The sequence below is a fragment of the Cydia splendana genome, chromosome 19 (genome assembly GCF_910591565.1).
Source record: "Cydia splendana chromosome 19, ilCydSple1.2, whole genome shotgun sequence".
Lineage (NCBI taxonomy): Eukaryota > Metazoa > Arthropoda > Insecta > Lepidoptera > Tortricidae > Cydia > Cydia splendana.
The window spans coordinates 12,364,049-12,806,583 of NC_085978.1; the positions used below are offsets into that span (position 1 = coordinate 12,364,049).

The 442,535-nt window shown below is 37.1% G+C and overlaps 9 protein-coding genes and 1 long non-coding RNA gene across 12 annotated transcripts; 4 read left to right on the forward strand and 6 right to left on the reverse strand.

The window, feature by feature from the left end:
• The first annotated feature begins 8,414 nt into the window (after nucleotides 1-8,414).
• Nucleotides 8,415-230,612, forward strand: LOC134800041 (uncharacterized). The gene is made up of 28 exons (XM_063772487.1): nucleotides 8,415-8,619; nucleotides 145,173-145,330; nucleotides 157,396-157,557; nucleotides 158,327-158,471; nucleotides 159,794-159,991; nucleotides 168,510-168,617; nucleotides 169,541-169,681; nucleotides 189,493-189,645; nucleotides 206,756-206,886; nucleotides 211,031-211,105; nucleotides 219,902-220,055; nucleotides 220,636-220,797; nucleotides 222,190-222,289; nucleotides 222,369-222,507; nucleotides 222,725-222,897; nucleotides 223,055-223,137; nucleotides 223,237-223,401; nucleotides 223,473-223,580; nucleotides 223,666-225,577; nucleotides 225,670-225,769; nucleotides 225,919-226,156; nucleotides 226,241-226,638; nucleotides 227,226-227,416; nucleotides 227,644-227,791; nucleotides 228,321-228,451; nucleotides 229,157-229,287; nucleotides 229,580-229,780; nucleotides 230,150-230,612. The coding sequence occupies exons 1-28, from the start codon at nucleotides 8,485-8,487 to the stop codon at nucleotides 230,291-230,293; spliced, it is 6,084 nt and encodes a 2,027-aa protein (XP_063628557.1). The 5' UTR covers nucleotides 8,415-8,484; the 3' UTR covers nucleotides 230,294-230,612.
• LOC134800123 (uncharacterized) lies at nucleotides 139,989-342,392 on the reverse strand. The gene is made up of 2 exons (XR_010145507.1): nucleotides 342,319-342,392; nucleotides 139,989-140,064 (listed from the first exon to the last, which is right to left on the reverse strand). It is a non-coding gene; the product is annotated as an uncharacterized LOC134800123 (long non-coding RNA).
• Nucleotides 236,885-239,434, forward strand: LOC134800020 (uncharacterized). The gene is made up of 2 exons (XM_063772458.1): nucleotides 236,885-237,235; nucleotides 238,115-239,434. The coding sequence occupies exons 1-2, from the start codon at nucleotides 237,060-237,062 to the stop codon at nucleotides 239,382-239,384; spliced, it is 1,446 nt and encodes a 481-aa protein (XP_063628528.1). The 5' UTR covers nucleotides 236,885-237,059; the 3' UTR covers nucleotides 239,385-239,434.
• On the reverse strand, nucleotides 241,481-248,658 carry LOC134800021 (histone deacetylase 3). 2 transcript variants are annotated; one of them, XR_010145498.1, is made up of 8 exons: nucleotides 248,198-248,658; nucleotides 247,299-247,487; nucleotides 246,398-246,672; nucleotides 245,345-245,532; nucleotides 244,235-244,375; nucleotides 243,472-243,581; nucleotides 242,901-243,120; nucleotides 241,481-241,983 (listed from the first exon to the last, which is right to left on the reverse strand). XR_010145498.1 is itself a non-coding variant. In XM_063772459.1 (7 exons), the coding sequence occupies exons 1-7, from the start codon at nucleotides 248,436-248,438 to the stop codon at nucleotides 242,963-242,965; spliced, it is 1,302 nt and encodes a 433-aa protein (XP_063628529.1). In that variant the 5' UTR covers nucleotides 248,439-248,658; the 3' UTR covers nucleotides 242,733-242,962. The 2 variants fall into 2 exon arrangements, 1 of the variants encoding a protein (XP_063628529.1); XM_063772459.1 differs by lacking the exon at nucleotides 241,481-241,983 and having other exon boundaries at nucleotides 242,733-243,120.
• LOC134800117 (protein D2-like) lies at nucleotides 253,877-267,941 on the forward strand. The gene is made up of 5 exons (XM_063772590.1): nucleotides 253,877-254,119; nucleotides 262,332-262,455; nucleotides 264,358-264,488; nucleotides 266,159-266,241; nucleotides 266,782-267,941. Exons 1-5 carry the CDS (start codon nucleotides 253,961-253,963, stop codon nucleotides 266,918-266,920), a joined length of 636 nt encoding a protein of 211 aa, XP_063628660.1. The 5' UTR covers nucleotides 253,877-253,960; the 3' UTR covers nucleotides 266,921-267,941.
• On the forward strand, nucleotides 270,003-276,276 carry LOC134800336 (phosphatidylethanolamine-binding protein homolog F40A3.3-like). The gene is made up of 4 exons (XM_063772836.1): nucleotides 270,003-270,172; nucleotides 273,858-273,981; nucleotides 274,771-274,901; nucleotides 276,196-276,276. The coding sequence occupies exons 1-4, from the start codon at nucleotides 270,014-270,016 to the stop codon at nucleotides 276,274-276,276; spliced, it is 495 nt and encodes a 164-aa protein (XP_063628906.1). The 5' UTR covers nucleotides 270,003-270,013.
• On the reverse strand, nucleotides 277,465-289,262 carry LOC134800092 (protein D3-like). Of its 2 annotated transcripts, none has more exons than XM_063772567.1 (5): nucleotides 289,168-289,262; nucleotides 288,532-288,618; nucleotides 282,584-282,707; nucleotides 280,549-280,762; nucleotides 277,465-277,644 (listed from the first exon to the last, which is right to left on the reverse strand). In XM_063772567.1, the coding sequence occupies exons 1-5, from the start codon at nucleotides 289,237-289,239 to the stop codon at nucleotides 277,506-277,508; spliced, it is 636 nt and encodes a 211-aa protein (XP_063628637.1). In that variant the 5' UTR covers nucleotides 289,240-289,262; the 3' UTR covers nucleotides 277,465-277,505. The 2 variants fall into 2 exon arrangements, with proteins under 2 accessions (XP_063628637.1, XP_063628638.1); XM_063772568.1 differs by lacking the exon at nucleotides 289,168-289,262 and adding an exon at nucleotides 288,880-288,906.
• On the reverse strand, nucleotides 291,136-309,739 carry LOC134800022 (uncharacterized). Its single transcript, XM_063772460.1, has 2 exons — nucleotides 308,756-309,739; nucleotides 291,136-292,679 (listed from the first exon to the last, which is right to left on the reverse strand). The coding sequence occupies exons 1-2, from the start codon at nucleotides 309,687-309,689 to the stop codon at nucleotides 292,072-292,074; spliced, it is 1,542 nt and encodes a 513-aa protein (XP_063628530.1). The 5' UTR covers nucleotides 309,690-309,739; the 3' UTR covers nucleotides 291,136-292,071.
• Nucleotides 342,393-435,989: 93,597 nt separating the features above from the next.
• On the reverse strand, nucleotides 435,990-437,302 carry LOC134800100 (mediator of RNA polymerase II transcription subunit 21). The gene is made up of 3 exons (XM_063772575.1): nucleotides 437,121-437,302; nucleotides 436,772-437,050; nucleotides 435,990-436,429 (listed from the first exon to the last, which is right to left on the reverse strand). The coding sequence occupies exons 1-3, from the start codon at nucleotides 437,160-437,162 to the stop codon at nucleotides 436,307-436,309; spliced, it is 444 nt and encodes a 147-aa protein (XP_063628645.1). The 5' UTR covers nucleotides 437,163-437,302; the 3' UTR covers nucleotides 435,990-436,306.
• A 2,875-nt stretch (nucleotides 437,303-440,177) lies between these two features.
• On the reverse strand, nucleotides 440,178-442,001 carry LOC134800072 (solute carrier family 35 member G1). The gene is made up of 2 exons (XM_063772536.1): nucleotides 441,821-442,001; nucleotides 440,178-441,739 (listed from the first exon to the last, which is right to left on the reverse strand). The coding sequence occupies exons 1-2, from the start codon at nucleotides 441,822-441,824 to the stop codon at nucleotides 440,682-440,684; spliced, it is 1,062 nt and encodes a 353-aa protein (XP_063628606.1). The 5' UTR covers nucleotides 441,825-442,001; the 3' UTR covers nucleotides 440,178-440,681.
• Between the last annotated feature and the right edge of the window lie 534 nt (nucleotides 442,002-442,535).

Genomic DNA, 442,535 nt, shown 5'->3' on the forward strand with positions numbered 1-442,535 from the left:
GGCATTTATTTGTATGTTAACTCAGATATTTGTTCCTGAGTCATGGTTGTAATCTATGTATATAATTATGTATTTATCTATATGTATAAGTATGTATATCGTCGCATAGCACCCATAGTACAACCTTTGCTTAGTTTGAATTGGGGCTAGGTTGATCTGTGTAAGATGTTCCCTAATATTTATTTTAAAAAACTAGGACTTAGAAGTACTGGTTCTAAGCTGACGGAAACCCAATCCTATACACGGTGGCTAAAAAATAACTGCATTCCCGTTGCCAAAGAGGTTTTGGAATTATACTGAGCAACTTTTACTATGAGACCAACCCCGAAATCGCGAAAAAAATTTATCCTCCCATAGAAAATGGACCACCCAAAACGTATAAAACAGCAAAAATGGGGTTCCCCTCTTCTGGCATAATATTGTTTGTCAGAAATACACTTCGCATAACATGTATCGCAGAAACACTTTTAGTAGAATGATAATTAGGCATAAATATTACTACCTAAGCATACAATACATTTTGCAGCATATTAAGAACTGTGACCCCCAAACAAAATTGAATCTGTGCCAGAAAAGATTATGTTAGGTTGTAACTGCGGCCTCCTGTATAAAACGAACGGCTCCCAGAAAAGTGGGTTAGGTTAGGTTAGAACTGCGACCTCATACCAAACGAACGGCCACCAGAAAAGTGGATTAGGTTAGGTTAGAACTGCGACCTCATACAAAACGAACGGCCACCAGAAAAGTGGGTTAGGTTAGGTTAGAGCTGTGACCTTCTACAAAAACGAACAACTGCCAGAAGAATTGATTAGGTTAGAGCATAATATTGATATACGTACTAGCTATTATAAATAAATGGAGCAATTTTTTTATAATATTATTCTATTACCCGACAGACTTTATACTGATTATTTTACCATATTATACACATACACCATAAACACTTTAAAAACTAGTAAACAGCAATTCCATCATAACTCTGTCCGTCGGTATGTTACCACTTCGCTAAAGATAATAAATTGAAAGTCCTCAAATTACATATAAACAATTTCTCAAAGTACAAAATTATTTTTAATTTAAATTATTAATTTCTCAAAGTAGGTAGGTATATTAAAACGTTCATAATAATAACTAAGCTAATTTTAAATTAGCACCTATTGCCTTCAACATGCCGAATTTTGTGTAATCGTTTCGGTTATTTAGAATTGATTCAATGCGTTGCATTTTATCTAAGACTCTCTTTTTTTTCGCCGGCGGCGGGACACCAATGCTCAACTTTATGCTACCTAAATATTATGGAATACATTTATCTGCGAAATTAATACTCGTTTAAAAGACTATTATGATCATCAACAGTATGCCAAAATATGGTTCTGGATTTTAAAAGTCTGCGAAATGATTGTATGATAAATGAAATGATATATGGGAAAGGTAATTCTGCCAAACGACATTTCTGCCAAGTAACATTATATTATGCAATACAAAAATATGTCAAAAATCTTTCTGCAACACATTAGTAAACCGCAAAAATGGTTTTTCGCGGTTTCGGGGTTGGTCCCATAGTAAAAGATGCTCAGTATAATTCCAAAACCTCCCTGGCAACGGGAATGTAGTTATTTTTTAGCCACCCTTTATACAGTCATTATCAAATAGATATTGACGGGCAAAGTAACCAAATATATCGGAACACATTCTTATTACAATGGTATCAAAGGTGTGCTACGATATATTTGGTAACTTTGGCCATCACTATCTATTAGATGCCAATTGTTATTTTCAAACTGAAGGTCATTGATTTGAATCCAGAATCAACTTAGTACTCGCAAATATGTCATAATATCATTTCATATTTACGCCATCTTTACGACGAAGCAAAACATCGCAAAAAATCCGCACTAAGCCCATAAAAGCCTATTTGGATTTGGGTATATGTAAATAAATACCTACAAGTTGCTTTCGTAAAAGCTAGTGCCTATTCGATCTTTACCTTCCACATGTGTACAGTCGCTATCAGATGTATCGGAGCGGCCAAGGTGTTTACAAATATCTGAACACGCCTCTATTTTCAATGCGTTAGAGTGCGTGTTCAGATATTTTTGAGCACCTTGGCCGATCCGATATATCCGATGGCGATTGTACTTAGTTAAAAAGAACATGGCTGTTCAATAGCATTTTGAAAAATAATCACCGTTAGCTGTTATTGTATTCAAGTAGGATATAAAGTATTATATTATATATAAGTGTGTTGTTTTAAGTTGAAAGTCGTCATAATTTATATCTAGCCAATGGTCGTAGTATAATTTACCCAATCAAAACTAAACACATTCGTAATTGGTACTAGGTAAATTCAAGCAAATTATACCAGTAGGAAGTGTAGGAACGCGATTACTTCACAAATACTGTAGTAAAGTGTAGAAATAAAGTGTCATTCTATAGAACTTGCTAACTATGTAAAACAAACCGCCATCGCCTTATTGAAACTGTAACTGAATGATGATTTCATAATACGTATGACACATGTATTGTCATAATACGGAAGAAAAAGTGACCAAAACCTCCAGTTCTTAGAATCAGTACCCGACTCGAACTTTAACCCATTCATGGCCACGAACCGCCGAGCGTACACAATACGCCAGGCCACCATACAAACCGTTTTTAGCTAAAACGTATGACTCAGCTTATGGGTCTCGAGCCTGGCGCGAACGGTAAATAAATCGCCGCTTATGAAGCCGGCCAGTTGGACAGCATTATGCAACATTTTTACTAACCACCGATTTTCTGTGCCTATCAAAAAAGAAACTAATTATTGCAGTTTGTAGGAGTGAATATTTTTACTTTCTACAAGCTTTTAATGTCTGAACAAGCTAAGTTGGCAGCAATTTTTATAGCCCAGCCTGTGCAAGTGTTAAGTTAAACGTCATCATTTCATATAAGTTTGACATTTAAATTACACTTAGGTACTCAGCCTGTGCTATCAAAATCGCTGCCAACTTAGCTTGGTCTGATTCTATTTAACTTGCCGTGTTTTTTGTTGTTGTTTTTTGGGGCAAATCTTGGAAGTTAAATTAGACCCGTTTCCCGATATCCCGACCCAGTTCATAGCACGGTCGGTCAGGTTAGGCGGGTTCAAATTCCGGTAATCCATAGCCATGGTCACAAAATACGAAATCACTAAACAGCACAGGAGGAGTATAAAGTCGCCAACGAATAAATCGTGACTAATAATATTTTCCATGTAACTCCAAAATACATCTCTAATAGGGGGGATGGGATGAATCACATCTTGAACTCTTGTGACAAATACCACATGAAAGATAATACCGCCGCCGCCGCTCGGGTGCATTCCTTGTTTATTGTCCAAGTGTGTCCAATAAGCTTACACCTGGTCGGTCATGTATCTTTGTTTTGGTAAACGCCATTATATTAGTAACAATAGACAACTTAAAATGTATTATAGTACTTACTTTCTAATCTGCCGTAGAAACCACGATGCTGGAAAAAACTTGTAAATATTTGTCACAAACTATTTGTAATACAATACATATTAGTTAGTGGTGACTGTTTCAACCGCCTTGTTCTATATTGAAACGAAAAAAATTAACATCATTGTTAGTAGGTAATTGCCTAAGATACAATACAACAATCACCAAATATTATGACATAAAAGTACAGTGGGAGAAAATCCTCGTTGCCTTACCCCTCATACAAAACAAAATATTATTATACTACGGCTTGGTTCCTACAAATTGTTGCTTACCATCATCCAAACAGTAATCAGTTGTAAAATGGTACAATATCAAACAGCTTCAACATGAAATAAGCTTTAAAACCAGCCAATAAAGTTTATTTTAGCCTGCTATGGAAACATTTGTAGTTTTTACAAGTAGCGCCAGGCCACGGTGACCCATACCTTGAGCCCTGTCAATAACTTCTGAAATATATATATTTTTGTATTTTTTAAATATAGATCTTTCTGTTTGCTTGCATCGCATTATGTATCTAGAATTTCAGTATATTTACTATATTGCACTGATAGTAAATCAAACTTGAATATTCGAGACCCTGTTTTCATTAAAAAAAACGTGTTTATAATTTTGTATCCTAATATGCCTTATAGAAATGGTTGTTAGCTTATATGATACTTACGTTATTACATCAAATTACGTTTCGTTTAAGTTTAAATCAGAATTTATTCAGGACTCACATGTGAGTCACTGGCCCTGCGGAACTGTTTGAGCATGACCCATACGCTGAGTCGCTGGCCCTGAATGGGTTAAGATACGTCATCGTCAATTAATAGATCTAGAAACAATATGGATCCATGTGTCAGTGTCAAAACTGACGTTTTTGTTTGACGAAACGTCACATTTGATACTGACATATATCGTACTTTCTAGATCTATTAATTGACGTATCTTAAAGTTCGAATCGGGCCGTCAAACCAGCGTCTTCTGCAGTTGCGGCAGACTATAGTCTGTATCTTTAGGTATTTAAATAAAAGTAAAACAATTTGTACATTTTCGAGTACTTATAAAATTTATTGGTTAACCGACCAATTACAAAACCGCCTGGATCAGTCACTGAACGATCAGACTTTAACCTACATTATATGACCGTGTAATGTATTCATCTACCCTCTACTGGCATAAGAAGCCATTTGAGGGTAGATTTTGTTTACTTTTATTTAAATACCTAAATATATAGAGTATAAATAAGTACTGGTAAGTATTAAACTTATTTCTTAACCATAAAAAACAAAGAAATAAAAAATCTACGGCTCAGTCAGCAGATATACAGCCAGTTGATAGCATTCGCTCTCCAAAGCCATTAAATTTCATTTTGGCGGAGAGCCAACTTGTTAAGAATGCATCTTATTGAAAAAAGAGCCTAACATAAAATGGGGATAGAATTTATGATGACTTTAGTTCACTGAAGTAGGCTTAGGGCTACGATTTACTTACCAAGTCGTATTAGGGTTAGGGTTAATCGAATTTAAACTGTTGTGAGACATACTAACATTGAATAATTTTACGGTTTAGACTCACTTGTTTTTAGTCACTCGCGCGACATGTTTCGGAAAGCCTAGCTCTCCTTTCTCAAGCACTAACAGTGCGAGCAGGGTTCACGACGGCCTTGTATCGCATACTGTGAAAGGAGACCTAGGCTCTCCGAACCATGTCGCGCGAGTGACTTAAAACAAGTGAGTCTAAACTGTAAAATTATTCAAATCGTATTAGGGTTACAAAAACGCGTAAGTGATAGAAATGTAGATTATGTGACAATTTTACACAAACAGGCTTAACTCCATAGTATTAAGCTCAATAAAACTGTGGGCAGTATACTTCTTTTTTTTGGTATTAGAAAAAGGGTAAATAATCTTGACGTGTCTTTTTATTAAAAAAACACTTATGAAAAATAAGTCACAGCCAATATGTTCAATTATATAGTAGATAAGAACATTATTTCCGGCCCGTAAATCGGCATTCTATTTGTGCAATATTTGCAGCGCATCGTGCTTGGACCAATAGCATAAGCTAGATGTACATTGTGAATATCAAAATGGATCAAAGTGGCATTTTTTTTCGATACTAGAGTTAGACCAAGACAAGTTTGCAGCGATTTTGATAGCCCACGCAGTGCAAGTGTTATTTATACGTCATAATTTCATAGAAGTTTGACGTTTAAAATAACACTTGCACTACGTGAACTATCAAAATCGCTGCAGACTTATTTTGGTCTAACTCTACCAACTGACGTTTTTATGAATGACAGTACTGCTACTCGTAGTACTACATAATTGAATGTTCGATCGATGCTTCGTTCCCCTCGTCGTCATCCGGCTCCTCTCGACATAGTGGCGCCGTCTAGAGATTGCTACCGTCATCATCGATATCGATATTCCGAGGCTACCTATCGATAGTTGGCAGAATGTTCAAACATTTTATAAATGAAAAAAGTTAGAAGTTTATATGACTTGGAATTCCGGATATTGTAGATATTCGTTTGTAAAAAAAACGTTGTTACACGTAGATCCATATCATATAACACTAGCCTCCACCCGCGACTTCGTCCGAGTACTCGTTAAAAATATTTAACCTTATTTTCACCCCCTCAAGGGTTTTACAAAAAATCCAAAAGGGTTTTGTTAAAAATAGGGGAGCGGTATATTAGAAAAACATTATTATGTCACCAAATTCAAGTTGAAACATTCAACAGTTTACACTGTGCGTTGTCTACTACTGTATGACTACTGTCTATTTAATTTACAGGTAAATAATATGAATTTATAAGGTATTTTAAACACATAATATATATTATGTAGATAAACCGAGCGGTTCTCATTATTATGTTTACGAAGCCACATGAAGTACTGTTAGTTAATTGTGGGTGTTATGTTACAACTGATTCCTGGAAGGAGGAAGGATTACTTCGGTCGGTGCGGCTGATCGATCGTCGATCAACCGGCTTCGCTTTATACGCTTCTCTGCCTTATTGATTGCTATACCTCTCAACTGGTAGGCAGCTTAAAGGATGACTCACGTTAGACCGGGCCGTGTCCGGTTCGGAGCTTCCGGCGCATCGTTTTCTATGAAAAGCATCACGTCATCGCCTGTCATGTCATAGAAAAGTAAGCTCCGGAAGCTCCGGCCCGGACACGGCCCGGTCTAACGTGAGTCATCCTTAAAGCGGGATGATTCGGTGAATCAAATTTGGATTTATATAACTACATTCCTAACATTATTGCTGTGAAATGTGGGGCAAGTGATTGTTAAGTGTTTAGATGGACATAAAATTATTTTCTATTTACTACATTTGTAGTAAGTTTTTTTAACGTGTCCCATCCCTACACCCCTACTACCAGGAAAAACTGAAGTTAAATAATACCTATATTCTTCCACTCGTCATTATTTGGCGACAATGGATCCAATGGGGTCCATTATTTAGCGGCCGTTATTAATCATCTTATTTGTGTAATTAAATTAACTCTGTCTTGACACAAAAGACCTAAAAACAAATTAAAACTAACAAAAATAAATTAAAGTAAGAACTAAAGAAACCAAACTAAAACTAACTAAAAATTAAAAGGGGGGTTCAGTATTGAAATGAAATGAAATTTTTTATTTCAGGCAACTAGTGGCCCATACATAAATAAATACCTTAAAACTAGCATACATATTATAAAAATATATTTTAATATAAAACACAACATTTCACATTATGGCTGCGATGCATTACGCAATCCCATTAATTATATTATAAGAAAAAGCGCGATAAGGATATGTTTCATCTACTTAATTAAGCTAAAACGTTTCTAATAAACAATCAAGTTGTTTATGCATTTAATTATACTTATTTTCATAGTCGTTTATTTATTACGCCATTATTTGAACTGCCTTTACTGCTTTCAATTTCTTAATGGCATGCACAGTTTCATTGTTTTTTCGTATTTTCCTCTTAGAAATATAATTATATCATTGTTGTTTCAGAAACAATAGTTAAACAAATGAATGAGTGAAAGAAGGCTAACAAAGAGAGTGTATAAGGGAGAAGTGGAAGTGGGAGTTGGAAGGGGTAGACCTCGGGGCAACGATCAGATCGGGGAAATCCTGAAGAAAGGCCAGGTCAAGAGCACCCTAAACCGGCGAGCGTGTATGAGGAATGTTATGAAAGTGAAGGAAGCGAAAGAGGTATGTCAGGATCGTAGCAAGTGGAAATCCATGATCTCTGCCTACCCCTCCGGGAAATAGGCGTGATATGTATGTGTATAGTTAAACCACACAACACAATACAACTGTTACAAACAACAACACAACAATTCTTACAACAATTACCGCTCCACCACGCATAACCAACCTGTGAAATTTTAAAATTACATACCTACGGTCGTTATGGTGTTGTGAGTAGAACAGTTGGAAATAAAACTTATTACTTTTTATTTTATTTTTGCTTTGCAGGAGTATAAGACATCTCCAAATTAAGTTACAAATTATACTTTTAGTATAAAATAAATTCATAAATCCGGACATGTGCGAGTCGGACTCGCCCACCGAGGGTTCCGTACTTTTTAGTATTTGTTGTTATAAAACAAATACTAAAAAGTACGGAACCCTCGGTGGCAACAGAAATACATTATCTGTGAAAATTCCAACCGTCTATCACGGTTCATGAGAAACAGCCTAGTGACAGACAGACAGACGGACAGTGGAGTCTTAATGATAGGTTAGGGGCCCGTTTTTACCCTTTGGGTACGGAACCTTAATAAAATCAACATAATGTAAATTGTTTTTATAAAAATACTATTGGTATTCACTGTATTTTTTCCTTGTTTCAGATGTCGAGTGAAAACAACAAACGGTTGTGCGCAAATAAATATATAATGAGATAGTTACTTAAGTGCCAAAAGTGAAAAAACTATTTCTTGAAAAGTGTATATTAAATTATAAAATAGGTATATAAAAGAGATTTTAATGCCATTAGAGAAGCATGAAATTGAGCGTGAGCGCGTACCGTGCGCACGCATCGGCGCACAAGAAGATCCTAACATCGTCGTATCAGCAACATTACGGGAGCACCGCTGCACCGCCCATCTGTAACCCGCACACCAACTTCACGCCTAAGGTACGATTAACGTCATTCATGATACTTACATTAGTTTTTCTTTTTTCTTGGCAAAATTTAAAAACTGATGAGTTCAGCAAGTCTCGGTTTAGCCAAAGTAAGGGTTCCCCCACATATATGTCGACGCGGAATCGGCAAAATTTAAAAGGAAAAAGCTTTTTTGTCTGTGCAATAACAACGAAAAAGTCGTCGCTCGGCTCGGCTCGCATCGGCTGGCGCCTGCCGCCACGTCGACGGCTTTTTCGCTCTTATTGCGCGAACATAAAGATTTTTCCTATCAGCTTTTGCCGAATGCGCGTCGATATATCTGGGGAGACCCTAAGATTAATTTACGAAAAAAATACTTAATGAGGAAATTGTTAGGGACTGTTTTTAGGCTTTAAGCACAGTTTAAGCGGCAGAGGAAACTGACCCCTCTTGCATAGAAACTTGTTTGCAGGGGATGTCAGTCATCTCTACACTTACTGTATATTCAATTCGGTGTTCTGCCTTTTCGCCGAAGTTTTATTGTGCGAATTTCACTTGCCAACCAACTTTTCGCAGATGATTTACTTTGGTAACCAACATTTACAATTCTCATGTAAACGTTTAGAACAAGTTCAGATATTTCTGTGTCAGTTAAAAAAATCGGGACCGTACAATATTATTTTCAAAACTATATTTTGAAATAAAAAAAAATGTAATACTCAAAACATTCTAAAATCCAAGACATCAAAATGATGTCATTCTGTTATCATTCATCCGTGCGTCTCACTCGTTTCAGTATACAAACTATACATACGCAAAATGCACGCGCGAGTAATATAAATGACATCATTTAGATTACAAAATTTACGTTCGAATTGGCCTCCATTAAAAGCATTTTGCAAACGTAACATTTTCATTCAGACATCATTCTAGCTGACGGGCGAGAGCAAAATGCAAGTTCATTAGAAAACAGCATTTAAGGCGATATGATTCGACTCATCAACGAATCTGAGGGGGTGAGGTGCGCGGCAAACCGTGAAGCCCCGCCCGCGCGTCCCGCGACCCGCTCGCCGAGATCGTGAGCGCGCGTCGCGCACGGTAAACATAGCAGACGGGTCACAGTATAATGATCTTATGATGGCAGTATTTTAACTAGACCGGGAAATGGTCACGTTTTAGAGTTTTTATTGTATATGTACGTATGTATTTTTGCATTACGTATTTCTGATCATTTCATGTAGAATTATTATTTTTATATAGACATGTGTACTTATTATTGATCAGTAAAGAACGTTTTAATTTCATGGCAGCGTGTTCGAGTTAAAGTACCTAAAGGAAAGTAACAATTTTAAAGGAGACGGTCAATTAAGGGTTCTATTTATAAAGGTTATTAACCTTAATCAATAATTTTACTTTACAGATTCCTTTAACTCAATAACGCTGCCGTGAAATTAAAACGTTGTTACTGATCAGTAGTACTTATTTATAAGCTCTAAAACAAAAAAAAAACAGTTTCAAAGTAAATTTCTGATAACTTTTTGTCAGTGCAAGCCTTATGGTTTCTTCTTGGCAACATTTTACATGAAAATGTTTTTGGTGGGTCTCATTATCACAATTTCCAATACTTTTGTTGCCTAACTTAATAAATTATTGTTTACAATACCTATCGACTTTATACCTATTTTAATGATCACACAATTTTAACGAAACAATGTTTTCAAGAAAATAATTCAATTAAGTGCGAGTCAAACTCGCGCACCGATGGTACCTACATTTTATTAAGTACATTATATATATATTTTTTTAATTAAGTTGTAACTGACTCATCATCATCATCTCAGCCATAAGACGTTCACTGCTGAACATAGGCCTTCCCCTTGGACCTCCATTCCGGTCGGAAGCGACCCGCATCCAGCGTCTTCCGACGGCCTTAACAAGGTCGTCTGTCCATCTTGTGGGTGGACGTCCTACGCTGCGCTTGCTAGTCCGTGGTCTCCACTCGAGCACTTTTCGACACCATCGGCCATCTTCTCTGCGCGCAATGTGGCCTGCCCATATATATATATATAATGTTATATATATATATATATATATATATATATATATATATATATATATATATATATATATATAACATTTTCCAGAAGTCTGGTCGCTTGTGGTGAAAAAAAAATGTATGGAGAACAGAGTGGCCAACTTTCTTAAAAATAGTTTATCTAATACTGATTCTAAAATGGTATCACACATGCTATTTACATTTGTACAAATAAAGATATGGCCTAGATGGTGTTTAAAGTGAAGTATGGTGCTAACTAGTAAAAAAGACAAAAGTGCGATTATCTCGAAAACCACGAAACTTTTACTAGACCTATAAGTGCATTTTCTGGACCAGCCTAAGCTGCCCTGTCGATGGTTAGAAGGTTGTCCATTAATTACTGGACATCCTGTATAGAGATGTAACTAACCCAAATCGATAGTCACAGCAAGCGATTACGATTGGATGGCACGTAGACTGAGGTATCGAATTGTGACGTATAATGAATTTTTATTTGCGATTTAAATAAAGCTAGAATTATATGGTTTTCGCGCAAGGCATTTAATACACCGACCGAGTAGGTCGCACCCATCGTCAAAATCTAAACTAACTGGGGATCTATTTTAAAGTTAATTTATGTTATTTCTATGTCAAATTTGTTGTCTGTTAGGTGACGATAAATATATCCATATTTACAGTTGATTATCCACCTTTTCCTTATTTTTATTAAAAGAAAAATTAAAAATTCATATCGATTTACTTAGACGACTACCGATTCATAAAGGTGGTGTCCGGCTAGCCCTAAAATTAAAAAAAAAGACGTAGAACGTAAACGTTCGTAGTGCAATTGTTTTCCTTTGTGATTTCGATGTGCGAGACATTTTACGTTGTATTGCTGTTGTGAGTGACAGATGTCAAATAACGCAAATAAATATGCACACAGTATATGTCGGTGACTTTAGTTCGTCTACGGATCTACTCATTTCTGATTTGATCACGCAGAGAAACTCCGAGCATAGCCCTCTCCATAGCTCGTTGAGCGACTTTGAATTCTCAGATGAGGCCGATAGTGAAAGACCACGTAACTGACTGAATAACACAAAATATTAAAAAAAAATTGTCTTATACCCGCCTTATTTTGAACTCCCTGTAATCACACCCCGTATTCCGCACCCTTCACAAAATAATCTGATTTAGTAAAGTTTACTAAATGTTTTTTTTTATGATCTTGATCGCGTAATAATGTGTTAAACCCAAAATAGCGTCTTAAAACGTATTAAATTTTTTATAGTGTGATCTTATTAAGCATTTATATGAGAAGAGCGACAAAATTTTACGATAGTTATTTATAAATTTTTTTCGTTTTCAATAAAGAAGGAAGTTTGAGAAAATTTTGTTAATTAACAATTGCCTAAATAACTTTAGGATAAATTTCTACAAGTAGTACATTTGTTGACATGTTTTAAATACACCATATTTTTTTTTTAATTTTTAACGAATATTTAATACCTTTAAAATTATATTGAATGTTACGTAATCGCTTTTTCACGCCGAAAATGAGGCGTGGAGGACTGTGTTCAGCGTTGAATAAAAAGTATAAATAATGGAGATACAGTCCTGCAAGTATATAATGTTGTATTGGAAATATCCTCCTCTTTAATAATATCAACTAGATTTTGCCCTGTGCGCGGGGCCCGAGGGCCCCGCGGTACGCGTGTTGTTTGCTGTTGGTGCTGTTGTTGACGTGTTGTTGTTGCTGTTGTTTGTGCTGTTGTAACTATTAACCTAACCCATTTTTCTGGTAGCAGTCCGTTTCTGTAGGGTTCTCAGTTCTAACCTAACCTAACCCACTTTTCTGGTAGCAGTCCGTTCCTGTGAGGGTCGCAGTTCTAACCTAACCTAACCCACTTTTCTGGTAGCAGTCCGTTTCTGTGAGGGTCGCATTTCTAACCTAACCTAACCCACTTTTCTGGTAGCAGTCTGTTCCTGTGAGGGTCGCAGTTCTAACCTAATCTAACCCACATTGTTGGTAGCAGTCCATTCCTGCTGTTGTTATTGTTGTGTAGTAGTTTGTTTTCCAAAGGGAGAAATAAATAAAGTTGTACTTTTGATAGAAAGAAAAGATCCGCATGCGAGAACTTCATTCCCGCAGCTCGGCCTTCGGCCTCGCGTGCTTGAGAAATCGTAACTTTTCCTATTGGGTCGTGTTTCAGCTCCAACTTCCTCCTCACGTGTGACGCTTCGGGCCTTCGGCCCAACGCGGAGCTCGGCCTTCGGCCTTCGCGAGCCTTGACGCTTCGCCGTCGGGCCTTCGGCCCGCCGGCTCCGCTTATCAAGAAAGTTGACTTTGTAGGACGTTTGGAGGAACTGCATTCACGCAGCTCGGCCTTCGGCCTCGCGTTTTGGGAGTCGGGGTGGAGGCTCCGGGCCGTCGGCCATCCACTGGGGTCGGCCTTTGGCCTCCCTGCCTGAAGTTCGCCCTTCGGGCTCGCTTAACACACTTTTTGTATAGGATTTTGCTTTGTTCGTCATTCCCGCAGCTCGGCCTTCGGCCTCGCCCAAAATTACTGGGGGGGGGGGAGGATGCTTGGACATTCGAGATAAAGCTCCGGGCCTGACGGCCCTCCGCGGGGTCGGCCTTCGGCCTCCCAGCCTGAAGCTCGCCCTTCGGGCTCGCCTAACCTACTTGGAAATTTGAATTTGGCCCGTGTCCGCCACCATTTTGAATTTTTCCAAAAATTTTTTTTCATATGCTAATTTTGGGCCCCCAAGCTCGCCGCATGTCAAATCTCAGCGCGCTCGGACCAACTTGAAAAAAATTTAAAAAAAAGTCGGCCTGTTTAAAAATTTTTAAATGCAGTTTGTTTTGTCTTGGGGCCCTCTATGACATTTGGTCGAGCACCCCCCACCCATCTCGCACCGTTTAAAAGTTGCCATACAAAATTAAAATGACCATTATTTCCGCCATCTTAGATTTTTTCCAAAAATTTTTTTTTTCATAGTAATCTAGAGGCCTCTATCTTTCGCCATGCCAAATCTCAGCGCGCTCGGACCAACTTGAAAAAAATAAAAAATTAAGTCGGCCATTTTGAAAATTTTTAAATGCAGTTTGTTTTGTCTTGGGGCCCTCTATGACATTTGGTCGAGCACCCCCCACCCATCTCGCACCGTAATATGAATACTTTTTGAGATATTGGGGAAATTAAAGATCTCTACTTTTTCCCCCTTTTTTTGCTTATAACTTTTGACCACCCATTTTGTGTGTGCTACTACACGCTTCGAATGCATTTTTCTAGGCATTATGACGAATCTAATGAGGTATCACACGTATTTTTAGGAGTATTATCTCTGTTTTTCACCGTGTTCAGTTTCTCGAACAAGACTAATACAACCAAGCGCAAGATGAACTGCCTGTAGGCACCTTGAACTCTCAATTATATTTAATTCATGTCGACCGTGGTCAAATATTAAAATTAGTGATATGTATTTAGTTCTTAAATAATTGTATTGCGATATGCCTATTAGGGTAATTTTTTCAATTATTTCAATTTGACATTTTATATTTATTTAAATTTATGATTATGATGATGAATTTGCACGCTTGACGGGCGTGGCGCGTTGCATGCGATCCAAAGCCGGGCGCCTTCGGCACCCTCATACTAAAAGCGTAACACTATACATATATTGTAACATCCCCATACTGTATCAATCCAAATAAATAATTTCTGATTTTCAAAGGAGTCAAAGAGCACGAAGGAATATAATCATTTTGCAGATCGGACGTAGGTATATCAGTAAAGGTGAAATACTGTAAATATATCATACTTACATACTCACAATTATATTATCTAGGAATATAATATTATTTACCTACATTGAAATACTGAAATATTTTAACTGTTGATGTAGGAAAGCTAGGCGCTTTCAAGCACCTCGTAAAGTATTAGATGCTTCTGTTATCAGAAAGTGTGTTTTTATAGCACTTAGTGACTTTTTCTTACGTTTCATATGCTTTGTTTCCCATTGTTTGTAAATGGTAAAATCACGTGACCGCGCGGAACATACTGACGCAGGTCCGTCCTCTACAAGCGCTGCCGCGCGACTGAAGAGGGCGTAAGTGCGTTCGCGAGTGATGGCGGTTGCGGATTTAGTAGGTATTGAAACATAGAAATTATTTTAATGATGTTACCGAGACAAAGTGATCCAAATCATCTAGATTATCTTATTACCTATACATTTATGTAAAAAACAAGTCAAAAAAATTTGTATTGTAGCTCTGAGATTGATTTATTGTTAAAAAAAGGCGTAACTTTGGAATTTTTTTCTATCGAGCAAAGTTTATCTAATCATGTTTTTGAGATCCAAAACATATCTGCCAGATCCTTAAGTATAAGATATATTTTTTTCACAATTTTAAAACGTTGTTTCTTATATTTCTGATGGATTCAAAAAACTGGTTCGCTTAGCTCGTACGGGAAAAGCACGCCTTAAGATCCCTGCATTATCACAATGTTAGAATAGAATTACGAGCTATTGTAGCAGAAACAAAAGAACACGAAGTTCTTTTGTTTTTAAGAGAATGCTCAACTTTATTTAAAATATTTTAAGTTGAAATTTGTGAACTCGGTTTTTAATAAGAATTGTTTGCACCAATTTCGCGTGGTTTATGTAGCAATAAAAATTGCAAATACAAAATTAGATTTTTTTTTATGTTCTGATTTACAAATTAGATAGTATTAGGTATTTTTACGGGAATTGTATTATATCGCAATTTAAATTACAAATGACTAAATTCTTGCTCCAAACAAGAGATGTCAGACTTATGTCGGTTTAAAATAAATTCGCCAATCTGCTATTTAAAGCCTATGAAGAGCAAAAAGAAATATTTATTTTCCAAACCATTTCTCTTTACTTTTCATACCTACTAGAAATTAATCTTAAATTATTTTAAGCAATAGATTTTATAAATTATAATGTTTCATTGGTATTAAGGATCTAATTTTACCCTATTGACTCTGACCTTTGGGAGGAGCTTGCTGGAAAATAATCATAATAATAGTTATGAAAAGAGAAACTTAAGCCCTCCTACGTAAACACGTTCAATGCAAGTCAACTTTATTGTCACACTTGTAATACAATATTTAGGAGCAAGTTCGGTTTGGCCAGCCATATTAGGGCTCACGATATACAACGTCCATAATGTTTATTTAGGGTCGCCATCACCGAAAGCGATAAGCAGGGCTATTTATTAAGTCTACATTTTGCCTCAAATTGTTAGCTGGGATATATGTATACCTACACTATCCGCTATTTATATCAGAAATTATTCAAAACGTCTGTTGTGCAGTCAGCAGCAGAAGTTGCTAAGCGGGCTCAAAATTACCTTGACACGCTCTTATTCTCTTAACAATAAAGTCGCGTCAAGATACTTTTGAACACCTCGCCCGCTTAGCAACTTCTGCTGCTGATTGTGCAATTAGGACAACCCCAATCTAGCAACTCCTGGCTGGCCCGACTCCCGGCGTCTAGTCCACTCTGTAGGGCTACCGCCAATACCGAAAATCGTCAATTGCGGGCATTTTTCTCTGTCACTCTAATTACGCCTTCATTGGAGTAGAAGAGTAAGATCCCCGCAATTTGCGAATTTCGGTTTTCGCGGTAGCCCCTCTGCCTGCTGCTCGACGCAACGTTGAAGCGACTAAGCAGCGACGCCATTTTCCATAGCGCTAGACACCCACGCTCAAAAGTCGCTAGAGTTAGACCAAGAAAAGTTTGCAGCGATTTTGATAGCCCGCGCAGTGCAAGTGTCATTTTAAACGTCAAACTTCTATGAAATTATGACGTATAAATAACACTTGCACTGCGTGGGCTATCAAAATCACTGCATACTTTTCTGGGTCTAACTCTAGTGTGGGTTGGCTCTTAGAGGTACGTGTAACATTCTCTTTTCACAGACAGGTCAAAGCCTGGCTCTATAAACCCGGACGCAGAGTCAAGGTTGTAATAAATCTCCGACGTGCACCGCATGTCCGAATTATTTGCTGGGATGTCCCTTTTTACTCCAAAAGGACATAAATCACTATAAATACCTGCTTACTTTAGATCTTTTTGTAAAGAACGAGTAAGTGTACCTTGTCGTAGTAAAACGACATTCTTTTCTTGAGATTACATTTGTTATAGGCTGTTTTTGTTACCTAGTGAATGTATGTACTAGTCAGCTTTTATTGAATTTTCCTCGCATTGTTACTGCGGTGAAGTTAGGTTTTTGAGTGATTTAGGACTCCAGTCATATGCGAAGTAGTAAAAGTCTGTTCAGTTCGGGTAAATGGAACGCGTTTGCGTAATATCGTAAACTACATCAACTTAATTAAGGTAGGTTAAAACAATGTTTGAAATAGCATTAATTTACACAGTCAATAATGCTGTTTTATACCTACTGAATCTATTTTCAGAGACTACTGAGTCGGAGAGATATTTTTTTTTAAACATAGATTTTGATTTATTAATAATAAAATACCAATCGGCATCGATGCCATAAAACGCTCTGTTTTACCACGGGGTTACTTTCATCATTATCGGCATGTTTTAAAACTATGGTGAATAATATCTCTCGAGTGCTCCGATCTTCCATAAAACAAGCGTACTCGTACAATCCGACCATTTAAGGTTACCTCCCCTGACTTCTTGTACTATACTAGTATTTATAGCTATTCGAATTTCATAAATATTTAGGTGGATTCAATTTCGTTCAGAAACAGAAGACGAGACCTAATTGTCTGAGCGAGGCATTACTCCCAGACCATAGAGAAATATAGTAAGAATAGAGTTCTCACTCCATACATCAGTTTTGATACCAAAACGACTATTATTTTCGCAGTCGACATCTAGCATCTAGTAACGGAATTGTCAGTACCACTACTTGATAATAGAATTCTCTAATGTCGCGACTCACGAAAAATGGAATTCAACAACAATTTACAACTAATATTAAAAGCAGAAGGAGTTGAAAATAGAGTTCCGGTTAATCCGGTTATACTCGTCATGTTAGCTAAAAACTGTTGAAATTTAGACTTTTCGGTCGTCGGAACATCTATTGTCAAGTAGCAGTACTGATAATTCCGCTACTCGATGCTAGATGTCGACTACGATAATAAAAAATAGTCGTTTTGGTACTAAAACTGATGTATGGAGTGAGCACTCTATGTATTTTTTCTCCATGCTCAGACAGAGCGTAATGGGAAACTGATACTCTATTTAATGAAAGGCCTAAAGCGGTACAGGCGTATTGAATGGAAAATCTTTATTGGAGCTCTTATCTTGTATATGTTAGTGTAAAAGTCCGAAGTACGGTAAAACCTAGGGTTTACCGGTAAAACCTAGGTTTTCCCAAAGAGAATAGATAGTATAAAGGGGTCCTGTCATAGTAAATTTTGTAGTCACAGTAAATTTACAGCCGTCTATCGACACACGACTAAAACTCAAAATGAAAACGTATAAAATTATCAAAAAAATGTATATATATGGATAAATAATTTTATTATTTTTATATCATTTTGATCCATGTTCATTCACTGATATCTATGTGTTAAAATGGTTAAATATGAAACGGTGTCGTCACGCCATCTAGCCGAGCATAGGCTAAAGGTGTGTGCGCCATCTATCCGAGAATGACTTTTTCTTGATTTCCGAGGCACGTTTTTTCCTTCGACTTTATTCATCTTATACGAAGTTACATATGTCTTTGATATCTTACTGTAAAAGCTCGAAGTACGGTAAAACCTAGGGTTTACCGGTAAAACCTAGGTTTTACCGATGCATACACGGTTATAAGTACCACTGACGCGGATCCGCACACCACTCTGGTGTGCGAGCGAGATAGTGTTATGCACGGAGTCGATAGCCATGGCATGACATTTTTTTGCCAATTGTTTTAATATTATAATATTTTTTACATACCTATTTAAAAATTATAAAGTTTTGTAGGTAGGTATCTATATCATAGATACCTAACTTTATAATTATATTTTCGTAAAACGATTATTCAAATAATTTTAAGAGGGAAGGCAATTTGAATTACGAAAACATGTTTAATTTGAATCTATTTTCACTTGTATATCGTTGCCCTGCATGTCATAGCAGACGGTCAACCGCGAACCACGTTCGACGTGTTGCCTCGCTGTCACACTTGTAAATTCGTACGTAAGTGTGACAGGGAGGCAACACGTCGAATGTGGTTCGCGGTAGGCCCTCAGTATAATTTTTGTATAAAATAGCTAGTGATATTGCCGAGGGATCTGACCAGCAAAATTTTAAACCGAAGTATATTTTCAGAGTTTCAGATAGAAGGTAAAAATTCGCGCGATGGCCATTTCTTCCATCGCATGTTTCGCGCGGCGCACCATATCTTTTGTCCCCTTCTAATTCCGGCCCCTTTAAATATAGCCCATAACTTGAATATGTAGGTACCTACCTTTTTATGGGGACCATGCGCGTTGGAGGGTCTGCCATCTTGTGGCCTGAATCGGAAACATATGTGCACATGTACATTGCCAAAGCAAGTGCTACTATCCACCTTTCTCGTCGGTACGTTTCCTTGTGCATAGTAGGTTCTGCCATCTTGTGGGCTACATCGGAATCATAAACGACACATTTACACCTCGCATCAAAAATCTGACGGCTCTTATGCTGCCCCCTATAGTTCATGCACGGGGCCTATAACCAAACGTACCGTAAAATGGGGTGAGTAGGGTCAAAACTGAAATTCGAACCTCGATTTCGAAATATTTGTTTCCACCATATTTTGCATGCCAGATGTTGGTAAATTGTGTGAACTTGTAAATATCTTCTTATTACTTCTATTATGTACCACTTTTTATGCAAAATAAAGACATTGATTGATTGATTGATAACATTTTATTTTTACATATGAAAACTGAATGGTGTATAGAATAAGTGTTCCGGACGTTTGTATTTTAGTTTTTATTTTATTTTGGGTAGTTCCATTTCATAACTTTGACGATAAAGAGGAAAACCCACCTCACCCCGTAGTGCCTCGTATTTGGGGTGAGAGGGGTTTTCATACAAAGGTGATTTTGGAAGATTGTTGGATCGATTTTTTTTATTATGCGTATTACTATAGCTCCATTTTAAATTGGAATACATTATTTTTGTAGCAGTAGCTTTAAAATCCCTTCTCACCCCCCTCTCAAACCTTCTCTCCCCATTCATAACCCACCTATCCCCGCGAAACCTACTCACCCCGTTTTACGGTAATGAAAGTAGTCCTTTTATTAGCGTATCTTATGTAGGATATCCTATAAAGATTCGAGGATTTGCGACATAAAGTAATAGAAAATGTTCAGTTCATTGGTCGTTCCGGCGGGCAGCATAATTCTTGATCAGGGTGCGATAACCGATACTGCCGATATCGTTCAAGCTTTAGTAACGTTATAAAAATATCGTTATCGTAACGGTATATTTTGTTTTTGTTATTACACACATTACCATAATAAGGAGGGATCTGTTTTATTAGGTACGTTATTTATTATTCTGACCAAATTTTAATATTAAACCTTAGAATTTTTATTATAAATGTTGATTAGTAATCGTTTTGTTGTAAATAAATAGCGAAGTATTCTACAGATACATATCCATTAATTTCATGCACAATAAAGTAATAGGAAATGTTTGGTTCAATCCTCGTTCCGGCGGGCAACATGATTCTTGCAGGCCTATTCGGATTTCGAGATAATCACAAGATCTTGAGACGATTTAGAGATCAACTAGATCTACATTAGATATCGACTAGAGTGACTTGGATATCTAAGTCTTATCGAAATCGTTCAGAAGGACCTCCAGAATCACGGAAACGTCAATTTTGACATATCTATCTTACAAATATCTTTAAATTATCCGTATCGTAACTTGTTGAAGTCTAGTAGAAATCTAATTCATTTTCCGAATCGAGCCGTTGGTCAGGGAGCGGTTTTCGATCATGTGGAAATCGCTCAATTGATAACGTTATAGAAATGTCATTAATGTAACGGTATTTTTTTTTTGGTTACATTCACGCTATGAAAATAGTAATCTGTTTTCATAACGTTATCTCATTGTTCTGACTCAATGTGACATAAATTAACTTGTGGTACATATCGTAGTTTATTTCACAATGTATTTATATTTTTTTGCACATTTAACGTTTAAGAACCTTTTGGCATTCTCTAACAGGGAATCATTCCTATTTAATCTTACAGCATTTAGTAACTGGAGACGTCATGGCTGTCATTTTCTGTACAAAACAGTCTGCCAATTTTTGCGGGGGAGGGAATGTCAAATGTTTTGCTATTTCTACATGATTTGTACGTAACGTACAAATAGCCATGTCATTCCATACAAAAGTTTGCACAATTGTGCAAGGTTTTCGGCAGAGGGGTAAGCTCTTAAAGGCGACTCCAGTTATTGAATGCTCTAAGTATTTGTGACGTTCCACGGCAAAAGGTACCTTATGGCGGCTGGCGCTTACGTCGCATAGCACCGCAATAATATTGGAGCGGCGTTAATAATAGCGTAAGCGCCAACCACCATAAGGTACCTTTACCCGTGGGACGTCACATTTAATTAATATAGGTACTAAAATAGGTACCGTTTTAATAAGCGTTACGTTCAATAACGTTATTAAAAATAACGTTCTTATAGAACAGCAATATTTCAAGCCGTTCCGATATCACGCACACGGCCATTCGTATAATAAAGTATTGGTGCCGCGTCGATAGCAATAAGGATGCCATTCCGCGGACGGGAATGGAACGGGACTATTCTAGGAAACATCTTTGTATAGGCAATAGGAAATCCAATGATGTTAGATTGATACTAGCTTTTCCACGCCCACGGGGAGTTGATTTATTCCATTCAAATACAAACTTCAGATTTCCGTTTTCCCTCCTAAGTCCCTGCGTACAATTTTTTGTACAAATATTCTAAAATCTATTTTGAACTTTTATTGTGTAACTAAGGGTTCCAATTTTAAAAACAAAACAATTGTTTCTGGGTCTCAGGAGGTTAATTTATGCGAGAGCTAGTCAAACTTAAATATAGGTATATACATTTGAATATTCTTCCAGATAATATTCTTCCTGGATATTTATTTATAATCTAGGTTTGTTAATGTTTAGAAACAGTTAGGTGCCTACATAAAGTGTGACAATAGTTATTTGTTGGTGGAGCTTAAACATTACCTATATATATGATTTTAATAAAAAGTTTAATAACAAAACTTTCGTGAAACACAAACATACTTATTCAATATATTAAGAACGGGTAGGAATGGCGTCCGCGGAAACGCATCCTTAAGAGCCTCGGTAGAGAGTACCATTTTGTACCATTTGGAGTTGAAACTCTAGGTCCATGGGGTCCCAGCGCGCATAAGTTGTTCGCAGAAATCGCGAAGCGTCTGGTTGACGTAACTGGTGACCGAAGAGCTGGCGGCTACCTCGCACAACGTATCAGCATTGCGATACAGCGAGGAAATGCCGCCAGCATCCTTGGTACAATGCCTCAAGGGCCTATTTTAGATTTAAGCTACTTAGTTATTAATTTCGTTTAGTAGTACCACTGTATATATATTGTATGTAAATAAATGATTTATAATTAAGAACGGGTCACTCACGTATTTTAGATATATGTCCGAATTCCAAGCCCTATGTTATACCTCGCGATTTATGTTGGTCTCCACGTGTACTTAAGAACCACAATACGATAGTCCTTCAAAGAGACAGGCTAAGAAACAATCGAGATTATTCCGCTTGTGCAGAATAACCCTCTAAAGCTTGTCCCTTCTCCGGGGAACGAAACAAGTAATTGGATAATTACGGTCCAGTGCCTGTTACTGGCGTTGTACGAATTGTTGCCTACTTTACTGCCTTTTTATTAACTGTGGCGTTTATTACGAGTATATTAAACATCCGAATATACGATGTTTGAATACTTTACTAATATGGTTTGTTATCTCTTCTATAAATAGGGATTTATAAGTAGGGTCGGTCAGTCGGCACAAAACCGTCTGTCACTGTTAAAACCTCGGGTTAAAACATTAAATTTTATTATAATATGCGAAGTTTCATATTTAGTTTACTGCTGAGTGACGTTGTCTGTCATCCGTCGTCAGTCAATTGTGGTTAGTGCGACTGGCCTAGTTTGGCCTAGTGGCCTGTTTAATGATGCGATTTTAGGGCTTTTCGACAAACATGCGCCTGTTCATACAGTTAGAGTTCGGCGTCCGCCGGCTCCTTGGATCACTGAGGGCGTCCGAATGGCAATGAGGAGGAGGAACAGAGCTTTCGGGCTCTTTAAACGTGACCGCACGGATGACAATTGGAAACTCTTTAAGGCAGCTCGTAATCGTTGCAACCAGATGGTACGTACAGCGAAGCGTCAATTTATTCACCGTAATGTTTCCTCTTCATCTATGGCCGATGTTTGGAAATTCCTCAGATCTCTTGGCCTGGGAAAACCCCCCAATAGTTTTAATGGCAGTTCATTTTCTCTCAATGACCTTAACAGACATTTTTCCTCCGCTCCTTCTATTGACACCGCTATTAAGGCCACTACCCTATCTGACATCTCTTCTTTGCCTTCTCCTGTCACAGATTATTTCTCATTCTGTCCTGTCTCTGAATTTGATATAAAAGTCATTATTAAGGCTATCAAGTCAAAAGCCGTGGGTTGTGATGATGTCAGTCGTTACATGATTGTGTCAGTCCTCGACTGTGTGCTTCCTGTGATAGCTGACATCATCAACTCTTCACTGGCCTGTGGTGAATTCCCTTCTCTTTGGCGTAAAGCTTTTGTGATTCCGCTGCCTAAAATTAGTAATCCCACCATTCTCAGTAACTTTAGGCCCATTTCAATTCTCCCTTTCCTTTCGAAAATCGCTGAAGCGGTTGTACATAAGCAACTTTCGGCCTTCGTTTACTCGCACAACCTTTTAAGCCCTTTGCAGTCCGGTTTCCGACCAAGTCATAGCACCAGTACTGCGCTTCTCAAGGTAACTGAAGACATCAGGCGGGGCATGGAGAATCAATTGGTCACGGTCCTTATTCTTATTGACTTTTCTAACGCATTTAATACCGTTGACCATGACATTCTCCTTGCCTTGCTCAAACATATGAGAGTCTCTGAAATAGCCCTTCACTGGTTGGGTGCCTACTTGCGGGGGCGCCAGCAGGCAGTCCGAGTTGACCGGTCTTTGTCTGACTGGTATGATCTGGCGACTGGCGTGCCTCAAGGAGGTATCTTATCCCCACTTCTTTTTTCCACCTTTATTAATTTTATTACACCTGACCTTCGCTGTTCCTACCATCTGTATGCTGACGACTTGCAACTCTACGACCAGTGCTCTGTGACTGACCTCCCAACTTGCATTGATAAACTTAACCTGGACCTTTTTCATATCCAGAAGTGGTCTGAGAGGTTTGGCCTCTTTGTAAATCCGTCAAAGTGCCAGGCTATTGTTATAGGTAGTTCCAAACAGCTTGAAAAACTAGACTTGGACGCACTTGCACCTGTAAGCTTTAACGGCTCCCCAATAACATTTAGTCGGAGCGTTAAAGACTTGGGCGTTCTTTTCGACAACACCTTGAGTTGGAGAGCACAGGTTACTGAAATCAGTCGTAAGGTCATGGGCTCACTTCATTATCTGAACAAACTGAAACACTTCTTACCGGCCAAAACTAAAGTTGCATTAGTTAACGCCCTTATACTACCCATTATTGACTATGGTGATGTCTGTTATCCGGACATAAACGAAGAGCTTCTTGATAAATTGGACCGCCTGCTTAATAACTGCATTCGCTTTATTTTTTGCCTCCGCAAATATGATCACGTTTCTTCTTTTCGCTCTCAGCTTGGCTGGCTTCCCATTCGACAACGTCGCAGTATTCGCTTGCTTTCCACTCTTTTTTCTGTGCTTAATGATCCACTCTCTCCGGAATACCTCAAATCCTTCTTTCAATACTACGGCGTTTCTCGCGTCCGCCAACTTCGCTCTTCTGGCAATATGTCTCTGTCCATCCCTCCTCACCGAACCGGGTTCATGTCGAATTCGTTCACTGTGCAGGTGGCGCGTCTTTGGAACGGACTTCCTTTCAACATAAAAAATGCGCCTAATAAGTTCGCTTTCAAAAAATCCGTACGTGCTTTCTTTGCTAGCAGAATGAAAAAATCTTAGTGTATTATATATTAGTTTCATAATATGTTTCGTCGTTATTTATATATATATATATATATATATAGGTATATAATATATACATGTACATATATATCATAGTATATTTGTATACGTAATTTATTGATTGTTTTTGCTGTTGTAATTGTAGCACCGCTCACAATCTCTCTGCTTAGCCTTAAGGTTGACTGGTAGAGAATGCCTTATGGCATTAAGTCCGCCTTTTGTACTATAAGGTTTTCTTTTGTGCAATAAAGATTAAATAAATAAATAAATAAATAAATAAATAAGAAAAAAAAACAACGGGTTGCACTCCGGGAGTGCCGGCAGAAGTGAAAACTCAATGTTTAACATTTTTTCCCCATCACAAAAGTGCACAGCGCCGCTAAAGAAGTTTTCACTTCAAAAAAACAACGGGTTGCACTCCGGGAGTGCCGGCAGAAGTGAAAACTCAATGACATTGTAACAGTTTTTCGATTAGGTCACGTGTCTGTCTTACAAACCTAATACCGCGTATTTTTAATGTCATACCCCCCGAGCAAAATTTTTCAACAAAAACAATATTTAAGACAAAAATTAGAAGTCTGTTATTAAATAGTTACGCTAATGCAAGTTAGTCATATTTAGTTTAGTAATTAGCATAGTATTAAGCATGAAGGTATAAACATTTAGGTATAATTGGGTGTATTTCATTCGCCAACAAACTGTTTCGCAGTTTGGCGAAGTTTTGTAATAGTTTTAAGTGTTTTTTGTTTATTAGCAATAAATTAAAAAAAAAAAAAAAAAAAAGCGTCTTACGTCTTACGCTCTCGCGAGTTTAACATTTTTTCCCCGTCACAAAAAGTGCACAGCGCCGATAAAGAAATTTTCACTTCAAAAATTTAGATGTGTTTTAAATATTATGTTATTCTTACAAATGGTACCAATATTTTTAACATTGACAAACTTACAAGTGGCAGTTTGCTACGCTATCATTAACTGATGCTTATTATTGTTATTATAAAACCAACTGAACTTCGCCACTTGTAAACTTCCGTCCGATCAAAGAAGTAAGAAAATAAAACCCATTAATAGGCAATCTGAAGTTTCAACTGCTATCGAACTTTCGTAAGTTAAAAACTTTAAAAAACTTAACGCTGAATTGTACCGGTTTTTTTTTAAACTTGGAGCTGTAACGAATTTTAAAGGACTTCCGAGAAGTCAATTTCGCTTTAATTATCTCTTCATTCTGTTTATTTTACCTGACGTTCATTAAAAGTGAGTAATAGGGGCATAAATCAAGCAACGTCCGAGTAATGTCCCAATATTTTGAGCCATTTAAAACTTTATGGTTGAGGATTTAGAATTATTTTTCCGACAGCCTTCAGCCTAGTCAGTAGTGAGTGTAGTGACCCTGCCTACGATTCAGGAGATCCCGGGTTCGAATCCTGTGTCAATTGTGTGTTCATAACAATTATTCGATGTATTTATCTATAAAAGTATGTTTATCGACTAGGTTGATCTGTGTCAGATTGTCCCCAAAATATTTATTTATTTCTTTTATTATAATTAGATGTCCCTGCGAAAATTCGATCCCCGCACCAGCGGCTTCGCAGGCTCAACTAACACCAGGCGTGGCTCACTCCACGATTTCGTCGCTTTGCTACAGGTAGCTAAAAGTACATCCGTTCGGCCCCAATTTTGGGGTTTTCCATAAGCCGCGCGTGGCGCTGTCGCCACCTAGCGGTCATATCTGTGCTGATCGTAACAGACGCGTTTTGTTAGAGAGTGAGTCTTCTGTACCTAGTACTATTATTTATTCGGTGCTAACACCGCTAAACTAAATTTACTATTCAGATTTAAAATTCAGTTTTCTATGAACATAATAATAAACTCAAGCAAATTGTCTGCTACTGACTGTACTATAAGTAGACATATCCGGTATCACGTTACGGAACCGCCCGGCGTCCGGCGTCCGGCCTTCATTAACATCGTAATCCGGTTATTTGTCCTGTGAAACGCGGTTAACCGTACATCCGGACCGCTCGAAGGGCGGCTTAGATTTTCGACGCTCTATTGACAGGAAATTTCGCGATCGTGTTGAAAATGCTTGATGTTGTATAGTAATTTATTTATTAAATCGTATGGCAAACATATTTTAAAAATTGTATAGTAATTATATTTGATTACGTAGGTTTGTTGACTCATTTTATCAAACAATTTCAATTGAAGGAATATATTTTTTATTTGACTACAGGCAGGGTTTTGATATTAGAAGTATGCGTGGATGTGTATGTCGTGTGTTCCATCGTAGGGCAAAGAAAGGACTTTGGTAAATAACGTGTTATTTGCTTCACTTTTTAGGACCGGATGATATAGGCTATATTTTTACCGGTTTCATAAGAAAGGTTCTGTACCATCGCCCACACTGTTAATTGTACATCGGTGGACCTTATGCTTTTTGTAATAAGGTCCACCTTTGTATAGTTAGGAATGTTGCTGTTTGTATGAGAAAAATGATAAGTAGTTGAATATTTTGCTAGGTGATACGAATTTCCTAGAAAAGCAATTGATCCAAAATATGAGTATGCACAAACACAACATCTATCGTTGCGTATGAATGAGAGATGCAACGGATAGTTGTTTGGCCGGATACCGGATACTTACCGGATGTTCGGCATGACCATCGGCAGAATATTCGGTATCCGGCTGCCGAATATTCGGCCGGTGGAACTATACCTACTTTTCGGTTCTTCAGGTGCGCATTGTGCAGGTTGTGACCTGTTTCGTAGTGAACGTTCGCGCGGACTCATTTCTAGGTACGAAATGACGGCTCGATTCGGAAAATGAATTAGATTTCTACTAGACTTCAACAAGTTACGATACTTTGAATAATTTTACGGTTTAGACTCACTTGTTTTTAGTCACTTTGAGTCTAAACCGTAAAATTATTCAATGATAGTATGTCTCACAACAGTTTAAATTCGAAGTTACGATACAGATAATTTAAAGATATTTGTAAGATAGATATGTCAAATTTGACGTTTCCGCGATTCTGGAGGTCCTCTTGAACGATTTCGACAAGTTATGACTTAGATATCCAAGTCACATCTAGTCGATATCTAATGTAGATCTAGTTGATCTCTAAATCGTCTCAAGATCTTGTGATTATCTAGAAATCCGAATAGGCCTGTAAGTGGAATGTTTAAATTGTTTTAAAATAATAAACGAGTACGATTATGACCGTAACTGTTTCTTAACTCCAATTTGTTTACTCCGAAATCAAGCAAAGTTACTATCCGGTATCCGGCCGGATAGTAGGCCACTAACCGGTATGCGGCCTGATGTTAATATAACGGCCGAATAGGCCGGATACCGGATAGTAACCGAATATCCAGTGCATCTCTACTATGAATCATAAAACATGTCAGCAAACATCCATTGATCCTTTGAGCCAGCATATGACTTTCACGCAAAAACGAGTAAAAGAAACTGATCAGTAGATACCCTTACTATGAATTGCCAACTCACTCTCGAACCACGCTCGACGTGTTGCCTCCTTGTCACACTTACTTACGAATTTACAAGTGCGACAGAGAGGCAATACGTCGAACGTAGTTCGCGGTAGGCCATCAGTGCACCGATAGGTGAATAAGTAATCTGAAAAAGTCAAAAAGTACTATTAGAAAAAAACACTTCGTAATCGTAATGACTTTTTTTCATAAACTCTTTTCTTTTCTAGTATTATTTCTGTCTTAACATTTGTACGCTTACGGCACACTTTAGAGCATTTAGTAACTGGAGATGTCATCGCTGTCATTTTCTTTACGAAACAATCTGCAGATTTTTGCGGGGGAGGGGACGTCAAATGTATTGCTATTGCTACATGATTTGTACGTAACGTAGCCATGTCAGTCCATACAAAAGTATGCACAATTGTGCAAGTTTTTCGGCAGTCAGTCATCTACCATATCGTTGCCACTTGCCTGGGAACTCCCCCGGCGAAGTTCACCTTCGACTTCTACAATAAGGAGAAGGCGTACAACACGTTCGGCAGCCTCGCCCCCAAGGAGTTCTACGACTCTTAAAGGCGACTCTAGTTATTAAATGCTCTAAGCAGCACACGCTTGAGTGGCCATTGGTATATACGTACCTTATCTCATTGCAAGGTTCCCAAAGGTCAATTAATTGTGTCAATAATAGATAGGTACTTAACACATAACGGGCATAACTGTTGTTAACTTCTGTAATATCATAAGTTACCTTCTATACTCTGTATCTTTAGGTATTTAAATAAAAGTAAACAAAATCTACCCTCAAATGGCTCCTTAAGCCAGTTGAGGGTAGATGAAAACATTACATGATCAAATAATGTAGGTTAAAGTCAGGCCGTTCAGTGACAGATCCAGGTGGTTTTGTATCTGGTTGGTTAACCAATAAATTTTAGAACTACCCGATAATGTACAAATTGTTTGTTTACTTTTATTTAAATACCTAAAGATACAGACTATAGGCTTTGAACTACCTGTGGAACTAACCTATCCTTCTTTTAGTTGTTATGAGTTGCAAGTTAAAATTAAGTTACCTACCGAAAGACGGTTGTTTCTAACTTTTTTAAATGACGAAACAAAGCTGTTTTTGCCGACAAACTGTCGAGCGGTTTAGCGAAACTGCATATTGTATTTTAAAAAACCGGCCAAGTGCGAGTCGGACTCGCGTTCCAAGGGTTCCGTACATTAAGTCCGACTCACGCTTGACTGCACATTTCTAATAGGTTTTCCTGTCATCTATAGGCAAAGAACTATTTTTGATTATGTCAAAATGAGCTCTTTCATTTGATATGTAACACGATATAGTTTGTAAAACTTAATTTTTTAAATTTCTCATTATCCCACCAAAAGTGGCCCCCATGTTTAAAATTAATGTGTTTACGTTACATGTCCGTCTTTGGATCACTAATTTACATATGTGTGCCAAATTTCAACTTAATTGGTCTAGTAGTTTTCGAGAAAATAGGCTGTGACAGACGGACAGACAGACGCACGAGTGATCCTATAAGGGTTCCTTTTTTTCCTTTTTAGGTACGGAACCGTAAAAATGGATTAGGTAGTTTACACAGTTTCTAGCGAATTTAACCGCGTTAAACTCGTGGTAAGGGTACTGGCTATGCAATCATTCAAACTAGTATTCATTGGAGCCGGTGATTGATTGATCGTCTACCCTGGCGTAATCCGGAGCCGTTTGCTAGCGTTTTTCTTTTTGCTACGTTTTCTGCATAGATAAAAAAATACATAGAGTGCTCACTCCATACTAGAGATGCAACGGATAGTTGTTTGGCCGGTTACCGGATACCGGATATTCGGCCTGACCACCGGCCGAATATTCGGTATTTGGCCGCCGAATATTCCGCCGGCGGAACTATACCTACATTTCGGTTCTTCAGGTGCACATTGTGCAGGTTTTGACCTGTTTCGTAGTTACCGTTCGCGCGGACTCATTTCTGGGTTCGAAATGAGTGCGCGTGCAAGTGAGTGGAATGTTTAAATTGTTTTCAAATAATAAACGGGTACAATTATAACCGTAACTATTTCTCAGATCCAATTTATTTACTCCGAAATCAAGCAATGTTATTGTCCGGTATCCGGCCGGATAGTAGGTCGCTATCCGGTATCCGGCCGGAGTGTAGTTCGCTATCCGGTATCCGGCCGGATAGTTAAATATTGGCCGGATAGGCCAGATACCGGATAGTAACTGAATATCCGGTGCATCTCTACTCCATACTTCAGTTTTAGTACCAAAAAGACTATTATTTTCGTAGTCGACATCTAGCACAGTAGCCGAATTATCAGTACTGTTACTTGACAATAGATGTAGCACCAACCGAAAAGTCTAATGCTCAACAATTTTCAGCTAATATTATAACCCCACTAACCGGAACTCTATTTTCAACTACTTCAGCTTTTAATATTAGTTGTAAATTGTTTTCCAATACAATTTTCGTGAGTCGCGACACTAGAGAATTCTACTATCGAGTAGCGGTACTGATAATTCCGCTACTCGATGCTAGATGTCGACTGCGAATATAATAGTCGTTTTGGTACCAAAACTGATGTATGGAATGAGCACTCTATTCTTACTATATTTCTCTATGGTTTTCTGATAAGCATTAATTACGTCACAATCGTGCCGCGAAACGGTCGTGCCGAGATGAGGATTGTGCATTTTGATAACTATTAAATTTTGCTTTAAAGTGTATTATTTAGATTTAAATATAAAAGAAATATTATTAGTGAACAATTGCTTTCATTAATTTATGTGCCAGATTTATGTCTATGTAACGCAAATGGGTAAATAAAAAAGAAAATATTTTTTGGGGAGAATTTTACGATCATGCATCGTCCTCGTTAAGCATAATATATGTTTATAATGTTTTAAATCCTTCCAACTAAGTAAAGCTACTATAATATTATGTAGGTAGGTACTATAAGCCTGCATCGAATAGCTGGCGATGGCCAAAGTGGTCAAATAAATCGTAACAAACCTTTGCTACCTACCAGAGAAATAAGGATATGTCCCGATATATTTGGCAATGTACCATGTGACGCCATACATACTTATTTATAAATAGATATGTCTATTGACATATAGCTAAAGACGGCCGCCGTACAGGCACTGAGAATGGTGCTAGTTCAGCGGTGTCATTCACGAATTCGAGCCAATCGTCCAGTCTAACGCCACTCATCATCATCATCATCATCATCATCATATCAGCCAAAGGACGTCCACTGCTGGACATAGGCCTCCCCCAAACGCCACTAGTTGTGACCAATCGCGCGTGATGCGAACTCATTAACCAATCGCGTTGTGGCGTTAGACTGCACGATTGGCTCGAATTCATGTGCGTGACACCGCTGTACTGGCCCCATTCTTATGGACCGTTTTTAGGTACATATATGTCAATGGATATGTACATAAAATAGCAGATAAGAGAACTTAACTCAACATAACTTATGATAAAAATATTCATGCTCACTATATACCCAGAGATTCACACAGATTCGAATTCGTGGCCGTTAAGAGAAAATATCTGGGAGACCGAGCTTTGCTCGACAAATATATAAAAACTCATAAATACGCGTTTTCGCAGAGATTACACCTTCGGCCCCGAAAACCCCCGTATGGCAAACATCGAAATCGTTAGTTAACAGCTCAGATAACTCAACAAAATTCAACAGCGAAGTGTCCCACTATTGGAAACGTCAATTTAACTTACACCACTTACATAGTTTGCGAAATCGCGACCGACTGCACTTCCCAGTTGCATTATGGAACTCCGACTATTCTAACTCACGCAGAGTTACAGCCGGAGTGTATGCAGACGTAACTAGTTACGGATACCAGTACGGCTACCACCAGTTTTGACATTGACATAACGCTCACGTTTACGTAACTTACTTTCTATGCATCTCGCTCGTACTCGCATATGCGAGCAATAGTGCAAGCGAGATGTACAGAAAGTAAATTACGTAGACGTGAGCGTTATGTCAATGTTAAAACTGATGGTAGAGGCTTAGGAGTAGTTAGGCGGAGAAGCTGCCATTTCCGGACGATTTTAATTTATCACTTAGTTATTGTGCTAATAAATATTTTTTTTTGTATGCCTAGAATCAATCAGACAGACCAAAACCAGATGGTGGGACAACCTCGACGCATTTTTTAGCGACTGGGGGCACGCACGAAACCGTGATGACTTGATGTGTGCCCAGCGGTGGGAAACAAAATAGGCTATAATAAAAATATACATATTCATTTTTCAAACATCAAACATTTATTCAGAAAACAGGCCACAGGGGTACTTTTAAATGTCAAATTTTTACAAGCAAAGAAATTAATTAGTTGATGTTGTTATGGTTTGTTCTGGTTTTGATACAATCTTAACGATCGTTTTTAGAGTTCCGTAGGCAAAGGTTAAAAACAGGAACCTATTATTGGGTCTGGTCACCGGGCTGTATCTCATAAACCGCGATAGCTAAACAGTTGAAATTTTCACAGATGATGTATTTCTGTTGCCGCTGTAACAACAAATACTAAAAACAGAATATAATAAATATTTAAGTGGGGCGCCCATACAATAAACGTGATTTTTTGGCGTTTTTTGCCCAATGGTACGGAACACGTCGTGCGCGAGTCCGACTCGCACTTAGCCGTTTTTTTATTGACACGCATATCACGTAGTACTTTCAGTTCATTTCAACTGCGCCAATCAGCTTGAGCTACCTGTAAGGTCGTATCAAAATAATATCAAAACCGTAACAATTTTTTTTATCAGAATCGGGCTCCCGGTGTATTCAAAACTCTACAATCTATTTTTTTTATTGGTCTAATCTCTATTTCCCATCACGAGTAGCGTATCCTTTAAAAAATACTTTAGTGTGATGCCTTGTGAGTGATAATAAAATAAAATCAAATTAATCAGCGTAGTAAAGGATGACTCACGCTAGACCGGGCCGTGCCCGGGCCAACGCGTCCGACATGTCATTTTCTGTGTCGGGTGATCAGTGACCACGTGGTGATTTCCATAGAAAACGACGCGCTCGAAGCTCCGGCCCGGTCTAGAGTGAGTCAATCTTAACGCAGCCATGTTTTCAAAAACCTCAAAGATAAATGCGAAAAAAGAATACCTATTGAAAATATTAAAATTCTCTGGACAAAGTGTACGCTGCCAATATATTATAACCACCTGTACATATATTGGATACAATACATTTACGAGTAACTAATAATATTACATTGCTAATTTAGTTAGTCATTATTAGTCATTTTAGTTTATCCTGATTTTACATTTTATTCATAAAGTTTCATCATATCATAACATAAAGGGCAATGTAGGTTTATGTTCAATTTCTAACTTTAGTTTGAATATATTCAATGTGAAGTTGTGAACGTGTAAAAGTTAAAACTAATTCATATGTAAAACACAGACACTTCGTTATCCAGTCAGCAAAAAGTGACAATGTAATGTAAAGTCATTTAACTAGGTGCCGCTGACGCCGTTCGCACGCTCGAAAGCCTTTTTATGGGTCCCTGTAAAAACCACACGAGTGTGGACTTATTCACATCGTGACGAGTGATTTGCCTCAAGCAACTAATACAAACAGCACTCAGACGTTCATACGTTAAGTTGATAAGGTACCTTTACCCGTGGGACGTCACATATCTTTACTATATCGTATCTAGTTAATCTCTAATTCATTTCCCGAATCGAGCCGTCAGTCACTCATGAGAAAACGAGCAAGGTGTTACAGATATATATACATCATTGTTTTCCATCGTATTTTCTCGGAAACGTTCGTATTTGTCATGCCACTTCAGTCAACCTCAGTACTTTTTGTACCGAGACTGACTGAAATAGCACTGACGTTCGTTGGTACGATTCCGTGAAAATACGATAGCAAATAATTATGCACTACATTCTGTACTACACTTATTGCTTTGCCTGCTCTACACAATACAGTGTTCTTACTTTACTATTTGAGATTTAACATAAAAATAATTTATTGAAATAGTTTACAGTGTAGAAAATGACACAGGATACATTTTTTCTGAATTAATTTCCTATGGGGTTGCAATTTAGTCCAGGTACTAAGAAAAGAATAGAAATCGTTTATTTGGTGTTGAATACAAGCTTAACCTATAATACAAATATCTTATTCTAATACAAGACACCAAAATGGATGCCACTCAGCATAATTATGCCTATGAATAATGTCATTATTAATGTCTTTACCCATGGCGCTGCGCGCTGGTTTTCAGGGCAACCAATTTAAAGTAATAACCAATAATTAATACAAAATAAAGCAAAACAAAAGACGGTATGTGGCGCAGATTATCAATTTATAAGCGGACGAAGTCGCGGTCAGAGCTTAGTCCAACATGGTTGAGAAAGAGCACAAAATGTACTTTACTAAGAATTTAAGGAAATATTCTGTTCGTTTGAGATTTACTGGTTTTCATGAGGTAATGCGCATAATAGTGGTGAAAATAGCATTACGGATTCCGGGAAATCTGCCGCTTATGGCTGATAACTAAAATATGCGAGGAAGCGGGCCGACATTACTTTGATGGTTGAAATTATTAGGCCATCTCGTTTGGAACAGACAGTGATGTATGTTGTTTTCGCGTGGTTTTCCGTTGAGATATTTTTTTGGATCTTAAGAAATGGGGGATTTAAGACAGTGGGACTGCCTTTCGAGTGTTGTTCAACCATTATCAAAAATGTAGAATCCCTAGATTAGTTAGGCTTGTTGTTAAATTTTACGTAGCTGTTACTGACATCCCATAAATGTTTAACAATGTATTGAATTTGTTGTATAGGAAAGAGCATTATTATGTATAACCTTAAATAACTTGATTATTGCTTGATTGAAGCCGATGGTCCCGGGTTCGAATCCCGGTAAGGACATTTATTTGTGTGATGACGCAGATATTATTCCTGAGTCATGGACGTTTTCTATGTGTGTATTTATATACCTATTATGTATAATTATCGTTGTCTGAGTAGTTTACCGTGGGGCTTAGTCAATTTGTGTAAAAATTTCATATAATATTTATTATTTATTTATTATTCAGTGCTCGGTTACAGGTTTGCGACAGTTTGATTTTGGAGATTAACTTTAATTTATAACCCTGTATTTGCAGCGGCAGATTTCTACTGACTTCACTCGCAATTATTTATTCAGGGATTTATATGATGGGGTAATTTATTTAATGGAATGAATATGTTTTCATAAGTGGTTGGCGAAATGGGCAGTATTTAAAATTATTAATTAAAATAATTAGTTAGCTCATTATTCTCATTCATTATAAAGTACCTACATACCGTCCAGTTATCAATCATTTTAATGTGTAGTATAGTATAAGTGTTGATTACTTAATAACTTATATTATTTTACGAGATGCATATGTGTATCTAGTTTTTCTCGTAACTCGTAGCCATGGTTAGGTCTCCTGGGTTATTCTTTAAAACCATTTAAATTCCCTAAACATGCACAAATGATGAGACAACAAATAATGCAGTAATTTCGAACCATATCTTTAAATTAATGCATGTTAATTGTAAGACGTAATGTTTTTGAAAAGATGTGTCCCGCCGAGTTTGCCGGTCCCGTATTGGGCTCTCTCCTCCAATTGATGACGGTTTTAAATATTCTCAAGTATAGGAGTAGGGTTAGAGCCGTTGTAGCTTTAATTGACGTTCATAAGCGCATTGTAATGTGCCTACTTAAAAAGTTATAGGTACTAAGTGCCAGTTGCACCATCCGCACTTGACAGACTGATCAACGTCACCTGGTGCGCCCCGGCGGTCTACTATGAAACTTTCCATACAATTTTGCGAACTCTTTAACGATGACAAACAGTTTGGTGCAACCGACCCTAGTATTTTTCTCGCAGTTTCCTGAAGTTATTCACTTGATTATGTATCATATTCAACAGAATAGGTACCAGGAGAGCAGAAACCAGCGGTGCTCAGCTCCTCAGGCCATGCAGGCGAAGGAATATGTGCACCCCACCCTGTACTCTCTCGCCTCCATGACCTGAGGAACTGGGCAGAATCTTCGAAGACGACGAGGGATCGCCAATGAAGTCTTTACAAATCAGTCATTTTGGTGACTCGGTATTGCTCAGTCGGCAGCAGAAGTTGCTAAGCGGGTGGAGTGTTCAAAATTACCTTGACACGCTCTTATTCTCTTAACAATAAAGTCGCGTCAAGATCATTTTGAACACCTCGCCCGCTTAGTAACTTCTGCTGCTGACTATTCCTATTTTAATGTCCATAGGGTTAGGTGGGTTAAGAGACACTTGTAGGGAAAATAAACTGTTAGAGAAACCAGGGGTGCGAAACTCCTGACTTCGGTCAAACTCGGCTCCGCTCGGCTCAGCATTGCTCCGAGCAATTATTAGGGTTGGCACCACTTGACTTCCTTTTGCGTGCACGACCACAGATAAGATAATCACTTGATTTTTGACAACCCTAAATAGCCGAAAGGGATAGTGCCATATATTAGAAAAGGACAGCATGATTCGACCCTGAACCGCTGTCAAACTTCGTTTTTGTAGGAAGTTTCCTTTCTGTACGGTAGTACTATTAATTATTCTGTGGAGAAACTTAAACATGAAAAACTAAATGAAATGATAATACTATAAATAAAACTAATGCATTAAAGGATTTCGCTCTTACGGTTTCTCTTGCCCCGAGCAAAATAAAATATGTTTCTCTTACGCCACCTGACCTTATTTTATATACATACATACCTACGAAAGTTTTCCTCGAAAATTTTGACGACCGGTCTGGCCTAGTGGGAAGTGACCCTGCCTATAAAGCCGATGGTCCCGGGTTCGAATCCTGGTAAGGGCATTTATTTGTATGATGATACAGATATTTGTTCCTGAGTCATGGTTGTTTTCTATGTATTTAAGTATTTAATATATTATATATATCGTTGTCTGAGTACCCACAACACAAGCTTTCTTGAGCTTACCGTGGGGCTTAGTCAATTTGCGTAAAAATGTCCTATAATATTTATTATTATTATTATTAAATATATCGGTAATGTGCAACATTATCGCCATCACCCTCGACGAAAACGAGGCATAAATATTTCGTTACGTGCAAAAAAATCACATAGCTATTTTTTTGTACAAATGTTGAGTGTTCACATAGCGGAAATAGTTATTTAGAAAACTAATTTAATATAGATAAAAAAAATTATATGGGTCAACGGGAAATTTAAAAAATTATTAAAATATGCCAAAATCAAAAAATCGTAAAAAGGAAACACATAGGTAGCGATTTTTTTATTCGCACCGACGCTATTTAAGTTCACTTTTTCACTTTATAGTTCACTTTTCCATCGTAACCTTGCATCTATTTGGTTTATTATGTACAGGATATCTAATTTAATTCATTCATTTTGAGATGTACATATAAGTGTTCTTGGTAAAACAGTAATTTTACAATGTACTAAATGTAGACCAAACCTTCAAATTTTATAGAATTATTTTCTAAAAATTAAGTACGACTATTGAGTGCTGACGAGGCTTGAACTCACTACCATCCTCTTTATGTTTGTAACAATAAATATATGTTAAGATAAAAACCTTAAAACATTTTGGCAATACTTTTTCAAGTAGGTAAGTAATATTTTATAAACTCTTGGTACAAAATTAAATCAGATGATAAGGGGTAGCTCTCCGGTCGTTTTTGCCCGTTTTCTTGGGACGGGTCTCGCAAAATTACCCATTCTCCATCCTTATAATAAAGTAACAGTATTCTAAAATCGGATCATCAGCAATATCTTTACTTACATAGGTAGAGTTAGATCAAGACAAGTCTGCAACGAACAAATGAACTCGCTCGTAGTTCACAAATGAACTACGAGCGGTCGGGTTGAGCTGGGGCGAGGCCAGAGGGGTCGCTGAAGATAGGAAGGAGTGGCGCGAGCTTGTGAAGGCCCTTTGCACCTCTGGGGTGCCATAGGACAACAACAACAACAAGTCTGCAACGATTTTACACGATGATATACGAGTGATGATAGCGATTGATTTGATAGTGCAAGTGACATTTTAAACATCAATATTCTATGAAATTATGACGTACAAATAACACTTGCACTGCGTGTGGTATCAAAATAGTTGCAGACTATTCTTGGTCTAACTCTACTTGTATATTTATAAAATATGAAGAATATGAGTCTTGTAAGCTTACCTGACTATTTCATAGCTTACTTTATTTTAAATACAGAGAAAATGGAAAGTGATAAATAAAATATAAAACATTTGGTAATTTAATTACAATACCAATATACAAATCATATCAATTTACAAATCAACAAAAGAAAATGTTAAAGACTACATATATTTACAGCAATTTAGGTTGAGGTAAACAACAGGCGGTCTTATCGCTAAAAAGCGATCTCTCACAGAAAACTTTTAGGTAATGGAAATCAACAAATTATTCTATACTTACCTATATATTTTGGTTTACCTCCCGGTAAGGGAAATTATTTATATGAAGGCTACAAATGGTTGTATCTGAGTCCTGGATTATCTTTTTTGTATTTATTCAGGTTTATTTAGGTCTATATAAGTTTTATCTCCCAAATACTAAAATGACAAATCAGCTTACTGTGGAACTTAGTAGGTTTATGTAAGAATCTCCTAAAATGTTTGATATTTATTCAATTTAGGCTTTTTACATGTAATCCGGTCTGTCTAGGATAAGCCACTTTTTGCCCGCCTAATGGGTCGGGTCGGCGACTAATGTGTTTTTTGATCGAACACAAGATTACACAATGTCTGGTTATTATTTAGTTTTGGTAAACACTATGTATATCTCATTCTGTGAATCTGGATCATTATTTGTCTGAACTGGATTAAATACCTACCACCCCTAATAGTATAATGCGAAAGTAACTTGAAAGCCTGTTTGTCTGTCTGTCTGTTACCGTTTTTACGCTTAAAAGGCTGATACGCTGATATATGAACCTATTTATACGAAATTTGGTACGGAAATAGTTTGAGGCCTGTGGAAGGACATAAAATTATAATATAAAAGCTAAATATCGTAATATTATAATACCTAGTGTAATATATGATGACATCATGATCATTCCACCATGGGTATATTGAAACGGCTATATTGATTTCGATGAAGTTTGCTTTAAGAGGGTTTTCGGGGACGAATAATCGATCTAACAATAAGAGCTAGGTTTTATCGCTGGTAAAACGCGCATTTTTGAGTTTTTATGTGTTTTCCGAGCAAAGCTCGGTCTCCCAGATATTATATATACAATTATAAATGCAAAGGTAACCCTGTGTGCCCGTCTGTCTGTTACCTCTTCACACTTAAACCGCTCAAACTATATCAACAACAAATTTCATCTTAAACGGTTCAGCGGTTTAAGCGTGACGAGGTAACAGACAGACAGACAGATATACTTTCGTATTTATAATATTAGAAGGGATACCATTTCCAACAATAAATCATTTTCCAAATCGACCCAGCCGTTTTGAGAAATCGCGGAAAACTTCCACCGTCGAAATATGAAAGTCGGTTAAAATCCACAAGTATATTCTGACAAAAAAGAGTAGAAATTAAAAAGTGGCAATACTGTAGTGTCGTCCCGTTTTCATAGAGTTAGACCAAGAAAAGTCTGCAGCGGATTTGATAGCCCACGCAGTGCAAGTGTCATTTATACGTCATAATTTCATAGAAGTTTGACGTTTAAAATAACACGTGCACTGCGTGGGCTATCAAATCCGCTGCAGACGTTTCATGGACTGACTCTAGATTGATTTGAAAAGAACGACACTACAGTATTATTTAATACACTTTTAATTTCAACTCTTTTTTGTTAGACTGTAGTTATATTTTTATAAACATTTTACCATAACAAGTTGTTTTTGTCGTGAATATTTGTATTTAATAACCAGTGATCGGCACGGACGATGCCACACTGCGGGTTTCCGCTTAATTTATTTTTCCAAAACTCTTAAAGATATTATTTAAAATAACACTCAATAGAATTAAGGTAAACGTACTGGTGCTGGACGCGGTCCCAGTACATGTCATCTTGAAACTTAAGTCATTGTCAATAGAGGTGACAGCAAGGTGTCATCTATTGGGCATTAGCATGTCGAGCACTAGTACGTTTTCCTTACCTTTTCGAACAAGATCGCTGCATTTGAATCATCTCCATTCATATCAATATTAAGATTTTTGTTCGAAATCCCGCGCTCCGTGCCGATCACTGTAAATAACCCAACATCAAAGATAGTTCCGTAGTAAGTGATGAGTTGATTAGATCAGGGAATACCTTGACGTCCCTGTTCCATTTAATCCGTATTTCCTGGAACACCCTCTATTCTAGTTTAGCACGAGCTGGGTCACAATAGTGCTTTGAGTCAAAGGAGAAATTGTAGTGTGAAAGTGTCAGCTTTACTAAGAGCATATGGTGTATTTAGGGTTCCGTCATAATTTGATAGAAGTTTGAAGTTTAAAATAACACTTACACTGCGTGTGCTATCAAAATCGTTGCAGACTTTTCTTGGTCTAACTCTAGTTACCTATAAACTGCACCTTATTCTTTTTTACAAGGCGTTATGTTATGTGCTCTTAGTTTCACGTCAGTTATATTTAGTTAAGTTAATGTTACCGAAACTATAAGCTGAATGAAGCGGCGACCCCAGGTCCAGCGCATTTTTAATCCAGCGTATTTCGCTAGCCGAACAAAGAAGAAACGCCAGCAACGTGCTAGGTACATTTAGCCGGGTACCTATGGCCTAATAGCATTATATAATATCCTTAATTTTTATATTTACCTCGTTATAAGTTTGTAAATTTCTGTACCTGTTTAATTACCAATTAATAAATAAATATTCATTTAAACTGTTTAATGTTTAGTCTACATTTTGCCAGGGCGAAAGGATTATCGTGGATTACTATAAACTTGTTCGTTGCTTAATATTTATATCTCCAAGCTAGATTTAATGATGAAAAAGGCTTAATCTTGGAGATGAACGCGCAGCTGGTAATCTCGGCCGCAGAATATGAGTTCACTACTCACTGTTATATTAAATCGCTGCTTAGTCCTGGGACAAGTCATAGAAGAAAGCGATATAAACGCTTTATCTTGGAGATGAGCGCGCAGCTGGTAATCTCGGCCTCATATTCTGCGAGTTCACTACTCACTGTTATATTAAATCGCTGCTTACTCATGGACCAAGTCAACGGAGAAAGAATTAAACCACAAATAATTTTCTATGGGTTTCAGCTGCAGCTGAAGATGCTACCGGCATAAACGCTAAGATGAGAGAATGAGAGAGAAAGGGCATACTAAGAGCACTTTATTGTATTAAATAAATATATTACTTAGTTTAGCCCATTAGGTGCAGCTTACATTTTACTGTTTCATTTTATACCTACATCAGTGCTAGTTTTTGTATTTTTACCATTAAGCTCAATCTTTCGGTTTAGCCCATTGTCGACAGGTAGAGAATGCCTTTATGTATGTGGAATAGGTACCTACATGTGTATAAATAAATAAATGTGTATAAGATCGTCTGTCAGTTATGGCCATTTGCAACCTCTTTCGTCGCTTCTAACTCTTGCATTTGTACACATACTCCACGTACAGACAGAACGCGGTAGGTAGTCGGCACCCATTTTGAAAATTTTTCAAAAAATTGAATTCTACAACCTACCATACACATTCTACATAATTATCGCACCTGCTCACAAAATTTCACCAGAATCAGTTCTGAAATGCGACCTGTAGAGGAGAACGAACGGCACGACAGCTGAGGGCCTACCGCGAACGACGTTCGACGTGTTGCCTCTCTGTCGCACTTGTAAATTCGTACGTTAGTGTGACAGGAAGGCAACACGTCATAAGTGGTTTGCGGTAGACCTTCTGGACGGACATGCGAAAGCATTCGGACGGAGATGCTTTACTCGCGTTTCGGGCTCGTTCGATCAATTATAATTACATATTATACACGGTGGCCAAAAAATAAGTGCATTCCCGTTGCCAGGAAGGTTTTGGGATTATACTGAGCAACTTTTACCATAGTAAAAGTCCCATAGGACCAACCCCGAAATCGCGGAAAAAAATTTTACCCTTCCGTAGAAATGGACCAGCCAAAATGTATGAAACAGCCAATTTTTTTTCGCGATTTCGGGGTTGGTCCCGTAGTAAAAGTTGCTCAGTATAATCTCAAAACCTGGCAACGGGAATGCACTTATTTTTTGGCCACCCTGTATACGATACACTGCTTCCCGCTTCTGCCCTACACCACATACCCGTCCTGTTTTATACATGTCTCAGTTTAACACGGCTTTATTGTTTTTTCGCAGTCGCAGACAGACGGAGAGCTAGCTACGGAAATAGGTTTGCAATTTATAGAGCAACGAAATCCCTCTAGTTAGTGTGCCATACCATCATTATTAATTAATTCGGGCGCCTGGCAGCTGTTCAGCGGTGGGTGTGAGAGGTGTCAAATAAATTGAAGGTGTACAATTTATAGAGCTCTGAGTTTGGTGTGATATAATCGCTAATTATGTACTTAATTCGAATATAACATTGCCAGGCGTTTTAATTGGGGGGAAAGTAGTGCCAGTTGACGTCCAAGATGCGCGAAAAAGAGCCAAGTTATCTCATATACTGGTCCCGTTTTCGGTCCCCTCTATAATTTGCACACCTTCAATTGTTTTTACAGCCGCTTTGTTGCCCAACCACTGTCACACCCACCGCTGAACAGCTGCCAGGCGCCCAGATTAATTAATAATGATAATATAGCACACTAACTAGAGGGATTTCGTTGCTCTATAAATTGCAAACCTATTTCCGTAGCTAGCTCTTAAACCAAGACTTCGAGCATTGAGTATTTAGTTTTCTGAACGTTACCATTCCCTCGCTCGTGCGGAATCCGTGAATAGTTTTTCCATTTGGAATTGTCTCGTTATTCCTCGGTATTTATTTGTTAGCTTTTATTTCGGTAAAACCGATTCTTTGTATGGAAATGTTTATACAAAATAATATAAATATTAAACTTAAGACGTAAACTTTTATATAGTTTAATGTAAGTATATTAAATGAATAATAAATAAATATTAAAGGACAGTTTTACACAGATCAATCTAGTCCCACGGTAAGCTTAATAAGGCTTGTGTTGTGTTGTTGTGTTGTGTATATAATTATATATTAATACTTATTGTGATAAACACACAAATAAATGACCTTACCAGAATTTGAACCCGGGACCTCCTGCGTCGTAGGCAGGCTTTTGAGTTTTTAAATTAGGATTATAAGATTCAGTTATGGTAATTTTACGGGTTTTGCTGTTACTAGGTAGATACTTACTCTTTCTGAGAATAAAATATAGAAATGTATCAAAAATGTTACAATAAAACATTGTCAAGATTTCCACTGCAGCGAAGATATAAAACCGCATCTGAAAGTTTTATTTTATGACCGTTGTATTTTACTGTTCTATTCGATCTTCGAAAGAGATTTGTTTCAATGTATTCTGTGAAATATGATGCTATATAATTTTGTTTTTATCAATAAAATTGCTGGCAATGACATACAAAATAGACATTAACTTTTATCGACACATTTTTTATCTGGCTTAAGAGGATAGTGCAAACGGTCTGGATCATCAAATTAAGTAAAAATATTGTCCATGATGTTAATTTAGTATCCAGAAAGGAAAACGGGACTACATTTTTACTTTTTATGGAGATTCTCCACTGGAAAAGCGGTCGTGCACTATCTTCAATTATGTGTATATATATGAGTAGGTGAAACCAATTTCTTCTTAATCCGAATAACAACTGTCTAAGTACCCCCTTTACCCATTATAACCTCTTAAAACCCCATACCCTCGTTCTTGTTGTTGTGTACCCTTGTTGTTGTTGTTGACTTTTTGCTGTTGTGTTGTGTATCTTGTTGTTGTTGTTGTGTTGCGTTGTTGTAACCCTTTTTATGTGCATATAAATGATTATGATAATGTCCTAACCGAATTCATCTTAAAGCGAAGTTGCATTCAGACTTTAAAAACTAGTCAGCTACTCCATATAAAAATGAACTATCATATGGACCACCATTCGATGCGAGGAAAAGTTTAACTGTCTTTTATTAATCAAACTGGTAAATTTAAGGTCAGGTTAAGGACACGATGACTGTATTGATATAACTAAAATATTTAATATCTTAATTCGCCAACGCCAATGTTTTCTCACAACAATGCGAAAGTCACAGCCATCACAAAATGCTTTACGTCTAGGTGTGAAGGAATGGTCGACCGAGCCCACACAATGGTGAGCAGCCTATTAAGCGTAATTGGAAATCGAGGATAGATTCCGTCTCTTAATTAGAACGAGAGGCCGGGCTAACCGTCTGGATCGAGAGATACGGCCGGTGTAATTGTAATATTTATTATAGTTTTCACTGAAGGCTGAGAAACGAAATTTTACAATAAGATTTTGCAATAAACCGCAAAAATTTAAATAAAACGTATACGTAAATCAAACCTTATTAAAAGAACGAACTATTCATCATAGTATAAGAATTAGCATAGGTACCACGCGAAATGTAACTAGATGTAGATATCTAATATAATAAAATAATATAAAATATAATATATAGTATTTTTAAATATTATAACTTTCCGGTAGCAAACAGGTCCTGCTCATGCAGTCCATCTCATGGTTAGTCCTCGTCAGTGTTGGCCGAAAGTTAATTAATGCGAATTGAAAATGTTGGCCATTAACCATTATAAATTGAACCTTAAACCGTAACGGACGATTACAGTTTACGATTCAATTTATAATGGTTAATGGCCAGCATTTTCAATTTGCATTAACTTTCGGCCAACACTGGTCCTCGTGGACATCAGCAAGGAAGTTTATTCAATAGCTCTTGGCTAATTTCAATTGAGCGTAAATAATTAATTAGTCTACTTATTAATCATCAAATCGAATAGACGTTATAGAAGCAGATACCGTAGCATATGATGGCTTCTAACTCCATCACATGCGCATTTCCATTTATACAAAATTATGTACCTACTCTTCTTTTTGAAATACTTTAGGGACTGAATTTTCTTAAGAAATTTTTATAAGCCATTGGTTAATTTTTATTGTACCTAAACGTTGAACTGTCAAGCATTGACGAAAACAGTGCACTAACTACGTGCTCACAGAATATGGCACGTGCAATGTAACAGGCCCATTCGAGTAGTGTACGAGTTCATAGAACCGTTAGATTGAGCGCGGGTCTGCCATTGCGCTAGTAAAGCTCTAACAGGGTCTACACCGACTACAGGTGTCACTCTAATTACGCCTTCATTGGAGTAAAAGAGAAAGATCCCCGCAATTTGCGAATTTCGGTTTTCGCGGTAGCCCCTCAGCAGCGCATTACTATGTTGCTACGTTACTGCTGTGGCGATGACGTCGGAGCTGACACTATTAATTTAGTTTATCAAGATTTTTTTTTTTTTTCTTTGGTACGCATGTGTATTACTGTGGTGGCATGAAATAGCTAAGACATATGTATATTATATAACAACACACAAAAGACACATTATTATATATCATTCGATTAAAAAAATAACAGGAAGCCGTCGGTCCCGGCTTACACTCCTTAAAAAATGGTACCTCTTTTTGAGCTTCTCTCTATAAATGTGCATTCGCAACTCGTGTCGATTTAAAACACTCTTTTCGGTCGTGTTTTAAGTATCGCCACTCGTTTCGAATTTCCTCTTTTCCGCACTTGTATCGTAAATAACTATTTTAAATAAACACTTCAAGAAATGCGTTTTCATTATTATTAGAGATTTTCTTTTTCTGGTGGTTTCTGGTCTATGTAGGTGTGACTAAAATAACTTTATTTGAAGCAATTACGGGCGTTTTCTGGTAGGTTTAGACCCGTCTAATGGCCGATGAGAACCGATGGATTAAACTGCAATTGCAGCTCCGCTTTTGATACTGAACCTTTTGGCTCCCTTGTTAGCCTTTCACCAGAGACAAAAGACTGTATAATCAATCCTTTACGTCGCCATACTGCGTTTTATTTCAAGACAATTAAGGTTGAAATTTCAATGAATTTGGATGGTTGTTGGTTCTTTTTAGGTACAGGGTATCAATTTTGTAATCCGTTGACTGGGAATATCAGAACTGCACTAAAAAGTGAAGAAATAGAGATTGGTGTTCTCTGGCTCTAACATGTGGCTGTTTCGACTTTTATTATACGTAGCGGGTATAATAGGTAGACAGTCGAACATTTCAAGAATGTGTTTTCCTTTATAACAAGAAATAGTATAAAATATATATAATAAAGGGCTTAGAAAGAAATTAAAAGTAGAAAAAATCACTGCCTTTGAACCCACGACACCTGGATCGCTAGTCCAGTGCTCTGCCATCTGAGCTACCAAGACCGTACCCAATAGAGCGAATATTTCCACCATAATATATCTGAGCCTTAGGGATGCTCTAGCGACATCTACCGTAAGATCGCATTTACCGCTAGTCTCTCTGAGACTCATATATGGTGGAAATACTTGCTGTATTTAGTACGGTCTTGGTAGCTTAGATGGCAGAGCACTGGGCTAGCGATCCAGTAGTCGTGGATTCAAGTCCCACCCACGACAGTGAATTTTTCCACTTTTAATTTGTTTCTAAGCTTAATAGCATCGTTCGCAGACGTTTCTGCTTGATACATAATTCATTTATAATAAAGGGCTCCCTATAAATATAATAAGGGGACTATAGCCCAAGCCCTCTCGCACATGAGAGGAGGCCTGTGCCCAGCAGTGGGACGTATATAGGCTGAAATGATGATGATGATGATGAAAGGGCTCCCTGATTTCGCTGTTTGTAGGTAGTCTTCAAAACTATATTTCAGCTAAGTTTAAAACGAAAGTGGACGATCGCGCCAAAACGCTTTTCCATATAAATGAAGTCCACATTTTCCTCTCTGGATATTAACAATAGAAAATATTTTCACACGATTTCATATAGGTACACCACAGCTATATTTTAAATAAATTATTCATTTGATTTTCTTCGTTTTTTAATGAGCATTTATAAATTTGTATATAATAGGTTTTCGCTTTTAACTTATATAATATTTAAAAAATATATTTTATTAATATTCATAGCTAAAGTGAATATTCATCAAATCGTGTTATGGTCATCTGTCTTACAAGTGGTTTTTTTTTTATTAACCCCTCATGCTAATATTCATACTTGAGCAAGCGAAAGCCCACTCCCACCTCAGTTTTGCAATTCGTCTGGTTACATCAGTGACTTTACTTTGTTCCCTACATCTATACTCTGTATCTTCTATTTAAATAAAAGCAAAATAAAAGTAAACAAAATCTACTACTAGGTATATGGAAACATTACATGATCCAATACCTCTAATGTAGATTAAAATCAGGTCGTTCAGTGACTGATCCAGGCGGTTTTGTATTTGGTTGGTTAACCCGAAAATGTACAAATTGTGTGTTTACTTTTATTTAAATACCTAAAGACTATTCATCTGTAATCTACCCTACTGTTATTAATCCATGTTTTGTGACCCGCATCTCAGCGCAATACTGGCCAAGCGGCGCCGCTAAGTTTCCAAGTACTTACAGTTTGAGCCAGTATCAACTCCATACATTCGTAATTGGTTTAACGACGCGTTACTTGAGGATAACTTTGTTGACATGGCACTGGGATAGTTTAGCTAGCAGCTAGCCTCTTGTTAATGTAATAATAAAGTTACTTATATAACTGATAATTGTTAGTTCCTATAGTCGTGTCAGCGAACGGTCTCATAGCGAAGAGTCTCGACCAACACCTAGAGAGACTCTCGCTGGGTGGTTGGATCAAGGGTCAGAATGCAGAAGGCGGTAATTTTGGACACGGCGCGTATATAGTACGTCGGTTCCTCACTCTGCGGCCCTGACCACCGGCAGCTTGGGCCCTGCCCCGCTGCCGGCGGCACCTTCTTCTTCTTCGCGTTGTCCCGGCATGTCCAGCTCATGGGAGCCTGGGGTCCGCTTGACAACTAATCCCAGGAATTGGCGTGGGCACTAGTTTTTATATTTACTTTTACACTCGCATTGTAAAATCCTAACCTAAGACCCTAATTGAATGATAAGTATTGTTACTCATTGCCGATGGATGAGATTTTTTGAGATTTCTAGTACCTAGATAAAGTCAAGCAATGCATGATTTTCTTAGAACGTTTCTATTGAAAGACCCCAAAATAGTAAAAAAAGGACTGTACCTACTTACTTTTGGAAATTCATTAGTAGTAAAGTTAACGACAGTTAACCATTTTTCTTAAAAATGGTCGATAAGATATTAATTTTTATTTTGTATTGTGTGTGGGGCCAAATAAACATACTACTGTATATAATTAAACTAGGTGTTTGATTTAAGCTTTCCCTTCGAAACCAGAGTCCAAGATTGTACAATGTGGGATACATAGTTTAAAAAAAAGAGAGAAAATCTTTCAGACATAAAGGTAACATTCTTGGAAGAGAGTTGCACGTAAGTGTATATTATTGAAAATATTTTTACACTTCCAAATATTTCTGTAAATGCGAATAAAAGTGCCAAAGAAAGGGAAGTGTAGAGCAAGCCGTAAAACGCTTAGTATGTTTGTATCGTAATGTCGCAAAACTTGAGGGCGGCGATTACGACTTATAAGATACAAGATACCTTAAAGGTCTCTGCCCGCTATACCGTATCATACCATGACCGTAGTAGGAACGTTTCGGGTAAAAAAATATTCTTTGTATTAAAAAGTATGAGACTATGCCCACTAGCCCGTTCCGTCACCGGCCATACCCGTCGCGTGCCATGCACGGACCGTCAAAAATTGTCGGCAAGGATATTATGCCGGTGCCGAAACGCTCCGTGCACGGCACGCAACGTTGCCAGAACGGTGCGTGCAGGCGGCGAAACGGTTAGCATACGGGTTATAACCGCTTATGGTGACCGTTCTAAGCCCGTTTTAAACTCGTTGCCATATTTATTGCTCGCTCTTGCCGGTCTGATAACTATTCGCTTGCTCTTTCTGACGAGTCTTGCTTTTGCGAATAAAACGAGGGTACTAAGGGGATGAAACGCGGATGCTACTGGGATTATAGGCGGATGCTATGGGGATGATACGGGATTCCTACGGGCACTAAGCCCGTTATGTACGGATATGAAACAATGTGGACACACGCACACACACACACGGTGTAGTCGGTATAGTAGTCCGTATCCTGTTAAATTCCGTGCCTGATACGTTCACAGCACGGTCATGGTATGATACAGTGTAGTGGGCAGAGACCTTTAAAGGGTAATGGGCTTCTGACAAAACAACACCCAAATAGTAGACTGATTGGAGCATCATCAATGTTCTACTGTCGTGACCACACTTTCCAGGAAATTGTACCTAACTTGTTTCTTAAAATAAACCAAAAATATAAAAAAATGCAACATTCATAATATCCGGCCTGGATATTTTCCAGAATGCCCGAAATGCATATTTTATGCTGTGATCAATAAGCGAAACTTTTTAAACTTTACGATAGACCAAATAAGTAAATTTAGATATAGCTGGTCAAACCAATTTGTCAGTAAATAGGAACAAAAAAAACTATACTCATCCTTGTCTTTTGGGTGCTAGTACTAGTGTAAGACAAAGATAGTATGATTCTCTCTGTCTATGTTTGAAATTAGACAGACCTTTGACACACTATAAGTTATATACCTAATATTGTCTTCGGTTACCGCGATAGTTACTCATGAAATAAAACTATTGAAACGGATTATATCGCGTATATTTAATTCATACTACCTACATCCCGACGTTTCGAACCCTTTACAGCGTTCGTGGTCAGTCACCCGTTGACCACGTCGGGATGTAGTATGAATTCAATATACGCGATATAATCCGTTTCAATAGTTTTATTTCATAAGTTACATACCTATTATTTTGTAGCATAGTCATGCCATTGAGATAGAGTACTCATTCCATCGATTTAAAATACTATTTAGGATCGAAGACTCATTCGTATGCAAGTGATAACTTTATTTTTAAACCGACAACCTCAACAATAATAAGGTTGAAAAAACATTATCATTTTACGAGTAAATTGATTTATTTTCTCTTTGTAGGTGAATTTGTGCGTCAAATAAAAACACAGCATAAAAGTTATCTCTTATCACTTGGGCGATAAACAGTTTTTATAGTCGTTCACATTTTTTAGGTTTACGACGCGCCCCTACTCAGTTACGACTCAGATGATATTAGTCATAAAATCTATACCTTTTTGATTTACTGCAAGTTCTGTACCCTTAAGAAATACTCCAGGGGTCGTAGTCGTACTTCCACAAACGCCAAGCGAAAAGTAAAAACCGGCCAAGTGCGAGTCGGACTCGCGTGCACTATTACGCAAAAAACGGCAAAAAAATCACGTTTGTTGTATGGGAGCCCCACTTGAATATTTAGTTTATTCTGTTTTTAGTATTTGTTGTTATAGCGGCAACAGAAATACAGCATCTGTGAAAATTTCAACTATCTAGCTATCACGGTTCATGAGTTACAGCCTTACGACAGACAGACGGACAGACAGACGGACAGACGACTCTTAGTAATAGGATCCCGTTTTTACCCTTCGGGTACGGACCCCAAAAAAGAATCGCAATGACAGAAGTGTAAGTTAAATGACCCCAAAAAATAACACTATAACTCAACTTGGGTTCTACGAGACCATGGTAAAGCAGATTATACAGTCACCTGCAAAAATAATATATGTTACTCTTCGAATGCCGCAAAAATATGTGACACTCTCTTATGTCTCTACAAATAAGATCGTGTCAAATATTTTTGCGGCCTTCGTTATGTAACATATTATTGCAGTGCATTGTCCCTTGATTTAAAATGTGTATAAAGTCATATAAAATCTACAATTTTCTGTACACCCCCTCTTAATCCACCAGAACTCGCATTATCAGCTAATTCATTGCTCTTGCGATGATAACAGTATTTCAAATACCGTGATTATACCAACAACACCAATAAAAGCTTAGAATTAGCATTTACTCCAAATTACATTACCATAATAATGCAATTCTACTTTCTGGAATAAAATTACGTACTTAATAGGAAACTCCCACCACTTACGACATTTTAGGAGCAGAATTCTAATGAGTTGTCTTAAAATAGCATAAGTTTCCAAACGTAGGGAAGATACGTCGTTCTTATTTAAATAAGCAAGTTCTTAGCTCAGTAGCCTAATTGCAACGTTTGCCGAATGGCAACTACCTAATTACCTGACTTTGTGTAGTTAAATTTAATGAAAATTGCCTGGATGAGGTTTAGAGTTTTGGCACGACTGTGTTTGAGTCATAGGAGTGGCCTGTATTATTAAGTCATTACAAAGATGGAAATGAGAATTATCATAATAAAGTTAGGTGTACTGAACAAGGTTTAATTTTGTTGTTGTGTTCATTAGTAAGTAGCACAACATACTATTACATTATGGTTAAATCTATCTACACGGTGGCCAAAAAATAAGTGCATTCCCGTTGCCAGGGAGGTTTTAGGATTATACTGAGCACCTTTTACTATGGGACCAACCCCGAAATCGGGAAAAAAAAAATTACCCTCCCATTGAAAATGGACCAGCCAAAATGTGTGAAACAGCTAAATTTCTTATTCGCGATTTCGGGGTTGGTCCCATAGTAAAAGTTGCTCAGTAAGTATAATCCCAAAATCTCCCTGGCAATGGGACAGCACTTATGTTTTGGCCACCCTGTATAATTGCGTAACGAATGCATGTATTTCATCATCATCATCTCAGCCATAAGACGTCCACTGCTGAACATAGGCCTCCCCCTTGGACCTCCATACGTGCCGGTTGGAAGCGACCCGCATCCAGCGTCTTCCGGCGACCTTAACAAGATCGTCTGTCCATCTTGTGGGTGGACGTCCTACGCTGCGCTTGCTAGTCCGTGGTCTCCACTCGAGCACTTTTCGACCCCATCGGCCATCTTCTCTGCGTGCAATGTGGCCTGCCCATTGCCACTTCAGCTTGCTAATCCGGTGGGCTATGTCGGTGACTTTAGTTCGTCTACGGATCTCCTCATTTCTGATTCGATCACGTAGAGAAACTCCGAGCATAGCCCTCTCCATAGCTCGTTGAGCGACTTTGAGTTTTGAGATGAGGCCGATAGTGAAAGACCACGTTTCGGAGCATGTATTTAATAGTCTGTATCTTTGGGTATTTAAATAAAAGTAAACAAACAATTTGTACATTTTCGGGTAGTTAAAACATTTATTGATTAACCGACCAATTACAAAACCGCCTAGATCAGTCACTGGACGACCTGACTCTAACCTACATTATTTGATCGTGTAATATTTTCTTCTACCCTCAACTAGCTTAAGGAGCCATTTGAGGGTAGATTTTGTTTACTTTTATTTAAATACCTAAAGATACAGAGTATGGTATGAACTCATTTATTGTATGAGTGTTACACAATGAATATAAAACTAAAATTAACTACAATTAAGATAACTAAAGCTAAAAAAAAATAAAAATACCTATCAAAATTTTGCGCCCTCGGTAGGGTGCCCATCACGCAGGGAGCGTTCCCGCGCTGGATTGCCATGGCCAATCTTTGCGCGAGAAAGCTGCCTGCGCGAGGGTCACCTGTGGCCTGATAATTCTCAAATTACAGTGTATAGTATTTAGCACAATTTAGTATTTGGGATGTTCTTTGTAGGTAATGTACCTATTATTAGGTATGTAACTCTTCCTTGATTTATTTATTAATTTTGTATAGGTATATAATAATACCTACTCTCGATGTGAGTAAATAGTAATTACAATAAATGATAAAGATAATAGCCTCAATTCCGGTCCATTTGATATTCATAAGCCTTTATTTAATCATGAAACGAATCGGTTACCTCCGAAATTGAGATGGATTGGTTTTGCCTTAGGTTAGATGTACCTTTCAGCCCCGGAGGGTCTTATTATGTGTCCTTATTGCTTGCCGAGGTCATGCGAGTCGAACGTTTACCAACCAGAGGAAATGAGAACTTCAGAGGGCCTCCGCCAACATCGAAAAATCGAAATCGTTATCTGCCTCTCTATCGCTTTTGCATATTTAAGCGATATACAGACGCAGATAACGATTTTCGATTTTATGATGTTGGCGGTAGGTTCTCAGATGCGGGAGCTACGATGTATACGAATGTTTTAGCAGTTTTGCAATTAGTTTAACAGTTTTTTACCATGTAACTTTGTTGACATGGGTAATTGGGTATCAGATAGGTATTAAGATTGAATTAATAGGTGACACTGGATCAGAAATAATATAAAGTGTGCATGGTTTCTACACTTTCTACAACTAAATACCTACTCTTTGCGCTGGTAACAGCTCTCTTAAATACTTTAAATTGGAAGCATATATCAACGGATTTACATGGTAAATGAGTTATTAGCTGTTGTTATAAGGTACTAATGTAGAAATATAAAATCAGCTTAAATCATTATCTATAAAATTCATCGAATAGCATTTATTTATTCTCGTTAAAATTTCCTTTGTTAAAATATCCCTAAACTAACCCCAACTATTACGGACCTTTCCTAAACTAACTAGTTCAAAATTAGTTTATTTGACGTGTTTAAATTTAAATTGTATGGAAGAATTATAATTGATGTAAATTTTTAATAAAAAATTAAAACTATTTGCTCCGTAATAGTGAGATTTGTATGAATTGTGTATGGTCAAAGAGATAGTTGAAAGCCGGTAACAGTTGCCAGTGTTATTGGACAATTAATGGACATGGTGCTGGGACCCCAAAACTGCCCGGAGGCAGTAGGTACCATGCAAAGTTAGTGACTGCAAAGAAATCCTGCTGTTACAATACAGCTTACTGCGCGCACACTGGAGTAGTAGTAGCTGTAACAGAAATAGGTAGTTATTCATAAAATTGACATAATGCTTATGTTAGTTACCTACACCCTCGTTTTTAGCACTAGAAAAGACTACAAGATCTTGGCGTTATTGTATTGAAAAACGCTTTTAAATTAAATTGTAACTATTACATATGAACCCAAGAAAATGTAAATGAACATATAATATATGCTTTATAATTATTAGATGTTTGTAGTGACTTATTTTTCAAAACTGTTTCTCTATAAAGAGACACGTCAAATCGCTGAGGTAGTCTTTTTGTAAATTAAAAAAACGAGGTATAGTTATAACGAACGCATATGTTGCGGAAAATGCCCAAAAATTAATAACCTAAAATGAACCATAAACGAATTATGCCACCTTTACTCCAGAAACAATTAAAATAATTAGTCTGTATTCGGGGTCGAGTGTGGAACAAAGCCGCGGCGCGTCGTTAGTCGCACGGAAACGAGCTGGCGGCCACATTGTTGCGAAATAGGCCGCGTTTGCCACGAGCGGCAGATTGGGCGGCTGCACCCATTGAATTAAAAAAAAACGGTTGCACTCTGGGAATGCCGGCAGAAGTGAAAACTCAACGATATTGTAACTCAAAATATTCATAACAGCGCCATATAGTGCAAAATGTCTGCAGCACTATGTATAATTGAGGTTAACGCCATCTAGCGTTATATCGTCGCATTACTTGAAACCCCTAAGCACATCACTGTGAGTACTACAGTTATATTAATACCAGTTTGATGGAAACTCACTAGATGGCATTCAAATCAAAAAACAATAACAATTGTCCGTCACACATGACGTCACACAAGCGCCCTGCGCCGCCTAAACGAAACAGCAGGCTCAGGCATACATTTTCGCCGCGCGGTAGTAAGAGAGGGTTACGCCTTACGCCTTACGCTGTCTCGAGTTTAACATTTTTTCCCCACCTCAAAAAGTGCACAGCGCCGATAAAGAAGTTTTCACTTCAAAAAACTTCTAAAGATCGTATACTTACACCTAGCGAGTGGTAAATACATAGTTTATCATACCAGTTTTGAATGATTCACGGTTAGTTTCACTATCGACCGGGATATGAACCGTGATTACCTTTTTTGTTTTCGAGCTCCCGATATTTTGACGCAGTTACATGCATCTTGTTCACGGGTGACTGATGATAGCGGGTGGGTGTCAAAGTTATGAAGACCGCGCTCACAATACAAAAGGTAATCATGGTTCATATCCCGGTCGATACAAGTCTAGTGTACATAGTTTATCTCTCTCAAATACTTACTAAGTACCTTTATTAAACAAATACTTCATAATATTTAACTAAAAACTAGCTTACCAACAAGACAAAATTAAATTAAACAGAACCTCAAAATAATTACTAAAGATCCCGCGCTACCATTTGTCTACAAAATTAAAAGCAATAAATTGCTTAAGCCCTTAACCGACCCACGGTTTAATGAACTAGGTATTAAAATTCAGTACAGTCTGTTCAATATTCATTCGGTAGAATTAAATTACGAGTAATCTGTAGAAAAACGGGGGAAGCCGTGGTAATTGCAATTAGGAATAGCTTTACTCGAATAATGATCGTATTATAAAAATGTTGTTGCTGGGTTTGGATATTGTTGATTTGGAATATCATGTTATATATAAAGAATATACCATTGTAATAAAGGAAATTAAAGAAGTGAACCTATTGTAAGATTCATAAACTTTGATTAAGAGTTTCATTTTTTATGTTTCCTGCTCAAAAAATTGTCTTTTCCCTGCGTGGATCAAATAAGTGGGTATTTATTGCTTCTAGAAAAAGTCTGCATTTTGCAAATTAGGTATCAAATTATTTAAATTACGAATACGAGTAACCGTTTAGACTAGAGTAAACAGTAGCTCGGAACTTTTATATATTTTTCTATTTTTCATTTTATTTCCGCCACACCCACATCGTTACATAAAACGGTAACGGAATGGAGTGAAAAACATGGGACACGGTTTTTCCAATTACGTTAGAAAGAACTTGTTATACTTTTATGATGTTCTACGCATAAAAATAACGCATTTTTAGAATGTTGAAAAAATTGAGGGTGCGGGATATTCAGGAAAACCAAATTACATACGACCTGTTTTTACCTGATTTTAATTCCAATTAAAAGTTACAGGTGACAGAGTGGACAGTGAAACGAGCTTTTCTATAATGACCATGTGAGGATGAATCTCATTTAAAAATGAATTAAGTTTTTACCTTGATATGATACAACGTTGCGTTGTCGAGCGTTTCTTTTATTTTTTGCCATTTTATATACATATTGTGACCTTTTTTGCCACTTTTGTGTTATTTCTAGTCAGGATCGCGAGCCCTTTTCATCCATATAGGAGAAAGAAAGTGTCCTAATATTTCTATACATTTTTCAAACTTTCCTTTTTGTTACTGCCATATTAGTATATGGGATAATGGTAACACAATAGGAAAAAAACTCTGGAACATTTTTTTATCCCATTAGGATCGAAAGAGCTCGTGATTCTGAGTAGAAATAACACAAAAGTGGCAAATAAGGTCACAATATATAAAAACGGCAAAAAATAAAAGAAACGCGCTCTGAAGGCGTTATTATCCCGTAATATCAGATTTGCAAGTATGAATGAACTTAAAGGCAAAAGGCCAAGTTTAAAGCAATTTGAAGAGTATTTATGGTGTCGGACTTAAGGGGCCCACTGATTAACAGTCCGCCGGACGGTATCGGCCTGTCAGTTAGAACTAAATTTTGACAGTTCCGAACAACTGACAGGCCTATACCGTCCGGCGGACTGTTAATCAGTGGGCCCCTTTAGCTAATCTCGGCGCCGCAGGCGTCCACGTCTCGTGAAGCCGAGTCCACACTGCAGCTTATTAACTTTACTGTAAATAATGTGGACGTGAACTGGGATTTTACAATACACACCGACTAGACTTAACCGTTTCCTTTCTTACAATATTAATTTATTTAAACTTTATTGCACAAAAGAAAACTTATCGTACAAAAGGCGGACTATATATTATACCAAAAATTATACTATATGGGCGGATATTAAACTGAAAAAAAATTATTCTAAAAATCTAAACCGTTGAAAAATATTTTGTTACTTTTTACGATACTAATGCCTTCGTTAGGTAATGATTAACTTGATGAACTGTTGAAAAACGAGCTAATTTAAAAATGGTCAAAGAAACATAATAAATAATAATACTATAATGAATTTGAATTTTTTTGAAAAATATTTATTTGGCGATTTTCCATGACTTAGTCTTACCCTACCCACAATATTTTACGCGCTAATGATTTTATATTAATTTTTATTTTACTGTGCCATTTTATTTTATAACGAAGCATCTCTTCTTCTTAGGGTTCCGTATCCAAAGGGTAAAACGGGACCCTATTACTAAGACTCCGCTGTCCGTCCGTCCGTCCGTCCGTCTGTCACCAGGCTGTATCTCACGAACCGTGATAGACAGTTGAAATTTTCACAAATGATGTATTTCTGTTGCCGCTATAACAATAAATACTAACAAGTACGGAACCCTCGGTGGGCGAGTCCGACTCGCACTTGTCCGGTTTTTTCTATTTTCCATTTTTATTTGGTGAATCGAGCGACACCTCAATCATAAATTTCATCTAAATGTTTAAAAGCCCAAGGGAATAAAGAGTCAAGCCAATCCGAACGTACACTGAATGATATTTGAATCAGTTTATTTCGTTATCGACTTATCGTGCGTCTCGCCCGCACCAATACCTACGGATTCAAATATCATTCTGATGTTAGCATTTCGAATTAGCCTGAATATGACATAGATTGGTATAGGTTGATACAGTTTAAATCAATATAATATTGTTAACCGTTGTGTTTTCGCAACGGTTAACAATATTATAACACACAAAGACATGTTCGAGTCGAAAGTGTCTTTGTGTGACGTCCGTGTCTTTGAACGGACCAATCACGGCACGGGACTTCGCTCACCTCGTCCCGCGCACCCCCGCATTTTTGGCATCATCGGTTGCATGAAATAATTGCTCTAAACTCGGTCTAGAGGATTCCTAGTCTATGGCTAGGGTTGTCACTTTGCCTACAAACAACACTCACGACATCCTGCCAGCCATCAGCCAGTCAGCCAGTCTGCCTGTGACCACGAACGTAACGTCACGTTCGAAACGTCAGGCCATAAATAAACGTAAGTTTTACGCGATTAAGTCCCGTGTTAGTTATAAAAGTATAACGGTTAACGCTTAAAAAGGAGTGTGCAGGTTTTTAGATGTTTCGTAGCGCTTATACTAAATCCATAATAACTTTGGACTCCCATGGGCTACAGTAACTGCTTATTAAGCCGTGGAGCGCCCTACTGTCACACGTGTGATGGTAAATATAGGAGTTCCATACTACGGTAATTCTGGGGCGCTCCACGGGTTAAGCATTATGAATGTTTTTGCCAATAAAACACTCTTGCCAGCCAAGTAAAAATGCCCAAATTCGTTTAAGGCTGTAAAACATAACATTCTACTTTATCATTATCATCATCAGCAGCCCTTTACGGCGGGTAAGAACCTGTTTACGTGAAAGCTTATTAAATTGTCCTCGAGTGCTCGGCTGCCCCATAGCAGAACATGGCAAACCGTTTTTTCCGAAATTTCAGGAGGGCAAAATGAAGATTTTGTTTTTTTAATTTTACTTCCACAACATCAAATAATAAAAAAGGGATAGTTACATAAAAATGTATTTCTAACGAATAAACAGATGTATGTGCCCTTTGCCAAATACTTTTTTTTTATTAAATCGAGAACGTTTAAGTCGATTCACTAAAGCTGACGCGGATTTTATGTGAGAATTTTGTCAGTTTAGTGCCAATTTCGCGCCAGCTTTTATGAATTTATAAAAAAAATCTTTTCATATGCGTATTTCAGAGTAGATTTTCCAAAGATTGGGTTTTTTATCCCGTTGTAGTTTGTGCATTTATTATGATGTAAAGATTTTCTAATAAAAATGAAGGAAAAGTAGCGATTTACTTTGTTTTCCCGGATGAATGAATACTTACAAGAGTGGGATAAATAATTATTTCTTGTAATTGTAACTACAAGAATTATTTTGCTTTTTTTAGTAATCACCATAAAAAAATATATCGAAGTCTGCCGTCATCTCATTTTTGTAAAAATGTGATTTACTTTGTTCTGCCACGGAGGAGCCGGGATCTCGGCAAAGGTCTAAAAGGCCCTGAATGGTTTGACCCGAACGGTCCCGTGTAAATATTTATGTTGTCATTTGAAACCTGTTAAGGAGCCGTCTATTATGGTTTAATTTGAGTAATTGCGAATGAGACGTAATATTTTGTTCAGTAAACATTTATTGTTGTTATGATTTAAACCCATTTAAAATGTGTTGATAATTTATTTACAACACACACACACACACACACACACACACACACACACACACACACACACACACACACACACACACACACACACACACACACACACACACACACACACACACAAAATAGTATCGCTTAATAATTTACTTTCGAGTTTTGTTAAATTTTGAGCATCATCATCATCATGATTGAAAGTAGCATAATGAACGCTTTGTATTATAATAATTTACGATACATCTACAAGAAACACATGGATACGTACATTTAATATTACAAAAGTTAAAATTAACTTGAATAGGGAAAACTAAAGTAACTCCCCTTAACTCCATAAACAAGCTTGCTCGCTCCATCTAGCAGCAGATGGGCTACAACCGCAGGACCTATTAGTTCGGGAAACAATACATGGATGGCGCTGTCTACACCGTGAGAAAGTTATAATGGATTTTGTTTTCGGACTTGCTAATAGTTTGATTGAATTGGGGAACGTTAAATATTAGTATGGTAATAAATTTGAAAAGAGGTCGAGACTTTTGAAGTCGATTTTTTATTGTAAATTTACATAAATGCGGCTAACAAAAAATTGAAAAGAAATAGGTACAACCTACTTGATAATATGGATACTTGATAATTAAGACAGATCAATTCAGCATTAAGGGTAAACAAGACGGAAAAAAATATTTTTAATTTATTTGCGGTCCTTTTTGTGATATATTTAGTTGGTTTTACTTTAGTTGGTGTAATCCGGTACAGCTCGACAAATATATTAAATATGGAGTTTTAAAAACATCTAATACCAGAGCTCATGATTTTTTTTGGATTTTCATGTTTTCCAAAACATCAAAACTACGGGATGCACTTGAGAATCACAGAATGGGTGAAATGAATATCATATGTTTGCCTCCATCGTCATGAAACTCATGAATGCACAAATTATATAATGTTACTTGTTTACACTCAGTGGCGCCCTCAATTAACTACGTTTTAACAAGACTTACAATATTTATACGTACGTACGACAGAATTTATGTTATTTCACGTTCAAATCAACCAAATCGCTTACCTAAAAGTCTCTACAGCTGCGTATACTCGAATAACCTCAAAACCATCTCAATTTCACTCGGCTGATCAATACCAGATATAGAATTTGGGAATAAAACTTTTATCTCCGGCGGAATATTCACCGTTTCACTGCTGGGGAAGTTTATTTTGCGTTCGGAGATTCAGTTCGGTCCAATGAAACTTCGCATTTTAAGACAAGGGTAGAATTCTTTTACCATTAATAAGTAGGGATATTCGAAAGTAGGCAAGATTAATAACGCCAGTATATTAACGTACCTAATTAGAACACTACAATACAAATATGTACTCTTTATTGCATATCTCAATAAAAAAAAACAATACAGAAAGAAAACAGCAACAGAAGTAGAGGTAAACAACAGGCGGTCTTATTGCTAAAAAGCGATCTCTTCCTGACAACATTTCGTTACATTTCATTTAAAAGTTACTTTAGACGATTCCACTTGTTGGGTGTCTAAACTCTAAACAGGTACTTACGTGTTTTATCTACATATAATTTCTACCTACCTACTTGTACCTCTCTCTCTGCTTAAAATGACCCATTTAAAAAGCTCCTCGGCATATAAAAGGCTAAGCTGCGCTTTTTATTCCAATAAATAACTTCCTAATTGCTTTACAACGTCCTTAACATCACGCTTGGAAGTTAGTCCCATCCCATTCATCAAGCACCATAAATTCATTATACATTGTTAAAACCTCAAACTTAATGTAAACACGTGCCAAGAGTGATTAATTGCATAGTGTGACGGCTTTTGAAACTATTCGATGGAAAATAGACTTTATATTGCGGTCGCAAAGTTTAAATTGGTTTAAATAGTTTGTTAAATAAGTGGGGCCTTTTAGCTTATGAGATCGGGTGATGTAATTTTTGCGTAAATATGGGCTTGTTAAAACAATATGATCGTTGTATGATACCATAAACGGTAGTTAACGGTTATTAATTATTTAAGTGCATTACAGTTAAATAATATTAAGTTGTCATCATCTTCTAGCCGTTTTCGGCTACAGCGACTACTTTGCTACAGCTGAGAGCGTCGCTGGTGCGCTCGCTCTCAGGTGACTGATGTAACCAATCTTTGCAGCAAATGTGCGGCCACATTCGCTGCAGGTCAGCACCCCTCCGACGTAATTGTACGTGATGGCCACAGGTGGTCTGGCCTTTAGCTCGTCACGCTTAACGTCGAGCTCTGTGCGTCGCCTGGCTTCAAATTCACGCACCTGCGTCTGCACAATATGTCTCCACTGTGGACGGTCACCAGCAAGTGTCTCCCATGTTGATGCCTCGATATGAGCTGTCTTCATATGCCGCTTCAACACATCTTTGAACCGCAGAAACTGGCCGCCTTGCTTTCGCTTACCAGTTTGCAGTTCGCTGTAGAAGATGCGTTTCGCGACTTGGTCTTGGGACATGCGGGAGACGTGACCGCTCCATCGTAGCTGTCGTCTCATTAGGTAGGCCTCTATTCCGGCGACATCAGCACGTCTAAGGATCTCCGTGTTCCGAACACGGTCGGACCAGTGGACGCCCATAATGTCGCGGAGGCATCTTAGGTGGAATCCGTCCAATGAGCGAATATACACTGTGAGCCAGCTATATTTAGTTGCCACGCTAGGACAGGTGAATACATAAATACCCTAAGAACCTCATTAGTACGAGTCAGGATGCGAACCATATTATTACCTCCTATGCACCTTGCACATAATCTTTGAATTCACATGTCTTTCAGCAATTATAAAAAAGTCGCCTTTTTTGCTGGCTTCTACTCGATATTTTTTTATATTTTTATTCCCACACATTCAATTATCATTACAGGCTGTACCAATGCGACACATTAGCAACAATATGAAATATGAATGAATGATTGATTGATCGTGATTAAAATAACACATCTCCAGAAAAAATGAAGAATTGAATTGAAGAGGATAATGTACCTAATATTTTAGTATTTCAATTACGCGGTGTGATAGCACTAAGTAGGTATATTAACTAAATCTATCACGTGAATTCTCGTCTCGGACGATATCGGCGTTCCGCTGAGATTCAATTTCCCCCATTTCCGTCAGTGTCAGATAGTGGCCACTGCCCAATTCCTATATTCGTTCAGGACTATTTAGAAAGTAAGGTAGTAAATACAACAAGTTAGATTTCGACTTTATGCTAACGGCGTAAAATCTAAATTGGTTATAAAGCTTGTGTGTGCTTAAGTGCTTTAGGTCAGCAGAAAGTCATGCGAATTTGAATCTTGCTTCATTGATATAGGGTTTGTTATTTGTGGATTTTAAGTACGAGCTATGTACCTCGTTCTTCGTTTATTCAATTTTTAGTCAAGCAATAATATCTATATATAGATCTAACCTGAAAATACTTTTATTTGAAAGCGAAATAAATAATACTAGCACTTCATATTACACTCGTTTTTGGGCAGTCATGTAAAAATATATTTTGAGATGAATGAAATATTTGATGATGAATAAACTACATGCCATATTTATAAAACAACTACAACGAAATTTAACACCCGTTTATTTTTGACCTTTGGAATTGCAAAAGACAATAGAGTTAGACCAAGACAAGCCTGCAACGATTTTGATAACACACGCAGTGCAAGTGTTATTTATACGTCATAATTTCATAGAAGTTTGTCGTTTAAAATAACACTTGCACTGCGTGTGCTATCAAAATCGTTGCAGACTTGTCGTGGTCAGACTCTAATTAAATATGTCACTTACCTACCTACTACTCACAAGTAGGTAGCTACTGTCAGTTTCAAGGGACTTCAGTTTATCGCAGGGTTTTGTTCCAGAATTACTTGCGCCATCAGGCACTATGTTATGAGTCGCAATTTTCAATTTGTACCCTAACCCAGCCATTCTCAAAGTGTGTTCCGCGGAACCCTAGGGTTCCGCAAAGCCTCTGTTGGGGTTCCGCGAAAATACTTGTAATAATAAGAAAAAAACCAGCTGTTCTATAGGTGTATATCTGGTTCACAGTGACGAACGAAAATTTTTAATTTGGGGTTCCGTCAAATATTTCGCTTTCCAAAAGGGTTCCGTCACCAAAAAAGTTTGAGAACCGCTGCCCTAACCTAACCTAACTTCTCGCTGTTATTTGCTCTAGTCGCTAGCTATATATACTACACGTGTGCAGCGATGAAGTTTCCACGATCTTTGTCACGAATATTAAATAAGAACTTAGGTAAACTCGCTTAAAAATTTAACGTAGGCAATAACCTTAATACACCTAATCTTTTTGTTTACAAACAGCTCCCCTGATTTGAATGTATGAATTATGTATGAAAGGGGCAGTGGGCCGCAGTAAAACTACGTAATAATCGCGCATTATTCGAGAACTGTCGAGAACCTTGAAGTATTCATATTTTGTGTACCAACAGAGGTATTTACGAGGTAAATAGGATGTGTGCCTAGTTTTTAGGGTTCCGTGCCCAAAGGGTAAAAACGGAACCCTATTACGAAGACTCCACTGTCCGTCTGTCTGTCTGTCCGTCTGTCCATCTGTCTGTCCGTCTGTCTGTCTGTCACCAGGCTGAATCTCACGAACTGTGATAGTTAGACAGTTGAAATTTTCACAGATGATGTATTGATGTTGCCGCTATAACAACAAATACGAAAAAGTACAGAACCCTCGGTGGGCGAGTCCGACTCGCACTTGTCCGGTTTCTTAAACTCCACTGTAACGTGACCTGAAATGCCATAACAACTATGCGTAATAATAATACGTATAATGAGTACTCGTAACTCGAGAACTCGTAATGACGATAAAGACATCATTCGATTTTGTCGGCTCAGGGAAAATCAGGTTAAAACCATTATACGAGTAGGTAAACTGGTTTTCCCTGAGCCTCCTATTTGCAGCACTAGGTCAATTGAACAACCGCCTGGTCTTTGATAGCACCTATGCTATTTGCGGTCAGCGCCAACTTTGACTCCGTACCATTGAAACTCAGTTATCTCGCTAATTCAATCCCAGATAGTCTAGCGACCAATTGTAGAAGCATGAACGGTTTAGCGGACCTAAGTATATGCAACCAGTAATACCTAAACGCGAGTTATTTCGTAGTCGACATCTAGCGTCAATTAGTGGAATTATCAGTACCGCTACTTGACACCAGATGTCACAAGTGTCGCTACTGACGCAAAATGTACTGTTTAAACAATTTAGAACTAATATTTGTGTATGTAAACGTTATAATAACGTCTATTAAGTATATAATAGACTCGTATTTCATATTTTGACATTAATAGTGGCCCTTCCACACTGCTGCTTTCCAATCACACAGTAACTTTGACGGACTGTGAACAATGCCGGGATTCCGAGATCCTAATTGAGATAGTTATTACCTAAATTAGTCTCCACTGAACCGTGACGATGATTAGTTAATTATGTCATACATAATGAACTGCGGCTGTGAAATCTAATCTGCCATCACCGTTGACTAACTAGGTTAAGAACTAAGTAGTTTATTTATCCCTTTCGGTGTCGAGACCCTCGGTCCGTGGGGCCCGGGAGCTCAGAGTCTTTTTACAGATTTGTCGAAACGGCTTGTTGAGGTCTCTGGGGACAAAAGAGCTGGCAGCTTCCTCGCTCAACGCATAAGCGTTGCGATCCAGCGAGGAAATGCTGCCAGCATTCTTGGCACTATGCCCCAGGGGCCCTCTCTAGATATAGATTTTTAGGTTTTTTTTTAGGTTTAGTTTTAGTTTTGTAGGTAGTTCTATATTTTTTTTTAGGTATTAGTTTTAGTTTTGTAGGTAGTTTTAATTTTAGGTTACTTAACGTTATATTATGATTGTATTTTTTTATTATGTAGTTTATTCAGGAGAAATAAAGTAGTTTATCGCTTTACTACACAAAACGACAAAACTACATACACAGTACTTATTGAAATATAACAATTTGTGGTAATAATCAACCAAATAAGATAAAAGTATCATTTTTATGTGTTTGTTCTACATGTGAATTTGTACCTTTGTTTGAATATGTCTCCGTATACATAGGTGTTCATTAGGCACCGTCTACAATTTTTAAAATTTGCTTTATCACATTCATTGCCATCCAGCCAAACAAGACGTCCGCGCCAGTCCCCAACAATTTCGCCATATAAAGCAGTAGTACCACGATCCCGACTATCGGGTCGTCCGGCCTGGGAACGAAATCATAAAATACCCGATAGTCGGGTTTTCGGCACTGAATGTGTTAAGGGTGACAGTATAAACACATCTTGGTATTCAACCCAAGTCTTGTTACGTTCAGGTTTTCGTGCCTAATCTGGGCACACCGACAACAAAAAAAATAGGATTTCCTTCCAAGGCTTTTTTTGTCTTTTTAGAGAAAAATAAGAAAGTACTGAGTTTTACGATAGCACTTCCAATTACTTCAACAATTATATCTTTACAGCTCCTCGTATAAAATATTACACACATCAAATGTAACATCGTACAATTAATTACATTTCTCGTACAGCAAACTTCCCTTTTATTGCCTATTACCGTATTTTCATTTTAGGTCCTATGACAATAATGTTAACGATTATTACTGTTTAGTTAATTACTTGTATAACATGCGCTCTATTAAGTTAATATTAATGTAATAATTACTTCCTGTTATACTTTTATAAAACCAGTAAGCTTTTTGTTCCAATTAATTATATCCATGTTTACAAGCTTTTAAGATAACTATCACTACTATCAGTGCAAAAGTAGGAGATAGAGGAGTTAGTAAACTATATTATTTCAATGTGTCTGATTTTACCCCCCTATTATCCCTCTCTCCTCCTCCTCCTCCTCCCTATTAAGTTTAGTTAAACCTAGTAAAATATGTAGTTATCTTATTTTTGTTATGTTGCGACGATGAAAATGTATGTAAGTAAATATGTATTTTAAATATATTCTCATGTCAGTGATGTGTTGTCTTTATGAGAATAAATGTATTTAAACCTTAAACCTTATTATTCAGATATATCACTCTGTGTAATCAGTACTTTATGAAAACACAGGTCAATTAGAACGTACACTGATATCAGAATGACATCTAAATGGTGTCATTCAGTCGTACATTTCCTTCATACTTGTCCGTGCATGTATTGGCATGAGCAAGACGCACGATAACTAAATTACATTCAAATATCATTATGATAATTATCATCAGTGTACCATCGTCCATACTGTTAACTGTCCATCGGTGGACCTTATTTATTTATTTAGAAATTTAATTCAGGCAACAAGGCCCATATTACAAATACCTTACAGACTAATAACATACATATGTATTTTATAAACTTAAAACTAAACACTATTTATTCGACAAAACGGCGTGGCTCCGTTGCATCGGCTGCTCTTGTGTCGGATTCGGCAGTTTGCCCCGGAACCTCCGAAACACGACACCTTTCGGCCAGAAGTCGGGGCACTCGATGGTCCCCTGCAGCGGTCGCGGCACGCGCACCACAAAAGAGTTGAAGTGCACGTAGTGGCGCGATCGAAGCTGGAACACCCTCAGCGTGTAGCCGGTCTTCTGGTGTACATACTCCACCACTTCACCAGCCGTGGCGGTATAATGCAGGCGCGATACGTACAGCGCCTTACTCGGTGTAGCAATCCGCAAGGCAGAATTAGCCGGTTCGGCGGTACCACACTGAGTCTTACGAGGCGCCATGCGCGCCTTCTTCTTTCTTGATACCAGTGTGAATATGCCTTTGTGTGTATATGCCTTTTGTAATAAGGTCCATCGATGGACAGTTAAGAGTGTTGCTGTTTATACGTTCGAATTGGCCTAAAAGTTAGGTAAGATAACTACTAAATACGACCTTTTTGCTGAAACACAATGAATGGATATCTGTTGGAATAAGGCCAAATTAATTTACTTGTGTCAGAGGTCAGAGGTGCAATTAGGGGCAGAGTTGTATATTACATGCTTGCTCATGGCAGCTTAAAGTTGGTTATCCAGGTTTTTGGACAATTGCTAGAAAACTTCTACTGCTGCTAATATACAAAACAACTGGTAACTTTACCAAGCTAACTTCATCTAACGGTTACCTGGCAACATATAGCCCGGTTTGTGTTCCATGTTATTGAGAGTTTTTCACGCTGTGTCATGCTAAAGATGTTTTTGCTGTGGCTTGTGAAGAATCATTGGGTATTGTTGTACTGAGCTTATAATTTCAATTATTACCTATTTGATTTTTTTGTGCTACACCGATGACTTGATTTTCCCATGAAGTTGGGATAATTTCTACAATTAGGTATCGGCCAATAAGCTGAAACATGTTGATTTTGCACAGCATATACTGAAGGTGTGAAAAAAATTAAAAAAAAAAACACTGTATGGCCATCTTGAAATAAATTTTCATTGTCTAAATGTAATTGCTTTATAGGTATTTCGCGGGCCTACCAACGCGTACCTATCAGCTTAAAAACGACTCATATACGAGTACATATAAGAGATTTGGCTCACGCGTCTGGATTAAAAAGATCCTTGTATCTCCCAACATACAACTTCGTAACTTCTTATTGAATGATAACAACAACAAAGTACAACTGATGAACAACCCGCTTGTAATAAGAGGAAAGATATACAAAACTCCGACTGCTTTGCTTAGGTAGGTACTATAAATATTAACTTTTCATCGTCTTTTGTTGTAGGTAACAAAAAATAAATTATTTGTTTTTTTTTACTTAACTAGAGGGCCATTCCATCTGAAATCGACAAATCGGAATTAAAAAGTGTGCTGCATGAACTCCGATTTTGATAAAAAAAATTGAGGATATCCTTTGTGGTACCAGAACTGCTAAGCTACCCCGATTTTTTTTTACTGTATAACATCCAAGCAGTGTCCATCTAAATTTAAGAACTTTCTCAAATTAGAATTTAAAATCGTGTGATTTTTGCGCACCCCATTTGTCGATTTCAGATGGAATGGCCCCCTAGAAAAAACCTTGGGGCCATGGGGGCCAAGTGCGCTTCGGCTATTATAGATTTATCGACGCGCCTAATAGAGGCCTCGGGCGACCAGAAATAAGCTGGCCAGTATTTCGCACAGCGCATTAGCATCGCTATACAGCAAGGAAATATGGCCAGCCTTCTGGGCACCCTGCCCGTTGACGGCGATTTAGGCCAAGTTTTTTACCTGTAGGTTGAGTATTTAGTATGAAGTTTTATTATTTATTATGTTTGTTTTTGTTTATATCATCAGTAACCTAGAAATCGTTTGTGATTAAATTGTTATAAAATTTGCTAACTTTTTCAATCACTTTCTGTCGGAAACGGCTCTAACGATTTTGATGAAATTTGCTAAATGGAGGTTTTCGGGGGCGATCGATCTAGCTACGCCTTATCACTGGGAAATCGCACATTTTTGAGTTTTTAATGTTTTTTTTTAAAACTAAAACTGTCAAATAAAAAAAACGTTTCACATAGGCGCTAGGCTTGCCCCACGGTAGTGTAACACACTAGACACGGTAATTTATTTGTATTAATTTTAAAATATTGCCACGTATTACAAGCATAATTTTACAAACATGTATTACTATTTGCTAAACTGTACACTACACAACAAAACCTTCAACCTTTTTAATTATTTCAAACTACAAACTTTTCATATCATCCCCAGAACTCGGTCCGGGCTATTGGTTGTAAAAGCCCCCAGCAATATTAATTCTGCATCAATAAATATCGCAAAGGGAGAGTACGGACTGGAGGTTATTTCCAAAGTCAAATACTTTTTAACATCCCCAATATTAGTATAAGGAAAACCAATAAAGCCGAGCGAGTCAACGCCGCATAATAAACAGGAGATGATCATAGCTTTCGATTTTAACCCCGGCGATGGGTCGCAGGTAAATAATATGGACAGTGCGGTGACTTGCGCTTACTTACTTAGTCTACCTGTAACAACAAACAAAAAAAAAAGTTTAGACAAAAGGGTTCGTATAGGTAGAAAGAAGGGCAATTTTTCGGCAATTTGTATAAAAATTCCGTGGTAAATATTCCGTTGTAGAAAGTATTCAGGCAGCGTTATTTTATAGTTTTCTGACTCACGGCTTGAAAGTATCTCCGGCAATTATTGTTCGACTGTTAAAAGTTCGACAGGCATAGCGTTAACTTTACACAAAATGACTCAAAGAAAGAACTAAGTAGCACTTGTTTGGAATGTTCAGGTTGGAATCTAAATAACTATGTTGCCTGCGGTGATTCATTTAACGAAAACTTGTTACTTAACTGGTGGCGCTAAGTTGATGTAGAAGATAATTTGGTACTAGCAGTAAATGAGTAACAATACTGGTGAAAATATTTACCGTGACTAGACAGAAACCTTATAAGAATAAAGTGCCGAATGAACCGTGAAAATTGAATAAATTTCTCTTTTTAAGGTATGACAGCGTTTCTGGAAAGTTTTTATCTTCGCCAGAATAAAGTGTTTCGTGGATGAACAGGATTGTTTCTTGCTTGAAATACTTAATTTAATTTTTGCTAGCTTCTGCCTGTAACTTTGTCTGCGTGAAATTATGATTTTCGTATTTCCTTTCCCGGGACTTATTATAGTTACTTACTTACTGCTGTGGCGCGACGACCCGAAGTGGATCTTGGCGGGACTTATTATCTCCATACCAAATTACATTTTATACGATTTAGGGTTTAAGCGTGAAGAGGTAACAGGCAAACAAACAGACAGGGTAGAATTACTTACGCATTTATAATCTGAGTTGGAATTTCGTTTAGCAATGTTGGAATTGTTGGATAGGCTAGTCGGGCTAATTTTTATTTAGTTGTCGTAATTTTTCGTCAGGTTTCGATAAAATTTGGTACTTACATAGGAAAAAAACTGTCCATGTGCGAGTCGGACTCGCGCACGAAGGATTCCATACCATTACGCAAAAAATGGCAAAAATATCACGTTTGTTCTATCAGAGCCACACTTAAATGTTTATTTTATTCTGTTTTTAGTATTTGTTCTTATAGCGGCAACAGAAATACATTATCTGTGAATATTTTAACTGTCTAGCTATCACGGTTCATGACATAGAGCCTGGTAGATAAACAGATGGACAGTGGAGTCTTAGTAATATGGTCCCGTTTTTACTCTTTGGGTAAAAAACAATTTAACTAAGATAGCACAAGTAGCACAACTCCATCAAGATAGAGAGCCAAACCGAAACAGAATTGCATAAATGAGAACTACATTACAGTTCTGAATCCCCTACGGATACCTACCCTTTCGCATAAATAAATGATGAAGCCCTCAAAAGGATCAGAACATCGATTTTTCTTACTTCACAACTGAATATGCTAACGAGTAGTTGGGTAAAACTAGAAATAACATACATGGCGTTGATAAAATACAGGCCTTTATTTTTACAGCTTTTATAAGTGTTTTGTCAGTCGGTGGTCGATATCCATCCAGTAAATGTATCATTATATATATATAGCGACCACGTACCGGAAGGCGCAGCGTGGGTAGACCTCCCACAAGGTGGACTGATGACCTGGTAAAGGTCGCGGGAGTCCGCTGGATGCGGGTGGCGCAAGACCGGTCATTGTGGCACTCTTTGGGGGAGGCCTATGTCCAGCAGTGGACGTCCTCTGGCTGATATGATGATGATGATGAAATGTATCATCGTGTCAATTAGCTATGACTGAGTGTAAAGTTTCATATAAAATAATGCACCATAGTCGATGATGATGTATTTTTGTTGCCGCTATAACAACTAATACAAAAAAGTACGGAACCCTGGGTGGGGGAGTCCGATTCGCATTTGTCCGGTTTTTTTTTATTAAGCTTTGCAATTACCTACTACACACAAATCATGTTGGTATTCGATTTGTATCAGTACCAAACACACATTAATACAACATGAAAAAAATTGAATAGGTACCTATTTTACTTGAACCCAAATTTAAGCTATATCATTCTACCAATACAGGTACCCAGTTAAGCGTTACGTAACACCATCAAATATCAGGCAATCACACGTTTTTACGTACAGATAATATTACGTTTGCAATATAACACTTTAAACTCTCGCGTTTTGTACACATATTAAATTATATCGCGGTAGACCCGTTTGTGTAATTAAATAATATTACGTTTCACATCAAGGGTTTCATTACGTAATCTGTCCCTATGCATGAGGAGAAATTGGTTAAAGAACATTATTTACCTACAGCATAAATAGGTTGTTACGTGGAATCTTCAATTTATAATCAACTAGCGACCCGCCCCGTCTTTGCACGGGTTAACAAATTATATACTTGAACCGTCCTCAAGAATCACTCTATTGATAAGTGAATTCCGTATGAAAATCCGTTTAGTAGTTTTTGAGTTTATCGCGAACAAACATATAAACACACAAACAGACAGACGCGGCGGGGGACTTTGTTTTATAAGGTGTAGTCATAGTGATAATGATAGGTAACCTTTGTTCCGACACCCAAAACCCCGATATATGGTTATGTTACGAGGGTCTATCTACATGCCATTTATAAGTGTATAAAAAACTCAAACAGGTAGTTTTATTTGAAGTGTGTAAAAATCAAGAGTACAACCAATCCTGTTACAATCACTAACTCAACTATCCTTACGATGCTCTTAACCTCAGTGTCTGGTCAGACCATAAATCTTTTATACGTCACAATAGTGTCGATTTATATCTTTATGCTCCACAGTACATTGGTTGCAACAGTAAGTCACATACATACAGGGTATTTAAATGTAAATGTAATACCGCATCGTAAAACCTACGCCAAAAATACACCTTGTCAAAAAATTTGCTAATGTGGTTGTGCAATAAAAGCAAAGTATAGCAGACATAGGCTAGATGATAAATTTTATTAATGGTATCAGTCGATCAGGTTTGTTTTGAGGATCATATGTCTATATAAGACCCATTGCATTAAAGCAATACAAAATTATTATTAATCATAATATATGAAGGTTTATGCCCCTCTGCCTTGGGAGGTCATGTTAGGAACCCTTTGCTTACGAAACACCTACAGTACAGGTGTTTCGTAAGTAGTTTGTATGGTCGGTACATTTCACAAATTGGTCCCATTTCTTTTCTAAACCGGAGGAGTAGGTATAGTACTACCTACTCCTGGACATTTACAATAGGGTATTTGACTGTATTTAAAATAATTTATTTTTTACCATGCATGAAATAAAGCACCAGAAGATTAATAAAGAAACATAGACAGCAGTTATTTTTAGACCCAATTTACATTTTAATACCCGTATAAAACTATAAAGAGTAGCTAATTTGATTGTGACGTCACATGCTAATAGTGTTTCATATAAATTACATAGTTGCAAAATCGTTTTGACAGTTCGGAAAAAGAAATTGATTTGAATAGTAGTCAAATACCCTATCGCGCTGTAATGGGTAAATTGGAGAATACAATGCAAAAGGGGTAAAACGAGTAGGCCACTGGTAGCTCTACTGTATTTGTTCGTCTATTGGTAGACTCCCGCTGCGCGTAACGACTTGTAGAGGCCACGCTGCGCGCGATATAAAACACATGTCCAACTATGTGTATTGCTGGTAATCGGTCGGATTGTGCAGGGGTACACGTATCCTATGGTGCCTGCAACTGCTACTCTTATAAACAGAAACAAATTCTTTTTATTCGTGATAGGTAAGTACTACATAACACAACAGAAAAGTATGACAAACAGACAATACGTTAGAAAAGTTATATATTAAGTATGAGTACATTTTGGTGCGTTCCGTGTCCTATTGTAAACTAAACTCAATGAATGGCATTATACTAAAATCAATAAACTAAATGATGTTGATGTATTTATATTAATTTATTCGGAGATATATACGAGTATAGGTAGATCTAACTTTCGTTGATTCAATATTAATTTGCCAGACTTTACAAGTGAAAATTAATGGTCTTAATTTATTCACCCAAAGTAAGCCATTAAACTTTGCCTTTTCAGTTCTGTTAGTGACTACTATTCAACCTTAGTTAAGAAACTTTGTAAGCCAGTATACGACTCCTATACAACTTGCACAATGATATTAGCAAATAAGGAGCGGTGGTGGCCGAGTGGATATGACGTCCGACTTTCAATCCGGAGGTCGCGGGTTCAAATCCTGGCTCGTACCAATGAGTTTTTCGGAACTTATGTACGAAATATCATTTGATGTTTACCACTAGCTTTTCGGTGAAGGAAAACATCGTGAGGAAACCTGCATACATCTGCGAAGAAATTCAAAGGTGCATGTGAAGTCCCCAATCCGCATTGGGCTAGCGTGGGGACTATAGCCCAAGCCCTCTCGCGCATGAGAGGAGGCCTGTGCCCAGCAGTGGGACGTATATAGGCTGAAATGACGAAAAATGATTATTAGCAAATAGTTCATCAACTATACTTTAAAGCTGAATAGGAAGTTCTTTGAGATCCAGTTACTTATTTTAGTTACCTTACAATGCAATGTTACAGAATACCGATTTTTATTGCTAAAACAAAAGTAAATTTTACAAGTCAAAATAAAATACAAATTGTACAAGTAAGTAATAATTACAATTCAATAAAAAAATCTATAATAATTTTCGTTTCACACAGTGTCGGGTCAATGATCTTTGTTCACGAAGCTGTACTTTATTAAAACAAATCTGTATTGAAAAAAACAGGCCAAGTGCGAGTCGGACTCGCGTTTCTAGGGGTTCCGTACATAAGTGCGACTCACGCCTGACTGCAGATTTCTAATAGGGTTTCCTTTCATCTACAGGTAAAGAACTATTTTGTGTATATTTTTCAAAATTTTAGACCCAGTAGTTTCGGAGATAAAGGGGGGCAATGGTAATTTTTTGGCTATTTTCAGAAATAACTTCGAACCTACTCGTATGTATTTTAAAATTATAAAATACATGTCCATCTTTGGGTCACTAATTTACATAATATGTGTACCAAATTTCAACTTAATTGGTCCAGTAGTTTCCGAGAAAAATAGGCTGTGATAGACGGACAGACAGACAAACGCACGGGTGATCCTATAAGGGTTCCGTTTTTTCCTTTTGAGGTACGGAACCCTAAAAAAGCGATAAATTTATTGAAACAAACACGTCATGTACCTACCTACTTTTTATATTTTCATGTTCATCAAGCATCTTAGTAGACTGATCACAAACAGCTTTCTATCTTGAGTTTTAAATATTTTAGGTAAATATACCCGTCTCGCTAACGGAAGCGGCACCTAAAAGTAGTGCGATAAGGACAAGGCGAAAAATCCTGCGTAAAAATTTCAAAAATCGAGGTTTCGTACTCCTCTGTTTCCTCCTCCAAAACTTAACCAATCGTAACCAAATTTGGAAATCTAAATGATTATGAAATTATCTGTGTCGGACTGTTTTGCTTTTTTGGCTAATTGATATCAGTTTTGAATGCCACGCCTCTCATTGCGGCATAGTCAATTAGGCCATTTTGGCCATTTTTGAAGGGCTCTAGCGCCTTAAAAAACAAAAATATCAAAAAAAGCAAAACGGTCCTACACAGATATTGACAATATTAATCTGTGTTGAAAAAAAACATTGCTCTAGCTTCAAAAACCACGGAGGAAAATGAGGAGTACGTTTGTATGGAGAAATGACCACTCCCGTTGGCTCTTAAAGCTTTGTTCGCTTTTTTCATTACCGCCATCTATCCAACGTCGGCGGAACTAGCACGAAGTTAAGTCCACGAAGTGCAGAGGTTCGACAGGTTTTCCAAAGCTACGTTTTCCTGTTCTGCTAGCAAGTTTTTGGGGGCGCGATTACCATACCACAGGGCAGTAGTGTTTACCGAATTTGTTACCTACATAATCTTATTTTGCGCTTCAACTTCAAATTCAATTTAGTAAGCTAAAAATTCGATAAGGTTAATCAAATTTAGAACTACGAGTATAGGTGGTGGTAATCGAATTTAGTTCTTTACAATAACCTTCACCGTAGTATTTCAATATGATTTGAGCAACATCTGTTTAACCCTTTTCCAGGCATGGCATAGTGCACCTAGCGACCACATATTACTCGCCAATAGTATTTTAACCTTAGGAATCCCATTTAAGGTTCATATTCGATTGGTCTTTCGGGAAAAGTTACTTATCATTAAATGAATCATCAAAGCTGCATAAGTTTTAATATATGTATTTTCATTTTTTGGAAAAATCTTGTAGTTTGGTGCGGCCTGGAAAAGGGTTAAAAGACACGCTTCTTGTGCTTATTTATACCCTTCACACTTTCAGCAAATGAAATATAATTGTAGTAGGTATTAAAAACATCACCATGAAGGTAATATTATTAAAAAAAAAAGATATCTAAAGTATTAAGATTTATAGAAAGAGAATATATAACCCAAGTATAAAACCTTATTATAGCTACATAATCACTACACCTTATAAAACAAAGTCCCCTATGTGTTTGTAGGTATGTATGTTCACGATAAACTAGAAAACTACTGAACGGATTTTCATGCGGTTTTCACCTATCAATAGAGTGATTCTTGAGGAAGGCTTAGGTATATAATTTGTTAAGGTTTTGTGTAACCCGCGCGAATCCGGAGTGGGTCTCTAATTCGCTAGTTCTAGTCTAAGAGCTAGTCCAATAAGTACCGTAAAATGGGGTGAGTAGGTGCAAAACTGACATTCAAACCTCGATAACATTTTATTTTTACATATGCAAACTGAATGGTGTATATAATAAGTGTTCCGGACGTTTGTATTTTAGTTTTTATTTTATTTTGGGTAGTTCCATTTCATAACTTTGACGATAAACAGGAAATCCCACCTCACCCCGTAGTCCCTCGTATTTGGGGTGAGTTGGGTTTTCATACAAAGGTGATTTTGGAAGATTGTTGGATCGATTTTTTTTATTATGAGTATTACTATAGCTCCATTTTAAATTGGAATACATTATTTTTGTAGCAGTAGCCTTAAAATGCCATCTCACCCCCCTCTCATCCCTTCTCTCCCCATTCATAACCCAACTCTCCCCGCGAAGCCTACTCACCCCATTTTACGGTAAGTAAATAGTTGTTTTATGTAATTTTCATATTGTATTTTCATACCTATACCCAATTACAGTTAGTTACCTAACTAAGTAGGTATAGTATTCAAAATCAAAATCAAAAATATACTTTATTCATGTAGGCCTAGCAACAAGCTCTTATGAATCGTAATTAATCTTAATCTAATTATCAGAGCAATTTATTGATGTTAATATGTGACGTTCCACGGGAAAAGGTACCTTATGAGGGTTTCTAGTTTCGGAGATATTAAATGTTTTGTAAAGAGGTGAAAAAATGCTCAATTTTTTTTTATTGTGTGATCTGAAACCTTAATGCGTAACGTTTGTTTACCTGTTTTTATTTTTGTTATAAGTTAGTTATAAGCCTAGTAATGTCGTCTCAGAGTTTAGTAGAAAAGGTACCTTATGGAAAAAAGATTGAAAATTCCCAAAAAAACTAGTCAATACGGGAAAAGAAGTTTGGTAGAGAACTGTATTAGCATTCTGCAAAACTAATTTGATAATTTCAGTTCTGGTTGGGGCGCCTCGCAAATATTATAACCGTACATAGACCGACATCACAAATCCAAGTAGACTGCTATTATACCAAAGTTACTCTCGTCAAGTCTTTCTTAACTAGAATAATCTTCATTTGGTTTGGTCGCATGCAGTAAATCAGCCATTGGTTTGCTGAAAAATGCCAATACCCGACGCATTACCTTATGGAATATCTGAGGTCATTGAACCTCAATGCCGCTTATCTTCAATAGCAACCGAAATATATTATTGATAAGAAATAGACGATTTATACCATCTTAACCCCAAAATATTATTAGTTTATCCTAACTGTTCCATCATCATCATGCCTCATCATGTAACTTGACCACAAGGTACCTTTTCATTACATACAAATTATTGGTCTTTTTTAAGATTATTATGACGAAGAACTAATTAAATTGGGGGCAGTTTAATGTTAATTAATATTTTCTATTCATAAAAGATAAACTATAATATGATTGATATTTTGTAGTGATGTATTATTAGATTTATTTCCATAAGGTACCTTTTCGTAAATGTATGGAGCAAATACTGTTATTGTTATGTAAGTTTAAAGTGGCATAAGGGGTTAAATATAGTATTTAGTTGGGGTTTTAGGATTTATTTCATTGGAATGACAGAATTTCTTTCATATGTGCTCAGAAAAATTGATTGTGTGTCACATTAAAAGTAAAAATATTCAATTTTGTGATTTTATATGAAAAAGTCAGAAAATACATTTTCACCTCTAAATCGGTATTGTTTTTTGCTTAAACTGTCTGTCAGTGTCGTTTTCTAATAGATAAAATTTAAATCTTGAGAGCTCATTGCAATCAATCGTGAAAATGAAATAAAACTTTATTTTCAAGAGATTGGTTAGTATACACATAAATCAGTCGATATCAAAAGTTTCTATTTGCATTACAGAACAAGTCGCAATATTTTTTTAATCTCAGATATATAAGGCATTATTATTTGTAGTCAACTATGTAACTTACTTCAGGAACATAGTTTTTTAGGCGGCTAAACTTAAAACTTCTCTATCGTAAAGTTGCTCATTTCACAACATTATTTTCAAAAAATCATATCTCTGTAACTACGCAACCTAGAAGGTTGATCTTTTGTGTTATCGATAGGTTATTTATTGTAGATTACTGGGGTATGCATAACTCCATACCCGCCATAAGGTACCTTTGACCGTGGGACGTCACATATTATTCCATAATAAAATTGGATTATTATACATATCAAATTTAACACTAAGAATTTCACAAAAGGATCGTCAAACATTAAAAAGATTGTATAAAAAAATACTAGTCTAGAATTTCTAGAATTAAATCTAAATTACCATAATGCTGTTTTTGCAGACCATAAAAGATTCGTTACAAAACGATACCCCATAGGTAATACGTATTATTGAATCCGTGGTATTTATAAATTCTCTTTACAATAATGTTATTACCTGGGTAGATACTTACGTATGTTATCGTGGATTTATTTGGTTCCTTTGAAATGTAAATGTCGGGCGACGTTCGACTTTAATAAGATGACATAAGGTACATTTTCCTTGTATAACTCAGGTTTGACGATTGTGTGAGGCACAATTGGATGGACCTGCTCAGTGAGTGCTCACCATTATAATATAATACTTACCTATATGGAATACTTGTGTTCACCTATATTCGAAATTCTAATATTTTAACCCTTTACCAGACTGACATTTCAAAAATGACAATCGAATGTCAGTCTTACTCATCAAAAACAGATGTTTGAAGTGCCGTATGTGGGAAATATATATCCCTTAGCCTGGTAAAGGGTTAACTTGGAAACATTCTAAAACTTGTTCATGGTTAAAAAAATCGGACAAGTGCGAGTCGGACTCGCCCCTCGAGGGTTCCGTACTTTTTAATATTTGTTGTTATGGAGGCAACGGAAATACCTACATCATCTGTAAACATTTCAACGGTTCATGAGATGTGTTACAGCTTTGTGTCAGACAGACAGACAGACAGACAGACGGACAGTGGAGGAGACCCTTTGGGTACGGAACCATAAATACCATAAGCATTATTTTCATATTATAACGAGTGGTAAATTTGGTTTGTATTAGTAAGTGTTTAGCCTTGCTAATAACTTATTTAGGAAGAAAACCTTAAAACCTAACTAGACAAACACGTTTAAAGTTGACTCACGCTAGACCGGGCCGGGGCCGGGCCAGAGCTTCCGGCACGATGTTTTCTATAGAAAGCACCACGTGATAACCGATCAGCCGTCATAGAAAATGAGATGTCGGATGCCTCGGCCCGGGCACGGGCCGGTCTAGCGAGAGTCATCCTTTAAGGTTAGAGTAAATGAAGGACTACTTATCTTATTTATAAGTTACAGTAAGTATATTTATAGCCAATATATAAATATATTAGCTATATATTTAATAATTGACATTACATTTGAATTGAACGTGTTTTATGTTTGTAACGGAATGTCATTTCTGTTTTACAGGTAAATATAAACCGTTATCATCAATACGGCACCAGGTATGTATGTAAAAAAAGAACAACGGGTTGCACTCCGGGAGTGCCGGCAGAAGTGAAAACTTAATGACATTGTAACAGTTTTTCGATCAGGGGCCTATTGCATAACAAACTACAACTAATGTTACAAGCGGAACTCCTTTTCTAATTTCACTTATCAAATAAAAAGTTCCGCTTGTAATATTAGTTGTAGTTTGTTATGCAATAGGCCCCAGGTCACGTGTCCGTCTTACGTCTTACGAATCTTACATTAAAGTGACCTGTCGCGAGTTTAACATTTTTTCCCCATCACAAAAAGTGCACAGCGCCGCTAAAGAAGTTTTCACTTCAAAACCGCAATTTATTTGTAAACCTTTATACTGCGAGCAATACAACTAATATACATACCTAAATAGTATCTTCTGTTACTAATTGTTCTCAAACTTAACTCTAATGAATAGGTAGGTACTTGACCCAATAACTAAGTTTTCGTTTAAGGCTGCCTTTACACTGGGCAGGACATTAGAGGAGGCGTACGGGAATAAAATAAACTTAATATCTCATCTCTGCTCCGCTAAATTACGACCAATAGGGTCCGGTGTTGTCATTGATTGTAGATTCCCGCACGTCTTCTCTCATCTCCGCCTCAGTGGAAAGGCAGCCTTACTCATGGATACATATATATAAATATTATAGGACAATTTAACACAAATCGACCCAGTCCCACTGTAAACTCAATAAGGCTTGTGTTGTGGGTACTAGACGACGATATATATAATATTATTATACCTACACGTACATACAAATACTAATATACATAGAAGACATTCATAACTCAGAAATATGTCTGATGAACACACAAATAAATGCCCTTACCAGGATTCGAACCCGGGACCTCCTGCTTCGTAGACAGGGTCACTACCGACTGAGCTAGGAGGCCGTTAAGATAAGGTCGTTTCTTACATACAATTAGTAAACATGCGGCTCGATTCGAACTTAAGATACGTGATAAGTGATAAGTGTCAAATTGTTTGAAGAAACGTCACATTTGACACTGACATATCTAATCCATATCGTTTCTAGATCTATTAACTGACGTATCTTAAAATTCGAATCGGGCCGTGTATTGCAAAAACATAAGACCACCTGCTCAGTTAAATTATGCTGTTAGTACTAGAGATGCCCCGAATAGTGGTTTTGGCCGAATACGAAATGTTACGAGATAGGGGCCGAATATTCGGCGACCGAATATTCGGCATAACATTTGTACATTTTAAGTCTCATTTATTATGAAAATTGTTCGCCAACAAAGCCCAACGTTTGCTAGGATTAAATTTTTATTGCTCAGAACTAGTGAATGTAGTTAAAATCGAACCCATGATAAAAATAAAATTATAAGTAACCAACAAATGCTCAAAACAACAGTCTTCGCATTTAAAAACTTCTCAAGAAAACATTTTAAACATTAAATTTAGTGGTCTGCGGTTCTTTTTATTGTGTATTTCTTTATATGTAGGTGTAAGAGATATTCGGTATTCGGCCGAATAGTAGGAAACATTCGGCCGAATTCCGAATATTCGGCAAACTGACCGAATAGACCAAATACCGAATAGTTGCCGAATATTCGTGGCATCTCTAGTTAGTACTATTCAAAACGCGTTCCTAATGTTACTACCGAGTTCAACTTGACTGCACTTTATGTAACCTTCGACTAAATTAGTTCACCATTGTATACGGAAACTTTGGTTTATTCAAACGTTTTGAGTGTTTTGAAACTTTTAATGGAGATAATATTTATTACGAACAAGGAAGTAAACAAACAACACTAATTAATATCCATTTTGACATTTGCTGTGACTGTTTTAACTTTTAACGGGTAGCAAGTAGCAATTAGACATTAGTATGTTTACTTTTTTGTAAAGGGTATTAATCTATTTCTATCTATTATTTTATTAATCTGGATATTATTTGACCATATTTAACTATGAGTGAGGTTGTTGTGGTATATAATAATAACCGCTTTATTTTTAATACTCCCTTGGAGACTAAAGAATGACTCAAACTAAACCGGGCCGGGGCCGGCTTATGGCGCTTCGTTTTCTATGGAAAGCACCACGTGATGACCGATCAGCTGTCATAGAAAATGACGTGTCGGACGCATCGGCCCGGGCACGGACAGGTCTAGCGTGAGTCATCCTTAATGTAACCGCCCCAATCTATGAGGTGGATTAATAACGATTTACAACTGTTAGCACGCGAATATGTGAACATTTATTTATGAAATATAACACAAGCCACAATCACAAGAAACCAGGCCACCTAGCCAAGATGTCAATCATTATACAGGGTGACCTTAGCCATTGGACAAACCCTGAAATCCCACGTAGGGTTGCTTCTCAGAAATGCTCTAACGGTAATGTTTTTTTAATTAGAACGAAAGATAAAAAAATAAATTATCAAACAAAAGTTATTTCCAATAATCGACAACAAAAAGAAACATACTTACTGTATTAATCATTGGCATTGGCAATGATGACATTTGTCAAAAGTCAGAATCTTATTAATGTCATAAATAAAAAAGATAATCAAAACGGTCGAAGAAGGTTTCATACTATTTATTACCCCAGGAGCTACTAGCACATACAGGTTGCTCCAAAGTAAAAAAATCGTAATTTGTTAAATTCTTCGTAACCGCGACACCGATTGTTATGATACTTTGTATACTGGTTCTAAATACCCTAATGCATATGTTCATTTCGGCTTTGTCCAATGGCTAGGGACTGTATAAAAATCCAGTCGAAAATTAAATAATATAGGTATAGAGATTGTCACGTGATTTTTCGTAGGATCTTGATAGATGCGAAAACAGGATGATGCCCGTTTCAAGTTACTTTTTTTTCTTGGAATTTAGCACTCGTCCGGTACGATTGTCACCATGGCTAGGCTCCTAGTAAGTGCAAAAGTACGTTTCACACTCTGTTATCCTTCGCTCCAAATCGTAAACACTCAACACCTCAAGAGCAAGGTGAGAATGAGATGGCTGCTGAACAAACAAATGAAACAGCAACACTCTTAGACGTAGAAGGACCTTATGTATTGGAGATAAGATTGAATTTTAAGTAAATAATGTTAACGGTATGTTTGCTATGAAAGCATAGAGAAATATAGTAAGACAAGAGTGCTCAGTCCATACATCAGTTTTGGTACCAAAAAGACTAATATTTTCATAGTCGACATCTAGCATCGAGTAGCGGAATTATCAGTACTTTAAGTAGTAGTAGTAGTACTGTCAAGTGACAATAGATGTAGCACCGACCGGAAAGTCTAATGCTCAACAACATAAGACTTTCCGGTCGGTGCTACATCTATTGTCACTTGACAGTACTACTACTGCTACTTAAAGAACTGATAATTCCGCTACTCGATGCTAGATGTCGACTATGAAAATAATAGTGTTTTTGGTACCAAAACTGATGTATGGAGCGAGCAATCTATATATTTTTTAGGGTTCCGTACCCAAAGGGTAAAACGGGACCCTATTACTAAGACTTCGCTGTCCGTCCGTCCGTCCGTCCGTCCGTCCGTCTGTCACCAGGCTGTATCTCACGAACCGTGATAGCTAGACAGTTGAAATTTTCACAGATGATGTATTTCTGTTGCCGCTATAACAGCAAATACAAAAAACAGAATAAAATAAAGATTTAAATGGGGCTCCCATACAACAAACGTGATTTTTGACCAAAGTTAAGCAACGTCGGGAGTGGTCAGTACTTGGATGGGTGACCGTTTTTTTTTGCTTTTTTTTTTGTTTTTTTTTTTTTGCATTATGGTACGGAACCCTTCGTGCGCGAGTCCGACTCGCACTTGCCCGGTTTTTTCTCTATGATGAAAGTTATAGCGTTTCTCGCAGTTTGTTATAGAGGTTTTGCTGGCTCGGTTCCAAATCATGGGGTGTAAGGTGCTCATAGTGTGTTTACTTTTTGGCTTCGTATTTGTTCTTTGAATTGCTTCAAGGTCATATTTATACGTTGTCGTTTTGCCTATACGTAGCATTTTCGCTACATATCGGGAAACCCATATCGTAGGTAGTAGCGCTACGAACGTAACTTAGCGGTGAATGTGTTAACAAAAATGTGAAATTAATAACCGACGTGATGAATTTTGTACAAAAATTCCAAGAAACTCGTACGTACGAATTTTTTGTATGTACATATATACACAATCTTCATCTATTTTATGGTCTCCATGCATCAATTCAATCTACCCCGTACAACCTGCGCCGACGTTTTTACTGCTTCCTCTCCATTACCTCTCACTCTGACTTGAACTACTCGCTAGATCCTCTAACCACATGTATATGCATTTGTGCTATCCCATTACGCATTATAACAGTAAACGACGTTACCGTACAAACCTTAGAGAATATAACCAACGGGGACGCCATGTCTATAATTTTCGGTACAAAATAGTCTGCCGTTTTTTGTGGGGGAGGGGCACATCAAATGTATACGTAACGTAAACATAGCCATGTCAGATAAACGTCAGTCCATACATGTGGTTGACCATTGGCCGCCTATTTTCGACAGAGGGGAACGCCTGTGAATGACCACTCCGTTTGGTTATATTCTCTAAGGTACAAACAGTACAATTATTGTCAAAAGTGACGTTTCCTCAAACAAAAACGTCACTTTCGACACTAACATATCTAATCCATATCGTATCTAGACGTAATATTTGACGTATCATAAAGTTCGAATCGGGCCGTAAGTGTATACACATTTCGTAGACTTTCATATAGAATAGAATAGAATAGAATAGTTTTTTATTCGTAAACACACAGACAACAGACATACATTGAAAAAACATAGTGAAAAATAAAGTGTCACGAAATGGTCCCATCTCAGCATGTTGCTGGCGACTTCCAGCGCTGATCTTCCGATTAGACCATCAAGTGAGAAATAATCACGGAAGGTAACAGACAAAAAAATAAGTAAAGAAACATAAAATAAACCGAAAAATTGATTACACACATTTTACACAGCTAATTACAAAAAAGAGATGAATTAAGTACACGGATTAACCGATCGAACTTGTACCATCCGGTCTATGAATATATAAAACGTGAGCCCTTCTGTTTTGAAGCTTACAAAAGGTAATTGTCATAAAATACTTAAGTATTAAGGTGTAGGTAGAGGAAGACGAAGGAATGTTCAAGGAATAAGTACTTACAAAACTCATTTATATGGGTAAACTTTGCATTTTCCACGTGAACCGTATTTAGTAAACACGGAGATTTAATATCAATCTATTCTTATCTGGAAGAGATCACTTACAGGGATAAGACCGATCGACCGCCCGTTATAACCTTTATTTACATTGTAAGTCAATTTTTTTAATTGTTTTCTTTGTCTTGCAATAAATAATATTTAGTTACCTATCAAAACAAAATGCATATATTATAAAGATTGTCTTCGAGTGCTAAGTTTGTGTATATTTATACAAAAAACCGGACAAGTGCGAGTCGGACTCGCCCACCGAGGGTTCCGTACTTTTTAGTATTTGTTGTTATAGCGGCAACAGAAATGCCTAGCTATCACGGTCCATGAGATACAGCCTGGTGACAGACGGACGGACGGACGGACGGACGGACAGCGGAGTCTTAGTAATAGGGTCCCGTTTTTACCCTTTGGGTACGGAACCCTAAAAACATCTATATCGTGGGGCTTCTCCGAGTGGGGCTTAGTCAATTCGTGTAAAAATGTCCTATAATGTTTATTTATGTATTTAATACAAAACGTCGCATACACTTTTCATTTTGGTGATCAAATATCATAAAACCTAAATACCATTGCTCAATTTCTAGAAACAAATCTCAGTGCAAAACTTGCTGCATTCATAAAACAATTGAATCATTTCGCTAGATTTATTGCAAGGCACCAACGGATTTTCCATTGTAAATTCTACCTTATCTACTTTAACATTGAGTATATAAAATAGTGACAAGACTCGTAGCAAGTGCTACAGCGTAGCAGCCGGCGTAGACAGTGAGTTCCGTAGCAGCGTATAATATAATCATGTGCTACGACTTCAAGATCATTTCAAATACATAGCCGGGAAGAATGTAATCGTTCTGTTGTATTCAAATTGAAATACTGCCGTATTCGAACTTCAAGATATTCACAAGAGACGACACGTACTAGATACGTTATAGTTTAGATATCAACTAGTTCTCTTTTGCAGCGCGATTCGGGCAACCAATGTCACTTTTACGTTAGATAGAGTAAGATATCTATTAGATGTGAATTGGATCTCTAAGTCATATCCTGTGGAAATCGTTCAACAGTATCTCCAGAATCGCGCAAATGTCAAATTTGACAGGTTAGATCTTAAACATATCGTTATCGTATCTTGGTGATGTCTAAAATATGTCTAATAGATGTCTATTTCAAAATCCGAATCGGGCCCATAGATGTCGTTAGTCGTTTTTTATTCAAGAATAAGTTTTTGGCAAAAAATACATTATTGGTATAACCTTTTATCGCTGACTGTACTTTTCTTGCCACAGGCAGCTAATACTCGTCGAAGTCCTATTGCCGTCTCTTGTCTACATCATCAGATCAGCTCGATGGTACCATAATAACTGCATTGTCACCCGATTTGCATATGTATGCAAAATTTCAGCTTCATCGGAAACCGGGAAGTGGGTCAAATTAAACTTGCAAGATTTGATTACAGACAGACAACGGTACAGATGAAAGTAAATAAAAACTTGTAATAAAAGCTTTTAAAGTGCTTACTAGCTGTAAAATTAATACAAGTGATTATTTGATATTTTGTATTATGAAATTAATTTTATAATATGAAAAGAACTCTGTAAATACGATTTTAATCATATTTATACGAAACCTTCGCTTCGAATTTACTAAAATACGAGTATAATACAATTTCAATTATGAATTCTCCCATTTGCCAAAACTGAATATATTTTCATAACAACGTTTTATTTAACCATGCCAATGCGCCGGCCATCTGTCCCTCTTCAAATATGTTAACCAAATATTTTATTATTTACAAAACACGGTTTCCAAGGGATATTCTTTAGGCATTTTATTTTTCGCATATTTATGCAAAATAAGGTATTGTTCACGAATACGCTGATCGTGTCACGTTTATCGCATCGATAATGACAAGAGAGAACGTTGGAATTTGACTGTCGCGCAATGTCAGAAAGTGGCGTATGATTAATCTTGTCATTATTGACGTGATACGCGCGACATAATGCTAGCAGAAGTGATATAGCAATGTCGATAACGAGCATATAAAGAGACAGATCTCACTTTCACATAGTAACTGGCTAGCTGCTCCCATTACCACAGAATAAATAATAGTACTAGGTACAGAAGACTCACTCTCTAACAAAACGCATCTGTTACGATCAGCACAGATATGGCCGCTAGGTGGCGACAGCGCCACGCGCGGCTTATGGCAAACCCCAAAATGGTTGTGGAACGGATGTACTTTTAGCTACCTGTAGCAAAGCGACGAAATCGCGGAGTGAACCACGCCTGCCATTACTGTTGCGATATTAAGGTAACATTCCATTTCTGACCACAGCTGCAATACTGCTCCGACACGTCGATGTTATTGTCAATTTCCATAGAAAAATGAATGACAGTAACGTCGCAACAGAAGTGCAGCTGTCACCTTTAAGGTGACAGTCCATTTCCAACGACAGCACTACCATTCATTTTACTATGGAAATTGACAATAACACCGCCGCGTTCGTACTGGTAGTGCAGCTGCGGTCAGAAATGGAATGTTACCCTTACTAGCGTAGCGCAGCGTTGACGCCGCCGCTGTACCTATCTGTCAATTTCTGTAATAAATACAATGACCTTTTATTTATGTAGACGTGTGACGTTCATAGTTGACAAAACTAAAATTTGATCCAACGATTTTGACAACTTGACAGGTTGGCGTCACCCATACGACTAACTAAATATAGGTTCCGGAACCTATATTTAATGGCTCACGATCGTGCGCCTGGTACCATATCTACCTCAATTTACTTACATCTATGAATAAATATTTGAGTGTAGATTGATCTTCATAATCGCGGCAGTAATGCGTTACTCATTTTATCAAGGAAATTGAGAGATACAATAGCGACATTAACGCCACCGGAGCAATGTCGCAACAATAATGCAGAGGGCCTACCGCGAACCACGTTCGACGTGTTGCCTCCCTGTCACACTTACGTACGAATTTACAAGTGCAACAGAGAGGCAACACGTCGAACGTGGGTCGGGTCAGGTGTAGTTGACAACCTAACATTCGTTTAATCTTTAAAGGGGCCCACTGATTAACAGTCCGCCGGACGGCATCGGCCTGTCAGTTAGAACAAAATTTTGACAGTTCCGAATAACTGACAGGCCGATACCGTCCGGCGGACTGTTAATCAGTGGGCCCCTTAACGCGGTTACACATCTGACTTATTCAGTAACCATTAACCAACGACGCAGCAATTTGTAGAAGTTAGATGCAGATAAAATGTATAGCCGTAATGTAAAACTAGCTTTATGAACCTAGTTTGTAATGCCATGATTCGTGACCTTTATCAAATATCGCTAGACAATAGATTACATGCGTTAGGATATGCTTTGTTTCTACATGTCTAAAACATACCGACTACAAGTGGATGGAGACATGCCGGATTTGTGGGCAACCCGGGTGGTCTCAACGGATACAAGGTTGCTTACCGTCTAACAAAGCTAGACGAATTGACAGAAACATGTCTGGCCTAATATAAACATGCCTATTTAGTAAACAAGACAGTGCGCTGAATTTAGGTACTAACGGCTCGATTCGGGAAATGAATTAGAGATTCACTAGATATGAAATAGTAAAGATATGTGACGTTCCACGGCAAAAGCTTTTACTTTTTCTCCTGTCGCCATTGAAGAAATCTGCAAAATTATAGTATCAATTAAATCTAAGGCCGTTGGCCATGATAATGTCAGTCGTCTTATGATTATTCACATTCTGGACAGCGTCTTGCCAGTTATTGCTCACATAGTCAATACTTCTCTACTCACTGGCGTTTTCCCATCATGCTGGCGTAAGGCGTTTGTCATCCCACTCCCCAAAATTAATAATCCGAGCTCACTTAGCCACTTTCGTCCCATATCTATTCTCCCGTTTCTGTCCAAAATACTGGAGGCCGCGGCCCACAAACAGATCTCACACTTTGTTCATAGCAACAGTCTCCTTTCACCGCTGCAGTCTGGTTTCCGGTCTGGACACAGCACCACCACTGCTCTACTTAAAGTTACAGAGGACATAAGACTCGGTATGGAATCTTCCAAAGTTACGGTGTTAGTGCTGATAGATTTCTCCAACGCCTTTAATGCGGTAGACCATGACCTACTTTTGGCTACTCTTACTCATTTGCAGGTTTCTTCAGATGCCACAAAGTGGTTCTTTTCATATCTTTCCGATAGAGCCCAGGCAGTCCGTGCCAGCCGCTCGTTATCTGATTGGTCTGAACTGAGTACTGGAGTACCTCAAGGCGGTATTCTCTCTCCTTTTCTCTTTTCAATTTTTATTAATCTTATTACCGCCAAGATTCGATGCTCTTACCATTTGTACGCAGACGATCTTCAGCTGTACGCGCAAGTTGACGTGGAAGATATAAACACGGCTATCTCATCAATAAATGCTGACTTGGATTACATCGCCGAGTGGTCTGCTAGCTTTGGCATTTGTGTAAATCCAGCTAAATGCCAAGCCATAATTTTAGGTAGCCAGTGGCAAATGTCTAGGTTGAGTACAGTACCTGTTGCTCCGATCCTTTTTGAGGATACTGTAATTCCGGTGAGCAGTCGGGTTAAGAATCTCGGATTAGTTTTAGATTCCAACCTTTCCTGGTCTGGTCAGCTCTCGGAGACAAGTCGGAAGGTCACAGGTACACTTAGAACTCTATATAAATTTAAAAACTTTCTGCCTGTAAGCACGAAAAAAATGTTAGTGCAGTCCTTAGTGTTACCAATAATTGATTACGGGGATGTGTGTACTACTAATGCCACTCAGGAATCACTCAATAAACTAGACCGTCTACTCAATAACTGTATTAGATTTATATTTGGACTTCGTAAATACGATCATGTCTCCTTTTACCGCCGGCAGCTCAACTGGCTCTCCATCCGTCGTCGTAGGTCCTTTCGGATCCTTTGTATCCTATTTTCGATCCTGTTTGAGCCTTCTGCTCCTGGATATCTCAAAAGTAAATTCGTCTTCGATACTCCTCGTCCAGGATGTGAGCTGCGTACCTCCCGCGTTCTCAAACTGACCATACCTTCTCACCGTACTGGTTTTATGACTAATTCTTTCGCCGTCCAGGCTAGTCGTCTTTGGAATTCACTCCCTCTAAATATTAGACAAGCTCCAAGTAAGTATTCTTTTAAGCGGTTGTTGCGTAAGCATTTGCTAAAACAAGAGTTCGAATAATATCCATCATTATTATATTTATAGTATGTATTGTATAAATATGTAGTAGTTTATATATATTTTATTTATTTATGTAGTTTATATGTATAGTTTGCTTTTTTTATATTCACTGAATAGGTATATTTCTCTCTCTGCACCAATTGTAGATGTCTGTTTGGCCCTATGGTTGACTGGTAGAGAATGCCATTTGGCATTAAGTCCGCCATTTGTACATTTTTGTATATACTTTGTGCAATAAAGTTTAAATAAAAAAATAAAAAAAAAGGTACCTTATGACGGCTGGCGCCGCGATTCGGGAAATGAATTAGAGATCAACTAGATACGATATAGTAAAGATATGTGACGTCCCACGGCGGCTGGCGCTTACGTCGCTTAGCGCCGCAATAATATTGGAGCGGCGTTAATAATAGCGTAAGCGCCAACCGCCATAAGGTACCTTTACCGTGGGACGTCACATATCTTTACTATATCGCATCTAGTTGATCTCTAATTCATTTCCCGAATCGCAACGCTAGTTTATAAGTACTACCGTAAGTCCCTAAGATTTATCTCTTGAGCTTTTTATTACCCCCATCAAAACGGCGGTACGTGCTTGTAGAGTGGCAGGTTATTTGTACCGACCATTTAAATTTCGCAATAATTCATCCCTAAGATAGGCACATCACAAACACGACGACATAATTAATGAACATTTATATTAAAAGATGGACCCTGTTTTACCGTTATGATAATTATTATTAGAAAAACTAAAGTAATATATCATTTTTTATTTGCGATTGCGATTAGTTAGTATTAGTGCGAATATATTTCAAAAATGTATGGCATGTTATTTTCCAAACTTTAATCGTATTGAAACTAATTCGGAACAGTTTCAGAGTTAAATTAGTTAGCCTACAAAAAACTCTCGTTAACTCAAGTTTCAGAATAAAGTACAATAGCTAAGTTGCAAAGTCAGGAAAACTTTTAACAACAAAAACACTTCAAACACTTCGACATCAGGCTGAAGATTTATTACAATAAAGACAATTATAATTTACCAAAACCGACAAAAACTTGACAGACTTTGTTAGCGAGACTTTAACAATTTTTCATAAGCTAAATAGGCCTTTCGCGAGCTAATTCCACTAATTAACAACTCGAAACACAATCCGTTTGAGTAGCTCAGTGTCCCGACATCGCATTCTGTACAAACTGTACTTCAGTTTGAGAACGGCCGCGGATCGGCTCGCAGCGTCCCGGCGCGCTGCGCGAGTAGCGAAAAACAACTTCATAACAATAAAAAAAGTGATGAAAGTGGTAGTGGAATTAAGTGAAAATGAAGTTTAAATATTAAATGGCCAGTAAAAATAAAGTAGTGCGTTTGCCGTCAGTGGTAAGAATTTGTGGAAAAAAGCACAAAAAAACTGGCATGTTTACAGGTTTACATTGTTGAGTAGTATGCCTGGCTTTTGAACACTGCTCGTGCACGGAATGAACACAGCTTTCCTGCATTTTGGAACACCCACATAGATATTTAGGGCATTTTTTATAACACCCGTGAATGTTTTTCCCGTAGAACATTATCTGATACAAGTGAATGTCTGTACTAATAAATGGTTATTGACGTGTAATAATAGTATTTTGTGTAAAAAACGTTCGCATTTGGCGTTCCCGCTTTCTTCCAAAGTTAGGTTATTTTTCTTACTTACGAGAGAGAAATGATCATTATTGCGTCAAGTGCCTGTAACATAATTTATTTCTCTTACTCTTGAACGCCTCTGTTTTTATCGAGGAAGCCTATGACGTATTACATTTTTTTTTTTGTCAAAATTTGTAGACGTTTTCCATTTTTACATTTACATTTTTTCGTTTGTGAACCAAATTCCTAAACTGAATTCTTAAACATAAAAAAACTTAATCACATTCAAAACGGGTCACTTCTTTATGTAAATAAACTTTTATAACCCGTTTCCATCACTCTTGCGTTTCGTTACAGGAAATCTTTCAACGTAATTTTTAGTTGTTATTAATTATTAAAGATAAAATTTGTTAAAAATAAAAATAGCATTGTTATTTAAGCCATCGTTTCCTACACAAGTACTTATTGGCTCGATTACACAGACGGGAAACCTCTCAAATACTACGCCCAGCCGCACCCGCACTGACACTGCGTGACTTGGAACCGAATTGACTGCATTTGTTCTTGATTTGATCGGTTCTGAAATGCAATGCCGATTGGTTACAAGATTATTTGTGGTATCTACTTTAATAGAAATCCTTGATTTGATATTCTTGTTTTAAGAGATTATGCTTAACGAGTAACTGCTTCTATTTAAAAGAACATTTTGATGCAACAGGCATAGGTACATACTCAATTTCATTTCTTATTATTTATTGACCGAGCATTAGCAAAGGTCTCCGTTTCAGTTTAGGCAAAAATGCTTTCGTATGTCTGAATGTCTTGTACAGGTCGCAATTCTCAACAGGTTCTCGTGAAATTTTCTGAGCAGGATCGATAATTAAAAACATTTTTTTTGTCAATTATAGTTTTTTTTTAATGGATTTAGATTCATTCAGCTTTATGGTATGCCCGCGAGGTCTACAACTCACAGATCCACTAGTTATGTTTGCAATATATAACTAAGCCAAACCACTGAATTATTAAACTTCCATTGTTTGAAAGCCATGACCCTAGATAGTTTGCAGGGATTTGAATGATGGGGAACCTTTATCCGACCTCGTCGACTCGCAACTTCTAATTGTTTCTGATGGACGCTTATCTGTGCCGAGAGACATACAGTGGAAACTGGATAAGTGGAACCTGGGTTAGTGGAAAACCTCTTTAAGTGGACCCAAGTTCTCGGTTCCAGTCCCTTGGCAACGAATTACCTCTATAAGTGGAATTATGGGACCTCTATAAGCGGAATCCATTTTTTCTAAAATTTCTTATTTTTACCTCTGTAACTGGAAGCAGCCGTCTCCGAAACCTCTATGAGTGGAATAGCTCGGCGTTATAAAATTTGTATTTTTAATAAACCGTCACAAGGAGAGTAGTTTGTTTCATTAACATTATGGTTCGTGTTTTAACTACGTATTTTGTATGAGATCACACATCGTTCAGTTTTGTTCTTTTAGCCGTGGTACGGTGCCGTGCTGTTAGATAAGCAATGCCTAAGCGCAAAATCAAGTGTTTATCTCTTCGGGATAAATTAAAAATTATAACAGACTATGAAAGTGGGTCCAGTCTAGTGTGCCACAGTCTACGCTTTGTAGACTAATTAAAGATAAGGAGAAGATTCAATCTTAGTGTATTATTTAAGTCTGGATCTTTTATTTGACCATACTATACGTGACCTCTATAAGCGACATTACTAGCATCCACAACCTCTGTTAGCGAGAGCCTCTGTAAGTGACAAAACGTTTTATTTGAACCTGGTTAAGTGGAAAACTGGATAAATGGAAAACCTGGATAAGCGGAACTAAACAGCCGGTCCCTTGCGATTCCATTTATCCAGTTTCCACTGTAATTGATTTATCGTTCATCTTATAAGAGCACGATAAGTGATAAACTATTCTATTAACTATGCGGTTATAGAGACAGAGTTGCGATGGTAAAGTTTACAATTTACTTACTTACTTAATTTACAATGTAAACAATCACTACACCTGTCCTTTTCAAAGTTCCCCGCCGCGTCATTTAATGTGTATGTATGTTCACGATAAACTCAAAAACTCCTGAACGGATTTTCATGCGATTTTCACCTATCAATAGAATGATTCTTAAGAAACGTTTAGGTGTATAATTTGTTATGGTTTTGTGTAACCCGTGCGAAGCCGGGGCGGGTCGTTAGTTTATAAATAATTCATATTTGGGAATAAAATTATGCAGTCCGAAACTGAGCTACCTATGCTACCTGTAAATACGAGATGATAATATAAAAAGAATATGTGGTCGTATCAAAAAAACGCGCTGTATTAATTTCCGCCTCTTAATATTATCTAAAAATATCCCATTTTAGCTACCTCACAGTAGAGGGTGATGATAATAATGATTGCGGAAATGATTTTTTTTACCCTTCGTTCCTGCAAGATCGAGTCGAACACCGTAAATCTGTTTTAATATAATTATCAAAGAGTTATTGAAATTTGAAACAGATGGCGCTGGACATGTGCCATACGTTTTGTGGTCACCGAATTGTTAAACATTAACTTTTTACAATCTTAGTCACCGTATAGCGCTAGAGTTAGACCAAGAAAAGTCTACAACGATTTTCATAGCACACGCGCTGCAAGTGTTATTTTAAACATCTAGCAGCTAGCCGGCAAAATGTCTTTGAGCGCGCCGTTCATTAATATTTTTAGGATATTATTAGTTTTAGGTTGTGTCCACGCATTTTTTTAGAAAAGGACTGTACATACCTCGACTGAGATAGGAATTTAGGCCTTGTGTTCATAAAACGACCTCGCTTCGCTCGGCCCCTTATATCACACTTGGACGGCATTGTATAGTTTGTCGATTGGTAGCTGGCCCCGAGCCGCTAATCCTTTGTCTATTGTTAAGTAAAACCGCACGTGCCTCTACCTGTAAAAAACCGGCCAAGTGCGAGTCGGACTCGCGTTTTTAGGGTTCCGTACATAAGTCCGACTCACGCTTGACTGAACATTTGTAATAGGTTTTTCTGTCATCTATAGGTAAAGAACTATATAGTGTATTTATTTCAAAATTTTAGACCCAGTAGTTTCGGAGATAAAGGGCCCCAATGGTCATTTTTTGGCTATTTTCTTAAAAACTTCGAACCTATGTATTTTAAAATTATAAAAAAAATGTCTATTTTTGGGTCACTAATTTACATATGTGTACCAAATTTCAACTTAATTGTTCCAGTAGTTTCCGAGAAAATAGGCTGTGACAGACGGACAGACAGACAGACGCACGAGTGATCCTATAAGGGTTCCGTTTTTTCCTTTTGAGGTACGGAACCCTAAAAAAGGGTCGTGTAATACTCTACGGTTACTGAATGCTGGCGAGTCGAACCAGTCTAAAATGTGTCATCCAGGTGCGTAACAAAGTCGCTTTATCGGAGAGCGCACCTACACTGGTTTATTGAGCGTTGGATTAGCCCGCGCTCAGGTGCCAATTAGAATAATTAGACCCTTTTTTGCAGGTAAGTAGCGAGTAGTCTAGTTTGTATAGTGTTGCTACAATATTTTCCACCAACACGACACAAAAAGAAATACATAGGTTACATGTTAAATCCTTTGAAATACATAACTAGATTTGTTTCAACAAGTTTCTTAATTATCATTTTAATAAGTTTGATTCAGGTTGAGTTAGGTAGCTCGGTACTCTGACAGTTTGGAATTAAATTTATAATTTGCGCCCTCAGTTTATGAAAACAGTACAGCAATTAAGTAAACAATTAACTATGTAAACTAAAGTGTAAACAAGGTTAGCCTAATTTGAGTTGGTATGTTATACAAGAGATAGATAAGCAATGTTTTTTATAGTAGAGTATTGCGAAATATTGTAATTTTTGTAGCCTAGGTTTTTTGTTAATAAGACTTTTACCTACCTGTGTTTTTAACTTTTAATTTATACAATACATATTTGTCTATTGTATTTTTGATACAAAATCTTCCACCAATCGGTGGGGTAGGTTAATATGCATCAAATAATATCTCTTCCATCTATTATAGTACATTGTGTATTAAGGACGATAAATAAGAATGTTCGAAAGAGTATGACTTGAAGCCCGAAGCCGAGACGAGGGCTTAATTGACACGAGTTCGTAATTCCTGTACCGCCCATGGTTGGTATTGGTACACAAAATGTTTTAATGTTTTTCATCACACACGTGAGGAAAAAAAGGGAAAAATATTAACCTTCCTTAAACTTCTGCCTAATTTCAGACGTCCATTACAACCCTAGACTGAAATTTAGGAATTACGGAACGCATCGCCGAGTGAGTGCGGTAAATAGGTAAAGTACATTACAACCCTAGGTCAAAATTTAGGAATTACGGACCGAATCGCCTATGTGTAATAACACCTTTTACGAGCACGTGTAATGAAAAAATATTTCGATGGTCATATGCTTAGATGTTCCACTAGCACAACGGTTAGAACTTATTATGTTAGTATTCTATCCTATTGCCCTTTTCATTGAATTTACAACCTAACATGTACCTACAATTCCTACAAGTTCCAGCAGCCAGCATGAAATAGGTTTCTATTGACCGACTCCGCTTGAATGCAGCCGTATCTTCGAATACATTAGTGAAGTCGTTGACATGCAGATCAGAGCAGTTACGATCGTATGTAACAGCCGTGTGCTCGCTGACTCTACCATACCGTTCGTTGGTAATTCGTAAAGCAAAAGTTACCGTTTGCACTAGCAAAGACTTAGGGCCACCCCACACTAGCGTCTTTTGAGCGTCAACGCCTTGTCAGCGTATAGAAACAACAAAAAAAGGCCGTACAACGACCTCAATGACCACGACTGCTGTGACAAGAGTATCCGACTAAGAAGAAAGCCTAATTTTCAACTTCATAACCTGTAGCCTGTAGCGATCGCGGTCCATCTCGCTTGCACTAATGTATTCGTGCGTTAGAGAGGGAATGCGATCGAGTCCACGCAGTCGCTACCGTAAATGTCAATTGCCAACTCGGGGTAGCCGTGCTTTTACTACAATCAGAATAAGCCTGTAAAGTTCGTTAGTGACAACACAAAAAACAAAACATTACAGAGGACCTACCACGAACCACGTTCGACGAGCTGCCTCTCTGTCGCACTTGTATATTCGTACGTAAGTGTGCCAGGGAGGCAATACGTCGAACGTGGTTTGCGATTGGCCCTCAGTACTAGGCCGTTGTAGCACTGAGGGCCAATCAGTACTAATTATAAATATCTGGGAGCGGCGAGCTTTGCTCGGAAAACATGTAAAAACTCAAAAATGCGCGTTTTCCCAGAGATCCTCCTAGCTAGAGATTTTCCTAGCTAGATCTATTTTTCGCCCCTGAAAACCCCCATATAGCAAATTTATCGAAATCGTTAGAGCCGTTTTGCAATATTACAAGAAGTGCTCGTTTAAATGTATTAGATAGATAAATAAGACTATCGGCTCGATTCGGAAATCCAGTAAACTAATGAAATAGGTCTGGTTGGCAATTAGATACTCGTATTCAGAGCTTAATTAAGAGGGTTTCATTCGTGGTTTTCAATACTGTTCTACATTTAATTAAAATATACAGCCTCCTAGCTTAGACGGTAGGCGATAGTGGTATTGCCAACGAAGATGGAGATACTGGGTTCTAATGCCGTTAAGAGAATTTCTTCGTGTATATTATATTATTGTCTTATATTATCTTACAAAATTTGATAACGAAACTTGCTTTGTACAGTCAGCAATACTTTTCGCTTAGCACCTTTGCAAACAAACTTCTATGCAGGGGGGTCCTTTTCTCTGCAGTTGACTCTACATTTATTGTGGGACTAGGTCGATTTGTGTGAGTTGTCCTATAAATATTGTGTGTATATATATATATATATGTAAATATATATAATTATATTATATGTAATATATGTTTAGTATTTATGTATGTAGCATGTATTTTATTTTATAATATTATTTATGTATTTTATTTACTTTTGGACGTTTTGGTTAGTTTACTTTTAAAATGTTACTGTGCATTCCGTAAGTTTGTCTATCTCATTTGAATTCTCCCCTCATCTACTCGAAGGTTAGCTGGAAGAGATCCCTTACAGGGATAAGTTCGCCTTTGTACCTTTATTTCTGTAAATATTATGTAAACCTGTGTGTGTACAATAAAGTGATTACTACTACTACTACTACTAAAAATATTTATTTTTGAATTTATTTAAAACATAATATAGATGTAGATGTAGATACTCTTGCCTCTTATCTATACTCTGTATCTTTAGGTATTTAAAAAAGAGTAAACAAAATCTACCCTCAAATGGCTCCTTAAGCCAGTTGAGGGTAGATGAAAACATTACATGATCAAATAATGTAGGTTAAAGTCAGGTCGTCCAGTGACAGATCCAGGTGGTTTTGTATATGGTCGGTTAATCAATAAATGTTATAACTACCCAAAAATGTACAAATGATTTGTTTATACTTTTATTTAAGTACCTAAAGATACAGAGTAACAACAATAATGTACAGAGCCTAACGCTCACGTCTACGTAATTCACTTTCTGTACATCTCGCTTGCACTATTGCTCGCATATGCGAGTACGAGCGAGATGCATAGAAAGTAAGTTACGTAGACGTGAGCGTATATGTCAATGTCAAAACTGATGGTAGACGTACTGATGAACATTAGTATTTTGTGATCCAAATAAGATTATGTAGCACGTTTTCATTATTTTAGTTATGGGCATAAAATAACTTGTTAGTGCCTTAATTATCTAGGTATATAATCAAATTTCATGGGTTAAGGGCCGGTACAGACGGACTGCAACTGCACGTCGACGTTGCAGTCAGCGTGAGTCGGCGTGCAGTTCCCATACAAATTTCAGTCGGGTTGCAGTCAGTCTGTAGAGTTTCGGAACTCAGAGTTTTAATACTGTACATTTTACGGTATTTCTTATGAATTTTCGTAGTTTGTTTTTATTACTACGAGTTCTATTATAATTTTCCCTTTCACAATCAGACAAGGCAAGAAATCAAATGCACCGCTTACGTTAAATTTACCACAAAGTGCATCGTATTTTATTTGCCTCGCCGCACGGGAAAGGAAAGCCGATTAGTTCAATTTCAATACTGGGGTGTCGCTCCAAATGCTTACCGATCACAGACAATGCAAAGACTAATCATGAAACCCGGACAAGTGCGAGTCGGGCTCGCCCACCGAGGGTTCCGTATTTTTTAGTATTTGTTGTTATAGCGGCAACAGAAATACATCATCTGTGAAAATTTTAACTGCCGAGCTATCACGGTTCATGAGATACACCCTGGTGACAGACGGACGAACGTACGGACAGCGGAGTCTTAGTAATAGGGTCCCGTTTTTACCCTTTGAGTACGGAACCCTAAAAAAACGAAGGCCACGAAAAAACTGCTTCGTACGAATTAACGATGGTAGCATGGAGCGTTCATTTTAGAGAGTCAAAACGCTGCTGCGAAGTCAATCGATTCGTTTTCAGCAAATTTATGGGACGGAAAGGTCGAGTCAGGGAGGTGAATAAGCGATACATAAAATGACGTGATATGATGCCTAACGATGTGAAGCGAAGCGTCACAATGTGACGGGAAACCAATATAAAACATAATAACTTGTTTGATAAAAAATATATATTTATTTAAAAACACAAAAAACAATTAATTGCATGTCCAATCAAAAATCAGGTATAATTTAGAAATATTTGTGTAGTAAAATGGATGGGACTCAGCGAGGCCGCTGATTTTCAGTCCCCAACCAAAAAACTTAAAGCTAATTCTTAACTAAGTTATTTAATATCTAACTAACTTACTAACTAACCAGACAAATAAATAGTTCGCTGTTTTAGACGCTCTGCGATATCAATTGCTTCAATAGGGGCGCACCAAGCGTTCTTTACCTTTTTTTTAGGGTTCCGTACCCAAAGGGTAAAACGGGACCCTATTACTAAGACTTCGCTGTCCGTCCGTCCGTCCGTCCGTCTGTCACCAGGCTGTATCTCACGAACCGTGATAGCTAGACAGTTGAATTTTTCACAGATGATGTATTTCTGTTGCCGCTATAACAACAAATACTAAAAACAGAATAAAATAAAGATTTAAATGGGGCTCCCATACAACAAACGTGATTTTTGACCAAAGTTAAGCAACGTCGGGAGTGGTCATTACTTGGATGGGTGACCGTTTTTTATTTTGCTTTTTTTTTGTTTTTTTTTTTTATATGGTACGGAACCCTTCGTGCGCGAGTCCGACTCGCACTTGCCCGATTTTTTAAAACGCTAGCAGCCGTCAACGTCAGATAAATTTGCCCAGGGCGTAATTTTGGTAGATAGCTGATTAAGTTCTCATATTACACTTAGCCGTTACGAATCTTAGAGTCATTTTACGCTGGTTCACCCGAGAACTCTGTTCTCTGCACACGCACAGCAAGAGGGAATCCACGATCTGAAGCGAGCCAATATTGTCGCTTACACTAAGCCATGATTGACGGAGACTCCCGACATTGACATGGGACCCGACCTGTGTAGAATGAATGGACATTTTATCCTAAGTGATATGTAGGAATCTCTTTGCGTGAAAGCACTTTTGTAACCTTGAACTCCAATAACCATTTCAAGCTTCGAACGCTGCGTCTTACGTAAGCGAACAACTCGCGAACGTGACGCGGCGCGGCGCGGCGGGCCCAAGGCGTTCGCGTTCGCAAGGAGATCGCCCACGTAGGACACTTCTATAGGTATCAAAGGATTGATTCACCCCGCGCCGCATCGCTTCGCTTCGCGTTCGCGTGTTGTTCACCTACGTAGTACGCTGCGTAAGCAGTTCGCATTCGCTGTACATCACGTATGACGCTGTGAATCTGCCTGAGCGAAAAATGGCAAGGCTTAAACCCTTAGACGTATTGAATTTGACGATAATACATAGGTACCTATAAGTTTCACAATAACGTACCTACTGCTTTTAGCTGCCAGAAGCAGAACTACTACGGACTAATCCAATTACGCTAGAAATTGTTTGCCCTACGTTTCAATAAACCTAACAAACAACTAAGCTCAGTAAATACTCTTTTGCTAAAAGGAAGGAAATAAAGAAATACCTTTTATATTGAATTTTATGACTGCCATTTGTTGATTGAACAGTGATAAATAGATTCTATTAAACTTCAGAATTTAAATCGAAAGAGCCACATTTAACGATCATGGTATTCAAATTACCTGTAGGTTTAAGACAATAGTCCAATCACCGAATTTGAGTTTAAATGCCTTCGTAATAAGGTTCCTTTGTGGTTGAGTGGGCTCGGGCTGGTTTTGGCCGTTTAAGGGGATATAATCAGCCGTTTGGATGTTTTCAGCTCTTTGGATGTAAACTAGAACGCAATTTCTTTATTACCCTGTTTATTTGATATCGGCATTTCGGTTTGTGAAAGTCAAAAGGAAAAGAAGGAAAATAAAGTGAATGCCTATACCACAAATCAGGCTTGTGTTTTTTTCCTAAACTTTTTGCCTAAAGCTTGTGTTTTGTTTATCTTTGGCATAAATACTGACAATAACGAGCAGATCAGACCATAATATAATGATTAAGTATACCTAACCATAATTCCTGTAATCTAAATAAATAAATAACCTGATATTGCTCGAAACCACCAGGTAAAAACAGAACAACATACAGCGTGCATTCGCGTGAAAATTAGTAAAACCTTGAGCCAATTCCAAATAACGGGAAATACTAATGTCAATAGACCAATAAAGTTGGCGGTGTTTGGACCAATAAAACGTCCAGAATTATAACCAATCACAACACGGCCTTGATTCTCCTGTAAAATAACAACTTATGTATATTTACTCTGGGGTCCAAGATCTTGTATGAATGTATGAATGAAGATGTGAGTAGGTATGTTTGTGTCGTGTTGTTGTTGTCTAGGTCGGTTGTCCGTAGTGTCCAAAATAATGAGCCAATTTTGATGAACGAGGTATGTTACACATTCACTGCCAGCGACCCACTAGCCAGGTTCTCCGTTCGTAGGCGCTTTTCGCTACATACGGGTTTTCCCATGTCAACGGCTACGCTCGTAGCATCTAGCTAGCGCTCTGGCACTGAAAGTGTTAACTTACTTTGAAGAAGACTATACAATTGTCTGTACTAAAAGGAAATAATAGTTATTTACGATACAAGTGCGCAATTCGCAACGAGTGGCAAATTTTAAAATACTACCGAAGGGAGTATTTCAAATCGACACGAGATACGAATTACCGTTTTACAATCGGACAACTCTCGATTATATCGTACAACGAGTATGAGTATAAGTAACGTGTTATAATACATATATGGCCCTTTAAATTTTCGACGTCGTTACGTAATGTGTTTATTATACACAGGGTGTCGTAATGGAGCACCATATGTACTGTAATTTACAGGTCGTGTTGTAAAATTCGCTATTCGTTGCGGATTTCCTATTTTCGCACTTAACCTGATATTGCTAGAAACATATCTGGGCCCGATTCGGATTTTGAAACAGATATCTTTTAGACATCACCAAGATACGATAACGATATATTTAAGATCTAAACTGTCAAATTTGACATTTGCGCGGTTCTGGAGATACTCTTGAACGATTTCCACAGGATATGACTTAGAGATCCAATTCACATTTAATAGATATCTTACTCTATCTAACGTAAAAGTGACATTGGTTGCCCAAATTGCGCTGCAAAAGAGAACTAGTTGATATCTAAACTATAACGTATCTAGAATGGATCTAGTACGTCTCGTCTCTTGTGAATATCTTGAAGTTCGAATACGGCAGTCTATCTAGCTTGTATCGTAAATTCGTAAATAACTAGTAAAAATATTTAATTACACAAACGGGTCTACCGCGATATAATTTCATTGTTTTTACCTTTAATTCCGACGTTTCAGCTGAGTTGCACCAGCTGTGGTCACGGAAAGACTGACGTCCCAACAAATGTCAACGGAGATATTAATAAAACACCACTAAACTACCCGAAATTAGTTTATAAAAATGTTCGGGGGGGGGGGGGGGTTCGGGGGGTTTTCTTTGTCTACCCCGAACATTTTTATAAACTAATTTCGGGTAGTTTAGTGGTGTTTTATTAATATCTCCGTTGACATTTGTTGGGACGTCAGTCTTTCCGTGACCACAGCTGGTGCAACTCAGCTGAAACGTCGGAATTAAAGGTAAAAACAATGAAATTATATCGCGGTAGACCCGTTTGTGTAATTAAATATGTGTACAAAACGCGAGAGTTTAACTAGTAAAAAGGCTGACAGTCTAGTTAAAGTTGTTCAAACGTTTGTCTTCTATATTTTGCGTAACAAGAGTGTGATTAATTAAATGAAGAATCTGCTTTCGAGTTATTATCTTGCTTATTAATTATCGCAATTAATCGAAAGCCAGAAGAACATTTATTCATAAGCCGCTTAATTGTTTCGAGGACGGTAAAAACAATAGAATTTTGCACAAATCATTTCGTAAATTTTCGTTTAATATAATGTAAGATGATTAAATTGGGTAGGTACTTCATTGGAGATTAAATGTATATTTAGCCTTTCATGTAGATGAAGTGTGCAAAGTCTATCCTTTGAAGATTATTTTACTTTATAAATAAGATGTAAGTGTTGAAACTGTAGAAAAGATACATTTCGTGACCACAGCTGGTGCAACTCAGCTGAAACGTAACGGAAATAAAGGTAAAAACAATGAAATTATATATCGCGGTAGACCCGTTTGTGTAATTAAATATAGATACATTTCTTACGTAAATATGACTAGTATAAAGTGTAAACTGTTTTTCTTAGACTCAATACTAAACTTTATGATCAAAGCAATTGAATAAAATTTGGAAAAAACGATTTCGTTTTTTGCGCACGCACGCATTTGCGTTTACAATATGTTGGGTTAAGGTGACAGTCCATTTCCAACGACAGCAGCACTACCATTCATTTTACTATGGAAATTGACAATAACACCGACGCGTTCGTACTAGCGGTGCAGCTGCGGTCAGAAATGGAATCGCCAGTCGTCTCGGTCAAATCTATTTGAAATGAGAACAGCCCTTGGTTGTTATTTCGAACGCTTTAGACACTATCTGCAAGTTAACCAGAAACAGATTTATACGATGGAGGATTCATGAAAGTAAGGGAATATGGTAATATAAGTACAACACTGGCAACATAACAGCATTGATGATGTAGGTCTGTGTCATCCAACGGGACTATTATCTATGTTTCGGAGTGCTAAACCTCCCCTCCTCCCTCCTTGCATCGCTTTCCTCATCACTGAGGGTCGTGGCCACTTCTAGGGAACAGCTTTTCTTTGACAATTTGCCGCCACCTCTTTCTGTCTGTCGCCGAATGTCGGGCACCATGAAGCGTTGCATCAAAGGCTGAGCGAATTTGGTAAACCTGTTTTACCAAAACCTATGTGTTTTACCTGGTTTTGGTGGTGCTAAACCTGTTTTAGAAAAAAATCTTTCAGATAGAAGAAAAATTGGCAAATAAAAAGTATTTGGAACACCGATAGATTCCTTATTATTTAACTTAACCTATTTTTAGTGCTAAGACAACAAAAGGACATTAAGTATGATAATCGTGACAAACAGATATCTATTCCTATAACTCATTTTTTTCAATGAGGGAGGGAGGGGGGAGGGAGAATAATGATGTAGTCATGTTTAACACGCGGAATAACAGGCTTGTTTTTTTCATGTCGGTAATGCAAACCATGGGAATAACAACCTTCCCTAGAGCCTTAAAAAAGGTGGAAACTTATGCGAAAATTCCATTAAATGGGCCGTTTTATACCGGGTGTGGCCTGTAATATGAGCAAAAAATTAAACTGTTGGTTAATTAAACTCGTCATACTGACCAACATTTGTTCAGCGACTTTTAAAAATAACTTGGGGTTTGATTTTTAATACACTTTAAAGTTTATTCTGGATGTTTTGTGGATGGTTGTGGATCGCGCCGGCCGCCTGTCTGCAGCTCCTACAATCCAGGGTATAGACACTGTTGATGAGTTCGTATATCTGGGGTCAAAGATATGTAATGATGGCAGCTGTGTTCCGGAGATCAAAAGGCGCATAGGAATGGCTAAAGATGCCATGACGCGGCTTCAGAAAATATGGCGTAATCGGGGAATATCCAGAAACACTAAAATGAGACTTGTACGAGCCCTTGTATTTCCAATATTTATGTATGGAGCCGAAACGTGGACAATCAAAAGCAGAGAGAAACAACGGATCGATGCCTTTGAGATCTGGTGTTGGAGGCGTATGCTGAGAATACCATGGACAGCTAAGCGCACGAATCACTCCATACTGTTGGAACTCGACGTGAAAGTGCGATTGTCCACAATCTGTGAACAACGCTTCCTAAGTTACTTTGGCCATATAATGAGAAGGGGAGACGAAAGTTTGGAAAGGTTAATCGTTGTTGGTAATACTGATGGCAAAAGGTCACGGGGCCGTTCACCAGCACGATGGACTGACCAACTCAAAGGCGAGGAACCATCTCAGAAATTCTATGACGTGGTGAGGAAAGCGATGGACCGGAATCGATGGCGAGAGTGTGTTCGTGCCCGAACAAAACCCACCAACCACGATCATCAGTCATGATGGATGCGACCAAGAAGAGAAAGTTTATTCTAAGACGCAATGTATTGCGAATTTTGTCATGTTTAAAGCGTGACAAGCAACGTCAATCACAATGATATGGCGTGGCGATGGCGTCCATTGAAGATAATATTTATTTTGTATGAAAAATAGGGAGTCTAAATATTTCATAATTTTTAAAAGTTGTTGAACAAAAGTGTCACCGTTTGAGGAGTACAATCTATGTTTTAATTATTTGCTCGTGTTACAGGCCATACCCGGTATAGACACCTGCATGTGCCATCGATCTCGGTAAAAATAGATGGGCTGCACGTATGGACCTTACAAATGGATACTCGTACAACGAACAGCCATTGACTAGCTAAAGCTAGAATTATATATTGATTATGTTCACGATTTTCGCACATTATTTATACTGAACGGAAATTATTTAATCACTATAACTTATAACTGTGGCCTATAGTATAATAATATATACATTATACACATATTTAATACATTTGTTTCCGTTTTTTCTCGCGGCGGCGGCGCCCAATAGAGGCTTTGCGGACCCCTAGGGGCCGCGAAACACACTTTGAGAATGGCTGCTTTAGGGCTCCAGGTTGCTTAGCCAAGGTGCCAATCGTTTGCGCTACGACAACGAAGCGCTTTCTGTCTCTATCACTCTTACATATTAGTACGATAGAGAGACAGATAGCGTTTTGTTGTCGTCAAGCGCAATCGATTGGCATCTTGACTAGGCACCCAGATACATTATCGTATTATAATAAGATCCTGTACACATATTTCTGGCGCATTGTCTGTGTACATATTTTAGAACTTGACTGTAGGTACATACATATTCGTATAACAAGCGTCCTCTTAAACCTGGCTATATTCTGGGAACGGTAACTTTGTGCATAGTTTTTTTTCACTAAACTATTAGGATAAAAGTTGAGAATTACGTCGGCCATGTTTATTAAGTTTCACCGGACATCCGCTAGAGTTCCGATGCACGTAGATACAGCAGTGCACTGGCTGCAGTGCAGTTTCAGCAATTATCCAACTTATTAATACGTTTAGATTGAGCTTTATAGTGATGACTTTAGGGTTGAAGATCGATAAGCTCAGTGTTTTTCGTAAAGTTGAGGGTAGCAATGCTAAGTTTCTGGTATAGGATTTTGTAAATGAATGCTAAAAGAGTTTATTTTAAAAGTTTAAGACTTGTGATATTACACTGTAACCCTGAAACACTAAAACTAGAGTTGCTTAGTTGTGAAGTACCGAGTTAGAATAAAGATCTACATTTGAATTTCTCTTGATTTTGATCTGTCAGTGTCAAAAGTGATTTTTTTTGGTTGAAGAAATGACAGTTTTGACTCTGACAGATCGGTATCGTACCGCTGTGACTTCTTATAAGAATTGTTCGAATCGGCCGGACAGTGGCTGTCTAATCTCGTAGATTTGTTGGTGTGTTCCATTTGCCACAGCCTACTCTAATATGTATGAACGTGGATATTGGTCTGGAGTAAGCTTGATTTATGGAACTGACGTAACTTTGAGCGACACTGTCTAAGCCATGTACCTTGTGGCTAATCTGAACAGGCAACGTCCATAATATATGTATATGTTGCAGTCAAAAGTGTGAACTGGTCAAAGGAACTTTTAACCGACAAAAACAGGCAAAACTGCTTTTGACTGAGCATGTTGGTCAAAAGTAGTTTTACCTGAAAATCATACCTATTTCTGGCAGCAGTTTCGTTTTTAGGGCGTAGCAAAAAAAATAACCCTAACCTACCTATCTCTGGGAACAGTTTCATTTTTAGGGCGTAGCAAAAAAAAAATAACCCTAACCTACCTATTTCTGCGAGTACTTTTGACTGATAGTAACAGTCACAATTACTATTAACCAATGATTTTCAGGTAAAACTACTTTTGACCAACATGCTCAGTCAAAAGCAGTTTTGCCTGTTTTAGTCGGTTAAAAGTTCTTTTGACCAGTTCACACTTTTGACTGCGACATATACACTATAATGCCTATTATGTTTTAACAATTTTATATGGTTTAAATCTTATTTTGATACGACCTTGAGTCCAATCAGGCGTTAGTGGATCACGTTGATTATACTAGCCCTCAACCAAACTGACGACCGGTGTCGTAAAACTTCTCATTCATGCTTACGTGGTCATGCCAAGAGTGAGAGAGATAAATAAATAAACATAAATATAAATATTATAGGACATTCTTACACAGATTGACTAAAGTCCCACAGTAAGCTCAAGAAGGCTTGTGTTGTGGGTACTCAGACAACGATATATATAATATACAGGGTGATTCAGGAGACGTGAGCAGGACTAATACTGCGCATTTCGTAGATTATAAGCAACACTTTCGTATCAGTATTAGTGAGGTTAACGTTAATTTTCTAGGCGTGTTGAAAAAAAAAGTTATTAATTTATTTACGACATGCGTGGTCACCCTAAAATTAGAATACTAAACTACCGATATTCTGTGTCAAATTGAATGTCACCACTGTCATCGCGGTCTGGTTACTTTTGAAAACTCGTATCTCACTCAAGTTTGACAGTTTATTTTTTTCGTAATCAAAAATTAAAGAGGTTTTATGCTTATTAATTAGGTCTTGTAGGGTGACCATGATTGTAGAGGATTAAATTTGCCCTCACCAAAAAGTTAAAAAATAGGAAAAAATCTGGCTGTTTCACCTAAATACGACGGTGATCGATCAATTATCAGTTACTGAGTGTGCAGGATTAGTCCTGCTCACGTCTCATGAATCACCCTGTATATAGATACTTAAATACATAGAAAACAACCATGACTCAGGAACAAATATCTGTGTCATCACACAAATAAATGCCTTTACTCGGATTCGAACCCAGGACCATCGGCTTCACAGGCAGGGTCACTACCCACTAGGCCAGACCGGTCGTCAAAGATAGTGATATGACCTCGGTCGTCAGTTTGGTTGAGGGTTAGTATAGTGCTGAAAGGCATCTCTCTCGACTATTCGGTGAGCGTGAGATACCTGACAACACGACTCGAGGTCCCGTCGATTAAATATAGATAAAAACCTTATTAAACTTTTAAAATAGAGGGGTCTGATCTGACAGCTAGGTTTTAAATTTAGGAAATGAAAACAACCATCACCTACAAGAAGCGCACATAAATGTCCGAAGCAATCTTCAACAAAGGGGCATAGCTATGGTTACATCACATTGTGTAACAATATTTTCCATAATTTCAATATCCAGAAGCGGTTGTCCATGTTTATGTCATTAAGTGCAGCAAATTGTTTTGGAAAATGGCCAAATACAAAATAGCCAAAACGTACGCCGGAGGCTTAATGTAGGTTTTAGGTGACTGTCTTGCCTTTGCCATTATGTAATTAGTTTTAAAATATGAATTTTGCATATTTTAACGCCACTTGCACTATCCCACTAACCCGGGGTTAACCGGTTAATCCTGGAGTCACCATGGTTACCAGTACAATATGACACTGGGTTAACGGATTAACGGGCTAACCCCATAGTGGGATGGTGCAAGTGGCGCTTAGGGATGTAATCTTAGAAAATTGAAGTTCATGTCATCAGATAATATATATGACAGCTATTAACTGATGTAATTCCAATATCTTTCAAATATCGGTTTGATGTGGACGCAAGCTCGGTGCACGCTCGAATTGGCCTGAATGTGAAGTTTGAATTAAGATAATGTTACTGATGATTACATTTAGTTATTTTTGATCACGATCAGTCACGTGTGCTAAAAGCGGATTTTGTTATGCAAAAAAGGTTATTGTGCTAAACCCTATTCGTACGGCAAAAAAACAAGTTTCAAATCTGAAAGGGGGATAAAGGCGAGGCCGTATAACACGTGATGTTCGTAATGGGGTCTTATAGACGTAACATATAATATTGGCCCCTGTTATGTGAAATTTATTGAATATTTGAATGAGGCAGGATTCATAGTAGCGTAGCAAATTGTTACTTTTGTGGCGTATTTGGCGTGTTATAGGTTTATAAAAAGCTATTAATAACTTCTTAGGCCACGACTACTTTTCCTAACAACTTACAGAAGCGAGTACTAATAAAAATATAGCTACCTACATGAGATAAATCGTTAAATTAGTTTTATACATAGATCTATATTAAAATACTTGTTACAATGAACTGCAGAAGAATGATGTTGGCGGTTTATGCGTCGTTGGACTAAAAGTAAATATGGCGATGTATAAAAATGTCTACTTGCATAAGTTCGTGCGTATATAATTTCGACGAAGTATAAAAATGTGCATCTGTAAATTAGACCAAATATAAATATGTTGCGGCACTAGACTAAAAGTAAATATGACGATGTATAAAAATGTCCACTTACATAAGTTCGGGCGTATATAATTTTGACGAAGTATAAAAATGTGCATCTGTATATTAGACCAAATATAAATATGTTGCGACACTAAAAGTAAATATGGCGATGTATTTTAAAATTACTCTTTGTTATATTTATTATGAGAAATGAAAATGTATGCATGTAAAATTTATTAAGGAATAAATGGCTAAAATAATAACAATAATCGCTTAATCAAGAAGGTCGTCCGCAGGCAGTGAGCCAAGATTAGATAGTTTGTTTATCAAACCTCTTAATGATACTGGCCACTTTACGAAATGCTGGTGTAATGAATGATTTGTCATCTGTCATTGTATTTCATGTCGTGAGAAAATGGACAGAGATTTTGTAATCTCGAAAAATCAAAAGCAACGCCCTACTCTTCTTCATGATGGATTTAGATATAATTTCGGCAAAAAAAATATTATCAGCGATACCACGCTTTGGCGTTGCGTAAATAGAATTACATGTACAGCATCAGTTACAACGGACGCATCTGATGAAACGATAACTCGCTGGAGCGAGCACACTTGCGAGAGGAGTAAGAAAAAAAATAAGGTGTTTCTAGCTCTACGCAAGTGTAAAGATGAAATATGCAACGATTTTGCACCAATACAAGCCACTTTCGAAAAACATATGGAACCTTTGCAGCGAGAACATGAGACGTACATAGATGAAATGCCTGTTTTCAAGCAAGTAAAAGACAGTCTCTACAAGGCAAGAAAGCGGCACCTGCGTACCGAAAAATTGACTTACAAGAATGTAGCTTTAAGAACAAGATGTTATGAGGGGATGAATTTGTTCCGTATATGTATTATTATAATCCTGGACCTATGTAAAGAAAGTAGTCATCATTTTTATATTCCGACTTGATAAGACTTAAACATTTTGAAGTATTGGCTTTCTAATACTCGGACCAATTTTTATTTTATATGTAGACATTTTTATACATCGCCATATTTACTTTTAGTCCAACGACGCATAAACCATGTTGGCTCCTTATTTACATACATATTAGATTAAGTTCCATAAACCACATGCTCTATTACTGTTTTTACCCTAATGTACTTACATATATAAAGACTGCTATATTCCCACAGATAAAAAAACGTAGGTTCGGAATCACAGTATCGGCATCGGTCTCTCTTGCCGCCATATAGGTTGTGTTAAGCGACTGAAAAATTAGCTGTCTTGGGCAGGACAACGCTAGCTTAATGGGTAAAGCACCTGAGTTGGCTCGGACAGTTGGAGATGCAGCTTGGAAACACGTTAAAGGAAATTGGTTTTCAATTTTCAATTTGGTACCAAGCCAATGGAGTTGGCCGGTCGAAGTATTTTACAGATAGTGCTAACATAGGTTTTACCTGATAATCCCTAAAATTGTGTCTAATATTTGTTTTTTTTTTGGAATTGTAAATGAATGAATGATCCTTCCGGCCGATTTTGGCTATAGCGACAACTTCGACTCCTAGTTAATTCGGCGCTAGGAATTGTATGGCTTGGATAACCGGTAAAACCTAATGCTGGCACCATCTATGCAAGCCTTTGACAGTTGCCAAGCTCATTGGCTGACTACTGCCCCGCTGGCCCAAAGAGAGTAAATATTGGCAGTCTCAAAAATAACGAATATGTTAGCAGACTGATATTTAACATATGTAATTTTGATATTTGATATCAAATTATAATATGTATAACGTCCACGGCAATTCACTGAAAATACGCGTTTAATTACTCCAAAGATTATTACATACTACTTGTATTTCAAAAAGGCCTTGAAAAGAAACAAAACAATCAAATTCTAAGCAAATTTCCATACACAGAAAAACACACATTACTCAAACACATTACTCGTGATAAGAGAGCTAAAAACGTCATCCCAGGCTTTTCCCAGACGCAAATGGCTTACAAAATGAATACGGTCTTCTCCAGGCTAATCCGACAAAAAATGCGTTTTTGTTTAAGCATTTTTTATGTAGGTAAGTTTTCTTGCCTTAACCTTGTTAGCTTTGAATTTTGGTAATTTTAATTCCGTTTGTTTTATCAATCATAGGTTTTACGTGTTTTTATTGAATACTGAAAAACAAAGACAAAATAAACAAACATTAGAGATAGTACCATAAGACTTCATCCTAAAAGGATGCTAGATCCTATTTACGTCTTAAATTGAATATACCGATAAAAGTAAAGATTTTACTGCTAGCTCTATAAAAGACTAACTGCGACGCACAATCAAATGGATGTCGTGGTCTGAATTTGGTAAAACTATGTCAAGGAATATATTCTTCACCATGTTTTATTTACTAGCAAATGGAGGAGATACTTTATCCGCTAAAGCATTACATACAGAGTACGCATTTAAATAGTGGACAAACAGGCCAATGGGGAATATTAGGCAAAGCTCTGCGTAGGTGGCACCTTTAGCACATACAGTAAACAAACCTCATTGACATCATCAATGACACATCACACGTCACGTCAATCACATGGCCTACCGCGAAACACGACAATCGAAAGTTCGGTTTATGCCTCTCTATCCTATTCGAACGTACACTGATATCAGACAGATGTCATTCAAATATCGTGCATTTCGCTCGCTACTGTCGGTGCCTCAACTTAAGTAAGTACCTACCCACGAATGTGTCCAGATTTGTTTAAAGAAAAGGCTTTTTTTGTATATTATCTTTGTTACCCACTTCACCCAGTTATTAGACAAATTATATAAACTTTTTACACAGCTTTGATCTCCGTTGTATCAAATTCAATGGCCTTGTTAGAAAAATACATTGTGATTCGAAGTGGTGACCCTAATTAGAATGTTCTACATGCTGTGTCAACATGTCAAGTGACAACCCTAGTAAATCCATATAAAGGCACCTCGAGTGCTTCAAATGTATTCTTTATGTATTACATGTAAAGTCTAGGTTTGAATAGCGAGTACCAATCGAGATACGAGTTGATCAAGGTTGTCCCCGAACACCTGATAGGTATGTATGTGGGCTGGAATATTCCTGTTTGCCTTCATAATTATTTCGGCGGGTTTTGTGTGGATAACGTAATCGAGGATTATTGTGTGATTTATGGAAATCTTCATTTGAATTTGATATCTTGTGTGGTTTATTAGCCGTATACTTTTTAATACACAAAAACGAACATTAGGTATAGTTCGTGTCATTCACGATGATGCGCAGATTTGTCAAATCTAACCTTTAATGACATGAAAATACGAGTCAAGGCACGCGTCTTCGTGAATGACACGATCTATACCTGCTTACCTATCTTATGTTTTATACATATATGTTATTTAAGTTAGAAAATACTTTTACTACTCTTACGTCATTAATGCATAACGAGCCAAATGTCGACAGAAACTCGTAGAATTTGAGATTCAATTCACTTCTGTGACAAACACAAACATAATTTCAGTTCTAATAAATTATCGAATATAAATTTGTCTTGGGCGTGAATTGTGATTGAGAGTGAAGCGCGAGCGAAGTTTGAGAAAAATATTTTCGTGTCCGGATATATTTTTCCTATACAACTCTATATTAATATTAACTCCAACAACAAAAAATGTTTTTTTACTGCATTAGAATCAATTGACTGGCCGGAGGTCGTCGCAAACAGCCAAGGAGACTGCAGGTCTTTATCAGCCGCATTAATTAACTTATTAATTTACAATTTTGAAATATGTTTTCCCAAAAAAATATCAAAACAGAGTTTTAATAAATGGCCTTGGATTGATATAGAAATACTGAATCTTAAACTTCTCATTCACGACATAGCCGATTTAAAAGAAAAAAATCCTCTTGACACGCATATTGCCGATCGGTGTTGCACCTTAACATCTAAATATAACGCTATGTTAAAACGTAAACGTACTGAGTATTACAGCGAACTTATAAGTAATGCCTCTAATAAATGTAAAAGTATGTGGGGAGTTATTAACAAAGAGCTGGGTCGTAAGTGCCGCGAACGTATGGACTACACGGAAATCGTAAGGGACGATCACGGGCTTAAATTTACATCGAAAAAACTCGCGGTCGACGCACTAAATGCGGAATTTATAACAGCTGCTACTAAGTGCGGTGCGCCCGCGCCCGATACTGACTACTCGATGTCAGCAATATCGAGCAATATTGCCGAATGTGATCGCTCCTTGAGATTTAAACCTTTCTCGCCTAACGAAGTGGAGTCCATACTTCGCATACACATTGCTCCAAAAAACAGCACTGATATTTATGAAATATCAGCCAGCATTCTTCAGTACGTGGGCCCAGCGCTGTCCTATGTACTTACAGAGTTATATAATACCTGTATTCGTCAAGCTGTAATACCAGTAAGCCTGAAAAAGGTAAAAGTCACTCCGCTATACAAAGGAAAAGGCTCCAAAGCGGCCCTAAACTCGTACCGCCCCATATCGCTGGTACCCGCCATCAGTCAATTATTAGAAGTCGGGCTTAACAATAGACTATTATCGTTCTGGATACCACAATTTACCTTGTCAGATAGACAATTCGCATACCGTCACGGGCGCTCGACTACCAACCTGGTGCGCGAGGTGGTGTGGGACGTGTTGAGCGCGCGAGAGGCCGCGCTGCAGGTGGCTGTGGTGTGCTGCGACCTCTCGCGCGCGTTCGATACCGCCGACCACCGCCTTATCGCGCGCAAACTAGGGCACTACGGTGTTCGTGGGCCTGCACTAGCATTACTTATGTCTTTTATGTCCGATAGATGCCAAGTGGTCGTAGGTGATAGCGGTCGCGTTCGGTCGGAGGAAATGAAATGCCTACTCGGGGTACCTCAAGGCTCGTGCCTCTCGAATACCCTATTCAGCATTCTCCTCAATGACCTCCCACAGGTATAAAGGGCCCCAACATTTACATGTATGCTGATGACGTGACAGCTGTCGTCACAGGCGCATCCCACGAACAATTGGAGACAAACGTCAACAGTACCCTTCACCAACTGAGCCAATGGTTTAACGCGAACGGGTTGGCCCTCAACAAAAGCAAGACTTTTTGGATGAAATTTAGGCTTAACGGTCACGTGATCCAACCATCGACGGTGTGCGCCGGTGACGACGCTGTCCAGCAGGTAACCGACACAAAACTTTTGGGTTTCACGATAGACAGCGGGCTACGGTGGGACGCGCATATCGACCAGCTGTGCGCCAAGCTGGGGAGCGCGTGCTACGCGCTGAAGCGCCTCGCTAGTACTGCGACCAGAGATGTCGTCAGGAGCTGCTACTTTGCCACAGTACACGCGTATATCACGTACGGTACCGAACTTTGGGCTACAGCAGCAGACTGGCATAGGGTATTTGTACTCCAGAAGCGAGCTGTTCGGGCAATAGCAGGGGTCCCTGACGATGTCTCTGCTCGCGAGTACTTTCGACAATTTAGCATACTGACACTTCCATCTTTATTAATCCAAAATGTGGCAATATTTACGCACAATAATAGCAAAGAGTTTGCAACTAAATCAGCTAATACAAAATATAGTCTGCGTAGCAATAAAAACGCGGGACAGCTTGCCTCCGTGCCCCACAAGCTCGCGAAATCAAAACGGTCAGTCTACGTCCTCGGCCCTCTAATATACAGTAAGCTACCGGTCAGTATCAGGGATGCACCTTCCTCACATGTATTTAAAAATAAACTGAAAAAATGGCTCCTGCAGGCGCAATTTTATGATGTAAACGAATTAGTAAATAATAAATAAATGTATGGAATATATTATTATGTACAAAATGTAATATCTGCATTAATGTTGATGCTATTTATACACTAATAATGATATGTTAGCTTGATATAATGCTTTAAATGCAAATTTACAAACCGACTTGTAACGATGTTACTAATAAATATTTTCTTTTCTTTTCTTTTCTTTTCTTTCTATAAATATGGGTGCACAAATCATCTCAAAAATATATCCCATAGCTCTTATGACAGCGAATTAAGAACTATGGGACATATTTTTGAATAAGTTGGCTACACCCATATTTTTACAGTTGACTGTACTAGCCATCATACCTAACGGAGCTGGCAAGGTGCTCACAAATAACTCAAGACGCCTCTACTGTCGTTATTCCCTCGCTGTGTCATTACTTCGCCATATGTTCGCATTACAATGTGCCGTCTTGAAACCATAAGACCGGTGTAATTGGCTTATTAATCCAATGAGCATATCTTCAACAACACACTCGTACTGCGAATGACATCAATAGATAATGTAATTTTACATCCTACTTATAAATGTGAATGTTTGTGTATTTATTCCTCACTCTCTACGCTCCTAGTCCAACTTTGGAAAATTTAGCTTTCTCGGGTGTCCATATTAGCACAAGGGGTTAAACAACAACTTTGCCATTTGTAAAACAATTTTAATAACTATTATTTCACACACTTAATTGCTACTGGATACTGCCTGATTGACAGAGATATCTACTCGTACCATCGACAGCATTTTCGGCACACAATTTTCGAGGTAGGGGAGGGACGATTTACAAGGGGGTGCCCGAGCCTCCCAACTGCCCAATACCCCTCTACCTTCCCTATGCTGTTTGCATCTTCAAACACAAACGCTCGTCTTATCACTAGGTACTAAGATATTTTTCTTAAATACTAAAAGAAATTATATTGACAATAGACGTTGAAAGTCATAGAATGTCACCGATGATGTAAACAAGAAGAAAAGATTTATCAAAATGCATAAAAACATTTCATCGCTAAAAGAAGGATTACGTTTCATTCCAATAAACATGTTTTTAAATTAGTCCTTGACATGACCGGTAGATATATGACATCTTATTTGACTACCTATATACATGACGTACGCACATTATTGCAATATGTAAGCTACTTGTAAGCAACACTATCTCAGGGCCAAATAGAATATTGTCAGACTTTAAATTAATTAAGTGTTGAGTATGTACTAACAACATTCCACTTAACTGACCTTTGTCAGACCTTTTCTCGTTGAAACGCTTTGCTGTGCCGAAAATATCACTTTAAAATTCCACAATAGGGTGACTGATATAGTTATTGGTCACTCTTAATAAACTTTGGACGCATAGATTGACGAATCCAGCAACACAAAAACTAGTTTGATGTATTCAAAAGGTACTTAAATACAAAATACAGTACGTAGCGGCCCCCTTTTTTAAATACCTGTCCTTAAATTTAAATAAACACGATTATTTAGCAGTGGCGCTAGTGTGCGCGTTGATGGGCTCTTAACAATAAGGCTTCAATTGGCTTGTTTCTTTCTGATTTCTTAGAAGTGGCAAATTACTATGTAGTGGCCAATAACTAAAGCAGTCACCCTACATGTCCTGCAGGCATATAATCCTCTCTTTTAAATTATAATTCGAATTGACAGGCCAATTTTAACGCCAAATAAACTGCCAATTGCAGGTGCAAACAGAAGTGTGTTTATTCCATTTTCAATATTGTGTGAGTGCGATATGAGTGTGATTTAAATTGGAATGTCGCGGAAAATTATTCGACGATATAATGCTTTCATTATAGTGAAAAATTTGGTGATTTATTTTACTGGACAATCGAATCAAGGCGTATTAGTTAATATCATTTATTAGCAAATAATTATGAGTTATAATGGGTTCGGTGACCCAGAAAATCGTGAAACAGTTGAACCACCCAAGTTCAAAGGACTATTAGTATAAGTATATTCCTCAATAATCTCTCTATTGATAGGCGAAAACGAAAGGCGAAAATAGTTTTTGAGTTTATCGCGAACATACAGACATAAAGACGCGGAAAGGGACTTTGTTTTCTAAGATGTACTTAGCGTGTCTTGCACCATTCCACTAACCCGGGGTTAACCGGTTAAACCTGGAGTTACCATGGTTACCAGTGGTTAACGGTTTAACCGGTTAACCCCGGGTTAGTAGGATGGTGTAAGTGGCGCTTAGTGAAGCTACCTGTTTATATCATCTGTTTGTACAGGTAACAGATATCAAATAGATATAATAATAAGGCAACTGGGTCAGACGAAGCCGGGGTTCAAGGCAACTAGTTCAACTGGATTAACATTGTTCTAGTCTTTTAACCTATTTATATTCTTTACTGTATAATACTTTGCACACAGAAAACAAAACGGCCGTAGATTTAATAATCTAGGAAAACAATATACCTATGGAATGTTTTAAATAATTGAATTAGATAAATTTTGAGGCACTATTGAATTTGGATTGTAATTTAGAAAAAAAAACCGACCAAGCACGAGCCGGACTCGCGCATGAAGAGTTCCGTACCATTACGCAGAAAACGGCAAATAAATCACGTTTGTTGTATGGGAGCCTCACTTAAATATTTCTTTTATTCTGTTTTTAGTATTTGTTGTTATAGCGGCAACAGAAATAGGTACTTCATATGTGAAAATTTCAACTGTCTAGCTATTACGGTTCAAGAGATACAGACTGGTGACAGACAGACAGACAGACGGATGGCCAGCTAGGACACGTCGAAAGTCTCGATCAGCATACAAAGGGTTGAAATAAAACTATTTTTTTACTGCCACCCTCCCAGAATTGAAATAAAATCCGTAGCGAGGTTGACAAATGAGTTTGATATTCAAGTAGACCTGCGGTCGGCAACCTGCGGCCCGCGGGCCGTAGTAGACGATAACAGTTTGTCCCGAATATTCGCTAAGGAGAAAGAATGTTCTAAATAAAGATAAAAGCTCTCGGTGATTGAGCGTTTTAAGTTTGATTAACGTTGTCACGACTTATGTTTCCAATCTATTTAAGTGATAATTTTGAGAGAATAGACAATAAAATCTGAAAAGAAGTTTTTGCCTACAGTACATATAGGTATATATACAGCCTGGTGACAGACAGACGGACGGACGGACGGACGGACGGACGGACGGACGGACTGACGGACTGACGGACTGACGGACGGACAGCGAAGTCTTAGTAATAGGGTCCCGTTTTACCTTTTGGGTACGGAACCCTAATACATATGAATTCAACTTGTCGATACTCAAAGTGATGAATTAATCGTGCCTATTGTGCTGGACATTATAATAGAATACGGAAATGGAACCACAGTGCTTTAAAAAGCTGAATGAAATTTACCGGCTTTGTGAAAATACTCAGTGATTTATTGAGGGTCATATACTTCAACTGTTTTTCAAGCTGTCAGCTATTGTTTGTGGAGTGTTTAAAAGAAAGTAACTGACGATGGGTTACTTTGCTTTTTTTGTTTCAAATCTTTTTTTTTTTGGTTTCTATTCTTCCAAATATATATAATTATTGTTATTTCTTTCAATCAGGATCAATTTAAAACGTAACGGTGCTCCCACACTGCAGTTACATAACGTTTAATATAACATCGTGTACCAGGGGCAACGTGATAGGTGTTATATTTTATGTTGTCCATGTCACAAGATGTTATATAACATTAATAAGTGCAAGTGTAGGAGCACCATAATGAAGTTTCAAGAACATTTCATACTCTAATGGTTGATGTAGGTAGATAATATTTTATAATAATCTTAAAGATTAAAATCCTTTCTAAAGCTGCCGCAATTTAAATACGAAGTAAAAGATATTTTATAAAACAAATTAGTACCGAAATTAAACTTGTATTAAGTAGACTTTGATTATCTTCGTGCAATACTCCAATTAATATAAATAAAAAATACGATGGAGGGAAAAATATAACATTTTGGTTCTACTTTGAACAGAAAAGGTTATTCTGTAAATCATTATAATCCTCTTTTCCGTGAGCTCTCATATTTTATTCATTTCTGAAGCAATGAGTTCGGACAGAATCAAGTATTAATTTAAAACACCGTTTCATTGGCATTAAGTTTAAGTGAGTAATATTGATTTCTGAGCCCCTAGTGCAAATTTTATTCGACAGCGTCACGAGCGTTAGCGTTTGCGTTATGTTTATTTTTGCTTGGGATTTAGGCACTTGTCCCACCAAGAGCGAATAAGCGATTAACTATCGGCGATTTACTCGCCCAAAAAACGAACAAAAGATTAGGATCCGTAAAGGAGATATATATATAAATCGTTCATCGCTGGCTGTTCACACTGCCGGCGAGATCACTCGCTCTACTAGTTTGTCGCCGCGATAAGATAAAACTAGCTCAGCGGTACTCGCTCGGCGATGCTCGCTTCGTAGTTAGAACTCAAGCTGCGAGACCAATCTGCAGTCTGCGTGTTCGGCTACGCTGCACCGCCTGAGCGAGTGTCGCGAGTAATAGTCCGTCGCACTCGAACACTCGCCTATAGCCGAGCGACAAAACTATTGAAGCTAACACTCGCTTCTCGCCGCTCGCCCACTCGTTTCTAGTTTATCGTTCTACTCGCTTATCGCTCATCGTCGGCGGTGGGACAAGTGCCGAACGGCGGGCCAAGCGGGACGTTTTGCAAAATGACACTTAGGTAACGTTACCTAAGTGTCATTTTCCAAAACGTCCCGCTTGGCAAAAAAATTACACGCTGTTACGTCACTTACGTCACGCTATCGAATGTGCACTAGGGGTACGGTCGACGTCAAAAATATGTTTACACTTTTGCACCTTACTCCTTTGTAATAAGGCAAAAAGTGTAAACATATCTTTGACGTCGACTGACCTACTGATGTGCGATAGTTTGATATTTTCTATGTGCATTTTCATGTGAGTAGGTATACCTACGTTGTTTACTGTAATTAAATTAATAGACTAAAGTTAGACCACGTTTTATTTTAAACGTCGTTCTAGGTACAGAAGACTCACTCTCTAAGAAAACGCGTCTGTTACGATCAGCACAGATATGGCCGCTAGGAGGCAACAGCGCCACGCGCGGCTTATGCCATAGCTTTCCCCAAAATTGGGGCGGAACGGATGTACTTTAAGCTACCTGTAGCAAAGCGACGAAATCGTGGAGTGAGCCACGCCTAGCTTGGTCTAACTCTAACGACGTTATTCATAAAACGCGTTACAAGCCTGAACAGTTACTAATCGACTGTCTTAGTCTGTCATTTTGACTTAAGCATTTGTAAGAAAGGGATAAAACTGAATTAACTACCTAATTGAGGCTTGTAAAGTATTATGAATAAAGGGGTAGGTACGTCTAAACGTACGTCTAAACTAGTTGACAAAGATTAACAGAACTCTAAGTATGAAGTATGAAAAAAGCAGATGAATATTTTAAAAAATAAATAAAAAAATTACATATCTAATACTAAAAATACCCATAAATCGAGGAAAAAGACCTTTGATAAATACCTAAGATCTTCGTTATTTTTTAAAATAAATAGGTACATAAGTTTCAAAGATATAAACATACGTATAATTTAAAACTAAAATGCCTCTAATTCAATAGCGAATCATATCATCCGACTTTTATGACAAACGCTTGAGTTCTTTTATTGTCCTAAAACTATTATTTGTGGTATCAAAGAAATTTCTCGCTCCAGTTTTCTTTGGGTGTGTTATATTTGTTATGAAAACTTTTGTTACTCAATCTTTATTGACGGGGCTTAGCGTGGGTTGACATCATAAACCTTTATGAAGTATTGAAGCTTTAAAGAAATATCTAGGTAATAAAAAACCTGGAGATTAGAGTTAGACCAAGATAAGTCTGCAGCGATTTTGATAGCCAACGCAGTGCAATTGTTATTTATACGTCATAATTTCATAGAAACTTGACGTCTAATATAACACTTGAACTGCGTGGGCTATCAAAATCTCTGCAGACTTTTCTTGGTCTAACTCTAACCAATCTTAAAAATATTAATGTATTCGTTATATATCCTGTAACCTCAACTACGTAAGCAGATAATTACTTATATAAACTTTTGAAAACAGTCAGCTAGAATTTGAGAGGAATATAAATTTATTTAAAATTTTAAATAAGCAGTCAGCACACTTTGAGCAACACTGCAGAAATGTTAACTACAGATAAGGTTTTAAATGTGAAACAATCGTCGTGGCACACCACATAAGACTCAAATTAAAATGGTAGTTCCATTCTTAGTGAATTTTAAGTTAAAATTTAGTCTGTGGAGGTAAAATCCTAATCCGAAATGAAGTTAAAATTATACGTTCGTTATTTTTAGCTAAATCCGCACTTAGATATCAAGCGAATGGATAAAATAGCCGACTTTGCTAATTGGTAAAGGTTAATAATAACATTTTAATAACAGCTGTTCGTTTCAGTAAGTATGTATCATGGTTAAATGGGACTGGGTTGGACACGTCTGCTGAATGCCGAATGAGCCTAGTTATGGGGCAAAATCACTACAAAGAGGAAGCCAGAAAACTCGAATCGGGGATCTGGCAGACTCCGCCGGCGATAGCGGGATCCGGATTCTTTCTTGAAGGCGTAGCCAGACAAAGCACTGAACCAAGGTCAGTGGAGAAATGTGGGGAGGCCTTTTCCAGCAGTGGGACACGACAAACTCCATATCTATAATAATAATAGTAGGTATGCGACAATTTAGACAATTTACTGACATAGTGTCTCGAGGTATTAAATCTTATACTTTTTTACTGCTTAAAACAAAAGAAAAACGAAACTTCTAAAAATTTGGGCCAAATTTATTGACATTGACAGATCACAAAGTACGAATTTGATACCTTGCCGCAGTTGGGCAATCAATCAATTAGTAAAAGACGCGCATAGCAGATTATCACAAAAAGAAATCTCTATTTTACGAATGTACCCGAGCTGCCCCTTTTTATATTAACAAACTTTTTATAAAGAGAAATAATGTCTCAGGAGCACATTCGTCTCATCGTAAAGTACTTTTAGTGCACGTGGGCCGTAAATGGGGTCGCGAGTCTGGAAAGAGTGTATTGTTGGCTACAAAATGCGAATCATAAAGCTGCATATTGCGGCACAGCTTTTGGGCGATGTTGCTGTGTAAACAGGGGTATTCATTTAACACAGGTTTATAAGTTTTGTATTGCTTTACGCATAGAAACTTCGTTTAGTGCTTTATTTTGTAGGTATTTAAAATTGTTTATACAAAGATTCCAAAATTCAGTGGTTCGAAAATGGAATCTTAAGCGTTGTATATGTTAAATCACACCTGTATAATAGTTATGTGATGTTTATCTAAACATTCCTTCAATTACAGCAGTTTAACAGCTATTTAATCAAGTATCTAACCCACTTATCAGACGTGCCTACTGAGGCCTGAAGCATGTATCAAACTATCCAACTAATCCTGTAATATCTCTCGAACTAATCTAGAACTTCAAAGTTCAAACTAGGCCTGGGGAAATATTGTTTTTACAATTTCAGGTACAACTTTGGATCTGTTTCCATCTCCGACGAGGTAGACCTGACGCATTTCAATTTGTTATTCTACTTACTTGGTTGATTAAAAATATGACTTGTGTGTTACATAAAAATATTGCACTTGAGTCACGATTAAATAAAAGTTGGAGAAGCTGTGACGTTGAACCGCGCATCAAATATAACCTTACTCGGAAACCAGGACGGTGAACTAATAAAAACTGAAACAATTTGATGCACTTCTCCATATTGAATGATTTATGAACGAAGTTCGATCGCACGATGAAACACTTGGAAACCTCCGATCTTTTGAAAGAAATCTAGGGGGCCGATTTTTAAATTCGACCGCTCGATTTCGTGTATTTCATTCAATAATATCTCCACTAATACCTATGCATTTAAATTCTACTAATAGAATTTAAAACGAGTGGTCAATACCACTCGACTCCCAATTTCTATCGGTCGTATTTCAAAAATTAGCATTTCGCCCTTTTCCACCGATTTCCGAGTGACGAAATCGAGCGCTCGAAATTCAAAAATCGGCCCCAGGTCAGTGATCTACCACGTTGCTGATCATGTCATCTATATAAGCGTGTTTCCTAACTGACTCGTCAATGCAGAGCAGAAACTAGAAAACCTTGAAAGTTGAAATTTGCACATCCTGTTACCATTCCATTATATATTGTGTACAAGAAATAAGAACCGATTTTAGCTTAGAGTTTAGAGCTTAGAGTGTGCCTGGTTGGTTAGTATGTGAATGTGATACGAGTACAGTCAAGTGTAAAAATATGGGTGCACACATCATACTCAAAAATATGTCCCATAGCTCTTATGTCAGCGAATTAAGGACTATGGGACATATTTTTGAGCAAGTTCTATGCACGGATATTTTTACACTTGACTGTACATTTGTTAACAGAATTCAGGTCCTGGATAATGAAATAAATTAGATTTTAGTCTCGTGCCTAGATACACCCCAAAAACAATTTATTTTGCTTGTTGAAACACTTCATGTTCATTAACGCGCTGAACAAAATTAAACCCAATTCATTCAAAGCATTTGATATGTATAGCAGTATTAGCAGTGTATAGCCCATTGAACTGTGACCTCTATTCAGAGCAGGAAATTTTGGCATTGTTTACCTTTACAATCAAAATAATTTGATTTCGAGTGGCGACGGGGTGCCTCTTAATTTGGGGGTTGGATTTGATTGAACAGGATTTTGGGATCTAAAAGCCGGAGGCACCGCAAGCATTTTAGGAACCCATCATTTTCTTTCCGGACATGTTATATGTGTAGGTAAATATAACTATATTAGTGTTGTTTAAAATCTGTGACTTATTCAGAGAGCTTGACTTGATTTGACGAGACTGCATGCAAATGCAATGCAAATTTATATATATATTTTTTAATAAAACAAAACTGGATTAGGCTCGCAATGTAAAAACGCATTTTCCCTGTTCAAAACTAGTTTTAATTGATACTAATTTGGAATAACTAGTGAAAACTAGTTTTCACCAAGACACTTTGTGAAAACTAGTTTTGACTGAAAAATCCTATTTAAAAAGGGTTTTCACCAAGGCACTTTGCGGAAACTATTTTTAACTAGGTGTAAATGGGTTTTCACCAAGGCGATACGGAAATTTAGTTTTAACTAGGGAAAACGCATTTTCACTAAAAACGGGTTTTTACTGTAACATATTATACAATGAATACTGTCATTGACTATTTTTCAGTCTCTGTGGGTGTACTTCTTGAAACCCACGTGAAACCACATTAAGATCACTCAAGCGGTCTGTCACAGGCACTTTTCTCACGTCATCTCCGACATAATGGCTTAGATAGTCTATTTATTTAGGCTATTCTTACAGGAATTTTAGGATAACACAGAAAATAACGATATGAATACACATAAAATGCACATCTGGCATATTTGTTTACATTATTTGACTTATTAAGTTATTATTATCAGCCACTTCTATTGAACTCTACTTAACATTGCAGCATCGCTTTTTTACTCTATTGTCGAAACAACGAAATAGATGTCAGATATATATATTTCGGCGTCACTTATTGTAATAAATCGGTATTCTTAAACTAGACTTCCAGTCTTTAATATTCGTAGGCGCCAGTCTTCAAAATTCCATTAAACTCAAAGCTTCTCTACACGTGTTCCCAACTCCGATGTTTTCAGATGGAGCTCGCGTAACGACCTCCGAATAACGACTATTTCATGGACATCTAAATTTTGGATTATATTTATTGCGTTGTAAATTTAATGACAATTGCTTCTATATTTTAATGGAATGAAGAAAATTATGCTGCACAGGTATTTTACTTGACTGACGATTAAGAGGATACTTACTTAATGCTACGATATGATATGTAAAGGAAACGCACGTACGGATCGGATCAGGGGCCACGACTGACGTATATTTGAATTCAGAAAACGAACTACTACAGATACCATAGATGAGTATAAAATACATAAAACCTATTTGGTATTTAAGCACTATACGATACATTATGTACTCACTTCATTTGAGACACTAAATAGGTGAAACAAAGGACAATTAAGTAGAGGTAACACGTTTTTGGTAACGTTATAGGTATTCGTCTCAACCGTGAATATAAGACGAAATACAAACGATACAAGACGAAACTCATTTTTGAGAATTTAGGCCCCTCCTGACTTGTTAATTTAGAGTAGAACGCGCCCAGCGCGCGGAGTTGTGGCGTCTCCTCTGTCACTGACAGCGTCGTGCCACAAGACTGTAACAGATGGCGTTAGCACTTTCTACATCGCGCTTACGGAGTTCCGAATGTCAGTTACTTAAATATAACTTCTAACCACCTCCTAGTGGACTTAGGCACATCACCAGCCTGGAGAGAGTACTATTACGCCTCTCCCTTTTCCACAGAGTAATACTGATATAGCACCGATTTACGATTTACAGGGAAGTAGGATTGAATATTTTTAACAAGTCTTTACAAAATACGTACTGTAATCTCTTGGGTCTAGTTGGTATTTAATTTTAATACCATTAGAAAGCGACCCTGACACGACGCTAACTACTTCATTATTCGCATTCATCCAAGTAGTTTATGATACTACCACTTAGCAAAATCAATAGCGCCGATAAGTATCAGCAGTGGCAGCTATTCGTAATGTAGGGCAATCATCGCCGTGGCCCGTAGTGATGTGCCTTAATTCCTTTCCAGGAAATATTTCCTACGCGGGAATATTCCGAGCAGTGCCAAGTTAAGACGTCACTATCAGCTTTTTTACTTTTGCTTGCTTTTCGTGATTATTAGGAAACCTTTAAAAAAGCATTTCAAGAATCGATTGCATTCGATGGATGTCCCCAGAGAGAAGGCGGCACCGTGATATAGAAATGCTGGATGACTCATGCTAGACAAGGCCGGGGCCCGGGCCGGAGCTTCTGGCGCTTGGTTTTTATGGAAAAGACCACGTGATCACCGATCAGCCGTCATAGAAAATGACATTTCGGACGCCTCGGCCCGGGCACGGCCCGGTCCAGCGTGACACCTTAAAGCATTTCTAGACCACGGTGCCACCTTTTCTCCGGGGACATCCATCGAATGCAATCGATTCTTGAAATACTATTTTAAAGGTTCCCTAATCACGAAAAGCAAGCAAAAGTGAACAAGCTGATACTGCTGATCGCGAGCTTCATTTTAGGCTTTGTCGTTACTTGCTATCTGGTAGACTAGGCCCAATCTGCAGTAAAAAAGAATGCACATGGTTCCCGAAAATATTAATTTTATGTTTAACGCGAATTTCGTCTAGACTTTGTTACCTAGAAACTTATACGAGATTTAATATTATGAGAAATATCACCGTAAACTGTGTATAAATAATGTATGTATATAAATATTATAATAAATATAAGTTTTTGGCAAAAATACATTTTTGGTACAAGCTTTTATCGCTGACTGTACTTTTCTTACGACAGATAACTAATACTCATCGAGACAATTCTAAAAACCCCTAACACAATTAGGTTACGTTGTTTCATCAGAGAGTTCCCATGGCCACCTCCTGTATCCATCATCAGATCAGTTCGACAGTACCATATTATTGTATTGTCATCAGAACTACATACAGCTGCCAATTTTCATGACGCTACGATCCTTGGAAGATGGTTAAATTAGTTACCTTAGATTCCATTACAGTTAGTTACATACAGGTCGACCTAATAAAAGCTTGTTAAAAAGAACAATTTCAAAACCGGGATCAGGAGATTTTCATCGGCACATCACTAACAGCGTCCCGTGATCTGGCAACTTTGTTTATTACTTTCCTAATTTCGCTTTATTGTCCGACTACCTCTCGGTCTCGGCGAGTAGATAAATAAAAATAGTTTTCGCAGTACCCTAATATCGTGGCTCCTTTTGTTTGGAAACATGTAGGATTTCGAGCCCGGAGTATGCCAACGGGACTCTTTTACTAAGCTTTCTCTGTCTGTCCGTATGTCAGTCAAAGGGCTGTACCTCGTAAGCTGTATACAGTTGATATTTGTACAGTCATCATCTTTTTTTTTGACGTGATAACGATCGATGAACACCGGTAGCATGCACGAAAAAGTGTCACATTGTCGACAGATCTTCATGGTAACGTTGTGGACCGATCTCCATGGTAACGTTACGGCCAAAGTATGCAATTTTTCATCAATGTTTTCTTATGACGTTATCACGCAAAATTATCGCCCGTAAATCAACTTTACAGACAACCATATTTTTTTTTAAAAACAAACAGCCTTTTACACATAATTCTTACAAAAATGACTAAAAATAGGCCTAAAGTGTCAGACGTTTCATATCTTCCTTGCGTTATCCCGGCTTTTTGCCACGGCTCATAGAAGCCTGGGGTCCGCTTGGCAACTAATCCCGAGAATTGGCGTAGGCACTAGTTTTTGACATATAGTTGACATTTTTTACAGTGTTTATTTTTATTACCATCATAACAAAAAAAAGTTTTTTTTTATACTTGCCGTTTCTAAAATGCTAAAAGCTAATTACTAAACACACTATATAGAAACAAAAAATGATAAAACTCTCGCAGCCAGCTTTAAAGGATCTGAATAAAAGAATATTTTTTTAAGAAAAAAATATTTTTTGTTTAAATGCACCTCACTGATTTTTTAACTCACAATAATTAGCAAACCGTTTTTAGGGTTCCGTACCCAAAGGGTAAAACGGGACCCTATTACTAAGACTCCGCTGTCCGTCCGTCCGTCCGTCCGTCCGTCCGTCCGTCCGTCCGTCTGTCACCAGGCTGTATCTCACGAACCGTGATAGCTAGACAGTTGAAATTTTCACAGATGATGTATTTTTGTTGCCGCTATAACAACAAATACTAAAAACAGAATAAAATAAAGATTTAAGTGGGGCTCCCATACAACAAACGTGATTTTTGACCGAAGTTAAGCAACGTCGGGCGGGGTCAGTACTTGGATGGGTGACCGTTTTTTTTGCCGTTTATTGCATTATAGTACGGAACCTTTCGTGCGCGAGTCCGACTCGCACTTGCCCGGTTTTTTATTTATTGAAACGTGAAACGTTGTCGTGGGTAATGAGATGAATAAACAAACCCCGGAGGCAAACAATCAAAGTGAAATAAACGTGGCATAGATTTTACGAATTTTACCGAGATTTTACCTGTAAGGACATTTTATAGGTAATGAAATAAATGTCGATATAATTTGAGAGATTTATGGGATATTTTATTACACCGACAGTTATCTATGGTATTTATAACTTCTAAAAAGACAATATAAACCGCACATTATATTATCAATTAAACGAAAAATTATTAAATAAAAATAATGAATAAATTATAATAATGATGATGTTTGATAGGATCAAATGGCGGAAAAGAGGGGAGGCCTATGCCCAGCAGTGGGACACTCTTATAGACTAATGAAAAAAAATGTTATCAGTTACGATTTACGATATAACTGACCGAGCGGTCTCCGTAACTGGTTGAGCATACTTATAATTAATCATTTATTAATATAAATTACTAAAAGACATAAACAGGAATATAAAACTAAAACTAACTACAATTAAATTAACTAAAACTAAAAATTAAAAATAGTTACCTATCAAAATTTGGTGCCCTCGGGAGGATCCCCAATACGCAGGCAGCGTTCCCGCGCTGGATTGCGATGGCATACTCATAAGTACTTAAGTTGCTCTGAAAAGCCTTAAAATAGACAAGCCATTGGAAATAGCGTCCGCCTCGCCAGCGGTAAACACAGACAGAAGGGTTTCGGGATAGTACTCCCTTGACGGGGGTAACGTGTGTTACAAAAATAGGATTGTATAAATTGATTTGGCAACGTACTGATGCGCAAGTAAATCTACGTTTTATTCAAATTTATTTTCCTTCCGTAATGTGTGAGAATAGGAATAATTTTATAGTTTAACTGGCTTTCCTGGTGAATTTGGACAGATTATGAACACAGACAGATAGATTTATGTTCGTAAAAGGGAATAGGTACCATAAGTCCATAACGATACATTTAAAATTAAGAGCTTTAAAATGTTTGTTTTTTAATACTACGCCTAAAAGAAAAACTAACGGGTAATTTGTATCGCTAGTTCTTGATATTCTCGGTTGTAGATATATTTAAATAGTAAAATTGACCTAATAATTTATTTATAATAATGTGATAATTGAGGTAGCGAAAAGGGGATTGAAAGTTTTTAACGGTGGAAGTCACAGACGGAGGCTAAAATATGTACCTACATATCGGCACTACTTTGAAAAAAACTCGTATCTTGTTCTGTCAATCAAAATAAAAATAGTAGGTATCTATGTATGTCACGCATACAGAGTTACTGCGTTTCAAATTTGAGTAGCAATGTGAGATACGTGATTTTTTCAAAGTAGTGCCTATATGTATATGTATTTATAAAAGTGTTTGTGAAAATAACAATGTTTGTTATCATTCTACGTATCAAAACACGTTGTTGTAGCAAATTTGTTTCCAATTACTTGTAGGTACATGCGATGCAACAATGTTGGCAGAGCTGCACTTGCATGTTGTTCGGATAGAAGCGTAAGAGTAATGAAATGGAACCAGAGTAACAGTTTCTATGAAAGCAAAGTATTTATAAGTATAAATACTAGGTAAAGCCATAATAATTTCCCCTTACCAACTTCCTACCTACTTACCAAGCACTTTGTTCTAAATCCGACCAAGAGTGACGTTGACCATAGGTGCATAAGGATAACGGGCACAGTCGTGTTATTTGTGGTGGATAAGTAGCACCATTTTTTAGGATTTATTTTACACAATTTGACTAAGCTCCACGGTATGGTCAAGAAAGCTTGTTCTGGGGGTACTCAGACAACGACATAATAATATATACTTAAATACATAGAAAACAACCATGACTCAGGAACAAATATCCGTGCTCATCCACGTAAATAAATTCCCTTACCAGGTTGAACCAGTGACCATCGGCTTCGTAGGCAGGGTCACCACCCATTAGGCCAGACCGGTCGTCAAAACGGTCGTGTTTAAAATTGACAATGCGTTACTTAGCATGATCGCGTCAATTAAGGCATGTATGAAGTTTTCCATTGTGACAATCGGCATGTGCACGTTCCCCTTGCGGTTATAATAGTAGTAAATTCTCACAGTACTTACCGTTGCACGTAACTGTTACTCTGTCCACATTACTTTACTCTTTTGCTAGAAGGTTGTTTAATTAGTTACGTGTTTGATTGCTTTTAGTTGTTTAAGAGATGTTGATCTATTAGTTTAGTTTTGTTTATAAGACAGCGGCCATTACACTACGAGCATGGCCGCGGGTTTGCGAACTTTAGTCTAACTTTATGTTAGTCTAAAATGTAAGTAAACACTTAATTTAAGATGTTTTAATTTGATTACAACTTTAGTATGGTGTTGTCTACTGTTTATATTGTTTACAATATCAGTGTGGAATAGCGGTTACTGCTTCGTTGTGTAAATCTATAAAATTAATAGTTTAATACCTCAAACAATTGATCTATAGACAATTTTGGGGAACCTATTGTCTTATTAAATGTAAATAATTGCATTGTTTTTTTTACAATTTTGCGGTCGGCCATCTCGCAGCATGTTGAAAAATCTCCAAGTCATTTGTATTTATAAGTTTGCCTATTGAGCGCCAAGAAGGTTTGGACTGCTAACTATGTAGTACACCTATATTTACATTCCCTTGTTGATGTTTTAAAATTAATATTTTCTAAATGCTTTTCTTTGAAGATTTCGTACCAGATTTAGCTAGCCAACTTAGTTAAATTTGCCAAAGCAAGTATGTATTAAAGATGTAAAACGTATCCTCAAATAACAGATTATAACTCGAGCGGAATAGAGGGTGAAAATTGTCGATTAACGCCGCGAGATCCGATAGATAGCGCAGATAGTCAAAGCTTAGAAATTGGGTCGTGTCGTCACTTATCGTCGTCGGCAGTGTTTGGGCTCAGCCCGTCAGCTTATGTCACCCTAACTTCTGGGGCATTCTAGTTGCTTATAAACTAAGTAAGATATTGACTATCTATCTAGCCGTAGTATCCTCATCATTGACATAATCAAATTGGCAATGGCCTCTCACAAGTCATGGGTTCCAAGTTAAAGTCATGGGTACAAGCTCGGATATGAACCTATGACCCGTTTAGATATAGCGTAGATAGTTAAAACTTAGAAATTGGGTCGTGTCGTCACTTATCGTCGCCGGCAGTGTTTGGGCTCAGCCCGTCAGCTTATGTCATCGAAACTTATGGGGCATTCTACTTGCTTTATAAACTAAGTAAGATATTGACTATCTATCTAGCCGTAGTATCCTCATCATTGACATAATCAAATTGGCAATGGCCTCTCACAAGTCATGGGTTCCAAGTTAGTCATGGGTACAAGCTCGGATATGAACCTATGACCCGTTTAGATATAGCGTAGATAGTTAAAACTTAGAAATTGGGTCGTGTCGTCACTTATCGCCGCCGGCAGTGTTTGGGCTCAGCCCGTCAGCTTATGTCATCGAAACTTATGGGGCATTCTACTTGCTTTATAAACTAAGTAAGATATTGACTATCTATCTAGCCGTAGTATCCTCATCATTGACATAATCAAATTGGCAATGGCCTCTCACAAGTCATGGGTTCCAAGTTAGTCATGGGTACAAGCTCGGATATGAACCAATGACCCGTTTAGAGATAGCGTAGATAGTTAAAACTTAGAAATTGGGTCGTGTCGTCACTTATCTCCGCTGGCAGTGTTTGGGCACAGCCCGTCAGCTTATGTCATCCTAACTTGCTTACAAAGTGAGTATGATATTGCAGCCAAAGTATAAGCACCTCATTATCAACATAAATGTCCTATATACGACCGCATACTGGGTACAGACCTCTCACAGGATGCTTTTGGCAACAGTTTAGACACCATATTTAAATCAGATGTGCAGATTTCGTCACGATGTTTTCCTTCACCGAAAAGCAAGTCGATATTTAATTAGTAGATATTAAGAGGGAAGAATAATATAAGGTAAATGCGGCCAATTCCCTCATACGGGAAATTTCGGCGTTTTTCTCTTAAACAGTAGGTACATAAAGCAGCGATTGATGAAACTAAAAGCTATCGCTGCTTAGGTACGTACTCGTCCATACAAAAAGAGAAAATGTTTTTCCACTTCTAAATATTTTTTTCATTCTCCATGATTTTTAGTACGTTATTGACACAATGAAAGACTAGGGTAATAAGGTTTATATATTTAGGTTTATAAACCTAGAATATATTATGCTGAAGCCATCGACATCGAAATCAAAGTGATTTGTTAAGATTTAGTTATTTGCGGACAAATTTGCGGGCCAAAGCTAGCAAGCACTTAAAACATACTTTATAGATCATATAACACTACTTGAGCAACTTGTTGAAACAATATCTGGCACGAGTTGCGTGCCAACGAAGTTCATAAAGCCATATTCTCATTCAATTAGCAATCAACATCAAAGAAAAGTGATTCTTGGCATGATAGGAAGTCATCATCATCTTCCTGATATTTAAATGAATGATATTTCGTACATAAGTTCCGGAAAACTCATTGGTACGAGCCGGGGTTTGAACCCGCGACCTCCGGATTGAAAGTCGCATGCTCTTACTGCTAGGCCTCCAGCGCTCTTCCTTCCCATTTTGGAGTAATTTTGATGAAAGATACAAATATAGTTTTATTTAATATCCATACCAATATACAAATTTAGTTTTATTTAATATCCATAATTGTCATCTTTTAGTCACTAATAAAGTAGGTAATCACTGCCGAACTTACAAGAAAAAGAAGGAGTTATTGACTACGTACCCTAAAAAAGAGTATTTTTATAACCAACTGCCCCAATCGACAGTTCTTATCCATAAATAAAACCCGTCGCTGCAGCCTTTCCAAACGGATCAACACAGATTACCATCCGACGGGCCAAACCATGGAAATAGTGTTAAATACCATTAACTGGAAGAGTTCCGTGTTATAACAGTTATCATAGGCATGATAGAATCTAAAGACACCAACAATAATGTACCTAGCTAGACTAATGGATCACCGGAGATATAGTGCGACATAAAATAGTAGAAATTAAATAAAATGGAATGGAATTTTCCATACTTCATTGTTGGCATGTTTAAGCATTTTACGTTTAAAATGTGACAGTTACGTAGGAAGTGGCGCCCTCAATAATTTTCTACAATTTTGTTGTTGGACAAACTTGCCAGTTAAGTTCTAAAGAATTCTAACCAACATCGTACCATTGAGTTTCTTGGAACTTACCTATTTGAAATTGTTCTTCGGCGAGGGAAAACCGTGTAGAAACTTGGCTAAGAAAGTCTATTTTGTTCTCAAAGTTAGAATTCCAGATGGTTCTCGCTCAGTAAAACCCAGTGCTTGCGCCAAATCGTGGCATCGGTTAGGGGGTCCACAGATTACCAGTTCGCCGGACGATATCAGCCTGTCAGTTGTTCGGAGCTGTCAAATTTTGCTTCTTACTGACAGGCCGATATCGTCCGGCGGACTGGTAATCAGTGGGCCCCTTAACGTGAGGTTAGGATAGGTTAGGGTCGTCTGGGAGCGGCTTTTCGGCGGCGGGTTCATGTGACTTAAAAAAATAATTTGAACCAAACACTAAGTACTTCTTTAACGTTGACAATGCACTTTCCAGTCTCGCAATCCATGGCCGGGACGTCGCGAGAGATCCTAATTTTGAATTCGGGGTCACAGTCGTTTGTTTACTGAAGGACGGTACTTGGACTGTACTTACATTTATGTGACGGATTTCTCTGTGGATTCGTCTGTGAAAGGAATAAGTTCGAGAATCTACTCCTATTCAATCAATAGAATGGAAGGGGGTGTGGTTATCCTTTCATTTATCTCAAGCGCGGTTTCTGAGTCATGCTCACGCTATCTATTTCTGTTTCCGGCAGGTAGGTATGAAACAGCCTGCATGAAAGTCTTAAAAGGGACGCTTAATTATTTATTGTACATACTAGCAAGCCATACCCTATAGTTATACATTTGTATGTATAACTAATTTATAGAGGGTATTTGTTTGAACATTTGGAAGATGATATTCTGAAAATAATTTGTGTGATTCGGGTCATTTAGCTGGCAAGTAGGGTAGGTCCGTGGCTAGCAAACATCGATTTTATTAGACTGTGGGCCTTCTATACTATGTTAGTAATAGTACTATTATCTGTTTCGTACCACAGAGTGCTTCATAATTAAATGTCCTGGCCCCACATTAATGCGCAAGTTACTGCAAGCATAGACACGATTTCAAAATTGAATTTGAATTGAATTGCTGCTGAATTCCAGCACTGTATACTGTCGCATTAGGCGTAACTGCCGTTATAGCAATTGGAAAAGTCACACAATTGAAAGAGAAAGTCTTTATCCTTTAATTTAGGCGTAGGTACGTATGCCTAAATGTAAAAGTTTATATTTATACATTTTTACATTAGAGTTTTTGTCATTCATAAGCGCATTGTAATATTACAACGCAAGTATAATTAAGTAGTAGTATTCTAGGTACATATTATTATTGTAATGACAAAAACTCTAAGCAAAGAACAACGTTCCATAGTCTTTAAATTCTAATGTAATCTCTGTTTTTTTTCTGTATTCTTTTCATTATGTGGTGCACAATAAAGAATATGTAATTGTTATTATTATCTTTATTTATTTATCTTCATAAGTTAGGTTCTTTATTACATGAATATAAAAGTAAAATACAAAAACACATAAAAAACAAAAGAAAATACATATAAACACATTATAAAAAACCTAACCTAGGGTGCCGCCAGCAGCGGGGCAGGGCCCAAGCCACCGGTGGTCAGGGCCGCAGAGAGAGGAACCGGCGGACTATCCGCGCCGTGTCCAAGATCACCGCCTTCTGCATCTGACCCTTGATCCAACCACCTAGCGAGAGTCTCTCAAGATGTTGGTCAAGACTCTTCGCTATTAGACCGTTCACTGAAACGACTATCGGGACAATGATCGTCAAATCAACATCCCACATGGCGGTTATCTCGTGAGCCTAATTGTTATTTATTATTATTCTATACCTAATTTTATAAATGTACCTAATATTTTTGTGTTATAATTTTGAACAGAACTCATTGCCGAGACAGATACATACCAAATTTTAAGAAATAAGAGCAAAATTCTTATTCCGTTCTTCTTTCCACTTAATACCTTATTTTGAAATTTCCTTGTTTGTGCGTAACAATGTTGCGCCCGCCAAAATCCCTTTTTACTGTTACTGATGCTATAAAAAAAGAAAGGTACCTAGTAACGAATTTACGAGAATGATATGATATACATAGAGGGGTATATAGGTATGTTTTTCCAGTACATTTGCAAATGAATTCTGTAATTTCCAAATGGCTCTGGGAGGATAATTTACCTATTTCTTAATCATATCAAAAAGTCACGGACGTAGTAGTTTATTATAAGTAATTGATAAGAAAAATACCAATTTTTTTTATCAATAAAGGTGTTCGTTAATAATTTTTAGCTTAAAAATACATGTAAGTAATTATTTTCATCCAAGGTATTTGCGTTTTATGCAAATGCCAGACCAATATTTATAACTTTTACTATAATTATATTACTAAGTATTTGTGTACAACCAATAATATTATTAATATCATAACCTTCATTTGTAAAGAGGCCACAAGCTAAATGAAATATTTATTGTCGGTTCTTTCCAAACTTCTAATCCAATCATGATAGTTCTTGTCATTACTACTCTAAAAGGGCTAATTTCCCCTTGAAAATATCTTAATAACAACCTCATTGTGCATGGAGTAAAGTATGGCAGTGTGGATAACTGCTGACATCCACTTATTCTGCTCTGTGGACGATGTAATGAAGATAGGCAGGCGTGCTTCTAGCTTTTTACCGTGATTTGAGCGGCCGGGGCTATTGCAAGGTTTTAACCCGTGTATGATGTAGGTATATGTATAGTTTATACAAATAATAATCCTATGGAATTATGTTTCACAAAAAATAACCGACTTCACTACACAATTTGAAATGCCATAATTTTATAATCTTTATTGAAGTCGCATATTTTTGTTAAATATTTATAAGTAATGCTACACATAGTATAAAATAAATTAAAAACTAACTTAAGGAACTAACTTATTAGATTTAATTTAGGTAGTTTATATTTATTTATATTATACTTAAGTAACAAAACACGCCTTAAAAATAAAATAAATAACTTTCCGTTTCGTCGAAAACGACAAAATTTAACAGAGGTTTGTAAGAGGATGCTACAGTTTTATAAATAAGGTAAGTTCTTCTCGGCCAATAACTCGTATGAAACCACGGAAGGACTTTTTTCTAAACATAGACATAGACATTTATTGATAATATTTTAAATATTTGTAACGTGTATTGGCTGACGCTATTTAAATCTGATTGAGGCTCAGTGAGTGGCCGCCTAGCCACTTTTTCCTAACAAATTAACCTGGCTGAACTTTCTGCCTAGAAAAAGGTTCATTAAAAAAACTAAATAGTGGAGAGGGCAAGTACCCTAACAGAATACAAAAGAAAAATAAAGCTTTAAATAAAAGTTCGGGCTCCTGGCAGAAAGCACAGAAACAGATTTGATAACCAGATAGCTAATAATGAGCAAAATAGAATTTTAATACTAGGGAGGGCTAGGAAAAAAGGAAAACAAACTTATTGCCTTACAACTTGTATTAATTAAAGGATGCGGGTTACATTTACCTTTACAAACTTTCGACTTCGCAGTCCCACAGAAGGTGGTTACTAATTTTATATCTAAACTATGCTAATTACGTTTTCTGAGACACCAAAAATTAAAGAGAGGTCATCGCGCGGCACGAGCTTCTCTGCGCGGAGACAAAGTTCGGAGAGCCCAGAAAGAATGTTACGACTTCCAGCAGGTGTAGGCGGTTAGTTTTGTTCCCTCTTCGCTGACCCGGGGGACCGCATGGCGTTCGAAGTTTAAATTGTCATCGTGGGGTCACTCGCCGCGATCTCGAACCCGGCGCAGAACGACGGTGAAATTGAGAGGAAATAGGAGGGATTTTACATTTGTAGAGACCCAAAAAGACGAAGTAGGTTTTTTAAAAAAGAAGTTCTTAAAGGAGGTTGAAAAAGGAAGCTTTTAAAGAAAGCTTAAAAATACATTGGAAAAGAAGTTTATAAGGGGTTTATAAGGAATTTTAAAAGGGCTAACACGCCCCAAATCTGGAAAAGAAAAGGACGCGAGTCAGCTAAAATCGAACCGGAAAATTTAAAAGGAATCGCATTTTCCGAATGGCGATTGTGAAAATTAAAGAAAAACTTACGTTAGCCCTTAACTTACGCATTACATTGCCGGGGTTTGCCGTTGCGGCACTATTTTCGCCCTAGTCCATATCTATAACAAAGGGGAACACAATGTGAAATCTGGCGTGGCCGAATTTTCAATGGAAATCTACAAACCTGAGGGGCGGAGGAAAACTCCGGAACAAAACACTTCTTTCTTTCACCAAAATAATGGAGATTCACAATGATTTACTCGGATCAAAATTTCTATCTATTTTCCAATGAGAAGGCTGCCAGTAAAGTGACAGACAAAGTGTAGGTTAACTCATGAAGAACTTTATTAAATATGTGTTTAATATGTGACGTGACCTATTGACACGTTACATATTACATGTCAAGCGTTTGGGTTCCTTAATTCATCAACGTAGCAGCAGCCGACCTTGACAAGGCTTCATTATACATCTCCCTTCACCACTTTACGAATTAACGTCCGGGAAGCGATGACTAACGAAATTTGTTACTGGCTCGGGGCCTATAACATACATACATCGGGGTACATTTGATTGTGCGTTACTCGATTATGATCTCTAATTGCAGTTCTGTTCAGCCATTAGAATAGATTATTGTGTTAGGTATGTTACGACTGATTGCTGCTTGATTTTAAATTTCCACAGAATTTGAAACTTTTCACGTAACAACATCCTACTTGTTGAAAAAGCGATAGTTTTGATGTAGGTATACATTTTATACAAATCGTATACTTTTAAACAATTTTCTTCACTAACCAACACCTAAGTTTTTTATTTAGTTACATGATATTTATTTTGGTATATATTTTAAGATGTTACTTGTAGTTGCTTTAGTTTAATTAGCTAGGTACTTCACTAGATTTTTTTTTTTTAATATGTAGTTATTTAAATCTTATTTAATGGCGTATAAACGCGCTATAAGACCCAATTAGCTAAAATTGTTCGTCTTAATCTATCGTATTGACTAATGTATTTATAAGAAAGGTATATTTAAAGGTGTATTTATATTACACTAATTAAAAAGTAAAATTTTATGAATAGGTGATTTAGTTTAGGATAATCGGTAAAATCAATATTTAGTGTTGTCAAAGTCAAATCTCCAGATTTGGGAAGTTTCTCTACACTCCACCCAATAAAACTATATATACTTTAGCTAGAACCCATGCAGGGCTTATCAATCAATCTCCAGTTTGTGTTGTCAACTTGTCACTGTTTCTGAGAGCTACAGATAACGGATTATTTACTAGTCTTGTCTGTATTTTACGTTTCGATTTGTTTTTTGTCTACCTTCGTTGGTCCCCGCGGATGACTATATAAACATCGAACCTGACGATTCGCGTGCAGGTTTTATTCGTTGGTTATTCTCGCCGAATTCAAGCTCTCCCTACGCCTCCTTTACACGTGCCGACGCTGTCAGAAAAAGTGTTATCCGATAAAAATTGGTAAAACTCTGTTTGCCACAAAGAATATCGTTTTTACCTCTACACCGAGCTCCGGACGGGCTCCTAATAACTTTAGAAATGTGTACGCACACGGTACAATTTGTCCAATAAATGCTCGAAATTGTATACCTTATTATAGCAAAAAGATATTTGAAGAAAGCTAAGAAATACTTATTATACATTAGGCAATAAAAAAGGTCAAAATATTACGTTTTTAAACTCTAATATCTTGACAAAAATGTTTTATATTTAGGTACTCGTACGATAATCTCGAATTTATTATTAAAAGTATCACACATTCATTTCACGCCCAGCGTTAAGGGCCGGTACAGGGGGCCTACCGCGAAAACCGAAATTCGCAAATTGCGGGGACTCTCACTAAGACGTAATTAGAGTGACGGAGAAAAATGCCCGCAATTGACGAACTTCGATTTTCGCGGTTTTAGCCTAGAGTCTGTACTACAGATGGACTGCAACGCGACTGCAACGTCGGCGTGCAGTTCCCGTACAAATTGGAGTCAGTTAGTCAGTCAGTCAGCCGGCCCTAAGGTCTAAGAAAGTAATTTTGAATATAAAGTCAAGGATTCCTGTTTAAACTTATGATTATGAGATATCCATGAATTTGGTTCACGAACGAAACTAATATAAATTAACTTGCATTTAGTGGATAGGCCAACAAATCGGTTAATTACTAAAATAATAATAATTATTCAGTTGCTGTTGGGAGCTGCGAGGTCTGCGCCAATATTTTTTTTCCCAACTTTACCTCGTAATGATTGAATAAAATAGTTGCGTAGACTTTTAATAAACGTTTTAATCTTGGTTTTGTAATTCGTATTCTCATTTCGTAATCTCATTCATTACCTATGTTATAATACTATGTATATTCGTATAGCGCACTCAAAAACGTAAAATCTATTACCAATTTATTTGGTACACTAATGTATTTGTGTAAGAAATTGATAATTTATATTTTCTGATATGATGTCTTGAAAGCCTTATTTAGGGTATAATTTAACTAATTTTATATTTAACTAATACCCCAACTAGCAAATGTATGTGCTATAAAAGTTGAGAGCACGTTTTTGTTTTCGCTTTTTGGTGCTATAAACGGTGTAAAAACAGTCGAATAAAAGTCCTGTAAGCGTTTACTCAACGCGAAAAGGCGCACTTATACAGACTAAAAGTGTTATAAAAATCGAGTAAGCGCTGTATAAGAAGCAAATCGATGCTGTAAGAGTTGAGTAAAAGTGGATTAAAGCGATTCTAGTGTTTTAATAGCAACGATAGTGCTTTTATTCGACTATTCGTTCTATAAACATTAGCAATTTACTATTACTCAGTGAAAGTGTTCTATAAAAACAACCGCACTGCTTTTTCTCAGCAAAAATGTTTCGTAAAAGTAGCCGAATTGCTTTTACTCGGCATTTTGAATGTGTAAGAGTGCAGTAAATGCTTTTATTCAACTAATATGTGCTAAAAACGATCTCAGGTAAGCGATTATATTTCAATTATTTGATTAAGTTTGAGGCCTAATCGTCTTCACGTATCTAATAAAACAAAAAGGTACTTAAGTATTTTTTTACTGCTGTCATCCATGACATTTATTTTTACCGTGATTGTGTACATAAGTTTTTACTGTCTGTAAGTACACGTAATACAGTAAAACCTAGCGCGAAAAATACTTTATTGATAAAACCAAAGGCACTGGTTCATATATATTCATGGGCCGCCTATTTTCTTAAATTTCAATAAAAAAATATTAATTAAAATAAGTAAAAATTTGCTTACACGATCTAGTTTCTGTTATATCTCATTAATTCGACTATAAGTCGAGTAACTGCGTTTACTGCTACACTTATAGCACATGATGTCGCCATGTTTATGGATTTATAGTCCGGTGGCCGACTGCATGAAACCCTACCTGATAAAAAAATAGAATAATCCTACTCTGTGGGGGTAGCTGACTTTTAGCAGCTTCAACTGCTCTTGGTCGGCCGTGGCTTAACTTGGCAAATTTTGCGCAAATGGCATAAAGTGGTACAAATATTCATCAAAAAAACAAAAGTGGTCAGCTACATCCTGTGTTGGCAGGTTCCTGTGTCCGACCGAATTTGTGGTACCACGTGAGCTACAATTTACTTCATCGAAAAATAGAATGTCACTTGTATGGTAGGATTGCTGCCATTCACATTTTTTTTAATGCGGACGGACTGCAAAAGCTATCAGGCTAAGGTGAGGCCGACCAAGGCATACGTCAACAAATTTAATGTAGGTATTACAATCAGTTTATTTCATTCTATTTTTCGATGAGGTAAATTGTAGTTGTCACGTGGTACCACAAATTCGGTCGAACACAGGAACCTGCCAACACATGATGTAGCTGACCACTTTTGTTTTGCTGTCCTCAAAGGCAGCTATCCTACCCTGCAAGTTTCATTCTATTATACGATGGGGTTTTTTTTTTGATGAATTTTTGTGCCACTATTTTGCCATTTACGCAAAATTTGCGAAATTAAGCCGCGGCCGACCAAGAGCAGTTGATGCTACTAAAAGTCAGCTACCCCTACAGAGTAGGATTTTCTATTTTTTTATCAGGTAGGGTTTCATGCAGTTGGCCACCGGACTATATTGAAACGTACAACATGGCTGACTTGTGCTGTTAATGTAGTTCAAAACTCTTTAAAAGTACTCTAAGCTGAATACATTTTGAATAAAACCTGTAAATACACTTCAGCTCCTATAACAGCGGTTTGAGCCCCATTACCCGAATTATGATATAAGCGCGCTGTTACAGCAGCATTGTTGCCAAATGGTTATTGGATTGCTTTTAATAGGCTTTTATAGCAACAGAGAAGAGAGTTGAGTAACAGTTGTATTAAAGCGCCTTATTCAGACAATTAGCTATTCTATAGCTGTTATATGATTTTAATAGAACAATTATGCTGAATAAAAGTGATTTAGTAGCGCTAACTCAGCATTTATTAAATGGTGGAATAAAAGTGCTAAAAGATAGTGCTATAAACGTTTATACGACATGATTATAGCACTAATTAGCGAAAATTGCTAAATAGTCGAGTTAACCGCTATTATACGATATATTGGTGTTTCAACAACCGTAACTCGGCTGTTATACGATTACAGGCTGAGTAAATCAATTCTTATACGACTATTTTGCTAGTTGGGACAAAGTTCCAAGTATAAAGTACCTAACATAAATGAGAGGTTTACACAAAATTGAAAACATGTATAACAAACATAATGAAGAAACGATTCCACTAATAAGAATTCAGGTAAGTTGATCTTTACTTAATTTAAATATAATATATGTATTTATGGTCCCCTCTGTTGGTTTTTTTTTAACGTATTTTAACTGCCCGATTCGAACATTTCTTCAAACAAAAACGTTACTTTTGACACTGACATATCCAATCCATATCGTACCTAGCCGTAATATTTGACGTATCTTAGAGTTCGAATCGGGCCGGAACAGCCCCTGCACTTAGCATAGGTAATCTAGTTTACACCTACTTAAAAACTCTTAGTTTAAGACTAACCTTCAAACAAGTACTAAAAAAACTGGCTGCAGGTATATGATTTATATTCTCTGTGACAGACATTTTTTTTCAAAGTATGGTGTTGAAAAGTTAGACTAATTAAAATCGAAACGTGGCTTGACGTTGAAAGAGCACTCTAAATTATATTATATTTTTTACGGTAACGGACATTATACTTCCTGATAGGTTTTAAGAATTAATTAAAGTTGAGGAAATGGATTAGTAATTAATATCGACGTTTCCTCTCGGGGCTCTTGTTTTCTTCATCAAAGTGGTTCAAAATTCTGCTTTAATTATAATTGCTAAGATTTTGGAGTTCTTAATCTAGTTCTAGAGACCTGAATTATTAAGTGACCAAGCTTTTGTAAGTAATAGATGGGTCAAACAGATCACTGTGTTATGTCTTTCCTGTAGACATACACAAGAGTTAAGGGCTATAAAGGTTAATTTTCTTATTTAACCCTTATCCACGTGAAAAGGTCCTCCTTTTATTTAGAGAACTATGGTAAAATCATTGCTTATATGCCCACAAGCTGTTAACTATTGCCCACAGGAGAGAAAAATGTGCTGTTCGCGATAACACACTAGTTTTCTCTCCTGTGGGCCTCTCTGTTTGACCCAGATACTTAATATCGAAATGCGAAATGTCGCAAAAATTAAGATCAAATAAAAAATTGTACAGCGCTCCAAATATTTTCGTAAGTACACCCGGAGCCAATGGCCAGTTATTTTAAATTTTAGGGTTTTTAGTATATAATGCTTATGATAGGGCTTATGATTGCAATAAAGTAATAATTATGTGAAATAAAAAAATATCTTAATTAATGTTATCAAAAATATTTTGTATCTAGTAGACGTGAATTTCTGTTTTCATGTCTTTGTGTGAACTTAATTATTATAATGACTTTAAAAATATCAAACTTCATTTTTAAAACAGTATCAACAATTAACCTGATGGAAATTGAGAACAAATTAGATGAAGCATTTGAGTACATTCAGGTCAATAAATATTGCATGTACTTATTTCCCGATTTGCATGACTATATTTAGTTTTAGATGTACTCAGTGAAACTACAAGTATGTTTCACCAAATTAAAAAAAAATACTATAGGTCTAGGTTTCATGGTTTTGAACTGGTTTTTATCTGACCTTGACGAGCGTCTTCCTGATTGGCGCGCATCTCACGCACGACTTTCACTTCTTTCCCATCCAACAATCAGCGTGCACGATATTCAAGGTCGTATCAAAACAAGATCAAAACCGCAACAAGTTGTTAAATCTGAATCGGGCCTACCGCGAACCACGTTTGACGTGTTGCCTCCCTGTCACACTTATGTATGAATTTACAAGTGGGACAGAGAGGCAACACGTCGAAAGTTGTTCGCGGTAGACCCTCTGTTCACTCGAGATCAGATCAGTTTCGGTTTTGTTTTTATCATTAGTCGCTATCGTCATTAACTGCCTAAATTAACAGCGATAAATTTAAAACGTAACCATAATAGTCCCACAGTAAATGTTTAACGCGCAAATCTCAACACAGATGTCGCTAGTTTACGCTGAAGTAAAACAGCCCAGGAACAGATTTCTTAGAATATAAGTTTCTGTCTTTGAGATATTTTTACAAAACGCCTACTTCTGTGATCAATTGACATTCTAGCCCCATTCGAAAATCATATTATTTAGTAACAAAGTAACAAAACAATCAAATACTTAAGAACTAAGAAATAAATTAGCAATAACCTTAACCATAAATACAACTAAACCTAAACTAACCCATAAAAACTAATCGAACAAACCACCCCGCATCGCTCTCGATGCAAAGGTGCCCATCACGCTTGTTGCGTTTCCGCGTTGAACCGCGATGGATAGCCTCTGACCTAAGAACGACCCGGAGCGGGGGTCCAGACCCGTCTCCTGCAGGCGACGCCCCAGCTCCCAAAAGTTTTCGCCTCCGCGCACAAGCAAAGTACAACAAAGTATGTTGTTTGTTGTTCACAGGCAGAAGAGGGCAATTCTCGGACATCAGACGGAGAGGACAACGATGGGAGTGAGATCAACGCAGGTTCCTCAAGAGTCCTCTCTGCTGCTACGTCTAGAGAAGATGATGATGACTCCAGCAACAATGCGAGCAGCGACTGCAAGAGCCCAGGCCAAAGGTGAGAATATTTTTTTATTTTATATCCTATTTTCACTAAGTGGCCAGTCACTTAGGTTGAACATACGTGTGACCCGATTTAAATGTTAGTAAATTGTAACAATTTTTTTCTCCTTCCTAAATAATTACTCCAAAAATTTACCGATATGATCACAATAAGATCAACTGAAAACATAATTTGTTAGAACTTAATTCCTCTAAATTTCCTTTATTTATTTACTACTTAAGAAATTTATTTATTTACTACGGCATAGAACATTATAAAAATATTTAAGTAGGTAGGTTACGTAAGTAGTTAATTTAGGCGAAAAACTCGGCAAAGTAAAATACTGACGAATTATGCTTCCTAAAAAAATGAGTAAGATAAAGAATATCCACTAATGACTGGCCTCTTAGTGAAAAACAATGCCTAAGTAAGATAATTAATAACAGTAACAGATCATTTTGTTAGAGCGATTTTTAAGTTAGCATAATGATAACGGACAGGGTCGGAAAGACAGTAAGGAAAATCAATAAAACTGTGACAGGCGAGAAAGAAATAGGGTATTATTTTGTATTTTCCGGTGCACAATAGCAATATTTATCCACAAATAATTAACTAGCTCCCTCCGCGAACAAAGGGCCCGTCAAATTTGTTCTGTACAATCGTTGACTACAGTCTAGTAGAGATGGGTAGGGGTGAGTAAATACTGAGTATTTACTCGGTATTTACTCAAAGCACCCGATAAATACCCGTATTTACTCATTTAGGTGGGTAAAAACGATTGCTTATAAAATATTCAAAAAGGGAGATTTAAGAACGAAATTGTCTTTTATTGAAGAGTGCTAACGTGTATTAACAATATCTATAAAATAAAAAGCATATAGAACGCTTAATTTAGAAAAAAAAGGTAATTATTAGTGAGAGGCAAATTGTGATAATGCATAGTTAACAATTTTGTTTTAAATAAGAAGGTATTTACTTTAAAAATATGGTACTTAAATTCTATCGATGTTCTAGATAACTGCATGTCGCGCAAAAGTGCGTGTTTACGCGGCACTTGCGACCTTTTATTGAGGGTTTTTTAAAGAAAACTCAAAAATGGCTCAACCGATGATGTTCAAAATATTGTTTTTTGTACTCTATTATACGGCTAATCTCCCGATATGTTTTTATATTTTTTCTGAACTTTGGTTCTAAAGTTATAGAGAGATAAACATTATTTTGGCCTTTCAAAACGGTTTTTTTCCCAAAATATTCAATTTATCCAAAAATGTTCTTAGAAACATTCCAGTTATTTTTAAAGACCCATTTAATGATGTGCAACACGTTGGTCGTTTCTGAATTTTTTTTTTGTGACAATTAGTTACATGTATGGAGTGCCCCTCTTAAAAATACATTTCTTACTATTGTACTTAATCCAGTAGCGGCTTACAAAATACACCTATATTTCAAATTTATATGCCCCTTTCAGCACTCTAAATAGTTTATACCCACCAATTTGGGTATAAACGAGTAAATACGGGTATATTGAGTAAATACTGAGTATTTACTCGGTATTTACCCGTGAGTATTTACTCACTACCCATCTCTACAGTCTACAGACTACAACGTATCTATTTGTCTACCTCGACTCATTATCGGGAAGTACTCGATACTGTGGCTTCGATCAAATTTTATACTGGAAAAGTACGGTTACCGGCCAGTAATATTATCACATTGATGCTTTTTAAGATTTTTACTCCCAAATATTTATACGTTAGATCGTTTGGAGAGAACCTTGTTTATACATATAATTAATTGCTGTTCGGGAAATAGCGTTTGACCATACAACAGTTTTTGTTTTTTCGATTTCGGCTTTAAATATTTGGTAACGTTCTATTTACGTTTATGAAAATTATTTGCCGGTACTGTACCTGGTTAGGATTTTAGTGTCTATATTTAAAGAAGAGTCGGAATATAAACGTGTAATTTAGAGAAACAGTCAACAATATGCCTATCTATATATTATCATTTATTAACTACATTTTTCATAGAGTGTTAATATTTATTTTAATTCAACAATTTATAACTTCTAAAACAAAATTGTTTAGTAAGAGTTTGATTTGACATCAAGGAAGGCCTGTATAAGTTACAAGCGACATCTTAAATCTAGGCCCAAATATTGCTTTTTATTGCGAAAGTTTATAACCTCGTAAGTCCCCGTGTACTTGTACAAGTACAAAGTAAATTCGAGTTTTGAACTCATATAGAAATAAAAGAAAGTTCCAAATTCAAAAGCACCATTATTGCCCTGGATCTTACGAGGTTTATTGAAGCTCTTAAGTGAAAAGCCCAAATTACCAACTTTCCAATAGCAAACAACGGGTACTTTTTAGTTGTTAGCTAGACAAAGTTTACAGACACGCTAGGCCGTCTAGGCCGTGTTAAAATAATTCAAATGCCGTGACCTACATTCGAGTTTGGAGGTAGATGCATTAACGTCTCATTCCTATCTCCGACAACAGCTGCTTTACTTTACAAAGTGGATAAAGTTTCACTCAAGTTTACGAAATTTTTAAGTAAGACGATAGACTAACTAGGAAATAATACGAGTATATCCCGTTATCATTGGAGATTTGACAAAAATCTGTAGGTAAAACCATCCTAACTTAGCCCTTAATGTCATTTAATGTCGCAAGTGTCACAATGTTAAAACTTAAGTACATGAAAGCTTAAAATGCTGTAAAATTCAATGCAGTCGTGGCAAGAGATTGGCAGCCTGCCAATATTTGGCAGACTACGAGGAAATTTACTACTTATCATATTTTTTTAATTTCACAATTCTTATTAGTTTAGTTTTTTATTTTACAATTATAAGTACAGAATAAGCTACATTTTATGGGTCAAAGATCCGGATGCCTAACAAATTTGAGTTAAAAAAAATCTATGACATAACTTAGGCGAGAAAGCGATAGGCCGGCGGTGCTACGCAAGTTTAGAAACATAGAAACGTGGGTCGTGTACATTACATAATGTACACGACCCACGTTTCTATACAAAATTTCGTGGGCTTGCCCACGGTTTGTATTAAAACGTGGGCCGTGGATGTAGCTTGCGCAGCAGTGGGGCGCCGGCCATAGTTACGGACTTAAATATATTTCTTACTTAAAAGTCTCATTTATTCAAAATTTCAACTAAATTCAAGACAAACTAATTATTATTCGATACGCCAGCTACGACTTTTCTAGTAATTTCCGATAGGTAAATAATTATCTGGTGCCGTTGAAACTCCAATTTTCGATGAACGATAAAATTATCGGCGAAGAATTTTTCTAACTCTCCTTAACTTTATTAGCGACTTTAAAGTTTATGAAACAATGTCATCGTCTCAAATTTCAGGCTACCTTTTTTCAAACTTCTTTAAGGGTGTAATTTCTCAAAGATATACTTACCTATATCAATTTTGAGAATAACATTCTGTGGGAGTGTTAAAAAATATGGAAGTCACGGTTATTAAGCATATATCGAAATTATTTATGTGTTCTGTTTAAAAATATCATTGCAAGGTCAGATGTAGGTATTTAAGTAATCTAGAAGGCGTTTTTTATTTTGCGTGCATTAAACGAATGCACCAAATTGTAACTGAGACTACAGACAAGCAATCTTCATGTAAAATTATGCTTGCGTATAGTATGAAATGTGCATTAATAGCGTTTCGCATAATATATTTTTGATTGATTGATTTCATTTATTTCATAATTATACACTACAATATAAATTTGGCTATTAATATTTGAAATACCTACCTAACAGCAATGTTATTAGCCAAATCTACAATTAAAATATCAAAAATGAAAAAGAGTACAAAATAACCAAAATAAAACAAAAAAGTTATCTCATAATAGTCATAATATACCAAACGTTTTAATAATACAAAGGGTATATTTCATTCACAACCCAATATTGCTAATTATAAATTCTAAATCACACCGGAAAGAACCCGCCTCTTTCAGTAGTATCCATGAATGTTTGATGTGACAAATGGAAGAGTCTGCTGTCCCACAGGCCCATTCGAACATGCAGCTGACACCAAACTGATAATGGAATCTTATTGGAATCATACCAGCTGTCATTCGCACCGGCGTCCCGCTCGCACTAATACATGTTGCCATCAGATACATTGGAGCGACTGAACTGCTCATATACCTATAACTCTGTATCTTTAGGTATTGAAATAAAAGTTCTTAAACAAAAGTAAAAAAAAAAATCAAAATACATTTATTTCAACAAATTAATATTCCAAGAGACGCAATACGGTGATCCCCACACTAGGCTCAGCCTGTATCGTGGGGATCTTAGTTAAATACAGATCCGAGTATCGACATGTTGCGGCTATTATTTTAACACAATATATTATAATAATTATTAAAGCTACTTAAGGGTAGATGTAAACATTACACGATCAAATAATGTAGGTTAAAGTCAGGTCGTTCAGTGGCAGATCCAGGCGGTTTTGTATTTGGTGGGTTAACCAATAAATGTTTTAACTACCCGAAAATATACAGATTATTTGTTTACTTTTATTTAAATACCTAAATATACAGAGTAGATTAGATTAGATTAATTTATTTCTTATTGGAAATTACATGGTATTTAACAATGGCTGCTATTTAACTGATCACCAGATTTAATAAAATTTAATACCAAAAAAATATATTTTACCACCCTAAAATAATGAATGATCACCAAAATTATAACACCATTTTAATGTGAAATTATTACCAATTTTATTACATTTTACTATCCTTTTAAAGAAAATGACACCAAACTAATCATTATTAACCCAAAAATAGTAAATGATTACCAAATTTCAAACCCCATTTTAATGTAAAATGATGACCAAATTTTTACATCTTGCTATCCTATTAAAGAAAATGACACAAAAATAATCATTGTAAACCCAAAAATACTAAATGACCACCAAAATTAGAACTCTATTTTAATGTAAAATTATAACCAAATTTTAAAATCTTGCTATCCTATTAAAGCAAATTACTCCAAAATAATAATTGTAAACCCGAAAATAGTAAATGACCACCAAAATTGTAACAACATTTTTATTAAAAATGTGCAAATATTTAATATAATACTATTAAATTAATTAATCCACTCCGTCACCTTTTTCTAGTAGCATTTTATTTCTGTTACAGTCGCAGTTCTAACCTAACCTAACCCACTTTACTAGTAGCATTTCGTTTATGTAAGGGTCGCAGTTCAAACCTAATCTAACCCACTTTTCTAGTAGCATTTCTTTTCTGCAAGGGTCGCAGTTCAAACCTAACCTAACCCACTTTTCTAGTAGCATTTCGTTTCTGTATGGGTCGCAGTTCAAACCTAACCTAACCCACTTTTCTAGAAGCAATTCTTTTCTGTAAGGGTCGCAGTTCAAACCTAACCTACCCCACTTTTCTAGTAGCATTTCTTTTCTGTATGGGTCGCAGTTCAAACCTAACCTAACCCACTTTTCCAGTAACATTTCTTTTCTGTAAGGGTCGCAGTTCAAACCTAACCGAAACCACTTTTCTAGTAGCATTTCGTTTTTGTATGGGTCGCAGTTGAAACCTAAACTAACCCACTTTTCTAGTAGCATTTCGTTTCTGTATGGGTCGCAGTTCAAACCAAACCTAACCCACTTTTCCAGTAGCATTTATTTTCTGTAAGGGTCGCAGTTCAAACCTAACCTAAACCACTTTTCTAGTAGCATTTCGTTTCTGTATGGGTCGCAGTTGAAACCTAAACTAACCTACTTTTCTAGTAGCATTTCGGTTCTGTGAGGATCGCAGTTCTAACCTAACCTAACCCACTTTTATAGTAGCATTTCGTTTCTGTAAAGGTCGCAGTTCAAACCTAACCTAACCTACTTTTATAGTACCATTTCGTTTCTGTAAGGGTCGCAGTGCTAACCTAACCTAACCCACTTAACTGATAGCAGTTTAATTTACTTTTCTAGTAGCATAACGAAATGCTACTAGAAAAGTAGGTTAGGTTAGGTAGGTATGCGGTGCGGGGTACGGGGGGTTGAGCGGGAGGGGCAAGTAATTTTGGTATCAGTTTACTTTATTTGGTAATATGTATACATTTTTTGGTAATCATAGTGGTTTATTTAGGTGAAAATATCGCATTAATTTGGTCTTCAAGATTTGGTGATCATTAATGATTTTTGGTGGTCATTCAATATATTTGGTATTTGAATACAATTTGAAGGGCAGTCGTAATTAAAACGGTGGTACTTTTGTATTTTTAGGGCTTATTTTTTTGGTGTTCAGTATTTTTTTTTGGTGAGCATGATTTTTTTTATTTAGGGTACCGAAGTATTTTTTGGTGGTCATTATATTTGTAGCCTTTAACAATGTCACAATGTTTCCAAATAACATGAATTCACAAAAAGATCGTCAGATTGTAAACAATAATACATTAAAATAATTAAGAATTAAGTCAAAAATAAAATACAATCAAAATAATCATAATAAAAATTAAAAATAAAAAGTCAAATACAGTAAAATAAAATGTCAGAGCATAATAAACATACTAAATACAATGTCAAAAAATTACCTATGTATGTCAAAATATAAGCTATGTCAAAAAATGATCTCTTGCAGAGTATAAAGCGGTCAAAATGTATATAATGCTAGGGCCCCTAGTTAATATAATGTCAGATTATAGAGTATAGAGGCTTGTTCAGTTTGTGAGAATTGTGAGAATCCGATAATATCTGATGGCGACTATACGGACAAGTCAGATCGAAATGTATGACAGATAACTGATATGATTCCAATATGATTCAAATATCGGTTTGATGCCAAGTGCACGTTCGAATTGGCCTGTTGGATTATTGATTGGGGTTATACTTAGGCAGCATTGACATTCACACTGCAACTATTCCTGAGCTTTAAGGTCGTTTATAATTAGGCCATTTATCTACAGGCCTCTAGATGTCGCAGAATGGTCTGGATCAGATTATTGTCTATTTGTGGGCGTCGTAATGGCTAAAATTAGTCCTAGGGTTCCTCGAGATAATAAAACAGTCTAGATTCAACTGCGACACAATATAATTGCATGAAAGTCATACAACGTCCTTGTATTGCCAAATCTCTAATCAAAATCACTAATTTGGTAATCAAAAATAATATTACCTACTTAAGAGGGGGCTAACGCCAAATTGTAGTTTTTGAATTTCTACATGTTTAACGCAAGGCCAAATGCTGTAAAAATATCACACCGATAGGTACTAGACTATATTTTTAAGGGCATACAGCCAAACCCTTAAAATTTGAAAGATAACTCAATTCTAAAAAAATTACACGAAAAATGTCTAATTTTGTATATCCTAAATCTTCCGATGCAAGTCTCGCGCGACGCGTCATCTTTTGTCTCTTTCTAATTTCCTGGCTGTACTCTTAAATCTTAATAAAATAGGATGCTGATTGGCTTAAACAGGAAACAACCAGAATTAATGACCTATGATACCTATCCATTTGAATAAGTCCGCGTCCCATTTGGTTGTAAGTATGGCTTTTTCATATCGTATTGAAGGTACGGAACCCTACATTATGCGTGGCTCAATACGCACTTAGCCTGTTTTTCTTGATGTCGTTAAAATAAAGATAATTATAATTAAATTCTAAGCTTCAAATATACTTAAATAAACAAACTATAACATTGATTGATTGTAAACATTTACCTTAATATTAAGTAAGAGTTGAGGGCGGCGCGCCAACAAACTGGTTACTCCAGTTTGGCGCATTTATTGTATATATGTATCATTGTAATTGTTTATATGAATAAATGAATAAATGAATTAATTAATTAAATTACCCATTATGAACGATCTTATACCAATGGCAATGGATCTTAGCAACATTTTTTGTAATGCATTCCAATGAGATTGTCCAAATTGGATGAAAGAGTGTTTCGTGACTTGTTACAATCAAGGTTTTACGTAATAAACTACGATCCCGAATTAACTAAATAGCCTCTGGGAATAAATTGAATGCAAAACTGTACTGTCTTCAAAGAATCAACGTAATTTCTTTGTGCATTGGAGAGATTTTTAAGGTTCCGTAGCCAAAATGGCATAAACGGAACCTTTATACAGTGGAACCTGGATAATTGCAATCTCAAGGGACCGGCCATTTTTTGTCAATTAACCAGGTTTTTCATTTAAGCAGGTCGTGTCAATTAACGAGGTTCAAAAAATCGTTGTGTCAATTATAGAGGTTTCCATTAATAGAGGTTGCGTTCTGACAAATTTCTTTTATGGAGGTGCAAATAACCATTGAAAATAGATTTACACGCTTACGTTCTGGGTTTCTGGTCTATTATATAGCTTCTGTCTATACTTGCACTTATACACTACATTAATTCCTACTTTATTTTCTTATTAATCATTTGGGTTTAAAAAAATCCCTTGAATTGTAGAAGAAAGTTTTATTAGAATGTAAAAAGCATACTTTGTTTTTTATTTAATCAAAACTATTTCACCTACTACAGGCTGTGATAGATACCCAATAAATAAATTGAATTCTGGATGAAAATATAAATAAAATGATCATTGCTATTAAAATATTGCTTCTGCTGTCTACAAATACATTATTTCAATTACAGAGGTAATAAGTATAACTCGTTTCAATAATAGAGGTAAAAAGAAGAGTAAAAATAACGGATTTTTTTAGCACAGTGTCAATTATAGAGGTCTTAGTTGCGATGTGGTCAATTACAGAGGCAAAATTACGAAAAGCCCTAAAATCTAAATTGCAATTATAGAGGTTCCAAAATTTCAATTATAGAGGCCTTTTGGTCTCAAGGGACCGGGACCGGACTTTGGGTTGCAATTATTGAGGTTTTCCATTTATCCAGGTGCCAATTAACCAGGTTTCACTGTAGTTTCTTCACGTCCATCTGCCCGACCGTCCGTCTGATCGTATGTCACAACCATTTACCTGGAAACCATAACATATATTTAAATATATATATATATATCTATTTTAGGGGGGTTGTATAGCCTGTCCGATTTCTAAGATCAAGTTCGCGTAAGGCACTTCAAAGAATGATGCACAATATTACTAGAATAATACTGTTTTGCCGAACGCGCTAAATAATAACTAGCCTTTTTAGTTCGTCATTGTTTATCTTAGAATACCAGCTGTCTGTCCTCAGAGGCCCAATTTATCTGTTAGGTAATTTAATCCGTCCGGGGCTTCCCTGTCGGCTCTAAAGTAATTAATTGATGTGGGTTGAGCTTCGCAGCACTATTCAAAGATTCGCTGACGATTGTTTTACTTAGGTGTGTCCACGATGTGTCAACTAACGTCATACCCTCATGCCGTTATGAAAGAAACGAGAGACGCACCAGAATTATTGAGGTAGTGATAAGTTATCATCACAATAGGACTCTCAAAACTTTGCTCTTGTCTCAAAATTTCTAACGCAATGGGATAATGTCATTACCTACATAACGGCAACAAGTTATCGAACAAGATGTCACATATATATTATAACTAAATGTAAATTTAATGTCTTAAATTTCTATATAAAATACGAAAAAACTTTTTCCTCGACATATTAACCGCGTAAGCGTCAAAAATACTTCACTTATGCATTATGATAGGTCTTGTAATAATGGCAAAAGATTTCAGTAACATTTAATTTTTTTTGTATTCCATTTCAATGAAATTGGCCAAATTAGATCAAAGAGCGTTTCGGCTCTTGTTACAATCAAGCTTGTACGTAATAAACTACGACCCCGAATTAACCAAATACCGTAAAATGGGGTGATTAGGGTTCGCGGGGAGAGTTGGGTTATGAATGCGGAGAGAAGGGATGAAAGGGGGGTGAGATGGGATTTTAAGGCTACTGCTACAAAAATAATGTATTCCAATTTAAAATGGAGCTATAGTAATACACATAATAAAAAAAAATGATCCAACAATCTTCCAAAATCACCTTTGTATGAAAACCCAACTCACCCCAAATACAAAGGACTACGGGGTGAGGTGGGATTTCCTGTTTATCGTCAAAGTTATGAAATGGAACTACTCAAAATAAAATAAAAACTGAAATACAAACGTCCGGAACACTTATTATATACACTATTCAGTTTGCATATGTAAAAATAAAATGGTATCGAGGTATGAATGTCAGTTTCGCACCTACTCACCCCATTTTACGGTACCTAGCTGTATGTAGCTACCACCAGTTTGGCACTGACATACCATACTCGTAAACGCTATCGAGAACGTAACTTACTTTCTATGCATCTCGCTCGTACTCGCATATTAGTATAGAAATTACCTATACAGAAAAAGACTGACAGCAAGATTTTTTCAAAGGCTCTAACGCTAACCCTTCACTTATGTCGGTATTTATATTATACCTATAAATGCCCACCAACATATTATACTATATGTAGGTACTTATATATGTATAGCTTTAGTCCCGACACAGGGAGCTTGGTTTATGGCTGTTTTATAGGGGTTCATCGGAAGGAATTTATTGATTTTGACAGCTCACTTGTATGTCGTAATTCTATCTTTACTCCGGTGTTCCGGCTTCCGATAATCCTTTTTGATAGGGTTGAACATTTTACTTGCTTAATTTTAAAAATGTAGGTACTTACCTATTTATTACGAGTATTAAACGTACGAGTTGGGTAGTTTATGTAAACCTACTATTCTGCTAACTAGTTTTAAGAATTTCGATTTTTAACCGGTATTGCAATGCCATTATAAATCGGAGTAATAAAAGAAGCAGGTCAAAAAGTAGCCCCGATTTTAACCCGATGCATTTTTACTTATTTTGTGACCCCATTTGACTGCTATTCTTCTCAAAAGTGTACACTATAAAATAGTAGCAATATATAACTTATGAAACATGTAAAGTGAATAAAATTCTTTAGGTCGCCCTTAATGATTTAGGTTAGGTATTTCCAAGATAGATGTCCAAATTTATAGATATTATAATGTATTTTTAAAGAAAGTCAATAAATCATAATTTTCCTAACCCGTCTAGATTGTTGAGCAAGTTATCGCCATTCACGACAAATGCGAGGCCAGACGATATGTAAGTGGCCAATACTGGCACCCTCCGCTTCGAGAGCTTAGCGACCCTAGCAATGAGCACGACCTAATACCAAGCCGACTGATGCCTGATAGTGAGTGGTTGATGCGGCTTTCAAGTCACAAGAAAACTGTATCATAAAACATACGAAACGAATGCTAGTGTACAGTTTTATGTCAGTAGATTTAAAATTAACTTACCTAATCATATTTACGTTGCAGGTCTGTAGCCTACTGGTCAATAATATACATTAAGAAAATTATTCTGAAGTATTTTCATGTCATACTTATCATGAGATGAGGTCAGGATTATAGATTCATTTAATGTCAATGGAAAAATGAAAATGACGATGACTCGTAAGACAATTGTTTTAGAAATGTTCGATGGTCTTTTTAGATAAATTATAATTGTTACTGGCCAGTATTTTTAGTTAATTTCAACCAAAGTTTAAGATACTATAACATGCACAAGTGACTTGAAAGCCACACCAATCGATAACGCATTAAACAAACCGATACCTACGTAATTGGTGCGGTACCCCATCGCATACTACAAAACTATGTTTGCAAGTTGCATAGTATTGATTAGTTCACGACTGCACAGCTGGACGAATACCTAGGCGTCACCGTAATGCTAAACCATACACGTAATTTGATACTTTGTACTGTCCGAAAGATAGAGATGCTGATTTATTTTATTATGTACCTATGCATGTTATTCTTTTGTGGAGTCTCTTTGCCACAGTGTATTGAGGAGACCGTGAGTTTTGAGCCAGCTTAAAAGTGACAATAAGCGTATTACCTATAATTTCCTTTAATTTCACTTATGAACATTACTGGTTAAACCATGTGGCACCCTTTTAATTTTGAAATTTAAATATTGTTTCGTTACGTTTTTCGGCTAAGTCGCTTTCGAAACTCACGGTGGGGTTTCACGAACAGACCACACACTGTACACTGCTATCGTGTAACACGCTGCATCTATTATAGGCGACCGATCATTGCATCGAGCTCGTCAAGCTCTCACAAGTCCATGCAGATGCAGGACACAAAGCACGAGAGAGAGGAATCTGACCCTGACAAACGGGGGCATAAATGGAGGCACGTCCAAGCTGTCATGGCATACTACCAGGCTCTCAGGAAAATAAAAAGGTTCGATTTGAGGGTTCGGTAAAGCCGCCTCGTTGTCGATTGTTTGTTTGTTTTGATTTCCGACTAATGTGCTACCTTCGTCTGTGTCTAGGCCTTCGGGAATGATCTCACTGGATATGTGTGTTTCTTGTGGATATTGTGTCTTACTAGCTCACCTTAAAGCGATTCTACTTTCCTACTGTCACTTGGGAGATCAATTTGTATTCAGTGTTTAATACTTGTTTAATTGCATCTGTTTGAACGTTTAAATATTTGAATAGATTTATTAAAACTCTAGTATTAAGCTCCTGACTTTAGATGCAGTTTAGTTCTAGTTTTAGATACTTACGTGGATTTTATATAGATACAGACTCACTAATATCTTACTCTACAAATATACTTTTTATATTTATGCAATTTTGTTTATCTAGTGTGAATACTGCATAGTCGCATGTAAATACAGGTAGATGATTGTTTGCACGTATATAAATTACATTTCAGTATAAATAAAGTCTGGAAAGCACAACTAAATAAAAATATAAAGTGTGTATAGCGGCATCTTTGAAATTACGATTAATTTGCATTGTGTGTGTTTATTTACAAATTTCCAATTTCATACCAATTCAAATTTAACGAACTATCTTTGAACTTATTGGCGAAACTTTTGCGAACATCTAACTTGAAATCTTTCTTGAGCCAAATTTAACTTTCCGACAGCATGATAACTTTGCTTGACTATCCCTAAATCTGTTTGAAACATCTGTCTAACTTGTATGTGTGTCATATGCAGAACAAAGTCGAACCAGCGATGGATGAAACTACGAACGACGGTCCAGTTGAGCTCGGCGATGCAAATGAAAAAACCTCCCCTGAAGAGAGAAGACTCCTTCCTGAAGAAATTCTCCACTCGCCACATACCAGAAACACAGGAAACTGTGAGATTTTGCTATAATTACCCTGATTTATGAGCATGTTTGATGATATTCACCCATCCTTTGTAAGTCGGTCATGTAAATTTTATTTATTTATTTATATATTTATTAACATAAAAATATACAGCTTATACAAGTACAGTGTCCCACAAAACAGTTTACACGGTTTGACTGTGGGATCGTGTAGTCTCTACTCTCAAAATGCAGAAATGGATTTTACCTACAGTTGATCCAGATTAACACTTGGTTGCCCCGATTACCCCAAAAGACATTACGAAATCAATAAAAAATAATGTTAGTGTTTTAACAAATGGACTAAGAGCTATTTTCTAAATCGGATTTATTTGTGATCAGTTACTAAAAACATCGCTATATCAAAATTCACCACTTACCTTTCTCGGTTGTTTATACTAACAACTTTTTTGTGGAGAGTTAAGTATATAAGTTTTCATATATTTAAATCAAACAAGCCTTTCGGTTATGCAATTTATTGTAAATAAATTATGGGCAATCTTTTGTAACGATTGTAAATGTAGGTAGTTCGCATGCAATGTATGGAGTATTGATCTATTAATATTATTGACTACCATCATGCAACTTTAAAGACAGTTTTAAGGTCAAATTTACATCTATTTCTAGTCGTCTTCTTAACGTCAAAATATTATTTTTTCAAACAAATTTTGTTATATGAGCATGTAAATATGGCGCAAAAACCCCGCTCTTAAAAGAATTGAAATTTGAAAATACCTATTATGTCGGTACTATCGATGTAAGATATAATATAAGGCATAATAGTTAATGCATTGCAAATTTTTGAGTTTCGTGTAGATATCCTAAATTACCCTTGAATTTATTGTTTTTAAAAATTAAGTTGCAGGTACCTTGTGTTTCCTAATCTTGAAAGTGTGTTTGTATTATGTTTGTGAATAATTGTTTAAATAATGATGAATTCCGTCTTTTAAACCCTCAACTTATAATTTTAAATGTTTTATGAAGCTAAATGTAAAAAAATAATGTTTTTTTTTGTAAAATGCTGACTAAATTAACTCTTCGTGCGTGGTACGTCTTAAAACGTGGTCATTGGCAAAAACCATCCCATCCAGCCTTCCTGCCAATACACACAAGAGGGGAAAGGCATTAAAAAAAACTCTTGACAGTTTCTTAATCAATATTTATGCACCAAATTGCTCACTAGCTTCATTATTTTTTTCTAAGTAATCTCTCTTGAACGAAACGAATAATAAGAGATCTTACCTGTTCCAATACTCACTATTTGCACAATCTAAATCGAGGCCGCCATCAAAATAAATCTCAATTACCCTCAGGTAGAAGACACAGGGTCGGAAGGAGCGACCGGTGACCACAGGTCAACGAACCGACAGCGGCGGAGGAAAGTGCGAGCGCCTAGAACCGTCGTCAACCCCGATGAGAACTTCTATTTCTACTGGTTGTGGGTCATCACTGCGTGCGTGCTGTATAATCTGTGGACGCTCATTGTGAGGCAGAGCTTTCCTGAGTTGCAGGTGAGTGTTGACTTTTATTTTTAATTTATGGGATGATTTATTTTCTAAGAGTGATTTTGGCTGGCTTGTAAAAGAGCTGGTGGAACAATAATAGGCTACTTTCCTACTAGTCAAACCAGCTTCTTTTTTAGAACTGTCAAAACGATTTGCTAATATGGAATTTATATGAAAACGAATATAGTGACGTCACGGTCAACTCACCTACTTTTTTCTTCTATCCGATTTATTAAATAGAAATTATGATTAAAAATAACTGCTATCTATGTTTTTCTAATAATTACTTGGTGCTTTATTTTGTGCACGGTGTGAAATAATTGATTTTAAGTAGAGGAAACTTACATTTATTTGTTTAGTACGATTGGCAGGAGCAACTTATTGATTTAACAACTAAATATTTACACTGTGCAACTTATTAAACAACTTTATGCAACTTATGTGCAAAAATGTTGTTATCTAACTGCGTTACGCAAGTTTTTATCAGTCTATATGTTATAATATATGGCCGATTTTGTCTTTTCGTTTACAACTGCTTAAAGTCCGTTCCGTATTTACCTACTTAACAAATTCCTAGGATACCTACTGGACTCTTTTTTCTTTACGCAGTAGATTTTTTTTTATAAATGTTCCTACATATATACCTACATTATTTATCATAATATCATAATTTATAAATTTATCATTCATTTTTCGATACCATGTGTAGGTATCGAAAAATGAATCCGTAGGCCTGACTTTCCCGAATCAGTAGGTATATTAACTTAATGGGGTATGGGCTACCAACTAGCAACGCACTCACGAGAACTTTCCAAAGTTGCAAAACTTTCCTCATGAGAATTTCTCGGTAACTTCTGAGAATGTTCTCGAGAACGAGAATTTATTTACGTAGTTTATACCATGAATATTCACGATAGTTTAGGTGTAGTCCTTATGACATAATTATTTTCTGAGCTGCACTCCAGTTATCAATTATCATCTTATCAACGGACAGTAAAATGCATGTCTATTGAAGTAATTATAGTAATTGACATTGTTATATAAATAAGGTACTACAACAAAGTTTAAACAATAATTTCCATGTTGCAGGAATGTTCTGAGAACATTCTCGAGAACGTTTCCGCTTTTTGGGAATGTTCTGCAATTTGTACATTGCTACTACCAACACGATGGATTGGATAACACAAAGCGTAACAAATATTTACACTTAACCCAATTTACAAGGTTTTGCACGAATAAAATGAAATTGTCCATGGTTCAGACTTAACAGTCCGGTAACTCAAATCATCTCTAATAACTCCCTACATACCTAATTTTCACAGCTCATCGATTATGTATTGCTGATCGTAAAAGTGAAAAGACCCAACTCCTGAAATGTTGAATCATGCAGAAAATCGCTTCAGTAGAAACGGTTTCTGCTTACAAAATAAAATTTCTGAAAGAAATATTATATACGCCGGATTAACTGAAGTGAGAATATAAATACCCGTCGTTACCCACTCAACCGTCCGAGACCGTTCAGCTGCTTAATTCTAATGTGAACTCTACCCCAATGTTATATGATCTAGAATTGTGTTACATCCACACATAATCAAAAATCAAACTTATACTGGTTGTTTTAGGAGATGTGTTTGATGCAAAACTAGTAATGACAGTCCAGATATCGAGAGCGAGTAGTATCTAAGTTCAATCCTGGCTTAAGTTTCTACAAAGTTACTACAATCATTTGATATTTACCACTCGCTTTTCAGCTGAAAATGTAGGTAGTTAGACTAGATGTGAGTTAATGACTTAATGAGGCATTTTGTGTGAAGAGTTGAACACTATATAAATAGATGTTATGTTTTTACTGTAAGAATGCAACCAGGAATAATGTATATATATTCAGTTAGCCAGTTAGTATTCCAAGGTGAAGTTAGTATTCCATTTTTGGGGATCGCGTACGACCAATTCCATACAGGATACCAACTACATGCTTTAGAATTGAATTAGACGTTGAAATTTCCAGAACTGTTCAACTAAATAAATATAAGATAGAGTTATCAATAAAGTATAATACAATGCGAAGTATAATTTCTTATTTGCAAAAGATAACATTTTACTCCAGTGAGCAAATAAAACCATAAATATCACAAACAAATCCCACTTGTTCAGATCTTTTCACTCTTCTTTACACGTGTTATATTATATATCGATTGTCTCCTGTTTACAAACAGAGTCAAATTGTTATTGCTCAGGGACGACGTCATTATTCCAACAAAGCTACAAAATATATCCACCGAATAGTATTCGCAACTGTTGCCATCCGTCTCGGCGTATTCTATACCAGGCAAGGACTCGACTCAGGATGCCAGTGTAAGAGGCGCCTCGCAGGCGCGGATGATTGTATCGATAAAATAACCGCACTTTATAACACCTACATCTGATGGATTTTTGTGACCACGACATTCAGAAGTGTTCGCTTGCTTTCGCGAAGCGACTAAAACACAAACCCCGGATTCAACAACCCTTTCGCTTTTTACATTTTCTTCTTTTGAATCCGAGTGACGGAAAGCTTCATTTTAAATGTCGTTGGCTTAAAATCAATTAAAGGGGTTGCAGTATTTGAAAGCTGTTTGTTATCTTTTAGAAAAAAAATATTTTTCGGAAGAAAAATCTAAAGTAGTGGTTTTTTTTTTTTTTTTTTTTTAATTTATTGAGAAAACCAAACAGTCATATAAACATATCAAAAATACAATACAAGATGTACTGCAACAAAAGATACAATAAAAAAGACCTGGAGGTTCATAAATTATAAATTATGTTAACTGTGTAAGTACAATTATAACTACTGCATATTAATACCAGATAGAAAAAACTGCTATCAGTACTTAGGTACTAAAACAACTTACGTTTAACTATGGTTTTTAGACTAGATATCGAATTTTGAAAGCAATCTATTTCGGAGAGATGTTTATTATAGTAACTAGGAACCCGTCTGAAAAAGGTATGCCTGGAATAGTTCTTGACAGAAAAACTAATATGAAACAGCGATCGAGGGCGTAAGGGGTGATGCGGACAACTGAAAGTAACTAATCTTAGGAGATTAGGACAATTAATAATATTTTTAAGAATTTTAAACAAAAACATAACGTCCAAGTATATCCTACGGTTAAAAAGGGAAGGTACACGAAAATGTTTTGCGGCCAAGGTAGAATTTACAAAATAAGTGCCTGTTCTATAACTTAACGATTTTAAGAAAATGTTTTGAATTCTCTCCAAACGGTCAATATGGACTTGATACTGAGGTGTCCAAATTACACTCCCGAATTCGAGGATACTCCTAACAAAAGAATAAAATAATAATTTATAAGTATTTGGCCGCTTGAACGGTTGTCCGACACGAAGAATCATTCCTAACCTTTTATATGCACGTTTACATAAGTTATCAATATGCTCGTTAAAGTTTAGTTGCGAGTCCATAGTGACACCTAAGTCTTTAGTGGAAGAGACTCGTGCTATGTTATTACCAGATAAATTATAATTATATACTATCGGATTGTGTTTTCGATTAAAACTTATAACAAAACATTTTTCTGTGTTTAAAAACAAATGATTATTAGAGCAATATTGGACAAAATTATCTAGATCTTTTTTTTAGTGGTATCAAGAATACAGCTACAATTATTACGATGCTTCTGCGTAGCGCTTATTTTCAGTCAATATTGATTATTTTTACAAAACCTTTTCAATGCAAAGGTAAAAACTTTTCTAAATCAACACTACATTTCTAAAAATAACCTGCTCACCTAAATCAGCAATGAAGGCATCTATGGGACTTACTCTCATTATTTCCCAAGACGCAGGGTAAGTAAATACGAAACGACAGTACGATCTTAAATACTCCCTTGAGAGCCACTTCGGCTGTGGACAGCTCTTCTCTGACACTAGCATTTGGTGAAACAATTGCCAAGACACTTTCACCTCTATACCTCAATATATAAAGACTTGAATAGTTTTAAGTGTCAGTAAAGATAATTTTGCAACTACGTGTGCAAGAGTTTGAGTAAAACATGGAATGAAATACAATCAAATTAGCTAATCTCTTCGTATTAGAATGGATTTTCTCTTGGAGTCTGTTGTTTTTATGCAGTTGAGTGGATAGTTTTCTCCACTTTAATTGACTTCAATATTATTCGGTAATTAAATTTTGGAACAAGTATCACTTAAGTAATTGAGTACTTGAATGAAAGCAATAAATGACTGATTATTGATCCGTGATTACATTAAGTAAAAACTTTTTAGAGCGCTGTCAATTAAGTATGACATTGTGAGACTGTTGCTCATATATATCGTACTAATATCTGGGAGACCGAGCTTTGCTCGGAAAACATATAAAAACTCATAAATGTGCGTTTTCCCAGAGATAAAACCTAGATAGATCGATTTATCGCCCCCGAAAATCCCCATATAGCAAATTTCATCGAAATCGTTAGAGCCGTTTCCGAGATCCCCGAAATATATTTATAAATATATATATAAATCAATAAACAAGAATTGCTCGTTTAAAGGTATTATTATATAGATAGATAGATACTATTTGCTGTTGCTACTAAGCTTAGAGCATTTAGTAACTGGAGATGTCATGGCTGTCATTTTCTTTACGAAACAGTCTGCCGATTTTTGCGGGGGAGGGGACTTCAAATGTATTGCTATTTCTACATTATTTGTACGTAACGTACAAATAGCCATGTCAGTCCATACAAAAGTTTGCACAATTGTGCAGGTTTTTCGGCAGAGGGGTAATCTCTTAATGGCCACTCCAGTTATTAAATGTTCTAAGCTACTAAGTAATAAAATGTAGGTAAATTTTATAGTGGTTATTTCAAAAGCATTATAATGTAATTTATTACTAGGTACAGCCGAGTATTTGCATACCTATTAAACAACGTTTAATTCTGGCAAGGCAACTCTAACAAAGTTTCTACCTTAACTTTAACCTTTAATGACCATTCTTAATAGATAAAAAATCTTTAACAATTAAAAAGTAATGGTTACTTTAACATAGTTACTTATACGTATTTTAAACTCTATAGATGATCAAAATGGAAGAGTAGGTGTTCATCAGTCATCACTAAAATAATGCGTAAAGATATACCTATCTAAAAATATTTCGCACATCAAAATCGATACACTGTCCGAATGACCTAAATAAACAAAACAAAATCTGCGATAGTTAAAGAACGAATTCTTAAAAGGGCTTATAGTTTTTTCTACGCTCTTGAAAGGTAAATCTTCAAGATAAGACACTAAGGTTGCATTTACATTTAAAGAAACATTGAGATACGCCTTTGGTAGTAGTGTATCTTCAGTCGTAATGACATAAAACACATTTCCACCATACTGCCGGGTCCATTTATTGTGCCTAATGAGCCGTGGCCGCTCATCTGTAAGAAGAAATGTACGCCCTTACACGTTAGGAGAGCTGGTGAAAACACGTCATAAATATCTATACACAATAGGTATTATATTACCTTATTTTGGAAACTTTACTAAAACTTTGATCTTCATCGTCACCACTTAAAATGTGTCACCTCGGTGTGTCACTGTCACATAATAAACACAGCTTTAATATGCCGACCTTCATTCTGACTGTAGTTTGGGTGAAACAATACTGCGAATTCGAGAGCTTAACTGTTTACGCCAGATCGCATTAACACAGAAAACGCATTTATTTACAGCCATCTACTTTTTAATTAATTCGATGCTCAATTAATTAAGTTTGGCACTTTATTGTGACAGATAATGATGAAATAACATGGTTGCAACGTGACTTTATAAGAGGTAGGTAAATTTAAACAGATCTTCGGTTGTCCTATCCTATAATATGCGTATTTAAAGAAATATTACTAAATAATAGGTGCTTAAGCAAGTTCTGACGACCTGGTAAAGGTCGCAGGAGTCCGCTGGATGCGGGTGGCGCAAGACCGGTCATTGTGGCACTCTTTGGGGGAAGCCTATGTCCAGCAGTGGAGGTCCAGCAGTGGAGGATGATGATGATGATCATGAAGCAAGTTCTTCGGATTCTCATACTGTATAGCCCAACAGTTTTTTATTAAAACTTGAAGAAAAACTCACTACTTAGAAAGCAAAATCTTAAAGTTTGGAAAAAAAAGCGGCTCTTACTCGTACGAGTATGTAGCAGTGATAACGAACATACAACGCAGAAGAGTAAATAATTAGACAGCACTTAAAGCCTTATAGAGCTTGAGCCGTTGACAATGGCTTTACTCGTTCACAAACTACCGCAAGATGGAACCATTAGCTGCAGAGGTTTAGCGCTTGAGCGGTCTTTTGTAATAAATACAGTACAACGAAGTGCAGCGTTCGAACTTAAAAAATCGCATTTAATTGGGTATTGTTTGGACTGAGAGCTTTACAACTTATTTCGCGTTTTGAACACATATTAAATCACATTTACAATCGGGTCTATCCTCCCGGGTCGGGTCGGGTCCTGTGTCGAAACGTCAGTAAATAAAGGTATATTTACCGACATAATATATATTCGATAAATTCGCGATAGATCCGATTATAAATGTGATTTAATATGTAATTGGGTATTAATTGGACTGAGAGCTGATGCAACTCACTCGCGAATGCTGCTGCAGGCGCCATCCGAATGTAACCTTACATTCTTTATATTCCGCACCTCTTAGAGCCTACCGTGAAAATCGAAAATCTACATTTCGTTGTCTGCCTCTCTATCACTCTTGCATATTCGAGAGATTCTCTATCTCTCGAATAACTCTCAGATAACGAATTTTAGATTTCCGTTTTTCGCGGTAGTCCCCTGCACGGCAAATAAAATGTTTTCCACTCGTAAATTAGCGCGCAACCGGACCAACAGTAATAAACCGTCCTCATGATTATTATATATTAAACATCTCTGAGCCGTTATTGTTTCCCGTAGGACCTCCGCAAATCCGGGAGCTCGTAGAATTGGCGCTTGCGGCGATTTATCTGATTGTTTCTGAGTCTTTGGGTTGGTAAAATATTTTTGACACACAGTGTAAAGAAGAATTCTAGAGTATTATTAGGTTGTGTGGTACTCTGTATTTATATTCTGATGGAATGGGGATGTTTCCTCTACTTAAAATAAATAATTTCACACCATGCACGAAGCGAAGCACCAGATAATTATTAGAAAAATATAGATAAACACAATTTATATTTAATAAATCGGATTAACATATGTAAAACGTAAGTTAGTTGACCGTGACGTCACTTTACTTTCTCGTTTTCATAATTATATTATAATTTCCATATCAGCAAGTTAGTTTTGACAGTTCTAAAAAAGAAATTGATTTGACTATGAAAGCAGGAAAGTAGCCAATTGGCTGGGTATATTATTATAGTTCATCCAATAAGAACACCAGAAGTCAAGTTTTGCTCAGTGTTTTCCGTCGGAGTCACACTGTAAAAGTTGGGAGACAAAGCAATTGAAAGTTTTGCTTTTATCTATTTTCTGTTTACTTCAGTCAGTCCGTTGACCCTCACTATGACTACATATTAAACTAACCATGATGCTAGTTCGATAAAATCAAATCAAATTTTCATCTTTTAGAAGAAAATAATAATAATTTAAAACTGCTCCAAGTATTCAAAATGTAATAGTAAAATACTCATAATTGGCAATATCTTTACCTTTCAGGACGCACAAAACTTTTTAGTATGCTCTTACCTTAATACTTATATTACTTCTACAATACTAAACAACAGTTTGTTATTTCTTAAGTTTAAGTTTAAGCTTACCGAGTGTAAGTTTAGGGCTTTAAGACAAAACTTTGGTCTTATAAGATTCATTTAGATGAAACATTCACTAGATAAGTATAAATTATTTCATGAACCATTTCGGAATTTAGTTTCTGAGCCTGTTGATTTTGGTCTTTAGCCACGAATAATTTTGATTTGAATTGCTAACACAATATTTAGTTTACTAACCTAATTAGGTATGTACCTAATAGTACCTATACACAATGTGGTTTTGTAGGCATTGTGGTATCGCCTAATTATAATATTAAATTTGCTCAGAATCTGGAACTGTAATGTTAATTGGTAACCATATTGGCAGGTTTTGTGTGTTGTCGATGTATTATTTTTAACTGTGGATGTATGTAAATATTTAATTGCTATCTCATTGGACCCTTCGTTAACGATTTATTTAATTTATTTAATTGAATAGAGAGAGTTTAATTAAAAGAAAAGTTTGTTGATTGATTTGGTAGTAGTATAACAACGTCCTTACTCAGACTTTGTTTAATTTTTTAGGGCCCGTAGTAATAAACAAAGAACCTCTATACTTTTTGCCTTGTAAAGTACTTATGAGTTTGTTTTTTTGTCCCTTCAATTCCATAAATAGGGCTTCATTAGATGTCTTTAAAAATGGTTATAAACCCTTTGTAATAAAAATAAGTTGTGTTTATAACTGTGTAAAATAACTAGTGTACAAACCACTAAGAATAATGTACCCAATCATGTTCCACAGATAATGTTCCACATATTCTGGCTGACGTGCGACGGCATCAGCGACGCAGTGTTCGCGCTGGACCTGGTCGTGCAGCTGCGAACAGGATATCTGGAACAGGGGCTCATGGTAGGTGTTCCATGACTTAAGTCGATGTTCCATGCTTACGGCGGCATCAGCGAGGTCATTGAACTTGGCCATGCAGCTGTGAACAGGATACCTCAATAGGGGCTCATGGTGAGTGTTCCACAACTATACTTACTGTCCTCAGCCTTCTGATATGTTAACGACTACAAAGTGAGCATGGTGTTCACCATCAACCTAAACGTGCCGGCGCGGACGTAATATCTGAAACAGGGACTCATATTAAGAGTTCCACGAGTTATACTGCCCCATCATCCTAGCAAGCAAAATAAGATTTCACAGCAGCAGCTATTGCATATTTTTACTGCTAATTGTAGATATTATAAAACTGTAATTGTACACTTTAAAAACTCTTCGATAACTTACTTCAATGGTATGAATTAAAGCAGTTTTATACAATAATTGCCTACGATAATTTCATACGATATCCCGTCAGAAATCGTACAAGAAACTCAACCATGTAAATGGACCTTTAGTCCTTTACCACTACGTGATGTCTACGTGTAGACGAGACAGGTGACGCAAATGACTTGAGTCGTTTACATTCCGCCCCACTCATCCCTTGTGGCGAAATTAAAGGTTATTTGAGTTATTTTTACAGAGTAAATAAATTGGGAATAGTTGAATGTAACACTGAAAAAAATCAATAGATAGGTAAAGTTGACGTATGTACACGTACCAATCTCTCATACAACGTCTACAGCAAATCGGTGCCAACTATAATGTATTTGTAAATTTTCGGCAGTTGTAGTTAAATTAAAGTGTAAGGTTTTGTTCGATTTATTCCCTACCTACTAATACTAATTGCATAATGACAGACGTTGTGTGACAGATCGATGAGTACCGCTGTGACTTTATTTGAATCGTGCCGTATATCTGAGGTAACAGTCAACTGTTTCTTTTTCTAGGTGTATGACTCCAAGAAATTAGCCAAGCATTACTTGACGTCGCGCTCCTTTCTGCTCGACATCGCGTCGCTGACACCCCTGGATCTGCTGCAGATTAAAATTGGTGTCAACCCTATCATTCGATTTCCTAGATTTTTTAAGGTAAGCTATAACCAAATTTTACATTGATTTTAAAACAGAAGCGATCACCCCTGTGGACAACCATACCTTAACAAGGGGTACCTTTGTGGTAGGGTTCAATTAGGAAAGCAAGATTCAAAACTATCCCTTAATTTTGGAAAGACATGACAAACAGTTATGTCCATACTTGCTAAAAAACATTCTAGGTCTAGACGTGAAAACAGCTGCTGTGTCATGGCTCTTTTATTTAGCATTGTAAATGTTTTAATTTATAAAGGAAAAGTCTAGTTCTACGGTTCAACTGGTATAGCCTTAGCATTTTTATTTTAATACTTACATGGGGTGAGTAGGTGCAAAACTGACATTCAAACCTCGATAACATTTTATTTTTACATATGCAAACTGAATGGTGTATATAATAAGTGTTCCGGACGTTTGTATTTTATTTTGGGCAGTTCCATTTCATAACTTTGACGATAAAGAGGAAAACCCACCTCACCCCGTAGTGCCTCGTATTTGGGGTGAGAGGGGTTTTCATACAAAGGTGATTTTGGAAGATTGTTGGATCGATTTTTTTTTATTACGAGTATTACTATAGCTCCATTTTAAATTGGAATACATTATTTTTGTAGCAGTAGCCTTAAAATCCCATCTCACCCCCCTTTCATCCCTTCTCTCCCCATTCATAACCCAACTCTCCCCGCGAGTACTCATCCCATTTTACGGTACTCAAAATAAGTGTCTAATAAAATTACTGAACTAAATAGAAAAAGTTTCTATGCAAATTTTAATTAAACTCAAATCAATTTCTTACTCGGATTTCACAAATATAGCCAATAAGCAGGGATTTAAAACGGGGGAGCGCCGTGAATCGCCATAATGGTGCGTATAAATCGAGACGATTTCGCAAATGGCCCTGTCTCGCGGTCCTTAAGACGAAACAGGAGCTGAGTTTTAAATATTTTAGGTAAATATACCCGTCTCGCTAACGGAAGCGGCACCTAAAAGTAGTGCGATAAGGACAAGGCGAAAAATCCTGCGTAAAAATCTCAAAAATCGAGGTTTCGTACTCCTCTGTTTCCTCCTCCAAGACTTAACCAATCGTAACCAAATTTGGAAATCTAAATGATTATGACATTATCTGTGTCGGACCGTTTTGCTTTTTTGGCTAATTGATATCAGTTTTGAATGCCACGCCTCTCATTGCGGCATAGTCAATTAGGCCATTTTGGCCATTTTTGAAGGGCTCTAGCGCCTTAAAAAACAAAAATATCAAAAAAATCAAAACGGTCCGACACAGATATTGACAATAGATTTAGATTTAGATTTAGATTTATTTATTTCATAATATGAAATTACAATATAAATTATTTTACACTAATCTATACGAATTTATATTATGATCGTCAAGTAGGAAAATAAGAATTGATTAATCTGTGTTGAAAAAATCATTGCTCTAGCTTCAAAAACCACGGAGGAAAACGAGAAGTACGTTTGTATGGAGAAATGACCACTCCCGTTGGCTCTTAAGACTTCGCTCAATAACTGGTGGATAAACGAGAGTAATTTGAGTTTGCACTGACGTCATTTGTTTATTCAATGTCAATGTTACGCTTGGAGTTATCCGAATCAGAAATAATGGCCTTTCTTAGAGTTTTTTTTTTTTTTCATTTCGCGAATGGCCCTGTCTCGCGGTCCTTAAGACTTCGCTCAATAACTGGTGGATAAACGAGAGTAATTTGAGTTTGCACTGACGTCATTTGTTTATTCAATGTCAATGTTACGCTTGGAGTTATCCGAATCAGAAATAATGGCCATTCTTAGAGTTTTTTTTTTTTTCATTTCGCGAATGGCCCTGTCTCGCGGTCCTTAAGACTTCGCTCAATAACTGGTGGATAAACGAGAGTAATTTGAGTTTGCACTGACGTCATTTGTTTATTCAATGTCAATGTTACGCTTGGAGTTATCCGAATCAGAAATAATGGCCTTTCTTAGAGTTTTTTTTTTTATTTTCATTTCGCGAATGGCCCTGTCTCGCGGTCCTTAAGACTTCGCTCAATAACTGGTGTATAAACGAGAGTAATTTGAGTTTGCACTGACGTCATTTGTTTATTCAATGTCAATGTTTCGCTTGGAGTTATCCGACTCAGAAATAATGGCCTTTCTTAGAGTTTTTTTTTTGTCAATTTATTTGGGACAAAAACAGTAACACACAGGGTTTAGGCACAGAATTAGAGTACAAAGAATAATAAAGTGTGAGAGCAACAACTTCGTAGGACTATGACGTAGCGCTACAATGATCGCAGAATGAGCTAATGAGGACGCGTATTCTGATTGTAGTATCAGGTTATGTATTTGATCCAGATTCACATTTACTATGGCATTATATTGATTTAGAGAGTAAAATTATTATTAATTCTTATGACACCGTGAAAACGTATGGTGGGTCACAAATCAGTTTGTTCGATTGTACAAACTTAAATAAAATAAATTATTTAAGACAAAAAAAAAATTGCACATAAAGCCGCGATCTTAAAACGTTGAAGTAAAACTAAATAACGGTTTCGAGAAACTTAAATTAAGACTTTTAGCTTTCTTTAAAACCAGTTTATTGTAGATCATAAAATGGAGAAATGCTAATGAAATGTCCTTCTGTGAAATGGTATCTATTACTAGCAATTTAAATTGCTCAAGTGAACTACTTTTTTCTTACTGACTAATTGTTCAAAGCACATACTATGTACGTATTTACTGTTTTTTGTCTGGCTAATGTCTGGCTATAGTTTAAACTCACCTTCTCCCACGTGTTAGCTTAGTTTTGTTTTTAAATTTTATTTTATTGTGTTTTTCTCTCTGGTTGCCCTGAAAACCAGCGCCATGGCAGGCGTGGCTCACTCCGCGATTTCGTCGCTTTGCTACAGCTAGCTAAAAGTCCATCCGATCGGCCCCAATTTTGGGGTTTGCCATAAGCCGCGCGTGGCGCCACCTAGCGGCCATACCTGTGCTGATCGTAACAGACGCGTTTTGTTAGAGAGTGAGTCTTCTGTACCTAGTACTATTATTTATTCTGTGGCCATGGCTAAGTATATTAGCCATCGGCAAATGCTGAGTGGCATTCATTTTGGTGTTAGTATGTATTAGAATAAGATGTATTTTTAGGTTAAGTTTTATTTTGACACCAAATAAACTTTTTATATTCTATTCTATTCTATACTTTCTTCAAGGCAGCTATTTTATTTTATCACCTGCAAGTGGTTTTATAGTTGTATCTACTTTATTACTTTTACCGTCAAAGAACTTTACTTTCACATTATGGGTATGGTAATGTTTGATAATGAACTTATTTAGTTTAGTATGGGGACACTTCTGACTTACATCATGTGCTCACACTATCACATCAAAATACGTAGTATTTATGCACGTTTGGTGAGCTATATTTTTTTAAATTTCAGTTAAGATAATTATGTTAATTTTAAAATCTGTACACACAGGTATACTCTTTCGATTTGTAGCTGGCCCCGAGCGGCTAACCCTTTGTTTATTGTTAAACCCGCTCGTGCTACCACCTGCATAAAAAATCGTTCGGTCACTTTAACCGGTAATATTATTAGCGGTTAGCCATCGGGGCCAGCTACAAATCGAAAGACTACAGCTGCTATTTTGATTTAAATTTCCCATTGCGATTGTAAACAACAATGCTGCCGCAAATGTCAAAAATCTCGGCAGTAATGCAATCGGCAGTGTTGTCACGCTGCAATACTGCTACAGTAATTCGAGTGCAGTCTAAATCCGAACGGTACCTTTAATTAGCCCAAGAATGCTTATAGAGCGATAAGAATGAACTGAGCCTCTACCATCAGTTTTAACATTGACATATCGCTCACGTCTATGTAATTTACTTTCTGTACATCTCGCTTGCACTATTGTTCGCATATGCGAGTACGAGCGAGATGCATAGAAAGTAAGTTACGTAGACGTGAGCGTGTCAGATTTACTTTAGTATTATCATTAATAAAATAGGAAATAAGGATGTAAGGCAGTATTTAATTAAGAAGTAATGTATTTATTATAGGGACAACTACAAGGTTTAGAATATGAAAAATGGTAAACATTATTTAAGTAATATATTTATATAAGCAGATTGTAAGTAAAAGTATATTGTAGATTTACTGAACAATTAACCTGCTTTATTATCACATAATTCACAAAAATATTATTTTATGCGTAATAAATATTGGTGGCTTAGGTATAGTCACAGACAAAACATCCTCCAGCCTGAGAATAGTCGCGCTACCCCCTCTGCCACGCATACGGTAATTTTACTCCATGTTCGAGTCGAAAGTGTCTTTGTGTGACGTCCGTGTCTTTGAACGGACCAATCACGGCACGGGATTTCGCTCACCTCGTCCCGCGCACCCCCGCATTTTTGGCATCATCGGTTGCATGAAATAATTGCTCTAAACTCGGTCTAGAGGATTCCTAGTCTATGGGTATAGTTAGTACTAGCTACCTTAACGTACACACTTGACATAATTTAAAATAGTAATAAAGATCTAGCAATAAGCCACATGATGTATTACACCGTAATCAATTGGAATGTACGTTACATAGCAACTATTAAAAACTCATCAAAGGATTATATTCACATTAACTATAATATTGTAACGTACATACCATCAGACTATAACACAAAGAAAACATACAGAGATTTATAACAAGTCATAAAATCACAATTAAATAAAATTGACACTTAACTTCGTTCGTCGTCGTTAGCTCTCCAACTGAGAAGTGACCCACAACTGTCAGACCCGCTTATATTAGATTAGACTTTACCCCTTCCACTACTTCTTGGTGGGAATAACAAGTAAGGTGTTTCCTGCACATTTTTTTTTTTTGATAAAAATGTTTACATGACATTACAGTTAAACCAATGCGTCACGAAACTTAGACTAAAAGCAATAACAATACTTAACACAAACAACAATTATAAGAACAATAATAACACATTACATTAGCATAGACATAGATAAATTATATTGGAACAGTTGAGCACCTAGCATCCATCGCCTCACAGAATCTCAAGCATTCTCTATACACTGCCGTCCATCGCCACGCAAATAGGTCGCACTCAGGCTCCAATTTCACCACGGTGACAGGTGCGACAATTGTAAAACATCACTGTTGCTGACGTCACAGGCATCCATGGGCTACGGTTACCGCTTACCATCGGGCGGCCGTATTCCTGTTTGCCACCATCATTGTTTTATTAAAAAAAAACTTTATTATATCGGAAAAAAACAGATATTTCTCTTGCTAAGTTTATGACAATTGTCACAATAGCTGCTTTGTTACTGCACACCGTTGTATGGGGACCTTGCACTTTGAGACTATGCGCTGAAACTTGGCACAGTTGATTCTTAGCTGGTCTTGAGCAGATACAGACCGGGAGCCGTCGAGAGCCACCTCTCATTTAGTGAGGGGGGAGGGGGAAAGTTCGTCGCTGCCGCGCTTCACTTGGAGCAACATTTATCTAAAACTATACCTATTAGGGAATGTAATATATCATTTTCGGATAAATTAAGGATGAGGAATCTAGTTTTGGAACAAAAACAATGCACTTTCTAACAAAAAAAAAGCATAAAGTAGAAAAGACTAAAAAACGTATTTTTGATTTTTTCATAATTACCAATTTTTTTTTAAAGTGTAGCAGGAATCTGAAAACAAAAAATACAGTCGTAAAGCTACACTTATTACGTTTAAGAAAATATATAGTTTAATATACAAAACTGTTGATAAATGGGAGATAAAAAATAATATTAAGCGTGGGTCAGAGTGATCTCAATACAAAATATTATGAATGTGGGAAAGTTACTTATAATTTGTTCTACAATCGTTTATTTTTCTTGTTTTTCGTAAATAACTCGTAAACGGTAGCCCACAGCAAAAAAATATCTGTTACGTAAATAATCTGTTTCAGATTTCTTATAAAATAAGTACTACTGTTTTTCGGTACCATCAATATTAAAAAAAATATTGAAGGGAGAAAATAAATACTTAGGTCCCCTTTTTAGTCATTCGTAAATAACTCGTAAACGAAGGCCAATAGCAAAAAAATTTTTAGTACATGAATAATTTACAAAAAATTTCCTACAAAAAAGGTCATTCGAACTTTTTCGCTAGGATCAATATTAAAAACGATATTAAAGAGAGAAAATAAATTCTAAGGTCCCCTTTTTAAATATTGATCCTAGCGAAAAAGTTTGAATAACCTTTTTTGTAGGAAATTTTATGCTAATTATTCTTGTGTTAAAATATTTTTTGCTATTGGACATCCTTTACGAGTTATTTACGAATGACTAAAAAAGAGGACCTTAGTATTTATTTTCTCCCTTCAATATTTTTTTTAATATTGACCTTAGCGAAAAAAAGGAGCACTTATTTTATAAAAAATCCGAAACAGATTATTTACGTACAAGATACTTTTTTGCTGTGGGCTACCGTTTACGAGTTATTTACGAAAAACTAAAAAATAAACGATTGTAGAACAAATTATAAGTAACTTTCCCACATTCATAATATTTTGTATTGAGATCACTCTGGCCCACGCTTAATATTATTTTTTATCTCCCATTTATCAACAGTTTTGTATAATAAACTATATATTTTCTTAAACATAATAAGTGTAGCTTTACAACTATATTTTTTGTTTTCAGATTCCTACTACACTTAAAAAAAAATTGGTAATTATGAAAAAATCCAAGATACGTTTTTTTGTCTTTTCTACTTTATGTTTTTTTTTGTTAGAAAGTGCATTGTTTTGGTTCCAAAAAAAAATTCCTCATCCTTAATTTAACCGAAAATGATATATCACATGCCCTAATAGGTACAGTTTTAGAGAAATGTTGCTCCAAGTGAAGCGCGGCGGCGTCGAACTTCCCCCCTCCCCCCCACTAAATGAGACGTGGCTCTCGAGGTCTCCCGGTCTGTATCTGCTCATGACCAGCTAAGAATCAACTGTGCCAAGTTTCAGCGCATAGTCACAAAGTGCAAGGTGTCGTGCACTAACAAACTAGCTACAAGAAACACTACAATTGTCACGAAATTCCGACATATAACTCATTACCTGTCAAGAATTACCTACAATTCTTCTAAATCTTGACAATTGTCAGAAACTTCGCAAAAGAAATATCTGTTTTTTTCCGATATAATAAAGTTTTTTTAAATAATACAATGATGGTGGCAAACAGGAATACGGCCCGCCCGATGGTAAGTGGTAACCGTAGCCCATGGATGCCTGTGACGTCAGCAACAGTGATTTTACAATTGTCGCACCTGTCACCGTGGTGAAATTGGGGCCAGGTGTCGATGCCAGGAGCGCATTGAGTAGTGAAAGGGCGTGGGGCAGCGGCGAGTTCCTGCGCGATACGGTGCGTGCCGGCGGCACGGCCAATAGGTCGCGTTGTCGTAGTCTGAGGGCCATCCTCGGGACGTCCGGAACAAACATACGCACGAGACCAGAGACAACTTCGGGACAGTCCGACTCACCACGCAAGGCTCGGCATGCCGTGACTAGGAGTTGGTGATTCCGCCTGACCTCCAAGGAATTGTACTCGAGAGAGCCGAGAAGATACTTTGTCGGGTACAAGTACGGGTAGAATCCGAATACTTTTTTATAAAGGAACCTTAAAAACGCTTTCTGAACCTTCTCAAGCAGTAAAGCATACGTCGATTCGTAGGGGTTCCATATGATCGACGAAGTCTCCAGCTTACTCCTCACTAGACCATTGTAAACCATTTTTATGGCCACCGGGTCATCAAAATCGCGGAGGTTTCGGATTACGAAACCCAGCCTTTGAAAGGAAATCTTGGCAAGAGAAAAAATATGTTCGTGAAACGTTAGCCGTGCATCGAACACTACGCCCAAATCCTTGACGGCAAAGACACGATTTATCGGCTCCGGCCCTAGTATATAATGCTCATATATAGCAGAATGAGAGTGGCTAAATGTACACACACAACACTTGACTGGGTTAAAATGAAGTTTGTTCTGCATACTCCACCGAAACACCAAGTCGATGTCCTCTTGTAACGTCTCGCAATCAGTTCTTTGCTCTATCCTGTATACTAGCTTCAGATCATCAGCATACAAGAGACATTGAGCCGCCCGAAGAACCGATTTGAGATCGTTAATCATGATACCGAAAAACAAGGGCCCCAAGATGGAGCTTTAACTGACGCCAGACCGGGTGTAGTAAGGAGTCGAGACAAAACAACCATGTCGGACGAATTGCTGCCGATCGCGCAGACTAGGGAGAGAAACCAATTTCATCAAGTTTTCTAAGCAGCACATCGTTATCCACGCGATCGAAAGCCTTCGAGAAATCGAAATAGATGACATCCACCTGAGTACCTCTGTCAAGATGTTGAACAAGGTTGTCAGTTAGTATCAACAGATTCGTGTTGACCGAACGACTAGGCCGAAAGCCATGCTGCACGTCACACAAAAAGGGCCGAACCTGTGAAGATAGAGTCCGGTGAAGTATGAACTCAAACAGCTTGCCTAGGGTGGGAAGAACAGCTATGGGTCTGTAATTCTCAACGACGGAACTGTCACTCGCCTTCGGGATCGGCCTCACTCTAGACACCTTCCAACATCTAGGATATGACCCAGAAGAGAGTGCCAGGTTAAAAATATATTGTATCGGAATCTTTAGAAACTCCGCACACCCCTTTACAATATACGCCGGTAGGTTATCAGGTCTAACGGAGCTATTGGCCTTTAGGCGTTTTATCCCAGCTTCAACTTCCTGCAACGTTATTGATTTGATATCCATGCAGTTGGCGTTAGGTTTCCGATCGGCATTTTCTAACAAGTTCGGATCGAGAAGCGGAATGTCAGGTAGAAAAACGTCTGAGAAATAGTTAGCAAACGCGCTCGCTACCTCCTTACCAACAAATTCTTCATCTTTAGACTTAACTCGGGAAACAAAACCACCATTTGTCTTGAGACTGCCTTCGTGTTGCCAGAAAGCGCGAGGATTGACTTTAAGAGTACTTTGGATACGCCCCATGTAGCAGTCGCATGGTATAATAATATACTCCGCCTGGTACTCCATTCCCGTCTTTTCTAGGTCACCTAACTGACACGGGCCTACGTCATCATGCGACAGCGCTATATGATAATATGCGATAGCGCTATATATATTAGCGGCCATGTTGTTGTGACGTAGGCCCGTGTCACTCTGGGAATGGAAGACCATGTTTTATTAGACTATGAGCAGTCGCTAGCAGCTCTTTTACCTTTGACCTTAATGTTGCATACTTCCGGTTATCATAATAATTAAATTTAACAAATGTATTTGCTACATTTAATTTAATTTATTATAGAATAACTAACGCAAACCAAAACAAATTTAATACCAAGGATTATTGTTAGCGACGCTACGACAAGACGCGGATAATTATAAGTTAGATTAAGATCAAATTCGATTAAGACTGTATTCTCAATAAAGATTTATTTGATAGGTAGGGAAAACCGCGATTAGATTGTCAGTAGTCATAAGTATTCAAAATATCCGTTATTTAACTCGTAGGTTCGTAATAAGTTTTAGGTCACCCAGTAAGTTAGGAAAAAACATGGTTAAACCTATTTCCCAATTCCCAAGTAATCACTATAAACTTAGTAAAATAATGTAGGCTCTGTCATTGGTTAACCAAAGAAAGGCGGATCAAGACAAGGAAGTCTCATTATGAAAGGGACAGAATGACCGCTTCTCATTGGTCGGCCAAATTCGAGCTCAGCGCTCCGATACAGCGTAATTTTCACTTAGAAACATACACGTTTCATTAATTAATTCGTAACCTGTTAAAGTTACATCATAACAATATTTGTAGATATTATAGGTCGTTAGCCTAGTCACCTAGTTAGATAAGAATCATAAGGCAGTCACAGGTAGACAAAGGCCTGCGAGTCGGCAAAAGGGCCATAAACCATCCATTGTATTCATTTCGGCCGCTTTCCTATCTATTGTAAGCCAAGTCGTAAGGACTAGTGAACTTGTTATCGTTTGTTTTTATAACTAATGAACGTAGTTAACTATTTGTAATAGTTTTAAGTCAGTAATTAATCGGATGTATGTAATATGAGTCGCAGAACGATAGCGGGATAATGAAAATTCACCCGAAAATGACCGTATGACGTAAGCGACCAATCACAGGCCGATTAATTCCGCGAATTAAGACATGATTTTATCTCCCTATCGTAGGTGACTCTCTTTCTTGATTTTTCGTATAAAAGTAAGACGGAACCGCTTCGGATCGTACAGTACACCAGGAGCAGCCGAAAAGGAAAAACCAAAAGGAAGAAAACCAAAGGAAGAAAACCAAGGAAGACCTGAGGGATCCGAAGCTGTACCGCCTAATCGTTGTAGGAGTATTTTTATATTTGTACCGCGTAATAAAAGTCAGTTTTTTAAATCGTGTAGTTTATTCTTTATCGCGAGGCGGTTGAAGATATTCGTCGAGGGCTTCGCACATGGGCATCTAGTAGGCTGGGGCGACTGCGGTTTCGAGCGAGGCGCCAGTATACCAGTTACCTTCTCCAACTGCTATCGTCGGCTATATTGGGCGTTGAGAGTTCAATATTTTCTGGTCCTTCGAACCGGATCTACTGTCAGCGCACCGGGACGTCGTGCTCAAGTCTACACTTGCTGCGAAGAAACGTCACAAATGACCGATAAAATGGTCGGTACGCGTTCGCGAAAGGCTGCGTCGATGCAGAGCGACGAAGATAGGCGGCGTTACCTAGCGGAGGGCGCGGCAGCGGCTCAGAGGGCTGCCCGCGCGGACGCCGAGAGGTCAGAGGGCGCCGAGGCGGCGCGCCCCCTCCTCACCCCTGTAACGTCGTCCGACGCGCTCAGCGAGCGTCCGCGCGCGGCTAGCGCCGAGCCGTTTGGCGTAGCGGCCGCACCACAGCACTCCCTCAGGGCGGACGACTTCACGAGGCCACCGGGGTCTCCCTCGCAAGTAAATACACTGCTGTGGAGCAGAGAGCTCCGCAAGCGGTTACGACGACTTGCGAGGCCCACACCGTTACCACTGCGACGGGCGAGAACGAAACTTAAGGACGTCGCAGCTACGCAGCAGGGAGGCACTATGGAGTCGAGCACTCCGTATGCACCTGCCCCTACTCAGTCCGTGCACTCATGCGCTAGTACGGTCATCGAGGCAAGGCTATCTCAAGTGGAGCTTGAGGCGAGCGAACGTCTAGCAGAAATTCAGCGAAAAGAGTTGCGGATCGAAGCCGACTTAATAAAGAAGAGGCTAGAGGCGCAGAAATCACAGATTATAGCGGAAGGAAGCACGGGCGCAGTCTCAGATGCGGGTGACATCGAGCCACAACAGAAACGAATCCTGAAGTGGATGGACGACTCTCAGGATGACAAGACTATAACCGAGCCAGTTAAGAAGAGGTTAGCCAACGAGCCACCACCGGACTACGAGACTCCTAGACGGCCTCTGCGGGACGAGCGACATATGCGACGCCGCTCACCGAGCCGCGTGGAACGTCAACGGCGATCGGAATCGCCACCGGAGGAGCCCCGTACGCCGCACACGGCGCGTACGCAACACACGCAAGAAGGCACAGTTGCGGAGTCTATGCTGCATTTGTTCGAGAAGATGCAGATGGCGGCTCGTCCGGCACCTAAAGATATCTTCGAGCTACCTCACTTCTATGGAGATGTGAGCGAATGGCGAAGCTTTTACAATACCTACATCGAGACATCGAAGCGCTACAAGTTCACCGACTACGAGAACGTTGCAAGACTGCGTATGGCGTTACGCGGGGACGCTAAGATGTGCGTGTCACATGTCCTGTCTACAGCTACTCGTCCAGACATGGTTATACGTATTTTGAAGAAGCAGTTTGGCCGAAGCGAGGTGCTTTTGGATAAAGCAATCGAGGACCTACGAAGACTGCCACCGTTGGGGCCGAGCGCGAACGACCTCAATACGTTTGCGATCAAGATTATGAACGTCGTATCTACTATCATGGACATAGATAGAAGACACTACGCCGACAACCCGATGCTGATACGGGAAGTAACCGATCGATTATCGCCTCATCTACGAAGCAGATGGTGCGACTACGCCAACAGACATCGCGATACTGACGACCCCGAGATCCTGCAGTTGGCTGATTTTCTGATGGAAGAGAGCGAGCTAGAGATGTCATTCTGTCACGCGCGCGCACCAGCGAAGCGCGCGCAGGGACCGATGACAGCACCGTACGCGCGCGCGCCTGGCGCTAGACTGAACGCGCCCGCGCCGCGCTATCCCATCCCCACTCCAGCTCCGGCCGCAAATCGATGCAGCGGAGGGCAGAAGGCGACGTATGCGGCTCGACAAATCACAGCGAAGAGCACGTGTTTGTACTGCGGTGGCAATCACATTACTACAGATTGTCGCAAGCTGGCCGCACAGAGTATAGGCGCTAGATGGGAATGGGCAAGACTCAATCGTATATGCTTCAGATGTATGGACGCGAAACATTTGAAGTCGCAATGCAACGCGAAAGGGTGCGGCGTGACAGGCTGCCCGCACACGCATCACCGTTTGCTGCACACCGAGCCTACACAGGCGAACAACAGCAGTGGGGCTACAATAGCGGTAGCTCAGTCGACGCATCGAGCGGTCGCCTCACCGAGAGTGACGTCATCGTTTGCGGCAGCGGCCGAAACGGAGTCGCGGCCTACAGAACGAGAGGACAACGATCCGCGCGTCTACGTGTCGTCAACCCCAAACTTCAACGTGCTACTGAAGGTGCTGCCTGTAACAGTCACGGGGCCGAAGGGTACGGCTCAAATATTCGCTTTCCTCGACGACGGGTCAACGCTTTCCATGATAGATCAAGACGTCGCAGATGAAATCGGAGCAGTAGGCGAAGACGAACCTCTCTGTCTACGTGGGATAAGAAACCTGAAGCACACATCTATCACGCAAACTGTAAAGGCGCAAGTGGGACCGCTGCGAGGAGGCACCGTGCACGAGATCGTCATGAAGACCGTAGAAGGACTTGGCATACGATCGCAATCACTCAACAAGGCCGAATTGATGAAGCACAAACACTTAGAAGATTTGGGCGACGAATGCTACGTGGGTACAGGAGTACCGCAGATGCTGATTGGAGGCGATTTCTGCCACCTGAAGACTCCCATCGAGATCAGGCAGGGCGGAGAGGACGAGCCTTGCGCAATGAAGACACCCTTGGGTTGGGTATTTTTTTGGGCGAATGCCGCGCATCATTCGCACGATCGAGCAAACCGTACTTCATTGCCGCACAGAGGACGACGAATTAATCGATCAAGTTAAGAAGCATTGGTCGATCGAAGCGTTAGGAGTAACGAATAAAGAAAACGTCAGTCCGAGCGATCAGCGAGCCATCGACATTTTCAACGCTACGGTACGCAAGACTGCAGGGGGCCGGTACGAGGTCGGTCAACTGTGGGCGTCGGACAACGTGAAGCTACCACCGAGCTACGTAATGGCGCGGTCGAGGCTACACAACTTGGAGATGAAAATGCGGCGCAACAAGGACTTCGCTGAAGACTACGAAGCCCAAATTCAGAAGTTACTACAGAAAGGATACGCGGAACGTATCATGGAGCCGCCGCAGACCGACCGAACCTGGTTTTTGCCGCACTTTAATGTATTTAATTTAAATAAAGGCAAAGGAAGAGCCGTTTTTGACTGCGCGGCAAAAAGTCAAGGAAATAGTCTGAATGACTATATTTTATCGGGGCCAGACCTACTACGAAGCCTATTAGGAATTTTGCTACGATTCCGCGAATGGAATTTCGCGGTGGTCGCGGACATACAAGAAATGTTCCTGCAAATTCAAATGCGAGAAGAAGATCAACAGAGCCAACTCTTCCTGTGGCGCGGCACTAGAAGAGATATGGAGCCCCAGGTGTACAAACTAAACAGAGTTTGTTTTGGCAACGTGTCATCGCCTTTCCTCGCGCATTCGGTGCGTAATAGGAACGCGCTCGACAACCAGGACAAATATCCGGACGCGGTCTACGACATCCACAATAATCATTATATGGACGATTACGTGGCATCGTACGAGACCGAGGATGAGCTGCTACGAGTATCACAACAAGTGCGAGACTCGCACGCGGAGGGCAGTTTTCATCTACGAGGCTACGCGAGCAACAGTACGCGAATGCTGGCAAGCGTCGAGCACGAACTACACGCAGCGCAAGGACCGACGCATCTGGGCGAAGGTCAACCCACAGTTCTAGGCATGACGTGGGACCCTAGGACGGACACTCTGGGCTACAACACGAAAATGCTGCGAGTTCCCGAGGCTGTGAAGACGCAAGAACGGCCGCCGACAAAAAGGGAACTTCTCAGCGCGATAATGTCCATATACGACCCCATGGGACTTATCGCTCACTACGTCATCAGCGCTAAAATGATATTTCAACGAGTTTGGACAAAAGGCACTACGTGGGACGCACCGCTACCAGATAAAGAAGCTGAAGACTTTTTTCAGTGGCAGAACGCACTGAAACACGTAGCGGCGCTACGCATACCTAGAAGGTATGAGTCACCGGGCGGAGCTACGAGATACACGTTACACGTTTTTACCGACGCGTCAACTGAAGCCTATTGCGCCGTGGCGTATTGGCGTATCGAGAACAAAGAAGATGTACGAGTCAGCCTAGCAGCGGGCAAAAGCAGAGTTTGCCCCCTGAAAGTATTGTCAGTACCACGACTAGAGCTTACAGCCGCAGTAATCGGAGTTCGATTGGCCGAGACGATTAAAAAGGAGCAACGATACAACGTCAAGAAAATTATCTACTGGACGGACTCTCGAGTATTGCTAGGATGGATCAAAGACGACGCAAGAAACTACAAGCCGTTCGTGTCACACCGTTTGGCTGAAATAGCTGAAAAATCGGACCGGCGGGCGTGGATGTACGTGCCAACCGACGTGAACCCCGCAGACCACGCTACGAGAGGGAAGCCGGCGAGGAAAATCACCGCTCACGACGAATGGTACAAAGGACCGTCATTTCTTCACCGACCAGAAGTGGAGTGGCCGAGTCAAGAAATAGGCAGACCGACTGAAGACCTTCCTGAAAGGAAAAGCGGAGTCACAGTAGAGACTACGTTATCTACTACTACGTCAAAGTCAGATCCGTCGAGCGTGCTACCTGACATACGACGCTTCAGTAATTACGATAGGCTAATGAATTCGACGGCCTACGTTCTACTTTTCATAGATAAGATGAAAAATAAGAACAAGACGCTGCAGCTGCAAGTGAACCACATAAAGCGAGCCGAGCATATGTGGCTACAGAATAGCCAACGAAGAAGTTTCCCGGACGAGCTGCGCACTCTAAGCGCAGGACGCGATTTGGACAAGAAATCGCGAATATACAATCTAGCACCCGAGCTGTGCGACGACGGCGTGCTGCGAATGAAGACGAGGTTAGGAAACGCTCCAGTGTTGTACACATCGGTACGACCCGTAATATTAGACGGCAAGGACTCATTTACCAGACTAATGGTCCAACGCGCACACAGGCGAATGGCGCACATTCATAACGAGGCAGTGGTAAATCAGCTACGACAACATTACTGGATATTACAACTGCGACCTACTGTGAAAGCTGTAGCGCGAGACTGCGCGCTGTGTAAGCTACGTCGAGCTTCACCGCGAGCGCAGCCCCTTGGCGATCTACCACCCGAGCGGCTACAGGCTTACCAGAGGCCATTCACCTACACCGCGCAAGACTACCTCGGGCCTATGTACGTGACCATAGGACGACGACGAGAGAAACGCTGGGTGTGTCTGTACACATGCCTAGTAACTCGGGCTATTCACCTCGAAACTGTACATAGCCTGTCTACGGATAGCGCTCTACTGGCGCTAAGGCGCTTCGCCGCACGAAGAGGATGGCCGAGCGTTATGTATAGCGATAACGCAACCTGCTTCAAGGCGGCATCGAACGAGCTGCGCGAGGCCTACAGGCAATGGCTTCCGCAATTGCAACACTACGGCGTGCAGCGACGAATGGATTGGAAATTCATTCCCCCCGGCAACCCATCTGCAGGCGGAGCTTGGGAGCGAATGGTACGCACCGTGAAGACAGCGATGCTCTATACCTTCAACACTAGAGCACCGAAAACCGAAGTGTTCGAGACTCTACTGGCAGAGATCGAGAATATCGTTAACAGAAGGCCGTTAACACACGTGAACGTCGACCCAGAGAGCGAAGAAAGTCTCACACCTGCGCACTTTCTTCTACTTCATAACGCTAACTTACCTATGATTGGCGCTTACGAGGAAAACGACAAGCGACAATGGAGGGCTGCCCAGGCGCTAGTAGACCACTTCTGGCGGCGCTGGACCAAGGAGTACTTTCCACTGCTGGCACCACGCAAATCATCCGACGACGGAGGGCGACAGATCCAGCCGGGAGATGTTGTCATCATTTCTGAACCCAACGGACCACGCAGCGTGTGGCCTAAAGGAGTCGTCGAGACCGTCTATCATGGACCCGACGGGAGGGTTCGCTCCGCAGACGTCAGAACGAGGCACGGGACGCTACGCAGGCCGAGCTGCAAGCTGGCGGTCATCGCGTCGCAACCCATGCACCAGGAGTCTTCGACTGCGGGGACAAAATGTTAGCGACGCTACGACAAGACGCGGATAATTATAAGTTAGATTAAGATCAAATTCGATTAAGACTGTATTCTCAATAAAGATTTATTTGATAGGTAGGGAAAACCGCGATTAGATTGTCAGTAGTCATAAGTATTCAAAATATCCGTTATTTAACTCGTAGGTTCGTAATAAGTTTTAGGTCACCCAGTAAGTTAGGAAAAAACATGGTTAAACCTATTTCCCAATTCCCAAGTAATCACTATAAACTTAGTAAAATAATGTAGGCTCTGTCATTGGTTAACCAAAGAAAGGCGGATCAAGACAAGGAAGTCTCATTATGAAAGGGACAGAATGACCGCTTCTCATTGGTCGGCCAAATTCGAGCTCAGCGCTCCGATACAGCGTAATTTTCACTTAGAAACATACACGTTTCATTAATTAATTCGTAACCTGTTAAAGTTACATCATAACAATATTTGTAGATATTATAGGTCGTTAGCCTAGTCACCTAGTTAGATAAGAATCATAAGGCAGTCACAGGTAGACAAAGGCCTGCGAGTCGGCAAAAGGGCCATAAACCATCCATTGTATTCATTTCGGCCGCTTTCCTATCTATTGTAAGCCAAGTCGTAAGGACTAGTGAACTTGTTATCGTTTGTTTTTATAACTAATGAACGTAGTTAACTATTTGTAATAGTTTTAAGTCAGTAATTAATCGGATGTATGTAATATGAGTCGCAGAACGATAGCGGGATAATGAAAATTCACCCGAAAATGACCGTATGACGTAAGCGACCAATCACAGGCCGATTAATTCCGCGAATTAAGACATGATTTTATCTCCCTATCGTAGGTGACTCTCTTTCTTGATTTTTCGTATAAAAGTAAGACGGAACCGCTTCGGATCGTACAGTACACCAGGAGCAGCCGAAAAGGAAAAACCAAAAGGAAGAAAACCAAAGGAAGAAAACCAAGGAAGACCTGAGGGATCCGAAGCTGTACCGCCTAATCGTTGTAGGAGTATTTTTATATTTGTACCGCGTAATAAAAGTCAGTTTTTTAAATCGTGTAGTTTATTCTTTATCGCGAGGCGGTTGAAGATATTCGTCGAGGGCTTCGCACATGGGCATCTAGTAGGCTGGGGCGACTGCGGTTTCGAGCGAGGCGCCAGTAGACCAGTTACCTTCTCCAACTGCTATCGTCGGCTATATTGGGCGTTGAGAGTTCAATAATTATTATTATAAAATACTTTATTTACATTACTTACGTTCAGACAGTTATGGTCAAGAAATATACATCGAGGTTAGTTGTGTTATTGAACAGCAGGTCTAACTTATTATTTCGATATATTACCTTAGCAAAAGTGAACCAATTCGTGAAAATGTAAGTGTGATCTTTGTTTTTATACTACGTATCTCAATGTCAAAACTGATGGTAGACGTACTGTACATACATATATATGTGTTAACATTATGTTATATTTCCTTAGGCACGTATAAATCTTAGTCTGCCTCGAACGATAATGTTGGTCATTATTCAGACCTGGTTGGTCTGCCAACTACAGACGTTGAGCAAAACTAATGATATATTTGTACAGCCATTAGTGAACATACCTTATGTCGCTGCTAAATGATGATAGTATAGAATTGATGATAATTACACCTAACAATACATACCTGCTGAAGTAGAATTTTACACTAAGTACTTACGTAGGTGGTATTGTACATAGTCTAATAAAACATGGTCTTCCATTCCCAGAGTGACACGGGGCTACGTCACAACAACATGGCCGCTATATATAGCGCTATCGCATATTATCATATAGCGCTGTCGCATGATGACGTAAGCCCGTGTCAGTTAGGTGACCTAGAAAAGACGGGAATGGAGTACCAGGCGGAGTATATTATTATACCATGGTATTGTACAAATCGATACGATTTCGCGAATGGCCCTGTCTCGCAGTCCTTAAGACTTCGCTCAATAAGTGATGGTGCTATACAGCGAGGAAATACGGCCAGACTTCTGGGCACCCTGCCCGTTGACGGCGATTTAGGCCAAATTTTTTACCTATAGGTTAAGTATTTAGTAGTAAGTTTCATTATGTTTGTTTTTGTTTATTTCATTTAGTTTTAGTAAATACATTGTACAAATATATTAAAAGGCTTATGCCATTGAATGGTTTAAAACGTCTACATTGGCTGCATAAATGGCTGTTCAAACCCGGATTTACCAGATACTTACACTTCTTTTTACGAATTACCGATATTTCGACACAGTTTCACCACAGAGTAAAGGTGACAGTCCATTTCCAACGACAGCTGCACTACCGTTCATTTTACTATTGAAATTGACAATAACACCGACGCGTTCAGTACTAGTAGTGCAGCTGCGGTCAGAAATGGAATGTTACCATAAATGACTCTGACATGCTGCGAGTTTGTGGTCTACCTGCACACCTTGAGGCCAATTCTTACTTACATTTTGGCATCAAAATGATATCTATATTATGTCTTTTTGTTATCATTCCTCCGTGCGTCTCGCTCGCGTCAGTAGTAGGACAAATACGAGCGAAATACACTCGCGAATAATAACTACGATTAAATAGCCTTATATCATTCTAATGTACAATGTACTTTCGAATTGGCCTCCGATCTACCCTCTTTCAGCCGGCTAGCACATGATATCGCGATAGTATCTCGCGGCGAGATAGACTACCCGTCTTATTCTAACTATATATGTTACTAAAAGAGGGACGGGCAGTCTATCTCGCCGCGAGATACTGTCACGCCAATCATGTGCTTGGCCTACAGATGCGAGCACCAAGATAGATCTGAAAGAAATTATATACCTAAGGATGGTATTCCAACTATCCAATTTCTTTGTCCAAAGTCATTGCGTCTCATTAAGCAAAATGTGAGACGCATTACACATTGGACAAAGAAATTGGATAGTTGGAATACCATCCTTAGTAACTCCGATTCATGGTAACTGAATGCTTAACACATTCAGGGCCAAGAACTCGACTGGACTGTCGGGTACACTGTTCGTAGCGACTAAGCGCTCTATACGGCGTCACCCTGGCTACGCGCTACGAACGTAACCCGTTGCATTTAGTGGCAATGAATGTGTTAAATTGCTCATATATCTCCAGGTATACAGAGCAGTGAGCTGCTACTACATCGTGGAATCCCGGACGGTGTACCCCAACTTCTGGCGTGTGATCAACCTCATCCACATCCTGCTGATCCTGGCTCACTGGTTCGGCTGCTTCTACTTTCTGCTGTCTGAGGCTGAGGGCTTCCAGGTATGTGCCATAAGCCCGATTTAGACGATGCGAGAACTCGCATGCGAGTTTCATACCATTGCGGGTTTTGATTGGTCGCGTAGAATTGGACGTAATTCACAGTCCGCAATGTAACTTAAAACGCATGCGAGTTCGAGCGCCGTCTAAATTAGCCCTTAATCGTCGATCCAATACAGTTTTAATAACAAAACTTCCGTGAGACACATACATATTAAATATATTAAGAACGGGTCACTCACGTATCTTAAGTCGAAAAACGCTCGAATTGTTTCATGTACGGAGTTCTTAATATATTTAATAAATCCAATACAGTGTTTTAGTCTTTAATGTCCAGAACGGTTCGGAACCAAAATAAATATAATTTTAAGGACCACTTGCACTATTCACTAACCCGGGGTTAACCGGTTAAATCTGGAGTTACCATGGTTACCAGTACAATTTGACACTGGGTTAACGGCTTAACCGGTTAACCCCGGGTTAGTGGGATGGTTCAAGTGGCGCTAATAGGGAGTATTACTGCAATGTTCTGCCGCCAGAGTGCAGCACTAATTTGTTTAGTAAACCATAGAGTAACTTATACATACTAGGCCTTAAACAGTTTTTTGACAAGTTTTCACTTTGTTCACTATGACATTGATGCACCAAGGCGGTTTGTTTACAGGTGGCCTACCGCGAAACGCGAAAATCGAAATTTCTTTATCTGCCTCTCTATCGATAGAATAACCAAGAGTGATAGAGAGGCAGACACCGAACTTTCGGTTGTCGTGTTTCACAGTAGGCCATGTGAGTGACGTAGTGAGGCATGATGTGTCATTCATTGATGATGTCAATGAGGTTTGTTTACTGTATGTGCTAATGCCACCTACGCAGAGCTTTGCCTAATATTCCCTATTGAATTGAACTAACACTTAAATTTGATTCTCACGACTTTAGTTTCATTTTAACGACAGTTTAATGGCAATGGCTTCCACGCAAAGTCGTTAACAGAGGTCGTCGTTTGATCCGCACTGAAAGGGGCACGTGTAGGTGAGAGTAAAACAGGCCGATTCGAACGAACACTGACATCAGAATGATGTCCTTTAAGAGGCCGCGTAAAGCCAGGAAATTAGAAAGAAATAAAAAATATGGAGCTGTGCGAAACTTGCGATGGAAAATTTGACGATTGCGGGGGATTTAGCGTTTTAACTCATACTCGTTACTCCAAAAATACATCTGATTGAAATTTCGCTAGTCAAAACCCTCGGCTATATCACTGGCAATTTTAAACTAAAAGTATACTGCTATGGTATGAAGGGTAACGATATTCAATTTAAATTAAATTAAATATAGTCATGTTCTCGTGATTTTTTTCTATCGAGCCTACTTTAATACTGGCTGTACACGCTCGGCGAGAGCCTCTCTTTATGTTTCACATCTTTTGGGTTCCATAGGACTGGTTCCATTTGGTAAAGTTCTAAAAACTGCAATTCAGTCTTGTTGGACCACATTTTAACGGCTGATCAAACGCGTCTTTACAGAAACACACCGGGGAATTATTGATGATAATATTTAATATACGTGTGGTGGTAATTTGCATTTCTGACGTCTACCCCCAATTTGTTCATAGATTTTTGTCGGGTAGTTACACAAATCTCTGTTTTAACAATGAGTGTGTACAAGCTCTGCCTCGCTGCCCTCGCGGGAGCAGCGAGACCCTTTGACTCGGCCGCAAAAAACCGACCGCAATCGGGGAACGGCGAGACGAGACAAGGAAGACCGAGACAAGACGAGAGCAGTCTGTACACACTCGCTCTCGGCCTGTCTCGGGGTGTCTCGCCGAGAGTGTACAGCCGGCATAACCTTTTAAGGTTTTGCTTGGTTTAGAGTCTGCCCTCACAAGTGTCTATTGTTTACGAGTTTTTTGTTTAATCTTGTTGAAATCATGTAAAAATTCAATATAAAAAGGACAATTAGCCCCCTCTTCAGTTATCCTGCATTTCGCTTGTACTTGTCCATACATGTATTGGCACGAGCGAGACGCACGATAACTAAATGACATTATTCTGATAACATTCTGATGTCAGTGTACGTTCGAATTGACCTAAAAGTAAGTGTCAAACGCGATCGAAGTCAATTGACATTAATATTTTATGAGTTGGGACCCTCAAGCCTTCCGGGACCCAAAGTAATATAATTTGGTGGAACCTTGTCCATGGATATCAAATATTACATGATATCGTGATATTACTGCTTTACTAAAAATAAAATATGTGCACTGGGACATGTTACCTCTTTTTTAACTGATTTCCGCCAGGTAATAAAGTAGAAACATTACGGTAATGACAATATTATAATTCATTTTGATATAATTCAATATTCAAATCATATTCATCAATCATAATTCAAATGAATTATAATATGAATGAAATTAATTAAAATTATAATATGAATTATAATTCATTTTGATAATAAATGAATTATAATGAATGTAAATAAAATAAAATAAAGGTTTATTTTAATGCCGTAATATATGCCACTCACCTACTTATATTATTATTCTGTTGTCAATTAAAAATATTAATTATACAATTTTTACCTTTTAATTACATATTTATGAAAACAAGGATAGGTATCATTTTGTATGTCAAATCACACGGTGGCTAAAACATAACTGCGTTCCCGTTGGCTGCAAAGTTTTGGGATTATACTGAGCAACTTTTACTATGGGACCAACCCCCTATATCGGCAAAAATAATATTTACCCTCCCATAGAAAATGGACCAGCCAAAATACATATACAGGGTGGAAAAATCGAGTGCCACATGGATGGCAACTACCTTAAATATTGTAAATAGCACATTTTGTGTAAAGGAGACTTTCCTTTGTTTTTAAAAACAATAAATTCTGCATTTAAGGATTTATGAAAAATCGCTTGCCTCAGTCGGGACTCGAACCGGTCAAATGTGACAAAAAACAAATTTAAAAGGTAATTGTTAGTTTTCATGGCCTTCCGTTATTCTGATTGTATTTGTTATTTAGAGAAAAATGAACCTTATCAGTAACCCTTTCAATCTGCATCATAAAATACGGCACGTTATTTTTTGTCACATTTGACCGGTTCGAGTCCCGACTGAGGCAAGCGATTTTTCCTAAATCCTTAAATGCAGAATTTATTGTTTTTAAAAACAAAGGAAAGTCTCCTTTACACAAAATGTGCTATTTACAATATTTGAGGTAGTTGCCATCCATGTGGCACTCTATTTTTCCACACTGTATGAAACACCCAAATTTGTTTTTCGCGATTTCGGTATAGGTGTGTACCTGCTTTATATGTATAATTAAAATAAGTACCTACAATTACCTTATATAAGGTGCTAACAAATTAGTCACGGATATTTTTACAGCTGATAGTACTCGGTTCTCGGAGTACATTTAAGTATGAAACATCAGTGGTTTTGTTATGTTTTTTTTGGAGAAAACTAGGAAACAAATTTGCTACGTTAAAACACCCTGTTAATAAAATAATTAAATGAGACCTCTTTAGACATTCTAGAACCTTTTTAAACTTGACGTGACGTGACATGGCAGACAGTGTTAAACATCTTGACAAGTACATAACCTATTATTTTAAAAATTAATTATAATTTTTTTTTGTTCGGTAAATGAAAACAAAAAAATGATATACAAAGGTTCCTTAATTACAGTTAAAAGTTAATTGTTTTAATGTAATGTATTATCTCTTAAAATATCCGTGACTAATTTGTTAGCACCTTATATAGGTCCAATTAGAGGAAAATATAATTATTTTATGAACTTTAATATTTTGTACTATTTTATATTAAATATTTAGCTTTGGTCATTTGTATTTAGTGTATGACATCTATTTCAATTTATGATTGTTTTTATGTTCTCTATCTATCTTATATTTATACTAGGTACTTATTTAGTACCTACTTAGATTTCTTATCTTAATCTTGTAATATGATTTCATGACCTCTGTGAAACAATATAATTAACTTATCTATAGAGTTCCGATCGTTGACGACAGCTATGGGAATACAAGATCGAAGGTAGACGCTTGTGTGCCGATGATTGGAGCCCGACCCATTTTCCCGCAAGATTGATAATCTTGATGTACATAAGATGAAGCAATAGTCGATTATGGAACATAGATTAGTCTACCTATTTTGGGTTATTTGATTTATATGTTACCGTAAAACCAGTTTTTTATTAAAAACGCGTTTTCCCTATTTAAAACGAGTTCTCCGTATCGTCTTACCTCCTTATTCATAAAACTTTACGGGTCTGATTTGGTTAAATTATGTTTTAATATCCCTTTCTGACAAATACATAGGTACCTAAGTTGTAACGCGTTTATGAGTAGGGGGTTAGTGAAATACCCTTTTTTGACTAGTTAAGATTAGTTTTAACTGGCATTTTTCAGTGAAACCTAGTGCAAAGTGCCTTGGTGAAAACTAGTTCTGCTGAAGGCAATTGCTGGACGTATAATATAATTATAATTTAACAAAGGGCTTAATTTATTATGTACTAAGCGCAGACGTCTGCTAGCGGAGTTATAAATTTCAAATTAAATAAAAATCTGAAAAATGCATCGGCGCGAGCGAAGATCGACCTTGTTGACCTTTCATCAAGGCCTACATACATAAAATACATGTTAAACTTTTCACTGATTCCTGTTATGGTACACGAAGGCTCTAAAACTCTAAATGAAATCGACGAGTTCTTAAAGAAAAATGCAGTCATATTATAGTATTTTATGCAACCGTTGTTTAAGAGGGGTCAAAAAAGTCGAGTGGCGTAACAATTTGAGGCGAAGCCGAAAATTGTTAATAAAGACGCCACGAGTATTTTTTGACTGAGTTAAACAACATTGCATATAATACTTTTTCTATGACCAAGCACTTTGAAATAAAATTGAAAATTTAACAAATATTTTTATTCAAGATAGAGCCGAGCGTTTTTTTCCGTAAGTGTTTTTAAAAACAGTTTGTTGTGCTGTAACGAAATAACAGTTTGTGGTAGGAACGACTAACTGTTTTTATAAAAACGATGACAAAGAGGTGGCGACGTACGATAACATAGTCGCGCATAACGGACGCAACTATCGCAAAGCAAAACGCAGCTCTAAAAACTGTTTTTCGATGAGCAGGGACAGATATAGATCATCGGCTAAAGAAAGAGCGAGATAGAGATAAAAACGAAACGAAACGGATTTTTGTTCAGGTAGACGCTAGGCGCGCTTTTTACCAGGCCATTATATTCAAAAACTTCAATGTTCGTTAGACAAATAAGTGCTCTTTTTTCTAAGCATTAGGGTTTAAATTAAGGAATCTTTTAATGCGTAAAATTAAAGCAAGTAGCGAAAGTAGCGTCAGTTGAACAACATTAAAAATGATTCACGACGCTTAACGAACACTCGCTAGCATTACGAATTGAGGGGCCATTTTATGTGTGACCTATCGATTTATCTTTATAAAGTACTGAAGTTAGGGGTCAAGTTATAATAGACATTTGTGAGACGATGCAAATTAGGTTTTTTTGAAATGTGTATTGCGTATTGTACGTTTTATTACTTCAATGCGATTTCGTTTCGTTTCGTTCGACACACACAGGCAATACAGTTATTTTAGAAACTGTTTTTAAAAACAGTTACTTGATTTAAAAAAACTGTTACGTTTCGTTTCACGGAAAACTCGAAACGACCCAGCTCTAATTCAAGAAGTAGCAAAAATGGAGGGTACGGGCGGAAAAATAATGAATGATTGAATGAAATTAAAAAAAACATGTCTATAGTTCACTTATTTGTCAGAGATGACATTTAAAATAAGGTTGGCAACACTGTATTTCATTCAATATTTTTTAAGTGGTCATTACACGAAGTATCATAAAATCGCCAAAAAGATACTGCGTGTATGCGCAATTTCTTTTTTGGGGAATAGACTAAAGACTTGTCTTGACAATACCTTATGGTAGGGTTTTAAAGGTGTGTGCACGACCCTTTAAATGACAAATAAAAGTACGGGAGTAGAAAAAATATATTAAGAACGGGTCACTCACGTATTTTATATTTAATATGTCTGTGTCTCACGGAAGTTTTGTTATTAAAAATACAGTCGGCGATAAAAGTTTGTATCGAGTTTATTTTTTAAGCTTATTTATTTATTATCAATTATTCCTTACAGTGTACAGGGGCCTTACCATGATGTCCTTATTGCGATTCTGTTTAGGACCTAGACTGAATTGCTAAATGACGGAGCTATATAAGTCGCATAACTCCGTCCCTTAGCAATTCAGTTTAGGTCCTAAACAGAATCGCAATAAGGACATCATAGTAAGGCCCCAGTACCTACATTTTAACGAAACTTATCATCGTTTTTCATTTGTTTCTATCTATATGTCGGCGGCAGATCGTAAAATCGGGCATATTGAGATATTCCTAGGCATATCATGAAACGCCGCCATTTCATGATCTGACTAGCGACTACCAACGATATCGTTCAAACCTCAACATTTGACGATTTGCCTGGCGACGTTTAGGCATATCATATAAGTAGGGTGTGATATTCCTAGATTTCCTAGGCAGATCATGAAACGCCGCCATTTCATGATATGCCTAGAAATATCTCGATATGCCCTATTTTACGATCTGCCGCCGACATATATAAAGTTACAATCAGTGTAAAGGAGTGTTTGGATTGGCTGCCGATCTAAATTTGGATTCCAATATTGATGGTAATCAGCTGTGAGTAATGCCCGACGTGGTTAGGTTTGGGGCTGCGGAAAGCGGTACGAACGAGGAAAAGCTATATTTGTTGGCTTTGGAAACCCTTGTCAATTCATTTTATTATCTACTTTTAAATTATAAAGGATTATTTAGTTTTTACAATTAACAAAGTAGATGGCAGTTGAATTAATTTATGAGATAGAAATACAAATACTTATTCGTAAACACAAACGAAACAATACATGTTGCTGGAGACTTCGAACGCTGATAACAAGGAACAAGCCAAAATAAATTAAACATAAAATAAACAGAAATAAATTACATAATATAATCTGGTTTCTTTTCTTGCCAATTTTGGCAGTTGTGTCAAATAATCAACTGAAAACTTAACAAATTTAAACGGAGCGTTTCAATATAACTACAGTTAAGTAATTCCAGTTTAAATGCATTTGAAACGACAGCTTAGCATTTAAATACTGGTCATTAAATGCTATCTCTAGCAGGCCTATTCGGATTTTACAATTTGATATGGTTTCTTATTTTGGTACGACCTTAAGTTGTGTCTACGAGATGCCATATGAGACTCTTGATTGCATTTCATGATTACCAATCAGTGTGAGCCGCTTACGTTACTCTGATTGGTGCTGGCTGATGATGACTCTAGAGCGTATCAAAATGGGCCTGAATATGTCCTCAACCCTTTACCAGGCCCCTGAGAACTAGCGTGTCTTCATACGTACCGTATATACTGTTACAACCGTATTGAACTCCTTGTAAAAAATATATTTACGAAAGTCAGGGATGTTCCTTTAAACCAGAAATAAAAATGTGGGTTACGGTTATCCCATCGCCTGTCTAAGTAATTAACTGTCATACTCGATTTTGTCTTATTATATTATTGATCAGGCGAAGGGATATATTCCTCCCACATCTTATATCGGTTATCATAGTCAAGGTTTAACTCCAAATCTACTACGAAACATTATATCAATCACTGAATCGCTCTAGCTTGAACACAAAAACAGTTTTATTACTTACGTGAGTTTTTATGACATGACAAGACAATTTACCGGGCCATGGGAAGAATAGCTCCCGCACAGTTAAACTCTAATAAGGCCATGGGATAATGTCAACCCACATCCTAATTCTGGTCATACACAATAATACATGAATATTTAGCAATGTTTACGATTACATTACCTTTTCAACACTCAAAATCTACAAATTATCAAAAAATTGTTCGACCTATGTACTTCTGTTTCATAGAAATTAAGGAAAGTATTCGAATTTCTCCGTAGTTTACTGAAATTAGAGTTCAAGTGAATTTAAACGGCTGCCAAAGATATATTACGCGATTTAGAAGCGTGTTGTGAATGAAGATCACAAAATACTATTTTCAAGGATTGACAAAATATTTTGTAGGAGGTTTGGAGTTAAAACCTGACTACGGTAACCGATATAATATGTGGGAGGAATATATCCCTTCGCCTGGTAAAGGGTTAAACTACTTTCAACCAACAAAGAGGTAGGGCAGAGCGAAATGTCATCTCGATCGAATCTGGAGGAGCCCAACTGGGGATCTACCTCCACCATACAGAAGACCACAGCCAGCTTGTTCTGGTTCCTGATCCTGAATCCAAAGGTTTCCAGTGCTCCCAATGATGAATTCTTATTAGCTTGTAGGGTCGGCAACGCGCGTGTAACTTCACTAGAGTTGCAAGCGCCCATAGGTGTGTAGGAAGGTAGAGAGAGGGCAATAGAGAGTACTCTCTCCAGGCGGGTGTTATGTCTAGGGACCGAAGTCCACTGAGATTTGGTCGGAAGTTTATATAGCAACTGACATTTGGAACTCTGTAAGCGCGATGTAAGTTAGACCAAATTGCGTTCCAGCTCCCTAACGCCATCTGTTAGATTATTGTGGGACGACGTTGGCAGTGATAGCGAGAGGAGAGGTGGCTGCTTAACATCATTCGATCTGCACGCTTGTTTATCGCCGTGGTAAAAAATAGTTGAAAACCATATCATATTGTTCAAACAGAATCAGCTAGTAGTGGGTAATCAGCAATATAATAGACGCTCACAGCCAAGTAATTAACCCGCGTTTAATGATGAGCTTTTATGATGGAGTTCAAGAACGGATTTCATTTAACTACAGGGCAGTTCATAGGAGCTGAGAAGGGGTTGTGTTTATGTTATCATTTGGAAGCGATGCTGGTAGCTGAGCGGTAGGCGTGTCGGTTGAAATCATGACTCGTACTAATGAGCTTTTAGGCACTTATTTTACTTCATCAGAGCCTTACTCTAAAATAAGGGACCTAAATTGGGATAGCTTCGAAAGCGGGATTATTTCCAAATGGCAAAGAAGGTGGTGGTACTAGTGCTCGACATGCTAATGCCCTATAGATGACACCCCGCTATCACCTCTATTGACAATGACTTAAGTTTCAAGATGACATGTACTGGGACCGCGTCGAGCACCAGTACCACCACCTTATCTATAAATCCAGAAGCACTTCATACTTTAGCAACACTCACGCTATCGTAACGCTTACCGAGGCATATTGTTTACTGTTGCTGTTGCTTCTAGTTTAGTAGATATTTGCCATTTCGATGTTACCCCAATGCACCTTACATTAAATTGTATTGCATAGGACCCATCACTTTTAAACAAGCTTATTTTACATAAATTTTTGTAAATTACAAAATATATCAGGACGCTGCTGTACTTAGTTGTTCCCAATGCATCTAAAACGACATCAAAAATCTAAATGCAGTATTAATTTCCCGCCACGTCTAGATCGTGGCTTACTTGATCGTAGTGGGTACTTTGGCCAGCAACGTAATTGGTGCTCACTGCCAAGTTAATTAACCCGCTTTGAAAACGGTTTTTCTTGAACTACGTTTTTTTATTACGTCAGTGGCAAACAAGCAAACGGGCCACCTGATGATAAGCTGTCACCGTAGCCTGTGGACGCCTGCTACTATATCATATAATATCGAATAAGAATATAGTAGACATTTTTTATTTAATTGCCACTCCCGTTTTTGCGAGATTCAGTCTGCCATCTGTACTCGACGCTCGAAACTCTTCTTAATAGGGTACTAAATTGTACGTCAATTTTAACTGTGGATTTATTTTATTTGGACAATACTCTTTTATTTAGTAATACCGTAACATCATTTAGTATGGCATGTCAATCCTTATTGTAACCATAAGTTATACTTATTTTTGATATACAGGATGCAAATACATATATGGAATTTTCTTCATGAGAAAAATTAATCTGTATCTAGCGAATTGTGATTGACTTGTGTTTACTAACAATAATAATTTTGTTTACGAAACCCTAGGTACTTATATTTATTGTCAATATTAGGAATCATGCAGAGTTGGTAAACAACGACTAAATTAGGATGAATATTTACTCGTATTTGATATGTCTCTTAAGCAATAAAATAAAATAATATACTTAAACAAACAAGTAACTTACAGAGACTAATATATCATACAACCCTCCTTTAGACACGCAATTCACACAAAATCATGATTAATTTCTTCCTGACACATTACACGGAGCTTACGATTTATCTCGGAAACTATACCGACTATCTACCTCGTATTGTATAGAGGAAGCATTTCGCAGCTGTCAAGAGTTACTCTCGTAACTCTTATGATAAGTAATCTGTAACACTAGTCGTGTTTAATCGACGATATAAATCGTAGGCTCCAATGGATAGACGTTACGTGACAATTTATTGTACTATCGAGATATCTTTCTGGAAATGTACGGTTTATTAAGTGTTTCATTTTCCATGTATTAGATCTGAAATCATCGTGACACGGTACTTACAATAAAGTCCAATAACATTTAACTATTTTCTTTCACCTTGTCGGGTTCAAAAATGACAATTAAATGTCAATGGCAGTTCTACTTATTGAAAATAGATCACGTTTGAAGTCCCGTATTGTGGTCGTTAAATCGCCTCAGCCTAGTAAAACGAGAAGTGTCAAATTAGTTTGGATGAAAAGTACCTGTACTGGACGGCTATGATGGTTTTGTCACCATATCATTATTCATTTAATGCTTGATATGACGACTATCTGATAAATGATATAATTCGGTAAAAAGTCGCGAGGATAACGTATAAGTGGCTAATGATAGCGTGATATGTTTTGAGGTTTATAAAAATCAATTTTAAACTCGATGACTTAAGGTGTATTTTAAAGAAAAGATGGTTAAATCACATTCTACCACTTATCACATATGTCATTGAGAGTTAAAACTTATCCATGATTTGAGCTTTTGAAAAATCAATTCTAAACAAGTTTACTTAAAGCGTATTTTAATTAATAGTTCGCGAGGATAACGTATATGTGACTAATGATAACGTGACATGTTTTGAGGTTTTCAAAAATCATATTTATACTCGACGACTTAAGGTGTATTTTAAAGAAAAGATGGTTAAACCACATTCTACCACTTATCTATCTATCTAGATATGTCATTGACAGTTAAATTTATCTATAATTTGAGCTTTTGAAAAATCAATTCTAAACAAGTTTACTTAAAAGCGTATTTTAATGAATAGTTGGCTAAATGACATGCTATCACTACTTATGCACATGTGGCATTGATAGTTAAAAGTTATCCATGGTTTAAAATTTTGAAATATAGATTCTAATTGAGTTTATATAAGGTTTTTTTTAAAGTGAATCTTTTATTCCATCGCCTCAAATTTAACCGTCTTTATCATGTCGCAAAATCTACTTTATTTCTAGTACTTAGAGTTCATAGTCTTTGCAATAAGCTACATTATCGGACTAAAGTAGACTCGGCTATAATACTTAATTCACGATTGCTGATATTTGCTTGTAATGTCATACAAAATTTTAAGGACAGTAGTCGACCTTATAACCTAAAATACGGTGATCTGACAAAATCAAATAAATAATTCTGCCGTGCTTATTAAGAGCAGTAACTCATTTTGAAATCTCTTTCAATTGTAGAACATATTGTACAAGTACAAAGTATCCAATTGAATGACACTTCAAAATGAGTTAGAGTCGGACCAAGAAAAGTCTGCAGCGGATTTGATAGCCCACGCAGTGCAAGTGTTATTTATACGTCATAATTTCATAGAAGTTTGACGTTTAAAATAACACTTGCACTGCGTGGGCTATCAAATCCGCTGCAGACTTTTCTTGGTCTGACTCTACTGCTCTTGTTATAAGCACGGCAGAATTGTACAATCACCCACACTGTTAACTGCACATCGGTGGACTGTATGCCTTTTGAAATAAGGTCCACCGATGTACCTACAGTTAGGAATGTTGCAGTTTAGAAAAAGAAATCGTTTACTTGAAAATAAAACATAACCTATTCGCTGGGTGCGATATGACAGCGGACTTTGAAATGTCAAATGGCTGGCTGTCATTACGAAGAGAGCAAATAATTTCAATTAAATATTGTAATTTACATATATTCTATTCGAACATGTAAATCTTCATTTCCCCTCTAAAATGGCACAAATGGCACAATCAATAAATTTCAGGTAGTACACACACACGGACTTTCTCATGGCTGACTTTACGAGAAGTAAAGAAATAAAAATCGAATAACGCATTTCATATAGGTAACTAATATCTGGGAGACCGAGCTATGCTCGGAAAACATATAAAAACCTAGCTAGATCAATTTTTCGCCCCCGAAAACCCCCATATAGCAAATTTCATCGAAATCGTTTGAGCCGTTTCCGAGATCCCCGAAATATATATACCTACATATAAATAAATAAATATCCAAGAATTGCTCGTTTAAAGGTATTAGATATGACTGTAGTGTCGTTAATAATGCAGACTTTTCGTGTTTTTCCAAAAGGATAATAATAAGTTTTGGCTTAACATGTGCAAGATGTACCTAAAAGAAATCAAATGTGAAGATCATAAGAGCCACACCATTGAAGCTCGTGTACCTAATTCGTCAAACTTCAGTGACAAACATCCTTGAATGTAAGCTGTTTTTTTTCTGTTTTTGCGATCTTTGACGTAGTACATACATAATATTATGATCCATTAATGTAATAATGTAATAGAAAATAAAGAAATAATTTATTTTTTACAGATTGATTCTAGTCGTTATGTTACGAGTCGAAAATGTGATTGTGTGTACGTTAGCAGTAAACATATCGCGGCTCTGATATACTACATCAACTACTAAGAAAACTTCCCAAAAACCAGTGAAGAGCAGCAATTGGGCAGACCTAGTGCCAGACAGTTCGCCAAAGAAAATAACTCAAAAGGGAAATACCTACTTTGAAGAAATGTATGCACCTGCAAAGAAAATTAGGTGTAATCCTTTGCCGTTACATGTTGGAATTGAAGGGAGAGTCAGCATTAAAGTTAATAATGGAAGCTGGTGCTTTATTTATTATTATTACTTTAAATGCACGGATACGTAGGTAAACCTCGCTAGTAAAAAGTGACAGTTGGTCTGCCGAAAGTTTCTTTTTGGGCCACGGTGCGCGTTGCGATCGATTCGTGGTTCTCCGACCCAGCGAATAATATGTACATCTTGTAGTAATAAGTAAAACTAAATGACTTAACAAATACAATATTACCCCCCACTCTGATTATACCCCGGACGTAATGTGCCAAAAAAACTGGCGGCATTACCTCGCTAAATGGCCAGTGATATTTGTTGGACAAGGAAAGAACCAGAGCGAGGGTCACAGCCCCTTTCCCGTAAGCGTCACCTTATACTAGCCCTATATGTTGCGGCAGGAGCAAATATCGTCAGTCATCGCCTCCCGCTTAATACTTTGTCTGAGATGATAGTTTCTTAGATGCTATCGTGAATTAAAAAATTGTCAGCCGGTTGTATCGCTGTGGAAAGACCGTCAGTTGATCACATAAACATGTAAAAAAAAATTTTTTTTTTAATCATCGCCTACTGATACTTTGCCAGATGATAGTTTAGATGCTATTATAAATAAAAAAAACCGTCAGCCGGTTGTATAGCGGTGGAAAGACCGTCAGTTATTTGCATAAACGTAGAAAATACGGGCCTACCATTTCATGCCTTGAAGGGGTGGAATTTTGTATGGGGACTTAACAACAACTGCACATCAAACATTGTCAATAGGAACTGTCCCGCCCGCGCGGTGTAGGACCGGCGCTGGTGCAGAATTTAGTCGAAATTTGGTATGGAGATAGTTTGAGTCCCGGGGAAGGACAAAGGGTAGTTTTCATTCAAGAATAATAATTTAATAATTCAGCCTATATACGTCCCACTGCTGGGCACAGGCCTCCTCTCATGCGCGAGAGGGCTTAGGCTATAGTCCCCACGCTAGCCCAACGCGGATTGGGGACTTCACATACACCTTTGAATTTCTTCGCAGATGTATGCAGGTTTCCTCACGATGTTTTCCTTCACCGAAAAGCTAGTGGTAAATATCAAATGATATTTCGTACATAAGTTCCGAAAAACTCATTGGTACGAGCCAGGATTTGAACCCGCAACCTCCCGATTGAAAGCCGGACGTCATTTCCACTCGGCCACCACTGCTACTCATTCAAGAAATCACTCTTTAAGAAAAAGGGGGGTTGAAGTTTGTATGGGGAATCAACAAAACGCAGATTGAATAAAATAATAGCTACGTACCTAAATTAATAATTCCACGCTGACGAAGTCGCGGGCAAAAGCTAGTATTATAAATGCGAAAGTGTGTCTGTCTGTCTGTCTGACTGACTGTCTGTTACCTCTTCACGCTTAAACCGCTGAACCGATTTAGTTGAAATTTGGTATAGGGGTAGTTTGACTCCCGAGGAAGGACATAGGATACTTTTTATCTCGGAACTCACCCCTTAAGGGGGCGAAAAGGGGGATGGAATTTTGTATGGGCAATCAATAACCGCTGAACCGATTTAAATGAAATTTGGTATGGTGATAGTTTGAGTTGTGGGGAAGGTTATAGAATAGTTTTAATCCCCGAAATCATCCCTTAAGGGTGTAAACAAGGGGTAGAAATTTGTATAGGGGTTCAATAATTTCTTGCCTTGCCTTTTATCATTTAAAAGTTCGTAAGAGATAAAGAATGTTTATGTATTTGTGACCAATTTTATTAGCCTTATCTTATTAACCTTTAAGGGTGAAAAAGAGATGACATGGGGGTGGAAGTTTGTATGGAGAATACTTCTCCATCTTCTTTATCTTCCTAACCTTCTTCAACTTCTCCAACATCTTCATCTTGTTGAACTTCAACTTCTTCAACTTAAACTTCTCCAATTTATTTAACTTCTTCAACTTCAAATTCTCCAACTTTTTCAAGTTTTTCAACTTCGATTTCTCCAACTTCTTCAACTTCAACTTCTCTAACTTCTTCAACTTCAACTATTCCTACTTCTTCTCCATGGTCTTGTCCAGTTCCTCTTTGGTAACTACCGTCAGCCAGTAGATGCAGTGATGTTAGAACCTAAAACAAAGAGTTGGTATGTCGTTATTAAATAAGGTGACAAGAATGATTTGAGGAATAGTGCAACATAATACGAGTATCTTTACTTTAAAATGTGCCGGCAATCCATCGCCATGTTGGGGCTTGAGGTCAGCGTCGAGTTTGGCACACAAATAGAGTGCCAATTCTTTGCGCACTATATATATGTGCTGAAACTCCTCGCTGGGCATATCAAATGGGTTGCATGTAGCCCTTAATGGCCCGTCGTTGGAGTTATCTATGCTATTTTTCTTCGATAACTAGCAGCAGCTGCCAAGAAGAAATGATATTATAATCTTGCCATCCCTTAAAATAATGTACGTATTGATAATGTTATATGTAAATTCAAATTTAATTCAAAGTTCAAATTGTATATATTATATTTAAGAAAAAAAAACAGATACTTACCTACTGATATTTTAACTTCAAGAAATTGCATTATTCACCACTTATATACCACAAGAGCACTTATGACTTATGAGTGAATTGCAAAAAAATTGTACATAGTTAAGCACCTGTAATTAGTCCAAAGTTAATTGCTTCCATTGTGTTACCACAGTTAAGCCATTTCTATTTAAGTTAGATGCATGAAAGTGTGTTAGCGAATGCTATAGACTTATATGTGTACGATTTAAGTACAATAAATACAATACAATACAATTTACATAGTTAATTTTCGTAACACAAATTAATCAATTAAGTTAAGACTAATCACAGCTTCTTAACTGCGCTTATCGTGACCCAGTGAGCACTACGATAAATTAATCAAAGGCTAGCCGTCAAAAATCGACTTTACGTCTACTTATCCAACAATTGTAGCCACTTACCGTGTATTGTTGTCTAAGTGGACAAAACGGTATGAATGTTATAAAACTGTATAAATCTAGACAAGTGACATTTATATCATTTAACTTATCCACTTATCCACTAAGTTTAAGTTGGAAATGTAGACAAATGACATATTATCCAACGACAATGTTATGCAGTTAATCGTTTAACGACTATCGCTGTCAAAAGTGGAAAAGACGACAAATCAATAAAAACTGGATAAAATGTCCGTTTTATCATCATTTATCCAGCCATATCATTTATACAGTCGACCATCATAGCCTTGCTGAATAGAAATATGTCATTATGCCTACTGATAAAATGATAATTTCTAACGTACTCCTAATAATGTTCGTTAGAAATTATTGAAATGGTAAAGTTCTTATCAAGCAATGATAAGATTGTGTTTAATAAAAAAATGTTTTCTGGGAATGTATAAGCATACCTACAGAGTAATTGGGTTTATGTTTTCTAATAATTTAGCCTTGGCTTTCTCTCGGTAACATTCAATTATTTATTTATTTAAACTTTATTGCACAGTAAAAATAGTACAAAAGGCGAACTTAATGCCAGAAGGCATTCTCTACCAGTTAACCCTCGAGCCAAACAGAGAACAAGTCGTAATAGGTGCAAGAAAAATTAAAAGTACGAAAAATTTAATATTAAGCATAAATTATGTCGCAAGTTTACTCGTAATTAGGTAATGAAAACCGGCGGAATACTTGCTAATAAAACTCAAACATATTTCTTCAATATTATACTTAGCAATATACTCTGCTACTTGTCTGCTGCTCAGGACTCTAAAGTATCCAGTATCTTTAGATTTAAGACTACGTGCTATATTCAGGAGTTGCTAGGTACCCCTTGATGGCACTTATAACAGTACCGTACCAGTAAAAATCTAAATATAATACAGAAGTGAATTATTGTAGAATAATTTGAAGATGTAACCGATCACTTCTTATTCCCGCCGGGATAACGATCACCGCTGTGTCAAATACTACTGCATTTAATTCGTATTTTATTATAATCGTTTTACTAACTAGTAACTAAATATCTCTTCCACAGGGTGACTGGGCCTACCCCCACCGGCCTGGAGACTACGCCACGCTCACCCGCAAGTACCTGGGATCCCTCTACTGGTCCACCCTCACACTCACCACCATCGGAGACCTCCCCACTCCAGAGACCAACGCCGAGTAAGTATTTACTTAACGTAGAGTCATATGTAGAGCAGTGAATAACATTTTAATATGTATAGTGCTAACATTTCAAACTAAACAGTATAAACTTAAGGAACTTCTTACTAGTTTCATAGAACGACCGAAATATTGTGACACCCATAAAGGCCTGTGCACGCCAGCTTGCGTGTGCGTGACGTGCACGTGCGTGTGCGCTAAAATGTTGGAGCTGCACACGCACACGTCACGCAAGCGGTGTCTCTCATAAGGATCTGTATACTACAACGGCGCACGCGTACGTACACGTGACGCACATGCAGCCGGTGTGCACAGGCCTTAAGTGTCAGTGGCATAGGATAAAAGGTCATTTTAGACACAAATCTTGTGTCAATGGCAAGCCAGTTAACGAATTTACAGTTCCGCAATTTCACACTAAATATAATCCGCTCAGAAGTAAGAGGATATGTCTACCCTGTTGAATGGAAACTCGAAACTACTTGTAAACCAGCACTCCACATAAAATTTTCAGCTCCATGATAAAATTAACTTTTAACTTGATATTGGAGCAAACATTGTGATTAATAATAATAAAAGTTATTATTGTAACATGATGTAGATAATTAACAAGGCTCTCTGGGATATAAAGTAGCAATTACCGCCCGCCGACCGACCAACAAACATCGCTAACAGAGAGCTGTTTCCGAGGCTGAAGGTTACAATTTTACAAGTTACAACACCAACAACGTTTAAGCACTTGTGAAGTGTTTAATTTAATTTACCTTCTTTTACTTCTTGCAAAAACTTCAGTTACCTGCAGATTAACTGATCACCCCTGCATAAAAACTTTGCAGACGGATCAGATTTCCCTACAGGTGACTGTATTTGTAATTTTGTAAAAAAGGTCGCTGGCTATAGAAATTTAAATGGTGAAATTGGGTAGGTTAGACATTAACAAGTACTAAGTTCACATTAAATAGTGTTTCATCAGCTTAGTTCAGTACGATCTGTAATTTTGTTGATTATGAGCAATGACAACAGATTTCAATTTCTTCACTATATAATTCGTTTTTTTAGCATTAGAAAAAAGGTAAACAGTCTTGATGTATCTTTTAATTGAAAAACAAGTTTTAAAAATAAGTCACGGGAAATATGTAGCAATTATGAATCTAATACGATCATTTATATTCTTCTGCTTTCATAAGTAATAGTTACTGATTTTTAAAAAACGTTATTCAATTAAAATACATGTCATGATCGCTTACCCTCTTTCTAATGCTAAAAAAAACGAACTATAGTACCTTAAAATTGTACATCAAACAAACGTCAATAATTTCATAACGCCTGTGTTGTGTTCAGCGATTTATTTACTTCAAAGTATTTGCTAACAAGCCGAAATTAATTCACAAATGGCTCTTTAAGAATTCAGAATTAAAACGCAGTTTAGAACAAGGGTGATTACGGAATACTTCCCAATGTTAATTGGATTTTCTTAACGACTAACGTTCGGTTCATTAAAAATGCTGTATATTTTATAACGCAATTTAGAAAATATTTTAATTATTTTTTTACTAATGATCCTTTGCTGCTTCATCGGGTTTATGATCGGTAATCCGAATTCGAATACTTTACTCAAAGCATGTTTTTAGATTCGCAAACAAGTAGGGATTGGTCCCTTCTTACGCCATATCTGTTTCATGATCGGATGACTGTTTAATATTAAACACGAAAGGAGATTATTTTTCTTAGAGAGATCCTTGAACGCAGCATCCAGTAATAAATTCTACTCCATTGGAACAAAATTGGATTTCGAATGATCGTTATTAACCATACGAAAATGTAATTACGGTTTAATTAAAAGATGGTTAATGTGAAATAAGTATTTTATTGCTTGCCATTATTTCTTGTTACATTATTATGAAAAGGAGTTGTTCATAAAGTTCTTTGTTTGATCTCAAATACTCTTTAATATTTTTTTTAAAAGGATTTAGGGTTTGAACTAAAGAAGTAAAATAAAATCAGTTTTTTTTATATATATCATTAATAATGAAATAAATTTAAACATTTTTATATGAAGTTTCAAACATTATTTACCCACAAAATCTCTAAACAAATCTTGGCTCAGAATAAATAGGTCTGTGACACACCCGTAAAACTCTTATAGGTCATATAAATTCTTACTTTAAGTGTTCAGGAAATGAATAAAAGATTTTCAGCATTCATTGCAGACTGCATTCATTATATTGAATGTAGAAACACGAGTAACGTATATTTAAATACATAACATAGTTTTTGATTTGCGCAATAAACTAAAGATTTAACTGCAATTTTCTAAACTAAACCCTTAAAAATTAAATAATCTATAGCTATAGTCCTTTTAACAAATCTTCATAGGGTAAAATCTAATAACGCTTAGAGTATGAATTAATTTTATACATTTTAAAAACGAGTGTGCGCTATCTCTACCATAATTTTCTATTACATTTAAGATTTGATGATTATGGCAGTAAGTCAATTATTATAATGAAGTAATTACTAAAAATGTTTTATAATAAGATGTAAGTAGATATTATTGGATCGTTTTTGTGAAAAAAAGCAAGAAAATACTAAAGGCTCGGTACCTCTAGTCATATTAATCACGAGAACCTTTTTTAATAAGAGAAATATCCTCATTCATGTTTTTATTAATTTTGTGACAGTTTTGCAGTGATATTTGTAAATGTCGTCACAAATATGAGAAACTCGTGATTCTGAGATAAAAAAGTACCTAATGGTAAAAAATAGTTTTTGTAAAATCGCCTTTAAACTTTAAACCCTAGATTTTACCTCTAGCCCCTGGCTTCAGTGGGCAATAAATTCAATAGCAAACTTATCTGACCCAGTAAGTGTGTCGCCATGCGGTGTTGTGTACACTGAGGCGTTTCTTGGTCGGAAATCACGGGAGCTTTTGTGTACCAGTGCGCTGAATTTAGATCAAATCTAGGGTTGAAATAGACTAACGATAGCTACAGATTTTTACATTCGATTTTACAAAGTGAAACAGATTTTCCATGACAAATTCCGTCTGAAATTGAAATGACGGTTTAAGGAAGACTCACGTTAGACCGGGCCGTGTCCGGGCCGGAGCTTCCGACGCATCGTTTTCTGTGGAAAACATCACGTGATCGCCTGTCATGTCATAGAAAAGTAAGCGCCGGAAGCTCCGGCCTGGACACGGCCCGGTCTAACGTGAGTCATCCTTTATTCTTCCTAGTCTGTATCTGTAGGAAAGGCGTTTCACTTCATTTGATGTATAATATGCGCCTCGTAGTAAATACTCTTTATGGCATTTCGCTGTATTCGCATTTTTTTTATCTTAGTTGCGTATTAACAGCCCGTCTAAAATAAGTTTGCAGTACGTTTGCAGCTACTTATGCAGCGATAAAATCGCTGCGCCAACATAAACGACATAAGGTTAGATAGGGTAAGAGAAACATTAGGGTACGAAAAGGACTTGCCTCATATTGCCCCGAGCAAAATAAACTGTTTATCTTACTCCACATGATCTTATCTTAATTAAGCCGTAAGGTCTATTAGAATGGAGACTGCTTCAGGACGCCGTCACTGTCAATTTCGTTGAAAAATAAATATAAAATAAATAAATGAGTGACATAAATTGTACGTTCTCATCGGGACAGTAATGCGGCAATGATAGCTGCAAAATGTATCAAGGAAGTCAACACTGCAGCAGTAAAGTTGCAACAGTAACCTCGTAAGTTGCAACAGTAACCTCGTAAGGCCCAATATGCATTACAATGTACACTCTGTTTCAATCTAATTTGAACCTTTCCAAAACTACATAAAGTTGCCTTTCTTTTGTTTAATTGTTTTCTAAAAACAAACGAAAGTCACCCTAATCTACAGTAGATTAGTAGACAACAAGGTTCAAATTAAAAATAGAGAAACTTTGTATGGTGGGGCTTACGACGGTAATGCTGGTGCGGTCGCTATTCGAATTTACTTGTAAAATTCGTCTAAGTGTGTACGCGTTATTCAGACAGGGATGCATGCAAAAATGTAAACTCTAATTATGTGTAATACTAATAACTTATAACTAAATTAGTACTAATATAGCTGTGGTTCACCGGCGCCATGTTTCGCATTAACACAAATGTATATGTGCTAGCACGGCAGGAGGCCCCAAATTTCTGCCGCGACGAGGACTCAAGTCCCGCCTTCTGCAGTTCAAGTCTAACCGAGGGTATGTTCAACATAACGCACGCGATTGGTCAGATCATGGTTTACAACTTATTTACAATAATAAAACACAAAAGGATTTTAGATTAAGCGAAGTATTTAGCACGTTAAAGAATGCTTATTTTATCCAACAAGAACCTTAACTATAGAATTTTTTAAACCGCATCAGACCTGGTAGCATGAATTGCGTTCTCGCGCGCGTCTCCATACATCTAGCACGACTTTAAATACGGACTCATACGCGAGAAAGAAACTCATGCTAGCCGGCTAGATGTCTTATTTTTTATGTAGCAATTTGCTAGTAGCATCGGTTGTAACATCAAATTATTATACTTGTAAATCTTTTCACACGAGATGCGAATATACCGTCATCTAGATAGCGTTGTTGATCCACATCCGATGTCATCTTTAGGATTTTAGATTTGACTAAGTATCGTGTGAATGTTCTGCAAGTATTCTGTTTTGTTTTGCCAAACCTGGAATATAAGTGAAAAGTAAACCTAGATGCAAGGGGTTATTACTCTTTAAGACCTAAATGAGGTGAGGGTCCTCTTACATTTAAAACTACGGATATTTTCGACACATTTATTCGAACTAAACTCCATCGCTAAATGCAAATTTAAATAACATAATTAACCAACGCTATTTTGTCTCCAGGGCAGCGATAAAATCGATTTTAAGGCAATTTAAACGGATAAATATAATTTCAAATGAAGCCCGCGGGCAGCTTTGTTCAAAATTTAATCGTTTTCCTGAATCTCGATCTGATAAAATTAATGATCCGATTTATTTCGGTGTAGTGGTGTATAAAAGGCCTTTGTAACTTGTCATAATTCATCTCGACTGTTTAGAACATGTCTGCTAAGGATTAGTCGGAAATTAATATCAATTTTATATCAAATATTAAACATACATTCGAAAATACTCAACACATTTTCTTTTACAATTTTTAAAGCTATCTTATAGACTAAAATAGGTTGTAGTAGTTGACAATTTTCGTTTGCAATTCTTTATTGTTTTTCTTATGGTGAACGCTAAATTCATAGCTCTTTCACGAAATATCTCAACGAATATTATTACACTTTCTGAGACCAACAAAATATACCGGCAATTTCCTTTTCAAATCTTGACACAACTTTTTGTAATCTTCTAAGAAAACTGCGCGCCGTGCACGCATTTCGATAACAATAAATCTACGAAGGGATGTACGAAGAGCCTCATTGTAAGACGATAAATAACGTTGTAAGGTCAAAGGCCTCCCTAACTGTCCGAAGTTTTAGAGCATGTCCGTGAAATATAACCTCAATGGAAATTTCATAGTTTTTGATAAGGGTCGGCCTCATGTCGGCCTTTTTACGTGAGGATGATTTTCAAATTTGCTACCTCAACTTATTTCGGCAAATAGAATCAAACCAATTAATTTCTGCACTAACTTGGCAAGCAACAGAATGTTGGCGTGCCACCATAAACGTTAACACATTCAGTGCCGAAAACCAGAGTATCGGATATTTTATGATTTCGTTTCCAGGCCGGACGACCCGATAGTCGGGATCATGTGATGGTACTACAGCTTTATATGACGAAATTGTTGTGGCCTGACGCGGATGTCTTGTTTGCCTGGTTGGCAATGAATGTGTTAAACTACAGTGAAATGAAAATTATAATAGCACTTCCACACTTTTCCAGTACAAAGTTCGTGCAGAGTTAGCTTTAGACGGATTCTAGGATGAGGTTGTTTGGATTGAGGAGGTCTTGGATTCTATAAACTGATGCGATGTCTGGGACTTGATCGATACGTACCTAGGTAAGATTGTCCCAAAATCCCTATTAATATTACAAATGCGAGTAAGTAAGTGGTTTAAGCGACAGACAGAGTTGTCTGTCGCTTAAACCACTGAACCGATTTAGATGAAATTTTGTATGGAGGTAGTTTGATGCTGAAGGACATAGGATAGTTTTTATCCTCATCATCATCCCACGCACACGCAGTCGCGGGTAGAAGCTAGTTATTTATAAGTATTTTTATTTATGACAATGATCGATTTTCAGTAACAATAATTCATCGCAATAAAGTTGTTTACTATCTCGCCAGCTATATAGAAGTGCGTAGAAACTTGTTACCAGATAATAAGGAAAAGCGGAACGTGAAGAATATTTCCTTGACGCGGACTCGCCAAGGGAACGGTTAGGGGGACTATACTTAAACTCCGTTTCTTACCGCAGAATGGACTTAGATGTACTTGAGCTCTTGAGTACTTTGTCTATTTCAAAGAAGAGAAGCTAGTATTATATATGACATGTTTCAATCACTGCCAGTTTTGGTAAATAATGCAATAAAACTTACGCAAGATGCTCCCTCAAACTTACGCATGACGCTGAGTAGGGCAATTTATATGCTGGCTGTCACAAAGACAATGGACGGCAATAAACTTTACCTGAGCTAACCTTTTTTTTCAATACCCACATTTTATCGCCTGACCGCCTGCATGAAGTTTTGAAACTATTTTCGCCGTACATTATGTTAATACTTACACACACAAACATCCAATAATTATTCATTTTTAGGGTTCCGTACCCAAAGGGTAAAACGGGACCCTATTATTAAGACTCCGCTGTCCGTCCGTCCGTCCGTCTGTCACCAGGCTGTATCTCACGAACCGTGATAGCTAGACAGTTGAAATTTTCACACATGATGTATTTCTGTTGCCGCTATAACAACAAATAAGTACTAAAAAGTGCGGAACCCTCGGTGGGCGAGTCCGACTCGCACTTGTCCGGTTTTTCTATGTTATATGTAAGTATCACTATACATAACTATATATCGATAGATATCTTATTTCATACATAATATACCTACTTGTATTTGTATATCCACATTATCGATATCCTCATAAAGGTTATTTATAACAGCCATTTTCTCGCATTACTTGCGGAAATGCCATCCCGTCACTAATATACTTACGTAGACGCCGACATTGGAACGCGTACTCTATTAAATTTCAAAGCACAGGGGTGTTAATCCAATCCCTTCGAAACTCAGGCGAGTCGAACGCTTATCCAAACCAGCGTAAAAGCGGTCTTCGATTACCGCATAGTGGTTACAGACTTTAAGACCAATAATTACACAGATCCGTCGGTCACGATTGATTCAAGAGCTATGGAAGCTCACATAACGCAAAGCAACGATTAAAGACGATTACAATGAGGTTTTTATTAGAAATGCCCTGATAAACACTGAGTAAGCCTTTTAATAAGTATTTAGCTGAAATTGGTTCTGCTTTGAGTTATGTTATAATAATAATGCCTTACAACGTAAAATTGACAAAATAAGAGTATGATGTGAAAAAGAAATAAAACACTTGAATTTGGGCAAAATCGTTAAAAGTCCAGTGACAGTGCGTAATTTTACCACTAAATACTTACATAATTGGCCAAAAAATATTAATATACATCAGTCAGTCTATCTTGATCATAAAGTAGGCTATGAATGATGTTTAAAAACTTATAAAAAGCCTTAATTAACCACTAGTGGTGACGTAAGGTACGCTAACTTTCTTCAATATCCGGGAAGGCTTCGAACGTCTCAGAAGAATTTTATTAAACCCTGTCCGTGACGACGTGGCTCAGAAAATACTGCCGTGCACGGCAAAAAGATCCTTAATGCACAGATCCATACGCTTTTAGCGACTTTTAGTACGCAGGTAGGTAACTAAAAAGTAGTTGTTGTTTGATCTAACAGCCCTAAGCACAGAATAAATAATAGTACCTACTACCGTAGGTACAGAAAGAAAACGTCCTACAAAACCGAAGTTTGACAGCGGTTCAGGGTCGAATCATGTAGTCCCTTTCTAATATATGGCATTATCCCTTTCGGCTATCTATTATGGTCGTGCACGCAAAGGGATGTCAAGTTGTGTCAACCCTAATAATTGCTCGGAGCAATGCTGAGCCGAACGGAGCCAAGTTTGCCCGAGGGTAGTTTTGCACCCCTGCCCTTTAAGCGTTATTCGGCGGCCTATAGCATAGCGGTAGTTACGAGAGACAAATGTTAGTCCTATTGTTATTTGAAAGTTTTTTTTTAGGTGAAACTGGACTTTCACTATTAGTCACTTGAGTAAATAAGCTGAGTATTATTTTTGTAGTCGTAACCAATTTAATCACTGTAATTAAAATTGGGTTAATGGGCGTTTTCACGTAACTGTGTATCATTAACGGCCGGTGAGCAATCGACACAAAACTGACGGTCAATGTCAAAATATATGGGTTTTGTCAGGAAAGTCACGGTTAGCAATCGTCACAAAACTGACGGTCAAGGTCAAACCCCGTATATTTTGTCAGGAAAATGACAGTTAGACGTAACTTAAACACAAGTTAAGACAGGTACTAGGTCTAGTCTTAATTACATGTTAAAATGGAAATGTCCTATTAGTCTTAACATGTAACTTTAAATATAAGTCAAATAATCAATGCATCTCTACGTTTTCACCTATCAACGTGATAAACATTATTATAACAATTTTAAATCGGTAATTTTATAAAAAAAATGAAATAAATTTACTCTTTGCTGCAGACAAATGGACTTTAATTTTTTGTAACAATATCAACATTGTTGGTTTCATGGAATATTTATTTACACTTGAAGCCTAGCATTACCTCATTAACTGAAAAGGGCTTTTGGAAAATTCGGGTCCATCTTTTTCCGTATAATAGTATCATGTTATCAAATTACTTAACAAACATAATGAATACTGGTTTTCTGTTGGGGGTCCTATAAATATCAAATTACTTTTCTTTCAAAATTGCGAAATGTTATAAACGTAATTAAAACACAAAACAGAGGCAAAAATGGTAGGTTTGAAGTGTAAGTAACAAGTTTATATTAGGTATAACTTTTATAAGTATCAGATCAACTCTTTCTTTGTAATATTTCTTCTCTTGTGAATTAGGTATCTTTAAATCGCAAAGCCACAAACAACGTAAAACCTTGATAACTTAGTATCAAAATTGCCTAAAAACGTATGTAAAAAAATCTCCTCCTACATGTGACATGCAAAATACTGAGTTAGGTACATTTGGGCCATTTTATTTCAAGTTGTCCCCTCCACTTTTTTTTTAAATTGGGATTTTTTATGTTATTTCTACTCAGAATCACGAGCTCTTTCTATCCTAATGGGAGAAAAAGAGTGTCCCAAGGTTTTTTCCCATTCCGTTACCATTTTTAGGGTTCCGTACCTCAAAAGGAAAAAACGGAACCCTTATAGGATCACTCGTGCGTCTGTCTGTCCGTCTGTCACAGCCTATTTTCTCCAAAACTACTGGACCAATTAAGTTGAAATTTGGTACACATATGCAAGTCTGTGACCCAAAGACGGACATGTAATGAAAACAAATGAATATCAAATTAAGGGGGCACTTTTGGGGGCAAAATGAGAAAATTAAAAAACAAAGTTTTGCGAACTATATCGTGTTACATATTAAATGAAAGGGCTTATTTTAAGGGTTTCAAATATTTTTTTTTATAATTTTGTAATAAATAATTTAGAAGTTATTTAAGAATATAGGCAAAAAATGACCAGGTGCACCTCCACGCAAGGTCGAAATAGCTAAGATCAGTACACCGGAAAAGATTATTATAGCGGGAGATTTCTATATTAATTTTCGGGATAAGTCAAAAAATGAAATATCAGAATACCTTTTATCGCTCGGTTTCAGCCCACAAATTAAAGAATACACTACAAGGCAGAATACCATAATAGATAACATATTTAGTAATTTCCCACTACATTCTGGCACTGTACATACTTTTTTCAGTTACCATAATCAAATATGGGTTAGATTTAAAAAACCTTTGTAGAGTCTGTGCGAAAAGAGAAGAGTCGTGGTATGTATGGGGCTCAATACTTGCTAAATACATTCCACTATTCTTCTCTTTCCAAACAGACTCTAACTTAGTTAAATTTTTTTTTTTGTATTTATTATTAAAAATTCAAAATTCGAAGTTCAAAAAATTATTCTGCAAGAAGACCTGAAGGGCCCTTTGACAAGTTCAGAACTAACCATATATTTAAAACAACAAAATATCATTATAAAAATCTTAAAATAAATAATTATTACAATATCGATAACAGAGATGTATAGTCTGAGATTATACATCTATTTTAAATTAATGTATAGTAAATATTAGTCTTAATGGTTAATAAAATAACACATTTTTTTTTAGACTTAGATTCCTTATCGCGACGTACGGAACCCTCTCCAAGCGAGTGCAACTCGCGCTTGTCCGGTTTTTTCATAGACTTTGTATGGCGGTTTCGGAATGGAAAGATCGAAAAATGTATGGAAATCTTGGGACACTTTTTTTCTCCTATTAGGATCAAAAGAGCTCATGATTCTGAGTACCTAGAATAACATAAAAAATCCCAATTTTGAAAAAAAAGTGTAGGGAACAACTTTAAATAAAATGGCCCGTATTTGCGGCATAAGTGGCACAACTAGACATACTTATGTTCTTCAACTTATTCATCTTCTTTCGTATCGAGGTTTCTTAAACAACGAATGCCCAGAAGACTTCGAACTACCCATTATCTTAAGCGTCAAGATTTTTAATTACAGATTCCGGCAAGCGGTAATGTCGACATCTGAGGGCCTACCGCGAACCACGTTCGCCGTGTTGCCTCTCTGTCGCACTTGTAAATTCGTACGTAAGTGTGACAGAGAGGCAACACGTCGAACGTGGTGGTAGGCCCTCTGACAAGCCGGCCGCCATCTTCCATTTTCAACTCAATTAAATTCATTTGTTTTACTCCCTCGATGTCTAAGACTCAGTCGTTGTAAAAGATACGACGCTACTGTTTTGTTTATTACTCATTTTGGTTTGAGACGAAAGGGGACAACCGCCTCGAAACCGGTGTTCCATACAAACGTATTCCCCATTTTCCTCTCTGGACATTAACATTATAGAAAATATTTTTACACAACTTGATGTATTTTAATCATAGCTATGAAAAAATTTAAAAGTCGTTTGATTATTTTCGATTTTTTAATTAATTTAAGAGTTAAGAGCGAAAAATAGTTTCATATACATATGTAATTTTATAAAAGCCTCTGACACTTACATATAATAAAGTAATACCTAATTGAAAAAAAAAACAAGCGGCCCAAACGCTACCATAGCTAATTGTGTAAAAATATTTTCCATAATGTCAATATCCAGGGTGGAAAATGAGGACTACGTTTGTATGGAACATCGATCGTCCCTTATCCTTTTAAGCCAAAGCTTAAATATTTAAACAAAATTATATTCATAAAAAGTTGCCTTTCCGCTGCTGTTTCATAATTTAAATTATAAACATGTTTCCTTGCGTTCAAAGAAAATTAAGATTATTCTTTATCTTCGCGTTCTCCTTTGTGGTTCTGTTTAAAATTTAATTATAATAATAAAATTATTGAATCACTCATATTTCTGTATATAAATAAAATACAAACATGATCTGACCAGTCGCACCGTGTTATAACTTAATAACGTAGGTATTGTGTACGTCTTAAAATATCATGTTAAAATATTTCACACTAAGCTGTTTCTTTCAAAATGACCGTAGGCAGTCTCGATAACATCAAGAATTGGACAAAAACCAAGGAAGTTGTCTAAACTTTGATATAGATATATCCAATAACCAAATGTTAATGGAAAAGGGTACAGCCCACAAAAGGACACCGTTGACAATCCGATTATTTACTTAGCGGAAAAGGTCCTGATTCAAAATGTAAGTACTTTCTATATGTAGATTGAATACATTTCGTTTAACTTGGTCCTTTTACAGTCAGCTTATCCTAAGTAAAAATAAACTTTTAAAGATAAAAAGTATTTCGTTCGGCACAACGACCGCTATGAGCCTTGTGCGCCTTTGTAGAAATCAAAATACCAGGGGGTTATAAATTAAAAATACTTTTATCTTGGTATCAATTTCTCTGACTAACTGAGGAAAATGTTCCACGATGACGTGCTTGTGGAGGCGCACTTGTCCCATCTGATTAACTATTTAGAATCTTTAATTAGGTTTATATCTAAGTACTAACAGTAACACTTAATTAACTGTTGGTGGACCTTATTGTTTTTGCAATAAGATTTACGAATAGTTTAACAGGGTGGACGATGGTAGCTGATTTGCAATAAAATATTACAAACGTCACGAAACGAATTAATAATAAAGAGCGCTGTGCTGTCAATATAAATTTGAAGGGAAACAGCCTAGATGTGAAGTATTTATACTCTTAAAATGGCGGCGGCAGAAATTTGGAGGCTGTTCGCTTCACGGCGACAAACTTTGGGTAACGACGATAAATGTGCCTAGTTATTTCATGAAATTGTCTTTTTATTTGTTCTTTTTCCTTTACTCATCGATATCGAAACTGACGCGGAGTTTTTGAAAGTTTTCGAACAGCCTTCATTGATTGTAACCGCCATATTGTAATCGTATCGTTTTCTATCTGTATATGCTTTGGGGTGTTTTGTATATTTGCAACTGTTCGAAAACTTTGCACTTTATCTTTTTTGTCACATTTTTTGTAGAAACCTTCTTTTTTATTTTTACTTCCATTTTACCACTTTTTAGTCTACATCATGCTCATATTATTTGTTATTCTTTAAAAAAATAGACCTTTTGCATCTAATAACCTAGTAAAATTACATTCAAAAGCGTCTTTAAAATTTCATTAATCATTTTAGTATCAATAGTTAACCTTCCTTCATCTTGCTTATCTATTTCATACTGTATAGTGATATTTTTCGTGTCTATTTCAGATACGTGTTTACAATAGTAAGCTACTTGATCGGGGTGTTTATTTTCGCTACCATTGTTGGACAAGTTGGCAACGTCATCACAAATAGGAATGCTAACAGGCTGGAGTTTGAGAGACTGCTTGATGGAGCAAAGACTTACATGAGGCACCATAAGGTAATTATAGTTTAATCACTTCACATTCGCCACTTAAACTGAACGGTAAGGAGACGAGCAGAGTGGTTTAGGCACTAAGGATGCAACTATCAATAATTCATCAAGAAATCACTAATCCGACAGACTAAAAATCTGCACCTTGCACACAAGCAACAATTTGGCAACCACTTTTTTGTGAATTCCGTCATTATGAATGTCGTCTTGAATTTTAACATAATATTGAATTTCAATATAATATCATTTCATAGGCAATAATATAGGCATAATTGATTTTTAAAGTACGGTCAACCACAGGTACTTACCTACGCTAATCTCAGTACCGGCATCGTGTTGCAAAATTATGAAACGTTTTCGTAAAGGCAGTTATCGTTAAATTAGCATGATAATGCCAGACTATGAATAAATTGTTTTTTTTTTATTAAATATTTTCGCCTGCTAACACGTTTCTTTACAATTCGAAATATAGGATACCAATATTGATAAAGAAGCTGCGGATAGTGTCATTACTGATCTAAACTTCTGAAGCGCTTCTTTGAAATTGTGAATGGTGCCATTAAATAAATAATTTTGGTTTGTGCAGGTTCCAGGAGGAATGAAGCGGCGGGTACTCCGTTGGTACGACTACTCCTGGTCCCGGGGCCGAATACAGGGTGGTGGCGACATCAACACAGCCCTAGGCCTCCTGCCTGACAAGCTTAAGACGGAGCTCGCATTGCATGTCAATTTGAGCGTTCTTAAAAAGGTAATTTGGGAGATACACCGCCTACAATATTTTCTACTGTTAATGTAGTCTGGTATTAGAAAATAAGAATGCCATATGGTATAAGTCCCTCATCATCATCATCATAACTTAAGAGCGTTGCTCTTGTCGATGGAGTAATCGCCAATCATTTCTTTCTTGTGCCAATCTTTTAATTTCCTCATACGACACATTATTTTTTATTTGGCTGAGATAAGTAATTCTAGGTCTCCCATCTTCTCTTGTCTTTTCAATCCTTCCTTTAACCTTCCAGGATATTTAGCAAAAAGTTATCATGCCGTATAAGGTGTCCAAACATCATGCCCTGTATCATAAGTCCCTGTATTGCTTAAAAAATATTCAAGTAAGCTTTTATGCAATGAAGATCAAATATTCAATTTTAATGAGCTTTCAAAAAGGGACTGTTCTAATCGAACACGACCCGTGAGCATTAAAATTCAATAACGTTATGCTCCAATGGTTCTTTGTTCCGGCACATTACTTAGGTACTTTATTCTCGAAATTGGGTAGCAACCCTTAATAATAGGGTCTCTATTGTTTCCCAATAACTTTTAAGTCATAATGTATTGTTTGCCCGCATTATCGTTAGCATAGAGAAATATAAGTAAGACAAGAGTGCTCACTCCATACATCAGTTTGAAAGTCCTATGTTGTTGAGATTAGAGTTTCCGGTCGGTGCTACATCTATTGTCACCTGACAGTACTACTACTACTACTTAAAGTACTGATAATTCCGCTACTCGATGCTAGATGTCGACTATGAAAATATTTTTGGCGCCAAAACTGATGTATGGAGTGAGCACTCTTGTCTTACTTATATTTCTCTATGTCGTTAGTCATAATTTGTTTTTCTCAGAAACGCATTATGTTTTCAGGATTGCCATAAAACAAACCTAACCTAACCTAATCTATCTATAGGATAACCTTACGAAAAGCCTGAAAAGACGGTTTCAGAATTATGACTAATAGTAATAATGATAATATAACAAACAATACATTATGACTGAAAACTTTATGTCAAACCAAGGGACCCCCCTTAATAATTACAAATAGACCGCCTGTTGCTTTATTTACATTGTAAATTTGTTTGATTTTGTTTTCTTTTGACGCACTAAAGAATATTTACTTAGGTACTTACCTACTTACTTATTTAATGAAGTGTAAAGTTAAATTTATTTCAAAATCAAAAACTCTGCTTCCATAAAGGCGACAGTTTTTTGGATATGAACTACATATTTTATAGGTCTGTAAGACAGTTATTAATTTACCAGCTATTCAGTTGTTCTCATTACTGTCCATATATATTTTTTATAAATCTTCTTTTAAATCAGATTCAACTGACCCACATTAAAAATAATGATTGGAAATTTTCAGGTTACAATTTTTCAAGAGTGCCAACCAGAATTTCTGCATGACCTCGTATTAAAGATGAAGGCCTACATTTTCACCCCGGGGGATTCAATCTGTAGGAAAGGTAAGCATATTACGGAATGAGCAATATTTTTATGTATTCCTTTTTGGGAAATAACATTATTTATTTATGTTTCCTGCAGGTGAGGTTGCCAGAGAGATGTTTATAATAGCCGATGGCATATTGGAGGTTATATCAGAAACCGGACGGGTCCTCACAACTATGAAGGCAGGAGACTTTTTTGGTGAAATCGGAATTTTGAACCTAGATGGACTTAATAAGTGAGTGTTTGTTATTATTCTCTACTATAATAATTTACAAGTTTTATGTGAATATGAAGATACTTTTTCAACTTATAAGTTACGTGACTTAGTACATATAAAATAATAGATGGTCTTTTGGACAATATTATTATTATTCATAATATCTGTTATGTTATTACTGACTGCTTATAAGATTTTTTGCGAATTTTCACCAAATTTTACTTGTGAACTATAGGCGTACAGCAGACGTGCGTTCCGTGGGATACTCCGAGTTATTCTCGCTGTCTCGAGAAGACGTACTGGCGGCGATGAAGGACTATCCAGAGGCACAAGACATTTTGCAGACTTTGGGAAGGAAAAGGCTACAAGAAGTAAAAAGCATGTCAAGGCAAAAGGTCAAAGGTAAAGGTAATATCGCAGAGAAATCAACTACCGCAGTGGCTATCAAAACATACAGTTTGCTATCTTACAAACAAAGAACAAGTAATCAGCTCCAGCTTCCGCTATCTTTGATAGAGTAATTCATAAAAACTCAGCATTACTAATGTGAATTATTTTCAAACAGGAGAAATCAGCCCCGATAAAGGTGGAGATGACAAAACTTCAAAAAGAATAGTGCACAAACTCCGCAGTGATGTCAAGGTACCTGTAAGAGCTATTGCATACTAAGCATGCTCAATGAAGCTATCGTAATATTGAAATGATAACCAGCATGAAATGTTAATGAACACAATAATCCATTTTCAGGGTATTCGAAATGCTATTCGTAGCAGGTCTAGAGCAGGTCGGCGTTCGGGCGAATCACTGGAACTTCAAGCATTGACAGGTGAAAAGAGGTCATCTGTGGACGGCAAAACTCTCAAGAGAATGGCTAGAGTTGAAAGTGATGACTCTCAGCATATAAATCAAGATGTAAGTATTCACTGTTGAGAGGTTGTAGATGACAATAATAGTGATGTAATAAATAACAAATTTACTTTAAGGATACTGGCGAAACGACGTCCGGCAGTAAAAATGGAGAGAAATGTATATCACCTATTGGAGCCGGTCTACCATTATTGTCTAGATTAAAATTGCTGAAAGAAAAACAGGTCTGATTTTTAAATTTATACGCTTATTTGCGCTAGGTACTTGAATAATATCTTAATAGAAAAACTCATGTTTCATTCTGCACAGGATCGTGAGGAAAAAGCTGCAAAACAACGGCATTCAACATCGTCTGTTGTTTCACCTCAACCTCAACCGACACCATCAACAAGTTCGGGGCCCCAAAGTGAACCCGAAGTCATTGGTGCGGGATTACCACTCCTACAGAGGCTTTTACTACTTAAAGCCAAAGAAGAACGGGAAAAAAATCAGCTTACCCCAATGAATAGCAATCAAGCATCAAGTTCAGATACCATTAGTCCAAGTTCCATAAAAAGTCCCCTAAGCCCTACTATAAAAACATTAAGCCCCATAAGAAAAGGGTCTGAGTCTAGTTCGCCAGGAAAACTTCAGAGTCCAACTGCAAAGAATTCTCGGAAAAATTCCTCGGGATCTAGTGATGGCACATCAAAACCTAAAGTAAGCTTTAGAGATAAAATATTACAAGTCCAAGGTGACGGTACGGCTGTTTGTCAACCACTCATGAAAGATGCCAGTGAAAAACCTGCAGCTGTCGTTGAGCCAACCCCGAAAACCGAAAGCAGCTTGATTTCAATTCCCCATTCAGTTGTCAGTAAAATAAAGTCACCGGCTAAAGCAGTAGGATCGACTTTTAGAGATAAACTTAAGTTGTTACAAAGTGGAAGCTCGCCAAAAGAATCTGGAGGAAGTTCGCCAAAGGATTCAAGTGTTGATAAAAATAAAATACCCTTACAAGAAAAAACATCAGCAGAAATTTCACCTATCAAGCAAAGTGAACATAAAGAAGAGACAAAACCTAAAAAACCGTGGTCAAAATTGAAAAAAGCCGCAATTCTAGGAGAGTCAAAAAGTCAAAGTGTATCAAACGAGGAAAAGAAGGAAATTGAAATAGCGAGCCAAGAAGTAAAAGAAGAGTGTAAGCCAGAAGCTGCTGTAAATATTTGCGTGCCCATAGTTACAGCGGAGCTTGTTAGAATAGACAATAATAATGTTGACGTTGATAGTGATAATGCTAAGCAAGATAAACCTAAGATATGCTTAACAGGCCCTTTGGAACCCGTCCAAGAAAAGTCTTTAGATTTATTAACATATTCTCCAAAGAAAAATGTTGTCGCAAAACCAAGTGACTCTAACAGTACTCACTTTACCGGAGGCATGCTTTTGCCAAAAGCTAAGAAATATAGATCAATAGACGATCTCTCGCCAGAATATGGAGGATTACCATTCGTAAAGAAATTGAAAATTTTAAACGAAAGGCAAAAATTAGCAGAATTAGAAAAAGTAGTTAAATTTCGCAGTTCTAGCTTAGACTGCACTAGTTCTTCGGAAGACTTATTATGTGATACTCTAACCCGAAGTCATTCTGAAGGCAGCACTATGGATAAAAGAAAATACAAACGAAAATCAATCGATTCCCTTGGTAGTCATGGATCGAATGAGACACTAGAAAGGCGAACACTCAAATCGATTCTTAAGAAGTTGTCAGAAGATGTTACTCCTGCTGAAAGTCCTGAAAGGAGCACTGAGTTTAAAAAACTAATCCGAGCTCCGACGTTAGAGGGATACGCAGCAAGACATTCAAAGTTTTCTAAAAGTGTTACATTCCACAGGCACACTTTGCCTTCACCCCCTGCGAGCATTCCGATTGATGCCAATCGTCAAATATTCCAAATGCCAGACGTACGAAATGATATTATGACTGAAGTTCCCCCTTCAGAAATAAGTGCAGAGGTAGTTCCAGAGCCTATTGACCCTAGCAATCAGATAGTTCCTCCAGCCACTGAAACTGTCATCACACAGGACATAGATTTACCCATAAGAGCAGATTATGAAATTAAACAAAACATTGATCCTATGTATGGGTTTAAAACGTTAAGACCTGAAGAAATAAAAGTGCCTTCAGAGAAACCTAAGCTGACTCTTATTTCCGCTGTAGCCAATCAACGGAAGTTATTGCGAGGTGAGCTTTAGCCCTAAGTTTTGCAAATTTTACATCAAACCGTAATTTGTGTGTTTATATCGAAAACCAATAAGATTTATTTGCGATTTCAGGATCTCTAGAAGAACAAGAGTATTTCGGTGAAGTTCTTTTAGGTATAAAACAAGTTATTCAAGGTCACTTACATGATGTTCAAGGAAAATTTCAAGATAGGTGAGAAACATTTTTGTATGTACGTACTTACTATTTTAGAACCTGTATTTTTGCATAACCTTTTGAGTCCATTATTCCATAGCAAAATTATGTTGAATATTTTTCTGTCGTGTCTTGATTAAAAATAAAACTCTGTGTTTGATTTGTAGATTTAATAGCCTAGAAAATGAGGTGAGAAAACGTGATGAAATTATCAGTCAACTTCAAAAACGTATTCAAGAGTTAGAACGACTTGGCTTGCCAGGCATCAGCCCTACAGAAGAACAAGTAGAACCTCCACAACAACCTCCAACTGAACCAGCAGATGAAAGTGTAGCTCATACCCCCCTTTGTAAAAATGGCAGCTCTGGTAGTGAAGACATTTCTGGTGCCGATGAAGGTTTTATGGTACGAATTCTGAAATTATGTGTACTATGCTAACTTTTCTACTCGTATATTGCATTTCTCATCTCATCATTATTTTGTTTGCAGAGAGGTGATTCACTAGATACGGTTTTTGCGACATCTCCACCTACAGTAAGCGCAGAAGAAGAAGAAAAAGATGCTCCAGAACCACCATCATCACCTAAAGAAATATTAACCACCGACGACATTACGGAAGAAAAACTTGCAGAAATGACGGAAGGAATAGAATTAGCAAAATTATCATACTCAGAAATCCAAAGGTTAGCTGAAAGAATATCAAGCAGGACAGAAAAATCTTACTCAAGTAAGGAACAATGGACAGTGAGCAAGTCAAAAAGGTTAGATTTAAATTTAGATGGCAAAGCTGGAACTTATTCGAGAAAACGGGCAGCGAAATTGAGGCAAAGGAAGTCATGGGAGGACCAAAGTGATCAAGAGAACATGGAAATGCAAGATTTAACGAGGTAACTTCGACATGACAATTAGATTTAGATTTAAATTTAGATTTATTTATAGCTGGTCAAGCAGATCTTGTCAGTAGAAAAAGGCGGCAAATTTGAAAAATGTAGGCGCGAAGGGATATCGTCCCATAGAAAATTTGAATTTCGCGCCTTTTTTACTGACAATATTTGCTTGACCAGCGATATTTCATAATATGAAATTACAATATATATTATTTTACACTAATCTATGCGAATTTATATTATGATCGTCAAGTAGGAAAATAACAATTGATTATAATTATACAAATGTCAAGCAATACACAATTTAAAAACCATTATAAGCAATCGATTAATTAACTAAATTATTAACAATGTCAAATAATATGAAATATAAAACAATGTCAATATGGCTAAGCTAAGCACGGATATCTCATAATGATCGTCAAATTAAAATAAAATGAAAAACAGGTCAATAGAAAAATGAAATACATTCAATTTGGATTATTACAAGTCATTTCCATATATTCATTTCCAGAATATTTTTAAGAATTTACTCTATTCAAAATATTGAAGGACTAGTATAATATGTATGTATTATTTTTGTGTAGGCCCATATCTCCTCACGGGACTTCGGAGGATCGTTCTCTGCTTAGTCCAGAACAGTCAAGCTTGAGGACCAGCAGACGCAGCATGCGACCTTTCCATTTCTTCGGCACACATTTGGACAACACCAAGTCAAAAATAAAAAAGACCCTTTCTGTTGACACTGGAATGCATCATACAGGAACGAAAGAGAAAAGTAAGTTTTTCTGGAAATAGGTTAAAAAATTGATCAGTTTAACTGAGACCTGGTCCAGCAGAACCAGGCCTCAATGCGCAATTATTGTCTGTATTGAAAACGGTTTTTTTTTGCTAGTACCAATACAGTTTTTTAACCTCCAATAAATTTAGATTAGCAGCACGATGACCATTTTTTTAAAGCGATGGCTGCGTTTGGCTTGTACTAATATTTTTTTCAATATCCAGTTGATTTAGGTCGGCAGCGGCACCACCGCAAGTTCAGTCTTGGCTCATTCTTCGGATACCATCGCGGTTCACAATCGAGTCACAAACCGGCACACAACTGCAACGACGTTGTTCTGGATATAGGCAGCGACTATAGTTGGAGTGACACGTAAGAATAATTGAAGTACCTATCGAACAAGTAACAGTCATTATCAATTCAAGAAAACTGGATTTGATATGAGAATTTTTACAGTTCAGTTCAAATTTCACTTATGAATTTACCTAATAAACTGTTTTTTTGGTATTCTCGTTAGGTATAAATGTTTATGTTGCTGTTTGCACAAACTTTGTCGCTTAGGTTACCTAGGTGTAAGCAGAAGTAGCTAAGCGGGTTAGGTGTTCAAAATGATCTGCACGAGCGCACACGCCCTTTTAGTTATTCTCTTAACAACAAGGTAGTTTTCACATGTTTTGAACCCCTCGTCCGCTTACCTGCTTCTGCTGTTGACTGTTTAATTAATCATTTAATCGTTTATTAAATAAATTGCATTTACGTTCAACATAGTATGTAAGTAGAAAGTAACATACGCATATACGTATGAAACATGAACCATGGCAAGGTGCAGCAAATTAGTTTTAATAGCCTGAGTACCTACTGAAGTACAACTAGTAATTTACTTTTTATACAATTCTTATAGGAACTCAACATCATCAAGCAGCGATTCAGAATCAATGCCTCGCACGCCGGTGTTCGAAGAATTTGTGGAAAGCAGTTCAAGACGATGCAGAGCCAGCAGTTCCAGTCACGGAAGTTTATCTCCCATAAGAAGTGAGTATGTACAAGGGTATATTAGATCGTAAGTTTTTAAACTGAACACTATTGCAAATAGACGCGCGGAAAAATGATTGCACATTTAATACGACACGACCACTTCTTTAGAACTATCCTGGAGGGGTTTTTTTTTTCGATGTGGCGCGCGCACAGCTCTTGTGAGCAAGGACCCCGCTAAGGATACGGGCGAGCCTTGCTCATATGCATATCTGTCGCCAGTTTTCCCTTAGTCGCCTTATACGACACCCACGGGACGAGATGGGGTGGTGCTATTCTTTTCTGATGCCGGCACCACACGGCACATCCTGGAGGGGTGGATAGGACGCAAGCGGGGTAGAGAAAACCCCAGACCAAGCTTTTTAGAACAAGTGAAAGAAAAAGTAGGGGTCGTGTCATATCAAAAAGTCAAAGGGCTGGCGCAAGATAGGGAAAGCTGGAAGATACTCCACCGACAAGAGAAGTTAATGATGATGGAGTCACTAATTTAAGTCCACCACGAAAATATCAGTGGACTGTGTAAGCATACTTCAATAATCGTACATAGGATCTGCAATGGATATTTTGGTGATTAAAGTGATCATCATATTAGACGTAACACGTCCACTGATGGATAATTTCAATAAATGGTTGGTTCGTAGATTTTACAATTTAATATGATATGGAATATCACAAATAAGACAAAATTGAACTTTAATGTTACAGCCATGGCTGGGAGTGGCGGTGACTGGGAAGTGATGATGTTAGCCGAAGAACTGGATAAGAGGGAGCGAGAGAAGGAAAGGGAAGAAAATAGGAGACACCACTATTCCACTACCCTACGAGAGTTAGAAGAGGTTGGTTATACTTACCATAGAAGTAATTTGTATTATTTTAATAAATTATTGCCCGGAGGCTATTTTGACTGGCAGTGCAGAGGGGTAACGCCGCTAGCGTTCTTGCCGGAAGGGAGTGATTTGGGGGAAGTCTTTAATATTTAGTTTTTAATTTAAGTTTTGTGTTGTTTTCAGCATAACATAAATTATACTTAACTTGGATTTTATTCAATAGCATCTTCCTGTTTCTGACTTACTTTTTTTGTAAAAAGCAACGACTGCATGTATTTTTAATGGAGCCCGTTATTTTCAGGAATCCGACACTCCACAGCGTGAAGACAGTCTCGACGAATACTCCAACATCGACGACTCTAACTCCTCGTCTACCACGCATCTTCTCTCCCAGTCCATGAGTGATCCCTCGCAGAGATCTCTGGAGACGTCCTTCACTGAACGCAGCAGTCGGACGGGCAGAGAGCCGAGGCAGCAGAGAGGGGGTTCAGTTGGTGAACCGGTGAGTGTTTTGGAAATTAGGGAAACCGTACAACACTATCAGTTAACCACGTGTCCCACTTTCACTTCCTTCTTTTTATCACCTTTGTTTATCATATTACTTAACACAGAAAATAAAAACCAGTCTTCTGACGTCTCAGATTCAGATTCAGATTCAGATGTCTGTTCCGTATTAGTCCATATAATCTTTCAGTCCCTAAAATATGAATTAGATCGTAGAGGCAAATTATATTTATACAGATTATATTCCGCTTTATCTTCATCATTAAAATATGAGTTTTTCTGTGTAAGTAGTTAATTTATTTTATTTAATAGGACAATGTAACGTCTTTTTGCTTAAAATTTAAGATATTTATATTTTCATCCTCAGATCCGTTCAGAATCCCCCCTAAGACAGAGAGGGTTGATCTTGCGAGCAGCCAGTCTCGATCGCGAGACCACACCAGCGCCCGCGCAGACCCGCCGCTTTGGCTCTCTGAAGAGCGCCAGCACGGACTCGCACAAGAGACTCTGATCCGGTTTGCCACACGGATCGAGCCGTGGGTCCGCTGACGTCAATGGTGCAAACGCAGCTCAAATTTGTTGTAACGAAACTTTAAACGAACAGGGAAATGGAGGTGAAACCACAAGAGAGAGAGGCATAGTTAGGAACGAACGAGAGAATGAACTAAGTATTAATTCGAATGTAAACGGTAGTAACGACGACCGGACGGTTGTCGGTCAATTATATGTGGTGATCGTTTTGTTCTACGATGATTACGATTATTTGATCTTTTTAGTTATAGAGTAGTTTAACGTATATGACATCATGAACGGATGCAGATATATTTTCATTTCAGTCACTTACATAGTATATCGGTGTTTCAAGGGACTGGTGACTTGAATTATCATCTGTTAACGATGTCTTATACATTTTAAATGGTGCAGTAAAGCAAAATAAGTAAGTATGGCAAAATTTCCATAATTAGAAATAATATTATCACTAAATTTTCAATGTACCTATTAACCTATAGTATTTTGTATTTGGTATTCAGGCCAGTTAACAGGAAACCAAATGGGCTCGAAGCAGTCTGCACTTAAAGATTTATAATATTACTGTAAGTCGAACCAAAGAGAATTAAATCACTACGTTTTAAGAGTCGGCACTCTCGAACAAGCCTTGAACCGAATTACGAACGTACATTGTGCCAACACACCAAATACAGGCTTAAATAACTCGCATCCAGGCCATAATTGTTAAAAAAATAACGCTAGGGCTTGACACTTCCAGTACCTACTGTTTATCGATATCGATAAATGTGCGATACGTGCTGCTGTATTTACTGTACTACTGTAACAGTACATTTTGAGAATCACGTGGATTAATAAAATAATAAAAAAAAAACATATAAACAATTTTATTTTACATGATAAAAATAACAGTTTATTATTCAAGTAGGCATATTACAATATGCTGAATTCGCGCGCATTCTTTTTTATGCTGGTCCCTTTTAATTGAAGGCACTGGATGGAGAATGATTTCCACAAACGATTGTTGTTACCATTCAGCTTTTGAATAGGTAAATAAATACGCCAAATCCTCATTTCCTGTTAGCTTTGCCCATAATCGACATCTGAAATAAAGAGATTATCGATAAATTGGTCGTACACTATTCGTGTCTTAGGTTACTTAGTTTTTTACTTCTTCATTCACAAAATATTTTCGTTTTAATCATGGATTATACACGACTAAAACTAATTCGAACTAATTAAATTAGTAACTGTTAACGACTCAAAGTAAAAAATGAAAATATTGCATACAAACATCAGTTTACTGACCTGGGGGCCGATTTTTGAATTTCGATCGTTCCTGTTCGGATCAAGTGGAAATCTGGCCAAAAATACGTCAGTAGTTAGTCTTCTTAAGCCCCCTCCAGACTATGCGCGTGAATCGCGGGCGAAGCCGCGAACGTGAGTGTGGAGTCGATTTCGCTGTCTGCGAAAATCGACGCCACACTCGCGTTCGCGGCTTCGCGCCGCGATTCGCGCACGAGTGAGGAGGGGGCTTTACATGCCCACCACAAACTTCACTTTCCCTTAAAGATTTGGCCCCCATTTAAATAACACCTAAAGTTATTTTACCAAAATTACAATAAAAAATAACCACGTATTTCCACGTTCACGACAATTTAAAATGACGTTATACTACCGATCACACCAACCTAAAGAAAAGTAAGTATAATACGTCTATGTTAAAAGCAAGTATGGTATGTGCTACCAAAATGCAACAGCAGTCATTTTAATTCGATAAGATTATTTCTATGCCTCAATGTTGGTAACAAGTACGTTCGTAATTTATCATAGTATGGGGTGTCGATGGGCTGAGTCGAACCACAAAACCTACTTATCGAATGTTACAAACGAATTTTAAATTACTGTTATTTTTTTAGTTTTTTTTCTATATCAATGTTAGTATAAAAGCCGTAGACTACCGCACTGCACGCGACCTTGATGCGGTCGAAATATCTCTTTCTTTCTAAGTTATATCTACGTCCTTAACGCACGTACGGCGACCACCTTACACACTATCGGTACGGCAGTCTGTTACGGCTTTAATGTGCATATTTTTACTACCTACCGTTCGATTTTAGTGCCCTTGATATTATGTATTTTGGATATATGCACAAAAATAATAACATTATTATGTGTGTATTACCAAATGTAAGAGTAATATAATTATGTTTAAAGTAAAAAATAAATGTGTCGAGTTCCTAGAATGAGAATATATTATTATTTTTATTTGAACATTATACTTATACTTAATCAAGAAATATTTTTTTAAGTAAGCTATTTCAAATGTTTACTATCTATCATTGGCGGATTTGCCCTAAGGCCCAGTAGACCCGGGCCTAGGGCGGCAAAAAATTAGGGGCGGCAAATTGTGACAAAAAATTTCGCTGATGATAACAAGAAATAACTTAAAATGTAAGTAGTCAATATGATGGGTGCTGCGAAAGGGGCGGCTCTATGGCCTGGGGCCTAGGGCGGCAAAGACTGCAAATCCGCCACTGCTATCTATTGTTTCAAGTACCTAATTCTACTAGGTTCCTATAGATATTTATATAAAGTATGTATAATTATAACTTATAGAATTCAACGATTATTATCTAAACAGACGTATTTTACATTACATTACTCAAAATCTATAATCATTAAATGAATCTAGTGCCAAAAATCTAGGTATACCTAATCATATTTGTAATTTTCGGATTCTATTAGATATTCTATACGTGTTATTGTATAAGGTTATTTTATATTGTAAATATCGAAATAACGTTTATGTTAGATAATAATGTAAAGGTTAATGAAACTTAAGGTATACTTAATTAACAGTAAATAATTATTATTAACTAGGGCATATATACAATTTGCATTAAGGTCGACAATCTAATGAAGTAAGGTAAGATAGGCAAAGTTCTCCAATGAGACAAGTGCACCTAGGCATTCTTGAAATGCCAAATAAAATGCCATATAATGCCAAGGGTCCCATAACCTACCTTACTTAGCTTTTACCCTTACTTTTACCAAATCAAATACCTCCCGCTAAAAATTCGTCACGACGGAAGTGCCTCTAATCGATGCATTTGCCCCATAGGTGCACCTTGTCTCATCTGAACTTTGTTTGAAAAATGTAACAAAGGTTTATAAAATTCTTTTCGATAACACCATGTAATATATTATTCAAAAGGAGTCAAAGTACCTAAAACTAATTAAAAGTGCCAAACGTGTCCGCTAATAAATGTAAAATATGTTCAAGACATATTATGCTGAATGATAATAGGCAATTTAATTATCACCCGTTATATGGCAAAAGTAGATAGGATAAAGGGTGACACAAAGATAATTATAAATATTTTAATATTTTTAACCTTTTAACCGCCGTAGACTGATATATAAGACATATAAAATCGGGCTCATTTTGCCGCGGTCTGATAAATAAGTCAAAACTTCGTGTAACTTCCTACACCCCGGGGACACGCGCACGCTCGATGACAAATTCTATGGCGGTTAAAAGGTTAATTTTGATATTTTCTGTGTAACTACTGATTTTATTTCGAAGTAATCGCAAGGTTATGCCAAGCCCATATTTGCGCTTAATCTTAGTCAAACTTTTTTTCTCTCAATAAGCACTTACATAAATATATTTTAAAGATAGAAAAATCTAATTATTTAACATAACATTGTTATGTACTCTCGAAGGTAAATACCCGATTGGCTACTTAATAAAATTTTCATAAGAATATCGATCGATACCCCAAGAATCTTCAGAATTGCTAAAAAACATTAGTAAGTACCTATATATCTAGACAATTATTATCATCTCAAATCAAGAAGCGCCAGGCTCTTCTAGGTTAGCTAGAATAGGCCCTGAAATAAATAAAATGTAACTTACGAAATTTACAATGACTTGATTTAATTTATGGTCTTGCAAAAGTGAAGCAAAAAGTACCTAAATGCCAAAAGAAGAACCTAGCCTGTTCTAAAATATTTATTTTCACATAGGCCAAAAACCGAATTTTAATAATTAACATATTTCAAAATAGATTACAGGTGAGAGTAACTGGGTACAATATATTATACATATATTTAGTACCTACCTACTTATGATCATTTTTGTAACGTATAAAGTAGCACAACGTTAGTTATACTAATAATATTTCTGAACAAACAGATACTTATACTTATTATTAATGTTTATTATAACAAGCCCAATTAATGGTACGATTGATAGATTTTGAATAGAAATATAATGTAATAAATAATTATGATAACTAAGAATATTATTATATGATAATAAAAGCACTTAGTGAGATAGATATCTATGACGAAAATTAAATTAATATTGTATTTAGATATAGGCATCAACTCATGAAAAAGCGATGAGAATAAAGATAATTTAAAACAATCATTTAGTTTTTATTGTTTCTTTACCTATAGTTATCGGTTGCATGAGAATATAATTAATTTACTAAACATAAGCACCTAATAAAGTTGAATTATTAGTCAAAATATGGTGAACTTCGTCTTATTAATTAGGCGAAAACAGGTACCTAATTAAAGTAGTCCTCACCTGACGACAGAAAAAATATGTATCATAGGTATTCGAGTTAGACCAAGAAAAGTCTGCAACCATTTTGAAAGCATATGCAGTGCAAGTTTTATTTTATACTTACCTACGTCATAATTTCATAGAAGTTTGACGTTTAAAATAAAACTTGCACTGCGTGTGTTATCAAAATCGTTGCAGGCTTGTCTTGGTCTAACTCCACTTGATATACCTAATGTCTCGCAGTCAAATTGTAAAAATCTTGAATGGTTGGTCTTAAATACCTATACTAGCCTATACTGAAACTAACTGAAACACGCACAACTTGTCTGTAGAAAGCCGCAAAATTCATATTTTCTATGGGCACTCAACTCTTCATGCCTACATTTTTAAAATTTGCCGCTCTTTTTCAACTGACAAGGTCGCTGTGAATGATATTTATTTGAGGTTTGTCTACATAGAGGAACAATAATCTAGAGATGACACGGGGGAGGAGCCAAACGACCGAACGAGATGCACTTAAGTATGGAAATTTTAGTAGGAGTAGCAGAGAAAGCGGTATTATTGCTTGTCCTTGTCACAGTCTCACTTTTTGTTTGTTCCCCACCAAAAATTTAGTATGGTTTATGGTGGGCAACAAATAACCCGACCGAATTACGTAGATTGTTTTTGGTATGTTGTCAGGAATGTTAAAACGTGTTTTTAATATTGTCGCTTTGCGCATGTTTTATCCCTCACGGAGGCACGCGTACAGCTCATCTATGTAATACTAGATCTATGTTTGTCTAAATCATGAATCTAGTATAACTGGATCAGGCATGAGGGGTGGGGGGCAATGACCGAAGGGGATAGTCTTATGTATCTTTCAGTAGGAGTAGCAGCGAAAGCGCTATTATTATTTGTCCTTGTCACAGACTCACATTTTTTTTATTCCTTACCGTTAATTAAGTATGGATTATGATGGGCAACATATAAACTCGACCAATCATGTCGCATTGCGTATGTTCTGTCCCTCACGGACGCACGCGTATAGCACATCTAAGCCCCCTCCTCACTCGTGCGCGAATCGCGGCGCGAAGCCGCGAACGTGAGTGTGGCGTCGATTTTCGCAGACAGCGAAATCGACTCCACACTCACGTTCGCGGCTTCACCCGCGATTCACGCGCATAGTCTGGAGGGGGCTTAATAGGATCCTACCATCTACCTAGGATCCTACCTCTGGCAAACCCAGTTCGCTGCTGCGTCTCTATCGCGCTGACCGTTCGAACTATAAAGAGGCAACTATGATTTGATATTAATGATATTATGCCGCATTTTAAAAGACTTAGGCCACTTTAACTTTAATTTAATTTATTTATTAAAAGACAACAATGGCCCATAATGGTTAGTAACAATTAATATTAAGGGATATGTAAAAAAAATATTACATGTGAAATGTAACACCTTCTTTTTGTAAATTTGATGTCCCCGACCTCTTTTTACAACAAAAAACCGAGCAATTAGGCATTTTTTCTGCTGCGGTGTTCACGCGCGAGTCTGGATTCGGTCTAATGTAAAATCCGAGCGCAACTAGTTTTATTACCCGCGCTAGATCAGTTGATCTTGCACCTAGACAGAGGGGAAATAGTGCGAATGCCGCCTCCCTTCCGTGTTGCTCGAAGGATACGATGCTATGCGGTGGAACGAAATAGCAATATAGGTTGCTCCAAAGTTGCTCTCTCTGTAGTTTCGATCAAAATGCCGTAATGTATCGGATATCGCATGCAGAGGGGCTACCGCGAAAACCGAAATTCGCAAATTGCGGGGATCTTTCTCTTTTACTCCAATGAAGGCGTAATTAGAGTGACAGAGAAAAATACCCGCAATTTGCGAACTTTGATTTTCACGGTTATAGCCCAGTTTGTAGCAAGGTCTATAGAGCCCTGGAGAACGGAATGAATGATTTGTAAAACTGTCAATGTCAAAACACAGAACCATTAAGAACCAATCAATAACATTGAATGATTTGAATGGAATTTGGCCAAATTAAACAATAGTCAGGTCAGGATAAAACAATTCTGTTTTACGAGAAAACTAATAAATATCTATCGTTAAACGCAGGAATCGCTTTACTGTTCCTTTCTTAATCATAAGTGCAACTTAAACGCACCGCGTAATTGAGTAGTCCCTTCCTTGATGTCTAAAACAAGTAGCAATGTCGCCTCGAAAACAGCCAAATAGTTTGTTTAAAATCTGCGTTAGAAACTGTATTAGTTTAATTAATTCTGCTTGTTATGTTATTGAAGCGAATAGTCCGGAGAATAATTTTCACGAATGCGAGGCTGAGGCGATCGCGCTGAAGTGCCAATTGATGTCGATGCTTCCAGCCAGGTGAGTCAGGATTTCAATTAAAAATAATGTCACGAAACTGCGGCTGTGCGGGAACGTATCACGTTACATTTACAGTACAAGCAATATTAGTGAAGGTCATTGATCTAATGAAACAAGATGGAAACAATACTTTGTTGCTACACAGACAGTTTTGTTTACTATTCTATGCACTATGCAGATTTGCAATGCCATTTTATTTAGAATGCTATTGTATGCAAATTTATTTTCTCCCAGTCTTAATGTTGGGTGTAAGTAATATTTACTTAAGCATGTGATTCCAAATCAGGCAATTAATATGTTCACTGCAGGATGGGGTTGAAAGAACCCATGCAAAGTATGCTTATTATGAGATTTATGAGCAGAGGTCGGCGGGGGTGAGCTATTTACCTTATAATTTGACATGTCTGACGTCATATTATAAGGCAAATAGCTAGTGTTGTGAGTAACACTCATTTCGAGGCTTAAAGACTCAAACCCTTAAGATTCTCGAGGCTTAACGCCTCAAAGGCGGCAAAGACGATTTCTTACATCCATATGCGTAAAAGCCATAAAATAAATAAGTACAATTCTCAAATATAGTCGAGTCTTCAAGACTTACGAGTCTTGACGCTCGAGTCTTTAAGCCTAATGAGTTTGACTACTTACTAGGTGTTAATGCAGTAAAATTTGAAGTAAATAATGATGCTTGTTGAGTATGTTCCATTATTATAACACAAGCCTTCCCCAAATAAAGACATCATGGTAACTTCTGCCAAGTTCTTTCTAATCCTAAAGAAAAGAAGTACAAATACATTGTGTAGTTACTGCAAGTAAAAAAAAATACCATGAAAACTTACTCGGAACAAGATTTGTCATTCATTAACAACTTTTCTTTTCCAGGTTATTTGATGTCCTCTGTTCTGAAAGAACATGCTGCCAATACCGCGGTGACCCTCGTGTTCAGCTTCACATTCTGACACACCCCAACCTCAGAGTCTTCCGTAAATGTGACCTAGATAACGGCATTCCTCAGGCGTTCTGGATAGACACCCTCCCAAACTTCAGCCGCATAGTTATCCTAGATCTCAAGTTCATTTGCACCGATGAAATACTTCAGGTTATCGGAGTCAATTGTCCGTTGCTAGAGGAAATAAATATTGTGTCAAGGGTTGATATTTGTAAGTCCCTCTTCAATGCTTCCGTACTGATCAGAAATGTCTCTGATGCGGGACTCCGCTCAATCGCAAACTTGAAACAGTTGAGGATTCTCGCCATGGATCCACCGAGAAATGAAAGGGCTAATCGTGTAGGTAGATGTGTATCTCAAGCTGGGATTATAATGCTGGTTAGCGAGCTTCCATATTTAGAGGAGTTAAGGATAGAATCTTGTGATATTGGGTCGACAATGATTGGTACAGTAGTGGACATTGGGCCTTTGAGTCTAAGGAAAATTAACTGCCATTTCGCATCAGCTGAAGGCATCAGGAAGTTGATTAAAATTTGTCCTCGTCTCAAGGAGTTGTCAGTGACACATTTGTCAGAGCATGACAAAGATGCTATATTGGAACAGATTTCAATTAGTGATTTAAGGTTAAATAGGTTAGATTTATCGTTTTTCTCCTATTCGGACTCAATGCAGCAGCTTCTACAGGTTAAAGGTGTTTACTTGACACATTTCTCATTATGGGAAATTGATCATTCGTTAACTTTAGATGCTGTATTGTCTTTGGGCACTTGCTGCCCTAATCTGTCATCCCTCTGTATAATGACACAATCCAAATGTTTAGTTATACCCCGATATTTCCGGCGTCCAAGCAAAATGTTCTGCGAACTCCGAAATTTCACGATAGGCAACGAAAACTTTAACATAGACCACATATTATCGTTTTTCCTTGAGTGCACTCAAAATTTGCAAAAACTAGTACTGAAATATCAAACTAAAATGAATGTGGATCAGACGCTGCTACATCTGTTAGAAAAAGGTAGTTTCAGAAATTTGCATTACCTCTGGTTAGATTGTACTTTAGAAGTATCTAAGTCTGTTGTGAAACAGATCATTCAAAGTTGTGAAAAATTGCAGATGTTCACAGTGGACTTTACAGAAGACATGAGCGAAGTTCACAGGTACATCAACGAGAATAACCTAGATTTGAAGTTAGGTAGCTATTGAGTATTTGTAATTATGTAGTTTATTTTATAATAAACTTTTTTTATGAAAAAGGTGGTTTTATTTATACAGCACATTTCCATTAGGTCCAATGTTATTAATGTTAACTATACCTACTGGTGACATTCTTTATAATCGGCGCACCTAAGAACCAAAATTTGACAGTTCAGATTTGACCCTTATTGATATCGTTTAACGGATAGCCTTAATGTCAATAGGTACATAACTGTTCAAAATAATGGTTCTCACATTGCGCTGACTATAAAAGTATTTAGGCGATAACTGATGCATTGCCGTGAAACACGGAGCCTAATACACCCGACTAGGCGGGTTCTGATTTTAGGCGCTTTTCGCTACATATGGGTTTTCCCGTAGTAGCTCGCGCTAGCAGTAAATGCGATCCCAATAAAAAAGAACAACGTCGTTTGTGTAAAATTATAATTTATTTAATCATAATTTCTCAAACATTTTATTTACAGATTTCATAATATTGATTTGATTATCATATTTTTAAAATTATGCTTTCGTATAAAGGCTGATCAACAAAGCACAACATAATTCTTATCTTACTTAAAAATTACTTCCACATCCATGTTTATAAAACACAATTTTTTCCTACATTGTAGGCAAATATCTTAGAGCATTTAGTAACTGGAGGACGCCTTGGCTGACATTTTCTGTACAAAACAGTCTGCCGATTTTTGCGAGGGAGGGGACGTCAAATGTATTGCTATTTCTACATTATTTGTACGTATACGTACAAATAGCCATGTCAGTCCATGCAAAAGTTTGCACAACTGCAAGTTTTCGGCAGAGGGGTAAGCTCCTAAAGGCGACTCCGGTTATTAAATGCTCTAAGGCAAATATCGATCTAAGTATTCCTATGTACAAACCTATATAAACGTACAGTCACTATCAGATATATTGAATCGGCCAAGGTGTTCACAAAGCCTCAGATTTCCATGACGTTAAAGTGCATGGTCAGATATTTTTGAGGACCTTGGCCTCTCCGATATATGTGATGACATACAGAAGCAAAGCAATTAAAAACAAATCGTCGGGTGACAAGCAAAACTCACTAAGTACTATCAAAAAATTTAAGTAACAATGCACTTTATTACACTTGTACCACGGTTTATTGTCCAATAATTTCGATGAAGTTAGTTAGTGACTTTTGCTTGTCACCCGACGAAATTATTGGGATTGATAACTGAAAAGTTACTTCAGGTATTTTATATCCTCTAACCGCCCATACGTCAAACCTTGCCAAGCAAAATGAAATTTTATTTTGTCAATACAAAGTTCAAATTAGAATGGAAATGGAACAGGAGACCTTTTTATAGGTCTCTGGGCGGCTAAAGGATATTAATTCTAATTATAGACAAAAGAATACTGAGACAGGTGCAATACATTGTAGTTGTTTTGATAGGTAAACTAGATGGCGTTGTACCGTCCTGCACATTAAATTACCTCCTTCTGAGGACTTTGAAAATTGACGCCTTACGAAATACTGGCTAGAGGTGGTGATAGACGGCTTAATAATGCATCTTGCCCCTTATCTCTACCCTAGTTTTAAGTGTTTAAGGGCCACTTGCACCATCCCACTAACCCGAGGTTAAGCAGTTAAACCATTAACTCGGTGTCAATTTGTACTGGTAACCATGGTAACTCCGGTTTTAACCGGTTAACCCCGGGTTAGTGGAATGGTGCCAGTGGCGCTAAGTAAGGCACTAACAGAGTGTAAAAGTTTTCAATTATTAACAAAAATATGAATCATCAGGACTGAAATAAACTGATTTTATTTTATTAAATTCTTAGGTTGTAGTCTGTCCAGCGCTGACGTTTGACAATACAGCTGCCTACCGAGATTCTATAAGAACAACTTGGCACACCCATCAAGTACAGTTGTCAAAACTACGCCTAGAGTTAGACTAAGAAAAGTCTGCAGCGATTTTGATAGCCCACGCAGTGCACGTGTTATTTACAAGTCATAATTTCATAGACGTATAAAATAACACGTGCACTGCGTGGGCTATCAAAATCGCTGCAGACTTTTCTTGGTCTAACTCTACAATATTTTGCACAATACTCAGCTCAGTAAATTCTACTTAAACCAACTTAACTACATTTCGTGTTCAAGCCGTGTCTCCGTGGTAGCTTATTCTACGAATTAATAGTTTCAGCGGAGACCTGGCTTAAAGTAGAAAAAAAAATACATTATTTAACACATTCACTGCCAGCGCAAGCTACGCGCTACGGGCGTAGCCAATGACACAGTTTTTACCGTTTCTAACGAAAAGCACCTAAGAACAGAGAAGCCGTCTAGAGGGTCGCTAGCAGTAAATGCGTTACTTAATTCATAATTTCGTATAAGTAATATTATTAACTACTTATTACCTAGTTCCCATTATTAATTATCTACAGCTTAGTTCACATTGTTTTTGACAGGCAACGCCACAGCCTTCACCATTGAATGTATAGAGCTCCATCAGGATATTTAGAAATTCAACCCCAAGAGGGTGAAAATGGAGTTGACCCCAAGAGGGTGAAAATGGAGTTGAAAGTTTAACGGCTTCTAATCCACCGAAGTCGCGGACGGAGGCTAGAACAATATTATAGAATTTATAGGTACAGTCAGCAAATTAATTAGCTTAGCACCTCTGCATATATTTTTATACCCCTGCATATAAGCTCAGATAATAGTTTTGCTGACTTTACCTGCACCAAAAAAGACCCATCGTTATTTTTTACTATGGTACGAACGAACATGGATGATGCAAAATTTGACCCATTGACACTTATAAAAGTATGAAATTTTGAAAGTAGGCACATAATAAACTTCTTCCTATGGTGTCTGTCAAGTAGGGACATTCATATTTATGTCACTATATCACAGAATAACTAATAGTACTACCGTACAGATAATTCACTCCTTCACAAAAGTCAGATTTAAGTATAAAATTATACCTATACTCGCCGCCTGCAATAAAATTGAAACTTATAACCGCGCACGAACGGTGAATCTTGTTTGCGCGAGCGCCACGTGACACGAGTATCGTGCGGTCGAGCGGCGCCCACTGCCATACGCCTGCCGCTCCGAGCGGCGCGCGGGCCAAATGTACCTAAACTGCGTAGTGACACCCCCCTGACTATATTACATTATTAGGTAGCATAAAAAAATATCACTAACACCCTCAAAAAGACGTTGTTCTGAAAAAAAAATCAACTATAATTATCATAGATATCTCTTCCCTTTCTTTTTTTAACCACCTAAAGGTCCCGGGAATCAAATCATCAGAAGCTAAATTTTGATTTTTGAGAAGACCTTTTTAAAATCCTCCGGGTAGAGATTAGTAACTAACCTAACCTAACCAGGACCCGTGCCACCTGGAGGCTTAGGATAAGGAAGGCCGACCCCAAATAGGGATAAAGGTCCAGGATGATGATGATGAGAAGACCTTTTTAAAGTCCTCCGGGTACCTTTTAGTATCTTCGACTAATATTGTACAGCATATTCACATGAACTTCTTCTTATAGTGTGTGTGTCAAGTAGCGCCGCTGTCGCCGGTGGCGGCCGCCTGCTATGGCTCCTCCTTAACGACGGCCTCCTTGTCGTGGTCGGTGTCGCCGTCGTAGAACTCGTTTTTAGGTTCGACCATCTTGTCGGACTCCTCTTGGCTGATGCGGATGTCGGGGTCCGGCTCATCCTTGATCTTGTAGTCTTCGGGGAAGAAGTCGCCTGGAACAGATCATTAGATATGTATATAATCGAATTTAAACTGTCGTGAGTCATACAAACTTAAGCAAACGGTCTAACTTACTTAATTTTAGTCACTCGCGCGACATGTTTCGGAGAGCGTAGCGCGATTGACTAAACTTGAGTTCAACCGTATATTTGTTTACTTACTGAAAAATACGGTTTAATTTACTTAATTTTAATCACTAGCGCGATATGTTTCGGAGAGCGTAGCGCAAGCGACTAAAATTAAGTGAGTTAAACCGTATTTAACCATAAGTGCACTTCGTTATAGCTTTTAAGTACTGCTTACTGTTGGAATAACCCCAATGTTATTGTAAATATTGTAATTACCTGGCACATGTGACATCTGGACGGCGGGCGAGTGCATGCACATCCTGAGATTGTCGTACGTGTACTTCGTTATAGCTTCTAAATATTGCTTGCTGTTGGCGTTGTTCGTACTGAAAGTAAAAACAAAATTATAGGTACAGGAAAACAGAAGCAAGACAACATCTACATTGGTACTGGGTCTTTTTTCTCTTCTGTTTGTTACCACTACATCTTATAAAACAAAGTCCCCCGCCGCGTCTGTCTGTTTGTGTTTCTATGTTTGTTCGTGATAAATTCATAAACTACTGAACGGGTTTTCATCCGGTTTTCACCTATCAATCGAGTGGTTCTTGAGGAAGGCTTAGGTGTATAATTTGTTAACCCGTGCGAAGCCGGGACGGGTCGCTATAGTGATATTATATAACTATAGAAAGATTATACTTATACATAAGGAGTACAAAAAATACTCCTACATTAATTTCATTACCTACAAATGAATCTGTTTAAATTGATTAAATTTCGCATACCATTCATCTTTGTTAGATTCGTTAAACATAAGCTTGTCTCTTAGCTCGTTAGCACGTGCACGTTACTCGCTTGCCTAATCGCTACTAAAGGCAACTTGTACAATTTGTACAAGGTAAGCGCTTCAATTTTGGAAACCAGGGAGCCAGTGTGAAAAAAATCCATCAGTTCAATTTGGTGTTCCAATTTAAGAAAACTTGATAAGTACCGCTGAGAAACCCCCACTAGCTAGCCAATCTAAGAGTCTGTCGTCTCATACCTGCTAATCTCTGGATGAAGCTGGAAGTCAGGCGCGAACAGTTCCAAGTATTCTGTCAGAGGGAGCTCGTTGGATATGTTCTCGTCAACCAGAAGGGAGGTCTCGTACGTCCAACAGCGAGCTACGTTTCGGAGTGTGTACCTGCAAAATACGTGTTATAGCAAGCCTGGCTCACTCCGCGATTTCGTCGCGTCGCTACAAATACATGCGGCCCACATCAATTTTGGTGTCTAGCCATAGTGGTTGCCGCGCACCGCTACGGAACGGGCGCTTGCTCGCGCTTGCGCCACCTAGCGGTGTTATCTCTCGTAATAGACGCGTTTTGTTAGAGTAAACCTTCTGTACCTAGTACTATAATTTATTCTGTGGTTATAGGTAGGGAGGGGTTGTTACCACTATCCTTTTTGAAACAAAATATGTCGTCGAATATCGGCAGATCGGCAATAATAAAATGTTGCTTTTGGTGGATCGGGATGACACAGTGGACGTAATTCCGCTTATATATATACGATGATATGGATCATAGAGAAATACAGTAAGAATAGAGTGCTCACTCCATCCATACATCAGTTTTGGTACCAAAACGACTACTTTTTATTTTCGTAGTCGACATCTAGCGTCGAGTAGCGGAATTATCAGTACCGCTACTCGATACTAGAACAACAATTTACAACTAATATTAGAAGCAGACGAATTGAAAATAGAGTTCCGGCTAGTCCGGTTATCTGAAAATTGTTGAGCATTAGACTTTTCGGTCGCCGCAACATCTATTGTCAAGTAGCAGTACTGATAATTCCGCTATAATTCCGCTACTCGATGCTAGATGTCGACTACGCAAATAATAGACGTTTTGGTAAATAAGCGTTTTCCAAAAAAAATTTACATTTCATTCATGTCTTCAAAATATTGACTTCTTGCGCTCATTTTACTCAGAATCATTTGTACATTCACGCCTTATACATGAAAAAAATGAGAGATACAAGAAGTCCATATTTTGAAGACATGAATGAAATGTAATTTTTTTTTGGAAAACGTTCAAATACCAAAACTGATGTATCACGTGAGCACTCTATGTACTTTTTTCTCTATTATATTAATGATGAATCTTACCCGCCACCACCAACAACTAGCGTAGGCACGTTCAAAGTCTTCACAAAGTTGACGCACTCCCCGTGGCCCTTAGTAGATAGAGAGAAGCACCCCAACCGGTCGCCTGCCAAAGAATCCGCACCGCACTGTAGCACGATGGCCGTAGGACGGTAGAACTCCATTACGCTGGAAATCACTGGTTTGAATACCTGGAAATAATATTTCTATATAGGGCTAGTAATAGGGCTAGTATAGCCACCAAGTGGATGCCGCAAAAGAAGCGCGGACGTGGCAGGCCCAGACGGAGATGGCGGGACGACTTAGACGCCTTCATCAGTGGCTGGCCGGAGAAGGCACTACAACGGGAGTTGTGGAAATCAGGGGGAGAGGCCTTTGCCCAGCAGTGGGACACTACAACAGGCTAATAAAAAAAAAATAGCAACTTAGATGGAATAGAAAACAAATAGAAAATTGGAATTGAACTGTGATGCTATTGAGAGAGAGAGCCATACACCATGCTATGGCCTATTTGCTAAATAAATGTTTGAGTATTTATCACTACACCTTATAAAACAAAGTCCCCCGCCGCGTCTGTCTGTTTGTATGTTTGTTCGCGATAAACTCAAAAACTACTGAACGGATTTTCATGCGGTTTCCACCTATCAATAGAGTGCTTCTTGAGGAAGGTTTAGGTGTACAATTTGTAAACCCGTGCGAGGCTGCGGCGGGTCGCTAGTTATTTATATTTTTAATCACTCGCTTCTTTGCGTCTTGATATCACGCGAACTGATCCTCATTGATTGACTAAAAATATTGTAAGTAATTTAAACCGTAAAATTAACATATCTATCAATTGGCAATTTCTGAAAATAGTACAGTTACATGGTAATTTTTTTAGATTTTCATTTTGTAGGTATAAAACTGCAATAATATGGCATTCCAGTGAAAAAATTAGACGGAGCAATTTTCCGGTCTAAGACACGCCAAAATATTTTATTTTATTAATATTGGTATTTCTGCTGGGATATATTTTTTGATATTTCATATATTGTTGCAATACGTTCAAAAACTCACCATAACATAACTCTGATCATCAATCCCTTCCTTCAGCGGCACATTCACCGAGTAATACCTCCCACTCTCAGCCCCGATCTCATACATGTCTCCGGTCCCAGGGAAAAAGTAGTTCCCATACTTATGGAAGCTGACGGTCATCACTCGGTCAGTCAGGTAGAATGCCTCCTGAACTCCGTCTCCGTGGTGGACGTCTATGTCAATGTATAGTACTCTAGGATGGTATTTTAGGAGCTCTAATATTGCTATGACTATGTCATTTACGTAGCAGAATCCTGAATTAATTAAAAGATAGGTCAGTAAAGGTTTGAAAACTAAATATCATTGAGAACTCGAGAACAATTAAAATGTGTCTCTTTGTACGGAAACTATACATTAATTTGAAATTGTCATTGAAATATTTGCAATAGAAGAAGTAGAAAGAAATACAAGAAATAGGTACTGAAATTGGTGTGATTAGGCAGAATTTGACAAAGATATACCTATGCTTCTTATTGTAAGTACCTACGTACTTCAAATATTTTAAGTTTATAATTTTAAACTCATTTATGTCATTTTCAAGCAAAAGGTGCCATATTGTCGCTCTGAAATTTCATTCTTATAGTAAGCAACAATGTGGTACTTTTTACTTGAAAATGTCAAAAGGTGTAGGTCTTCTGAAGGGTGAAGTAACAAATAGCAGGGTTAAGGTAAGTAATTAAGCAAGTAGCAGCATTAAGGAAAAGCTAACCCATATTCATAAAACTTTACAGGCCTGATTTAGTTAAATGATGTTTTATCCCTTCCTTACAAATACATAAGTCAAAATGACAGATAAGGACAAACGATTATTAGCTAATTGACGTTTCTAGCATGTTTATGAATAAGGGGAATTCTCTGTATGTGTAAAAATGTGACTTACCAGAGGGTTCAAACTTCTTAGCATGATGAAGACCACCGGACCAGTTAATGGCAATGTCACAGGCATTATTGTTAAGCTTCATAGCACCTTCTAGAGATGCGCCTGTGTACATGGAGCAGAAATCAAACAGCCCGTCAAAGACTGGGCAGTCGTCTCCAACATTGTAGTGGAGCAAGTCTTTTGAATAGCCTGGAATAAAAGTAAAATATTTAATAAAACTTAATGTTAATATATCATACATTTTAATAAAGATATGTATTTTCTTTTTTAATTGTGGGGCATGCAATCTATAAATTGTATAGGTATACAGATGTCTATCACAATGAAAAATTTTACTGTGATCAACTCTTAACAATTATAAAACTGACTCCAATTTAGAACTTTGTTAAGAAATTGACAGTGTCACCAGACTGGGTGGAATCATAAAGTCACCCCATAAGTAAAAAAATTCTAAGTAGTTCCATCATAAGTTATATAACAAATAAAACGCCTGGCATTGTTATATTTGAATTAAATACATAATTAGCTATTATATCACACCAAACACAGAGCTCTATAAATAGCACACCTTCAATTGATTTTACAACCACTTTGTTGCCCATCCACTCCCACACCCACCGCTAGACAGCTGCCAGGCGCCCAGATTAATTAATAATGATAGTATGGCATACTAACTAGAGGGATTTCGTTACTCTATAAATTGCATACCTATTTCCGTGGCTAGCTCTCCCTCTATCATATTATTTATAAAAATCGGACCCCCGAATAAACTAATTGGTGACCCCTGTATAGTGCATTTTATTTCCATACAGCTACTTGTGTGTATAACGACCTCATGTGGTCGCAACCCTGTCATGAGGAATCGAGGAAGAATTGTGTTGTATGTAAACAATACTCACTCTGTATATTTTGCGGCGTAACATTGGACAGGAACTCTATGTAGTCCTCACTGTGAAACCGGCACATGTCATGCGCACTTGCCCTATACGGCTTGTATACCTGCATTTTCTTATGCAGGCCGTACTTCAACACCAAACTATGCGTAACAGAAAGTCTGTGGGGCTTCATAGGGTGCCCCGGCCCATAGTGGAAGTTCCCCACGTCCGCATTGTAGAAATAAGCAACCCTACGGCTACTCATATCGGATAAATAAATACGTACTCCTTCAAAATCAAAATAATGCCAAGAACTAATGCGATCACTACTAAGCGTTTGGTTAGATGGATGTCACCTAGCATGCTTCAGGTATTTTTAGATTTGACATTTTAATACTTAATTGATAGAATATTAATTGTTTAGAGCTGTTATTTATTTGTAATTGCAGCAAAATAACTGCACTGCACAATCCTGCCTACATGACATGACAGCCATGACAGAACAGATAAAGTAGACAAAACATCATCATTCAGTTGCGTTCACATTTCAAATTACAAAAAATCTATTCCCTAGCTGTGAGTTGTAAGGTCTATGGAGCCCTTAATATATTGAAAGCCATAGCACACTACCGCACCGAACCAAGGTTGCGATGCGATGCGGTAGTGTGTTATGAAAATTTGGTTCGTTTCATTCATTCTTTCATTACGTCTAGTTTGTCTATATATCTAACTGTCAACCAAGTTGTCAACTTGCCGGTAAAGACGGCGTGTATTATAAGTTAATTTTCAGTTAATTTTGCTTTCTATTCTCGCTATACGAGGAATTCCTGCGCTAAACGCTAAAACCAACAAACAGTAGTAAGTATACTTTTAAATACGGGTACTAAAATACAACGACTGTCCAATATTCTGAACAGCTGGCTAAATTTATTTCGTATTGGAACTTAAGACAAACTATACGCTATCTATCTTGGGTAAATTATCATAGGTATTACGTAACGCTTGCAGTTTGCAAGTCATTCATCTACATTACCTTTAGTACAACAGTGACTGTTTACCTTACACCTTGCTTTGTACGCTGATTGTCGAAATTTACAATTTTAAAAATTTCTACCCACATACCGTAGGTACACATTATAATTAAGTGTTTCATGGCAGATTTTTACCAATTTAAGTCTACACAATTTCCAAGATAAAACCTACCATACTCTTGCCACCCTAATAAACACTGTTACCTATATCACAAATAAATAAAAATTCTCAGTTTTATTATAAATCTTCAGCAAAAATTTGTAAATTTTAGATTTCAAAGTTGAGCACAGGACTAGGATGAGGTTTTAAACTATACTACTCTGGCTTAATTATATGAATTCTACAAAAGACGAGCCCCAAAAAGTTTGTAGGAATTCTGTAACAAAAGTACTAAAATAGTAAAGAAGTGTAATTATAGGTCACACCAAATTAAATAATTGTAGAAACAAGTGCTTATGGAACTTGAGTTTCATCGGTATCCTATCGTCCGGTGTCTTGCCAATAGGTTTAAAGTAGTTTCCAAGGTTCTTAGAATTCGTTTTTTGAAGAACCCCATACTGTAGTTTCTCAAGAAAATTAAAGATCAATCCCCCAGTTAGAAGTAAGCGTCTGTCCCTAAAACATAACATTAGCAAAGATAAAGGTGTGATGTTGACGGAGAAATTTCAAATGAATGAATGAAAACATTTGTTTCAAGTAACTATGGACTCATACAACTTTTTAGTAGACTCATCATCATAATAACGTAATATGTAAGTTGTGCTAGGGTAGAATAATGTAAAAACTATGGTCTAGCTAGGTTTCTAAATATGTAGATATTATTCATTAGGAAATTACAAATAAGGAGCAGAGAATAGTTTCCAGTGTTGCACAACACAATGTTTTTATTCTTAGCCTTATCATATTTGTTAACCTTGAAGTAACTGATAACAGTTTATTGCATAATCAGAATAAAAGTTTCTTTTCTTTGCCTATTGTAGATTATAGTATCCCACTGCTGGGTAAAAGGCCTCTCGCCTTGATCTCCACATATAATGAAAACATGTTTGAACATAATGTAAAACAATCTTCAACCTGCAATTATTATAATTATTACTTAACCCCACTAACCCTTTAACAGTCAAGATTTGTATTATTTTTTCATATAAGTACGTGTTTCAAGCCTAATCGGCTCCTTAAAATACTAAAAATTCTGCATAAGATTAAAATACAAAAAGATGATCTTATAGGGTGCTAATTTTTACCATATAATATCTAAGTGTACCCTAAAACCTTATCACACAAAAGTACATATATTATGACCCTTTTAAAACTCTATAAATAGTCACCTTATCACACATTTTGCAAATTAAAGAACAATAAATATCCATTAGTTATCACAGTATTGTTTTAAACTTTACTCCTTAAAAAAATATGCTATAGTCCATACGTAAAAACTATAGTTCGTTTTTTTAGCATTAGAAAAAGACTACGCGATTTTGACATGTCTTTTAATTGAAAAGCCCTTTTAAAAATCGGTAACTATTACTTATAGACCGCGAGCCACGAACAGATTTCCATGACCAATCGCCTCCCGGGCGATAACTCGTATATTGGTTAACGGCTATGTATGATGATCCCTCATAGAAGTCAGCTGCCGCTCCTTTGGTGGGTTGAGTAATGGCAGCCACAGAAATATGTAAAAAAATAAAATAAATTGTGTCATCGCCTCCCATTTGATACTTTGTCAGAAGATAGTTTAGATGCTATTTTAAATTAAAAAAAACCGTCAGCCGGTTGTATAGCGGTGGAAAGACCGTCAGCTACTTGCATAAACATGTAAAAAATAAGCGCTGTACCTTTTTATTATAGTAATAACTAATTCATGAAACTTTGCATGTAGGATTTCATCAGGCAATTCAATAAACGCCTTACGGATTTGCAGACATAAATGGTAGGAGCGTATTTTTTACATGTTTATGCAAGTAACGTCATCTAAACTATCATCTGACTAAGTATCAATCGGGAGGAGATGACAGAAAAAAAAAATGTTTTACATGTTCATGTGATCAACTGACTGTCTTTCCACCGCGATACAAACGGCTGACTATTTTTTTAATTCATGATAGCATCTAAACTATCTTTTGACAAGGTATCAAGCGGGAGGAGTTGACTGACGATATTTGCTTCTGGCCCGCGGTCTATTATGAAAGCTAAAGAATGTAAATAATCGTATATGATTCATAATTGTTACATATTTGCCGTGACTTATTTTTCGAAAGTGTTTTGCAATAAAAAGACACGTCAAGATTGTTTACCTTTTTTCTAATGCTAAAAAAAGAACTAAAGTTCAAAATTTGAACTTGAACAGTGACTTAAAGCTCCGTAAAACTTACAGCTAAAAATATTCCATTCATGAATCGGGAAGTGTAGCTAAAAAGTTTTTTTTGTTTCTCCATGTAGAACCCAAATTTCAATAAAATGCAACTCCCTCCCTGCCTGTTTATACGGTTTTTAGAGTTTCGTACCCAAAGGGTAAAAACGGACCCTATTACGGCTATTACTAAGACTCCACTGTCCGTCTGTCTGTCATCAGGCTGTATCTCATGAACCGTTATAGCCAGACAGTTAAACTTTTGACAGTATGTATTTCTGTTGCCGCTAACAACAAATACTAAAAAGTACGGAACCCTCTGTGGGCGAGTCCGATTCGCACTACTCCGGTTTTTCTCTACGGCGATCAGACAGACAATGCAGTCATCAGCATGCAGTAGTCAGACTAAACAATGAGTGACAATGGCCCTAACCGCTCGCATCGACTCTCGACCGACGCCCACCTGTAAGCTGAAAGCGTAATGATCAAAACTACATGCGGGCACACAAGTGCTTCAAGAGCGTTTCTTTAATTTTTTGCCATTTTTATATATTGTGACCTTTTTTGCCACTTTTGTGTTATTTCTACTCAGAATCACGAGCTCTTTCGATCCTAATGGGATAAAAAAATGTCCCAGAGTTTTTTCCTATTGTGTTACCATTTCCCCATATACTTTGTATGGCGGTAACAAAAAGGAAAGTTTGAAAAATGTATGGAAATTTTAGGACACTTTTTCTCTCCTATAAGGATGAAAAGGGCTCGCGATCCTGACTAGAAATAACACAAAATGTCAAAAAAGGTCACGATATATAAAAAGGGCAAATATAAAAGAAACGCTCTCAACGTTTTCATTTGGCTTACCGAAAAAAGTCCCATTTAGGCTCTCATAAAATGGAATATCCCGACAAAAATATATTTTCCACAATGTCCATCCAGAGAGGAATGGGGACTACGTAAACTACGTTTGTATGGTGAACTGGTCGTACCTATACAGCAACAGGGACCCTACCGCGATAACCGAAATTCGCAAATTGCGAAGATCGACTCATCCGCCATTTTGAAAAAAAAATCTATTTAATCACCGAACCTGCTCACAAAACTTCACGAGAATCGGTTGAGAATTGCAATTTGCGACCTTTCACAGGTCACATCCGGACGAAAGTATTTTCGCCCAAACTGAAAAGGAGACCTTCGCTAACGCTCGGTCAACAAATAACGTATCAGTTACATATATGTTTCTGCAGTTATTAGGATATAAATAAAAAAAAAACCGGGCAAGTGCGAGTCGGACTCGCGCACGAAGGGTTCCGTACCATAATGCAAAAAAAGGCAAAAAAAAAACGGTCACCCATCCAAGTACTGACCCCGCCCGACGTTGCTTAACTTCGGTAAAAAATCACGTTTGTTGTATGGGAGCCCCACTTAAATCTTTATTTTATTCTGGTTTTAGTATAATTGTTGTTATAGCGGCAACAGAAATACATCATCTGTGAAAATTTCAACTGTCTAGCTATCACGGTTCGTGAGATACAGCCTGGTGACAGACAGACGGACGGACGGACGGACAGCGGAGTTTTAGTAATAGGGTCCCGTTTTACCCTTTGGGTACGGAACCCTAAAAAAGCAATTTTTAATTAGGTACCATGACAATTAGTAACAAAGTAAATAAATTGAAGTCTGTCGATGAAACACTTAAAAATCATAATGAGGTGGGTACCATAAATGTTTTAGCATTGTTTTTAATATTACCTAACTAATTATAAATGATTATTTTCTGCTACTTTGTTAACAAATAACACTTGCGCCATGTAGTAGATTAAAAATTTGAACATAAGTGATTTTGTACTAGTGTTGTTTAAGAAAGACTCGAGTCTTTTGAGTCCTCTGCTTTAAGACTCGACTGTATTTTTCAGACTCATACCTATTATGTAATTAAGTCGAAATTCGAGTTCTTTTAACTTGTTAGAGACCCTTGACTTGAGTCCTCTTCAGAGAACTTTCATATTACTCGTTCATTAATTAAATTATTCAACCACTTCAAGACAAGTAGGACTGATTTGGTTTGAAAATATACCACAAATGAGATTTCTATGTTCCAAACCATCTCCAGCCAAACTTCACGGCTTTATAACTTAACATGACATTATAACTTAACATTTCATCCCAAACATTCATTTTTATCTATATATTCATTTCATATACAGTTAGATAAACGCACGAACACTTTTTAGCACAACACTACGAGTCTCGCACTCTGAAACCGGTTACACTCATAAACACCACTGGCCATATAAGGCTAGCATTTCACTCCCAACCGGTCACTAGAGCTCTCGCGTTCTCAATTTAAAATTATATACTTTTTAGATTGTCTATTCCAAATTCTTTTTTTTTTTTTTTTCAAAATGTTTCGGATACTGAGATGTTCGTTGATTTTTTTGATAGCGGTCAGCATGGTCAATTTTAGGGTGTTCACGAGAGCCATGTCGACGGTGTCCAAGTCGTTCAGCGCCCAGGGCGTCGTCTCCGATGTCATCCCGGTGGCTCCAGCGGCTCTTGCTGCCGTAAGTACTCATTTTTTTTTTTCAAATTATATATAGGACATAGGTATACATAATTATATATAAACAGTCTGATATACCTACTGATGTGCCGTCGGAAAATTCCCAAAATTTCTACGTGGAAAAATCTCGAAAATCGACATATTTTTGTATCGATATTCGGTAGAAATTTGGAATTTCGTTCCTTTTTCTGCTTACAAAGGGTGGAAAATTGCCCCCAAGGCAGCAATAAAACATGGGAGGCTTCCTGGCCACAGGTAATTGTTTTTTTACTAATAATAATAATGCAAAACTAGGAGTTACTAGTACCAACTAGGAAACAAATCAAATTATTTTATGAAATATTTTATTAATTTGTTCTTTTAAGTAGTCACACTACTATGTATAAATTATAAACTCAAATAGATATCATACACAAAAGAAAAAGTCCACCGGTGGCCGAGGCGGGAATCGAACATGCGTCTTCAGCTTACATATGTAGTGCATAATTGTTTACCATCGCATTTTCTCGGAAACGTTCGTATTTGTCATGCTACTTCAGTCGACCTCAGTACTTTTTGTACCGAGATTAACTGAAATAGCAAGACACAGTTTCCGTGAAAATACGATGGAAAATAATTAAGCACTACATCTGTACGTGGCTAACGTCCTGACCACTAGACAACCCGGCCACGGAGGTACCCGTCCAAAACTCTCTGGTGTATGCTATCTTTGAAAGGCTATTAGGCGCCTTTGACCAACTCTAAGGGCGAGCAGAGCGTCCTTGCACCTCCTATACCTATATTATTTTATTGGGAGCCTATAATATCCCACTGCTGGGCAAAGTTCTCCCCCACTTTTTCCAGCCTTCCCGATCCTGTGCAGTCTCTGGCCATTCCTTTAAAAAGGTGTCTAACTCGTCTCGCCATCGCCGACGTGGACTGCCAAATTGCCAAACTGCGTTATAAGGTTAAGATCAAGTTGAAGCAGTTTTTAAACTGGATGTTTTAAGGGGTCTACTCACCCTGCAACAAATCGTATGCGATTTGGCCGGCTAAGTAGGTTCAACGAATTCAATTGATCGATTAAATGTCGCAATGTTTCACAAATCGCATGAGATTTGATGCAAGGTAAGTAAATATAGAGGTTTCTTTTCAACTTTTTTCTTAAGCCGAGATAGCAAATGCTAATGATTCGCTAATGATTGTTTTCTAACCAGTCACAGTTACAACTTTTAAGCGAAAACACTTTGGTAGTAAAAGATGTGAGATATAAAATACATAATTGTTAATATTGTTATATCATGTCGTAAACGACTTCACACTTATAGTTATTAAAATCTTAAATAGTTTTTTACGACCCGTTTATTATCCATAATTAAAACTATTAATAATGTATATTAATAATAAAGCTATAGCGACCTCACGTACCCGAGTACTCCTGGGGAGTTCTGTTACCCGCAAGGAGGGTGGGTGGGACAGGATTCTCTGCCTCTGGCTTGCCTTAGCCGGCCGGCCAGAGTGGAGTCGTTAGAGCTATAAGCTCCAGGGGTGGAAGTGAAATATGCATAAGACGCGAGTTGGCACAGTGGCTGTTAACAGCCACTGGGTAGAAAGCGGCGCACACCTCTCGACACCCCTGAGCCGCTCACACCGGTGTTGCCCTTGAGCCATCCTAGATGTCGCTTTTTGTGGGGGCCCATCTTGTGAGGGCGAGTCACCGTCTGCCGGAAATAAAATTGCATACCGTTTTATTAGGCAGGCGTCCGGTTTTTTTACCCCATAGCTCAGTACTTAGTCCATCGCTTTCACCCAATAACCTAGTTCATTTTAGATTCCATCAACTCTCAATAGCCCTTACACCCTGGCGGGTGCTGCCTCTGCGTGCGTCCCATGACACGGGCAAGGGCAGCATCCGCTCGGTGTACCCCTTACATTTCATTAAAGTGTCAAAAGGGCCTCTACGTGTTGGCTTCGGCTCCGCGCATGCCTCCCAAAGGTCCGGAACACCATTGTTCCGTGATGGGAAAGACATACAAGCTATAGTACCTATTCAATAAGCAATTAATTATTAAGCGACTAGTTTGTAGCCATACGATTAAATAAATTAAAAATAAAAACAATTAAAAATCTGAAGTTCAAAAAATTCGATTCGTAAATTGGGAACGATCACAAAAATTTAAACTAAGTTTTCGCTATGTAAATTTTCCGTATTGAATGTGTATACGTTTCTTGATTAAAGTATTATTGATGTTTCAGTACAATAACATTTTGTATAAATTAAAACTTAACATCCGTATCGTGCGTTGTTATCATTTAGAATCAAATCAGTTTACACATACGCATATTAACTTGTATAAACAGTCGTGTATTAAATGCACACTGCGTCGCGTCGCTGCAATCGTAAAAGACCGCTTGTGGTTGCAGGTACAGTAATAATTACGAATGACGTTGCAATAACTATCAGTATTCACCATCAGCGGTAGATTTAGGGCCAGTATTAGCCTCATGTATGACTTTAAAAAAAAATTAAATTGCGAAGAAAAAACTAAATTTTAAGCGAAATAATTATTAAACACGGGACATTTCAAACAATCGTCCGCCAAAAAAGCTATAACTGCCTAGGGAATACAATATAGGCCTTTGTCCTTCAGTACACGGTGACACCTGCATGAAATAAGATTTTTTTCGGGCAAGTGTGATGAAAAAGAGTGTTACTGTTAGTACCAGTGTAATAGCTGTTATCTATTCGTCAATTTACGGCATTTCCATCGCACCTCGTTATAAAGAATGACAAGCCAATTGTGGTGATTATTTACGTATCCTGTAAGTACACCAATCAAAATAAATGACATGTTTTTGGTGTATAATGAACATCGTTTGCTATTGTAGTTTTAACCTATTTATATTACGAATGTCGTTTGTTGAGTCTGATAGGCTATGATTCTTTGATTATTTAAACTTGGTTAATAATTATAATAACACGGATAAAGATGGAATACATAGACTACATTTAGCGGCTGCACACATTGAAAAATGGTGTATCTAGAATACTTCGGTTAGGTACAACATCTAAAGTATTTTTTGTTTTGCATTTATTATATTATATATTACCTATAATTATGCAATAAATGATTATCTTATCTTATCTTATTACAAGAAAATCTTACACAAATCGACATAGTCCCACAAGTCGAAATGGATGTATGTACCTATAAATATGTACAGTCAGCTGCAGAGATATGTGACCCCCCTGAATCGAAAACTTTAACTCGCCGCTCGGCAGGCCGAGACTCAGTATTCCAATCGATTCTTACAAAAATTGTATTTCTCCGATGCTATTCAACGTCCGCTAGTGGGAATCGATCCTTGGACCTCAGCGATATGTCTGGCCTTACTATGCCATACTTTAGACCGGCCCTGATTCCACTGGGCTACGGGAGCGCTTGCTTAAGGATGTGAAAATTTGAACCAGTAGCAGGCGGCGCCATAGACGCAAATGATTCCAACTATTATTATATATGCGTCCCTGTTTAGCAAGCTTGTGTTACAATATAGTATTGTCTTGGTTTATCAATATTTTCCTGCCCTCATATTATTTTCGAAGGCGACTAACAACGACTTTAAGTAATTATATTTAAGGTTGAAGATCTGGAGTAATTCAGTTTCGTGATTTCGTGTAGAAAAATACAATTTGAGGGCAAGTAATAATTTACGATCCAAGTGATTCCTACCGTGTGTCAAAGCAATTACATTTAGTGACCTTTGTCTTTGAATTCTTAATCAATTAATTTAATAGCCCACGCCCGATTCTAATTTCGAACAACAATATGGTGCGATTAACAGTTTTTCTTAAATCCAAAATCGTAAATCTCTGGGAAGATAACAAAAGTATCAAGGAAATAGCACGAAAGTTGAATATTACGGTAAGTAACTATTGTGACTAATGATTTTTTTTTCTGTTTGTCAATGTAGCATATTGTATTACCTAATAAGATAAACCAACAGATATATTGTGTGTGGGTATATAATAAAAAGAGTTTTTTGAATTGGGGCTGTTTAGAGAAATCCCAAACAAATAAAACACATCGGGAGTATTTTTTGTGAAAGTAAGTTAGTCGTAGCTAAAAATTCGGTTTACTATATAATTGTGTTTTAACTTTATTTTAAAGAATTGTCCCATCTTCTGTATCTTATGAACCGCAACATTATAGTTAAAATCTTCGCAGAGTATTTTTCTGTTACATAAGATAATATTAATACCTATAAAATTTTAAAGGGGTCCATGTGATGTTTTATTGCATATTTAGGACGGTTTTACATGCAGTTATTTTAAACATGTAAACAACAAACTTGTAAAATTGTATAGTTACAATATATGCAAGATAGACTCAACAAATTTCAATCAAAACGGTATAAAATATATACACTAAATATTTCTCTCATATTTTTTTTATAATGAAACGTTCTCCTCTTACACATCATTAGAAACATACTATAGATTGTTTTATACGTATTTTTATTTGCAGAGAGACACGGTTCGTAGGTGGGTAAGACGTTACCAAAAACAGGGAGACGTAGAATGTGAGAAACCAGGCCCTCGTCCTTCGGCTTACACTGAACAATCTGAGCGGCATCGTAATATAGTGCAAATTCATACTGATGCTCCGTTTACCAGCACTCGCTCCACTGCGGAAACTTTTGAAGTGTCACTTAGCACGGTTAGAAGACACCTTCATGCTGCTAACATACACCATTTTAAACCAGCCAAAAAGATAAAGTTAACAGAAGCTCATCGAAACGAACGTGTAGGGTTCGCACAAAAATACGAAAATTTCGATTGGGAGAATGAAATCGTAATTTTTACGGACGAAAAATGTTTTAAGTCCGACAAAGATGGCCGAAAAATATTGTAGCGGAGAAGCGGGGAGAGATTTAACCCCAAAAATGTGCTAGACCTTAGAACAAGCGGAAGAATAACGTTAGGTAAAATATATACTTTTTTATGTTATGGGTATGAGAATAGATATTTATAGGTATAAGTAAATGATATTTATCACAAAAAATATTTTCAGCGTATTACGGATGGATGTCTTCCATGGGCCCTGGTGAGCTTGTAGAAGTAGGAGGACGAATGAACGGTGAGCGATACCTTGAGGTATTGCGTGGCGTAATGATGCCATCAGTTCGCGTCGCCTACCCTGAGGGCCAAATTTATTTAGTGCAAGAAAATAGTGCCGTGCATCGTTCGCGTATAGTTCAAGACTGGTTGTCTTCTCAGGCGGACATTACAGTCTTCGATTGGCCTTCTAAAAGTCCTGACCTGAACCCAATTGAGAACTTGTGGGGTCAAATGGTGCTTAACTGGGACCCTACCCAAGTCAGATCCAAAAAAAACCTAGACGACGAAGTTCACAGGACCTGGGAATTGTTGAGGAACTCGAACACTTGTTCAAACATGGTGGCGAGCATGAAAAGCCGACTCAAACAAGTCGAAGAAAGTGATGGATACCCTCTTCGCTATTGATTAATGAAAAAAATATACCTACTGTGTTTCCATTTGTGTTCTGGGTCTTTCTCCACTATTGGCGAAATAATTGTGTTAGGCAAGTTAAAGCAAATTAATAAGACATGTTAAAATTATATAAGGTCGAAAATAGGTCGACATATTTCGACTTTAATGACGTGGTAACTCTATGTAAGTATTCAAATAAATTAAAATAACTAAACTTATTAGAAAGTAATCACATTTTTTTTAAATACCTACAGTTAACTTTATGGATGAGTCAGATTGTTCAAATATTAACTCATTATTTTTTCCCTAGCTAACAGGCCTCGATAATAGTCTTCTAAACAAAAAAAAGAGACCCACGGTTTCAAAAACAGTTCCCTGTAATTTAAAATAACATAAGCACAATCGTATCGTCACATTTTAGACAGTAATATAATTTAGCAACTACGGTTGCAAACAGTTTTTTTTTTTATAAAATACATATTTTAATTTATCGGCAATTTAAAATTAACTAAACAGGGACTGTATCGAATCCGGCCCATTTAGTGGAGAAAGCCCTTGTATTATAATTGTTTTAAAGTGCCGACGGTTACAGGAGATGAATATTGTTATCTTTGATAACATGTGGTTTCTCGCTGTAACGTCAAAGTTCGTTTAGATTATTTCAATCAGAAAGAAAAGTAACGTTGTGGTATATTGTCATATAATATGGTCCAATCTAAAATTGATTCTAATTTACGTCTACAAGTTTTCCTTTTGTCAACAAGATTGTAACTGAAAGTATTTTTTTTATACTGTACTGAAGTTATCGGATTTGTTTATATATAATAATTATTATGCGTTTTTTGCAAGACTCAACACATATTTACATAGGTGTAAGAAAACATGACATTGGTATTTAAGGTGCAACCACACATTGCTTAAATACGGAACCCTAAAAACGGTGACGGTCCGGAAATTCAGATGTATGAAAATCAATATACGCGTGCCGTTCGCGTCATGTCTTTTCCATACTTTTGCATGCGATCAAAAATGTGTGTGGTCGCACCTTTAGAAAGTAAACGACCAACGTGCCAACTGACAATCAATACATTATAAACAAAATTACTTTGGTAAACCACCACGTTACTTATTTAACACACCAAAAAAAATGTTGAGACATTGTTACTTTGAAGATTAAAAAGCTGAAGGTATTTACTTCTTAATTTTACATAATTCAAATTGCTTTAAAACCCCTTCAGACGTTGGCTTATCTACATATGTATTGTATAAGATATACAGTATAACAATAACACTTTTACACTGTTATTTCAAGCTTGTTTTTTGTGATGTAATAATCTGCTAGCTGGCCAGATCATATTAATAAAATAAAACTATCTCAAAATTCTAATTCACAGGAAACCAATTTACTATTGTAGATCATGCCATTGACGAAGACATGCGCCTTGGTTCCTATTATCATGTTATTAACGGTTAAATTTGACAAATCTGCGCGTCTTCGTGGATGTAGCGATCTATACCCGCGTGATACCCGCACTATTGATTTTGTAAACAATATTTTTATAAATTAATAAAAAATGATCATCATCTATAGATTTTTTATTTACATATATAAGACATATATTTTTTTAATTATGTTATAATATAACATAATATTATGCATAAAAAAAATAAAACATCAAATAAAAAATAAACATCAAAATTCCCCAGGCCAAGGTTCGAACTACTAACCTTACGATTCATAGTCAATGCTGCTAACCGTTAAGCCACACGGCCGTTTGCTTTTCTGATGAAATTATTGTTCTAGGTATGACTGGCAGGAGGGATTTTGTAAATTTCTTTCTCATACTTACTTTTATCGTCATCTTTTTTTTGTATAGTTGTCATACAAAGTTTTTAAATGTTTGTTTAAATTATACAATTCAGTTAATATTTACTTATTATTTTTATCTAAACAGTTTTATATTTTAAATGTGATTTGGTTGTTTTCTTTTTATAAATGTCAGGAATGTTCAAATATTTCAAAATTTCTAGTGTTTATTATTTTATTGTTAATCCTATGTAAATTGTAATGCGATGTGTTGGACCTATGTTGTCTTAAATAAACGGATTTATTATTATTATTAATAAAAAAAAAGTATGGTCTTTATGAGATTTGAACCAGGAACCGTAGAAATGCCTTATTCTTGGGGGGGTCACATAACTCTGAAGCTGACTGTACATAAAGATTTTTTTTATTTCTGTTATCTCCGATTTGTTTACCTGAATGTGGGCGGTCGATCGTCCAACATTACCCTAACCTGTAATTTCCGAATGTGCTGTTACCAGTGGCAGATATGCTCTAAGGCCCAGCAGGCCCACAGGCCTAGGGCGGCCATCTGTTATTGACGGCAGATACTTACTACAGGGCCTGGGGCTTATGGTGGCCAAGACTGCAAATACATGGCTTTTACAGGAATTTGAACCATATAAGTAGAATGAAAAATTGATTTTTAAACGCGCTCGTTCTGTTCACTCGTGAAGGATTTAGCTAGACGCGCTGCATAAAGGAAACAATGCCTTTTGTTTTCAAATTACTTACGGTTTGAGCCGACAAAATCACCACAGAAAATTTCAACTCCTCAAGGTTTTGCTTATGATGGGTCTTGTATTAACTTTCTAGACCGTAATTTGTTTATTATTTCAATAAAAAAATTAAAAAAATACATATATATGATTGTTCCAGGTGAAATACCCCAGCGGAGCGGTCGTGAGCGAAGGCAATGTGCTCACTCCCACGCAAGTCAAGGACATCCCGCAAATCAGCTGGAATGCCAGCCCGGACAAATACTACACCGTCGCCATGACTGGTGAGTAGAAATTCACGCTCTAAATATCGACATAAGCATAAGCAAATTGTAAACGGCGTATAGTTAATGTCATTCACGATGACGCGCAGCTTTGTCAAATCTAACCTTTAATCACATGACAATTCGACTCAAGGTACAAGGCAAGGTCTTCGTGGATGACACGATCTATAGATGCATAAAGGTGGACGCTTATAGCAATATTTTTTCCCATACTTGTCACGAATGTCTCAACCACTTGTCGATCTCGTTTGGACCGGCGCCGGCGCTTGTTTCTACCGGTGTCGCTAACGCTAACAAGTACCTAACAAGCCAATTACGGTGCAGCCAATTTGGCAATTTCCGAAGGGATGGACTGTGATTGGATAATAGGGTTAATAGTTACACTAAACTGCTGATTTAGTTATGAATAACTTGAGTAAGGTTACGAATGTTGCGATGTTTGTAAAATGCCTAACCCGGACATAAAACAGGTTTCGTCTTAAATAGCAATGACAGTTTCTTTTTTTTCTAAACTAACTCATTTATAATTATAAACCTAGGTGGAGTACACTTTGACTTCTGGGTTTTAATCTGGGGCAGTTGACTGTTTATCCAAATGGTTATATTTTTAAACACGGTCGTTTTCAGCACGGATCAAAATGGCCACCTAACATTCAACGAAATGGTCTCCGAGGAATCGTCGTTTTTGTCTTACTTTATCTAAATTTAAGTTAATTATTGAATGTCGAATATGAAACAATGGTCAGGAGACAACTGATTATCAAAGTGAGAAGTCAAATTACGACGTGACTTCACTGGGAGGAAATGGGGTAATGGAAATCAACAGTAGCAAATAATAGTACATTTCGATGCTAGTGCGGAAGGTATGTCATTACTTCACGAGTACCGAGATATCTTGGCACGAGCCGCAGGCGAGTGGCAAGACTCGGGACGAGTGAAGAATGACATTTCCGCACGTGTATCGAACGACATTTTTTAATACAGTTGCGAAAAAATAAGTAAAATATTGTTAATCGTACACTAAACCAAAGTGGTAACAGTGACAGCTCGCTTAGACGTCGTCTTTAAGTATATTATATCTATGGGCGTTTGGCAGCTATTCCGTCCCATTCAGACAACTTATTAAGAACGGAATTTTCAATATTCAATATTAAAAAATAAACGTGTTATAATGATGAAGAGGTAAGTATTAAAATATGAAATATGTATATTTTTCACATTCTTACATTAACAGTAGGTTTTTCTGCTGATTACGACGTTTAAAGGAAACTAATATTAACACTCATCAATAAGTAGTCGTGAATTGGAACAAGTATAAATTTAAAAAAATTGGAAAAGTAAAAAGCACTAGTTCGAGATAACCAACTTTCCGCACGCTAAACAGCTACGTAAAGTAGCACTTTTTGAGCAACTGTATTAAAAAATATATTTTCATTATGCTGCCATTAATTCTACCTCATCATCGTCCCAGCCTACACTCGTCTGCTAAAGTCGCAAACCTCCTAACTCTAGGAGTTAAGCGGTTTGCGACTTTAGGTATAATTGGCTAAGGTAGCAAATCCCTAATTTAATTTAATTGGATTTACGAGGTTTGCGACTTTAGTCGACGCCATGTTCTACTTCTGTATTAGTTAATATATTCTTATTGAAAGTTAAATTAATTTATTTATTTATTTATTTAAACTTTATTGCACAAAGTATATACAAAAATGTACAAATGGCGGACTTAATGCCAAATGGCATTCTCTACCAGTCAACCATAGGGCCAAACAGACATCTACAATTGGTGCAGAGAGAGAAATATACCTATTCAGTGAATATAAAAAAAGCAAACTATACATATAAACTACATAAATAAATAAAATATATATAAACTACTACATATCTATATTTATCTGCCAGACCCCGACGCGCCATCCCGTGCGGAGCCTAAGTTCCGCGAATGGCACCACTGGCTGGTCGGCAACGTGCCCGGCAACAACGTGGCCGCCGGCGAGACGCTGTCCGCGTACGTGGGCTCCGGGCCCCCGCAGGTACGGTCCCCGTCCCGAATGTATACACACCCCGACACCAGCATGGAGCCAAGTTCCGCGAGTGGCACCACTGGCTGGTCGGCAACGTGCCCGGCAACAACGTGGCCGCCGGCGAGACGCTGTCCGCGTACGTGGGCTCCGGACCCCCGCAGGTACGACACCCGTCCCAAATGTATACAGTTATACACACCCCGACACCAGCATGGAGCCAAGTTCCGCGAGTGGCACCACTGGCTGGTCGGCAACGTGCCCGGCAACAACGTGGCCGCCGGCGAGACGCTGTCCGCGTACGTGGGCTCCGGACCCCCGCAGGTACGACACCCGTCCCAAATGTATACAGTTATACACACCCCGACACCAACATGGAGCCAAGTTCCGCGAGTGGCACCACTGGCTGGTCGGCAACGTGCCCGGCAACAACGTGGCCGCCGGCGAGACGCTGTCCGCGTACGTGGGCTCCGGACCCCCGCAGGTACGACACCCGTCCCAAATGTATACAGTTATACACACCCCGACACCAACATGGAGCCAAGTTCCGCGAGTGGCACCACTGGCTGGTCGGCAACGTGCCCGGCAACAACGTGGCCGCCGGCGAGACGCTGTCCGCGTACGTGGGCTCCGGACCCCCGCAGGTACGACACCCGTCCCAAATGTATACAGTTATACACACCCCGACACCAACATGGAGCCAAGTTCCGCGAGTGGCACCACTGGCTGGTCGGCAACGTGCCCGGCAACAACGTGGCCGCCGGCGAGACGCTGTCCGCGTACGTGGGCTCCGGACCCCCGCAGGTACGACACCCGTCCCAAATGTATACAGTTATACACACCCCGACGCCAACATGGAGCCAAGTTCCGCGAGTGGCACCACTGGCTGGTCGGCAACGTGCCCGGCAACAACGTGGCCGCCGGCGAGACGCTGTCCGCGTACGTGGGCTCCGGACCCCCGCAGGTACGACACCCGTCCCAAATGTATACAGTTATACACACCCCGACACCAACATGGAGCCAAGTTCCGCGAGTGGCACCACTGGCTGGTCGGCAACGTGCCCGGCAACAACGTGGCCGCCGGCGAGACGCTGTCCGCGTACGTGGGCTCCGGACCCCCGCAGGTACGACACCCGTCCCAAATGTATACAGTTATACACACCCCGACACCAACATGGAGCCAAGTTCCGCGAGTGGCACCACTGGCTGGTCGGCAACGTGCCCGGCAACAACGTGGCCGCCGGCGAGACGCTGTCCGCGTACGTGGGCTCCGGGCCCCCGCAGGTACGGTCCCCGTCCCGAATGTATACACACCCCGACACCAACATGGAGCCAAGTTCCGCGAATGGCACCACTGGCTGGTCGGCAACGTGCCCTAAGCTGTACATAATAAGTAAATTTAAAAAGAAAGTAAATGTTTTCCGGCCAATCATTGTCCGTGGAAATATAGTTTTAAAAAGTTTAATTATATGTAATAGGTCTTTGTTTCATATTTGTCTATTGCAAAACTTATCTAGTGACCTATGTACATTATCCACAGCTTTGCCCTTTCGTTTGACTTTTGCGTTTGTCTACTTAGCTACTTAACCTCTGAAGTGTCCCGCCTTTTAAAGCTACATCTAAAAATTCAAATGTTGTTGTCCCATAAATATTCCTAATTGACTACTGGTAACTATCCGCAGGGCACCGGCCTTCACCGCTACGTGTTCCTGGTGTACCAGCAGCCCGGCAAACTCAACTTCGACGAGCCCAGGCTACCTAACACGTAAGCAATTTTTAGGGTTCCGTACCTGAAGGGTAAAAACGGGACCCTATTACTAAGACTGCTGTCCGTCTGTCTGTCACACATGAACCGCGATAGCTAAGCAGTTAAAATTTTCACAGATGATGTATTTCTGTTACCGCTATATCAACAAATACTGGAAAACAGAATAAAATAAATATTTAAGTGGGGCTCCCATACAACAAACGTGATTTTTTGCCGGTTTTTGCGTAATGGTACGGAACCATTCGTGCGCGAGTGTGACTCGCACTTGGCCGGTTTTTTATACACATCAACATCAGGGAGCTAAATAAAGCAAATACTATTTATAGCTGTCCACATTTCGTAGGTACATTATAACATTACATTACATTTGTCTTGTCAGTTGACTTAGCATTACTGTTTCTTATACGGTCAGCATTAAACAGATATTGACCAAAGTGGCCAAATACGAGTATGAAACACATCCTTATTTCTATGGTAACAAAGGTGTGTTATAATGTGTTTTGCAGTATGTTGAGAAATCTACAATTTTTCATTCAGATCCGGTGACAACCGCGGAGGGTTCTCCATCCACAAGTTCGCGACCAAGTACGGTCTGGGCGCCCCCATAGCCGGTAACTTCTACCAGGCCGAGTGGGACGACTACGTGCCGATCCTGTACAAGCAGCTCGGCGCCTAAGGACCAGGCTTGGATCTTAACATCTGTAACTTAAGCTTAACACGTTTTTGGGTAGTGGAATGTCTCGAAAGTAATATTATATCTTTTCAGTGGTTTGAATTTTGACCACTACACTAATATTTGGATATCTATAGTTCTGAATTCCGATTTGGATTTTCTGGAATCTGGAATTTCTGTGACCCATATTCATGACTGAATTTATTTAGAATAGACATTCGATACGGGATTTCAGATGTATGCAACTATGTACCATTTTTTTTTTATTCTTCACCGACCCCTATGGGCATTTTCATTTTAACTTATACTTTAATGCGCGACTTACGTTGTTTTTAAGTCACGTCTAAACGTGATTCCTGATAAAATGTTTAACATTGACCGTCAGTTTTGTGACGATTGCTAACGGGCGGTAACGGTACACAGTCAAGTAAAAACGCCCCTATGAGACTTAGTTAACCGAGCGAAGCGAGGCCTACTATGATCTAAGTTGGCCTGATATTTTAACAAGTATGATTATACAAACATGTTAGCAGAGCTCCATACTCGAAAAACAATTTTCGCAAATAATCAGTATTACTATCCACAAACGTGTTAATAGCGAGACTTTAGGCGTATAGAACTTAAGATTTTTATTACTGTAGTCTTACGAATAAGATTAAAAACAATAATTCGCGTCCAAGTCTATGGACTGAAATCGTAAATAATTGGCATAATAATGTATTTCTAAAGTTAAACTTTAAAAGTAAAAGAATCGGCTGGAACGAATGTTTCCTGTTTTTGTGAAGATCCAAAATAGTTTTTAAGCATTTCAAGACATTTATTTGCGCATTTATCTCCATACATAACACTTGTAACCTGTCCTACTTTTAAAACACGATTCAATGTTAGTGTTCTCATTGGGACATCATCACTGTGGCGTGGATATGTAAATCCATGTTGGTTTATCCTAGATACAAGAGCTTTTTAATCACAACGTATGCGTAATCCTGTTCTGGGGGAATGGCAATAAATAATTAACACAGAATATTGTTTTATTTTACTCATGAATCACATTCCTTAAAGCTTAGGTAAGTATACATACTTTGCAACAGATTGCATGTGATTTTAGATTATTATTATTTATTTTGCTGATTAAGCTAAGGAACAACTAATCTACACTCTCGATCAAATAAGTAAGGACTGCCTATCCTGTGCCATACCTATTCGTGTTTTGTAAGTACGATAAATATTTTTTTACATACATAGGTACCCTTATATATACCTAACGTAGAGGCCCTTCTACAGTGCCCGCACTTATCCCAGTAACCTCTCCAAACGTCAGCGATGATCGCATGCGATTTGCAATACAGTGCGACATTTGTAATATGTTAACGTAAACACCTCAATAAAGACTCCGCTGTCCGTCTGTCCGTCCGTCTATCTGTCACCAGGTCTTATGAACCATGATAGCTAGGCAGTTGAAATTTTCACAGATGATGTAACAACAAATACTAAAAACAATAAAACTAAATATTTAAGTGGGGCTCCCATAAAACAATCGTGATTTTATTGCCGTTTTTTGCGTAGGTACCTAATGGTACGGAACCCTTCGTGCGCGAGTCCGACTCGCACTTGGCCGGTTTTTATTCTGTTGCATCTGTGCCGTACGTGCGGTCGCGCTGCGTTGTCGACGCTGGGATGAAAATATGGCACTGCGTCTTCGAGCACACGCTTTGCTACAGGTAGCTAAAAGTACATCCGTTCCACACCAATTTTGGTGGCTAGCCATAAGCCGCGCGTGGCGCTGCCACCTAGCCGCCATATCTGTCCTGATCGTAACAGACGCGTTTTGTTAGAGAGTGAGTCTTCTGTACCTAGTACTATTATTTATGGCAAAGCGACAAAATCGCGGAGTGAGCCACGCCTGGTAAGGTACGAAAAAAATGCAACCATTTTCGAGCATGCTTGAGAAATAGCACTTCTACAAATTAGTACCTGGGAAACGGCAATTCGTGGATGGTGCAATAGAAAATAATAATTGTGCAATATAAGCTGTATGAACCAAGTATGAACACGCTGTTTTTTAACACACCTGAGGTGAAGGAAAACCCGAGATTATTTTGTGCTGCAGATAGAAATAAAATAATATTTTACCGTCTTGAAAGACACGATTCATTCTGAATCTTATCAGATACATTGTTATACGAACATGATACTATTTTATTGCACAACTGAAATAAAAGTTGCACGAAATTTAAAACAGTAGAGTTGTACCTACAATCACCATGTCCCATTTATGTGTGCGGGTATATAAATATGAGTTCGTGAATTTGATCCATCCATCGAGCGTGGACTTGTAGCACAAAGTTAAACACAGGCACGGGTCTTTTAAATTCTGAAAATGTCAATGTTACGGCATTGTCCATAAAGGCGGGATTCCACCAGTGTGCGGCACAAGCATTTTTGAACTGAATATGCATGTGCTGCACAGTGCCGCACACTGGTGGAATCCCGCCTTAAGAGCGCTATTACATTTCGGCGTTGAGCGAGTTTAGGTATTTTACGCGCTGCGGCAGGCCGTGCGAGCTCAGTATGCCGATCCCTTCTACCACACTCGCACTACAATGATGGATTAAACATTCTTGATCCTTCGCGCAGCAACGAAACGGCTAACAAGCCGTACTGTTTGAGTTAGCTACTATCGTGATGCAGTTGGAAAATCGCCGCTTTGTCAGTGCGACGTCTTCAGTTCCGTCCCCAGACATATATGTGTTATTTATATATGTATAATCATCTCCAGCAGCACTTAATCGATTAATACGTAACATTTAATTCAAAACGTTCATTTAATTTAAGTATCAAATTTAAATAGGTAGGTACCGTTAGATTAAAACACAAACACTTTTTAGCACAACACTACATCTTGCACGCTCTGTACCTAACCCGCTAAAACTCAAATAAACAATTAGAACATATACCTAATATAAAACTGTATACAATTAGCATTTCACTCACAGTGAGTATTATATTCGTTGCTCCCAACCGGTAATTTGAGCTCTCGCGTTCTCAATAAAAAAAAAAAAAAAATTGGCTATTCCAATTTTTTTTATTTGGAATATGTTTCGGATACTGAGATGTTTGTTGATTTGTTCGATAGCGGTCAGCATAGTCAATATTAGGGTGTTCACGACGGCCAAGTCGACGGTGGCCATGTCGTTCAGCGCTTTCGGCGTCGTCCCCGATGTCATCCCGGTGGCTCCAAAGGCTTTTGCTACCGTAACTTATTTTTTTTTAAATTTATAACTCAGTAGGGACACTATGAAAATTAAAGATAGTTTAACTTCACTGTTATACATTAGTAGGTATGCTACCAGTGCATGAAATAATAAGCTTTCGAACTCGTTAACCATACTTGTGCCTACTATATTTTAGTACTAAATGGTGAAAATAACTAATCAATTTTGGGACATCCCAATTTTATTGGAGCTATCTCTGGAATGAAATTCCTAACATTAGTTCAACGTAGAGAAGACCGGCGTATATATATAATACTAGCTGTGCCCGCGGCTCCGCCCGCGTGTAATTCGGTCTGTGTCAGTAAGCGGCTAATTTCTAATCCTAATTTCTCTCCCTCTCCCCTGGAGGCGGAACTTGAAGTAAAGTTGACATATGGAGAACTGAAGTCCAGATAAAATATTTTACAATTAGGTACCACTGAATAAAACTACACTCCAAAATCAATAGTTTTATTCGCCCTTATTCAAATTTTACACGTGATTTAAACTTAGAATATAACCAAACGGAGTGGTCATTAACAGGCGTTCCCCTCTGTCGAAAATAGGCGGCCAATGGTCAACCGACGTTTATCTGGCATGGCTATGTTTACGTTACGTGGGTACACATTTAATGTGCCTCTCCCCCGCAAAAAACGCCAGACTATTTTGTACCGAAAATTATAGACATGGCGTCTCCGTTGGTTATATTCTCTAAGGATTTAAACGACAGAGTAGTAGGTCTATATCGGACGATACAGTAAGGTATACGCGCGTGAGCGAAAGCGAAGCGGCCTGCCTGGCTAGAGCGCCACTTACCGTGGTCTTCTTCAGACTCCTGAGGAAGACCACGTGCCCCTTGTAACCTCAATGCGTTGCGAAACTTTCGCGAATGATTCGATTTTTTTCGGGAAGGCATGGTAATGCTAATGCGTATAAAATGCGAGTCCCAAATCGTTTGACTCCGCAAACGACCAGTTGGCCGGATTAAGATATTTTGATGCCCTAAGTATTTCTAGACCATGGTGCCCCCTCTCCCTAGGGTCATCAAGTTTACATTGAATTTTTTTGGTAAATTGAGTGACGTTCATTGCTGCATTTCAGCTGAGAATGGAAATCAGTCACATCATTTTATCACGAAAATTTACAGTGCCGCAGCAGTAACGTTGCAATAGAGTACCTAATGCTGCCGCAGTCACCACCCGAATGTCACCTTTATCATAAACATCTTAGAATGTAATTGAAAACGCGAGCGAAGCGAGCGTGAAATTTTTTCGATATAAAAACGCAATTTGATAGACAGTTGTACATTTTTACTTTTAGTATGGAAATCAGTCACATCATTATATCACGAAAATTTAATGTCACCTTTATCATATGGTAAAAAGTAATTGAAAACGCGAGCGAAGCGAGCGCGAAAATTTTTCGATATAAAAAAACGCAATTTGATAGACAGTTGTACATTTTTACTTTTAGTACAGAAATCAGTCACATCATTTTATTACGAAAATTTACAGTGCCGCAGCAGTAACGTTGCAACAGAGTACCTAATGCTGCTGCAGTCGCCACCCGAATGTCACCTTTATCATATCTTAGAAAGTTATTGAAAACGCGAGCGAAGCGAGCGCGACAATTTTTCGATATAAAAAAACGCAATTCGATAGACAGTTGTACATTTTTACTTTTAGTACGGAAATCAGTCACATCATTATATCACGAAAATTGAATGTCACCTTTATGATATGTTAGAAAGCTATTGAAAACGCGAGCGAAGCGAGCGCGAAAATTTTTCGATATAAAAAAACGCAATTTGATAGACAGTTGTACATTTTTACTTTTAGTACAGAAATCAGTCACATCATTTTATTACGAAAATTTACAGTGCCGCAGCAGTAACGTTGCAACAGAGTACCTAATGCTGCTGCAGTCGCCACCCGAATGTCACCTTTATCATATCTTAGAAAGTTATTGAAAACGCGAGCGAAGCGAGCGCGACAATTTTTCGATATAAAAAAACGCAATTCGATAGACAGTTGTACATTTTTACTTTTAGTACGGAAATCAGTCACATCATTATATCACGAAAATTGAATGTCACCTTTATGATATGTTAGAAAGCTATTGAAAACGCGAGCGAAGCGAGCGCGAAAATTTTTCGATATAAAAAACGCATTATGATAGACAGTTGTACATTTTTACTTTTAGTATGGAAATCAGTCACATCATTTTATCACGAAAATTGACAGTGCCGCAGCAGTAACGTTGCAACAGAGTACCTAATGCTGCTGCAGTCGCCACCCGAATGTCACCTTTATCATATCTTAGTTAATTATTGAAAACGCGAGCGAAGCGAGCGCGAAAATTTTTCGATATAAAAAAACGCAATTTGATAGACAGTTGTAAATTTTTACTTTTAGTGTGGAAATCAGTCACATCATTTTATCACGAAAATTGACAGTGCTGCAGCAGTAACGTTGCAACAGAGTACCTAATGCTGCTCCAGTCGCTACCCAAATATCACCTTTATCATAAACAACTCAGAATGTTATTGAAAACGCGAGCGAAGCGAGCGCGAAAAATTTTCGATAATTTTTGGTGCCCCCTAGGCATGGTGCCCTAGGCAAGTGCATGGTATAATAATATACTCCGCCTGGTACTCCATTCCCGTCTTTTCTAGGTCACCTAACTGACACAAGCCTACGTCATCATGCGACAGCGCTATATGATAATATGCGATAGCGCTATATATAGCAGCCATGTTGTTGTGACGTAGGCCTGTGTCACTCTGGGAATAGAAGACCATGTTTTATTAGACTATGGGCAAGTGCTTATTTTGCTTAAAAGGGTTAATCCGGCACTGCAAATGACAGAGGTCAATGTTTTTTTTTTCAAAGTACCCACCTTCGTGGCCATTATTAAGTGCTTAAGGAGGCGATACGTATGAATATGGATGCGATATAATTACGATTAGGTATAATTTATGACGGAGAAAATAAATAATTTTATGCAATTATACGCGTGTTTATTTTACCACTACGTAACTATGGTAAACTCATTTTTTATTCGTTACCTACTTAATGTTTACTCAGTTCCCCAAAAGATGGCACTGTGCAATGAGGGGCAATTAATATACTGTCGTTTAATTTTGTTGTATTATTAAATCAACACAATTATTCAATGAAATTTGAATATAGTTTGCCCCTCCGTCCTAAGTAGCGCCATACGATTCAGGGGCAAACTTAAGTCAATCGAGTGTTATGGCTACCCCCCCCTTTTAGGGGTTGAATTTTTATAGCCTATAACCTGGCCGGAGATTTTCTCGACAGATTAGTAAAGTTTTCATCAAAATCCGTTCAGCCGTTTTCACGTGATGCGCGTTCAAATAAACAGACAAACAGATAAACAGATAAACAGACAAACAGACAAAAATTCTAAAAACTGTTAGAACGTGTTCTGTTATCAATTCTAAGTATCCCAGCCAACTTTTTTTCAAATATCTTCCATGTACAGACTTTCGACCCTCTTCAGCTTTATTATATGTATAGATATTACCTATAACATTTTTGGTTGGGAAGACCGTCCTATCGTATGTGTACAAGCTCAAGAGTTAGAAGCGACGAAAAGAGCTTGTAGAATCGATCTTATCTGTTAGACGGTCTAACCCACATTGACCTAAATGATTGTTTCAGGTAAAGTATCCTAGCGGAGCGGTCGTATGTGAAGGCAATGTGCTCTCTCCCATTAAAGTCCAGAACATCCCGCAAGTCAGCTGGAAAGCCAGCCCCGACAAATACTACACCGTCGCCATGACTGGTAAGTCTTGAGTTTGAAAGCAACCATCGGTCTTGTTCAAGCTCTAAATAATGTTCTTATGAAAAATCCATAGACCATGCGGGGCTTCTGGCAAGGTCGCAGCCAGAATCAGGGGCATGGTTCCACTCGTCGCCTTCGTACCTATTACCTTACTCGATGGCAACTCGTTGCGCGTGGCCGTTGCTCTCCGCCTGGGATGCGACGTTTGCTAGCTACATTTAATCATCTGCGGTTCCATGGTAGGTGCTGTCGGTCACTACGGACTGATGACCACACACCGATGTACATACGCTAAACGATATAGGTACTATCCAGAAGGCCCTTAGGTCGCGGCAGGTGTCTCATCGGTGCTTGAGCCACCAAGTCGCACCGATGGTAAACGGCCTGATGGCCTGACTTTAGTACCATGGGTTAGGGGACTGTGCTTCGTATGGGACGCTACGTGCATCAACACCTTCCGGGCGGCAACCGAAACTCAAGCGGATTTAAAGCGGCAAAAATATGCTCCTCTCTGCCCTTGCTACATAGTCCTCCGTTTCTCATTAGAAACGGTGGGATACTGGGGCGCCGACGCGAACCACTTCTCATGCGAGTTAGGACGTCGACTCAGACAGAAGGGGGATGGCCCCAGTTTCGAGTCGTTCCTGGTGCAAAGGCTATTTATAGTAATCATGGGCACCTTTGAGCGGTTTGTTTTTATAAATTTATTTTTTATTAAGTTTTAGTTGTAATTTAATTTGTAATTGAATAATAAATACTTTCATTCTCAATAAATTTTATCTTTTCCAGACCCCGACGTGCCCTCCCGCAAGGTGCCTAAGCTCGGCGAAATAAAGCACTGGCTGGTCGGCAACGTGCCAGGCGACAAGGTGGCCGCTGGCGAAACGCTGGCCCCATACATCGGCCCCACGCCTCCGCCGGTCCGGTGTTTACGGTAACCGTCCCAAATTTTGCAGTACCAGTCCCGAAATTTATGGTACCAATGCCGAATTTGATGGATACCCCTTTTTAGGTGTTGGTACTGATATTGGTCATGTCCCGAAATTTATCATCAAAGCGCACCGCAAGCACTATGATCACAGAATATTGTCTATGGCACCATTAAAAAAACTCATTATAGTCTATGGTAGGTACATAGACAATGTATGTAGGTTCCGGGCCCCCGCAGGTACCTGTCTTGAATGTATCCAGACCCCGACGCCCTCCGCATGGAACCGAAGTTCCACGAATGGTAGCACTTGCTGGTCGGCAACGTGGCCGCCGGCGAGACGCTGTCCGCGTTCGTGGCCTCTGGGCCCCCGCAGGTAGGGTTACCAGATACAAATTTAGAATTTCCTGACAAAATTCCTGATTTCCGAAGCCGTTAGCGATGGCCCTAAAACAGCAATTGTTTTATTTTGGTGAGTTATTAGTTAAGTTTAGTCCGATTAAACAAGACGTTTTACCTACATTATTTTTAATCACAGAGGAGAGGATACTTCTTATTATATTGTTATCTTTGCAAATGCAAATATAAGACATGATTCCAATTTCTAAAACATCTATATATGTATGCTTGAGTAAAGATTTCTTAATTAATAATTACGAAGTTATTGATAAGTTGAGTGGATCTCATTTATTATTTTTTTTTACAATATTTTTGGATTAATTTAAGTAAATAAAAAGGCACTTTATAAAAAAGTCTATCAATTCAAAAAATTCCTGACATTTTCGTGTTCCGTCCCCATTCCTGACAAAAGGCCAAAATTCCTGACATGTCAGGAAAATTCCTGTCATCTGGTAACCCTACCCGCAGGTAAATATACCCGAATGTATCCAGAACCGGATGCCCTCCCGCTTGGAGCCCAAGCTCCGCGAATGCACCACTGGCTGGTCAGCAACGTGCCCGGGAATAATGTTGCCGCTGAAGAGACACTATCCTACGTGATGGGTTCGGGCCCCGCAAGGTAGGGTACCTGTCCCGACTTTTATGGAACGTCCAAAAGTAGCTGAAAATCGAAATGTATCATTAAAGCCCACATGGGCTGAAATTGTCATATTAAGAAATTGGGACCATTATGTTCATGGAATATTTATAATTATAAACTCTCGGGTCATCAAGCCCGGCATGCGTGGAGATATAGATCCAACACGTAGAGAGACCGTTTGGAGACCTATGATGTCATGTAAAACGCCTGCTGGAACCCATTCATGTAATATGGTAACTATCCACAGGGTACCGGCCGTCACCGCTACGTGATCCTAGTGTACCAACAACTTGGAAAGCTAAACTTCGATGAGTCCAGACTCATGTAAGCATCTAAAACAATTATTCTTAAAAAGTTAGGTATACCTAGAACTTTTCATCACACTTGCTCGAAAAAGATCTTATTTCATACCAGGCGTATTTACTGAAGGACAAATGCCTATCTATATTGTTCCCGCGGGAGTAACAGACTGTGCTAAAAAAAGTTATAACTCCCTTCTCAATCAACAATTAGCTATTTTTTTTTCAGATTCGCTGTCAAACGCATACGGTTTTCCATTCACAAGTTCGCGATCAAATACGGCCTGGTACCCCCATTGCTGGCAACTTCTACCAGTCCGAGATCTCACTCGGGTTAGGAAAAGTGCCCCTCCTTAACAGGCTGCTGGGCCATTAAGAAGTTTGGATCTTAACATTCTGTAACTTAACATGCTTAACTTTTTTATTAATATACTTACATGCTTAACACGTTGTCGACTTAGTGGTCACCAGCGGGCTCAGCACGGTTCCATTTTTATCGACTATCACTATGCGCGTCCCTTTCGCACTTACATACTTGTTAGAACGTGACAGGCATGGTGACAAGGGATAAAAACGCGACCGTGCTAAGCCGCCTGGTCACCACAGACATATTTCAGTTCAGATATGGATGTCAATAGTCTAGGAAATTATTCAGATATATTCAATTGACAGGTTACCGTGTTCATAAAAATTGTTTACATTATTAGAAATTACGCATCTAAGTTATACAGATGTAGTGCATAATGTGTTTTCCATCGTATGTACTTTCTCGGAAACTTTCGTATTTATCATGCTACTTCAGTCAACCACAGTACTTTTTGTACGAGACTGACTGAAATAGCAACGTTCGTACGTTTCCGTGAAATTACGATGGAAAATAATTATGCACCACAACTGTACCATACCATATACCATACCATAATATTGGTACTTGCGTTTATTACTTTTATTAGCAATAATGTAACAAGATATAGTTGGTCAAGCAGATCTTGTCAGTAGAAAAAGGCGGCAAATTTGAAAAATGTAGGCGTGAAGGGATATCGTCTCATAGAAAATTTGAATTTCGCGCCTTTTTCTACTGACAAGATTTGCTTGACCATCTACCTATAAATAATAAATTAGCCGTCCAAACTCTTGTACAGCAGGACGTAGTCTTTAAAACTGTGTGTGAATTCAGTATATAATAAGGTTTAAAGGTGGTGGTAAAAACACAAAAAAATATTAAGTGGGTATATTAGTAATAATGTAACAAATTATATTAAACTCCCAAGCTCTTGTAGAGCAGTGGGACGTAGGCGTCGAATTGTGCGCGGTAGAAATTGCCAGCGACCGGCGCTCCGAGGTTGTACTTCTCGGCGAACTTCTTGGTTGAGAACGCGGCGCGGCCGTCGATTGATCTGTGGGATAAGTTTGTATAAAAATAAGTTTGAAATGTCTTTTCGTTCGCTCCAGTATAGGGTCCGATTTCACGAAAAAGTGCGATCCCCTTATATCTCGGAAAGTTGTGAAGATATGATATTAAAAAATAGGCTCAAAAGACGCATAATCACGAGAGCTGTAAGGTGCAAAAATAATTATTCGAGAAAGTCAAAAACGAGAAAAGTTATGGTCGATATAGTGAAAATAAAATTCAATTTTTTCCGAATTTTTGATTTTCGTGCTCGATAATTTGGAAACGAAGAATTATATCAAAAATTTGAGAAAAATGGCTCTGGACAATTTAGTCAGCTACAATTTGAGCCTAAAACAAATACGATCGGGTTAAGGGTTTGCCCTGTAGCCTAACCTTAAAATAGTCAAAAAGTCAGAACGACATTTTTCACATGACATTTATGACTTCATGTTTCGCAGAGTTCGTTATCGGTGTTTGTTGTGAATTATCGGGATTATGACGGCAGAATAACACTTGCACTGCGTGGGCTATCAAAATCGCTGCAGATTTTTCTTGGTCTAACTCTATCTATCCTGTTTAAGACGGGCGTAGATAACGCACTATTCGACAATCTATCTATGCATTCTTATGGTGGTGGAAATAGAAATAGAGATAGAGGTAGAGGTAGAAGTAGAGGTAGAAATAGAGGTAGAGGTAGAGGTAGAGGTAGAGGTAGAGGTAGAGGTATAGGTAGAGGTAGAGGTAGAGGTAGAGGTAGAAGTAGAGGTAGAGGTAGAGGTAGAGGTAGAGGTAGAGATAGAAATAGAAATAATTTTATTCGTGAGCACAAACACAAAATAAAAACTTATACAGAGAAACATAAAAAAGAAAAAGTGCCACGAAATGGTCTCACCGCACCATGTTGCTGGCGGCTGCTAGCAGATAGCTGAATGCTGAACCCTGGCAGTACCTAGTGGAGCTCGGGTTTAATACAACATAAGCACACACTATTTTGGTCATCGGACTCGTCTCGATGAGCACTTAGGAGAGTAGTACCCAAGATAGAGCTGATGCTGAACCCTGGCTGGACCTAAAGGAACTCAGGTTTGTTGCAACATAGGCACACGCTGTTTTGGTCATACGACTCGTCTTGATGAGCACTTAGGAGAGTAGTACCCAAGATAGAGCTGATGCTGAACCCTGGTTGTACCTAGCGGAACTCAGGTTTGGTGCAACACATAGGCACGCGTTGTTTTGGACATCCGATTCGTCATGATGATCACATGGTAGAGCATTACCCAAGATAGCTGATGCTGAACCCTGGTAGTACCTATTGGAACTCAGGTTTGGTGCAACATAGACAAACGCTGTTATGGTCGTCTCTCGTTGCGTCAAACTGCTGTCAAGAAAATTTCATATCTTGCAGCAAATGGGCCGCTGCCGATCAAGACTCGAGTGACGATAACGGCGATGTGGCTACCACTTCTCGAGTTGACTACGGATTTGCCGTGTAATAATTTTCTTGTACTTTGAACATTAATATATCCTGCTTATTAATCGAAAAATGAAATATGTACCTATACTTATGCGCCACGGCGACAATTATTCAAACTTCGATACGCGTGTGGAAATCTCGTACATTTTGTAATTTGTTTGTTCACATGCGTTATGTCCAGGATAGAGTCGGACCAAAAAAATTCTGCAGCGGATTTGATAGCCCACGCAGTGCAAGTGTCATTTATACGTCATAATTTCATAGAAGTTTGACGTTTAAAATAACACTTTCACTGCGTGGGCTATCAAATCCGCTGCAGACTATTCTTGGTCTGACTCTACTTGTGTTAATCTAAGAATAAAATAATTATCATTCAACGTTGTAGTTTTATTTTGTAACTTTTTCCTTATCCAGACTTTCTCGTCGCTCAGCGACAATATTTTGTTCGAATTCCGTAGATTCATTTCCAATGTGCTCGATAGTCGTGTGAGGCACGAAATCTGTGAAATTTTTTGATAAATTTTATCGCTGACTGTACTTTTCTTTCAACAGGCAAATTATCGTCGAGACAATTGTAACTTTTTTCCTTCTTTTAGTGACGTGAAGGCCGTGTAGTGAGTCCTTGACAAGTCAGAGATAGACATAGACTTGACAAGACATAGAAGGTTAGGATCGTATAGAAGTGGTATACGCGTGCCTCCGTGAGGGAAAATCATACGCAATGCGACACTGTGATTGGTCGAATTCATTTGTTGCCCACCATAATCCATACTAAATTTATGGTGGGGAACAAAAAATATGTGAGACTGTGACAAGGCCAAACTATAATAGCGCTTTCGCTGCTACTCTTACTGAAAGATACATAAGACTATCCCGTTCTGTCAGTTATCCCCACCACTCATGCCCAATCCAGTTTAATACTAGATTGACATTGCGCGACTGGCTTCGGCTAAGGCGAAAACCATAGATGGGAACGAAAGATCCGATCACTAGCTGTGTCTTGCTCCAACATATTATTATGATTGTCGCCTTAGCCGAAGCCAGTCGCGCAATGTCGTGGCCCCGTCAGGAGAATGGAAATGGAGCTAGGACTTGGCGCGTGAACAGATTGATCAAGTACATAAATTGACAATAAGACTCATTGCCATAAAAAATGGTCAGGCGTCCAACTATTTCGATGCCCTTACAATGTCTATGGTGCCATTCACTAACCTAAACTTTATATAGGTACTTTTATACCTTGTAAAACTTGTGTTAAATAAATAAATCAATAAAGAAAAACTCAATGACATTGTAACAGTTTTTCGATCAGGTCACGTGTCCGTCTTACGGTCACGTGACACCTGTTACGAGTTTAACATTTTTTCCCCATCACAAAAAGTGCACAGCGCCGCTAAAGAAGTTTTCACTTCAAAAAATGTGTAAGTAACTTACTTGTTGGTTAGTCGGGGCTCATCGAAGCTAAGCTTTCCAGGCTGCTTGTACAAGATGTACACGTAGCGATGAATGCCAGTGCCCTCCGGGGGCCCAGAGCCGATGTATCCAGAAAGCACCTCGCCGGAGGCCACGTTGTTGCCGGGGATGTTGCCAACTAGCCAGTGGTGCCATTCGCGGTACACGGGCTCTGGGCCGTCATAGTTGTCGGGGTCTGAAAGAAAAGGTAGTTAATTAGTTATGTACGGTACACAAAAAATTAAATACCTACTTAATCTATCTATCGTATATATGTCGTCGTCGTCTAGTATATACCCACAACACAGTTGCGCCCTCATTGCATTGGGGGAATTGTGTTTTCTAATAAAATAAACCAATAAATTTATGTATAATAAATCAGTATAATATCACTTTTTTGTCTTATAATACAGTAAAATTATACATTTTGCGTTTGCGTCAAATCCGGTAGTTCTGATTTTTTGCAGACTTGTTTATGATGTTGGCCCAATGAATAATCCAAGTTTGTGACCTCGAGCGCCGAACGCAACTTTGTCAAAAATCGAATAAACCGCAATTTTTTTTAGATTTGGGCGATTATAACCCTAAAGTACTAGTTTTTGATAGTAACTTCCTAGGGCGTTTTTTAAGTAGACTAAATTTGCTACAATAAGACACTAGAATTGTCTCTGTACATCTAATATTTTCCGAGATAAAGCTTTTCAAAATGTATAATTTTTTCGAACTTGTATTCGTAGGCTAAGTAAGTGCAGTGAGTATACACTTTTGCCTCAGGCGATGCCGGTTGGCACAATTGTTTCTAAGGTAAATCAAAGCTGATTTGGCCCGGTAGCCACAAGATCGTACTCCCCCCAAAACAGGGTTGACAAAGTTGCGTTCGGCGCTCGAAGTCACAAACTTGGATTATTCATTAGGCCAACATCATAAACAAGTCTGCAAAAAATCAGAACTACCGGATTTGACGCAAAAGAGCCAGGTTACAAAATTCGACAAAGTTACTGGATTATTACTGATTCGCCAATTTTTAGTCTTGATAATAATTAGATTTGCTATTTTTTTTCTTTATTACCTAAACGGCATAATGTGGCCACATACAACAAGGCAACTTAAACTTAAAATATAATTTAAAATTAAATAAATAAGTACCTAAATAGTATCCAAATTAAACTATTCAATTAACGCTTTCATTAAAGTTACGATATGATAAAATTACCGAAGTTATTACCATGGATGCGATCCATAGAAGCACGCAACAGCATGGGTTGTTTCCCTCTAAATCACCTCATGTAAACTTACGTCGGACGTTGTGTCTTTTCTCACACATTCTTGTCACGGCACTGAATAATTAATAGTACCTATACTAGGTACAGAAGACTCACTCTCTAACAAAACGCGTCTGTTAGATCAGGACAGATATGGCCGCTAGGTGGCGACAGCGCCACGCGCGGCTTATGGCTAGCCACTAAAATTGGTGCGGAACGGATGTACTTTTAGCTATACCTGCTATAGCAAAGCGACGAAATCGCGGAGTGAGCCACGTAGGTACCTAAACTTACGTCGGACGTTGCGTTTTTTCTCACACATTATTGTCACGGTCGATCGCGATTTCGTGCAGAAAACTATTAGCTTTGAGGGCATTTTAATGACAATGACTTCAATACTTTAGATGTTTAGGGTTTGAATTTAGAAAATAACTTTTGTCAAAGACAATGGGTAGGCAACTCTGAAGCTTCCTAGATTGAGCCACTTAGTGATATAGCTAAAGATAGTACTTAAAATATAACTTAGAAGACGCAGTTTTCTTGAAAGTATGTAAGTACCTATGCATAATTATATTGTACATATGGGTGCAGGGACGCCCGGCCGAAATCCGCCGTCGATCGGTTAAGTAGGTATAGCATTTCATTCGCCCAATTCCCAGATGTTGAAGCTGCAGGTTACTGCGGCATTCCCACACTATTCACCTCAAATCTAGTTATGCAGAACAGAAGGTTACCTTATCTTATCCATATCTTACCAGTGAAGACGAGTGTGTAGAAGGCATTAGCGTCAGCCTCGTAGGTGACGGTGGGCTGTTCCTTCACCTGGGTGGGGGTGAGTTCGTTCCCTTGTGCGGCTTCCACGCCGCTCGGGTATTTCAACTGGTAAGAAGGAAAGCAGTACAAATTAATTTGGTTTGTGGAAAGTTGGTAGCTGAATTATTCAAGAGGTTTTTTTTTCCACCAGACCAATCCGAAAAGTTCACGTGATATTAACTCTAAAGCCACGGAAAGACTTGTACCAGAACATGTTGTGCGCAGCAATATGATTTCGCCCGACATGTCGAGCGAAGTCATGCCACGCAGCACTTCATCCGACGTCGCTGGCAGTGGCGGATTTGCCCTAAGGCCAAGTAGGCCCGGGCCTAGGGCGACAAGATGTTAGGGGCGGCAAATTGTGACAAAAAATTAGTCAATATGATGGGTGCTGAGAAAGAAGCGGCTACAAGCTACAAGGCCTGGGGCCTAGGGCGGCAAAGACTGCAAATCTGCCACTGGTCGCTGGCGACACGTGCCGTGGGACAAGTGTAGCCGTGGCTTAACTATACCTATAGTATATTTCCCTCTGGACAAGAGGACTTGTTACATACTTATGACAATTCTATAATAGTGTCCCTCTTACCCCAGTGGTAATTTTGCCCCACATGACGTTTTGAATTTTCTTGGTATGTTATTAAAGAAAACAATAAGTAGGTAGGTATGCGCTGTTTCAGTGTATCATATACCGACTACCTTTGAAAGCTTAAGATCTTTTACAGTACATAATGGTGCTACTTTATTTTATTTTACTGCTTTTCACACTTGTATCGTAATGTACATTGTAGTGCATATGACTGGTGACTGGTATAACGTTTAAATTAAAATTTAACAACAGCGATACAAAACTGTCATTACGTCGATAACACTCGAAAAATTTCAGAAAAGTGTTAATGATCGCGTCAAAATCAGAGTAGGTGCTGGAGAAAGGCCCTTACAATGGTGATTATTAATCAAGTTTGCTCTTATTTTAAAATGCAACTCTTGTTAAAAACTGCTTTCATTGCGTGTCAGTCCAAATAACTGTGCATAAGGCCCCAAAATGGCATAATTTGAAAAGTACCCCAATTTGAAAGAGTTCGCTTGTTCCAAGCTAAATTTGCACCAATTAAGTGCTACCTTAGAAGGCTTGAGAAAGTAATTTACTTGTCATTTGCATTGTATGCTATTTTCGGGGTTTCTGTATTTAACAATTTGTTTTATATGTAGGACGTCCTTTCGTTCACGGCGCCCAAAACATATTTAATATTATTGTTTTACGCTTCATAATTAATTGTACCTATATATATATTATTTCTTTACTTATACGTTTATTATCAAAACTTGAACATGAATAAAATTATATCATATATGTAGTAGGTAGGCTTCACGACTTATCATATCTACAAGGTACAAGGCGGCAGTTATGTTTCGCGGTGTACGCGGGCCCACGTAGCTTATGGTGTTTTTATATATATGTAGGTAGGTACTTACTTAACTAAGAACAGAAATGAAACACAAATACCTATTCAGACAAATAAGTAATCTAAATTGTCAGCCAATAACTGAGTAAGACGGTCAGTGGAGTCGCGCATTGCTCTGTAATGTTTCCTTATGACCTTCTTGAGTGGGTATAGTAGGTATTACATACTTACTTCATAACAGACAATTTCCTATACGTTTATCGGCTTGTAGATAACCGCATCCGTAAAACCAAAACAAAAGAACGTTATTCTTATATTTGCCCGTTTAGGTACTTTAATTATGTTTAATGCTGATTCCGTGGATATATTATATTATATACGATATACCTACATAACGCGAAAAAAAGCGTCGAATCAACGTTTTAATATCAGTTTCAGCTAGGTATTCTACGGTTCACCAAAAATGCCTAATTATATAAATTTTCATCATGTTTGTCATTTTTTTACTCGTTAATAAGTACTAATTTACCATGTTTGTTTGTTTTATGAACTCTCGATATTTTGGTATAGTTGTACCTACATGGCACAGCAGTTGCCATGATAAAGTAACTTATCCCATAGCCTCTAGGCGGACACGAGCGTTTCTTTTATTTTTTGCCATTTTATTATATTGTGACCTTTTTTGCCACTTGTGTGTTATTTCTAGTCAGGATCGCGAGCCCTTTTCATCCTTATAGGAGAAAAAAAGTGTCCTAAAATTTCCACACATTTTTCAAACTTTCCTTTTTATTACCGCTATACAAAATGTATGGGGAAATGGTAACACAATAGGAAAAAACTCTGGGACATTTTTTTATCCCATTAGGATCGAAAGAGCTCGTGATTCTGAGTAGAAATAACACAAAAGTGGCAAAAAAGGTCACAATACTCACAATAAATAAAAATGGCAAAAACTAAAAGAAACGCTGACACCGTTATCACATACTTACACAGCCAATACAAAATCTAGTTGATTGCTTGATGAACTATTTCTAGACAATTACTGATGGGATAAAATGACTGAATAATATTTTCTAATTGTTTGTTTTAATTAAAGGCCACATCCTGTATCGTCCTTCCTACAGATATTAAAATATAGGAACCACCTACTTAATGGCGAAATGGAAAGTCGAGTACATAACATCAGTAATTGCTGTATTATTTTTTATTTACAATTTCTTAATTTCGCCATAAAGAGTCCAGAGCGGCTACCGCGAAAACCGAAATTCGCAAATTGCGGGGATCTTTCTCTTTTACTCCAATGAAGGCGTAATTAGAGTGACAGAGAAAAATCCCCGCAATTTGCGAACTTCGATTTTCGCGGTTATAGCCCTGTAACGTAACGGACAGGCGGGCATGCCCATAATTAGTAAGTGACTGGACGAACGCGCGAACGGACATTTTAAAATGTCCAAATTGTACCAAATCATGTCGTTAACATGTCGTAAAAGGGAGTGAAAAGTGTAATTTCGTATGTCGACCGAGTTGTGTCGAAGTGCTGATTTATGCGCTCGGTTATTATTGTCATTATTATAACCGAAGCATACGTAATTAAGGACCCTTGTTATGTTGAAGGGTCAAACAGATCACTGTGTTATGTCTTTCCTGTAGACATACACAAGAGTTAAGGGCTATGAAGGTTAATTTTCTGATTTAACCCTTATCCACGTGAAAAGGTCCTCCTTTTATTTACAAGCTGTTAACTATTGCCCACAGGAGAGAAAACTAGTGTGTTGAAATGAAATGAAATGAAAAGAATTTATTTGACACAACAATCTTAAGATTAACAGATATTAAATACCTATAAGACATGGTTTTGTAACTTGTTGTCTCAAAGAGGATACCACTCAGCATGTGTCGGAGCACATAGTGCAACGACGCTGATTTTCAGTGGTTCCTTAAACTTAAAACTTAATCCTTAAATTTAGAAATAAAAATATTAAGAACAATATAAAACACAATGCGGAGCAAGTAGTCTTAAAATTAATAACCAGCATAAAACACAATTATTCTAAAACGCGTTCGTGTTCGCGCGAACTGTAATTTTTCTCTCCTGTGGGCAATAGTTAACAGCTTGTGGGCATGTAAGCAATGATTTTATCATAGTTCTCTAAATAAAAGGAGGACCTTTTCACGTGGATAAGGGTTATATACGAAAATTAACCTTTATAGCCCTTAACTCTTGTGTATGTCTACAGGAAAGACATAACACAGTGATCTGTTTGACCCTGAAATAAGAGCAGGTTCAAGCTTTATGTATGAAAAGTATTCACCTTCATATAAAAAATTCAGTGCATCACGTTTGCAAAGTGTACCTACCTACTTACCTTACCAACCTAAACTAATATGGAAATCATTGACATCCTTTCTAAATATTATTGCGTATTATGCATTATGCAATTGGTCGAATATATGTAAATTGAGTAGGTACCTTAATACATTTTAGTATTGAAATAAAAATCAATACTAATATTTAAAACATTGCAATAGGTAGGTACCTACTTAATTATTAGTATGTGATAGCGATTACATAGATTCTTATTTTTGTTATGCATTAACGATAAGGAGTTAAATAATAATTGGAATGATAATAATAATCAATCAATTTTAATGAGATAATCGTACGTAATCAGATAAAGTTATTATAACTCATAGGGTAAATGTGGGATAGATGCTATAGGGGGATAGATGCCCAAATTTGCACATAGCGACTTGTGCGAATTCAACGCTTGCAATTCATTTTTTATTTGTAAGCTTACTCCTTTCCTCTTAAAAACTATTTTACGCCGCAACAGATTGAGGTAAATGTGGGATAGTTGCCATACTTTTTGAATAAGGTGAATAAAATATAGAAGATAAGCGTTTAAAAATCTTATAACACCGTGTTAGTTTGTATACTCATTAATAAACAATATTTTCAAGGTAGCTGGATGTTATTTGTTTTATTTGTATACTATCCCACGAGTCAAAATATCATTGCGGCATCTAACCCATACAGTTGGCATCTATCCCCGTCCGAAGGACCTTTTTATTTTGTTTATAACTAAACAAATAAAACGAATAATATCAAACTACCTTGAAAATATTGTTTATTAATGAGTATACAAACTAACACTGTGTTATAAGATTTTTAAATGCTTATCATCTGTATTTTATTCACCTTTTTCAAAAAGTATGGCAACTATCCCACATTTACCCTAGTCTTCATTAAGATAATGGTGTCTAAGTCTCGAGAAATGCCAATACGCGCAGACGAACACGTACTTACGTAAGCTCAGATAATGTTATTTTTAAATGTTTACAAAACAATCAAAAATATTATTAAAATCATCCACAAGTATAGGTAGTTCATCTCAAAATATTTAATGACAATTGAGCGAATCAACATTTTGACCGACAAAATCTCAAAACTTTAAGCCGACCACTGACTAACAGTCAGCCGGACGATATCGCCCGGTCAGTTGTTCGGAACTGTCAAATTTTTGTTCTAACTGACAGGCCGACATTGTCCGGCGGCCTGTTAGTCAGTGGTCGGCTTTAAACTTCGTTTTTAAATGTCACCTTTCAATAATTGTCTTTTTTATGTTTCAGTTTATGGTGTAAGTATGTTAACCAACTGTTAAACCTAATAAACTGAAACTAGGTATGTATATTACATGCCAGATTTCTTGGTAACTCCAGAGTCTTCAGGGATATTTTGAGTAACGCAAGAGTCACTTAAAACTGTCGATTGAAAAGTTGATTCGCCCATTTAGCCTCAAGACTGACGGAGTCCGTCTAAGCTAAGTCTGCACCGACTAGGCGGCGACAAAAGTGTAATAGCGCCACTAGAAGTCACATTTAAATAGAAATTTCACGTTTATAGTGGCGCTACCACACTTTATAGCTTGCCAAGTTGGTGCAGAGTTAGCTTAGGCTCTACTAGTCTACATTGTTACTTTATGGAGTTTTTTAATGGTTTTCTTAATTAACTACTTCCTAACTTCATTTTACCTCAAGCACTTTTACGAGTATGAGCATACCCGTAGTATTTAATTTAAATTGCTTAGAATCACAAGACATACTTTGAGGAGTTCCGTTCTGGTTTTTCATCAACAGTTCCATTTACCAAATAGCACTTTTTATTTAAAAAATATATTTTCTAACCGTCACTTGCACCCTTCCACTACCCCTGGGTTAACCCTTTAAACCTGGAGTTACCATGGTTACCAGTACAATTTGGCACTAGCTAGCTTTAACAGTTTAACCGGTTAACCCCGGGTTAGTGGGATGGTGCAAGTAGCGCTAAGTGGGTTATTATTAAATATAGCCGGTCAAACAAGTTTGTCAGTAGAAAAAGGCGCGAAATTCAAATTTTCTGTGCGACGATAACCCTTAGCGCCTACATTTTTTAAATTTGCCGCACTTTTCTACAGACGGAAATTGCTTGACAGAGAATTAAAACTTACCCCAATGGTGGCAGTGGGTGCCGTGGGTATGACATCGGGCACGATCTTGCTCGACTCAAAAGCGCGCGCTACCAGAGACATGGTTATCTAAAACCGAATTAAAACGAATGAAGATCAAGTACAAAATAATTTTAAATATAGAACGAAACGATTAGCGATCAGCTCCATTCGTTTAATTTTGTTTTAATGAAATCTTTTTAAGTAAATTACGTTAAAGATTCGCAGGTTTCATTTTCGTATTTTGTAGGTATGAAATATAATTTCCACATAATTAATAAAGGGTTCTCATGTTGCTGAAGAGCAGCGAGCATATTTATTGTAACTTAGTCATAAGTCTTGTGTACATACTTTGTATACCATCTCTTCAAATCAAAATAAAATTTCTATTTTGGCATTCCCGCAATGAAATTAGTTATTTTTATTAATTTCACCGCGGACCCCTTTTTTCAAAGATGTGTAATTTATCGAAGTTTTATTTAAACCTTTAAAGTGCAAAAAAGAGTTCAAGCCTCCTCGGCGCTCAATTGTGCTATGATTAGGTACAGGTTAAGAGAAAAAAGCAAAGGGTCAAAAGTTATGTTGTTTCTAACCTACATAATGCATAATAAAGGATTTTAAGTAAAGAAACAAACTTGCCTGTTTCTCGTGCGATGTCTTGAACAACACTGAACTCTGATAAACCGTGGTATTTGTTGATAACATACACATTCGCAAGCGAATGCCTACGTTCACATAGGTGCGGCATTGGCATACATGTTAATTTTCTGTACGATTACGAGTAGTACGATTAGGATATTTTTTTATAGGATTGATCGATCGTTATTTATGTATTTATTTATTTATTTAAAAATGTCATTCAGGCAACAAGGCCCATATTACTTAGGTAGACTAACATATACCGGGTGTGGCCTGTAACACGAGCAAATAATTAAAACATAGATTGTACTCCTCAAACGGTGACACTTTTGTTCAACAACTCTTAAAAATTATGAATATTTAGACTCCCTATTTTTCATACAAAATAAATATTAACTTCAATGGACGCCATCGCCACGCCATATCATTGTGATTGACGTTGCTTGTCATGCCTTAAACATAACAAAATTCGCAATACATTGCGTCTTAGAATAAACTTTAAAGTGTATTAAAAATCAAACCACAAGTTATTTTTAAAAGTTGCTGAACAAATGTTGGTCAGTATGAGGAGTACAGCCTACAGTTTAATTTTTTGCTCGTATTACAGGCCACACCCGGTATAGGTAACGTATTTAATACACGGTAGCTAAAAAATAACTGCATTCCAGATAATTGCAACTGAGCAACTTTTACTATGGAACCAACCCCGAACTCGCGAAAAATTATTTACCCTCCCATAGAAAATGGACCAGCCAAAATGTATGAAACAGCCAAATTTCTTTTCGCCATTTCGGGGTTGGTGCCATAGTAAAAGTTGCTCAGTATAATCCCAAACCCTCCCTGGCAACGGGGATGCAGTAGGTATAGGTAATTCTAGTAGGCCTCAAGAATCCCTTGATGATTTAGCGTCTTGCAATTTTAGGACCTTTCTTTTAATGAACTATTAGAATACACCCAAAATTAAATCACAAAATATACTAGAAAACCGATTATTATTAGGAAAGATTAAAATAATATTTTTTGTCTCGGTCAATAAATTTTTTGGTTGGTTGGTTGTCTGGGCAATTATTTAAGGAACAAAACTCAGAAGGAAATTAACAAAACACTTTTATTGATTCAAACAAGTCTAAGAAAATAGCTACTACAATTAATTAACAATTCAAACACAATAAAATGAAAACATGAAGAATAATGCACACTTACGAAAATAGATTTAGTATTTTATTTATTATTCTAGAATTCATTATGAATAGTAATTATTATGACTTTTTACCTTATAACAAAAGCTCCTATATTATATATTCAGTGCCATCACAGTCATGCAAAGGTGAATTCATCCATAGGCTATGTCAACAATCTACTGATACATACTTGTAGGGCACTAAGGGTTCTAACTTAGATTTTAAAGGTTTTTTGCCATATTACTTATTTCCAGATATTAAGTAAGTATAGAAGTTCATCTAACTAGCGATATGCCGATTTGGCAAGAGACAGTGAGAAAGACCCGCCATAAATGACAATTACTTATGAAAATACAACATTTAAAGTGGCGATTGTCAATGGATGCAAAGTTTGCTTAAAGAGAAGACTCTAAAAACGTTTAGCTAAAATTTACCATTTTGCCCTACATTTCGACGGACAAAAATATTATTAAAAAAACTACCGAACCCGAAAAAGTACCCAGGTACACAAGTATGCAGGGTGGTCACCTCTCTCTGCAGCTGATTACGCAAATTTTTCGGGTTCGGTTGTTTTTTAAATAATATTTTTGTACTTCTTGTGTTGGAAACAATTTGTTTGCTGGACCAGCCCAGCCTATTAGTATAGTTTAAAAACCAAAAACCCGAATTTTCCGTGACATAATTTATGAATGACCACCAAGAATGCCAAAGTTTATCACGTGCTAAGTTTGCCCTTCCTTTAATATGTTTTATCATTTGTCAACAATTCAACATGATATAAGTGTAACTTTATATAAGTGTAACTTTTCCTACGCGCGATAAACTTAGCTAACTAGCACCTTCCAATAACACTCCATTATAATTTCAAAAATATTCATTCACTCAATATCAGTCGCACGCATAATGCCAATTAAAAACAGACATAACATACACAGAAATAAAATTGAATACACAAAGCAAGCTTCCAAACCACGTTTTTGCACCAAAAAATTTGTAAAAGCAAGCATCGACTAGGATTCACACAAGATAAGAAACCAATTCACATTGAAAAATACTTATATTATGGCTACTTATCATAGATATTCTTATAGAATACATAAATAACAATCCATTTTCATTATTTCTTCCGAAATGGTCCGACTGCAATCTCTCTCACAAAGATTGGTGGCATTTCTATTCTTCAACACGAGGTGGTGGCGCTACGCACTTTGCGGTATATTCTCAAATACGTGTATTGCTTTTCAAAGATGTAGAGAAGTATTTGAGCAAATAAGTCGAAGTATTTTGGCTTTTATGAACACCACCGTACGTAGCACGGGCTAATAATGTTCTTATTAATCTTAATATTTTAGAGCCACCAGAACTCATTAAGCAATCTACTTCTTCTATTTCCGAGGCGATCATGTATTAATTTTTATACGTATTATATAGGTGCAACGTATCAATAAATAACTAAAGATATAATGATATAAAGCGGTGCAATATAATCACACTGTGTGAAGTAAAGTAGGCACAATAAGTAGATATAGTACATTTTAAAATAATAATAAATAACTATAATACATTTAAGACACATCTAAAAACACACATAATTTTGACTAAAATACTAACTTTTAAAAAGTTCTATTTGCGGAGATAAACTTTATACAATTGTATTTACACAGAAATCCCGGCCTAGCCTTGTCTTAAAGTTAAACTAAAATACGTATGATACAACTAAAAATTAAACCACTTGGACTGTGGCAAAAGCACTGAATGTAACTTTCTTTGGCGGTTCAGCACTACAGGTCCTTACTACGGACCTTTTCGAGCCATCGTGGCCGTCTCTAGTCTTCAGTACTGGCTTTAAATTAGCCACATCATTATGTGACTGAGCTTTAAACCTTCCAATAGTATTGCTGGGACTGCCTAGGTCTCTCAGCTTGTTGGTTAAGCCTGTGATCCGATGTGATATGTTGGAATAGTTGGTTTTCTTCGGCTCGGTTTTGCTCTTCTCGCTTAACTTTATGGGTAAGTCGAGGTTTTGCAGCGACGCGTATTTGCGAGGGTCTGTGGTTAGGTTGATGTTTCTTTTGATTTCGGTGGTTGGTCTTGGGAGCCTGGGTGGTCTTTGGAGGAAGTTGTTAGGCCTGAAGGGTAGAGGGGTGAGTTTAGGCTTGGGGTCGCTGGCCAGCCGGTAGTATTGGGGCACGGGGTCGATCCTGGGGGGTTTCCGGAGGGTGAGCGCCATGGCCATCTTGGTGGGGCGGGCGAGGCTGTCGAACGCGGTGGTGGAGAACTGCGAGCGGCTGCTCCGCCATTCTTCGCGGTCTGACTCGTACCCAGTCGCCACTGTAACATAGAGAAGTAACAATTAGTGATACATTTAGGAAGAGTCTGTCTAATCTAATCTAGCTTTGCACCGACATAGAAAGCGACAGAGTATGGAAGCCACCATAAACGTCAAGTTCTTATGAACTCTCACTTTGCCCGCTGCCATATTGATGCAGAGTATATTTATTACATCTAAGATTTGTTATCGGACAGGGCTGACATAATCATAACTGATTTAAGTTTAACGTCGGAATTTAAGGTAAAAACAATGAAATTATATCGCGGTAGACCAGTTTAGGTAATTAAATATGATTTAAGTCTCTAAATAATAAAATGAATTTTAAAAAGATGGTATCGGGCTGATGTTTGGTAGGTAGTAGTTTTTTCTTTTCATATCCCTGGCTAGGTAGGTACTACAAAATTTTCGGCCAGGGGCAAAAAAATTAAAAATATTGCGTGTAATGAACACAAAATGCATATTATCTCACCGAAAACAATATGGCAGATAAACAAGAAGAATTACCATAACAATGTAGTGTTCCACTTTGCATCGCGTGACTTGAGGTCAAGTTTACATTTCAAGTCACTGAGGTCAATATATTTTTAATGAACCAATTATAATGCAATGTAGTAGTTTCCTTTAATGTATTAGCGGTATTTTTAATAATGAGACTGATTAAATATTATCTTATTTTTGTTCTAAATTGCCTTATATCGTTAGGTTCAACGCTGCAACGCCGCTAGTATTTTCTAGTACTTTGGGCGAGAGGTGACAACCGGAATGAGGCATAGGTTTTTAGATAAGTACAGTCAACAGGAGAAGTTACTGTACTAAGCGGGCCAGGTGTTCTAAATTATCTTGACGAGAATAATAGCGTGTCAAGGTAACTGTGAACATCTCGCCCGGTTAGCAACTTCTGCTACTGACTGTACCTAGTATTATTTTGTTACTTAAGTTAGTTTCTATTATGTTGTGTGTTTTATGTTGACATCTTATTTTTAGGTTCCATTCAATTATTTAACACGCACACTGCGTGGGACTTTAGATTACAGACATTATTATGTAAGTAGATAAATGAGGTCAGGTGGGGTATCATTATCAACCAACATTCTTATCATTACCAAAATTTAATTTAAGTGAAAAAGTCAATATTGTGTAATAACTAATATCAGTCGAGTCATGTTTGTTTGACCAAGTTATCTTATAAGTTATCGAGTTTACTCAATATCGAATTTTAGCGAAACTCGCCAATATTTGCATTAAATAAATGTCACAAATATCCGTGAAATTAATTTTTAAAAGGTGTTATATTTTGTCAACCTCGTAATATTTTAAAGTTATTACAATTTATTGCTCAACTTAAACCAGTGTAAAAAAAAGAAATTTACTATATAAATACATAGAAAACATTCATGACTCAGTAACAAAAATCCGTGATAGGTAATCACACAAACAAATGCCCTGTATTCGAACCCTCCTGTTTCGTAGGCAGGGTCGCTACCGACTAGGCTAGGAGGCCGTTATGGTACTGGAGGCCTAATTTGCTATAATTTGAGCCTGTATTTAGTTCGCGCTTGTACATTATTGGCGCGAGTGAAACGCACGGGCGAATGATAACAAAATGAAATCATATAGATATAATTTTTAAATCGAAATGTAATTTTGAATTGACCTCCTGGACTATAGTTGGGGGGGTAGTTTTACTGTAATCATCTAGCATCACTCTTAAAGCCGTAACAGACTGCCGTACCGCACCGCGATCTTGGTGCGGTCAAAATATCTCTTTCTCGCTCTCACTTCTCTCTTATAGCTGCGTCCTTAACGCACGCACCAAGGTCGCGGTGCGGTGCGGTAGTCTGTTACGCCTATTATTCTGAAGTCCCTCAGGTCTGCCTCTACATGGAATTAAACCTTTCATTTCAATGCCTATAATTTTGTTGCGTTCGTATAATTGCAAAATTGCTAAAATTGTGTTACTCATATTGCATTTCTGCAACAACATAATACAAATGATGCAAGGTAGCATTCGTCGGATGTGCCAATTTCTAGGGTCACTGTACGAAAATGGCAATAATAACAATATACATATAGTACGTCGGTTCCTCACTCTGCGGCCCTGACCACCGGCAGCTTGGGCCCTGCCCCGCTGCTGGCGGCACCTTAAGTTAGGTTTTTTATAATGTGTTTATATGTATGTATTTTATATTGTTTTGTAAGTGTTTTTTATATATTACTTTTATATTCATGTTATAAAAGAAACTAACTAACTAACCTAAGAAACCTAAACCTAACCTAACTTAAGAAAAATAATAAATAAAGAAAACGATACTGAAAAGTGATTAAAATAAACTGATTCCCTACTCAATTTTTACCATCATCGCGAAGCTTTCTCAAGTACCACCGCCCACACTGTTAACTGTCCATCGGTGCACCTTATTACAAAAGGCATAACGTCCACCGATGGACAGTTAACAGTGTTGCTGTTTGTATGTATGTAACAGTGCTGCGAAAAATCTGACCAGAGGATGTAAATACAGGGTGTTTGGTACATCGTTTGCCAAATTAAAACGGCAGATAGGTTGAGTCATTTGCTATCTTCCCAGGCCTAGAAATTTTTAATTTTGCGCACTTTTTTTTTCCAGCTCTATGCCAGTTTTTCGTAAATTTCAAATTTTTACTTGCGCAGTAGTAAAAAAAACATGGCCATTTTTTTTTTCTAGGCATGAGCAGATAGCAAATGACTCAACCTATCTGCCGTTTTAATTTAGCAAACGATGTACCAAACACCCTGTATACATTAAAACATAATTAGTTGACGTGAAACTTATGGAACTGTCATTAATTATTGCAAAGGAAATTTAAAAGTCCAACAAACTAGGGGTCTCAATTAATACCTAATATCTGGGAGACCGAGTTTTGCTCGGAAAACATATAAAAACTCAAAAATGCGCATTTTCCCAAAAATAAGACCTAGCTAGATCGATTTTTCGCCCCCGAAAACCCCACAATATAGCAAATTTCATCGATAGGTATTTTCAGAAATAGAAGTTAATTGTTTATCGTCACGAATATATCATACTTATATTAAACATAATTATAGGTTTAGGGCTGATTTAGACAGCGGGCGAACTCGTATGTGATTTAAGTTACATTGATATTGGTTACATTCAATTCAGCCGACCAATCAAATACCGCAATGTAATGAAACTCGCATGCGAGTTCTCGCACTGTCTAAATGAGCCTTTAGTGGCATTGCATTGGTGTGTAATTAATAGCTATATGATAGTGAATCTGAACGGCATTGCCGTTGGCAAGTTTTTGCAAACCTGTTCATTGCTAGAAAGATGATACCTAAATATAAGGAAGTGCTATAAGGATAACCGAGAAGTAGACAAACTAAAATTAAGGTCAAAGGAAGCACTTAAATAAAGGTTAAACTAAGATTTATAGGTATAGACTCTCCAAACATATTCGTCACTTATTAACCTTTCATTATATTTTTGATGGTCAAAAATCGTGGGTTCAAAACCTCGGTTGTGCTGATATAGCCTCTTGAGACCCAGAAGCAATGGTTTTGTTTTTGAAATTGGAACCCTTAGTTACACAATAAAAGTTCAAAATAGATTTTGGAATAATATGTACAAAAAATTGTACGCAGGGTACTTAGGATGATAGAGTCGAAAAAATCGTTCTCGAAAAAAATGCAAAAAGTTGATTAAAAATTCAGCCAGGGCAAGAAGTTACAAATAGAAAAAAATAGGTGATTCCGCAGAAAAACGTCAAAGAAAATATAATTGGCCCAACTATTAATTATATATACTTAGGTGAAATAAATAGATGAAAAATATAAAAATGTAATTTCGCGTTTCCGATACTTATTTTTCCCGCTTCTATAAATGGATGACTAAAGGATGCAATAAAATATAGGTATATAAAATTTCGCAGAATATAGCCATTGTAGACATGTAACCAATGAAAATATAAACTTTACCAACTTTATACAGAATCCGTTAGAAGGCTCTATTCCTCACAGCAATTATCACGACACTGGCCAAAGCTGCAAAACTAAATGTCAAACGATCACCAGTATTCAATCAATATTTGTCCCGCCAATTTGGCAATGTGCACAACTTGCACCAAGGCTTTATTTAAATTTTGTATGCGATCCGTACGGAAGCCCGTGCTTGGAATGCCGAGTTCAAAACTGATGTAATTGGTCGGATTTAGTTCGTTGATTTGTATTGGTACGTCTGCGCATTTTGCCTTGGTTTTAAAACGACGTGTAGTTTAAACAATTCATATAAAGAAACGACCTTTTAGATACAATAGGGCAACATTGCAATTCGTCAAGTGGACATTGCAAGTGCAGCTGAGTAGGTATCTAAGCGTTATTTGAGAATGCAGTGCGTGTTAGTTTTTGTTGCGTAAACCGGCGAATACAGAAAATTCAAAATGAAATAATAAGTAGATTAACGCAAATAGGTGAATTAGGTCATTATATAACTCGGATTCATGTGCTTTTCAATATTTCGTAGTATTTTTTGTTGCAAAATAAATAATAAACTAAGTACATATCTAGAAACCTTACAAACCTAACTTAGGTATCAAATTGGAAAAAGCTCTTTTTCCGCTGATAAAGCTTTTGGGAAAAACCTACATACCTAGTACCTATATGTTGCTAAGTAAATGTGAGTTATGTTGTAAGTGTGTACAATGTGCATACACAGTGTGTACACACGTTTCATACGTTCATCATACTTTCTGGATTTAATAGCATAAATAGAGATTAGATACATATTTCGTCGGGTGACAACCAAAAGTCACTAACTAACACCTTTGAAATTATTGGATAATAAACCGTGTTACAAGTGTAATAAAGTGCATTGTTACTTTAATTTTTTGATAGTACTTAGTGACTTTTGCTTGTCACCCGACGATTTATTGGTTGAAAAATAAAAAATCTGTTTAGCCGACTAAATTATGGTAAAATAAAAACACGCGCAATTGGTATCTTGCATTAAAAATTGGTGTCATAAGATCCATATTTAAAAGCCAGTGTTGAAATAGTACTTACATTGCGATACAAGTGCGTAAAGTAGGAAATTCGCAATGAGTGGCGATAAATTGAAACACGATCGAAGAGAGTGTTTTAAATCGACACGAGTTGCGAATTATCTTTTCGCACGTGTATTGTACAGCGTTTTACAGGCCCTTTACATTTTTGACACAGGCACGTATTGTCCTTAATCCCGCCCTAGGGTGGTAAAGTAGTACCCATATGTACTGTAAAGTATCATTTGACACCAATACAGGTAGCTACTAGCTACTAACTGTCACATGTGCTGTAACTGAACACTCACCGGTCGAGCATGAAGGGCTCTCGCGCAGATCTTTCGTAACCTCACACCCAGAACGACGCAAGCGCCTTACGATTAGTGTGAAATAATGTCGTTTTGACATGTGCAAACGTTTGCTTCCTTATATGCGCCTATTAGTGCCTGACGGCGAGTCAAATCAACACCTGCAGGTAATGCAACACCCAGTAACACCGCCACATTAGTATATACCTTATGTACGTCGCGCATTTCAATTTTTACATATGGTATCATTAAAATATTGATATGCTCATAATGTGCTTTCTAAAGCTGAACTGTAAGCTGTCTCAAATTGAGACTCAATATATGATTACATTATTTGAACATATTTTGGCCATCGCTTGTTTGATAGTTGTATTAAGCTGAGTGGGGATCCTATTTTAGCGTCCAAATGTCTTTTATGTCTGCATGCCTTTCCTTTTTTCATGTACTATGTTGTGGCGTTAAAATTATTTCTTCTTTTAAAACTGTGCTTTAATTTACGGCTAGGTAATCATTAAACTCAGTCACTGACTCAGTGCTGATAATATTTCGTTGTTTTTCTTAAAGCTGGACACCAATAGGGAATAGGGATCACCCACTGTCACGCTACAGGCTTTCCTTTTATGACAAATCAGTCGATTTTAAGTACCTACGTAATATGTTAAACAAAAATGCTTTGTTCTTTAAGTAATTGTGAATTCCTAAATAATGTTAAACAAACAATATTTTTAATCATTTAACATAAGTTATTCGATTCTTCAATGTTAAAGACGCAAAACTATTCATGTCAAGTACTCTTAAGTCTTAACCACTTGCACAAATTCAATAAGTACTATGATTATTCCCGAGTTTCAGGAACTAATTCCGAACAAGCCAGTAACGGTCCAGCACTGTGCATTGTTGGCTGGCCAATATGGACGTTTATGAGCCGCAGTTGCGTGCGCGCAGACTGATCGAATCTCGGAATTAACCAGTATAATGTGACCTCGAGAGATAGAACTCGAGTCCCATCAGCTTATCCAATTTTAAGACTGTTGAGCAATTTTCTTCGAGCTTGAAAAGACCGGACAAGTGCGAGTCGGATTCGCCTACCAAGAGTTCCGTACTTTTTAGTATTTGTTGTTGTAACGGCTACAGAAATACCTACATCATCTGTGAAAATTTCAACTATACTACAACTAGCTATCACGGTTCATGATATACATCTTGGTGACAGAAAGACAGACGGACAGTGGAGTTTAGTAATAGGGTCCCGTTTTTCCCCTTTGGGTACAGAACCCTAAAAAAGAAAAGCGAGGTTTTTAACCAAGCCGGGCTAAGAGTATTATTGTACATGTACAGTCTGATGACAATGATCTTCGAGCATTTTTAAGCCGAGGAAACATGAATTTTTAAGCCGAGTAAACGTGCATTTTTAAGCCGAGGAAACATGCATTTATAAGCCGGAGAAACAGGAGGGTGTGCTTGGAGGACGTATAACCAAATGGAGACGCCTAATAATTTTCTGTATAAAACATTCGCCGATTTTTGCGGGGGAGGGGCACGTCAAATGTAGGTATGGCTATTTGTACATAACGTAAAAATAGCCATGTCAGATAAACGTCAGTCCGTACAATGTGTATGACCATTGGGCAGAGAGTTTCGACAGAGTGGAACGCCTATTAATGGCTACTCTGTTTAGTTATACTTATCCTCCAAGGCTTCAAAGGCGGGAGCGTGGGGGACTGGGGGCCGAAAGATCGCAAGTTCTAGTCTTGCCCGAAGCGTTGAATTTTTAAATTTTGCCTTAATATAAATAAAATATTTCCGAAAGTCCAGTCCAAAGTACATTGGTTCCCACGAGTCGTTGACTTGTCTGTGGGTAGCGGTTGGAGTGGCAGCTCTGCGGTCTGCGGCCGGCCTAACATACACTCGTTAAACTTTAATCGAAGGCTTTGGCTAAATGCGTGGCTAGCACTATACTGTATCGTGGTCACTCAGTACTGGTAATATGTATACATACAAGTGGAGGAAAAACAATTTATATGTAGGTACTTAACCTGATTCTTTTTTTCATTGAAAATTATTCTCTACGCTTTGTTGCTTTTTAGGGTTCCGTACCCAAAGGGTAAAAACGGGACCCTATTACTAAGACTCCGCTGTCCGTCTGTCCGTTTGTCTGTCTGTCTGTCTGTCACCAGGCTGTATCTCACGAACCATGAAAGCTAGGCAGTTGAATTTTCACAGATGATGTATATATGTATGATTTCTGTTGTCGCTATAACAACAAATACTAAAAACAGAATAAATAAATGTTTAAGTGGGGCTCCCATACAACAAACGTGATTTTTGCAGTTATTTGCGTAATGGTACGGAACCCTTCGTGCGCGAGTTCGACTCGCACTTGGCCGGTTTTTTGTTTTATATTTAAAGTGTCATTCAATGGAACTTGCTAACTATGTAAACAAAAGTCACTAGTCACTACTAAATTCACCGTTCAGAGACAATTTCAATATGGCGGTTTGTTTACATAGTTAGCAAGTTCCATAGAATGACACTTTAGATACTAATATTTTTGTAAATCTATTAGAAAATCGCGTAGACTTTCTCCGTTACTATTGAAGATCAAATCAAATTTTAATTAGGGCAAGTCAGGTTTGACTAATTATAGAAGCGTAATTAGTTTAGCTGTTATTGTAAGTAGGTCTGCTGATGAACATATTGAGATGAACGTGATTACATAAACTATTTTAATGTATAAAGGCAATAATTGCATTTCGGAGCATTGTTTCGCCACATTCTCTAATGAATGTTATTCTTTTGTTTATTAGTTTTAACAACCTATTTATTAGGAAGATTAATAGTAGATGTAAGAATAGAGTCGTAAAGTCAATATTTATGAATTGAGTTATTATTATGTATTATATAGAAGCCATACCTACCAAATAATGAAATTGTCGCAATCGCAACTTATACCACGCGACCAAAACGTCGTAAGCGTCGTAAAATTCATGTCGCTTACGCGTTTGGGTCGCCAGATTCACGCTCTGCTTCTATGGTTTGATGTCAAAAAAACGTCAATTCATGGCGCAAAATACTGGTTCTCTGTGTCGGTTTTATACGTTAAACGGCATAGGTCAAATTATTCCAAGTAGGTATACCTATGCATTTCTTAGTGAAGGCTTATGACGCCTTATGGCCTTCCCTGAGGTAGAACAGTATGGTTCGACCGTATAACTGAGTCAACTCAGGTGATTCCAGGCTAGCGAGAGAGATGGCACAATATCTTGTTTGTCAATCCAGCTGTGAAAACGCCTGAGAGTAGCTTCATAGCTATGTAAAACTCAATCGTAAAATGAAAATTTGTAGAGAGTTTCTCAACGGCAAAATGCATTCTTTTCAATTCGCATTTCCCACGTAATTGCTGTAACGAATTCATTCAATCAAATTTTGTTGCGATAGTCACGATGCGGATTGAAAGCGATGATGCGAGACGGTAGCTGAATGCATCTTGTGTAAATAGGGAATAAGATATTTTCGTACTGTTGAAGATAAGTTTCACAATCAATCTGAGCAGCTTTAATGTGACATTCAGATGGTGACTGCAACAGCATCAGGGGTCTTCCGAATACAATGCGACGCGCGACTTCGCGCGAATTTTAACTCGTGCGAACGCGAGATCAAACACATTGAGCGATAGCGCGATTGTCAATTAGGACACCTAATCGCGTGCGTTAGTTAGTACGAGTATGATGATGATGATGATGATGATGATGACCGGTAATTACCGTTTACGATCAATCGGCTATTAAAACGAAATTTTTCTTTATCTTCATCTGAGCGCTTTCTGAGTCGCATTTAGAATGGTGCACACAATATACGATATTTTTAGCAATAATAATTGTGACAACGTCAAATTTCTATGAAAATATGATGTTTATTTATAATGACACTCTCTCACTTTGCTATATTCAAGTCGGTGCCAAGTTAGCTTAACGGACTCTACGCAACTAACATAAAACTATTATGCTAAAGATTATCTCTCGTATAAACTACCAGCTAACCAAATGCAATAGGTTGCCGAGCAAATCTTTCACAAGGAAGATTTCTGCAACTGGGTACATGGTAAATATTAGACGTGCCTAATAGAGTGCCCATTATGCTAACAAACTAAACTTGTAGAAATATGGACAGTCCGAGATTTTGAAATACACGGAATAACCCAACAAACTCTAACCACGTATTCCTAGGTATGAGTACTTACTGTAGGTTATGTAAGTAGTTTTTGTAATATAAATTCGTTTAACACATTCACTGCCCCCGACGCACATGTGCGTCCACCGTCATACTAGTTTGTTCCTAGGCCACGCCTCCTGGCAGTGAATGCGTTAATAGTTTTCTGTGAACAAGTGCCTTTTGAATTATATACAATCAGGCGAACCATAGGCATATTGATTGTAGGTATACTTATCTAAATTTATTTTCAAAACTTGTCTATTATTAAATTGTACAACGGTACTTAAATCGCGTATTTAAGTTTTAAGATTTACCTCCGACGTTTAATAATAATGTGCAAAGTGAAAGTTTAAATCGGTGTCATACCTACTATATTGTCTATTCAAAATTTTAAAGATTCATAAAATAAAGCGAATTATATCGCGAATAATGAATTTATAATGAGTAAATCCTGATACGTCGGGATGTATTTTCAATTCGGTCTAAGTATGCGATATAATTCGTTTTTTTAAATTGTTTTATCTCTAAAATATCTATCTGGATAACCAAAGACATAAAAAAAACTTCATTCAGTTGCGTGTGGAATTTAAAGTTCAGATATACTCAAAGTTATACCTAGATATGTAGGTACCATACCCATCTAACGCAGGTTTTAAATTATACGATTTAGTATATTCGCTGTTGACTTTCCTAATGCGTTAGTATATTTGCTCATCAAGTACCAGTTCTAATTGCACAAGGCACTGCCACAGGGCCTAAACTGTTGTTGCTATTGTGCTTGCCCAGACCAATCATTGTTGATCTCCGACTTTTCTTCTCCCAAGTCCAAGGATCTTAATTTTTTTTTTCTCTTAAGTGTTTTCACAAATAAAGACACACTCTCTTTCTGTCTCTCTCTCTTCTGGGTCGCTGAGCTGCGTGACCTTCGAGGGGCGGTGAAAGCAGAACTTCATGAACAGGCCTATAACCGCGAAAATCGAAGTTCGCAAATTGCGGGCATTTTTCTCTGTCACTCTAATTACGCCTTCATTCGAGTAAAAGAGAAAGATCCCCGCAATTTGCGAATTTCGGTTTTCGCGGTAGCCCCTCAGCTTTGGCCAGGTGTGGGATGGCAAATTTTCATACAGATATGATTGTTGATTTTGTCTAAGTAGCAGCTTAATAATGACAAACACAGGGAAAAATCTGTCTCTTACAATCATGAAGTATAAAAAACCGGCCAAGCGCGAGTCGGACTCGCGCACGAAGGATTCCGTACCATTACGCAAAAACGGCAACAAATCACGTTTGTTGTATACGAGCCCCACTTAAATATTTATTATAATCTGTTTTTAGTATTTGTTGTTATAGCGGCAACAGAAATACATCATCTGTGAAAATTTCAACTGCCTATCTATCACGGTTCATGAGATACAGCTGGTGACAGACAAACGGACAGCGGAGTCTTAGTAATAGATACGTTTTTACCCTTTGGGTATGGAACCCTAAAAAAAAGTGACAATCATTTTATCACGCGGATAAAGCCATCCATTATACACCTGCACATTGCCAAATCTTAAAATACCTACGCCACTGTTGAGTTCACGTTACGCTGGTCCAACCACACTTGCGCCCGCGCTACCTAAGACAATATACGTATACGTCGTGCACACGGTAAACGAGCGATTGTTTGTGTTGTACGAATCGCGGATGTTTGGAGAAACATATCCGCGCTCTCTCCGCTTTCTGATGTGTCAACTTTGCGAATGCCTCACTTTTAAAACCTTTTTAGGTTGCATCCTAATAGTTAGGTATTTTCACAACCTTACCCTAAAATTTACCAAGAAGGTATTATATCATATCAAAAATTTCGTACAGTAAGTATATGTTTCGAGAAACTCACTCGTACGAACATTGTGAGAAATAAAACACATTCGAGCCATCAGAGCTGCAGTAAAACTTTAAGATCACTTTTTAGGATTTATGGTAAGAAAAAAGAATTTCAAGAAAATGAACAGCATAACACTATACACCTGAATAAAGGCCGTAACACACTATCGCACCGCACCAAGGTCATTGTGCGACGCACCGATAAGTAAGAGCGAGAAAGAGATATCGCTTTCTCGCTCTTACTTATCGGTGCGTCGCACAATGACCTTGTTGCGGTGCGATAGTGTGTTACTGCCTTAAACCTGACACCTGACTAAAGGATGAAGTAAATTATGCAACACCATGTCTGCGCGTCTGTCACAACTCACAACATAAACAAGAAGATGTGTAAGTATCTGTCCACGTTTACCAATTCATCACTCGGTGATATACCGCTTGTCGTCGTAAAGTATAACTTTTATTACATGGGATTCACGTGAGATTTCCTTAATGTTACATTTGGATTACGACCGCAGCAGTATTACAGCGTTGACGAAGGCGATGTAACTGGATTAGATATGTCAGTGTCAAAACTGACGTTTTTGTTTGACGAAACGTCACTTTTGACACTGACATATCTAATCCATATATGTATATATCGTATCTAGTCGTAATATTTGACGTATCTTAAAGTTCGAATCAGGCCGCATGTCAATTTCCTTGATAAAATGAGTGACGGTCGTTGCCGCATTACAGCAGCATTTACGTATAGAGTCTGTGCGGAAAGAGTCGTGAAATGTATGAGATCCAATACATTCTACGGTTCTTCTCTTTCCGCACAAACTCTAACATTTTAATCTGTCACTCATTTTATCAAGGAAATTTGCATAGACATCGATTAGGTACAAACATTAACACTCCCAAATGTACTGTACATCAGTGGACTTTATTACAAAAGGCATAAGATCCACCGATGTACAGTTAACAGTGTGGGCGATGGTACAATGAAAAAACAAACGACCCAGTGAAACATGTTGTGAGTCTGTAAGTACCTACTTACATGAAAACATCAAATTTATTTCCCCATAAAAAAGGTGTATGAATTGGCACTATAATAATAGGGATAAACAAGAAACTAATAATTTCTAACGCACACGGGAATAATAACCATAAATACTTACTGTAGTACTTATACATCTTGTTAATGATATCGTAAATACGCTTCAATTTCCGTTTAAATTAGGTTTCCACTTCCACTTGTTATAAATCTAACGAAAGACTGACAAATAGGAAGAATATAGGTATTACGTACGTAGTAATAATGGCATAATATTGTATGCAATGTTATGCCAATGTGCACTGTTACATACCTACTTACCTCACGATACGTCAGTTCATCATCGTTTCTGATCTAAAAATAATTGGAGACATAAACAAGCCGAATGCCAAATGAATGGTTGCGATAAAAAAATAAAGGAGGAAAATTATAATTTTAAACCACGCCTCGCAACTGTCCGAAACATCGGTCCAGTGGCTCTAGCAACTAACTAAAAAAAATATCGTTTTTTTCTTTCTTTTTGGACTTATTTAACACGTCTTTAAATGCGCGTAAAGACATCTACTGTAAAAGCACTAGATGTACCTCTACTTTTTAGCAACACCAACGCCCCAGTAATCAAGTGCTACCCCACACTAAATAAATTTTCTACCAGTTACCAAGCATAATTTCTATCGAAATTGCATTTTTTATATTCAAGGAAAAATACAAGTTTTGTACAAAAATGAAGATGATATCTAAATAAAGCATATAATCATGACTGATTGGCTATTGTTAAAAAATCAAACTGTTTGTCCGGTTGATCATTCGAAAAAACAATCGTGACACGTTATTACTTAACTTATAAACACGACTTGTATCATCAGTAAATTTAAACACTTCTCAATACAAAATGACATAATCACCACAGAATCCAACTACTTCTAGTTTTGACCTTGAGTTGTTAGAACATAAACAATAATTTCAAAGGATGTAGCGATGGAATCTGACAATCATCAAGCATCCAAGGAAAGCATTTTGAAATAAATAAAAGGTCAGCTGGTATCCTATTAAAAGAAGATTTAATAATACTAAACAGTATATTTGGAATGGTTGTATTAAGGTCGGTTGGCAGTAGTTTTCCTAAAAACTAGCAGTATTAGTTTTGGGATAGAGTTGACGATCGGATGGAAAATTCAGAAGGAGGTTCGTGATCGGTCAAAATAATTTGAACTTACGGTAATACGTTCGGTCTAACTTACAAGTTTTTTTTTTCTTATTAAAGCGTTTGCTAAAAAGAAGGAGAGGATGTAGGTAACAAAGTCTGATATTTAGAATTCTGAATTTTTAACAATTTAATTAAATCTAAAGTTAGTAAGTATTCAGATTCACATTTGTTGTAACTGAGCGTGAAAGAGAAAGAATGTATCATAGTTTTTATTAAATAAAGTTAGATACCTACTTTTATATTCATGGTTTTCCTCTTTTCACCCAAACATTCCATTTTTTTTCAAACTGATGTAAATCCTCTATGTAATTCTTAATACCATTGCAGGTGAGCCCATTACATAGTTACTACCACAGATTGTTCAAGGAATGCAAATGCTCGTTTGCTCGTTACGTCTATTGTCTGTGGCAGATTTGGTGAGCGAGTGAATGACCGGTTACGAAAGCGATGGACATCTCTGGCCTTGGCTCGGTTGCATTTTAAACTTCGCATTTGGCATTCTGTGTTCGTTCAGGCTGATTTGTAGCTTGACGAAAGTTCTTGTGAAGAAAAAACCTACATAATTATGTCATTTCAGCACATTAATTCAAATCTTATTAAATTTACTGTGATATGTGCATTAGTTTTCCAGTTTCGTTATATTTTAAGTATTGTACAATTGACTTAAATCAACCTGCTAACAAATACGTCAGATCGTTCAAAAATCTTTATTTTAGTTAACTTTACTAGGTTCCTTGGTAAATCTTAAAAAATGTGATTTTACATTTCCTAATTTAAGTAACATTATGGGTATGGTGGTTCTTGGGTGGATGACATCCGGAAGATTGCGGGTCACTTCGGATGAGATTCGCTCAGGACCGGGACAAGTGGCGTAGAAGAGAGGCCTATGCTCTGCAGTGGACAATAAAGGGCTGATATGATGATGATGATGGTTATTTTGTTTGCAAGTAAAACTGACCTGCAAAGTCTTGATTACATAGCCTAGTTAACATTATGTTTACCGTCGTGTAAGACTCCGTTTGTGAAATAGTTTGTAAACCATCGATTATCGGTTGTTTCCTAACACGGCCATTTTCCGAAGTTTCTGCTCGCTGCTAGAAAATTGCTCGTTTACTTTTAACAATGCATCATTAGGTACATAATAGGAAACAATACGCCCACGTTTGTAATATTTATTTCAATTGCTTCATAAAAGTAGTAATTTAATGTTTCTTACTTATTCATGATGTTTTTTCCGTTCGATAACAATCACACCAAGCATCAATAACTTTCTCATATTAACCATTCTAAGTGATTGTTTGTCGGGCTGACAAAATTATGCAACTAATATAAAAGGCTGCGATTTTTTTATGTTCACTACCAGAGACAAGTACTATGTGGACCTAGTAAGTTACCTTTAGATATGGCCATAAGCTTCGAGTAATACTGAAAGAGAATCTCCAGTAGGTATAGTTGTATCACGCTAATAATATATCAACTTTTAATATAATAGAAATAATTATAGATCTACCGATTCTACCGTTTGACTGAGGTAGTAGGAAGCTATTATGGTTAGTTAATAGGTACGAATTGGCTGAAGGCTTGTATTACCTATGTTAAATAAGTAAAACTGTAATATATATATATATGTATTGTAGGTAAGTAGGTATAATGTAGTTTTAACGTTAAACTCAGCTACCTTCTACTATAAAATCACTGCGATACTTCTTTATCAACCTCCAGAGAGTAGTAGACATTTAGTAAAAAAATCTACCCTGTCGTTTAAGTATAGCAGACGCAATTATTCTTTGAGCAAGATAAATTAAATGGTAATATTTAATTAGCATATCATTCTACAATAGGGCTTTAGATCAATTCGTGATTCTTTATTTCCTAGTTTTCTTTGCAAGACAAGGAAGCTCTCGGGTTAGATTGCTAATCAACCGCATTGATGCAAACTTTCTATTGCACGACATTCTAATGAGAGACTGTTAATGATCCAGGATTGCGGCAGGTTTGCTTGTTTACTCACACTTTGTGACTACTTATGAATTTTATGATACTTGTATATCTGTTTGAATGAAAATATACACAGTAAATACGCAACGGATTTCGTCAAATGACATTTAGCAAAACATTCAGGTACACAAACTGCGAAATATGCCAGCTGCGTTCAATGCTGAATAGCCAAATGTATTTGCTGAATAGCCAAATGTATTTGCTGAACCTGCTACGAAATAGACCGAGGATTGCAGCCCCTGTCTCTTAACTGAATTGATGCCCTATATCACTATTGTGTTTATCTCTGGAATCTAAAACTTTAAAAACTAAAAGTGGATTTTGCTATTGATCTGTATAGGGTATGTGATCTCTGACAAAGGCGAGAAATTAAGTGCTTAAAATAAAGTAAATTGTGTTATGGTGACTCACCTTTATTACTGGCCGACCACAAATTGCTGGCACCATTCTTCTTAGGTTTACTATCTCTAAACATGAGGATATCAGGGACTTTGCTCTGTTTGTTATCCTTAGGAACCACATCCGGAACTCTTTCAACATTCACTCTAACGAATTCTCCTTTAAGTACTTTCGTTTGATTATCTTTATTATTTGTAGGTACTGGTGGAGGTGGTGCTTTAGGTTTTTTATGGAACAGCCTTTTCCTCTCGGGTTTGGCTGGTATGTCTACGTTAGTATATATGACACTGTCGATTTCGCCCGGCTCTTCGCTCCTGATGTCTATGAGACTCATCGGCTGATCGAATCGGGAATTGTAATTCTTCTGCTGCACCGTCATGTACGTCAGGTCGTTATCGGTTGTCTGCATTAAATCGAACTCCGCTCGACTCTTCTCGAAACTATAATCGTCGATACTATTTTTCCTATTCTTAAATATCTCGTACGTCTTCTTTTTCGAAAACAAATTATCGCTACTCGCGTAATTGTTGGCATTGTTCGTCAGTCGATTACGCATTTTGAAATATTTGTACGTAAAGTATATCCTTTTAAAGTCCTGCTCGTTTTCGAATTTGAGGGCTATCGCTTCTTTCGTCAGGTTTTTGGTTACGTAAAAGACTAGAGTGTTCTCGCAGTTAGGGTAGTTTTCGACGTTGACGCAATTCGTTATGTCGTCGATGGAGATGTTTTCGTATTTGTTTTTGAGTTCAGAAAATTCTTTTATGAATTCGTCGTCCTTTGTGAGGAGTTGGAGTTGGTCTTTCTCGTTGAAGCCGACGACGATGTTGTAGGTGGAGGGGTTGGTAGGCTTGATGGTGAGGATGTCGAACTGGTTGTTGTTGTGGAGCTTCTGTCGCGCGACGCACGCAGCGAAACCGCCGCTGCGGGTGGTCTTCTTCACCGTCATCGTTCTGTAACAATGGTATTGGATGTTTTATTATGGCATTTTACGCTATATTTAAAAAATAAGTACATGTAAATGGTAAATTTATTTTCAAGTCACTTATGTCTATTTTATTAGGTTTATTTGTAAAAGTACAAACAGCAACACTCTTAACTGTCCTGTCCTTATGCCTTTTGTAATAAGGTTTACCGATGGACAGTTAACAGTGTGGGAGATGGTACGTATAAATAAGTATTTGACTAAGCTATATGGCCCTATGTAGGTATATTCAGGACAAATTGGAAGAGAATGGAAGGTAATATTACTGTAGTTAACTTAAATGAATAATGAGGATAATGCACAAAATTGGTATCTTCGAGGTAAGTAGCTGTCGGGTAATGTAAAATGTTGTTTTGATTAATTTACTTACAACCAAAAAAATTATATGTTGTTAAGAGTAGGTATTAGGATCTTATTATCAAATTACCCACTAGTCCCACTACGTGTAACATACTCGTAAAGTCGTAAACAAAAAAGCAATTTAACCTCAATAATTACGAAAAACATGATTTACAAAATGACGAAAATTTCGCGTTAGAGAATTGGTTCTAGTTATGCGACTTTTGACAAATGTTGCATGTTAAAAAGTTTTCGCGTAATAATATGACGAGTTCAGTGTTGCCACATTTCGCCATAATTCCCACTATTCGTCACTTTATATTCTAACGTAATCTTTATTGCGTTGAGTGAGTTATGAAATTTTGTGTTTTTAAGATGAACTAGTAACCCCGGAATATGTTATTTAGAAACAACGTGTACTTACTAAAGAATACCTACTAAAAGTTTTGGTTTACTTTTGTTTTACTTGTACTATGAATAGGTAATTAAAAGTCTGCCCTTGTAAAATTGCAAGTAGAACCATGAATACTAGACGTAAACTTTGTTTGAAATATACTAACTTACCTACTTACTACCTACCAAGAAATAAACATAAAAAATACGAGCTAAGTTGTCTTCGAAATGCAGACTTTATCAGATAATCACCATAACAAATAATTATACAAATATACAAACCAAATGGCCACTTCAATTTCCATCGGTGTAGCTAAAACGGTGATTGGCAATTATAGCATCTATTAGCAATTTACTCCGAATCAGTGAAACTAATGTGTGCTATCAAATCTGATACGTTAAGTGGTCGATTTATTTCGGAAACTTTCACTAAGCTTTTATTTTCACTTAAAAGCTTTAATGATGAATTGGAAAGATTTGTTTTCATTTGCGATTGTCTTTATTTCCTACTTGGTTTTGAACGTACACGTATAATGAAAAAAACTGGGAAGTATAAGCAGGGCCGGATTAAGCATGTCGGGGCCCCTAGGCAGTGCAAGGCTCGGGGGCCCCTTACAGTCAATTCTGCATACAGCATGTTCAGTTACAGGGAAAAAAGTTTGCGTTTTTAATTTCAATCTTCAGCCGAGCCGATCCGAGTCTAGTCAGAACGATGTCTTTTTCGCACTTATTGCTTGGACATAAAGCTTTTTTCTAACACCGACCATAAGACACGCATAAGAAACGCCGAGCCACAGGTAATAAAGAATTTCCATATGTCGGACCCTGACACCAGAAAGACGTATTGCAGCGTTATAATTCATTATTTTAGACGCCTGTATAAAATCGATTAGCAATATTGAGCTACATATTATTTGGTTGTAACAAAATAAATAATGTTGTGTAGAGAGTAACGCCGTCTATTGGAGCATTGTTGAAATAAAGTTGCGTAGAGAGTAACGCCATCTATTGGCGTGTTGTTGAACTAAGATGACAGGTAGAAGGCTTTGGAACGTCGAGAGGTTTCTCTCGAGTGAGCGTAGGCACGAGTTGGCGTTTTTGTCGGTATGTTGGTAGACTGGTCGAGCAGGTTTGCCAACTTGACTGAGGCGGGAGCGGAGAGGCTCCGCCGCTGGTAGTTCTTCTTGATCGGACCGCGCTAGAGATCGGACGTACTCGTTAGCCAACCTCGTGCCTAACTCGCTACGTTCCTGAAGGTTTATACCTGAAGGATTATTCTGATAGCTTATAGAATCCCGCGTTCTTTAACCATTTAGCTAAGTGTTTTATTTCAAGTGTTATTTTGATTTCTTATGTTTCATTAGAAGCTTACTTTTGTGAAATAAAGAAATGATGTGTTATGTGTTGTTTTAACTTGTTTTGAAAAGATTTGTCCCTCTGAAGTTTGTTGCCGGTCCCATATAGGACTAAATCTTCTCAGGTCAGATATGTAGGGTTGAAGCCGGCCTAGTTTGACTTGAATAAAGATTTAAACGTTTACTTTCATATCGCTCCTTTGAGTTAAACATAGCAATTAGTTCTTTTAAACTTTTAGTACTGAAGTATAGTAGGCACTAGTATGGTTAACGAGTCCTAATGTTTATTTCATGCACTGGTAGCATGGTAGCATACTGGTTTAGCTGTGAAGTAATACATCGAGATACTACCCCACGCGCCCACCGCCTTTTAGGACCATCGGTAAATAAATAATCGATCGATTATCGATAAATTATTAGTGTTAGACCAAGATAAGTCTGCAACGATTTTGATAGCACACGCAGTGCAAGTGTTATTTTAAACGTCAAACTTCTATGAAATTCATCATCTTCCCCGCGTTATCCCGGTATTTTTGCCACGGCTCATGGGAGCCTTGGGTCCGCTTGGCAACTAATCCCGAGTGCGTAGGCACTAGTTTTTACGAAAGCGACTGCCATCTGACCTTCCAACCCAGAGGGTGAACTAGGCCTTATTGGGATTAGTCCGGTTTCCTCACGATGTTTTCCTTCACCGAAAAGCGACTAGTAAATATCAGATGATATTTCGTACATAAGTTCCGAAAAACTCATTGGTACGAGCCGGGGTTCGAACCCGCAACCTCCGGATTGAAAGTCGCACGCTCTTACCGCTAGGCCACCAGCGCTTCAAACTTCTATGAAATTATAACGTATAAATAACACTTGCACTGCGTATCTTATCTAAATCATTGCAGACTTTTCTTGGTCTAACTGTATTAATTCATCAGTCAAGCTAACATGTAGATAGAGGGCCAACCAAAAAAGTTAGCAAAAACGCGAGCGCAGCGAGCGCAAATTTTTTTAACAATATCGCAAATTGTGAAAGCCTGTTAAAAGGCCAGGCCGGGTACCGATCTTCACCTGGGCCTAAAAGTCCGAAGTGCCCCAGTGAGGCGAGCTTTCATGCGAACTCAAAGCCGTTCAGGCTTCGGGATAAGTAGTTGAGCACAGACACGAACCAAATTCCATTGTATTAAAAAGCGAGACCGCTTGCCGAGCTAGCCGCAGCGAGGCCAAAGGCTAAGCTGAAGTAGAGGAGATGAGAAACACATACCAATGGTAAAATGAGGTAAAAAGTGAGGCTGAAGTAAAGGTAGTGCTCAGCAATCTCCGCATTGCTCGACAAGCCCGAAGCGTTTTTTAGCGAAGTGAGCTTTCATGTGAGGCAAAACGCCAAGCTATTGAAATCAATGTTGATATTTCTTAAAAAGCGACGCCGAAGGCCGAGATGTAAGGAAGGAGCGCTCTAACATGAACCAATCGTCGAAATAGGTCACTTTTGTGACGCATTTTTACATACATACATTTTGTATGGACCGTCACTAAACTGACACCCAAAATTCGTACGAAAAACTGGGGACACTTTTTTTCTTTGTTTTAATCAATAGTCCTCGTGATTCTGAGTCGATATAACCCAGAAGTTGTTCGAAAAAAAGTAAATGTTAACATTTTTTCAGAAAACCTTTACAACGGGGCCCCCGTTTCTCAAAAGCTTGTAACTTCTAATACAAGCGGATGTCACTTTTTGACAGCTTTTGTTAGAAAGGGACTTCCACTTGTATTACAAGTTACGCTTTTAAGTTAAGCTTTTGAGAAACGGGCCCCAGGTACGCATATATGCCCCGCAAACTGTAACGTATTGCTTCCATTTTATTACAGTTTCATTAAATTAAAGAATGGATCGAAAAAAAAACAATAACAAAGCATACTCATTATTAATAAGAACAAAAAATTTACGCGTGAATTTTGACCCTATGAAACATTTTTTTTTTGTGATGGTGAGCTCTGAGCCGCCGGGGCCCCCTAGCCGAGGCGGGGCCCCTAGGCAGTTGCCTACTTTGACTTAGGGTTAATCCGGCCCTGAGTATAAGTATAGTCCAAAAACAGACCCCAACCGACATTGCATAACATGTATGCGCAATCAAATATGTGTTACAAAGATATGGGCGCCATACAGAATCCTACTAAAATTTTATTGATATTTGGATGTTTGTTACAAAATAACGCCAAAAAACAGTTGAATCGATTGATCATTGTATACGAGTACTAATGACATGTGACATTATAAATCTAAATGATCTAATATAAACTTTTTTATCCTGTGAGTTATTCCATAACGTGGTGGTGCGTGAGACTAATTTCTAATTCTAGTAATTACCAAATATATAGCGATAAAAGATGTTTTATGCTGAGACCTTATTATTAAAATTCGAATTAGCTTATAGGAAACTTTTTATCCTGGAAATCATTATCTAAAGGGATAAATTTATAGAGAGCAAGATTTAGTACTAACGGCAATGTGGTCTTTAATTACTACGCGGGCTGAGACTAAGTATATAATTTCTAATTACCAAAGTCTTGTTAATTCCTCGATAGCGGTTAAGTAAGAAGTAAATAACTATACTGAAGCCATTCTTTAAATTTGAATTAACTTATAGGAAACTTATTATCCTGGAAATCATATTCTCAGGGGATAAATTGGAGGCAAAATTTTGTATTACGGCGTGTGGTCACTTTAACGACTACGTGGGCCGAGATTAATAATTTCTAATTATTATGCCATGTTAAATACTTCTTAGATATCGATTAAAGAAGATGTTACTTATACACGGAAGGTATTCTGCACGGGAGATCGATAAACATCTAGACATGAAACTTGTAGGGCTGGATCCAATCGGACTTCCTACTTTCACATATTTACTGGTTAAGTGGTTACATTAAGTTTTAGTAATTGTTTATCTTCCACTGGCGTAAACTGGTTAGAAAATCGTCTGGTTTCTTGCTATTTATTGTAGGCATTTGAGTAAGGAAATATCTTGGCAAACTGCTCTATTTGACTAGAGTTCGGCCAAGAAAGCATTTTTTAAATATGCCAAAGGGATAGAAATTAGGTTCAAAGTTTGTATTAAATGTACCGTGCCATGTCGACGAAGGCGGGGTAAAAGCTGAGGTTAAAAACGAAACATAATATAAGCAACTAAAATTAAAGTTAGTACTTAAAATAAATGATATGGTATTTATACATAGGAAGAAAATACATACTATATTCTATAATAAACTTATATTCAAAGAAGAAAATCGACGTTTTTATGAAATTGCCGCCCAGTAGGTATCCTAATAGTTAGCTATGCTGGGAATCAGTACTAAAAGACGAGTAATTAGAACTTAGAAGTTATTAGAAACCTCAGTAGTTTACCATCGCAAATACTTTAATTTATAACTCGGTATCTACAAAAGTGTAAGTGACCTAACAATAAGATACGCAACCGAATATTTACTGAAAGATGTAAAATAAACCCTACCATCAGAGTAGTTTTTTTAGTCTTAGTATTTTTAGCAGTTGTGACCTTATACAGCGATCACCAGGCAAATAAGTGTAAGCGGCAATTACCATGTTGCTTACACGCCGTAAAAATGTATTTGTATTGCAAAGTAACAGGAGGGTAAGTGAGAATCAGAGAAAACTATCACCATAAATAAATGATTTTATTTACTTTTTCAAGCGAGCAAACAGTTTGTAGCTGACAAGTAGGTACTCGTAAATATCCATACAATCTTGCGTTGGTCTTGGTCTACCTAGGTCGGAGATCCTATTTTAACCATACCCCGGTTCCGGTTGGACGCGTACAGTTTGGTTCGACGTTTAAAAAGTGCGAGGACAAGTGAAACTTACTATAAGTCGATGTCGATAAAATTATTTTTAAGTATTATAATAGTTTTTACAATAAAATTTCTTGCTGATGGTGAGATGTCAGATATAGGAATAAGGATAAGGAGTATGAAAATATATAATAAATAAATAAATAAATAAATATTATAGGACATTTTTACACAAATTGACTATGACCCACAGTAAGCTCAAGAAGGCTTGTGTTGTGGGTACTCAGACAACGATATATATAATAAATAAATACTTAAATACATAGAAAACAACCATGACTCGGGAACAAATATCTGTATCATCATACAAATAAATGCCCTTACCAGGATTCGAACACGGGACCATCGGCTTCATAGGCAGGGTCACTACCCACTAGGCCAGACCGGTCGTCAAATAATAAAGGAACTATTTAAAGTTCGTAACTAAAATTATTTAGGTACTTCAAGGATGAGCCCATTTGTTATAATAGTAGGTAATTTGACCTCTACATATAATTATTACCGAAATGTGTATACAGTTCTTAAGGGGCCCACAGATTACCAGTTCGCCGGACGATATCAGCCTGTCAGTTGTTCGGAGCTGTCAAATTTTGCGTCGGGCTGATATCGTCCGGCGAACTTTACTATACGTGGGTTGTATCTTTGTAGTTCGCCCACCAGGCTTAAAATTTTTACTCTGTAATATGAGAAACTAACGGCTCGATTCGGAAAATGAATTAGATTTCTACTAGACTTCAACAAGTTACGATACGGATAATTTAAAGATATTTGTAAGATAGATATGTCAAATTTGACGTTTCCGCGATTCTGGAGGTCCTCTTGAACGATTTCGACAAGTTATGACTTAGATATCCAAGTCACATCTAGTCGATATCTAATGTAGATCTAGTTGATCTCTAAATCGTCTCAAGATCTTGTTATTATCTCGAAATCCGAATAGGCCTGTAAGTATGAGATTTCTCTTGAACTTGATCTTGCCATTGTGGAATTTACAATAAATTTACTAATTAACTGTCACACATGATCAGTACAAAAACACAAAATGTCACTTGTCCAATTTTATACATAGCGTGAATCCCATGCGTGTCTAATCTTAATCTCGGCGACATAACGTCTTGTCAGAGTCAGATGTAATCCGCGATGACTAAAGACAGAAAAATAAGAATACAATAGATTTATATGTCGAAAGCGTGCGACTGCGCGCTTCCTCGTGTGGTTAATGAATTACCTGCTCACCGTCGCGGAGTGGTCTAAGCGACAAGCGCCATATTGAGAAATTAAAAGCTTAATTTTATACCCTCCCTTGATCATTTGACAATTCTACTGCCTTAAAAGGATGACCGTTTCTCCATACAAACGTACTTTTAGTCCCCATTTTCCTTGACTTAATGGAAAATATTTTTGTAGAATGTGATATATCAATATCAGTCATAGTAAAGCTATTAGCTTAGCACCCTTGCATACAAATACAATTCCACACAAAATGTTAAATGCTCCTAATTTTTAAAATAGGTAATTAATAAATCGAAAAACAAAATCAGACGAAGGGGCATAGCAGTGGTTATTATACATCAAATTATTAATATAAATTATAAAGCAAATTGATTAGTAAAGAAGATTCTGTATCCATTTCCGTCCGCTTCATTCACTCTCCTGCGCCTATTTTTTTTATTTGGTACCTTTTCTGGTGACTGTGATCGCAGGAGACTACACCATCTTAAAATATATGGAATACTCGCTGGCCACTCAACACTTGCACCGCATTTTTCCAGATGTTTCTAAACAATGGCTGATCTCGGCGTGAGAGACGGAATTTACATAATATTTAGTGCATTTCCGACACTAACTGGGTGAACTGTTTTAAAAGTGAGTTAATATCGACTCGGATTATAATTGAGAACAAGAAAAGTGTAAGATGTAAGTAGGAAGATAAACTTTATGATCTGATTAAAGGATGACTCATGTTAGACTGGGCCAGGCTTACTGTTTTATGACATGACAGGCGATCACGTGATGCTTTCCATAGAAAACGATGCGCCGGAAGCTCCGGCCCGGACACGGCCCGGTCTAACGTGCCATCCTTAAGACAAAAAAATATTGTGTTCGTTCATTCATTAACTTTTAGAAACTTATGAGTATGTTAACACATATTTATAGCCTATAGGCATCTAACTAATATTAAAAATGTGAAAGTTTGTATTTGGATGTTTAGAATTTAGAAGTCTGTTCCTTAGTCACGTAAAAACGGCCGAACGCAATGTAATTACTCGCGTACGAAAGAGATAGGAACAGGCGGGTCAACGTACGATATTCCCCGTGCTAAGTGTCCTTTCTTTACCCAAGAACACTTGGCTTGATTAACTTATTTTTGTTCTTATTCTGTCCCGTCAGCCATGCGAAAATAGCTAATTACGATACAAGTGCGAAAAATAGGAAATCCGATACACGGTGCGATAAATCGACATGAGTTGCGAATGTCCTATTCGCACGTGTATCGAACAACGTTTTACAGTACATATGGCCCTTTAAATTTTCGACATAGTTGCGTAATGTGCTAATTATCGCACTAGTGCGCTGTAATGTAAATGTATATGCGAAAATAGGTAGCAGAGTTTGTTAGGAGAAAGGTTTATGCTAAGTACCTAGATAATCCAATGTAAGAGTTTTTAACTGCCATTAAAATATATGGTTGATTATTTTAAATAACATAAAGCCAGGGTTTTAAGAGTGACCCAGAAGACCGTAACAAAGGAAATATGATTACCCACTTAAACAGCGAAACGTATTAGTAACAAAAATCCAATAGTATTTTATACAATCGTGATGTAATGGAGAGCTTTTCAGTCGAGTACCGTGTTTAGACAACGGAGCTTGCTGAGTTGTCTAAGTAAGGTACGAGATTGAATAGCTTGATTATATCATTATTGTATACAATACTTTTTCTACGCGTCAACAAAAATAATACTTTAAACTAGTAGAATCATATAGGTAAACAAACCAAAAGTATACAGCTAAGATACGCTAACAGCCGCGATACCTTCGTACGCGACCCGGCCGCCGCGCCCCCGGACACCTTCTCGTAACTCATGAGGCCCTGGTACTTGCTCCGCGCTAAATTCAAGTTTTAGACAGTTGTTTTCTCGATTTTGGCCACCGTAGCCTATGGAGACTAACAAGCACTAAGTGGTTTTCGTAGTCTATGGATGTTGCTATATTAAGGGTGTCACATGCGCGTTTCTGACTTATGAACCAATTGTTTCTACTATACAACCTAAAATAAATAATTAATTTGCTATGGTTTTGTTTCGTCCTCTTGATCGCGGCGAGCTGTGATTGGTCAATTTCATTATAGTTGACTAAACTGTATCGTAATGAATATTGTAGTTGAGTTGGGAGCCCATACATTAAAAATACCCAATTGCAGTTTGGTCTATGAAATCTTAATTCAAGAATTACAGTCGACGAGTAGAAAAACTAAGTAAAATCCTAGATGTAATATTTACTAACCCGATAATAATAATATGTACAGATCATTAGTGTAAATTGTTCTTTACTTAAATGAACAAAATACTTCAAATATCATACCGTTTATAGCTAAACATTATTATGCTTAAATGTTACACAAAACGTTATTTAACTTACTTGTATAATCTTAATTGTAATTACCGCCTAAGCATCGAATCGCTCATCTAAGGATTTCATGTTTGCTGTAATAAACTGTTACCTAAGGTATTACACGATCACTAAACAAAAGATGAAAAACGCTCTAGATTATCTTATACTGAAGAATGGGAATAAACCATCGTCTTACGCTCGAAAACCTAAATTACCCACTAAAATCAATAACTCACTAACGGTATAATAGGTTAAACGGTTAAAATATAGGCAAATTTATATCACAGTAAGAGATTTGGAATTGGTTACCAAAATGTTTATAATGTTTTTTTTAAATATACATCTATTTGATAGAATACCTACCTACTAGCTTCAAATCAATTTATCGTTTAACCATTTAAATAAATACATTTTTTTAATAATTAACTCCGAACGTTCTTTTAAATAATTAACAAAACGCGGAAGCGACATTTCCCAACGAAATCTTCTAGAGAGATCTTTCTCAGATCATCCTGTTCGGCGACAATGGTTCGCACAATTATATTCAATGCCAAGCTTTACTTAAACTGAAACATAATGGACATAATGTTTTCTATTTTCGAATGTTACGTAGTACGATAGAGTATAATTAATATGAGGAATGGAAACAGTTCAATATAATTTTACTGACGAGTAATGATATTTGCATTTTTATGATCATTTTATATTATAGCAATTGATTCTTGAATTGATTATAAATTCTTTCAAGTTACACGATATGGTGCGTTTATTTAAGTCAGCGGTCGGCAACAAGCGGCCCGCGACCCTCTCGCTTGCGGCCCGCGAGCCTCCCTGGCTATTTTGTATGTAATATTGGCAAACGACAATGTCTGCTAAAGTCACAAATATTACCAAAGTGCGGCCCGCGTCAATTTTGTTAACTACTTCGTGGCCCTTGGCAGCTAAAAGGTTGCCGACCGCTGATTTAAGTAATTGAATTATGTAATTTAATAAATTAAGAATAAGTATAGAAATAACATCATGACAAACATGTGAAATTGATAGTCTCCAAAATTTACAGAACTGCTTATTGCATAGCCAAAAATAATACCATACTAATTTGATTTCCAACACACAAAAATAGCAAAAATCTCTTTTGACGACATTGTATATTTTATACCAACCCAACGATTTCTTTTGGTATAAAACCAAAAGGCTTATTAAGAAACAAAAAAAAAACAATGCATATACATATACCTATGTATACCATTTTTCCGAAAATAGGCATACCTACTATGTAGGTACGTTAGATTTATTTACTAGATTAATTTAGAATAATGTTTGATGTTTTTTACTAGATAATTAATAAATATAAACAGATCATAAATCTTGTCCACATTATAGAGTTTAATCTTTGACCATAAACAAGCCGTATAAAAAGATGGCGCCCTCCGTCACTAGGTCAACGGACGAAAGCGGCAGTCGTGTCCTTTCTGCCAATACTCTTCCGAGTCTATAAAGGGATATAAAGGCCGAATAATAAGACTTTAAAATAATTATATAGGCCTATCGTGTCACAAAAACAAAGTTTATTCAAAATGCTACATAGATATATTTTTTAATTATCTGCCATACCAATAACCTTGCTATTGGTTTTGTACTTAATAATCGAGTATTTCTCAAAGCCGGTCTTAAGTACGACGGTATCGGCCTGTCAGTTAGACCAAAATTTTGACAGTTCCGAACAACTGACGGACCGGCGGACTCTTAATCAGTGTGGGCCCCTTTACATAAGTAGTAACAGAATTTCATGCCCTAGCTAGACTGGTTATACAATAAAGATAAAAAAAAACCGAAAGCTTGAAATCTGGACTACACACACAACCTGTTATTCGAGATACCTTTTTCCGTCACTTTTTTTTATACTACGTCTGTGCAAATAAGCGTACGGTCCTGGTGTTAAGCAGTCACCGTAGCCTATGGCCTGCATATGCAGAGATGTTACATGCGCGTTGCCGACCCACGACGACTTCTATACATGAAGTTTGTTTATGGTACTTCCTTTAAAAAAGTTGACGCTCTCCACTAGGTCAATAGAGTGGACAAAAGAGGCGCGTCCTTTCATTCAATGCTCCGACAAGTTCCGAGTAAGGGTAATAAAGGCCAGCCATTCGTTATCAGACATCGGATTAATTAAATGCTTCCTTAGCTAACCGGTTTGTAGATTACGAAACATGCCATGCATGTAGGCCTACCGTTGGCCTGCACGATACATATTTGAAATATTGTATAGGTAGGCATCTATTGAATTTTATGCATAGACAAGATATTATATTATGTTTTCGCAAGCAACTGCAGTATTGATTTCGTTTTTTAACTTGTCGAAGAATACAGGTAAATCACTACATTTTATAAAACAAAGTCGCCCGCCGCGTCTGTCTGTTTGTGACTACTGAACGGATTTTCATACGGTTTTCACCTATCAATAGAGTTATTCTTGAGGAAGGTTTAGGTATATGATTTGTTAACCCATGCGAAGCCGGGGCGGGTCGCTAGTATTAAATAAGTACATGTTGTCGTTAGGTTTGCAAATATGTTAAAAAGTTTAATTGTCGATTTAAGAAATTGTCATGAGGATGAAGCATAAATATGTAGTTATCAAGTTGAAGTTATCAATGGTGTGCGTTTTTTTTAACTATAGAGACACAAACACACATGCAATAGGTAGAAGGGCTTTATTTTTTTAGGTACGTTGATTTCTTTTCGTTCCAACCTTCCGACACGTGTAGAGTTAGACCAAGACAAGTCTGCAACGATTTTGATAGCACACGCATTGCAAGTGTTATTTATGCGTTATAGTTTTATAGAAGTTTGACGTTTAAAATAACACTCGCACTGCGGCCTTTTATAAGCCGTAGGTATTGGCTTGTAAATTGATTCTTAATAGAACATTCAAATTGCGTCAAATGGCACCGCTAGTCCTTATCAATAAACCTTTCTATTGTTATATCTGTAAGTTGAATAAAATCGCGACTGTCAGTGCCTAAAGGTTGGTAATTGGACTTGGTACAGTTACGTTACAAAGTACAGCTGAATCTCCGCACGGATCTCTAGAAAGGCGACTTTCCCGGCTATCTCCACTCCCGAGATATCACCATGGGAACCCAACACAATACCCTTTGTAACAACACAAATTTTACCTTACATCCACGTAACACTATTATAGTCGTTAAACTTAAAGAAAGAAAGACGATACATGAATGGGATGACAGCAAAATTAAGTTTGTTAAAAATGTTTTGTGTCACATTAAGAATTTATATTGCAGATTATGTTTTAGTCACCTTTGTGTGTTAGAAATTTGTCGTCTGCGCCAAGATAATCTGTGGGTAATTAATATGGAAATCCTGGGTTTTAGGTACATTTTAATACAAAGACTAAGTAGTTGATCACGTAAAGGAATTGTTCGCTGCATGCTGACATAACAACACTACCACTACTATAACTATGTATTTACTCGTTTGTTAAATAAATAGTAAGGAACCAAAAGCATTAACGATTTTGGATCATGCCTATCGCTATTACAGGGATTATAAATTTAGAACATATGGGGCACTTATTATTTATATAGTTCCCAATAAAAAACAAAAACTATTTATAGACATTAAATAAAACCAAATACTAGCAAGTCTTCGTTGCTTAGGAACCTAAATAATAACGTTTCAACGCGTAACGTGTGTTCCAATGACCGCCTTAAGGCATCTCAGACAGTTTTAATTAGATTAATTAGGTAAGACGAAATTATTAAAAGTGAAATTCAGCAGCGTTTACTAAAAGTAGTAAAGTTTACTTTTTTTTATTGTCGTCTCATTAAGACTGTTATCGTTCAAGGAATATAAACCATGGGAATATTCTTGGTGTTATACTTTAAAACGTACTTTTAAATCTCTTTTAGACTGACATAACTAATTTGATTTCTGATATTTATCGTGTGTCTCTGAAAGGTAATATGTAGGTAGGTAGGTAGCTCAGTTTAAAGACACTTAATTATTTCTTTGATTGAAAGCTATAAACAAAACCCTAGAGCGATAACTGCCAATGCATTGTTTCATTTCATTGGGTGATTAAACAATAGTTAGTATTATTGGCTTTATGTAGTGTTATGTAATCAGTTATATTATACAGTCAGCGTCAAAAACAGCGGACAACTAGAGATGTATCTAAGTATAATACGAACAACAATAAATTTTAGTATGACAGATACCTGAGATGACATTTATTTAACCGTGAAGTGTAGAGATATGTCTTTTTGATAAACTATTACAGAAAAGCAGATAGGTAGGTAGTTTTGTCGTATTGTTCTGTATATTACCTACCTACTAATATACGACTAGATTCTGCCCGCGACTTCGCCTGCGTGGGATGGTGATTGATAAAAACTATCATATGTCCTTCCTCGGGCCTCAAACTATCTTCATAGATATCTTCTTCGTACCAAATTTCATCTCAATCGGTTCAACGGTTTAAAAGCGTGAAGAGATAACAGACAGACAGACAGAATGACTTTCGCATTTATAATATTAGTAGGCATTTAGTTATTTTCTTGCCGAAACTTTTTGAAAATTTGCACGCATGTATTGTTGTCTAATTACAGTTATAATTCGTTAATCTGAAGATGCACGACTTGTAGTAAATATTAGAAACTTAGAAAGCCGTATGTGTTTTATATAATTCGGCATAATGAGCCGGTCTCGTTTTAGCGCAGGCGCGGGCGCAGGCGACTGATTAACGCCTGACAAGTCCGCCACTTACACCGAACCAAACAAAGTTATAGGCTAGTAAATATAGACTTATACTTATGTAGGTACATACGACTCCACAAGCCGCCCCATATTTGTTGCAGTTGGTCATTTTTGCATTTAAACGAAATAAATGTCATATACAAAGATAGAAAATTATCAAGGCCTCTGCCCAGAGCTGGAACCGCTCTCGGACACCTGGGCTGAGGAGTTTGTTTCCTTTGTATATGACATTGATTTCGTTTATAGTTTAAATAGTGTATCTACTTGTAAAAAACACAAATTAAAATATTTTCATAGAAAGTAATTTAATTTGTTCTTCAGTATTTTGCATTTATTTCAGCTTCAAAATTGTCAACTTACTGCTGTTTATAATTTCAAAATATACAATTGGACATGTCCGACCGCTGGTATACGAAAACATAAGAATTTTACCATCATTTGAAATATTTCACTTGAATTGCCAAGTCTCATTATTTCTTAGTTGTTTAAATATTGGCTGAAAGAAGCCCCTTGAGGGTTTCTACTCTCAAAGGATTTCTCTCAGCCAATATTATTATCCACTTAAGGATGACTCACGTTAGACCGTGGTGCTATCTGAATCATTATTAATTCATCGTGTCTAAACTAAATATAAATACAAAATATTGATAAAAGATACATAACGGTGTGACACACAGCCAACGTGTCCGTCTACTTTTACTTTATATGTTGGGAAAGTGTAGTGGGTGATAAATGCCCGACTACCATCGCGTATGGATTTATAGAAAACGTGTATGACAATTATTACTAGAGTTATGTGTGCACGTGTAGGATATTACATGCATTGATACCAACTGGTTTAATGTTGGGACCAGATGGCGGAATTGCTCATGGCAAAAATCAAACGTCAATAGAGTTGGAACGTTGAATTTTATCGACTTTTTCAGCTATCGATAAGTTCAGTCACCTTTTACATTTTATACGATGAAAATTAGTTCACAGGTGATTTGAATCCTTACGTTGTATTATTGAAACTTAGGTAGTTTTAATAATGCAGTACTAAGTTAAGTAGTTTTTAAAATTATCGTTTTATATTGTCTTTTATTTAAATGTTATTCCGTAATGTTCATATGAAGTCTATTATTGTTTGCTTATGGATTTGAGGTTACTAATTTTCATCGTATAAAATGTAAAAGGTGACTGAACTTATCAATATTTAATTACACAAACGGGTCTACAATGAAATTACAATGAAATTATATCGCGGTAGACCCGTTTGTGTAATTAAATATGTGTACAAAACGCGAGAGTTTAAAGTGAACTTATCAATAGCTGCAAAAGTCGATAAAATTCAACGTTCCAACTCTATTGACGTTTGATTTTTGCCATGAGCAATTCCACCCGCTGGTTGAGACAGACAATACAGCAGAGTGTTATTACTCGTAATGTTATTAAATTCTACCTCAAGTTATGACGTAAAACATAATGCACACATTCAATTTTTTTTGTATTTTAGACATTTAATGGCGTCTGCAAGCTTAGGACTAATTAATAATACAGTATTACGGGTCATACATGGATTTTAAAACAAAGGTTGTTACTTCTGTTTGCTGGTGTGGACAATAGTTGACAACGGCAATGTGTGTGCTTGTAAGTATGAAATAGATTTATTATACAGATTAATAAGAAACGGAGTAGGTATCTACCCTTTATTCTACCCCTTCAGGCAGAATGATAGGTTTCATAATAGCCCTTAACTTCAGGTTAATCCACACCCTAATTATTGTGAATGGCCCTTGTAGAGATCTTCTATTCATTAATGGACACAAAAAACCACAAGTCACTTTTGTTCTAAGACACGTCTCATACAAAGATGCTGACGTCGGCATAAACGCCTTATCATTACGTAACAATTAGGAGAAGGTACCTGGATTAGTTTCTAATTAACTTAAGTGCATTTCTCACAGCGCTTTTATGATCTTATAGTAATTACGTAATTACATCGACACCACATCCGGATCAAGTGTATCGGTTACGTCTTAAAACATGCGGTCACTAACCTTCCGTGCAAAATGGATGACTGAACGATATTCAGAATCATGTGTACCTATCGTGTTTTATATCTATTTTATTTTACGAGAAACAATATCTACTTATAAATAAATTTGCCGGTGTTTTTTTTATTACACCGAAACTTTTATTTAGCGAGAAGCGAGAAACAATGAGTAGGCCTAATCAGGCATCAGGCGGGCTAGCCAAGGTGACAATCGCTATCGCTTCGCCATCGAATCGCTTTGTGTCTCTCTATCATTCTTCCATATTAGTGTGACCTGTGTGACAGTGACAGTTGCGTTTCGTTCGCTACGGAGCGTTAGCGATTGGCATGTTGTCTACGGGGCCGTCGGATTTTATGGCATTTGGCATTTTCACGGGCCGGATTGGCCAGTTCGGACCTGATACGGCCCGCGGGTCATAGTTCTAAGACCGCTGCGATATTATGAAATACACCTAGGAACTAAGATGACTGATACAATTAATTTTATTAGGTAATTTTACGATGCGTTTAGATAATATAAATACACAAGGAAACCCTTTATCAAACGCATCATAAACTTTTGGTACCAGAGCCTCTACCATCAGTTTTAACATTGACATAACGCTCACGTCTACGTAATTTACTTTCTGTACATCTCGCTTGCACTATTGCTCGCATATGCGAGTACGAGCGAGATGCATAGAAAGTAAGTTACGTAAACGTGAGCGTTATGTCAATGTCAAAACTGGTGGTAGCCGTACAGGGAATCAGTTTGCGCATTCTTATAGAGCGCGATATAAAGAAGCGAGTAGAGTTCTCAGATGAACTAAAGTAACGCAACCTCCATAGCCCTAAAAGCAATACCTAAGGCAAGAGCGCTCTTATACTGGTTCATAAAACCTTAGAGTTATTGTTGTTCGTAAAGCGATCGGAATACAAGCCCAGAAACACGAGGTGCAACAATATAGCATGACCATAGTTGCGTGAGATTGCGCGCCCGCGGCGCCGCTCCCACGGCTCCCGATGTTACTCGAATATTTACGATCTAACCCGAACGGAATGCCGGCAATTGTTTATTGGCAGGTTTGTTACTGTCCGTGACATTACTCAAGCGAATAGCCAGCAGTTTGATAAAGTACGTAATCGAGAGGGAGCGAAACACAAGGACCCGTTATCTGTAAGATACTATGAGCTTTATTGAATCACTTCATTTCACATAGGTTATAAAAGAGACGTTGATATAGTTAAGGTTGACACACTCCGTTGGAATTAAAATATAAAAAGTTTTAACAAAACTATAAACGAGGATATAAAATGACAGTCTATAGATTATCCCATCGCATCTCAAGACAAATGATTGGCTAATTCAAAGGTGTATGTAAAGTCCCCTTACCCGCATTGGGTGGGTGGGGCATATAGTCCAAACTCGGATATCGGATCAGAAATATAATCAAGATGTAAACATAGTTCTTTAACCAATATCGGTGATCGCAGCATCATGTAAAATTAGTTACTTTTTCGAAGTTTCAAACGATTCGTTATAATATGAAGGGTATCAATTGACCTATGTATGACATCATTATGTCTATCGTAATGTCTCTAACATTTTTTACCTTACCTACCTACCTATACTTATCCTCTAGCCGTCCACATTGACCACATATCATAACTTACCAACACAAATTAACCCCTTACTGCATGTAATAAAAAATATTTGTTTAAATTTGAACTTTAATAGCTGTCAATAGAGTTGAATATCATATCCGCCATATATGGCCCCGTATGCGGTAATGGGTTTAATTGCAATTTTGATTTGTCAAAATAAAACCTCACGATCGAATGGAATGGAAAACCTTTTTATAGGTCTCTGGGCGGCTAGACGTTAAAATGTTTCTTTATTAGAGACCGATCTCCTATTCTCGTACAAATTCTAGTTCACGTTAATATTAAACAAGTGTAATATATTATGAAGCGTGCTATTTATTTAACCGTAGGGTATGCAAACCATGCGGTATTCGGTACCGTAAGGATGGCCGCCTATCTGCCCGTTATGTACTATTATGTTTCGGAACAATGGAAGCACCCAGGCTTCGTGTTAAATTATGGCTTTTCCGTCGAAGAGAACTATTCCATTGATCGTGTATTCAGGGAAATATTGATTGGTAAAGTTATGTGTAAAATAAACAATGAACAGGGTTGAGTAGGAGTGTGGCCATTTAAAAACATGTAACGGAAGGAATTTATCGGCACTACTTTTTTAAGAGAGAGAGAGATCCATTTGTATCATAAGTGACTGTTTGTGTTTTAAATAAATTAAAAAAAAGAGGCCAGATTCCACTGCTGGGTTCATTGTAGTTCACAGTTACACAAACACCAGCACTCGTCCTTGTAACTGTTTGGCAGTGGGCTTGGTATATATGTGTTGGGATTATTGTCAATAAAAGTTCAGACGCGGTATAAATAATATTAATCTATATTAACACTACTCAAAAACCAGACTAACAAAAATTACAATATTTAACAATAATTTATACTATCTACTATTTTAATATCATATATGCTTTTGCGAATGTAGGACGCAGTCCCTACAACTGTTAAGTATATACTTAGGTATATTTTTTAAATGTGTGTTATGAATTATTTTGTGGCGATACCTATAGTTAGTTTTTTTCTAGCATTAGAAAGAAAGTAAGCGATCATGACATGTATTTTTATTAAAAATCACCATTGAAAAATAAGTCACAGCAAATATGTTAGAATTATTAATCATATACGATCTTTTACATTCTTTTGCTTTCATAAGTAAAATAAACTAATTTTTTAAAGCGTTTTTCAATATTTTTTTAATAAAAAGACACGTCGAGATTGTTTGCCTTCTTTCTAATGCTAAAAAAACGAACTATTAAAGCTTATAACATAGGCCTATATGTTATACACAGCATCACGTTTATGTATGTTCGTAAGTAAAGCATTATGTATATGTATTTCTTTTATTGCGGTGTTCAATAATAAATATTAAGTATGATTTTAACTAATTAATTTTACTGTATTTCTTATATAATTGTCATTTTATGTCCCAATAAAATTACATTATATTTCCATTTAATATTCTACTTGTATTATTTAAGCTCCTTCCACCATCTTACCAAGTCTGAGTCAAGTAAAAGCAACGGGCACACACGCCAGGAAGTAAAGTTCACAGTTTCGCACATCACTGTGTGGTCGAACGTGTGAACACCTCAAATTATGTTTTTGCACGCCCGCTAGATGGAGCCACGGTTACGTAATGCGGCAATTTGGTTTCAGGAAACTGCTTTTATGTACCTATATTATGATTGTAAAATGAGTTTTGTATGGGAATATGATGCTAAATGCTTCGGTACATCGCACATAGTAAAGGTCCGTTATTATTGCTCTGGCGTTTAGGTGCTTGGAAACTAATAAAATCTTAATACAGCCTTTTATGTTTTCAAGTGTATAAGCTGCATACCTAACCTTACAGTCTTCGTAGGTATTCGAAGTGTACAGGCACATCACTCAAAAAAGTTAAATTCAGGCATATTAAAGATAATATGGATTATTATGGATCCTATGAAATATATTAAAAACGGGTCGGGAGCGTTTTTCGACTTAAAATACGTTGAGTGACCCGTTTTTAATATATTTAATATGTCTGTGTCTCACGGAAGTTTTGTTATTAAAATATGGATCCTGTAAAGTGTAAAGGGACAGCAATTAAGTTACGAATACATACATAAGGTGTATGGTGTATTTATTGAAGCAACCTCAAATCTTAAATAAAACTAATGTTACGTAGCAAGAACAAAAACCAAAGAGTTCTTAAAGTACGCCATTCTAAGTAATTTTCATAAAAATTATCTAAAAGAATGCTTCCGCCAATCGTTACCAACATTAAAGCACCTATTACGATTCTATGGTCTCGATACTCTTTAGAAAAAAAAAACAATAATGGCCGATTGCATTTCACCGCATCGGCATAGAAGATAGGATCGTATAGAAGTGATGTACGCGTGCCTCCGTGAGGGACAAACATACGCAAATGCGACACTGTGATTGGTCGAATTCATTTGTTGCCCACCATAATCCATACTAAAAAATGGTGGGGAACAAAAAATATGTGAGACTGTGACAAGGACAAACAATAATAACGCTTTCGCTGCTATATGCGCATCGGTCATCGGCAGTGTTGCCAGACGTAAAGGGTAATTACTCGGTCAAGTGCGAGTAGACACGGGCACCGAGCGTTTCGAATGGTTCCGTACCACCAGATTTAATATACTCTAGCAAGTCTAGCAAGCCAGCTTTGTCAGTAGACACAAGCGGCAAATTTGAAAAATGTGGGCGAAAAGCATCGCTCTCCCATACAAATTTTTAATATCGCGCCTTTTTTTCTGTCATAATATCAAATCAATGACACTCCTTATATTTTGTAATACTCGACATAAGCATCAACAAATGATTCCCAAACAGTGTCATCATCAAGCTATCCTTCCTACTGGTTTCTTGCGATCAACCCGATCGTCGGTCCTTAAGCCTTTTCATGCTGCGTCTTCGAGAGCCTTCTGCCACGGAACCCTAATAATTATTGTCGATGGCGCGATAACAATGAGACGATATGGCAACAAAAACGCCTCATTGTCTGATGGGAATCAGTATCGAGTAATAACAAAATTGTTGCTAAGTTGGCCAAGGGTGTTTGTCATTGTTTCGGCCATTTAAATTATGTTGTGGGGATTAAATGTGTATAATTGATTTTGCTGATTGATGATTGGTAATCAATCAAATATGAAATTTTAGCAGGTACATAATTAGTACCAAAATTGATACTTAGAGGTTATGTATGATATAAGGTAAACGTACTAGTGCTCGACATGCTAATGCCCAATAGGTGACACCTTGCTGTCACTTCTATTGACAATGACTTAAGTTTCAAGATGACATGTACTGGGACCGCGTCGAGCACCAGTACGTTTACCTTAGGTATTGATTAATAATGAGTAACAATTACTAAAAAGGGAAATTAATGAAAGTATTATACGAAATGTAGTTAAAGGGATCTTTGGAGGATGTCTTTATCTGCCTCTCTATCGCTCAAATATGCAAGAGCGATAGAGAGGGAATTAGTAAGACATTCTGAATTCTATACTCAAACTAACAAAAAAGATTCATCCTCCTCTGTATTTTTTCCTTCGAATTAGCGCAAACCAGTTAGTAACATAAAATACCACTCATTACTTGTTCTGTGTATCAAGTAGCACATTGTGTATCGTGTACCCCTATTACCCGTAACTGGCACAATAGCCCGATTTCATCTTTCCCCGTCCACAGATAATCAAAGATCAGTTTTTCCATGTTGCCACCATTGCCGCCGTATGGCACGAGCACAATGCAGTGAAAATGAAAGTTTCGATTACTTTTTGCTATCGTTCGCTTTCTTTGGGTGCCGATAATGCGTTCGGCTTTGTTATTATACTTTTTGATGGCGGTATCAGGTTCATGAAATCTTATAGCTCACTTTCGTAACTGATTGACATTTAGAGATTTTTGCTGTAGGTATAGTACTTAGCGTCACTTGCACCGTCTCTCTAACCCAGGGTTAACCGGTTTAACCTGGAGTTACCAGTTACCAGTACAATTTGACACTGGGTTAACTTAACCCCGGGTTAGTTGGATGGTGCAAGTGGCGCTTAGAGATCTTAATAAAAAATATAAGTGTAAATTCTTGATAAAAAAAATAGTCATAAATTTGAACTCAGAGTAGACTTTTAACGAAATCAAAATTTTAATTAACAAGGATTACGACCCTGAAGCCGGAGCTTAAATATATCGACAATTGTCGAGATTACATCAGTCTAAAGCAGGAATTCAGAACGTTGTACCTACACATAATCACTAGATATAACTAATTATCATTTATAATTTTATATTATTAATTGAACAATCTGAAATACCGATGAGCTTTTCAACCTTGCCAGAGATCGGGTGATATGCGGAGCTGACAAACTTTTATTGAGCTTAAACGTCATATCATATACATGTACAGTCGCCATCAGATATATCGGAGCGGCCAAGGTGTTCACAATATCTGAACACGCGCTCTAACGCCCTGACAATAGAGGCGTGTTCCGATATTTGTGAGCACCTTGGCCGCTCCGATATATCTGATGGCGACTGTACGTATCTAAGTTGGGTGACAGTGACATGCAATATTATGGTACCATCGAGTTGATCTGATGAATTGATAATGGACACAGGAAAGTGGCCATAGGAACTATGTGATAAAAAAAACTGTGTGTTGGGTTTGTTAGAATTGTCTCGATGAGTATTAGTTGCTAAAAGCTTCTATCAAAAATGTTTTTTTTAAGAAACTTATTTAATTACCTACGCCATAGACAGACGTGTAACTATGTATGTTACTAAATTAATAACTAAAAGCCCATAGACAAGCCAATTAGCCGAGTGACATACAAACCTACCATTAACCCTTCACCCGTCCCCAGTCACGCACAAAACGGTGTCGTTGTCATTCTACCGTTCTGTCTAGACCACTAATTGTATATTCTTAGTTTGCTAACATATTAGGATGGCTGGCTCTGCGGGAATGTCTTATTCTTTTGCGTTACTTGTATACTTAGTTAAAAATTAAGATTTCAGTACCATGTTGTACTGTGACCACTGTGACAAGGTACTGAATGGTACTGAATTTACATTCCTTGTCCGTACATGTATTCTTTTTTTTTTGTTTTTTTTTATGTGATAGTCAGCAGACGAGCAGACGAGCCGCCTGATGGGAAGCGGTCATCGTCCCCCATGGACATCACAGGAGCCACTTAAGCGTCTTGATATATAAGGGGCATAAGGGCGTCTTTAAAAGCTATAAGTAATGCTTAATCCTTGTTTCGAATCCCGATTACTAAAATGACAGTTCTACTTACCTACTGTCCCAAATTGTTATTCTTTGCGCTTTTTCATTTTAGTACGAAATTGATACAAACGCGGGATGATTGATATGATACTAGTATGTTGACTAATCTTATTCGCAGTCTCTCTGCCGTATTCGAACTTTAGATATCAACTAGTTCTCTTTTGCAGCGCAATTCGGGCAACCAATGTCACTTTTACGTTAGATAGCGTAAGATATCTATTAGATGTGAATTGGATCTCTAAGTCATATCCTGAGGAAATCGTTCAAGAGTATCTCCAGAATCGCGCAAATGTCATATTTGACAGGTTAGATCTTAAACATATAGTTATCGTATCTTGGTGATGTCTAAAAGATATCTAATAGATGTCTATTTCAAAATCCGAATCGGGCCCTCTTTCTTTGCAGTGTCGTGTTCAACTGCTAACACCTATCAGGCATAGATGTTGCTTGCCGTACATTTTTCGCTAATTTCCGCGGTTAGATTCTGGTAAATTCGTTGAGGGGTCCTTCCGTGGCAGCATTAATTGGAGTGTATTTATATCTTTTTTTGGGTTGGTTATTGGCATGTTGGCTAATATAACTGTTCATTTTCTTTAATAATTATACCTTTTTTACACCATTAGAATGTATGATGGTCGAAGAATACATCGTAACTGTGCGATGCCGTTTGTCTTTAGTCGACACTAAACACAAACGGCATCATCATCATCTTCCTCGCGTTATCCCGGCATTTTGCCACGGCTCATGGGAGCCTGGGGTCCGCTTGGCAACTAATCTAGGCACTAGTTTTTACGAAAGCGGCTGCCATCTGACCTTCCAACCCAGAGGGTAAACTAGGCCTTATTGGATTAGTTGTTGGGTATAGTTGAATTATCGAGAAGATGGAATTGCATTTGTAGTGGTTGTATGCTGATAGTACAAGAAAATAGAAAATTCAAATATAGAATGCCTGTAAACAAACAATACTACTACATATGCAATTCCACGCTCTCGATGATTCAACTATAGTAGTGGGGTTAGTTAAAGACATACGGCATCATTGTTAACAATGATTTGCGTATTTGTCGCCGTGTCCTTGATGATGGGCCGGTGTGTGTGCCGGCTATAAACAATGCAAGATGAATCATTTGTGACGTCCCACGGTCAAAGGTACCTTATGGCGGGTATGGAGTTATGCATACCCCAGTAATCTACAATAGATAAGCTATCGATAAGACAAAAGATCAACCTTCTAGGTTGCGTAGTTACAGAGATATGATTTTTTGAAAATAATGTTGTGAAATGAGCAACTTTACGATAGAGAAGTTTTAAGTTTAGCCGCCTAAAAAACTATGTTCCTGCAGTAAGTTACATAGTTGACTACAAATAATAATACCTTATATATCTGAGATTTAAAAAATATTGCGACTTGTTCTGTAATGCAAATAGAAACTTTTGATATCGACTGATTTATGTGTATACTAACCAATCTCTTGAAAATAAAGTTTTATTTCATTTTCACGATTGATTGCAATGAGCTCTCAAGATTTAAATTTTATCTATTAGAAAACGACACTGACAGACAGTTTAAGCAAAAAACAATACCGATTTAGAGGTGAAAATGTATTTTCTGACTTTTTCATATAAAATCACAAAATTGAATATTTTTACTTTTAATGTGACACACAATCAATTTTTCTGAGCACATATGAAAGAAATTCTGTCATTCAAATGAAATAAATCCTAAAACCCCAACTAAATACTATATTTAACCCCTTATGCCACTTTAAACTTACATAACAATAACAGTATTTGCTCCATACATTTACGAAAAGGTACCTTATGGAAATAAATCTAATAATACATCACTACAAAATATCAATCATATGTGACGTTCCACGGGAAAAGGTACCTTATGAGGGTTTCTAGTTTCGGAGATATTAAATGTTTTGTAAAGAGGTGAAAAAATGCTCAATTTTTTTTTATTGTGTGATCTGAAACCTTCATGCCTAACGTTTGTTTACCTGTTTTTATTTTTGTTATAAGTTAGTTATAAGCCTAGTAATGTCGTCTCAGAGTTTAGTAGAAAAGGTACCTTATGGAAAAAAGATTGAAAATTCCCAAAAAAACTAGTCAATACGGGAAAAGAAGTTTGGTAGAGAACTGTATTAGCATTCTGCAAAACTAATTTGATAATTTCAGTTCTGGTTGGGGCGCCTCGCAAATATACCGTACATAGACCGACATCACAAATCCAAGTAGACTGCTATTATACCAAAGTTACTCTCGTCAAGTCTTTCTTAACTAGAATAATCTTCATTTGGTTTGGTCGCATGCAGTAAATCAGCCATTGGTTTGCTGAAAAATGCCAATACCCGACGCATTACCTTATGGAATATCTGAGGTCATTGAACCTCAATGCCGCTTATCTTCAATAGCAACCGAAATATATTATTGATAAGAAATAGACGATTTATACCATCTTAACCCCAAAATATTATTAGTTTATCCTAACTGTTCCATCATCATCATGCCTCATCATGTAACTTGACCACAAGGTACCTTTTCATTACATACAAATTATTGGTCTTTTTTAAGATTATTATGACGAAGAACTAATTAAATTGGGGGCAGTTTAATGTAAATTAATATTTTCTATTCATAAAAGATAAACTATAATATGATTGATATTTTGTAGTGATGTATTATTAGATTTATTTCCATAAGGTACCTTTTCGTAAATGTATGGAGCAAATACTGTTATTGTTATGTAAGTTTAAAGTGGCATAAGGGGTTAAATATAGTATTAAGTTGGGGTTTTAGGATTTATTTCATTTGAATGACAGAATTTCTTTCATATGTGCTCAGAAAAATTGATTGTGTGTCACATTAAAAGTAAAAATATTCAATTTTGTGATTTTATATGAAAAAGTCAGAAAATACATTTTCACCTCTAAATCGGTATTGTTTTTTGCTTAAACTGTCTGTCAGTGTCGTTTTCTAATAGATAAAATTTAAATCTTGAGAGCTCATTGCAATCAATCGTGAAAATGAAATAAAACTTTATTTTCAAGAGATTGGTTAGTATACACATAAATCAGTCGATATCAAAAGTTTCTATTTGCATTACAGAACAAGTCGCAATATTTTTTTAATCTCAGATATATAAGGCATTATTATTTGTAGTCAACTATGTAACTTACTTCAGGAACATAGTTTTTTAGGCGGCTAAACTTAAAACTTCTCTATCGTAAAGTTGCTCATTTCACAACATTATTTTCAAAAAATCATATCTCTGTAACTACGCAACCTAGAAGGTTGATCTTTTGTGTTATCGATAGCTTATTTATTGTAGATTACTGGGGTATGCATAACTCCATACCCGCCATAAGGTACCTTTGACCGTGGGACGTCACATATTACAGTTTATCTTTTATGAATAGAAAATATTAATTCAAACAAACAAACAAACAAACAAACAAAATTTACTTTATTCATGTAGGCCTAGCAACAAGCTCTTATGAATCGTAATTAATCTTAATCTAATTATCAGAGCAATTTATTGATGTTAGTATTATGCCATAATAAAATTGGATTATTATACATATCAAATTTAACTCTAAAAATTTCACAAAAGGATCGTCAAACATTAAAAAGATTGTATAAAAAAATACTAGTCTAGAATTTCTAGAATAAAATCTAAATGTCAAAAAAAAGCATAAGTAACAAAAGAAGTAGATAGTATTACATCGGAATATCCATTTCCTCATCAATAATCAAATATACCTAATAAATAAATAATCATTTCGAATAACAATTAATCCCACGTTGTAATATCATTCATGTAGTCTTGTGTGGTATAATAAGCTTTAGAAATAAGTTTACGCTTTACATAATTCTTAAATTTATTAATAGATAATTCAGTAATATGGTTTGGAAGTTTATTATAAAATCTTACACAATTACCCATGAATGATTTTTTAATTTTATGGAGCCGAGTGAAGGGCACTGCGAGCTTATGTTTATTTCTAGTATTAATATTATGAATTTCACAATTTTTCCTAAAATTTACAATATTTTTATGTACATACAGAATATTCTCATAAATGTATTGACAGTGCACTGTCATTATGTCAATTTCCTTAAATTTATCTCTAAGTGAGTCTCTATGGTTCATTTTGTATATTGCTCGAATAGCCCTCTTCTGCAGAACAAAAATGGTATTTATCTCTGAAGCACCGCCCCACAGTAAAATACCATATGCCATAATGCTATGGAAGTAACTAAAATATACTAATCGAGCTGTTTTCACATCAGTTAACTGACGGATTTTGCTCACTGCAAAAGCTGCAGAGCTCAGTCTATTCGAAAGAGTAGCAATATGGGGACCCCACTGGAGTTTAGAATCTAAAGTTATTCCAAGAAAAACTGTACTATCAACTAATTCCAATTCCTCATCCTTCACAATGACACTTGTTTGTACATGCCTTACGTTACTACTAGTGACAAACTTAATACATTTGGTCTTTTTCTCATTTAACAGTAAATTATTAACATTGAACCAATTTACTACTTTTGAAATAGCATTGTTTACATCATTGTAAGCTTGTTGCTGACGTTTGACTTTGAAAATAAGTGAGGTGTCGTCTGCAAACAATACTATATCATGGTGGGTCTTAACAAGGAATGGCAAGTCATTTATGTAGATAAGGAACAGGAAAGGCCCCAATATTGACCCCTGTGGTACACCCATAGAGACCAATGACCCAGGTGATCGCTGTCCACTCACATCGACCCTTTGTATTCTACCATTTAAGTAGGACTTAAGTAAATTCAGTGCCGATCCTCTAACTCCGTAATAATGAAGTTTCCTGATTAATGTTTCATGACAAACACAGTCGAAGGCCTTAGATAAATCACAGAAGACACCTAAAGCATCTCGTGACTCCTCCCAGGCATCGAAAATATGCTTAATTAGCTCAACACCAGCATCGGTTGTTGAGCGACCCCGTGTAAAACCAAACTGCTTATTATGCATCAAATTATTAACGTTAAAATGTCGTATTAATTGAGAAAGAACTAATTTTTCAAAAATCTTGCTAAATGTTGGTAGCACAGATATCGGTCTAAAGTTAGTGGGGTCAGAGCTGCTACCAGATTTAAATAAAGGAATTACTTTACTATGTTTCATTAGATCAGGAAACTCGCCGCAATCAACACTGTTGTTAAATATAACTACCAAGTCAGGCGCTACAATTTCTACTAAGGATTTGACAGCATGGACAGAGACTCCCCAGAGGTCATTAGTTTTTTTGACATTAATTGATTTAAACGCCTTTATTACATCTGAGGTACAAACATGTTCAAAATGAAGGTCTCCACAACACTCTGGAGCGTTATGTTTTAATAATGTAACAGCAGATGAGGTTGATGAATTTAAATCCTTAGTTGTGGATACTGGTACCTCGGTGAAAAATTTTTCAAATTCTGTAGCTACTTCTAAATTGGAATCTATAATTTTGTTATCAATGTTTAGTTTAAGTTCTTTAATTGTATGTTTCGAGCGACCAGTCTCCACATTTATAACTTTCCAGGTTGCTTTAACAATGTCGGAACTACTTTTTATTTTCTGACTTAGATAATTTACATTAAACTGCCCCAAATTTAATTAGTTCTTCGTCATAATAATCTTAAAAAAGACCAATAATTTGTATGTAATGAAAAGGTACCTTGTGATTAAGTTACATGATGAGGCATGATGATGATGATGGAACAGTTAGGATAAACTAATAATATTTTGGGGTTAACCTGGTATAAATCGTCTATTTCTTATCAATAATATATTTCGGTTGCTATTGAAGATAAGCGGCATTGAGGTTCAATGACCTCAGATATTCCATAAGGTAATGCGTCGGGTATTGGCATTTTTCAGCAAACCAATGGCTGATTTACTGCATGCGACCAAACCAAATGAAGATTATTCTAGTTAAGAAAGACTTGACGAGAGTAACTTTGGTATAATAGCAGGCTACTTGGATTTGTGATGTCGGTCGATGTACGGTTATAATATTTGCGAGGCGCCCCAACCAGAACTGAACTTATCAAATTAGTTTTGCAGAATGCTAATACAGTTCTCTACCAAACTTCTTTTCCCGTATTGACTAGTTTTTTTGGGAATTTTCAATATTTTTTTCCATAAGGTACCTTTTCTACTAAACTCTGAGACGACATTACTAGGCTTATAACTAACTTATAACAAAAATAAAAACAGGTAAACAAACGTTACGCATTAAGGTTTCAGATCACACAATAAAAAAAAATTGAGAATTTTTTCACCTCTTTACAAAACATTTCATATCTCCGAAACTAGAAACCCTCATAAGGTACCTTTTCCCGTGGAACGTCACATTTATTTTATTGCGAGCTTCTATTGGCCGACTGCATCCTTGCATCAGCGAATTGTAAATTATGTATTATTGTTAGCATTATGGTTCCTACTTAGTAAATTCTCCTTATGAATAGGTAAACAAAGGCTCTATCGATTTCCATGAAATGTACAGAATAGGAGCTTTATTCGTAACTCGTAACTGGGTTTTATTCGTAAGCAAACTCGTTTTCCTGTGTTTTTATAAGCTCGTTAAAATTATTTATTTCTTATAATTCTATAATTATAGTTACCTTAGTACCAATCAAAGCTCGGTTTCCAGATATGTTTATAAAGGTCAGTGTATACGGTAGAAAAAGTCACCTTTGTAGTTGCTTTTCCTAATGTAAAGGCACATATATTTTAACTGGTACCTACCTATTTTGTTTTACATATAACGAACTACTTCTACTACTGTAATGCTACAGTATAGGTACTATAGGTAAAGCTGGTTAAGCAGATATTGTCAGTAGAAAAAAGCGGCAAATTTGAAAAATGTAGGCTAGGGCGCGAAGGGATATCGTCTCATAGAAAATTTGAATTTCGCGCCTTTTTCTACTGACAAGATTTGCTTGACCATATATATGAACATTATTTAAGTACAATTGCAGTCTTAAATTAGCAACAAAGCAAAGTTTAAACTATTTTAAAACGATCGTAACGCCATGGAATCGTATGAGAAAAGCCAAATAAGCGAGGGAATAGTAACATTGCACCGTTGTAGGCCATTATAACCTAATGCGGCATTGCCAGGGTTAACGCGGCAGTTAACACGTTAAAAAGGTTATTTTGCGGTGATTTGTTACATTTGTGATTATATTACATTGTGGTTTTAGTGCTTTGTAATCGACAAAATGTTATTAGCAGTTTTATATGACATTTTTTAGTTTAGTTCTAATAGAGATTAGAAACAAAACCGTTTAGAGTTAGACCAAAAAAAGTCTGCAGCGATTTTGATAGCCCACGTAGTTCAATGTCAGTTTAAACGTCAAACTTCTATGAAATTATGACGTATAAATAACACTTGCACTGCGTGGGCTAATAAAATCGATGTAGACTTTTGTTGGTCTAACTCTATCATTTAGTCATTGACTGTTTTATCACTTTTACCACACAGTGTGTCTTATGCAGTATTGAGTTTGGGGCTACACCCCTTATTGGTGTCAAAATCACGCCAGGTGGATAGAAAATACGGTAAACAGAACATGATAGACACATGAAATACGGCATTTACATCATAAAAAAATCCATCCCACTTCAGATACCAACTCAAGGTACATATTACTTGCATTGCATAATTGAAAGTCACGAAAATAAAAACATTTAAATCATATAATCTATTAATACCACTAAAATCTTTTCACTCATCTACCATAATACAAAAGTCTCTAATTGGCTCATTAAAAGAAAGTGTGAGATGCGAGCCGCCATTTAAAAACAATATGTCAGCTCATTACCATACAGCTGTCGCGCGTGAGAAGATCTTTTGTCAGCTTATTTTATCGCGTCGCGTTGTCAAAAGATGAAGTATGATATTCGTAGATATAATAGTTTTTCTACTGTTCCATTGATTAATGTTTTTACATCGATAAAGTATTAAACCTTCGATTCGCTTGCTGGGGCCCATTTCTTGAACGGTATTAGGCTAATACTTATTAGTCCAAAAACTGTCAAATCGTATGGGTTTCCATGACAACACACTAATAATATTAGCCTAATATTGTTCGAGAAATGGGCCCCTGATATCCGATTAAACTGAAATTTTACATGCCTATTCACTTTAAACGCAGGCTCTTTTGTGTTTGTTCGAGTTTGAGCTCGTTAGAATATTGTGATGATGACGGTAAAAGTCGACTTATGCAAAAAATAGACTTATATAAAAAATTGTCTTGAAACTGAAATGTTTGACTAAAAGCCTAGGACTACGACATATAATATTTCTTACTTTACTGCATCTTGTAATATAGATAGTACATCTGACATTTGAAACTATAACATAAATCAATCGTATAAGTACATATTACATCATAAAATCAATTTACTTCTTCTGACAACAAAAAACCATACACTTTAAACATTTACACTCGCATTTTAAAGCATAATTCTACGGAACAAGATCTAAATTTGCTTAAACTTTTCGCAAAACATGAAAGCTTTCCGTGTTGAAAATAATAGGAAGCCATACTTCCTTGCACCTAATTAGAGTACCCGAGCCGCCGATAATGTATGCCAATCATTGATAATTGCATGGGATGAACAATGCAGTGTTTTAGACTTTTAAATGAGGTGCATTTATGTTTTAGGAAGACCGGGTGTTGGTACTTTGGCGAAGTAAATTGGACCGATTGTAATTATTTTTCAAGTTATTAAAAACTATTCAATTCAATATTCGTTAGTTAAAAGTGTAAACCTGCTAAATCCATTTTTAAAATACAGCATTTTGTACCTGTACATATTTATGTACCTACTTACATAAATTAATAAATAAATTTCAAAAATGGATTTAGCAGGTTTAACTCTTAACCAATACTTACATTTTTGGCCTTATTACAAAGGAGTTAGGTGAAAAAGTGTAAACATAATCTTTGACGTCGACTAATACATACACTGTGATAAGTACCCTGGAAAGAGACATATAGATATACCTAACTTAAAAAGAACCCGTAAGGGCCCACATTAATAAAGCATAGTGGTTCTACTCAAGCCCATTCAATAAGATAGGTCAATTAAGATAGCATATGTGCATTGAATTTACATAATAACTCGATAGGGCAGCTGTACCTATAGTATCCATAAGTGCTACGAGTAAAATGCAGTTACATAGACTGGAATACCACCCAGGAGCGGTATCATGGTCGCATTTTTATGGCGACAAATGATAAAGAGCCGACCATCTTAGCCCTACAGGAGGGCTCTTTATCATTTGTCACCATGCCTGTCACGTTCTAACAAGTATGTAAGTGCGAAAGTGACGCATGACATGACAGGTGATAAAAACGCGAGTAACGCGACTATGATACCCGCTGCAGGAAATCGATTCTAATTCAACAATTTTCAAAATCCTAATGGGGTAAAAAAATGTCCCAGTTTCTTTCCTATTGTGCTACCATTTCCCCATATGTACCTACTTTGTATAGCGGTAACAAAAAGGTAAGTTTGAAAAATGTATGGAAATTTTAGGACACTTTTTTTCTCCTATAAGGATGAAAAGGGCTCGCGATCCTGACTAGAAAAGTGGCAAATAAGGTCACAATATATAAAAATTACAAAAAATAAAAGAAACGCTCAGTTTTGAACTGGTTTGGATTTTGGATACGACCTTGACTATCGTAGTGGTGATTGTGGCGCATCTCACGATTTTCACTTCATTTCGCATGCACCAATCAGCGTGAGCTAATTCAAGGTCGTATCAAAATAAGATCAAAAACGTAACGTTGTTAAATCGCAATTGGGTTCCAGAATTCAGCATAAAAGCATGTGTGTAATAAAAAGATACATAAAGTTATCAGAGTTGCGCAACAAAAGCCATTTCACGGCTTGATGTCTTTATGGTGTGTTAAATTTTATTTTATCGTTCAAAGCATAAAAAGATGCTATAACCTTTGAATGTCAAAGAATACGTAACTAAATAGCCTAGGTCAGCGGTCGGCAACAGGCGACCCGCGAACCTCTCACTTGCGGCCCGCGAGCACCCTGGTTATTTTGTATGTAATATTGTCAAACGACAATGCCTGATAAAGTCACACATATTAACAAAGTGCGGCCCGCGTCAACTTCGTTAATTACTATGTGGCCCTTGGCTGCTAAAAGGTTGCCGCCCGCTCTAGGTGAACAATTCACGTATTATTTCATCGTTTATGTTATTTAAAAGAACGCCCCAGTGCTCGACATGCTAATGCCTAATAGTTGACACCACCTCAACTCCAGTCACAGTCCAGTATTATAAAATTAAAAGGTTTTATTTGCACGCAAAACTTTTAGTGTGGTCCTCGTACCATTGTTTTCCTTTTATTTTAAGTTGCACTCCTCGTTTTAACAGTGGCGGATTTGCAGTCTTTGCCGCCCTAGGCCCCAGACCCTATGGTAAGTATGTACTAGCCGCCCCTTTCTCAGGACCCACCATATAGACTGCCGTCCCTAATATCTGGCCGCCCTAGGCCCGGGCCTACTGGGCCTTAAGGGAAATCCGCCACTGCGTTTTAATAAATCTTCTTATGTAATAAATACCTATCATGTGTGCTGTGGAAATGAATAAATTATTTATTTATCGCAGTATTTATTACATTGCATACAGATACATTTTTGGCTCTAAGTGTACCTACCTAAATAATCATCTGATTTATCATATGTATATGTTCTCATGCAACAATAGACATAAGTATACGAGTATATTTTGTGGGCGTAACGGCCGCGAACTCAACACAATAATATATTTTATTGCTATATTATTCAAATCGGACCAAAGTTTCTGCCGTTTTACTATCTTCAAATTATAATACGAGTAAGGTAGAGTAGCTTTATAAGGTAAACGTACTAGTGCTCGACATGCTAATGCCCAATAGATGACACCCTGCTGTCACCTCTATTGCCAATGACTTTAAGTTTACCTTATAAAGCTCCTCATTTTTGTGCAATTTATTTGATAGTTACAAGAACGTCCTTAGGTTTATTCTAAATAAGAATACCCCATAATGAAAACGTACCTATATGTAGATTACCGCGCGACCAAATTTGCTAAAGTCTGGTATAGTGCGCCCTCAATAATTTTCTACAATTTCTTGTTGGACTATAAGTAACTACCTACCAAATTTGTAGGTGACATTTGCAAAATTTATCTGCAAGTTTACTGTTTCTCCTGCTTTATTTTTCACTACCTGATACCCCAGTAACCCCAATGGACCCTAAACGGCCCGTCGTTGCAATTGATAATCGAAATCGAAAACACAATCGGATCGTGTCCGAGAATCGTAATAATTGTATAGAACTTTATTTCACTAATCGAGAGAAAACGTGATGATAGCGGGTCCGGCGAATCACGCACCGATTCGATTATCGAACAGATTTCATAATCGACTATTGTGTTCGAACAATAATCGTATGTGTACGATAATCACTTTTGACCCAAGGATCAAGATGGGGCAATTGTTATCGGTAATATCGGTACCGTCAAACATTATAACATTGCCCTTTCAATATAACTTTGCCCTCCGCGTCACAGTTCAGTAAAAGTGTTTTACGGTACAACATCTAGGTTGTACCTAGTTTGTGATAGCTTTATTCTTGTTTTTTTCTTATCTATCATAACATAATGTCACAAGTAGGCGGAAGATTTACATTTTTCAATCACATAACTAGAAATAGAACTACATACTTCTAAGTAAAGTCAGCATCAATAGTAACCGATTTAAACATCTGGAATGGCATCAATGAAATACTTATAGCTGCTTTGTTACTGCACACCGTTGTATGGGGACCTTGCACTTTGAGACTATGCGCTGAAACTTGGCACAGTTGATTCTTAGCTGGTCTTGAGCAGATACAGACCGGGAGCCGTCGAGAGTCACCTCTCATTTAGTGAGGGGGGAGGGGGAAAGTTCGACGCTGCCGCGCTTCACTTGGAGCAACATTTCTCGAAAACTATACCTATTAGGGAATGTAATATATCATTTTCGGATAAATTAAGGATGAGGAATCTAGTTTTGGAACAAAAACAATGCACTTTCTAACAAAAAAAAAACATAAAGTAGAAAAGACTAAAAAACGTATTTTTGATTTTTTCATAATTACCAATTTTTTTTAAAGTGTAGCAGGAATCTGAAAACAAAAAATACAGTCGTAAAGCTACACTTATTACGTTTAAGAAAATATATAGTTTAATATACAAAACTGTTGATAAATGGGAGATATAAAATAATATTAAGCGTGGGTCAGAGTGATCTCAATACAAAATATTATGAATGTGGGAAAGTTACTTATAATTTGTTCTACAATCGTTTATTTTTCTTGTTTTTCGTAAATAACTCGTAAACGGTAGCCCACAGCAAAAAAATATCTTTTACGTAAATAATCTGTTTCAGATTTCTTATAAAATAAGTACTACTGTTTTTCGGTACCATCAATATTAAAAAAAATATTGAAGGGAGAAAATAAATACTTAGGTCCCCTTTTTTAGTCATTCGTAAATAACTCGTAAACGAAGGCCAATAGCAAAAACATTTTTAGTACATGAATAATTTACATAAAATTTCCTACAAAAAAGGTCATTCGAACTTTTTCGCTAGGATCAATATTAAAAACTTTATTAAAGAGAGAAAATAAATTCTAAGGTCCCCTTTTTAAATATTGATCCTAGCGAAAAAGTTTGAATAACCTTTTTTGTAGGAAATTTTATGCTTATTATTCTTGTGTTAAAATATTTTTTGCTATTGGACATCCTTTACGAGTTATTTACGAATGACTAAAAAAGAGGACCTTAGTATTTATTTTCTCCCTTCAACATTTTTTTTAATTTTGACCTTAGCGAAAAAAAGGAGCACTTATTTTATAAGAAATCTGAAACAGATTATTTACGTAAAAGATATTTTTTTGCTGTGGGCTACCGTTTACGAGTTATTTACGAAAAACTAAAAAATAAACGATTGTAGAACAAATTATAAGTAACTTTCCCACATTCATAATATTTTGTATTGAGATCACTCTGGCCCACGCTTAATATTATTTTTTATCTCCCATTTATCAACAGTTTTGTATAATAAACTATATATTTTCTTAAACGTAATAAGTGTAGCTTTACAACTATATTTTTTGTTTTCAGATTCCTACTACACTTAAAAAAAAAATGGTAATTAGGAAAAAATCCAAGATACGTTTTTTTGTCTTTTCTACTTTATGTTTTTTTTTTGTTAGAAAGTGCATTGTTTTGGTTCCAAAAAAAAATTCCTCATCCTTAATTTAACCGAAAATGATATATCACATGCCCTAATAGGTACAGTTTTAGAGAAATGTTGCTCCAAGTGAAGCGCGGCGGCGTCGAACTTCCCCCCCTCCCCCCCACTAAATGAGACGTGGCTCTCGAGGTCTCCCGGTCTGTATCTGCTTATGACCAGCTAAGAATCAACTGTGCCAAGTTTCAGCGCATAGTCACAAAGTGCAAGGTGTCGTGCACTAACAAACTAGCTATTACTAAAAATGCAGCTATCTTGACATTAGGACTCTTTATTCAAGTTATTTGGTATTTTATAAGAAATAATTACACAAAATTAAATATACAGATACCATATAAATCCTCTGGAATTGGCCAACCTACGCAATTCGCGGTACAAAGGTGCCCATCACATTCGCTGCATTGCAATGGGCACGGGCAGCTTCTGCAAGTCTGCACTAGTAAGTATCCGGAGCGGGGGTATGGAAATAAATTAGGTAATTATTTAAAATAGGTATTGTCGTGGTTAATAAATAAACAAGTGTGTTATTTATCTGCCGATTTAAGTTGTCACTGACTTTTACCGATTTTCTATTAAAATTCTTGTTTCAAAAGGAAATTATTACCAAAATCAACAGGTACCAGTGACATTGCTATCGTTTACACAATCAAATTTCGTATGTATCACACAGAAATCGAATATGGTAGAGAAATATCGCATTATACTGACACTGATACGGGACAAACGGAGGCATATTACATACGACATATTACAAAACGGTGTGTTTGTAATACCAGAGACCAATAATGGGGCGATTTTTTTTCGTCAGATTTCGATAATATTTGGTGGATAGATAGAGTTGGATCAGAGTGTTCGGCCCTAAAGGTGACGGATGAAAAGAGGTTGCATGTAGCGGAGATACGAATGTTAAGATGGATGTGTGGCGTGACGAGAATGGATAGGATAAGGAATGAGTACCTATATAAGAGGAAGCCTGAAAGTTGCACCCATAACAGAAAAAGTAAGGGCAAATCGCCTAGCGTGGTACGGGCAATCGGGCATGTGATGCGGAGGGATGAATATCATGTTACGAGAAAGGTATTACTAATGAATTTGGAGGGAAGTACGAGGATAGGAAAACCGAGGAAAAGGTGGATGGACTGTGTGAGAGATGATATGAAACGAACGCAAGTGAATGATGAAATGACGGGCGACAGAGAGGTGTGGAGGGGAAAAACATTCTGCGTCGACCCCAAGTGAATGGGATAACGGCAAGAGAATGATGAGATAGAGTTCCCTATTCTGTACAATATATGCACAATTTCTCCGTATGTCCTTAAAAAAACTTCCACTGAGTTACTAAACTTATGGTAATTTCGTAACTCGACGGAAAATTAAATTTTATTGTGCGAATAAAAGATCTTCAAACCAGCCAAATATTATCCCAATGAAACGAAAAAAAATCGACAACAGAATGAAAATCGGCTCTTAATAACGCTTCATTCTTGCGTTCTACAGACGAATGAGCGTTCCGTAAGTCCGTTCTATTTTCTATATGGGCAGTAGGTACTTAGTTCATAGTTTTTTTTTAAAGTCGCTAGATGACAGTACAGTTCAGGTACAATATTTATCTACATACATATGGTTGTATAACAGTGACGAGTAACGCGAGTTTATAGAGAGATTGAAAGTATTCATTTTTCACTGGTGTTTGGTAAAGCGAAGGAAGGTGCAGTTTTACTGTAATTCCATAACCTAATGGGCATAATGTGTAAGTAAATATTTGGGTATTTTGTAATGTTAGTTGATATTAAGCTATGACCGGCAATTTGAGAGCTATAGAGTCTGTTCGGAAAGAGAGGAGTCGGTCTCCCAGATAGTGTATATAAATCGAAGCTTTCTATAGAAATTGTGGCTTCTTTAAAGGTGACGTTCGGATAATGACTGCAGCAGCGTTACTGTTAAGGATGAGAGGATGACTCACGCTAGACCAGGCCGGGCGTAGGCCGAGGCGTCCGACATGTCATTTTTTATGACGGCTGATCGGTGATCACGTGGTGCTTTCCATAGAAAACGAAGCGCCGAAGCTCCGGCCTGGCCCCGGCCCGGTCTAGCGTGAGTCATCCTTTACTACGGTGTTTAGAATGTTGATAAAAACGCGATTGAACGAACGAATTGTAATTATTGTTGTTTACCTACTTGTTACCCTGAGAGGTTTTTTGCTCGTGTTTTGTTGAACAACATTTACCTGAAAAAAGACAAAAAAATACGGTTAAATACATTTCCTTATTAGATTAATAAAAACTGTATAAGAAAGCCTTAATTTATGCCTAATCTGTTCTGACTGTTTGCACTAATTACAAACCTAACCAGAATTATTAGCTATACTTGGTCAAGCAGATCTTGTCAGTAGAAAAAGGCGGCAAATTTGAAAAATGTAGGCGCGAAGGGATATCGTCTCATAGAAAATTAGAATTTCGCGCCTTTTTCTACTGACAAGATTTGCTTGACCATCTATACGAATACAGTCAATTAATATTATTAAATACCATAAGAAATAGTAGAGGCAAGATGTAAAGACAAATGATACGGCACAACAGCTGTTTTTTAAATATTCAGGAAGGAAGAGATGAGAGCCGGGGAAACCCTATACCTACCGTGTTATTCAGATTAGAAAATTTATAACCTCAAAAGTAGTGATAACTTTTTTCCTCCAAAATTAAATCTGAGTAACTATGCACGTGCTGAATTATAGTGTCGTCTACATAGTATTTATCGTAATATTAGACATCATAGGAACACTAGCATTTCGGAAGAAAAAGTTAATTACCACTGCTAAATAAATAAATACAAATAATAAATAGAAAGTTACACCTAAAGATTGAGTCAGTTTTAGACTAGGTATAATTGGGCGTCTTTACGGTGCATATATAAAAACAAATAACATCAACCAATTACATTGTAATCATTGATTACATTTAATTGCTGCCCTTTATGCAGTTCACAAAAAATAACCACCACATCCGCAAACCGTAGAGAATCATCATTTATCACTTTACGCAACGTTGATACGGTGTAACAACCATAGATCATGGAAGATAAAGGTGTGAACACATAGGTCCACCCAACGCTAGTAGTGTCTTAAGCGTTGGCGTCTAGTCAGCGGCAAATGGCGTCGCTGAGCAGTTGCGTCAACCAGCAGCCATACAGTTGACAAAACGCTGACGCTCGGGAGACGCTAGTGTGGGGTGACCCATAGTCTCTCTAGCAAACAATTTTCCACCACACCAGTTCGTAAAGGCTCTCTTTAATATTAAAAAAACTGATAAGTGCATTTTATCCACAATGAAGGGTGGCAAAGCATGTTGATGCCAATTTTGAGTTGTTACCAAGGGTTGGCTGGTATAGAATCGACTTTTAATGATTATTCTGAATAAATAATATTTAATATAGCATTCCATGACCATGGTAAACATACATATCATATTTATCTATACAAAATCAAATGAATTTAATCTCATTGCAATTAAGGTTTTCTTAAACTGATTCACAAGCAAGGCTCGGAACCGGTATAACATATACCGATTTATTTCAGTTCCGACCCGCTTGAGAAAGAATATGTACGAGTATTTAAGTACGGTTTTGAGAACTGTATCTTAAACTAAATTAACCGGTTAATTTTCGAAGGGTCGATAAATGAGTTTCGCAGCTTGTCTTTCCATTAATTAATAACCAGTGTTAATGGTCCTAAACCGATTAAACTCTTCCAAAAACTGTTTTATAAATGACGGTTTTTAGGACGAAACGATATGAAAACATTTTACGAAAAGAAAATCATTCATATTCACTCTTAGAGGATATAACCAACGGAGACGCCATGTCTATAATTTTCGGTACAAAATAGTCTGTCGTTTTATGCGGGGGAGGGGCACATCAAATGTATACGTAACGTAAACATAGCCATGTCAGATAAACGTCAGTCCATACATGTGGTTGACCAATGGCCGCCTATTTTCGACAGAGGGTAACGCCTGTTAATTATCACTCCGTTTGGTTATATTCTCTAAGTATTCACTTGGCTTAGTTCTGATTTATGAATATAAAATCTCTACATCTCTTCATTACATAATTCGGTAGCATGCGTACAATCGACGGAAACAATTTGCGCCGGCGCAAAACAAGTGAGCGCTCATCAATCTGCCAGTGAAAGTGCAGGGGTCGGCAAGTTGATCGATCGACCCAATATATTGACTTCATTTGATCGAACTTGCCTCTGTCAGCGATTATGTCCGCGAAAACGTTATACTCTCTCCAACTTTTATTATTTCTTCACCTTTTGAGTCTAGCAAGACGCGTTTATGCTAAAATATGAATTCTAGCAATTTGTGTTAAAATTGACAGTTAAAATTTAATCGACCCGCATTAATGTATTGGATGAGGCCTAAAAACTTTCCTGTAATATAAAGCATCCGGTTATAGGTTAGTGTACCCAATAAATAGGTTACAAAACTATTGGGACCTAAACCTAATTTTACACAAATCTGTCAGTTTCTATGAGAATGAATAACATCGATACATAGATGCTTTCAGAATTCATAATAGGTAATTGTACAATCAACTCGTTTCTAAATATTAGGTATAACTTAAATAGAACCTTAATGATTTATAGTTTTAAGAGTATTTTTCGAATGGCAGCGTATAGAAGATTATGAGATCGGAAGACATAATCACATTATATTTGATTACTGATGTTAATAAATTAAAGTAGTGATTGTGAGTGTAATGAAAGTATGAATACATGCGTAATCATGTTGTGAGTCTGTTTATTGATTTTATGATTGATTAAGATTATGCATCAGCCGTAGTTGAGTTGTTTGTGTGTCTAAATTAAGTGGAAGTAGAAGATAAGATAATTAAGCTAGTAAAGTATTTATTAAGTCAGTCAAAACAATTGAAATAAAAGTTGTAATCTAAATTAGCATATGGTAATTTGATATTTCTTTTTAAATTGGGTATTTTTGAGTTCAGTGTTATAAGGGCTATTTTTTTATTTCTTATTTCTTTTCTTACACATGCTACTTTATATGTATCTGTAAAATATAAAAGTTTCCAAGAAAATTTGGTCTATAAGTAAACTAAAAAAAAATCATTTCTTGTAGATCAGAGAGGCAAAGAAACTAGTCCATATTCAAAACTATGTTTATGCTTAATATGTTCATAAGATGTGTTAATAGATATATGTGTCAAACCTCACGTGCAACATGTAAGGCAAACCACGTTAACAAATTGGTCACGACCACTCTAAACATTATAATCATATCACATATACCTTTATACAACTACTATATCTCTCATAAAAGTGGTTTATAACACTATTGTAGTAGGAGTTATAATCGCATAAATATTTTTTTCCTTGTCACTAAACAGTTGCCAAGATGTCATTCTTATAATTATAATTATCGCCTCACGCTAATCGTCACCAACGGTTGTCGAAGCCTGTATAATTATATCAGCTTGCACTGATACCGATGGTTGGCGACGTCTGCTGGCATTAATTAACATGTATTACGTCTAAGTGTACTAATCGCTATATGTTAGTGCAATCCTATCATTATGTGCAAATATTCTACTAACTACGGTGTCTTTACTTTAAAATATATCGTCTAATTCATTAAAAGTGCAAAGTTCCTTTGAAAATAATCGACATTTAAAATATTACTATTGCCAGGGCTTTGCTAAGGAGTATGACATAAAAGTTGAGAACCTCTGCTTCAAAAAAATAAGAAAAAAAGACCCAAATTTTCAATAAAATTGCACAATTACACATATAATTATAAACAGTCTCGAATAGCATAGTTATTATTTTACTCTATTAAAAGTGACTTTCCATTCTATAAAATATGGAACTGTAGGCAAGAGGTCAATAATTAAATTTAAAAAACGCATCGAATGATTCACTCTTCCGTCCATTCGTGTTTGAGTTGTGCGTCAAACCCTTACTTTTGAAAAGGATATTAATATTTACCAGATGTCAATGTTTACTCTAGGATTTCGACGATGATTCAGCACCATTTGGCACCATTGTTTTTGGTTCTTTTTTTAATAATACACTTTAAAGTCTTGCCTGGTCCGACCACAGCTCCTACAGTATAATAAGTAGGGCCATTATATGAAAATACATGTGCCGTTGCCCCTTCGGCCGCGTACGCAACCAGACTTTCGTAACCAGTTGCGATCGAATACTTTTTCGGTCTTGTACGTAACTGGTTGCGATCAAAAACTATTTTGTTCTTTTTCGTAACCAGTTACGAACGAACACTTTTCATTGTTGTACGAAACCTTTCGACCGTTGATAAACTATAAACTTGATAAAGTCAGCTAAGATTATATTTTATACACCTTGTTATACAGTATAAGTACTGTATCCGTTATATATTATAAGAATGAGCCATTACCACCACGAGTGACTGAATCTGGTAAATATATATACGGAGGTCGAATATTTAGAATCAAATTATGGCAGATAGGTAAATTATTCATACTTAATTATCAACTAAACATGCTCTTTCGATTGGGTTTCGATTGGGAAACATACTTCTACAACTCACATGTACATAATTGTATACCTCACTCGCTCTTGCACGATGCCAATACACACTGTCCCGACTATTCATGACGTACACGTATTGTTGCTATATGCATAGTCTAATAAAACATGGTCTTCCATTCCCAGAGTGACACGGGGCTACGTCACAACAACATGGCCGCTATATATAGCGCTATCGCATATTATCATATAGCGCTGTCGCATGATGACGTAAGCCCGTGTCAGTTAGGTGACCTAGAAAAGACGGGAATGGAGTACCAGGCGGAGTATATTATTATACCATGGCTATATGTAAGCTGTTTGTAGCGACATTATATCAGGGCTAAAAAAGAACTTGTCAGGCTATAGCTAATTTATGCTCAGCCCCTCGGGTATGTGCAAACATTTTGTTTGTAGTTTGTTTAGAATTATCAAACATCAAATCTAAAATGTGAATTAAATAGTAATATTATGCCAAAATTTTATACAATCAATGTAAGTTGTAATTAAAATTATAAATTATTTAATTAATTAATTTATGTTCAGCCCTTCTGGCGTGTGCAAGCATTTCTTTTTTGTGAAAATCTATATAATTTATATGTGGGTAGTTTTGCGCATTGTATTTTTCTTGGAGGTAATTGTACTTTTGCCTCAGTCCACCCGTGACCATGAACGCTGTAAAGTGTTTGAAACGTCGGGATTTAATTTAAAGTTTAGTACACGCGATATAATCCGTTTCAGTTGTTTTATTTCATGAATAACAATCGCGGTAACCGAAGACAATATTATGTTATATTGAGTTTTGAAAAAACCTATAGCTAGACTAGCTAGATGGCCCAGACATTGGTTTCGTATAAGAACGAGAAGTGTTCGATCGTAACTGGTTACGGGTAAGACGGAATTAGTTTTTGATCGCAACCGGTTTCGTACAAGACCGAAAAAGTATTCGATCGCATCTGGTTACGAACCTCTGGTTGCGTACGCGGCCGAAGGGGCCGTTGCTTGTAATTTTCTACTCCATTAAGTTTTTTTTATAGAATCACGGCATTTACTGTAAGGGATACACTAGGGGACAAAAGCCCCGCGAAATTGTCAAATGTTCGGTGACATGTCAAGTGAAAGCGGTTTACTGTGTGTTGTTCCTGAAATAAATCATTTCGAACCAGACATGTATTTTCAGTATTGCCGAGTGTTAATTCCTACCAATAAGGCTCTACTTTATTAGGGTGTTTAATTTTTTTCACTATAATTAACCTAATTGCCCATTTTCCAAAAATTTTGAATGCAGGTATTATCTAGCTAGCATTTAGCAAATCTAGCAAAGCTAATCTAGCAAAGATCGAATATGTAAATAGAAATTCTATGATGTCTACATAGTTGAGCGTCAGTGGAATCGTGTTTGAAGTGTCATTTTATGGAACTTGCTAACTATGTCAACAAAAGTCACTAGTAAATTCATCATTCTATGACAATTTCAATATGGCGGTTTGTTTACATAGTTAGCAAGTTCCATAGAATGACACTTGATTATACCATACCTATAACATAACGGGTAGGTATCAGACAATTTAACCTGCCAATAGACCACTTAAGGTCGCGACACGTTCTATTCTTAACGCATCTATTTCGGTATGTGGCGTGCAGACGCATCAATCAGACTATTATAATCAGCCTTCTCTATTAATAAAGAAATATATCTGTATTCGAATTGATTTCTACTATAATTAGAACCCTAAACTCGTAACAAACATGCGTTATTTTGGATCAAACTTATATTGGTCGTGGTTAGGGAGTTTTGTAAATATCGTCCCAATTTCGATGCCGTCTGGTCTGCCAATAGTAGTAACGTCATATAGATGGCCTAGAATGCCTTCATTATTGTTACGACATACAAACTTTAGTAGTAAACAAAAACTTTGCCAAAATGTAACCTGGTGTGTTCTTATGTTTCTTATTTCTGCTGAGTGTGACTTATGGCGGTTTTCTTAAAAGTCTGTCAAATCTTATAAACGGTTGACAATCGTGTCTCCCTATCCGTCGTTTTGTCATTTTTGTTTGTTAAAATGAGAAATAAAATTAGAGGTTGCTACAGCCTGGCAAAAAAGAGTAGAAATTAAAAAGTGGCAACACTGTAGTGTCGTCCCGTTCTCTTATATAAATTGATTTGACGGGGCGACACTACAGTGTTGCCACTTTTTAATTTCTACTCTTTTTTGCCAGGCTGTAAGTCATATGAATAGTTTTGAAAGATAATCAAAGGAATGCATTGCAACTGGCATATTCATATGTACAGTTAATCAATCAACCATCAAAATCCACAGATAATTTATTAACCTTTTCCAAAGAGAAATGGTTTGTCTACTAGTTTCTTCAATACTCAACAAGGTAGGAAATTGTAAGAAGTTTTTGTCAGTCGGTCAAATATTGTCTATCAAACTCGACGTCCTTTTATTAGACACTTTTATTTAGCTTCACTGCGTACCTATGTATATGTGTTTCTTTGATACAAATCTTGTAACTTAAATTTGAACCACTTCCTGACCTGATTCAGTTTTTGGAGTACTTCCGTAATTCCTATAACAATGCAATATGCTGGAGCTGATCTGATGATGCAGTCGGAAGGTAGCCAAAAAGACTTGCTATCTTGCTATCAAAGGAATTTGACAATGCAGGGACAATCAAATCAACGTTGCCTGTCCCAATACTTCATCAAAATATGGCAGCCGTAGAAAGTGTAAACGCTTATGTGCGTGAACGTTTTCCGCATTTCATGCAGTTTCCGACCGTTTCACTACGTGGTTTACTCATAGCTTGGATAGTTCTGAGTATCGTTTATAGAATTATCGCCATAGATAGTAGTGACAGTGGCGAGTACATTATCTAGATTCTAGCCTTTGCCTGTCAAATCTGACAGATTCTGATGTGACTGGAGGATATACCTCCCTATCTGTGAATGTATCTTGGCTAGAAATAAACTAGGACAAATCTGTACGTATAAGAAATCCGACTCCCTGTCTTTATTATTGAATATCTGCTGCATTTTAAAAGAAAAGTGTCCAGCCGACGTATTATGGATGGCTTTATCCATCTTTATCCACGTGATAAAATAACTGTCACTTTTTAACACCGTGGGATAGAAAGCGAGGACACCGTTTTATCACGCTGTCACGTAAACAAGAACGACCATCATATCCGTACAGAAATCCTAAGATGGCCGGCTATTTATCATTTGTCACCATGCATGTCACGTCCTAATAAGTATGTAAGTGCGAAAGTGACGCATGACATGACAGGTGATAAAAAGGCGCCCATGACACCGCTACAGATATATTACATCTAACACATCTTATTCGACGACTGAGAAATTAAAGACGAACGAATTGTAAAAGAAGTTGAAGGCTACCCGCAGAAATGTTCTTTAAATTATGTTTTACAATGCACTATACACGCCTTGAAAATCCGATCTTAAAAATTGGTTACGACTTTTGATAAAATACGCGCAATAAATAGAATAGAGATTGCGTAATAGGTAGGTATCAAATCATTCAAAACAAAATAAAAGTTACTGTAACAAATGTTGTAGATGGTATTGCATTTTGATATATATATGTCGACATAAACAGGTTGCTACAATATACAATATAACAAATACTGCGGCGAATTCAGTGCTTCAATCTAGCGGATTCTATTAATTTAAAAGTACAAAGCACAAAAGCTTTTGTAACATGACCTTTTGTGACATTAGCTACAAATTTTCTATTAAATTTGTATTATTAAAGGTACCTGTAATTGTAGCGTCGTGTACACGTATTGATGTGTCATGGCGGGTCATACATGACTTATCTATTAACCTGCAGTTCAAGGACATACACTAACAATACGTCAAACGTGAACATTTTGCACTGTACTCATCAATGTCGACATTTAAATTAGCTATCTTGCGTAAGTTGAGACCTAATTCTGACTTAGGTTAATTCAGATTAAGAATATTCACATTCAATATCAACGTCTTTAATAACCACTGGCCATATTGTTTATAAGTAGTTGTTTTTATAGTCATAATTAAATTGTCTATTAAATAATTTTGTAGGTATTGAAAATTTGATTAAGTAATATTTTTTTCTATATAAAACATCTTCTTAAAGATGTTTGGCTTTTCAATTATAAAACAGTCTTTTGATAAGAAGGGCCAAGGTATTTTTTGCCAATAAAGAGATTATGTAACTACATTTAATCATGGATTCCTAATATGCCATAATATCAATAAACTGTTCACATTCTAAGTAGATTCTGTAATGTAATTTCAATCTCTATTAAAGTATAGGAACGAGATTTGTGTCAAAAAAATTTATTTACAAAAATAGGCATAAAATACAGGTTCTCAAAAAATATAAAAGAATTCTTCGATGTGAGAATCAACAATCATGTTCGACATCCAATAATTATTTTCATATCAACAATGCGACCATAATTATAATTTTATTGTAACAAGGAAGCTCGAAACACAAAATCTAGAACATTTCGTTGCAAGTCACGAGGTTAAGCAAGCAAGTCAAAGTTTGGGGCGTTGTTGACGTAATAGTTCTCAGACAGTGTGACAGAACTCAGTGGCCCCATACGAAATGTGAGAAACATTTGAAACTGCACATCTTATGAAACTTTACTTGGATTGGCAATTTTGACCACAATTTTGATCAGTCCCACTAAAACTATAGGTCCTAAAACGTATAACGTTTAACTCTAATCACTAGGCGACAACACCATCTGTAGGAACCAGATCCACGTGATAAAATAACTGTCACTTTTTAACACCGTGGGATAGAAAGTGACGGACACCGTTTTATCACACTGTCACGTAGACAAGAACGACCATCATATCTAATGCCGATATCGAAAAGTTAGCTGCCTAGGTCGCTCTCGCCCTCGCTCGGATATGCCAGAGCGATCATAACGATTTTAGTTTTTTCGATGTTCCGTCCTCAGAACGAGAAAATTCTACGCGCCGTGCATGCAAAAAACTGCGCTAGCCACAATTAGCGTCGGAAGAAAAGATCCACCTTAGGTTGCTAAATAACTTAGGTGAGTATCTAAGAAGTTAATTTCAGCATTACACATTAACCCGAAGACATAATTTAGTTATGATAGTTTTTCACGTTTTATATATCTGTAAGTACATTTATAAACAAAACACACTTAAATAAACATTTGCAAACCCAATTTAATTTCTTTGCAATATTGCTACAATGGTCAGTTATTAGTGTCCATGATAGACCATGCAGTGGCTTAGTACGGATATGATGGTTGCAGTTTTCTACCTGACAGCATGATGACAGTTTCTGTCACTTTCAACCGGCAGTGTCAATAAGTGACGTCTATTTTAGCAAGTGATAAACGACAACCATCATACGCCTCTGCAGCACATAATACACTTATCACTGTCACATAACTTCCTGACATACATTCCATAATCTCAACAAATCAACAAATATAAATAACTTTTTATTAAGTATATTGTCAAAAGTGTTATTGAACTAAATACAAAAATGTCCCAGGAACAATTATAATAGGCCATTATTGACGTCAATTATGACGAACTATTAAGGTAGACCAAAGTCTATGGCGAGAAGCCAGCCCTTACCAAGGGCTATACTTCCTTCAACTAATTTATAACATTATTTGTGGTATTATCTATGAAAAGGGACCTTATTGTCGATGGCGCTTACGACACTAACATCGATGAGCACTAAACGTAGTAGTTTAAAATTGGTGATTCTGGCCCATTTTAATTATTTTGATTTCCAATTTAGCAATTAAGTTTCTTTGATTACCACCACCATATTTACAGACTTTTACAAGGATTTCATGCATTCTTTTCTAGTATGTATAAGTCCTTGAACTACGTTATTGCTTGTCAGAAACACGACGGCTCATTATTTTCTCGATAGAATCTTAAGTTGAAAACATGCCTAACACTGTCTTTATTTCCTTATGTTAGAAGTACTAGGACGAAAATGTATATGAAACTTACTTCAGTCGATAGCTTTTAAGTAAATCTTCATTATTGCTTGTCCTTTTATCGATACGTTAATTTTTTCATTCATCATTTGATGAATTCAACATTTTGCCTACTAAATTACACCCTACGCGGCAATACCTTGCGCCTATTCCTCACGCCAGTACGCCCGTGACCACTGTCAGCGTCGGACTTGTGCTAGTTTAGCGGACGTTTCATAAAATGGGTAATCACAGTATAAATATGCAAATATGTTATACACACAATGTTTTTCAACATACTTACGAAGAAAAGCAAAATAATTCTTAAATACGGTGACATTTCAGACATTCGTCCGTCATATTGTCATTTTATAACAAGTTGGGCAGCAAAGGCACACACCCATCTAACCAATCCGGAATTCAGTCACGATTGATAAATTGTGTAAACATATTTTAAAAGGCTATAAAATTAATCAAATTGAATAATTTAGACTGGTCACATTTTTGTAAAAATCGATTTCTACTGGCAAAACATATTACTTTTTGGCAACCGGGTTTTTTAACCTAATTAGACCCCGCTGAATCCGAATTTGCCGGTTGCTTGATCGAATTCTTGACTGGAAGTGAGATATGTGATATTAAAGGTCCCTTTTTTTAGTTTTTCGTAAATAACTCGTAAACGGTGGCCAATATAAAAAAAATGAACTAATAATCTACACAAAATTTTCAATAAAAAAGATTCAGTACATTTTTAGCAGGGATCAATATTTAAAAAGATAATAAAGAGGGAAAGTTAATTATAATAAATTCTAAGGTTCCTTGTTTTTATTTTTTCGTTAATAATTTGAAAAGTATGACTCATAGCAAAAACAAATCTTACACATAAATCATCATCATCATCACCATCTCAGCCATAAGACGTCCACTGCTGAACATAGGCCTCCCCCTTGGACCTCCATACGTGCCGGTTGGAAGCGACCCGCATCCAGCGTCTTCCGGCGACCTTAACAAGATCGTCTGTCCATCTTGTGGGTGGACGTCCTACGCTGCGCTTGCTAGTCCGTGGTCTCTACTCGAGCACATTTCGACCCCATCGGCCATCTTCTCTGCGTGCAATGTGGCCTGCCCATTGCCACTTCAGCTTGCTAATCCGGTGGGCTATGTCGGTGACTTTAGTTCGTCTACGGATCTCTTAATTTCTGATTCGATCACGTAGAGAAACTCCGAGCATAGCCCTCTCCATAGCTCGTTGAGCGACTTTGAGTTTTGAGATGAGGCCGGTAGTGAAAGACCACGTTTCGGAGCCGTAAGTCATCACTGGTAACACACATTGATTAAAGACTTTCGTCTTGAGGCACTGAGGTATGTCGGACGAAAAGACATTACGTAGTTTCCCGAACGCTGCCCAACCGAGTTGGATTCGGCGGTTGACCTCTTTCTCGAAGTTGGACCTACCCATTGATATAGAATAAGAACTGGATACCCAATCAGCCGCAAAAAATGGCCCCGCAAAAGTAACGTTAAAACAGATCACGCGTTACTTTTTCGTTTAGTCTTGTATGGACCGCTCAAATGTGAAGTTGTCAACAATGTCGTTAAAATATGCAAAAATAACAATGATAAAACAAGGAAAAAGCATGGAATGTATTTCTTTCGGTTAGTGCTTTGGATAGCATTACATAATTTATGTAATCTGGTGGTAATTTCATGGTTTTGAATAAATTATTTTGTTAGTACCAAAGAAGGGATGTGAAGGAACAAAATCTAATGAGTCGATGTGAGGTTAATACTTTTTTATTTTTATATGGAATTCGTAACATATAATATTATGTTTAAATTCAAGATTTCCAAGAAAACCTATGCGACGTGCAGAGTGGACTGCTATTATAGCAAGAGATAGGGGTGATGCAGTTTTAAACAAAGGCAAAACGGCACTTGTGTGTTCAGCCCATTTCCTTGTTTCCGACATATACACGACCAATAAGGTCATCGACTAACTGTAAATGCTAAACCTGTCTGAACACAGTGACAACCACAGGATTTTTTGATAAAGACCATAACCAATCAGTACCAGTAGCGACCTAAATGTCCCCGTGCACTATATTGCAAAGAACTAAAGCGCGAAGAGTATTATGTAGATCTAAAATACACAGTTATTTAATAAGTTGAATTTATTTCAAGGAAAATAGTATTTAAAGACGAATGCTTACTTATTAAAAATAAATTTGTTTTATGATAACTTACAAGGGTTGTTACCATGAATTAATTTTATTTGAACTCCCGATCAAATTAAATTTGTTTCATTTATTACTTTGATTTTTCTGTACAGTAATACCTATTAAAATGTACCAAAGGGACTCTATTCGTTCATTATTCTCGTTTGACGTTGTTTGACGTAAATACAATGGTGACGTTACGTTTAGTGCCATCGGACTTAAAAGTTTTAACAGTGTTGGTACTAATGTTTACAAATTTGACACTTAATGCTTACGACAGTAAGTTCTTTTCCGTACAAAATATTTATCTTGACTCAAAATTTACGTAAGCGTTTTTATCATCAATGCAAATTTTCCGCTAATGTCATTCTGACCCACATTTTGTTGACGTTTTTGTTCCGCTCTGTGTGTCTATTTCTAATATTAAGTCAGTGGACCTACCTAATTGGACTACTTGTCCTAGGTAGATGTACGAGTCAACAACTTCGAGTACCGAGTTCCCAACAGAGACTGGGATGGGCACAACATTGGCATTTGACATAAGTTTCGTCTTGTCCATGTTCATTTCCAAGCCCACCCGTTGTGAAACTCGGTTGAGGTCATCGAGCATCATGCTGAGTTCCTCCATCGACTTTGCCATGACTACGATATCGTCGGCAAACCGAAGGTGAGTGATGTATTCGCCGTTGATGTTGATGCCAAGTCCTTCCCATTCCAGGAGCTTGAAGGCGTCTTCCATTACGGCAGTAAACAGTTTCGGAGAGATAACGTCTCCCTGCCTTACGCCTCTTTGCAATGGAATCGCCCTCGTGCTCTGCTCCTGTACTCGGACCGACATGGTGGCGTTATTATACAAACACTTCAACACTTCGATGTACCGATAGTCAATATGGCATCGCTGAAGAGACAAGCACCGCCCATGTTTCCACCGAATCGAAGGCTTTCTCATAGTCCACAAACGCTAAGCATAATGGCAAGTTATACTCTTCGGTCTTCTGTATAACTTGCAGCAGCGTATGGATGTGGTCTATGGTACTATAGCCTTTTCGGAAACCGGCTTGTTCGGGAGGCTGGAAGTCATCAAGTCTGTGTTCAAGACGGTTCGTGATGACCCTTGAAAACAGCTTATAGACATGGCTCAGAAGCGTGATGGGTCTGTAGTTCTTCAATAGGTTGTTATCACCTTTTTTGAAGAACAACACCACCTCGCCTCTATTCCATGTTTCAGGCGTTATGCCCTCGGACAAGGCGGAATTAAAGAGCTTCTGGAGGACTTTAAGTACCGGTGTTCCACCCGCTCTCAGAAGCTCTGAAGTGATTTCGTCTTTGCCCGGCGCCTTGTTGTTCTTAAGCTGCTTCAGGGCCATCCTAATCTCGTACAGACTAATGTCCGGGATATCTTCGGTATATTTTATAATGTCGGGACAGCTTGGCTCTTGGACCTCCTACCAAGCTGTCAACGGGCTTTGCGATCGAAGTGTATAACTGTCCATAGAACCTCTCGATCTCACCTAAAACCTCCGCTTTGCTCGACGCTATGCTGCCATCTTCCCGTTTCAGCTTTGTCAGCTGGCTTTGCCCAATAGACCCTTGCTTTGCTTGCGTTGCTTTGTCCTTTGCGAACACTTTGGAGCCTTGGTTTCGCTCAATAGTCTCTTTAATACGGTTAGTATTAAAGAGACGCAGATCATGTCGCAAGGACTTAGATATACGTCTATTGAGCTGCCTATATGACTCCGCGTCATCGGGAGACTGCAACTGTAGCGAGCGTCGTTCAGCCATGAGGTTTAAGGTTTGCTCGGTCAATTTCTGAGGTCTATCTTTACGGCGGGGTCTAAAAAACTTAGACCCTACTGTGTGGACAGTTTCCACTAGCCCGTCGTTGATTTCGTCCACTGAAGCCAAGTTCTCTAGGCAAGCAAAGCGGTTAGAGAGCTCGAGTTGAAAGCTTTCGGGGTTTTGAACATGGGCTCGAGTAGGTCGGAGCGTAGACTTCATCAGGCTGGACCTTTCAAGTTTAATATTGATATTCAGTGTGCCTCTTACGATTCGGTGATCACTACCGGTCTTTACCCTGTTGATCACACATAAATAATAAACATAAAATTTCCTACAAGAAACATGTAGAACACTTTTCGCTAGGATCAATATTTAAAAAGACAAAGCAGCCGGTAAGTTAATTACAATCAATTTTAAAGTCCCTTTTTAGTTTTTTGTAAATAACTCGTAGTTATACAGAACATATTTTTATAGCGCAAAAAAAATGCATTCGTGCAATACTTAACTTGAAATACAGGGAAAGTTGTGTTCCCGGTTTCAAATATTTAAAGCTCTTAACTTTTCCTTCGATTTACATCCTAGATATAGCTCTATTTGTAAAAAGTAACCCTCAACTATTTGTACTCGCATCTCAAGGGCGCAGGCTGCCAGTGAGAACACAATATGAGCATAAGTTACGAGCGCCAAAAGGAAATACAGCCCTGTTCAATAAGAACATTCTTAAAATGGCTCCTATTATCTATAATAAGATACCAAGTGACATCCTAAAGCTAGATACAAAATATTTCAAAAAAAAGCTGACAGAATTACTAATTCGTAAATGTTATTACTCAATCAATGATTTCCTAAACGACATAGATAATTGATATTGTAAATGGAATTCCTTTCCCATATAAATTATTTTTCACATTTTTACTGTAATATCATTTCTTTAATAATATATTTTCATTTTATATAAATTGCATATGTTATGACCTTATGACATCATACGATATAGATATTTTTTTTTTCAATAACTAGTATTTTGTATTGTTTGCAAGTTTGATTGTGATATTTGTAAGAATATTATTAATGTCAAAGTATGCACGCAGCATGTTATTATTTAGGTTAGGCATTACATTAAATTTGTACATCCGCATTTGTGGATAAAACATAGTGATCGAAATGTATTAAAAGTACCACCTGTATTTATTACCTATGTTATACAAATAAATTTCTGATTTCTGATTTCTGAACGGTGTCCCATAGCAAAATAGGTCTTATGAATAAATAATCTACATAAAATTTCCTGCAAAAAACATCTGAACACTTTTCTCTGGGATCAATATTTAAAGCGATATTAAAGGAAGAAAGTTCTCACTTTTTTTAGTTTTTAGGGTCCCGTACCTCAAAAGGAAAAAACGGAACCCTTATAGGATCACTCGTGCGACTGTCTGTCTGTCTGTCCGTCTGTCACAGCCCATTTTCTTCAAAAGTACTGGACCAATTAAGTTGAAATTTGGTACACACATGTAAATTCGTGACCCAAAGACGGACATCTTACGTAAACAAATGAATTTTAAACATGGAGGCCACTTTTTAGCCAAGGGGGGTTAGTTAACATTAAGAACCTATTTTGCTATGGGCCACCGTTTACGAGTCATTTACGAAAAACTTAAAATAGGGACCTGGAAATTGATTATAATTAACTTACCCCCTTTACCTCATTAAATATTGATCGTAGCGAAAAAGTGTACAAAACCTTTTTTGTGGACAATTTTATGTTCAATATTTACGTATAATATTTTTTACAACTGCCCCCGTTGCAACCGTTTACGAGTTATTTACGAAAAAAAAGCGACCTGTGAACTGAATGTGATTAACTTTCTTCCTTTAATATCGTTTTAAATATGGATCCTAGAGAAAAGTGTTCATGTTTTTTGCAGAAAATTTTATGGAGATTATTTATTCATAAAAACCTATTGTGCTATGGGACACCGTTTACGAGTTATTTACAAAAAACTAAAAAGGGACTTTAAAATTGATTATAATTGACTTACCGGATGCTTTGTCTTTTTAAATATTGATCCTAGCGAAAAGTGTTCTACATGTTTCTTGTAGGAAATTTTATGTTTATTATTTGTGTAAAATTTGTTTTTGCTATGAGTCATACTTTTCAAATTATTAACGAAAAAATAAAAACAAGGAACCTTAGAATTTATTATAATTAACTTTCCCTCTTTATTATCTTTTTAAATATTGATCCCTGCTAAAAATGTACTAAATCTTTTTTTATTGAAAATGTTGTGTGGATTATTAACGTTTAACATTTTTTTTATATTGGCCACCGTTTACGAGTTATTTACGAAAAACTAAAAAAAGAGACCTTCAAAAATTGATTATAATTAACTTTCCCGCCTTAATATCTCTTTGAATATTGATCCTAGCGAACAATTGTACGGAATCTTTCTTGTAGGCAATTTTATGCAGATTACTTATGTAATAGAACATTTTTTGCTATGCGCCACCGTTTAAGAGTTATTTACGAAAAACTAAAAAAAAGGGACCTTTAATATCAACTATCTCACTTCCAGTCAAGAATTCGATCAATCAACCGGCAATTTCGGATTCAGCGGGGTCTAATTAGGTTAAAAAACCCGGTTGCCCGGTTAATATGTTTTGCCAGTCGAAATCGATTTTTACAAAAACATGATCAGTCAAGTATACACTCATATTGTATACATATAATTAATAATTATTTAGGTACACTCACCGACCTCACCGTCTTACCTACCATTTTTAGGGTTCCCTACCCAAAGGGTAAAACGGAACCCTATTAGTAAGACTCCGCTGTCCGTCCGTTCGTCCGTCCGTCTGTCAGCAGGCTGTATCTCACGAACCGTGATAGCTAGACAGTTGAAATTTTCACAGATGATGTATTTCTGTTGCCGCTATAACAACAAATACTAAAAAGTACGGAACCCTCGGTGGGCTCAGTGGGCGAGTCCGACTCGCGCTTGTCCGGTTTTTAATTTCATTAAGTACTCATCAAAATTCGAATTTACTAATAAATCTTTTTCAATATTAATTGCCGAACTAAAAATCCCGGAACTGACGATTCAGAATACCGATGTCGTCAGAATAAGGACGTAGACGTGCTGCGCGGGAATGGTGCGGTGCGCCGCGCGGGGCGCCCGCCTGCCCGTTCTACCACTCGTCTGCTTCACCCCCTTGAAAACGTAAAACTTGAGTATAAGAGCGCCTTAAATATTCTATACACTTTTTCGCTAGGATCAATCTTCTTCTCCTTCAACCTAGCGTTTTAGCTAAGCGTCCGGTCTTCAGCATCCTCTGGTGTGAGTAGATTTTAAGTAGATTACTTATGTATCAGAACATTTTTTGGTACAGGCCACCGTTTACGAGTTATTTACAAAAAATATTAACAATTGATCATATTTAACTTTTTACCTTAAATATTTTTTTAAATACTGATCCTAGCAAAAAAGTGTATAGAATATTTAATGTAGACAATTTTACGCAGATTACTTATGTATCAGAACATTTTTGCTACAGGTCACCGTTTACGAGTTATTTATAAAAAACTACAAAGGGACCTTTAAACCCGATGACTGATAAGTTCATCAGCGTCACATAACATAAATTGACCTCCGCATTGGATAGACAGCAACATTGAATGTTCCAGTAATCAAAGAAACTTAATTGCTAAATTGGAAATCAAAATAACTAAACTGGGCCAGAATCCCCAATTTTAAACTACTACGTTTTGTGCTCATCGATGTTAGTGTCGTAAGCGCCATCGACAATAAGGTCCCTTTTCATAGATAATACCACATTTAAACATAGCAGTCATAGCAACTTTACATAAAACATGCATTTCATACACTTTTTTTATTTCTTTAACAATTGGAGAGTCTTTATTTATACCTCCAAACCTTATACAAAATGTATTGACGCTTTTATTTTTTTGCCTGCTGCTTAGCATCAATTTTGAGACCTTACACTATAAAATTTGGTTAAAAATATTTATGATAAAAATGATAGTTTTAAAATAGACAGACTTTTCAAGCTGATATCTATATATAAGTACTTATTGTACGCATGCAGTTAGGTAATTCCACGTAATTTTGAAGCGGCGGCTAAGGTCGTATATTATTCTTAAGGCGTCCGTCTTTAAGTCTCATTATACCTACATATGGCAAAATGGCACATCATATAGGCACTTTATTTTCTCTAAAAAGCGGCGAATGTATTTCTATAACTATAGTCCCTATACGATATCAATATCTAACATAAATCATTAGCATCTGTTGCTTCATATGAAGATTATTGCAATATAGCTGGCAATCATATTCCAATTGAATATATTTAGATCATGTACTAATCACCTTCTCGACTCACTAGTAATCAAAATATCAATTATTAATAGGTAGGCATGAAATTTTGTAATAGTCGCAAAATGCTTTTCATTCTTAATTCCTCTTATTTCTATATGTTTTACCATAAAGGATATAATTTTTCAAAAGGGATAAAATAAGTATAGGTATTAATTCGAATTTTTACATATGTATCAGCCTACTGCTCATTTCGAGATCATATCTGCCGAGATTTCGCTGAAGAAGATAATTAAGAAACTTACATGAGAGATGAGAGAAAGAAACCTGATGAGAGTCTTCCGTGACCACATCAGCTAGTGCAACCAGACTGAACCGTCGTAAAATAATGAAATGTAATCGCGTTAGACCCGTGACATTAATTATGAGAGAAAAGCTTTTAAAATGATCGATATCGTGGACCCCGAGGCCACTGTAATCCTTTTTGTACCTACACGTGTTGCCTTTGCATAAAAAACAATAAACGATCATCTCAATGTGATTTACTTACTTAATGTCATGGCCTACAGAAGTGTTCGTTTTTTGCAAGTTAGCCAAATATGCGCGGTTCCTGTTTCTTACGCAACGAATAATGATGTCACAGATTACTTCTTACCTACCGTAATAGTCAAAAATTTCCCGTCTATGGTCCAAAATTAACTCGATTCTCTTGGTTTAGGTGTAGGCTTGGTTGGTTATTTGAATTACTTAGTTCTGGAGTAACATAGAATCATAAAAGACTCAATTACGGAACGTGTCACTGTCACCAATCACCATACCAATTGGATATCACCTAAATAATCAAGCAATTTTACTTAAAAATACTTCCGAGGGTGGACAGGTCTTTTTCGGCTTCGTCATTCCAGCGCCTACCCAAGTAACACAAAAGTAGCTGAATATTTTTTGAATAATAGAGCATTCCGTACTGTATTCTGAATAAGGTAGCTGTATAACGTCTGTATAAGCGCTTATACAGACGTTATACAGAAGGTTTGGGCGCAAAGTGGGCTAGCCCACGCCGCTTATTACTGAATAACAGTAATGTAATAGCTGTATAAGTGTGTGCCCACACATTGAATCGCTGAATAACACTTGTATAGAGGCTGTCAAAAGCTTCTATACCGCTTTTAAACCAAAGTTATCCAGCTTTGTATAGAATGACTCGGTTAGTCACACGTTATGCAGCTTCTGGTTCAAAAGTGCATTGTTACAGAAAATATATTCAGCTATTTGTGTATGATTTGTCTTCCATTTTAATTTGTGAACTCGTGTCAAAGTGTAGTGTCTGAAGTGAATACAAAATAAGGAGGACATTACCCATATATTGATTTGATGTTTACATAACATCAATTTCATTGCGCATGCGACTTTACTGTTAATATATATATATACATTTTATTTAAAATTTGAAAGAGCCGCGTAAATAATGCACTGTTTAAAAAGTAAATATAGAAAATTTACTACTCCACTTTTAAATTTGTACTTTTTTTGCGGTGTTTAGATGTTTTAGTGATAGAAAATGTACTTTAACAAGTTATGCTATGATAGAACTAGTTTTATAAATGAATAAAAATGGGATTTTCAGTTCATTTTCAATTCCTATATAATTTTAGAGGTTAGAATATGAGCAACCGTAATGGCGTCCGACTGTGCTGAATATAAGCTGCTGCCACAGCTATTTTGTGCTAAATTTCTGAATAAGCATTCACATTATTCGCGTTACTAAGCTACATGTTAGATAATAATGGTTTTAGAACAACAAGTTTTGAATAACATCAGTATAATAGTAATTGTTTTCTCAATCTTAAAGCCTATTAGGGTTCTGTACACAAATAGTAAAAACCACATAGATCCTCACTAGTTTGATGAAAAACATTATAAGTATGTAACACGGGCAATATTCAATCCTACTTCCTACTAATATTATAAACGCGATATAATATTTAAGTTATATGATAAATCTGGGGGCACGGCAGATTACAGTTATTTTTTCCGTTATCAGTTCCGACAAATATGTAGTAGGTAAAGGTATACGAAGTGAGTACGAAGATGTGTATAGTATGAGTATGGTGTGGTTACGAGTATGGTATGAATATGAATATGGTATAGGTGCGAAGGTGCGGGTATATTAGTAGCGGGTATCACGGGTATGAGTACAAGTATAGTTTGGTATGGGCAGTATTGTTTAGGTATGAGTACGAGTATATAGTGTGGGATGGGTATGAGTAGACCCACTTGAAACCTAAAAACAGTCTGTTCAAAATCGATTGATCGATTGTGGAGAATCGATTTCGCTATATTTTAATGGGGGTGATTATTTAATTTTTCTCATACCCAGTCCAGTCTATAAGTTTTTAATGCAACAATATCAATAACTAGCATTTGTCACCTTGTTTGCCAACTAGCAACAACCTTAAATGGCCATTGGTAAACTTTATCTCGTTGCAGTTATGCAAAAAAGTTATGCAAAAGGTATGGTGGTATGGTAAGGTAACAGTGTTTACGATGGTAGCTAGCAATTGTTTTACGTCATTAAAACGACAATGCATCTTGTGTAAAATAACCAATCGAAGAGAATTGTTAAGAAAACTAAACCTCGTTTTTTTTAAATAATGGTTGGATTAAAGAATAAATACGCAAGATGCGTTCAAAATAAAATGAAAACACGCTCAAGCTCAAAGCAAACAGGCTCAAGTAGCACTGTTGACCGTGTATAAACTTATAAAGCTACGGAACCCTCTCCACCGCGCATTTGTTGATACTAAGCAGTAGTTTGAATAGCGCTGCTCATTGCGTTCATTTTGCAGCTGTTAGCAAGAAAAGATAGTATATGTGTACTAAAATCGCTATAAATTAAGTATAAGTGTTGTTTTAGTATTTATTATTCAGACGTTATGTCTATAAAAGCCATAACTAACCCATATATGCAGCTACTGAATAACAAATAATATGTGGATTTCATTACAGCTTCCAGTAATAGCGTCCACCTTTATTCAAAAACTAGCATTAAAACAGAAACTGCAACCGCTTTTATACAGTTGAAAGTCTTCACCGACGCTTCTTTTCAGCATTTAGTAGCCACTATCACATTTTTCTTAATACTGTCTGCTTAATATCTCACGACACAAAATATATACAGCTAATTGCTGCTAATGCTGCTATTATGCAGCTTTTAGTAACCACAAATGCTTTAAGCTGAATAATGTCTGACTAACTGTGTAAGAAATAAGTATTATTCAGCTTTAATATGCAAAACCGATACTATGCAAAATTTATTCAGCATTTATTGGTATATAGGCCCCACTAGGCCCACATATTTTCTTATTCCGAATTTAGTAATTTCCACCGCTTATACACAAAATTTATGCAATCTTAATGTGAATAAGATGATAATTTTACTCTATTATCCTGCTTGTGTGTTACTTGGGTACTTACTCCCTCCCTCCCCCTCCTTCCTCATACCTGTCCGCCCTCGGAATACCTAACTGGCGCGAAGTGGCGCAGAATAGGACAGAGTGGCGCTCCCTTGTGTCAGAGGCCAAGATCCTCTTTGGGTCACTGAGCCAGTGATGTATGTATGTATGTATGTATATACTTAAAAATACTACGCCGCAAGCAGCATTACAGAGTTGCATTCTACACTAATTTTATACTATAAACGACATGGTGAAAAATTACCTTGTCATTTTTTTACTGTGTAAGTCTTTATTGTTGATGATTTTAACAAACATTTGCGTTTATGTATGTATGAAATCTGAAGGAGAATATATTGAAGATAATACGTTATACTGTAGTAAAAAAAACAACGGGTTGCACTCCGGGAGTGCCGACAGAAGTGAAAACTCAATGTCTAGTCCAAAATGTCTGCAGCACTATGTATAATAATTCACCCATCCTCCTTTCTATTGAAAAACTTTAGTTCCGAAATTGCTGGCCAGTGAGCTTAAATTAGTAGCGTTAATTGTTTAAAATTCGAATAGAAATTGTAAAGTTACCTTGCAGACCTCGCATCTAAATATATTTGGTCATGATATTTTGAGTTTTATTCACCAGTACTAGAGTTCACTTTTATTAGCGATTTCATCAAGATGTAGCTTTATTGAATTATATTGGAGTGACATAAAGTTAGAATGTAACTGTGAGATCCTCGTATTTCAGCCCGTACAAGATTAGAACATTGAGCTTTATTGCTTAATATAAAAGTTCAGTTTTAAATAATTGATCTGATTATGATACGTTATGACTCAAGTTCTTTGGTGAATAACATCGTCACACATGACGTCAGCGCGTTACGCGTTACGCTGTCTCGAGTTTATCATTTTTTCCCCACCTCAAAAAGTGCTCGGCGCCGCTAAAGAAGTTTTTACTTCAAAAATGATTAGTTTTAATGACGAGTAAGTAAGAATAATATTCCAAAAAACTCAAATTTTTGGGTCCCTTATAAAAGGGCGTGTTTGTGGTTAGAATTCGATTTTATATGCGCCATCTACGGAATCTGTCGTTAGTAGTCTACGAATGAAGTAAAAGGCGCCCAAATGTAGCTACCGAGCATCTCAGCCGATGTTATTGTATGACTGTTTTGATTGTGTGTTAGCGCCTATTATGTAAGCGCAATTATAAATTTGCTTGCGCGTACGCAGCGCAGCAGTTTTTTTACTCACGTGATTAATGGACGCCCCCTTATTAAATCCACGTTATCTGGTTCAATATTGGCCGGAGGACGGACGAGTGAAAAACGCTAAACTTCGAGCGAATACGATTTTTATTTCTTATCTATTATTATTTATTCGATGACATAATAAATGTATGGTGAATCAGATGAAGGTGACACCGACGAACGGCCGAGGCAGGAATCAAACCGGCTTACGCGGCTAAAGGTCCAGGGGGCCTAGCCAAGATGCCAATCGTTTGCGCCGTAGCGAACGAAACGCTAATGTCTCTCTATCACTCTTCCTTAGTGCGACAGAGATACATTAGCTTTCTTTTCGTTACGGCGCAAACGATTGGCATCTTGGCTAGGCCCCCGGGTCCGGTTCGATTCCGGCTTTTATTAATCTTACGTGGTGCCGTGACCAGGATCTAGATTTTGTGTCTAAATTAAATTACACAAAAAAGGACACAACTAGAAAAAGAACCTTTAAAAAAATCAAACACAACGTTGGAAACCTTAAATTTTATCCAATTAATATGACGATATTTCTATCAACGTCTCGACGGACGAAGTCGCGAGCAGAGGCTAGTTATGTATAAGTAATTAAATAGTTACTTCCTGTTTACACTCTAAATATTTTATATCAAAACCAAAAGGACCCGTTAAACAACTATTGAATAGTATTTAACAAAATCTTACGACACGATACAATTGCGCAACCAAATTAAGATAATTATCATGACTTTCACATTGAAAGTGGTGGCAGGATTTCGGAAAAAAAAACCGTTGCAACGCAGCGCTGGTTTACAGACATATATGTAAGTAGACTAAACAACACAGATACTACTTCGCGTGTTAATAGTGAACACTGTCAACACTGTCAACGATCCGAGAACGACTCCAAATATGAGTACGCGTGTGGTAAAATCCAAGTCTATTTTTTTGGCCGGACTGGATTGGACATGTTATTCATTCAATTCAAATTCAAATAATTTATTTCATAACATAAAAAAATCCGTATACAATTATATTAAAGTTAAATAAAAATATAATTTCCATATATCTTGAATAATTTCCATATTTCCTCAGATCAAATCTGCCCGTTCGTTAACCAAAATAGGTGACGAATAAAGAAAATAGAATGGAATGAATGAGTGAATGGAAATATCTATGTGTGTAACAGATAAACCAGTAAAATGGTGACTCTGGCTTAAATGTGTCAGTCCCACAATGACAGAACAGAAGATATAATTCGTTCCGTTCATTCCATTAGCGCCAGCTTTCGTGAATCGACCTATACATGCGACTAAGGTTTCTGCTCGAGAATTCTCGAGGCGAGAAATCTCGAAAAATATGTCCTTCGTCGAGACGGGAAATAAAAATCTCAATGCCTCGAGAACTCGAGAAATAAATCTCTTGTGATAAGTAACCAGAAAAGACGCGTATAAAGACGTGATGTGACTATACTATAGTGTATTTCTTTAAGCAGTTAAATAAATGTAGTTAAATAAACTTAAAACATTTATTAGTCAACCAACTAAAGTAAAAATCTTTAAACTCCTACTCTCAAATGTCTAAATAATTCGTCTCGTTTTAGGTTCATTAATATAATTCGTTTTTTTAGTAAGTATAAGAAATAAGTTTTCATTTTTGGTACAAGCTTTTATCGCAGACTGTACTTTTTTTCCACAGGCAAATAATACTCATCGAGACTATTCTAAAAACCCCAAACACAATTAGGTTTCGTTGTTTTATCACAGAGTTCTTATGGCCACCTCCGGTCTCCGTCATCAGATCAGCTCGATGACACCAAAATATTGCATTGTCACCCGACTTACGTATGTATGCAAAATTTCAGCTCAATCGGAAATCGGGAAGTGGATCAAATTTAACTTGCAAGATTTGATTACACACAGACAGACAGACAGACAGACAGACAGACAGACAGACAGACAGACAGACAGACAGACAGACAGACAACGGTCAGGTGAAGCTAAATAAAAGCTTGTAAAAAGATCAACAATCTGACGAGTCTTTTTATTGAAAAACGCTTAAAAATATTAGTAACTTTTACTTATGAAAGCAAAACAACATAAATGATCTTATATACTAATGTTATATTTGCCGTGACTTATTTATCAAAAGTGTTTTTCATTAAAAATACACATCAAGATCGCTTATCTTTTTTCTAATACTAAACAAAAACGAATTATAGGGCCTTATAATAACAAAAATATTGCAAAACTAAATTACTATTGATAAATCAAATCATCCCAATATTATTAGTAAAATAGCACAACATTAGCAGCTTCATTGTTACGTTGAGTACCTATGTATATATTCATATTACTTAGAAAAACTTGATGATAAAATACCTTATTATGATTTGTTTACATTTTGTGAAATACCTAAAGAAATACACTATAGCATATCACATCGCCGGCACGCATGCACCTTTAGTTTTTTTGTTGTTGAATTTCGATTATTAAGTGCAATTTATGGTAACTAGAAACTTTCGATTTGTTTGATTATTGATCTCACCTACGACACCTATGAGTCAGATTTATAGCAAAGCAAAAAATTTAAAATAACAAGGTGTTTTTGAAACTTTCAAAATTTCTCGAGATACTCGAGAAGCTCGAGAAATTCTGGTCGAGAATTCCCGTGCCTCGAGAAATAAAAAAGGCCGAGAAACCAGAAACTCTACATGCGACGTCTATTCAGATAAAGTCTGTGTGCCGATCCATATGCAGTCAGATGCGTTTTTGTTTTTGCTGAATCGAATTATATAAACACGCAGTGTTAATACTCTACTCGAAAGAATAACTTAAATCCGGTAAATTACACACGCGATTATCGCACTAAAATCATACGTACTTACGACTTATACTCACGTGCATTTTCTTATACTTCGTGCAAACTTAAGTCGCTAGCCTATCGAGTTGGCACATAATTGTATAAAGAAGATTTTTTGTATTAATTTCCGTAACGTATAAGGAAGCGCATAAGAATGGTTTAACACACTGTTGTTTTATTGTGTGGAGAATGACGAATTTATGCAGGTATGCAAGGATAAGTTAGTTTTATTGCCGACATACAATACTTATAGGTACTTACCTAATAATATGGCAGAACTCTTCTGTGGTCATCTTTACTGACTGATTGCACCTAACTGATCGAAAAAAACTGACTTATAAGTCAGTCAACTACCACTAAATCTACCAACGAATTGTCGTTAAACCACATTTACTTTGTACCTACCTATTACTACTACATTTACTATGTAGGTATTCAATATTTTTATCAATTGAAAAACACACAAAACTTATAAATCACACACGCGTGATTTATGATTATTTCGACCACCTTTAAGCCTCCATTTCTCCATTTTAAAAACAAAATGGCATATATTAAACTCCAATATGCTGCAAGAAAGCTATATTCGTCTGATTAATGAAGTCATACAAGGAAACGGTAAAATAATTAAAAGGGGCCAATGTTTCTGCGATTGCATTGAATTGGAATCGAGCATCGTAAATCTTTGGTATCATAACACCAATGCAGTGCCTCGGAGGAAGAGATATAAAAAAGAAAAAAATTCCTTTAAAGTACTTTAAACCCAGATTAAAGAGAAATTATTATACATATTTTTCGAGTATGTAATTATAGTTCTTTAGCAGGCCCAGCTGTGTAATCAATTTAAGTCACAAACAAAACTGAAGAACAACAAACTCAAAATATCAATTTAATTATTGGTCTTTTAGATTAAAAATATTTTATTTGGCTTTCTAGTTTTTTTTAATTAGTTTTAGATATATTTAAGATTATTTTTGTATATACGGTTAACCTTAAAAGTACTGAAGTAAATTTATTATTTATTTACCTATGTATTACATCATTTACAACATGCTTGGATTGCTTGGTCTCTTGCGATAATCATTGCGATTTTATTTGAAAATGAACTAGGTACCTAAGTTCCTATAAGTGTTTGTAATATAATAGTACGTAGTTAACCTAAAAATAAACGTTTATTTCCTTTAACCTGAAAGTATATCTAAGTATGTGTGACGTTTTCAACCAAAAGGTACCACATTGTCGATTGTGGATAAGGTTGATTTCAAATTAAAGCTATTATGGAAATAGCGCGTTATCGACAAAAAGTACCCTTTTGAATGAAAATGGCACATTTATTTGAAAACTGAATCTGAGAAAAGTTAAAACATCTTATTCTAAGGAGGATTTCATCAAAATTATCGGCTTAAAGTTTAATACTTTCTTTTAACACTCAAAAATTTATTCTATTTCATCCCTTTTTCTTTTTTTTAGATCAGTCGACTAATAATTTATTGAAACATTAAGCAAATAAATATAAATAATGTATAAAAACTAAAAGTAACTAAAATAAAACTTCCCTAAACCTAAACTTCAATAAAAAATCACCCCTCGGCAAACTGCCGTAGACGCTGGCCGCATTACCTCGCTGAATTGCAATGCTAATGTACTGTGCGAGGAAGCTGCCAGCCTCTTTGACAAGGCACCGAAAAATATTGTATATAAAAGTAGTAGGTAGTATTAATAGTTGATAACAACTTAACAAATATCACGTGTTTCTGAACGCAACCATATTAGACCGAATGGTTTTATTCGTGTATCCATTCACAGACTCACTCATTCTCTTCTTTCTCAACAACTCCCACTGTTAACTCACATTTATAGACGGGTCTAACGAGAATTTTATTCAATTACCTTGAAACCTACCTTGATTTACCTTGTCGAAAATCGTTAGACCCGTCTATAAATGTGAGTTAATATGTGTTCAAATCGCGAAAGTTTAAAATATTATAACTCCCACTGTTAACATCGCTCTGTAAAATAATGGCAAAAAAAACATATTTTTCTTTGATAAAAAGTGACTTTTCATCATCCACCAACATCACGATATGACCCCTTAACATTAAGAACCAACGTTTACGTCTTATTAGTGACGGACAGTTACTAAACTTGGCCATACGTTACCCATACAGGCATACATGTGCATACACCTGACATGAACTCTTGCGCAAATTTAAAATTCTCACCATTTAACTGGCATTTACGTCAAAATGAACATGGTGATTTCAATCGTGCACATGACACTCAAATTTCGCCCATACATATTACCTAGTTTTAAGAAGAGAGAAACGACCCTCAAATTTGGAGCATATTACTTTTCACATGTTGTAGAGCTCCACTAAGATAGTATTTTATAAAATTCAGCCCCTGAGGAGTAAAAAAGGGGTTACACATACCTACAGGTAACAGTAACAGTAGTATAGATATAAGAATTCTAAATAAAAAAAACTACCTACTTACTGAAATCTGCAAAGGTAGCTGACCCCCTGCAAGCAACTTTCTATGCAGGGGGGTTATTAAAAAATTGCCATACCCAAATGTTAGGACAAATTTTACTTGTTCTTGAAACTAACGAAGTCGGTAAATGACGCTCACAGTATAATTATGTGCATCTCCACCGTGCAGTACCTACATTACAATACAATGAAGAACCTTGTATAGTATGTATCATAGAAAGAAAAACACTTGACGAAAGAGCGTCAGCCCTTCTCTGAGATTCCGGAAGTCCTGTACTTTCATTTCTGCGAAGAGCCGCCGGCGCGGGTGCAGGGCGATGCCACTTTCCTCTGATTATTGTCAGGAGCTGAACTCTGAACCACGCGCGTTTTCTACCAAGTATCTTGTTACTACTCTGGGTAATTTGATGGTTCGTATTTGTCGGCAGTTAAAGTCAACTGGCATTAAAACTGATGATGGAAATACTTTCGTTGATATATCTATGGATCCAAAAATGAATGGTACTAAACAGCAAGTATAAATACGATTTAATAACATCTTACAGGAAAACATTAGGGAACTATTTTATAGTGACACAATTCTAAGATAATTTTAACTATTTCTACATTTTAATACTTCATTTTAGTATGTAAAGTCAAGTATAAAAATATAGATCCCATAGTTCTTAATTCGCTGACATAAGAGCTATGGGACATATTTTAGAGTCTGATGTGTGCACCCATATTTATACACTTGACTACATAAATATTAATACAGAAAACCTGAGCAGAAAACATACATAGGTAGGTAGGTAGGGTCGCGAACACATCATACAAATTTATTTTTAGGTAGGGTCAACCGGAGTAAATGCGTCTCTTGTGGTAAATGCGTCTTTTGAAGATATCTTCCAAACGCAACATATTATAACTATTATACTTAGCCATCTACACTAAAAGTTCAGTGACCACACTTCGAATAGGGAGGGTTGCAATGGATCTAAAATGTTCCATTTAGAAGAAACGTTTAAAAGACGCATTTACCTCAATTGACGCTTTTATCCCGATTGACCCTAGTTACTTTCTTGTTATCAAACTGCCCGAATATAATATTAATTTTTTAAAACTGTTTCAAATTTATATTTCCTAGTCCGAGATATTCAGTGTAGTCGCCTTAAAGTCGATTAAAAAGCTCCACGCCGCAGTCGCACGCGCATGAAAGTGAAAGGGCGCATCGTTACATTACGGCACGGCGCTTTGATCTTCGATCCCGGCTCCGGTCAGCCAGGTGTCATTACCATCGACACCATCAACTCATCCTGAACCTTATTACAACATAGTAAGGTCTATCAGCACGCAGCTATTTCTGTTAACATCGATACGGTTACCTGAACTTAAACCATATTACAACGTGATAAAGTCTCTTGATGATCACGTATTTTTGTCGTTTCTACATGTGATAAGCTTGTGTTGACAACTCGGCACTTACCATGTAATTATGAACCATATTTGCTGGGCATTAATTTTTAGAGCCTCGGATTAACATTCAGCAGGGTTATGTCATCAAGAAAACGGAATGCTTATACTTATTTATTTATACAATGTTTATTTATACATACATATGTTAGTAATCGTACAAGTGATACCATAGGCTACGTCACTCTGTGAGATTCAGGGGATACATAAATAAAGACGAATCTAACGCTATTTTTGTGCTAAATTACAAGATTTAGAAGCCGTTCAACCTTAGGACTTTAAAGGCAGCCTTTTATTACATTCGCGTTGTAACAATTTTAGAAATATAACCTGCTATCTATTGATGACCGGAGGGAATGTTTCAAAACGTTTTAATAGAGAAAATTATGTATAAAGTACGAAATTATTCATTTCCAAAACGCTCTAAACACCCGTTTAAGATATATGCAGGTAAGTAGTCTGGACCAACAGCATAAAAGCCCGAAAAACTTACTTTGGTGTTAAGACCCCTTACATTTTGATATTTTTTTTCCAAAATGGATGCTTCTTTAATTATTCTTGTAATATTTTCAAAAAAAATTTAAACTTTTCCATCTGTACCGTTATTTTATCTGGCCTTAGCTCCACTATGAGTATTTCGCTCCTACTCTCACATAAACGTCAGTATTTCAGAAACTTATAATTAAACATGTTCACGAAGAGAGCTTGCATGCGGCGCACCGCAGGATGCATTGCACAGTGCAATATGCTTGCTCTCAATTACTCCACTTAGCCATTTCACTAGCCTCACTAGCCTGTGGGTTACCACGATTTCAAAACGAGAGAATCTAGTTTCGTAGTAATTTCTAACCCCCTTATTCATCAATCTTTACAAGCCTTAATTAGTTAATTTATGTTTTATCCTTTTCTCTCTTGTTTCAGCGGTTCCGGGGCAACCTGTCGAATCCTACGCCGAGTCAGGGCTATAAGTAACCGCGAAAATCGAAGTTCGCAAATTGCGGGGATCTTTCTCTTTTACTCCAATGAAGACGTAATTAGAGTGACAGCGAAAAATACCCGCAATTTTCGAACTTCGATTTTCGGGGTTCGCGGCCCAGGCGACTCAACGGAGCCACGCTTTCACGTTGTCGCCCTAATCATAGGTATAATTTATGTTTTTTTTTGTATTGATTTTTTTGTTTCCATGTGTTTTCTTGTATTTTGTAGATACGCAGTTCCTTAGTCTTACTGTTATATAAGCTGAGTTACTTTGATTAATAAAATAACATAAGTACAAATAAATATCGTCGCCTAGTGCCCATAGGACAACCTTTGCTTAACTAGTTTAGAACTAGGTCGTTCTGTGTAAGATTGTCTCTAAAATATTTTTTTAATCTTACAGACATAACCAAAACTAATTTTGTATCGATCAAGCAGAAACGTCTGCGAACTTCAAACTTGAACATCCGATGGTCGGGGGTTCAAGTCCCACCCAGGACACTGAACTTTTCCACTTTTAATTTGTTTCTAAGCTTAGACACAAAAACGAACTAGATTTCTGTCGCTAGCAGATCCCAGTCGGATATAACTCACTGAGTCACGGTTCATGTTACCGTCAAAGTTGTAGTGTGTTACGGCGCCCGTTAAACTTGCCATACGATGTTTACGAGTCGGCGGCACGCTAGGCGTTATCTTATTGAATCGTATGCTTTAGATTGTGAGGTGTCTGCCGTTTGCAAGCTTAGGGTTTCTCTGTGAGTTTTTTAAGCTTAATTCAATGCGAAACAATGTCGACGTGTTTGAGAAAATGTATTATTGAAGGCTCTAATCGACGTTGAGTCATTTACTTATTTACTGCTTAGGTAATTGTGAAGTATCGAGGTTGGTTGAAGTCGTTGAAGAAAATTATATGTAGTCATAACTGTTCTCTTCCATGTTATAATTATAATAACTTTCTTACCAGTCAAATAATCAATAAAGAAAGCAAGTAGAAACCCAAGTAAATGCATTAAAATTTAAAACTATGACATTCTATTACCTGCTGTGTTTCCTTTTTTTGGCAGATTGATTTATTTATAGGTATTATAGGTACATACTTAAACAAGTGTACCTATTTTAAACACTTCTATTTTTACTAGTGTTATGTACAGTAACGCCCAATTCTAAATAACATTCGCATTCGCCCAGTACACACACAGTACACATTATGAACATAACTTTTAAGGTAAAATAAGAGAATCTTTGTAGACCTTATTTGACCATATATTTCGTATAATTAATCATTTACATAGTTCTAGATCGTATAAGTGATTATTTTAGACATGTTTCATAACGAAAAACAAACAACATTTGTCAAAAAAATTATCAAAAGTAATAATTTAAAACATTTAATATTTCTAAAAAAAAGTATTAGTTACGTAAATTATCTTCATGATATAAGTACAACTGTACCCATGTAGGATTAATAAAAATAAATACCTCGATAGATTTCGATAGCAGATGACTTTGTAGATAACAACATAAGTATAATTAAGTAAGTAATGTAAGTGGTATAAACTTGTTTCCAACACTATTAGGAAACATTTATAGCGGCTATCATTGAAAAGTTTCCAAATCGAAAAGGTCTATCACGAAAACTTGAACGTTTAAATCGAGAAGCGCGCAAATTATCAAACATTCTGCTCACACGCGAACAGTTTATTTCGAAAACTGATAATTCTATACGGTAAAGTACCTATCAGAGAAATATAATAGGTAAATAAAGTTTATATTGCTATTTAATTTTGTACTTTATTCACTCTTTTAAATATTCGAGAAATCAATTAAAAACGTAGAGTTATTTTGCGGGTTTAAACTGTCTAAACCCACCAAATAATAACTACTGCTTTACACCGCTAGTAGCTGACACTAATTATCCTAATTACCTATTAGGAATATATTTTCTTGATAAGCCTATAACAGTGTCCTACTTCTGGGCAAAAGCCTCCCCTCTTTCGAAGGAATAGATAGAGAGTAAAAAAAAAACATTTTTTTTTAACTTTTAGAATTAGGTTGTCACATATTAGGAAGATTCCTATACAAATAATGTGTGGAGGTAACAAAACGACATTAAAAAGTATGGAAATGGGACACTTTAGGGAAGACATTATAAATTTCAAAGGGCCTCATGTCATGAACAAATCTCTTAATGCAAGAAATATGTTGGTGTGACTGTTTGTCAGAATATCATAAAACTGAACATTCGCAATTCAGTTAAATTGAATTGCGTCCAGATAACACTAAGTGGTCATTACATTACCTTCTATCACGTAAGAAAAGGACGCATTTCCGCGTGAACGCACCACGACGCCAAATCCCATAGCCAGGCAATTTGATAACTAGTTGGAACTTGGAACCATTGCGATATATGAAATGACGTCACGTGTCAACTCTATCAGCAACGGTACAGCTCGATTCTTAATGTTGGAGCTAAAATGAATCTTAAGAGCTTTAGTATAAAGGTAGTTTCTCAAAAACAATGTCAATATGAGATACGAGATCAAAGAAAGCGATCTGACGCTATTGAAACAACGTTCGGAAAAGGTCGATGGACTTTGTGTTATTGATATATATAAAGTAGAATACTTAAATATATTGGCTATGTGTAAAGTGTGTTTATTGATATAAAGTAGAATACCTACTTAAATGTATGGCTATGTGCGAAGTGTGTAGTCAACTGCAAGCAACGACAATGCATAGCGTGGGAAAAATATCAGCTTTCACGGGACAATATCTACATGCTATTAGCCAGACGTACCTATATTGGCAGAACATTTTATGTGCCCCATATCCACCAGTAGGGCGACGACACGGTCACGCATAGAATAGAATAGAATAGAATATATTTTATTTGTATTAATTGTACATCGTCATATTCATAATTTACAATTAGGGGAACAAACATATTATTATAATATTAAATGAATGTTACTTTTATATACAAGTCAAGTCGTAGTACTAGCGGTTGACCAAAATCTGCTGCAAATGGTGTTAAAGGTATGAAAATCGGCACGATTAATCTTTAGGCCATTTGAATTAATTTGACCCGTAGCACTAAAAAAGAAAAACAAACGGAGAGGAGTTATGACGTCATCTTTTATTTGTATGGAAAATTAAAAATAATTGTTCAGAAACCTATCGTGTGTAGTATTAAATGAAAGGGCATTTTGAGCCGGTTCTAAAAATATGTCACATTATTATATTTCTGTCACTTGCATTCAATTAAAATAAAAATAATTTTCAAAACATACCAAGTTTGGGCTCCTCCAGATACGAAACCGTTGAATTATTTTTTGTAAAATATATCTCAAGTAATACCCAATATCCTCATATCTAACCCCAAGAAATTAATTTCGAAAATATTTAGTTTTAGTATTTTTTTTGTTTTTTTTTATTATTACAAATTGTGATCTATCAATCTATCAATGAAACGGCCTCCTAGCCTAGTCGATAGTCACCCTGCCTATGAAGCAGGAGGTCCCAGGTTCGAATCCTGGTAAGGGCATTTATTTGTGTGTTCATCATCATCATCACACAAATAAATGCCCTTACCAGGGTTTGTATATATGTGTATATGGGCATTTATTTGTGTGATGATGATGATGAACACCAACAAAATAATTCAACGGTTTCGTATCTGGAGGAGCCCAAACTTTGTATGTTTTGAAAATTATTTTTATTTTAATTGAATGCAAGTGACAGAAATATAATAATGTGATATATTTTTAGAACAGGCTCAAAATGCCCTTTCATTTAATACCACACACGATAGGTTTCTGAACAATTTATTTTTAATTTTCCATACAAAAAAAAGATGACGTCATAACTCCTTTCCGTTTGTTTTTTTTTATGGTGCTACGGGTCAAATTAATTCAAATGGCCTAAAAATTAATCGTGCCGATTTTCATGCCTTTAACACCATTTGCAGCTGATTCCCGAATTTCAGGGTGTACCGCTATCGCGGCCGATTTTTTAATTTCAAGCGCTCGATTTCGTGATTTTCCCTACAATATCTACTATGCAATAAATTCTACTAATATAATTGAAAACAAATGGTCATTACCACTAGATTCCCAATATCTATTGCTCCTATTTCAAAATCATCATATCGCCGTTTTCCACAGACTTTAGAGTGACGAAATCGAGCGCCAGAAATTCAAAAATCGACCCTCAGTTCGAATAGAGTTATTTGCACAGAATAATAATAGGTATAGTTTCATATACTTTTAATAATTTTAATTGATTAAGCTGCGTTAGGTTCCTTTGGTTTTATAAATCACAATTGTCTATAATAAAACTAGAGGCTGGATTTGATAACTATTAAGCATTAGAGAGGCATACTTAAGTAACAAAGTGCCTCTAGTTTGCGATTTGCGATTGACATAATAGTTGAGATTAAGACAGATGGGCTGGTCTTAAAAATGGACATAACATGGTGATTGTCCACTGGTTATGTATTTGCGTAGGTAACATTCATAGAGAAGACCGTGACATTTTTTGTAACACGTCTTTAAAGAGTTACATATTTATGTAACTTTAAATATAAAACTGGATCGCCAGTTTCTAAATAAGGAAAAATGTATTAAATTAATAATAGATGTTTCCTAAGAATAAAACTTATATCAACATCAGAAAATATGCGTACCTAAATGTCAAATATAATTAAAATTAGATGAAAAATAACAATTTGAACTTGGCTTGGCACGCCGCCGCCAATTTACCTTCTTAGCTTAGTTCATCATTTCATCATTTCAGCCTATATACGTCCCACTGCTGGGCACAGGCCTCCTCTCATGCGCGAGAGGGCTTGGGCTATAAGTCCCCACGCTAGCCCAATGCGGATTGGGGACTTCACATACACCTTTGAATTTCTTCGCAGATGTATGCAGGTTAGCTTAGTTAATCTTGTATATTATTTATTTACTTACTGAAACCATTATTATTAATGTATAATATTGGTATTATTTCCAGACACCATACCTGTAACAAAAAATTATATATTAATATTCCCATACTTTTTCATAATCATATACACACAACAAATCAAAAATATCGATACATAAATGTGTAGGTATGTGTACTAATAGAAAAACAATAAAGTAGTAAGTACCAGATATACCAGAGCGGCCGAGGTAACCTCAAAAATATCTGAACACGCACTCTAGCGCCTTGGCAATAGAGGCGTGTTCAGATATTTGTGAGCATTTTGGCCCCTCTGATATATCTGATGGCGACTGTTTGTCACTGTTCACATCAATATTTTTAACCCTGACTCTGCTGTTCATGTCACGATCAACTGCCAAGGATGTCGACCGATCCAAAAGGAAAATGACATTCCCACCTTGAGACACATGAGTCAAAGACAAGTCAATTTCATATGGACATGAATGGTAATAGCTCGTATAATGTGTGACCAAAGATATATTAATCGTAGAAGAGTTGTATTCTAAGAAAAAATCGTGCCTCTAATTTAAGAGCTAAAGTAGTTTTCATTGTCCAGTCCCGTGAGTACGAGGAAACCCTGAATTTCAAAATTGACGTGTGGCAATAGAGGGCCTGCCGCCAAAATTGAAAATCGAAATATTTAATATCGCTCTTGCATTAGAGGTAAAAAAGACAAATTAACGAACGTATATTAATGGTCGCAACAGCAAACTGTAGTACCACAAAACATAATGACGCTGAATAGCCCCGTCTAGTTCAACTGTCAGACTTAGGATCGGTTGGACCAAACCGTCTGTCACCGTTACAGCGTTCGCTAAATACTGCATGGAAATTTTCATATAGTTCTCTGCTGAGTGATGCTGATCAGTCTGGCAAGTAGTAGGCCCTTAGAAGGCACGACTTTTCTTAAACTTTACATCTCTTCCACAATCAATAACTCTTTGATACTCGTAATGGTTGGTGTCAAGGTAATGTCTGCGCCTATCCTTATCTTTAGTGGGTAAAGCACGCGATCTGAGAGATACAGTTAGGTTAAACACACGTTTAAGTATAATACAGTGCTCAATTAAAAAACTAAGTAACAATAAACAGAAGTCTTCATACTCATCTCTCATAGACTGAGTGAGAATAATAGAGTTATCACATTTTGCAGCAACAAAGTGTGGAATGGTAGGTATTATGTACCTACACCTAAATTTCATAATAGAATCATTACGGTAACGCAACAACTGGAGTTTATAGCGGAAGTTTTTGGTGAGACTTCTAATGATGACTAGATACAATATATAATAGTTATTTGTTTTACAAGGGGGCAAAGTTGTTGTTTAACCGCTCGTGCTAATATTGATACCCGAGCAAGCGAAAGATTCCAAAATTGAACCACGAGCGTAGCGAGTGGTTCGAAAAATGGAATCTTGAGCGTTGCGAGGGTTTCGAAGCACGAGGGTTAAACAAAATTTGCCCCCAAGTCCGAGTGAAACACAAAATTTTTCACCACACCAACCCGAAGCAAATATTAAATGTAAAATATCAAACAAAATCAAACCAAATGAAATCCAAATGACTGTTATTAAATATTTATCATCTAAAATCATCATTTAAAAGTCAATTCTACCAGCAAACATAAGAAAAACAACTCAAAATTTGCATTTGATTACTTTGCCTCACATGTGAATAAAATGCAACTTTGCTATCAGTTATTGAAGTTCAAAGTAAGCCTTTCCGAACTGGTGTGGTAAAAAAAATATGACCTATAAACCAGCTAACATGGGTACATAATAAATAGAGTCTAGATATTTTTAAGGCAATAGCTAAGTAGTCAATAGAATCATCTGCCATATAGTTACCTAGCTCGTTTGAAATTGGGTCCCTCGGATTTAATATATGGATATTACGTAATGTATTATAATCGACCACAATAGCCGATGTCCGGTTTTATAATGGCCAGTGACAAGTGATAAAGTCGACTGTCAGACGCTTAATTTGACAGATGAGCCAGAAACACGATATATTGAGAACGATGGAATCTAAAAATATAATCTTAATAAATTGCTACTAAAACAAAACTATATTTTTTTACAAGTTATTTCTGAAAGTACAACCAATCTTTATCTTGGTTTATGTAAGTAAGTACAAGTAGTAGTAGTAGGTACTTCATATTAGTCCTATATATTTTTTTAAAGTAGGTATTTCTTTTGGTGTGTATAAACAGCTGCAGAGATACCTAACCCCACCCTAGGGCCCGATTTTTTAATTTTGACCGCTCGATTTCGTGTATTTTGTTCAATAATATCTCCACTACCAGGCATTTTAATTCTACTAATAGAATTGAAAATGACTACATTAAAAGGTTCGATAATACTTTTTGTTAACGATTTTATTTTTTGGATTTGCATCAAACTTGGCTTGTTTGAAGAGCTCCTTATTCGTAGCGGAATAAATACGAAATCAAAACGTGTCACGAATAAAATGTATGCAATTTCCCGTTAAGTTACGAAAACACCAAAAGTTTTCGCTATTCAGAGGAAGATTTTTTAGGACACGGTGAAATTGAGCTTTTTATGTACAGAATAGGGAATTCTATCTATTCACCACATTGAATCGAAGAATATTCGACAAATAAATAAAAAACGGCACGAAAATTGTTTCTTTATTATTCATCCGTCGATGTATCTAAACTAAATACCTATCTAAATGCAAACACTAGATGGCTAGACGGAGTAGAGAGCTACTAGTGTAATAAAATAGTGGCACATCTCGACAGGAAACTTGTCGAGACGTTTTCTATCGCCACATATGACGAGGAAAGCTGTGTGCATACTGGCTTCTATTTGATCTAGGTAGTTAGGTACTTGACAATTTTATACGTATATACCATTGAACTATTATTATTTATTACTAGAGTTTGTGCGCAAAGAGAAGAGTCATGGAATGTATGGGGCCCAATACGACTCTTCTCTTTCTGAAAATACTCTAACATATAGAACAGGCACACAGAACCACTATTTTGCGCTATGAGTTGATGTTGTTTTGACAAGAAAGCTGGAAGATACTCCACCGACAAGAGAATTACTCTTATGACGTTGACTATAAGTAAACGTATGCTTAGATTGTTCTATCTACATGTAAATAACTATCGTAATTAAATAATAACCACAGCTTTCTAACAATCTAACCTTTTATGAACTATCGTAACCAGTTAACATCGTCATTAAATAAATTTTTACGTCTTTATAATGAATTTAACATCATTATAATTTAACAACATTTCACATTAAATTTACTTAGCTTTAACTACGATTAATCTACTAAATAAGTAACAATGTGCTAAGAATAGCATGTTCATTATAAAGGCAATATTGCCGAGTCACTTTCATACGATAATAGTTAAGAAATTACTTGAAACTTGTTTTCCAATTTCTTTCTGTAATATAACAGTGACTTGGAATTTGAGGTGAAATTGCGATTAACAAAAGATTTAAAATAGAGGTTTGATGATGAGTGAAGGCTAAAGTGTCGTGTAACTAGAAATCTACGTAGCACGTAGTTTGCCAATTATATACACACAATAAGTAATACATGTGAAAGATAATATTCCTACGACAGATTCGCATACAAAAAACTTTCTTTTTCTTTGTATATCAGTACCTAGACTTAAAGTCACCAAGCCACCTGAACTTCCATTGTTTTACATGTTTGGGAGCGTAACATCAAATATCAATAATAAGTATCATTTTTAGGGTTCCGTACCCAAAGGGTAATAACGGGACCCTATTACTAAGACTGTCCACTGTCCGTCTGTCTATCTGTCTGATGTCTGTCACCAGACTATATCTCATGAACCGGAGAAACCGGACAAGCGCGAGTCGGACTCGCCCACCGAGAGTTCCGTACTTTTTAGTATTTGTTGTTATAGCGGCAACAGAAATAGGTACCTACATCATCTGCGAAAATTTCAACTGTTCATGAGATACAGCCTGGTGACAGACAGACGGACAGACGAACAGTAGAGGGTCCCGCGTTTACCCTTTGGATACGGAACCCTAAAAAGTTGCACCTTAGCCTTAGGTCAGTGCAACCGCACAGTGAATGCATCCTAAGTCGCGAGCGCATCACGCTTTCACCCCGTGAGAACGGCGCGCGCGCAAGCACAATAGCGTCATTCCATATCACCGCGACCCAGTCGTGGACAGGAGAACCAGTACTAGACGCTTTCACGTTACCCATAGTCGGTACCGAGTTCGGGGTCACGGTATATTGGATGTTAACAACGTCGCTTGCGTTTGTAAAAGTTAATATGCTGCTGGAAACTGGGCCCGGAGACATCTGGCTTTATTTTAATTAATCGCAACCGCGTATTGTTTACGAAAAGTTGAAATTAGAAAGGTGATTTTGCTTTTAATTTTGTGTTGGAACTAGCTTTAGCACGAATGGGCACTACAGACAGTTGCGTTTTTTGAACTCGGCAGAGTGAGATGAAAGTATTGTTGGAAATAGACAAAAGTAGAAGCGAGATCATGAATATCATGATCGAAATCGAAAAGATATTGACACAAATATAAAGTAGAGAATACTAAACCTCTAGGTAACTAAGTAATCTTACTATTCTTACTGTTACATAAAATAATTAATAGTAACGTAGATATTATAGTCAGGTACCTAAATTATCACTGTCGCACTGCCCTACCACGCATTAAAGTATAATAGCTGTTACAGCGGTTATAAGAAATATCCGAAGAAAGCCTCTATTATCAAGATATTAAAGTGCATATTCAGATATATTTGACCACCTTGGCCGCTCCGATATACCTCTGATGTCTGATGGCAACAGTACGCAGTGGCGGATTTGCCCTACTAAGGCCCAGTAGTAGGCCTGGGTCTAGGGCGGCAAGACATTATAGGGGTAGGTAGTAGCAAGGCGGCAGTCTATAATGTGATACCTCCTGAGAAAGGGCGGCTAGTATATATACCTAGTTACTACAAATCCGCCACTGTCAGTACGACAGCATATTATAGTAGTCAGATGTTGTTCACAACTCGAGAAGTATTTGACCGTTCACACATCTATCAACTATTTGCATACTCACTATGAGAACCGTTTACAAGTGATTGTTACAAGCTTGCATCCTGCATGCGTGTCTAACTACATGCACATTTCCGTGGCTCGGCCATTGTTGTTACGTCTTAATTGTACGAACATGTAAATTTTGCATGTAATTAACGCTTCTTGGTTTAATACTTCCTTTCTCTTATTTCGTGTGTTGGTAATTAAGCGCTTAGCTTCTCGTTTTCTATTGTAGGTCACTTACATATTTATTTTTATTCAGTCATTCTAGTAGTTATCTCTAGGCGAGATAACGACTCCATAGGGCGACTGGTCGTACAAGGAAGAGGGAACCAGATCGCGCGGCAGATCACCTATGCGCTGGACTGACCAAATAAAATCCGCAGTGGAAAACCGCGTATCTGACTGTGCCAGACAGTCTGCCAACAGGGAGAGATGGCGGGAGATCGTGCGAAGAGCCTGTCCGCCTCTAATACCGATGCGGACGCCTCAACGTGACCACGACCGCTTTGTTAAGAGCGATACGACAGAGAAGTGAAGAAGTAATTATACTAAACTATTTTGAGCAAGAGGAACAAAAAGCTTTAGATTTAAAACTTTATAATTTCATATGTAGATATTTTTTGTTCCTAGTTGCGTAGACTGCACGACTGGCTCGCATTTGTTGCACACTTCGTAATTTGACACCAAAGTCCGGCCCACTTCGTTTCGCCCGGAGGGCCCGTCTTTAAGTTTATGTCAATGCTCAAGGTAAATATTTTGAAAAAAAAAGTTTCACCGTGGGGCCCGTAAATCGTAGGTATATACTTAGTTAAAGATTACATTCATACAGAAGAGAAAACATTTCTAGACCTGTCAGTCACGTTAGAATGTATGTCAGGATATGGTAAAGTAGGTAATCGGAAACAGGAACGTATTTAAACGCCGACCCAAAAGGCAAATGCACCTGCATACCGCGGCCGCCAATCAATGCGTAATGAGTCGCGAGAAATAATTAGCATTGCTAGGGTTTGCGAGGTATGTTTTTACACAAGTACCTAGTTTTTCCGGCTCACACCACTTTAGTATAGTTTGTTAGAGGCCTATGCCATATATCATAGTCTAATAAAACATGGTCTTCCATTCCCAGAGTGACACGGGCCTACGTCACAACAACATGGCCGCTATATATAGCGCTATCGCATATTATCATATAGCGCTGTCGCATGATGACGTAGGCCCGTGTCAGTTAGGTGACCTAGAAAAGACGGGAATGGAGTACCAGGCGGAGTATATTATTATACCATGCCATATATCATCGTTGAATAAGTTTAGGATTGGTAAATACAGGTAGGTACCTATAGTACATGATATTATAATATACTAGTTCATAGATTAGGTATGTCCATAGCTGCACTTTTTCACGAAATTCAAATGGGTTGCAAATGCACCAAAGATATTGCAAGCATGTAATTTACACGAAAATAATACTTTTTCGTATACAGAAGCAAATACCTAGGGAATCCGTGCATAATGAAGGAGGCAGTTAGCAACCTGAAGACTGCTAGATTTCGTGGATGAGCTGTGGTGGTTAGAGTACGCTACCTCGACTACCTCGTTTGACGCAAAATAGGCACAATGGTTGTGATTTGCGGAAAATGCCCAGCAAAACTACTAACTATATAATACTTTTTCGTACTACAACACATTTTCTATGACCATTTTCCGACCCCATCAATTACCAATTCGACGACCCTTGCATATAATACCACAATAAGTATAGCTTTGTCAAGAAAAATCCCAAATATTAGTTCGGCCGTATAAGGAAGTAGTTCAAACACGGTGTGCAAATTTCGAAATCAACAGCTTCCTTACAGAGCTTGTAAGAACTGAACAGAACTCCAATCGGAACCTAGTCTGTGCATCTTTTAAAGTCCACCAATTTCACAAGCAAGCCCTAAACGTTCCACAGTTAACTGCCCAATAGTAGCCCTTATTACAATGATATAAGAACTATTGATGGACAGTGACAGTGTTGCTATTGGTACAGCCGCCATCCTATATCGGAGCGGCCAAAGTGCTCACAAATATCCTAACACGCCTCTGTTATCAAGGCGTTAGAGTGCGTGTTCAGATATATTGAGCACCTCAGCCGCTCCGATATATCTGATGGCCGTACTAGTGTCTAGTAGGGATACTTACTTGCCTAACCGTCTCTAGAAATGTTTACATTTGGCGACCGCATTCCTTCGACCGCGGCGGGACTAAATTACTTTATGGTATTTCTAAGCTGCCTTTCATTCAGTTTGCGTGTGGGTTAGCTTAGATTTAAGTATAATTTAAGTAAATTAAGTATGCAAGAAGCTGTCGACATTTTACACCTTGTTCTTGATTAAATTTGTACCTAGAGTTAACCAAGCTAAGTTGGCAGCGATTTTAATAGCATATTAGACTGTGCAAGTGTTATTTTAATAGTGAAACTTCTATGAAATTAGGTATGACGTAAAATAACACGTTCACTGTGCTATCAAAATGAACTGTTCATCTGTTGTATTCAAATTGTACTGTTTAACACAATAAATATTTTATCTTTTTTTTTAATAGCTGCCAACTTAGCTTGATCTAACTCTAGCTTAAGTTAAATAAGAAAAATAACGCCTCTCATACTGGTTTTGGTGACGACGCAAAATAAAGTAAATGAGCGAAATCATCACAACAAATAAAATTTTGGTACAAATAACATCCTTATATCATTAATTTGTTCGACTCATAATACCGAAAAACATGTTGTCTAAACATCTTTTGTGGTTATTATAATGTTGAATAACAGTTTAATTTGATATGGCCGATGTCCGAGGGCCCTGGGAGGGTCATACATTTAATTTAGTTAAAAAATTGCTGCTCTGCCTATGGCGACGCCTATGTACCACGCTACACTCGCTACAGTCGAGTAGCTACACATCTGTTCACGAAATAATTTCTTGAATGTGTCTAAAATTTTCTTAAATCTGACATATGCTAAATAGGCTAAGCGGATATTTTGTTCCTTTGGACTGATATTCAAAGAATCCTGCACAGTGTAAATCATGGTTAAATATTTGTTTATGACAAAGACAAAAAACCGGCCAAGGTAACTGAAAGTGTTTTACCCTCCCGCATTATTTTAGGAATATAAATTACCTTAATTACCCTACATATTACACATTACAAGGAAAATCCCATGCTACATAACAACATTCGTTTGGCACAAATTGCAACAAACAATGGTATCAATTAATGACGAAACGACTGGCTTCGTTCCACCTCAAAACTCAAACAATACGCGGAGAAACGATAATATAATAAACTCGGTTACAGAAATTACCAGCAGTAGAAACAGGTGTCTCAAAATACAAAAAATACGAGGTAACAGTTTGTACAATAAATGCCAAAGGGAAAAAATCATTTATTTACATACATGATATATACACGCTGAAATTTTTATCGTTTTGTTCCCGAAGCATAGAGGTTAGGTATCGATTATACAGTCAAATAAAATTGTCAAAAAAAATCTAGCTCTTCAAATGAAAAAAATAAGCAAGTGAAAAATCAGTTTCACGAAATGAGTAAAACACGTAGTAACACCGCTGACGTCACGTCGAAAAAGTCATAACCACAAGTCATAAGTCACAAGTCATAACCGCGGGACGTGCGGGGTGCGGGAGGGATAGCTCCTTAGAAAATCAGCACGAATGAAATCGCGGCGGCGGCGACGGTTTGAGGCGGCATTTTTCTGTGTTACTATTTATTCTCACGGCTTCGAGTTCTGTATTATTTTTTATTTATTTGGCAATTTTGAAACTAAGAGCTAGATTTTTTTTGACAATTTTATTTGGCTGTGTAATCGATACCTAACCACTACGCTTCGGGAACAAAACGATAAAAATTTCAGCGTGTATGTACAGTGGTACTACTAAACGAAATTAATAACTAGCTTAAATCTAAAATAGGCCAAATACTTATCACACTCAAAGCTGATATTCTCAAACACTATAAATCCAAGAAGATAAATTAAACTAAATTCCAAATCTTATATGTTTGTTGAGATGCGTTACCGCCAAAGGCCTTAAACTTTATTATTATGTAGGCACTTCCTGATGTAAAACAACTACTCAACAGGCAATTACATTCATAAATTCTTCATAATAGGCCGCGATAGGCATCTAAAGAGCTTCCTTAAAGATACGCGGGAATACCAAATTATGTTTTAGTCATCTTATTAACTATTCACTTAAGTACAGTCAGCTTAAAAACAGCTATTTTAAGTACAAGCAAAACATTTACAATAATCGAAGCATTTAAGCAAAGGGTCAAAGTCGTTTATTACCAAACATTTGGATCTGCCTATCCCGTAGCCTGGATAACTTAAATAATTGGAAGTACACCTTTTTTATTTATTTATATGGCTCACAAAACAAGTTACAGACAATTACAGGAATTCATATAATATTAGCTTAGGTATAGTTCTGATCTGTTCAGATACTTAGTTCAAACTATAACTCTAAATATGTGTGCACAGAAGGATATAAACAAAAGTATAACGCTAGAGAGATGAGTTGTCATTTCTACGCTAGATTATGGACAAGAAGGTGAAATAAACAGTAGGTAGGTAGTATGATTTTAAATCTAAACATAGTACTTAGGTAAGTAATTAATCATTAAACAAAGTCTAAAACTAAACGAAACTATACATTTAATTTAACTAAGATACAAAAATATAAATAAAAAAAACAACAAAAACTTAAGACTAGCTTAAGCCTAGTCAAACAGTCCGTCCCCCCCGACCCATGTAAGGAATTTAACTAAACAAAAAACGTTTTCGAAAATTTGTAAGTGTGTACGCAGCGTATAAACAGAAAATGTTAGATACGGATTTTATTTTTATAAGTGGAGGATTATTTTTGAAAGTGGCTTTGGAGGGTACGTAGCCATACGATAGTGGGCATTGTAGGCAACCTAAACTGCTTTAAAATATATGTATGGACGGATTTTTGGTAACTGTTTTGTCAAAATGGTCACAATTTATTCACTACATATATATATAAAAATATAACACGAATATTTTGGAAAGTAGGTAGGCACAACCCAATGTCTAACGATCTATGTAGACGTAACGATCTGTCACATAAATCTTGTTAACCGTCAATCTCACACAAAATCAGTCACGTAACTTCATTGTGATGTCAAAAACCTCTATCGTCCACAACACGATAATTTCCAAACATAAAGTAGCGACTTAATTTCAATACAATAATGTTGCAAAAGCGATGACATCAAATTTCACTTTGTAGTTATGAAATAACGGTCAACACGTTGACAAGACATAACTACATGCCTTATACAGGTTATATGGTTGATTATACCGCTAATAAGGGACTACTGTAGATGGCTTTTCACAAGTTATGTCATGTAATGACATACAAACATTGATAAGCTGAGCGGTAATACCAAATCACAGGTCATGGATCGAAAATGTAAATTCCATGTTGTCCAAAAGTTTCCTTCTATTTGCTAAATAAATGTTTGAGTTTTGAAAACCGGCTAGGACTAATTATTTTAAAACTTATATGTACCTAATCCATATCATTACTCAATAGACATTTAAGAATGAGACCGGACCGGGGCCGGGCTAGAGCTGCGGGCGCATCATTTTCTATGGAATGCACCACGTGATCACCGATCAGCCGTCATAGAAAATGACATGTCGGACCTCGGCGCGGTCTAGCGTGAATCATCCTTTAATCAGTCTGTTTTTCGGTGAAGGAAAACAGCGTTGGGAAACTGCTAGCATGTGCTAAGAAATTTGAATTCCTTATATTGCTGTTCTAGCAAGATTCATTGATGGTGTCAAAAAAAGTTTACTGCTAAAAATCATACATTTAAAGTAACTCTTTCTGTCTATTTATGTATTTGTTGCCTCTTTACAGTTAAACCGCTAAACCGATGTACATAAAATTTTGCATGGAAACAGTTTGAGTCCCGGGGAAGAAAGTAGGATAGGTATATTAGGTTTTTAAATCCTCGACGCTATAAAGAGGGGTGTTATATACGTTTGACGCCAATATCTGTGGCATTGTAGCTCTCAAAGGGATGGATCGATTTCGATGCGGTTTTTTATCGTGAAAGCGAGTTCTCTTGCGGTAATTTTTAACTAAGTTTGATAAAAATCCATCCAGCAGTTTGAAATATATCAGCTCTTTTCCAAAATGATGTACTTAAGGCATTTTTGGCATAAAATGGTTTAAAATCTGATGATTAGCGTATTATAAATCTGATGGTTTGAATTTTTTTAATTATAGGTTTTTATCAAGAAAATCTTCATATTCCGTTGACGAAGTCGCCGTAGAATCTAGTCAATATTAATCAAATACAGAATAAAAGGAACGGGTCGATTGCACAATAAAATGATGTCACGCGCAAACATCTTTTGTGGGCACACCTTTCAGTCGTCGCGCGTAAACCTACATACGTCAATTGTCAAAACAACATTGTGGCAGACCACAATGTGTGTTGTTACCTGAGATATGTGTAAAGAAAAGACTGTCAATCCCTTTATCCCGTATCTCTTTTTGGCTGACCCATTGAACGAAGTCTCAGAAACCATTTAAGCAATTTAAGCATATCATCAGATTGAACCATACTATTTAAAAATAAACAAAAATAAATATATATATTATAACGTGACGCCATTTATGTTAAGCAAATTATACCACAATGCTTAGAAATAAAGAAAAAGTGAAAAACTCACAGTCTCCGCCATGACTCGAGCTCGCAACTCCGAGATTACCGAGATACCAGCTCGCCGCTCTGCCAGACCTACCGAGACTTACCCATTTACAGCGAATATTTCCACCATATCCTTCATTATGCGCCTATTTCTAAGCATTATGTTAAGGACTGCTGTATGCAAGTTTTTAATTAGGGCGAGCGAAGCGAGCCCTATCACTAATCGACGAACTATGCATTCTTGTGGTACACTTTACGGAAAAACTATTGCACTGTTAGATTTGAAATTTAACATAGTAATTTAAATTCATGTCTAGATGTGTTATCAAACATAAAAATATCATTTTATAAACCTAAAAAAATAAAATAAAGTAATAACACTTTGTATTACTACTAGCGCCATCTGTTGGCAAAATGATGAATTAACATTCGTGCTAATGTTAATTATTTCTTTCTCTAACAGATGGCGTTAGTAATAAATAAATAAATAAATATTGGACATTCTTATACAAATTGACTACTTAAGAAGGCTTGTGTTGTGGGTATTCAGACAATACGATACCTATGTGGTGTTTTCAAGTTCAATAATGTCGATGGCGCTTACGCCATTAACAACGATGAATACCAAAGTGGGTACAATTTTGGATTCAACCCACCTCGCTTCACTTGGTTTGATTCCCATTTTAGCAATTAAGTTTTTGTGAATACCTACTAGAACAATCAATCTTGCTGTATATTTACTCGTATGTTTTGTGACGCTGACGATGTGATGATCAGTCATGTTGTGTTAGCAAACTTAAATCGGGTATTTTCAGTTCGAGATACAGTTTTGGCGCCATTCATTTATTACGTAAGACGATTTTGGGGTGGAGGGGGGTCGAACACATCTTATTTATTCTTACAGGGGGGTTGGAGGGGGTTTTCATAGTTCTTAAGTAAGATCACAAAGATGCGATATTTTTTTTAATTTCTATGAAATTATGACGTTTAAAATAATACTTCCACACTCTATGCTATCAATCACGGTGCAGAGTTAGCTCAAACGAGCTCAAGTACCTTTGGACAGGTACAAATAAACATTCATAAAAATATTTTTTGAAAATAAATTATATCGGTGGCTGGACAGGGTCAGCCTATTCTTATTATTTCTTACATAGGGTAGGGAGGGGGTCAAAAGCTGGCAAAAATTGTCTTACGTAATTAATGAATGGCGCCTTTAGTGTTACTATTGCTTGGAACTGCTAAAATTATAAATAAAGATAAGCATAATTAATACAAACTTCAGTGACTTAGGGCCGATACAGACGGACTACAACCCGACTGCAACTTGTATGGGAACTGCACGCCAATCGAAACGTCGGCGTGCAGTTCAGCAAAATGACCCAGTACCCTGGCAGTACCTAGTGGAACTCAGGTTTGGTGTAACAAAGGCACATTATGGTTTGGTCATCCGACTCATCTTGATGAGCACTTAGGAGAGTAGTACCCAAGATAGAGTCGATGCCGAACCCTGGCAGTACCTAGTGGAGCTCGGGTTTGATGCAACATACATAGACACACGCTGTTTTGGATATCCGACTCGTCATGATGATCACTGGGTAGATCAGTACTTTCAGTACCCAAGATAGCTGATGCTGAACCCTGACAGTGCCTAATAGAGCTCGGGTTTTATACAACATAGGCACACGCTGTTTTGGTCATGCAACTCGTCTTGATGAGAACTTAGGAAAGTAGTACCCAAGATAGAGCTGATGCTGAACCCTGGCTGTACCTAGTGGAACTCGATCAGGTTTGATGCAACATAGACACACGCTATTTTGGACATCCGACTCGTCATGATGAGCACTTAGGAGAACAGTACCCAAGATAGAACTCATGCTGAACCCTGGCAGTACCTAGTGGAACTCAGGTTTGTTGCAACATAGGCACACGCTGTTTTGGCCATCCGACTCGTCTTGATGATCACTTAGGAGATTAGTACCCAAGATAGAGCTGATGCTAAACCCTGGCTGTACCTAGTGGAACTCAGGTTTGGTGCAACATAGGCACACGCTGTTTTGGTCATCTGATACGTCTTAATGAGAACTTGGAAGAGCAGTACCCAAGATAGAGCTGATGCTGGACCCTGGCTGTACCTAGTGGAACTGTGTGTGTTAGTTTATGTGCGGAGCAGCGTGATTACCGCCAGTAGGTGTCCAGACGGGATAGTTTTTCGATCAATTGTGTGGAGTGGACGCAAAAATAAATTCAAGAACATTGGCTCGCTGACCCAATATTATGTAGGAAAGCCAGTTGGGTTCCTTACAAAAAGTACTGGGCGACCGTGTAGGATGTAATGCACTTATGAAATTGTATATTACATGTGGATGATATTGGCAATTTGATTTTGTCGTCTGGACACGTTTTTAAAGGACAAAGTAAAAGCTGTAACAGACAGGCGTACCGGACAGCAACCGGTTCGGTACGTTAAGGTAGAAAACCTCCGCGAGCCCTTACAAAGCTCTGCTTTTTGCTAGTATTTAGTTGTCTTTGGCATGTTTTGTATGCGTGTTGACGTCAGTATATTGATCAGTCTGTATTGTTGCATGCTAGTAATGAACGAACTGAATTGCATTGTGCGCTATGAGAATGCGCCTTTGCAATGGCTGTAGGTAATTTCAGTTCCTTCTCATATTTTTATATGGGTAGGTATGAATATTTTAGGTAAGATTTATCGTGTTATCTATTTGTGTATTTAAATAAGCTTAATGTCTACTTACTTCATATTATTAACTAATACTTATTATCTTTATAAACTATTTTATGTCAGTCACTGGTCAAATTAAAAAAGTTCTCAGTATCTTCAATTTTTTTTTTAAACATTTATTCATATTATTTTGCCTTGCCACTTCCCATGTGGCGAAACTAGTTTAGGTCAGTCAATGATCAAATAAAAAAGAACATCCTCAGTATCTTCAACTAAACTTACAATATTACATAAGGATCACTTATACTTGTAATGAAACCCGCATACTTTTTGCTCCCATTTTCAAGTCTGTCCAGTTTATCGTAACGCTTTCTCCCCTATTACGTTACTTTACGTAACAATACATGGGTCATTTTCTTGATCTTCCATGTATGTCGATAACGAGGTGGGAATGTGGTGCATTACCTACTCATTCTACAGAACGTAACACAGAGGGCCTAGCCAAGATGACAATTGTTGATAGAAAACGCCAATTGAAACTTAAATAATCTATGGAAATAGTCACGTGAGTTTTCGTAGCATCTGACATCCCAATACATTTTTTTCTATTCGTCTGGCGTTTTTCGATGTACGATGGTTTGAAATTTTGACCATAAAGTATACCAAATATTTGGAAAAAATATCATTAAATTAAATAGTAAATACCTACCCACCTTTACCTATTATCGAGCGATATTAGAGGTCCTAGCGACGAACAAAAACGAAGTAGTTCGCAATAGGCCCTCTGAAATCCTTTTTTCAAATGACACCTTAATTTTTTATCAAAAGAGATTTTACTATTAATTAATAACATATTTGACTTGCATACAGCTGGTTAACTTTAGACATAGACCCATGTGTCGAAAGCCCTAAATGTGACTAAGGAAAAAATAATATTTTAGTCGAATAAAAACTACCAACTACAAAGTCGGACGTAGTTACTAGTACGTGGATAGACACCTAGTACCGTTGTAATTACAATGCTTACGCTAAATACAGCAATTAATCGCTCCATGTTAACTTGTGGGCATGACGTCTGTATTACCTACAGTGCCTACACCTACACCTAGGTATTTAAAAATAGCTACATTTGTCATACGAATGACACAATATTTTGACGTCGTTTGTAGAGTCTGTGCGGAAAGAGAAGAGTCGTGGAATGTATGGGGCCCAATACGTTCCACGACTCTTCTCTTTCCGAACAGACTCTATACTGTTGCCGTGAAATACACGATAACACGATCCATCCATCCATGGTAACTAGTAACTTTGAGTAACTACACAAATATGTAATGAAAACCACATCAAAATATTAATTTTGGTATGACATTGACGCTAATTCTAAAAACACTTGGACAACCCTTCGCGCCTAGTTTTTCTAAATTTTCCGCCTTTTTCCACTGAGGGATACTGCAACTTGCCACTCTCAAAAAGTTTTTTCATAGACACCTATTCGTTATTTTTTTATTTCTCGCGTTTCGATCATGATACGGAATATGACTAAATGAGTACAATTGCTGAGCAATTACAATAGTAATGTTTATTCATGTGTGGCTAATTAATAAGCACTTCAATAAGTCATTATTCGATGCAATCCGAGTCGTTCCCAATGTGTCTTCGATTAGATGCAATCGATTGATACATTGATAAGATAATCGATTCTACAATGGAATCGACTTCTGTATGTAGTTGATGCAATGGCGTTCGGTTGAGTGAGCATGGTTATACAAATTAAATGCTAATGTGGCTGTGTGAGAACCTAACATGTTTTCTTTGTTGATATTATTGATAACAAGAGATCATTGAAATTAAAAGCGCGCATCGAATCGATCAGTATCTCACACAATAAGAGTTAACCTATTTTATTAAAGTTTTGACATCTTTATCTGAAAATTATAAAAATTAAAATGAGTGTTAACATTTAAAAAACGACTTCTTTATTCTAATCTCTTTAATTTTACATTTCTTCTAAAGTAAGACGCGATAACCTCACAAAAATATAAACTTTCATAATAGCAAATAACAAAAGAAATATAAAAACTTTATAATTCATAATAAACTTGCAATTAAAATATATTGCAATAAACATTAGTTATAAAAGTAAACCAAGTACTAAACTATAAACCCAGTTAGAGCGAACTACTTTACTTTCATTTTCTCATGAATTCAATAAAATGTTAAGTGTGTAAGCGCTTCTAAATGTGAATAAAAATGGAACATAAAATGAAAACAAAAGAAAACTTACTGTTTGGAATAAAATAATCTCAAAAGTGTTATACCTATTAAAAAGTGTAGATCAGATACTGATAGAATGCTACTTATAATAATAATCGCGAAACTTATTTGTATAGGTAGGTAGGTACTTATCTATGAATAGCTAATAGGGGTACCTAAAGCTAGATTTTTTTAAAGTACACCTCTTACCATAAAACCATAAATTACTTATATTACTCTATGGTAAAACTGACCAACCATATATTATAGTCAATTTCTACAACTATGGTCCACAACCCTTTTTTGTTTTGTCGGAGTTATTTCTCTCATTTATGATTGCCTGAGAACTGCATCATTCAACAAAAAAGTCACAACCTTAACAAAGAGGTATTAAAGTTAATTTAGGTCCATAGCTGGGAGATTTTGGACCAATGATATAGTTGGGTGGTTGTACGGTACAATACATGATTGATAGGTATGCTACTAAATCTCCCAATGAAAATGGCGGCACATTTAAAAAATGGCACATGTTTTTCCAAAATTGTCTGCTAAACTATATATGTCTATTGATTACAAATTCAATACAGCTACTGGATCAAAAATTCAAAAACAGAACATTCCAACTACATATATCGATTACTGGAACGGCGGACATCAATTCAAGGGCGTGTCATCGGTTCCCATGACAGATTGCGTCAGTTTCCGAATCACTTCCGATTGTGAATGACAGGTTAAATCGGTAATGTATTCAATATTCCGTAACTATAATAGACGTTTTTTTTTCAATTACCATTTTAATATTGGCTACCTTGGCTTTTAATGGATGAGATTAATTTAATATGTTAAAAATGGTTTTTTACTAGTGTTTATAGTCATACACCCAACCGATATCGCTAAATATAAACATGTCAATAATAATTTTAATAGATACTAGGGCTAACAACACACGAACCACGATGTTTTTGTTAGCTTCGCTTAGCTACTTCTACTGCTGACGGTAGGTAGGACAATGCTATTTTCCAATAGCAAGCAGCTATTCGCGAACATATGCGAATTCAAAGCGTCGTCGTCCATCATTGACCACCTTTTAGCGCCGCGGGCCTTTTCAAGGCTACATTTTCACATGTAACTAATTGGTGACAGAATGTTTTGACGCTACCATGTATATCAACAGCTTCGACAACTTACACAATCGCTATTTTTGGAAAACTGTAAACATGTTATTTGCCTTTTGTTTGCGATTTATGAAACACCGTGTAGGTAAACTTGTATCTTTATGTAGTAGCATCACGTAGAACTATTACGTACATTTTGAACTACCTTACCCAAAATACCAGTGAGCGATTTTCTTTAACATATTGTATTACTTAATTAAAGTTTAATTGTCACCGTTCGCGGTAAAAATTCTTTAAACAAATATACTATAAATATAAGCTAAGAATATTTAGCCATTTTTGCAGTGTTATATAAAGTAGCTTTAGTTAGACCCAAAAACTCTCTACACTTTCTCCCTGAAATTTTACTCAATACCTACTCTTCACAAAGAAGGAAATAATATATAGTGAATTTTGAATTTCGCTCGCGTGAGAAACAAAAGTCGATTTCGTCTGTGGATTGTGTAAGCAATAAAATTGTTTATTTTAGCACAAATGTTTTGCGCACTTCGCGGAGACGAAGGAGTGCCAACGCCGTTTTATTTCATAATTCTACCAGTTTTTAATGCAAATTCTCAATATGAGGGTATTATCTATGGACGGTTAGAATATTAACGATCAATTTGTATTGTGATAATGTCCGTGAATGTCGAAAAAAAAGGCAATAATTTTGAAACCAAGATAATTCTTTAATTTTGCAAAGTGATACGTGTAGCCAAGGACACTTTATTGTAAAGTTGTCACATATTAGTTTCGAAATTCTGAATTGCAATTGTTTTAATTACGATTTTGTGTATGTTTTGTAAGAATTGCTTTTTTTGGCTTTGCAATGTGAAATAGAGACATTAAAAATTTTAAGTGTATTGTGTTGTACTCTACTTTTTTTAAGCAATTTCAGTCATAGCTTGAGACATAAGACCCCATTTCAAATTGAATGCAAGTGTTGTTCAAATTGTCAGTTATATTTATTGTAGGTTTTATAATAGAAGACTTAAATATACTAATCATATTTTCTACTTATTTAACCGGAACCGTTATCCCATCTATAAATAAAAATAGATAAACCTCAACAAACATTTTTTGCAATCTGTCAACAGTTTTATAACCGAGTTATGTCGGCAAAAATTAAAACGCGGTAGAACGCAGTAAGGTCGCCAGTGGGCCGGCGAAGGTGAATTAATTAAATTCTGGTTGTCCGACTAGTTCTATGGATAATGCCTAATCTGTGCGATATGCAAACATTCGTTTGTATCCGATTTAATTCCTGCCTACGCTTAGATTCTTGGACTACAAATGGGTATGCAATTGTGTTTAACTACGATTGGTCTTCTACTTGTTTCGATAGGTATGTCGGTATCTAGTTTAATGGTAAGCAGTTTACAGGTAGAGTCACCGGCAATAAGATCGTGCAAGAAGCGTGTAAAATATATGCACGCTTTTATGGTTTTACATCTCTACAAGGTATTGTCAGTAGTGTTCGACCGAAGTTTCGGTTGTGGCATAAATTTCATGTTCGGTTACGGCGAAAAAAGTGGCGAACCTTTCAGCCGCGCCGATATTTGGTAGTGTTCGGCCAAGACCAGTTTGCCAGAACTCAACGAGGGTGCGGAGTGTTAGGGCCGGCAACGCGCATGTAACTCCTCAGGAGTACCTATTAAAAAAAATTAGGTTTCAGCATAAAAATCATGAATCGACCGATGTGTCGGTTTTCGCTGAAACTTGAGCAAAAGCGAACCTTAGGTTTTGGCAAAAAATTCGGTTTAGGTGACTAATTGTAAGATATAGGTATACTCAGAGTTACTTTTGCTTTGCGCGATACGTTGAGCAGTGAAATATTTGAATATTTATACAATAAAAGAAGTCAAGTTATAATTTTATTTTAAAGTATTTTTATATATAGCTTCTGTAGTTGAATAGGTATTAAATAAAATTCCACCATCAGAAAGGATAAAAAAAAATATTTTATAAAACTATGGCTATAATAGTACCTACTCGATACCAAAACAGTACGGCACACTCGGCCCAAACTATACCTATGCTATATCATTATAATTTCCTATTAAACTCGTTAGGAAATGAATTATCTCTCTATTGATAACGAGAATACAAATTCAAATGTATTCATGATAAGGGCTTCCATAGTCGTGTGGTATCAAGATGCACTTTTGATAAGTCTGTCTTTAGCGACTTGTCAATATTTCATAATGTCGCATGAGGTTTTTAGGAATATCTTTATTATTTTTTGGAACGAAACTTAAGGGGCCCACAGATTACCAGTTCGCCGGACGACATCAGCCTGTCAGTTAATCGCAAAAGGTGACAGTTCGGAACAACTGACAGGCTGATATCGTCCGGCGAGATAAATACCTAATCTGTGGGCCCCTAAGTTAAAGTCCCTCTAAGAGTCTAAGCTAACTTTGCACCTTTGACGGATTAAAGTGTTGCAGTGCCATTATAAGTACCTAAATGTCATATTCTCATGGGAATTTGACGTTAATGATGGCATTTCCACACTTTATTTTAGCAAAAGCCAAGCAGAGTTTACTTATACCAACTATTACTTATTTTTTGTTGTGGTGTTGGCCCCTAGATTTTTTAATCGATATCTATCCTATGTAAACTAAAAATATGTAGGTACCTAAACACTCGAATAGAATTTCACTTATCTAGAATTCCCAAGAATATTACGCAAAACGAAAGTAACTTCTTACTTTTTCTATCTAATACATACCTACTTCAAACGTTTAACATTTCAGTAAATACTTTACAAGCGTTACATACCGAATCTCGTAACTTCGTGCTTGGCTTATAACTAATCCTTTTTAGCGACTTAGTGTAAGGCAAAAATATGTACACAGTTTTCGACTTTATATCATTGGTGTTAGGTTCAAAAAAGATTACATATTTTCATATTTATTTATTCGCGGTTTCCACTCACGCGCAAGCACAGATCACACTCACTAGACGGAAGATTGCCTACTCGAGCTCACTGCGCAATGGGGCAATGGCACTAGCATTGTAATCCATGTAATTTCAACGCTATAAACACATAAAAAAAAAACCTAATAAACCGAAAAATTACAAAATAACGAGTTTTTTAGCATTTTACTGTAAATTTTATTCAAATCGTTAGTTGTTTCCACAAACTAAGGTAAAGTACAACCATTTAAGTAATGCATTGGTACATACAAATAACGCTTTTTAATAGTATAGAGTAAATACATTAGTTTCAGAGGCGTTATAGTGTTGTGTGATATGCATCAAAAGGCCAATTCAAATGTGCATTTTGATATCTCAATAAGTAATGTCATTTTAGCTATCATTCGCTCGCGCGTTTCGCTCGTACTTGTCCGTACCTACCTACATGTATTGGCGCGAGCAGTGCCCTGTTTATCAAAAGCTTGTAACTTGTAATACAAGTGGAAGTCCCTTTTTGACAGGTTTTGTTAGAAAGAGACTTCCACTTGTATTACAAGTTACAAGCTTTTGATAAACAGAACACAGGACGCACGGGCAAAATGTAAGGTTGAATACTTTGAATTGCACTTCTGGTCGGCGTACTTTAGGTACCTAAATATGTAATATCATCGCTTATGTGTGATGACCGCGGGCAGTCTCAATAATGTGCTATCTATTTGTGTTAGTCTATACGCGCAAGTAAGGCGTCATAATTGGGTAATCAAATAAAGGCGATGGGTGATATAATCTGCGGTGTCATCCGTCATCCGTGATTACGTGAGAAGCCTCTAATTGAAGGGTGATGTGATATAAGCAGCCAATTACGAACTGTTGAGGTTATGACAATCGGGACTTGATTTTTTATGAACTATTATTACATAATTACCGAACCTAAACACATACTACAGCACCTAAATGAAGTACCCAAACTAAAGCATTAAACCATAAATTAAAACAGTTAAAACCATGATCTGTGGTACCTACAAAGTGTTGCCAACTCGGATTTATACCTACCGAATGTTAACAATTATCCGCATCTGTTTTCAAAGAGCTAACACGAAGCAGAGAAATGCATCGCTCGCACTACTGGAAAACGAATGTTTCATGTAACAGTTAAATTAAATATTGTTACTGAACTTACTGACGAGCGTGATGAGTGCTACTTAGTTTATTGGATTGATTCCTGACTAGAGCCCCGCCCGCGTTTTGCTTAAACAAACTGATTATTAATATACGAAAACGAACATGAGGCTGCGTTTTCACCAAAGATGTGCGAGGATGCGTAGCAAAGAACGTGTTTCTCGTAATGAGAAGCCACCCCGCGCCGAAAAAGGATTCACACAGGCGTCGAAGGAGAGGAAGCTGCGCAAGGCACCTCGCAAGAGCCAGTATGGCACTGCGGAGCTAGATATTGGTTCTGGCCTGAGAGTTGCCACGCCGAATACGGCGCTATATGTATCGCGCCTGCACGTTTCCGCCACGGCTGACGATGTGGTGGAATATGTTCGCAACAAGATCCGTTACGAGCTGAAAGTGTTCCAGCTGCGATCGCGCCATTACGTGCACTTCAGCTCTTTCGTGGTGCGCGTGCCGCGGCCGCTGCTGGAAACCATCGCGAGCGCGGACTTCTGGCCGAAGGGTGTGGTGTTTCGGCGGTTCCGTGGGAATCTGCCAAATCCTACACCGGAACATGCGACACAACTGAAAACCGCCGTGTCACCGAAATAATTTTTTAGCTTGTAAGATTTTACTATTGTATGTATGTTAGTTTGTAAGGTATGTATCTATGGGCCTGAGTTGCCTGATAATAAATGATAATAAATAAAATAAATAAATAAAAAATAAAGAGATGTGTTTGTTAAGAACCATTAGAACGCTGATTGATAATAGGTAATCATCCCTTACTACGCATCCTCGCGCATCTCTAGTCGAAACGCAGCTTGTAGTTACGTGCCTACCGTAAAATGGGGTGAGTAGGGATTGCGAGGAGAGTCGGGTTATGAACGGGGAGAGAAGGTATGACAGGGGGGTGAGATGGTTTTTAAAGGCTACTGCTACCTAAATAATGTATTCCTATTACAAAACGAGCTATAGTAATATTCATAATAAAAAAAATCGATTCAACAACAACAACAATATCTCACCCCAACTACGAGGGACTACGGGGTGAGGAGGGATTTTGTGTTTATCGTTGAAGTTATGAAATATAAAAAAAGTAAATTACAAACGGCCGGAACATTTATTAATTTCGTTTAGTAGTACCACTGTATATATATTGTATGTAAATAAATGTTTTATAAGCTTAATAAAATTAAGTTTGCATAAAATGTGAAAATAAAATGTTATCGAGGTTTGAATGTCAGTTTTGTCCCTACTCACCCCATTTTACGGTACCTAAATACTTGATGAAGCGACATGTAAATGAAGCTAATGAGGGGTTTTACTTTAGCAATTATTTATTGCAATTAAAATATCGCAAGTAATGGCGCTATATTAAACAATTTATTGGTTTTCAATATCTTTATAAATTGTAGACTCCTCTCACATATCTTATACCTATGTACTTACCTTATTATGTTAAGCCATTTAATTGGTATTCACTAATAGCCAGCTCATTGCGAAACTTGTGTCAGAGGTTACTTTAGCGTTGCAACATTAGTGTTAATAAGTCTAAAATAAAATCAGGTATTGTGCGCTTTTTTAAGGCCAGTCCAGGTTTTATTTAATCATAAATTATATTGGCAATTTGATTGTCAATCTCATAAAAAACCTGCAATCTCAAACACAACTTGTCAGTCAGTGAGAACCAGGAAAATTATACTCATCCCTTTCTTTTGGGTGCTAGTACTAGTGTAAGATAAAGACAGTTTGACTATCTCTGTCTAAGTCTGTTTGGAATGAGACACTGGGCCAAACTATAGCATCTCTGACTGCACACACAAACTCATTAACTTAAAGGTGACAGTCCGTTAGCAACTGCATTACTGTTGCAGCGTCGTTCTTTTCGCCGCTGTATCTGTTAATTTCCTTGATAAAATGAGTGACATTCGCCGCTCCATTACTGCCGCGATTATGACGTTCATTCCGTCACTCATTAAATTTGATCAAGCAATTAACAGTTGCAGCGGCGGCAACAACGATGCTGCAACAAGTAATGCAGCTGCAGTTGACATCCGAACGTCACCTCAATTTCCATAGTTTAGTTTAGTTTAGTTTATTGATCTCTCAATACAATTTTCATAGTTAATGTAAAAGAATACAGAAGCAATTACTTATCGTATAGCGATCGTCAGGATACAAAACAAAGCAAATAATTAAATTACAATTGATATTATAGTTGAAAAGTAGTTATATACAATGGTATATAAATATATCACAAAATATTAGTAATGTCAAAATATTCAAATAGCAAATTATACAATGTCAAAGATAATAAATGATAATAGAAAAATAAAAAACAATTTTAATATAGTACTACAGAGTACCTATCAATAAATATATATATATTTTTTTTTATACAATGTCAAACATGTCAAATGAGAAATAAAAAAAGAATAAAATAATAATTGAAATAAACAACTTAAAAATAAGATAACAAAATAACAATTTACATTAGATACACAATTATAATTGGTCAATTCAATTTGATAAATATTCCTTTACAGAGTATAGGGATTTCTTAAGTAAAAAGATTTTTAGTTTGCGTCTGAACGTCATATCACTTGTCTCATTTTTTATTTCATTTGGTAGGTGCTCATAGAAAGTCGGACCTATCACACGTGGGTTTCTAGCATGCAATGCTGTGCGACGCGGAACAGTCCGAAGTTTTCCCGTGCTCCGCAGGCATTTGCCCACAACTTCCACTCGCTTAAATTGAGACAGCTGTATACGCGTGAACATAATGACCTCAAAGATGTACTGCGAATAATGAGTCATAATCTGATGTTCCGCAAACAATGCTTTACAGGACTGCCTCTGTTTTAGCCCGAGTATAGTCCTCAGCGCCCTTTTTTGCATGAGCAACACCCTGTCCGCGTCGGTCGAGTTACCCCACAAGATCACGCCGTATATCATAAGCGAGTGGAAGTATGCATAGTATGCCTGCCTTAGCGCAGCACTTGAAACCAATGGTTTCACCTTGCGCAGTGCAAAGATCGCACCACCCAGTCTACCACACAGCATGTTTATGTGTTGCTTCCAGCTCACGGTGGGATCCAATGTAAATCCTAGAAACCTACACGTATCGGTTGTCGGGATAGGACATTGGATATTCGCGTTAGGGACGCACCTACCCGAGAATAGCATGACGTTCGATTTGTTGACGTTAAGAATCAATCCGTTTGCCGAAAACCATCTGTTAAGCTGGTCGCATACAGTCGTGACCTTGTAATTAAGTTGCTCATAAGTTGGAGCGCTGACAATTACAGTTGTGTCATCGGCAAACAAAATGATTTGGCCGTCTTCGATAACAGATGGCAGGTCATTTATGAATGCGAGAAATAGGGTATTTCCCAGGGCGGAACCTTGAGGGATTCCCACCGTCACGTTGCCAGTCCCTGATCGCATTCTTTTCCCTCCTGCCATCACTTCTACTGTCTGTGTTCGGTTTTCTAAAAAAGATTTTAGGAGATTACCTTGCAACCCATAACATGAAAGCTTTTTAATAAGTAGGTCGTGACTTATGACATCGAAAGCTTTGGACAGGTCACAAAAAATGCCAGCTACTTTGTGCCTGTCATCGATAGCGGTAGTGATGCTATCAATCATGTTATACGCTGCAGTAGTAGTAGACATGTTTTTTCGGTAAGCAAATTGTCTGTCGGTCAGTAAGTCGTTCTCGAAATGTTTCATTAATTGTTGGGATAGGATGGACTCGATGATTTTAGATATGTTGGGTACTATTGAGATCGGTCTATAGCTATCAACGGATGTTTTATCACCTTTACTTTTGTAGACGGGGCACACTCGTGTGCTCTTGAGTATGTCGGGGTAGACGCCTTCCTTTAACATCTCGTTGATGAGGGCAACTAGGGTATCCGAAAGTAATGGCCAAATCGACAGCAGGATGTTGACTGATATGTCGTATATGTCAAGAGTGTTACGACTTTTTAACATTTTTTTGAGGGTACGATCGAGGTCAGCACGTGTGACAGAGGGAAATCCATAGGCATGAACATCAGCGGTCTGTAGGTGATCGTTTAGACAATGCATCGCGAGTTGTTCATTGACGCCTATGTTGTAGTTGGACGCGACACTCAAAAAATGACTGTTAAGATGGTCAGGAACGTCTAATTTATGAACAGGAATTGAATTACTTTTTAAAGTAATGTCCTTCCTGTCCTGTGATTGAGAAATTTCGTCCTTAATTATATTCCAAATTTCCTTTGAGGGATTACGACTGTCTTTCAATCTTGTTGTTGTGTGGGCTTTCCTGGCTTCTAAAACTTTACGTTTAATCATGTCTGAGTAGTACTGGATACTTGTGGATATACTAATGTCATCTGGATATTGTTGACGAAAGTGAGAAAGGTCATTTAAATTTTTAATATAATTCAAGATATCGTCAGTCATCCATGGAAGATTTGGTTTATTTTTTAATCGTATCCGTTTCATGGGGAAATGAATATCAATATAATATGTCAATACACGTATTAATTTACTAAACTTATTGCTAATGTCAATGTTATTTTTAAACACATAATTCCAATTATAATTCTCAATGTCACAGTAAAATAAATAAATTGATTCATCATTAATTAGCCTACGTTCTAGAAAGATATTTGATTCCTCGCGGTACGGATGTCCCACTGTTAGCGTGAATAGCTGTGCGTTATGGTCACTTATGGGTGTATCTATCGGCGAAGCGGTGACGTCACAGGTGTTGTTTACTATGCCGCAGTCGATGGAGGTGGAACTCTCCGCGCACACACGGGTCGGAAACCCAACTATATTCGCGCATCCATAACTGGCCAGTATATCATTCAGTTTAATTTTTTCATTTTTTTCGGATAGGAAATCAACATTCAGATCGCCAACTAATATGAACCTTTTTTTTTCTAAAGTTACCTTACTCAGTAATAATTCCAATTTATTTATAAATATGTCAAAATTTCCCTTACCAGTCCGATACATAGCAATAATAATCAATTTTAAATTTATAATTTCAATCGATGTTAACTCGAAATGATACTGGACCGCAAGGCTTTGTAGGTCGGCGCGCTGTTTATAACGAATATCGTTCCGTATGTACAGCGCCACACCGCCATGTGCTATGCGCCCGCGGCAGTATGCATTTGCTAACTCGTAGTTACATAACCTTACTTTGTCAATTTCGTTACTTTTGCACCAAATTTCGCTACATGCCAGTACGTCTGGTTTTTCAGTGTCCAATAAAATATTCAACAAAGCAGTTTTGCCACAAATGGATCTTACATTTTGGTGTATTACTTTAAAGACCGAAGAATTCGCTAGTGTGGCAGCCGATCGCCGCTGCTCACTTTGAAGTTTTTTGGCTTGACAATGTTGAAAATCCTAATGGACACACCTTCCGGCCAGTGCTTACGATTACGGACCACTCCTACTTTATTTGCTGGTACATCAATCTTGAACGATGAGTAATGTCCTCTCGTTACCGTCAGCTGTTCACACCTGTCGACCTGGATATCCATGGTGGACTTGATGTGGTCAACCAAGTCCGCAGAAGTAGTTTCTTCACTCAGATTGAAGACATGGAGACTAACAGAACGAGGTGCAGCCGCTCTCAAACCATCCTGCCGCTCCATCGGAGGCATGACCTTTGGCGAAAGCAGGGAGCTGGGTGGCGCCGGTGCAGCCTGCATAAGCGACTCGACTATCCGACATGGCAAAGGCGGTGGTCCCTGCGTTGCGGGCATCATATGACCAGCAGGCCCGGCTGGGCCGGGAAGCACGGGCGGCTCGGAGACTGCTGCCTGGAGAGCCGGTTCGGCTGGGAGAGCATCTGGTGATGGCAGTAGTTGTGCTGCCACAACCTCGGACTGCAGCTTGCGACGAGGGCGAGACCTAAGTTGCATCTTTTCTACTGGCAACGTTGTTGAGGAGCGTGTGGGAGTGGATATCTCCTTCGGTGGTTGGCCAGTGCAGGTTTCGTTTTGGACTTGTATCGTGTCTTGTTTGGTGTCATGCATAAAGGCTAGTCCTTCCGGACCAGAGTCATCTAGTGAGATGTTCAGTGTCCCGTATGAGTGGAAATATTGTGGTGTAGCATTTGGCTTTTCCAAATTGAGGTCAGTTGATTTTAATTTAAGTATTGTTAGTATCTCTGTATTTGTTTGCTTTTGCATAGTAAAATGAATGGTAGTGCTGCTGTCGTTGGAAATGGACTGGCACCTTAAAGCTTACAGAATGAACGTAGGTACGTCAATCATCTAACGAGTGACAATCGAAAGCTATTATTCTCACTACAAACAGCAGTGCACTAACGGTTCACTTTAATGGTAAAAATCTAGATTTTCGCTCCAAATTTCACGGTCGCGATTGGACGTGCGATGTCGTATGCGACGGCGACCTTCATATTAGTTACCGTGTGCACGCGCAGGGCAACTGACCGTAGAACCATAACATTATTAGATCAACTTCAGATAACATACTTAGAGTCATACCAAGAAAATATCAATACGAATATAGTCTGTCAAACAACTTTGTCAGTAGAAATAGATCCGAAATTCGAATTTTCTATGTTACGATAACCTATCGCGCACATTTTTTTTATTTGCCGCTATTTTCTACTGAACGGAACGGCTTGACAGACTGTTATCGGACGAATGCCTATACTCTGCATGTATCTTTAGGTATTTAAATAAAAGTAAACAAATCTACCCTCAAATGGCTCCTTAAACCAGTTGAGGGTAGATGAAAAATAATGTAGGTTAAAGTCAGGTCGTTAAGTGACAGATTTTGTATTTGGTTGGTTAACCAATAAATGTTATAACTACCCGAAAATGTACAAATTATTTGTTTACTTTTATTTAAAAACCTAAAGATACCCAGTACAGTCAAGATCAAAAAGTGATTCTACCGTCATCGTCAACGAAACAAACAAAAAATAATATGATTAAAGCACACAATCGAGCGTTCCAATTATAATAAGCTACAACAAGAAGAAAGTGAAATTACGTTCTCAACTCAATACGATCTTGTTCCAAGCCTTTCCTCCATACAAAATAAGTAAAATGGCATGTAATGCTTTTGATCCACTTTGAGAGATAGTTTTTTAGCATGATTCGCTTCAATACTACAATACTGAATGGAAGTTACGGAATCTATATTCAATGTTATAAATAAATTATAATTAAATTGGAAATACACGTCTAAAGAAAAATACTCCACGGAATAAGTAAATAGGTAGATACATAAACATAATTTCAATCATCCTTGGTACAATGCCTCAAGGGCCTATTTTAGATTTAAGCTAGTTATTAATTTCGTTTAGTAGTACCACTGTATATATGTATATTGTATGTAAATAAATGTATTAATCATTATAGCGCAGGGTTAAGGATGACTCACGTTAGACCGGCCCGTGTCCGGGCCGGAGCTTCCGGCGCATCGTTTTCTATGGAAAGCATCACGTGATAACGTGAGTCATCCTTTATTTGGTAGGTAAATCTTTTTTCATCAAAGAAAGTTCTATGCAAACCTGTTTTTTCTGAGTTAGTTTATTTAATAGTTAACCGTTCTACATATAATAAAAAAAATCGTTTTCGCTTGTATGATGATTCATAAATAATTACTTAATTTAAAAAAACGCACGGATTTTAATTTTATATTTGATAAATAACATGTCAACCTTCGCTCCGCATTAACTAAATATTAGTTTTTGAAATCATTAATTCCGTAACAGATTTCATGTTTTGTTTATTCATCCAAACCTTGAATTATCTTTGAATAAGGTAATTGCAAATCATGCTTAATCTAGGGTGTCATTCCAAATATTCAATTCGCTTGCCAACTGCGAGCGAGCAGATCGCTCAGGAAACCATAATAAGAGCATCTCCAATTACCCATAGTTGTCACGGATCTCGAGGTCTCACTACGTTGATTTTGCCAAGAACCCAATTCTCCTGCTCTCGCGCAGCCGATGAGCCGATGACACTCGGTCTGTGCGCTGGCGTTGACAAACTCTTACGAAACTCTACAAATGTTTACGATGACCGCCTGTTATTCTACTTGCGGTGGCCTTTACGCTTTAAATAGGATGTAAATTTGGCTGATAATCCTAATTCAAACATCTCATAACATGAAAGCTTAATTTTCCCCTAGGAGCCACCAAGCTCACTAAAAATGGCACTCATCCGAGGCATCTCTACCTAATGCATGGGTGACATTAGCACGATAAAACGCATATTCGAACCTTCGTTTAATTTTAAAAAACCGGGCAAGTGCGAGTCGGACTCGCCCATCGAGGGTACCGTACTTTTTAGTATTTGTTGTTATAGCGGCAACAGAAATACATCATCTGTGAAAATTTCAACTGTAATGAACATGAACGATGATAGCTAGCTATCATCGTTCATGAGATACAGCCTGTTGATAGACAGACGGACAGTGTAGTCTTAGTAATATGGTCCCGTTTTTACCCTTTGGGTACGGAACCCTAAACACTGAAGTAGTTTTTTTTTTAATTAGAACACGGGCAGGTGACTAGATTCTATAACTACCTACTACCACAATAAACTTTGAATTTAATAACAAAACAATGCAAATGTATTTTCAAGTAGGTATGTAGTTTCCATAACGAACTTGAACTGCATGTTAATCTCACTCGAGATCAATATTGCTTGAACGTGTATTAAAGGTCTGCAGACAGTCAAAAATATCTGAACAACACACTAGTTTCCACTCCATTAGTTATTTAAGAACTTGCTATTGAATATTAGTTATTTGACACTGACGTTAATAAATTATGACTTCACAGTTTGCGGAGTTGCGGTTTTTAAAAGCTATTACATCATTCAAATGTAATTTGCATGAATGCAATAAACTGTTTCATTTAAGGTAAACGTACTAGTGCTCGACATGCTAATGTCCAATAGATGACACCTTGCTGCACTGGGACCGCGACGAGCACCAGTACGTTTACCTTATATCGTGTCTAAAAGAAATTTCATAAAATTCTCATAAGCTCTCCACAGCGTTTTGATACTATTTCCTATGGGCAGTAAGTACTTCATAGTTAAAAAAACTGAATAAAAGAAATGCGCTTCCCTTTTTTTTCTTACAATACTATTTTATCCAAGGCTACATAATCTCCCCTTCGTGTGGGCAACACATATCACCGTCGTTGTGGTATTATCGCTTTTTATTGCTTCATTCCTCGTGCAACATGCACCTTGAACTTCGTGCATGACGTCTGAGGGTCTACCGCGAAAACCGTAAACCATTTCGTTATTTACCTCTCTATCGCTCGAATGTGCAAGTGATAAAGAAGCAGGTAACGAAATGTCGATTTCCTGTTATTATTGCAGTAAACTATTAGGTACTTACTGGCGCTAAATTTCGTGTGTAGATTTATTTATTTTATTAGCTCATACCCACCTACACCATATTTAAAAAAAAAAACAAAATTCAAACATAGATGGAGTACCTACCTATGATATTATTGATATTGTTACAAAATAAGTAGGTAGACGAAGGGCAAATTATTGATTAAAATATTAAGTTTTTGTATTTTCACATTCCGACAACACTAATTTGGGAAGCTAGCTGTAAAATTGCATGGACGTATTATAATCACAAGTATTAAAAACTGAATTACGGTAAAAAAGTTTAATTTGACAAAACTTTCAAGAAATATCTTTATAAAGACATTTTCGTAATTATTCAATGTTAACAAGACCGTCGGGATGCCTCCCTTATTAATGGCTAGCTCACAGATTTATCTCGCCGGGTAATTGCGAAATATAGCCGTGATTAAAATAAATATACAAAAACAATGTTGGCGAGCGAATTAAAAGAGGATCCGCGCATCGCTAAATGTCAAGGTGAGCCGCAAGATGGCGCTAAGAAAATAAAACCGGCCAAGTGCGAGTCGGACTCGCGCACAATGGGTTCTGTACCATTACGCAACACGCGGCAAAAAAATCACGTTTGTTGTATGGGAGCCCCACTTAAATATTTATTATATTCTGTTTTTAGTATTTGTTGTTATAGCGTCAACAGAATTACATCATCTGTGAAAATTTCAACTGTTTAGCTATCACGGTTCATGAGATACAGCCTGGTGACAGACAGACAGACGGACGGACAGACGGACAGCGGAGTCTTAGTAATAGGGTCCCGTTTTTATCCTTTGGGTACGGAACCCTAAAAATGGTGGGACGTAATGGCTACGCATCAGCTCACACTATTATAAACATCCTAGCCGTGGGGTATCTTACTGTTTAGGGTTCCGTGTCCGCGCTTTACCCAACTTTCAAGAAAAGAGCGTACTCCCATCTTAAAGGCCGGCAACGCACTTGCAACTGCTCTGGTGTTGCAGGTGTCCATGGGCGACGATTATTGCCTACCATCAGGCGATTCGTCTGCTTGTTTACCTCCGATAGCATAAGAAAAGTATATTAGGTAGGTACTTTACCTAATTTCATCGATGATACCTACGAGCCCCGATACGATGCATTGCATATAATTATGTTTTCGTCTAGTCAGACCATTTTTTGAGGTTCTCGCGTTTGTACTAAAATAATATTTTAGTTTAAAAATCACTAATATTTAATGCTTATACAAATGTAGTTAATTTTATATGGTAATTACTAAATCCAAATACAAGAAATACCGTTTGTACTGAAACAAGAAAAATACGACTTTGTGTGAAAAGGACTATTACTAGAGAAAGCAACACGGCTCTGCCAATTTACTGACAGTTTTGTTTGGAGCCCATGCATGCAGCAGTGCTGGAGAGGACAATATGATTTGAACAACATTTTTGAAAAGTAATTTTTTTCAGCAATAAAAGTTTCATGTAGTTTACTTATAAGTACGATCAAAATAAACTAGATTAAACATTACTATTATGGTTCGCATTACTGGGTAATTTTTTGTTCATGTGTAAAATTTATTAGAATAAACAAAATTGTCGTGTGGAACTAGAAGAACTATTTTTCATCGGGGCTCGTATAAGTACATATTTATCTGATTATATACCTAAAGTCCGTCTAACTTTGTACCGACTTAAATAGAACAAAGTGAGAAAATGACATTATAAACGCCATGGTCTAATAAAACATAAAAATAAAAAATGGTCTTCTATTCCCAGAGTGACACGGGCCTACGTCACAATAACATTGCCACTTTATTTCAACATAACATGTTACATGGGTACATTATACCTATGGTTAATAAGTTAAAATATTTCTTTATAATTTTATAATTTTCATTTATATGTATTTTATCTTAAATTTTACAATAACACGTCATTTTTAATTATTCGTTAGCAATATCTTCCGATTCACGAAAGAAATTTCAGACGTTCGGGTAATTCTGTTTACATTACTGGCAACACAGGATAGCGCTGTCACATTTGACAATTCGGATCTAGATAACTTCATGCCCTGACCGTCATCCTTGTCGAACGCGTGTTAATTGTTATTTCCTTCTCGCTCAGTGTCAGCAGTCGCAGTGTTTTCCAAACTTTTTACGTCGTAAGCTTGGTAATTAATGTGTAACTGTGAATTAGTTTTTCAAACGTTTGTCTTGTATAGATAAATAAAGTTTAATTTAATACATTAGATTTGTTTTATTTTACTATGTTTCTACATGAATAACTTAAAATTAATGCCGTTAAAATAATTTTCACCGTTGGTTAAAATTCTCCCACATTTTAAAGTTTGAGAACCTGTAAACAGCATGATGACGTAGGCCCGTGTCAGTTAGGTCATACGCGAATCTCGGAATAGAGTACCAGGCGGAGTATATTATTATACCATGATAAACGCCATATTTATTCGAACCCTCGGCGCACAAGTCCGTCTCGCATTTACGAGTAGGTAGGTAACTGATTTTTTTTAATCAATACGCTTTTTTCATTCTGACAGTAATAATACGATCACGAGTTAATAGTTCTATAAATATAAATTAATAATCGTATCTAGATATTGTACATTCACTAGGCCAAGCAATAAGAAGGTACTTATAGAGGGAAATGCTAGAAGACAACTTTTGACTCCGTAACAAATTAAATTAACTTTCATTTTGTATAAGTGGCCATGTCACTAAGATGCATAGTTTCCGAGATATAATCGAAAAACCGAAAAATGGAACCTTCAAAACCCCCTCTCCCCCCCGGCTCAAGAGCCTACGGCCGGGGACTTTTGATATGTTCACGTCACGTGTTCATACAAAGTTATGGAGTCAAAAATTGTGTTCCAAGCATTTCCCTCTATAACTTGTTTGAGACTTCGTTGCCTGACCTACACAGTGATAAACGATGAACCTGTTATACCCATTTTCCGTTATATCATCAAAATAAAACAGGATTCCCAAAATGATGAGGCGTGTCCCTTAGTGGCCCTTAGAGGGCTGTATTAGTACTTAGGACGAAAAGGTGACAGCGAAATCCAATTGTACAAATGTACAGTCACCACACGGGAATGTTATGTCATTTAGTAATTCTATAGCGTAAGTATTGAACAACCAATTTAGCTAGGACCCTAAATGGCGCACCAATCGCGGAGGATGGTACATTTGGAAAATCTTTTGTGTTTTTGCTTTATGGTCAAAAAAATAATCAAAATATAGTTTAACTTTCGGGAAGGCTTGACCCAAAAACATTTTGTTTTAAATAAGTTAAATCGTGGACAAACGTTTTATCAACATTACTCTAAATTCTTTAAAGTTTAAAGTAAAAGATCCTGTTTTAACAGGAGGTTAAAATTATCGTTAGCGCTTCTTATATGCGATAAACAGATCCATAAATAGACCGTTAAATAGGTAAATATACATAAACTTGAAAATGCTATAAAACGTAGTATAATTACATGTAATTAATAGTAGTTTAACGTTTGAGTTCCGAGCATGATTAAATTGATTAACAAACGATATAGACGGACATTAGATAGGTACGAAATGTTTTGATATGCGTGACTATTTAGTACCCGTATTATTGCTGCAACTTCCTTCGTACCTACAAGCCAACACACGCAAGGGTGTCCTGACATATTCGAGAACGATGATGACGATGTCAAACAACTTTGTCAGTGGAAAAAGCCGAAAAAGGCGAGAAATTCAAATTTTCTGTGGGACGATTTGCGCCTACGCATTTTTTAATTTGGCGCTTTTTCTACTGACGGAAAATGTCTTACATTTTTTAAATTTGCCACTTTATCTACTGACGGAAATGGCTTGACACACTATAGTAACCTACCAACAATATACTATATTTTATTATTTTTAAATTAATATTGAAAATCGAAAAAAGTTCTGAACTCGTCAGGACTCTCACATCAGCACTGTCAGAAGACATTTCAGAACCAAACAAATCTGTTTCAATTTCAAATTTCACTTATAAAAAATAAATAGATAGTTACATAGTAACACAAGGTACATGAAGTCACTAGCAGGTTCGGAATGGTTTGAATCTTTTATTAAAATTATAACGACAAATAACTGGAAATTCGAGGTTCGTCGAATATATCTATCATATTAGCATATGCGTGAGGCCACGGCGAGGTAAAGATGCTCGTGTCCGAGCAAGAGTCAATGCCTGATTTGAAGCAAAGATACATAAGATTGAGTAAGATGCGTAACAGCTAAGACTATTTCGTGCTTCAAATTTGACAGGTAAACGAGATGGCGCTGTACATCTTCATACATTTTGCGGTAACTCTGATTGTTAAAAGTTGACGTTAAAAGTTAACACAAATATGGATTGTAAAAAAATAAAATCTGAAATAAACAATTTTTATTTTATTTGTTTAATTCAGTGACCGCCATATGGCGCAGTACAGAAATATGAATACAGGCAAAGTGTCAAAAATATGTATACAGTACTTTATTGCCTGTACATTAAGGTCGTGTATACATATTTTTGGCACTTTGCCTGTATTCATAGCTCTGTTGTTGACGTACAACGCCATCTGTTTTACATGTCAAACTTAGGGGCACATTTTTTTCTTAGACTTTACCTCTCTATTACAATCAATTATCTTTGTTTAAAGTTATAACATGTTAGTTTTACCTCCTTACTGACAGTACTTATGCTAATATTACTTTAATAGAAGTAATGTTTAAATGAATTCTAAAAATCTCCACATACCTACTTATCACATTGACAAACTGCGAAAAATTCCATAACACCTCACATGTGTACACTTCAGAGTGAGTAAAATATAACAACATACACTACTTAAAACACCTTACCTGCCCTCCTCAACAGAGGGCAAGATAGTCTACAAGAGTCACATGTGACAAAAAGAAAAAAAATTCACAGATTTCGTGCCTCACACGACTATCGAGCACATTGGAAATGAATCTACGGAATTCGAAAAAATATTGTCGCTGAGCGACGAGAAAGTCTGGATAAGGAAAAAGTTACAAAATAAAACTACAACGTTGAATGATAATTATTTTATTCTTAGACTAACACAAGTATCCTGGACATAACGCATGTGAACAAACAAATTGCAAAATTTCCACACGCGTATCCAAGTTTGAATAATTGTCGCCGTGGCGCATAAGTATAGGTACATATTTTATTTTTCGATTAATAAGCAGGATATATTAATGTTCAAAGTACAAGAAAATTATTACACGGCAAATCCGTAGTCAACTCGAGAAGTGGTGATCGGCAGCGGCGCCAGCGGCCCATTTGCTGCAAGATATGAAATTTTCTTGACAGCAGTTTGACGCGACGAGAGATGACCATAACAGCGTTTGTCTATGTTGCACCAAACCTGAGTTCCAATAGGTACTACCAGGGTTCAGCATCAGCTATCTTGGGTAATGCTCATCATGACGAATCGGGTGTCCAAAACAGCGTGTGCCTATGTTGCACCAAACCTGAGTTCCGCTAGGTACAACCAGGGTTCAGCATCAGCTCTATCTTGGGTACTACCACAGGTACTACTCTCCTAAGTGCTCATCGAGACGAGTCCGATGACCAAAACAGCGTGTGTTTATGTTGTATTAAACCCGAGCTCCACTAGGTACTGCCAGGGTTCAGCATCAGCTATCTGCTAGCAGTCGCCAGCAACATGCTGAGGTGCGACCATTTCGTGGCACTTTTTCTTTTTTATGTTTCTCTGTATAAGTTTTTATTTTCTCCCTCTCCCTCTCCCTCTCCCTCTCCCTCTCCCTCTCCCTCTCCCTCTCCCTCTCCCTCTCCCTCTCCCTCTCCCTCTCCCTCTCCCTCTCCCTCTCCCTCTCCCTCTCCCTCTCCCTCTCCCTCTCCCTCTCCCTCTCCCTCTCCCTCTCCCTCTCCCTCTCCCTCTCCCTCTCCCTCTCCCTCTCCCTCTCCCTCTCCCTCTCCCTCTCCCTCTCCCTCTCCCTCTCCCTCTCCCTCTCCCTCTCCCTCTCCCTCTCCCTCTCCCTCTCCCTCTCCCTCTCCCTCTCCCTCTCCCTCTCCCTCTCCCTCTCCCTCTCCCTCTCCCTCTCCCTCTCCCTCTCCCTCTCCCTCTCCCTCTCCCTCTCCCTCTCCCTCTCCCTCTCCCTCTCCCTCTCCCTCTCCCTCTCCCTCTCCCTCTCCCTCTCCCTCTCCCTCTCCCTCTCCCTCTCCCTCTCCCTGCCTCTATCTCTATTTCTATTTCCACCACCACAAGAATGCATAGATTGTCGAATAGTGCGTTATCTACGCCCGTCTCAAACAGGATAGATAGAGTTAGACCAAGAAAAATCTGCAGCGATTTTGAAAGCCCACGCAGTGCAAGTGTTATTCTGCCGTCATAATCCCGATAATTCACAACAAACACCGATAACGAACTCTGCGAAACATGAAGTCATAAATGTCCTGTGAAAAATGTCGTTCTGACTTTTTGACTATTTTAAGGTTAGGCTACAGGGCAAACCCTTAACCCGATCGTCTTTGTTTTAGGCTCAAATTGTAGCTGACTAAATTGTCCAGAGCCGTTTTTCTCAAATTTTTGATATCATTCTTCGTTTCCAAATTATCGAGCACCAAAATCAAAAATTCGGAAAAAATTGAATTTTATTTTCACTATTTCGACCATAACTTTTTTTGTTTTTGACTTTCTCGAATAATTATTTTTGCACCTTACAGCTCTTGTGATTATGCGTCTTTTGAGCCTATTTTTTAATATCATATCTTCACAACTTTCCGAGATATAAGGGGATCGCACTTTTTCGTGAAATCGTACCGTATACTGGAGCGAACGAAAAGACATTTCCAATGTCAAAAAACAAATAAAATTACGCTCTGAGTTGTCCATGTCCAGTTTAAACGTAGTCGTAACTAATGGACTCAATGAATCAAATTATACGACGTTTTATATACAAAGTATAATTTTAATACATAAACCTCTTGAGACGAGGAATATACTTAATTTATTTAAATCAAAAAGAAGCCTTTAGTTAGACAATGACATAGATAAGACACACACCGTAACAAACGACGAAAAAAAAAGTAAATTATCATTTATTTGTTGAAAATATGAAAACAGATGCTACTAATTTTCGATAAGGATATCATATTTAAGAGAAAAGGGGACGGCCGCTTCTCCAAACCAACGTGGTCCCCATTTTCCTCTCCGGATATTGATATTATGGAAAATAATTTTCATAATTTGATGTATATTAACCATAGCTATGCCTCTACGTTTGACTTTTTTCGATTATTTGATTATTGTAATAAATTCAAATAACATGAAACGTAGGGGCATAGCCGTGGCTGATATACCTACAACAAATTGTGTCAAAATATTTTCAATAATGTTAATATCCAGCCAGAGAGGAAAATGAGGACTACGTTTGTATGAAAAGGCGTTTTCGCGCGGGTCCTCCACTTTCGTCTTAAGGTTCCAACACGTGTAGTATTTCCTAGAGCATAACAGACACAGTGCACCACGGTGTCGCGGAGCACCCGTCTGCCGCAAGCCGGTTTTGCGGGGTCAACACTTTCACGCGACCATCCGCGTTTTTTCTAATATTTCCTTTACGACGCGTAATCAAATCGCTTTGTGGAGATCTCTTCGCGACAATTAATATTGAGTTATGATGTCGCTTCGAGAGAGAGTGGGGTTAAAAAGGGATTTAACCGCTGAGATAAATATCATAAGTTAGTAGTGCGCTAGTGCCTATTTACGTACTACCTATAATGGATTTAATGGCTTTATTCGGGTGCTTTTGGCAGAATTGTCCATTTGTCCAGTCCGGTCCGATCTCACTTAAGCTTGACTACCGAATGGACTCCACACTACGACCGGGACGGTACCTAGTATGCCAAAAACGAGATGGCGGGAGAACGCATTCTGAAGTGACTGGCTCGAAAATGAACGGAATAGAGCTCAGGACAGGAGTTATTTGGAAAATTCATTGGATTAATTGTATTCAGATCCAAATCATGGGATTTGGGAACCGGTGGTAATAAACCCTAAGTCCCTACTAATTACAATTAAATACTCTTAACTGACTATCGGTGAGCATTAAAAAGGCAGCCTTCTAACTTTGTAATCAGAATTACGAATTTTGCCAGTAACAGTAGAGGATGTTAGTGGATATATCAAGGTTAGAGAGGACATGTTGCGAGGCAGAGAAGGAAGATCACGGGGCACTTCTGGATGAGACCAGCTCAGGACTGGGATAAGTGGTGTAGGTACACGAAGAGAGGCCTATGTTCAGCAGTAGGTGATAGAAGGCTAAAAAGACGATGATAATACTATCATCCTCTACCTACATACGTAGGTAGTACTCGTAAGTATTTAACTTACGACACAATAATGATAGTTCATCATAATAAATCCAATCAATAAATACGTAATACCTGTACATATAATCCCAATTATATGTATGGGCTCTAGTTAACAAGCACAAATAATCTAATACTGTAATTTAGAACCTCAAAACACGCAAGATTTCGAACGATATATTATTCTTTACTCAACTGTACAAGCGCATGTATCTTCCGAAAACTATATAGAAGGCAATAACTAACTAAGTACATATGTATAACAATTCTAGTTCTAATACGGGTAATAACTCAATATGAACAGCTGTCTGTTGTCCTAATTGGCAACGCATGCGTGCGATTCGTTGCTATAATTAGGTATAGTTAAATATAATTATAGCAATCGGACCTACTTGCATTACAATGCCACATATAGACGGTCAAGCAAATCTTGTCAGTAGAAAAAGGCGCGAAATTCAAATTTTCTATGAGACGATATCCCTTCGCGCCTACATTTTTCAAATTTGCCGCCTTTTTCTACTGACAAGATCTGCTTGACCAAGATATTTATTCATATAAAGTACGTTTTGGACATCAAAGACAAAAGTCTCAGGTCTTGAAAATAAATTGGTGAAGACGAAAAACAACCGGCGGTCCGTCACTGTAACTTCCATCACTCAAAAGGAATAATTTTAATGATTGAATATAGATACATTAGGTAATTATTTTGTATAGGTATTAATAAAAAAAATAAACATCACGTTAACCGTGCGACTGCGTTAACCTCTTGTAGGTATTGTGTACCACATGTAATTTATTTGATTACTTTAATCTCCAAATAAAAGATATATATAAAAACAATTAAACGTGCTAGGTATAACAGGATTCGATTAAAACCTCGTTGAGAAAAAAAACTAATTTGCGTATTTTATTGGATAAAGAACCGCAGACACGTTACAAAGACGAGACTTGGTCACAAACAAAAATTTAAAACTTGTTTATGGTCCAAGAATTCGAGACTACCATTAATTGTCTATTAGGATGCTGTCTTGATGTTATGTTTAATGGCTGATACCGTTCATCTCATCATGTTCCGAATTAAAATCCAATAGAGCACCGTACCCCTTTGGTGCATCATAAACTACGTAAATGCTATAATATGCCGTTAATGAAGGAGAAAATAGTTATTTACGATACAAGTGCGGTAAAGAGGAACTCGTGTCGATTTAAAACACGACCGAAGGGAGATACGAGTTGCGAATTACCTATTCGCACGTGTATCGTACAACGTTTTACAGTACATATGGCCCTTTAAACTTTTGACATACGCACGAAAAGTGCTATTTTACGCACTAGTGCGGGAAAATAGGACCATATGTACTGTAAAGTATACGGTACTTATGTAGGTAGGTATAGGTAATAACATCGGTTATATCACTTACCTACGTCATATAGATGGTCAAGTAAATCTTGTCAGTAGAAAAAGGCGCGAAATTCAAATTTTCTATGAGACGATATCCCTTCGCGCCTACATTTTTCAAATTTGCCGCCTTTTTCTACTGACAAGATCTGCTTGACCAACAATATCTACGACACTACGTGTGTACATAAGTGCTGTAGAAATACTAAAATATGTACCTACTGCTCAAAAATATTTGAACATGCACTGTAACGGATTGACAAATACCTACCTATGTAGATGCGTGTTCAGGAAGCACATTGTCCATTCAGATAGGTAGGTATACATATCTGATGGTGTCTGTTGCTAAATATATCCAAGATGGTAAAGCCTGTAGTAACTATAATATTATACGTAAATATTATAAATATACCTACGTAATATTAGATTTAGTATTAGTAGTAGTAAAACACTTAATTGTACAAAAAGAAACATGAAAACACACATCAAAGGCGAACTTATCCCTTTCAGAGATCTCTTCCAGTTAGCCTTTTAGATTTAATTAGGCACTCGTCCCTAACATCGTGTCTGTAGATTAAGTTTAACAACCAAACATGCACAGTACCTATTTTATTTAATATGTATAAAACATCCAAAAGATTAATATGCCTCAGTTAATAACCATAAATTAAATTTAAGGAAATAAACACCTAAGTGACTATACTGCTTACTTTAAAAGTAAACAGGGTCGTTCCAAACAGTGACCATCAACTTCCGGTTTTATGTAGGTTGGTATTGGTACTACATACTTATAATAACCTGAGCAAAGGGATTTCCTTCAGAAGCTTCCGGTTTGTTTACCCATTTCATGTTACTTATCTAACACGCATAATAACATAATTAAATTAAATAATAGTACAGAACTTCTCACTAATAGTAAGTTCTGCATTAAGAATCTTATCAAAAGGATTACATAGGAACCTAGTAGATTTGTTTCTCCTTAATCGGGCATCGAAATGTAGAGATATTTATTAACATTACTTCTAATAATTACTCTCCGGTAGTAATTAGTGAGGAAATAAACACAGACTCTACCTACCATACATTCACTGATCACTCAATCAATAAACATAAACAGTAAACACTTACCTTTCGCGGAAGCGCGTTGGGAGAGTCAACCCGTTCTTCCGGGTCCTATCCAGTTTCACATCCACTCCCTTTTGAAAGGGAATTCCGAAAACAGTAGAAAATAAACACAACACGTTCAAACGTAACAGTCACAATTATAGTCCTTCATTGTTTAAAAAACTTTCCAAGTCCACTTTCAAATTAAAAAAAAGTTGATCATAAACAATCACGACAGTCTGGAATTCGTTTTTAAATTCGAATATGGAACGCGGAGCGCGAAATCGGCGGCAAGTCGCGTGTGTGCGGCGAAGAGGTTGGTTATCAACTGCACGGCACAGGTGAGGTTTAGGCGAGAGGCTGGGCGTACATTCCCATAGTACGGGCGAGTAAGCGCTCCGCCGATCTGTGATCTCGAGACCTTAACAATTATGTTTAATCGGAACGCAAGCTTATACTGGTTTATTAACTTGTAGATATCTTAAACAAGCAATCCGAATAAGACGTTTGGGTGTTTGAGGCCGCGTGAATGTAAAGGTTTCATTCGACCAGCCGGTTTCCTAGATGAGCCGGGGCTTGCCAGACGGTGCATTTACAAAACTGTCTGCGGACATTTCTCCCGGCCCGATTCGAACTTTAAGAGCCAACAGGAGTGGTCATTTCTCCATACAAACGTACTCCTCGTTTTCCTCCGTGGTTTTTGAAGCTAGAGCAATGATTTTTTCAACACAGATTAATATTGTCAATATCTGTGTCGGACCGTTTTGCTTTTTTTGATATTTTCGTTTTTTAAGGCGCTAGAGCCCTTCAAAAATGGCCAAAATGGCCTAATTGACTATGCCGCAATGAGAGGCGTGGCATTCAAAACTGATATCAATTAGCCAAAAAAGCAAAACGGTCCGACACAGATAATTTCATAATCATTTAGATTTCCAAATTTGGTTACGATTGGTTAAGTTTTGGAGGAGGAAACAGAGGAGTACGAAACCTCGATTTTTGAGATTTTTACGCAGGATTTTTCGCCTTGTCTTTATCGCACTACTTTTACGTGCCGCTTCCGTTAGCGAGACGGGTATATTTACCTAAAATATTTATAACTCAGCTCCTGTTTCGTCTTAAGATACGTCAGTCAATAGATCTAGAAACGATATGGATTAGATGTGTCAATGTCAAAAGTGACGTTTTTGTTTGACGTATCTTAAAGTTCGAATCGGGCACAGTGGCAGTCTTTTGGTACGGGGGCCCGTATCAGTTGTCTTCTGCATGGTCAATTCTTCCAGTATTTTCTTTCAAACGCTCAGCATTTGAGCCGTTTGTAATATCGCAACAATCTGCTATTCTTAGCATGCAATCTCGATTGGTGACGTTCCACGGCAAAAGGTACCTTATGGCGGCTGGCGCTTACATCGCATAGCGCCGCAATAATAATAAAGCGGCGTTAATAATAGCGTAAGCGCCAACCGCCATAAGGTACCTTTACCCGTGGGACGTCACATTTAATTACTTAATCCTTTTCTAAGTCACTCAAGTCATCCAGACAAATTAAAAAAAAACTCCAACGCAACGAATCGAGTTTGATAATTTGATAAAACATATCCAAGGAAATCTGCTTTCAAATAAAAATATCGCATCCAAATTGGTTTACCCCTTTAAGAGCTACGGTGCCACAGGGTGCCACATACAGACACACACACGTAGCGGTCAAACTTAGAACTATTACCTAGCTAACGCAACTCTGTTTAGATTCTATTTGTCCATAATCCACACATGTTTAGAGTTATTGTCCAGGTCTGAGCTGAAAGCTAACACTGACTTTCCTGCAATTATCTGTAACTTGTTTTGTGAGCCAAATAAATAAAATAAAATATTTATCAATAATATATTCAATCATCTATAATCATATTCTATACAGATGCGATCGTCTTGTTGTTACAGAAAATCAAAAGCTAGACATCAGCCTGACACATTTTTTCTTTTCGTTTGGCGTTCTTGGCTAGGCCCCTCTGATCTATGGACGACTATAGACGCTATAAATGGAAAACAGTCTGCAATGTTAAACAAAAAATTTAATTATATAATTAGGTATAACTTATTTCACATTGTTATTATGGAAACCATATGATTAGGGTCAAGGAGGGAACAGTGGCTCGGTAGAAAAAGACCGTGTACAGTGGCTCACGCAACCTAATTTTAACACGAGAGGGGATATTTTGGCGACTGAGCCACTGTTCAAGTTGAGCCACTGTACCCGCCTTGACTCTACACTAAAACTATCGTGTACCTCTATCGTCTATCGTGAACTCTGAATGATTATCATTTAATGTAATAGAATGTTTCATTCATTTCACAAACAACTACTTTTGAAACATATTTTTTTTTAAAGCCATTTGTACAAAAGTAGTGATCCAAAAGACTCGAGCCTTTGGAGCTCTTTTTTTAGGGCTCGCCTCATCTCTTGACGCCTAAAAGGCTAAAAGCCTATTTAGCTCTTTAGACCCCGAGCCTAGTTCTATTTAAGAGCCTAGAATCTTGGGGCTAATAACAAATACAAATTTCACAAACCTTATTAAGCCCCTAAAAAAAAGCCTATTTAGCTCTTTAACCCCCGACCGGCTGGCCGGGCTTAATAAGGTTATATATAAGGTTATATAAGCCCCAAGAGTCTAGGATCTTAAATAGAACTAGGCTCGGGGGCTAAAGAGCTAAATAGGCTTTTAGCCTTTTAGGCGTCAAGAAATGAGGCGAGCCCTAAAAAAAGAGCTAAAAGGCTCGAGTCCTTTGGATCACTATACAAAAGTAATTTAGTGTCTCCTTTATCCAGTCTCAAAAAATTAGTCCTAGTAGTAATAGTAGTAGTAGTAGTAGTAGTAGTTTATGAGGTGACATTTCTGTAACATAAAACATTCCACTACCAAAGCCGCCCTCCTAAGCCGAATAAAGCAAATGATTTTGAAAATGGATATCTCAGTTATAGAAACTATTTAAAGTACTTATAAGTAAAGTTATAGTTCGTTTTTTTTGCATTGGAAAGAAGTTAAACAATCTTGACGTGTCTTTATATTATTAAAAAATATTGTAAAACACTTTAAAAAATTTGTTTATATTAGGTCATTACCTATGAAATTGGCGTTTTGTTCGGAGAATTTCAACGAAACACGAATTTCCATACAATTAATTTTGCGGATATTTTTTTGATGGCTAATTCAAACCAAACAAAATTTTTCCAGTAATTTTTGACACCTTTAAGGTATGTTTTCAATATCTCCATTTCTTGAAAATTGGTACCATTAGAAAAATATAAGTAATTTTAATACTCGAACCGACAGCACATGAAAAGACCTATTTTCAAGGCTTAATTCTGAACACTTAACAATAAAAAATAACAATTAATTGTATGTAAAATCGTTGTTTATTGAGTGCACTGTAGTTTTATTGTAATTGTGTATGTACTTTTGTAAAAAAAAAAAAACTAGGATCAGACTTATATCTATGAACAAAAACGCCAATTTCATAGGTAAGGACCTAATATTACTTATGAAAGCAAAATAATGTAAAAAATCGTATATGATTTATAATTCTAACATATTAGCTGTGACTTATTTTTCAATGGTGATTTTTAATAAAAAGACATGTCAAGATCGCTTACCTTCTTTTTAATGCTAAAAAACGAACTATAGCAATGAATTTTCTTTTGAGATAGCTCTCTTTGGCTTAGCAGGGCAGAAAGGTTGTCTGGGAGATATTGCTTTATAGTGATAAGACCGCCTGTTGTTACCTAGTTCATTTTTCTTTTTAATAAATTAATATCAAACAATTTACTTAATTTTAATTACTGAAATAATTTTGACAATGCAATTAAGTATAAACAAAATGTACTTACCTTACTAATTTGTAAGAGGTAGTACCAGTACCTCTATAAGTGATATGACTCATTTTGAAAATCTCTTCTTCCTCCTTCCTCCTTTATCCTTTATCTTTTTCTTTTATCTTTTTTTTTCTTTCTTCTTTTTTTTTTCTTTTTAATTGCTTTGTAGTGGTACAATAAATAATATTTACTTACATTCTATGAATGAAATTAAACTTTTGTCTAATGTCTATACAACTTGGCTTCATGTCGGATTCGTTCTGCGTGCAGGTAGCGCGCCTTTGGAACCGACTCCCCCTTAGTATTAAAAATGCCCCAAACAAGTTCGCTTTTAAGAAATCGGTACGTGCTTTCTTTGCTGGTAGAATGAAGGATTCCTAGTTTTAGTTATATAATTTATATATTTTATTGTATATATTTAAATGTTAGGTATATAAATAAATAAATAAATAAATAAATAAATATTGGGGACATCTTACACAGATCAACCTAGCCCCAAACTAAGCAAAGCTTGTACTATGGGTGCTAGGCGACGATATACATACTTATATAGATAAATACATACTTATATACATAGAAAACACCCATGACTCAGGAACAAATATTAGTGTTCATCACACAAATAAATGCCCTTACTGGGATTCGAACCCAGGACCATCGGCTTCGCAGGCAGGGTCACTACCCACTAGGCCAGACCGGTCGGCCGGTATGTATTTATATTATACGTATCGTGTATATTTTGATGTACTTGCATGTGTTAAATTTTTTAAATTAGCATTGCGGTTTATATTAACCCTTTGACTGCCGTTGGCATGTATACAAGACAACGATAGACCGATACACTGGCGCCGCGGTCTTGTATACAAGACACAAATTCAACCGCGAGGTAAATGTGGAAAAAATATCAATTGTAATTTTTTTTACACTCATGTTAATGTTTTAGGGCTTTGTTTTTTAAAAAAATTGAATTTGAAGCAGCTATATAAATCCATTCTTTTATAATAAGGCTATCAAAATAATTGCTCCAGATTTCAACGTTTTTCATGTTCCTCGTCGCCGTTGTCTTATATCCAGCCCAGCGCAGCAAAGGGTTGATGACGAGGCCTGTCGTGAGTCGGACCTTGTTCGTTTTACCTCTGAACAGGTCAAACATGTGATCACAAGAATGACCAGAGGAAAGTCGCCGGGTCACGACGGGCTCAGTATAGAACACTTGCAGTTTGCGGGAAAACAACTTTATGCAGTTCTGGCTAAATTTTATTCTTTGTGCATGTCTCACTCATACTTACCACATGACCTAATGAAGACCATTGTTGTGCCTATTCTCAAAGATAAAACCGGCGATGTTTCTAGTAAGTCCAACTATCGGCCCATCTCGCTTGCTGCTGTGCTGGCTAAGGTACTGGATAGCCTACTGGACGCACAACTTGGGAAGCATTTAAACTTACACTATGCGCAGTTCGGGTTTCGCCCATGTCTATCCACGGAAAGTGCAGTCTTAAGTTTAAAACACACGGTACAGTATTACACTGAGCGTCAGACACCTATATACGCCTGTTTCCTGGATTTATCCAGGGCATTTGACCTTGTGTCGTACGATGTCCTTTGGAATAAGTTAAGGGAGCAAAAAGTACCGGCGGAACTACTCCGAATATTTCAATTTTGGTACCTTAACCAGAGCAATAGCGTCAGATGGGCTGGTAGGTTTTCTCAGTCGTACAGGTTGGAGTGTGGGGTGAGGCAGGGGGGTATAACCTCCCCCAAGCTCTTCAACCTGTACGTCAACGACCTGATCGAGGGATTGAGCGGCACTACAGTAGGATGCAGAGTTGATGATGTTAGTGTCAACAATATCAGCTACGCGGACGACATGGTGCTGCTCAGTCCAACGGTCGGGGCGTTGAGAAAACTACTAAGCATATGCGAGGAATACGTAAGTAAACATGGCTTACTGTATAACGCTAAGAAAAGCGAATATATGGTATTTAAGGCCGTCGGAGGCAAGCTACCGGAAAGTGTACCTGCCATAAAACTTAATAATAACGAACTCAAGCGCGTGTATACATTTAAGTATCTTGGACACTATGTCACCGACGACCTTAAAGACCAATTAGATATAGAAAGGGAGCGTAGGGCACTGGCAGTCCGATGCAATATGCTAATAAGGAGGTTTGCACGGTGTAGCCAACAGGTAAAAATAACGTTATTTAAAGCCTATTGTCAGGTTTTCTACACGTGCAGCCTCTGGACTAATTATACGCAGAAGACTATCAGTTCCCTGCGCGTCCAATATAATAATGGTTTCAGGATGTTGTTGGGGCTGTCCCGTTTCTGCAGCGCATCGGGCATGTTTGCACAAGCTCGCACAGACGACTACTATGCAATAATACGCAAGAGAACTGCCTCGTTGCTCTGCAGAGTGCGGGCTAGCTCCAACCCCATCCTGGCTACTGTAGCGGGCCGATACGACTCACCTATAATGCGGCATTTTGAGCGTGTTTTAACCGCTACTAGGTGATTATTATTGTTATTGCTGTCTGTATTGCTGTCTGTGTGTGTGTGTGTTTGTCGATTTATGATATTGTTCCACTAACACTTAGTTTTTAATATTAATTGTTACTAACCATTATGGGCCATTGTTGTCTTTTAATAAATAAATTAAATTAAATTATAAATTATATACAAGACAACTAGGGATGGGAATGTTAACTCGATATGAGAATATTCAAAATAAATATCAAATCGCAAATCTGGTTTTATTTAAGCATTTGAACACTTTTTAAATGCCAATTGGTGGTAACTAGTAACTAGAATACCTAAAACGAGAGAGAGACAGGCATAACTATGGCTGAAGTTCAGGGAGCTTCTTCAGCTGTTGATAGTAGGGTCAGACAAGTAAATCTGTCCTTGTGGTTTATTTGCAGAAGAAAAGATTCATTTTGAGATGATAGTGTAGTGGGGGGTGATACCCTGCAGTAACCGCTTCGCACAAGAATGGTACAGGCGGACGCTAGGACTAGTCAGTGTCGCCTAACCAGAGATGGGCAAATTTTATTCGATGACGAATAACGAATGAAAATAACAAAATTTAACGCGAATGACGAATAAAAATATCGGATGATTATTCTTATTTGAATAAATTATTCGTCGAATGAATTGCCACGAATAATTTGTTTATTGGAATACCTTATAAACTTTTTACGGTTTCGATAGATTTGGCAACTGCCGGCTCTATTCGGGATATGAATTAGAGATTCACTAGATATTAAATAGTAAAGATATGTGACGTTCCACGGCATAAGGTACCTTATGGCGGCTGGCGCCGCGATTCGGGAAATGAATTAGAGATTCACTAGATATGAAATAGTAAAGTTATGTGACGTTCTACGGTAAAAGGTACCTTATGGCGGCTGGCGCTTACGTCGCATAGCGCCGCAATAATATTGGAGTGGCGGTAATAATAGAGTAAGCGCCAAACGCCATAAGGTACCTTTACCCGTGGGACGTCACATATCGTTACTATATCGTATCTAGTTAATCTCTAATTCATTTCCTGAATCGCGCCGCCTGATGTGTAATACAACTACCTGCAAGTCCTGCAACTAACTAAATAGTTACTTCAAATATAAATTACGCGTTGTGTGATTCGCTCTGAAGCAAACAACTGCTAAGAAAATTTGGTTTTCTCACTCTTTTAGTATATAGCTATCTCTTTCTAGGTCTGGCTAGAAAGTTACTAATATAACTGTGTGTGTGAGTAATTCATTGTTCACGCTAATCCTTTGTTTATTATACTACCTGGGCTTATCCTTTAACTCTTAACAATCTTTAACTTGTCAGAACAAATTTACAGTAATAACAAGTCATATTAAACGTGTTATTATTCGTGTTGTTTATTTGAATGGAATAAGCCAAAAAGTCATTTGAAAAGTGGTCGAGTGATTTATCGGCGGATAAATTATTCGGGAATAAATCATCCGCTAATAAAAAAATCGTGAATTATTGTTTATTCCGATAAAAGTTTATTCGAATGATGCCCATCTCTGCGCTTAACTATGAGAATGTTATATATTTGAAATTGACGAAAAATTGTCATGGTAGGGAGGACGTAATACGGGAACTAAGAAGCTCATCTAAGGAACATGTCGAATGTGAAACATGCATTCCCGAACATTTCCGATCCCCATCCTTTTCCAATATTATTGTTCTTCACTCATTGACAATTCAATTAACTCACGTGTAATTTTCTCCAATGCAGTTCCGGTACTTACATTTATATTATCGATACACGATGCGCGGCTCTAACGTTACGCTTATAAAGTTTACGTACCGACAAGCGCTTACGCCGTTGACCTAGAGACTATTATTACTTAATCCGCTCGGAAACAGTCCTTGTCGGTCTGCACTACGGACAGTCCATGCGCGCCGTTGTCTTGTATAAAAGACTTCTCGTACAGCCTAGTGCGGTGATATTACGTCATGAATCGATATTATTTAGTGGTTGTTTTTAATGATAAAGACCTTTATTTTTAACATTATCGTGTGTAAAAAATATGTAATTTTTTGGCATTTTCGAAATTAATAAAAGTTGGTAAGAACAAAGCCAAGTTGAGAAGATTTTTACCATAAATTGTAAATATCGATATCACTATTTGCAATCCCTAAACTTTTTATTAGTTGTTTACTTAAAATTTGCTCTGGCGTGTGAGTGAGCGTCTTTGCGGACTAGGTCCGGCGGCCAAAAGGTTAAATTTTATTAGTAGTAGTAGCAGTTGCACCGCCCACAATCTCTCTGTTTTGCCTTAAGGTTGACTGGTAGAGAATGCTTTTGGCATTAAGTCCGCCTTTTGTACGATAAGTTTTTCTTTTGTGCAATAAAGTTTAAATAAATAAATAAATATACCTGACGTGGCGAATGATGATCCGAGAGTTCCTCCAAATCGCTTTTAAATAGACGTAATTAACAAAAATAAGGAAGAAATAAGTTTTTAGCATATTTTTATTAATTGAATGTTGTATTTATAAATAAAAGAATTTGTTAAACTACCAGTTCAGTTCAATTTTGACTTCTTATTTATGGCATCTGTCCATTGGGACAACTATTTTGCCAGGGTCAAGGTTGTGAAAAGCAGAAGTCCATGTTAATGCTTGATCGGTTGAAGAATCTAAACTTCTATAGGAATATAAAAGGGGCCTGCATAAACCAATAGAAAGTAATGAGCCAACTGCCAAGAACCAAAAATGTCCAGAAACATTTGACATTGAGAGTTACTCCATACAAAATTCAACTGCCATAGGGATTATCATTTGCCGCATCAGCCATAATGTGTCACTATCAGAATCAATGTACTTTATTATATTATAAGTAGGCGCCAGCAAAGGTCTTATTTCCCTTAAACCAACACATCTTACGTAATACACACACAGCACATTTTAAAGTTTATCACCGACGGTGGTATCCACCATGCTTCTTTAAGTCCTATAACGGTCTCACATCCTTATTCAGGATCTGCGCCGGGTTCTGCATATCCAGCTGGCACTGTGCAATATCGCTGAGGGCGCCCTGGATCTTCTCTAGCAGAATCTCACCTTGGCGGACAGCCTGCAGACAATAACATGTAGAATAAATATACTTTCCATGCATTTTTACTTATATTTTTATTATTACAAGCAGAAGGTGCCAGTTGTCAAATTGCAGAAACCTGCCCATGCTACAATACAATATCAACATACATCTTAACATTAATCTTTTGACCGCCAGTCACGCATGCATAGTCCTTAAAATTTTCATTATAAAATGGACCTTAACACACACTTAATAAAGTTTACTATTGCATGTTATAAAATGGGAGTGGCGGTTAAAACTGTTATAAAGCTGATGAAATGCAAACCAAACGCAATTTTCGGCCTTAGAGGGGCAGATTTTCAGGACCATTTTACTTACCTCTTCAAGCCTCTCCGCAGCTTCCTTATTCTCAGCCTCCAAACGCCTCAAACTCTGCACTTGCAACTCTGTAGAGCTCTCCTCGCTCGGCAGCGACTCGATCAGCGTATCAATATCCTTAGCACAGCGTGAGATCAAAGTAGCGAACAAGAGAGCGTAGTCTTCCTGGCTTTGCTGTTGTTGTGGCGTTTGAGAGCCACTACGGTCGAAACCAGGGAACTTGCTCGGTGTAGAGAACTGCTGAAGTATGCCGATGCTATTGCAAAAGTGCTCCGCTTGCTAAAACAAACACAATCTTTAAAATGAGGATACACTTCGACACGTAAACTACCGTCGGTACGACGCTTACCTGATTTATAGTGTCTTGTAATTGGGTAAGGCGGTCTGCCATTGTTAATGCGAGTAAGTATTTAGATAAGGAATAAGTTTTGTTACTTAATGTGTGGAAAATGTAGAGAAATTTAACAGAATTCGCTAAAATAACAACGAAATTATAGAATCTAAAAATTCAGTACATGTTCACATCATAATCATCATATGTCAAAGTGACAGTTGTTATCCACAGATAGTGACAGATATGGCATAACACTGCCTGGCTCATTAATCTCAGAAAAAATACTTAGGTTGGTACTACGAAATTCCTTTTATTTATATAAAAATAAATTCAATTTGTAAACCCCAAAGAGTATAATAGTGGTTATATTCTCTTTGGTATTTATGTGTGTGTAGTATATAATATTTGTATAGGCCATGTATAGGCTTCGCGCACGAGTGCGGAGCGGGCTTAAGAAAGAGATACGCCGACCAGGGGCCGATTGCATAACAAACTACAACTAATATTACAAGCGGAACTCCTTTTCTAATTTCACTTATTAAATAAGGAGTTCCGCTTGTAATATTAGTTGTAGTTTGTTATGCAATCGGCCCCAGGTATTTATAAATTATGTTGTCTAAGTACCACAACGCTTCTTCCACTCGTATTTCAAGTTACAAGCTTTTGAGAAACGGGCTCCGGGCACCGACACCGGTAGTTTTTTTTGTTATACCACATTGATGGCCAGCAACCATACGACCTGTATGTTGAAGAGCTGTTACCGTAGTCTGCGGATTGTTGCTACTCCAGAGGAGTCGCATAATATACGTTGCCGTCACGTCAGAAGTTATTATTTCAACTTCATTCTACTTAATCCACTTACTTGAGATGTTCTCGGTCGACGGTAGATTTAGACCAAGAAAAGTCTGCAACGATTTTGATAGCACACGCAGTGCAAGTGTTATTTTAAACGTCAAACTTCTATGAAATTGTGACGTATAAATAGTACTTGCACCGCGTATGCTATCAAAATCGTTGCAGACTTTTCTTGGTCTAACTCTAGATCTTTAGCACATCACATCTAGGAAAATAAATAAAACATTATTGTATTAGGTTAAGCAGTATAATTTATCTAATTATTATGAATTACAGGGAAATATTATCACAATCCTTTACTGAAAATAAATGCACGCATTATAATCCTGAGATTGAACATACACTAAAAGATAAGCATTGTTAATTTGTTATGATGAATACTTACGAACTCACAGAAACAAAAATAGCATACGTAGATCATGCGTAAAGTAAGTACAGTCAACTGTAAAAATATGGGTGTAGCCAACTTATTCAAAAAGATGTCCCATAGTTCTTAATTCGCTGACATAAGAGCTATGGGACATATTTTTGAGATGATTTGTGCACCCATATTTTTACAGTTGACTGTACCTTCCGATGCCGATAGCGCAAATTCAATTCCAATAAAAAATATGTACTTAATTAAGACTTTAATATTTAAATTAAATTTGTTGTGTAACAAGTGTAACCCATAAAATGAGAGTAATTTTCGTTACACAATGTAAAAATAAAATCTATAATTGGCAAAATCACGCCTTAGTTGGTAGGTATATGTATGTATAAGAGAGGTATTTTGGGTCGCTGCGCCAGAGGAGTTAGTATTACATATGAACCTCGATAAGGTGAAACCCTCATTAATGCGAATTAAAATAGGTATTTCATTAATAAAAACAAAGTATTTCCAGCTAAAATAGTTAGGTAGGTATAAGGTGTATTCGGGTATTACCGAATGTCGGATATTTCCGAAATTTAGATGAAAATCACCCTTAATTCCATCATAATAAAAGTCTCTTTTCGGAATTATCCGACAGTTTTCGACATTCGGAATTACCCGAGTAAACCTTACTAACAAATAAGAAAATCCCAGTTATTAGTGAAAGGGAAAAAATCCAATTAGGTATAAAATAAAAAGCAATCAAGCCGAACCTTAATTCCTCAGAAATGTGTCGAAATATTAGTAGTATTATAGATATCTCTTTACATAGATTTGCAATACCTGCCTATCTTTCCTTACTACCTATGAACTAACCAGAATGAATGATACCTAATGAACAGTGAACTATACTATAGGTACGATATGAACAACGTGTGATATGTTCTAAACACTAGTGATAACGGCAGCATGATAGAAATATGTGCAAATTGCAATTATTCTAATAGATTTAACATAATTTATAATACAAATATCAAAGACTAGAATGAGTGTTGTATGTATAAAAAAATACTTAAATTTAATAATCACTATTTCCTACGTTTCGTAGGTACAAAGATAATATTGTTAAGTAAGTATATCAGCTTTCAGTTCGTTCAGCATAGTGCTAATTTTACATATAATGTCCTGTAAATAATGGACACCTTACTAACCCTTGAATGTGCCGTCTAAAATATTTCAAAATTGCGAAATTTCCATAAGGAAAAATTTTGGAAACTTTTTTTTTTGTGCATGGGAATCGACATTTTATATTTCTAAAATGAGTTTCTACTGTTGCCTAAAAAAAAATTCTGAATTTTCCGAGAACTTAATAGAAACTCCGCAACTTGCGCATCTGAAGTTGTTCATAATTTACAGGACGACCGGTATAACGTCACGCACTAAACGAATACAGAAAGTAAACAAGCAGTCAAACTCGAAAAAACAAGAAATATCAACATGTACCTATAATTATACTCGCAAGAACTAGTGGTTCTAAGGTTTAAAATTAAAACTACAAGGAACAAGTGACTAGTACAGGCAACACACAACTCAAGTTACGATGGACTTAATTAACAGTCTTTTAGGGTGAAAGGTCTTATTTTACGCATTAAATCAATACTTAGCTAATGAGAATAATGAATATTACATATGTTCAATTTAACCCTATAATTGGCAATTGTTTTTTTTTGTTTTACTTTAGTCTGGACATAATGACATCTGTAATGTAATTAATTCCGCTGTGTAAAGAAAATTACTTGTATATTTAAAAGAGTAACTTTTGCAACACATTGGAAAAATATTGCAACACATTGGAAAAATATTTCATCTTAAAATCTATTTGACCAAAACTAATTCAAATTTAGTCAAATAATGATTAAACAGTATGCATAATAATAAGCATATATAAGGAATATACACTGCCAAATATAGGGTTAAAATACTAGGCATATTTTTGCTACACAGGGAAGCAGGTGATGCTGATGATTGTTGTAAATAAAGCATATTAAAAATATAAGTTAAGTTAACTAATTTTGGTTAGACAACCATAATAAGGGAGACCCCTTGTATTAAATTTGACTTCTGAGTTTGTTTGTGACATGTGCAATAGTTTGCATTGTGTTATTTTTATGCTTAATAGTACTACTTAATGGCAAAATATAATGATCTATCTTATAATTACAAGCAAAAATTTTACAATAACACTTCAAACAATACAGTAAAAACATTTTTGAAATGACATGTGATACATGAGCATTCACAACATTTGTTACATTATAATCACTTACACAATATTATACATCATGGATTCAAGATTCAAAAATATATAATTATTTTGCTAGAATACCTAATTTACTTCTCATTTCAGAGTCGGCAGGTAAAGCCATTGCCCACTTTCGTAAGCCTACCAGGATGACAGAACTGAGTACTAATACAGCACCTATCACAGATGCTTTACTCGGCATCTCATTGAAAAACATGATTTGCCAAAGAAATGCAAAAACTATGTCTGCTGAGCGGGCTATAGCCACTGGTCCCGCTTGCTCCATTTGTAATGCCATTGTGAGCAGTATCTGTCCCAAATAACTAAACAATGCAAGACAAACAACCAGGAACCGTTCTGTACCACAGTTTGGCATGCATAACACACCGGCAATAATAGAGTAGAACAAAGTTTGCAAAATAGCATACATTCCAAAATTGGTCATTATGACTGAGAAATGGAGCCCTTTCAGTATTCTCAGCAACACATAAGCATTGGCGCCAAAAATTGTAGAACCGAAGGCTGCCAAAGCTCCCTTTACTGTGTTATAATGGTAATTCTGATGAACCTCCGCATCCCCTCCAAATATAAATGGGGGATTGGTAATCAAAATAACCCCCAATAGAGTTAATACAATGGATACTATGTTCCAAATGCCGCATGGCTCTTTTAACAGTACACAAGCAAATATTGAGACAAAGACAGGTACCGAAAACACAATAACTGAAGCATCAGCCAATGGCATGTGCCGGAAGGCATAAAAACTGGACAATAAACCAATTGTGCCCATCAGTGACCGTAAAGCGAGCATTAACCTCTTACCTTTCGGAAATATAGGTTGATTTGTGTAGATTACTATAGGTATTGTAGGTAAGAGTATCCCTATGAACCTGCACATGGCCAGTTGTATAGGATCTACATTCACAAGACTCTTAACAATCACAGAGCATAGTGAGAAGAATAAGGATGAGAGTGTGGCCAGTATCAAACCGAAGAAAGGGCAGCGTTTAATAAGCGGGCGCTTGTTTTCCAGCAGATTCGGTATGCTTTCATCGCCGCTTCCTGCTGAGAGGTCTACGAGGTGTTGCAGCTCTAAGTGTTCCGGCATTTTTCTTCGTACCAGTCCTGTAACCGCACCCAGTATTATACCACCACCACCGCCACCCATAAAAGATTACGATACCAAACAATATATTTACAACTTACCCATACAGTGTTTTTAAGTCGAGTATTCAAATGTTTCTAATAACAATATACAATGCCTTAAATACCTTGTCGTTCATAATAAATAAACAATGTTTTGTGTAATATTCATGAATTCGTCATGGATTTTACTTCCCTCGCCCCATTGCTTGACAGATCAAATCTGAAAAGAGTGAAAAGTGAAATGAAATTTCAGAATGAAAATGAAAGAAAATATCAGAAATTACAACTAGCTGTCAATTTATTTGCGTTCAGAAATTAGTTGCGTTCAAAATGTTTAAATGTTCAAATACACTGTCTACCTCGAAAATCGAAATCTCTATCGCTACTGCAACGTTTTGTAAAGTTCATTGTTTGCCTCTCTTTCTAATAAGCTAATTTGTTAGGAAGAGAGGCAAACAGTGAAACTTATAACGTTGTACTCTGGTTGTACTTTTATAAAAACGAAGAACGAACGTAATTGCCTCCCACAATTTTTTTGTTATCGCGATTCTTTGGCGGGAATTTAAAAAAAGTAGTCGGAAAATTTTCGCTCCAACTTTTAAAATTGTTATTTATTAGATTAAAGTTGTTTAAACTAACTTAACTTGTATATATTTAATGTAAAAAGTTGTAAATAATTATAGTTAGTGTTTTAACAATGGCAGGTGACGAGGGGGGCGGGGAAAACCCGCCCACCCTCAAGCGCTCCAAAACAGACGGCCACGGCGGCACGGAC

What these genes read in the sequence shown, in the direction of transcription:
- LOC134800092 (XM_063772567.1), bottom strand. Translation starts at nt 289,239, where the DNA reads ATGTGTATGTTATCAACAAATACCACGGTTTATCAGAGTTCAGTGTTG. An exon ending in AGACATCGCACGAGAAACAG is followed by an intron (nt 288,619 to 289,167) that starts GCAAGTTTGTTT and finishes ATTCGGTTTTAG; the next exon opens with ATAACCATGTCTCTGGTAGC. An exon ending in CACCCACTGCCACCATTGGG is followed by an intron (nt 282,708 to 288,531) that starts GTAAGTTTTAAT and finishes CCTTCTTACCAG; the next exon opens with TTGAAATACCCGAGCGGCGT.
- LOC134800117 (XM_063772590.1), top strand. Translation starts at nt 253,961, where the DNA reads ATGTTTCGGATACTGAGATGTTCGTTGATTTTTTTGATAGCGGTCAGC. An exon ending in CTACACCGTCGCCATGACTG is followed by an intron (nt 262,456 to 264,357) that starts GTGAGTAGAAAT and finishes TTTATCTGCCAG; the next exon opens with ACCCCGACGCGCCATCCCGT. An exon ending in GAGCCCAGGCTACCTAACAC is followed by an intron (nt 266,242 to 266,781) that starts GTAAGCAATTTT and finishes TTTTTCATTCAG; the next exon opens with ATCCGGTGACAACCGCGGAG.
- LOC134800020 (XM_063772458.1), top strand. Translation starts at nt 237,060, where the DNA reads ATGTCGCCTCGAAAACAGCCAAATAGTTTGTTTAAAATCTGCGTTAGA. An exon ending in ATGTCGATGCTTCCAGCCAG is followed by an intron (nt 237,236 to 238,114) that starts GTGAGTCAGGAT and finishes TTTCTTTTCCAG; the next exon opens with GTTATTTGATGTCCTCTGTT.
- LOC134800022 (XM_063772460.1), bottom strand. Translation starts at nt 309,689, where the DNA reads ATGACGGTGAAGAAGACCACCCGCAGCGGCGGTTTCGCTGCGTGCGTC. An exon ending in GTGGTCGGCCAGTAATAAAG is followed by an intron (nt 292,680 to 308,755) that starts GTGAGTCACCAT and finishes TCTATGTTACAG; the next exon opens with TGGCGACTGGGTACGAGTCA.
- LOC134800100 (XM_063772575.1), bottom strand. Translation starts at nt 437,162, where the DNA reads ATGGCAGACCGCCTTACCCAATTACAAGACACTATAAATCAG. An exon ending in TACAAGACACTATAAATCAG is followed by an intron (nt 437,051 to 437,120) that starts GTAAGCGTCGTA and finishes TGTTTGTTTTAG; the next exon opens with CAAGCGGAGCACTTTTGCAA. An exon ending in CTGCGGAGAGGCTTGAAGAG is followed by an intron (nt 436,430 to 436,771) that starts GTAAGTAAAATG and finishes TATTGTCTGCAG; the next exon opens with GCTGTCCGCCAAGGTGAGAT.
- LOC134800021 (XM_063772459.1), bottom strand. Translation starts at nt 248,438, where the DNA reads ATGAGTAGCCGTAGGGTTGCTTATTTCTACAATGCGGACGTGGGGAAC. An exon ending in TAAGAAGTTTGAACCCTCTG is followed by an intron (nt 246,673 to 247,298) that starts GTAAGTCACATT and finishes TAATTAATTCAG; the next exon opens with GATTCTGCTACGTAAATGAC. An exon ending in ATGATCAGAGTTATGTTATG is followed by an intron (nt 245,533 to 246,397) that starts GTGAGTTTTTGA and finishes TATTATTTCCAG; the next exon opens with GTATTCAAACCAGTGATTTC.
- LOC134800041 (XM_063772487.1), top strand. Translation starts at nt 8,485, where the DNA reads ATGAAATTGAGCGTGAGCGCGTACCGTGCGCACGCATCGGCGCACAAG. An exon ending in TGCAAGAGCCCAGGCCAAAG is followed by an intron (nt 145,331 to 157,395) that starts GTGAGAATATTT and finishes CATCTATTATAG; the next exon opens with GCGACCGATCATTGCATCGA. An exon ending in ACTCCAGAGACCAACGCCGA is followed by an intron (nt 206,887 to 211,030) that starts GTAAGTATTTAC and finishes TATATGTGCTAG; the next exon opens with CACGGCAGGAGGCCCCAAAT.
- LOC134800336 (XM_063772836.1), top strand. Translation starts at nt 270,014, where the DNA reads ATGTTTCGGATACTGAGATGTTTGTTGATTTGTTCGATAGCGGTCAGC. An exon ending in CTCCAAAGGCTTTTGCTACC is followed by an intron (nt 270,173 to 273,857) that starts GTAACTTATTTT and finishes TGATTGTTTCAG; the next exon opens with GTAAAGTATCCTAGCGGAGC. An exon ending in TCGGCCCCACGCCTCCGCCG is followed by an intron (nt 274,902 to 276,195) that starts GTCCGGTGTTTA and finishes AACTATCCACAG; the next exon opens with GGTACCGGCCGTCACCGCTA.